Raw genomic sequence first — 576,716 nt, forward strand, 5'->3', positions numbered from 1 at the left:
CATTAGCATGATAGATGATACTCCATCCCCTTACTTTTCAATCTGCAGGTGTCTTTAGGTCTAAAATGAGTCTCTTATAGGCAGCATATAGATGGATCTTCCCCCCCCCCCCCATTCTGATATCCTTTGTCTTTTGATTGGAGTATTTAGTCCATTTACATTCAGAGTGATTATTGAAAGATATGAATTTAGTGTCATTGTGTTAGCTGGAGAGTTGGTGTTTCTGGTGATGTTCTCTGGTCCTTTCTAGTCTTTGTTGCTTTTGGTCTTTTTTCCCCACTCAAAGAATCCCCCTTAATATTTCTTGCAGGGCTGGTTTAGTGGTCATGAACTCCTTTAGTTTTTGTTTGTCTGGGAAAGTCTTTATCTCTCCTTGTATTCTGAATGACAGCCTTGCTGGAGAAAGAATTCTTGGCTGCATATTTTTTCCATTCAACATGTTGAATATTTCCTGCCACTGTCTTCTGGCTTGCCACATTTCTATGGGCAGATCTGCTCCTAATCAGATCTTTCTTCCCTTGGAGGTTAAGGACTTTTTTTCCCTTGCTGCTTTCAGGATTCTTTCTTCATCTTTGTATTTTGTGAATTTGACTATGATATGCCTTGGTGATGGTTGGCTTTTGTTGAACTGAATGGAGTTCTCTGTGCTTCTTGGATTTTGATGTCTGTGTCATTCTCCAGATTAGGGAAGTTGTCAGCTATAATTCATTTGAATATACCTCCTGCCCCTTTTTGTCTCTCTTCATCTTCTGGGACTCCTGTGATACAAATGTTATTTTATTTTAATAAATTGCTGAGTTCCCTAAGTCTACCTGAGTGGTCCATTACCTTTCTTTCCCTCTTCTTTTCAGTTTCATAATTTCCCATAATTTTATCTTCTGTATCACTGACTCTTCTTACTTTTTTTTTTTTTTTAAGATTTTATTTATTTATTTGACAGAGATAGAGACAGCCAGTGAGAGAGGGAACACAAGCAGGGGGAGTGGGAGAGGAAGAAGCAGGCTCCTCGCGGAGGAGCCTGATGTGGGGCTCGATCCCATAACGCCGGGATCACACCCTGAGCCGAAGGCAGACGCTTAACCACTGTGCCACCCAGGCACCCCTCTTCTGTCTTACTTATCCTCATTTTTAGAGCCTCCATTTGGGACTGCATCTTGGTAATAGCATTTTTAATTTTGGCCTGACTAGATTTTACTCTTTTACCTCTGCAGTAAGGGATTCTCTAGTGTCTTCTGTGCTTTTTTCAAGCCCAGCTGGTATCCTTATTTTTTAAAAATATATTATTTATATATTTAAGAGAGAGGGAGAGAGAGAGTGAGCACAGAGGAAGAAGCAGACTCCCTGCTGAGCAGAGAGCCCGATGTGAGGCTTGATCTCAGGACCCTGAAATCATGACCTGAGCCAAAGGCAGACACTTAACCGACTGAGCCACCCAGGCACCCCTTAGCTAGTATCCTTATAATTGTTATAAATTCTAATTCAGACATCTTACTAATATCTGTATTGATTAAATCTCTGGCTGTCATTTCTTCCAGTTCTTTCTTTTGGGGTGAATTCCTCCGTCTTGTCATTTTGGAGAGAAAAAAAAAGCAAAATAAAACAAAATATAATTTTAAAAATTGAAGAAAAAAAAAAATACAAGAAGCTAGATATTAGATGTGTTTTGGTTTGCTTGTTATGAGAAACTTGATAGAAAAAAGGTAGAAAGAAAGAGAAGAAAAAGAAGTAAAGAAAAAAATTAAAATTTAAAGAAATACATATATGAAAATAAAATAAATAAAAAATGAAATATTCTTTCTGTATCCAAAAAAGCAAAGAAAAAAAAAAAAAAAACCAAACAACCCAGACAAAACAAAAACAAAGATAAAAACAAAACAAAAAAACCCCAAAGGATGTTAGATCCCGTTTCCCCTAGAGCTGAAGCTTTGCAGCTCTCTATGATCAGCTGACTTAGTGTGGGCAAGGGATTTGTGCTGGTATTCTGGGCGAGGGGCGTGCTGCCCTGATTCTCAGGTGGTTTTTGCCCTAGGAAGATGTGCGCCCACAAGGTTCAGGGGGGAGGGGCACGGTCGAGTGGCTCATTCTCCACTTGGTGGCGCTGTTTAGTTTACTGAGGTGGACCAAGCTGCTGGGCGAGGGGAGAAAATGGCTGCGCCCTGTTCATTGTGTCCCAAGGAGGAAATGCAGGGCACCCTTCAGTAAGCCCTCCAGACGCACAAACAGTGACCCAGCCTGTGTCCCTGGTTTCTGTCAGAATCACACCTTCACCCTGCGTCCAAGCTGTCCATCTGCCAAACCATGCAGCACTCCTGTGTTTTATTTCAGGTGAGGCTGTTTCAAAACCCATTACTTCAGAGAGCCCTGCATTGCAAACCCACACTGATTATCTGGGGGAGGGTTTCCCTGCACTGTGGTCGGTGCCAGCTTGTTGCGGAAGGTAGCCACGTGACGTGGAGTGGTTCAGAGTTTATGGTAAATCATAACACACAGCCTGCGCCCGGGTTTGCAGTGCTCTGCCAGTGTCTGTGAGCCTATACTGGTGAGCAAGATGGTTTGATGGCCCCCACAGGGTCCTTTGCCCCAAGAGAGGGTGTATCACCTCTACCAAATGCGCTATAAACAGGAGAACCGCTTCTCCCTGGGTGACCCTGGGGATCCTCGGGCTGCCTGCTGCTGGGGCTCAGCTCTGTTGTCCCACCTGAGCACAGCTCATCCATCTCCTAGGCGGGAATGTGGCAATGTTACAGACCTCTGAAACTTCAGAATCTGCGCTCTGCTATTTATAGAAAACTAGTGGTATTGGAACCCTCTCCTTTTTCCCATCAGAGGTTTTGGGGAATAGCTTTTTGGTTTAGTCTTCTGCACGTGTTTTCACTCCCCCCGCCACTCCCCCCCCCCTTTATCTCTCTTTTCCTTCTCTCTTGCTACTCCCTCCACAATCAGGGCTCCCTCCCTGGGCAGTGCCCATGATTCTTTTCTTCCAGGAACTCTCTGCAGTTCCTACCTTCCACGGGTTGTCTTTTTGGTTTATAGATGTGCAGCTTTGTTCTGTAAGACTTCAGATTGACTTCGTGGATGTTTAGAATGATTTGATATTTATCTAGCTGTGTTCCAGGGAGGAGGCAAGCCTAGGATCACCCTACTCTTCCACAATCTTACCTCCCCTCCCCATTTTTTAATTAGGTAATTAGATTTTGTTGTTGTTGAGTTGTACGAGTTATTTACATATTCTGGATATCAACCTCTTATCAGATGTATGATATGCAAATACTTTCTCCCATTCTGTAGTTTGCCTTTTCATTCTGTTCTTTGTGTCCTTTGATGTACAAGGTTTTTACTTTGATGTAGTCCCATTTGTGTACCTTAGCTTTTGTTTGCTGTGCTTTTGGTGTCATAGTCAAGCAGTCATTGCCAAGTCCAATGTCATGAAGCTTTTTCCTTATGTTTTCTTCTAACTGCTCATGTAGTTTTAACTTAAAGAGCTAAATTGTCACTCTTGATAATTTTTTTTTTTTTGGCAAGATATGTAATTTTAATCACAAGTTGTAACATTATGGATGAAATTAAAGAAAACATTTATTTGAGATATTATCTGAAGAAAGAAAGGCACAATTCTAAAATTTGTCCATTCTTGAGAAACTTTATAGCATGACTGAACTATTTCAAGTCTTTTTTATAACAAGGGCATAATAATATCTTTTTAAATTTAAAATGAAAATATCTTTTAAAGTTAGGAGTATACCTTGATATATTGTTTCAAGCAAGGAAGACAGACTTTATTTTTTATTAAACTTTAAGACATCTCCTATTTATAAAACGCTTGGCTTTGAGACTTTTTTGCGTTTCATTCTGACCAACTTACGAGTGCTAAAATTTCATATTTGGAATATGGTGCAATTGAAAAGATACAATCAGTGATCTCAGAACCAGCAATTTCTCAGGGAAAAGATTGGCTATTTGGCAATGAAGAGATGACATTTCAAAGTTTAACATTTGTCTGTAATTCTGGAAAAAAACATCAAACCACCAATTGAAGAGTTGCAGATTTAACAAATTTGGCTTTATACTTATACACTCTTCAAGCAAAATGTAGGTTCCAAGGTACAAAGAATTGGCTTATGACAAGCTATTTTCAGAATAAAATGAAATATAAGTAATTTAATTCTGAAGATATGATGGGATGAGAATGCAGTGATTTTCTAAAATGGGCTCTCTTGAATTCTGTGAAATATGTCTAAAATAAATGGCTAAGCATACCTCACCCCCCCAAAAACCCACAGAAATCAAAGAGGCACTCTTATTTTTTGTTCAAAAAGTTATCTCTTCGTAAGATAACTAGTGTTACGAAAAGAAAGTATAGGAGGACGATTTAAAGCTCATTGATAAAGAACAATAATAGACTGAATAACATTTAGTAATATTTTAATAACACAGAAGTAAATAACTTCAGCAAATTTAGTATGTATTTAAGTCTCCTCTCTCTTTTCACTAGGGAGGAAGGGAGTTGAGGTTTTTCACAAATCACTGGTAGCAGGAGGAGGGCTGAGTAGCTATTGTTCACCTGATTCACAAGGGGAAGGGCCAAGTAATGGGCTGACTGGGACAAAGGAGATGATGAAAGTTACTTGTGACTTTCTGAGTGGCATGATGAAAATAATTATATTTTGTGCATTGATTCCACAACAATTTGAATACCCACTATGTGCCAGGTTCTAGTTTAGTGGCTGGGGATTCACCAGTGAAAGAAACCAGCCCACCAACCAGCTATTCAACCAACCAAACAACCAACCAACCAACCAACAAGTGCCCATTCTCATTGAATAGAGAGACAGAAGGTGAGATAAGGGAGATGGTTTAATCAATCAGTTGAGATAAGGACTATGATAATAATAATAATAGTAAAGAGCAGTGCCAGGGGGCTTGTTACCTTAGATAGGGTGGTCCCAGAAGACCTCCCTAAAGAAACAAGGTTTGAGCAGAGACCTGAGTTCAGGAGACAGCAAGCCCTGTGATATCTGAGGGGAGAGAGTTCTAGCAAAGCAAACAGCAAATGCTAGGGTCCTGAGATTAGCATGTGCTTTAAGGAACAGCAAGAAGGTCAATATGGTTGGAGCACAGGGATTGAGGGAGAGCGTAGAAGGATTGAAGGCAGAGAGTGAGGCACAGGTAGGATCACAAAGTCCTTATAGACTTTGGATTTTATTCCAAGGTTGTTGGGAAGGCCCTGGATGTTTTGAGCAGAGGCTGAAATGAACAAATTTGCTTTTTAAAAGTTCTGTGGAGAATAGGTTGTATAGGGATAAGAGAGTCTGTTTCTGAAGATTCCTTTATGCTTCTATATGGGTAAATACAAGCATTAAAAAATTTTGTACAGGGATGAAACTGATGGTTGACAGAGGGAGAAGTGTAGAAGGATGGACAAAACAGGTGAAGGGGAGTGGGAGGTACAGGCTTCCACTTATAGAATGAATAAGTCACAGGATTAAAAGGTGCAGGACAGGGAATGTAATCAATACTATAACAAGGTTTTATGGTGACAGATGGCAGCTACACTTGTGGTGAGCATAGGATAACCTAAGAGAAGTTGAATCACTATGTTGTACACCTGAAACTAACATTGTCTGTAACGTTGTATGTCAACTACACTCAAATTTTAAACAAGTAAAAAAATTAAAAATTTAATATCATACAATAATATATTAACATTTTAGAAGGGGTATAGAATTCCATGAATATTTTCTTTTAAAGATTTTATTTATTTATTTGAGAGAGCAAGAGAGAGAGAGAGAACACAAGCAGGGGAGAGGGGTAGAGGGAGAGGGAGAAGCAGACTCCTCGCTGAGCAGGGAGCCCCATGTGGGACTTGATCGCAGGACCCTGGGATCATGACCTGAGCCAAAGGCAGATGCTTAACCAACTGAGCCACCCAAGTGCCCCGAAATTGATGAGTTTTAACATATGAGTTGATTCATGAAGTCACGACTATAGTCAGGATGGACAACCAGGATAAACTGTCTCCTGTTTTACCTTTATCATTACAACTTCCTCCCACCTCTAACCATCCAGCAGATAGATCTGTTCTTCATTACCATAGTTTTATATTTTGAGCAGTATTGTATAAGTGAAATCATATAAGGTGTAACCTTTTGAAGTGGGCTTCTATCTCTGAGATCATCCAGGTTATTGCATGTTTCAACAGTTCCTTTTTCTTTGCTGACTAGTATTCCACCGAAAGGATATGCTGTGATTTGTTTATCCGTTGACTGGTTATAAGACATTTGGGTTGCTTCCAGTTTTTGGTGATTATGAGTAAAGGTTCTATATGCATTCTTGTACAGGTTTTTATGTGAACATGAGTTTATATTTCTTGAGGGTAAATACCCAGTGCTGGGGTTGCTGAGTCATATGGTTTGTGTATGCTCTACTTTGTAGAAACTGACAAACTGTCTTTCAGAGTGTTCGTACAATTGTGCATCCCTACTAGCAATGATTGCGAGTTCTAGATGTTCCATATTTTTGCCAGCACCTTGTATTGTCAGTATATTTCATTTTAGCCTTTCTAAAGAATGTGTAGTGGCATATAATCATAGTTTTAATTTGTATTTCCTGAATAACTAATAATGTTGAACAACTTTTCCTATATAAATATAGGAAAGTTAACATCCTTATATCCTTTTGTCGAATTGTCTTTTGCTCTCTTGTTGTCTTTGCTCATTTATTAATTGGGTTGTTATCATATGAGTTTTGAGAATTCTTTATATATTCTGGATAAAAGCCCTTTGTTGGATATGTGACTTGTAAATATTTTCTTCCATACTTTGATTTGATTTTTAGTTCTCTTTACAGTAAGTAACATTTACAGAAAGAAAGTTTTTAAGTTTGATTAAATTAATAATTCTTTTCTTTTACAGGTTATGTTTTTAGACTCATGTCTGAGAACTCTGCCTAACCCTTAGATCACTACTGGTTTCTTCTAAAAATTTTATAATATTGTGTTTTACATTTAGATCTATAATCCTTTTATCATGTCATATTTTTTTACATATATTTTCCTTTATTCTTTTAAAAACAGCTTTATTGAGGTATAATTGTTATACCAAAAGTTGGACATATTTAATGTACACAGTTTGAAGAGTTTGGAGCTATGTATACATTTTTGAAAGCATCACCACAGTTAAGGTAATATATCCCTCTGAAAGTTTCCTCCTATCCCCTACCTTTTTTTTTTTTTTTTTTTTTTTTTTGTGGCAAGAACACTTAACATGAGGTCTTCCTTCTTGGCAAATTTTTAAGGGTACAATACTGAATTATTAACTATAGACAATATGCTATACAGCAGATCTCTTGAACTTATTCATCTTTCATAACTGAAACTTCACACCCGTTGAACAACTCCCTACTTCTCCTTGCCCCCAGTCCCTGGCAACCACTGTTCTCTGTTTCCATCAGTTTGACTATTTTAATTATATAACTGGAATCATGCAGTGTTTGTCTTTTTGTGATTGGGTTATTTTACTTAGTATAACATTTTCCAGGTTCATCTGTGTTGTCACAGATGGCAGGATTTTCTTATTTTTAAAGTCTGAATAATATCCCATTTTATATCTTTACCACATTTTCTTTATCCAGTCATCCACCAGTGAACATTTATGTTGTTTCCATATCTTGGCTCTTGTGAATAATGTCGAAGTAAACATGGGAATGCAGGTATCTCTTTGAGATCCTGATTTCAGTTCTGAGAACTACAACACATTAATGAAAGAAATTAAAGAAGAGACAAATAAATGGAAAGACATCCTGTGTTCATACATTGAGAGATTGAATATTGTTAAAATGCCCATACTACCCAAAGTGATCTACACATTCAGTTCTATCCCCAGCAAAATGCCAATGGCATTTTTTTTTTATAAAAGTAGAAAACAACAATCCTAAAATATATGTGGAAGCACAAAAGACCCCAGATAGTTAGAGCTGTCTTGAGAAAGAAGAATAAAGCTGGAGGCGTCGCAGTTCCTGGTTTCAAAATATGTTACAAAGCTATAGTGATTGAAACAGTATGTTTACTCATACAGCGACAGAGACATATAGACCAATAGAACAGAACAGAGAGTTCAGAAAAAACCTGCATATATAGACAACTGATTTTTGGTGAGAATGCCAAGAATATACAACGGGGAAAAGATAGTAGACAGTGTCTTCAACAAATGGTGCTGGGAAAACTTGATATGCATACGCAGAAGAATGAAATTGGGCGCTTATATTACCTCATACACAAAAATCACCTCAATGGATGAAAGCCTTGAGTGTGACATTTATAACTGTAAAACTCCTTAAAGAAAACGGGGTACAAGCTTATTACTATTGACTTCAACCATGATTTCTTGGATCTGACACCAAAAGCACATCAAACAAAGCTAACATAGACAAGCGGGACTCTGTCACACTGAAAGCTTCTGCACAGCAAAGGAGGGAGTCAACAGAATGAAAAGGCAACCTACTGAGTGGGAGAGAGTTTTGCAAGTCATTTATCTGATAAGGAGTCAATAGCCAGAATATATAAATGACTTCTAGAACTCAGTAGCAAAAAACCAGTAACCTCATTACTTACTAGACATTTCTTCAAAAAAGACATAAAATAGGTGACAGGCATATTAAAAGTCTCAGTGTCACTAATCATCAGGGAAATGCAAATCAAAACCACAACGAAGTACCACCTCATACTTGTTAGGATGGCTATTTTGAAAAAAAAAAAAAAAAAGAAAAGGTAAGAAGCGTTGGCACAGATGTGGAGAGATTGGAATCCTTGTACACTGTTGGTGGGATTGTTATAATAGCACAGCCACAGTGGAAGACAGTGTGGAAGTTCCTCAAAAAATTAAAAATAAAACTACCCTATGATCCAGCAATCCCACTTTTGGTTACAATCCCAAAGAATTTAAATCAGGATCTCAAAAGAGATATAATCCATTTTGAGTTGACTTTTGTGTAACATGTAAAGCTTATATTGCAGTTCATTATTTTTACGTAGAGATGTTCAGTAGTTCACTACTAGTTGTTAAAAACATGATTGACTTGGAATAAGAATTCCCATCTGAGGGAATTATATGCTGGAGAGGCCCCACAGAGCTCGTGTCCTCACATCTGTGCCCTATAAGAGCGTTAGCTTCTATTCACCAAGGTGGTTGTGACAATTCAGGCTCAGCTAGATAAGCAATGACAACAAAAGAAGGTGGCAGCAGTGACCATAAGAGTCATGTGTTCTTTCTCTCATTTTCTTACCTCCTCATCTCTCTGCATCAAAGTAAAAGGCTTTGAAAAGGAATGGGGGAGAAGTGGTCCCAGAGGTATAACATAATTCCTCTGCTCCAAGGTCATGAATGGGCAGGAGAGGTAAACAGACAAATCCTGTCTTTTTTGCTTGAGACTCTCCAGGTAGCAGATGCAGCTCTTCTGGTTTGCCCAGAACTGAGGGGTTGTCTGGGGACAGGCTCTCAGGGCTAAATCTGGGCAATTCCAGGCAAACTGGGATGGCTGGCTTTACAACCACCAGGTCTCAAGAATGGGTTGTAGTAGGGGACAGGGAAAGTTGTGAGTGAAATTTGAGTTGGAGCTTTAAAATAGTCAGTTTTTAAATTGTGAAATACAACATATATTAAAAACTGTATAAACCATAATGCACAACTTAAAAAAATCATAAAATGAACCCCCATGTACCCAGGACCCGTGGTAAGTAGACCATTATATGTATCTTAGAAGCTCCCTGTATGTCCCTCACTGTGGCGTTCTTCTCCTTGCTGTACCAGAGGTAATCACTATCCTGATTTTTATCAGTGCTTGATTTTACTTATAGTCTAGCCACCTATGTATATATTCTGAAAATGTTATATTTGCTTCATTTTGAATTTCATATAGTTGAATAATACCATATGTAATCATCTATGACTTATCTCTTTGGCTCAGATTATATTTTTGAGATTTGTTTCAAATTTGACTCTATGAATATTTGTTATTTTTCTGAAGGGTGTTTGGTTGTTTCCAGCTTTTGCTTTTACAAACAGTGCTGCTCCGTACATTCTTGTGCATACCTGTTTTCTGGCGCAAATGTACTTTATCATATATATTTAGAATTGAAGTTGCTGCATCATAGGGTTTGTACTTAATAGACTTTACTGGATCGTTCTGAACCTTTTCTCAGTATGGTTGACTAATTTGCATTCCCACCCACAGCATATGACAGTTCCCATTGCATTACATTCTCACCAATATTTGATATTCTGGCCTTTTAATTTTTGTCAGTCTGGTGAGAAATGGTATCCCACTATGATTTCAATTTGCATTTCCCAAATTAATAATGAATTTGATAATTTTAATATAATTTCTTACTAAAGTTTAATATACTGTATTTTCTATCTTCTGGAATAGTTGCCTGGGGTTTTTATTGTTGTTATACTAGGTTTTTTAAATTGACTTATGGGAGTTCTTTACATATGTACACACACACACACACACACACACACACACACACATAGAGTTGACCCTTGACCAAGTGGAGGATATGGGCACTACCCCCCCAACACAGTTGAAAATCTGTGTTGAACTTTTGACCTCCCTAAATCTTAACTATCGTAGTTCTCATCCTTTGTTGGTTATATTAGTTGCAAAGATTTGTGATGTGGCTTGGGTGTGGCTTGTGCTTTCCCATTTTTCATTGCTGTCTTTTAATGATGGACGAAACTTGCTAAGTCTTGTTACAAAAAACACTTTCATACTCTAAGATCATAAAGATAGGTTCTATCTTAGAAAAATTTTAAACATTTTTTGTTTTGCATTGAGTTTTCTTTTAATTCACCTGGAAATGATTTATTTTATATGTGTATGATGTAAGGTAGAGATATGATTTAATTTTTCTAGATATGCAATTAATATATATTAATATTTTCTACATATAATAAACTAACATAATACACATTGAGGAATAATTGACAAATATAATTGTATATATTTGAAGTATACAACATGATGATTTGATATACATATACACTGCGGAATGATTGCCATGATCAAGATAATTAATACATCCATCACCTCGAGTAGTCGGCCCTTCCTTCCTTCCTTCCTCCCTCCCTCCCTCCCTCCCTCCCTCTCTCCCTCTCTCCCTCCCTCTCTCCCTCCTTCCCTGCCTCCCTCCCTCCCCTTCTTTCCTTGCTTCTCCCTCCCATCTCCCTCCTTTCCTCCTTCTCTTCTCTTCTCTTTTCTCTTCTCTTCTCTCTCTCTTTTTTCGTTCATTCTTTCTATGATAATGCTTAAGATCTATTCTCAGCAGCTTTCAAGTACACAATATTATATTCATAGCAAAGACTATAATACTGTGCTGTACATTCGATCCTCAGAACATATTCTTTTGGGATTGAATTTAATGTTTTTGAAATTTTCTAGAACCCCAAGGTAAAGCCATCCAAGTATGGTGATTTTTTGGTGGTTTGCGTACTTTTAAAGCAATGATTTGCTTTTCGTGAATGGTTATATGTTGTCTTTGGTGTGTGGATTCTTTCACCTAGTATAACTTTTTTGAGATGTATACAAGTTGTAACATGTATCAGTAGTTTGTTTCTCTTTATTACTAATAGCAATTAAGTTATTTGATTTTTGGGTTTTAAAGCACTTTTTATATTCTAGATATAAATTTTTTATCAGATAAGAGATTAACAAATATTTTTTCAGTATTCTTCATGTTGTCCTGTATATACAAGTCATTGCCATGTCTTTCAGCCTGAGACACTTCTTGTAGGATTTCTTATGAGGCGGATCAGCTAGCAGAAAATTGTTTCTGTTTTTAATCTGTATTGAAATGTATTGATTTTGCTTTCATTTTTGAAATAATAGTTTTCCTGAGTGTAGAATTATTGCTTGACAGTTTGTTTGTTTTCCTAGTACTTTAAATATTCCTTCTACTGCCATCTGGTCTCCATTATTTATGAAGAGAAGTCACCTGCTAATCACATGTGTTTTCCTGCACATAATGACTCACTTTTATCTTGCTGCTTTTACTATTTTCCTCTTTTTTTGAATTTCAGCAGTGTAATATGTTTTATCTAGGTATGGATCTCTTTGTATTTGTCCTTCTTAGAATTCATGGAACTTTATGGATCTGTAGAAAAATATTTTTCAACAAATTATGCTTTTAATAACTGTTTTTGGCCATTACTCCTTTTTATTAAAAGATTTTATTTATTTATTTGATAGAGAGAGTGCATGAGAGTGCACAAGCAGGGGGAGTGGCAGAGGGAGAGGGAAGAGCAGGCTCCCTGCTGGGCTCAATGCTGGACTTGATCTCCGGACCCTGGGACCACAACCTGAGCTAAACCAACTGAGTCACCCAGGCGCCCCGGCCATTAATTTTTCAAGTATTTTTTGAAATATTTTTCTGTCTCCTTTTGGGATTTCTCTTTTACGTATGTTGGCATGTTTGATGGTATCTCCTAAGTCTTGGTTCATTTTTTTCAATCTTACTTTTTCTCTCTTTCCCAAATTGGATTATTTTCATTGATGTAGCATTTAGTTTCCCAATTCTTTTGCCATTTTAAATTTGCTGTTGTGTCCATCTAGTAAAATTCTCATTTCAGTTATTGTGCTTTTTACCTGTATATTCCATTGGGTCCATTTTGTAGTTTTTGAGTTCTCTATTGAAATTCCTTATTTGTTGACTCTTGTCATAGTATTATTCCTTTAATTCTTGCATATAGTATTCTTTAATTTTTTGAGTATATTTGTGATCACCACCTTGAATTTTTTAAAGATATATTTATTTATTTTAGAGAGAGAGCATCCAGGGTGAGGGACAGAGGGAGAGAGAGAAAATCTCAACCAGATTCCCTGCAGAGTGGGGAGTCCCACTAGGGTCTCAGTCTCACGACCCTGAGATCATGACCTGAGCCAAAATCAAGAGTCAGACATTTAACTGACTGAGCCATCCCCCACCCACTTTTAAATTTTTTTCTGCTAAATCCAACATCAGTGTTGGTTCTACTGATTGCCCTTTTCTTCCTTTGTATGAAGTCACAGTGTTTTTCATTTTGTTTTGTTTTTTGGTGTGCTTCATTTTTTGTTGTTGTTATAATTAAAACTGGATATTGTAGCAACTCTTGATTTTTTTTTTTTCCCTAATAGCTTTGTATTGTTCTTAGTAACTAATTTGGACTTAACTTGTGTACCTCTTTTCCCCTGTGGTGTATGGCTGCTGCCGTTTCTGCTTAGTTTGTGTTATTATTAATATTTTAAAAAATATTTTGTTTATTGGAGAGAGAGCGAGCAAGAGTGGGGGCAGGGGCAGAGGGAGAGGCAGACTCCCTGCTGAGCAGGGAGCCTGATGCTGTACTCGATCCCAGGACCCCGGGATCATGACCTGAGCTAAAGGCAGACACCTAACTGACTGAGCCACCCAGGTGCCCCATTATTACTATTTTTTTTGTGGTGTTAAGTTTATTGCTTTACTTTGATTTTTAGAAAAGAGCAGTCTAATTGAGATATAAGTCACATACCATACAATTCACCCATTTGAAGTGTACAAGTAAATAATTTTTAGTATATTCACACAGTTGTACAACTGTGACCACTGTCAATTTTTAGGACATTTTCATCACCTTTAAAAGAAACCCTGTATGTATCATCAGTCATACCCCATTTTCCCCCAAATTTCCCTGTTCCCTGCCCCTCAACAACCACTAATCTTTCTGTCTCTATAGATTGGCCTGTTCTGGAGAGTTCATATAAATGATATGGTCCTTTGTGATTGGCTTCTTTCACTTAGCATAAGGGTTTCAAGGCTCACCCATACTGTAGCATATATTGGTAATTAGTTCTTTTTCATTGCCAAATAACATTCCATTGTGTGAATATAACACGTTTTATTTATCCATTCATCAGTAGGTAGACATTAGGGTTGTTTCTACTTTTTGGCTGTTATGAACAGTGTTGCTATGAACATTTGCATATAAGTTTTTGTGTGTATAGTAGTTCCCATTTATCTGCAGGGGATATGTCCCAAGACCCCCAGTGGATGCCTAAAGCTGCTGATAGTACTTAACCCTATATATACTGTTTTTTCCTATACTATGTAACTGTGATGAAGTGTAATTTATTGGTTAGGCACAGTAAGAGGTTAATAACAATAACCAATAATAAAATCAAGTAATTACAACAATATAGTGTAATAAAAGTTATGTGAATGTGATCTTTCTCTGTGCCTTGTTGTACTGTCCTCACCTCTCTTCTTCTAGTGATGATGTAAGATGAGAAAAGGCCTGAGTAATGAGATGCAGTGAGGTGAATGATGTGGGCATTGTGATGTAGCTTTGGGTTACTGCTGGCCTTCTGACGATACATTAGCAGGGAGATCATCCGCTTCCAGACCGTGACTGATCACATAGAACTGAAACTGCAGAAAGAGGAACCCTGGATGGAGCGGGGGCTACTCTACTTATGTTTTCATTTTTCCTGGGCATATACCTAGAAGTGGAATTTCTAGGATATATGATAATTCTGTGTTTAACTTTTTGAGAAATTGCCAGACTGTTCTCCAAAGCAGCTGCCCCACTTACAAGTCTCCCAGCAGTCTATGAAGATTCTTGTTTTTTTCAAATTTTTTCCAACACTTGTCATTATCTCTCTTTTTAATTATAATCATCCTAGTGGGTAGTTTGTGCTTTTCTTATTTTAGAGCCTGACTTCGTAGAGGTCACCCCTGTGTTTATGTAACTTGATGACAAGTCAGTGATTTGGGCAGAGATTCTGCTCACACACCTCAAATGTGTAAGTCATCCACCCTCTGCTGATCTGGTTGGAGATGGTGGGTTCATTTTAAGTTCAGCCAGTTGTCAAGTCTGTCTTGGCTTTTATTTTAAGCTTGGCTCTTTTGGAGTTCCCCTGCACATGTACATATTTTCAAAGAGATCCAGGATGGGGGGAGAGCACATACAGCCCCCTTGTGGGTCTCTCATTTCCAGGATCTCCCCACGAAATTTCTGGTGGTCTGTCACTTACCCTCATCAGAACAAATATCCAGGCTACAGATCTGTAAGTTTTCTTTGTTTTCTACCAAGTCAGATACTTTTACTGTCAATGTGTCAGGCAAGGTTTTCGTCTTTTACCCCAAATCAAATCCTTTTCCTGGGGCAGCACACGGGCTGGTATTCATGCCCAGCCCCATGCTGGTAAAACTTTCAGTCTTACTAAGTGAGGGGGGAGTGGTGGTGAGAGCAGTCCCAGCTGCAGAAGCCTCAGACGGACATGTCCTTATCCACATTTCTCGTGGTATTTCATCAATAAACATGTCTTCATTTGTTGTTTGCTTTTAGTCCATTTCCAAAGTCCTGCTGCAGCTGATTTAGACAATGTTGCCGTTTTATACTTGTTTCTTTGAGGGTAGAATTTGCTGAACTTTTGACATGTTGAGAGCAGAGAGTCCTGCCACCATAACTTTTTAAAGATTGATTCTACTGCTTACTTCTACCTTATCAGATAGGCTACTTTTCTCATTAGTATGAGACTTAAGTCTAATGTAAGCTTTCCCTTTGAGTACTGCCTTAATTGTATCCTTCATGTTTTGATTTGGAACTTGTATTAATTATCATTCAGTATAAACAGATTCTAATACCCATTATCATTTTTTGACTTCCTCATGGTTTAGAAATGTTTTATGCTTTCTTTCTGAGATATCTTCCCGTTATTGATTTCTAAATTCATTCCTCTGTTGGGGAAGTATGTGGTCAAATGTTGGCTCTTTCCACACATACTTAAAAGTAAAGGTGGGGCTCCTGGGTGGCTCAGTTTGTTAAGTCCTGGGATCGAGCCCCGCATCGGGCTCCCTGCTCAGTGGGGAGCCTGCTTCTCCCTCTCCCTGTGCCTGCTGCTCCCCTCGCTTGTGCTCTCTCTCACTCTGTCAAATAAAATCTTGTAAAGGTTTATTCTCCAATTTTTTTTTAAAGACTTTATTTTATTTTATTCGACAGAGAGAGAGACAGCCAGCGAGAGAGGGAACACAAGCAGGGGGAGTGGGAGAGGAAGAAGCAGGCTCATAGAGGAGGAGCCTGATGTGGGGCTCGATCCCATAACGCCGGGATCACGCCCTGAGCCGAAGGCAGACGCTTAACCGCTGTGCCACCTAGGCGCCCCTTATTCTCTAAATGTTGAGTGTGATATTCCATATATGTTCATCATCAGACTTGTCATTGATACTTTTAAGTTCCTTTTAGCCTTCTTGATTATATTTTGCTTGTTTGATCAAAAAGAGAGGAGTGTGTGAAAATCCCCCACTGTGATTTCCCCCTGGTACTTCTGTCCGTTTGTTGTGTCTGCTGTAAGGCACAAGAAAACCGAATGTTGTTTTATTATGTAGCAACCATTTCTAATTGTGGTTTTGTATTTTGTCTGAAAACCTATTTTGTGTGCTACGAGGGTAGTAGCTACATCATTTTTTTGTTGTTATTGTTACTATGTGCCTGGTATATTATTATCTGTTTTGTATTTGTCTGATTATTATGTTTTTTCTTTCCTACATTCTTTTGGATTTTTACCCCATTGTGTCTGCTCCCTCTTTACTGTTTTGAATTTATCTACTCCATGTGTATTCTTTTAGTAGTTCCCCTATCTATTTTAAGTATGCATCATACTTAGTCTAAAATTGATGAATACTGTTACTATTCTGAATAATAGATCATTTTGCTCCTAACTTACACGCTTTTACATCTCCCATGGCCACGCACATCCCTAGAATCCAGTAAATCCAGAATTTAAATTCTGTGTTCTTATTCTGAAGACTTTTGAAGGGTATGTGAGATTTGTAGTATTCTCACTTATTTTTAGTGGTTTCCGCGCTAAATAGCAATGCTGAGCTTGAAAAGAGGGTGAGGAGAAACCCGGTCTAGTTTGCCTACTGGTAACACTTAGCTACAAAGGAAAACAGTATCACTCTGTTTAATTCTTTTGTGTTTATTCACCTGCCTTTCTCATTGGGTTCCTTTCCTTTCCTTCATCTGTTGCTTTTTACTCTTTCCTGTGGGAACTCTCTTTACTCTTGATTTTGTTATGATTATAACTTCATATTACAGGACTCCTAAGAGGTGTTCTATAAAATACTCCAGCTTTCTTGAGATCTGAAACCCCTTTCAAAGTGCTGGTTACACAGCATGGATACTGCTTCTAGTGTTATGATGATGACAACAATGAGACTTACAATTCTGGTTTCACCTTTCTTCTGAAATGTCCCACATGCCACTTACTTCAAGTTAGTTGAACTATCTAGGTCTCCTTAACAGAATGACGCATGAACGTGATGTCGAAATGCACATTTAAAGTAAACAGATTTGATTTCCGACCTAGTGCCCCCTCTTCTTGCAGCAGCATTTAGTATTGATTATAGTTCTCATCTATATCTGAGCATGCCCTGCCTTTCTAGCTCATGGGCTGTCCCAGCTCTTGAATTCTTCCTCCAGATGTTCCAACAAAAAACACAATTTGAGGCATTGATGCCGAATATCAAAACTATACCCACTCCAGCTGTCATGAAAAAGCCTCTGTCCAGCTGCCACTAACTCTGCCTTTAAATGCTAGTCAGGGCATGTGAGATCGAAGTAGGTGGCAGGGTGCTGGGAGTCATCGGGATAAGTTAAAGCATCTCATTGATACTCATCAAGGATGAAAAGTGAGATGGAGTTTTACATACAAATGAGAAACAACCTTAGAAAAACAAGCCGTGCTTCTGAGCCAGCTTTTGAAATTAATACGCAAAATAAGATGGTAGGGGCAAAAAAAACTTTTCGGAAATTCGCTTTAGAATTTTTGAATTTATCAAAACACGAAGAGGTAAAAGCTGTGCCCATTCTGTTACTAAGTCAAAGCTCAAGGGATCATAGTTCAGGCTGGTTTGGAAAGTATGGTCTGAAATTGGAGGAGACGTGATCACCATCACCACTTTCTCTTCTTTTCCTCCTCCCTCCCACTTACGTTCCTGTAAATGCCCTTAGCCAAAAATAACTTTGTGCTGATTGGATCTGCTTACTGAAAACGGAGAGTGGCGCGTCTTGTGATTCAAGACTAGATACACATCTTTGTGGCCAGGGGTATTGCTGGAAACTTACCTGTGCTTTTAGAAACCCTGGCGTCATCAGCAATAATGGTAGTAATAGCATATGTGTATATAGTGCTTACACTGTGTAAGGTATAGTATTAAGTATTTTACACATATTAACTGTTTTTATACTTGGCAAACTCTATTACTGATGAGGAAACCAGGTGATAGTGATCTTGGGTTACTTGCCAGTAGTTGAGAGCAGATCTAGGCTTTGAACGACATGATCTGGCATTCTGAGTTCAGCCTCTTGCCCTCTCTTCCACACTAACGAGTAGATGGCGTTGTAGTCTAGCCTTCACTGAGAATTTGACAGTGTTGGATGGTCCACTACCCCAAATTACACTCTCGTGGCTCCATCCCACACTGTGGAGCCCTGCCTTACCCACGCCCATCTTCTCAGGGCTTGAATTCTAGCAGTGCTTTCTCCACTCCCTAAGTTTGGTGGATTAGAATGTATTTGAATAGTCCTTTGTTGTTGTTGCTCTTTAACTGTCCCATGGACCCGTTTTCTCTTCTGGCTTACAGTAAAACGTTTGGAAGCTAGAGACTGTGTCTTACACCTTTATATTGTTACCAATCTTTAGTGCAGTTCTCTAGACCTATTGCCTAGAAACTATCTCTGTTATATTTGTAGATAAATGAAATGAATAATTGGAAACAAGGATTGAAAAATTGTATGAATATCTGGGAGAGAAAATTCCAGCCTAAAAGTAGGGTAGGGATGGAAAAAACAAACAAACAAAAAATTGAAAAATTTTGTTTATTTTAAAAAAGTAAAGAAAGAACCTATCAATTTCCATGTGGAAGGATTTCAGATCAGAAAAATAGTAGGATGAATTAATCTGACAGTCACAATTCTTTCTTATTGAGAGAGGGACAAAGCTGGCCTTGGAGATTCCTCTGTGATTTTATTTTCTCATGTATATGTTGTACCCACATATCTACTCATTCCTTCAAGACAGCCATTTTTCTTGTACTCAGGAAGACCAGCCTGACAATAATATTGCTGTGATAAAGAGTCACCAGGAAGATGAATAAAAGGATCTGTAAGGGAATGGCCCCATTCTAAGGTCAGAGCCACAAGGAAAATCCAAAACTCTTGGAAACAGCAATGAAATTAGGCACTTTGCTAAATCGTCCCATTAACCCCTTGGTTCACAGAAAATTCCTCCAGAGATCTTGAAGTTTTCTGGCAGAGTGGGTATCCTGGCCACATTAGCAGACAATTGATTCTTTAAAAAAGATTTATTTATTCATCTGAAGCGGGGGGGGGGGGGTGAGGGGCGGAGGGAGAGAGGGTCATTAAGCAGACTCTGCACTGAGTGCAGAGCCCGACATGGGGGCTCAATCTCATGACCCTGAGATCACGACCTGAGCTGAAACCAAGAGCCAGATGCTTAATTGACTGAACCACCCAGGCACCCCTGTATTGATATTTCTATCATTACATTAGAATAGAGTAAGGGGAAGTGTGTTTTAATTAGACAGATGAAAATTTTGAAAACACTTGAAAGGTCCAAGTGAAGCTTAGAGAAATGATGTTTCATCTGGTCAAACATTACATTATGAGATTTTTGCAGAGACTATCTGTGGTTTTCAACTGGATGCACATATTTGTGCCATTAATTTTAATAGTATACTTTAAATAAATCAACTGAATGATCTGTTTTTGTATTTTAATCTAATATTCTTTCATAAATCATATTTATAGGCAGTATTAAAGAGTTTGCTTTTTTCTCTAATAATGTTTTGTGTTTTTCTCTCTCCAGACTTCCCATTAGATTTTACTGTATTACTCTCTAAACTATTTCTGAAATAAGCAATTTTAAGGAAGTCCCGCTCCCACCACGATCTTCTGGAAGACTGTTGTTCCAAGATAACCACAATTAATTCACTAATTTCCTTCAGAGTCTAATTAGCAGCTGTTATCATATTAATCTGAAATTACTTGGAAAGAGTTCATAGAATAGTTTTAACAAACATGAACTTTCAGCCAAGTAAAATTTTGCTTTGAGTATTTTTAATCCACTTATCATGTTAAGGTTCTAATTGCACCTCCTACATAGTTGCTTATAATGGCTCAAAAATCTAACTCAAAGTTCTGTTGTTGTTGTTGTTTATGGAACAGTTTGTGAAAAAAGAAATTTAAAACCATTCACTTCAGCCCTAACCAGTGAACGAGTGTGTTTTCTCCCCTTTGGCAGTTCTCTGTGGATCTGCATGTGGGTGCCTGAGGCTGTCCTTGATCCATGGGCTTTAAGGTCATTTGCACAATTCTCCTTCCTCTGCCTCTATGCACACCGCATGATTCTCTGATTATGTTTGACTTCCTGAATGGATTATCAAAGAGAATGTCTGCATCCATGCGCGACACTGCAAATCGTGGTCCACTTTTTCTCATTGGCATTTTGGTGGCTGCAGCAGGGTTTAACGAACCTGGTTAACATGAGAGAAGAGTATTAGTTCCTTAAAGAATGGTGAACTTTGGGTACACTAACAAAATAACAATTTTAGACTTTAAAATCCAGACTGCACCAAGGAAAGGCCACTCTGGCGAGGTCTCCCTAAGGCACTAGATCATCGCACCAGGTGGCATCTTCTGCTAAAGCTCTAAATCCAAATGGGTCTGATTGCTCTGAAGTGCTACCTGTGACAGTGGAGGATCGGCTTCCTTGAACACCGGGGGGAGGGGGGGTCTTCATTGATTCTCTTCCTAGCCAGCCAGATCATGGGGAGGAAAGGGTTTTCTTGCTTGGCAGCTCCCTTCCTGGGAAAACCAGAGTAGAATTCTATCTTCGTCCAACTTCATGGAATAATTCCATTCTTCTCTGCATGACTTAGCTTTTCCTATTCTTTTTTTCCCAATCTTATTTTCAGAGGTGAGCCACACATACTGTCTACATTTTAACTCTGCAAATGCTGCTAAGTATTACCAAGTACTACTTTAATAGTTATATCGCAAAAGAGAGCGGTGAATTCCTCTTGTACTTTGTTATATACAGAATAGCATATATAAAGTTTTTACTTCAGCAAACACTGATCACTCATTAGTTGTTCACCATGCCTAAATACAGATCCTTTCTTCATGGAATCACATGAATAAATTCCTTTCCTTCTATTTCTTTTAATACCTCATAGACCAGTTCCTCGCTTGGGTCATGGACTATTGACTATGCAGAACTCATAGTGTTTCTTACAGGCCTTTAATGCTACGTGGGTATAGTTCTAAGAACTTTGACCTGGGAACCAGGAGATACATGTCATGAATAAATGTGAGTGTGAACAGGTCAGTCATCTACCCAGACCTCAGTTTTTGAACATGAAGGAATGGGGATAGGCTAGAATGTTTTCAGGAGCTCTTGCTGTACCAAAGAAGGATTGCTTTGGCATTCTTACAGCCCCCACCTCCACCCAAAGTCTCCAAAGGCTCTTTACTCTTTAAAGAAGAAACTTGAGGAGCTTAGATCTTTATATTCTTTATATTCTGGGAAAGGCTAATTTAAAATACTTTCTTCCTATTTGATCTAATTTTACTCATATTTCTACACACGTGGCTTACATTATTGGCTTTTCCCTTTTTGCTCTTGTTGCTCTTCCTATCTCTTGCTTCTTCTGTGCTTAATTGAGTCTTATGCTTCCTACGGTGTCTAAATCAGCCTGTGTACCCATGACACCATCTCTGATCCTCTTCCAGTACCCACTGATTTGCCTTCCTTGAGCTCCCGTTTGGCCTGCATGTGTTCCTGGAAAGTGTTGTTTTCTGCACAATAATGTACTGAAAAGACCAGAACTCCTAGGGAAAATGGGTTTGGGGCAGATCATTAGAAATCTCTGCAAATTTGTGACCACAGCACTAATGAAAACAAACATAATCATAAAAAATTTTAGTATAGTTTCAAAAGACCTGTTCCATTTCTGAAAAATGAGAAATGCTGCAGTAAATGTAGGACTTTATGTAAAAACAAAACAAAAGGTACTTTGATGGAGGGAGAGTGGGGCAAGATATGAGGCAAGGGCAAGGCTGCTGAGTTGAGACAAGAGCAAAATGTACAAGAGCTGGAAGAATCTACAAACAAGGTCTTCTAAGACAAAGTACTTGACTATGGAGTCAAGAGGAAGGACCTGGGGCACAGGTACAGCAGCTTGCTTTTACCCTTTTTACTGAGCTTTGTTAGTGTTGTGTGAATTCCTCCACGAATACTTGGCTGGCACAGATCATTAATGGGCTAAAAAAGAAAAAGATGTATAAATCACTGCAAACGTTATGCTATCCTGATACCATTCTCTCATTTATCAATCCCATATTAGGTAATTTGCATTATGGTAACAGACATTGTGCTAACACACACTATTCCCTTCTTTTGTCTCAGGTATTTTGTGTGTCACCAGATATTTTAATTTATTTTAATAGTAATGAAAAAGGACTCAGACCTATGAAGAACTTCACTGGGTGCTAAGCTTGCTCATCTGTTTTCTGTACAAACTGTTTCTGAACACAATGACTTTCAGGATAGAAATCTCTTTTCCTGTCTTCTAAATTCCTTGAAGAGCACCATGGCTGAGAACTGTTTGGTTTCCTTCACGTACTGTGTTTTGACCCAGAAATCGCTGAGTATCTTCTTGATTAATGACTGATTGCCCAAAACACACACACTAGTATAATTAGAAGTAAATATTTAAACCTTATTTCTCCAACACATTTGTCTTTAAACCGTCATTTGAAATATTTCTCTCACTGGTCACAGATAAAATGATGGAAGTAAGTGAGCAAGGTTTATATTCAGTAAATTGTGGATGGAAAAGCTGTGCAATTATCTGTATATTATGGCTTGTTGAATTTGTTATTGTTCTGATTAGAAATGAAATGCAGCTCCAAAGGAAGACAACCCATAGTATACCAGCATCTCTTCTGCCATTGTGGGCCTGTAGACAGAAATATTCTAAGCATGTCCACAGTCCTACCCTAAGAAAATTAAAAGTGTTTATCACAAGGGAATGGAGTAGCAGCTATTAAGAACAGAATGTGTCTATTCCACATACGCGTGCGAGATCAAGCATGCTGCCAGTGCTTAACAGGCATATGGTGTCTGAGGGGGCAACTCTTCAATGAATGTGTGAATACGCCATCACTCATTTTGCACACGGAGTAAAAGCCTTTGGGTAAAGGTTCTGTGTTGCCAGTGAACATGTTGTTAAAACTGCGTTACTCTGCAAATAATCAGAATAAGAAAATATGTTTTCTCTCTCCTCTTTCTAACAGAATGCCAGCAAAGTGGTCCCTAGGGTCTCCACGAGCTATGTGGAAGTCAATATATTCCAAATTGAGAGAAAGGAGAAAACAGAGCATACCCTTTTTGAATCTGGGGATTTTTTTGGTGTTCCTGAGAAGCCACTTTGGCAGAAGAGAATTTGATGTCAGGGCAGCTGAAATTATTAGCTTGTCTCTCTGGGAAAGGGATATTGCTGTAGGAAATAGACGAAAGTTACTCTATGAGGCACATGCTGCCCCGGAGCCACCGTTGGTGAGCAGGGATACTAATAAAATAGGACACCTTCTTTTTAAAGTGGGTCTCATGGTAAAGGAGAATGACTGAAGAGAGGTGTAATTCCAGGAACAGTTGGAGTCATCGAGCATGGAACCCCAGAGTTCCAAATAGTTACTTGGTTATACTGTGGCAATTAGCAACCAGCAGCCAACATCTTTTATCTGCTAGATGTGACTAAAAAAAATTTGACACTAATTATGGCAAATGACAAATATACTGAAAGTTAGAGTCCAGGGTTGAATGCTTGAGGTCCTGGTAGTTATTAATGTTATTCTGGTTCTTACAAGAATTCATTTCAAACCTATTAATTCTATGGCCATATCTCCTCTTTTAAACATATCAGGACAGTGATGCTTTTTATTAGGCTATTTTTCCCTTGTGTTTTATAAATTTTGGGAAGTGTTATCTCTTTTGATTGGAAAGAGTATGACATGAGTCGGTGTAGCGTATAGAAAAATAGCAGCCTTCAGTACTTACTGTGTGTCGGAACCACTTGGGGAGACGTAAAGAATACGGATGTCCAGGCCTCACACTAACAGGTTTTGAAATAGTTGGTCTGTAATGGGTCTGAATGGCTGTATTTTTTGTAGCTCTTGAACTTCTGTGGTGCAGCTGGGATTGAGGACACACTGCTTTCAATCACACATGTAAAGGTAAGATGTTACGAGGATAGTGCCTGCTACGAGCCATTGTTCAATTAATGGTAGGGCTGCTGCTGCTGAGGGTGATACGGTGGGAGAGGAGCAGGAGACAGAGGAGGAGGAGGAAGAGTAAGTAGATTCTGACTGACAGTGTCTTGAGGCCCAACTCCCTTTGGGCAAGAAATGACATTACCACTGGTTTCTGTCAGTTTATTCTTCTTAAAAATGAACTCCCTTTGTTCCTTTTGGTTATAAATAGGTTCATCTATATTCTTGGATTTTAAGTCCCTTTTTCATTCCAAGGTGATCAGCAAATTGATAGGAGCTCTTTTTCAAGGGAGGGGGACCATGGGTAAAAATACACTCAGTTAATTTACATGTCATTGCAAATCACATTCTGATTTCAGGAATGAGTAACGTGTGGGAGAAGAGTTTGTAAAGATGAGAAAATAGGCTGTGACTTTCCCTTCCTATTCAAGTCTGAAGGACCATCACCCTGTACAATTAGTTTAATTAATGAGGCGAGCCTCCAGGAAAGTTTTTCCATTTACAAGTGACATAATAAAATCATCTTATTCAAGAAAAAAATAAATTTCCTCTATCTTTGCATTTCAATAAAGTCCAAATCACTTGTCTCTTTTAAGTACTACTTTCAAACTTCAAATATGGTCTATTATTGATATTGTTGCTTCAAATCATCAAAATAGTTTCGTCGTTCACCTTCAATTATGTTTAGCTATTATGCTTATGAATACCAGCTACTAAAAACACTTGCTAAACCAGCAGACTAAACTTTTGAACTGGTTAGAAGTGTTCTTAAGGTACAACTGGTCTACTGAGAAAAAAAAAGTTACACATTACCTACAGATTGAATTATATAGTGACTCAGTAGATCAAAAAAGTTTATCCGATATGAAAACACAAATTACATTTCAAATCTTGAAAGATCTTATAATTTGGTCATACATTTTGATACAGAATTTCTATCTTTCTCTTTTTATCTTTCATGTTGAGAAAATAATTGTCATCTCAAGAGGATGTTAAATTTCTCAGAAATTAGCAGTATTAGCTATGAAAAGGATCTTATCAAAGGAATTTTCATTAACCATTTGATCTTTTTCCTTCCTTGGAGTAATCTCTTTTTACAATGGTTCTTATAATTCACATATAATATTAGAAAAAAGGGAGCCGCTGGACTTTCTCTTTCTGGACTACATAGACCAGATAAAGCCTTCGTTCTCTTCGGGAGTAGAAAACTAGCTAATGGTATTATTCTATCTCTGATTGCACAAGGAAGCCAGAGAGATTCCTAATACTGTTCTGAGAAACCCTGGTTTTCTAGACATACTCTTGTGTATTTGCTATTAAGCAATTTTACCCCTCCTGCAAGTATAAAATCAGAATAGCTAATTAACAATGCCAGGGTACAGGCACATTGAATTTTTGTTGTCCCCCATCACTGCCATGTTTTTATTTTTGGAAGGCATTGGAATATAAGAGACTCGAACTTTTGATGTAAGCTTTTCACTATGAGCATGACATGTGGGGAAAGGAAAACAGGCAAAGATTGTACCTGCAAATTTTCTGCAACTTGCCTACTATGAGAGCATCTCCCCCACCCCCGGCCAGCTTTATTGAGATATAATTGATAATTAATGTTGTTTAAGGTTAAGATGTACAAGGTGTTGATTTGATACATTTATATGTTGTAAAATGAAAAATACCATGGTGTTAGCTAACACCTCCTTCACATCACATGGTTACCATTTTTTTTTTTTTTTTGGTATGTGTGTGGTGAGAACTTTTAAGATCTACCCTCTTAGCAACTTATAAGTATGTAATATAGTATCATTAACTATAATTGCCATGGTGTACAGTAGACCTGCACAACTACTCATCACTGGAAGCTTGTATCCTTTGAACATCATCTCCCCATTCTCCCCACCTCACTCCCAGTGGTAACCACTTCTTTGCTTTCTGTTTCTATGAGTTTGGCTTTTTTAGATTCCACATATAAGTGATAATCATGTAGTATTTGTCTTTCTCTGTTTGATTTATTTCACTTAGTTCTCACGGTCCCTCCGTGTTGTTGCAAATGGTAGAATTTCCTTCTTTCTCATAGCTCAGTAATATTCCATTGTCCATATATACCACATCTTGTTTATCCATTTATCCACTGACAGACACAGTTTGCTTCCATATTTGGCTATTACAAATAATGCTGTAATAAGCATGGGGAATATAGATATCTATTCAAGATCTTGTTTTCATTTCCTTTGTGTATATACCCAGAAGTGGAATTACTGGATTATAGGATAGCTCTGTGTTTTCTTTTAGGAGTTTGATGGTTTCAGATCTTCCATTCAAATCTTTAATCCATTTTGAGTTGATTTTTGTGTACAGTGTAAGATGGTGGTCTGCACTGCATGCATGTAAGATGCGTGTGACTGTCCACTTTTCCTGGTACCATTTATTGGAGAGACTGTCTTTTCCCCATTGTATATTCTTGGCTCCTCTGTTGTAAATTAATTGATCGTGTATGTGTTGGTTTATTTTTGGGCTCTCTATTTTGTTCCATTGATCTATGTGTCTTTTTAAGTGCCATTTCCATACTGTAATTATTATACCTTTGTACTATAGTTTGAAATCAGAAAACATAATTGCTTCCAGCGTTGTTCTTCTTTCTCAAGATTCCTGTATCTATTCTGGTTCTTGTGTGATTCCTTCGAATTTTAGGATTATTTATTCTATTTTCGTGAAAGATGCTATTGGAATTTTGATAGGGTTTGGAGTGAATCAGTTTATGGATATTTTAACAGTATTAGTTCTTCCAATTCATGATCATGAAGTGTATTTCCATTTATTTGTGTCTTCTTCAGTTTCTTTCATCAGTGTCTTTGAATTTTCATTGTATAAGTCTTTCACCTCCAGGGTTAAGTTTATTCTTTAGTATTTTATTCTTTTCAATGCAGTTGCAAATGGAATTGTTTTCTTAATTTCTCTTCCTGATAGTTCATTATTAGTATATAAAAATGCAACTGATTTTTTTATATTGTTTTTGTATTCTGTAACTTTATTGAATTCATTTATTAGTTTTAAGAGTTAGGTCACTTCTGACAAAACCTGGTTAGGGTCTGGTAAAATAGTTTCTCTTAAGGGCATATTTTGTTCAGAATAATGGAATTCTCAGGTGTATAAAAAATTACTACTTTTCCTTTCCTCTCGCTGGAAGGCATATTTTATCTGATTTTCATGGTGAGAACCTGGTAGGGCTCCTGGAGGTAAACCCCACAAAACTGTGGGGTCTTCCATATGAGTTGGGTCCCCTAGAGTTTTTAGCTCTGAGACATTTGTACACTGAGCCTCCTGCATTTTTTTCAGTTACAGTGTGTGTTTTCCTACCCTGATCCTGAATTCTGGGGAAGTTTCTTCTCCTGGATTTCTGCTCTGGTAAATTGTGATTCTCTGTATTCTCTTGCAGATCTCTTCCGTTTGGGGGTGGGTAGTGATTTGCTCTTATTACCTTATTTCTCTGACAGATCTAAGAAGAGTTGCTGAATTTCAGTTTGTTCACCTTTTTACTTGTTAGGGCGGAGTGACAACTTCTGAGCTCCTTACATGCTGGACTGGAAACCAGAAGTCTTACGTTACCCTTTCCATGTTAGGTTTATACCTACGTATTTAATACTTTTTGTTGCTATTCTTTTTTACAATTACATATTCTAACTGCTGATGTTTTATACATGAAAGTTATTGTTTTCTGTATACTATTTTTTTCCAGTCATCTTACTAGATTGTCTTACTCTTTGTAATAGTTTTTCAGTAGATTCTATTGGTTTTCCAGGTGTGCAGTCATGCCAGTTTGCTACACTACACAACCACGCTACAATGGTGGTGATGGTCCCAGAGGTTGTGAAGCATGATGGTCCTGTGGATTCATCTCACCTGGAGGAGAGAGAATTCTACCTTCCCTTTTACAATTTTTATGCATCTCATTTGTTTGCTTTGCCTAATTGTATTGGGTAGTTCCTCCAGAACAATGTAAAAATGACAGTGGAATTATTCACTGTGTTTACCATGTTCTTGACTTCAGCAGGGACAGTGCTACTATTGTTTCCTTTTAAATATGATCATGTTCGAGATATCCTGAGTTCTTTCTATTTGTTTTAAGTTTTTTCTTTCTTTTTTTAATCAGGTTGTAGGAGAGAATTTTGAATACAGATGATATCTGAGACCATAGATGTCACCATGGTTGCAAGAAAGGCAACTGTATATTTAGAAAAAGGAAAGGGCCAGGAGTTAAACCCGAAGAAACACCTGTAGTTAACGGTGGAAGGAGTAAGGAAATAAAGAAGCAATGAGAGGAGAGTGCAGGCCAAGGTAAAATTGCATGATGGTGTTTTGAAAACTTGTCAGCACTATTTAAAGAAAGAAATGTAAGCTATTCATGCTTGAACAGAAGGCCCAGCGACCAGTAGAATAACAAAATCAGGATAGTGCTTCTTTGGTTTGGAAGAATAATGTGTATTGGCTTTGTAGAATTGTTATAGAAGTTATAAATGATGTATGAAATCAAAAAGTATCTCTGTGTGCTGCAACATTGCTTTCAGAGGCAATCAGATAGGTCTATTGAGCTCAGAGCCCAAGATGAAGTAAAATGAAGCCCTTTCCTCTATATTCAGAAATGTTGAACTATTTCTGGTTTTCCTAATGTTTCACAAAATTGAATCTGTTACTCTAGAGAGATACCTCATCTTAGTTCTCTGTTAACAGGGATAAAAAAAGTGATTCTCAGTTGTGCAAAGTTTCCTCAAAAATATTCTGCATAATGCATATTTCAGTGATGTTCTTTGAAGAAATGGTCAGTTCACTAAATTGGAAAGTATAGATGGAGGCCCTGGAATAATTGCATCAACAGTGAGATCTTGAATATATTAGACATACAGAAACACACAAAATACAATATTAAGGAAAGAATTCAGAGAATACGTTAGTTTACTTTGAAAATGTTCCTACAACTGGCTTTCTGTTTTCCTTCTTTATCTAATATTTGTCTACCTAGGGAGTTCATTAATTATCTGGAGATACATTTTTGACAGGTAATGTAAATCTAGGGCATTACTCTTTGAACTCATTCTTTTACCTAATTATGGAACTGTTGGTGGGCCCGCTAGAAGTTGATTTGCAAGAGTCCACTCTCATCAGGATGTTCTTTTAGTGAAAGGAGAGAGGATAGACACAGAAAGACACAGAGCCAGTGGGAGGGAAGAAGCCCGGAGAGTATGGAAGGCATTGTTCATATATATCAGCCCAGCCCCCACGATTTCAACCTGAACTGTAGGAAGAAAGGCTGCCTGAATAAGCTCTTTGTATAAAACATTTTTTAAGATTCTGGGACACAGACATCATGGATTTGCTACCCAGAAGATAAACTGATAGAGTGAGTGCTTTACCCTGGTAGCTAAGAGAGAGCCCTGGAGACATTTCCTTGAGTTTTAATCCTAGCTGTATAAATTTCTGCACAATATGACCTTAGAAAAATTAGTTCACTAAGCCTCAGTTTCCCAGCTGTATTATTGTTCTGTGGCTGCCATAGCAAATTATTACAAGCCCAGCAAACAGAGTTTTACTGTCCCACAGTTCTGGAGGCCAGAATTCCAAAATTAAGGGGTTGGAATGGCCGTGCTTCCTTAGGCTCTTGGGGAGAATTTGTTCTTTGCCTCTTTTAGCTTCCAGTGGTTACTAGCATTTTCTAGAATTCCTTGGTTTGTGGTTGCATCATTCCAAGCTTTGCCTGTCTTTACATCCCTTTCCCTCTCTGTCTCTCTTGTGTGAAATCTCCCTCTGCCTCTCTCTTACAAGAATTACTTATGATTGGATTTAGAACACAGGTAGATAATCTAGGATAATCTCCCCACGTCAAGAACCTTGACTTGATCACATCTGCAAAGAGCCTTTTCCTTTATAAGGTAACATTTGCAGGTTCCGGGAATTAGGACCTATAATTTTTGAGTAGTCATTATTCATCATACTACAACATGTTATAAAGTAGTGACAATGCAAATGCCTGTCTCCTGGTCTTGTAACGATGAAGGAGCAAACAGAGACAACATAGTTAGCATAATTCCTGGAATACTATCAGTAAGTGTTAGATATCCTTCTTACTAAACTCTAAGCTCTTTGGAAGCAGTTACCATGTCCATCTTCACAAACCATTGTAGCCCTAGGGACCAGCACGGTGCTAATCAACAATAAACATTTGTTGGAAAAAGTAGAATAAAAGGGAGCATTGTCCCCAAATTTGTTTGCTCAGAAGGTGTCATGGATATAATGAGGAATCTGGAGAGTACAGCAATACTTAGGAGAGTTGGCATTTGCAGCCTTGGGGCCATTCGGAGATAACACCTGTGGGAGGAATATGAATGTTATCAAGTGGGGACCACATGGCAGGTAGTGGCAAGGAGGCTATCTCCAAATGGCTGGGAGTGAGAGAGAGCAGTGTTCATAATTACCTTGGGGCAGTCTCAGACAAATCAGGATGAATGGTCACCCTAGGTAGAGGTCCCGAGTTGCTACTTTAAAGAGATGTGGTGTATTTCCTCTTATCTCAGGACATGTCTGGCCATGGATGGGGAGACCAGAGCCTAGAATCAGACTTACCTACAAACTCAGGGAATTACCCCAGCTGAAGATGCAAATGTAATAATCAGTTTAGCAAGCACATCTAGCATTCAGGTGGTGTAGCAACATTTCTCAGATAAGCAGACCATCTATGACAAAAGACCAAGATAATGATATTACGTTAGAATAGGTGAACAGAAAACAGAAATGGGGAATCCAGATAGTTGTCAATAAAAACAGTCAGGTCATGCACTCAAGAAAAAGATGCCTGTTATGATTTCAATCTTCTTAATTTATTGAAGCTTATTTTATGGACTAATATATGATCTATTCTGGAGAATGTTCAATGTGCAATTGAAAAGAATATGTATTCTCTTATTTTTTGATAGAATGTTCTGTACATATCCATAAAGTCCATCTGGACTAAAGTGTTTTTCAAAGCCATTGTTTCCTTATTGATTTTCTGTCTGGGCGATCTATCCACTGATGTAAGTGGAGTGTTAAAGTCCCCTACTATTATTGTATTATCATCAGTTTCTCTCTTTATGCCCCCTAATATTTGCTTTATGTATTTAGGTGCTCCAGCACTGGGTATGTAGATACTTAAAATTGTTATAGCCTCTTGTTGGATTGATACCTTTAGCATTATGTCCCTTCTTTGTCTCTTGTTACACTCTTTGTTTTAAAGTCTATTTAGCTTTCTCTTTATTTTTTGTCTATCTATCATAGGTTTGGGGTTTGTGGTTACCATGAGATTCATGTATAATATCCTAAGTAAAGAGAAGTCCATATTAATTCGATGGTAATTTCAGTTCAGATACATTCTTTAAAAAAACAGGAACAGAAAAAAAACCTTTTCTTTTTCTTTTTCTCCTTCTCTTCCTTTGTTGCTTCCTTCTCCACATCTTATGTGTATGTCATATTTCACATCTTTTTATTCATATTTTTCTTATGTCTAATTATGGCCATTGCTTTTCCACTTAAAGAAATCTCTTTAACATTTCTTGTAAGTCTGGTTTATTGCGACATATAAACTCCTTTGTCTTTTGATTGTCTGGGAAACTCTTTATCTCTCCCTCATATCTGAATGATAACCTTGCCGGGTAGAGCATTCTTGGTTGTAGGTTTCTTCCTCTCAGCCCTCTGAATATATATATCATGGCGCTCCCATCTGGCTTGCAAAATTTTGCCGAAAAGTCAGCCCATAGTTTTACAGAGCTTCCCTTGTAGAAAACTTTTTGTTTCTCGCTGCTTTTAAGATTCTCTCTTGATCTTTAACCTTTGACATTTTAATTATTATGTGCTGTGGTGTGGACCTCCTGGGTTCATATTGTTTGGAACTCTCTGGGCTTCTGGGACTTAGATGTCTATTTCCCTCCGTAGGTTAGGAAAGATTTTGGTTATCATTTCTTTACATAGATTTTCTACACCTTTCTCTCTGTCTACTTCTAGGACCCTCATAATGTGAATGTTTATTTGCTTGATGTTGTCTAAAAGATTTCTTAATCTGTTCTCATTAAAAAATTTCTTCTCTTTTTGCTGTTCAGCTTGTGTGTGACGGCACTTGCTTAACCAGCTGAACCACCCAGGCACCCCACTGATATATTCTTATGCATCCTCTAATGTACTGTTGATTTCCTCTAGTGTATTTTTTATTTCTGTTATTGTATTCTTCAACTCTGATTTTTTAAAATATTTTCTATCTCTTTATTGAAGGTCTCTTTGAGTTCTCCTATTCTTCCATCCCTGCAAGTATCTTTATGATCATTACTTTAAATTTTTTATCGGGCATATTGCTTATCTCTGTTTCATTTGGTTCTTTTTCTGACATTTTTTCTTGTTCTTGGAGCATATTCCTCTATCTCCCCATTTTGCTTGACTTTCTGTGTTTGTTTCTATGGTTTAGAAGAAATGGATATTTCTCCAAAAGTTGAAGGAGTGGTCTTTTGTCTAATGTCCCCTATGCGGATTATGTATGCTTGGTGGCTTTTGCTGGCTGGCTGGAGCTAGGGTTGTATATGTTCATCACTCTTTTAAACTCTGGCAGGTCCCTATCAGTCTTGCTCTTCTCTTGCCATTCTCTCCATCTTTGGTTGTTCAGTAGCTGATCAGTCAGCCCTCAGGTCTTCTTCAGGAGGGATTGTTCTAATAATAGGTGTAATTTGGTATATTCTGTGGAGGAGGTGAGCTGAGAGTCTTCTTACACCACCATTTGTAACTGGAACTCAGGAACGGAGAGGTTTTTATAAGCACATGGAGGCAGCAAACAAGTCTGGATGTGTATTGTGATTCTGATTTTCTGCCTTTCATAACTAAGGGCCTTTTGCATGTTTTCTCCGTGCTTATTTTATTTGTAGGTGCTGCTTTGTATGTTCATGCATGTTCCTTCTCTGCCTATTTCTCTTTCAGGACCAATGACTCATTTTTCTTCGATATATGTCCCTTTGTGCCTGTTGCTGTACTTACCCCTTATCTCCTATTCTATTTTATCACCTCCTTCTCTCTCCTTGCTCGGTTTCTTTTATCTAAAAATAATACAAAATGGAAGTTTATTTTGTATTTGTTGTATTTATTAGATACCATTTTATGTTTCTTGCTAATTTAAAAAAGTCCAAGTAGAATGTTTGTTTTACTCTGTTTAATAGGAGAGCAACAAAAGAAGATGAATTGCATTACTTTTAAGTTATATGGCCTCCAATTGATTTTTTCTTGCTCCAGTAGATTAGTGGTTCTTTACTAGAGGGGAAAAAAGATTTTTTTTCTTGATTTAAGTGTTTTATTTCTACATAGAACTTGATGTGCTTTATAGTTATTGTTGCTTTATCCAATTACCATCTGTGTAAAGTGAGGAAGGACAAATATTAACATTTTCATTTTACTGAGAACAGATAAAGTAAGTAATCTGTTCCAGATCAAATAGGAACATTAACATCAACATTAGAATTTAGTGCTTTGAATTATTATTTTAGTGATTTTTAAAAAACGCTGAAAAAATAAAGTACACAACTTAACAAATATTCATGAAACTATTACCCAGTATCTTTTCATCCTAACACTTTGCAAGTTTTAGTTATATTTTTCTTTTTTTGGGAAGAATAAATAGCTCAGATACAGTTGAAATATATACTCCCCTATATTCCTTAATTTTCTCACATTTCTTCTTCTCTTCCCTGAGGTACCCATTTCTGAGTTGAGTTTCAATCATTCCCACATATTCTTTTATACTTCTAATTCATATGTATTAGCTCTTACACAGTATACAGCACTGTTCTGAAATTGCAAATACTTACATAGATTGAATAGTAAGTACCATTTTGCAACTTGCTTTTAATTGCTCTGATCATATTTTTGATACTTATCTATGTTGGTACATGTACTTGAAGTTCATTTATTATAATTGTACTGTAACATTTTATAAATTGTATTAATATACACGATTTATAAATTCATTTCAGCCTAGAAGTCTTTCCATTAGATTTCATAGCACAGTATTTACATGATTGTGTTATAAGTTGTAAGAGGAAACATTCAATCCATATTATTACACCAGTAAACCTTTCTCTAGTATTTCCTTAAGTATTCAATTGTATCAGAGTTTCTGCTTCATTTTAGCAACAAGGACTATTTCATTAAGTGTATCTACACTGGTATGGATTTTAGGAAGTAAAACTAAAGGTAGAGAGTAGAGTTTCATTTGTTGTGACATCATTTTTAGGTCACATGGTTAAGAATATGAGTCCAACAAAGGTGTCTATGCTTGAACATTTTAGTGAAAAATAATGAGATATTTAGGATTCTGGGATATTTACTTTTGTTTTCTTTATTGCCCCAAACAGAGATAATATTGTACAAGCTCATAACAAAATGAGGGAAAATATAGAGAACAGTTAAGTAAGTTGTGCTGTATTCATCCATAAGATGAAATATAATGCAGGTAATAAATTGCCATTTAAAAGACATTTTAATTAACAAACGGGACAAATGTTAAGGGTAAAAATACATAAGTGAAAATTAAATACAATACCATTTTTAAAAATCAAGATGGAAAAGTCACTAAGGAAAGCATTATAAAACCTACTTTCTATTTTTCTGTATTTTTCATATGCTCTTAATCTTGGCTCTGAATCAAAATTACTTGTAAGAAAAAGAATATGGTCACAGATCACCCCACATTTGTTAAATTAAAATCAGTAGAGTTAGTGCTTGGGCTCTATATTTTTGAGGAGCTCCACAGGTAATTCTAATGCTCAGGCATGTGAACTAATTGGTTAAAATATACATTCACAGCATGAATGAAAATATAAGATTAATCTCAATAAAAACTAGGCAGGATCCCTTTGGGGGGGGGAAATGAAAGATGTACCGTATTCAAGATGAGGGCAGTCAATATAGGAAAGATGGTCATCCTTCCCAAATTAATGTACATATTGAGTTCAATAAAATACCAGCTAAATTTATTGGAACTTGGCAGAGTTATTCTGGAAGAATATGGAAGTTTATATGGAAGAATTATCAAGTCAGGCAAAGTAGCTAAGAGAAAAAACCCAAATTACTGTTATAAGCGTCAGTGTTTTATGTTGATGAAGCAGAAATAGCACATTTTTTAAGTGACTAAGCTCATCTGCAAGTTGGAAGGCAAGAGATGACCAACCAGAATGATCTTTTAGAAGTTAAAAATACTGAAGTAAATTAGAAATACAAAACTGTGTTAAACAATGAATTCAGATTAAAAAAACTGAACTGAGATCAAGAGCTCATATGTGTAATACCACTACTGTCTAATTCCCATAGAAATGATCAAAGATAAAAAAAAGATAAAACTTTTTATCAACATTGAAAATTAGACGTGTGGATTTTTATTTCATACCATAAACTGGAAGAAGAGTGCAAAAAAGAGATTAAGAGATACATGTCTTACCACATATTAATATATTATAAAGCAGTATCTCTAAATAATTTACTAGAACTTGAATAGAAAGACAGATCAAAGGATTAGAATAGAAAGTCCAGAGGCAGTTCTACGTGTATAAATGCCTATCTTATAGTTTAAAAGCAGTGGGCAAAGGATGAATTATTCAATGCATGTGCTGAGAACCATGGCAAAACATGTTTAAAAGAGAAAAAAGCCCTGCTATCCTACCTTACTTCACTGAACAAAGTACATCCTAGGTGTACCAAGACAGAAAATCCAGGAGGAGATTTGATGCCTCTATGACGTTGAACTGGGCACTTCAACACAGCCTAGCAATTCTGCGATATTTATCTAACCAGCTTCCTTTCCCCTCTCTCACACCTTCCTTAATCCGATCAGGGTCTCCAAATGTCTGTGTCCCTTACTCAAATGATGATCTGTCTCTCACAGAAAAAGAAAAGCCACTATTTGGGTACAATTTACCTACTTATTTATTATTTTTTAAAAAAGATTTATTTATTATATATATAGGGAAATAGAGCTCAAGTGGTAGGTAGGGGCAGAGGGAGAAGGAGAGAATCTCAAGCCGACTCCGCACTGAGCAGGGAGCCTGACTCCAGGCTCGATCTCCGGACTGTGAGATCACCCTTAGGCTGAAAACAGGAGTCAGACCCTTAACTGAGCCACCCTGGTGCCCCCAGTTGGGTACTATTTAAACTGTTGGAGATAGTAAAAACAAAAAAACCCAAAGAAATAAAACAGAAAACAATGAACAAATGATCAGCTTACCTATACATACTCCCATGTTGTTTTACTTTCTTTTGCTTCCGTGGAACTGGTGTCTCTCTTTTCACAGGCCAAAGTTTTTTCTACCCTTTGAGTCTTCCTATAGTCTGAAGTATTTAAAGGTGTTCATCCCTCCTCTCTCTACTCGATCTTCACTATCTTTTTCTCTGTTAAATTTTTCCCATCAGCATAATATGCTTTAGTCACTTCCCTCCTAAGCAAATTATTATGTATATGTGTCTCCTGTTTTTCTCCTCCCATTTACACACTTCGGGGAAAGTATTTTCTCAATGCTCTCATGTCTCGTTCACACCTGCACCCGCTTGAATCTCCCCACCCTGCACTTTACCACAAAACTGCTCTCACTAAAGATAACTTCTCTTTTGCTAATCTAGTGAACACTTTGTTCTTATAAATTATCTTTTGGTTTTCTTTTATTGTAGACTTGTTTTTAAGTTTAAAAATGTAACATATATGGTATAAAGAGCACCCATTTTTGAATATACTGCTCAAAAAAGTTTCAGGAAGTGAATATACCAGTGTGACCACCATTCAGAAAAGTTGATAGACCATTACTTGTTGCCTGGAATCCTGCTGTCCATTCTCATTTCCTAGTGGTAACCACTGTTAGGCCTTCTCTCACCACATACTACTTTTGCCTATTTATAAAATATGAATCTTAACAATATGCACTCCCCAAAATCTAGCTTCTTTCATTCATTGCATCTAGGAGAGTCATCCATGTGGTAGGTTTCATTTTTATTGCTGAATAGTATTCAGTTGCATGAAAATCTCACAATTTATCTGTCGACACATCTGTGGGTTATTTCCAGTTCTTAGCTACTATAAATAAAGCTTCTATAATGGAACTGGAGCCTTTGAGAACCCAAGACTAAGCTTTTGTGCCTTTCTCTCCCAGGCTCCAGTAGCTGTTTGGATGTGTATTTCAGTTTCTGCATTCCTCAAAGAAACAGTACAATTTCAAAGATGTGATAGGTTTAGTTCTGTGTTTTGTAAGACTGGTTTACAAAAGAATTTTTTTTCTGTTCAATTGTTCACGTCCTTTCCTTTTTTAGCTTCTTTGTTTCCTGCTCTTTTTCATAGCATTTCCAACAGGAGTAGAACCCCAATGTTAAAAAAAAAAAGAAGAAAGAAAGAAAAGAAAAAAGAAAGAAAGAAAGAAAGATAGAAAGAAAGAAATCCGATAGGTTAAAAAAAAGTGCTGTTGGGCAAGACTGGAATTATAATTAAATAACTGAATAAAAATTCTCTTCTCTTGTGTATTGCCTCTGATTGGCTCTAATATCAGTGTTATAATGGGGTTCTTTGTACTTATTTGAAAATGGGACTGAGTGAAATTCTGCTAATTCTGTTGTATATGCTCTTCTTGCTTAGTCATACCTGTTTCTAATACTTTGCCCTTGTTCACTTTTGCCTTAGGAATTATTTTCCTACAGATGAGACAAAAAATTTTATCAGAATTTTCATATGTCTTTTTTCTCATTTCTGTAGAAGATATAAAGCAAAAGGAATTATTTTTAATTTTTTAACTCTCAAGAGGGAGGACAGCCTTCAGTGGGTCTGAGTCTATGCTCTTGTCTTAGAGATTTATTTAAAAACTTTTCTGTTTTATTGCCAACATTAGAAGTTACCAAGCATCTGAGGACAGTCTCACACACAGGATTTTGAAGGATGTGAGAGGCCTTTGAGAAAAAGGGACTTTGGAGCTCATGTTGGGGGTTGTGGAGGAGGAAGACAGCCCTGTATAACAGAGAGACAGATAGCTTTTCTGAAACTGGGAAGGAGATGGGTTTGGAGGATCCATGAGCAACAGAGATATAAGCCCTGAGTGCTGCAGGGCCCCCACTGGCCCAGTGGCTCAAGGAAGGTTCCAGACGCAGTGGTGGGCTATTGAAGACAGGATCGGAGACTGAGCCTGTTTATAGAGAAAGTCACGATGAAGGGCTTCTGTGGACAACCAGGACCGTGGTGTCTGATGGACAGCAGGGAGTGAATGTCAGCAGTGACATCATAGTAGAAGGTGTCAGTGTTGAGCAGAATAATGGCTTCTCAAAGATGTCCATGTTCCAGTCCCAGAAATCTGTGACTATGATACTTTACATGGCAGAAGGGACTTTGCAGATGTGATTGGTGAAGCATCTTGAGATTAGAAGTTGATGTTGGATTTATCTGGGTGGGTCCAGTGTCATCACAAGGGTCCTAATGAGGGAAATAAGGAAGCAGGAGAGGCAGTGGCAGAGATGTGGGGGTAGAAACAAAGGTAGGAGTGATGAAATTGCTGGCTTTGAAGGTAGAAGAGGACCATGAGCCAGAGAGTGTGGGCAGCCTCTAGGAGCTGCAAAAGGCAAGGAAAGGCCTCCTAAAGTAATGCAGCCCCACCAACACCTTGGTTTTAGCCGTGGGACCCATTCTAGCCTTCTGACCTCCAAACCTGTAAGATAATATGTTTGTGTTGCTTTAATCCACTATATTTGTGGTCTTCTGTTATAATGGTAGTAGAAAATTAATACAGTGGTCACAGAAGCCTAAGGGTCATGTCAGCAGTGACATCATAGTAGAAGGTGTCAGTGTTGAGCAGAATAATGGCTTTAATGAGAATAAACCCTCATTTTTTGGGTTTCCCAGAGGTTCTTCTGAGTTTGAGTTTGTCCTAAGGAAGTAAACCTTTCTCCCACCTTCAAAACAAAACAAAACTAAAAACCAAAAACCAAAAACAAAAACCAAAAAACAACACACACACACAATAATAACAGATCAAAGATTTTTACCATTCGAACGACTGGAGCTTAGAGTCAGATATAATTTTATTAAAGAAAAAAAAGCTGTTTTGTGCAACAGTATTGTGACACATATGTGTTTCTCAGTGTGCATGACTACTTTAATTGTGACTCAAAGCAAGCATCATAGGAATCTCAAAGGGTTAATCCTTATTTCCTTAAAATTTCTCTACATTAAAAGTTTAACCCATATGTACTGGTAAGAAATATTTGACTAATATTTTACAATGATGAGGTCTCTAACAGATGTAGCCATAATCTTAGGGGCAGAAAGTTCTCTTGCCATGCCATATAATTGTTACACAGTATTTGCAATGGGAAATAGGAAGGGCAGCTTGCAGCACTTATTTAGACTTCAGGGAAAAGAAGGGGGGGGGAGTCTTTTCAAAGAAACTTCTGGAAGCTAAGGAGATAACACATAGTTTTCACATAGCAGAACAAAAATAGTTCTTCTTCCTACCAGCGAGAAAGAATCATTCTTTTCCTCGTCTAGGAGTAAGCAGTCCTGGCCTAGCACAGAGTAGGAAGGTACAGAGGCAGGAAGAGGCAGAGAAAAGAGCCAGGAGACACCGATAACAAAAGTGACAAGAGCACACGTTGTGCAGTTTGTTGAGAGCCCTTTGAATTGACTAATTTCAGAGGAAGCCTAGGCACTGAAACAAGGGTGTAGCCAAGGTGTGTATTGTGTCTGGAGAAAATGGCCCAGAGAGAAAGTTTTAGAAGACAGTGAGTCGGGAACAATGAAGATCATGCATGGGGAGACGAAGAAATGACAGTAAGCCTTGGACATAGTGTATGTCCCTGATGATAGTGACTAAGTGGAAAACCAGATCCGTAAGGACAAACCCTAGGAATTTAATTCAGCAAGAAGTTATCATTAAGCTGTGCAATTATGGGTGACTGCTTTTTCCCATTTTCAAAAGTTCTGAGAGTGATAATAAAATTTCTTAAAATTAAAAAGTTGTTTGGGAAAACTATCTTCAGAAGACACTGCCGCCTATTCCTTTGCCTCTTTCTTCCCTCCATCAGTGGTGTCTTTGCAGCCAGTCTCCAGTCTCCAATCTCCTTGCCTGAATCTCCTTTTTCCTTCATGTTGTACTGAATCTTTTCTAGAGAGAGGCTCATTGTCGTGGACTCAGACTGCACAGCGTGAGCGTGAGAGCCACAGAATCCTCTCTGTAGACATTATCGGGTGCTTATGGGAGTGTTTTGCTGAATCTGCCTAAGCAGTTGCAGATCTCCGTCCTGGTCTTCCTGCTTGCAGATCTCCGTCCTGGTCTTCCTGCTTGCAGATCTCTGGTGAAATGATGGAATGTTAGGAAGGATGCAGAAGTTGAACAGCAATGAGGGCACCTCTCTGTGGTTGTTGCCTCCCACCATGCAGAGAAGAGCACTTGGAGTCCTTCCGGACTGGATGATTTGGAGCTTCCAGCTGAATTTTAGGGGGGATGGCACAACAGATAAGGTAGATGAAGAGGTTATGAACCGAGGGAGCTCCTCCTGCCTTTATGTTCCTTCCCTTAGTGAATCCGGGCCCACCTCCTCCTTTCCCGTAATTTCAGGGGTAGAGGAACCTGGTGCCAGACAGGAATTCAAACAGATACTCTTAAGCTTTTTGTTCCCAGAAGTCTAGACCTTCCAAGGGAGTAAATGATGAAGATTTGACTTGGCAATGGTCTTTTCATCCATGGTCTTTTATTTGGATTCAGGTCCAAATAAAATGTCACCTAGGATTGTGTCCTTATGGATATGGTTTGATGATTAGTCTGAGACATTTTTGTTTTATTTGGCATTTCGTTCAAGGGTGGTGAGAATGCCGTAGGAGAAGAAGGTGAGCCTTCACATCCTTAGCAATGATGGGGAGGGGGAATCCTTCAGTGTAAAAACACATCATAGTTGTGCTAGGCGAGGTCATCTATTTTAAGCAAGAGAGAGGTTCATATTTTCTGTAAGTGCCACTTCAAAATATCCAAGGGTAGAGCTAGTAATAGAACCAGGAATGGTGATCTTCTTGACCTTATTACGGAAGTAGTGTCAGGACAAAGGCCCTGAAGCCAGTCACCTGATGAGAAGGATGGATTTCAGACTGGCTTGGGGTTGATTTTCTACGAACTGGGAGGCAACTTGATGGGAAAAGTAGAGGCTTGTTCCTCATTTCTATCTTATTACTTACACCTGTGTCTGCTCAGCCGCTAGCAAGATCTGACCTTTTCGGTGTGGAGCTGAACCTAGACCCCCTTGTGGATGTGTGGTGCTCTGGGTAAACGCTGCAACACTGAGAAAGAGCTGAGCTCCAGTCATGACCCCAAGGACAGAGCTCGAGGAGACACTACCCGCTGCTCTGTTAGGGCCCATGGAGTTTGCCTGTAAGCCCCTGCTGAATTTTGTCATCTTTCCCAAGGCGGCCCTCAGAGTCAGAGGGAACTGGGCTGAGCACGTTCCGAGAACAAAATATATGAGAATGACAGAGGCTGTTTACTAAATTCCTGAGACATCAAGGAGAAACGGACACTAATTTTTCTTTTTCTTATTGCTGCCCTTGTCTCAGAGTGTGAGCATTCAACTTTGATTAAAATGTGCCATTTCCAGCCATCAGTTTATTTGTACTTTAGTCAAGACAGACAAATCCCTTAGAAGATGTTATCAGGCCGGTGCAGAAGAACTATTATGGATGTGTGACAGTTTCAAGACACAGAGGGCTGATGGAGCTGACGTGTTGTTGCTCATCATTCAAGAGCAGTGGTGCCAGTCTGGAAAAACGAACAGATTCTTCTTAACCTTATTACTTGCATCAGCATTAAGAAGCCCCCCCTTTTTTTTCTTTTTAAGATGGAGCATTCATCTCCACATTTATGTGCAAAATGCTTTTCCAGGACTCCTGTTACAATTTTTGCCAGACACTCATGTGATAAGCCTTAGATATTGCTGAGTGCAGTTTTTATTTACAAACGAACTAGTTCTGATTTGTGTGGGATTGTACAGCCTGCATAAGAAGAGCAAAGGACTAGGAAAGAAATGACCGGACTCCATTCCCTTCATCTCCACTTACGGATTTGACGTCCAGCTGCTCACGGTGACCCACGTATTCCGGTATTGTGTTTTCCATATTTGTAAATAGGGTAAGCAATGCTTCCACTACACAGAGTGAAGTAAAAGTGAGGTTTGTTGAAAGCAAGGCATCTGGTAATTGCTTTTCATAGATAAAGCAGCAAAACCAATCCAATGCTCATCAAGTCAGTCCTTGAAAGAACAGAGGCTGGTGTTCTAGAATTTCCCTGTTAAAATAGGCAGTGTTCAAAATCACAGGCGCCCACTTTTCAGTGGAATACTTGAAGGCCAATCCAAAATTTCTTCAGAACTTCAGTTGAAAAGGGCCAACTTTGATTTACAATGTTCTTATGGACTAGTCATCTGGAGAATATATCCTATCAAAAATTTTAAAAAATACCTATTAAAATATATTTTAAAATGGCTAAGCTAATAACAAAGTAAGGAAAATTAGAGTAGCCTAGAAACAATGAGAAAGCATGAGTCTAGGCAGGTTGTAAATATTGTATCTGGCCTTTGCCTACGGGCATTTGTCATGGTGGGTTACACTTTAGAGGGTCACATTTATGTATGGGTGGATAAAGGCTACCTATGAGGAGGGTGGAGGTCAAATGAGAGGCCCTTGAATAAAGTTAATTCTCCCATAAATGTAGTAGGAAGAAGCCTGCATCGTGCAGGCAGATGGTGGAATTAACCGTCTGTTTTTACCTTAGTTCCACATAGAGTGGGGAAAACACATCTTTCTAGAAATTGTTCATTTCATTCCCATAGTTACATGAATTTGGGGATGGAAATCACACTTCCCGTGGAACCTGTGGAGAATTTAGTCTAGTGTGCTGTTGGATTGGCTGTGCCTCCAGACCCCTGGAAGAAGGAAACATATCTCTGAAGGAAAACATTTTAGACTGACTTCAAAAGATTCTTACAGATAAATTCCTGAAAAACACGTGTGCAATTAAAAAAAATCACAAAACATATGAAGAGTAAGTCACCATAAGCAAGAGTCTGTTGGAAGAAAAAATAAACGAATCATACTTTCAAGAATAAAGATTTTGGAATATTCACATACCAAATATAAAATAATATGATCTAAGGAAATAAACCATTGAAGGTATGGCAAAAGAACTCATGTTTATTGAAAATAATTATGGGTATTTGAAAAAGAACCAAGAGAGAACTTTTAGGGAAAAAAATATATAACTCAAATTAAAAATGTGGTACAAGCTAAACAGCAGGTTAGACACTAAAGGGAAATGAAACAGTCAGCAAACTGGAGGGCATCCCTGAAGAAATTGCTCAGAATGCAGCATCAAGAAACAAGGAGATGGGACTATTACAGAAAGATTTCATACGTGTTGGGATCACATGTCTAATATCTAGTTTGTTGCATTGAGAGTAAAAGTAAAGCTAAATCATTGGACAACAATTTATAAATCAAGAAAGTGGATTATAGGAGTAAAAACATTCTGAGGTCTGGGTTTTTGTTTTTGTTTTTGTTTTTTTTGTTTTTTTGCAAATATTGGTTTACTTTAGACTTTAGTAAATTAAATACTCACATTAAAATTTCAAGGTAATCATCAAAGAATGAAAGTAGAGTTTATATCTTCTCTCCTAGGTTTGAAAAAGTAGAATAGGGAATAAGAAATAAGCCTTATTCTTCAGGAGAAGAAAACAAGGACATAGAAAATATTGAGCAAAGAGGAAACATAAAATAAGGTAGTGAAAAGAACTTCAGTTACATTAAATGTAAATGGCTTTATGCCCTACTTAAGTTACAAATATTTTCAAACTGGATTAAAAAAAATCCCAGTTTGCTGTTTACAGGAGACAGAGTGTCTTGTGCTGTTTATAAGGACCCAGAAAGAGTAAAGGTAAAGGAATGGAAAAAGATATACCAGGAAATATAAAGCAGAAAAGAAAGTTGGTGTAACTGTATTAATTAGAAAAAAGTAGCCTTCATTGTAGAAAGCATTACTAGAAATAAAGAAGTTTATTACATTTTGATAAAACTGTCACTTTTTCAGAAAGATTAATAATTTCTATTTTGGAAGTACTTGATAACATAGGTTCAAAATATGTAAATTGAATGAAGTAGAAAAATTGAACTAAAATATAAGCAGAAACTGACAAACCAGTTATCATAGTGGGAGAATTAATTTCTCTGTAACTGATAAGTAAAGCAGACAAATATCAATAAGGATATCGAAGATTTGAAAAATGTAATCAGCTGTCTTGATCTAATGGTAATCTTTTTTATTTTTTAAAGTAGTTTTAGTTTCACAGAAAAAATTGTATGGAATGTACAAAGATGTCCCATATACCCTTTGTCCCCACAGCTGCATAGCTTCCCCCATTATGAACATCCTTCCCTGTAGTGGTACAAGTGTTAGAATTAATGAACCTATATTGAAATAGCATAGTTACCCAAGTCTTTAGTTTACGTTATTGTTCCTTCTCAGTGTGTACATTCTCTGGGTTTAGACAACTGTGTAATGTCATGTATCCAATTAGTTATTATTTGAACACTGACTGCTCCCAGCATTTGGAGAAGAATAGATAGATAGATAGATAGATAGATAGATAGATAGATAGATAGATAGATATAGATATTTAAAAATACAAATTTTTCCTAGCTTATGAAGTATTTACAAAAAATGGACATGGTCTAAACCATACAGTGTGTTTCAACAAATTTCTAAGACACTTCCTCATAGGCAATATTCTCTGACCTCATCTTAGAAGCACTTAGAAGAGAGACTCATGTACTGATGCTACAAAGGAGTCAACCTTTATATATAGTTCCCTCCATTTCTTAATACCTGGTTCTATTTAGGAGACAAGGCATAGTCCTTTTTTTTTTTTTAAACAGTTTGAAATATTAGATCAAAGGAAAGAATGTGTTTATGAGAAGGTAAGGAGAAAAACAGTGCTAGAATCCTCCCTGTGATCCAGGCATGTTATCAGTTTCTGAAGTTCCTGGTGCTACATAGATATTTTGACATCTTGCTGCCTTACTGCTGTACAAAACCAAACATGCTAATGTTTTCAAGTTGTTTACATGGTGTTTTGGTGTCCTCCATTGTGAGGATCTTAAAGGAGAGAAGGCACTCGGGTATGAGAAGTAATATCTGAGGCATCCAAAAGAATAGCCAAAAAGAATGGTTAATGAATTTCTCTTATGAGACTTTATCATTTATTATTTCAGTCAGGCTGATCGACTTTTTAAAAACATTTTAGTCTTTTTTCGTGGCAGCTTGAAAAGAATTATATTTAAATAGATTTTAGAGCAATTCTTAAGAGGTGTTCAAGTTTGGTTTTAACATTCTGCAAGTAACATTCTGCCTTTGCATTGCTCTGCTGATTTGATGTAGTCTCCCGAATCTCAAAGCCTTTGGAATTGCATTTACTTTAAGCACTACATATTATGAATTCATTAGTTATATTCGTCGACTTCTTACATTTTACAGAGATTTCTGATTGTTCAAAAAAATATCAAAACCTTAAATATAGAGGGTAAAGTCAAAATTAAATTATCTCTAAGTTAACTACTCTGATTCTCAATTCTTCAGCTTCAAACAAAAATTGTGCTGCTTTCGTGGCATAAACTGTCCAATTGATATGACATAGCTTTAAAATTTTTCATTGTAGATATTTGAAAACTAATGAATTATCATTTCAGTAGAAATCAGTTAACAACAGGGAATAAAATGACTTCAGTAGAATCCTAAATCTAAAGTAACTTGAAAAGAACCACCAATAGAGGATAGAAGAAAATATTCCAAATACAGATTCAGGAAAATATTAAATAAAGTCTCATAGTTCTGCATCTAGCATCATTCTAGCTTTTATGAGTCTTATTTAGAAAGTAAGCCATAGTCCTTATGTTACATAAGGAATAACCCAGTATTAAATGGGGTTCATGAGAACAGCAAGGCTCCAAGTAAGAGAAGTTAACATGGGTTGGAGAAGTTAGGAAGTTACCCCAAATAAATAGGGGCCCTTGAAGGACAGTGAGGAATGTGGGAAAGAAGAGGCCAGGGGAAGAAGAATGAAGTCTGGGAAACAGAATGAGTATGATGTGTTTTATGTGGAATAGTCATTTTTTTCAAATTCATTCATCCTCATTCATCTGATAAAAATTATTTCCTTCCAAAGGCAAGTTACTTCCAAATGCATTTGAGTTTATATGCAAGGTATATTAGTTTGATATGACAGGTGAGCCACCATAGTTGCAAAGTATCATAAGGATTTTTATGTTGGTCATTGCTTTTTTGATTTTGAAGGCGGGGCACCTTGGTTGAAGATTTCTCATTTGTCTGGTAGTGCTTGAACAGTCACTGCTTTTATTAGCTACTCCTTGGTAGGTAAATAAGATAAAAAGGTAATGGCTGCTGGATTTTTTCTTTTCCTTAGCTTGCTTTAGAAGATATAGCAACTGGAGGGCAATTCAAAGATGAAAGCAGCCTTGACATATGAAATGTCACCCTATTGATCAGCAAGCACTGCTGTTCCTCTTGAGGGTCTCAATTTCAGCTGAGCAAGAGCTGATTCATCATGGGAGATAGGTTTTTGTCTGAAAACCAACATAGAACAAAAACTTCATCTTTTTGTTCTTTCGTTTTTTGTTGTTTGATTGTTTGGCTTATCTGAAAAAATTGTTAAGGTGAACTGTGGGCTTCTATGTTGTGCTGATTCCAGGGGCATAGGGCTTCTCAATTCTGTTCCCTAGCTGGATTGACCTTTCGCTCTTGTGAGTTCTAGTCATAGCTAGGGCAGCTATTGAGAATTTCTTAGTAGCCTAGAATTTGATCAATTTTTGTAAATATTTTCTGAATATTTAAAAGTAATCTATATGTCTTCAGATACAAAATTTTTAATTCTACAATTATATTTCTCTGTTAAGAACTAACATAGTATATAAAATCTTCTACTTTAATTGGGGCTATTGAATTTATAATTTATCATTGTTTTTCTGATAATTAGGTTTTATATATGCCTATCCTATTTTATTCAGCCTTCTGATTTGTAAATGTTTTCTTGTTTCCCTTTCATTTTTCTGTTGCTTAGGTTTTCTTTGCAGTTTGCTATTTTACTTGATATTTCTTTTCTTCTAGTGGTTATATGAACTCATACTCCTCTCCCTAAAAAATTTAGCATTTTTTTTCTTTTAGCAACTTGAGTGCCTGCTATGTTCCAGGTAGCAAACTCAATGCTTTGCATATGTTATTTAATATTTGCAGCAGCCCTGTAGATATTAATATCTCCATTTTTTGATGAGAAGATAGATTCCTTGACATTGTCTCATGCTTTAGAGAACAAAGCTCAAAACTGGCAGTATCAGAATTTGAACCCAGGCCCGTTGGCTCCTTTTATGCACTAACCTCTGTCATCTTCCTGCCTTAAAATATTTTTCTCTCTGTCTTTTCTCCCATCTTAACTTGTTTCAACTAACATGAGCTATTAGATCAAGATTTTTGTTACTATCTCCTTGTCTAGGTATGAATTTTTATTTTAAGGTTCATATACATTTCCATTAAATTTCACAATAATGTTAGTGGTCCAACTACTTAAATAGAACCTGACGTTTTACTGATTACATTGCATTTTTTTCTGTGTAATTATTACTATTATTAATATTATTTTTGCTGTCCCTGAGAGACACTTTTCTACTTAAAATTTAAAACTTTATTCAAGATCTGTAGAGATGCAGTACTTTAATTTTTCATAATTAAATGTATAAGTGTACTAAATGGACCTTTTCAATCTGAAACCTAATGTCTTCCTTTCTTTCTTTTTTCAAATCAGGAATATTTTCTTGCATTATTTGTTTGATTTTTACTTCTCACCCAGCCCTTCTCTTCTCCTCCAGTACTTTATACTCTGGATATCTCCCATGCTGCTAGGGTTTTGTTCATTTTTTTTTATCTCTGTAATTTCCTTTTGCATTCTGGGAGAGTTGTCAAAGACGTCCTCTAGTTCATTAGCCTGTTTTAGTGTCACCTAATTAATTGCACTTTACTACCTCCAGTAAAATTTATCTCCCTCAATTTTCACCTGAAAACAATCTTTCCTAACTTACATCATTTCTTTTTCATGCAAGCAAATACAATTGAAAACGTGAGTAAATTACTTTTTGCAAACTTTACAGTATTTGTCACAGTACATTGCAGTTATTTGTTATGATTCCCCAAATAGTTCACTTTCTTTTAAACTACGAAAATGTTTCTGTTGTCTAGTAATTTTTGTCATTTGTCATCTTCACACATAGATGATTTTATATCTAGTATTTAAAGAAATTGTTCCTTTCACTCCTTTGGTTCCAGATACATGGGAAAGTAGAGGTATATATTTTCTGATGTTTTGATTTTATCTCTTTTGGAAAAAGGCACAGCAGCACTTCCGTGTCTACACACTTCATTATTCTAGCAAAGAATTTATCTGTTCAACATATTTTTATTAAGGGCCAGCTCTGTGTTTGACCCTGCTGAACACTGAGGATATGGTGATTAATACGATGATGGATCCTTGCTCTCATACCCTTTGCAAGCTCCTGGGGAAGTCATATATCAAATAATTACACAAAATCTTAATTACCAATAATGGTAACAGTTATAAAAACTTACTGGGCTCCTGGCCAATTGGACTGACAGGAAACTGTTGTTCAGAGTGTAGTGAGCATACAGAAGAGAGATGGGAGGAGTCTGATCATGCAGAGCCATGAGGCCGCACTGGGGACACTGAGAATAATCCAAAAGCACTAGAAAGCCATTGCTGAATATGAGGTGGATGAATAGTATATTTAAATTTGTGTTTTAAAGGCCTACTGTAGCTTCCATTGTGGAGGACAGATTGCAGGGGCCAAGTGGATGGGGGGAGACCACTTTAGAATGCTCTTGCATCCATCCAGAAAAGACATGATTGTGGCTTGGACCAGGCTAGTAATGGAGATGGAACTAAGTGAACATATTGAGGAAATACTTAGGTGGGCTAGTGCCATGAAGAGGAACGGATGACTGATATAATCTCATATGAAAAAAGGATTTCATTTTCTTATTTGTCACAGTAGCCTAGAGTTATCTGGTAGCACACTTCTCTCTCTGGCACACTGCCTGCTTAGGAGCTATGACCTCATTTAGCATACCATTACTCCAGGGGGAAATGAGACTAAAGATGGGTTCCTCTACTCATGCCACTCTTCATGTTGGCATTCTGCTTACTGAAACTCATGGTAGATTCTAAATGTTCTGCCAACTGCTGCTTCTAGGACTCATGAGGTAATATAGGATTGAGAATGCAGATTCTAAGGCCAGATTCTAGGTTCAGTTTTGATTCTGCCACTAAATGCCAGAGTGGTTTGGGGCAAATTGCTCAGTTGTTTTGGCTCACTTTTCTATACTTATAAAATGAGGCTAATTCTAGTACCTACTTCATTGGAGTGTTGCCAGGCTTGAGTTAAAATTTACAAAGTACTTAAAAAGCACCCGGCACATTGTAAATGCTCTAATGTTAGTTACAATTATTAATCTGATTTTGCAGTGGCTGGAGATCTACTAGGCATCTTATCTACTCACTTTCTTGGCAATCACTTCCAATTTCAATAAATCTTTTTCCAGTATGGTTCCATATATGCCACAGATTATGTAATCAAAAAAATTTTTTTTCTGGCTTAACAGTATTACCCAAGTAAAAAATTAATATTTTCCTCTCTTAAAAATTATTTGTTCACTTAATTGGGAAATTGGGCTTTACCTCTGATTCTTTTCCCTTATTAAAACATTTTATTTTCCTCTATTGTAAAAATTCTTTGCTCACTTAATAAAGAAATTGGGCTAGGACCACTGCCCTTAAACAGAAATTCTCCAATAACTCTTAATGGTTACCAGGTTGTACCTTTCTGGTATATTCATTCTGGTATACTCCTGATGTAGTGTATCTAAGAAGCTGGCCTGTGGACATGAGCAGGAGGCAGATTTGTGACATAATGAATGGTTATAGAGGAAAATGTATCAGTCAGGACTCAGCCAGAGAAACAGAGCCAGCAGGAGGTATGTATCAGGAGACTTATTACATGGCATTGTGATTGGCTTATGTGATTGTGAGGGCTGGCTGGGCAGATCTGAAATCCACAAGACAGGACAGCAGGAAGGGTTGCTGGGACTCTCAGGCCCAAGTGAAGCTGCAGTCCACAGGCAGTATTTCTCCTCAGGAAAGCGTCAGTTCTAATCTTAAAGTCTATCAGCTGATTGAGTTGGGAGCACCCAGATTATTTAAAAATAATCTTTGTTTAAAGTCAACTGATTATAGGCTTTTTGTCATATCTACAAAATCTTTTCTGGAACACTTAGATTGGTGTTCAATTGAATAAAGGGGACATAACCTAGCCAAGTTGATACATAAAACTGAGCATCACAGAAAATAATACTTGAAAGCTCTTAGAAACTAGTTCGTTTCTTTTTGGGGGAGTAGGGGAAGAGGTTGTATGGTCTAGGAATGCAGTCTTTGAGAAATCAATTTCAAGTGGCTGGAAAACACTTTTCTCACACTTGAACTTAACAATTTGAATTTTAAAAATAACTGATGGGTTTTGCTATTTCAGATGTATTTATGCTGTATTAAATTTTTATCCTTCTTCCTCCACCGTTACCTTCCCCCAACACAATTTACTGCATTCTGAGTCAGGTGACAGAAGCATCCATGAATTTTTGGTTGTGCAATCTTCTATATAGCTTTGTTTTCCAACTCATTATTTAAAAATTCATAAACCTGTTTACCTCTGTTCTTTTCAAAACTCTTCTCTTCTCAAAAACAAACAAGCAAACAGCTACAATGCCTTCTCTCTTTTTTGTAATCTTAGATCCCCAGATGGTCTTCTATGTAGTACTACCCCACCTCATCCATTACCACCTCATACCAGAGGCTGGTCAGGATTTACTGTTCTTCAGGATCTCTGGCCAGCAGGAGAGCCAGTCAAGTAAATAATGTTTTTATACTGTGTGGGTGGACTTTTTTTGACCCTACAAAAATAAGATGGGGCACATTCTGAGGTGAGCCTATCCCATTTATGTTACTTTAGTTGTCTGAATTTCATTTAGAATGTTGAGTTTTAGTTAGCCTAATCTTCATTAAGTTGAAATCAGCTAGGGGTAAAACCAAAACAACAGGAAAAATCTAGGGGAGTCAGCAACTCACTGATAGCAGTCAGAATAGCATGCTGTGTGGAGAGGAGTTCCAAGAATAGAGGAAAAAGAGGGCTAAAACAAGTATCAATCAATTGAATGACAGTGGTGTAAGATAAAGGGAAATATCAGGGACATGGCAAAAGCCACAAAAGCTAAGCAAATGGGGAGCAGACTGTAAAACAAAGGATGTGATGTCTGGAAAAATATGGCAAAAAGACTTCGAGAAAGGAAAGTTTATTGTCTTCAGCTGTGATGTACTGACTTCCTTAATGTTATGTTTGGTCAAAAGCTCCTAAGAATTATTTCATCAGGATTATTTTTTTTTTAACTTGCCATTAATCTATTTCTCCTCCATTAACTCAAGTAAGTATTTTCCCCTTGGTTTCTTTCATTTTTTCAGATATACTTTAAACCAGAGGTTTTCAAAGTATGGCCCCTGAACTGCTGTGTTAGTATTATCTGGGAACTTGTAGAAATGGAAATTCTCAGGCTGAGTCTCAGATCTATTGGACTAGGAACATTGGGAGCAGGGCCCAGCAATCAGTTTTATCAAGGCCTCCAGAAAACTCTGATATAAGCTCAAGTCTTTTTTTCTTCTTTTAAAGATTTTATTTATTTTATTTTTTTAAGATTTTATTTATTTATTTTAGAGATAGAGCACATGCGCATAAGTGCAAGTGGGGCAAGGGCAGAGGGAGAGAGAATCTGAAGTGGACCCTGAGCTCAGCTTGGTGCCCCATGCAGGGCTTGATCCCACCACCGTGAGATCATGACCTGAGCCAAAACTGAGAGTCAGATGCTTAACTGACTGAGCCACCTAGACGTCCCAGAGATTTTATTTATTTTAGAGAGAGGAGGAGGGAGGGGCAGAGGGAAATGGAGAGAGAGAGTCTCAAGTGGAGCCTGACTCTGGGCTTGACGTCACGACCCTGAGCTCATGACCTGAGCCAAAATCAAGAGTCTGACGCTTAACCGGCTGAGGCACCCAGGGCCCTGATGTAAGCGCAAGCTTAAGAACTACTGGTTAAAATATAAAAACTGTCTTCAAGAATGCCAACTTTCAGTGTTCCATACCAAAATTTTCATTTCTTGAGTTCCTATTAGAGAATGCTGAGCCCAGCGCCTAGTCCATTGCTTCTTGTAGATCTGTCATATTTGCAATGTCATCTAGACTCATTTGTGGTATGTGAATCTCTTTCCTGTTCCTGAAGAAATAAACGGAAGTTTTATCCTTGCCTTCTAAGTGGAAGTACAAAAAGTTTTCCTCACATTTCTGGTCCTTTGTACCTTTGTGCTATCCTTAAAATAAATTCAATTTCTTTCCTGGTCTGAAGCACACGTAAAATTCATATATTTAGGGATTTGGTATATTGCAAATGCCCCTTGGGTTCATTTCAATTGAATTTATAATCAGGTTCCCTAATACACATACACTGCAAGTCACTCTCTCAACCTTTTGAAGTGATACACAGCAAATCTTCCTCGAAGGGATCCTCTTACAGAAGTTATGTATGTTTGATCATTCTTGTTCACACTCTCCTGTAGTTTTCGTGAAACATAAAATAGACTCACCAGGGGTATTGACTTCCTTTCAGTGTCCCCTTCCTTCCCTCTGTATTACTGTACAATTTTAGCTCAATCTTGTCTTTTTATTTTTTCTGATATCCTGTTTGTAATACATGTCAGATACACTGTCCGTGTGCATTACAGATTTCTTTCTACGTGAAAGGAATGAGGAGAGGATGGGGTAAATGCATAGGAGGATGGATTTGTCAGTTGAAAGCTAAGGGAATTCCGATGGCTTTAATTTTCCCTGTGGAGTAGGAGGTGGGGTCCTCTGTTGGAGATTGGGGCAGGGGGTGGTAGAGTGAGTGAATTGGAGACATGGAGAAATATGGCCATATAGGTGCTTAAAATATGGAAATACTCCTAAACTGTGCTGAGTCCTCATTTGCTCTATTCCTGTGCCCTCCCTTTATTCAGGATTTCCAGACCTTCCCAAGATCCAGGATCTAGAAGATAGTTCTGTCTGGCCCCAGTGCTACCTATGACCTCTTTTCTGATCAGTGGATGCCCATTTTTTACTGGTAGCTAAATATTTTGAAGATTACCATCATCAGAGGTTTTATGAGAGAGGAAAATATTTGTCATAGATGTTATATAGAATGGGACAGTGAAATGACCATAGAAATGCAGTAGAATTCCTGAAGGCCATATCATTGGTTCAGTTGCCGGTGGTCATTATGAATTTATGGTCTTCATCATTCTGGGATTTTTCTCAAGTGCAGGCAAGGAGAAAGCAAATAGTTGACTCCATGAGGAGTTGGGGTTTTAGACGAGTTCAGTAAAAAGATAAAGAGGCAGAAAATAATTCTTATCTCTATATATCAAGAAAATTTGTAAAACAAAAAATAAAATGAACAAAAAGGAGGGTGTTCTTGCAATGGAAGCTTGAAGATGTCTACAGTACTCCCCTAGGTTTTTTCTCAATCCAGGAGTTTGTATCTTTCCTTGTCTTTGAGCTACTTCAAAACTCTGTAAGTTGTATAAAACTGATGGTAATGAATATTTTTTTTTTGTCCATAAAGATAAACTAATTTTGTTCAGTGGAGTTGTAATTGGCGCTTAACATGTGGATGTTTATTCATTTTACATCTTTTAGCAAATTCATTTCAGCATTCTTGATTGCCCACATATATGTTGGTTCAAGTTCCCCTTTGAATTGTTTTTGTATATCTTACTGGATTTCTCATGAATTAATGAGTTAAACAAAATCTCTTACACACGTTCATTTTATGTTTGCATATGAGTCACAAATATATGTATTATATAAAATATATCTATGAAATACATATAGAAAAATTACATAAAATATATTAATGTATATAAGTAGAATAACAAACAGTTTAAGCTTCTCCTTCTGCTACTGGTCAGGCTGGCATTGTCTAACAACGGATTCGTTCATTGATTCATTCATTCATTCACTTGCTCATTTAGTAGATTTTTACAGAACACTTATGTGCTAGATGCTGAGTGTGGTTAAATGTGTTTATGGACAGCTAGCTCATGCCCTGGCCTCTTAAACCCATTCACTGTGCTCACATCTTCTTAGTATCCATCTCTCACGAGTGTAACTTATTTGGTACATTTTTACCATGTGGGTTGTGATGACCATGTATTGTTTTTCTTAATTTTTGAGAAGGAAACACTTTTTTTGAGAAAGAGTCCTGGGACCAGAACCTGGCCCCTTAGGGCTGAGTGCCTTCGCCATTCCTCCATAGAGCGCCCCATCCTGGGATGGGGCATGCCATGTATTGATCTATTTACTTTGCCTTCTTAAAAGGGGGAATGGAGCTCTAGTGGTCAGGGGAAGTTTACATGAATAAAATAAGTAAAAGTGTTCTTTCAAGTTTACCAAGACCATACAGAAAGTGCAGTGAAGTAAGAATAGCTGAGCATAGGGGTTTTTGTGTACTTTCTCAACATTTGCTCTTTTACCATTTTTCCTCAGAGACCTATTTGCTTCTCCTTGCAGTCTGGCTCCATCCATTTATATTCATTTGAATGTTTGTTTCTCTTTTTCCATGTTCATTTTCTCTGTAGCCTTCAGTCATTTCTGACAAGGTGATTTTAGCCTCGTTTTCTATTGGTTCTTATTTCATTTTCTTTCAAGAGATGAAAAATTCTACTTTAATGGGAAAGAAAAGTAGAGTACTTCCCAAAACTTTCAGTCGTGCAGATTGGAGAAAAGATTTGTGGTTCTGTATTATGGAAGATGGAAAGACTCTTGAACACAGAATAAAGAGAGATCACTTATATTATTAGAAAAAAAAGACAGAAATGTGCTCTAATGAGAACCATTGTCACCAAAATAAAATCTGAATATATTATCTTCAAATTAAAATACTCCAGAAATCTTAAAATAGGTGTCCCTATTCCATCTTGTAGTAATAACATTTATCTGATTTGTTCAAACAAATAAAAATGAAATCCTCCTGGGTGTTCCTGATGAAAGCACTGAAAATAAATTGCACTTGAGAATTGTGTTCTTTTACAAATAGAGAAACAGACTCTTCAAAGACGTACACATGCTTTGACTATTTCACCCAAGTGCAAATTGTTTTCTGAAAAAAATATTAGCTACTCAGAAATGAATTTAAGAAGTGAGTTTCATTGAGAATTTAAAGAATTACGCAGTCAGACCTGTTATGATTTTCCTTTGGTGGCAATTTCATATATATTTGCAAAATATATATGAAAAATAAGCTCAAGATAATAGGGAATTTATTTAATAAAAAGACCAGCCAGTTTAAAGAGTTTTTTGGAAAACCCGTTTTGGGGAAAACATGTCTTATGTTGTAAAACTTAGAAATTATTTGAGAAGAATGAGTATAAAAAGAAAAGCCAATGGCCACCATCAAACTTATCCAAGGCCCCCGGATTGATTTTTCAGGCGCTCAACTGAGATAGGTGGGGCATTACCTATGGCACTGACAAGGCTTCACCTGGGGAAGCCAACTAATTACATCTCCTTTGTAGTTTTCCTTTTCCTGAAACAGCTCACCTCCTTCCCTGTGTGCTCCCTGCAACCTCTGATGGTCAGGCACGTGCCCAGCAAGAGCCTCGCAGCCATGGATCCCGAGTCAGATAGATTAATTGTGCCTACTTTGAAATGAATGCAGCAATTCCTTCAAGAGAACTACTTTCCAAGCACTTAAACTCAGCCGTTCTGAACAATCCCTGTTGTCACTGAGTTAGCCATTACTCTCTTCCACCTGCTAGCTTAATTGGAAAAAAATGATGTACTCATGTATCCTTTTCCTTTGGTGACAAACTTTAGATATAGGTAAAGGCTGATTTATAATATTTAAATAGACAAAGAGTGGTGGGGGTATGGGCAATCAGGCTGAGAGACACTGAGAAGGGGGAACAGTGAAAATTGGTAGTTGTTCTGCTGTAGGTTGGAAGAGCTACCTATGAGGATTGGTAATGTTGGAGATGATCGTTTCGGTAGAACTGTGAGACAGTTATTCTACTTCAAGGAGATGCAGATGGGGTCGACCTGAGGAAGCAGAATCAGAGGTTATAAGTGACATGCTTACTAACGTGTGTTAAAAGAATAGGGATTGAGGAAAATAGCAGTATGGCTAGAGGGGCCGATGGAGTTCGGGCTCCTATTACAGAATATTATAGATGGGGTGACTTAACAGAAATTTATTTCTCACTGTTCTGGAGGCTGAGAAATCCAAGATCAAGGGGCCTGTAGATTTGAGGTCTGGTGAGGGCCTGCTTCTTGGTCTTTCCACTATGTCTGCATGTGGCAGAGGGGCCAGGGAATTCTCTGAGACCTCTATTATAAGAGCACTAATTCCATTCATGAGGGCTCTACCCTCATGACCTCATCACCTTCCAAAGACCCCATCTCCAAATACCATCACATTGGGGATTAGTTTTCAACATGAATTTTGGCAGGACACAAACTTTCAGGCTACAGCAGGAGTCTAGTAAGGTTTTGTCCTGATATTGAAGACCAGAACATAATTGTAGAGAGTGGAAAGAATTTGTTGAAAGATGTGGGAGGGAGAGAATATTAATGAAGAAATGATCATGAAAGGAGAGAAAAGCAAAGGTAGCCTGGAAGGTAAGGAGGGTCATGATGTCCCCTGCAGTAGGAGGGAAGAAGGTAAGGTGCCTGGTGTTGTGCTGAGTGCTTCACATTTATCTTTTCACTTAATCCTCTCACCACATATAAAACACTCAGATCACTGTTGCTATTTTGTATATGGGGAAACTGAGGCTTAGAGAGTATAAATCACACAGCCAATAAATTCTGTGACAGAGTTTAAACCCAGGTTTCTTTGATTCCAGAGCATTAGCATAAAACTGCCAGTATTTAACCGTTTTTGATCTGTAAAAATGTCAATTCATATGCTCCAAAGTAATAGAATTAGTTGAAGTCTGTAAGAAATAAAGTAGGAAAACCTTTGCTTCATGACCCTTTTACTACCCAAAAGTCATAGTGACAATCAACAGAGTGCACTCTGGCTACTTCATGATTAGTAGTCATGTGATAAATGATATTATTTGGGTTACAGAATTCCTAGGGGGCCACAGAGCAAAGCCACGAAGCCACACAGCCAGGAGCAAAGCTCTCCCAGGGCTGTTCCAGAAATCTCAAACTCAAGATGACAGAAACTAATCATTTCTCACCCCCAGAGTTCCCCTCTCTGATTCTTCTTAATGGCGTCAAGGTTAATCACCAGGAGCAGAGCCGTCCCATCACGAAGTCTTGGTGCTATCATTTCATCATGTTACGGTTGATTCACTGGGACTCAGTTCGTTAATTCACTCACCCCCCTCTCTACCCTGACTCCAAACCTTTTAGTTTAATACATCTGCCATTTGTTTTCTCATAATTCTACCAGCCCCCTTTCCCCCCTAATCCTGCCTGTGTAACACTTGCCTGTTTTTCTAGTTTCTTTGCAAACACTCTGTCTTTCAAATGGTCTTTCATAACCTTCACAGGCAGAATCTTCCATCCCGCTTGTGCCCTCTCCTAACACTGCTCTTCAGGATGGTATGGATCTCATGTGTCCTTACATCAAAGTGTTAGTGTGACCACTTTCTCTCTTCTCTTTTTCTTCCAAAGGTCAGTGCCAGGCTCCCTCCCATGGATTGTGTTTCCTGTGGCACCCAAAACCATCATGTATAGCAGGTGTTCAGTACTTGTTTTAAAAGTTTAGCAAACTTTTAGCTCCACAGGCCAACAGAGTGGTTAGTGACAGTGGTTGGCTTACTACTTAGTCAAAGAAATAATGGATAAAACAAAACAAAACAAAACCAGAAAAAACGGTAGGTTTAAGAGTTACAGGAAAAGTTGATGGGAGTCAAATGGAGAGAAAGCAAAGAAACAACGCCATTTATTTATTTATCAAACTTTTATCAAGTGCCTACAATGAACAAGGTAGTATTTGAGGCCCTGGGGGTACAGCAGTGAACAATTAGACAAGGTTTCTGTTCTCAAGGACCCTGTGTTTTAGTGGGAAGAGGGGAGAGAGATAAGAAGCAGATACATATTTAAAATGGCGGGTTGTGGCAAGTTCTATAAGAAAAGTAAATCAGGGTGGGAACCTAGTGGATTGTGGGAATGAGAGGTACAGCAGGGCATGGTCAGGGAGGGTATCATCTGAGCAGAGATCTGAATGAAGTGAAGGGTTTCTGGACAAACGACATTCTAGCAGAGGGTATATAAGAGCTGAAGCTTGTGCTGGAACGTTTGACACATGCTTGGCACATTGGAGGAACAGCAAGTAGACCAGTGTGACTGGAGCAGAATGAGGGGCAAAGAGAATCGTAGGAGACAGGGTCAAAGAGACAGTTGACTAAAGAGAACCACAAAGAATATCCTTGCAGCATTAGACCCGCGCACTGCTGTGTTATTCCTGTACGAACAGGCTTTCTGACATAAATGGGATTTGGTGATTGGGAATAATACTCCCCCACACACCATGTTTCCGTAGAGTGGAGTGCTACCTCCTGGGAGGCAGCAGCATGGAAGCGATACTTTAGCATGGCAGTGGTGACCGTGACAGTCCCTGAGCACCTCCTGGGTAGCTAGGATGGGTCAGGCTTGCTCTGTGTGACCAGCTGAGCAAGTCTGGATTTGGCCTCAATTCCTCATGGCATTCTTCAAACCAACTTTACAGGGCTCTGTACTCTAAGAAGATTGTACTTTATCTGCCTTGGTTACTTCTTTGGGTACGTAAGACTTCCAGGGGAACCAGGAAGTGGGGAGAGGCTTACCAGCTTCCCTGTAGAGGCATTACCCCAGCAGTCAGCTTTTTGTGTCAGCCTTCCTTCTTCACATCTCTTTCTCATCTCTCATTGCAGGGTTTTTCAACCTCGGGATTACTGATGTTTGGTGTGAGGTAATTTTTTGTTGTGAAGGGTGGTCTGCACATGGGGGGATGTTTAGCTGTATCGCTGGTCTCTATCCGCCTAGATGCTGAGAGAACCTTAGGCCCCAGACATTTGCCAAATGTCTCCTGGGGATCAAAATTGCTGACAGTAGAAACCAGTGTCTTAATGAATACAGGGACTTTGGAGAATGGAAGATTCCACAAAGAGAGCAATGAATATGTGCTCCATAGTGACACAAACAATTACCTTCTTTCCTTGGAAATCGGAAATTTTCTGTAGCATACTATTATTTTCCTCCCAAAACTATAGACAGGCCTTTTTTTTTTTAATTTTTAAAGTTTCTTTTTTGATTATTTACAAAGTTGTGGCTCAGAACAATCAATATATTTGAAAATCATTTTTCCCCCAAGAATAACAAGTCAACAGCAACAAAAAAATACCAAGACTTGGCATTTTTTGTCTAATGACCATGCAGTTTTTCTGTAGTCATGATGGTAAATGGCTTGTGCACAAAGATGATTTTAACTATAGGGTGTTGATGCATCCAGGTCAAATAGCTGTCTTTGAGGTATATTCACCTGTCCTCTGTAGGCATTTCCGAGTGCAGAATAGCTTCCCTTTTTATCTTTTTCTCTATAGCTTCAACAGAACATTCTGAATCACCACACGGATGGCCTCCTTCAGGCTTTCCCAAGGTGGAAAGGACAAAACTGTTTTGGGAAGTGATCTTTGATTTTCAGTAGGTAAAGTATTTGTCCTCCCCACTTAACTCACTTATTAAGAGGTAAAGGCATAGACACCCAGGGACTTTGCCACAGCCCCAGCAAATCGAACATATGGAATAGGGCATTCAGGGTGAAGGTGTCTTTATACTCACCAGATGTGATAAGTATGCCAAACTCATTTCCCATAAAGCTTATTTTTATGCCATCCCCAGCTCATATTATCAACTTATATTTTATTTTATTTTTTTAAAGATTTTATTTATTTATTCGACAGAGATAGAGACAGCCAGCGAGAGAGGGAACACAAGCAGGGGGAGTGGGAGAGGAAGAAGCAGGCTCATAGCAGAAGAGCCTGATGTGGGGCTCGATCCCAGATCACCGGGATCACGCCCTGAGCCGAAGGCAGACGCTTAACCGCTGTGCCACCCAGGAGCCCCCAACTTATATTTTATAGTATATCTAACAAATTTCTGAAATGCCGAAATGATAAACAACAACCCTAAATAGAAAACCAAGGCTCTTTTGGCATTTAAATTTTTTTTCTTTATTACTAGTTTTCTTCTTCTTTATTTTGCCTATTGGGATTCATGTAAGTAAGTGAGCAAACAGTGTTTTAGTTGCAAATTTGCACTGTTAGCACTTACCCGTCTCCTCAATTTGGAAACCTCTAAGTTCTGTAAAACCACTGATGCTTTTAGAAGGCAGCTCTCTGGTGAGAAAGGACTTGGGACTCATTGTAAAATGTTCCCCGAGAATATTCATTCACTATACTGCTGAGGCCAAACAAAATATTGGGCATCTTTAAGGGAGATATTGAAAACAGGATTTATCTTTCTTGCTTCTATAAGTTTTGATACATCCGTAGTGGAAATGTGGTGGGCATTTTTTGTCACTTAACAACAGAAAAGATATTAGAGGTAGAGAAAGCCAGAAAAAAGGCAACTGAAGAGAATATATGGGGTGTGTGTGTGTATGTGTGTGTGCGTGTGTGTGTTCACACACACGCACACACATGACCCCTCATGTAATGAAGCGTAGGTGTGGGGAAGAGGACGTTGGGGAACTGGGGAGAGAGTAGTGGATCCTTTGTGAAAGGTATTCCACATATTAGACCTGCATTTGGGAAGCCAGTGATAGGGAAGGCACCTGATAGACAACACTAAAATCACAAACAACCTAGATAAGAGAGAGAAGGGCTTATCCAAAAATTCTTATTTCTGTGTCTTAATGTTGATAAGTAGGCTAAAGTTATTTGTCATGATTTTCAACCACCAGCTTCTACACATCTTCTATCCTTCCTTTGAATCACCACCGAAGAGAAAAATCTGGAAAAGTTCTCTTAGAAAACACAATGCCCTTGGTCTCCAGACTGAATGGTCATTTAATTTCTGGATGGGTTGAAAGACACATGGAGGCCTTATTGAATCACTAGCTTTATTGCTGACATCTATAAATAATAACATTTATTAATATCTATGTAGCAGTTATTGGGCCACATACCCTAATTTAGTCCCTACAGCAACCCTATAGGTAGGTAGGTGCTCCTCTTACTCCCATTTTACAAACGAGGACTCAGATACAAAGAGGTTTCCTTGCTCAGGGTCACAGGTTAGTGAATGAAAGAGCTGGCATTTGATCCAAGGACTGTGATTTCCACTCTGCAAACTTAACCACATGTAAACTAGCTTCTTCCTATCAGAAGAGTCACAGTGATTCCCATGAAGCTACAATATAACCAGAGGGCAATGTGCAAGCTCTCCAGGGATGATCAAGAGCAAAGGAAGAATAATCTAACAACAACGAGATAACATGTAATGGGGATCAGCACAAGTATCATTTAAGGCTCCAAATATTTAGGAAGATAGAGTCACAAATGTGAGGGTGATGGGTGCTCTAAGCCAAGTGTTCATACGTGGTTTTATCTGGAAAACTTTACGGGATTTTTACTTTTTCCCCTAGTGCTCTTTTCACGAGTTGTGTTTATAAAACCTTTCAGACTCTAAGCTTAAAAGTGCATATACTCTGACAAATAACTTTCCCTTTTGAAGTCACAGTTTTAGAGGAGTTTAAAGTGAATGTTTAAGCTGAAGTGTATCTTAAAAATACCATGACAGACCAGAGGCAGAAATGCTACTGGGTCAAAACAAGGCTATGGGAATGCTTTAGAGAGAGTAGCAGGCCGTGAATTATTTAGAGACGAGGGGTGTTGTGTTGGTAAGAGGACTTGTCTAGATGTACCATACTTTCTCTTCTCCAGGTGATTTGAAAGAAAACCACGAAATATAGGAGCTGATAGTTGAAAATAATGACATATAATTGAGTCCCAGTGATCAAAACACCCCTGACCAACTCAGAATGGTCCTTTTCGTCTTCAAAGACTGTGTCTAGGTAAAAATGTGGTGCATTGGTTTAGCCCAATTATTTCCAATCACTTTCATATAGAGTCTTGTCATCCTTTCTTCCAAGAAACCTAGTATGTATAATACACAAAACCTAGCTGTTCAAGCTAATGATGGGGTGGGAGTGGAAAGTCTGGTTGGGTTGCTTCTAGTCCCTTCCTTTCAGAACCAGCCTATCCCTCCCATGGTAACCGAGACATTTCATGTGGAATTGAAAGCACACTTAATAAACTTCAGCTTTAGCTTCTTGTAAACTTTGGCTAAAAATTGAAATAATAAGGCATAAAAGACATTATTTATGCCCAGCCTCCCAGTTTGAAAAATATGCATTTTTAGGTTTTATCAAGCCAGTACCTTTTGAGTACTGTTTTTATTCAAAGTAGGCTAAACTCATGTTCTCTAAAATGTATTGGCAAAGAACCTCATATTGATTTTTCTTGCTTGGTTCCATTTAGCATTTAATATCTTTCTGTTGTATTCTTTATGGCACCGACAGTTATAGAATTTATAAAGCTTTCCAGATGGCAAAGAGCAAATATGCTGCATTACTTTGAACTTGAAGCTATCCAATAGTTTTTTCTACTTTAAGAGATGGAACGTATTGTGTTATTTGTAGTAAAACCTGGCATTTTTAGAACAAATGCCAGTCCTAAGAACCAAATCGGTCAAATAATCTATTGTCTTTATTCTTTTATTTTTTTAATCATTTTTCTCTTCAAGTGCTTTCTCATCAGCTGGTCTCTAGGGAAAATTCTGGATCCTCTGGTCCACTTTTTTGAGTTCTGAAATGAAAGTGTTCTGATATAAATGATTTAATCATTTGACTGACGTATGTTTACAATACCTGTTTCTTGCTAGACACTAAGCTCTGCTCTCATACTGCAGTGGTGAGCAGACCAGAATAGGTTCAATGTTCCTGTCCTCGTGGAGCTTAGACGAGACAGGGAGACAGACATATTTATACAATCACATAATATTAAATTATAAATTGTGACAAATGTTATGAAGGAAAGTATAGAAAAGAATAAAATTGTGTCCTAGAGACACCTAATTTGGTTCCCAGGAAAGGAAAAGCCTCTCTGTGGAATTGATGTTGGCTCCCTTAACTTAAAATTGGAGTGCCAGGAGCTTGGAGAATTGAAAGTTACATCAAGAAATTTCTCACATGGAATGGAGCTTCAAGAACAGAGACGGTCTTTAGGAACGATCTGGAGTCTGGAAGCCTCCCCATCGTACTTTTCTAATTTATGTTAGAAATAATAGAAGCTACTTGTTGAGACAGTGAGGAGTCTAAATGGGTTGTGGGTTTTTTTCTTCCAGCATAGAGGAATCATAATGTCACAATAAACCTGTTGATAGGAAATTCTTCCCAACGAATTTAGTGTTGACATATGCTAGACTCCAGACTGCATGTTGATGAAGGTGAAACTATAGCATATTTTTTTCTGTTCCTTTTGTTCTATCACCTTCATATAGATGACACTGTATTTACTTAGATGTGGCCAATGTCTCTAAATTCCAATGTGGTCTAGGTTCTAATCTGTGCTTTTGTTTGAGAAATGATTTTGCATATGTTTGTTGATTCTTGACTTGTAGATTTTTTCTACCTTTACCTATAGGCTAGTTCTAGGGATTTGCTTGGGTTTTTTTTTTTTTTTTTTTTTAAGATTTTATTTATTTGACAGAGATAGAGACAGCCAGCGAGAGAGGGAACACAAGCAGGGGGAGTGGGAGAGGAAGAAGCAGGCTCATAGCAGAGGAGCCTGATGTGGGGCTCGATCCCGTAACGCCGGGATCACACCCTGAGCCGAAGGCAGACGCTTAACTGCTGTGCCACCCAGGCGCCCCAAGCTTGGGTTTTTTAAATTCTGTAAGAGTGGAGCCAAGGCTGTGATAAATTTATGTTTTCTATTGACTCTTTTCAGATTGAGCAAATGGATGACAGAAGGTTTGGGCTAGAAAAATCATGCCTGGGGGTGCTTGGGTAGCTCAGTCGGTTGGGCCTCTGCCTTTGGCTCAGGTCATGATCCCAGGGTCCTGGGATTGAGCCCCACATTGGGCTCCCTGCTCAGCATAGAGCCTGTTTCTCCCTCTCCCTCTGCTCCAACCCCCACTTACTCTCTCTCCTGCTCTCTCTCTAGTTAATAAATACAATCTTAAAAAAAAAGAAAAAGAAAAAAGAAAAATAATGACTGGAAGAGCTGAAGGAACATATTTTTGGCAGTAAATGTCCTTGCCTTTATCTACTGAAGTAGAACCTAGACTTTAGCTTGCCAAGGGTAAATGCTTTTGATGGAACCAAGCAGAGCGAGAAGGACAAAGAACTAGGGGAAGAGATATGTTTTCATATATATTTTAGGATCTTCATTTTCTGTGGGTCAATAGAAGAGGAATTTAATTTAGAAAAAAAATGATCATGTGAATTTTTTTATGATTAAAATTTCAGGCATTTGGACAAATAAAATGAGATTAAGGCATTTATATTATTGAGGTTATATTTCCTGAGTTGTCTTCATACTCGGTTCACATCATTTTACCCTTTTAAGTTTGCTTAGGAAATGGGATGAAAACATGTCTCAGACTGTGAATAATACGGGCTTCAGTCCTGACTCATCTTATAGACTTCTACAGTATGAAAGAAAACATGTTTTTAAACCAAAGGTGGTTCTGCCTTGTTGTTTTTTTGGTTCCAACAGATATATGGAGTTTCAGGATTTTGAAAAGTAAGCATAACTTTTTTTTTAATGTTTTTTTATTATGTTAGTCACCATACAGTACATCCCTGGTTTCTGATGTAAAGTTCGATGATTCATTAGTTGCGTATAAGCATAACTTTTTTGACTGACTGCCCCTGGGATTTACAAGAAAAAGAATAAAATGTGATATATTATTGGCTTTAAGGCTCCTTTTCATCCCCTTGGGTCAAAATTACAGACAAGGACATTTACTGAACCAAAGTGTTACAGGTTTTTGGTGAGGTGCGACTTGGGTTTCTGCCTGGCTTATCCTAAAGATATCTGACAGCTTTGTCCAGCATCCATGGCCTCTTCCTTTTGCAACAAGAGTCTCCTTTCCCAAAGGTAATTATTCTTCCTTCATTCCTTGTGATCTGGATAAGACAATCACTCAAGATGGACCAGCGCTCTGTCCATTGGTGAGCTGTGACTCAAGCAAGAGTCACTGGAATCCCTCCTGGAAATTTGAGTTGAGGCCAGTGTTCCCCTTCCTGCCTCACGAAGACCCACATGATTGCAGGTGACTGTGGATCCTCTCATTAGGAAATGTTATTAAGTAGATTTTAAAATCAGTTCAGAAAAGAATGATTGTAGGATGGAAAAGTGTTGGAGTGGAGTCATTTTAAATGTTAGAGATGAAAAGAGACCCTCTCTGAGATGCTGCTCCCCAGATCCTCAGGGCTGTCCTAGTTCTTGTCCTTCCCAAGCATTTTATGCCGTTCTTCATTTCCCTCCTGTTGTGCTTACATTACGCAGAGTATGTTCTGGCTCTCATGATGAGAGCCCTGACTAATTAGTATGCTCTTGTTCTTTCCGTTAAGATTGACTTTCTTTGGATGGATCTCTTTGCCTTGTTCTTCTTATGCCTCTGGAGTGTACGCCTTCCTAGGAGGGGGCTATGGCGAGGGGCAAAGGAGGCTGCCAGACTTGAATTTAGTGTAGTCTTTGGTCCAGAGGCACCAACGGAGTCTGTTAATCCAGTCCTGTTCATCCAGGCTAGAGGTTCTTTATCAGGATTCATGTAAATCCATTTAGCAACTAAAAATGAGCGTTTGCCCTTCCTGTCCTCTTTGCGTACATCTTGCTCCCAAACCTATAGTGGTTCTAGGTGGCCAGTTGAGGTGGAAGAATTCTAGCCAGATGTGGCTGAAGATGTCACAAAAGAAAACCATGATCTTAAATGATTTCACAACACTTGATGAGACCAGGAGGGTCCATATTTTCACTTTACGTTTACATAAACTACTGCTCAGAGTCTCTGGTATGACGGTGTCCGGACAGAAGTGGGGCCACTTTGTCCCGTGCTCTGTCTCCTGCATTATTGAGGCCACATCATATATTTTGATTCACTGTGGATTAAGGTTCTGATTTAGAGATTTTAAAATTAGACTGACTTCCGCAAAGAAATTGCTTGTTGAGTGTGCTTATTAGTCCCTGCCCTCACATATTGTGGATAATCCATTTATATCGTTCTGAGTACTTGCTTGCAAATATTAGCTTGAGCTATATAAAATTGCTGTTTGGTAAGTGAAAACCTGCCGAGTATTCGTGTGATTCAAGTCATCCTGTTGAGAGACTGATCTCCTCCCTTGCTATTGTCCCCCCTCACTAAGCCACACTGGCCTCCTCACTGTCTTCACAACATCGTTCCTGCCTCAGGGCCTTCGAACTTTATATTGTCTCTGCCTTGATTGCTCTTCTTTCAAATAATGACTCCTGTCCTCACTTTCTTCAGAAATTTCATGCAAATATTACTTTCGCAAAGAGCCTTTATTCACTATGCCGTCTAAAATTTCAGTCCCCAGTCCTGACCAAGTACACATTTTCTAACCCTATCTCTGCTTTTCTTTTCCCCATTAAAGCCCAGCACTATCTTATAGACTATGTATAGCTGTTATTTGAGTGCAATGTGTATCTCTATCTTATAACGCAAGTTCCAAGTGGGTAGGGGTTTTAGTTTACTTTGTCTCCAGCATCTAAAATAGTGCCTGACACACAGTGAACGTTCAACAATATACGCTGAATATGTAAATGTGAAGTAATAGGGAACTGACCATATCCATGGGCCCAGATCTTTGAAAAATACCACATTGGGAATTTTCACTTTGTTTTGTGCCGAAAAAGGCATCGTGGACGTCTCTATAGCCTTGGCACAGAGAGTGAGGGAGAGGCCGAGGAGACGAAATTGTTACCTACTTCTTTCCGGTTCAAAGAGGTCAACTCAGCTTTTGTCTCTCTTATATGTTGGGTTTCTGGTAAGATTTCATCAGGAAAAAGGTTTGTGCAAATCATAAGAGTTTGAAGACACTGATTTGGGATAACGGGGAAAAAATAATGTTTACAAGTCATCATGTAGTTTCAAGCCTAAAATTCTGTGATTATCAGTGTTTGTTCACCACCCCACAAGGCGAGTGTAGTAAGGGTGCTTTTGTCGGGAGTCAGCTGCAGATGTCCCAAAGTCAATGAGCTTCATCTTTGACAGATTTAAAAAAAAATTGTTCTTTAAACAGGGAAGTTATTTTGTTCTAAGAAATTGTACAAAAGCCCCTCTCCCTCATTCCTAGGTTTATTGGTTCATATTAACCAGGTGTTGAAAATCCTTAGTGGGGCAAAGGGGCAACAGTGCTATTCATGTAGTTACTTTTTGCTCGGAAATTGACCTCCGTGCTCTACTAGCCAGGAGCAAGGTAAGTAGGTATGAGGAGTAACGGGTCTTAGTCTACATTCCCCCAAATTCCTGTATTTTAACACATTTCTAAACATATAATGACATGAACATTGTTAAGGCCACAATATAAAGATTTTAGAAGAATCTGTGTGAAGCAAGATGGTGAATCATGCAGAGAAAATAATCAAGAGATGTCTGTTTCTGTTTATTCTCCCAGTCACCTGGCCCAGAACCCTGCCATGTGGCTGCCTCTTGGTCACTTGACAAACTGGTTTTACATCTGAGGGAATACTTGCCACAGATATCCAACCCAGGGTTACACAGCTAAATGCTCGGCAGGGTTAGGATTAGAACACAGATCCCCAAGTGCTGCCTTAATCCCCTGTGTCTCATCATACACTGCTTCCCTCTTCAATGTCCTTCAGAACGGCGATGCACATTGTATGTCTACATTCAGCTGTGCCTTCTTGAAAATGCAAACGTATAAAGCAAACATCAGAAACTCTCACTGACCTATCTGTATTTACAAATTCAAAGGAAATGTGCTAGCCAAAATAAGCATTAGTTAAATCATTAACTCATAATTCTTAGAATAGAAGAGTAATTGACTAATATTTAAGTAATCATAAATAATTCTGAGGATAGAAGAATAACCATTTATCCTGCAACTGTGAACATGTAAGACTACCAGGGGAAAAGTGGATGGGGACAGAAAAAAGTAAAGTCTCTGTGACGGTGACAGCAGGGCGAACGAAATTCTGATGAGTGACGATGAGAGCCTCCAGGTCAGTAAGAAAGAGGGGAGGGAAAGGGCCCAGTGCTCTCATAACATGGAAAATGCAGCTGTTGTAGTGAGATGAGCTTCTCTGAGTATTGTTTTCTTGGCCTTACATTGTTTCTGTTAAATGTAGTGGTTCTTAACCTGTTTTGATCAAGCAGCCTTTTGGTAATCTGGCTAACATTAGAGACTATCTACCCAGAAAAATGCCTGTAGGCACAGTGTTCTCAAAGGCAACACGCAAGGGCATGCAGAAATAGGACCTTCCTCATTTACCCACAATGGCGTTTCATCTCTAGCTCAAGCCTGCCTTCTGCCTGATAGCAGGAACTTCACCAGCTCCTGGCAATTCACCATCCCTCAGGTGACTTCTCCATGATTTGGGCTTTAAAATAACAACAACAACAAAATCATCTGTTTTCTTCCCCCTTCTTCCTTCTGGGGTTTAATTCTAAAGTCTGGGGCACTGCTTCTTGTTTTGGATCTGCCTTGAGCAGGTATCCCGGAGACATCCAGCCAGCACGTCGGCGCTCCCGGTCCTCGGTTCCTTCAGCGCTCGCTTTCCTCGCGGAGGCAGCTATGTCCTCATCGCGCTCCTGCGGTGCAGCCCCAGCTGCTGTTCACTGCCCTGGCTTTGTGTCCTATCTGATTCTCTGTCTCAGGGCCTGGGAAGGTAGTGCTGCTTTCCTGCTTCTCTGGAACTCAGGAGCCTGGGGGCTTGTGCAGGCTCTCTCTGCCCCTCACCCCTGCTCACTGCGCAGACATGCAGCTTGCAGCTCTCCCCCTTTGCGGGTAATCCTTAAACCCCTGACCTCAAGACATAGCTTCTTTTCCAGTCCTTGGGGTGTGGGCAGGTGCAGGACTTCCCACAGCTCCGCCCTTCTTCCAATTCCCTTTCCTCATTGCAGTGTGGAGCTCTGGATGGGACAGGAGAAATAGCTTGGTCATCAAGTATTCTTTGGGGAATTTAAGAATAGGTATATGTATTTCCTTATTTAAAAAAGTGACAGTAAATGAAAAAGTAACAACATTAATTACAATAGGGGATGAGTGGACATGGAGTAAAAGGGAGGGGGAGGTAAATGAGACATCCAAGTGTACATTTTTAATACTTTGGACTTTTAAACCATATTAACAATTTATGTATTCAAAAGTAAAATCAAATGAAAAGGGATTAAAAAGTCAAACCCTCAGATTGTTTATAACAGAAGCAAATAATCCTAACTGTATATCAAATTGATAACATAACAGAAAGGATATTAATTGGATATATTTGAACACGTATTTGTTTACTGGCATATAATCTAAGATAACAAAAGAACTGCAGGGAAATCTTAAGCTATATTTAATAGTCTGCTCTGGGCCATGGTATTGTTATTATAATTCTAAAACTGTTTTGTGTGTCCTTTAGGATAGAATACATGAATCTCTGTACTGATATTGTTGGCAACCAAGATTTTCCCTAGGAGAAGGGAGTTACATGTGTGGGTTGAGGGACAGTAAGGAAGAACTCTGTGGTATTAAATGTGGATTAGAGATATTAATATAAATTCATGATTTTCAAATATCTGTATGTAGGAAGAAGTATGTATTTATGTTATATAAATCCTAGAGAACTAATGCTCCTATTCAGAGATAGCTAGTTAACCATATGCATCACTCTTTCAGGACAGACCTAAAAGCTGATACCCAGTGGCAGTGAGTATTCCTAGCATCCAGATTTTGGTTGTAAATAAAACTGGAATTTCTTAAAGAAACGGCAAATGTGGGGGAGATTACAAAGTGAGTGTTGCACTTCTTGTGCCAGGAAGCAGTGAGGTGTTCATACATGGACTGGATTTTGTCAAGAACACACCATGAATAGTAATGGTTAATACGTGTTAAAAAGTCCATGTTTGGGACCCCTGGGTGGCTCAGTCATTTGAGTGTCTGACTCTTGGTTTCGGCTCAGGTCATGACCTCAGGGTCATGGGATTGAGCCCCACGTCTGGCTCTGTGCTCAGTGGGGAGTCTGCTTGAAGATTCTCTCCCTCTGCCCCTCCCCCTGCCAATAAATAAATCTTAATAACAAAGTTCACATTTCACAGTAATATCCAGGACTAGAGAGGGAGGAAGGGGGAAAGAGAGAGGTTGAGAGAGAATAATTTTCCTTTTTAAAATAGGATAAATGCAGAACAAATGCTAAAACCCCATCACCACTTTGTAATCTCCAACATGTTAACATTGACTTAGGCAAGCATCGCCAACAGATGGTGTGGTGTTTTGGTCGCCGAATTATAGCCGCCAAAGATGTTCACAGTCTGACCCCAGGAACGTGTTATTTGCCATGAGAAGAGGAACTTTGCAATGGGAGCAAGGGTAAGGACCTTGAGGTGGAGGGATTAGCCTGGGTTATTGGGTGGGCCAGGGAACTTGTGAGTGGAAGAGGAAGGCCCGAAAGAGACTTAGGGAGATGGCAGTGTGAGAGGGACTCAGCCCACAGTTGCTGGCTCTGGAGACAGAGGCGGTGGACCATGGGCCACAGGAAACAGGCAGGGAGGGAAATGGTTGGAAGGAGTGAAGCCGTATGTTAACACCTCGTGGCCCAAGTGTTCGTCGTCATTTTCTACACGGCTGACAGTGTTCAAGGTTAAAAAAAATTAGTTAAAAAGAAAAAAGAAAGCCTACACTCTGAGTTAATCTAGACCTGGATGATTTTTCTCATCTTGTACAGAGGAAAGGTGAAAAACAGGAACGTGGACACACACACCGGAGAGTAGCAGGGATGGCGTGAAGCGGTGTTCCAGCCACACATCTGTTGCATGTTTCATTAGATCAGGGTTTAACCCCTGCTGGGCCCTCGTAGCTTTGGCATCTACTGGAGAAAGTGTGGTCTGCAGAAATGGCTCTGAGCATCCAGCTTCGTCTATAGATAGAACAATGCCTCACAAATATTCTGTTACTTTGCAATGCCAAGTCAGCTGTTCTTATTTTTAAGATATTTAAAAACAAAAGTATTCTCCTTCTATTAAACATGTACATGGAGGGTTTTTAAAAATGGAAGAGCCACAAATTTAGAATCTTTTTTTTTTTTTTTCCTGGTTACTTCTTCACTGCTTGTTGTCACCCATCCGCACAGGACAATCTTGATCCCAAGTCTTGTTTCACCAGAAGGACTTCTTTGAGGGTGGTGAATTTGATCTGTTTTGTTCTGTGCTCTATTTTTAGAGCCTAGAGCAGTACACTGTATTTACCGTGTGTCCAAGAAACCCTGGTTTGTGTTAGGAAAAAAAACCCAGTTCTTTCCTCCTGTGTCTCCTTCCCTTCTTCACACAGCACTTACTTCTGACACCAGATATGTGGGTTTTCTCACCACCAAGCAATTCTCTGTGACACCCGCTGGGTGTCCTACGGTTTAATTCAATACTGGCATTACCTACTTGGAGATAGTGTCAAATCTCACAGGTTAAGGACTCAGTCCCACAGGACTGCTCCTCACTTCAGATGCCAGTCCCAGTTAGGAGGTCCCTGGGTTACCCGCAACTTCGGTTTGACTGAACTAGCTACAAGGTCGAAGTTCCCCTAACTTCCTCCCATTTTGGATTCCATTAACTGCTAGAGCAGCTCACAGAATTCAGGGAAACATTTACTAACATTCATCAGTTGGTTAAAAGACTCAATAAAGGATACAGATGAAGAGATACATAGGGCAGGTCCGGGAGAGTCCCGCAGGCAGGAGTTTCTGTCCTCAAGGAATCGGAATGCATCATCCTCCCAGGTACATAGATGTGTTCACCTGTCTGGCAGCTTTTGGAGCCCCATGCTATTGGGAACTTATGGACGCTTTATCAGGTAAACATGATTGATCATTCCTTCCATTTACAACCCTTCTCCCTTCTTAAAAGAATGGTGAGAGGGGGCAGGAGCTGATAGTTTTTTTTTTTTAATTTTTTAAAAATTATTTTTTATAATTTTTAAAGATTTTTATTTATTATTGTTTTCTATTATGATATGTTAGTCACCAGGCAGTACATCATTAGCTTTTGATGTAGCATTCCATGATTCATTATTTGCGTATAACACCCAGTGCTCATTGCAATATGTGCCCTCATTAATACCCATCACCGGGCTAGACCATCCCCCCACCCCCCTCCCCTCTAAAACCCTCAGTTTGTTTCCCAGAGTCCATAGTCTCTCGTGGTTCGTCTTCCCCCTGTTCCGCCCCCTTCATTTTTCCCTTCCTTCTCCTAATGATCTCCCTGCTATTCATTATGTTCCACAAATAAGTGAGACCATATGATAATTGTCTTTCTCTGCTTGACTCACTTCACTTAGCATAATCTCCTCCGGTTCCATCCATGTTGATGCAAATGTTGGGTAATCATCCTTTCTGATGGCTCAGTAATATTCCATCGTATATCATGGCGTGGTCTTTCTGGTGACCAGCCCCATCCAGGAGTCCTCTAGAGGCTGCCCAGAGTCAGCTCTTTAGAACAAATTACCCCTCCCCCACCACCGTCACCCGGGACATGATAAGGGTTTTAGGAGCTCTGTGCCAGGAACTGGGGTCAGAGACCAATATGGATTTTCTCTTATCTCACAGCTTGAACAAAGGCATGGGGCCGAACTGCAAGTAGGGAACCATATAGCTGAGGTGTTGTGTATTATCCATCCACACACACCTAAAATTCTATGTTTTAGAGCCACTGCCCAGCTCCCTGAAGTCCATCCTTCAACTGTAAATTAAAACCCCCTCTCTACAGTTCTTCCTTCCCTCGCCATAATTTTTCTAATGATCTTCTGGTCTTTATTTCTCCATTACTCAACTGTCATTTCTAAATAGGACCCACCAGCTTAACTGAGCACCTTGTTTTGCTTGTATTATTTTTGGGAACACATGTTAAGCTCATAAGGACAGAAAGTACTTCTTACGTATTTCTTGCTACTCTCTCTTCAAATCTGGATCCTGACACAGGGCTCCTTTTTTGTGGGCATTTGTTATTTTTGGCTCTTCCAGTTCATTCATTCCTCCTCTCATGGAAATAACATCCTGCTTTCGCTCTGGGAAATTATCTCACCTCCATTATATGGAGAACTGTGGGTAAAACAATGAAGTTGTCCTGCCCTCTCGTAGCCAAGTTGGGGAGAGGGAGTCTGTGAGAAAAAAAAAGGTTAGCAGCTAGACTGCAGTCTTCCTCAGCATCATAATTACTTGAGAAAAGATAGACCGCTGTCAAGCTTCCTCTGATACCAAGGAATTTCCTCATCGCTAGTAAATGAGAATCTTTCTAGGGCTGCTATGAGTGGATTGCTGACCCATGAATATTCTTGCACACTGTCCTCTGTTGTCAGGATAATTTATTGTGTGACCTGTAATTTTTGATATGTAGGTGCACAAAAGAAAGGAGCTAGGCAGCCTCTCCTTCAGCCCCCCAAGGACAGTCAGTGGGCAGGACATTTCAGCCGAGGGGCCCTAGACCCTGCAGTTTTCTTGTGCTTATGTGATTCACACTCATGTCAGTATTTGTAAATTGTATCCCATGTAGTGATTGGGGCATCAGAAGACATGTGTGAGGTGTCCAGTGTCTCCATGAAATTGTTGTCGCTGCTGTATCCTTTCTGAGAGCTATGTAAACTTAGTGTGAGGTCAGCCTGTTGTACCCTATGCATTTGGTTGACACTTCTGCAGCATGTGACCCAGGCTCAGTCAATGACACTTGCTCCTGAGACTCTGAATATTCGGTTGGTGGCACATGTTCTAAATGGATTTTTTTTTTTTTAATTTTGCTGCCAGCAGAACACTCTGACGAAACAACAGATTTCTTGTTCTCTAGACTTCAGTGCTACTTGTGTTTCTATTTCCAAACTTTCCCATAAATTTTGTTAGTGCATTCTTTCCAGTGACTTACTATTTACTGAAGTTAACCAGAGATGGTTTCTGTTGGCTGCAACCAAAGAATTCTGACTGATAGAGCAATGAATAAAGTAAGTCTTTGATACATTTTAATTATATGGTTAGTGTCTCCATTAATTACTGCTGTGTAGTAACCACCTCTAAACCTAGAGCTTGAAGCAGCGACCATTTATTTAGCTCACAGTTACACAGTTCTGCACATTAGACCGGGTTCAGCTGGATGGTTCTTTTGGTCTCAACTGGATTTTCTCATGTTTTCATGATGAGGTGCAAGTCAGTGGGGCAGCTTTACTTCTGGAAGTTGCCTGACCATCTGTAAAGTTGTCCTGGTCTTGCCCCATGGTGGCGGTGGGGTCTCAAGAGAATGATGGATGAATAATGGGTTGAATTATGTTTTCTCCAGACTCCTATGTTGAAGTCCTAACTCCTAGCATCTCGGATTGTGACTCTATTTAGGGACAGGATCTTTAATGCAGCTGAGAGGGTGGGCACTAATCCCATCTGCCTGAGGTTCTTATCAGAAGAGGAAATTTGGACACAGACATTCAGGGCGCACACACATAAAGGAAAGGCCATGTGAGGACACAGCAAGAGTACGGCCCTCTGCGAGCCAGGGAGAGAGGTCTCAGAAGAAAGCAAACCTGCCAGCATCTCAATCCTGGACTCCTAGCCTCTGGAACTGGGAAAAATGAATTCTGTTGTTTAAGCCACCCTGTCTGTGGTTATGGCAGCCTTATCAAACTAATATAGGCTGCATATAAGGTCTTTCGTGGCTTATGCTCAAAATGGATACATCACTTCACATGCATTATATTAAACTGAGTCACAAGTCTAGCCCAGCTAGGCACTTACATTATTAATGGGTGTAAATATAGAGAGGAGATTAATCATGCTTGTATTTGCAAAATACCTGTCACAGTAGTTTGAATGGTAAGGAAGCATACAGAACATAAATAGATATTAATGTGGGAAACATTGTTAGGTACTTTAATCTTGAATTGAAGTGTTTTATATAAGGCGCATTTCTATTTCTTAGAGTGTAGTAGGCTAACTCATGTTTATCCCATAGCCTGTGCAAGGAAATAGGGCCACCAGCTTCAAGGAGTCCCTACTCTTTGTAGTATGAACCAGAAGGTCTTGACAAATGACCAGAAGGGGGAGGGGAATGGTAGTCTTTCCTTGACAGATCAAGTTACATCATTAGGTCTTAAAAATTAGTTCTCCCTACCCACCCCTCCCCTCCCCTCCCCTCCCCTCCCCTCCCCTCCCCTCCCCTCCCCTCTCCTCTCCTCTCCTCTCCTCTCCTCTCCTCTCCTCTCCTCTCCCCTCTCCTCTCCTCTTTCTTCCCTCCCTTTCTTTCTTTCTTTCTTTCTTTCTTTCTTTCTTTCTTTCTTTCTTTCTTTCTTTCTTTCTCTCCCTCTCCCTCTCCCTCTCCCTCTCCCTCTCCCTCTCCCTCTCCCTCTCCTTTTCATCCTTCCTTCCTCCTTTCCTTTCCTTCCATCCTTTCTTTCTCTTTTACTTTCTCCCAAATAAAACTTAATTTCAGTGAGAGCACGAGGGGACACTGAAGTACTCCTGAGGCCACACAGAGGTGCCCAGATGGGTAGTTGCCTTGCACAGTGCTGGCTGTCTTGCTCATTGCACACCAAGCTCAGTGAGTGAGCCCTGCCTCGTCTTCCCATCCTCACAGCTACCAGGTTTCTTCCCTCTGTCTGCTTTCCCATCTGTACTCTGCCTTCTTGCCCCTGCCTCACATTTTCTAGATCTCTTCCTGGGATTCTTAATCCCTCTTTACCTTTCTTAGGCAGAACAATTTAGTTATATAACAGCTCTAACTTCAAACTCTGATACGCCCACTCACTAGTTTAAACTGCCTACAGTAACATCAAAGGCCATTATATGAAGGCAAAAGTTTTCTTCTGTTTAACAAATAGAAGTTCTTCTAAATACCAGAATTCACTTTCCTCAGAAGGCAATGGGAAATAAAACATTTACTGTGAGAAAATTTCTATAGTAAGATACAAAATAAGCAATTTCGTACATGGTCAGCATCGGATTGGGGGCCTGTTTACATTTTTCCATTTCATAAAGACGTGTTTTAGTGTGTCACCGTGAGTTAAAATGATTCCCATGGTACTTGAGCATCCCTTCTAGAGTGGAGTCCTGGAGGCATTGAACTTGTCCAACCCTCAATACACCCTCAGTTAACCATATCTGAAGAACAATCAGTGGCAGCATTAATTGGAATATGAAAGCTTTAAGCTATATCTGCCCCTGTTGCTGGAGCACTCAGCCCATCACACTGGCTACCCTAAGTTATTCTGGAGCCAGAGAGCTGTGGCTTGAAAACATCACCAGCTTTGTACTAAAATGGTCATTAGTTGCTATAGGAATAATATTTTGGGACCTAACATTACCTTAAGATAATTTTGATTTGCTCACATTTGGAGGAATTAAAAAGGATATCAACACAATTTTTCATTTAAAAAATACCTCTCGAAAAGGCGTCCCTTGAGAAACTTAAGAGCTAGATTACTCTCTACCTTGTATCCTGCACACAAAAAGCATCAGGGCCATCTTGGAAATGTAAAGAAATGACTTAGACAGACACACACCATGCCTGCACACACGCATTATTGGGTAGTGTAGGATGCTGACAAGAAGAGGGATTTGAAGGGTATTATTTTAAAACTAGCACTGCATAAAATATTAAACTGTGTGCCCATCTCAGTCTGACTTGGAACTTTAATTACTTCGTGATTTTTAGAGAGGACTCTGAAAATTCTGAAGACCCAGTGACTTTTACCTCATCAGATTCTTTTGGCATCAGCTGATCTTATGCCCGTCGCTGCTGTGGAACCCGCTCTGTGCAGATGCACCCTGACCACACTTCACCTCAGGCCTCTAGCTTCCTGTACCAGGGCTGCCCGGCTGATGCTACACTGTATGTGTGTGTGTGTGGGGGGTGGTGGTGGAGGGGAGGTGGGGGGGGGCTGAGACATTGCAGGAACTCAGAAGTGCAGGGAGTTCAGGGTCTTGCAGGATGAAATAAGAAACCATATGTTGAATGAATGCTTCCTCCCTTTTCCCCTCCTCCTCTCAGATGGTCCTGAAGTGCATTTCGTGTGACCCCTCAGGAGGTCCTGTGAACAGAGCAGCCAGTTTCTCCTGCAGTAGCCACCACCATCATGCATCTTTCTGTTGCTTCTCCCAGCTTTCTACTTCATTTCACTGCTCCTCATACCTTCTCCCTGGATCAGATTCCCTGAGAACTTGGTCTTTGTTTCCCACTCTATTTTCTGGGAACCAGAGCTGACATACTCATCAAAAAAGAGGATAAGATTGGGAAAATAAGAAAACTTTAAACTCAAACTTTGCTTACTTGGGAGTGTCTTACGTACAAGGGGGTAAACACCTATTCCCCCTCTAGGCAGCATTTTTTGAGATATTAGAAAAGACTTGATATTTCTATTTTTTCCCCGAAGACTGACTAAATTCGTAAGTGCATTGGAAAATAAGAAAAATGTGGAGTTCCTGGAAGACAGAAAGCAGCTGAGATTCTATTGCAAGGCAGTCAAAAGCAGAGAAATTCATGTCTCAAGATCCATCTCAAACTTATCCGTATCTTTCCATCTCCACTGTCACCTTCTTAGACCAAAGCCCCTTCATGTCTTACTGGGGTTCCTCCTGGTCTCTCTGCTTCACTCTTGTCCTCCTACAATTCCTTCTCCATGTTCTACACCCGACGGCTTTTACCATTACTGTTCTTTTTGCCTAGTATGTTCCTTATCTACTTCTTCCCATGGCTGGCTCCTTCTCATTTTGCAGAGCTTTCTCAAGTTGGAGGGCCTTCTGATTTCCTGATCTATTCACCCTCTCTCTCTACTCACCTCTGATCACCCTTAACCCATTTTTCTGTTACTTCCTTCCTGGCACTTATCAAATCTGTTACGATGTTGTTTTTGTTTGCCTCCACGCCAGTGGATGTTTCTCCCATTAGAGTCTCAGCGCCATGAGGGCGGGGACCTGGTCAGGTATCTTTACTGCCTTACCTGGGCTTGCAGCCCAGTTAATGATACACAGGGTAGAAAGAATGACACTTTCCTTCTGACTCTTCATTCAGCCAACAATCTCTTTGCCGACTGTTGAGCTAGATATTGGCAATCAAGAGGAATAAGAGAGGACCTGCCTTTGAGCAGCTCTGAGTGGAGAAAAGCGTGTACTTCCGATTTTCTGATTCATAGTTTGGTCATTTGTGCCACATATTTTATTTTTACTACTAGACTTCAGCATTCTGAGTGCAGGATGTCAATCATCTTTGTATTTCTACAGAGACGAGCATGTACCAGGAAATTAAAATAATATTTTTGGAAAGCACTTAAAAAGTTTTGAGGGAGCTTTATAAACATGATTAATAATAATTATTATTATTAACTGTCCAGTAACTTTTTAATAATTGCTCATTAACTATTTGTTGTCAATGACTGGATGAAGAGGAGGAGTATCTACCTGAGAGTGAGAGGGAGACAGTGATGTTGGTGAAAAGGTAGCGTCAGAGTGGATGACAGGCGAAGGAAGCGGAAGAAAATTGGATTTGAAAGCCAAATCCTGTATTGCTATGAGGATACTCTACTACTGCCTGTTTTCTTTCCTGGGACTTCAGAATAATTTAGTAATAATTATTTCTTTACATGTCTACAGGAAGCTAAGAAATGAGTCTGATGCAATTTTAACACCATAAGAACAGAAAAGCTCACAAACCATAGCATGTTCCTCTGCTTGAAAATTTGCCTCATTATTTTCCAGCTTCAGCCCAAGAAGGTCACACAAATTAATTAAAAACATACATCCAGCGGCATTCATTTAATCGTGATCTTTTGGGAGAAGGCAGTCGTGTACTTGTTTCACCGATGTAAGCTGGGTAGCCTGGAAATTTGATATACCTGTAATTTTATTAATTTTTAATGAAGACCAGTATAAATAATGCATTTCCTGTTGTGTTTACAAAGCCAGAGGGGCTCAGTATAGTCTGAGATAGTATCACTGCCTAAGACAAAGAAAACTCTAGCAGCTCATTACTGGGTAGTTTGCCAAAAAGGGATCTGGCTACTATTAGTGAATTTATAAAAATGCTGTCTCTGTTTTGACACTCTGTAAATACAGTTTGATGATGATGATGAAGTGGGCTGTGGGATGAAAAGTCCCTGTAAGGTGAGACCTGGTGCTTTTTCAGATTGGGCATGTCCCCCAGATGTCGCATACACTTCAGAAAGAAAATTAAAGGAAATTTCTGTGTGTGTGTGGTCCCATGTAAATCCTCACCAAATCAACTTCAGCATAGGAGAGTTTTAATAATCAAATGGCTGGGATGACCCATTCTGTAGATATCAGTCAGTTTCATTTCCCAGTCAACCCTGTCATTGCCCAATAGGCACATGAAGAAGGTGGCACGATGGCAGCAATGAGGGTTATGCATGAGCTCAGCAACATAGACTTCCATTCACTATTGCTGACTTTGTGATGGTCACCACTGAGTGCCCAGTCGGCCAGGAGCAGAGCCCAACACTGGGCCCCTTATATGATACCATTCATTGGAATGATCAACCAGCTCACCTCGTGCAAGTTGATTCCATTGGACCACCTTTATCAGAATGCAGCCATGCTTTGTTCTTACTGCAATAGACATTTACGCTGCATACAGATTTACATACAGCATTGCTTCTGATAAAGGAACTCATCTCAAAGCAAAATAGATGTAACGATGGGACACGGTCATGGAATTCACTGGTAATCGTACCATGTTCCCCACCATTCTAAAGCACCTGGCTTAATAGATGGGTAGAATGCCTTTTTGAAGATTCAGTTATAGAGCCAGCTAGGTGGCAGTACCTTGCAGGGCTGAGGAAAAGTTCTCCAGAAGGCTGTATGTGCTCTGAATCAGCATACAATATACGGTTCTGTTTCTTTCATAGGTAGGATTCATGGTTCCAAGAATTAAGGGTGGAAATGGGAGTGGCACCACACACTTTTACCTGTAGTAATCCACTAGTGAAGTTTTTGCTTACTGTTCCTGTGGCTTTATGCTCTGCTGGCCTAGAGGTTTTAGTTCCAGAGATAGGAATGCTTCCACCGGGGCACACTACAGGGGTTCCATTGGACAGAACTTTAAGACCTGACCGTTTTGGACTCCTCATGCCTCTGATTCAGTAGGCAAAGAAAAGAGTTATAGTACTAGCTGGGGTGATTGATTCTGTTTATCAAGGGGAAATTGGACTGCTGCTCTATAAGGAATATAAGGAAGAGTATGTGCGGAATCCAAGAGGTCCCTTAGGGGATCTCTTAGTATTACTATGTCCTGTGAATAAGGTCAATGGAAAACCACAACAACCCAATTCTGGCAGGACTACTAGTGGCCCAGACCCTTCAGGAATCAAGGTTCGGGTCAGTCTGCTGGGTAAAAAATCATAACCAGCTGAGGTACTTGCTGAAGGCAAAGGAAATACAGACTGGGTAGTAGAAGAAGGTAAGAAATATCAACTACAAGCACATGACCAATTCTAGAAATGAGGACTGTAATTGTCATGAGTTATTTCCTATTTATTTTTTATGAATACACTTGTGTGTATATATACATATATTAAGTAAATGTCTTTTTTTTCCCTCTCTTATTCCCTTATCATGTAAGGTAAGATGCACTGATGTGATATCAGTATTTATGTATCGTTGATTCTACACCACAGTATTTAAGTTACAGAATATCAGTAGAAGAATAAACATCACTCAAGGACTTTGCCTCCTCTTCTGAGGAAGATATTAGTACATTTTTGATTATACATGGGACAGTTGTATCATGTTAGGTGGAATTATGACCTTGCTATTGTCTTTATCTGGAGATGAAGTATGGCTTGAAGAGATGCATATGGTTGCCAGGTTGAAAGGGATAGACTTGTGATGGTTAATTTCATGCGTCAACTTGATTGGGCTAAAGGGATGGTCAGATACCCGGTAAAACATGATTTTTGGGTGTGTCTGTGAGGATGCTTTTAAATTAGTAGACTGAGTTGAGAAGATTGCCCTCCCCAGTGTGGGTGGGCCTGAATAGAATAGAGGCAGAGAAAGGGTGGATTCACTTTCTCTGCTTGAGCTGAAACATTCATCTTCTGCCCTTGAATTGGTATTCTTGGTTCTTTGGCTTTTGGACTAGGAACTAGGACTTACACCATCAGGGCCTGGGTTCTCAGACCTTCAGATTCATATTGAATTATACCACCGTTCCTGGGTCTCCATGTTGATTACAGCTGGTAGTGGAACTTCTTAGCCTTTATAAGCCAATTCTTATAATAAATCTTTACACACACACACACACATACACACACACACACACACACACACATGAATTTATTTTATATATAAGTGTGTGTGTGTATGTGAGACATATTGGTTCTTTTTCTCTGGAGAACTGTTACTAATGCAATGTGTGTATATGTGTGTGTGTCTGTGTGGTGTTTATGGAGCTAATATTTGATATAAGAAAAATCCCACTGAAGAGTACAGAAACAAAATGTAAATAAAGAATAAAAATTAATCCTAGGGAATAAATAAAAGCATATTATCCAGGCCAGAATTCATATCTGGAAGAATAATAAATGGTCATTTGAATGAAAAGAAACCGAATACAACCTAAAAATTTAAAATGTGGGGAAAAAGTGCATTCTTTCTTCATTCATTCTGTATTCTTCCCAGGTGATTTCATTCACTTCCAGCATTTCAGCCCAGATGTCAGCATACACATGTTGCCTAGAAGAGAAATTTTTAACAAAAGTTTACCAGATAATGTTCTACCTGTGGCCCCTTCACCTGAGCCCCATATATTCAGCCACCTCTAGATAATCCCTGTGGGTACTCTAGCCCCTCACATTCAGTGTACCCCCAAGTGGACCCATCCATTCCCTTTGAAACCTGTTCCTCACTGTCATCACTATCCAACCAAATCTCCCACAGTAAACCCCAGAATCATCCTCTTTTCCTCCTTGTCATTGGCTCCTCATGTTTGGTTGTTCATGGAATCCTGTTGCTTCTCCCTCAGAACACTCATGGATGCAAGGCTCTCTCCTCTCTACCCCCCTTCCCACTGCCTTCGGTCAGATGCTCATCCGTAGGTCTGCCTTCATCCAGTCCTTCCGAGTTTCTCTTTATTGTCCATTATGCTGCTAGAGCCGTCCCCCACTCTGCAGGCCTCAGGTGACGCTCAGACTCCTCATCGCGCCATACAAGGCCCCTCACTGCCAGGTCCCAACATACCGCTCCCCCTTCTTAAAGCCCAGCTCCTTGGAACTCACTCGTTGCCCCACCAGCTGGCTCTTCTGCACTCCCACTTATTTGTATGCCAGCTGCCTCTGGCTTGAATTCCTCTGTCCCTCCTCCTACATCATCCTCGCAGCTGCCTCTGAATGGGCGTCTGTCTTGGGCATTGGTTACGAGTATGGGCTGGGAAGACAGTCTGGGTTGAAAACTTCCATTAACTTACAGTGTGATCTTGGGCAAGTCACTTAACTTCTCTCATTTTGGTTTCCATGTCCATCAAATGGGAAGATGAATGCTGGTTGTTATGAGAATTAGATGGTAAAATAATGTGTAAAGCTCCTTGCCGTGCTCTACAGCACTCTTCACAAGCAGGCCTCCCCCCCCCACCCCCCGTCTCAGCACACAGTCAATATGCTATAAAAGTTAGCTACTATGACCAACATTTCTTAAGGAAAAGTTAAGTCCTTCTACCACTGAGGTCTCTAAAGATGGCGGCTCCGGTGTCTAGAAAATTTGCTTTTACTTAGAGGCATGAGTGAGGTCCTGCATTTCTTGGAAATTACTACGGGAACCTTCATAGTTAAGACAAGAAGAATCATCTCTTTTTTTCTTCAGTGTCTTAGGTGCTGGTGATGCAAGGTGACTAGTTTCCTGAGCCAGCCTGATGCACCTAAAATACAAAATTCAATTTTTGTTTCCTCTGGTCTTCAAACTTTCTCAGCCACTGGAGAAAAATCCATTAAGTCCTATGGATGTGATGTTCAGTCTTGAGTAATAGGCACTCTTTCTGCCACCTAAGTCACACACTGAGTCTAAATTCAGTAGAATTTCCAGTCTAACACACAACTAAAGGCCTAGACTTGATTTCATGTTACATCTTTTCCTTCTTCCAATTCTGCCTGCTTCAGGCTGGAAGCCTACAGTGGGAAAGTGAGTGTGATGCTGGACGATGAGGAACAAAGTACAGCCCTCCTTGCCAAGGAGCTCACTGGCTTTTAGAGGGAGAGACAAATTGGACCGCAGTGCGATATGTGCTGTGATAAATGTATGCTTAGGGGCATATCGAAGCAGAAGAAGGGTGCTGAGATCAAGCCGTGAGAAGGAGAAGGCTCCTGTAAGAGATGAAACACAACCAAAGCTAGATAGTTTCTGACGGGGGATCTGTGCAAGGCAGGGAAAGGATGATGAACCTAAGTGTCACTTGTCAAAGAGATGAGCTTTGCTGTACAACCCAAGGGAATCACTTTTGTTATTTGTGCCAGTAATCACGTCTGTCCACATAACGTAGGAATGGGGTATGCTTTAGGTATGGATTAGATTAGATATGGAAAAGATTGTGGGTTACTATTGGGGGTTCTGCCATTTATTAGCTGCATGATCTTGGGCAAGTTGCTGAACCTCTTTGAGCCTGAGTTTTTTCATCCAAAATGGGAAGATTATTACTCAGTTCAAAGAGTATAAATTTAAATGAGAAAACACATCTGTGAAGTCCTTTGTACTGAGGCTGGCACTTAGTTTGGGCTTAATAATTATTAGTTTGCTTCCTGAAACTATCTCACTCACTGCTTTTACTTTAAACTGAGGGTAAATTGAAGGAGCAAAAGCTGTTCGGCAGAATCAGGAACAGCATTTTTAGGCATGAGACAGCAGGAGCCTGAATTAGCGTGTTGGTGGAAATGGGAGGAAAACCACATACAGGTGGAAAACACTGTTTTAAAGAGTCAGAGAAAGAAAAATCCATATGATTTCACTCATGTGGATTTAAACAAAACAAACGAGGAAAGAGAAAGAGAGAGAAGGGGACAAACCAAGAAACAGATTCTTCGTTATAGAGAACAAACTTGTGGTTGCCAGACGGGAGGTGGGTGGAGGGATGGGTCAACTAGGGTGATGGGGATTAAGGAAGGCACTTGTGATGGGCACCAGATGACGTATGGAGGTGTGGAATCACTAAATTGTACACCTGAAACTAATGTTACACTGTATTTTAACTAACTGGAGTTTATATAAAAAACTTTAAAAATAAAAGAAACAGACTAGCTGTGTCTGTTGTGAGTGTTAATTTTCCACCACATTTTGCCCACTCACTGATGGTGTTTGTTTGGGCTGGCTTCACAGTCCATGATCATTTTCATGGTATTTTAAATGTAGCTTTGTACACAGTTTGAGATCTCCAAATAGAGGTTTTTTCCTATAAAAAATGATTTCCTCATTAAAATGAGCTGCCGCCTGGGATCTTATAACCTAGGGGCATCATTACTTTATTAGTTGAGCCAGTAATTGTTGGGGCAAGATTACCTCTTGTAAATAGACGGTGTGTGATTCTTACTTGCTTTTGATTTCTAACACAGGTTATTTTGTTTTAACTGAATTGGATGTCTATTTATTTGGAGTACTCTGCCTAGGAAGGTAGGGGCTGTGAATTCATTCCAAATAAAGGAGAATCATCAGATGAAATGGAGGGAAAGTGCCACCAGAGGAGTAAGAACGCCCTGGTTTGTTTCTGGCTCTGTCACTGACTCACTGGGTGACTGGCAGGAGCTTCGTTTCTCTGATAAATAAATATGGGCCACCTTCTGGTGAAGCAGTTGCTAGTGTATTTTCTTCCCTCCCACCTCTTACCCCTTTGTCTACCCCATTGCCTTTTACCTGTTCACACCACTAAGGCTTACCTACTGCAGAAGTTTAAATATAAGTAAGGGAGTGTGAGCCTGTGGACCCGATTGTATTATTGGTCCTTTCTTCTTGTGACCTGTTGCTAATGCAAAAACAGAATTTCTTTTAGTGACTTTGATCTAGAAACTATTATTATTCTTAGTGAACAGTATTTCACACAGATGATATCATTTTAAAAATCATGGATATTTACCAGTATTGTTCATGTTTACTAATGACGCTGTCAGGGCTTTGGATGACAGAGTAGCTTGAAGCAAGACAATGTTTTGGGATAATTGTGTGTTACCTGTTGCTGGATTTGTTCAGCACATAGGACCATTCTGGGTACACAGGAGAGAGTCGGTAAGTGGTGTGAACTGAATGTGAAAACAAGCAAGTATTCATTTCCTAGTTGATTGCTTTAGTTGTGATTTAATTTAATTTCTTTATACCAAAGTAAGTGAACATCTAGTATCCATATGGAAATTTAATACCGTGACTATGCTATAAAAACTGGAATGGGAAACTGAAGTATTTTGGAATACATCCTATATAAAATCATACCAAAAATGTTTTCACTGAATGTCAAGAAATAGGGTCCTGTTGTAAGATTTAGTATACAGAGAGCTGTCCCAACCCAAATATGTGCTTTTAACATATATTTTCATGATCCGATCTTTAGAAGAAGAGGAAAGCTTTCTTAGTTAATAGTAGCGACTGAGAAATTTATGGCATTTAAAACAATCTTGAATGCCCCACTCGTTAACAACTTCTCTCTGTTTACTCTCACCAAATACCATAGGAAGTTGGGACATGACACTGAGTTAATTATGGGTGCAGAACTTTGCAAAATAACATTGAGTTGAAGACAGGTTGACATTTCCAGTAATGTTATGGGTCAGAAAGGTAAGCTAATTTGGACTCATGTAAATCTGGAAAGCAGCTTTATGTTTTACTCAGTAGAAGAAAAAAGCAATCCCTAGAGTCACACTGCAGCACGGCATTGGAAGGGCCCTACAGGCCAGCTGGATTAGCTGCAGCTCCTCTGGTCAGATCTGTTGGTTCTAGAACTCCAAGGAGCGCTTGACCTGGGAAGTCTACGCGAGTTACAGAAGCACGGGACCAACTGAAGCATTTTGAGCCAAACAGTCCCATCTAGCCAGATGAATCTGCTCAGTTCGCAACTTCCTATCCTCAAGGTGCCCCTGTGTATACTCACCTGTGTGCATGTGCCCAAGTGAACACACACACACACACAATGGTATGCAAAGAAAAGGCTTGAGAATATGAAAGCCTGTGTTTTTGTGTCTTTTCTACTACCTAATAGCTCTGTGCTCCAGGGCAGAGCACCTCACTGTAAGGTAACTGCCTGTTGCCCTCTGGATGCCCTTCCCACCCCTTCTCTAACCCCTTTCTGTCCCAGGTGGCTGAACTTTATGACTGCGTCAGTGGCTTCCTAGATTTCTGGTTTCCTCGTGGGTTTGGTAAGGGCAGTTCCCCAGCAGGAGCTTGGAGGGAGAGTCATGGCGAGCTCATATCTCTTTCTGTGAGGTCACTTTGGGCTGACTTTGTCTTTCAGCTGAAGGTCATAACTCCTGTCAAGTAGAGCCACCCTCCCATGACTCCCTCTGCTGTTTCCCTTGCCCTGACCCCCATAGGCCCCCCCCATTTTTAAAATGTTTAAGTATAATTAACACATAATGTTGTAGGAGCCTCGGATAAATGATTTAACAGTTCTGTACATTTCTCAGTGCTCATCAGGATAAGTGTACTCTTAATCTCCTTTATCTTACCCATCCTCCCACTCCCCCCGCCCCCGGCAGCCAACAGTTTGTTCTCTGTAGTTAAGAGTCTGCTTCTCTGTCTTTTTAAAATTTGTTTATTCATTTGTTTTTATTTCTTAAATTCCACATATGAGTAAAATCATATGGTATGCGTCATCCTCTGATTGACTTATTTCACTTAGCATCTAGTCCCATCTGTGTTGTTGCAGATGACAAGATTCATTCTTTCTTATGGCTGAGTAATATTCTGTTGAGTATATACTTCTGGGGTGCCTCAAGTGAGGTCTGCTCCTCTCCCTTTTCCATGCCTCTGGTGTCCCTCCCAGTTGTGGTTTTGTCTTGCTGGGAGCTTGGTTCCCTTCCAGGGCCCTCCCCACCCCCCTTTATGATGTGTGGAAATCCTTTATGATTAACTGTGGAAAGCTTGTTCTGCCAGTTTAGGGGTGTTTTCTGACTTAGCTGCACTGATGTGGCTATTACCCAGGTGTGTCCTTGGGATGAGAGGAGCTTAGGGTCCTTCCTACTCTGCCATCTTTCTCAGACATCCAGGGATGTCCCTTCCCGTTTTAAAACCTGAGGATTTTCCCTTGATAAATAGTCTCTTTATTAAATTCCCTTTTCAGAGGTGCTGGAAAGCTTTAAAATTTGTTGTTGTTGTTGTTATTATTATTATTATTATTATTATTATTATTATTATTTGGTTCTCTCATAAAATGAGATGAAGCGTTCTCTACTCTAGAGCCCTGCACATAAGTTCTGGTCCACAAACGCCAAAATGTGTTAGAAATGCAGGATCTCAGGTTCTTCCCCAGACTTAATAGAATCAGAATTTATACTTTAACAGAATTCCCGGGTGAGTTATATATGCTTTAGAATTTCAGAAGCTATTATATAAGATTCCAATTTTGTAATTCATGGGTGTAGGGAAACAAACAGATCATGGTCTAATGTTAAAAGGGCATGAAGACACCTTTCCCTAAATACTGCTCCAATTAAGATACATGTTGGGTGCAAACAAGTCTGCAGAGAAAACAGCGTCAAGGAAGAGAAAATATAGAGGGCTGTCCTCCATCTGTCTTGGCCACAGAGTGTGAAAATTCAGGCCTATATTGTATAAGAAAATGTTCAAAGGGTGGTGAGACACTTTTATGGCCCTGGTTGAGGGCGATGGTTATGTTGGTTCTAGTTCCTTTATCTTTTGAAAGGTAAAGCAAATTCTGATATAGGAATAGGAGAGTGAATAGAAATAATAAAAGCAGTCCGATTGTAACTATTTGTTCAAAGTTTATCCTAGCAGGATACAAACATGCAAGGGTGTTGCTTCTTTTTAACCAGTGCCTTTAACTTCATTCTGCTGAATCGGATTTTCCTGGACATTACTGATATCTTCGTCAGATCTCTTTCACATAAATCCCAGTTATTCAGTCCAGTCCAATATAAAACTTCAATCACACCTACCCTCTTTTCCTAGCTGAGGATTAATCAGTGGCTCAGGGTTGATCATTGGCCTAAGGGGGCATGCAGTGGGGGGAGGGAAACTTGCTATTATATTGCACTTCCCACCTTTCTTCTCCCTTTGGTGTGTTGGGCTGGGGAGGAGGGAGATGAAAAGAGAAGGGGAAGATAGAAATGGAGGTTTGGACACATGTGTAAACTCCTTAGGTGGCCCTGTGGGAGGGAGTCCTAGTTCATAGTTACTCTTGCAGGTGATCTGTCTCTGACTCACACTCTTCCTATTTTCCTATGGACTTTTGAATAATCTCTTTGAGTAGGAAAATAAATGACTAAAAGCCCAGACTATTAGGAGAAAAGAGGAAAGACATTTTTAGCAAGGTATGGAGAAGAAATATATTTCTTTGCATGCAAATGTCTCTTTTCTCGAATAATATAAGGCCTCTGATCATTCTCCCTTATTCAGCACAAATAAGAACATTGTAATGTAGCAGTTCCAAATCCCAGGAAAGTAAAACACATTTCATTTATGGTTTTGAAAAGGATGGCCAATTTTCTGCATGTTTTATTATCCATGGACACTTTTTATTTCTCCAATATTATTTGCAATCAAATCAGTGGAAGTTGCCTAGAGGTTTCCAGGTCTCTAATGCTGGATAGTTGCTTAGTGAAGTCTATCCTTTTAAGATAGAATGCAGGGACCCTGACGCTTGTGGTGTTGGATGAAGAAGGCAAGGTCATCTACATGGGGAACTGCCCTTCTCCTGCTCTCCCCCTTCCTCAGAGATTAGAGTAGGTCTAGCAGGTAAAAGAGCCATAGATTCCTCTTGGGTAGACTGTACATTCCTTCCAAAATATGCTTCAGGGTTAGTCCATTTTCCTGAGTGCAGAAATTAAAAGGAGCACGTTTTTAGTAATTTGCAGGGGTGGATATGATCGCAGGTCAGTCTTCCTCTCATAACTTTAATTTGTGTTCTGTCTTCATTTTTACAATCATTATGTGCATAGGTTAAGCTGGTGATCATTATATTCACTGGAACCCAAGAGGCCACTCCCAAGAAGAAAAGCACTTGTAATGGGAGAATGGTCTGTGCTTGCCATCGGGCTGCTCTCACTCAGCACAGGGGATCACATATTAGGAGCCCAGGTGGAGAGATGGGAGAAGCCAGTGGGCACTCTCTGGTGATATCTTGAAATCTTCAGTATAATTCCTCACTTCACAAGATACTGGCTAGATTGGGTTCCCTGGCAGTACAGAGAAAGGGCAGGAAATTCTGTACAGCTGTAGGGTGCTTAATGGAGATGACGTCCATGGATGTTGGGAGTTACAGAGAGCTTTGTGGAAGTAAGTTTGGAAATTTGGAGAGAGCTCCTGTCTTGCAAATGGGTTTGCAAACAAAGTTAATTAAAATTTCTGGGGTCAAAGGAGCTTAGTGGAAATGCGAGTTCTGTTTATTAGAAACCTTTACTGTAACTAGCACTCGAACTGCTTTACAGCATACAAAGAGTTCTTATACACATCAGATTTCATTGCATCCTCCCAAATAGTGTATGAAGAAACTATTATTGTTCCTATATTTCTTATGAGGAAACGTAAGCTAAACTTCCTTGCTTATTTTTCTTCGGCTCACACCGTGAGTGAGCGTCAGAGAAAAATCATGTGACCTTGGCTAGGGCCCTTTCTTTGGTATCCCTGCTCTCCTGATGACTTCATTTTTTATTTCATTTTTTACATTACAAGGATTCTCATTTCAGGCTAAGAAACTGAGCTTCTGATGTTCTGCATTATAGTTCTAAGGCGAAAAGCATAGATTCTTTATTCCTTTCCAGTTTTCTTGACTAAAATTGACATTATTTGATGTTATCTGCTATTTGTCAAATTATTTAAGTCAACACACAGAAAAAACTCTAAGTTTAAAATGATTCTGGTAATCTCTTTCTTGTTTCTCTCCCACGAATGATTTCCTCTTTCACAGTTGGTTGGCCTGCTTGTTACTGTAAAAATCACTTGTGGAAAGCTATTTTTTTTTTTAAAAAGTTGATTTTTTACTATAATGGAGAAACGCTATTTTCAGAAGCACTAATGTAATTCAGTGTTAGATTGCTAGAGCCCCAAAGAGCCAAGTCAGTAATACACATAGCTACTACTGTCAATTGGGCGATACTACAACGGAAAGTAAAATTTTGGTAAATAATAAGAAAGATTAAACAAGTATAGACACAGAAGAATGGGATTTTATTCCCTAAAGGCAACAATATAAACTGAGAAAGAATCCTAGGTGGCTTCCTCAGGAGGAAATTCACTGCCTTGTCATGACGGAATGTCAGGGAAGGGCATGTATTTTCTGGACACATGTATAGATCACGGAAGTGTGACTCCTCAAGGAGAGGTGAAATATTCAAGCCCTTGTAGGATTTTAAGCCATAATGTAATCAGTTCAAAGGTTACATTCATAGTAAAAGGTTTTATCTAGGTTAGAATTATGGGGAAAAGCAGGACACAGGACCCTGGACAGTTAAAGACATAGGGTGACAGCATTCCTAGGGTGATAACAAAGGTTGTGGTGAGGGGCCTGGCTCCTCATCTTTCTGAAGACAGTCCAACAGTACTCCAGCTCAATTTCTTCTCTAGCAAAGACAGGCTGACTATCCTGCAAACAAATTAAGAGATAAAAAATATATATAACCTTTTATATTACTTGGGTTCCTAATACAACCAATGTGGTTGGTGAAGAGTACTGAGCTGGAAAGTCCACTAGAAATTATTTGTTCATGCTGAACTTTGTCTCTTGGAAGAACAGTGCCAGCTCATGCAAAATGGTGCTGTAGACAAAATTAGTCTTGGGTTTTTCTTATTCCCACTGACCTCCATGACCCTGTGCCCAGACCTTGCCCACATTTCCCATTTCCTTGGTGCCCATCCACATCCTCTGGTTCCCCAAGACTTCACTCCAGTGCCCCTGCTGGGGGTGTTGCTGGCTGTGTCCGTGCTCCATCCCTCTCCTTTCCATGTAACTCCCATTTAAACGTACACATTCTCAGTCTCGCGATCCCAGGACCCTGTTTGCTGTTAGGTGAGAGTTTATCTGGTGACCTGTCATTTCCCAAACTACTGCTAGTGTTCCTCCAGATCTTAGTAGATACACAACTTAGGGGAATAAAAAAAGAGTTTTTGGCAAAATACGTTTGGAAAATCCTGCATCCTATACCATCGTCTTAAAGATTCACAATGCTCATTAGCTCGTGATGTCTTTCAGAAATAAGTTTTTGTGATGGATTCAATTTGGAAAGCACCATTACAGCAAAATACAAACTAACATGCAAATTTTTATTCTTCCCGGATGTTGCATTTATTCTAACATGAGTCTATAGGAAAAAAATGTCTTGACCTTGAGGAATGACCCCAGTGACTGGTATTTCAGGTGCTACAGTGGGTGTGATGGGTGATATTTGGCACAAGGATTCTGGTGATGGAATTCAAATTATTTTTTGTTACTTTAGGTTACTTTCTGCTCTTCTAAAGTAAGCCATAGTTTCAGGATAATTTGAATAAGTCTCCATTAGGAAAAAACAGATACAATTTGGGTATGTCTGGGTCTCTTGTTTTTGCAATTTCTATATTCATTTGTGTCCAGATTTTCTTTTGAGAAGTGAAATGTCCTTCTTTTCCCATCAGTGCAGTAGCGTCAGGCCACTCAACATTTAAAAAACGGGTGAGATTGGAATCTTTTTCTTGTTGTTGTGGGCGCACTGGGTCAGGAGCAGAGCTCTCGGATAATCAGATCAGATGACTCAGCTGCAGTCTACTTCCATTCAGTCCTCTGCTAATGAAAACGTTTCTGCTTACCTGGGAACTGGGCTGTTTGGGAAATTATATTTTAAAGTGCTTATATTAAGAAGATGCCTTCTGGAAAGCCTCAAAATGAGGTCACAGACCTGAAGGAAATGCATGCCGCCTTAGGAATTTAGGCTGTCAAGTGGAATCTGGAGAAAAACGCTGTCAATTTAGTTTCCTCCTTCTCTTCCTTCCTTCTCTGTGCCTGGAGCACAAGATCGATCTCTCTCTCTCTCTCTCTTTCTCTCACTTTCTTTGTCTTCATGTCTCTGTCTCTGTTTCTCTCTGTCTCTCTCTCTGTCTCATATTCTCCGTCTGGATGCCAGCTCTTTTTTCCCCCATAATATAAACATTTATTAGTTCTCTGGTCTAATAACATTTGAAATCAGACCTTCTTTTCATCTTTGATTATGGTGGTTAAGTTATTTTTGATGCAGAATCTCCTATTTCTACCAGTTCGGTGTCTCACATAGTTGAAATGGGTTTGGCTGGAAGCCTTTCTCTGCTCATACCTTTCCCTTTTCTTACTTTTTGTTGTGTGTGAGTAGAGATGAGAATATTTTTACTAAGCCATCTTATAAATCCGGCCATAGTGATGTCTTAGATACATGACATGGGTAGTTCTGCTAGAGCAGAAACCTGTTTTTGAAATTCCAAGTTCCTTAAGCATGCCATGTATGAATTTTAAAAATTTCTTGCTAATGAAGATACACATTGATAATTTAGCTTAACTTTCTAATTAAAAAGAAACCTGTTTTATGATTTCTGTCCCTCTGAGAATCAATGTGATGACTGTTTCTTCTCAGAATATTGAGAGTCATGCCAAGCAAGGTCCAGAATTTCTAAAATGTCAAATCACTATTTTAGTGGTTCCTATAGTCACATTATTTTAGTTAAGAAACTAAGTCTCATTTCTGAACAATAGACAATCGTGATTCCTATCATCTCCTCAGAAATGGAATTCTTGGTCTATTCGGAGCAACTTTCTTTCTGTTTCTAGGAGTAATTTTACTGTTGTTGTTGACTTATATTATTTCTCCTAACCACTTGGCTCGACTTGATTAAGGTGTCAGCAAAGGACTGGGAAGAGAAATAGCACAGAGGGTCATCCAAATGTTATAATCTAAGGCAATCTATAAAAACATCAGGAAGATACGCTGTATCTTCTCCTAGGCCTGGGAATTTTTCCTATGTAACAGTGGTCACTAGTAAGATAAGTCAAAGATTTATGAGTCTGCTTGTTTATTATATTGACTGTGTTTATGTTATAGTGAAAATCTTAGATCTGCTCTACCCCCTACTTGACCTCCCAGATTCAGCAAAATCACCCTCATATTTAACTGAGGACTACCAAAGTTTCCATCCTTTGTGGGCCAACTCATCTCACATTTCTTTCCTTCCATAACATGTAAGGCAGTTGTAGGCAATTGTGTTGTCTTGCCCCTGTTTATGGGTTAGTTCTTTTTCTGGTGATTTTCTAATTATAATGTGACTGGCACTGGGTGGGTGGCCCCTAAGTTGGGGCAACTGAGAGCACTGTTTGTGGAGTGTAATCTCGGTAGGATCTTCTACTCTATTTAGATGGACTGCAAATCTTTTCTTCACGCTTTAGAGGATGAAAGAACGCAAATTGTCTTCTATCTCCTCCTCTCTTTCCTGTCTCTGTTTTCCAAAGTATCCGGTGAATTAATCATCTTTACACATTCTGTTTTTTACTAATAAAGCCTAATGCTTTTCTCCTTCCTAAATGGATGCATTTTCCTTCTAATAAGTACCACTCAATATATATAATTGAAGAACAAAAATTATTAAGTGAAACACTTTTCAACTTTTTATTCAAAGTCCTCTAGTATTAGGAGATATTAACAGATATTTCACTAAAGAATCTTATGAAAATAAACATGTATGAAAAGTAATATGCAACATATCCCTCTCTTGGAGATTCAACATATAAAGTATTATATTAAGGACCTCAAGAAGTCTTACAATATCAAAACCTGTTTACTTTTGCTTATTCTTACATTTATAAAACCCATTTGAGCTCCTATCTGTTTTTGTTACCTACCCTGTGTCAATACCACATGCAACAGCGTTGCATGAGACAAAGAATTATTATTCTGTTTTCTATTACTAAAGGTAGTTTTGGAGTCAGAGTAGCTCTGCCACCTACTAGCTGTGTTAACATTTCTGTGCCTCAGTTTTCTCTTATGCAAAATGGTGATTATATTGCTGATTTACTAGTATTGACAGAAAGACTGTATTAATTAGGGTTCTCAAGAGAAACAGAATCAATAGGATGTGTGTGTGTGTGTGTGTGTGTGTGTTTCTATTATACACGTAGATAGAGCAAGAGCAAGAGTTAGAAATTGATTGATTTATTCTAAGGAATTGGCTCATGCAATTATGAAGGCTGAGAATTTCCAACTGCAGTCATCAAACTGGAGACCCGAGAGAATCAATGCATAGTTACGGTCCAAAAGTTGATAGGCTTGAACAACTGAGGTTTCAGTTTGAGTCTCAAGGCTGGAAAAGGCTACTGTCCCAGCTCAAAGCAGTCAGTGAGGAGAAATTCCCTCTTACTCAGGCTTTTTTCCATTCGGGTCTTTAATTGATTGGACAGGGGCCACCCACATTAGGGAGGGCAATCTGCCATGCTCACTCTACTGATTCAAATACTCATTTCATACAGAAACACTCTCATAGATATACCTAGGATTATTGGTCAAATGTCTGGGTGCCCCATGGCCCAGTAAAGTTGGCACATAATGAGACCTAATGAAAAAATGTAATTGCTTTGCCCAATGCCTGAAAAGAGTTAAGTAGGGGATGTTGGATACCATAGTCATGATCATTATCATCACCATCATTGTCATCATTATCCTGTTCTCAGAACCTTTTCCACTTCAAAAAAGAAAACTTTGACTAATGAGGGATAAGAGCTAACAGATAAATACTCTCTTCTTTTGTCTTTTGACAAAGCTATGAAGCTCATTTTACAAAACTCTTTAGAGGGTCTCCAGTCCCCATTGCCTGTGGCAGTGACTAGCTTAAAAATTCATCTTTGAATTGGCTTTCCCTCTTTCCTTATTCCCAGTCCAACTCCCATTCCTTGGGATCATTTCCTAAAATAAATTCCTTGTACGCTAGCCCTTGGCTCAGGCTCTTCTTCCTTTCAGAACCCAAACTAATACAAACAGCACAATTTCAGAAGAGTTAATAAACAGTTTTCCCTCTAATTACAGTCACTGCAATAAGGATGCAGAAAATTTTACAGTACAATATGCTAAATGACTTCCTGGTACAAGAAAATAATTTTTCAAGTAGCATTCAGCCTAAGTTATATTTTCCTTTTTTCTTTTTCTATCTCTCCCTCTCTTTTCCTCCCCCTTCCTTCCTTCCTCACTGCTTCCCTCCCTCTTCCTTCTTCTTTTCTTTTCTTTTCCTTTCTTTTCTTTTCTCTTTTTCCTTCCTTCCTTCCTTCCTTCCTTCCTTCCTTCCTTCCTTCCTTCCTTCTTTTTTGTGTAGAGTCATATTTTTCTAAGAAAAATTGTGGCAGACTATAAAAGTTCTCCAAGAGCAGGGGAGAAAAAATTTTGTGGTCATGAAACCCAAGATTATTCACAAGTGGTTATAGCAGAATTATTTGTAAAAATGAGAAATTGTGCTTACAAATTTTATATGAACTTGTGATTTTTTGAATTGATAAAAGCTCTGTCTTTGCAGTCTGATCTTTGAATAATTGTGGACAGAGTAAGACAAAATTTTACAGTGTATGTATTTGTTCTGATCTGAGGCAGAGACCAATCTGGCATGGACCGATATGGATTTATATTGGAATGGTATCTGAATATAGAAAATGATCAGGGGATTGTACACAACTTAAATGGCAACGAAAATAGAGAAACTTTTTTAGAAGCCACTAAAGATATAGGCTTTTACTAATGTTCTTATGAGGGGATTTAGGCAACAAAGGACATTACACTTGTCAGCTGCACATTATATGTTGCTATGTGCATATTTAAGTTTAATTATTTAATAAAACATGTCTAATTCATCCCATGTATTGCTTTATTTTTTTTTAATTGCTTCTTCTCCTCCTTCCATTCCCGTCCTCCTCCTCCCATCCTCCTCCTCCTCTACCCCTCTTCTCTTTCTCCTTCTTCTTCTTCTTCTTCTTCTTCTTCTTTCTCCTTCTCCTCCTTCTTTCTCCTTCTCCTCCTCCTCCCCCTTCTTCTCCTCCTCCTTCTCCTCCTCCTCCTTCTTCTCCTCCTTCTCCTCCTCCTCCTTCTTAAGATGCAAGCTAAGAGAAGCCTCCCAGATTTTAGTGAACCTCCAGTGACAATGGAGGTCATGACACTGGTGCCCAGGGAAAGTGGTCCCTTTCCATATCATGCCTGACCACAGCTTCCTCCTGCTGGCATCTGCCACATAGCAGTGATGGGGAAAAGAACGCTACACGGAACAATTCTGTACCAGTTTTTATGTTGTTCCGGAGGATAACTAAAAGCAGTACAGTTTTTCCCATAGGGGACAAGTGATGTGTTGCACAGTTAAAAAGTGTCTGATCTGAGAGAGTTGGGTCAAGAGGTGGAATAAAAATAGAATTCAGAAGTTACTTTTCTCTTTGGATTCCGGTTTCTGAAATTGCTTGCTGGTACCTAAGGAGGACATAAAGGAAAAAGGGGAAAGGGAATTTTTAAAAAGAAAAAGTGAAATTGGAGAAAAACAGAAATTTGTCTAATGACAATAGCAATGCCACTTTCTCTTTTTCTTAACCTTCCTCTGCTGTCTCCCTCTCTTCTTTTACTCAGTGTCTGCTTTTTCATTGCCAAATGCTGTTTTCTCATCTCTTCAAGACTACGACTGAATTAGGTTGTCTTGAATTACAGGAGAAAACCCTCAGCAGCTTTCTGCCATGGTGTTGGTTACAAGTACGTTTTCTAAATAGGATGGGATCTTCTATATGATTTTACGACCATTTCTTTTCTTTCAAAATCCTTTGTGATTGATTATTCCGTTACATGACTACTATACACCAGTGTAGAAAATATAGGTAAGAAAAAAAATGATCTGCAATGATGATAATGATAAACTCTTTCAAAATTTTTTTATTTACCCTCTGGGCTGAAGCGCGCCGTATGGGGGTGAGGGTGAGAATGGTGGTTCGCAGACTATCTGTCTCCCAAGTTATTTGGAATAATTTTTAAAAATGCAACTTCTTGGGTTCTCTCTAAATCCCACTGAATCAAGATTCTTGGAGTGTGGGTCTTGGGAGTATATATTTTTCATAAGTGAAGCAGTAATGATAGTCGCCAGAGATTGAGAATCACTGCTTTAGGCTCTTTTTGGGAGTGGGTGGGGGTGCTACAAATCAGTTTTAAAAGAAAACTGATACAGGACTCCCTGTTTTGAGTATTTATTATGGGCAATTTTTCCTTGCAGTGCTTGATGGAAACAATGTGCCACAAACCCCATGGATATTAAATATATTAAGTCATGATCCTTCCTTTTAGGACATTATTTAAACCAGATATATGCCTGATATGAGGGAGAACTTCCATATACCAAGTGGCATTAAGGGAAAACATTTCACTCGGCCTTCTTCAAGTCTGAAATGACTTTCCCCAAGCACAAACAGCAGACCAGCATGAGGGCCATCCAAGGTCTTGCGATAACTGTCTCTGGGCTCTTCCCATTCCTCCCGGTTAAACATCATGCTTTTCCTGTCTATGAGGTTGGTTTGCTGATTGGAGAAGCAGTCTACTGATCATAAATTTCCAAGGCAAGAAAAATTCAGTCATGTAGTGTAACTTGTCAAAGGACATAGTTAAATTCTTCCACTTCTTTACCCAGAACACATTTCTGTTCCTCTGCTCTCAAATTGTTGGGGCAAAGGTAATGTCTTTTGGTCACATCTATAGCATGCATTTTATAGAAATAGTTTCAAAGCATTGTATTTTTTCAAGTATATTTGCACATAATTTATTTTGCCAGGGTATCCTGATCTAGGAACGGGTAAAGTGGCTTTTGTTGTAATTGTTCTTGTTATAGTAATCATACTTCAAATACAGCACTCTTCCCACTCCTTTGAATAAGTGTGCAGGCTGAAAAAACATCTCCCGTAATTAATTTGTTAAGTGTTTTTGGAGTGAGGGCTCTATATTAAATGTATCCTCATATATCCTCACTCCCATCATATAATAGCTTCTTTTGTTCGTGGTACTTAATCTGTTGGTTTTGTACAAGTGTTGTATGAATATATGTTTTAATCACTGGAATTTATCACCAAGAGTGCCATTAACAATTGTTTAGCCACCCTTGGCAAATTTGAAAAGACAAAACAAAACAAAACCAGAGATGACAACTTAGACTTTCCTGCCTAAGAATTCCCATTTTATAAAAGTTTATTTTTTGTTACTTAAGTTCAGCTTTATACAAGAGACAGACTCGTGTGGTGTAAAACTTTTAACTCTTTCTTTTTTTACAAGTAAAACATCTGGATAAAGAGAGTTTAGCAGTATAAGCAAAATCAGGTTAACTTCTTTTTTTTTTTTTTTTAAAGATTTTATTTATTTATTTGACAGAGATAGAGACAGCCAGCGAGAGAGGGAACACAAGCAGGGGGAGTGGGAGAGGAAGAAGCAGGCTCATAGCAGAGGAGCCTGATGTGGGGCTCGATCCCATAACGCCGGGATCACGCCCTGAGCCGAAGGCAGACGCTTAACCGCTGTGCCACCCAGGCGCCCCAAAATCAGGTTAACTTCTGAGCATAAAGGTAGAATGCATGGATTTGAGAGTTTCCCTCAATAGGCAAAGCGGCAGGAAGATTTTAGATTGCATGAGGTAGGTAATTGCACTTTACTTATTTAGTAAATGAAAAGTACTCCTGAAGCGTTTAAACTTGCATAATGATATTTTTCATAAATATAACAAGTAATGAGCAATTGAAAGATTAGTGCCTTGTGGAAAGTTGATGCAAAAAGACCAGTGCCCTGGTTATTATATCCTGGACGTGGGCCTTACCTTTTTGGGGGCTCTTCTTCTGGGATTTTGCAGCTGTTTCCAAAAAGGATTTTTTCTTCTTCCCAGTGGATTTATCTCTTGTTATGTTGCCTTTCAGACAATTGAGAAATACATTAAAAAGCATGCAAGCATATGGAAGATAGGCTTAGTTGCTCAAGGTATTCAGGTGCAGGAGAAAAAGAACAGTTTTAGAAGACTAGGAAATTTCTTTTTTATTTGGACATAGTTCCCTGAAGAATATTAAAACATTTTTGTGTTGAATTCAGTAGCTATTACTACAGTAATGCAGTATAATTATCAGCCATGAAAATATCTCTGGCATGCAGTAATAACTGTACATTTCTTCTTGATGCATTTGCAGGTTGGCTGAGGCTCATGTGATCTAGGCTAGGCATGTGTGAGCTTTACTTGTTGCTTATTTTTCTGGAACCATTGGGCTCTTCAAGACATGTTCTTTCCTTTGCAATAACAGATACCTGAGGCAGAAAGCCCAGTTCAGCAGATTCGAAGGCTCTGCTTGGGACCAATTCATTAGAAGTCTTATTGGCCAAAGAAAGTCACATGGCTAAGCCCTACCTCAGTAGGGGTGTTAATGTGTAATCCTTCCACAGAAGTGGTGTGTGTGTGTGTGTGTGTGTGTGTGTGTGTGTGTGTGTGTGTGTGCCTGTGTCTATTTACTGAACAATAATATGGTCTTCTACACTTTTATTGTCAACACTTACCCAAACGTCTTCTAATTTTAGCTTAGTTGTGCTCTGTGAAACTACTGAAGAGAAGTCTTTCTCTAGCAAAACTGAAAATTACAAAGTTCCTCTATTCTTTGAGGCCATTGGCTACTATGGATGTTTAAGGAGTTCTGAAAGGCAAAGAGTAAGCTTTTAATGGAGCAATAGTTGCAGTAGTAGTAGTTGTACAGAATACAATCTTTGGGATTCATCTCTCCCCATGAAAGAATTCTTGAAGAGGTCTCATAAATCTTGGCTCCTGAGTAGAATTTACACAGGTGGTAGATAATGGCTAAGCCTTTGACTCAGTTCTCAAATCTTCCCCAGGGAATGTGATGCATGTACATGGATTCAGAAGCTACTTGAGAAATCAACACTCAACTGACATGCCCTCATTCTGAATACAACTATATGGAGATTATTCCTAAACTTGGGTTGGGTTTTTGTGGAAAGTGCACTGAAATTTCTTCATGTGGACTCAACTCCTGATCATGCCACTGGCTAGCAAGTTGACTCATTTTCTGAGGTTCAGTTCTGCAGTTTGTAAAATACAACTCTTAATGCCTACCTCGTAGAATGAGATAAAATTAAAATGAGATAACGGATGTGATTGTGGAGACTGTACCTCATTGTGATTTTTAGCATAAGCACCTGAGCACACATGTGATTAGCATGTGTCTTCTGGGGTCGAACTCCTTTCTTGACCACGTACTCAATGGCTGACATTTCAGTTGTCTCTCGGAATTTGTTTCCTAGAGCTGCCATGCAGAGTTACCATAAACTGGATGGATTAAAAAAACACAGAATTAGTCTTTGATTGTTGAGGAGGCTTGAAGTCTGAAATCAAGATGTCACCAGTTGGTTCCATCTGGGCCTTATGAGGGGGAATCTGTCCCATGCCCGTCCCTTAGCTTCTGTAGTTGCCAGCAGTCTTGGGCTTCCTTGGCTTGTGGTAGAATACTTCTAGCCTACACCTCCATTTTTATGTGCTGTACCTCCCTGTGTCTTGTGTATTTTGGGATTATTGTGAGGATTAATGCAATAAGCTACAAAAATTGCTTAGCCCAGGAAACGGCACTTTGCAAATGATAATGACAGTTGGCTTTTATTTGTTAGGTTGAACCACAGAAAGTTGATATCTTGTAGGTTTCAGATCGTTGAATATCAGCATATCCTTGTGGCATAAATTTGGATTATATGGGATTGCCATTTTGGTAGGTCAAAACAATCAAATTTCAATAATTTCATATCGTTTAACCTTAAACTTCATATTAAATAAAATGTTGATATATCAAGACAAGGTACCCTTATTAAGCCATGGTATTTTATCCTTGAAAAGCATCCCGAGGAAAACTATGTTCAAGCTGAAACTGGTTATTGTTAGCTTTATTAATTCTTATATAATTGAATTGTTAGATTAGATTGTTATATTAATGCTTTATTATACTCTTTGTAAAAACAGGTGAAAAGTTGAATTTCGTATTGGTAATCAAATATATAGTGAAGAAATATGAAGTACACATCTCATCTATTATTTAATGATTGGTAATTATCTGTCACTTCTCAAATTAAACCTATATTTACATTAGGATGAGAGCTGTCATCACTGTACTCCATGGGGATATAGTAGTTTCACACTCTGATCTTCATCACTTTTTAAAACTTAAACTCAGATAGTGAAAAACAGGGAACCAAAACAATTTGCACAATACTGTGCAGTGGTCAACTAGATTATTTATTTTATAGAAGCTGTCCCCAGGAAAGAGGAGAACTGCTGTTAGCAGAAAAATTCACTGCTACTGTAATTTTCTGTGGAGATAGTGGTACAAATGGAACAATTAGTTGAGGGGTAACTTTTGAAAATTAAAGTGTGTTTCTTAGTGTCCCTTAAGTAACAGTGCAGACCAGAAATGAGAAATTAAAGTGAGAGTGTAAAAAAGTAGGAAATGAAGCATATTAGAAAAAGATGTGTATACATTAAAAGGCTTGCCAGAGGGCCAAGCAGAATGGTGGATAAGTAGCATTTAAGAATTTCAAAAGATGGGCACCTGGGTGGCTCAGTTGGTTAAGGGTCTGCCTTCGGCTCAGGTCATGATCCCGGGATCCTGGGATTGAGCCCTGAGGAAGACTCCCTGCTCAGTGGGGTGTCTCCTTCTCCCTCTGCCCCTCCTCACTGCTTGTTCTTGCTCTCTCTCACTCTGAAATAAATAGATAAAATCTTAAAAAAAAAAAGAATCTTAAAAGATTACTGCTTTAATATTAAACAAACAAACAAACAAAAAACCCCAAAACTTGGAAGGCCCAAGGCAGGTTGGAAGACACCTGAGGTCCTATAAAGAGGACTAAGAAGAAGCCAAGGAAACACTTATCTTTTCAACAAAATTTCTTGAATATCTTCAATATGGTAGTTGACTTGTACAGCTTCTGTATATAACAGGTTCTCCAAAAAATGTTTGTTGAGAATTTGAATAATGAAATAGGATAATATTAATCTGGCTCTGGACAAACTTCCCAGAGATTTTAAATAGTGAAAACTTTCCATCCTAGTTTCAAAATAGGTGGCCAGAGCTTCAGGTAGGATTGCACAGTGGAAAAGAACTACATCTGGACTCAGACATATTTGAGTTCAAATCCCAGGTCCCTTTCCCAAAGGGTGTGTGATCTAGTATAGTTACTGGTTCCACTAGTTTCCCTAGTGAAATGCGTGGGTCACACCTTTCAATACTTTTTTTTTTTTATATACTTTAAGACAAGAACACTTATCTCTTTTAATTTTTAAAGATTTTTTTTCTCACACCTTTCATACCATTTCTCTTTATTAGTTGCCATTTCTTGCAAATTCTTTTTATGATCACATTCACTGGATCACCAATGACAACAACAGTAGAAATATACTTGATAACATCTGCCCATGTGTTTTTTTCCATATTAAAAAAAAAAAGCTTTTCATGGTTTGAGGTACACTCAACTCGTTGGGTTATGAAGTATAAGTCTTGAGAATATATCTACCAAACATGCTAACATGGCATTTGAAGTGGTTACGAGGAATTAAATGGCTATCAAATTGAACTTTAAAACACTTTCTAATAATGTCAATTTAGTAATTGACTTAATGAATGTCAGTCAAAAGAGGCAGTGTCTAGCCAGATGGCCTAGAGAAACATCAGTTGTATTAACTGGGAATATTTGTATATAGAATTTTAACATTAGCCAATAACAACATGTCACAGTAACTTGTCTAGGGCTTCAGTCATATTTGGAGGTTTATTTCTGCTTGTGACATAACCTGCCTGAAGAGAATGTCTTGGGCAGTTGAGCTTATGCTTCTCTGAAAATGTTTCTCATTCACCATTCAAGTTGAATTTTGTCTGCATGGTCCCTGTAATTTCTGCTTCATATTTCTTTAGGAGAGATAATTTAGTAATAAGTATCCAAGCTAAGAGGTATCTGGCAGGACATTATCAATTATCAATTCACCCAGAAAGTTCTATGGTTGAAGGGCCACTGACAAGGGCCAACTGTAGGGAAAGTTGCAAATTGTACTTACTGCAAACTTAATTCTAATTGGGAATCCTTTTTCGTAAGAACTACAACGTGTTCATGAGGCAGTGAAGATGCTTACTTGAAGTCTGGCCATTTGTCCTTTTTTGGGTCTATCTCGCATTCCTTTTGGCTTTCATCTGCAAATCCCTTCCCCCAAATGCCAATTCACACTCACCTTCTACGACTTGTTCCCCCAAGCCTAGTCTCTATGTTTTGTAATAACCATTATTCACTGTCTAATTCTGTAGTCTTAGGCATATGGCATGCTGGGATTCCCTTACCAATGTAGTAGCTTGCATGGCAGTCAGAGTAGATTTCGGGAAAAGTGACAGGCCTGATGTCCTGGGGACAGCTACAAGGTTCAGGGCTGTGCTGTGTCTGGAGGGGACGAGTGTACGCAGATATGATTAAGTCAGTCATCTCCTGGATGAAATAATAAATTCTTTTTCCTCAAAAGAAAAGTTTGTGAGTTTTCAATCATTTCATTTCCTGGGGAGACAAATTAATGTAAGTGAATTGTAGCATGTTTAGGTGGAAGAGTTGTAGTGTACAGATTAATTTAGCAGAGATAATGCCGTGAAGGTTCACTAAGCCATTCTGTTTGTAGTTAAGATAAAGAATTAAAGTGTGGTCTTGTAATTTTGCCTTTGAAGTAATTATGGTGGGTGGAAAGACAGACAAAGCTCTAGACATACGTGTGTTGATCATAGTGACGGGTTACTGTAATAAACTACTACATACACTGTGTTTAATGGGAATGATTGGTGACTGTAGCATCTAATTATAGAATTTGTAGGAAGAAACACAAACTTCTAATATTTCAAGATTATATGACTTCTTATAATATCTATGAATTGATATGAAGTTGATAAACGTGTTTATCTTAAGAGTCCTCATTTATTTATGCACTATCATCTATTTGGCTTTTGACAGTTTTTTTTTTCTTTTTATAATAATTGTTTATTATGTTAGTCACCCTACAGTATATCCTTAGTTTTTGATGTAACGTTCCATGATTCGTTATTTGCATATAACACCCAGTGCACCATGCAATATAAGAACAAGAGCTCGTTTCATTATTCTTCTAAATACTTTTAAATACCTTGTGCCTCTTTAAGATTGTGATTACAATTAAAAGCAAACATGCTCATTTATATGTAATTTTACAAGAGGATGAATGCAGATAGAATTCTAATTAGAACCATATTTATAAAGTAAATTGGTGTAAGTTTGCCTTCTTGGTGAAGCAATACGAGGAACAACGCAGGACCTATGGTCTTACAAAGACACAAATGTTCCACAGGAGGATGCCATGATCTCATTAAGTGGGGAGGAGGGACTGAGCAAAGATGTGCGAACACCTTTAAATTACCTTCTCATCCTAAGCCAGTGTAGGGCCATTTGGCAACACCAGAATGGGAGCCATGCTCGAGGTAGAACAAGAAGAGTTTATTTTGCCTCTTAAAATTGTTATGTGTTTTCTAGCCTGCAAAAATGTGTTCTTCCAAATTTCTTCAAAGGGGTGACTCTTTTCTTATTCTATTGGAAACCTCTTTTCCAAACTTTTCCTGGAAGAGCTCACTCCCTACATCTCTAGAGCCCCAGTGGAGCCCCAGGTTTGAATTTCAAGAAGTAGGTGGAGATCACAGAATTCATTTTCTTTATTATTAGGTCCTGAAATGTTACATGAACATTGTATCTGCTCTGAGGGATAGCCAGAAACGAATAGTTCTCTCCTTGTGTTTGTGGTTTTGTTTTAATACAAGTTTTCTTCCCAAAGAAATCTAAGGGAACATCTTCTTGTATATGCATGTATAAATTTATCTTCCGTATCAGGAGGCCAGAGAAATCCAATTAATTAATTTGGTTTTGACAGGCTGTGGGAACAGATGGATGATGGTTACCAAAAGCCTTCCATGGGCTGCTAAATATGCAGATAGGCCAGTAAATTATTCCTGTTCTTGTTTTTGAGAATGTATATTGGCTTCCTAAGCTCTATAGAATTCAAATAAAGAATAGTTTTAGTATTCAGTATATTTATTTTAGAGTCACATGACCGTTGATTTCATTAGATTTCACAACATATATAAATTCTGTTGATTGTGGTTGTGAGGTTTTCACTAATTCTTTAATCAGTGGTGACTTAGCTGTCTTAAATTCTACTCGTTCATTGCACCATATTGGAAGCTAAAATGTAGTTGGCTGATTTTGATTTCATGCTTTTGATTGGAAATTGCATTGTGGAAATCAGCTTGTCATAACAGAATAAATTTGACGAAGACGTTAAGGGCACCTCTAACATACTTAATACGATACAGATGTCTTCTCTGGTTGCACAAGATTCTGTGACAGTTAAAATGAGTCCCCTTGTTCCTTGGTGTCTCGGCATCTAATTTTAGCTAACCCCGAAACAAAAGTCCAGAAAGCTGCCCTGAAAATCAGCAGAGACCAGCTCATCTGGGCTTAGAATGCAGTGAGTCCCTGAGCCTGGAATGCAATGATTTGTCTAGGCTTAGAATGCAGTGAGTAAAATTTGCATAAAAATTAGGGATGGACGCCTTCTGTAGGATGCTTATTCTGTAGACTCTTGATGGGAAGTCACTATACGGTAATATATGTGGGAAAACCTATTAATTTTTAGAAGTAGCAGTTTTTGGAAGTTGAAAGACGACCTTGTGTTTTTTAAACCTATGTATAAACAGTCCTGCTCCCTTTCTCTTTCTACTTTTTCCAGTCTTTGTATTTTTTTTTTTCTCTCTTCTTTCAACCCTGGTTTTGTCCTTTTTGTACCTCCAGAGTAAAGAGATGGTGGATGGGGAGATATGTTCCAATAAAAGAGAGGGTCATAATAAGAGACTAGAGCATGTATTTCAGTTAATTTTGTATTTGGATTTCATTGCATATTTTCACATAGTTATTTTGAAAAGTTGGCAAGCTGAATTTTTATTATTTTTCTCAATTTTTTTCCTCACCGAAAATCAGTAACATATTTAGAATCAATGTCAGAAATATTTGTTTCTAGATTAAGTTTTATATGTTAATGGTATCTGTATTTTAATTTTTAGAATTTTTTTTTTAAGATTTATTTATTTATTTGACAGAGACAGCCAGCGAGAGAGGGAACACAAGCAGGGGGAGTGGGAGAGGAAGAAGCAGGCTCCCAGCGGAGGAGCCTGATGTGGGGCTCGATCTCACAACGCTGGGATCACGCCCTGAGCTGGAGGCAGACGCTTAACCGCTGTGCCACCCAGGCGCCCCTGTATTTTAATTTTAAGAGGTTTTTTTTTGGTGGGGGTCCTAAAGTAAGGAGGAAGAAGTTGGCTCATCAGATAGTTTACAGGCGAGGTGAGAACTGGATACAAGGCATGATGCCAAAATGGAGTGTGGGCTGGGGCACCAGGATAGAAGAGATTTAGGTTTAGTGAATAGAAAAATAGGAGGTGGCCTGGAGGAATCCTAGACCAGGGGCCAACATGTTTTCTCCTATTTGGGAGACTTGGATTCATTTGAAGGTCCTAGAACAGGCTGGAAACCATGATTTTCACATTCCTTTCACTCACAAAACTCTTTTATTAAATGAAATCTTGAACAGATTGTACTCTGTTAAAGAGATGGAAGTGGTCATAGTCAGGTGGCGCCCCACTTTCTGGGCTTCGTATGAAAATGGTCTCTGAGTGAACCTCTGTTTCAGCAGAGCACGGCTTGAAAACTGTGTTAGCCGTGCATTCTGATTGTGTTTCGGAAAGCAAGGTCGGTCTGATTTTCGTTGTCACCTGTTAGTTCTTTATGCATGTGAGATTCAGCACCTGGGGGAGGGGCGCCTTGCCGGACGCCACACGGAGGGCCTCCGAGGGCACTGTGTTCCTGGATGGTACAGCAGGGTGACAGAAGAGGGCCTCAGGGAGACAGAAGTGTGGTCATGTTGAAGCCATCTAGCCTGCCTTTCTCAGTGCCGTAGTTAAGGTCCACAGTGTTTTCTAAGGCAGAGTTGCAGAGTTCACTCACTATTCCCACTGCCTAAGACGTTCTTCCTCCAGCTCTTTGCACAATGGCTTCTTATCCTTCAAGAGTTAGATCACAGGTCACCTGCTCAAAATGACCTTTCCCAACTGCTCCCCGTCTCTTAGGTCCTCTTCTGCCAATTGCATTATTAATCTCCGTCACAACACCCTGCTCATTGTTGTAGAGACTTTAAGAAGACTTTCAGCCTGCTTAGGTTGAGTCTTTCTCACTGGAACATAATTTCTGTGGGACTCTTTCTGTCTTACTCACTCTTGTGAGTTCAGTACTTGGTGGGTACAGTACCTGGTACATGGTAGGTGTTCATAACTGTTTGTTGAATGAGTTGCATGAGGTCTTTTATGTGAGAAGTATGAAACATAATAGGGACCTCAACAGTACTCAGAAATATTTCTTTTTTGCATTTTCCCATAACAGTGAAGCATTAATGTTTTGCAATATTTCTATTGAAGAGAATAGTGGAACTTTGTGCATTAGAGCACTAGTAGTAAATAAGTCAATGCTTGTAAGTCAAAACAGAGTATATATATATATATATATATATGTTTTAATCGGTCATTCATGGTAAAAGAGATACACGGTCTTAGGAAACACAATAAATAAGATAAGGTTACCAGGTAGAGATGTAGGGTATAGATTTTCCCTCCTTTTGTTATTATAGCTAAGAGACATTAGAACTAATGACATATATATTTGTCCTGAAGGTAGTGCCGTTTTGTACTACTCCTTCTGTCATGATACTTAATAGCACTTGGGAGTAAATGTTCCCTTCCTGAGTGATGACACTTGGATCCCCAGCAATCTCCTGCCAACCCCTGCAAGGCTCATGTGGGGGATTTTGATGAGGGGGACATAATGCTGTGTGCAGAGAGGGTACAGAGGGCTGTGATGGTGACCTGCTGGTAGACGGGTGTTAGAACTAACGAAAATGGTTTTAATAGGCACAGGACATTTAAAAGAGATTGGGAAGAGTTGGCTCTTCTTGTTTATGCCTATTTTTTTAGACAGTGGAGTTTGTTCATATTTCATTTCAAGCTCCAGTGCCTTAAGGAAACAAGACAATTACAATCAGGTGAGTTAGTAATGTTGGAAGGAGGATGGGACGAGAAAATGATAGTTATGGAGTGCCTGCTGGGTTCTGTGCTAAGTACGTTTATGCCCATTATCTTCTAGAAAGTCCAGATGGAGACTCAAGTATGGAATAGCTGACACCTGGATCTCCCATTCCTGGCAGAGAGGCACAGAGCAGATAAAAAGCTCATCTGTTACCATCACACCCTAGTTATAAATGATGTTAGTGTTTGACTTTCCCTACTAACCAAAAAACAAGAGTTAGAATTTTTGCTTAGGAAGATTTTGGTCTGTACTCTGAATTAGCATTCATTTACGTGCTTTTTTTTCCATTGGGGGGTTGGGGAAATGATGAGTCATGACAGTAAACCATATCTGTACACAATTCTACTTTTTTCTTACCCGATAGATGTTACAATTGTATTTATTGCTTCAATTTCACTTATTAGACAGCTGTTGTTAAAGTAACATGGATTATTACTTTTGTAAATATGAGAGCTTTGTGAAGTTTACTCATCTCTATTGTGTACTGAAAGCAAAGTTAAATCACGTGTATATGTTTAAAATTATACCCATCCGAGTTATTAATGATTAAGCGATGTTTGAATGTGTGGGCTTCTGATTTACAGTGACAGAATCCGGATTATGAAATTTAGAGAATGTAATCTGGAATGAAGGTTGATAAAAATCAGTCCCTAAGAGTAATATAAACAAGGATATCATAAATACGACATTGCATCTGATTATGTGGCTATGGAGTGTTGGCATTTGAGTTAGCTTATTTAATGTGAAAGTATTCAATATTTGGCTGTCCCATGGATATGGGATAGGTTTCCTCTGTATGCAGTGCCTTCCTTCTCTTTGCTACTGACCCCAAATTTTATATGGCCTATGTGAATGTTTAAAAGTAAATCATATTTGCCTTTTTTAAACTTTTGGAAATATCATGGCCCCCCTTGAGCCCTTGAGTCCTAATCCTGTCGTGTGGCTGCAGACACAGCTTGGAGTCCTAGGACCCTGGTGATGCCAGTCCTGCAGGTTTGGGGTAGCCAGAAGCTTAATGTGTCCAGGCCAGGCAAGTGCCTCTGATCCGAAAACTGCTCTTTTCATTAGTGCATCCTACTGTTGGAAGAAAAGTCATCCCTTTCACCCTAAAACCCTCCCTTCCACATGCATTTTACCCGAGGGTGCTCTAAGGCAGAGGGTTCTGGAAAGTAATGTCTGTAGAATCATTTGTTGAATCAAAATAACCCCCTGGTTTTTTTGCCTTACCAGCCAGGACACATTCCATTCTGAAAGGCCCCTCACCTCGTGCTCTGTGCTCTTCTCTCAGCCTGTCACATCTGCTGTTGCTGCTCTAAGGTGCCAGGCCCACAGCACGCTCGGCAGGTCCAGGCTGCTGTGAATGACACACCTCAAGGGGGGAGAAAAATGAACCAGGGCTGGTGGTTAGAGCCTTCTCTCTTGCTTTAACGTGGAACTTGGTTCATCCTAAAAGTGTCGGGGACTCTGATGTCTTGGTTACTGGGACTGCTTCGCAGTCTTTCTTCCCTCTGACACCAGAATTTCCTCAAAATGGGTAGTGGGTAGCCTAGATTCTTCCATTTTAACCCAGCTCGGCCGAGGACCATGTGGGGATTGTGAATCTGTGGTTCAGCTGAACAGGTTCTAATGAAGAATCCATTCAGTTTAGGCTTGTGTATTGATTTTTAAAAACCTATTCTGCTTCTCTTAGATCCTGAGAATGTGAACAAGTGATTATATTCAATACTGCATACACTTGCTTGTATGTGTTTTTAAATCGACCATTATGGCACAAATTACCTTGAAAATGTAATAGTACCTGGTCAGATGTTAGTATCCTTTTGGAAGTTGTCATCAATTACATGTTCAGATTACAGGCTGAGTAAAGGTCATTCCTACTCTCTAATTCTGCCAGATGTACTGTCAGGTGAGAGAGTTGCTTTCGAATGCAGTTTAGTTTAAGGACAGGGCATCCACTTACAAACCCATCTCTGAGGTGGGAGCTATTTTCATTAACATTTATTTATTCATGAATTTCCCAAAGCACAGGGAGGATGATTGAAGTTTCCCTTCTCCTTAAGAATGCATGAATTTAGCTTCATCGTCGTTATATGCTTCTTGATTTTTAGTTGGAATAATTCAGAGGGCCTTGATTTCTTGCTCTCAAGAAGTGGGCCCTTGCCTAATCTGTCAAAGGCAATTAGCCGCCTTTGGGGAATTTGAAGAAGCCTAGGGAAGGTCAGGACACCAATTCTCACCAGGGTGCCCCTGTTCGGATATCATCTCCAGTCCCATTGATGGAATTTTATTTATAGCTTTTGTAAATTAAGATATTTGTAGAAGTTAATTTGGATGAGGGAGTCATTATCCAAGGGAGAAACACGGAAGGGGAGAATAATAACAGAAGCAGAGAGCCAGCTTAAGTTAGGTTCAGAATGGAAGGAATCTTCACATCTGCTTGAATTGGACAAGATGGGGTGGTAGAGAGTAAAGCTGAGATATTGCCTCGGGGACTCTCTGAGTGTGGGGTCGCAATGAAGAGTCCTCCCTGGTGGCCTCAAGAGGAAGAAACTCGTGTGTGCACCACCTCCTTTGAACAGATGACTGGCCTCACGCTCCCAGGGAGCAGGATCCGAGCGAGTACACCAGCAAAGACCCGGACAGAACATCGGTAGGGTTAAAAGAACAAATTTCTGAGACAGCCTGGCAGAGATTGAAAGGTTCTGACATAGCCATGGCATCAGGGGCTAAATGACCACAGAGAAGATATCAGTCCCAAAAACTGTTGACACTTAAAGTTGGAGACAGATCCATAGAATGAAGCAGATCCCTGCAGTAGGAAAATGTTGGACTCTTCGGCTACGTTGTGTACCGTATTTACTTACTTCAGTGGTTTATGCTGCAAAGATGAGCAGTTACCAGATGGACTGAAGTTGCTCCAGCTGTCATGGTGATTGATGCTCCGTGACTCCTAAGTTCTGATTTAGGAATAGTGCTATGTTGTGTATATTTGTCTACTGGGGGTAGAAAATAGGAAAAGCCAGTGAGGGAGAGTTCTCTAATTCTTTCTCCTTCCTTTATGGAGGGCTTTGAAAGCCAGGGAACTGAGGGCTTCGCATTCCTAAAATGGTGGCCGGAAAACCTCAGTTCTTGCCTGGCCAGTGCTGGCTTCGTGAAGCCACAGGCATGAGGAAGAGTTTCCTCACACTGCAGGTGTCTGGGAGCTTTCTGTGATCTAAGACAAGTGCCAGGTGAGTCTGTGTCTCTCGGGCTCTGTAGATCGATGTCCCTAAGAGGAAGATCAGTGACTTGAATTTCTCTGACATCTTGTAGTTAAGCTTCTGAATCTCTTTATCACTTCTTGGGGAATCCATACCAGAGTGTTGGAAGGTTTATCCCTGTTCTTCTATGATGCTGAAGGACTGAGGAAATGCTTGACCTAAACCTAAAATGCCACAGGTTCGTATTCATGAAGTGATCTGTGCACCACGTCTCTGTATCAGAAGATGCTTTGCTCGTTATGAAAGTTTTGTCATGGATTCACAGAACCAAAGTCAGATGTAATGTCAATATAAAAATATGGTGTATCTGTTTCATTACTGAAAAGGTGGGACAGTTTCGGTTCAGAATGCAGTTTCTGAAGAGACCTGAAGGAATCTGAAGTTGAATTTAGTACTAATCAGACCGTCTGGCACAGTTTCCTGAGCTAGTCTCATGTTTCAGGGCTGGAAACAAAGGCAAAAGGCCAACTCTAGACTTGGAAGCACAAATTCCAGAAGAGCCCCATTCCCCCCTTGCAAAGAAATATAGTTTCTCGAGAGAGACAGACCAACTAGGAAGTTTTCAAAATGCAGCTATTCCACATCTTCCTCTAGTTCTCCAGTTTGGCCGAGAAACCCCAGCATTATTACAGGCTCTATAGGCTACAGGAGGTCGGCCTGAACCTGTATTCTAGAGCAGGAATCTCCAAAGAGGTGCACAAAGGAGGTAGCTTCCATTTCCCAGAAGCCTGGGGATCGCTGTAGGGAGTGGAGGCTGCAGATACGGAGAGTGAAGATCTTGAATGGAAGGATATTGCTGCAAGGGCATGGGTATGGATGCATCTAGAGGCAAGAAAGCAGTTAGGGGCTCCTGAAGTAGTTTGGAGTTGCTAAGAGCCTCACCTCAGGAGGTCGAGTGGGGATGAAGAAGACAGAGATTAGGGGCGCCTGGGTAGCGCAGTCGTTAAGCGTCTGCCTTCGGCTCAGGGCGTGATCCTGGCGTTCCAGGATCGAGTCCCACATCAGGCTCCTGGGCTGGGAGCCTGCTCCTTCCTCTCCCTCTCCCCTGCTGTGTTCCCTCTCTCGCTGGCTGTCTCTCTGTCACATAAATAAATAAAATCTTTAAAAAAAAAAAAAGACAGAGATTATTTGAGCCATGTGCCGAGGGTGAAATCCCCAGTACGACCATCCCTCTTATTAAATTTTAGAGTTTGTCTCCCCTTACAATGCTGCATGGGATCTTCAGGTGTGAGAGTGAGAGAAAGTTCAGGATGGATGTCCAGAAATTAGACAGAACCTCACCCTAGTCACACAGCTTGTAGTTCACAGCCCCTACCTCACTGCCACCAGTACCAAGTTACTTCCGGTGCCAGAGTCCTGAGTTCAGCTTTTTCTGTTGTTCTCCTCAGTCTCCACAGCGCCCAGGAAACCCTGTGTCCCAGTATGAACTAGCCCATTTATAAGTCATTGTGATTCACTACACCATAGTTTTATTAATTTGTTTTGTTTTTGTTTTTAAATCAACTCTCCTGCCCCTAGGGGACACAGCAGTGATTGAAAATAAATGAAACCTGTGCTTATTACAACTTTCCTGACATAAGTCACCTCGCGGGGGGTGGCTGGGCACGTGGCTAATGGGAGGCTGCAAAGTGACTGTATTTAGGCGTGTGAAAGAGCACAAGTCAAGAGTATGAAATGAGAATATTCAAGAAGGTTGTTTTAAGAAATTTTGGGTTTGTCTTCAGCTCTAAAATATTCTGTGTTCTTAGAACTTGCCCAGGAGTGGGGGAGCAGCTTCTCCAGTAGAAGGCTCACTGTGAGTGTGCTGGGTCCACGGGACTCTTAGCATCTTTCTCAGGATGCGAGAGGGCATGGTAATCATCACACAGGGCTGTGTCCAAGTAGAATTAGAAGCAGATCAAAGGTCATAGGTCTCTGGGCAGAATTGTTTCCACAGTGGTTCCAAACCTTGCTACATGGCCAGATCTCCCCCGGAGTTTAACTATAGATCCATGAACCAAACTTGAGATTTGAATCAGAATTTTTAAGTTTGGGCCCTGGAAATTTGCATTTTTAGAAAAGCTCTTCATGTAACTAGGAGATACGATCAGGTTCTTAAGCTCCTGTTCTGCTGGTTGGAGTGAGAAGGTAAGAAACCCAGAAACGAAGTTAAGTTTTCCCACTCATTGCAACCTTGGCGAAGCACCTCTAGGTTTCACTTCTTTCTTATAAAATATGAGCCTCCCAGGTCCCTCCAGGCTCTAAAATGTTATGATGCAATAAATGAGAGTTTTGAGCATAGTTTCAGCAGTTCTGTTTCTGTTTTTGTGCCTTTGGGCTTAGAAACTCATTTTCAGAGCCCGCCATTAATGTAGATGGAGTTGGTGGCTGACTGTGGAGTCCATTGGAAGGGTGCCAAGGAGGACTTTCTTCCTCAGCACGTCTTCCACACCAACCTGCTTTAATGTCTCTTTCTCCATTACAGAAAATAGGTCTCTTTATTTACACACTCAGGTCCCCTTTAGTAGAAGTTAGGAAGTGTATTGGCAATTATTAATAGTTTCATATCAACATTTTAGGATTTCTCAGCCACGTTTTCTATTATGACACTGTGATGAATGACGTTTATGTGTGCTTTACCCTCTTACTGATAGAGTCAGGCTTGTGTGTGATGCTGGCTGTATCTCTTCCCCTTTCCTTCCTTCTATGAAAGCATCTCTGAATGCAAATACTGACATTGACATTATTATTAAAATAACCTAGAATCCGGTCAAGTTGTACAAGAATAAAAGGTGTTGCTAATTCTCTAAGTTTGATATGAGTAATAAAAAATTACTTGGGCCATACCTCTTCTCAGGGTGACTGTACTCCTTTGCTCAGGCTGCCACAGCAAAGTATCACAGACTGGGTGGCTTAAATAATAGACATTTATTGTCTCACAGTTGCGGAGGCCAGAGAGTCTGAAATCAAGGGGTTGGCATGGTTGGTTTCTTTTTAGGAAAGATGTATTCCAGGCCTCTGTCCATGGCTTGTAGATGGCCATCTCCTCCCTGGATCTCTTCACATTGTCTTCTCTCCAGGCATGTCTGTCTCTGTGTCCAAATTTCCTCTTTTCACAAGGACACCTATCGCATTGCATTAGGACCCATCCTGATTACCTCATTTTCACTTGATCCTGTGCCAAGACTGTATTTCCAAAGGAGGTCACATTAACAGGTATGGAAGGTTAGGACCTCAACATCTTTGGGGAACATAGAATTAAACCCCTAACAGTGGCATTCCATTGCCTTGTGTCATTGATGCTGAAAAATCAGTGAAATAGTTTAGGAGGTGGGTCATGGTCTTTAGGAAATTAAAAAAATTTAGACAAGTTTTTTTCTGGTGTGAAATGGAGAGATTAAAGATGGAGCACAGGAACTGCCAGGGGCATGACTGGCCGAGATTGAAAGGCCTTGAACTTGCTAACAAAAAGTAATTGGTAATGAATGGTTCTAGGTGGGTTGCCATAACTAGGGAGATTATCTTATACTAGTTGTAAAGATACCAAACACAGAGTTAGCCTTCTTCATTAGATGCTCCTTACAGATAAGTGTGGGAAGGGTAATCTTTTTAATGGTTGTTTTTTTGTTTTGTTTTGTTTTGTTTTTTTAAGAGAGGGAAAGGGGGAAGGGGCAGAGGGAGAGGGACAGAGAATCTTGTCGTGGGGCTCAATGTGGAGCACGATCTCACGACCCTGAGATCATGACCTGAGCTGAAATCAAGAGTCAGACACTTAATTGACTGAGCCACCCAGGCGCGCCCCAAGGGTAAGCTGTTTAGAGTAAGTTTTAAGTCAACTGCTGTTTCACATCTATGCCCCTGAAAGTTTCATACAGAGTAGCATTAAGTTTTTATGATACATAACCATCTTACTGTTATGAGAAAAACATGCATCCCACCATTAATGAAAGGAATACTTTATCCCAAGCCTGGTGGTTTTGTTTTGGTGTCTATTAAGATGGTATAGTTGCACAGCACACGTATTGAACACTGACATGTATTTGGAAGCTAATAAGGAAACAACTCGGGAAATGGGAGTGGGTATTTGGTAGTATTTTGGAAATAAAAAATGGTCCCGGTTTGCACTGCCATGAGGCAATGGTGTACATCTCTTCCCAACTCTGATGTTGGGATCTTGGAATTGTTCAAGATGGGATGTTTACACTTGGCAATTGGCAAATGCTACAAATCGGGGCTTCACCTTTTTTCGTTGTTGTTGAAAGCTGGTTATTAAACAGTCACTCATACACCACTGGAAATGAACTACAGTTTTAAACAAATTAATATACTCTAGTTTTGGGGAAAACTGCCTTTCCTGAAGAACAAAAATGTCCGTTTCTTTGTACCATGCTTGAGAATCGTTTGTGAAGAAAAACTGTAGTCAGTTGAGGAAACAGACGAAATGCTTTTGAATGCAATTCAGTAGCAGCTTCTAGAGCTGCCAAGCAAATTGCTGAGATGATTTTGGCATGTGAAATATATTCATTAAGAAGAGTTAAAATTCAAACTCCCAGCTTCCCTGACAGCAGGATGATGATTAATAGGAGGGCTAGAAGGATAGGCATTTTCATGGGAACCCCTGGAAATCAGTTTCAAAGCTGTCCTTAGTGGAGTTTTAAAAGTTTAAAAGGAAAAAAAAAAAGCGACGAATTCAACATTTGTTAATTTAACCTGCCTATTTTATAAGTAGTTTCACCACGTGTAGTTATGTGCAGAAAATGAGCTCTGGAACTCGGCACCTAGAACGGTGTCGTGGGTAGTGGCTTCTTTAGGCTGAGTTGCCTTACCCCACCTGGAATTACTAGAGGAAATCCAAAGACAGCACTAGAATGTCTGCTTTCCGAATGAGCCAGACTCTAGTGCTTCTCAAATTTTAATGTTTGTAGATCACCTGGGGAACCTTCTTGAAATTTAGGTTCTCACTCAGCAGCTCTAGGCTGGGGCCTCCGCTATGGCCCCCCCAGCACATGCTCAATGATGAGCTGGAAACCCTTCCGAGGATGTGAGCGTGGAGACTCTCCCGCACATGTGCTTTTCCCCTCTTGCCTGCCTTGCCCTCTGCGGAGACGTTAATGTGATTTGCAAGTATTCCTATTTTCTCTTCTTCTACACTTGCTTTCTACTTGGACTTACTAAGTGGTTGCGAATAACACTATGTGTCCCGTGGAAATTCCTCTGAGGTCACTCTTGCTAATGTCTAAATCTTCTTTCTCTCTGAAGCTTGAAACTTACTGGGATCTCTGTAATTCTGCGCAGCTTCCACTAGAGGTCATTGTCTTGTTATAGAATTATTTTTTTTCTTTCAGGAAGGTAGTCCAGTGGCTGGGATGATTTTGCATTCCGGGTGGGAGTTGGGGGTCAGCCTATGGGGCCATTTATCCCCAGGGCCCCTGGTTTGCACATAATAGCATCTCCATCCAAGAATGGGAGCCCTTTCACCTCCTGTCGTCGTTTAATCTGAGTGTCAAAGATGGGCAGACTTTTCCAACTAAGTAAAAAAAACCCAAAAAACAAAAACCCCACTGAACCATGGCCAAAGTGTTACAAAGTTTATGTGCAGTGTACTGTTTCGCCGGATGGAGCTGATGATTTAAACAAGTGAAATTTATTTTCTCACGGTTCTGGAGGCTGGAATCCGAGCCGAAGGCATTGGCAGGGTTGGTTCCTTCTGTCCCAGATCTCTGTCTTTGGCTTCTCCTGTGTCTTCTCATCATTTTGCCTCTGTTCGTGTCTGTGCCCGAAGTTCCTCTTCTAATAAGGCCATCAGTCGTATTGGATTAGGGCCCATCCTAATCTCATTTCAATTCAGTTACCTCTTTAAAGGCCCTATCTTCAAATATAGTTAAATTCTGATGTCCTAGGGGTTAGGAATTCAACATACAAAATGATAAGGGGACACAATTCAGTCCACAACATATAGTAAACAAAGAAACTGTTCTAAGGGAACAGCACTTCTTCAAAAAATACAGCTATGTTGACAACTGTAATTTATCTGAAAAATTCAAATCAAAACTTTATCTTTTTCTTCCATGATCCAAATATGTCTGCAAAATGAATTAATATAAAAATCATCTCCACTTGTCTTATAATTGTTTATTTTCTTGTAGATGCTACCTATTGAAGGCTGATCTAGGAAGAGGTGTTAGGGGAGGAAGACTCTGAAGTAGGAGACAGGATGGAAAACTCCCTGTTATGTTATCCAGACTAGAGGCATTTTCCTCTAAATTATCTCACACTATGATTTCTTTCTCCCATAATCTGTGGCTGAGTTGCCTTAATCTTGAAGTCTTTCCAGATCACATGAACTGAAAGTTAGTTTCTTTCCTTTGATTTCATTCATTCATTCCAAAAACATACTCCAAAGCACCCACTGTATTTATAATAGTGTGGGAATACAAACTTGAATATGTCAGTCCCTTCTCCCTAGTAAGTTACTGCAGTGGAGTAGAAATGTTTGTAAGAGATCTGTGGCCGAATGCCATTACAAAACAGCCGGAGGACAACTTTTGGGGGGAATCAGGAGATTTTGATCTATCATTCACTTGGTATTTATTTATATGCCTTTGCAATCTTCTCCTTACCCACCCATAAATTGTCATCTTTGTGTTTCTCAGAAGACAGTGCATATTATAATGCTCAGTGAACACTTTTCAAAGAATGAATAAAATCAGATGTTCTAGTTCTCTTATTCATCAATAAATGTTAAGGCGCTCTTCTGTAAGGTGAGGCTTGTGTGACCTGCCCATTCTGAGCACAAGCCGTAGCCCTTCAGGGCCCACAGGGGCTGCATCATGATTCATTCTACTTCTGGAAAGGCTTCACGTGAACAATAAAAGGATTTATTGCAAATGAATGAATATCGGTTGTAGACTTGGAGCATTATAGACTTTATTTTGTAGATGTGACAACTAAAATGTTGTAGATTAGGATTTTGAGATTAGCATTTTACTTTCTCATTTTTAAGGAAATAGTGAAAACCTTAGCTTTAGCTGAGAGAATTGTCTCTGACTTGACCTTCAGATTTTTAGGTTTATTACCTTAATTCCTTTGTTCAGTATTCTACTCTGTTCTACCCCATGCCTTTGGTGTCTCACAATGGAGCTCTTTTTAATTATAATGAAGATTCTAAATTTTCTTTTCGTCCATTTTAAGTGCACAGACTTCATTGATTGCACCAGGAGGAGGTTTCTCAATACTTGCATTTAGGAGCCTTTGAAAAATTAATCTGAAAACTTTTCTTCCTTATTGCAGGGTCTTTTTCTTTTATGTTTTCTCTTGAGTATTCTGATGGCTGTATCCTTTTTTTTTTTTTTTTTTTTTAATCCAGCTTGCTTTAGAGAATGAAGAGTCTGTTCATTTGATCCCAAATGAGATAGAAGCCTCACGGCCAAGAACCATGAATACCAGAACATCCTGTCTGCTTTCAGCCACCAGGGGAAAGTACTATTTAACCAAATATTGAAGTGACTCAGCAGTAATTTATGAGCCCATTGCTCTCTGCTGTTTTAAGGTAGTTGTCACATCTTGGAGGAAGACTGATGAAAAGAGCAGCTTTGAGGGGATTTCTCCGGTGGTGGTTTTCCACTTGACTTCCTAGGCTAGTTGACTTTTTCTTCCCCTTACTAACCCACCCTCACGGAGGCAAATGAGCTTGGTCTTCTGCTTTAGTTTTTCCTGATTCCTTTTCAGGAGACTATTCTTGGCTTTGAGGTAACATGATGGAGTGAATTCCTGGTCTGGGAGTCCAGAACATGAGCAGCTGTGAAAGCCCCATCACCAGGACATCAAGTGCTTACATAGAAAGAGCGAAAACAGCAATCATCAAATTGTTCCCAGGCACCCTGTCTTGTAAGAGATTTAGCATTCTGTTCGGTATTTGGCCAGACTATTCCACAGGCATTTCAAATTCAAAGTAGATGTGAATTAGGTATAGAAACTTAAATGTGGTGCTTTAAGTCCTCTGAACATGACGTCATTCAAGTGGATTCTCTTTCTGCTTGGTTTGCGCTTGGGCCCATTCTGTCCTGGCAGTTTTGTTTTGTTTTTTGTTGTTGTGTTTTTTTGTTTTGTTTTTTGTTTTTGGTTTTTTGGTTTTTTTTTGTGTGTGTGTGTGTGTGAGGTAGGGGGTGGGGATGTTATTATTTGTTTTCTTGGCATAGGTTAAAGGTTTGGATCATAATAAGGCCTGCAGAGGAGCTATTCATGAGGGTTATTTGCCACTTTATCATAAACTGCATCTCTCTCCCTAGGGAGAACACATTCTCTGTTTCCTTTAATCCCTTTTACAAGGAATGACAGCATATATTAACAGAGGGCAAGAATAAATCATTGGGTTTAAGTGTTAATGATGATCTAATAATAAGATGTGATAGGATTATATTAGAATTGCAGAACTGGTCTGTTTATTAGGAGTGGTGTGCTATCAAATTGTAAGCCTCAGAGGACATAGGGATAATTATAATCTTATAATTATAATGCACAATGTTAAAGTCTTTTTGAAAGTTTATTTTATTGCTTTGCTAAAAATTATGGCCAAGTAAGGTTAACTCTGAGAATGTCTGATATGTGAAAAAATAAATCATTAGAATTTATACGAGACGTCACCTTCTAACACTTTCTTGGTAATTTTTAGAGGAATTCCACATTTTTGATATCTTTGTTATGCATAAAAGTGTTAAGGCCTAATTTGTACCATAGAAATTGATGTGCTTTTAAAAATATTTAATTCAGTGTTATAAAATTAGTATAGCTGCAATTTTATTACATTCTCCAAGAGCTCATTACAAAACATGTTAGAAATATATTAGTTATGGGGAGTCTGGGTGGCTCAGTTGGTTAAGTGTCTGACTCTTAATTTTGGCTCAGGTCATGATCTCAGGGTCGTGGGAGCCCCCCATCAGGCTCTGTGCTCAGTGGAGAGTCTGCTTGAGATTTTCTCTCTCCCTCTCTCTCTCTCTCATCCCCATGCTCCCACTGTCTCTGTCTCAAATAAATAAATAAACCTTTTTAAAAAAGAAATATATTAATTTTTTAAAAAAAAGGTTTATATTCAGCCTGTGATGTCTTAAAATATGGGGTAGTATGACCAATAAGCTAAACACAGGAACTCAAAAGTGGGAATTAAAAATTCACCTGAACCCTTTAACTGACTACTTACAGAATTTCCTCTACAAAACTGAAACAAATCACTTCTTTGATAATATCAACTAATTGGTTATTCTTTGAACCAGCTGAGTGACCTTGATATGCCTCGTTGTCTTTCATCATCTCCAACCTTGCCTTCCATTTTGAGTATTTTCCATTTTTCTTTCTTAGTTTCCTATCAGAGCATCTAATTGGAGCTCCCATCCAGTTTCTTGTCTTCCTTTCTCGAATATTCTTGAAGAGCATTTGCACTAATTCGTTTAATTTATTTGTTATTTTTCAACTCAGTGCATCTTGGCATCATTTCCTACCATTTTGCCAAAACTTTTCCTGATTGCTAGACCTGGCAATATTTTTTCTTGTCATTGTCTTTTTAATTATGTGAACTTGATATAATCAATCCACCCCTCTTTCCCAAACTTTCTTGGCTTCTGCTGTATAACACTCTCCTTACTAGGAATATGCTATTGGCTCTCAGGATGGTAGGGTAAGTAACACTTTCTCAGCTTTAGATACGATTCTGATCCCACAGGATAAATTCTCACCCAAAATCTGTTTACCCAATATTTAAGTCTGGTAAATCTGCAATCATTATGTTACTAGTCCAGTTCACCAAACTTCCCAAATCCTATTAAACTGTAGAGGTACTTTAGGTCTTAAATTATATAGATACTTTGAGGGCTTATGTAAATTTAATTGTTATATGAGCACTTGGCACTTCAGAGAATTAAAATGACCTTTTAGGTTCTCTCTCTTGGGTTTAACATCAATTATTCAAATTAAAGATAGTCTGATGCATGTGGTTTAGGCATTGGCTTTGAACGTAATATTGTTTCATACCTGTAGACCAGCTTGTTGGAACAGAATGTCACCAAAAATAGTGGTAACATCTGCGTCTATAAAAATTGGTGGGAGTAGAAGACTCTAACACATTCTCCCTAAAAACTCTAGCCAAACCCTGAGTGGTTCCTCAGGATGGTCAAAGAATATAATTTATACATTAATTGGTCACTCTCTTTTATGAAAGTGGAATTGCTGAAACTTTTAACCACTGATAAAATATAGTAATCAAATTTCAGTGTACCGACAGAGGGATAATAAACATCGGCTATTATCCTCAGATCTTCGATTCAGATTTTTGAATCCTGGAAGTGCAGTGTGTGTCTACATAATGCTAACTTTGCCCTCTCTTATCTCTACATGGACCATTTAGTATAAAGAGATTGCAGCTAATGGTACCCTAAAAATAGGAACTGGAGAAGTTAAGAAAGACCTTACACAGGGTATGTCAGTAAGTACATTTATGTAGTTTGACATAAATAAACAGCTTGGGTGCCCAGGAAAAATATATAAAGTTCTAGAGAAACAAACAGCCATGGTGAACATGGACTCATGATTTTTTTTTTTTTAACATTTTATATATTTATTTGAGAGAGCAAGTGAGAGAGATCACAGAGGGAGAAGAAGAGGGAGAAGCAGATCTGCTGCTGAGCAGGGAGCCTGATGAGGTGCTTGATCCCAGGACCCTGAGATCACGACCTGAGTCTAAGGCTGATGCCTAACCGACTGAGCCACCCAGGCTGCCCGGCCTCATGATTTTCATGACATTTTCATGATTAATATAATGAAGTAAGATAATGAATGTCTCTGGCATGTTACCTGGGTTTCTTGTTAGTTAAAATCAATGCATAAAATGTGTTCATCCTAATAGGGTATAGTCTCCTTACTACATAGCTATACCTAGGAAAAAGCGGGAAGCTGCTTCATGACTAAAAAGTTATACCAAAATAAGCGGAGAGGTAGAAATTGTAATACCTGAATTATACAGATAAAGTTGGTCTACCTTTCCTACCAATGTGACTGTGTCTCCCTAGAGGTTTCAATTATAGTATTTAGGAATTTTTAAATTCCAGTATCTGCTTTACCTATATTGATGGTCCAGAAGTCATTACAAGAAACATTAAACTAATCAGATTTAGACAAAGTTATTTTTGCCTTAAACATGTAAATACCTTAGAGAACTGAGAGACTAGACTAATTTTTAGGACCCTAGATATATCAATTATTATTGCTGCAAAATAAGCCATCTTAGATTTAGAAAATTACTTTAATCTGTTCACAGATTCTTTACATCAGGAATTCAGAAAGAACACAGTAGGGATAGCTTTTCTCTGCTCCGTGATCTCTGGGTCCTTGTTTGGGAATACTTAAAGGATGGGGGCAGTGGCTCAATGGCCAGGGGCGAAAATAACCTGAAGACTCACTTATTTGCGTCTTGCACTTGGGATGGAAGATTCAAAGTCTTGGACTGCTACCTGGGATACCCTCCAGTGGCCTCTGACTAGAATACCAGTATGTGGCCTCAGTGTCTAACATGGTTTCCTCACAACATGGCAGCCTTAGGATAGTCTGACTTCCTATATGGCAAGTATCCCAACAAACAAGGTGGAAGCTACATAGCCTTTTATTACTGTTAAAAGTCACATGAGTCACATCTGCCACAATATTTATTCTGTTAGTCACAAGAGTAAAGGCCAGAAGTCACTCCACCTCTTGACCAGAGAAGTGTCAAAGCTATATGTAGGTAATATATTGTTGGGAGATATTGTTGAGATATCTTCGGAAAATAGAATCTGTAAAACCAAGACTAAGCTTATCTAAATTATGTACCCAGAGAACTACGAGGTTGGAAGTCCTCAGCTTCAGGTTGAGTTCAGGTAGTAGCCCATGTATATAATTATAGTGGTCCTCCGGGAAGAGCAGAGTAAGTACTGAAATAAGGCTTCATAATCAAAAGAGACAGAAAAGTTAAGGAATCTGGTCAAGATGTCATTGAAGAACCTAGTATTTAGTAGAAGAAAAGGTTCTGCAGGGCACAACTGGGAGTCAGTTAGTGGAAAAATAAGTATTACTTGTTTTTTCCCTAAAATACCGACTCTTCAGTAAGCTGGTTTCAAGCATCTTGACTCTCTTTAAAACTCCATATACCGCTTATTTTTGAAAATAATACAATCTGCATTGCACACACTTTCCCTGACAAATGAGTGTTATTTAAATTTTAGGTGATTTTTGTCTTAGATTTTAGGTAGTCTATAGGCCTAAAGCAATGTCAGTCCTAAAACATTTAAGAATGATGAATACGTGGAAATCCAAGCTCCTGAGATTACCAGTCTGGTGGTGCCAGGGCCTTATCAGCCTTAAGGCAGTTCCAGACAGCTCACACTTAAATGTCACATAGTGAATGCTGGGAGCTTGAGAAAGCAGGCGGGAGTTCAGCCTTTTTTAGAAGACTAAAATGTTTAGCCAAGGTCAATTTCAGACACCTATGCTGCTGCCTTCCGGCTCTGAAGGAAGCAAGGTAACACAGTGCCCCCTGGAGACCAGGCAAAGGAACAACAACCTAAATTACAGATGCCGGCCATCCGCACCATCAAGGGTCAGTCTCCATCTAGTCTAATTGTTCCATATATCCAGTTCTCTGCAGTTCTCCTTACTGAACATCCTTTTCCTTTGGAATGTTCTCATAAATTGATGTTCTGGTAATATGGTTACTAATTTCATCTGAGATTTTATAATACCCCTGGTTTTAATTAGCAGAACAAATTTTCCTCAAGTACGTAGAAAGGCCACTATCAATTTGCATCTGGAGTGGCTGGGACTTTTGATGGAAGGATCTGTGAGGAAATGTGGTTGCTCTTTTTCTGCCAGATAGAATATTTTTTACTAGCAAAAGACAAAGTTACAATGGATTCATGTTTGTCCTGGCTAAGATCTCCCATGACTATATGTTGGACCTATCATCGGCCTACTCACAGAAAAATGAAAATCAGACTTACTATATTTGTTATTAGCAGTCTACAAACTAGAGAGAATTAGAGGATTGCCTTTATAATTGTGAGAGAAGTCAGGGGTTTGGTTAATAATATTTTACCACTGTCATTTTCTTTGTTTTGACAGCTATAATATGGTAATATAAAACGCTAGTAGTGTGGGACACTGAGTGATGGGGACATGGGGAACTCTCTATACTATCTTTGCAACTTTTCTGTAAATTTAAATTATTACAAAATGAAAAGTTTAAAAATTTGTGAGAAAAAAATTTTAATTAGCATTCTAAATCTAGCCAAACTATCAAATAACTATGAAGACAATATCAATATATATATCGAGATACTCATTCATGCATTGAGCAGATATTCTTCAAGTAACTTCTAACTGCCAGGTAATATTCTAACTGGAAATTCTGGTGGACAGATAAAAATCTTTGGCTTCAGGGAGATTATATTCTAGTAGGGGAATCAGAAAATAAGAACAAAGAAAAATATACAGCATGATAGAAAGTACTGTGGACAAAGGCAAAGCAAGGTAGGGGGATTGGAAATGTTGGAGAACTGCAGCTGTTAAAAGAAAGTTCAGGATCAATTTCACTGACTGAATATTTAGTAGAGATCTGAGGAGACCAGGATGTGAGTCCTGCAGATATTTGAGAAAAGAGAATCCCAGGAGAAGGAACAGCAAGTGCAAATGCCCTGAGACAGAACTGCATCTGCATTGTTCAGGAAGGAGCAGGAGGCCAGTTTGGCTTGAGAAGAGTGAGAAAAGGAGGAATCCACAGTAAAAGATGAGGTCAGGAAGACAATGGAGGAGGGTAGTTCAGTTAGAATCTTGCAGGTCTTTGTAACAATTTTCGCTTTAAAATATGTTCTTTATGTAACACCCAACATACAATTTATAGAAGAAAAAACTGATAAATTACTTCATCAAAATTAAGAACTTCTGCTTTTTGAAATATATGTTAAAAGAATGACAAGATAGCTCATGAACAGGGAGAACATATTTGCAAATCAAATTTCTTTTTTTTTTTAAGATTTTATTTATTTATTTGACAGAGACAGCCAGCGAGAGAGGGAACACAAGCAGGAGGAGTGGGAGAGGAAGAAGCAGGCTCCCAGCAGAGGAGCCTGATGTGGGGCTCGATCCCAGAACGCTGGGATCATGCCCTGAGCCTAAGGCAGACGCTTAATGACTGCACCACCCAGGCGCCCCTGCAAATCAGATTTCTGATGAGGGATTGGTATTCAGAATATATAAAAAATTTTAAAATCTTGATGGCAAGACAAACTACCGCCCCCCAAAGGGCAAAAGTTTTGAAGAGACATTTTACCAAAGAAGATAAACAAATGACAAATAAGCATATAAAAAATATGCTATCATTATTCATCAGGGAAATGTGATATAATACCGTTCTCCGTGTATTAGATACCATTATGTATCTATTAGAATGTCTACAATTAAAAAGACTGATGACAGTGTGCTGATGAAGATGTGGAGCAGCTGGAACTCTAATAAGCCACTGTGGGAATGTGAAGTGTGAACTTTGGAAAATAGTTTGGCTGTTATTTAAAAGATTAAGCATACACTACTTTATGCTACTCCAGTCCTAGCTTTTACCCAGAGAAGTGAAAGCATATGTCCACTCACAGACTTGTACTATTCATTGCTGTTTATTTGTAATGCCAAAAATGAAGCATTACAAATGCCCATAAAGAGGGAAATTTATCCACACAATGGAATATTAATCAGTAATAAAAGAATGAGCTATTGACATGTGCAAAGATGTGCACATCTTTGAATGAGCTATTGAGCTATTGAGCTTTTAATGAGCTATTGAGCTATTGATATGTGCAAAGATGTGGATAAATGTTAAAATAATTAAGGTGAATATGGGGCGCCTGGATGGCTTAGTCGTTAAGCATCTGCCTTTGGCTCAGGGCATGATCCCGGGGTCCTGGGATCGAGCCCTGCATCCAGCTCCTCCGCTGGGAGCCTCCTTTTCCTCTCCCACTCCCCCTACTTGTCTCCCTCTCTCACTGGCTGTCTCTCTCTCTCTGTCAAATAAATAAATAAATAAAATCTTAAAAAAAAAAAAGCTGAGTAAAAGAAGTACAAAAAAGAATACATACTGTATATTATGGGTTGAATTGTGCGCTCCCAAAAGACATGTTTAAGTCCTTACCCATGAATGTAACCTGATTTGGAAGTAGGATCTTTGCAAATATAACTAGTTAAGATGCTCTCCCTTGACCTACATGGAAGAGCCACAAGGGTTTTGAGAGTGTTGCACTATGAAAAACATTGCCAACTTGAACTCAAGGGTATAGAGATGGGATAGAATGAAGGAAGACTGTCAGGCTACGGGGATTCTACAGGTAGGAAATGAGTCAATGAAGCATATGTTACAAACATGTTATCCTGAAGGAAAGGAGAGAATGCCTCTGAGGGCATCTCAGATGTTGGCAGAGATGATGGGGTCTCCTTGGGCCAATAAAGACTGGGGTCAATGGCGGGTACAGAGGGCTGAGCATCAGGCCACAAGGAGCATTCTCATGCCTTGAAACCTAATCAATTTGCCTTACTGTGTTTGAGATGTTTTGCAACCATTACTCCTTTATTTCTTCCAATGTCTCCACTTTGGAATGGGAATGTCTGTCCCATATCTGTCCCATTAGGGGACTTTTGGGGGGGGGGGGCTGAACATGAGTTCTAGGTGACTAGATGATGGACTATTATGGATTGAATTGTGATTTCAAAAAGATATATTGAAGTCCTCACCCCAGTCCTTGTAAATGTGACCTTGTTTGGAAATAGTCTTTGCTGGAATATCCAATGATTCATATCCTTAGAAGGAGAGAGACATTTGAGAACAAGCAGAGACATAGAGAAGACATAGAGAAGAAAGCCATGTTAAGGCAGGGGCAGATCCTGGAATTAAGCTACCACAAGTCAACAAATGTGAGGGATTCCAGTAACCATTAGAAGCTAGAAGAGACAAGGAGGGAATCCTTTAGATTCTAGAAGAGTGTGGCCTTGGTGACACTTCTGATTTCAGACTTCTAGTTCTAGAACTGTTAGGTAATAAATTTCTCTTGTTTTAAGACACTTGGCCGGTGATGATTTGTTATGGAAGTCCTAGGAAACTAATGCAATGTAAGATTCCATTTGTAAAAAGTTCTAGAAATAACAAACTAATCTCTAGTGACAGAAATTAGATCGGTAGCTGGCTGGAAATAAGGGGGATGGGTTGTATGTTGGGGATGGGAGGGAGCAGCAAAGGTTTACAACGGGATCTTAGGAAACTTTTGGGGGTGAGGGATATGTTTATTATCCTGACACAGTGATGGTTTCATGTGTGTATGAATATATCAAAGTTTAGCAAAGTGTACCTTGTAAATATGTGCAGCTTATTATATGTCAATTATATCTTGATCAAATGGTAAAGAAAAGTCATTTCTGGGGACTAGGATTGGGTGTGGAATGGAATTGAGTGAGGGCTGATGAAACAACAACATAGAATCTATTTTCCTTCTTTTATCAATGTTTCAGTTTCTTTTTTTCCCAAGAAAAAGAAAGAGAAAACATTGCACTTCGTTAAATTCTTGGAAATTAGCTTCTTAAGTGGATTTAAATGAGTTCACATTAATCTCCCTTGGGCACTTTTGCCGTTGTCCACTTAGGGCACCTTTATCCTAACATTTGCTTTGGTTGTGTTCTATTCTCTCTGTTATCAAGCCCAGTAATTGGAAGTCTGCTTGGAATTGCATTTGTATTATTTGTCCCATTTTCTGTGAAAAGCCCTTTCCAAGGCACCCTTAAACATTTTTAGGTGTTTTATCCATTGATAGAAACTTTGTCCTAACCAATGCTTAACTGTGACAACTATTTTACTCTGCTGTGGGGCAGATGAAGCTAACAAGCTTGCTTGCTTGCTTGCTTGCTATTTTTTTGTTTGTTTGTTTGTTTTATTTTTGAGGTTTTATTTATTTATTTATTTATTTATTTATTTATTTATTTGAGAGTGTGCTCATGAGTGTGTGTGTGGGAGGAACAGAGACAGAGAATCTGAAGCAGACCCCTCGCTGAGCGTGGAGCCTGATGTAGGGGTTGATTTCAGAACCCTGAAATCATGACTTGAGCCAAAACCAAAAGTCAAATGCTTAACCGACTACACCACCGAGGCACCCCTAATTAGCTTTCTGTTAAGGCAAGGTAAGAGTTGGGAATAAACATATGTTTTTTTCCTGACCCAGTCTGGCAGTGCTGGATCACTTATATACATTAACGGTCTTTGTAAAAGATGTTGTGTGATTTGATGATGTATGATTGGTGAAAAGGAGGCAACAAAAGGGATTTAAAGCTTTGTAGTCTTTTACATTGTTGAACAGTTTCTTCTTAAAACTTTTAATGACAAGTCTTTGGTTCTCTGATTTCCCTGGCTCTTCATTTCCAGTTTCTTTTTGTGCTCCTCTTTTATTATTCTTTTTATTTCTTTTAAGAGTACTTCTGTACTTTTACTTTGGATAACATTATATAAATGATCTAAATTAATGGCACCAAGCATATACTTACCAGTCGCTGTTCTTCTCAGCCTTACACTTGTACGTATAGTTGCCTAAAGAGTATTTCTGTTTGCGTGTCCCACCTCCCTGTACTGACACTCACCCCTCCTCCCAGTATCCACTCCGTGAATCTAAACATTGTAGGGACTTCTGCTCCTCCTCCCTTCCCAGGCAACACTTTATAGTCTTTTACTTTGTTTATCTCTTACTCCTTTCCTTTCCAAGCCTACCATTTTCTCTGCATTTCAGTCACACGTTACAATTCAATCACTAGATTGCAGACTGTTACCTATAATCTTATTTCTTTCTAGCATAGTCCATAGAAATATCTTTTCAAAATCAACATAGGATCTGTTGAAATCTTTCAACATTCTCCACAACGTTCCTGCAAATTTTGAAGTGCTCAGCTTAACCCATATAATAATAGACCCTGACCACACTTCTAGCCATATTTCTGATGTTTGCTATACAGTTTTGAAAATACCATGTTACCATTTTATCAAGTTAAGATATTTCCCTTATTTTACTTGATAATTGTTTTTGGTTTATATGTTGATTTATCATAAAGCATATTGAATTTTATTGAATGATGTTCCTTGATTATTGATGAGATTCTATTGTTTTCTGCTTTACTCTGTCAATGTGATAAAGTCAATTAATTGGATTTTCAAAAAGTTAAACCAGCTTTGCATTCCTGTGTTAAAAAATCTTATCTATGATGTATTATATTTTTTAAGTAACTCAGCATTGATTTGTCTGTATTTTGTTTTGATTGGGGTATGTGTTCATGGGTGAGATTAGTGCGTGATTTTCTTTCCTTATATTGTACTTGTCTGGTTGTGGTATCTAGTTCCATTTAGCCTCATAAACAATTCCAGAAGTTGGGACTCTTTTTCATAAAATTCTTTGGAAAATTTTGATAATTGGGATTATCAATTTTTTTAAAGATTTTATTTATTTATTTGAGAGAGAGAAAGAGAGTACAAGCCAGGGGGAGAGGCAGAAGGAGAAGCCGACTCCCCGCTGAGCAGGGAGCCTGATTCGGGGCTGGATCCCAGGACGCTGGAATCATGACCTGAGCCAGAGACAGACACTTAACCAACCAAGCAACCCAGGCACCCCTGGAATTATCTATTTCTTGAAAGTTTGGTGGGACTCATCTATTGGACTAGCTGGGTCTGGAGCCTTCTTTGTGGATGTAGACATGTTTTAAACTTCTTATTCAAATTATGTAATGTTTTATGGAAATAGAATGGCATTCGATTTCTTCTTGAGCCAGGTTTTTAAAGTTACATATATTTTTGTATTTTAACATCTCATGTGTATTTTCATGTTTGTTTGTCATCTATTAATAGAATCCTCTTACATTAAAATTTTTACTTTATCTGTAATTAACTCCTCTTTTATTCCAAATGTGTTCATTTGTGACTTCTGATTTTTTCTGGTAACTTCACCAGAGTTTTCTCTGTTTTGTCTTTTTAGAGTACTAACATATACCTTTTTAAACTTCTCTTTTGGCTCATCATTTTATATTCCATTAATATTAATTTTGCTCGTATCTTTATTATATTCTTCCATATACTTCAGATTTATTCTTATTCTTTTCCTTATGTCTCAGCTTCAGTGCTTAACTTTGTGAGCTTAATATGTTCATGTTTACTTTTATAACTAACATACCTGGGTTTATATTTCTTTCTTATTGTGTGATTTCTACTTGTCTACCTTTCTATTGGGTCCCATTTTTCTCCTTTCACACTTTCTTTTGGATTGATTGTTTTCTTCCATTCTATTTATTTTTCTTCTTCAGGTTTGCAATTTACATATTATATTTCTATGCTTTAGTGATTTATACAGAAACCACAATATATCAACTTAAAAAGCTCAAACTTATGAAATGATGTTAGGAATAAAACAGGGGACATAACTCATAGATTCATATATATTAAGAGAACAGTGGTAACAACTTTGTGGCAATAAATTAATAACAGAATACAATGGAAAATATTCTAGAAAAATAGAATTTATCAAACCTGAATTAAAAATAATTTGCATATATTATCCACTAAAAAATCGAGTAGTAGTTAAAATTTACATATCAAAATATCAGCAGGTTCAGATGATTTTTTGAAAGCAATGTCTCCTTCCTACACGTATTATTCTTAAGAATTAAATATATGAAAAGTTTTCCCAACATTTTATTACATTCATGTAATCTTAATATAAAAAATTAGATGAGTATAAAGAAAAGAGAATTATGGGGGCATTTTAAATATCTTTAAAAAATGAGTACATAATCAAAGAAATAATGTATAAATAACTTAAACTAATATGACCAAATTGGATTTAACTCAGGACCCTATGTCTTTTGATTGAAAGGTTTAGTCCATTTACATGCATACGAAGTATTGCCATTTTGTACTTATTTTGTGGTTTCGTTTGTAGTTCTCAGTTCCTTTTTTCCCTTGCTTGCTTCTGTCATGATTTGTTGGCTTTCTTTAGTGATATACTTGGATTCCTTTCTCTTTAATTTTTTCATATCTATTACCAGCTTTTGATTTGTGGTTTCTATTACATTTGTGTAACATCTGCATATAGCAGTCTATCTTAAGTTGATGGTTGCTTAAGTTTGAACCCATTCTTTACTCCTCTCCCCCTCTTTTTTTAGGTATACGGTGTCGTACTTTACATTCTTTTATTCTGTGTGTCCCTTGACTGATTTTTACAGATTTACCTATTTTTACTGCTTTTGTGCTTCCTATTTTTCTTACTCTTACTTATGGTCTTTCCCCTTTTAAATATTTTGTAGGGCTGGTTTCCACTCAGAATCCCCTTTCATATTTCTTAGAGGGCTGATTTAGTTGCCATGAATTCCTTTAACTTTTGTTTGTCTCGGAAACTATCTCTCCCTGTATCCTTAATAATAGTCTTGCCTGATAGAATATTCTTTTTTTAAAAAATATTTTATTTATTTATTTGACAGAGAGAAAGAGAGCACAAGCAGGGAGAGCAGCAGGTAGAGGAAAAGGGGGAAGCAGGCTCCCCACTAAGCAAGGAGCCTGATGTGGGGCTCGATCCCAGGACCCTGAGTCATGACCTGATCCAAAGGAAGACACTCAATGGTAGAATATTCTTAGTTGCAGTTTTTTTTCTTTCAGCAGTTTGAATGTATCATGCCATTAGCTTCTGGCCTGCAAAGTTTCTGCTGAAAAATGAGCTGATAGCCTTATGGGGTTTCTGTTTGTATGTAACTGTTTTCTTTTCTCTTACTGCTTTTAAAAAACTGTCCTAAGCATTGCTTTTTGCTGTTTTAATTATTTTGTGTCTTGGTGTTGACCTCCTTAGATTGATTTTGTTGGGGGCTTTCTGTGCCTCCTGGATCTGGATTTCTGTTTCCTTCCCCAGATTTGGGAAGTTTTCAGCTAATATTTCTTCAAATAAATTTTCTGCCTTATTTTCTGTCTCTTCTTGTGGAGTCCCTATAGTGTGCATGTTATTAGGCTTGATGGTGTTGCTGGGTCCCTGAGTCTGTTTATGATTTTTATTCATTTTTCTCTCTCCTCTTTAGCTTGGTTGCTTTCCATTACACTCTCCTCCAGGTCACTAATCTGTTTTTTTGCTCCCTCTAGTATACTTTCTAATTCTACCTAGTCTATTTTAAATTTCACTTACTGAATTTTTCATCTCTCATTGGTTCTTTTTTATATTCTCTATCTCTTTGTGTCTCACTCAGGTCCTCCATTCGTTTCTCAAGTCCAGTGAGTATCTTCATAACCATTATTTTAAATTCTCTATTAGGCATATTACTTACCTCTTTTAGCTCTCTGGCTATGATTTTGTCCTGTTCTTTCTTTTGGTTCCTATTTTTCTCTCTCCTCATTTTTTAATTCTCTGTGTCTGTTTGTATGTGTTAGGAAAGTCAGCTATGTCTCCTGCTCTTAGAAGTACTTAGCCTTGTGAAGAAGATGTCCTATAATTCCCTGCAGTGAAATGTACTCTGTCACTGAAACCAGGTGCTCCAAGTGTCTTCTTTGTATGTTGTGTGCACCCTACTATTGTGGCTGAGCCACTTTTGCTTTCTGTCTGGTCATCTAGAATGGCTGTCTTTGTTGTTGGTAGGCTTCGGTCCCTATGTTGTTAGTGCGAGCCAGTCTGGGGCTATTTTGCACTTAAGTTGAGTGAGACTGGATGTTTCCTACAAATGCAGTAGTTTAGAATTGCAGGGTGCTTTCCCTGTGTTGTCCCCTGAGAAGCTCTTGTTGGTGGGTCGGGCCTGCAGTCAGACCAGATGGCCACCTCTATCCCATTGCAAGGGCTGCTGTCAGGCTGGTTTGTATGGGTATCTTCCCCTGTCCCCAGAGCAGGAGAAACTTTGGAGTGGTGCTGGCCCCTATCAGGGCTTGCACCCTGCCAGACTTGTGGTATCACTTTGGATGAGCTCTGGCCAAGAGCATACTGGGGGAGGGGGGTGCGCCTGGGTGGCACAGCGGTTAAGCGTCTGCCTTCGGCTCAGGGCGTGATCCCGGCGTTATGGGATCGAGCCCCACATCAGGCTCCTCTGCTATGAGCCTGCTTCTTCCTCTCCCACTCCCTCTGCTTGTGTTCCCTCTCTCGCTGGCTGTCTCTGTCTAATAAATAAATAAATCTTAAAAAAAAAAAAAAACATACTGGAGGGGGAAGGCCATAGGAGAGCACCAGTGCAGGGCACACTGTGCCAGGAATGTGCATGGGTCTGTTCTGGCAGGAGACCTGCAAACAAGGCCTGGCTGGAGAAACCGGATATGCAGAAGTGTGTGTGGCCAGGTGTGCTGTTTGTAAGTTAGGTGGGGAGTATTTATGCTGCGTTCTTTCCTGCAGCTGTCTGTATATGTAGGCTGGGGTGGGGGTGGAGGGCAAGGGAGAGAAATGGTGCCTGCCAGGTCTTTGTTCTTGGAGAAGTCTCCCAATGATCCCTTACCCTCCAGCAGATACTTTGAGATTAATAAACAAATCTCCCTTCGGTATATCCCAGTCATTTTTCAAACTGCTGCTTCTATGCTGTATCTCCATGGGGCTCTTGGGTGTACTTCGTCTTTAAGGTTAGAGACTCAGTTTTCTATTGCTCTCCTGGCTCTCCCAGAGCCCAAGTCCAGGGTTTTTAAAGTTCCACATGTCAAGCCCTGCTGATGTAAGAACTCATGAAATTTTGCCCCTTTGGTTTTCTAAGCTAAATGTAATGGGGATTTGTCGTCCCTATGTGGGTTCCCTGTGCCTGAGGTGCCTGGTGTGAGGGTCTGTTTTCTTCCCTTTTCAGTGCCTTTGTTGTCCTTTGTTTCTTAAGACAGTCCCACAGGTCCATTCAGCTCCCAGCTGTGTCCTGCCCTTCCTGCTCTCTTTGATGTGGACTTCACTCCACATTTAGCTCTGAGAATCTGTTCTCTCATCTTTGGTTTGTTTTCTGGGTGTTTGCACTGATGTGGGTGTTATCCAGTTGTATCTATGGGATGAGGTGAGCATAGGATCTTCTTACTCTGCCATCTTCCCCAGAAGTCTTGAACAAGGAATTCTTACACCCAGAATTTGTAAAGAACTTCTCCGAGTTAATAAAAACAAAAGATGTAATCCAATGGTACAAAAAAGGTAGCAGGAGCTTCACAAAGAGGATATTCAAATGCCAGTAAACATATAAAAAAAAGGATCATTTATTTCATTAGCCATTAAGAAAATGAAAATCAAAACTGGAATAAGATATCACTGCATGACTAAATTTGCTTAAATAAAAAAGACAGAAAATACTAAGTATTTACTCATATATGGAGCAATTAGAATTCTCCTTCGCAGTGGTAGGAATATAAATCAGTATAATTAGTTCATGAAATAGGCAGTGTTTACAAAAACTAAAATATCCATTCCTCTGATCCTATAATTATACTTGTAGGTATATGTCCACCAGAAGTAAGTACAGATTTTCACCCACTGGCATGTACATGAATTTTCATAGCAGTACTTTTGGTAAAAGCCACGAAATGGTAACTACCTAAATGTCTTGCAACCATAGAATGGATAACTAAAGTGTTGTGAGAAATGGATAAATTATGGAATTCTGTAGATTGAACCATTTACAACAATTAAAGAAGCTAGATTGCAAAGATGTACTGTATGATTCATTTATAAAGATACAAAGCCAGGGAAAACTAATTTACACTATTTTGTCAGGTGGCGGTTATCTGAGATGAAATGGGTCAGGGCAGTGACAGGAAGGGAGCATAAGCATGACTCCTGGCATGGTGTAATATTCTCTTTCTTGATCTGTATGCTATTTATATAAGTTCTTTCAGTTTATAAAAATTCATTGAGTTTATGCTTATGATTTGCATATTTTACTGCATTATTCTTCTATAAATATTTTTTAAATACCCTCTTTGGGGTAATCTACCCAATATCTATGTGATTTGAAGCAGGAAGTCTTTTCAACCTGCCCCCTCTGCTATATTACTAAAGGCTCTAGTACCCCTGGAGCATCTTTCTTCATCTTGGCTTATCCCAGCTCTTTGGGACAAAGAACAGAATACATTTGTGGTTTCTAAACTTGGCTGTGTATCAGAAAACCTTGGGGGAGTTTTAATAAAATATGGATTTACATTCTTGGGTAGACCTGGGGAAACTATAATTAAAACAACAACAAATTTTTTCAGGAAAACTTCATATACATACAGGTTTGGAGACCTAGGTTAAACTACTCCAAAGAGTCCCAGAGGGATTTGTGAAGCATAATGTAAATTTATAATTTCATGGGTATAATTTTGACAAAGTTCTGACCTTGGTTATTTCATAGCTTTTTTGCTGATGGAATCCATATTTTTTTTATTTTAATGTTTTTTTTTTTATTATATTATGTTAGTCACCATACAGTACTGGTTTCTGACGTAAAGTTCGATGATTCATTAGTTGCGTATAACACCCAGTGCACCATGTAATACGTGCCCTCCTTACTACCCATCACCAGCCTATCCCATTTCCCCACCCCCATCCCCTCTGAAGCCCTCAGTTTGTTTGGCAAAGTCCATAGTCTCTCATGCTTCATTCCCCCTACTGATTACCCCCTTTCTTTATCCCTTTCTTCCCCTACCAATCTTCCTAGTTCTTATGTTCCATAGATGAGAGAAATCATATGATAATTGTCTTTCTCTGCTTGACTTATTTCACTTAGCATTATCTCCTCCAGTGCCGTCCATGTTGCAGCAAATGTTGAGAACTCGTTCTTTCTGATAGCTGAGTAATATTCCATTGTATATATGGACCACAACTTCTTTATCCAGCCCTCTGTTGAAGGGCATCTCGGTTCCTTCCACGATTTAGCTATTGTGGACAATGCTGCTATGAACCTTGGGGTGCATATGGCCCTTCTCTTCACTACATCTGTATCTTTGGGGGTAAACACCCAGTAGTGCAATGGCTGGGTCATAGGGTAGCTCCATTTTTAACTTTTTAAAGAACCTCCACACTGTTTTCTAGAGTGGCTGTACCAACTTGCATTCCCACCAACAATGTAGGAGGGATCCTCTTTCTCCACATCCTCTCCAACAATTGTTGTTTCTTGCCTTGTCAATTTTTGCCATTCTAACTGGCGTAAGGTGGTATCTTACTGTGGTTTTGATTTGAATTTCCCTGATGGCTAATGATTTTGAACATTTTTTCATGTGTCTGTTAGCCATTTGTATGTCATCATTGGAAAAGTGTCTGTTCATGTCTTCTGCCCATTTTATGATTTGTTTATTTGTTTCTCACGTATTGAGTTTGAGAAGTTCTTTGTAGATCTTGGATACCAGTCTTTTATCTGTAGCATTATTTGCAAATATATTCTCCCATTCCGTGGCTGCCTCTTAGTTTTTTTGACTGTTTCCTTGGCTGTGCAGGAGCTTTTTATCTTGATGAAGTCCCACAAGTTCATTTTCTCTTTTGTTTCTCTTGCCTTTGGAGATGTGTCATGAAAAAGGTTGCTTTGGCTGATGTCGTAGAGGTTGCTGCCTATGTTCTCCTCTAGGATTTTGATGGATTCCTATCTCACATCGAGGTCTTTCATCCATTTGGAGTTTATCTTTGTGTATGGTGTGAGAGAGTGGTCAAGTTTCATGTTTTGCATTTAGCTGTCCAATTTTCCCAGCACCATTTATTGAAGAGACTGTCTTTTTTCCACCGGATGGTTTTTCCTGCTTTATCAAAGATTAGTTGCCCAAAGAGCCGAGGGTCTATTTCTGGGTTCTCTATTCTGTTCCATTGGTCTATGTGTCTGTTTTTGTGCCAATACCGTGCTGCTTTGTGATCACAGCTTTGTAGTACAGCTAGAAATCCGGCATTGTGATGCCCCCAGCTTTGTTTTTCCTTTTCAACAGTTCCTTGGCGATTCGGGGCCTTTTCTGGTTCCATACAAATTTAAGGACTATTTGTTCCAGTTCTTTGAAAAATGTCATTGGTGTTTTGATCGGGATAGCATTGAAAGTATAGATTGCTCTGGGTAGCATGGACATTTTAACTATGTTAATTCTTCCGATCCATGAGCATGGAATATTTTTCCATCTTTTTGTGTCTTCTTCAATGTCTTTCAAGAGTGATTTATAGTTTCTAGAATATAGGTCCTTTACGTCTCTGGTTAATTCCAAGGTAACATATGGGTTTTGGTGCTATTGTAAATGGGATGGATTCCCTAATTTCTCTTTCTTCAGTCTCATTAATCATGTATAGAAATGCAACTGATTTCGGAGCATTGATTTTGTATCCCGCCACATTACTGAATTGCTCTGTAACTTCTAATAGTTTGGGAGTGGTTTCTTTTGGGTTTTCCATATAGAGTATCATGTCATCTGCGAAGAGAGACATTTTGCCTTCTTCTTTGCCGATTTGGATACGTTTTATCCCTTTTTGTTGTCTGATTGCTGTTGCAAGGACTTCTAGTACTATGTTGAATAATAGTGGCGAGAGTGGGCATCCTTGTCATGTTCCCGATCTTAAGGGAAAGGCTTCCAGCTTTTCCCCATTGAGAATGGTATTTGCTGTAGGTTTTTCATAGATGGTTTTTATGAGATTGAGGAATGTGCCCTCTATCCCTACACTCTGAAGGGTTTTCATCAGGAAAAGATGCTGTATTTTCTCAAATGCTTTTTCTGCATCTATGGAGAGAATCATATGATTTTTGAATTTTTCTTTCTGGATCAAATCTAAGACACTGATAGATTTGCGATGTTGAACCACCCTTGCATCCCAGGGATGAATCCCACTTGGTTATGGTGGATAATCCTTTTAATGTACTGTTGGATTCCTTTAACCAGGATCTTGTTGAGGATTTTGGCATCCATATTCATTAGGGAAATCGGTCTGTAATTCTCCTTTTTGATGGGGTCTTTGCCTGGTTTGGGGATCAAGGTAATATTGGCCTCATAGAATGAGTTTGGTAGCTTTCCTTCTGTTTCTATTTTTTGAAATAGCTTTAGGAGAATAGGTATTATTTCTTCTTTGAATGTTTGGTAGAATTCCCCAGGAAAACTGTCCAGGCCTGGAGTTTTGTTATTTGGAAGGTTGTTTATCACTGACTCAACCTCTTCATAATTAATTGGCCTGTTTAAAAAATCAATTTCTTCCCGTTTCAGTCTTGGTAGTTTATAGGTTTCCAGGAAGGCCTCCATCTCTTCCAGATTGCTTAATTTATTGGCATATAGCTGTTGATAAAAGTTTCTAATAATCCTTCCAATTTCATTGGTGTTGGTCGTGACCTCTCCTTTTTCATTCATAATTTTATTAATTTGGGTCCTTTCTCTATTCTCTTGGATAAGTCTTGCCAGTGGTCTGTCAATTTTATTGATTCTCTCAAAGAACCAGCTTCTAGTTCTGTTGATCTGTTCTACTGTACTCCTGGTTTCTAATTCATTGATTTCTGCTCTAATCTTGTTCAGCTGCTTTCTTGTACGTGGATTAGACCTGTCGCTCTGTTGCTGTTCCGGCTTCTTGAGGTGAGAATATAAAAACTGCATTTTAGATTTTTCTATTCTTTTGAGTGAGGCTTGGATGGCTATGTATTTCCCCCTTAGGACTGCCTTTGCAGTATCCCATAGGTTTTGGACCGTTGTGTTTTCATTCTCGTTGGTCTCCATAAATTGTTTAAATTGATTTTTGATTTCCTGGTTTATCGAGTCATTTTGAGCAGGATGGTTCTTAGTCTCCATGTGTTTGAGTTTCTTCCAAATTTTTCCTTGTGGTTGAGTTCCAATTTCAAAGTGTTGTGGTCTGAGAATATGCGGGGAATAATTTCAGTCTTTTGATATCGGTTGAAACCTCTTTTGTGTCCCAGAACATGGTCTATTCTTGAGAATGTTCCATGGGCATTAGAATAGAATGAGTATTCTTTGGTTCTGGGGTGTAGTGTTCTATATATATCTATGAGGTCCTACTCGTCGAGTATGGCATTCAAAAACCTTGTTTCTTTGTTGATTTTCTGCATGGGTGCTCTGTCTATATCTGATAGTGGAGTGTTGAGGTCCCCTACTGTTAATGTATTTTTATCTATATGTCTCTTTATTCTGGTTAAGGGTTGGCTTGTGTATCTTGCTGCTCCCCTGTTGGGGGCATATATATTTATAATTGTCATATCCACTTGTTGGATACATCCTTTAAGAATAATATAGTGCCCTTTTGTGTCCCTAACTATAGTCTTTAGTTTAAAATCCAATCTATCTGATATGAGAACTGCTGCCTCAGCTTTCTTTTGAGGTCCATTGGCGTGGAAGATGGTATTCCATCCCTTTACTTTCAGTCTGAATGTATCTTTAGGTTCAAAGTGAGTCTCTTGTAGACAGCAAATGGATGGGTCATGTCTTTTTATCCAATCTGCCACCCTGTGACATTTATGGGAGCATTTAGGCCATTTACATTGAAACTGATTATTGAGAGAGATGATTTTAATGATGCCATGTTGCCAGTAAAGTCTTTGTTTCTATGATTGTGACTCTCTGTTCTGTATCACTCTTGGGGCCTTTTTACCTTTAAAGAACCCCCCTTAATATCTCCTGTAGGACTGGTTTCGTGGTTATGAAATTGGTCAATGGCGATTCTGGAAGGTCTTTATTTCTCCATCCATTTGAATGACAGCCTTGCTGGATAAAGGATCCTTGGCTGCATGTTTTTCTCTGAAAGAGCTTTAAAAATGCCCCCCCCCCCCCAACTCTTTCTCTCATTCCAGGTCTGTGTAGACAGGTCTGACATAATTCTGATAACTTTGCCTTGGTACGTGAGAAATTTCTTTGTGCTGGCCGCTTTCAATACTGTATCCTTGGATCTAATATTTGCGAATTGCACTGTGACGTGACGTGGCGTAGGTTTGTCGTGGCTGAGCTTGGGAGGGGTCCTCTCTGCCTCTTGGACACGAATGTTTGTTTCCCTCGCTTAATCTAGTGAGGGAAGTTTTCAGCTACAATTTGTTCAAATATCTCTTCTAGACCTCTGTTTTTCTCTACCCCCTCGGGGATGCCGATGATTCTGACATTAGAACGTTTCATTGAGTCAGTAATCTCCCATAACCTACATTCCTGTGCGTGGATTTTTTTAAGTCCAGATTCTATTTTAGCTTTTTCTTCTAACCCATCCTCCAATTCGTTGATATGTTTTTCTGCCTCATTCACCCTGGCCTTCCGAGCCCCTAGTTTTGACTGCATTTGGCTCATAGAATTTTTAATTTCTGCCAGATTCGCTCTCATATCCGCCCTTAGAGATTCTATATTCTCATTAACATTTTCGTTAATACTTTTTTCAAGTCTACACATCATCTTGACCATTGTTACTCTGAATTCCATTTCTGATAATTTGGTTATATCCATATCCATTAGTTCTGTGGCAGAGGCCACAGACTCATTGTCTTTTCTTTGCTGGGGGGGATTTCTCCTTCTCGTCATTCTGATGAGGAGAGGTTGCGGGGTTGTCCAGAGCCCAAATTATTGACCGGGACCCAGGCCGTGCGCCCTTGTTTTATAGGGATCTTAGGGATGTGGGCTTCTTGATTTTTCAGCCTGCCTTCTGGGGGAGGGGCCTGCCGCGCCCATACTCAGGAAAGCCTGTTTGGGTAGAGTCTCCGTGTCCCCTGCGAGGGGGGATGGGGATGGGCATACTGTGAGCCGGTATTTCCAGGCTTTTGTTCTCTGGCGGCTTTCCCTGGCGGTTTGCTGTGCCTCTTCTGAGAGTCAGAGCAGCAGCGGCCGAATCTCAGCCTGTGTCTCAGAACAGAGGTATCGCGGACCATTCTCCACTGATGTTCTGGCCACTTTAACTCTGTTTCTGTCGGTGCTGCTTAACCCTGCCGCGTCCTGGGATGTGCGCCCCACACCCGGTGTCCCAGTCCTCACTTCCAGGGCCGGCGCGTCTCTATCCTTTGTGTTTTTAACACCTCCTGTTGCCAGCTGCCCCCCACCCGCGCACTCCGGAGCTCCTGGTCTCAGTCTGTTTCCAGTGAGCGCACCGGAGTTCCGGTTTTCAGTCTGGTGGCGCATGTTCCCTGGCTCACGGTCTCAGTCTGCTCTCGTGGGTGCCACCCCTGAGTCCGCCTGCTCCCCCATGTAGGTGGCTACGGCTTCCCGGCGCCCTAACGCGGCGGCTCCCTCCCGCTTCCGTTTATCTTCCGATATCTGTGCGTGGTTTCATGGCTCCCCACTTCATACCTCGATACTCAGCGCTGGAGATGTTCATTTGTAGAGATCCAGATGTATCTTCCTGCGTCTCAGGCTGATTCCGTGGATGTTCAGGCTGGTCTGGTACCTCTCCAACTCGACTCACGGGACCGGCTGAAAAAGGGGTCCCCTGCTCCTCCACCATCTTAACTCCTCTCCTCTGATGGAATCCATATGAATAGATAAAACTTAACTTGTTTTGCTAGCATTATCCTAGTAAGTTAGATCCTTTTTTTAGAAAAAAAAATTTCAAGTTATTATCAAATTAAATTGCCTAATCTCTTCAAACCATGGTTCCTACATCTGTAGTTGGAGGATAATAACTATCTCATATAGTTGTTATACGGATTAAATGGAGAATACAGTCAATATCTTAGTGTAGATAGTGTATGGTACACAATAGATTTGTTGAAGGAATTTCAAGGGTCTCTGTAAAAGTGGCATTTCTCAGTCAAGTCAGAGCTCTCTTTTCAAATTCTGCTGTAGTTGGAATACCAAAAGGAGACAGCTGCCCACTGGCATCAGGCACAGCTTTAAGCTGTTTTTCCAGCCGTGGTGCTATCGTAATGAATTTGTGCTCATCAGCCATGATCTCTTCATGTTGCTGTTTTGGATCATCACCACACTTTTATAAAATGCTTGGCATTGTAGTGTTAGGGGGAAATTCCAGAGTCTGTGGTCATGGGCAAAACCAGTCTTTCCAAGTGTAAAATTAAATCTCCTCTCCATTCTTTCTTAGCATCATGATTGAACCAATGAGCCAACCAGCCACAGGGAATTGATTTAACAACAACCATGTAATTGGTATGAAATGCTCCACTAATTCAGAAGACCAGTTTGGTCACATCTCCTTAATTTTTTCAATTAATCACTTCAGTACCCATCTTCCTTATTTATCAGGAAACCTAGAATCTTCCTCTTGGGTTTTCCCCTTACCCTGAGTTTACCTAAGAAGTCTCACATAGCCACAAAGCAGTTCGTATTTTTATACCAACAAGAAGTAATCTTAGGGTCTTACCAGTCTAAAGCCATGGTATCTGTTGCTGTATGGTGGGCTTGACTTTTGAGTTTAGTCCTGCTGTTGTGGAATTAGTATGGAATCACTGATATCGTGACACCTACATAATCCAGAGTCCTGCAGAGTCTGTTGTGTTCTTTGAAGATGGGTAATCCTTTAGTGCTAAGCTGCTCTCATGGTTCCTGGTAGTGCTGAGACAAGATCAGTTAGGTATTTTGGTCACTTCACAGACCCAAAGCCATTGTCTTCTTTCCCTACATAGGGATCAACTCTCTAACTCCAGAATATCTGCTATTATTTCTTTTCTCCAGACTGTGGTTCTACTCACTCAGCCTTCTAAATAAGAATAACTTTTATGACTTCTGGAGTTCATCTCTATATGTTCTGTATACTTTCGGTATTCATCTTCTAATAGCCATGACATTCAAAGAGGGGCATCTGTCCTGCTGCTTCACCATACTTAATAATCTGCGGTTTGCCTTCCATATGCCCATGTCCTGCTCCCAAACCTATCTCTTCTCAAAATGGTAGACAGTGGGAATATTCTCTACCTTCCCGGTAAAACCACATTATTCACTCAGAGGATCATGTCTTTTTTTCTCTGCAAGATACACATAGAATAATATTCTCCATAAGCAGTACATTTATATCTGGGAATTCCAGCCTAAACTGTACTGTCAATGGGAGAATATTAACTTTACAGTTGTATGGAGCAGTGCTTGGTTTTGACCAGTGGTTCTCAAACAGTAGTCCTCAAACCAGTATCACTGGTATTACCTTTAGCACTACATTGATATTAACTTTCTGGAAATGGAAACTCTTGGACCTCATCCCAGATTATATATGAGTTAGAAACTTTGGGAATGAATAGCAGCAATCTATTTCAACCAGTTCTCTGGGAGATTATGATCAAGGATAGAGTTTGGGTGTTGGGGGAGATCATCGAAAAGACGTGACTGCTGGTTGACTTGTAAGTGGGACCTGGGCATTTGGAGGCACCTCACTCCCTCTCCTGTTCTTGGAATATGGGTTCTGCTTGTGTTTACTGTTCCTAAAAGTTGCTCCAAGGACATAGCTTTGAGATAGTGATGTGGTGTTAAGAACACCTACATGGTACACATGACTAACAGTAGTTAAGATCTTTATATAAACTTCCAAGGTTTGCTGGTGGATACAAGGATCTATTCATCTTGTTGCCACCCAAGATAACCTTGTATGTAAGTCCCATTTGCTTTCTTTCTTTTTTTTTTTTTTTAAAGATTTTATTTATTTATTCGACAGAGATAGAGACAGCCAGCGAGAGAGTGAACACAAGCAGGGGGAGTGGGAGAGGAAGAAGCAGGCTCCTAGCGGAGGAGCCTGATGTGGGGCTCGATCCCAGAACGCCGGGATCACGCCCTGAGCCGAAGGCAGACGCTTAACCGCTGTGCCACCCAGGCGCCCCCCCATTTGCTTTCTAAAAGTGCCGTCTACCAACCTGGAGTGGCCCGCCTCTTTCTTTGGTTTTTCTCTGCCTTCTGCTTTCACAGACAGTTTCAGATTGCGCCCTGAAAGCTCCCCTGGGGCTTGCAAACCAACACCAGGAACTGCTGGTCTAGACAGAAACATACTTTATAATTGTTTTTCAAATGAGAAGCAAAGAGCTAACTTATGTGTTCTTGCTGATGTCTTCTGAGTGTCAGCAGTTCTTCAAACATGAACACACACATACGTCTCCTCTAGAATAAATAACAGTTGGTAGAAAATGTGTGGTATAAACAGGCTTTGCTTGGAGTTTAAAAAAAGATCTGTTCCGTTGGTGGTCCTGAATTGGAGGCTCAGTGTTCTATATCTGGGTTACAGGAGGAAGCACTGAAGAAACCCAGGGAACTTACTATGCTGTTCCTTAGATTCCCCAGGTGCCTTAGGCTGTCTGCCTTCTTCTTTATAGATTTCAGTATCTTCCTTTGCTTGTTTGTGGTGTTACATCTGCAGTGTTTTTGTTGTAAGAGGACAGAACTGGGAGGAATAGAGACACTACATCTTGGCAGAACTAGAAACCTTGTGAAGCTCTGGATGGTCAGGTCACCATGACCTTGTTCTAGTGTTTCACGTCTTTTCCAATCTAGATATATTTTTGTTAATGGGATTAGGAACGGATATTTTGATCTATGCTGAGATAATTTGAGCTCAGATACAGTATATAATATTATAGGGCAATAGGAATGATAAATTTTTAAGAACTTTGCTACTTGTACCCCGCGATCTCTTGTCAAAGAATGTGTTCCACCTGGGAAAATGTATCATAAGAACAGAACAAAGAGAGCCCCCAAAAGAAATAGTGACAGCGGCAGATTTTACTTCATCTAGGTGACAAACTCATGGCAAGGTTACACATCTTATATATGTATCTATCTATCTAACTCAGAAATAGAATTTCAAGATTTGGAAAATGTTGGGAAGTACATTCTGCAATGCAGTGTGCTTTTGCCACTGTCATCATTTCTCAGAAATGAGAAAGAGCTTGAGGAGCACTTTTATACTTTCAGGTCTTAGTTTCCACTTGAATTGCATGGTTGGCATGAATTCAATCAGGAAGAGATTTACCTGCAACAGAGAAGAGCTAAAAAGGAGCATGTGTCAGAGCTCAATTAGAGTGTGATAGTTTCATCATTTAAATTACAAAAGATACACTTTCATTAAATGTTTTCAGAAAATTATTTGAGAATGTAAATGTGTATACACTTTTATGATACTTGTGCACAAATCTGCTCATACTGCTCATCAACCACTTTTCTTGTTTATTTCCTAAATACTCATTTATTCTTCCATTACTTATGTGATTTAAATTAACCAAGCTGGTTGTGGGATTACATTGTGGGTTCTGTTGTAAATAATGTACTTAACCCTAATCATTATTACAACAACTTGTGTGAACTCCGTGGTTTACTGCTTTCTAGTCCTTTTGCATAATGTAGTATATGGTTGAAAAAACACATCTACTTAGATATCTACGACAAAATGTTTCTAAAATGCTATATACCCTGTTTAATTAATTTTTTTCTTTGATGTCCTTATAATAATTCTACAGAATCTATTTCTTTGTTCATCTGTCACATTTTTAGTGTACTGTGAGATATCTAGAAAATTTAAAATTTGGCATGCATACTTTGATATTTATTTAAACAAGAAAAATCCATTGTTGAAGTTTTTGTTTTATGGGGTGTTTTAAAACACAGTTTTGTCTTATTTTAGACTTCATGAATATAATATCTCAAAGTGAGGAGCAGTAGGTATAATTAACAGCTACTTGTTAAATGTTGCTAAAACCCTTTTTTGTGTTATGCTGTAGAATCTATCTTCCCAGTAATGGTGAGTAATAACACTCATGGAGCATTGCCATGGAATGCTCACCCAAGGCTTGGTGTGCAGGGTTTTTACTGGGGATCAGTTATGTGGGCAAGGCTGCCTGCCTGCCTGATCTTAGTATCCAGCTCCATTAAGGGTTCAAGCTGGTATTGCGTAGTTCAAGCTCCACCACATAAGTAGTATTGTTAGTATAGACTATGTAGAGTGGCCGCGTTTTCCAGGTAAACAAAAATTCTCTTACCAGGCAGGATATTCCAAGAGCAAAGAGGTTACCTTCTAGGAGCTGGGCAGGGGACAACCTGTTCTTTGGCTTATTGAGGGTTTAGACAATCTAGATTTGCTGAATTAATCCTTTGTTACACAGTTATATGTTGAAAATTAAATACTTTAATGACTGTGTAGCAAATCCTTTTGCAGGTCATGTAGTTTCCATTTTTTTTTTCTTTTAAATATTTGTGAGCTGACAAATCATTAAAACCATTTTGGATGATGATCATGCAACAATCTTTTTGTAAGTCACGTGGCTTCTATTTTTTTCTTTTAAATAATTTAAATACTTGTGAGCACATAGATCATTAAAACTGTTTATAAAATCAGTATGTGGTTTTCAGCATACAACTCTTTCTATTCAGTTTAATTTTTATGTATGTAAGATTTTACATATTTATTTGTGAAATATATCAGAATAGAACCGGTCTTGAACATGTTTTATCTAAAAATGGATGACACTCACCAGATTGATACATGGACTAATTCTTAAAGTCTCATTCATCTCTTCAAAAGTCCATGTCCAATATAACTTTAACATTATATGTATTAATATTTATTAAAATTTTATTATAATCATATAGTAGTGTATAATTACAATGATAATTTCAGAGTATTTTTAAACCTTAGAATATTATGGCCATAGTAAATAACAAAATAAATTTCAGTTACAAATAAGCATGATAGAATCATTAATAAAATATTTCCTGGTTTAAAGTTATAATGGATAAATTTTGTGTTGGAAGTGGAATGAAAATATGAATTCAAGGAGGAAAATGAATAATTAAAATCTCTATTGTAAGAGTTTGTATAATTTTTAAATAGATGACAATGGGTATCAGGTTATAACACTAGATGACATTAGGTGCACTTAAAAGAGGTATATAACAATGTTATTTTAAAATATATATAATTATAATATGCTACAAATTTGGAAGACACTTCTCCATAAATCTCAGATTTCTGTATGTCTAGGCAGTGTCAGCCAAGTGCTCCATACCTGTTTTTCAAGATGTTTGTTAGAAGCAGATGGGTTAGAAAGATGGAGCCAGTGACTCTGGTGCAAATTAATTTAAATTTCCTGCGTTAAAGATGGAGACACCTTCCTCCTTTCCCCAGAGGTATTTGCTTGTATTCCAGGGTAATAAGGACAAGGCCTCTCTCCAGAGGAGATTGTGGGCAGATTTTCCAGGAGTGCTGATAGAAGATCAGAGTCTCCAAATTCAAGACTTCACCTCCTGTAATGCATCCCCAACGTATGTGCCAGCAATACCCTGCCGTAGTCACATCACCATGTAGAAACTGGGGCTGGGGATCAATGGCAAGATGGTACTATTACTAAAAGTAATAAACTGCCTCATTTGGACTCCTGGTTTCCCTACTGACTGAATTTGTGGAAGTGCGACAAGCCAACCTTGCAGCTGCAACCATAGCACTGCTTAGGTACTGCTGCACTACTTGGCATTGGCGCACTTCGCAAATATTTAAACATATGAAACAATTCAGAAGTGAACCTAAACATCAAAACCAGAGACTTTTTCTTTAGCTCCTATAATAGTGCTTGGCCTATACTGGGCATTAAATATATTTACTAAATGGATGAATAGAAAAATAAATAATCGAATTCAAAAATGTAAAATTTTCTAATCCATTTTTTCTCCAGACTGCTGTGGGCTGGAAAGGATGCTAAATATGTTGATTATCTCTACAGGAAGAGATAATTTAAGAAATCAGTTTCACTCATTTACACATTTCTTTAAAAATATGTATTCAATTCCTACTCTATACTATTTAACAGGTAGTGGAAAGCAAAAGGGAATAAGAAGCAATCCTTTTTTTCAAGGAAGTGTAGTGAAAAAATGCACAAATATAATGCAATATTATTTGTTCAAATGAAGCAATACACAAAATCTCAGGGACTACAGAGTTTAGAATGTTTTCTTTTGTCTGAGGGACTTCCCCGAAGAGGTGATACTTTGAACTGACTCTTGAATTAGAGGTAGGAGTTTGTTAGGATGTGCATGCTAATGAGAAGAGCAAAGGAGTGAGACATCCAAGATATTAGTAGAGATGTGGCATAGTTTTATATAATTTAATTCTAAGTGAAGAGCTAAATCATCTTCAATATATGAAAAATACCACACCAACCCCTGAGGAATATATGGAATCACTGTCTTGTACACCTTAATCTAATGTAACACTGCATGTTAACTACATTGGAATTAAAATTGAAAAAAATAGCACCAATAAGAATAACCAAATTATGATGGATTGACTTAAAATCTGAAACTGTCAAAAATAATCATTGTTTTTTTTTTATTTTTTGATAATCCATTTTTTGATGAAGCATTGAAGAGGTCAGCCTCCAAGCTTTGGGTTTGACGACCTGTTCCCTAAACTGAGTGCTTTAATCGCATTCCACACATCATTTTTTACATTTTGAGAAGTTTTACAGGAGAACTTAGGTTCCCTTGGAAAGAGCTCAGAGTTAAGAAGCAGTCAGCCAAATGAAATATATTCTAAGTCAAATGTGGACACTTTGGTAGAGCCAAAATAGATGAGTAGCTGTGAGCTAAGTACTGTAATTCTTATAATTCCACCCAGATCCTTATATTTAGCTTTGAGCTGTTATCGATCTAAAACATTGTGCTAAGTCAGACTTTATAACCCAAAAGGAAATTCTTTAGGAATGGAAGAAACTTGAGACAAGAAATATTACCTGAGACCTCTGGGTTTGTGTTGGATTTTGTTACAATGACATTTTTCATAACATTTTTCAAGGGCTCAGTAATGTCATTCTATGTAGCATTTAATTATGATTTTCCACAAAGACTTTAAGGTTACTTTTTTTAAAAAAATGTGAGTTTAACACAATAGTTATGTTACATTCTGGCATCCTGACCTTTTAAAAACATGCCGTTTCATTATGTTTCAGATATGTAAGTGATGTGCTCTTTTATAGCTTTGCCCAAGGGAGAACTTATAATGAAGACAAGAGCCAGCTAGAGCTCATACCCTTTGAATCTCTGACATTCTCCTTTCCAGGTAAACTATACCTGTCAACAGAAGGGAAGCTTTCTAGTGCCTGGCACCTGAGATAATTATGCTTGCTCTTGTATAGAATAGAGGCAAAAATAAGCTGAGTAGGGTACAGGAAAAGTTGAATCAGATCTGGTTCAATATTTGTCCCTTTCCTATGGCTTCCTGAAGTGTCTCTTGACAGATGCACTTCACCCTGGTATCCTCTATCTCTGACCCAACCGAGGCCTGTGTTGTCTACATAATACGTTTTGGCACTTAATCGTTTACTGTCCTGTAATATAAATGTTTATGTGTATGACTTGTGTCTCTAATTAGGCCATAAGCCTTTAATGGGAAAGAATTTTGGCTTCTACTTTTTGGTATCCTCTTTAACTCTTAATACTTAGCGTATAGCAGATGTTCTATACATTTTTATTTGACTAAACTTAGCTTATCATCTTTAATGTATGGTCGCAGAAGAATCATGGAAGTATCATTCACCTGAGGATGCTAACTGGTCATGCTAGTGAGCCAGCTGGATTCCCTGTCCAACCCTCCCACCCCTTCCTTCCTCCTGTCAGTATAGCTGTACTCTGCACTGTTCCTTTATATACTGTTTAACCCAGGGACATACTCTGGGAGAGAACAAAATGTCCTCTTTTCCTTTAGAGAAGCTCAAAAGTCATGAAAAGTATATCATAAAACATTACCAGTTGTTCAGGTTATATGAGGCAAATGAGATACATTTCAGAATGCCAGGTAAGAAGAGCTGTATCAGTAAAACATTGCTGGTAATAACAAAATTATGGGCAAAGTGTTAGAAGTATAAGGTATAAGTCCTAGGGCAGAAGAAGAAAAGGTCTTAAATTGGAAATGGGTATAAAGAGAGTTGGTCTGTGGTTAGGGAAAATGGGGAGGATGTTGAGGAGGTCTGCAGGGAGCATTTAGACTTGACAATACCAAAGTCCAGATTAAATCTGACATAAGTTCCCTCTACATGCAAAGCTTGGGGGAGAACTATCTCAAGTAGCCACAGACGTTTTAGCTCTTTGAATATGACCTCTGAGGAATCAAGCTGTAAAAATACCAAATGCAAGTGGGCATGACTAGATTTAGATCCTCCGCATGTTGGGCAGTGTATTAGTTAGATTAGGCTAATTGCTGTCATAGATAGACCCCAATCTGTACGGTCGCTCAAGCCAAAAGAGGTTTATTTCTTGCTAAGAGTACTGAGTGTTTGCCCAGGTTGGCAAAGTGGTCTTCCTCCATGTCGCTATCCAGGGACCTGGTTGATGGAGGCTCTGGCTTATGTAGCTTCTGAGGTCTCTACAGAGTTGAAATACATTGTCTGTGTTTCAGCCAGCCACAGGGAAGAAGGCAGAGGGGAAAAAATGTGGGATGTTTTAGGGCCAGGTCTTGCGGTGGCATATATTTCCATTGACATTTATTGCAATGTCTAGAACTCAGTAATATGATCGCCCCTAAATGCTTGTATTTAAGGAGCTGGAGAATTAATGGGAGGTGACGTGGGAGGCATACTTGCTCATGGAAAAAAAGGATGAGAATCCTGGAGACTTCCCAGTTTTGTTTTATTGATTGTACCTGTAACCCTGTGTGTGTGTTGAGGTATGTGTGCAGTTGTGTCGAATACAATTATGCATTGATGCATCTTATAAATATCTCTGGGCCTGAGGCACATGAACCATGCCAAAGTGACTTTCCCTGATTCATAAAGATTATTGTTTATTTGACTTAAAGTCATTTTCTTGACTTTAAAACAACTTCGTCCCCAGAGCTGTATTGATTAAGATGCCCTCTGGTGCCATCTTACTAGCACAACTTACACTCGATGCCTTGGATAATCTTTTTAAAATTAGAAAATGTACATTGAAATTTATCCAAGGTAAGATTTTTGGTGTTTCAGCGAAGAATTATATAGAATATGAATAATTTAGTGCTAAACTAATCAAATTTTGCATCACATAGTCTATAAAAGTCTTCCAGTGCCTTTCTGAAACTTTAATGAATTTGCACATTTCAGCTTTTGGTTTTTTTGCTTTTACTTTGTAGGGTGCTAGCACAGTTGCCAAGAATTACTCCACTGGAACAGCTGTGGGCGATAGCATTAACATAACCTGTTAATGCATTAGTCTGTAATGTTCTGAAGCATTCTTCCTTTGTTTTAATACTTCCCTAACATTCAGAGGGAATCACTAAAATGACTTTAACCTAGTTTAATTAGAAACATTTGTGTGACTGCACTTGGCAACAGTTTATAAAATATCAGAAATTCGATAGGAACTGAGATAACGCTGGAAAGATGAAATTACATGCCACATAGTAGGTGCTAAAAATATTTGTTGACGAATGAAAATATACACGATCCCATCCCTCTCTTTTGATCTAATTTATCACCTATTATGGAATAATGAGGATTCATTGAAACACCTATATATCAAGAATGTTGTCCTTGATCAGTGCAGGCACAACCACCAAACTTACTGGTAGTAGACCCATTGTAGCGTGTGACTGAACTGGCTGAATTGTTAAGAGTCAATTCTGAATCATGATACAGAGTCGGAAAGCAGATATTTTATTTCGAATTATATATTTTATTTATTAGTTTTGTCTTAATTCAATAATTATAGACTTGCTCTCATGTGTTATATAGTTTACAAGTTTAGGCTATAGCAGACAGACTAAATGATAGTGTAATAAAATGTGGATGTCTGAATTGGAAAACTACAAGACTTACATATCAGATCTCAGAAGAGTAGAATAGCATTTCTTACTCAGTCAGCCTTTCCTGTGATTATAGAAACCTGGCTTCAATCATCTACTATGCTGTTTTCAACACTTGATTAGTTCTTTTTATAGGTTATTTCAGGTAACTTGAATCCTTGGCTTATACAAAATCACTTTACTGTGTTTTAGAATGAAGTTCTTAAATCAATACAAAAATAAATTAATTGAGCATTTACTTTATACAAGCCAATTCAATAAAATAATTCAATTTGATTCAATTTAGTAAACATATTGATTGCTCTCTATTGAAAGACGCAGAGCTGGTTTTGTAACTATTCATATGGAATTGAATTAAGAGATATGTCTATAATTAGTGAGCTTTTGGCCTTGTTAAATATTATGATTGTGAAAACTCGTCAGTCTGCTTGATTTATGTCATCTCTGAAAGAAGGCTCCTTGATTGGCATCTGAAAATGCTACTGTGTGTGTGGGTTTTTAAAAGATTTTATTTATTTATTTGAGAGAGAGACAAAGCACAGGTCGGGAGATGGGCAGGAGGAGAGGGAGAGGCAGATTCCCCGCTGAACGGGGAGCCTGTTGTGGGGCTTGATCCCAGGACCCTAGGATCATGATCTGAGCCGAAGGCAGACACTGAACCGGCTGAGCCACCCAAGTGCCCCTGAACATGCTATTATTGATGCATCAAAATGTAATGACTATATTTTATATGTTTCCTATTCTATTCGTTGATGATCGGGGAACATGGTCCTGTTCAGTTAGAGATGCATGTTTTGCCAGACAGATACGTACACACACACTCCTTTTAGCTCCTATTTAGCATGTACCTTAAACTGCCCCTTCTGAGCTAGTTTGGATAGAAAATAGAAAATAGGGTTAGAATAATTGGGCTTCAGAAGAACAATGGACTGAGAGAGGTGATATTCCCAGGTTCCAGGGGGAAGAGGCAGAATGTCTGCAAACAATTGAAAGTGTTTTTTTTTTGGGCAGAGCAACTTAAAAAGGAGTCTTTTGGTGTCTCCCCTCCTCCCTTCCAGCCCTCTAGCCTTGGCAGAGCCATCTTTCCCGGTGCTCTTGGGCTTACCTGCTGCCCATGGAAAAGTCCCACAAAGTGCTATCCTCTAGCAAGGCTTCAACACTTTGGAACTTACTCTTCCTATCTGGCATTTCAGAAAATCACTACCTCTGCTCAGCCTGGCAGGATGTACTTGAGGTCTGTTACTTGTAGGCTTAGCTCCACTTGATTCCAAAAGCAATGAGAATAAAATATTACTAAGTATCATGGGCTTTTTTCCTCTCAGAGTGTGGTTTGGAACATCCACAAAATGGCTAGTGAAATTGGGGTTGAGGAGGGAACCCCAGCAACCGATGGGCTTGGTTCTGTAGTCTCTATTTCCACCACATGGGATGCATGCACTGCTAAAGCCACGGCAACTAGTTTCCACTCTAGGTCTTACTGGGACTTGAGACTCTTCTTAGAACTCCAGAATGTGGGATTAGGGGCCCTACTCCTTTGCCTTTTCCAGTACGCCTTTCCCTGAACTGGGCTTGGTTTCTGGTCTCCACCGGACTTGACAACCTCTGTTATTGATATGTCTGTGTCCCCACACAATGTTCAACACATGGTTCTACCACTTGTGTATCAGTATCCAGCTCAGTTTGTTTTCTTGTACTGTCTAGGACTTTATAGTTTGTACTGGTGTCCTCTTTGCCCCAGTGATTTCAGCCTTAGCCTCAATATTACACTTGTCTCTGCTTTTCTGCACCTCCCTGACAGGGTATTTCATCATTCCACATGCCCAAGGATTCTTCACCTATGATAGTTTTGCAAGGTCTGCCTTTCCCTTCAACTCACACCACTGCCCACTTTTAGAAGCGTGGATGTAAAGCCCTGGCCTTTCGGATGAGGCCGTTTGTTGATATGCTGAAGGTGTCGGAGAACCAAAAGTAAGCAATTTATTCTCAGAGGCCTATTAAGTTTTTAAAATATAGTTTTGGGGCTTCATTTATGCAGTTTTGACCATATGAGCAAATTTAAATCTGCTTGCTGAGAAGAGCTCTGTTTTACTCACTGACTCTTTGACTTATGTAGCTTATTTCCTCTCAGGGACAGAATGACTTGCCTTTAGGCTAGAAGTCAAGTCAGCATTTTCACTTCTTTTTTAATTAATAGACTTCATTTTTAGAGCAATTGTAGATTTACAGAAAAATTGACTAGAGAATACAGAGAATTACCACATACCGCCTCCCTCCCTGGTTTCTCCTATTATTAATATCTTGCAATAGTGTGGTGCATTTGTAACAAATGATGAGCTAATATGATACTAAAAGTCCATAGTTTACTTTAGGGTTAACTCTTTGTGTTGTGATTTTTCTAGATGCATCTAAAGTTCATGCATATAAATATCATGTGTCTACCATTACAATATCGTAAAGAATAATTTCACTGCCCTAAAAATTTATTGTGCTCCAACTATTCATCCCTCTTTTTCCTTCCCCTAAGTTGCTGGCCACCACTGATCTTTTACTGTCTCCATAGATTGGTATTTTTCTGAATATTTTACAGTTAATCATACAATATGTCAACTTTACAGATTGTCATCTTTTGCTTAGCAATTTGCATTTAAGATTCCTCTTTAAGGCCTTTTTGTGGTTTAATAGTTCATTTCTTTTTCTTGCTGAATAACATTCTGTTATATTAATGTATTCAGTTTATCTGCATACCTACTCAGTACATCTTGGTTGCTTCCAAGTTTCAGCTATTACTAATAAAGTTGATATAAATATCTGTGTGTAGGTTTTCGTGTTGGTAGATGTTTTCAACTCATCTGGGTAAATATCAAGGACTGTGATTGCTATGTCCTATGAAAAGAGTATGTTTAGTGTGATAAGAAGAGTAAGTTCTGGAGTCTTGAAGCCCTTGCTAGAGAGGATATGACTCTGTGGGACTTTTCCATGGGCACCAATAAATGAGAGTTCCTGTTGCTCCACAACCTCACTAGCTTGGATGCCATTGTTTTGGATTTTAACCATTCTAATAGTTGTATGTTGGCATCTCATTATGGTTTTAATTTACATTTCCCTACTGACTTATGATGAACATCTTTTCATATGCTTATTTGCTATTGGTATATCTTCTTTGGTGGGGTGTCTGTTCATATCTTTTTGTTTTTTATTGAGTTGTTTGTTTCCAAAATAGAAATACTGTATGATTCATTAATTCTATTGGTTATTTACTCAAAGAAAACAAAAACACTTATTGGTGAATTTTTAAAGTTCTTTATATATTTTGGATACAAGTTATTTACCAGATGTGTTTTGCAAATATTTTCTCCCAGTCTGTTACTTGTCTTTTAATTCTTTTAGCAGTGGTTTTCACAGAGTAGAAGTTTTTAATTTTAACGAAGTCCAATTTATATATTTTTTATGGATCATGCTTTTGTCACATATCTAAAAACTCTTTACCAAACCCAGGGTTACCTGGATTTTCTATTATATTATCTTCTGGGAATTTTATAGTTTTACCCTTACAATTAGGTCTATGACCCATGTTAAGGTGCTTTTTTTGAAGGGTCTGTCTCTAAATTCGTGGTTTTGTTTTTTTCTTTCTTTTGTTTTTGGTTTTCGCATGTAGATATCATGTTTCAGAATCAGTTGTTGAAAAAATTATTCTTCCTCTATTGAATTACCTTTGCTTATTGGTCAAAGATCAGTTTGCCTATATTTGTGCGGGCCTGCTCCTGGACTATTTATTCTGTCCCACACATCTATTTATATATTCTTTTGTCAGTACTATACTGTCTTGATTAATGTGACTTTATGGTAAGTCATGAAGTTGGGTGGTGTCAGTCCTCTGATCTTGTTCCACTTTTTCAAGATTGTGTTGGCTCTTCAGGGTCTTTGTGTTTCTATGAGCACTAGAACCACTTTGTCAATGTCTGCAAGATGACTTGCTGGGATTTTGAATGGGATTACATTTACTATATAGATCAAGTTAGAAAGACCTGAAATTCTAACAATATTGAGTTTTCCTATACGTGAATGTGGAATGTGTCTCCATTTGCATAGACTTTCTTTAATTTCTTTCATTCGTTTTGTAGTTTTCATTGTATAGATCTTGTACTTTTCTGATTTATGCATAAGATTTATTATTATTATTATTATTATTATTATTATTATTATTATTATTATTATTATTATTATTTGGTTCTAGGGCAAATGGTATTGTGCTTTTAATTTCAAATTCCTATTGTTCATTGCTGGTATATGGAAAGCAATGTAAATTCCTTATTATAACAGTGTGCTAACTTTATTACCCACATGTTGGGTCTCCACAGCAATGTTGAGTTCCTGTAATCAAGACAGTTGTTACTCAGGGACTCAGAACTAAAACCCAAATTGACTACTAATGAGCTCCTTAAAAATTTTAGCTGAGGCAACAGTGGGGAGAGAGGTAACTTTCCATTTCTAGATTCTCTGGTCTAAAAATAAAAACTATACTCCAAACTCAAGAAGGTTATTTGGCTGTAATCTGCCTTCCTCAATCCCTGATAACTTGCTTTTATAACCGCACTTCTGAAAAATGTCCAGTTTGTGACATTAGCACGTGGCTGAAGGTCTGCTAACCAAAATAGCCTCATTATGGTTGAGTTTTAGCGACAATTCCACTGCTTGAGACACATGTACTTTTAGAGACACTTCCATAACTACTAAATAAAGATCAACTAATTCTTAACCAGTCCCACTTCCAAAAGTCCACCAATGCTTGAAGTCTGTGTTTTTCAAAACTATAAATAAAATCAGCAACTTGATTTGATCAGTGATACTGAGCTCTAGATATAGATATCCCTTGCTTACTAAACATTCCATGGAGATTTTTGTTTGAAACATTGAGCAGTGGTCTCTTGTGTGGGAAGTTTGTTTTTTGTTTTCGTTTTTGTTTTTTTTGTTTTCCTTTTACCAATTAGGGTACCAGAAAGAGCACCTCTGGAGTGCATTATTTTAAAGCCAGTTAGAAACTTTTAACAGAACTCTGATTTTAGTATTTTCTTGGCATTTCTTTTTTCTTTTCTTTTTTTGGTCACAAATTTCCATAAAACTCTACTACGTGAATCTAGTTTCTCTATCTTTTGTAAAAGAGTTACTTAATTCATTGCTTGGTTGCTAGTTAAATGTTCTTTATCTAAAGAAACTTCTGTAAATTTGTCTTAGAGTTTAATGTTAGGTAAAATTGTCTGTCCTGAGCAAATGATTTCCTTCTCTTCTTTGGCTGCCATGAATCTCAGCCCTGCATTTTCTAATCAGTTACAAGACTTATTTCTTACTTTAAGATTATGTTCTTAACCATAATGACACATGGCTTTCATTTATTTTCAAGTTTTTTGTTACTGCCCTCCTTATTATAATACTTTATTGTATATGAGGTTTGCTTAACCTGCCTCAAAAATCAATTTTTGGGACCAGATATGGAAAAATTTTATAGTGCATTTCTTTTTCAGAAACATTTCGATAACACTACTATTTGCACCTTCTTGCAATAAGAATCATTCTTTATGTTGTTTCTATAATATCTAGAATTTGGCAGCAGTATTTTAATAAAGTCAGTCAACTGAAATTATATTTTCACAAGTCATTTCTAACACTGATATTCTTTCAGGCAAAATTATATGTCATAATATTAATTCTCAACATAACTGGTGAAAGGTCAATTTCTCATAGCAGTTAATTGCCCAGCTACACAATTGCCTTTGAAAGTGTTGTAACTTTAATAGCAGTAATGTACTACAATAAAAGACAACATCTTAACCTTGAAACCTTGGTGATAGTGATGGCAATCATTAGAAGTTCCAAATTTTTATTTTGTTTTTGTATATATATATTTTTTAATATCCTAACAACTTATTATGCCTTCTCCTTCAAAACCAAGGCAAGGCAGGTAATATGATACTTTTATTCATCTAAGGCTGTCCTTTGGTGATTTTATTTCCTATTTAAAATGATCATGCTTTATATTGTAACCTTTATTACACAGGGGACATTTGTAGTGATATTCCTATTCACACTCCATAGTTAAGTTTACCTTTCTTGAGAATCTTCAGTGAGCCACCTGCTTCATATTATTACATCAGCAGCCCCACCAGCAGCAGCATAATGACTGACATTTAAATAGGAATAACTGTATCAGACCCAAGTTGAAGACCAATTTTATCTCACCCAGTTCTTACATAAAATATGGCAAGGGATACTATCCTCATTTGATATATGGGAAAAGTGAAGCTGAAAGACTCGAGTAATTTGTACTAGGTCACACCGATAGCAAGTGGCAAGAGTTCATTCCTCATGACACTACACTTTACCAATAAGGATGCTGAGGCACAGAAAGACCAGAATGAAGGGTACACAGTAAGGGGCAAATTTGAAACCAAATCTGATGGAACTTTCAAAGAACATGTTCTTCCATATATTCCACATTCCATATTTGTTTCTCTGCCCTCTCTGAAGTGTAGGACGAGGAATAAAATTTGTGGATTAAGAGTTTCGAACTGGCACCTTAGGAAAGCTTCCCATGTTATGAATTTCCCATTTAATGACTAGATGTAATTCTGTGCCTGAGTTCACACTTTTAGAAGGAACACCTCAGATTTGAGCTGTTGGTTGGCAGTGATCGCAAGCATGTTACTGGGTGACCTCAGTGTTGCCAGTTAATCACTAGCATCCGAGCCAGAACAAAGTTATTCATATCTACAAAAGAGGCAGCCAACAGTAGCTTGCTTCAGGAAACACTTTTATTGCTGAAGGGAGAAATTGTGAAATTCCTAAGCTCACATTTGGGCTGAGTCCTGGTGGCTTTGGAAAGGAATTAAAAAGGAAAGTACAGACAATGGGAAGGCTGGTTCACTTTCATTGCCTTTAGCTGGAAACAGGCTAGTGGCCACCCACATCAAAGCTGGGCTTGGACTGGCTTCTGGAAATACATGTACATTCTACAGTGTGGCCTTGCAGGTTTTCATTCTCCTCCCTCAATGACTTTCATATCAAAGCTGCTTTATTTTCAAGTTAACATAATGGGACTCCAACCGAATACTTTGCCAAGCCCTCATTGATCCCTGGTGTGGAATAAATGTGAACACTGCCTCATTAATCCTCTCCAAGGTCCTTGGAGAGAAGTGGCAAGCAATGTCCCATCCATTTTGCAGTGGAAGAAAGAAAGGCAAAGTAAATTGCTCACTTTGCATCTGTGCCCAGCCTTCTGGACATTTCCATCTGGATATCCTGCTGGCTTGTTAAACTCAACTTACCCCAGATTGAACTCTTTCTCTTCTTTATCCCAAAATACATCCCTCTTTCTGGACATTGTGTCTTGGTTAATGGCACTATCATCCACACAATTCCCCTGATAGAAGCCTCTGAGTCATCTTTGATTTTTCTCACTTTTTATATTCCATCAGTTACAACATTAGTTTCCTTTTCCTCTGAAATAGCTGCCAAATTCATTTCTTCTCTTCAAAGAACCCTGCCCCGGTCTCTTCCTCCTCTCGGTGTCTCATCATCCCTTAACCAAACAGACAAACAAACAAAAATCACACTTTTATACACAATTTAGGTTTTTCAATTTGTCCTTTATACATCTCAAAAAAACCAATCTTCCTAACACCAATGCATTATTTTCTTTTCTGCTCAGAAAACTTTGGTGATCCCACATGACCAACAAACACAGTCCTGACTTTTCACATCAAAGAGATGTTTTATAATTGGGCCAACTTCCCTCTGAGAACTTGTCTACCACTTCTTGCTACCATGTACCCCACACTCTAGATACATGGGCCATGTTACTCTTGCCCGAGTGCTCTTCCCTGTCTCCAACTTAGGTTCATGATGAGTTTGCCTTTATCTCAGCTGATTTGCTGGGCAAATTTCTAGTCATTCTTTTAAGGCCCAGTTCTTATATTACATCTCATCTGTTATCTTTTTTTGGGTTATCCATCTGCCTACTTTCTTAATTAATCTCTCCTTCATTTGGGTTTTCATAACAACTTGTTACCATTTATCACACTTTGTTTTATAGTTAATTATCAGTATTTATCAAAATAGCCTGTAAGTTTCTTGAGGACAAGGTCCATATATTACTCATCTCTGAATTATTAATACCGAGTATGGTGCTGGGCACTTACTTCGTGCTAAATAAATTTGTATAATAATTTATATATAATGAAGAACTTTTTTAAAAAAACAAATTTTATCATATTTAAAACAATAACCCTATGATATACGTATTATTACTGATCCCTAGCTTACAGATGAACAAACTCAGCCCTCAAAAAGTAAAAATACGTTTCTATGGCCTGTCTGGCACAACAGCCAAGACATAAACCCAGGATTCCTATCTGTAAACCCTGATTTTCGTTCACTGTACTGGACTGCACATAAGAAGAAGCAGAGTTGGAAATTTGTCCTGATACAATGCCCAATTTTGATAAAATAAGCATTCTGATTACTACAACTTGCTAGATATTGTTCATATTGGGGACTTATCATGTTCAAAGTATTGTCCATCATTCCTAGTGTTTTCTATACCTGAGAGTAAGAACACAAACATCTTAGGGACAAAAACACTGCCATATTTGTGTGTGGAGCAACCTTAGCACCTGTGTGGAATTGAATATAAATGATGTTTAAAAATTGATTGTATATTGGAATCTAGTCAAAGGAATTTTGCTAAATATGGCCATTTTCTCTTCCCATCCCAGCCCTCACCATATGTTGCCAAGTGTTTGTGAAAAAAAATGCACACAACTTGGTTGGTTCCTAGGATTAGCCCATACTGTTACTGGAGGGAGGCATGGGAAATCTTTTCTTCTCCCAGATTTTCTCCTCCATTAGCTGAAATTCTTCCACTACAGTTGTTAATAGCAGACTACGAACATGAACATCTCTTAGAGGTCTTGGGCAGATCTCTTTGCATTGCCAAGCTTTGCTTCTAAAGTAGGTATCACTTGTCTCATCTACAGCTAATTTAGGGTCTCACCTTTAATTATTAGCTCTGAATTGGCCTAGATCGCTTAGTAAGCAGACAGTTTGCAGCCTTGTTTGCTTTCCTTTCTTAATCCAGGAATTTAAAAGGACAGAGACAGGTTGGCAGTTTGGAACTCTAATTTAGTAGAGATGCTCAAAGACCCTCAAGCTAATGGACCCTATTAAGGTTTACCTTTCCTGGGGCGCCTGGGTGGCACAGCGGTTAAGCGTCTGCCTTCGGCTCAGGGCGTGATCCCGGCGATCTGGGATCGAGCCCCATGTCAGGCTCCTCCACTATGAGCCTGCTTCTTCCTCTCCCACTCCCCCTGCTTGTGTTCCCTCTCTCGCTGGCTGTCTCTATCTCTGTCGAATAAATAAATAAAATCTTTAAAAAAAAAAAAAAGGTTTACCTTTCCTTTCTGTTTATTGCTGATATACTTCCAACATCCATTAATATACCCTTCATTGTCAGGTCTTCCCAACTCCTCACTCAAACGTTACGCTCTCTGTTGCCCACTACCCATTCTAGCAAAACGGTTTCTTACTAATTTAAGAGCATTTAGCTTTAATCCCATGATTTTAACCTCTGGATTCTTATTCAACTTGTAGTGACAATGTCTGATGTTTACTTAAGCACCAAGCACTTTAAGTACTTTAATGAAAGTAGTAAATCAATTGGATACCATATAGCCTTGATTCTTCAATAGTCTCCCCCTCTCACCTCTCTCCCCTGGTATCCACATCTGTTTATCCAACAGGAAGTGAAGTTATTTTTCTCCATTCCTTGTATCTAGGCTGATCTTGCATTTGTTTTGAACTGCAGAATGTGATTGAGTGGCAGTGTCTCAGTTCTGAGCAAAGGCATCAGGGGACCTTGTTTGCATTCACTCTTTCTCTTGGAACTCCACCACAACCATGTGAACAGATCATGACTACCTCTTGGAAGATGAGATCCATGTGGAAGAGATTGTCCTGATTGTCCTTGCTGAGACTTTCATAGGCCAGACTATACCAGCTGGCCCCCAAACATGCAAGAGAGCTGTCTGTTCAATCCACAACTGATTGTAGATGTAATTCTACGATCTGATTGTAGAAACTAATTGTATGTATTTCTATACATAGATATTCCATTGACTCAATAATACTTGGTTATTGTTTTAAGCCATTGAACTTTGAGTGGTTTTTTTTTTTTTTTTCACAGCAATAGCCAGCTTACACATAGCGTCATCTCATTTAAGCCTCCTTATACAATGATGTAAAATTACTAATATACCTACTTAATGGCTGAGGAAATTTAGGGTTAACTGATTAAGTTACTTGTTCAACTCCTCACAGTAAGTGAGAGGGCAGGGATTTAAGCCAAGATGGTTTTAACTACAGAGTTTGCATGCTTAGATATTATGTAACACTGTTTCCCTTCAGGAGCATACAATTCATAACCAAATTCATGGAATCACCTAATCCTTAGGAGAAATAATTTAGTTCACTCCCTCTTGATTTCTACATGAAGAATTAAAGACCCAGAGTTTACGGATTTGTCCAAGGTTATAAAGTCAGACTATAGTCTGAAGTTTTTTTTTTATTTCTTCTTAATTACCCATAATTAATTTAACTTTCTTAGTTAAGAGGATTTTTTTTCCATTGGATAATTGTAAATTTCTTGAGATTTTGTTTTTTTCTCTGTGTCTGACTGGGCACCCAGCACGGTGCTGAGTTCTTTGAGGGTTTAGAGCATATTTATTAATTGACTAATCGTTTCCTTGCCTGAGCTTGTTTACTTTTGAAATCATCATTACTTGGGCAGCAGGCCAAGCGGCCATGGCTAGCAATACCATGATGGGGGAAGGTGCCAGCCAGGCATTGTGCCAGGTTGAAGGCTGTCTGCTCAGTCCTAGACCCAGATGGAAGTTCTTATCTTCTGCAGTTACTGTCCTTTTCTCCTAGGAGGCACAACATCTGTTGTTTGCTGAATTATCAGGGCTGTATTTTGTTGATGTGCCTGATAAAGAAAAACACCCCCACATTTGGGAGACATTTCTTCTCTGAGAGTAGACCTATGTTCCAGATTTTTGCTTTCATACATTGCTTGCTAAGATTGTTCTTTCAGCACTGGAACAAATTTAAGCAGTAAGTCATTTGGATAAGGGCAAGTAGCATCCAGTCGAACTGGGTTCTTAAGATGTGGCTATTTCTCTAAGCCAGGGAATTCAGGAATGTGAGAATCGGTCAAAGCGATGACATGAAAGGTAGATACACTCTGGGGCAAAAGGCCTAAAATATGCTTCCCCTCCTCCCACCGTTTCTTGTTCTTACCCTTTGCAGGACAGCATAGCAAAGCAAAATTAGTGATTTTCTTTCTATAATACAGCACATCCTCCATAAAATTTCACAGCAGACACTCCTAGTCATGCCACCTTAAATTCTTGATATGCTTAGGGAAAAAAGCCCTGCTTTCTTTACACTTGGGTCTTTCCCTTGATTTGCTCCTATCTGCTCATATATATGTGGATTAATGACAAATTTTCTAGAGATTGGAGACTGGATTCTAGTCACATGATAGGGTAACAGCAGAGTCTGGTTTAATTTTAGGCCAATTAAATGTGAAATGTAAAATCTAAAACTGTTATTTTGTTTTTAAATTTATTTATAAAAATTTTGGACTCTTTAAATTGCCTCATTAATCTGAAAATGAGAGAATTTTTAAAAAATTAGATTCTTTTCTTAAAGATTTTATTTATTTATTTATTTGGGAGAGGGAGAGTGCACTTATGAGCTGGTGGGGAAGAGACAGGGAGAGAGAGAAGCAGACACCCTGCTGAACAGAGATCCTGAAGGGGGCATGATCCCAGGACCCTGAGATCAAGACCTGAGCTGAAGGCAGATGCTTAACAGACTGAGCCACCCAGGTGCCCCTAGATTGTGTTTTTATCATTTAAGTATCATACATTCAAATTTTAAATTGTGACTATTTCAGGATGGTTTACAGGAAAGTACTGGATTAAACAATAAGATAGGGTGGATGATCTAACTCCTATTATCGTTCTGTACAGACTGCGCTTTCTTAAAAGCATCATCTTTCCTTCACTAAGATGGGCTCTTTTTCTGCCTTTCATTGCTGTCTTGGCAATTGGAATCAGACCAAGGCTATGAGAAGAAGTTACACGGTGGTTGTCATCAAGAAGTGAAACTGAATCTCATTTAAATTCTCCTTCTTATTAAAAAACAAAATGGTTCAGGGGCACCTGGGTGGCTTAGTCATTAAGCGTCTGCCTTTGGCTCAGGGCGTGATCCCGGTGTTCTGGGATCGAGCCCCACATCAGGCTCCTCTTCTGGGAGCCTGCTTCTTCCTCTCCCACTCGCCCTGCTTGTGTTCCCTCTCTCGCTGGCTGTCTCTATCTCTGTCAAATAAATAAATAAAATCTTAAAAAAAAACAAAAAAACCCCAAAATGGTTCAAATGTGGTCTACTGTCACTGTTTTGGGGAAACATATATAAGTGACATTCTCATTAGTCAGCAATGTATTTAACTTTCAGAGTCACACCAATTTCTGCAGTGTATTGGTTTGTTGGGGTGTGTGTGTGTGTGTGTGTGTGTGTGTGTGTCAGTCGGTGTGTGTGTTGGTGTGTGTATGTGTGTGTTGCTGTGTGTGTGTTGGTGTCTGTGGGTGTTGGGAAGTAAACAGGGAAAGGGCAGAAAAAGGTTTTGTTCCTGAGTACTGCTTTTTCGCCTCAGTGTTTCTCAGGTGGTTAAAAACGGACAGGAGCCCTCGTGTTGGTGCTTCACTGTAATCATTCTCCTGTAGAGGGGTACCTAAATCTTGGTTTCACCTGTGACTTTTCAGCTGTTGAGAAAAAGAATGGTTTTTCTAAGAGATTATACTCAGAAAAAAAATAGTGAAAAACTGATAGGTGTAAGTAACCACAATAAAAAAAAATAAGTAGAATAAGCCACATATCTATTGAAATTATATAAAAAATCTCCCTCTGTAAAATGTATAACACTATCATTCTGTGATGGGGAAATCAGACATAAATACTTACCACAGAAATCTTTCCATCGACTACTGAAAAGCTTGTTGCATCCTCCTAACATGGCCATTAACAGGCCTCAAGTTTTAGCTGGCTGTTGGCCAGAGACAGCAGTTCCTCACTCATTGGGTTTCTCCATAAGGCAGTTTGCAACATGGCAGCTTGCCTTTCCCAGAATGTGGGAGAGGGAGGAGAGAGAGAGAGAAGGAATGAGAGAAGGTATACCAGATGCTAGCCAGTCTCTTGATAACCTAATCTCAGAAGGGGGTATCTTACTACCTTTGTGTATTCTGTTCATTAGAAGTAACTTACTGGGCCTAGCCCGCACTCAGGACAGCAAATTGTACAAAGGAGACATCTTATAGGCTACCTACCACAAATTATATGACATTATTCATAAAATTGGATTTCACCAGTTATTGGACATTTTGTCTAAAGCTTGTCTTCTTACACACTGATTTGTGGGTCAGGATTATCTATAATACTATAGATGTCTTTTCTGTATATCCATGCAATATCTATCTGTCATCTAGATTTATGCACTGCATGAGAATAGTACATAAATACTAGAGAATGCTAAACAGCTATGAAAAACAATAAGTTAGACATGAAAACAAAAAATAGAATGATGGTTTCCAGAGGCTGGGGGTAGAAAGAGGTAGGGAGTTGTTTAATGGGTATAGAGTTTCATAGGGAGCTTCAGTCATGCAGTATGGGAGGGTTCTGGGGATCTGTTGAACCATAGTGTGGACGTGATCGTCAATGTTAAACTGTGCACTAGAAAATTGTTGGGAGGGTAAATATTATGTTGTGTCTTAATTTTTTTTTCTACAATAAAAAATTGAAAGAAACAAAAACACAAAACCCTCTCCCCTCAAAACCAATGAGTTAGATATGTATGTATTGACCTTGAGTGACAACCATGATACATGTGAAATGAAAGTTCCATGGAGGCATAGATTGTGTCTGTCCTATACACAGCTATATCCTCATTGTCTGGAATATATACTATGCTTAATTAAAAATTGTCAAATGAATTTATAAATTAATAAAACAAAACAATACATGTTTTTGTAAAAAGAATCCTATATATGAGTATCCACATTTTAATAAGCATAGAAAAAAATGGAAAAGGAGTGTGTACGTGTGTGTGTGTGTGGGGGGTATATACCAAAACATATCAGCGTGTTAATGTTGATAAAGTAAATAGGATAGTATTAAGGGTGGTGAAATATTGGGAAGTTTTTTTTTAATACATCATCACATTATTTCACTTTTTCCTATATGGGCCTTTTAGTTTTCTAATTTGAAAATATAATAGAGAAATAATTTTAAAAGAAAAAAATTTACAAATTAATGACATGGGAAAATGTTTCATTAAAGTAGATTATAGGGGCACCTGGGTGGCTCAGTCAGTTAAGCATCTGCCTTTGGAAGGGGTCATGATCCCAGAATCCCAGATCGAGCCCTGAGTCAGGCTCCCTGCTCAGTGGGGAATCTGCTTGTCCTTTTCCCTCTGCCCCTCCTCCTGCTTGTTCTCTCTCTCAAATAAATAAATAAAATCTTAAAAAATTAGATAATAAACTTGTCGGTACTATATTGCAACTATGTAAGATAAAATATGACTGGTTAAAAGAGATATAACTAAAACTTTGGCAATGGTTATTAAGAGGGAGCTTATGAATTTATTGTACTTCATTATGCTTCTCTATGTATTTAGAATCTTCTGCCTATCTTATTTTTTAGTGAAATATTACAGGCACAATTCTACCTCCTTTTTCCCAAGAGAAAATCCCTATTGTTAAGGGGGAGAGTATTCTTCATATTTATATGTCTTCACTACGTATCTCTAAACATATAGTAATTTTGCATGTGTTTCAAAGTTAATATCATGTTATATTTGTCCTTTTGCAGCTTTCTTTTATAATCTTTTATAATACATTTTTAACCTCTTTTATATCATTACAACTTTTTGTCTGCTAATAATACCCTTAGAAATATAATTCTTTATTGACAATAATTGTTACTCTTAGGACTTACGAAGGTGTCTAGAACTGTGCTGAATGCTATGTAATCCTCATTAGAATCAAATGCAAATGAAGTAATCTGATCAAAATTTTTTCTGATAACAAGTTTTTGAGAAGGGTTGAGATCCAGTAAGAATTTTGGACTGAGGATCCAAAAGTACCTAATGGAGGAATGGGTAAAAAACTAGAAGTTTAGTCTCCTAATTACAAATGGCTTCTATTTCTCCATTTTGCCCTGAGATGGCTCAGACCATATCAAGATTCTAGACTTCTCAGTCATAGTGCCTTGCTTCTTAATTTTCTTTTATGTGAATTTCCTATGTATTTTTGCCTGTGAGATTTATCATGGTATTTCATACATGCTTATGTTGTCCTTAGTGTTCTCCAGTTGTTACATATCTATGTAAATTGTTCCCAGCAAGTTCTAAGTAGTTCATTAGAGATAATTTAAGGTAGCAGTAAATACTCACTAACTGATTTGAATTGAAATTGACTATAGTTGTAGTCCCCTTTTGAGGAAGAGCAGCCCTGTGACACAAGAACCCTATAAGCACAGATAGGATACTCCTTCTCCTTGTGGATGACAAAAGGATTGAGATCACAGATTTTCAGTTGCCCAAATTTTGGTTAATAACTTTGAGCATGGGATAAAGCTTAGTTATGGACTCTGTGTAAGCGGGTTTACATGATGAAATGTGCAATTACCCAAGGATTAAATGAACTTCTTTTATTGTTTTATGTTTATTGTTCAGTATTGTTCGATATTATGAGCATACTCACTATATTGTCTAGCTTCCTCCTAAACACTTCTGATAAAAGGGAACTCATTATCCTCAAAGAGAGCCTGTTCCATTTTTGGGCAGCTCATTTTGTTGTAGGATAAAAGCGTCATTGGGCCTATTTCCAAGGGCTGTAACAATGAGATGACTTCCGCGGATATGTGGAGACTAGAGTTTAGATCAGGGATTAATAATCAAGTTCTAGGAAAGTGATGCAGATGTAACTTGGGTTATCCCTGAAGCTATTGGAAGTTGACTCTGATGCCATTTGGGTGTCATCACAGGCCTAGAAGACCAAAAGTAATCTTCCACTCAGACCCCAATGCATAATATACGGTGTTCTGGATTCGATTGTTTGTCAGATTATGCTGACAAAGGACAGCTACTGGGATCCTTAAAATGGTAACAAACAGATTTTTCAAGAAATATTTAAGAAACTATAGTTATTTAGGCCAAGGGGAGATTGAAGGAAGGCAGTGGTATTGTTTAGATATAGGTTGATAATCCCTTAACCACATGCCCCCCCAAACCACTGAAAGACAAGTATTTCATAGCTCATTTTATAGCAAAATCCTGACCTAATGTGAGATGACACTAATGTGATCTCTATACCCCTTAGAGTGAATATTCATGCAGAAATACTTGTATGTTTTGTCATGGAATACTGCTCCAGACCTTGTTGGGGGCATTGGGTAATAGAGAATATATACATCATATTATCTCCTTCAAGTTTGAAAAAGTGTGAAGTTTGGTACACTTCTGTTTCCAAGGTTTATGTCTTATAGTTGATCATTTCCATATGTAGCTTTGTAAGGATAACCCTCTTCTCATTGTTCCTTCCTATTTTCATAAATTTGAGATACACTGAGACTGCAAAATGATGATCCTTAAAAATAAATGCCTGTCAAAGAATCCTGTAAACAGGGAAAGGATTCTTTATTCCTGCACTTAATTAACAACTAGGTGCTTGGCGAGTGGGAGGACGGGGCAGGGAGGGGGGCACAGGTGGAAAGGAAAAAGATGCTCAGCAGGCTATTTCAAGAGCAATAGTTGTTAACCAGAGTTAGGTTATGGACCTCTTGGAAAATCAGATGAAAGCAATCTTTTGACTCTCTCAGAAAAAATACTAATGAATACAAGATTATGCATATATTTTCATGGTGCTCAAAGATCCCCTAAGCTTATACGGTTAAAAATTTCTCTTCTGGGGGGCACCTGGGTGGCACAGCGGTTAAGCGTCTGCCTTCGGCTCAGGGCGTGATCCCGGCGTTATGGGATCGAGCCCCACATCAGGCTCCTCCGCTGTGAGCCTGCTTCTTCCTCTCCCACTCCCCCTGCTTGTGTTCCCTCTCTCGCTGGCTGTCTCTATCTCTGTCGAATAAATAAATAAAAATCTTTAAAAAAAAAAATTCTCTTCTGCAATGTGATTGAGTGGGTATAAGCTTAGATAAGTGAATAGGTTCCTGTAGGTAAGATCCAGGTAAAGTTTTGAATTTGGGGGAAATGAGGTATAAACGTCCTCTTCTTCCTCAATCGTAGTTTACAACTAAATGAGAAAAGATACATAACAGTAAGCATCCCCTTAAATAGTATAATTTTTCCAGCTAAGCTTATGACACAGCAGTCTTTCCAGGGAGAAAGGCATGAAAGAGTGAATCTAGAGAGACTATATTGAGTTCCTTCCTTCAGCTGACCAACCCATGAAGTCACCTTCTCCAGGGGAAGGAATGAAGATGGGCAGGAGAGAGTCAGACTGTTTGCTCCTGGTCAGTAGAATATAAGTCATTTCTTTGTGTGTGGAAACAGAAGGAGTGAGGATAAAGTATTGGCACTAATACTAACTATGTGGCTGATTGTGAGTTTCCCTCCCCTATTAGCCAACAGCAGGCAAAGAAGCAAACCTTCCTGAACAGAAGAGTAGGCTGTTACATCCACACACAAAGCTAGGTGGTGGACTTCACAGGCAGGGGAAGAGAATAGTGAACAAGAAAATGGGTCACTCAGAAAACTGTGACTGGCTAAAAGGGGTATTAGGCAAGAAAGTTGGGGAAATTTAGAATCTCTTTCCCCACCCTCTCAGTCTCCATTGATACTGCCTCAAAGCCCTTCCAGCTTCCATCAATAGAGTCTTCAAGACATTTCCAACTTCTCCCTGCTGTGGCTCCTAAAATCATTGCCACATGTTTTTGGATATTGACATAGCAGCATTTTCTTTCTAGGAACCAATTTCTGTTATAATTACTTCTTTCTCTATAACAAATTGCCCTAAATCTTAGCGGCTTAAGATTCAATTTGTGCCTGAGGATGTGGGTCAAGAATTTGAGAAGGGCTTGGCTAGATTATTTTCCATAATGTATTGCCTGTGGTCACTTGGTATTCAGTTGGTGGCTGTTAGTTTCGAGAGGTTCAAAATGGCAGCTAGAAGGCTGAGTGCACCTGAGCCTCTCTTTCTCTCCTTGTAGTTTAAGGGCCTCTCCACGTTGCTTTCCACCAGGATAGTTGGATTTCTTAAATGGCATCTCATGGCTCTGAGATTGGAAACTGGCACTTACTCGTTTTCTATATTATTCTAATGATCAAAGAAGTTAGAAAAACCAGCACAGATTGAAAGGACTGGGATGCAGACACCCCCCCCCCCTCATGACAAAGCCTACCTCGGCCTTCCCCCCACCCCATGGCAGTAATATGAGAGAATCTGTGGCCATTTTTAATATACTGCATATAGATTATTAAATTGTTCTTTTTATAATTCCTTAGTTTGGATGTTTAAGTTATTTATTTTCAGTCTTTTTTTTCTAGTATAAGAAGCAGAGCTAAGTACCCCTTTTACTTTATCACAAAATTAGTGTGTTTTCTGGTATTTTGTTATCATTTAGCTCTAAGTATCTTACTTACTATTATATTTGAATTAGTAGTCATTTGAAATGTGTTTTAAATTTTCCAAATGTTTTCTGTTATGCATTTTTTAAAATTTGAGAGAGAGAGCACGTGAGTAGAGGGGAGGAGTAGAGGAAGAGGGGGAAGCAGACTCTCTGCTGAGCAGGGAGCCCAATGCAGGGCTCTATCCCAGGACCCTGGCATCATGACCTGAGCTGCAGACAGTTGCTTAACCCACTGAGCCACCCAGGTGCCCCTCGTTATGCATTTTTCTTGCCCTCTAAATTAACTATGATGTGGTAGAGATTGTGTACGTGACACTGATAGTCTGAAATTTTGTTGATATTTGCTTTTGTCAGGATTTCCATTGTCAATTTTTAAAAATGTCAGTGTATGCCTGAGAATGGTATTTTTTTCATATGGAGCAGAATCGCTCCTCTTTCTCACTCTGATATATTTATCATCTGTCTATGAACAGAAACTGTCAGTCTCACCCTGTACTTCTGTATACTTTTCCTTAAATATTATCAAGTCCCATAGAAGACTATGACGACTGTAAGAGAGGTTTGTGATCTATTCATCCTAAAAGAAAGTACACGCTGAATTTAGTTAACTTGTGATATATAATAAAAAAGAGATCTTTTAACCCCCAAGTTAGGTTTTAAAAAGCAAATTATCAAATACTTAATTTTTCTAAGTCTTTGTTGCCTTATTAAAAAGAAGAACAACATTTTCCATAGAAGGTTTGTGGTGAGAATTAAATTAAGTCATGAGAAATAATGAAAATTATATGAGACAAGTAGAATGTCATGTACCTAGAAAGTGCTCAGTGAATTGTTATCTTTGACCCAAACAGAAAGTGTATTTTACTGTGAAAATAAGTCATACAATTGGTGGGCTTTCTTGAGACATCAGATTGAAGAAAAGGCACGGTATCTTCACTTAAATATATTCCTAATTTTCACTGTGTTCTTCAGCAGAGAATCTAGGCCAGAAGGCATGTGGTTGACCCCCCACCACTCTCTGCTCATGAAGCGCTGTGTGTATGGACACTCAAGGGCAACATTTTATTCACAGCAATTTCTTTTCTTTCTTTTTTTTTTTTTTTTAAAGATTTTATTTGTTTATTTGAGAGAGACAGCCAGAGAGAGAGGGAACACCAGCAGGGGGAGTGGGAGAGGAAGAAGCAGGCTCCCAGCAGAGGAGCCTGATGTGGGGCTCGATCCCAGAACGCCAGGATCACGCCCTGAGCCGAAGGCAGACGCTTAACGACTGCGCCTCCCAGGCGCCCCATGTTCACAGCAATTTCTTTCCAGGCTGCACACGTAGCTCCAGTACTCAGTGCTCATGCATTTACAGCCTCCATTACAGCTCAGAAAATAGTTTTTTTTGGAATCAAGTGTTTTATATAATATGTGCTTTTTAGAGTAAATGTTTAAGAGGATAACAGAAAAATGAGTCATATATATATATATATATATATTTTTTTTTTTTTTCACATACACCAAGAGCAGATTTGTACACTTGTCAGTGGTTATGTACAATTGTAAAGTTAAGTGTCTGTCACCATGAACAGAGTGGTTGTCATTGCTCATTTATATTGAATATCACTCATGTTGTGTTATATCCAGCAGTATCCTTTGAAAAACTTACTACTCTTTCTCCTTTGCTTTTGCACACGATAGTCATCATCAATTTTGTGCTCAGTTTGGCTATCTTTGTGGCAATACGGTGACTTAAATTTGCATTTTTCTAGAAAGGGTACGACTTTGAATGATGCTTCTGTATTTCTCAGTCTTTTTGTTTGTCATGAAATTGATGAATTTGAAACTGAAAAACATTATTTTGTACTCATTCTGGGAAAAGATCAATTTGCTTGCTAGTGGAGGCCCTGTGTTTTGTGGTAGAAAGATGCGTAACTTTCCATGTTTTCATAATACAACTTGATAATGCTTCGTACAGTGCCAAATTGAAAAAGGGCAAAATGGATAGCTTACCCAAATAAAAGCAGACTCTCTGATATTCATCGTGTTACTTTCTTTTTTTTTTTTTTTTTAAAGATTTTATTTATTTATTCGACAGAGATAGAGACAGCCAGCGAGAGAGGGAACACAAGCAGGGGGAGTGGGAGAGGAAGAAGCAGGCTCATAGCAGAGGAGCCTGATGTGGGGCTCGATCCCAGCATGCCGGGATCACGCCCTGAGCCAAAGGCAGACACTCAACCGATGTGCCACCCAGGCGCCCCTCATCGTGTTACTTTCTATTTGCACTTTGTTTTTGTGCATTTGGCTACCTGTGGGAAATTGTCATAATCAAATTTTCACTGACGTCAGTATATTTAAATTAACATCCCCCCCCCCAAACTGTGGTAATAATGCATTATATCAACAAATCCCCTTTGAGACCTTGACCCAGGTCCGCCAATTTGGGATACAGTGTAACATGGTGGTGACAATGAAGCAGGCAAATTAAAGCACAAAATAATTAAGATTCAAGTGACATGAAACTAGGTTTTAAGCAACATGACTGAGACCTCAACAGATCTTGTAGTACATGAAAAACCTGTAAAAATATAAATATTATGAATAACTTAATGGGATTTCTGTAAAAAATATCATTTGTTTTTATGTTTTATATTTACGAAAAAAAGCAAAATTTCTGTACTCCGCAATAATTATTTTACCAAGCTTTTTTTACCTTTGTCAATCTAATGCGTGGAAGATAACAGCTCATAGCAAGGCTAATTGACACTTTCTAAATTATGAGGAAGATTGAGTATCTTCTCAAGTATTCATATCTCTTTATATTTCCATTTCTTTCTTTTTTTTTTAAAGATTTTATTTATTTATTCGACAGAGATAGAGACAGCCAGCGAGAGAGGGAACACAAGCAGGGGGAGTGGGAGAGGAAGAAGCAGGCTCCCAGCGGAGGAGCCTGATGTGGGGCTCAATCCCATAATGCTGGGATCACGCCCTGAGCCGAAGGCAGACGCCCAACTGCTGTGCCACCCAGGCGCCCCTATATTTCCATTTCTGTGATCTGCTTGAACAATTTTTTTTTTAATTGGGTTTTAGTCTTAAGAATTTTAGTCTTCTCTTAAGGAAACCTGACCTTTGTCTATAATATGTGTTGGGAATAATTTTTCACAGTTTTTGATTTGTCTTTTGGGTCATTTTCATTGTATATCTTCCACCACATAAATATTAAACCAGTGCTACCTTCAGTTGAACCTTCTAAGGGAGCTGTGTCCCTGAAAGCTCAGAGATAATACCTGGAAGAAAAATTACCTGGATCAGTGGAGAAGATCACCACTATCTCTTATAGCATCCTTGGCCTTCTTATTAGAGGGAGAGGAGAGAGTTGGGAAGAACACCGAGGGAGCACTGACATCTATGCTTGGGGAGCTTTTGCAATATTTTGAATAATTTTTTAAAAATATAAGTTCCCAGAATTGGGCTTAATGACTTAAAGAGTACATCCTGTTTTGGGTTCTCGACACATGATTCCATGGCAGACATGGCTGGGTTGTTTTTTTTTTTTTTTTTTTTTTTTAAGATTTTATTTATTTATTTGACAGAGAGAGACAGCCAGCGAGAGAGGGAACACAAGCAGGGGGAGTGGGAGAGGAAGAAGAGGCTCCTAGTGGAGAAGCCTGATGTGGGGCTCGATCCCAGATCACTGGGATCACGCCCTGAGCTGAAGGCAGATGCTTAACGACTGCGCCACCCAGGTGCCCCCAGACATGGCTGTTTGTCCACCAAACACTGACGCTCGCATTCCATAATGCCGAGTTGTTGCTGGGTGGTTCCTGCCTGGCCAGGAATTCCATTTGCAAACCCTCCCTCTTCTTCTTCTTCATAATGAGGTCATGGCATGTGACTACTTCATGCAAAAATAATATGAGTAGAAATAATCTGTTACTTCAGGCCAGACACTTAAGAAGTAGGTGTAGCTTTTCCACTCTCTTTCCTCTACTGGATGTACTTCAGCATAAAGCAACTTTCAAACTCAAGTGTACAGCGAAGTGAAATTTCCATAAGACTGAGCCCCTGGGTAGCAGAGCTTGCCCTCCTCTCAAGCCTTTCTTCTGCCATATGGACTTTATGTGAATAAAAAAATATTTGAAATGTTAAGTTACTGAAATTCTGGGATGTTCATTACAATGTTTGGGTTTTTTTTCCCCTTGAGTATATAGGCTGTCTGAATTTCTAAACCTGCCATGTAATTAGATTGAGAGCATATGATTGAGTTCTCATCAAAGAACTCAATAATTTACTCTGACAATCTCTGTCCTTTACACAGTGCATTTAGAGCACTGACAAAAGTGTTTATTGATGTCATGGAGTAAATATCTGCCACGTCCATTACTGTTTTCTATGTGTTGTCCTTGGTCTTTGTTCCCGTTGGTTTCCATTTGTTCTCCTTTTTTGTGGTTTTAACTGACTATTTTATATGATTCCATTTTCTCTCCTTTCTTAACATAACATATATTTCCTTTTTTTAATTTTCATAGTGGTTATCCTAGAATTTGCAATATTCATTTAGAGATAATTCAAGTGTACTTTCAAATAACACTATACCACCTCCATGGGTAGTGTGAATAGCTTATAACAAAATAATCCTAATTCCTTACTCTCATCCCATGTACATTTCTGTCATTCATTTTATTTATATTTAAGCACACTTAATTATATATATGTATATGTTTATTATTAACTATTAGGGAAATGCAAATAAAGACCACAATGAGATGTCTGTACCCACATATTAGAGCAGCTAAAATTAAAAAAAAAAATTGTGACAGTACCAAATGGTGGTGAAGATGTAGAAAAACTGTGCCTCTCATACACTGCTGATAGGAATATGAAATAGTATAGGGGCGCCTGGGTGGCACAGCGGTTAAACGTCTGCCTTCGGCTCAGGGCGTGATCCCGGCGTTATGGGATCGAGCCCCACGTCAGGCTCCTCCGCTGCGAGCCTGCTTCTTCCTCTCCCACTCCCCCTGCTTGTGTTTCCTCTCTCGCTGGCTGTCTCTATCTCTGTCAAATAAATAAATAAAATCTTAAAAAAAAAAAAAAAGAAATAGTATAAAAACTATGAAAAGTATGAAATAGTAAAAAAACAGACAACTTGAAGGTTTTACCCTGGACTGATCTCTAGGCTCAATGCGGGCCGAAAGTGTAGGCTAAGGCAGAGTTTGAAATAGCCAGGCTAAGCACTGAAGGAGTGTTCCAGCACAGAGTCAATTTGTAAAAGCTGGGAGAGGGTTTCTTTCTTTTCTTTTTCTTTTACTAATGCTACTACTTCTTCTCTTCCTCTTCCTTCTTCCTTGTTTTCTTCTTCTTACCCCATCTGCCCCCCCTCCCCCACCTTGGCTCTCTCAGATGTTTCCTGGCATTCAAGGACATCTGTCAAAACACTAGCTGAACTCAAGCTAAATGAACAGATTCTTTCAGAGGCCTCATGTGACAAACATACAGACTTAGCAAACACAGTTTAGAAAGTCACCAAGCAAGTCATATAATATCTAGCTACTATCTACATCAAACTACATAAACAGACTTAAAGGAGACATGAGTCTGATTTTCAGAGTTATCACATTATAATATCCAAAAGTCCAGTGTTCATTAAGGGCGTCATAGTGACAGAAGAAAAATTCATAAAACGTTACATGTTGTGTGATTCCATTTATTTAACATTCTCAGTATAACAAAATTACAAAGAGCAAATTAATTATTTCCAAGGGTTATGTATGGTGGGGAGGAAGGGGATAGGTAAGATCTATATCTGTATCTCCTCAAGATAGCATGAGGAACATCTTTTGTTCTTCTTTTTTGAAAAAAATATTTAATTTTTAAGAGAAAGAGAGAGAGAGAGAGAGCAAGTGGGGGGGGGGGCAGAGGGAGAAGAACACTCTCCACTGAGTGAGGAGCTCAACGCCGGACTCAGTCCCAGGTGAGAACATGACCTGATCTGAAGGCAGACGCTTAACCGACTGAGCCACCCTTGATTCTGTTTCTTCACTGTAGAGTGGTTCATAAATCCACCCATGTGCTAGCACGACATAGAAGTATATCCACACAGTACACCAACATCAGTTTCTTTGCTTTGATATTGTACTCTTATTTTATGAGGGGTGACTCTTGGAGATAAACCAGGTAAAGCGTACATGGGACCTGCCCCTGCCATCTTTTTAACTTTCTGTGAATCTATGATTAGTTCAAATAAGAACTTAAAAAAAAAATAGAAACGTAAAATGTTAAACTTTGTAACTGGATTTTGATAAGTAGCAGGAAAAATATTGCAGGCATTTTACCCCAAGTTTTACATTTTCTTTTACTAAGTCTGATGCTTTTTATAGGTTTCTAATAGATTCCCTTTATTATGTTGAAAAATTTCCCACTATTCTTGATTATATTTGATTTGGCACATTATATAGCCCATCTTTTAAAATTTGGTATGTTAATATTTCATTGTGGTCCACTGGGTGTACTATGATTTTTAAAGTCTAAACTTCCTAAATAAGTTTGCTGATTATAGTTTAAGGTATAGCTGTCCATTTGTATTATTTTTCATCTTTTCCAAAGGCAGAGGCATACAGAAGAATAAATAGATTCACAGTAAAGAACAGCAAATGAATATAATTACTTACAGAACATGATTTCCAAATCTGGCAAGGACATCCCATACTGGTGTTTTGTGACTATAACCACATTTCTTTCAAATAAATCACAGTAACTCTTCTAGTGTCTTCTGTGAAACAGGAATATGTTGTCCTAAGTCTTCAACCTGATTTTATTGCTAATTTAAACAAATCAATAACAGGATCTTGGTTTTCCTAAATATAAAATGGGGGACAATATTCTCTTACTTTGACCACCTCATAGGGCTATTGTAAAAATTAAGTTATATTAGATTTATTTATTTATTTGTTTGTTTTGAGAGAGAGAGAGTGAGCAGGAGGATGGGCAGAGAGAGAGAATCTCAAGCAGACTCCCTGCTGAGTGGGGGCCCAATGTGGGGCTCAGGTCCATGATCCTGAGATCATGATCTGAGCCGAAATCAAGAGTCAGATGCTTAACCCACTGAGCCACCCAGGTGCAATTAAGTTATATTAGTAAGGAAAGGAAGGTTACTTATAAACAAAATATATTATTATCACTTTATCTGCATTTGATGGATTTTCAGAGAATGAGAGTAATTCTGGTTTCCAGCTGAGCGTACACAGGTTTTGATGGTTCATGTCCCCTTATAGATAAACAGACGTAAATGGAGAATATTTATTTAATTTAAATATATATGACATGCGTCTCCACTGTTGCCCATCTTTCTGATGCTCTCTCTTAGGCTGCCTTGCCTTTTCCCTTCAAGCACTCTCTCACAACCTTTTTGCCTGTAAGTGCTTTCCCAGGCATGAGTCACAAGTTAGCTTGTGTAGGAACGTCAGCTGATGTGATTGCAGACTTCACAGAGTCTCATACAGGTATCATCTCCTATGATTAGCTTTCTTCTTTAGTGCTGACAGTCTGCTCTGCTTGAACAGTTACGTGAGCTGGCTTCTCAACCTCAGCTGGTTAGAGTTGCTATAACGCTGAGTTTTTAGACACTTATATTGATAACTCTAAAACTTGGCTTGCTTTGATACTACCTAAGATTTATATAGTGTGAGGAAGCCTCCAGCCAGGGGAAATAATTACTCTACTGACATTATCTCTTAAATACTAGTGGCTCAGCACCGATTTTAAATTTCCTTTTAGATTTAGATTTTTAGATACTCGGGTTGCAATGTACTGCTTTGTCCTGTCCATCTGTCTCCTGGAAAGTCACAAAAGAAAAATCACAGTCATAGCAGCTTCTGTGAGATTTTACACTAGTACTGAATGAAATGCATGCTTCCCTGTATTTCATGGCAGTGTTTATAATATTGGTCTTTTGAATCACCCAAGCCTCATGGGTAGCAGTTTCCTCTGATTCATCTAATTAAAGGATGGAGAGGTCAAGGATTGGTGCCAGTCTAGTGGCCCAGCTAACCCATTGAATAAGTCTTTGAATCACATTAGAAGAAGATCTGAAGTCAATTTCTGATGAATAGCCAACAGATGTCATTGGGGAAAAAAAAAAAGAAAGAAAGAAATTCAGAGGAAAAAATGAGGAAGAAAATAATCTTTGTTGTAACTTACAAGTTTTCTGTCAAACCTGGGGAGAACAATGACATGCAGTTCTTAAATATGGAATGCTTAGAAAGTAATGACGTCTGAATGGCTAAATATATAGTCTCTCCTGTGACTGTGCTGTTTTTGTAAGAATAAGATCTGATTATTGCGATAGTACTGCTAGTAATATCCTGTTAGTAAATGTACACTAGGAAGCATCTTGGTTTTGAATACATTTTTACTTCTCATGAGTTCAAAAGCTGAAAAGATCTCGATATAAGAAATATGAATGATATTTTGCCACCTGTTGGGACTCAAACTCTTGGGAAATATTTCATCTGAAGATGATGAAGAGATGGAAACCTCAGTGTGATAACTTTTCATTCACACTCTGTCTTTCCTGGTCCCCATTATCTGGCATTGGCTTTCTCCCGAGGTTTGATGTTAGGAAACTCCAGAGGCTCTCTTGGGTCAGGTTAAGGTGACCTCTATCTGTGAGAAGTAGTTGTGAGTAGTTGCTGATTTGAAGGGACAGGTGCCTAATGAAAAGGCCTTCCTTACACGGGGGTGATAATGTCATCAAAGCAGGGTCACCACTCACACAGCTTCGAGCTGTGGCATATGATTGGGGCCAGGTGAGTGACCTCAAGCCTGTTGGGAAGCACCATGTTGGCTCTTTCTCATTCCCCTTTCCTTTTAGAGCTCTTTCCTGGTCTTCTTTCAAACATTGTCTTTATGAAAAGATTTCTTTCCAATAGAGTATATTGATAGTGCCTTCTCCACTGTGGATGCTCAAAAAATTGTGTATTTAATTTTTGTTGATTGATCTTATTTCATGAATGTACTTAGCATAGTCAGCCCAATAATTGGTATTTAAAGAAGGCTTTCTTCACCTCACGTCCACCATGAGATCTATTATAATCTTGAATCATTTGATCCTTGTGCTTACTTATTAGACCATCTGTTTTATGTTTGCTTTCTTCCTCTTGCAACTCTCAGCCTCCTTCCTTCTTGCTCCCTTTGCTCTGCATTACACAATTTTTTCCCTCTTACTCAAATGTATTTATTTTCCCCTTTTCTCTACTTCTTTCACATCCTAGATGCAAGAATTTGTGAGAATACAGAGAAATATTTTTTCTCTTTAGGTGAGAGAAAAACTTACATTTGTAAAAGAAATTTGTAAAAGAAAAATGCTATTTTTCATGCTGATCGAATCAGATCCTTATTGTGAAAGAGGAATGAATGTTTAGGAAGGAGAAGGTGATTCCCAGGTGTGAGGAAATGTGTGTCGTGGAAGGGCAATGTACTAGTTCCCTAGGGCTGCCGTAACAAAGCAGGGCAGATTGGGTGGCTTAAACACAGAAATTATTTTCTCTCAGTTCCTTCATGTTAGAAGTCTGACTTTAAGGTGTCCACAGGGTTGGTTTCTTCCGAGACTTCTCTCCTTGGCCATCCTCTCCTCTCTTTGTCTTCCTTAAGTTTCTTTGTGTGTATCTGTGTCCTAATTTCCACTTCCCATAAGGATAAAAGTGATATTGGGTTAGTGTCCATTGTAATTATCTCATCCAACCCTAATGACCTCTTTAAAGACCGTTTCTCCAAATACAGTCACATTCTGAAGTACTGGGAATTAGGATTGCAGATAGGAATTTCTGGGGGTGACACAATTCAGTCCATAACAAGTTTCAATAAAAATACTTTTTTTTCAGTGTGTGAAATGTGTTAGCCATCCCCCCCAAAGCATGTGGATGAAGCCGTGTACACTTACATACATTAATTTTAATATTATTTTGCCAGGGCTACAAGTTTTCAGAAGTTAGCAGGCACTGGTGGTAGTGGTAGATATAAAGACGGTGATGGGGGGCAACAGTGATAGGAAATGGGAGCATGATTTTTGTTATTTCCCTTGGAAATATAGTCGTATCCAGAATCTGTCACTGAGCAGAACAAAAGCACTGGCAAAATGCATTTCCAGATGATTTCTGAACATGACCATGACTGCCAACATTGATTTGGCGCTGTGTGATCTCACAGTACTGATGCTGCCACCCCAGTGGGCAGATACGTCTTCTGATGAGAGGAAAGGGGCTAAGGTCAGATTTCTATGTTGGGAAGGTCCTTCCCTGTGGCGATTTCATAGCATTTGGCAAGATGAGACTCTCTCCCTTCAAATATAGAAGCATTCCTGGCGGCAATCCTCAGTGAGGGCTGCTTTCAGCAGCAGAGAATGTTGTCATGCGAGGAACAGAGAGCACAAGCCTCGGTTGAAAGTCTTCTGCTAAGACGTTTTTCTGTGCATGGTCCCCACTCTTCAAGAGTCCCTGTGGCAACCAACACTGTGGTCCTCAGAAATGACTCATGTTTGATCCTTCCCCTGGAGGGTAGACTCATTTGCAAGAGGTACAAAAGTGAGACATGGTGGTATGGAGCTTCCCACTCCTAATTATTGCCATTCTCCTCTTTTTGTCCTATCTAGTTTGTCTTAGAAGGCGAAGAGGAGATGGGGCATGGTGCAGAACAGCATGGGCACTTAGCATCCGAAATGTTTAAATCTCCCTCACAAAGATCACCACTTGAAGATTTATTTGAATTCTTTAACCTCTATATAGCAATGGTTTTAAAGGGCAGTGGTATTCAACCCTGCCTTTATATGGGGAGGAGGTGTGTGTGTGTGTGTGTATGTATGTCTGTGTTCACTGGGGGGGCCTAAGAATGCTGATTTCAAGGCCTTATTCCAGGTCTGTTGAGTCAGAATAGCTGGTGATGGGACCTAAGCACTTATATTTTAATACCTGGAGAAGGAGAGCAGGGGTGTTCTGAAATGTCAGGATATTAATATTTGGAGGACAATTGCTGAGCATGATGGGAAGCTCAACACACTGCTTGCTAGCAGTCTGACAGGTTGCTGGAGGCATGAAAAATGTAACTCAAATGAGGCTGCAGACTACAAATTCCTTAAAATGACAGGTCAATTCAGGTACATTGAAGAAAACAATATTGTTTGACAATCTGTACAAACACTTTAATAGATTACAGTCACTGCCTTTTGGACGAGACCTTGAGGCCAGTGGTTCTCAAACTTGAGTGTGTACCAGAGTCACCTGGAAGCCTTGAAAGCCCACAGTTTCTGGTTTAATAGATCCAGAATGAGCCCTGGAATTTCCATTTTGAACAACTTCCCAGGTGATGCTGTGGCTGTCGCTGCTGGTGTGGGCACTGGACTTTGAAAAACAGTGCTTGAAGGAATAGCTTAGGAGAGGTATACTTACCCATCATATGTATCCATTGGTTTGGTCAAATGCATCTCCTAGTAGAGTAATTGTGGTCCTTCTTAACAGTCATGGGTTAGAAAATGTTTAAACATAAGATAATGGGGGCTTCGGACCTACGAGCCTTCAGTAATAAGAAAGGGACTAGGTATCATTTCCAAAGTCCATTTGTAAGTCATTTGTTCATGAGGTGTTTTTTCTTCAAAGGAACATTGCCTTGTGCTAGTGTTCAAATTATATGTATCAACCAATTGTAACTCAGTTTTATCACATTTGATTCTTTAACAGTGTACAAGTTGATTTTTATAGAGATTGTTGGAGGTTTATCTTTGAGTTCACGGAGATTTAAGTCTGTCCATACTTGTTATGGAGATATTCCTGATCATGGATAAATTCAACTCCAAGTGAAAAATTGTCATCATTTTTTTAAGTTAGAAGCAATTACCTTTGAAATATGTTTGTAAGATAATTTGTTTGTATACTCACTGCTCCCAACTCCACAATTGAGCCTGAGGAAAATGGCAATATTTGTTTAGCTTAAATGAGAAAGCCTAAAATTGATATTGAATATTTGAGAATAGTCACCTGCAAATGTTTTTGGGATGAAGGGTTCCAATTATTATTTCAATATCTTTAAACCACTGGTTAAATTTCCTATTTCTTTTGCACCAGTGTTGGCTTTCCATAATTTTTAAGTAATTTAACCATTTAATCTTCGTCATCATCTTGATTATAGTTGAGTGGTGCTGGAGGAGGTCATCTAGAGAACATAACCACTGGTTGACCTGTGATCTGGACCCAGGTGGACGCTCTCCCCGCATCCTTGAGATGTCTGTTATGCCCACTATTAGCACAGCAGGAGCCAGTTTCAAGCACGTAGCCATGGGAGTAACGTGTTATTGAGACCACCTGCACGGAATATGCGAGCAAATCCAATTAAGGCAGCTATATAAGCTCCGTAAGACGCTAGTGGGTGGGTTTGTTTGCTCCTCTTGCAGCGTTCGAGGTGAATCTGGTACGTAAGTTCTTTGCTTATTAAAACTTCCCCCTTCTGTTCTCAGGTGGCCTCTTTTTTTGGTCTCTCCCTGCCTTATGTGTGTAGGGACCAGTTTTGCATTCACCGGGAAATTTTTTGAGGGTGTGACCCAAACCTTGGAAAGCCAGCCAGGAGATCTGAGGAGAGGGTTTTGGAAAAGAGGCGTCTGCAGGGGGAATCTTGAGTTGGTCCTCAGTCTCTGTGTGGGGAGGGGTGGTTCGTGTGTGAGAGGCTTGTGGACTGCCGCCTGAGTATGGGGACACCCTGGAAACGCTGTATAGTTTGGCACACTTGTTTGAGGACCCGACGTACATAGCACATTGGCAGAGAAAGGAAACGATTAGCTGCAGCGGTGGGCTGGCCTCTACGGTGGGTAGTTAGGTTGGCCACTGGTTCCAATTAGGGGCTAAAGCTCCTGTTAGAAAGTTGGGAGAAGAGCTGAGGTTAGAGAAGGACATGTGGGTGTCCACTACTCTGCCAGCTTCGGGACTGGCAGACACGGTGGGTGAGCAGGATTATAAATTGATTTCCTGAAGGTGCTGATTTGTAAATCTGGTTGGGGTGCACAAGCTGCCGGGAATTAAGGTCTCAGCCCTCGTGACAAAGCGTCTTTGGCCACTAACAGGCAGAAGTCCTTAGAAAAGTGAGGGGAGCAATGAGGAGGATGTTGTGGTGAGTGATAGTGTTTCAGATAAAATACCCAAATGTGTTTGATCCCAAACACTGAGGAAAAGGGAAGCACAGCAGCAACCCCAGCCAGTGGGCCAGCGCTGCCCCAATTCAGGAAACATTCATGATGAGAAAATATGCCCACTGAGCTGCCAAGTTCCGGCAAAAGGCCAGCAGAAGTATCCGGGCATGGTTTGTGCAGCTATGGGATGCGGGGTGCTGGGGCGGTGGGGGTGGGGGGTTGGATGGTTGATGGCATTCTCTGACCAGGCAACAGGCAGAGAAAATGAGCGAAATCACCACACACCCTTGCCTCTAGCAGCACCTGCCTAGTATTAGAGGGATGTTTAAGGAACTCACTTCCTTGAAGACTGAATTACTCTTTTCTGCAGACTTTATTAAACCAATGAGGGGCCTTTCTCTGGACACTTTGGACAGTAGAAATCTGTAGAGGAGGGAATATAAATTCTTATTAAGGAGTTGAGAAGGAGACCAGGTGTTTACATTCCTGTCTTTGAAGGCTCCGGTTGGGGCACATTCACCGCAGGAATGAAAGCTAGGATACTCCAGGCACCTGGTGTGGGATGTTGATATCCAGCCGTAGCCCAGTCATAAGACCTAGGACGCCCGATGACGAATTGCTGTTGGAGGGAAAACGGACAGATGCAAACAGTGAGTATGGCCTACTGGAAAGACTTCAGACAGAACAGGAGCTCAAAAAGCCAAAGGCTATCTCAATCAGCTGTAAAGGGTCCAATAAAGGTAGCCCAGAAACAAATGTGGTTTGACCTCATGGTGCTGGGACTGCATCTACCATCTCTGATGCTCTGTCCGCTCAAGCAGATCCTCAGGGATACAGTCCCATCCATGGTGGGCAACTGCCAAGCCCCAGAGAAAGGATAAAAGCCAACATTGACTCCAGGTGAGGGGCTTTTGAGCCCTTAACTGCTCTTTGAGAAATAAAAGGGAAGGCTTTTATTCAGCTGTAGCTGAATGTACTCTAATACTTGGTAATCCTCTGAAATCTTCTGGCCCCCTCAGTGCTATCAGTGGTTATGGAGGACATACCGTTAGGATCAGGACGGTCCTTTTGACAGTGCAATTTAGGAGTCTGCACTTAAAAGAATGAGGTTTTTCTTTTTTCAGTTCCAGGAAGCATATTGGGCATAGGTAACCTACAAAATCCCACTGTACAAATCTCTGTGAATTCTGACTCCAGATAAGATTAATCCAACTAGAAAATTCAAAGTAGTAACTTGTAAGTTGACTACCCTGACAATAAAAAAGGTAACTGTTCTATAATACAAGTTACCTCAGGACATAAAAAGAACATATTTAAGAACCACATTGAGTTGGGGGTATTATACAGACTACCTGTAGTGCTTTTAACAGACCGGTATGCTAAATAAAACCAAATAGGTAATGGTAGATGATGACAGGCTACTGAGAACTGAACAAGGTAGTGTCACCAGCCATGTGGCTGTGCCCAACTTAAGCTCCACTGGAATTCCATTGTCATCCTGCAAGCCAAACCTGTTGAAAGCCCTTATATTTGGAATGGAACACATAGCAATGAGAAAGATGGAAATCCTGAATTAACATATCCTGCCCCCAGTCCATCTCTACCCAGGTGACTGTCCTGTTTCCCCTGGCCAACATGTATGTATACAAAACCAGGTCAAATTTCTAAAGCTGCAGCCATGTTAATATCTAAGGATCAGGCCACAAGTGACCTTCCTGTACAAGTTCCTACAAAATATGGCTCTTGAACCTTAGACTTCCAATAGTCGTAGGGTGTCAGGTCACTCCTGTCTTGTATACCTGGCAAAGGAATCAATCCAGTTGTTTGGTATGTGGGCACCTTCTCCTTTCTAGATTGTCAGGATTGCCATGGTGGGTATCACCACTCCAGAGAGGGGATTGGAAGGCTTTAAAGGAGTGTATTAAGGAAGGACAAACTAGGAATAGTACTCTATTCTTCATCTGATTTTACTAACAGTGTGTGCCGTAGGCTAAGTTTCATGATCACTATCAACACATGGTCACTTTTTCTGTCAAATTACACAAGACAGCCCATCAGACTGGTGACCATTGAAACCATAGATGGAAATGTTCAGATTTGGGATGGGCTCATGTGGCTTACCCTGGGTTGTGGATATTTGAGCTGTAGGCACTATAGTATCCAAATGGGAGGCATATTACCAAGGATCCCAGATTGCCCTTGAAATACAGTGACATGGTTAATAGAGTAATAACCCTTCTGGCATGTTCTAAGCAATGCCTAAGCTAACTGCCAAAGGAGTAAGATAACATCCACTGCATTTCCCATCAGGTGAAGGATTGTCAAATTGATTATATTGGCCCCTTCCCTCCGAGCGAATGTTCTAGAAGTGTCTTAGTTTGTGTGGACCCTGTATCTGGCCCAACCAAATTCTCCCGTCACCATCCATTAAGGGATTAGAGAAAAGGTAAAACTGCCTTGGCTGGGTAGGCTGAAGTACTACTCAGGCTTTAGTACTTCTGAACGATGATCCAGTAAGGCCTATTACCCCCTCTCCCAGACTCGGGCAGCCTGCCAAGACAGGCAACATTGAAAAGGTATGGAAGTGGCTGAGACAGCCTTTGTCCTTTCTCTCCCTGTGGATCAATCTCCTGTGCTGCTGAGAATACCAGGCCCCATCGTGACTTGGAAAGGTGTCATCTACTAGAATTTGCAATGAAATATCCCACCATTATGGATGAGTTACTTCATACTGTTGGGGGAAGGGGAATTACTTCTCTGCTTTGGGATCTTGATTTCTTGCTATAAGCCAAACCTGTGGCTGCTCACTGTACTTGAACTGGAATACACACCCTTGTAAGAGAGGAAGAGATGGAAATCCTATTCTGGTACATCCCAGCCCTGATCCATCTGTTCACAAGTGACATTGCTAAAGCTGCAGCCACAGTAACATCTAAGGATCACACCACCAGTGGAATTCTTATAAAGGGGAAGACCTTCCTGTACAAGTTTCTACTAAATAGATCTTTTTGACCTTAGACTTCTGTTACTCTCAGTTCTGGTCATAGGATGGGCACTTGATGGAAATACCTTTCTATAATGGGCCTATTTATAGGTCTGTCAAAGAAATCAATCCAGCTGTTGTTGTGTATGTCAGCCACTGCCGTCCCCCTCCGGCTCATGAAGATTGCCATGAGGGTGTTAGCACTCCAGGGAAGGGATTGGAAAGCCTTAAGGCAGTACATCAAAGAAGGGCAAGCTAGGATTAGTACTCTTAATTCATCGGATGTTAATACTGATCCAGAAATGAAGCCTGTGGTACACATTATCAATAACACTGGAGATTTATATATATATATATATATATATATATATATATATATATATATATATATATAAATTTTTTTTTTTCCTCTCCAACTACGTAGGCAGCCCATCAAACTGCTGATCAGGAGGGTCTTAAAAATACATCATCAAAGCCATGGATGGCTGTTGCTCAGATTTGGAATGGGTCTGTGGTGCTCACCCCAGGTTATGGACGTTTGAGTACCTAGGCACTGCTGTGTTGGGAATAGAAAAATTACTCTAAATAAAACAAATCCAGTTGCACTAGGGCCATGGGATGGATGTGGCTGGCATTGTGGTCAGTCTGTCCCATTAAAGGGTAGTAACTGGTTTGGCACTGACCGAGCACTTACTACATTAACCTAGCAAGACTTAACTGATACCAAGCAAAACTTACCTTTAGGAAACAATGTCTTTAACAAAAATCTGTTCTCTAAAATAGGATGGTTTGGATATTATTAAGTGCCTCACAAGGAGATACCTGTATCATTATCCAGACAAAATAGTACATTCATACCTGTTGAGTCTGCTAATACACCATTTTATTAAATCACATGAAGACACGAGTGAGCACTGAATAATCTGACATCCCCTCCTCCTATCAGCATAAGGGACTTAATAAATAAATGGTTTGGATCATGGGGCTCTGGGTAGAAAGCACTGTCATTTATATTGGGATTCCTTATCTTCATCTGTATTCTCTCTTGGAACTGCCTCTCTGGCTGCTGTGGTATCTTGTCCATCATGGTATCATGCGCAGACAGCCACCAAACAAGCCACCTCCATGCTAATAAAACCTCTTCCTGACTGCTGAAGAACCCACTGTAGAAGAGGGGGCATGTGAGATTGTAAGACTGCTCACAAAAGATAGAATGTTGGGGTAGGTCATCAAGAAGACATGACTGCCAGTTAACCTGTGAGGTGGGCCTGGACAATCTCAGGCTCCTCACCCTTCCTCACTTCCTCATCTTTGGGTTGTATATTCTCCCTGTGGTTCCCCAGAAGGACCCAGGTTCAAGGGTGCAGCCTAGAGACAGTAATGTGTTGTTGAGACTCTTCTGATGGTGTATGTGACTGAACCCAGCGATGGCCTCTAGATGTACACTTTTAAGCTTCTAGTGCATCGGTGTGGAGATCTATTCATCTTGTGGCCGCCCAAACCAAGCCTTACATATAAGTCCTCTTGCTTATTATAATTGCCATCTGGCAACCTGGAGTGGCCTGCTCTTTGGTCTCTCCTTGTTCTCCATGCACAGGGGCCAATTTCAGATTTCATCTGTAGAAATCCTGCCAGCGTGATCCAACAATTGTATCTGTATTATCTTTTGATTTGCTTTATCTCTAGCCAGTTTTCTATTTTTATTTTGTTTTATTTGTATTTTGTCTCTCTCTCTCTCTCTTTTTTTTTTTTTAAAGAGCGAGGAGGGACAGAGGGAGAGGGAGAGAGAATCTCAAGCAGGTTCCATGCATAGTGGAGAGCCTGACATGGGACCCAATCTCACAATTCTGAGATCATGCCCTGAGCCAAAATCAGGAGTCGGATGTTTAATGCTTAACTGCTTCACCTACTGAGCCACCCAGGCACTCCTTTTCTGTTTTTTTAATCAACTTTGGCAGAGGCCTATTTTATTTTCATTATGATTTTTTTCTTTGAACTATGAATTATACTTAGTGGAACTATAAAAAAATCTAGTTGGAGCTGTTCTCATTTTGTTGCACTGTGGTCAAAGAAGATTTTTTTAAAGATTTTAGTTACTTGAGAAAGCGTGAGAGAGAAAACATGAGTGGGGGTGGGGAGGGGCAGAGGGAAGAGGAGACTCCCCACTGAGCTGGGAGCAGGACAAGGGACTCTGTCCCAGGACTCTGGGATCATGACCTGAGCCAAAGGCAGATGCTTAACAGACTGAGCCGCCCACGTGCCCCAAAGAAGATGATTTTATGATACTATGCCAATTTGTTGAGATTGGTGTTGAGATCTTGTGGTGGGCAAGTTTTACAGGTATTTCATATATGTTTATGGAGAATGTGTATTTTCTGTTAGATGGGTGATCTTAATATATTAACATTAGAGCATGTTTTAGAACTTTGATATTTAATTTTTTTTTACTGGAATGTACTATTCAGAAGTGTGTCAATCTCTTTCATTATAATTGTCAGTTTGTCAACTATTTCTTATATTCTGTTAAGTTTTTATTAAAGGCCATGGTTTTTTCTTTGTCACTCTGATTTATCAAGCTATTTATAAGCTAGAGATTGTCAAATAATAATACTTTCTACAATGTGCCTGATTTTACCTGTCATTTTAAGGAATTTGTAGTCTGCAACCTGATTTGAGTTGACATTTTCATACCTCCAGCAAAGTGTAAGACTGACAGGAATCAGCTTGGTGAGCTTCCTGTTATGCTCAGCAACTGTCCTTTAAAGGATGATACCTTGACAATTCAGGATGCCTCTGCTTTTCCTTTCCAGACGTTAATGAGGATCTCTATAAAAATATGATCTTATTTTACCCCTCCTTCTATCTAAACTTGAAATTTATTTCTACCTCAGTAGCTTTCTTTTCTTTCCTCAGGAACTTGGAGATTGGACCGAAATGCATTTGCCAGTCGAATTTGAGACCGTGGGACTGCGCTGTGAGATACAGGTAGGCCCCTATGCTGGGACTTGATTATGTCCACCGTGGAGCATGTACTTCCAGAGTGAGAGAGCAGTCCTGGAACCTCCAGGCTCATCTCTTTTTACAGCTAGCTGTTGCTGATACGAGTCTACTTAACAGCCTATCAGAGCTGCAAATTGCAAAGAGAATTAACTTTTTGACTTTTTAATCTCCTGAAGTAGCATCACAAGGTATTCTTCATTCTTTGAAATTCAATGTTTGAGGTCTTTCAAGTTGTTGTAGTTAAGTTTGTGCCTCTGTGTTCATATTTAATCTGGAGTAATTTATGTCGCGTGGATGAATTTTAAGATTGAAGGCCTATACGTTTTTATCCTTTTTTTTGTTTTTACTGTTAATAGATCAGAAAAAACATTTGGAGATTTTATATACCAGTTTCAATATTGGTAGGAAGTAAAAAGGTGGTTACTTTATATGTAATTAAAGAGTCTTTATGAAGGGGTAATAGAGTAGACCCATGGGGTAGACATGGCGCTCTGTGTAAGGTCAAATGCAATTAACAAATCAGAGGCTTAATTCTCCCTGTTGAAAATCAGAGATACTTCTTTCTCCTTATTCTAACAGCATTTACTTGAGAAAATTTGTAAGTTGTTTCTCTGTGTGTTTGAAATGTATGTAAGTCTTTTAAAAAGCTTAACAAGATTCTTGCTCACTTAAAGACCCAGGAGTGTCTGGGAGCCATTTCTGTAACATGTAATCGTCAAGGAATATGGTGCCTCTATTTCCTAGTTTCCATGAGAGGGTCAAAGTCTAACTTCAGTTGGGTTCATTGTTCCAAGTTGCAATACTACATCCTGTCATAAAGATCCGAGAAGTTTATTTTTTCTTTGGGTAAAGGTAATTAGCAAACCCCTGGGCCTCCCCAAATACCGGGTGAATTTAGGATGAACTTATACATGACACATGGTGCTGTAAAGTCCTCTCACTTGAGGACCCGTTATTTTTCATCTTGAGAACATGTGTGTAATGGGTTATCTGCTTGGCTACATAAAAGGGTAAGGTTTTCTGCCCTCTTTGCCATTTCTTAGCAGACTGACTCTGCATAGCATATACTGGCTGGCTGTTTTATTTGATCACAAAACCTTTCTTTCAACATTTGTGAGAAGTTTTCTGGGTTGGCAGGAGATATTGGTTTTGATATATTTTTCCAATATGTATCTGCTATATTTGCATGTCCTATATAGGTTAATCCTCTGCGGAGTGCATTTTTATGTCAATGCTTTGGAATAGGGAAGTTCAGTTTCAGAGACCGTGAATTACTGAAGTTCATACAACTTATAAATGAGCAGAATTTGTAACTAGTTTTCTCTGGTTCCACAGTCCTTTACTGGATTGTACCTCATTTTTCACAAAAGGACCTATCACAATTATTTACTGTTGCCATACTGCATTCAATAACATTGACTTATTGTTGACTTGAGAATTATAAAGATTTACTTGCTCAGTTTATTCAGCTGACTGAGGGACCAGGTCTCTGAGTGAAGGCAAATTTGCTGCTGCTTGCAGTTTTCACAGAAGTCCTGCAAGAGAGGGTAACTCTCATTAGAGAGGGCTGTTCTGCAGATGGAGATGGAATAGCCATCATCTTATGAAGCACCTGCCTCAGGCCAGTCTTCCCAAGGTGTCCTGGCAAGGGAAGGTTGCTCACAATCAAGAAGGTTCCCACTGTCCTGGGGGTTCGAGTTCCTCCTGTTCATTCATACAAAGGCATCTTTGCCAGGCATCAGGGCCTCGCTCTTTCTCTGTTAGGAACCCGGTTTTGATACAGGAGTCCTGCTGAGGCTGTGAATTCAGTCTCCTTGAAGGTGTGCTGCCAGTACCATTAGAGCCGGAGCCTGATTTTTGCCACATTGGGGCCTTTAGAGAGTCTCAAATGCTGCCGTGAGCCTTGGTGACTTTCACAGTATGCCTTGAATGGGGCGGAAGATGCAAACCTGTCTTTTTCTTGTTGAAACTCTTAACACATTCAACCAAAGGCAGGTGATTCCACAGACCTTAGGATTTACACTGACCCCAACCTTTCAAATGCTTTCCCAACCTCATGTGCCAATGCTTCCCTTTTACCTATAACTTGTTCCAATCTACCAAGGGTTAGAATGTGTTACAGTTGTGATACTCCTGTAGCCAGCTCTGATGACCACCCCACCTACCAACAGCACTGCAGTCCTGATGGCCAGCTGACGTGTGGTCACTTACAACAACCAAGGATCCTAACCTGAGTAATCTCCCAACCTGGGGATTTACTGTAGGGCTCCCAGGACCAACTGTCTTCGTCTGAGTCCCCCCCAAAAGCAGAACTTGAGATAAAAGCTAGCTTGCAGATAAATTACTTGAGAATGTGATTTGAGAGACCTAGAGTTGTGGGACTTCGAAGAATAAATCAGGCAAGGAGGAAAAGCCTATCCTAAGTCATGTCATTGAGCTAGTTACTACTGTAGAAAATGGGCGCTCCGTTCTTTTGGGGACTCTTTGTAAAATGGTATAGATTTCGCTGTAGAATTTTCTCTTTGACACAGGAAAGAGGTTAATATTATCTGAGAGCCCCTCTATTGGTTATGTTTTGCTGCCATAACAAATGACCATGAACTAGCAGCTTAAAACAACACATTTATTATGTCCCAGTTCTATAGGTCAGAAATGAGGGTGTTGGCAGGGCTGTATTCTTTTCTGGGGATGAGAGAAGAATCCACTTCCTTATTCACTGAGGTTGCTGGCAGAATTTGGTTCTTTTTATTATTTTCAGAGGATCCAAGTTTCTTTTTTTTTAAATTATCTTTTTTATTATGTTAATCACCATACAGTACATCATTAGTTTTTGATGTAGTGCTCCATGGTTCATTATTCACGGATCCAAGTTTCTATCTGCTATCATTCCCTTAAACCCAGAATAATTTCCTTTAGTATTTCCTGCAGTGCAATTACACTGCCAGGAAATTGTCTTAGTTTTCTTTTATCTGGAATTATCTTTTTTTTTTAAATGTTATTTATTTATTTGAGAGGGAGAGAGCACAAGTAGAGTGGTAGGCTGAGGGAGAGGGAGAAGCAGGCTGCCCGCCCAGCAGGGAGCCCGATGCTATGTGGGGCTTGATCCCAGGACCCTGAGATCATGACCTGAGCCGAAGGCAGACGCTTAACTGACTGAGCCACCCAGGTGCCCCTGAAATTACCTTCAGTTTATCTTCATTCTTGAAGGAAAATATCCTGTATATCTAGCATAAAGTATCCTAGAATACTAATTTCATATTTAAAAAACTGTTCTATAAAGAACCACGAAGTTATTTCTCTCACTCTTGATGGTTTCTGCTGTGAAATCAGTCTTTAATTCAATTTGTGGTCCTCTATACATAACATGGTGTTTTTTTCTTACCACTTTCAAGAGTTTCTCCTTATCTTTGGCTTTTGTCATCTTGACTATGATGAGCCTCACCTCAGGTTCTCGGTTTTTGTTTTGCTTGTATGTTTCTTTAGTAGGTTCTTTTTGAAAATTTTTGTATTTCATCAAAATGGGAAATTTTCAACTGTTAAGTTGTCAATCATTTTTCTACCCCATTCTAGGTCTTTTCTCCTTATGGCATTTCAATTACCTGTATATTAGACCATTTGATATCATCTAATAAGTTGCCAAGACTCTGGAGTTTTGTTTTTGTTTTTCTCGACCTTTAATCTCTCTTTTCTTTGCCTTGGACAGTTTCCTCTTTCTTCACTGATATTTCTATTTGCCAAAAAAATGTTTTGTTTTACTTAATTAGTGATAGTTACAAGTGCCTTTTAAAAATCCTTGGATATTCATCTCTGGGTCAGACTTCACTTAACTTCTTTTTTGTGACAATGTGTTCTATTTCTTGGTTTTTATTATGTTTGCTAATTTTGGATTGTATTCAAGATATTATGAATGTGGAGATTCTGAATTATGTTATTTTTCTGTGATGAAGGTCCTTTCCTTTCTAAGCAGGCAGTTGGCTTGCTGGATTTGAACTACAGTCTCTGCTGCATGGGTACCACATATGGTCTGGATTCAGATCTTTTGTCTTTGATTCAGGTGCTTTGAGTCTGTTTTGCATTAAGCATTTTCAAGATCAGTTGGAGATACGGATAGAAGATATGAATCCCCAGTATGGATTTTACTACTTAAGAACTCCCACACTTTGTTCAGTGTTTCACATTGTCCAGCTTAACTTTTCTGACTCCCCAGGGCTCAAAGAGTGTGAAAATTACCTTCGAGCCCCTCTCACCACTGTGTGAACCATGTGGATTGCACTTAGATCCAGGCTAAAGGCCGTGAGTGATGAGGACCTACTTGTGGGGAGCACCATCTTCCCCACTCCAAGCGAGGATGTATTTTCTGTCAGACTGCTTATCCTCCAGTACCTTCAGATAATTGTTTTTATATGATGTCCAAGTGGTATTGCTATTTTCTGCAAAGGGATCCATCTGGTAGACTAAGTTTGTCCCACTTAGAAGTAAAAGTTCCAGTGTAATCTTGGCCAGGGCCATTAAGGACATAGTGGTCCTTCTTTGTCCCCTGTTTGCTTCTTTCTCAGAAAGAGGCAGTACTCTCATAGTACATGCAGAGAGAATGTTATTTGCAAAGGCCCTCAAGAAGGTAAAAATAAGGTAGACTCAAGGATGTTAAAAAACAAAAAAAAAAAACTCAGAACGGTTGTAGTGGAGAGTGTGAGGAAGAAGGTGAAATACGAGGTGGAGGGGCCTGGGGGACAGTGGGCAGGCTGTGATGGATCATGTACACTCTGTGTGTCAGATGTCTTCCACATACAGTATGTCCCCTGCTCTCTGCTCTGGAGGTCAACATGTATGCGTTGTATCAGTGGTTCCTGTGCTCCTGGTTTCTGGTTTTCCTCTGTAAGCAAGGATCTCAGACAATACACTGGAGAGAGGAAGGAGAGTGAAACCACCCTTCCTATGAAACCACCTTGACGTAGCTTTGTTCCATAGCTCATAATCCCTCCTTGTCTCAAAGAACCTTCCTCTACCTGATTCTTTGCTTTCAGTTCAGGGATAACAATGATCCTAGACATCTATACTGTCTGCAAAATCAAGCAAGCAGGACTGTTATGAGTATTATGGCACAGGGATTTAGTATAGTAATAAGGCCTCATACAATTGTTGGAGAAGCTGGGGAAATAATGGCCCAAAAGGGAGAGTTGGAGGATCAGGTATAAGTCATAAATTGGTCCGTCTGATGCCCTCGTGGACAAATCGGAGCTTGTCACGCAGTTGGGGAGGCAAGTCACGTTCAGGTGCTGGAATGGGGTTATGAAGGAGAGCTGGGGAAGTCTGCATCTAACGGTGGTTGGTGTTGATCAGATGGGTCAGTAGTTGGGAAGAAGAGCTGAATGTGTGGCAAAGACAAACTGGAACCTGGCCATACCCCTATACCCGTCCTTGACCACTCTAAAACCTATCATTGGATTTTAATGGCCAATGCTTCACTTGTGCCTTCTGCGTGTCAAAATGAATTTCCCTTCTGGCCAACTGAAATCCAGAACCATACAAAAAAGGAGATTCTGGAAAATGTGATTCTGGATGAGCCATACTGACAGAGTAAAATCCCACCACAGTATTTCATATGGTTTCCCCATATTACAGTCACAACCTAATAAATGAGCCATTTATAACATCTGCTTGAAGTGCTATTAATTTGACTGTGCCGTATCTTTCCTGTTAGAACCCCGGATGGTGTACCATTTAACTGGGCTTGGGTTTATCTTCAAGAAGATGGAAACCTGCTGAGATTCAAGCAGAACAGTAACAAAGCAGATTTGCATGTTGAAGGGTTATTTTAGATGAAACATATAAAGAATGAAACAGACCTGGGGTTTGTGGCAAAAAAGAGAATAATAAATATTCAGAGGCAAGGGGATCAAGACCAGTTAGAGGAGTTTCTTGAAATTATCCAGTGGTGATAGAGGAAAATATACAAATTAAAAGATACTGCTGTCAGGTAGAATAAGTGAATTTGAATGAGAGGAAGGAGAGAGGGAGAGATGTTTCTGTGCAGACTGATACACTAGATATCAACAAGGATATTCAGTTATTGCCACATAAAACAGAAACAGTAGTAAATACGAGCTTATGTGAAAAATGATGCTGTCATAAATTCTTCTGCTGGTGGTAGAAGAGAAAGGGAAACCTGACCACATTGGACATAACTTTGTTCTGGCCTTAAGGACTCTATCTCACTTGAACTCAATATCCTTGATAGAGTGTCCACCTCTAGGTTTCTTCCTGTCTTGTCCTTCGTGACTACCAACTTGGGGAGAAAGCTTGTGGAAGGCATTGTCATGGTGGTAAGGGAGGGCGCATCTGGGGGACATGTTGGTTTTCTCTGCAGGCTTTGGCTGAACTTGACTGCAGCCACTGCAGCAAGGCCCGGCCTTGCGTAACTTCTAACATACCCTTTTGGCACAAACAAGTCATGATGGCTGTCCTCACTGACTGTGTTCTTGAAGGCATTGTTGAACCTCCCAAGGCTGGCTACAACACCAGCTAATCAAGTATTTGGGTATTTTCTCCTTTCTCTCATCTTTTTTTTTTTTTTTTTTTTTTTTTTTTTATTAATAATGATTTTTTATTATATTATGTTAGTCACCATACAGTACATCCCCGGTTTTCGATGTAAGGCTCGATGATTCATTAGTTGTGTATAACACCCAGTGCACCATGCAATATGTGCCCTCCTTACTACCCATCACCGGTCTATCCCATTCCCCCACCCCCCTCCCCTCTGTAGCCCTCAGTTTGTTTCTCATAGTCCATAGTCTCTCATGTTTCATTCCCCCTTCTGATTACCCCCCCCTTTCTTTATCCCTTTCTTCCCCTACTGATCATCCTAGTTCTTATGTTCCATAGATGAGAGAAATCATATGATAGTTGTCTTTCTCTGCTTGACTTATTTCACTAAGCATTATCTCCTCCAGTGCCGTCCATGTTGTAGCAAATGTTGAGAACTCATTCTTTCTGATTGCTGAGTAATATTCCATTGTATATATGGACCACAACTTCTTAATCCAGTCATCTGTTGCAGGGCATCTCGGCTCCTTCCACGATTTAGCTATTGTGGACATTGCTGCTATGAACATTGGGGTGCATATGGCCCTTCTCTTCACTACGTCTGTATCTTTGGGGTAAACACCCAGTAGTGCAATGGCTGGATCATAGGGTAGCTCAATTTTTAACTTTTTAAGGGACCTCCACACTGTTTTCCAGAGTGGCTGTACCAACTTGCATTCCCACCAACAATGTAGGAGGGATCCCCTTTCTCCACATCCTCTCCAACAATTGTTGTTTCTTGCCTTGTCTATTTTTGCCATTCTAACTGGCGTAAGGTGGTATCTCAGTGTGGTTTTGATTTGAATTTCCTTGATGGCTAATGATTTTGAACATTTTTTCATGTGTCTGTTAGCCATTTGTATGTCTTCATTGGAAAAGTGTCTGTTCATATCTTCTGCCCATTTTTTGATTTGTTTATTTGTTTCTCGTGTATTGAGTTTGAGAAGTTCTTTGTAGATCTTGGATACCAGTCCTTTATCTGTAGTGTCATTTGCAAATATATTCTCCCAATCCGTGGGCTGCCTCTTAGTTTTTCTGACTGTTTCCTTGGCTGTGCAGAAACTTTTAATCTTGATGAAGTCCCATAAATTCATTTTATCTTTTGTTTCTCTTGCCTTTGGGGATGTGTCATGAAAAAGGTTGCTTTGGCTGATGTCGTAGAGGTTGCTGCCTATGTTCTCCTCTAGAATTTTGATGGATTCCTGTCTCACATCGAGGTCTTTCATCCATTTGGAGTTTATTTTTGTGTATGGTGTGAGATAGTGGTCAAGTTTCATTCTTTTGCATGTAGCTGTCCAATTTTCCCAGCACCATTTATTGAAGAGACTGTCTTTTTCCCACCGGATGTTTTTTCCTGCTTTATCAAATATTAGTTGCCCAAAGAGCTGAGGGTCCATTTCTGGGCTCTCTATTCTGTTCCATTGGTCTATGTGTCTGTTTTTGTGCCAGTACCATGCTGTCTTTGTGATCACAGCTTTGTAGTACAGCTCGAAATCCGGCATTGTGATGCCCCCAGCTTTGTTTTTCCTTTTCAACAGTTCCTTGGAGATTCGGGGTCTTTTCTGGTTCCATACAAATTTAAGGACTATTTGTTCCAGTTCTTTGAAAAACGTTCTCGGTATTTTGATCGGGATAGCATTGAAAGTGTAGATTGCTCTGGGTAGCATGGACATTTTAACTATGTTAATTCTTCCGATCCATGAGCATGGAATATCTTTCCATCTTTTTATGTCTTCCTCAATGTCTTTTAAGAGTGATTTATAGTTTCTAGAATAAAGGTCCTTTACGTCTCTGGTTAAGTTAATTCCAAGGTAACGTAAGGTTTTTGGTGCTATTGTAAATGGGATGGATTCCCTGATTTCTCTTTCTTCGTTCTCGTTATTCGTGTACAGAAATGCAACTGATTTCTGAGCATTGATTTTGTATCCCGCCACGTTACTGAATTGCTCTATAACTTCTAATAGTTTGGGAGTGGCTTCTTTTGGGTTTTCCATATAGAGTATCATGTCGTCTGCGAAGAGAGACATTTTGACTTCTTCTTTGCCGATTTGAATACCTTTGATCCCTTTTTGTTGTCTGATTGCTGTTGCAAGGACTTCTCGTACTATGTTGAATAATAGTGGCGAGAGTGGGCATCCTTGTCGTGTTCCTGATCTTAAGGGAAAGGCTTCCAGCTTTTCCCCATTGAGAATAATATTTGCAGTAGGCTTTTCATAGATGGCTTTTATGAGATTGAGAAATGTACCTTCTATTCCTACACTCTGAAGGGTTTTATTCAGGAAAGGATGCTGTATTTTGTCAAATGCTTTTTCGGCATCGATTGAGAGGATCATATGGTTCCTGAGTCTTTTCTTGTTGATATGATGTATCACGCTGATTGATTTGCGAATATTGAACCACGCTTGCATCCCAGGTATGAATCCCACTTGATCGTGGTGGATAATCCTTTTAATGAACTGTTGGATTCTATTAGCAAGTATCTTGTTGAGGATTTTGGCGTCCATATTCATTAGGGAAATCGGTCTGTAATTCTCCTTTTTGAGGGGGTCTTTGCCTGGTTTGGGGATCAAGGTAATATTGGCCTCATAGAATGAGTTTGGTAGCTTTCCTTCTGTTTCTATTTTTTGAAATAGCTTTAGGAGAATAGGTATTATTTCTTCTTTGAATGTTTGGTAGAATTCCCCAGGAAAACCGTCCGGGCCTGGAGTTTTGTTATTTGGAAGGTTGTTTATCACTGTCTCAATTTCTTCATAATTAATTGGCCTGTTTAAGAAATCAATTTCTTCCTTTTTCAATCTTGGTAGTTTATAGGTTTCCAGGAAGGATTCCATCTCTTCCAGATTGCTTAGTTTATTGGCATATAGCTGTTGATAAAAATTTCTAATAATCCTTCCAATTTCAATGGTGTTCGTCGTGACCTCTCCTTTTTCATTCATAATTTTAATAATCTGGGTCCTTTCTCTTTTCTTTTGGATAAGTCTTGCCAGTGGTCTGTCAATTTTATTGATTCTCTCCAAGAACCAGCTTCTAGTCCTGTTGATCTGCTCTACTGTACTTCTGGTTTCTGCTTGATTGATTTCAGCTTTAATTTTGGTCAACTGCTTCCTCGTGCGTGGATTAGGCCTGTCCCTCTGTTGCTGTTCCAGCTTCTTGAGGTGAGAATATAAAAACTGCATTTTAGATTTTTCTATTCTTTTGAGTGAGGCTTGGATGGCTATGTATTTCCCCCTTAGGACTGCCTTTGCAGTATCCCATAGGTTTTGGACTGTTGTATTTTCATTCTCATTGGTCTCCATAAATTGTTTAATTTGATTTTTGATTTCCTGGTTTATCGAGTCATTCCTGAGCAGGATGGTTCTTAGTCTCCAAGTGTTTGAGTTTCTTCCAAATTTTTCCTTGTGGTTGAGTTCTAATTTCAGAGCGTTGTGGTCTGAGAATATGCAGGGGATAATTTCAATCTTTTGGTATCGGCTGAGACCTGTTTTGTGTCCCAGAACATGGTCTATTCTTGAAAATGTTCCATGGGCATTAGAATAGAATGAGTATTCTTTGGTTCTGGGGTGTAGTGTTCTATATATATCTAAGAGGTCCAACTCGTCGAGTATGGCATTCAAAGCCTTTGATTCTTTGCTTAGTTTTTGCCAGGGTGTTCTGTCTATTTCTGAGAGTGGAGTGTTGAGGTCCCCTACTATTAATGTATTTTTATCTATATGTCTCTTTATTCTGGTTAAGAGTTGGCTTGTGTATCTTGCTGCTCCCCTGTTGGGGGCATATATATTTATAATTGTCATATCCACTTGTTGAATACTTCCTTTAAGAATAATATAGTGCCCTTCTGCATCTCTAACTATAGTCTGTAGTTTAAAATCCAATTTATCTGATATGAGAATTGCTACCCCAGCTTTCTTTTGAGGTCCATTTGCGTGAAAGATGGTACTCCATCCCCTTACTCTCAGTCTGAATGCATCTTTGGGTTCGAAATGAGTCTCTTGTAGACAGCAAATGGATGGGTCATTTCTTTTTATCCAATCTGCAACCCTGTGGCGTTTGAAACCAGAATTTAAACCATTAATGTTCAGGCTGAGTACTGAGAGATATGCTTTTAATTCTGCCATGTTGTCAGTAAAGTCTTTGTTTGTATTGGCTGTGACTTTCTGTTTTGTATCACTCTTGGGGCCTTTTTACTTTTATAGAACCCCCCGTAATACCTCCTGTAGGGCTGGTTTCGTGGTTACGAAATTGGCTAGTGACTGTCGATTCTGAAATGTCTTTATTTCTCCATCAATTCTGAATGACAGCCTTGCTGGATAAAGGATCCTTGGCTGCATGTTTTTCTCTGAAAGAGCTTTAAAAATGCTCCCCCAACCCTTTCTCTCATTCCAGGTCTGTGTAGACAGGTCTGATGTAATTCTGATGCCTTTGCCTTGGTACGTGAGAAATTTCTTTGCCCTGGCCGCTTTCAATACTGTTTCCTTAGATCTCATATTTGCGAATTGCACTATGACGTGACGTGGTGTAGGTCTGTCATGGTTGAGCTTGGGAGGGGTCCTCTCTGCCTCTTGGACACGAATGTTTGTTTCCCTTGCTAGATTAGGGAAGTTTTCAGCTACAATTTGTTCAAATATCTCTTCTAGACCTCTGTTTTTCTCCACCCCCTCGGGGATGCCGATGATTCTAACATTGGATCGTTTCGTTGAGTCAGTAATCTCCCGTAGCCAACATTCGTGGGCGTGGATTTTTTTAAGACCATCTTCTAATTTTATTTTTTCCTCTATTAACCCATCCTCCAATTCACTAACCCTTTCCTCCGCTTCCGTGACCCTGGCCGTCAGTGCCTCTAGTTTTGCCTGCATTTGGCTCATAGAATTTTTAATTTCTGTCAAATTCGCTCTCATTTCCGCCCTTAGGGATTGTATATTCTCAGTAATATTTTCCTGAATACTTTTTTCAAGTCTACTCATTATCTTGACCATTGTTACTCTGAATTCCATTTCTGATAATTTGGTTATATCCATATCCGTTACTTCTGTGGCAGAGGCCACTGACTCACTGTCTTTTCTTTGCTGGGGGGGGCTTCTCCTTCTTGTCATTCTGATGAAGAGAGATTGCGGGGTTTCCAGAGCCCAAAATTATTGACTGGGTCCCAGGCCGTGCCCCTTGTTTTATAGGGATCTTAGAGATGTGGGCTTCTTCTTTAAAGATTTTATTTATTTACTTGTCTGAGAGAGGGAGACAGACAGTCAGCAAGAACGAAACAGAAGCAGGGGAGTGAGAGAGGAAGAAGCAGGCTCCCAGCGGAGGAGCCCGATGAGGGACTCCTTTCCGGAACGCCAGGATCACGCCCTAAGCCGGAGACAGGCGCTCAATGACTGTGCCACCCAGGTGCCTCCGGTTGTGGGCTTCTTGATTTTTCAGCCTGCCTTCTGGGGGAGGGGCCTGCCGCGCTGATACTCAGGCAACCCTGTTTGGTTAGAGTCTCCGTGTCCCCTGCGAGGGAGGATGGGGATGGGCACTCTCTGAGCCGGTATTTCCAGGCTTTTGTTCTCTGGCGGCTTTCCCTGGCGGCCGGCTATGCCTCTTCTGAGGGTCAGAGCAGCAGAGGCTGCATTGTCGCAGAACAGAGGGATTGCGGCCCGTTCTCCACTGATGTTCTGGCCACTTTAACTCTGTTACTGTTGGTGCTGCTCAACCCTGCGGCGTCCTGGGATGTGCGCACCAACTCGGCGACCCTGCCCTCACTTCCAGGGCCGGCGCGTCTCTGTCCTTTGTGTTTCTAATGCCGCCAGCCACCGGCCGCCCCGTCTCTGTCCTTTGTGTTTCTAATGCCGCCAGCCACCGGCTGCCCCGCAGGCTCCCGGGTCTCCCGGTCTCAGTCTATTCCCGGTGAGCACACCTCGATTCCGGAGTTTCGTGAGAAGCCTGGTGGCGCGCGCACCCGGTTCAGGGTCTCAGTCTGCTGTTTCGCGGGTGCCGACCGCGAGTCCGCCCGCTCCCCCGTGCAGGTGGCCCGCCAGCCGCCCCGCGCGCGCTCCAGGAGTTCCCGGTCTCAGTCTGGATCCCGTGAGCACACCGGGATTCCGGTGTTCCGGGAGATGCCTGGTGGCGCGCGCGTTCACGGCTCACCGGTCTCAGTCCACTCTCTCGCGGGTGCCCTCTGTGTGTCCGCCCGCTCCCCCGTGCAGGTGGCTGCCGCTTCCCGGCGCCCAAACGCGGCGGCTCCCTCCCCCTTCCGTTTATCTTCCGATATCCGTGCACGGTTTACAGCTCCCCTCTTGGTACCTCAATACTCAGCGCTGGAGATGTTCATTTGTAGAGATCCAGATGCATCATCCTGCGTCTCAGGCTGATTCCGTGGTTATTTAGGCTGGTCTGGTACCTATCCAGCTCGACTCAGGGGACCGGCTGAAAAAGGGGTCCCCTACTCCTCCGCCATCTTAACCCACTCCCCTCCTTTCTCTCATCTAATGCCGCTTTTGACCATTGTTGTGATGAAAGGTCTTCTGTAGCCACCTATGGACATTTGAGAGATTCTGGGTTCTATTAATGGACGATCAGAGAGACTTTGTTTCAGTCTCGGATAGCCATCTATACAGACCCCTTTCTGTCCTTGCTGCTTTCACTTCTGTACCATATTGGAAGCAGTGAAGAGGTGTAATCCCAGCTTGAAAATTTGACCCATTTTTTTTCCTCGATACTAGGTCTCTTCACAAAGTCACAAGAATTAACATTCCTTTCTATCTTTCTTGGCCCCCCATATCTCTTTCCAATCCAAACCCCACAATTTCTGTCCTATTTTGTGTCAGATGGGAACTTTTCCTTTCATTATATTGTCCATATTACCTACCTATCATTTCAAAAGCAGTATTTATAATAGTATATTTATAAGACTCAATGAACCAAGTAACCTTTGAGCTTAGCTTATAAAGGAAAGTCTTTCTTCCTTGACATGGCCTAGTTGTCAAGACTACTAGAGAGCTACACTGGAGAAATTAAATTTGCAACCAAATCTGAGCAAACCTGTTCTTGTTCTAGGCTGTATTTGTATGAAAGCATGGAGGGTCCTTGGGTCAACAGCTGAGGTTTCCAAAAGGCAAGGGGAATTTTATATATAAAAATGAACAGAATTATATGTGAATTTGATACATAGAAAATGAACAGAATCAGCTGCCCATTCAGGATGTGATTGTGATCTGTCCTAGAGCATTACAAATCAAAAGCATGTGAGAATCTATAGAGAATTAGAGAGTTGAAATGATGGATAAATTTGGTCCTGTCTCTACAGGTATTTTGGGACCCACTTGTATAATTTTGAGAAAACACCCAATACTACATATTTTATTTAAATTTAAACACCTTTCTTTGCTGGATCCCGCCAAATACATCACTTTTAGCCTTGCTCCCCACCTCATATAAAATGGAAACCGAGGAGTTTTTACACTCTATTTTGATGTTGCCTGACACTTAGCTCTCTCCCTGGACTACAAGGAAGTTAAGAAAAAAACAAAGCTATGGAAGAAAAGGCAATAAATCTCCCAAGACAATGAATTAAAACATTTACTGAGGAAAAGATTGCTACATTTGGGGAAAAAAACAATCCCCATCTTTTTCAAAACTTTGATACGAAGGCTGATATGTTGAGGCAGGAAGTGTGCATTTCTCCTTTTGGAGTTTCCATTTACATGGCACACCAAGCAATCCGCCAGAGAAGATACCGAAAATAACACCTGATGCCGAAAACCTTAGCATTTAGATATTCTCCGTCTTCTCATCCACTTGGAAGTATTTTCTTGGTGACCTTTCATGATTCTTGAGGTTTAGTGGTTTTCTTGTCCTTTCTGAATTCAGTTCAGTTGAGTTGAAATATTTAAACCTGTCAGAAACACGTGTCCCTGAATACAGCTAAGGGAGAGAGGGAGGGTGGGGAAGGTCATTTTACTTGGGAAGAAATCAGGTGCTCTGGAGTATTAAAAATAATTACTATAAAGACTCTGGAAGACTTAATCTTTATTTTTCTGATGGATGCTAGCCAGGATTTCCAGTTTTTGAACGATTACTGAAAAATCAGGTTCCTCTATAACAATAGGTCTTGTGAGTTAAAGTGGGACCTCTGCTGCCTCAGAAAGGACCTCAGAAGGGAATAAAGAAAGACCTCGGTATCTTGGAGTTATTTGCTGAGCACAGTGCTACTCAAGGGCTAGTTCAGCACTGATAAGAGATGTTTTTTCCTGACCTCTTTGCCTAAGAGATCGCCTGCTTATGATTATAGCTTTCACTGGCTTGTCTTGAAGACATTATTTTTATCTCTATAATGCTTTGTCCCCAACTTCTAAAAAATACATGTAGATTTTCAAAATTAAGAAAACCTCAAGCAAGCTTAAACCCACTGTTTAATAAGAAGGGCACAGGACAATAAAAAAGCTTAAAGACGTTTAAGAGAAACTTTTGACAGGTAGCCGTAGTGAGCCACTTGGTACAGAAATAAACTGAAACGTTATTAAAATAAGACCACCTGGGTTTTACAACATTTTTCTTCAGGTTAGAGCATACACATTTTTCAATACACAGGACAGCCCCTTGTGCTGTGCTAGGATAAGAGATTAATGCCAACGGTGCGGTGATTGGTTGCAATCACTGTCAATATCGTTAAACTGGGTAAACCCTTTTCCAAATCCATGTGGCTTAACAAAAACACCCACAAAATATCATTCCATTGGATATGGTGAGAATAAGAGAGGATTGGAGAGAGGGTTGAATGTGTTCCTTTTCCTTCCTTTGCCATGTATCAGCCTTGGCACCTCTGTTTGGTGACCCACTTCATGGGGCAAGGGTGGCAGTAGCCTGCATGAAAGAATAGCACCATGGTATTCAGCAAGAAAGCAACACTTTAAATTCGGCTTATTTCACAGATAGGAATGTATTCACTTGTTCCTGTCTCTTGAATCACTTTTTCGTATTTGTAGGCATCCCCATTAATGACATCCCCATTAATTATGTTGAGATGCCGGAAGTAACTCCTCATTTTGAACTATGTGACAGGGAGAAAATATTTTCAAGTTCCAAAATGTGTCTTGGCTTTCAATTGCATGAGGCAGTTGAGGAACATTCTTGCCTTCATCGTGGACATTTTCTAACACAGGCCTGGAATTTTCAAAATACTAGTATCCTGGTGTTCTACCCCATGCTTGACACGGTGTAGCATCTATTCTTAGAAAGCGGAATTATCCCTTTACGGACAAAGGGAAAAATTGTCCCAGTGTGAAGAAAGTAAATCAATAGACATTCAGAGGCCAGGAGAGTGCCAGAGAGGCAGCTGCCTGGGGTGGAGGGAGTGTGTTCTGGACAGTTTTGATTAATCAGCAATTGAAAAGCCTACAGATTAGCAGTCCTGTGGAGATCGAAAACATCATCTGACTTACTATTAAAGCTAATTTGTATGTTAAGGAAATAATAATTACAAAGTTAACAGCCATTATCAACTTAATTAAATGTTTTTTTTTCTTTTCTTGGGACATTTTGCAAATTATTTATCCATTGGCACTGTGCTTGGCCAGTGACCCTTTCATTGTTGTTGTTTACTGTTGTTACAATAACAAGAATCCTAGACAAAGGCTTGCTTTGCTCTGAGGCAGAAGACCGTGTATTTTCTCCATTAGCAACTGTCCCTTATCCTTAAAGCATGCGGACGTGATGCCGTCCTTTATCGTCTGGCTGTGGAATGCGCTTCAGGGTAGCAGCTGGGCTGTTTATCAGCGATGTTGCCCTGGTGTGCTCGCTCGTCATTCTAACGCCAAATAGAGTCTCAGGTAAAGTGCTTCAGAGTCTTGTGATCAGAGGCACTTCCAGTTGCGTTAACCAGTGAAATACCCTCTTTCATGGCCTCTGGTTTCCTCACGGCTTTTACCGCTAATGGCTTCTGTGTCCTGCTCCGTGTTGGTGTATATTTGGGGATGTGCCAACTGCCACCAACTTCTGATTATCTCTAAAGTTTGTATGTTCAAATTTCCCAACATAAGGGATCTTCCTGGGTTAGACACGCGTGACATTATAGGGCAAATTTGCCATGCAAATCACTTCAGATGCCACTGGCCTTAAAGAGTTGGCTGCACGTGGGAGAGGCATATGTTCTACTCTGTCTTACTCTGTTCCACTCTGCTGTGGCTGGTTGGCTGGGTCACATGGTCTGTGAAGTAGCAGCTAAGGTGTAAAAAAAATGCATATACGGCATAAAAAGACTACTCCTTATTGTGCATGGAAATGTAAGATCATGCGCTCTAAATAACAGCTGCCACAGTGGACCTCTATGAGAGGTCAGAGGTTATACTATATATGAGGTTATGGAAAAAATACAGAGCTAAGAGAAGTTGGCTGTGCTTTTGTTACTGATATGCTTGATTTCACTCAAAGTCCTTTAGCACATAGTTTTCTCATCTGGAAGAGTTTGTTGTGGTCACACAATGGTACTATTTTTTTTTCTTTTTTTCAAACAGAATCTGTGTGAGGATAGTATTAGAGATCAATGTAAAGCTCCTAATACCGTTCTTGGCACAAATGAGGTCCTCAGTATATTGGTATCGTTGGGGTAGTTCGTCTTCTACCTCCAGGCAAGATTGCAGGCTGCACGGATTAATGACTTTCCACAGGCAACACACAGACACAGCCATGCCCTTTGACGTTCTCGCATTTCTACTGGCTTGTTGTTAATGTTTTATCACTAATCATTTCTCTTTCTTCCCTGTTTCCTAGGCCAGGTCTTTAGGTCTCTAGCTAAGTTATGTACCTCTCCCTATAAATGACACATCACTGGGGTAAAGAAGAAGGGCTCTGTGGAGCGCTTGAGGGCACAAAAGCACTTTTAAGTATGTCCTCGAATAGGAGTGGTAAAACAAGCTAGTGTGTGATGGGGAAATAGATCATGAACCCTCTGTTTATCCCTCTAGTATTGATTAATACTTGCCAAATGCTAGATGCTAGGGGCCCATTAATACAGTAATGTGTAATCTGTTATTTTAATGTGAAATCTTACTGGATTGTGATACAAAGAGTCCTCAGCCTAGCCTAAAAGAGAACTGGCTTATTGATTAATGAGTATTTCTGGCTCATCATTCTTATACGTGGTCCCCAACAGGGACTCATCACTAGGAATTCACAAATTGAGATTTCTACAGCAGAGAGTATACTGTGAGAGATGTGTGCTATCTCTTCTCATAAGCCACAAGAAAAAAAATTGAGCATTAAATGTGCTCATATGACAAACAAGAAAATACGGAATTTAAAAATAAAGAGCCATGTACAGCAAGTGCTAACTTGGATATTTTTACATTTTGAGGACTACCAATAATTCATGTAAATGGACATGTTTTTATTCTAATAATTGATGCTTCCACTTTCAGGGGTTTAGTCTTCTTTAAAAAGGATATAACTAAAGCCTGAGCAATTAGTCAGCATATTTATCCAAGCATTACAGGGCTTTAGAATATGTTAAGAATCAACACAATTGAACTTTGAGATATTACTGCCTCCTTTAAAAATAAACTATTTTTTGAAATATGCCCAGGGAAACCTTTGTTAAAGCAATTCCACTGCTTATCTGGGAGAAGTACATTTTGGGTGTGATATCAAAGTTTGAGTTGTTTTTACTTATTAAAATGGAAAATGGATTCAAATCTCAGTTTGCATCAAATAATCCAATATGTTTCGTTTAGCTAGGACTGAGATTTACATCAGTGAGAACATATTTGAAAGGAGTGATTTTGATTAGGCCCCAAGAGGAAAAGCACTTCAGAATCTGTGTGTGTGTGTATGTGTGTGTGTGTGTGTGTGTGTGTGTGTGTTACACTTAGATTTGCATTTGTATTTATATTAAAATTTACAGGCTCCAATATTCTTGTTTCTTAAAGTGCAAGTGATTCCATAATCATGGGAACTCTCTTTTCACATAGGAATTAGAAACCAGTAGTCAGAGCCACATAAAAAGTAGAGGCAATCATTTCACTTTTGGAGCTCTGGACAAGGTAAAGGCACCAGATGGAGAAATAAAGTGTCATTGTCAGCAACCACACATAACACTGTTCCCTGGCTCTTCTAGATGACAATTTAAAAGGCTGGAAGAATTCTCTAAATAATGAAGGCTACTTATCCCTTCATCTCATTTAGAAATCCTTATTCTGTTTGTGTCCAGCAATTGTGTTCATCCTTGAAAACCTTTTTTTTTTTTTTATCAAAGCCATCACCACTGAATTGATACTTGAATAGAACAACTGTTATACAGAAGATATGATATTGAGAAATGGGCTCTGAACTCATACAACTTAAAATTTCGCTCAAAAGAGAAGATGGGTAGCATTGACATTAATTAGGAATAGTAGCTACTAATGACTGAACAGGTGGGTTTGACAGTTAGGTGCTAAATGTCATTAAAGACATCAGGAAGGTTGTGTCTTCTCCCTTATTCCCTCCTTACCTCCCTTTCTTCTCTAATGGGACTTGAGTTTTCTCTAAAGAACTTTCTAATCTGCTGTCTGGCCACCACTATCCCTGGAAGTGGGTGAAGGAAAGTAGGTGGTAGTGAATGGGGAGTGGGGAACTGGGGGAATCCTCATTATGCATTATGCAGATTTTCACATATTCCTCCTCTTGTCATTTGTGGACCAGTCTCACGCTCACCTATGTCCTTTGTTCCTGAATCTGGAGCCTTCGTAGTTGAATTTTCCAGATCCATATCTCATCATTTCCTTGAGGAGTTGAGAAGAGAGAGTTTCGTCTTATTTTGTAGTGAATGAGGGGATCTTGAGTCTCAGTAGGCTTTCAGATAATAATTACTACCAGCCCTACGTGTCATCTTGGCTGCCGTATGCCTATTGATTGTAAATACTACACTCCTCTGGGATTCCATAGGATGAATCCATTTGCTTCTCCTGTGCATCTGTCGACAGCACAATTTCACCTAAGTCAATTGTTCTGTTCATTTTCCATCTTGTAGAATTTTGGTGCCCTCTTATGTGCTGTCACCTATTCTCTAGTTCTTTTTTTTTCCTTTTGGTTTTATACTTTCAGTTCCTTTGCTCTAATTTTAGTGAAGTTTCTGAATTAAGCAGAGATAATAATTGAGATACAATTTACTGTGTTTAACAGAGTACCTCTGGTAGTTTTCACTGGACTTGATGCAAGTGTCTGCGTGGCTTCCAAGGAATTAGGTCTGGATTGCAATATTAAAATGTTGGAGTTGTGCTTCCTGTCTTGTGCTACATATTTCCCTTGTCTTCTTGAAAATTAAATTTTCAGAGAATGGCTTCCTAAATGTCCCCAAGGCACTCCCAAGTAGGGTCCTCCCAATTGGCTGTTGATGAGACTTAAATTGCCATTCTTTGCTGTCTTAAATGTCATCCTCATGTCCGAATAGACCAGTTCCTTGATGCCAAATGTCAGGAAAGGAGTCTTTTTTGTGTTATCCACTCCGTTCAGTTAAAGTCACAAAATGGCATAGAAATTTACTTTCTGGCCGGTTGCCCTCGTGTTGTAAGGTGTCAGTAGAATTGGGAAGGTGAAACTAGTTCCTTCGATAGCAACTAGCTTGGTGGAGATGTAGGTAATGCAGTGAGAATAATAAAAATAAAGTTAGGTTCCCACAGTTGCTGGAATCATTCAATTTACCTAAGTTCTTTTTTACTTTGTTACACAGTAATACATTCTTTAGTCTATTTCTAAACAATCATTCTGTGAAGTCATTTAGGATCTTTTTTTAATGTTTTGTTTATTACTAAAATAAAATTTTGCGTGCATTTCTTAGTGATAGAATAAAGCTACGCTGGTGTGTGAGCTAGCCCAAAGTGCATTATTCAAGTCTTTTTTTCTACCCTTTCCTGCTTCCTTGTTGACATTACTGGGCTTCTTGGGTAGAAGGAGATCCTGTCTACATTGTATATGCCTTTCCTTTCTTTCAAAGGCAGGCATTAAGCTGTATACAATGCATGTATAATGAACTGTCACAGAGGCTCATAATTCAAGATATTTGTGGGGCATTGGTGGGGGGAGCAGTGTTTTTAGTGTTAGTGATGTGAACAAACTCAAAGTGAAAAATACTCTAGAAGGCTCTTAGGAAAAGGAGTAGGTAGGGGGTCAGTAAGAACATTCTTACCGCAAGGAGGTGTAGTTCAGCTACTCTTTGAGTTCAAGGGCTGTGTTTAATATATCCTTGTATTCCTTAAAACCTTGAACATGATAGATGTTCAGTAAATTGTTGTTAAAGAAGTGAAAGATGAGAACTGTCAGTGAGGTGTAGATCGTGTCTGTCAGAGCCTCTTCCTGAGCCCAGCCTATGGGAACTCAGACAAGGATGATAGTTTGGGGTTCTCTCCCAGCATTGGACACAAGATTTGAACTCGGCTTTCTGGAGGTACTGAGTAGTGATCCATAAGGGCAGTTTTTGCCCTCAGTCATTTTTCCCTTCATGTATTGCTATGCTTCTGTAATCGCCTCAAACGAGACACTTTCTCGTAGTCTATATTAAATGCTTCGTTTGGTCAACATCCGTGTTTAAAACTGTTTAAAACAGTTTAAAACTGCTCGGCCTCCCAAAGTGATAGAGGAAATAAGATAAAATGAAAATGTGCTTTAGTAAGTTCATATATGAATTATTGCAGCTTGTTGTTTTCCTTGTATTTTACTAATGTGGTTTGGTCATTCTTATATCCTGAGGCTGTTTTAATTAAGGACAATTTTTAGAAACTCAAGAAAATAAACAAATTGTCTTTGCATATCTCTACATCAGATTAAGTGTTTGTCACTGGAAGTTCAGTTCTTGCAGGAGGTAAATGAAATGTTCTGATCTCTGATGATAAAAATTAAGGGTGAAGATTGTCTCTTCACTGAAAATCCTGTGGCTCTTGGGGAGGCAAGTGTGTAGGAGGCAACCGTAGCTTTTACTGGGAACACCCCGATTCTCTTTCCCACCCACAGTCAGCTGTTGGCTGTTCAGAGTTTGCTCACAACTTGTGTAAGACACAGCTTAGTCCATATCCGCTCTAAGCAGAGGCCTGTCCTTGGAACAAGAAGTTAGGATATTTTGCTTTCGGCCCAAATCTTTTTTTTTTTTTAATATTTTATTTATTTATTTGACAGAGATAGAGACAGCCAGCGAGAGAGGGAACACAAGCAGGGGGAGTGGGAGAGGAAGAAGCAGGCTCATAGTGGAGGAGCCTGATGCCATAACGCCGGGATCATGCCCTGAGCCGAAGGCAGACGCTTAACCGCTGTGCCACCCAGGCACCGCCCTAATCTTCTTTTTAAATACTGTTATTGTTATGACTATTTTGCTATTTAGAGACAAGTAGACAAGTATTCATGATTTATTTTTATGCTAAGACAATTATAATTATAGTGGGTGCATTATGCAGAATCTGTTCACATTTTTTCCCTTCATTCTCTCAAAAAAAAAGGGGGGAGTGGTGGTAGCATTATCCATTCAGGGTCCAGTAGGAATACCAAAGATCGGGAAGTGACTCATCTCCCGCACCTTTTCTGTCTAGAAGAATTAAAACAGAGGATGTCTCTTGACAAATAGTTGAACAAATTTTAATTGGCAGAGCTGAATCAGTTGATGGTTGAGGAAGAACTGCAGAGAAAGATGACCTCAACAAATTCCTTAAGGAAACAAAACTCGAGAAGGGATCTCCAGGCAGCAGTTTGCGGCCGTATCTGGCACCACCTTCTGCTTACTCCTTATTATCGCTCCCCACGTGGCCTTCTAACTGAATGCCGCATTCACCGCCTTTCACTTCGTTCTCTGTTTTAGGTTTCACTTAGCCTCTCTGTGGCATTCTAACACTGCAGAGAACATTCTCATGTCTGATAGTAGTTAACCAAGGAATGAAATGAGGGTTTAACCCAAACAGAGAAGCATGAGTATTCATACAGGCAGATGGACTCTATGTACATTTGTGTCGAAACCAATTAAGGTAAGTGAGAAGTTTAGAATCTGTTTCAAATTCTTGAAAGATTTTCTTGGAGCTGTAATTACGTGAATCGTGGCTGGCTCTCGTTGGCTTCCTCCTTTTGGATTGTGCTTTTCAGGCAGGGCCGATTCTTATATGCATCTCCATAGTTCCATTTAATAGTCAGAAGGTAGCCTTCCTTATAGATGGGTGGCAGCTATCTCCTTGAAATGGCCTAACATCGCAAATACAGATGGATTCCTGAAATAATTTGTGGATTTGTAAAAGCATGTACTTTGCATGTAAACTGCTAATGCAAGGTACTGGAACACTGGCCAGAGCACAGGACTCGCCCCGATTTCACTGACATGAGGATAGAAGGCAAAGGATATTGTAGCACCAAAGAAATGTACTCATCATCATTGTGCCTTCTGTAAAGTATAAAAAGACAGGAGTGCCATAAGACTCTCATCTTAGATGATGAATAAGAGCGATCTTTTTTTTTTTTTTTAATCTTTTTGAAACATATACTTTGTTTCTTTACAGTGGTGGAATGCCTTCTATGTTTCTTTGTTACTAGGTTTCCCTTGTCCCATGACTTGGAGTGGAAGTGTAGATTTCAGCAGCCATTAGCCCCTGGTCCTTCAAAGAGAGTACATTTGAACTCAGGGTTGGCAAAGTTATAAATTAGAGGTGAAATCTCTGGCCTTACAGCATGCATCTGTTTCAATTTAGGGTTAAGAAAAAGGAAGTTGTCAGGTCACTGTGCACCTCTTGGTTTCTGGGATAGAAAGTGTTTTAGAAGCGAGGAAAAAAATAGCTTAGATTTCTCTGTTTTCTTCTCTGTTTATGGAAGGAGAATGAGGGGAAACTGTAAGAATACAAGTATTGTCAAAAAGGGTTCTTCCTTTTATGATGTGACCATTTGCTAATGTGTATGCCTGATCTGGAGGGTAAGCATGTTGCCCATGTTTTCCCAACAATATAACATCGTGTGCAGCACATTTTCAGTAAATACTTGCTGAATGATGAAGAAAACGATAATGATGATCACATGTTCTACCTGTAAAGACTAAACCATTAAGAATCCTGTTGTTTCTCACTTTTACATTTTTCTCCCTCTGCAACATTTTAGGGAAAACGAACTACTTAGTTTTCCTCAAATCCATTTCATTCTTTTTCCTGCTCTGTCTTTTCTTATTTTACTTACAGGCTCTATAAATGCTACTTTTCCCTCAAGACTCAGCTCAGAAATTCCCTCTTTCCTTTACGGTCTGCAGTCAGATCACCTTGATCTCCTGTTTAGCTGCTCAAAGAAGCCACAGTCTAAAAGGAGTCCATTGTGGATGGGAAAGTTAAAGGGGTTTGATGAGGGTACTCCTTGGGTTCCATTTGGTGCTGCATTGCAGGGACGCAATGATCAGAGAATGAGAACAGTTTTTTCCTAAGGTAGGATCTCTATCAGCATTAAAATCTGTATTGAAATGGAATTTACATACCATAAGTTTCACCTACTTGAAGTGTACAACTCACTGAGTTTTTGTAATGTGTAGATTTAGGTGACTATCCGTGCAATTCAGTTTTAAAACATTTCCATCACCCCGGAGTTCCCACATGTCTGTTTATAGTTAAACCCCACTCCTAACTTGAGCCCCAGTCAACCACTGAGCTTTCTGTTAAAGATGTGCCTTCTGTGAATATTTGATATAAAAGGAATCATACATTATGTAGTCTTTGCATATGTCTTATTTCTCTCAGCATTATATTTTTGAGCTTTATTCATGTTTCATTACAGTTCATTTTAATTGCTGAATAGTATTCTGTAGAATAGATATATTTCATTTTGTTTATCCAGTCACCAGCTGATGTATCATTGGATTATTTCCAGTTTGGGACTATTACAAATAATGCTGCTATGAACATATGTGTATAAATATTTGTGTGGACATATGTTTTCATTTCTCCTACACTTACACCTAGGAATTGCTAGGTTTATGGTAAATTCATGTTTAACTTGAAGAAATTGCTTATATTATCTTTTGTTACAGAAAAACAAACTGCAAACTTGGTGGCTTAACAAAACAAATGTGAATTATCTCCTCGTGTTTATGGGTCAGGAGTCTGGCTTGGTTTAGCTGAGTCCCCTGGCTCAGGGTCTCTCATAAGGTTGTAGTCAGGGTGCTGGCTGGGTCTTACCTCGTCTCAGCTGCGGCAGATCGGCATCCATGTGATTCATGTGGTTGTGGCTTGATTTTATTTCCTTAGGGGTTGTTGGACTGACGGCATCTGTTTCTTGATCTCTGTCTGCCCGAAGCTACCTTTGCTTCCTTGCAACGTGGGCCTCTTTGTGGAAAGTTCACAAGCTCACAACATAGCAGCTTACTTCATCAAAGTTATCAAAGGAGTCTACTAACAAGATAGTGAAGTCTTAGAAAATGTAATCAAGGAAGTGATGATATTCCTTTGCCATTTTTAGTGGTTAGAAGCAAGTGTTGTTATACCCAGACTCCAGGGAGGATGATGATAAAACGAGTGACTACCAGGAGGTGGGAATTATTGCAGGTGATTTAAGCATCTGTGTGACATCCTGCAAAACTGTTTTTCTAACGTGCTCATAACATTTGATAATGCCACCAACCAAGCATGAGGGGCCTAGTTTCTCCTCATCCTCACTGGCATGTGTTAAATTCTGTCTTTCTGATTATAGCACATATTTTCTCCCAATTCTTGGGTTATCTTGATTTTCTTCACCTATTTTGAAGTCTAAAAATGTTCAGTTTTGATGAAATTCCTTTATTGGTAGTCCCGTTTTGATGTTCGATCTAAGAGCGCTTTACCTAACACAAGTTCTTCAGGATTTTTCCGGGATGTTTTCTTCTAGTCATATCCTAGTTTTAGCTCTTACATGAAGTTGTGCAACTCATTTGGGGTTAGCATTTTTTTTTTTGGTAAAGATCTTATTTTGTAAGTAATGTCTATATCCAGCATGGGGCTTGAATCTACAACCCTGAGTCCCATGTTCTACCGACTGAACCAGCCCGGTGCCCCAGGGTAGCATTTTTGTACAGGATAATGGAAGGGAATAAATTCATTCCTGATACTGCCAAATTGTGTCCTTTTTTTTTTTTTTAAACTTTGTCAGTCTATCTAAAAATGTGTTAATTTTGTTCATCTTTTCAAAGAAAAGTGGTTTTATTGATTTTTCAATTTTCCTGTTTTCTATTTAATCTATTTGGTCTCTGATCTTTATTGCTGCATTTTTTTTCTGTTTGGGTTGAGTTTGCTCTTTTTGTAGTTGCTTAAGGTAGAACCTTAAGTTATTGATGTGTGATCACTCTGCTTTCCTGCTATAGGGGTTTTAAGCTGTAGATGTCTCAGCACTGCTTGGCTTGTGTCTGGCAGTTTTATCAGTTATAATTCCATTTTAATTTAACTCAAATACATTTTACAGTTCTTGTACAATTTCTTATTTGGCCCTTGTTTTACTTAGAATTACGTTGTATAATTTCTAAAGACTTACGTATTGTCCGAATTTCTTTTTATTGTTTATTTCTGATTTAATTCTTTTGTGGTTGGAGAATGTACTTTGTACTATTTCAGTCCTTTTAAATTTATTGAGACTTAGGGACTAGCATATGGTCGATTTCAGAGGAAGTTTCATGTTTACTTGAAAAGAATGTGTTATGGTTTTGTTGTGTGGAATGTCCTATAGATTTCAGTTAGGTCAAGTCGGCTGATTTTTCAAGTCTTCCTTGTCCTTGTTGATTTTCTGTCTCATCCTACCAACTATTGAACTCATGTATTCAAGTTTGCCATTCTTACTTTTGGATTGCCTATTTTTTCTTTCAATTAATGTCAATTTTTATTTCATGTATTTTGGGATTCTCTCGTTAGGCGCATAAGTGTTTATATTATTTGCTAATGAAATAATACTTTATCATTATGAAATGACCATTTTTGTCTTCAGTTATATTTTTTCTATTAAAGGTTATTTTGTATTATATTGGTATAAACCCAATATAATATAACAAACCCAGCTTTGTTATGGTTATAATTCATGTAGTATATTTCTTTTTGTCCTTTGACTTTCAGTGTCTTTGACAAAATTCAAAATGCTTTCATGATAAAAATACTTAAAGTAGGAATAGAAGGTAAATTCCTTAACCCAATAAAGGATGTCTACAACAACAAAAACAAAAAAACACAGCTAATACCATTCCTAATAATAAAAGACAAAATGCTTTTTTTTTTTTTAAAGATTTTATTTATTCGACAGAGATAGAGACAGCCAGCGAGAGAGGGAACACAGCAGGGGCAGTGGGAGAGGAAGAAGCAGGCTCATAGCAGAGGAGCCTGATGTGGGGCTCGATCCCATAACGCCGGGATCACGCCCTGAGCCGAAGGCAGACGCTTTAACCGCTGTGCCACCCAGGCGCCCCCACAGAATGCTTTCTTTTAAGACTGTGAATAAGACAAAGATGTCTGCATTAACCACTTATATTCAATATTGCACTAGAGGGATTATCCCCAGGGCATTAGGTAAAGGAGGGAAAAGATTAAAGGCATGCAAATGGGAGAGGAAGAAGCAAACTTTGGCTATTTCCAGAAAATATAATCTTGTATATAGAAATCCCTAAAGAATATACTAAAAAAATGTTAGAACTAAGAAGTCCAACAAGTTTACAGGATATATCAATATACACAGTCTACAGTATTTCTATACAGTGATAAGAACATTCCAAAATTCCAGAAATTAAGAAAAACAATTCCAATAACATCAAAAATTAAAATAGGAATGGGACGCCTTGGTGGCACAGTCTGTCAAGTGTCTGACTCTTGGTTTTGGCTCAGGTCATGATCTCAGGGGGAATGAGATTGAGTTCCACATCAGACTTCATGCTCAGCTCAGGGTCTTCTTGAGATTTTCCATCCCTCTCCCTCTGCCCCTTCTGCTTGTGCTCTCTTTCTCTCTCTCTCTCTCTCTCAAATAGATAAATCTTTTTTAAAAATTGAAACAGTAATATATTTAACCTATACTCCTAAAAACTACAAAACATTATTGGAAGAAATACCAGAAGATCAAAAGAAGTGGGGAAACATAATGATGGATGAGAAATAATACTTGTAGGATGAATAGTCCCCAAATTGAATTATAGGTTTAATGTAATGCCTATCAGAATCCCATATGACTTCTTTCTGGATATTAACCACTTGATTAAAAAAATCATGTTGAATTACCAAGGACCCGTAATTGCCAAAACAATCTTGACAAAGCAGAACAAAGAACATTCACATTCCAGATTTCAAAGGTAAGGTAACAGTGATGAAGACACTGTAGTATTGACAAAGGATATACAACAATGGATTAGAATTAAGAGTCTAGAAATCAATGTATAACTATGTCAACTATTTTTTGACAAGGGTGCTGAACTATTTAATCAATAAAGAAAAGGATTTTCGACTTTATATGATGACATATGGTGCCTAGTAGCATCATGGGGATCAATACGTAATATCTAAAAGTATATCGTTGTGATGTACATCTGAAACCAATAGACATTGTATGTCTCTGAAACTAGTAGACATTGTCTTTTTTTCCATGGAAAAAAAAGTGCTGAGACAAATGGATAATCACATGAAAAAAAAAAAAAAAGTTTGTCTCTTGCCTTACACAATATATAAAAAGTAACTAAAAATGAATCAAAGACCTAAATGTAATAGTGAAAACTATGCAACACTTGAAAGAAAACTTATGAGTAATTTTCATGTTTTTTGGATTTGGCAATAGATTCTTAGGTGTGACCCCAAGAAATAGAAATAAAAGAAAAAATAGATAAATTTGACCTCATCAAACTTTAAAACTTATCTGCTTAAAAAGATTATCAGAGGGAGTTCTAGATGGTGACATAGGAAGACCCTGAACTCACCTCTTCCACGGACACACCGAATCTACACCTTTATATAAAGCAATTCCTCCTAAAAAAACAAAAAACAAAAAACAAAAAAAAAACAAAACCAGACCTGAGGATTCATTGAACAGATTCTGCACAGCAAAGATGGAACACACAGACAATGGCAAGAGAGATAGAGACATGGTAAAGATGGAAACCTCACCCTCCCTATGTTGTGAGCTACAGCAGAGTTGAGGGAACAGGATTGATAGCCTGGAAGAAGATTCACCTGCCTTGGACCACAGAAAGAAAGCCACGGTTTAAAATAACAACTAGACACCATACAGTACATCCCTAGTTTTTGATGTAAAGTTCCATGATTCATTACTTGCATATAACACCCAGTGCACTGTGTAATACGTGCCCTCCTTAATACCCATCACCAGCCTATCCCATTCCCCCTCCCCCCTCCCCTCTCCCCTCTGAAGCCCTCAGTTTGTTTCCCACTGTATGGTGACTAACATAATAAAAAATATTATTAATAAAAAAATTTGCATTTACCAAAAAGAATAATAATTAAAAAAAAGACAAAATAGCAACTAGAATATAAAGGAACTATCCCTAGAGTTCTGTTAAATGGTAAGCAAGCTTCAGAACACTCTCAGGTCAGAGGGGTGGGCAGGTAAGTGCCATTGTTTATATTCCCCTTCTAGGTTGATTGCACAGATGGTATCAAACTGCTGACTCAGTGAGCCCCAGACCCTGAGTCTATATCAGCCACAAATGTCCCTCCAAGGAGGCTCCGCGAAGTGGCCCCCGCATGGTACATTGCAGTACATCCCCAGACAGTGCCCACAACAGCTCCACCTGTCCTATCAAGGTGACACAGGTTCAGGGCATCCCAGACCACTCCAGGCCTGCACCAACTTCAGCTCCAGTTGTCCTGCTGGAGTTCTCATGCATGGAGTCCCCCCATGTCTCCCAGCCTACACACACCTCAGCTCTAGCTATCCTGCCAGATTACCTCTTTGTCTATGCTTGCCTTGGCTCCAGCCATCTTGGCCGGCCAGCCCATGCATAGAGCACCCTGGGACTCTCTGGCTTGCACTGTTTTGACTCCAACTATCCTGCCAGGGCACCCCCCCCAACCTGGAATGCCCCAAGACTTCCCAGCCCATGCCCACTTTGGCTCTAGCCATCCCATTAGGGCAGCCCCAGTGCAGCTTGCCCTGGGACCTGCACTCTGTGCCTGCTACAGATTCAGCCAGGTATGCAAAGCTGACAGCACACAGTCTGCATGGGAAACCTTCCTTCACGAGGCCATTCCTTCAAGTCTCAAAGTAGCTGTTCCATCTCATTCATAGAAACAAATATAGCAAGTCAAATAAATGAGGAGACAGAAGAATATGTCTGAAACAGAAGAACAAGAGGAAACTCAGAAAAAGAACCAAATGAAGCAGATAAGAAATATGCCTGATAAAATATTGAAAGTAATGGTCATAAAGATACTCACTGGACTGAATAGAAGGGTGGATGAACTCAGTGAGAACTTCAATTTAGAGACAGAAAATAATAAAAGAACCAATCATAGTTGAAGAATACAATAACTAAAATGAGAAAAGACTAGAAGGAATCAATAGCAGGTAAGTGGATGCAGAACAGATCAGTGATCTGGAAGACAGGATAATGGAAAGCACCCAAGCCGAACAGAAAAAAGGAAACAAAATTAAAATGCTGAGGATATGTTAATGAATTCTGGGACAACATCAAGCATATTTACATTTCCAGTATAGGGGTCATAAAAGGAGAAGAGGGAGAGAAAACGGCAGAGAACCAATAGCTGAAAACTTCACTGACCTGGACAAGAAAACAGACTTCCAGGTCCAAGAAGCAGGGCCCCAGACAAGATGAACTCAAGAAGGTCCATTCCAAGACACATAATTAAAATGCCAAAGTTAAAGATGAAGAGAGAATATTAAAAGCAGCAAGAGAAAAACAGCTGATGTGGGGCTCTATGCAGGGCTCTTTTTGCTTATGTACAAGCGAAACCCTGTAAGGTTATTAGCTGATTTTTCAGCAGGAACTTTGCAGGCCAGAAGAGAGTGGCATGATATATTTCAAGTGCTGAAAGGAAGAAAACCCTACAACAAAGAATACTCCACTAGCAAGATTCTCATTCAGAATTGAAGGGGAGGTAAAGAGTTGCCCAAACAAAAGTTCAAGGAGTTCATCACCAGTACATTGTCTTTAAAAGAAATTTGAAACAGACTTTTTTAAGTGGGAAAGAAAAGGCCATTATTAGAAGTCAGAAAATTACGAAAGGAAAAAATTTCACTAGTACAAGCAAACATACAGTAAAGGTAGATCAATCACTTATAAAGCCAAAAGACATTTATAAAGTTCAAAAGACAAAAGTAGTGACCAATTACATCTAAAAATTAAGGGATTTACAAAAGAATATGTTTTATGTATATGACATCATATTTTACAAGGAAGGGAATAAAAATGTATTTCTTTTAGAATGTGTGTGACTTGAAGTAACTGTCAACTTATTATAGACTACTGTATGCTTAGGATGTTATGTATGAACCTCATGATAACCACAAACTAAACACCTATAACAGATAAACAAAAAGTAAAAGCAATCGAAGAATGACATAAAAGTCATCAATTACATGGAACAGAATAAGAGAAGAAGAAAGGAACTGGGAAGTACAAAAACAATCAGAAAACAATGAAATGGCAATTAGTACATACTATCAAAGATTCCTTTAAATGTGAACGATCTAATTGCTTTAATCAAAAGACATAGGATGGCTGAATGGATAAAAAGCATGGGATTCTGGGCACCTGGGTGGCTCAGTCAGTTGAACATCTTGATTTTGGCTCAGGTAATGATCTCGGGGTTGTGAAATGGAGCCTTGCATCAGGGTCTCCGCTGAGCAGGAAGTCTACTTACGATTCTCTCCTTTCCTCACTCTCTGCCCTCCCTGAGTCACATGTGTGTTCTCTCTCTCTCTTTCTCTCTGAAATAAATAAATCTTTAAAAAAAGCAACTAATGAAACTCATCTTTATGCTGCCTACAAAACACTTGCTTCAGACCCGAAGTCACGTGCAAATTGAAAGTAAAGAGAAGGAAAAATACTTTCCATTTAAATAGAAGCAAACACACAAAGCCAGGGTAGGAGTAATTTGTATGAAACAAAATGGACTTTAAAATAAACACTGCAATGAAACAAAGGCATTATATAGTGATAAAGAGATTAAAGCAACAAGAGTATATAACTGTGAATATCTATGGACCAAAAGTAGAAGCCCCTGAATACATAGACAAATATTAAAACATAAAGGGAGAAATTGATAGTAATACAATAAAAGTAAGGGATTTTAACCATTAGTAAATTGTTTAGACAGAAAATCAATAAGGAAACAGTGGCTTTGCCTGACATTCTAGGCCAGATGGACATAATAGATATAGAACATTCCATCCCCAAACAGCAGAGTACACATTCTTTTCAAGTGCACATGGAACATTCTCCAGGAGAGGTCATATGTTGGGCTCCAGTAACAAATCAAAGAAGATTGGAATGATAAGAAGCATCTTTTCTGACCAAAGTGGTGTGAAAATGGAAATGAATTATAAGGAAAAAAAAGGAAAAAACACAAACATGTACAGGCTAGACAACATACTAAATAACCAGTGGACCAATGAAGAAATCAAAGACGAAGTAAAAAAAAACCTTTAGATAAATGAAAATAGAAACACAGTGGTTCAAAATCTTTGAGATGCAACAAAAGCTGTTCTAAGAGGGAAGTTCATAGCGATACAGGTTCATCTCAAGAAAAAAGAAAAAAATCTCAATCTAACCTTGGACCTAAAAGAACAAGTAAAAGAGCAAAACCAAAGTTAGTACAAGAAAGGAAATAGCAGGGGCGCCTGGGTGGCTCAGTTGTTAAGCGTCTGCCTTCGGCCCAGGGCATAATCCCAGGTTCCTGGGATCCCCCCACATCAGGCTTCCTACTCTGCTGGGAGCCTGCTTCTCCCTCTCCCACTTACCCTGCTTGTGTTCCCTCTCTCGTTGGCTGTCTCTCTCTCTGTCGAATAAATAAATAAAATCTTGAAAAAGAGCTGGAATAAATGAAATAGAGACTTAAAACAGTAGAAAAGATAATGGAACTAGGAGCTGGTTCTTTGGAAAGACGTAATTGATAAGCCATTAGCCAGACTCCTCAAGAAGAGAGGACTCAAATCAGAAAAAAAAGAGAAATAGTAACCCACACCACAGAAATACAAGGCTTATAAGAGAGAAGTATGCAAAATGAGCCAATGAATTGGACAACCTGGAAGAAATTGATAAATTCATATGTAATATTCCAAAACGGAATCAGGAATAGAAAAAATGAACACTGATTAGTAACAAAACTGAATCAATAATCAAAAAACTCCCAACAAGCAAAAGTCCAGGAGCAGATGGCTTCCCAGTTTCAAAGAAGAGTTCATCCAAACAAAGAATAATACCTATTTTCCTTAAGCTATTCCAAAAAAGAGAATAATCGCAAATTACATATCTGATAAAGTACTTATACAAGACACCACAGAGATACCATATAACTCAATAATTTTAAAAAATGGCCAAGAGTCTAAATGGCATTTTACGAGAGAAAATATTCAAAGGGATGACATGAAAGTGAAAATATGTTTGACATCATGCATCATCAGGGAGTTGTAAAAAACCCACGATGAGATACCATCGCAAACACACTGGGGTGTCCAGAATAAAAAAAAATTAGATAAAAAATGTTGAAGATGTGGAGCAGTCACAATTCTTATAACTGCTGGTGGGAATGTAAAGTGGTGTAACCCTTCTAGAAACCAGTCTGGGAGTTCCTCAGAGTTATAACAATTACATTCTGAGGTATGGCAACCGATAGGAATATTAGTGTGTGTGTGTGTGTGTGTGTGTGTGTGTGTGTGTGTGTGTGTATTTATAACCTCCAGGGATGTGTGAATGTATACACACACACACACAGACTTGCACATGGATGCTTGTAGCAGTATTATTCATAAAACCAAAAGGTGGCATTAACCAAAATGTGCATCAACCAATAAATGGATAAATATAATGTATTTCCATACAATGAAAAAATGACCATAATGGGATAAAGAGATACAACTGCTTTCTCCTAAGATAAACACAGATGAACCTTTAAAACATTATGCTAAGTGAAATAAGCCAGTCACAAAAAACCAGGTAGTATATGATTCCATTTATATGAAATATCTGATGTAGGCAAATCTATAGAGATAGGAAGTAGATGAGTCATTGCTTGGGATGAGGAGGGAGTGATATTTAAAGAGTGCAGCATTTCTTTGAGACATCATAGCAATGTTCTAAAGTTGTGATGATGGTCACATATTTGTGAACCTATTAATACCCATACAACTGCACAATTTATATGAGTCAATTATATAGTATGTGAACTCTATCTCAATAACATGATTAGGAAGTTCTTCATGGTTTTCTTAATTTTTTTGACTATATTCATACTAGCAATTTCAAAGTCTTTGCTTAATTTAATATGTATATCCACACTTACCTGTTTATTTTCATGTTTCTCCTAATTTTGGTTAAAAAATGATTATTTTAGATAATATAGCAACTGTGGATTCTGTTTTGTTCTTTTGTTGTTGCTGTTCAGTGACTTGCTGGACTAAACCTGTATAGTTTTTTTTTTTCCCCCTCTCAGGGTACATCTGTTGATGTGTCTGCTCAAAACATTTTTTATTATAAACCCAGCTTCTTAACTTTCGTTGCTGTGTCTTTTTAACTCAGCCAATGATTCAGTAGAACTTGTCCTTAAACACCTCGAGTAACCCTTCCACCCTCTGTCCGTGAATCTCTGTGTGGGTTGGAGAACGTTCCAGTTTCAGGCTTTGCTTTCCATTGGGTCCTCTTGAATTTCCTCTGCATGTGTCCATGACGTCATGTTCGGTCAGGGATAAGTGCATGCTGAGGGCCCTGTCTGGTCTCTTCTGTGCATGCACAGAACCTCGCACATGAGTGCAGCTGTCCAGACCTCCAGGGATGTGTGGATGCTTACCCAGATTCTATCTCTTCCATCCATTAGTTCTCCCTGGGGACTAGCTGGCTAGTGTTTCATTCCATTGCTTGCCCCAGCCAGAGCTGCAACCTCAGCTCAGCTGTGCACGTGGCCTGCCCTGTCTGTTACTAAGATTGCTATTGTTTATCATCTTGTGTCTGAGTGTGTTTTTCTTTCTGCCCCAAACATAGTGATCTCCTTCCAGCAGTGAAGCTGCTCCTTCTCATGGCTTGCCCTGTCAATTCTAAAACTATTCCAGTAACCAGCTTGTGGCAGGGCTATCAGGGAAGCTGAGAGCAAGAAGCCTATAGACTGGCGCTGTTTTTGCCGAAGATTGAACAATTTTTCTTGAATAAGCGCTTCTGTGTTTGCTCTAAGGCTTTTTGGTTGGTTTCCAGAGTTTGGAAATGATTGGTTGTGACAATTTTTGTCCAGCTTTATTTGGAGAAAGGATTTGCCAAGATCCTTTTTTATGGAAACATTTGGTTTCCATAGTCTTGCAAAGAATGCCTATACAGAAAGTTATTTAGTGTGGATTTCTACTTCTAGCAGCACAGAGAATATACAGAAGCTTGAACTCTCCTCCTTTTTCCCCTGCCCCACCAGCCTCTAGAAAACGTGGGAGGCTAATGTACAGGTAAAGTATCCTGTACCGATACGTAATATTGATCTCTTCCACTCCTTTGTAACGTCCATCGTCTTCACCAGGGTTGTGTGGTGTATTTTGAAGTGAAATCTTGAGATATGATTCCCATTGGAGATGTACTGTTTTAGACATAAGTAACAAATTTCAAAATTGGTCAGTGTATTTGAAGCATCAACAACTTATGAAAACATTCATGAAATATATGGAGCACATTGAATCTAAAGGCATGGAAAAGAAGTTATGTCATTCAACAATAAACTGTTTTTATATCTGGATAAGTCTTTAGTGGCACTTGGAACATGCTGTCTCAGTTGGCTCTTAACTCTGTGTCTAAGGATTACAGCTTCTTCTCATTGTCCCTTTATCTTCAGAAGTGTTTTTCTCTGGTTTCCCCTGTAACCCTACTAGCATAGCTCCTTGAATATAAAAGATACTCAATAAATATCTTCTTATAAACTCCTTGGGAATATAAGAAACACAAATTTTGGATCTTCAGTATGTATCAATAAAGTTAATTTTTGTCACTTTCCCTGGTCTCCATCAGCTAGAATATTATTAGTGAATAATTTAGTGCTGTTTAACAACACTTAACAAATAGTGTAACTTCAGTTCTCAAGGAGGTATCTTGTTCCCTAAATGTAGTTACCATGGCAGTATGGCATAGATATTAAGATGTATATTTTCCAGAACAATTGAGCCCATCCAGTTTTTGTCAATCTCACATCAAGACAATGATAGTTTTTTAAAATCATGACACAAGCTAAGCGCACACGCGTGCGTGCACATGCACACACACACACACACACACAAAAACTTAAAAAAGATAATGTTAATCCTATAACAGAGTCATACCTCCTGTTTTTTTTTCTTTCATTTCACAGTGTAATTTACAATTTAAGGATGCATTAATTGAATATGGAAGGGGAGTAACATTTTATATTTTCTAGAGGATTATGCAAACTACAAGCCACAGCTTTGAGAAACATTATGACTCATACAGGTTGAGCCTGCAAATTAAAAAATCTATTTTGAGAGGCTATTCCTGCATTGGTACAAAATGATAAAATGTTAACAACAGATTCTAGTAGCAGTGCCTTCTGTTGTTCCTCTCACAAAAATTAAGGATGATTGTAATTTTTTGGAGGAGCTGTATAACAAGGGTACCAATTATCTGTATTATTTTTCAAAGCAACATAGATGGAAATTAAAGGCACATTTTTTCCACTTTTTAAGAAGAGATTTTAGATCAGACCCAAGGAGTTAGGTTGGCAAAAAAGATACTTTAAACTAATTTTGAAGGTTTATTTTCTTAGAAATCTTGTTTTGAAGTCTAAGAGATTGTTCTGAGGTGGTAATGTCTAAAGTGTATGATGTAGGAGCTTCTACTAAGCTCCACTGCCCTGAGCCTTAATTTTCATGTACACTGAGTGTTGCAGCCAGTGGCTGCTCTCTTGGAAGATAGGGGCTTCTGGGGTTTCCCCAAAATCATCTCCTCTGATCACTGACTTTACATGACTCTTCCAGCTGCTATGGCCAAGTTCAGCTTCAACATGCACTGCTCTCTTGGACTAACGCTGGCAGTGAATTCTAAATGACATGATTTCTTAAAAAGGAGTTGTAGAAAAGGAAGAAAGCTTTCCTTGACTATGTGAGGGTCCCTGGGTACATCTGAAAGGTAAACTGACAAAGGCAGGTTAATAGGAGAAAAGCATACATGTTTGTTTTTTGTGTTTTTTGTTTAATATTCCTTTTAGGAAGTGTGGGAGCTTTCTTAGGGATATGAAGACTCAGAACTGATTAAACCTGACCTGAGTGTTTTATACTAGATTTGATGAAGAGTATAGAGTCATGGAGAAATATAATAGGGCGCTAAAGAGTATGAGGTAAGAGTAGTAAACTGGGGAAGCTTCCCAAGACCTGTTCCTAACCCTTCACAGTAGGGTTGTACGACCTGCTTTAGGAGAGAAGGATGGGGGAAGGTCAGAGTGACTCACGCTTCTGCCAAATTCTCCAACTCTTTCAACTTAAAATATTCAGTATGCTAAGGCACTGTGTTTTGGGGTAGCATGTTCTGAACCCCATCAGAGTACATGACAAACTTCAAAGCCCCACTATTATTTTCAAGACTGGTTTCCACAGTCTTGAAAAGTTTGTGTATAAAAGAAACTTTTACTTTGAATCTCAGCTTTAAGCAGCACAGAGAACAGATAGACCCTTGGGGATTTCATCCTTTCCTATTCCCCTATCCATCAGTCCTTAGAAATGAAAGGAAGGCATTATAGCAACGGGGTATCCTATCTCTATGTCATAGCTCCTCTCCTATCCCATCCACATACATATCCAGAACAAGAAGGAACTTTGGCTTTGCCTTTTTATAACAATTTCTACTCTATGTAGCAAGACACCTTAAATTAATGTTCAAAATAACATTTGAATGTTCAATAAACAATATACAATAACAACATAAATGAATTCATTGAAATATTTTGCTTAATTTTACTCAATTAGATCTTAGATTATTCATCTTATCACCTAATTTTTCTAGAGTTGTCAAATCACACATGAGTTTCCTTTACACTATAACAAAGTAGCTCCAAAGTTAGTGGCTTTCAAAGGGCAATGATTTAGTTTTGTTCACAAGTGAGTATTGTATTGGCTAGATGGATATGTTGACCTGGGCAATATCAGCTGGTCTTTGCTGGGCTTTCTTGTGTATCTGTATTTTGTGGGCCCATTGTTCATGGATGGCTTCAGTCACATTTCTGATGGCTGTCTGCCTCCCAGTCAAGACTGACCCAGGTAATAGAAGCTAATGTCTCTGGTCACCCAGGAGACTAGCCCAGCTTTTCTGAAGAGCAGCTGCTCGGAGTTCCGAGAGGGCATACAGAAGTGTACAGGCCTTTTAAGGCTTAGGCTCAGGACTACATGGTGCAATTGGCCACTAGGTAATTTTTCAACATCTCAGGCAAGTTACAATGCAGCTCAAGAGCTAAGGGTGGAAAAATTAACCTCTTGATGAGAAGATTTGCAAAATCACATTGCAAGAGTTGTGGATACAAGTTGAAAATAATCACATCCATATTTTGCAAATTATCACAAATGATGCTGCTCCATAGCAGGAGAATAAGAATTTTCCCATGTCCCAAATAAAGATGAGAAAAATCTGTCATCACCATTGATTTTTGCCCCCTTCTCAGCACATTTAATTTTTTTTTTTAAACTGGCCAGATCCTCCCAAGTAAATAACCATTATAAACATTGCCTCCTAATTTTTCACAGTACTACTAAAATTTTCATTCCTCAACAAATGGAAATGCTTCAAATTCGGGGGAAGGCAAGCTTTATCTACTTTGGACGAAATTTATCCCCAGGGATAATCTCAATTAATAATTGCAAAATCAATCATTTTGGGACATTACTTCCAAAGATCACATTTGTATCCATTCATAATATATCTACTTCAGTGCTTCTTAATAAGGGAGTTGAGGTTTTTTTCTTGCATGAAATATCTTCATTGTACCTGAGGTGTGAAACTAACATACCAATTTGATTTCAGAAAGTTCTAAGACTGTTGAATTTGTAGTGAAAATAGTGTAAAATACCAGATATTCAACCAGTGGAGTATATTCTTTCCTGAACAAAGAGACTCCCAGAAGCTTCTGCCCTTTGGATTATAAATATTTTTCTCTAGCTGCTGAATATTACCTGAGAAATGGCACAGGCTCCATAACACACCTTTATAAAAAATGATTCCTTCTTTGGATAGTTTACTAAAACTCATGTAGGCCCAGAGGATACCCTTTGTTTTGTTTTTTTGTTTTGTTTTTAAAGATTTTATTTATTTATTTGACAGAGATAGAGACAGCCAGTGAGAGAGGGAACACAAGCAGGGGGAGTGGGAGAGGAAGAAGCAGGCTCATAGCGGAGGAGCCTGATGTGGGGCTCGATCCCAGAACGCTGGGATCACGCCCTGAGCCGAAGGCAGATGCTTAACCGCTGTGCCACCCAGGCGCCCCCAGAGGATACCCTTTGATATACGGTTACCCTGGTCTAAAAGAATTACAGCAACATCCAACACTTTCTGAGTTGCAACTAAGGTGTCCTGTGCTTTTAGATACATGGAATCTTGAAGGGAAATTGCAAAAATATTGAAAACTTTGGTTTTTGCTCCTATTATCACTGACTGCTGTTCCGCATACGATCATATGTTTGGATTTGATCAGTTACTACTCACCTCCAGTGGAGACTTTTAAATTTACAAGCGGAAGAAAGATAATTCTACAAATGCCTTGAACTTCCTTGAGACTTAGTCCCCGTTTCCTCAAAACTGTGCAGTTTTTGATGCACATTTTCCACTTCTGTAGCAATAACTTAAGCACACCTAAAACCTAGTATTACCAAAAAATCCCTCAAAAGCTTTTTGTCTACAGTATCACATTTGTCAACACCCCCTCACTCATTAGCAATTTAATGTTTTCTATTTGTGCTTCATAAGTAGATTCCATCAGTCTTTTTTCACCCTTCAAACAAACAATGGATTCTAAACCAAAAATGTTCTCAAAAAAAAAAAAATCCTCAAAAGTATCAAAAAGCCTATTTTTGCTTCTTTTTTAAAGTAGAGAGAAAATAATTTTTGGTTAGATGAGACAGTTTTTCTTCTAAAACTTAAATGCATAACATAAAGTGAAGTTTAAAAGTTCTCATTTCCAAATAAGAAGATTTCCAATCATTAAGCACGTGAGTGCCATTTCTATAAGTTAAAAAGAATTTATCAGTGAGGATTCAAAAAATATAAAAATGAAGGAAAGCAATAGGTGTTACTAACTCAGATATTTCCTACTGTCAGAGTTAAATAGCCATTTCTGTTTTCTTATTCTTGTATCAAAGGACAGGATTTTTTTTTCCTTTATAGCTCTTCTAAAGCCTTCACACTTTAGTCCGGTGTATTTCTTACATCTCAGTGATCTTTGTGGGTTCATTGCGCAATGAATCGGTAAATATATTGTTATATCCTTGGCTCAGTATTACCATAATAAAAATAAAAAATTTTAAGAAGATTTTAAGCAAACAGTTTAACTATATTTGAAATAGCCTGGTACTTGGTTTTCCCTGTATTTAAATGACCCCAATGTGAGGAAAGAGATGTATTAAGTACTCTCTTTCAGAGAATAGCTACCCCAATGGAGGAAAGAAAATGTATCAGAACATCCAGAAAAATCTTAAAAGACCATTTAAAAAATACCTTTGAAGGATATACCTTTATTTTTATTAGGAACACAAGATTTGTGTAGAAATTCTTTATTGTCTCTGAAATAAGTAAGAGCTTGCTCAGTTCACAGTAGGTAATTCTCTATTACACGGTGCCTGTTTCTTTTTATTGTTACTCAGTCACATGTGTACTCACTTATCCACCAATTCAGGAAATAACACTTGAAGGTACCATAGGGGCATATGGGTAACTGAGACAAAGATTAAATCTCAAGGAGCTTCCTTATTTGCCAAGAAATAACATAATTCAAATCATAATAATACATGCACTGTAATTTGGAAAGTGCATCAGAGAAGGATAGTGGGGCTATTGATGGGATTAAGATTGGGGTTAATAGGCATCCAGGTGGGCACGTGCAATGGACTGTATGTTTGTGCTCTCTCAAATCCTGTGTTGAAATCGTAATCCCATTATAATGGTATTAGGAGGTGGTGCTTGGGGAGGTGATGAGGTCATCAGGCTGGAGCCCTCATGAATGAGAATCTTGCCCTGATAAGAAGAGACCAGAGAACTCACTAGCTCTCTTTCTACCGTATAAGCATCCAGCAAGAAGACAGGCATCTGTAAACCAGAAAGAGTGTTTTCATCAACTTAACCCTGCTGGCACCCTGCTCTCAGGCTTCCTGCCGCCAGAGCTGTGTGAAAGAAAAGCCTCTTGGTTAAGCCACTCATTTTATGGTAATTTGTATAGTTACCTAAACTAAGAAAGTGACATTAAAAAGATGGCATGTGTTGCCTCAACAAATACTTAAAAATGTGGAAGTGGTGGGGCGCCTGGGTGGCGCAGTCGTTAAGCGTCTGCCTTCGGCTCAGGGCGTGATCCCGGCGTTCTGGGATCAAGCCCCGCATCAGGCTTCTCCGCTGGGAGGCTGCTTCTTGCTCTCCCACTCCCCCTGCTTGTGTTCCCTCTCTCGCTGGCTGTCTCTATCTCTGTCCGATAAATAAAATCTTTAAAAAAAAATGTGGAAGTGGTTTCAGAGCTGGGTAAAGGGCAGAGGCTGGAAGAATTCTGAGGTACATCCTAGAAGAAGCCAGGATTGTTAGGAAGGGACTATTTTAGAGGCAGTTCTGGTGAGAGCTAGGAAGTGGAGAGGAGAGCCACATAGAACATTTCCATCTTCTTGGGGAATATATAAATAATTGTGTACAAAATGTTAGTGAAAGTATGGATGGTAAAGGTCATTCTAATGAGGTCTCAGAAGGAAATAAGGAACGTTTAATTGGGCTGTAGAGGAAAGGTGATCCTTGTTATAAAATGGCAAAAAAACCTGGCTGAACTGTGTTCATGTTCTAGTATTTTGTGAAGGACAGAACTTGGGGGACAGGAAGTTGGATATTTGGGTAGGAGATTTCTCTGTGAAGTGTTGGAATGGCTTGGTTCTTCCTGGCTGCTTACAGTAAAATTCAAGGAGAGGGAAGTATCTTGAAAATGGAATTAATGGGATGCCTGGGTGGCTCAGTCACTTAAGCATCCGACTCTTGGTTTCGGCTCAGGTCATGATCTCAGGATCATGAGGTCAAGCCCCAGGTTGGCTTCATGTTCAGTGCTGAGTCTGCTTGAGATTCTCTCCCTCTTCCTTTTCTCTCTCTTTCTCTCTCTCTCTCTCAAATAAATAAATAAAATTAAAAAAATAGAATTATTAAGGAAAAAGTGACTTGAACTTAAAGATGTAGAAAATTGGCAGCCTGTTCATACTGCAAACAATGAGAAGTTCTGTTATAAAAAGAGATATGAGAGAGATTATCTCTTTGTCTATAATGTGAGGATAGGAGAGAAGATGCCCTCTGAAAACTAGAAGGAGAGCTCTTAACAGGAACCAAACTGGCAGACACCTTGATCTTGGGCTTCCCAGCCTCCAGAACTATGAAGAAAAATGTCTGTTGTTTAGACCACATAGCCTGTGGTCTTCTCATAAGGCAACCCAACCTAATACACTTCTCCTCCATGAGATGAGAGATGGAACGGAGTATTCGCCAAGAGCCCTTAGCACTCTATGCTCTGGATCTATATGCTGAAGCTCCCTGTTGGAGAAAATGCTTGTTACTAACTCAGACACAAGTGATTTATATTGAATATTTAAAAAAATGGAAATAAAAACATATTTACATTAATGTAGTTGCTATTCTACAGGCTGGCACAGAATCTTGTGTAGCCCTTAAGACAGTCCGACCAGCCTGGAATTTGTGAAGTCTCAAGTGATGTGGACTTTTTACCAGGAGGAAACATAGGATAGAGGTACTTCAAATGGAGAGGACAGTATTCAGCACGAACAGAAACAGGAAAGCAGGGAAGAGGTGGAAAGGAAAATGGCGTATTTGTGTATCTGTGAATGCTACAGGCAGTGTTGGTGTCCTGGCTGGGTCCCTTCAGCATCTATCCATATTCATACTGGTGGCTTCTTATTACCAGCATTTAAGCTCTGCCTGGGGATCTTCTCTGGCCACAGGCATGTGCTCAGCTTGCAGGAACTTCCCTCAGCCGATGGAAGTTAAAGGACAGGTACCCTAGCACCATTGCCCTTGAGGCGAGAGGACTTAGAAGTGTATTCTGCATGGCCTCTTAGGGTCTCAGGGAATCATGCACATCTGAGCCCACAACATTGCTCACACTCAGAGTGAGCTCTTCCCTTTCTCACTTTTACTGTACCTCTCTAGTGGTATTACTGGGACCGCCTTCCTAGTAATTACTTTCTCTCCAAACCTACCTGAGAGTTGTGTTATGGGAGTCCATAACCCATAGTAGAGAGTAATGTGCTGAAACTAGAATTCAGATGTCATGAGAGTATAGCTGAAAGACTTGCCACCTGTTGAAGGGCTTTGTCTGACATGCTCATGATTTTGTATTTTATCTTGTGACTGATGGGGCCATCAGAGGCTTGTGAGGAGGAAAAAGACATGATCAGTATAGTGTTTTAAAAGATAATTCTGGCAGTAATGGAATGTAGGAGTAATTCTTTATATCCCTAACTATTGTAATAATTTTAGAAAGAAAGAATACAAGCCTAAATAAGATATAAGAGATGATTTTAATAAAAGTCACAGACTTAAGAGACATTGCAGTGGGAGAACTGGCAGAATATGGTAACCAGGCTAGGTTTGAGCGGGGGTGATTGGAAGGCAATATTTGAAGAAAAACTAATGCTTGGCTAGGTGGTAATATTGTCTGCCAATACAAAGAAGAGAGACGGGCTGGATTTACCTTTGTTTCTGCTTGAGAGTGGCACCCTAATGTTCACTTGGAAGATAGACTATAAGAGGGAACTGACCAGCATCAGAAGGGCTGATCTTCTTCTTTTTTTTTTTTTTAAAGATTTTATTTATTTATATGACAGAGACAGCCAGCGAGAGAGGGAACATAAGCAGGGGGAGTGGGAGAGGGAGAAGCAGGCTCCCAGTGGAGGAGCCCGATGTGGGGCTCGATCCCAGGACTGTGGGATCACGCCCTGAGCCGAAGGCAGATGCTTAACGACTGAGCCACCCAGGCGCCCCAGAAGGGCTGATCTTCTGACCAGTAATCCAGGAAGTAACTCTGCTGACCTTAAAGTCAGTACACCTACGTGTTTTTGCTATTAGATATTAGCAGATGTTGTGATAGGGAGGAGGTGCACAAATGTGACAATAGAGGAGACTATAGCAGGATTCCTTTTTTGTTCTTAAGGGGACCACTGGAATGATTGACTGTCTGCTTGGCCACAGAATCCACTTCTTTATCTCCAGTGTTTCCCTGTGAGAATAATGGCAGGTTTGACAAGAGCAGTTGTTACCGAATGCATTGTGTAGGTGAAGAGATTGGAACAGGGAGGTGACACGTACATTTCCTGAAGCACCGAGGTGACATAATGATTATCATTGGGGCCCCACTTTTTGTTTGGTCTGTTCGTTACACATAGTAAATGAAATTAATAGGCAAAGATGCCTCTTGAAAAGAATAAGGTAGATGGCTTGTGGTTGGTTGGAGCATTAAAATAGCAAGAGGGAATGAGGGGCTTGTTCAGTTAAAACATTGCCCCACTCATCCAACTCTGCTAAATTTAGTAGACTGTGACAAGCTATTGGCAAACGAATTTCACTCAGTGGCTTCAAGGCTCCCTTGATAAATAGTTATCCTTTGGCAAGCCATGCACTCTCAACCCATTTAAAACTAAGTCTGTGAACCTTGTCAATTGGGTAAATTGAAATCAATAGTGGCCGGAGAGAGAGAGAAAGAGAGATTCACTGCATGACAGATCAATGTACATCTCTTCATTGCAAATAGATAAGGACCACAGAGGGAAAGAAATCTTACTCTATCCCAGGGGGCTAGAGGTTTTCTACAGATACCATTACTTTGTAAAATGTTCTATACTCTTGAGCAAACATTTTTTCAGGGCCTTCTGGACTACGCTGTATTCACTATTTGCTAAGTGACCTGCAGAGTGAAAGTCCTATATTTTTTATCTGTGCCAATTAGGGCCTGGCACAAGGCAACTTGCACTAAGGTATGCTGGTGAATATGGTGATAGACATACAGAACGAAATATATATTGTATGTATTCATCAGGAACTCTATTTGAGAAAATGAATGCCAAATTCAAAAAATTTTTTTTGTGAAACCGTGGTCACCGGTGTTGGCTCAAACTATAAACATAAATTGCTTACAGTTGCAACATAAAGCAAAAACTATTCAATAAGAAATTACTGAGGCCCTGGATGGTTCAGTCAGTTAAGTGTCTCATTCCTGATTTCAGCTCAGGTCATGATCTCAGGGTTGTGGGATTGAGCTCCCTGTTGGTCTCTGTGCTGGTCATGGAGCCTGCTTAAGATTCTCTCTTTCCTTCTCCCTCTTCCACTCCCCCTGCTCATGTTCTCTTTCTCTCTCCCTCTCAAATGAATAAATAAAATCTTTAAAAAATAAGTTATTGAGGGCCCACTGATTTTAAAGCATCATATATGCTATTTGAATAGATACCAAAAATTCTTCCTTAGAAACCCCATTCCTGACTTTGAGGAGTTTCTAACCTAATTGATTTATAGAACTTTATCACTATAGTGACTTAGGATAGCAATGAAATGAATTAAAATGCTTTAAACTTGTTCACCTAAGTCGTCATTGAGATGTTACTTGGTTTCATTTTTTTTTTTTTTTTACCTATAAAGAAGTGACCCAAGTTTTCTTTTGCCATAGAGTTAACATGTCATCTTTAATCTTTCTGTCTTTTCCATAAAAATGATGCCCTTCTTGATATTCTAGCTATTAAAATAATTCCCCTAATCACCTAATCAGTCATCACTAAATCCTGTGGCTTTGCACACACCTTTGTTTTTATGATACCATATTTCCCATTTTATTCAGCCTTCTCTTGCATTAATTATGTTTTTGTTGTTTATCAGGGTTATGGTATATCATCAGATGAACTTACTCTGCTTGCTTTTCTAGTAATTTATAGAGGATAAAATATGGCTCAATAGTCTCTGCCAGTTTTAAACCCAGGGGATTAGACTTCCATGATTGTCTAATCCAAAGGATTTTTTTCTCATCATGGAGGACCCTCGAAAAGCTCTGTTAATCTCTTCCCCTTCTTTCTGGCTAATGGCTTTGAAGGACCAGAGTCCAGTCCTTGAATTTGATATCAAATATTACAGAGCAGACAGTATTTAGAAATTATAATCAATAGCCATGTGATGTCTTTAGAAAAACCTCCTTCTGACTCCATGAGAAAATAAGGTATTAGGGGAAAGTTAGTCTTGGACTACTTGGACCCACATGCAGTATTACTAGTGGCTTAATTTTTCTACAACATTAAATGGAAGAATTCTTTCTCCTTTAACTCAGCAGTAAAATCTGTGAAGGATTTGTTTCTTATTATTCGTCACTTTTATTTTTAAAAAAATTTTAATTAAAGATTTTATTTATTTGAGAGAGAGCACGCACATGTAGGAGAGAGAGGAAGAGAGAGAGAGCGAGCCAGCATAGGAGCAGGGGCAGAGCAAGAGGGAGAAGCAGACTTCCTGCTGAGCAGGGAGCTTGATGCAGGACTCGATCCTAGGACCCCAGGATCATGACCTAAGCCGAAGGCAGATGCCTAACCGACTGAGCCACCCAGTCACCCCTGTTGGTCAATTTTAATAACACATAACACTGTGGTCATTTTATGAAAAAAAAAAAAAAGCCCTTCTAGATTCATTAATCCTGATTTGTATTTTAAAATTTTAATTCTTTAAGCATTTTTACTTTATTCCATTAATACACGTGAGATTCTTACATGCAGGGCCGGAAATGCTCCCAAAACAACAACCAAAGTATTGAATACATGAAAATTTATAGATAATTCATATATGGAGAAGAATTTGTGTTTTATTTTCCTAGAACAGAAATCTTATATTGTGGAAATGCAGTGTTCAGCAAGTTACTTAACCAACCGTATCCTCTGTTTCTTTAACTGAAAATTGAGGATAATTCTAATACCTACTTGATGAGGTTTCATGAGGAGTAAATAAAGTAAATCAAAGGAAGGATTAATCACTATACCAAGCACATAATAATCATTCATGATTGTTAGTTACTGGTACCACAAATTTTCTACGTTTATAATAATACTAGCATGCGGATAAGTTAGTACCAGAGTTGGTTTTTTCTATTATGCTATTACATCTTTCTGGAGAGAGACTTCCAGTCATTCACACCTGTCTGCATAGTCTATTGTACAGCCCAGATTTTTAAAACTTGATCAGAATGACATGTATATTCCCAGTGAACTGTACATTTGCTGCCTTTTTCTGGAAGATTCAGTTGCATGTTCTTCCCACCATATCGATTGTATATTTGTGGTGCATACTGCAGATGCTTTAAAAATCTGTGAGAAATTGGGCCTACACTTAGGAGATTTTAAGTATTAGAAGACAATGGTAGTAATAGGAGCAACCGTAATACAAAGCAGAGCATGACCCATGAATAAGAGTGGTACACAGTGCTCTGGATGTTGTGGAAGCCATCATATCAGTTGGAGAAATCAGAAAATATTTTAGAAGTGAGTGGGTCCTTAAAGAAGAGTTGAGGTTTTAGTTAGAGGAGGGAGGTAGGCTTGTGATGGCCATTCTAGGAAGAGCAAAGAGCATGAAAAAACTCAAGAGTGGATGAGTGCCTGAAATCTTAAGGAAAGTCAGTGGTCCAGTTTGGGCCTGGAGGGGAGGGAGTGGGAGCATAAGAAGGAAAAGATGAATGAGAGAGCACCGGCGGAAATCCTTACGGTGAGAAATCTGACTTTCAGCCATCAGGTCATCAGGAGTTACTGAAGACTCATGATCTGAACGGTGATGTTGAGAGATCAAGGAGCGAAGCCATCTATGTAGGTTGTATACCCTGCTAAGAAAAAGAACTGGCAAAGAGGATAAAATATAAAGGAGTCAGAAAGGGTAGTTACTCATTACAGAAGAAGGCAAAGAAGGAGGGCCCAAGCCTTTGATCCTTGGTGCAGGATTGGTAGAAAAGCAAAAATATTCTCGGAACTAGGGACATCTCAAAACACACCACCTTAGGACATTTGCATCGTCCCTTTGCCTGGCATGTTCTTCCTCCAGCTATTCCGAGGGCTCATGATCTTACCTACTCTGAAGATTTTTTAAAAATTTGACTTCAGGGGCGCCTGGGTGGCACAGCGGTTAAGCGTCTGCCTTCGGCTCAGGGCGTGATCCCGGCGTTACGGGATCGAGCCCCACATCAGGCTCCTCTGCTATGAGCCTGCTTCTTCCTCTCCCACTCCCCCTGCTTGTGTTCCCTCTCTCGCTGGCTGTCTCTATCTCTGTCGAATAAATAAATAAAATCTTTAAAAAAAAAAAAATTGACTTCTTACCTTCTCCTAATTGCTCCATTTAAAATTGTAGCCCACATTGTTCTATCACCTGCCCAGCACACCTGATGTCCCTTAATCAGCTCTAGTCTCCCTGTAGAATTTATTACCGTCTAAAATGCTAAATAAGATCCTTTTTTTTAATGTGTGCTGTTTATACCCCTTTCCCTCCCCCGCTAGTTTATTAATAGATACATCACAGACGCCTAGAAGAAGACACAGTCCATGCTCAATAAATACTTACTGCATGAAAAAAGTATTGTATAAGAGGTTTTTTAGGAGCCATATTTTAAACAAAAAGCTATTTTTAGTTTAAAATTATTTGTACTTGAACATATGTTTGTAGGTGTTCTGAAGATTCTTGAATACCACTTTTTCATTAAAGCATCTTAAATGTTTTTCTTTATAATTTTGCTTATGCTTTTTCAAAAATGAAGGTAACATTTGCTTAGAAAATGTTAAATAGGACTTATTTCTGTTTAGGTGTTTATATTCTTAATTAGCAAGGCACAAATTCGTGGCATATGATAATAAGAAAAACATTGTAAACAAGGAGGAGAATTCCACTTTGAGATATTCCAAATGATATTCTTTCATTCCAGAGTAAAGTACGTGAAAAACAAACTTTGCTGTAACTCAGCTTTTAAAATACTTAATTTAGGTCTGAAAGATTATTTTTAACAGTGTCCTCATTAGATTCTAGATGCCAATTTGTGCAAAGCATCCTTAGTATAACACTTTAGGAAAATGCAGATCAAGAGCTACTGGTGTAACCCATGGGATCGATAGACATTTATGGGAAATTCAGGAAAAATGACATTATTGGGAAGAGAGGCTTTTCCTTGATAATTCTACCAGTCAGTTACCATTCAACTTATAATAAATTCATGTAAAATAACAAAGATATTTCCAGCTAACACAAATTCCAGTTAGAGCTGCTTTATAGGGAAATTATGCAATCTTCACTTAAAGATGTATTTTACCTAAGAAATTATTCTCAGAACATTCAGAAATTTAAAGTCTACCCTTGAGCTTCATTGTAATATGAAGGAGAATGAACAAATAATGAATAAAAATACATGAAATCATGTGTACATTTTGAATATGAGAGACCATTTTTTAAATTAAAACTTGATGAGATACCATGAATCAGAATGTTGGTCCAGGCCTTTCCTAGAGGACTTTATTTTTTTTATTTTTTAAAGATTTATTTATTTATTTATTTATTTATTTATTTATTTATTTGAGAGAGAGAGAGTATGAGCGGGAAGGGCAGAAGGAGAGGGACAAAGAATCTCAAGAAGACTCCATGCTGAGTGCGGAGCCTGAAGGGGGGCTCGATCTCAAGACCCTAAAATCATGACCCGAGCCAAAACCAAAAGTCCTCCAACTGCACCACCCAGGCACCCCACAGAGGACTTTAATTTAAAAGCAAGTAAAATCAAGCAGATTGATAGCTCAACAAAGTATCTTTATTTTCCCCTCCTGTTGTTCTTTTTTTTCCCCCTTTTTTATTTCCTTTGGTTCTCTGACTTGACAGTAAAATTTAAGTAGTAATCAATAAAGTAAAGATACTGAGAAAACTCTTAATGGATTCTTAGATAACACAAACTTGGTATACCTATGCAATGAAACATTATTTAGCCAATTATACTTATACAACGAAACGTTATTCTTATATATAATATAAAAAGAAAGGGAATATTGATTAATGTTGCATGAGGATGAAATTTAAAAACATTATGCTAAGAGAAGTCAGACACAGAAGGTAACATATTAGATGATTCCATTTATATATAATGCCCCAAACAGGCAAATCTGTAGAGCCAAAAAAACAGATGAACTTGCCAGGAGCAAAGGGGAGGGAGGAATGAGGAGTGACTTCTCAAGGGTGCAGGGTTTTTTTGGAGAGGAGGCTGGAGGTGTTCTGAGTCAGGTAGGGGTGATCCTTGTACAACTTTATTAGTATACCAGAAGCCACCGAACTGTATATCTAAAAAACCCATGTATTCTTCACATGTTGGGTGAATTGTTAGGTCAACTCCGTAAATTTGTTTGATGGTGTTATTACAAGTCTTCTATATCACTGTTAGTTTCTTGTGTTTTAGAAACCTCTTAGATGGTTTTTATCTGTATATTTACTACATTCTTAAAAAAATCTCATGGATATAGCTGTTGGTTTTGCTTTACGTATTTTGACACTCTGTTTTTAGGTGTGTGCCCGCATTTAGGATTGCTGTGTCTTCTTGACAAATTAACCCTCTTTATCTCAGAAATGAAACCGTACCATGGCACATATTAAATTGTCAAAAGCTGGTGACAAAGACAATAGGAAAATATTAAAAGCAGCTGGTACTGATAAATAGTTTTAAGAATGTTCTTAGACTTTTTGTCAAAAATGATGCAGTAGCTCTTTATCTCTGGCAGCACTCCTTATCCTTGTCCACTTCGTCAGATACTAATGCAGCCACTCCTGCTTTTCTATTCTTGTTTGCATGTTAAGTCATTTTCCACTTGTGCTTTTATATTTAAAATGCACCTCTCCCTCTCGTTAATAGCTAGATCTTGCTTTTTTAAACCAATCTGTCAGTCTCTGCCTTTTAATTGGTGTGTTTGGACCACTTACATTTTGTAAAGTTAGAAGTTTATGATATAATTAGATTTATTTTTATTCTCCTGCTATTTGTTTTCTCTTTTGTTCCCTGTTTGTTGTTTTTGTTGTTGTTTCTTTCTAGCTTTTTTTTCTTTTAATGGAATTTTCTTTAAGGATTCTATCTTACCTCTGCAGTCAGGGTTATTAGTTTTTATGACTTTTACTTTATTATAAGCTGCTGTAGGAAAGTAATACTTTTATTTTTTTCAGTGTGAAATGAGAAAGAAACCTTTGATATTTACTAGTGTATTTGCCATTTCCGATGCTTCTTATTCCTTTGCATAGATAGGGGTTGGCATTCCATGGCCTGCCATATGATTTTGTAAATAAAGTTTCATTGCAGTATACCCACACTCATTCATTCATTTATTGCCTATGGCTGCCGTCATGCTACAATGGCAGATATGAATACTTGGAACAGTATCCAAGTGGCCTGCAAAGCCTAAAATACTTTCTACTTAATCCTTAAGGAAAATGTTTGCTCACCCCCGGTGTAGGTTCAAGCTTTCAGCAGATGGAATTTTCCTTTTGCCTAAAGAACTTCCCTTAATGTTTTGAGGAGGGCAGTCCTGCTGAGAGTAATTTCTCAGCCTAGAGGTCTAACGGTGCAGGGCCAGGACACCTTTCTGCCCTTCTCCCCACGGGTAGAGAATATTCTCTGCTTTCTCTTTGCTCACCTTCAGTGGATCTTCACCTGTGCCCTTGGAGTCGACAGCCTCTGCTGTCCTTTCCTTAGAGTCCTACAGCTCTTATTCCACAGGAGAGAAGGATCTGGACAGGGCTACTTGACTTACCTGCTTTCATTGGGACCTTGTCCCAATCTTTCTCATGATCACCATGTGAAAGTCTGTAAAGAAGAAACTCCGAGGGGGTCCCAATTCTCACGTGTCTGTGGAACCCCGAAGTTCTGCACACTCAGTCTCACTCACACTTGGCCTTTTGTACCCAGCTGAAGATGCCAGCTTACCCACTGTATGCTGACGCACATTACCCTCGTGTTCTGCTCCGGATGAGTAAGTGCTCTTGTCTCACTTCTTCAGGCTGCTTGTCTTACCTTACATTTCTGGTTGCTGTGCAGCTTCCGCTCTGATCAGCTGAAGAAACAGTATGTTTTTATAGATTATTTGGCTTTATCTTCTTGTTAAGACAGAGGCAGTGCCCTTGCCAGATGTCTACAGCCTAAGCAAATGCTAGAAGTCCCCTTATTTCTTCAAATGTGTGTTTCTCTTCTCCTTCCTTTCCCGTTTCCTTCTAGGACTGTAATGACACAAATGTTAGAGAAGTCAGTATTATTTCTCAGGTCATTTTTCTTTTCAACCTTTTTTCTCTTTGTGGTTCATTTTGGACAGTATCGATTGCTTTATCTTTTCTTGATCTTTCATTCTACAACATTCACTCTGTCAGTTTGGTTCATTGCAATTTCTGTTTTTGATATTTTCTTGAGTTCCATTCAGTTTATATGTGTTTTCCATTTATGTTTTCACATAATTATAATACTTTCTTTTAAAAAATAGGATATATAATGTATATATATATAATAATATATAATTTACATATAATTAATATTACCTCTGCCCAATAAGTTTTGTACATATAGTCATGTAACTACCACAACAATCAAGAAACATTCTCATGAATTAAGAATAGTCAAATAACAGCCACAACCCAAACCATTTTCATCACAGAAGTTTCCTCCTGCCCCTTTTCAGCAAATCCTCTATCTGCATCTCTAATCCTTGGCAACCTCTGATCTGTTTTCTGTTCGTACAGTTTTGCATTTTCTGGTACTTCATATACCCAAGATAATGCCGTACACGGTCTTAGGTGTGCCTGGCTTCTCTCATTTAGCATACATTTTAGAGATTCTTTCATGTCATTGAATGTATTAGTGGTTCATTTCTTACCATACCCATTTTAACATACTTCTCTGATTTCCTAAGTCTCCTTTTATTGTGTGATTTTTTTTTTCCCCTGGGAAATATAGTGTATATTTTTCTTTTTTGCCTGTTGGGTAATTTTTGATTAATCCAAGACATTTTGAAGTGTGTGATTGATGGCTGGGGTGCATTATATTCACATAGAGACTGTTGGTCCTTTTCCTGGGGGAAATTACAGTTCTGATACAGCAATTTCATTCTTTCAGGGCCTGTTTTGAAGACTTTTTGAGGTCACACATATTGCAAGCATTACACTAGGTCTGACTTACTCCTTAAATTAATGTGTTGACACGTGGCATCACTCCTTAAAGCTCCATGTATTCAGCAAAGTCTCTTCATTATGGCCTCTGTGATCTTGAATGATTCTCATCCTTTTGTGAGCTCCTGAAATTCTTTGATTTAAAGAAATTTTTCTTTCCTTGGAAACTGTTCGTAACCTGTTCTTTCACTCTCTAAATGCAGAGCTTAGTATTTGGCCGAAGACTCAAGGGTTGCACAATTGATAGACATTTTTCCTTCTGCAGCTCCTTCCTCTTGACACTGTATTCCTTAAGCTCCCACTACCTTGACATCTCTAGCTCGTCTTCTCACTGACAGACTAGCAGGCTTTCTCTGTATTCCAGTCCATGAGCCATGGTCTAAAAATTGCTTATAGACAGAAATATTGGGTGATAATGGGGCTGACTTCATTTCCCCCCCTTCTTTCAGGAATTTCACTTATCTACTATCCATTATTCAATGTCTGAAAAGAATTAATGTATAGTTCTCAGTTTAGTAGTTTATAGTGGGAGACCTCCCTCTTGACTTAAAACAGAACTCCCTTTATGATACATTTTGATAAACAGAATTCCTTATTTTTAATATGGTTAATCTTTTTTTCTTTATGGTTTGTGCTGCTTATGTTTTTTTTTTTTTAAGAATTTTTTTTAAAGATTTTATTTATTTATTCGACAGAGATAGAGACAGCCAGCGAGAGAGGGAACACAAGCAGGGGGAGTGGGAGAGGAAGAAGCAGGCTCATAGCAGAGGAGCCTGATGTGGGGCTCGATCCCATAACACCGGGATCACGCCCTGAGCCGAAGGCAGATGCTTAACCGCTGTGCCACCCAGGCGCCCCTGTGCTTCTTATGTTCTATACAAATATTATTTCATATGATCTTTTAAAGACTTGAACATTTTTTTATATTGCGTGTATTGTTTGTATAATATATCTATATTATACATATATTTTTTATATTGTTTATATTGTTTATATTGAACATTTTAGTGCTTACTACTTTGGTATTGATTTCTGTGTGATATGACAATGTTCTCTTTTCCCCCTATGTATTACCAGTTGTCCTAGCTTCTTGAACAGCTAATCCTTTACTTGCTATTCTGCAGTGCCTTTTAGACCACATATCAGATTTCCACCTATGGTTGGTTCTCTTTCTCAGCTTTTCTTATGTATGTAATCATTTCAGTTTCTGTAGCCTTTACATATCTGAAGCCATTTTTTTGTGGCTTCTTTATATTCTTGCTTACAATGGCATGTTTTGTCATTTCTTTCTGTGTATATTTACTGTCCAATGATGATTTCAGCAGTGCTGACCATGGCAATTCTTTGAGTTTTATGTTTAAAATAGTTGGTCCTGACATTATTTAAATATATTTCTGCCCTCTTCCCAGGGGCCCTGACAACCCAGGACACTTAAATTTTTCAACGTGGGTTTGAATTATAACTCAAATCTGTATGAGTATGTTTAAGAGGAGTAATTCTTGGTGAGGACTTTTTTTTTTCCTGCTCTGCATCTATAGATAAAGCTGAGAAAGGACTTGAGCACTTTTTCTCTAGTATGTCACCCTTCTGTAGTCCTATCTTCATGTTGATGTCTCCAATCTAGTGTCTCACCCTTCTCAGACCCTGGTTTTTGTTTGCTGTTGATTCATCTGATGAATGTTTAAAACCCAAGTATATTTAGATCCATAGATACCCCTGGGAAATAGCAGGGTCAAATCTTCTATTACTGCTATGAAATTATAGATTTTTGTCATTTATGTCCCTAACTTTTATTCCATTACTTAATTAAAACTACTTTTTATGTCTTATATATCTTTTTATTTTCTGTAGGTTATGATAGTTTTTGTTCTTTATCAAGTCAGCCATATTACCAGAAATGTGCATTTTAGTGCTATCAAGTTGGTTGTCATAAATTTCAAACAGAAACCAGTAGGCGTATTCTTGAGCAAACAGTGTTATATAATGTGCGCTCTCATGGAGGGGTATCTAAAAACAGCAATCTTTGAATCAGTCTTGGGAAGTAAATGTAGCATGCTAAATACAATATAGGTAGTGGGTGTTTGGGTATAGTGTATAATCGTTACATTTGAGATGTTGCTGAAGTAACCTAAATTCAGTATGCTAATTTAGATAAATGACACAGATAATGACAAAAAATGACCTAAAATATACCCAGTTATCTACTTAGCAGATAATAAGTATGTATTTGGAATTAAGGAAGAGAGAAATTTGTACCGCATTCTATAAATCAGTAATACTTAATCCATCTTGTTTTTGAATTTTATGTGAAGATTTCACATGGAATCTTCACCCTACCTGTTATCTGGTACTTTGTGACTTCATCAGTGCTTAGAATGGAGTGCATATGCACAGTCAATAAGTTATACAGAATACAGAGTGGGGCAAACAGCCTTCTATGATGAAGAAAGTAGTTGGAAATTTCACCATGGTAATGACCTGTGCAAAATGATAATGATACTTAGATGAAAAGCAACCTACAGCAATTAAATCAGGCTGTTTTCAGCTTTCACCAAACAGTATTCAAAGCCAGGTGATAATAAATCCATACCAATAAATTTCTGAAAGAAACTGTGACCCACGAATATCATGCTCACTCTGGACTCAGTTTTGATACTAGCACAGCAGACAAACCTTTCTAATCAGGAAAGAACTCAAGGAATAAAGCATCCATATATATTCTTGGGGATAAGACAAACTATTTGCTGATAAAATTCAGAGAAATTGAGAAGTGAATCTAAATAGAAGTCAGGAAATGAGGCATCTGGTTTAAAGACTTTTAGTTGTAAATACAGAATTCACTGAAATATGGAATTATACTAAACATTATGGTTATAGAATAGAATGTCAAAATTATAAATATGGACATTATAAAAGGTATGTACAAAATAACTCACCAATACAGAAAGCTGTAGGAAGGAAGGGAAAACCTGAGAATGCTGTCTTCATTTTTTATTGTAGGAAATCATTTTTAATGTTTTAAGTAAAAATACGGTTTAAAAAACTTTAGTAAGATTATTTTCTTAATATTAGGTATTTTGGGAAACTATCTTATTAATTTTATTTATGTGAAAGAGTACTTTGTTTTTCTTTCTGTTAAATTTGAATAAACTAAATTGGATACTTGTTATTACAGTTGCAACCTATAAGGGGTTTCAAGGGATCCAGAAAGGAAAGAATAGAAATTTTACTTATATTTATTTTTAATCTACAAATAAGGAAATTAAGCTTTAGTGTATTATTAAGTTTGACATTTCATTTCTTTGGTTAGTCAGTGTGGTAAATTGATTAATTACATAAATGGCTCTAAGTTCCCACTCCTTCCTGTAAGCATGCCCATTTTAACGTACCTTGTAGTTCCTCCCTTTAAAGGTAGAGACTGTTTCTCTACACCGAATTAAGGTTGTCCTTATGCCTTGTTTTAACAAATGGAATAGTGGTGGAAGCAAAAGCATTGTTGTTCTGAACTCCAGAAAGGCTTGCCTCCTTCACTCTGTTTCTTGGACGCCCGTGACTGCTGTGTGAACAAACAGGCTACTGTAATCTCTTAATTACCTTCTTCCATCTCCATTTGCCCTTCTCATGTCCACTCCCCCTCCTATCTTCCTTCCATACACCTAGTATCTGAGTTTTCTTTTTCCATTTTCTCTAGCTGTCCTTTGTTTTTCTCTCCTTCAAATCGAAAATTAGCCCTGGTGGACTTTTTTTTTTTTTTTTTTTAAAGATTTGTTTTAGACAGAGAGAGCACATGAGCTGGGGGGGGCAGGGAGGGGCAAAAGTTGAGAGAGAATCCCATGCAGACTCCTTGCTAAGCGAGGAGCCAGAGTTGGGGCTCGATGTAAGCACCCTGAGATCATGACCTGAGCAGAAGTCAAGAGTCGGAGGCTTAGCTGACTGAGTCACACAGGTGCCACGCTGGTGGATTTTTTCCTAAACTGAAAACAAATTGATGAAAGGAGACTGTCTATATGACATGAAAACATTCACATACAAAATGAGTATTTGTTTGCATTTTTAGATACTTGTGAGAATGAGAACAGTGGTTTTGGATGTATTCTTTGAAATATGTGCTTGTTTCATTTTGTTTGGAAGTATTCAGAATGTTGATAGTAATTTGCATTAAATCTAAGTATGTTTGCATTGTATGGACACACCTAGGACTAACACTCTATAATGAACATTTTACCCTTGGCATTATTTGATATTGGAACTACCCTGCACATGCTAATGACAGATGCCCCCTTGACATACTTCATTAATATCAAATTCCAAACTGGATTGCTAAATTGTCCATGCTCTTTCTCTGTATTACTAGAACATGAAACATATTTCATTACTTATAAATTAAATATTCACAAGTCACTTGACCCTAGCTGAGGAGTCAAAGAAGCCGAGGAAATTCATTTTGTTCTTAATGTAGTTAGAAAAAAAATAGCATTCCCTTACAACAACTATTTATTCTTTGCTCATCACATAGAATAAAAATTTTAAACTCTACCCGTTGGTTGCAGTATTTTTACATCTATGGGTAATTCCTAGAAATCTTTCCAGCTGTTTTATACATATTCTTCTCAGTTATTTTATACAAAATCAGGCATTGTGCACAAACATTTGACATATTCTTTTCAGACTGTCAGTAGGTATATTTCATTCACCAGGATGCATAGCTTTTTCCATGATAATTTTTTTTTTCAGTTTCTTTGTCCATCTGAAAAAGCAGCAATTTATATTTCCTCAAGAGTTGATTTTAGGACTACATTGGTTTCTTTGTTTTCAACCGAAACTTTTAAAAAATTCTTTATGAGATTTCTGCAAAAGATACTGGAAAATAAAAAGCAATCTTTATATATACTCCAAATTTCTTAGACCTTCTCATAACCTTGAATAGGATTTCACTTCAAATCTGCACCGTATACTTATTTCCATCAAGTTGTAAAGGTGGGGAGCAGGTGCTGTGAGAAGTTTGAATAAGGTCACATATTGGGTAATTCCAAACAGCCTCAACTAGTTTCTAAGTCATTTACAGAGAGACAGGTAATCATTCCTTTTAAGAAAGTCAATCTCTGGTAGGACAAGGCGGGGGGTGGGGGGGGTGGGCAGAAGTCTTTTATTTTTTTCTTAAAAAGAATTGTAATACTATTTTAGGTGTGTCTCATGTTTTCCTTTCAGAAACTCTGTATTATATGTGACTATAGTTAACTTATGAGTATAATGAATTAGTTGGTAAAGCTAAAGGTGGCCAATACTGTTACCTTATTAACATCAGAGAATGTGTGTGGGTGTTTATTTATTGATACTGCTTCAGGATTGTTTGACTTCTCCTTATTTGACTTCTTAGGACTTTGTTTTCTGCGCTAACGCCTTTCAGGAACTTACTTTAATTTCCCTTTCATTTGAAAATGATGAGACCTTTTCTGTGTGAAAATACAGGATTTGCAAAAATTTAAAGTGCATGTTTTTAAACATATTGTTAAGTAAACAATTTGAGTGAATGTCCCTAAAGCATAATTTGGACTAGAAAAGCCAATTTTCCTGGAAGTATGAGAGAAAGAGAGATGTTGATAGTAAATATATGATGACGAGCTTTTATTCCTACTAACAAGTGAGTCCACATTGCTGACTCCCCACCTTACTGGTTGGTTGACTTTGTCATCTTCTGCTGTAGGACTCTGTCATTGTTTTATGACAAGTTAAGTATTTCAAATGAAAGCTGAAGATAATTGGCTGTGAGGTTATTGCGAGGTAGAGAAAAGGGAGTAATGTATGGAATGAGTCTATTTTTAGTGATTCATTTGAAAAATGCACATTCCAAAATGTTGCTTTCAGATGCTGGTTCACTTCTTGTCCTCTGAGAAGCTCCCTGCTGCAGTGATGCTAAGCCAGCCCAGTGACTCTTGGGCTCTGTCATTATGTGTTAAAAGTGTGGGGTGGACCCTGTACATTTGATCTGATTTTTTAAAGCTTGGATTACATGTGCGTGGGAGGATATGTATATTTTTATAAATATGTGTGTGTGGTGTGTGTGTGTGTGTGTGTGTGTGTCTTTTTAGTTTCTTGGATATTTTTTAGTCTTTAATCATAATATATTCAAACTTGAGTTAAATAGCATGGAAACAGTCCATAATCTGCTAATTTGCTTCCGAAACCATGTAGATTCACTAATAAAGCACTAGGAAATGTTTAAGAAAGATAACAAGTTTGGGATGGACATATGTTTTTCAGCCTTCCAGAATGTTTGATTTTGTTTCTTAAATGACAAACAGTATTATAAAGATTAGTTTCAAAGTACAAGTTATTGTTACCAGTTTTCAGATAAAATTTTTGAAGCATGAACTAAGTATTACTTTGTCATTGATAAGTAACCCATGTGTATGTACTTGACACCAATACAGAGACAGCCAGTGATGCTGTTATCCTGTCAAGGTCTGACATTTTTGGACAAAAAGTGATAGATCACTTACAAAATGTAATTTGTCTTAGAAGTATACGCAACTAATGAATCGTTGAACACTACATCAAAAACTAATGATGTGTAGTATATGTTGGCTAATGGAACATAATAAATAAAAAAATAAAAAATAAATAAAGATCAAAAAAAGTGTCCAAAATTCACAGCAAGTCATAGTTTAAAAGAAAATTCTTATTGGTTACAGTATGTCATTACAAACAATGTAACATTTTGTTACTACTGATAACTCTTATGTTGGCAGAATATTAAAGTATAAGAAGTAGTATAAATTTGCAATCATGTCTGTTCATTCCTAAACATGTGAGAAAATTATATATAGAAAAATAATCTTAGTATATTTTTATTTCCTAGAAACTGTTATAAAGAAGGAATTTTGAATTTATTTCATTTGTGAATAAAGTCATTTCTGAAAATGAGAGAAAAAATACAAAAGAAAAATTGAACTTACCATCTAAAAAGCTGATAGGTACAAAAGTAGAAACTTTCCAAATTAAATAATTTGAAAAATAAAAACTACAATACTGAAAGATAATTTGAATTAGTTCAGTTATCCCTTTAGTTTGTTCAGAAATATTTGGGAGGGCAGTGGGAAATGCAGTTGTTGTATGCTAAATGTGGAATAAAGCAAATGCTATCTGGAGGTACTAAAAAAAATAGCTGGGACCAAATTGTACCAGGTTATAAATTTAGAATTAATTTGAATAAAATGCACAGCCAGAGTTTAAACAGGATCATCTATATCCATGAAAAATTAAAGACCTGCAGGTAACTTAGGAATAAAGTGACATAATTCTATAAATACACTTGCATAAATATGTTTTGGATTCATGGGGGAAAAGTTTGAAAAGGCAGAAAACCAAAATAATCAAAGAACTACCAATTATTTGCAGGAAACTTTTCATGCATTTGTAAAAATGTTTGGTCTTCCCCCCCTCCCTGCCAAAATATTTATAAATGTATAGAAATATAACATGCAAAAAGTTATACATACTGCTTTCTCTGGTCCATCATCTTGCCCCAGTCTTTCTTGTGAGCACCCTGTAATATCTGTGGAGAAGGTCCTATGATTAGATGCACATTTCCCCTGTGTTTTTGGTATCCAGGGGGTCTCTATGCTAGTCTACTTTCAGCCTTAGGCGGCTCTGGTAAGCAAACATTCCTGCCACATCTCTATTTGACGGCACCTTTCTCTAGTTTAAAGTTAGTTATCCTGTGTTTTTAGCTGTCCCACGAGTTCAGTAAATGTTTTGATAGAGCAGATTATTTGTCTTTTATTGTCGTGAAACTTGGGGCAATACTTTTTTCAGCCGTCTCCTGTAAAGAAGTCAGAAGACTTAATTACTTCATTTACACCCATTCATGTTGAGCTTTAAAGTATTTTATCACTTTTTAGTGGTTAATATGTATACGATGAATTTAAATGTATTATAAATTATTATTTTTACCGTATTTGTGACACAGCTGGAATTTTAGTACCTTTTAACTTTTTTACTCATCTGGTTTTGTCTTATTATCATTCATTTTCGTCTCACCTCTATTTTGTACTCCAAGAAATACATGATTAAAAAGTCATTATTGACCTATATTTACTCATATATTCTTCCTCTACTTTATTCATTACTTTCTTGTATTTCATATGTCTTCTGGGTTCATTTTCCTTTTGCCTAATTAGCCTAGAATATCTTTCATAGAAGGTCTGCTGGTCATTAATTTACTCAGGATTTGCTTGTCTGAAGAAAAAAAACATTATTACACCTTCATTTTGGAGGATTTTTGCTTCATGTAAATTTGTAGATATTAATTTTGTTCTTACATAGCTTAAATAAACTGTTCCATTGTTTCTATCTTCCATAGTTTCTTTTTAAAAGTTATGTGACAACCTTACTCTGGTTCCTTTGACCAGTTTTTTGTTTTTAGATTGTTCAGTAGTTTTATTACAATGATTTTCTTTTTAAACTAATCCTACGTGAATCACCCTAAACATCTTGAATATGTCAATGAATATCCATTTATGATAATTTCTGTTTAATTATGTCTTCAAATATTGTTTTTCTTTGGGTTCTCTGTCCTCTCTTTTTAAAAGTCTAATTGCAAGTACATTACATGTTTTCCCTCTTGTGTCCTGAAGAAAAAATTTTAAATCATTGTTGTGCTTCACTTAGAATATTTTCTGTTGACTTGTTAATCCATGTTTTCTTTTTTTTTTTTTTTAAAGATTTTATTTATTTATTTGACAGAGATAGAGACAGCCAGCGAGAGAGGGAGCACAAGCAGGGGGAGTGGGAGAGGAAGAAACAGGCTCATAGCAGAGGAGCCTGATGTGGGGCTCGAACCCGTAACGCCGGGATCACGCCCTGAGCCGAAGGCAGACGCTTTAACCGCTGTGCCACCCAGGCGCCCCTAATCCATGTTTTCTGATTGACTTCTATTACAAGGGCTTGATGTTCCAACACCTATAATCAGAGAGTCTGGTTTCTCTTTGTCTTCTCAGTACCAATAAACATTGGTGATTCCTGTTGTTTTTGTTTGTGTTTTGTTTTAAAGATGTGTTTATTTACTTCAGAGAGAGAGAGAGAGAGGGAGAGCATGTGTGTGAGTGGTGGGGAGGGGCAGAAGGAGAGAAATCCAAGCAAACTCCCTGCTGAACATGGAGCCCAGTGTAGAGCTCAGTCCAACGACCCATGAGATCGTGACCAGAGCCAAAATCATGAGTTGGTCACTCAATCAACTGAGCCACCCAGGCTCCATATTTTCTCTCTCTTTTTTTTTTCCATAAGATTTTGACTTGTCTCTTTAACTTGTCAACCCACATGATTAGTGATTGGGCATATGTTTTGAAAGAGAGAGTCTATGTGTGTATACAAACCCTCAAACCTGTGATTTTTGACTATCCAGGGATTAGCAATGGTGAAAAGGTCTTAGACTTCTGCAATAGTGGGCCCTGCAGAGCCTTGACTCTCTACCTCTAGCTCTTGCAAAATTAGCAAAAGAAGATGTGGATAATTGATGCCAATTAACTACTCCTCAGTGCTGTGTTTTTTTTTTTTTTAATTTAATGTTTATTATATTATGTTAGTCACCATACAGTACATCCCTGGTTTCCGATGTACAGCTTGATGCTTCATTAGTTGCATATAACACCCAGTGCACCATGCAACACATGCTCTCCTCACTACCCATCACCAGTCCATCCCATCCCCCCACCACCTTCCCCTCTGAAGCCCTCAGTTTGTTTCTCAGAGTCCATAGTCTCTCGTGCTTCATTCCCCCTTCTGATTACCCCCCTTTCTTTATCCCTTTCTTCCCCTACCGATCTTCCTAGTTCTAATGTTCCATAGATGCGAGAAATCATATGATAATTGTCTTTCTCTGCTTGATTTATTTCACTTAGCATTATCTCCTCCAGTGCCGTCCATGTTGCAGCAAATGTTGAGAACTCGTTCTTTCTGATAGCTGAGTAATATTCCATTGTATATATGGACCACAACTTCTTAATCCAGTCATCTGTTGAAAGGCATCTCGGTTCTTTCCATGATTTGGCTATTGTGGACAATACTGCTATGAACATTGGGGTGCATATGTCCTTTCTCTTCACTTCGTCTCTATCTTTGGGGTAAATACCTGGTAGTGCAATGGCTGGGTCATAGGGTAGCTCCATTTTTAACTTTTTAAGGGACCGCCACACTGTTTTCCAGAGTGGCTGTACCAACTTGCATTCCCACCAACAATGTAGGAGGGATCCCCTTTCTCCACATCCTCTCCAGCAATTGTTGTTTCTTGCCTTGTCAATTTTTGCTATTCTAACTGGCATAAGGTGGTATCTTAGTGTGGTTTTGATTTGAATTTCCATGATGGCTAAAGATTTTGAACATTTTTTCAAGTGTCTGTTAGCCATTTGTATCTCTTCATTGGAAAAGTATCTGTTCATATCTTCTGCCCATTTTTTGATTTGTTTATTTGTTTCTCGTATATTGAGTTTGAGAAGTTCTTTGTAGATCTTGGATACCAGTCCTTTATCTGTAGTGTCATTTGCAAATATCTTCTCCCATTCCGTAGGCTGCCTCTTAGTTTTTTTGACTGTTTCCTTGGCTGTGCAGGAGCTTTTTATCTTGATGAAGTCCCACAAGTTCATTTTCTCTTTTGTTTCTCTTGCCTTTGGAGATGTGTCATAAAAAGGTTGCTTTGGCCGATGTTGTAGAGGTTGTTCTTATGTTCTCCTCTAGGATTTTGATGGATTCCTGTCTCACTTCAAGGGCTTTCGTCCATTTGGAGTTTATCTTTGTGTATGGTGTGAGAGAGTGGTCAAGTTTCATTCTTTTGCATGTAGCTGTCCAATTTTCCAAGCACCATTTATTGAAGAGACTGTCTTTTCCGCTGGATGTTTTTTCCTGCTTTATCAAAGATTAGTTGCCCAAAGAGCCGAGAGTCCATTTCTGGGTTGTCTATTCTGTTCCACTGGTCTATGTGTCTGTTTTTGTGCCAATACCATGCTGTCTTTGTGATCACAGCTTTGTAGTACAGCTCAAAATCCAGCATTGTGATGCCCCCGGCTTTGTTTTTCCTTTTCAACAGTTCCTTGGCAATTCGGGGCCTTTTCTGGTTCCATACAAATTTAAGGACTATTTGTTCCAGTTCTTTGAAAAATGTCCTCGGTATTTTGATCGGGATAGCATAGAAAGTGTAGATTGCTCTGGGTAGCATGGACATTTTAACTATGTTAATTCTTCTGATCCATGAGCATGGAATATTTCTCCTTCTTTTTATGTCTTCCTCAATGTCTTTCAAGAGTGATTTATAGTTGCTAGAATATAGACCCTTTATGTCTCTGGTTAAGTTAATTCCAAGGTAATGTATGGTTTTTGGTGCTATTGTAAATGGGATGGATTCCCTAATTTCTCTTTCTTCAGTCTCATTATTCGTGTATAGGAATGCAACTGATTTCTGAGCATTGATTTTGTATCCCACCACATTACTGAATTGCTCTATAACTTCTAATAGTTTGGCAGTGGATTCTTTTGAGTTTTCCATATAGAGTATCATGTCATCTGCGAAGAGAGATATTTTGACTTCTTCTTTGCCGATTTGGATACCTTTTATCCCTTTTTGTTGTCTGGTTGCTGTTGCAAGCACTTCTAGTACTATGCTGAATAATAGTGGCGAGAGTGGGCATCCTTGTCGAGTTCCTGATCTTAAGGGAAAGGCTTCCAGCTTTTCCCCATTGAGAATGATATCTGCTGTGGGCTTTTCATAAATGGTTTTTATGAGATTGAGGAATGTACCCTCTATCCCTACACTCTGAAGGGTTTTAATCAGGAAAGGATGCTGTATTTTCTCAAATGCTTTTTCTGCATCAATTGAGAGGATCATATGGTTCCTGAGTTTTTTCTTGTAGATACGATGTATCACGCTGATCGATTTGCGAATGTTGAACCATGCTTGCATCCCAGGGATGAATCCCACTTGGTCGTGATGGATAATCCTTTTAATGTACTGTTGGATTCTATTAGCCAGGATCTTGTTGAGGATTTTGGCGTCCATATTCATTAGGGAAATTGGTCTGTAATTCTCCTTTTTGATGGGGTCTTTGCCTGGTTTGGGGATCAAGGTAATATTGGCCTCATAGAATGAGTTTGGTAGTTTTCCTTCTGTTTCTATTTTTTGAAATAGCTTCAGGAGAATAGGTATTATTTCTTCTTTGAATGTTTGGTAGAATTCCCCAGGAAAACCATCCGGGCCTGGAGTTTTGTTATTTGGAAGGTTGTTTATCACTGACTCAATGTCTTCATAATTAATTGGCCTGTTTAAAAAGTCAGTTTCTTCCTGTATCAGTGTTGGTAGTTTATAGATTTCCAGGAAGGCCTCCATCTCTTCCAGATTGCTTAATTTATTGGCATATAGCTGTTAATAAAAGTTTCTAATAATCCTTACAATTTCATTGGTGTTGGATGTGACCTTTCCCTTTTCATTCATAATTTTATTAATTTGGGTCCTTTCTCTATTCTTTTGGATAAATCTTGCCCGCAGACTGTCAATTTTATTGATTCTCTCAAAGAACCAGCTTCTAGTTCTGTTGGTCTGCTTTACTGTACTCCTGGTTTCTAATTCATTGATTTCTGCTCTAATCTTGGTCAGCTGCTTCCTCGTGCGTGGATTAGGCCTGTCCCTCTGTTGCCTTTCTAGCTTCTTGAAGTGAGAATATAAAAACTGCATTTTAGTTTTTTCTATTCTTTTGAGTGAGGCTTGGATGGCTATGTATTTTCCCCTCAGGACTGCCTTTGAAGTATCCCATAGGTTAAGGACCATTGTGTTTTCATTCTCGTTGGTCCCCATAAATTGTTTAAATTGATTTTTGATTTCCTGGTTTATCAAGTCATTCCTGAGCAGGTTGGTTTTTAGTCTCCAAGTGTTTGAGTTTCTTCCAAATTTTGCCTTGTGGCTGAGTTCCAATTTGAGAGCGTTGTGGTCTGAGAATATGCAGGGAATAATTTCAGTCGTTTGGTATCAGTTGAGACCTGTTTTGTGACCCAGAACATGGGTCTGTTCTTGAGAATGTTCCATGGGCATTAGAATAGAATGAGTATTCTTTGGTTCTGGGGTGTAGTGTTCTATATATGTCTATGAGGTCCAACTCATCGAGTATGGCATTCAAAGCTCTTGTTCCTTTGCTGATTTCTTGCTTAGGTGATCTGTCTATTGCTGATAGGGGAGTGTTGAGGTCTCCTACTATTAGTGTGTTTTTATCTATATGTCTCTTTATTCTGGTTAAGAGTTGGCTTGTGTATCTTGCTGCTCCCCTGGTGGGGGCATATATATTTATAATTGTCATATCCACTTGTTGGATACATCCTTTAAGAATAATATAGTGCCCTTCTGTGTCTCTAACTATAGTCTTTAGTTTAAAATCCAATCTGTCTGATATGAGAATTGCTACCCCAGCTTTCTTTTGAGGTCCATTGGCGTGAAAGATGGTACTCCATCCCCTTACTCTCAGTCTGAATGTATCTTTAGGTTCACAATGAGTCTCTTGTAGACAGCAAATGGATGGGTCATGTCTTTTTACCTAATCTGCAACCCTGTGGCATATTATGGGATCATTTAGGCCATTTACATTGAGACTGATTATTGAGAGATATGATTTTAATGATGCCATGTTGCCAGTAAAGTCTTTGTTTCTATCGATTGTGACTTTCTGTTCTGTATCACTCTTGGGGCCTTTTTACTTTTATAGAACCCCCCTTAATATCTCCTGTAGGGCTGGTTTCGTGGTTACGAAATTGGTCAATGACTGGCGATTCTGGAAGGTCTTTATTTCTCCATCAATTCTGAATGACGGCCTTGCTGGATAAAGGATCCTTAGCTGCATGTTTTTCTCTGAAAGAGCTTTGAAAATGCCGCCACACCCCTTTCTCTCGTTCCAGGTCTGTGTAGACAGGTCTGACGTAATTCCGATAACCTTTGCCTTGATACATGAGAAATTTCTTTGCCCTGGCCGCTTTCAATACTGTATCCTTGGATCTAATATTTGCAAATTGCACTATGACGTGACGTGGCGTAGGTTTGTCGTGGTTGAGCTTGGGAGGGGTCCTCTCTGCCTCTTGGACACGAATGGTTGTTTCCCTTGCTAGATTAGGGACATTTTCAGCTACAATTTGTTCAAATATCTCTTCTAGACCTCTGTTTTTCTCCACCCCCTCGGGGATGCCGATGATTCTGACATTGGAACGTTTCATTGAGTCAGTCATCTCCCGTAACCTACATTTCTTGAGTGTGGATTGTTTTGAGTCCAGATTCTAATTTAGTTTTTTCTTCTACTAATCCAATTCTCCGATTAGTTCTTCTGCCTTATTCACCCTGGCCATCAGAGCCTCTAGTTTTGACTGCATTTAGCTCATAGAATTTTTAATTTCTGCCAGATTCGCTGTCATTTCTGCCCTTAGAGATTCTATATTCTCATTAACATTTTTGTTAATACTTTTTTCAAGTCTACACATCATCTTGACCATTGTTACTCTGAATTCCATTTCTGATAATTTGGTTACATCCATATCCATTAGTTCTGTGGCAGAGGCCACAGACTCATTGTCTTTTCTTTGCTGGGGTGGATTTCTCCTCATCATTCTGATGAGGAGAGGTTGCGAGGTTGTCCAGAGCCCAAATTATTGACCAGGACCCAGGCCGTGCACCCTTGTTTTATAGGGATCTTAGGGATGTGGGCTTTTTTTTTTTTTTTTTTTTAAGATTCTATTTATTTATGTGACAGAGAGACAGCCAGCGAGAGAGGGAACACAAGCAGGGAAGTGGGAGAGGAAGAAGCAGGTTCCCAGCGGAGGAGCCCGATGCGGGACTCGATACTGCAACGCCGGGATCACGCCCTGAGCCGAAGACAGATGCTTAAGGACTTTGCCACCCAGGCGCCCCAGGATGTGGGCTTCTTGATTTTTTCGCCTGCCTTCTGGGGGAGGGGCCTGCCGCACTGATATTCAGGCAACCCTGTTTGGGTAGAGTCTCCGTGTCCCCTGCGAGGGGGGATGGGGATGGGCACAGTGTGAGCCAGTATTTCCAGGCTTTTGTTCTCTGGTGGTTTGCTGTGTCTCTTCTGAGAGTCAGAGCAGCAGTGGCCGAATCTCAGCCTCTGTCTCAGACCAGAGGGGTTGTGGACCGTTCTCCACTGATGTTCTGGCCACTTTAACTCTGTTACTGTTGGTGCTGCTCAACACTGCCACGTCCTGGGATGTGCGCCCCACACCCGGCTTCTGAGCCCTCACTTCCAGGGCCGGCGCATCTCTGTCCTTTGTGTTTCTAACAGCACCAGCTGCCAGCTGCCCCCGTGCGCTCCGGAGCTCCCGGTGTCAGTCTGGTTCCAGTGAGCACACCGGAGCTCCATTTCAGTCTGGTCATGCTTGTTCCCCGGCTCACGGTCCCGTCTGCTCTCTCGCGGGTGCCGTCCGAGTCCGCCTGCTCCCCCATGCAGGTGGCTACCGCTTCCTGGCATCCAAACGCGGCAGTTCCTTCCCCCTTCCGTTTATCTTCCGATATCTGTGCACGGTTTCATGGCTCCCCGCTTCGTACCTCAATACTTAGCGCTGGAGATGTTCATTTGTAGAGATCCAGGTGTATCTTCCTGCATCTCAGGCTGATTCCGTGGATGTTCAGGCTGGTCTGGTACCTATCCAGCTCGACCCGGGGGACTGGCTGAAAAAGGGGTCCCCTACTCCTCCGCCATCTTAACTCCTCCCCATTTCTGTGTTTTTAAGCCACTAGCTCTGACTTTTCAATTTTAGCAAGTTGTTCTCAGGTCCTTTTTAAGTTGTAAGTTATTCTTGGACTGGTCCTTTTCTCTGTGCACCAAAAGACTCCTCTTTTCAGAGATTTGACCTGACTCTATTTTCTTCCCAGTATAAATTTTGTATTTGGGAAGCAAAAAGGAAGAAAATAGGCATGTGTTGGAAACCTCTACAATCTGCATTTCCCCCCCCCTTCATACCTTCAGAGGATAGGTCAGCACACTTCTCCATCCTCTAAAGCAGCTATCTACTTGGACTTATTTGCAGTCTTTACCAAAAATCCCGAAGTGGCGAATAACCCCAGGGACAGTTTCATAACCCCTGAAAGTTTTTCCCTTTTCTAGAATTTCAGTTTGTCTAGTTCTCCATGTTTTTTCAGCCCTACTTTTACATGTATTATTTTTGTAAAATTTCTGGTCCAACTAGTTTTTTTTTTTTTAATTTAAATTCAATTAGTCAGCATAGAGTACATCATCAGTTTCAGATGTAGAGTTCAGTAATTCATCAGTTGCATATAACACCCAGTGCTCATCACATCATGTGCCCTTCCTTGGTGCCCATCACCCAATTACCCCATCTCCCCACCCACCTCCCCTCCAGCAACCCTCAGTTTGTTTCCTATAGTTGAGAGTCTTTCATGTTTTTTCTCCCTCTCTGATGACTTCCCCTTCTTTTTGCCTTCCTTCCCCAATGATCCTCTATGCTGTTTCTTATATTCCACATGAGTGAAACCGTATGATAATTGTCTTTCTCTGATTGACTTATTTTGCTCTGCAGAATACCCTCGAGTTCCATCCATGTTCCTGTAAATGACTCAACTAGTTATTAACAGGAGTGTTTCCCTGCTTCAAAATATTATATTACACTGGGAAGTGGAACTTGCTTATTCCAGCTCTGTTTTTTTTTTTTTAGCCAAATTTGTAGAAGACATTTATAAATAGATGTTCAGAGAAATAATGGAAAGGTAAATGAGCATCCCACCTTTTTAATGAAAGATTTATGTCTGGTAATATTTTGGTGTCCTATAATCAGCAATATCCTTGAATACCTGAGTATAAAAATCTAGGTCAAATAGTTTTATTTCATTACTTTGAACTGATTTACCCTTTCTTTTCCATTATCTAGAGTTGACAGTGGAAAGTTTGATGCCAGTAGAATTTTTTTCCCTTGCATATAACCTATTATTTTTCCCTCTGGAGAAGTTTAAATTTTCTTTATATGTATACTCAGTATTTTAAATTTCATCTCAGTGTGTTTAGGGTAAGCATTCTTCTTTTCTTATCTTGCTCTATATGTAGTGAGCCTTTCGAGTGTGAATTCTAGAGTTTTTCATTGTCTCTAAAAATGTTCTTCTGGTATTTTTCCTTTACTTTCATATGTTCTGTCTATCCTCTCCTACAACCAGATTGTATGTTTTTTATTTGTTTAACCTTTATCACATATTTGTCTGTCTTTGCATTTTGGAAGAAGTCATCAGCTTCAACTTCCAGCTAACAAAGTTGTTATTCATTTTTACCATTGTTATATTCAACCCAACCATTGAGTTTTAAATAGAAAAAGTGTCTAAGATATCTGTTTCTTATTACAACTTGTTACAAATACTCTCAAAGAGAATACTATAATTACTTCAGAACCTTTTGCTTCTCTTACCTCTTTTTTCCTCAGGTATTAATTTTTCTGTTTGCACAATATATTTCTATCAAAATGTTACTTTTCTTGGGACGCGTGGGTGGCTCAGTCGATTAAGTGTCTGCCTTTGGCTCAGGTCATGATCACAGGGTCCTGGGATTGAGTCCCATGTCAGGCTCCTTGCTCAGCGGGGATCCTGCTTCTCCTTCTGCCTGTTGCTTCCCCTGCTTGTGTGCACTCTCTCTCTGTATATATAAAATAAATAAATAAATAAAATCTTTTAAAAAATGTTGCTTTTTCTTAAATGGTGACTCTTAATTATCCAGATGTTTATTCTTTTGAATTTTTCTTTGCATTTGGGTTTTTCTTCCCCGACACTAAGTAGTTATTTTTAAGGGCTATACATGGAGACTTTGAGGAAGGAAGTATCTGAACTAACAGGATGAACTATACTTGTAGATTGTCTTTTTATGGTGGAGGCTTCTTGTCTTCCTGGACATAGTGTCAAAATTATCTTGTCAGTGCATAGTGTCAAAATTATCTTGTCAATAAATTTCTCCCAGCTGGCTTTAAGACTACGTATCACAGATTCTGAAAAAGGGACATAGATTTTTTGGCATCCTGGTGAAGGTGAAACCAGGATTTTCTCTGCTGATCTGATTCATTGATAAATCCATTGAGTCATGGTTACAGTCTGGCAACACTTAGAGCTGGCGGTACTTAAGAATGTAATTTAGCCTGAAATAGTTGCTCTTAGCAATGGAGCTGGGTTTGTTTGTTTGTTTGTTTGTTTTTGTTTTTGTTTTTGTTTTAATGTGGCGAATGAGGGTTAGGGCTCTGACAATCTTGTTTTTATGTACTTGATATCATTAGGTCATGAAAGTCTGGTTTAAACACAGTACAGTTGAGAACTTGAATTAACTACACATATCCCAGTAAGAGGCCAGGTGGTGGTTGCTCAAAGAACACTGAGAACTTTTCTTAAATGTGACTGGGCATAAGAAGTTGGAGAGGAAGAATTCTGAACTTTAGTTTATAAAATTACAAAAGAAAGTTAATTTGCTTTTGGATCATAATTCCTTTAGTCTTTAACATTATTTTTTTTTAAAGATTTTATTTATGTATTTGACAGAGAGACAGCCAAAGAGAGAGGGAACACAAGCAGGGGGAGTGGGAGAGGAAGAAGCAGGCTCCCGATGGAGAAGCCTGATGTGGGGCTCGATCCCAGAACGCCAGGATCACGCCCTGAGCCGAAGGCAGACGCTTAATGACTGAGCCACCCAGGTGCCCCTAACATACTTAAATTTTGACTTAAAAGACGATTTTAATTTTGGACTTGACTTTCTCTCTGGAGATTTGAATGTAAATCTATTTTAGTGGCTGTTTTTTCTTGACTTTGGCTACATTAATGCTGAAATTTAATCTCATTGTTACATCTCTTCTGGACAATACTGGACAACATGACTAGATATAATTTGGAAGGGAAGTAAATAGTGAATACATCTTTAGCCTTGAGGTAAGAATGGCTTGGGGTTGCATCAAAAAGAAGAAAATACCTAGGAATAAATTTAACCAAGGAAGTGGAAGATCTGTACATTGAAAATGACAAGACATTGATGAAAGACTTTGAAGAGGACAAAAATAAATGGGAAGATGTTCTATGTTCATGGACTGGAACAATTAATATCATTAAAATGTCCAAGAAGACATTTAATTAAAATCTTGTGCCTTCCAAGGGCAAAATATACATTGTCTAACAGTGGTTGCTGCAGAATATCCACATGGGGCAATGATTGGTATGAGTGGCGTAGCATCATAAATCTGTGTGTGTGTGTGTGTGTGTGTGTAAGGAGCGGTGCTGAACTATCCTATTACATGCTGATAACCTATCCTGTTGTGGGTATATGTATCTCTGGTTGACTAAAAGCTTAATGGTGAACTGAATGGATTCTGAAAACAAAAATTGGAGGGATGTTTTTTGGTGAACTCTTCTTTGTCTCATTATTGTTTCTTCCATGTGAAAGGAGCACCATACGAGTAATATTTTAACTTCCATTCCCCCACTTATTTTCCCCTGGTTGGAAAGGAGAATGACATAATTGGTGATGTTGGAAAAAGAAAAGAGTCTCACATAGCCCAGGCTCTCATCCTTTATTTCAAAAACAAGATGGCTGCAGAGACAACATATTCTCTAGTACTCCGATTCACTAATGTCTGAATATCAGTGTCAGAAATCTTTTGTTTGTTCCCTCACATCCATTCTTTACCCTTCTTTGTCCTGGTTTCTACCCCAGGAAAGCTTATGCACTACATCTACAGGCACTTTTGATCTCTAGCTTTCAGTGGAGTTTAGGTTAAGGAGAGACTTGGCAGTAGATCAGAAAGAAGGAGAATGAGGTCAAGATATTTCTTTAAGTTTCTCTTTTCTAGGTTGCAGTGGATCCCTTCAGCAAAGGTCTTCTTTAATGTAGCTCTTTCAGTAGGCAACTCTCTCCTACATTTTGGCAGTTACCTGTTCTCTTCCTGCCTGTAGTTCTAGGGGCAATAACAACTCCATTGTTTCTTTGCTCCTGAGTATCGTCCCATGTCTTGTTGGTTTCCCTACATTCTAACTATGTAAACCCTCTTAGGGACCTTGACTGATGAAATAAATTTTTCTAGGTCTGAAATTCAGTACAAGGAAGTCCACTTGACTATATATGGTTTTTTTTTTTTCAATAAATTTTGACATTATGTGTAGGTATATATATATACCTACACATATAATGTATTTTGACTCCCTTTGGACTTTTTTTTTCTTATTTTGACTTTTTGGTTGTCTCATTTTTAAGTCAACACAGATTGGGCTGTATTAGAACCCAAGTCAAGAAAAAAGGAAATATATGGAAGGCAGTTTGTTTTTATATACATTTTATTTTATTTTATTTTTTAATGATTTTTTATTATGTTAGTCACCATACAGTACATCCCCGGTTTCCGATGTAAACCTCGATGATTCATTAGTTGCGTATAACACCCACTGCACCATGCAATACGTGCCGTGTCCCTTTATTCCTAATATTGTACTTTTTTTTAAGGAGTGTGTGAACATGTGTCAGAATTTAGTGGAGGTGTATGTGTGTTTGGCAAGATACATGTGAGTAAAAGGAACTGGCATGTAGGTCATTCTTTAAAATCTGATTTTGTTACTGGTAGGAGTTTTTCTGTCTGTTTTTCAAAAATGTGTTCACTCATTTTTAAAATAATGCAATAATAGCATGCAAAATAGGCCAACTTTAATTGGAATCTCTTTCACGTGCATAATAGGAAAGTCTCACAGTCTTTAGCCAGAGTTTCTTCTATAGAAGGCCAACATTCTCTGCTTAGAATACATCTAATGAAGGGGACTTTTACCGCCACTGGAAGGGAAAATATTTACAATATATTTTAACCCAAAATATTTAAGTAATTAACTTATTTTTCAAAATGTTATCTTTATTTCCCATAAACCAACTCACTAAACACTAGTTCATTTTGATTAAAGTTCTCAATTGCCATTTTATTTTTTGTTAGATGAAAATACATTTTAATAAAATCCATTTGGACTATAATGGAGAGTTCTTTTCTCAAAACTAATATAAGAGTTAGAATTTGACAATTATAGAAAGATTTATATGTAGACATTTTTCTTATAGTGAAGGAAAAACTAGTTCCTTGTACGGAATAACATAGATTTCTATACCCTGTTGTATTCTGTAGAACTAAATGATTAGCGCTGAAGTTAAATGGTGCTGTTAAAAATTAACTTTGTCAAAAGGGAAATAAAGATGAAAAAACAAAGCCTTAATTCATCTGCAGGATGGGTGTTATACCTACTTTGAGAGCTATTAACAATATCCCCTGCAAAAACTGGGTAGGTGATCTTTGTTATCCGTTTGCAGGCGTAAGAATAGGAATGTACTTAAGGCAGGCCTGGCCAGTCTCCGGAGGAGAGCGCTCCGGCCTGGGGGTTAAGGGAACGCACTACAGTCTGTAATCCTATTTTCTCTTGAAACATAACTGGCTGAAATCAGGTGCTCTCTAAATTACTCTACGTAGAACTTCTTTAGCCTTAGGGATATAATACTGGGCTTGTAGGAGGGAGCATTTGTGCTTCCTGAATGCTTTACGTGACTCTTAATCAAATGTTATCACCTGAAATTGGTCATACCATCCTGATGAGAATTTTAGGGTTGTGGAAGCTTGCACCTCTGTTTCTTTCTATGTCATTTAGATGACTAAATTTTGAAATAGCCAAGTGATGGTTCTGTCTGATCTTTCAGCCTCAGTCCAATGTTAACATTTATTAATACAATGATCATAGGCTTTTCTTCATTTTACAAAATTAGGTAAGAAGTCTCTAAACTGATAGTAATTTTTTGAGTTTTATTATATATTTCAGAAAATATATAATATATATATTTTGTCTTTTAAATCAGAAGCATTTCATTAAAAGTCCACCAATTTTTAATCCTCTAGTTAAATTAGAGAATTCTCTAAAATTCTCTTTGTCATCATAAATTTCTAAAATTCACCCATAAATTTATAATGTTGGAGGCTCACTAGCCTTTCCTCGTGGAGAAGTTTTTCCAAAACTTTAGCCCCAGGGAAGGATTTTTGAAACCATTATTGTAAGTGAATTACTTGTTAATTCTTACTTACATTTGTTTTTCTCTACATGGATCTTTTAGCTTCATTACTACAAGGGTTCCATTTTCTAAACCCAGTTATTCTTGCAACTAAAAGAGTTAATGACCAAAATCGTGGCAGACTTACAGCAATGCTTAAACGTAACGACCTCAAAGCAATAGCAATTGAGTTACTTGGGGAAAAGGAGTAATCCCAGATATGATAAAATCTCTGCTTTTTAAACTCTCTTATAATGACCTCAAATATTCTACAGGTCACACATACAAGCATCAACCTTTCAACAACTCACCAGGTAAAGTTTGTGTTAATACCTATCGTAGTTCATCCCACCGATCCTAATGTATGTATGTGGCCCATTAATGATGGTTGCGATTTTTTTTTGATTACTTATCAATGACAGCTGTATTTAATGTGCCACATCCATAACTTTGTTTTGTTTTGTTTTTTCTCTTTGCTTTAAGCCCCTGGTGATTTCCTTTATTTTCTAGGGAGTGTGGTTATGCAATGAAAAGAATATTTGAGATTTCCAGCTTCTGCTTAGCATGCAGAAAGCTAGAGAAAGCATTTCTCCCATACTTAAAATAAATACTGAATAATGAGAAAAAAAACCAAAACTTCTCTTGAACTCATCTCTGAGCCATTACAGGGAAAGTAACTAACTAGGAATCTGAAGAAAGGAGAGAAAGCACATAAGCACTTGCTTATCTGGGAAGGTTCTTGACACTTACAATCATGTAATTTTTTTGAGAAGCTGAATTTTAAAATACCTTTAAAATACCTGAAGTAATCTTATGAGTACAAAAAAATTGCAAGAAATGTACGAATAGTTCCTTTATACCACTTACCCTTCTACCTCTAGTGTTAATACCTCATGTAACTACTTGCCTATTCTCAGGAATATGACATTGGTGCAATATTATTAATGGAACTTCAGGCTTTATTTAAATATCACCAATTTTTTTAAGTTAATAACAATTTTCTGTTCTCAGATCCTGTCTAGCATTGCATATTCCATGTAGTTACAAGTTCTTCTAAGTCTCGTCTAATTTTAATAGTTTCTTAGTCTCCTATTTTTTTCATGACCTTCATACTTCTGAAAATCACTGTTATTTTGTACAGTGTCCTTTATTTGGGGTTCACTTCATGTTTTCTCATGACTAGAATGAGGTTATGCATTTTGACAAGATTATCACAAAATGATACGTATTTGTAATTGTATTGTATCCTGGGGTTCATGGTGTCCATATGTCTGTAGGTGATGCTGACTTGCATCACTTGGTTTAGGTGGTATCTGACTTAGTTCTCTTTTGTAGAGTTCCCACCTGTCCCTATAATGTTAAAACGTATTTTGGAGGAGGTATTTTGGCATTTTGCAAGTCTTATTCTTTCTCAAACTTTTCCTTACTGATTTTAGCATTCACTGTGGTCTTGGTTGCAACAATTATTATTGTGGTATTTATTTTATGGTGATGCTCTATTTTCTTCTCCTTTCTACACTTATTAATTTGGCCTTTCCTTAAGGAACAGCTGTCCCTTATATATTTTAATTAGTACCAGGGAGGACTCAGATATTTATTTCAGTCTGTAGATTAAAATTCAATACTCTGATTATATCTTGTTGCTCAAATAGGTGCCATTTTGGTCACCAGGCCATCTTTCAGACTGGTTCTTCTTCTTTTGACATACATTTCTCTTTCTTTGAGCATTTCCTTGCTGCTTGGCACAGCGAAGATGTCTCGTGCTCTTCTTGTGTTTTCCGAGTCCCAACTCTGACATCAACCACTTCTCCAAGGAGCTGTTTCCTTTTCTTGAAAAATGGTGTTTCGGATCCAAAATCTGGACCGTGCTTATATACTCTGGGGTCATTTTTTATAACATTTTTCACAACCAGAACCTTGGCTTACATGATGTACACTGTGTTTACTTATCCAGTTGTAGTAGTTTCAGAAGTGCTTACTTACATCTCTGTGGGAAGCACTTGTACTAATTAGACGACAGCCTTTAGGCGCATTCTTTTCATCTTTAACCTCACAATAGTCAGCCAAGAGGCTGTTTCCCCAGTTAGATTCTTTTTCTCTACCGCATGTGAGTGTGGTTAGGTTACTCATTTGTAAAATGAGTATTTCTTAATGTTGGTGTTCCCTTTTGTATCTTCTCTATATAATTCGAGTTTGCAGTCTGTGAAGTGTGTGTCAACTGTCACTATGGTTATGAGTCAGAGGTAAACAAAGAGATGCCCAGAGCAGTGTTTCTCCTCCTTCTTTCCCGCTACTGTTTCTGTTTTCTCCTTTCCACCCCTTTCCCACCTGCCATCTGCACATTACCAATCTCTTCAGTTTCCGGTTTATGCTTCCTGTATTTCTTTTGTTACAAATCTTTTGCACGTGAACAGACACATGCATACTTTATATCACCTTTCTTACAGGAAGTGTGGCATAGTACATTCACGTAGGCTGTGCTAACATATCTGGAAATTACTTCATTTCCGTTAATAGATGACATTCTTCCTTCTCAATTTATATAGTCAAACAATACTCCACTGTGATTACAAATATATATATGGGCATGTGAGTTGTTTCCAATATATTTTTTTGCAATTATAAACAATGCTATGATGAATAACCTTGAGCGTATGTATTTTTGGAAGTATATCTACAGGATTTGTTCTGATAATGGAATGTTGAGCCAAAAGGTCAATGAATACATAATTTCGTTAGACAATGCCAAATTTCCAGTCAACAGGGTTGTACCAATTTGCTTTTTCACTAGCAATACACCATAGGTCTGTTTTCTCATAGCCACCTCACTCACCAGCATAAAGTGGGTATTTTTGAAATTTTGCCAGCTTGACAGGTCAGGATAAGGGTTGCCTTAAATTGTATTTTTGTAATTCTGAGTGAATTTGAATATTTTTCATATATTTCAAAATAGATTTTGTATATATTTTTCTTTTTGTGTGAATTGTCTCTCCATGGCTTTTCCTCATTTTCTCAAGAAGTCCTTTGTTCTTCATTTGTGAGTGTTCTTCGTATAGAAGTGATACTGGATTTTCTCCGTTACAGTTTGCAAATATTTTTTCCTAATTTGTTGGCTGTTTCTAAACCTTATGGTGTTTTTGTCATGCAGATTAAATATTACATAGTCAAATCTGTAATCTTCTCTTTATTGAATTTCAAATTTGGAGTTACAGTTAGAAAGCTTTTCCCCATACCAAATTTAAAGAGGAATTCACCCACATTTCCTTCTAGAAACTATACAGTTTCAAGTTTTACATGTAGATCACTAATCCATCTGGAGCTTGTTCTTGTATATAGCGTGAGCTATAAATGTAATTTTATATTTTCCAAATGTCTACCCAGTTTTCCCAACATGATTTATTAAAAATCTCATCTTTGGGGCACTTGGGTGGTTCAGTTGGTTTAATGTCTGCCTTCGGCTCAGGACATAGTCCCAAGGTCCTGGGATCAAGCCCCACATCTGGCTCTCTGCTTATTAGCGGGGAGCCTGCTGCTCTCTCTCTCTCTCTCTCTCTCTCTCGGTCAAATAAATAAAATCTTTTTAAAAAATCTTATCTTTATTCCCAGTGCTTTATGATGCTATCTTTGTCATAAATTAAATTTACTTATACATTTAATTCTAATTTTGGACTTTTTTATTCATTTGGTTCATTTATCTAGTCACATGTTAGTACAACATTGTTTCAATTACAGGGCTTTCATCGCAGTGCTAAAAAATCTTTGTAGTTTCTCTCTTTCAGTGTTTTCATGGTTATTCTTGTATCTTAGTTTTTACACATGAAATTTGGGATTGACTTTTCTAACTCTATAAAATTGCTAGTATTTTCATTGGGATTGCATTGACTTTATAAATTACTTAGGAACAACTGGCATATTTATTTTATTGAGTTGTCCTACCCAAGAATAGGGGATGTCTTTCATTTTCTTTAGTCTATTTTAGTCTTTTAGGAATGTCTTTACATTTTCCTTATTTTTACATATTTCCTGTCAAATTTATTGCTTTACATATTTTTTGTATTAATAAAATAGATTTACTTGATCATTATGGCTGTTGTTGGTGTATATAAAGTTAATTGACTTACATATCTACCTTTTTTTTCCTAATTCACTGAATTCTTTTATTGTTTGAAAAAATTTGTTACTGCTTCTTTGGAATTTTTTAGGTATATTATCTTGTGATTCTCCAATAGAGATAGTTTTACTTCTTTATTTCTTTTTGAATCATTCTCATTCTATTGACCTAATTGACCTTCTTATAAATAAATATAAAAACTGATAATGCCTGGTATCAGTAAATACTTGTAGCAATAAGCATTTCAGTCCTGTTGTGTGAATGTCAGCTGATATAGGTATTAGAAGTACCGCTATTGATCAAGAGGTTTAAAAGGTCATCATGCCATTTATTCATTAATTTCATTTCTTGCTATTTATCTTCAAGAAAAAAAATCAGAACAAAGATATATGAAAAATAAATGTATTCCTTTATAATAGCTAGTACTTTGAAACAATTAAAATGTCCAATATTTGAGGAATACACAAACAAATTATAATTTGTACAAATGAAACAATACTGTACGATCATTCTAACTAAATCATTGTTTGGACTATGGACTCAGAAACAAACTGAGGGCTTCAGAGGGGAGGGGGGTGGGGGAATGGGATAGACTGGTGATGGGTAGTAAGGAGGGCACGTATTGCATGGTGCACTGGGTGTTATACGCAACTAATGAATCATCGAACTTTACATCAGAAACCAGGGATGTACTGTATGGTGACTAACATTATATAATAAAAAAACATTTAAAGAAATAAATAAAAAAAAATAACATTTCCTGGAAGATGATCCATAGAACACTTGTCTAAGAGATACACTGCAGGTGGGTGGTGGCATGACTAAGCATGTTTGGGAAACAAATCTCCCATTTAGGGAATCATACTTAGATTAGCTTTGAAAAGATAGAGTCACTATAATAAATAAACCTGGCTAACCCCATTTAACTTGATGTCTCTCAAATGCACTTGAGTACAGAATCTTTGTTTTTCAAATAACATTATCTGAGAATATTTGTTTTTCAAGTAACATATATTTTATTTCACAAGATACACTTTAAGAAAATTTGTCTTGATAAAAATTGTATGAAATGGGAAAATGTTCATGCTATTTGTTAAATTCAAAAGACAATACAAAAGATTGTCTTCTTGAAAAGATATTTATATATGGACACGTATAAGTATTTATATAACATGTTGCCGATTAGTCACTGAAAAGTAGAGGCCTACTGCATTTTAATTTTTAATTCTTAATTTATATATACTAACTTTTTCTCAAAAATACCTGTTTTTCTGATTGGATAAAAATTTAAGGAATAAATAATGTTTCAGAATTTTTTTCAAAATTTATAAAGTGAACAAGTAATGTGTATTTTTCTGAGTTGGAGGAGAAAGGGGCTGGTCAGTAGACAAAGTTCCAAGATTGTCTGATGATGAAGAAAAATTATTTTTCAGAAAATTAAAAATAACAAAGTAGAAACTTGCTATTCAGGTAAGCGGGCATAGTCTAATTGCAATTAATGAAAGCATGTAACTTAATCCTGATAACAAATGACATACTCTTAATGAAAATGGTCTTTGTTTATCTTTTTATTAACTTCTATTAAGTTATGGGCAGTTCTTAAATGGCTCCTTGACACACAGAAATCCAGATTGTCATTTTTGATTGCCCACTGAGAATGAGACCTAGAGAGCCAGTTTCAGTAAGGATTTACTGAAAGTTTAATTCCTTCTTTGGAAAAATTGCAATAATAACATGCAAGCAACTTACAAATAGAAAATTCATGGAGCGGGACGCCTGAGTGGCTCAGTTGGTTAAGCATCTGCCTTCAGCTCCGGTCATGATCCCAGGGTCCTGGGATGGATTCCATCTGTCTCCTTGCTCATCAGGGAGCCTGCTTCTTTCTCTGCCTGCTGCTCCCTCTGCTTGTGCTTTCTCACTCTCTCTCTAACAAATAAATAAATAAAATCATTTTTAAAAGAAGAAAATTCACAGAGCTTTTATGTGAAAAAAGAAGCAATTCCATAGTTTTTCACCATTGCAGTTTTTCCCCCCATAGTAGTTCAGGTCACAGGGAAGGCCTGTACATCACAGCTTAGAGACATTTGCATAAATCTTTCAGCCCAGAATATTTGTACTTTGTAGTGGTAAAGTGTTACACATCCTCAAAACTCATTTTCCATAGGAAAACGCGTTGTCGATTCTTACTCATTGTTAGAATTCAAATTTGGTACCTGTTGAAACAGTCACTTTGTTACAGAACCCCTAGATGTTGTTAAGGCCCCGCTTACTTCTGCAGGATTTCTTAGAGACCTGGAGAAGGAGGATGGGGATGGTAGTGATAAAACATGACTAATAATATATTAATTGAAGTCTATGTGCTGCAGAGTCTTTTAATGGCTTTATAAGCCTTAACTTAGTGAATCTGCACCAAGTTTTTATGAGGAAGGAGCTGTTATATGAGCTTTATTGAGAAGACAAGTGAGGGATGTAGAGAATAACTCGCCCTAGATCATGTAACTAGGAAGTGACAGAGTCCAAGCCTGAGTTCTTCACCTGAGCCCCATATAATGAATACAGGGGTGCCTGACCTACCTCTCGAATATCCTGAAACTGCAGAATTGCCTTTACTAGAAAGGGAATTTTACTCAGACTTTTGGTCTTGTCCAGAGTATGCTTTAGTTTTTATACTATTTGAAATGTGTCTGAAAATACATGTACACACACACACACACACACACACACACACACACACACACACTATACGTATTGTATGTAACCATATATAAATCCGTAGTAATTAGTCACCAGTAAAATAAGACTCTATCATGAATTAACTACATATCCATAGTGCATAATTGTGTGTTAATTAATGATAGATTCTTACTTTACTGATGACTGTAATTATTAGAACTCATTTTTGTTAATAGATTATTCATGAATAAGTATGTTATAAGCCTAGGGCAGAATGTAGATGCCTTTTCAGTTTTTAGTTGTATCTGGTTTTATGTCTAACAAAAATAGCAACACGAAGTAGGACTTTCTGAGTCCCAAATAGATGTGCTGTCTGGTAAAGAGGAGACCTGCAAACCTCTAGGGAAGTTTTGGTAGAAATTACAGAATTTGACTTTGCTTTGAAGCCTTTACAAGAGGAAACATACAAGATGAAAAGAATAGGTTTATAAAAAAGGCTTGACAGTATTGTGGCCTTAGAGGTCTGTGAGGAATTATAAAAATTAGACAAATAAAACTGATTTAGAGAGTTGTTGGGGCCAATTGTTGAAATACCTTAGCCAAGGAAGTTAATCTGTTCTTTCCACAGCGGGTTGATGTGTGGATTCAGTACAGAGCAAAATTCAGTTGATTGATACCTTTGTATCTACAACAATATAGCCAGTTGGTGCTACCACAGGGTAACCAGTCAGAAGGTGATCTTGCTTCTCTATTTGATTTGGAATCTCCATTCTCTATCCTGTCAAATTTATCCTGTTTTGAAGTTTCTGGAACCTGTCCGCAATGTCTCTTAGAATCACCTCTTCATTTTTGCTGGGTTTGTTTTTGTTTTTGTTTTTGTTTTGTTAGCATTGTTCTCCAATACCTTAGAAATCTGTAGATCACCCAAACCTCCTGTTTGGTCAACTTGTATTCTTTAGGATTCTCTAAGTGAGTTAGTTTATGTTAAAAAGGAAAGCTTACTGGCCTATGCAACTATTCTGGTAATAAAGAAGGTGTAAAACTTGCCTTAGAGACAACTAAATCCAAGGATTCGTAGGCTGTCAAGTCTCTCTTTTGCATCTGTATTTTTTCTCTCTGTCGGCTTCATTCTCCTCCTTTGCATACAAACTTCCTTTGTGTGGCAAGTGGCATGGTCTCAGGCTGTTCCACATTCACATTCTCCTAGTGTAGAGATCTAAGAGGAAGGAGATACTTTCCTGCCCATCATAGTCAGAAAATAACTTGGCTAAATGCTGGGATTGACTCTCCGTTGGTCAAGAAACCCTCCCCAGAGAAATTGCTATAGGCAAGGAGAGATGGTACTAGAATTGAGGCTTTTATCAGAACCAACAGTAGGTGAGGAATAGTTAAAAAAAAAAAAAAAAGACTCAAAACAGACAAAATGTGATAGCAAATTAGCCCGCTGCCCTAATTTCTGAGCAATGGTCTTTAAATATCTTTTCCACATGGTACTCCTGTATTCAAAATGAACTGTTTAGGGGCGCCTGGGTGGCACAGTGGTTAAGCGTCTGCCTTCGGCTCAGGGCGTGATCCCGGCGTTATGGGATCGAGCCCCACATCAGGCTCCTCTGCTGTGAGCCTGCTTCTTCCTCTCCCACTCCCCCTGCTTGTGTTCCCTCTCTCGCTGGCTGTCTCTATCTCTGTCGAATAAATAAATTAAAAAAATCTTTTAAAAAAATGAACTGCTTATTCCTAGGATTACCATTTGTTTTCATTGGTTGTTCTATAGTGTCTTCTCTCATGACTGTAAGTTTGTCAATCCCTATTGTTGTGGGTTCAAAACCATGCTGTCTGATTTACTAGCTCGGTGATCTTACGTGATTTATTGATCATCATCTTTAATCTTCGATTTTCTCATCCCTAAACTAATGATACCGATTATGCCAACCTCCTGGGTTGAGAAAAAGGATTAAATAAACTGAGAAATATATGAAAAGCACTTTGTATAGGGAGCGACACATGGTAGACATTCAATAACTATTTGTGGAGAGAATAAATTGATAATAAAATGTGAGACAGAATTTCTAATTCTCATTTTTTTCCTGTTTTCTCTTACAAGTATCTTCACCTATGAGTCCCCATCCTCTTGTTATTCCCTGTTCACCATTTTCAAGATAAGACTAAAATGGATTTCTCTGACTCTGACTTTAGTTTTTATTGCTTCATTATGTATCCTCTCCTGTAAACCACCTGACATTCATATAAACAAATAATAAACTAAAACTAGTTACATTTTATGTTCCCTTAAGAAAATGAAAAAATATGGGGCACCTGGGTGGCACAGAGGTTAAGCGTCTGCCTTCGGCTCAGGGCGTGATCCCGGCGATCTGGGATCGAGCCCCATATCAGGCTCCTCCACTATGAGCCTGCTTCTTCCTCTCCCACTCCCCCTGCTTGTGTTCCCTCTCTCACTGGCTGTCTCTCTCTCTCTGTCAAATAAATGAATAAAATCTTAAAAAAAAAAAAAGAAAATGAAAAAACATGCTTTTTTCATTTAGGATAAGACTTGACATTTGTATCCAATATTTACCTGCTTGTTTGAATTTCCATCCTGTGTTACTTGGTGTGGTTATTTGCGATCTGAAAAAAAAATTGCATGCTGTGTTTGCTGTGTTTACAACAAACCAACCAACCAACCCAAAAGATGAGGTAGCACAACGTGATATTGTCCTTTTCAAAGGGTAGAAATAAGAAAGGTTAGCAAAAATATACATACAGAAACATGCATGCGCACACACCCCCCCACACACGTACACACACATACACATGCACGGTGTATGTGTACAGGACAAGCTCCTTAAGAGAATTTTCAGAAAGCATTCATTTTGCTCTGTCTCCACAATTGTGGGCACATAATGTTTGCTCAGAAAGCCCCCTTTCTCTTGATAAATATAATGTAATAAGCTTTGGGCACTTGAAACAAATCTCAAGGCCTTTGCCCACCAGTAGAAAATACCCTACCTCGCCTGTCTTCTTAGGATTCCTCGGCAACTTCATGGTCCGTTCGCGGAATGGTGTTGAAAGATTTCGTGCAAACCTTTGCTGGAGGGGTGGCTCACTGGAGGAAAAGCTAAGGCCACTAAGCCTGATCCAGCTAGGCTGATGCTGTGCAGCCAATAACAATTCCAGGAGCCTCCTGTTGTCTCTGAGTTCCAGTCAAAGACTGGCAGTGGTTTTTGGGTTTGGTGAGCTCAGTGAGATTGTGTTTGGTATTGGTCAGGAGTTGTGGTGGTTGTGGGAGAAAGAGGGAATGGGAGTGAGGACATGGGAAGTTCTTGATCGTTGAAATGGGATTAAAAAACGTTAAATGAGCGGCACCTGGGTGGCTCAGTCAGATAACTGTCTGACTCTTGATAAACTCAGTGCAGGTCTTGGTGTCAGGGTCTGAGTTCAAGCCCCACGTTGGGCTCCATGCTGGGCATGGAGCCTACTTAAAAAGAAAAATGTAAAATGCCATACTCTGAGAAAATGCTCTGAAGATACTAACATACCACACAAGTTCCCATTACTCTATTTCTCAGCAAAAGAGAGCCTGTTGAATAGGAGCTGAGCCTGAAAATTCCCAGTATAGAAGGACTATTGAAGACAGGGCTGTGGGTGAAAGTATTGCCAACATGTATCTGACTTGCTCAGACCTGTTGCCTTTTTTTCGTTTTCCCTTCAGAAATTCTCCCCCAAACTATTTTCTCCCTTGTCAGCCTTGGCTTCCAGTGTTTTCACCCTTAGGTTTGAATTTCCAATCTTTCAGATACTTTTTCATTCACATGTTGTGGTAGAATTCAAAGATGTTCCTCCCCCTGGTGGACCCATCCTGTATGGGTCTCCCTGAATGTGGGCAAAACCTATTAATCTGATTAAGTTACACTATATGGAACCAGTGATGTACTCAAGTGATGAGACTAAGTTACAGGACTCCTTCATGGCAGATTAGAGATTTTCTTGCTAGCTTTGAAGAACAAACTCTTATGTTGTGAAAGTACCATGTAGCTAGGACCTAAGGGCAAGCTCTAAGGGAACAACTCTCCCCCGCCCACAGCCAGCAAAAAATGGGACACCAGTCCCTTAACCACAGGAATGGAATTCTGCCAACAACCTGAATAAGCTTGGAAAAAGAATGCTGAGCCCTAGATGAGAAAGCAGCCCATTCAACAGCTTGATTTCTGCCCCGTGAATCCCTGGAGAATCCAGCAGCACTAGCCCCCACCCCTCACCCACAAAGATGAGGAGATAACGCATTTCTATTTATTTGTTTCCATTCTGTTTTCTTTAATGTAAATGGAAGCTGATCCTTGAAGATTTTATTATGTTTCATTAGCCAGCATATAGTACATCATCATTTTTTGGATACAGTGTTCAGCGATTCATTAGTTGCATGTAACACCCAGTGCTCCTCACAATACGTGCCCTCCTTAATTCCCATCACCCAGTTATGCCATCGCCCCTCCCTTCTCTAACCCTCAGCTTGTTTCACTCTATTCAGTTTTACCTTTTTGTATATACAAATTGTACTTTCCTTGTAATTTTGGGACCTAGTGTCCTCTAACACACAGACCAAAATACAGCCAGGAACAACTGAAATATTTCTGTTGTTTTAAGCTGTTTTAAGTTTGTGGTAACTTGTTATGTGTTATTAGATACGTATTTCACTTTTTAAATTAGATTGAAGCCTTATCTATCATTTCTTTTTCAGAGCACCTAGTTTAGTACCTTGTACAAAGCAAGCATGCAATTAAGATTTGCTGGTGGATCAATTTGTTGATTAATAAAATTCTTCTGAAAATTTCCTCCCCATTTGACCTTTTTTGCCCCAACTAAAAAAAGTCCTTAAACTTTTTTTCCAAGTATTTAGGAAACACCATCTTACTTTTTTTTCCTGGAAAATTTCTTCTCTCATCAGCCTGTCAAGCATGTCTGTGTTGACACAGCCAAACCAGTAATTGACGTAGGTCATAAGGAACTTGGGGAAGAAACACCATGATATTTGGGGAAAAGTCAGTCAGTTAGCTATAAAGTCTTATCTACTTGATTATTAAATTCATAATGGCTGTTTGGCATGGATGGGCCAGAAGTTTAAATTATTTTCCTGATGGTTCCCAATTATGCTCATGTACGTGGAGAATAATGGTAATAATTACAGAATTAGCTACCCCTTATTAATCCCCTGGTATATACATGAAAATTAAGAGTTTCATACCTATTAATCTATTGCAGCCTTAAAATATATATGACCTAGATTACTATTATTATCCCCATCATACAAATAAGGAAAACAAGGCACAGAGAGTTTAAATAACTTGTCCAAGGTCAAATGGATAATAACAATAAAAACTCTAGTATAGCACTCCCATAGTGTTGTATGTAGATTTAATCATTTAATCTTTACAACAATCTCCTGTGAAGTTCAGTACTGTTATTACCTTCACTGTAGAGATAAAGAAACAGAGACACACTAAATATATCATTTTTGAGCCTTTTTCTTCTTCAAATACTTTACTCTTACAAGTTAATTAGCCAAGTTTAAGAGTTCTGACTTACATAGGAAATCTTATCTCAATTTTTTTTCAAAATTTCAAAATCAGTTTAATGCAGCCAGATTAATCTCTCTTGAGGCACTTTCTAAGCATGTTAGTTGTTTACCAGGAAATTCTGAATGGTTATCTCATTGCTAATTGACCACATTCCCACAGTTTATTGTGACCATTCAGGATCTTTTATGACCTTACGTGTATTTCTCATAACATTTTTTTTTAAAGATTTTATTTATTTATTCGACAGAGATGGAGACAGCCAGCGAGAGAGGGAACACAAGCAGGGGGAGTGGGAGAGGAAGAAGCAGGCTCATAGCGGAAGAGCCTGATGTGGGGCTCGATCCCATAATGCCGGGATCACGCCCTGAGCCGAAGGCAGACGCTTAACCTCTGTGCCACCCAGGCGCCCCAACATTTTTTTTTTAATTGTGCCTCAACATATATTCTGAGTTCAGTCAAATGAGCGTAGGTAATATTCCCTACAACCAAGTGTTCATGGCTTTCTGGTTTTCTGATTTAATTATGGCCACCTGCGAGGCCCGCCTCCATCTCAGCTTATCAAAATAGCATTTCCCCTTCAATTTCACGTGTCAACTTCTTTAGCAAGACTTCTCTTAATTCCACAACCAGACATGTTTCCCCCCCTTACTTTGCAAATGTCTTGAGGAATATATCACATTTATGTTTCTATTATAGTCTTTCTTTTATATCTTCCTTACAGACTACGTATTTCTTAAGTGAGAAACACATTGCTCATATGAAAATTCAGTAAAGGACCTAATTCTGTTTGCGATGGTATGTGATTTCAGTATAAATTCTCTTTCAAAGACTTTGAATTTCTTTTTCTAATAGCTTGATGAAGGGCAATCAAATGGACATGTTAATTTTCATCTTAGAGGGTTCTTTCCTCATATTCCTGCAAGTTTATCCTTAGTTGTCCTTGTGTAAGACTGGTAAGAGCTGTGATCCATATAATGACACAACTAAAAAGAAGAAAATAAGGGAAATCGAACTTGTTTAGTGGGGTAAGGATAAATTCTGTTATTGAACCATACCATGAGCCAGACGAAAATCCTTGTCCCCATGGAGCTTAGATTCCAGTGGGAAGCAACAAGCAATGAACACAATAAACTAGATTATAGATTAGACAGGGCTGTGATAAGTACTAGGAAACTATAGATAAAGGTAAAAAGCTGGTTGTGGCAGAAGGTGAAGGAAGGTGGGCCTCACCGAAAAGGTGACAGTTGAGCGAGAAGAGCTGTCCAAGAAACTTTATTCCTTACTTGTGTGCGGATTATACAGTTTGAAGGTGAGAAATACTGGTTCTCTGTTGATAAAAGACAAAATAAAGTTCATAGTTTTGCTTTGATGAAGTGTAAAATAAATGATTTAAAAATGTTTGGCATTTCCTGTCCCTCAAATAAATGTGGAGTTTGAGTAAATGGATTTGAGCTCTATACTCTTTTAAAGGTTAAGTCAGAGGCACAATGGTAAGGACTGACTTGTGCACCCCACCATTCATACATTGGAGGCTTAACCCCCAGCACCTCAGAATGTGACTGTATTTGGCTACATAGCTGTAAAAGGTAATTAAGGTAAAATGAGGTCATATGAGCGGGCCTTAATCCTGTACAACTAGAGTCTTTATACAGGAAGGAGATTAAGACAACACACAGATTGAGGGGTGTGCATGTGAGAACATGGCAAGAAGGTGGCCGTTTGCAAGCCGCATCTTGCCAGCACCTTGGTCTTGGCCTTCTGGCCTCCAGAACTGTGAGAAAATATATTTTTGTTGTCTGTAGTATTTTGTTATGGCAGCCTAAGAAAACCAACACACATGACTACATACTATTTGGAAAAGGAGACCATAAAAGCCTTTAAAGAATTTTAAATGGGCATTTCAGATTGTGAGATTTAGTCTGTGTTTTGCTCACAGCTGCTCTGTGGAAAGATAGAGCTTTGGAAGTTGAAGATACCATGCCACGAAGGTGTGGTTGTCAACTTTTTGGCTCCCAGTGATGGGGAGTTACCTCTTGGTATTCATGCTTTGTGTAGTTTTCAATCACAGCTTTCCTATGTGACCAACAGAATACTGCAGAAGTGACATGTATCCTTACTAGGCAAGGTCATATCAGATATTACAGCTTTGCCTTACTCTTGGATCACTGGCTCTGAGAAAAGAGAGGCACCGTGTTACACTAAAACACTTATATATAGGTCTACATGGTGAAGAAATGAGGACTCTTCCAACAGCCAGCATGAACCATCTTGGGAGCAGGTCCTCCAACTCCGGTCAAGCCTCCAGATGAATGCAGCCTCATTTGACGTCTTGACCATAATCTCATGAAAAAACCCTAGGCAGAGCATTCAGTTAATCCATTCCTACACATGTGATCCCAACAATTCTTAAATTATATTTACCGATGTCTTAATTCACTGAGTTTTGAGGTAACTTGTTGCAGCACAAGATAATACACCACAGATGAAGTCCAGCATGCTTGCAGTGAAATATAAAGCTGTACTCAGTTTGTCTGATTTATTTCAAAATACAAGAACTAGAAAAGCTTATGTCTAGTTTGTATATCCTTAAACTATCTAAACTGACATTTCTACTTAGTTTGGTTCACCATAGTTGCTATATTGCTCAAGTGGTCTAATTTCCAAATCTCAATTTTTATGCTTTTTTCTTTCTTTCTTTTTTTCTTTCTTTTTTTAAAGTATTATCCACTTACTAGTCAAGTCTGTAATCTTTATAAAATTTGGAGTGGCTGTTTATGTAAAATATCTCACCAATTGTACTAATTTCCAGTTGGACTGGGTTGCAAGGGGTAGTGCTCACAAGAGCCAGAGGATGGAGGTAATGTCCCCATTTTTCTAGTACACACACACCTTCTCCAAGTTATTTTCTCCCCAGTTTCTTTGAGATTTAATTGACATACATCACTATATAAACTTAATATGTACAAAAAAAATTTGACTTACATATATTGTGAAATGATTATCACAGGTTTAGGTAGTATCCATCATCTCATAAATAGAAAGAGAAAACAAGGGAAAAAAAACCCACACAAACACTTTTGTCCTGTAATGAGACCTCTAAGGATTTACTTTCTTAGCAACTTTAATATATTTATCTTGCAGTACTGTAAACCATATTAATCGTGCTGTATATTTTTAGAACTTATTTATCTTGTACCTGGAAGTTTATACTTTCTGACCACAGTCATAAAATGCCCCTCTCCCCACCCCCTGCCTCTGATAATCACAAATCTCATCTCTTTTTCTATGAGTTTGGATTTTTAGTTTTATTTTTTATATTCCACATATAAATGAAATAATACAGTATTTGTCTTTCTGACTTATTTCACTTAGTATAATACCATTGAGATCCGTACACATGGCAGCAAAAGGCAGGATTTCCTCGTTTTTTAAAGCTAAATAATACTCTATTATGTACATATACCACAACTTATTTACTCATTTATCTGTCAGTGGACATTTAGGTTGTTTTGATATCTCAGTTATTATAAATAATGCTACTTTGTACATGAGGGTGCAGATGTATTTTTGAGTTAATATTTTTGTTTCCCTTGGATATATTTCCGGAAGTAGATTTGCTGGATCATGTGGTACTTCCATTTTTAATTTTTTGACATTTTTAAATTTAATTTAATTTTTAGTTTTTTTAATTTAACACTTTTAATTTAATTTAATTTTAGCTGGACAAGTTTATCATCCCACCAAGGGATTGTCTCCTTTTGTCCACATCCTCACTAGCATTTTTTATCTCCTGTCTTCTTGATACTGGCCATCCTAACAGTCCTGAGGTGATACCTAATTGTGCTTTTGCTATTTCCCTAACGACTAGTAAGGGGTAGCATCCTTTCATGTGCATGTTCGCCTTTTGTATATATTCTTTGGGAAAATGTCTATTCATATCTTTTGCCCATTTTTTAGATCATTTGTTAGCTAGTATGAATTCTTTATATAATTTGAATACTAAGTCCTTATTAAATACATGGTTTGAAATAATTTTCCCCATTCTCTGTTCAGGTACCCTTGTAAGCATGGCTGTTGGGTCAGCTATGTAGTTTACTGTGTGCTCTAGTAAAGTTCCCTGGTCTTGTGGGTTGAAAACTATATCTAGCAAGGAGTGGGGCTACGAATTAGTTTGCCTGCTTAGGCGTAGTGTGAGAAGTGGCTCCTAGGTCAGTAATGCTTCATGCGTTCTTGACTGAAGTCAACCCATGCCCTAAGTTCTCTCACCAAACAGGTCCACTGGTTTTACTCTGGGGTTGATGAACTCTGCCTGCCTGTTTCTCCATTTGAGAAATATAGGACTAAGCAGCTTCCAGGGTTTTTTTTTTTTTACCAGCTCTTCCTGTCAGACGGGGCTGGGATCTATTCTGTAGTGGGTACAGGTATGACTCAGGCTCCTGCTCAGGTACGGGCAGACCAGGTTCTCCACCTGGCAGAACTCCTCATTTGGGGACTCAAATCAGGAAGACCTGCATATCCAATCAGGGCCTCCTGACTTATTGATGCAAGATGAGCAAAGCCATGACTGGGAGAACTACCTGGGCTCTGTAGGTAGTAACTTGGTTCAGTAAGACCCCAGTGCTGGTTGTTGGAAGTCCCTTGTTCCATCTCCGCCACAATTAGATTTCTAGTGGTTGAGCCCCAGAGAGTTTCCTGTAACCACAGTAGGGCTCCTCCAAAGTTTACCCAGAATGCTGGGTGGCTCAGGGGTGACCACTCTGAATGATGTTGTGCTTGCCTAGAGGAGGGACAACGCACTCAGCATGAATCTGTTGGTCTTGCCGTTCTATTACAGTCTTCTTTAGTCCGGGTGGTAATTCAACTTCACTCCTGTGTTCTGCAATTCTCTCGGTGGTATCTTGCCCATGAGTAGTTATGAGTTGTTTTCCTCTTGCGTGGGAAGGAAGTTAGAAATGTTGATGATGTCAATCTCCCACTCTGAGTTATTAAATCAAACACTAATACAGGTGCTGCTTTGAAGGGATTTTACAGATAAAAAGCTTAAGTCCCTAGTCAATTGATAAAGTAATTCAACAGGGAAATTATCCTAGATGACTGTGACTCAGTTGGAAAGCCTTAAAAGTAATCTTAAGTCTTACCTGAGTAAAGAGAAACTCAAGTGTGGACAAGAGACTCAGCTTGTACCATTTGGGTTCCAGACTGCTTGTGACCTTCTCTTCCTGCTGCCTCTTCTATGGATTTTAGACTTGTTTAGCCAGGCAAATATGAGTAAGCAAATTACTTTTAATGAACTCATTATACAGATATGGATATAAAATTTATTCTGTTTTTGCTTCTTCGGTTGGACGTGGAATGATATATTTACTAAAAATAAGTCAGAAGTGGGTTTTTTTCTGTTAATATTATACAGATTGTCATTTGATTAAGTAATGCAGTCATATCTTAGTAATCAATTTAAATCAATTTCCAAACAGTTAATTTGTTATGTATACATTCAGCCAGAAATTTTATAAAATTAACGTTAATTAACTTCATTGAATTATAAATTTCTCTCATGATGAATTCTCTGAAAGCGAAAAACTATGTGAATACAGTAGCCATTTTCTTGAAAAGAATGAGTTTCATGTCAAAAGAGAAGCATGTGTCTTCTGGGAAAATAAATTGTTTCTGAAGTCAGTAATTTATTCTTCTCCCATCAGTAAACTCCTACGCTTCCAACTTAAAACAACAAAAATATCAGTCAACCTTACTTTCACCTTAGGTACGTACCTCATTCCTATTCTCACATCTCTCAGAAGAGTAGTCTGTATTCATAGCTTCCTTTTCTTTTTTCTTTTTTTTTTTTTTTTTTCAGTTTTCATTCACTCCTCGGCCATTAAGATTTGGTTTCCATTCTCAAAACGACAAAACTGGGGGGCTCCTGGGTGGTTCAGTTAGCTAACCATCCAGCTCTTGATTTAGGCCCAGGTCATGATCTCAGGGTCCTGAGATTGAGCCCCTGCGTAGGACTCTGTGCTCAGCAGGGAGTCTGCTGAGATTCTCTTCCTCTCCCTCTGCCTCTCCCTCCCTCTCTAAAAGAAATAACTCTAAAACTACAAAATTGGTCCTGACTTCTTTGCCATTAAATGTAACAGCCATATTTAACGATCAGCTTACTCAACCCCTTGGCATCAATTGACAGTATTTGATGTCTTTTTCCTTCTCAGAAACCTTCTTTTTCAAAAGAGATTTTATTTATGTATTTGTGAGAGAGATAGTGCTCTCAAGCACAAGCAGGGGGAAGGGAGGGGGAAGAGGAAAAAGCAGACTCCCCTCTGAGTAGGCAATGGGTCCAAAACTTTTGATCTTCCCGAAACCTTCCCTCCTGCAGTATTCTCCACTTTAGTAATGAACATTTATTAGCCATTTGCCCAAATTAAAGAAATCTGAGAATGTTCTTTCTATATCCTTTTGCTTCTCTTTCTTCTTTGGAAGCTTCCCTATCATATTTATCTCCATACCCTGCTAATTCTACAATCAGAATTTGACTTCTCTGTGTTTCCTCCAGTCTAATGCAATTTCAAACCACTATCTGCTCAGAACTAGACTGTAAAAGGTCCCTAATAAGTCCACGAACCACTCTTCTTCCCTCTCCAATTCATTTTTCATACTGCATGCAAAACATCTTTTAAACCCACCCTTTACTTCCATTCCTAAAAAGGGTGAGGGCCTCCTAGTCACCTGTATCTTGTCATTTCTTTCCAGTCTCTCTAAATTTATCTGTCCCAACAACACTCACCTTCTTTGATTTGCTACTTTGAGAACTGCACGTGCTGTCCCCATATCTGCCACACTGTCTTCAGCCAGCACCTTTATGTACTGAATGTTTGTTCATTATTTGGATTTTTGCCCAAATGACGGTCATCAGGGAACAATTTCCTTACATCTATGATTAGATTCTGCTGTCATAACCTCTAAAGCCTCCTACACTTTTCCTGAATAAGACTTCTATGTGCCCCATAGGGAAACTGAGGTGTGCCTATTTCCCTTTATTGTATCTTCAAGTGGTAGAATAGGCCTAATGCATGTTAGACTCGCAAGTACTTGAGAAACAACGAAATAAATGAAATATTGAATGAAACGCCATGACAACATCCTAGGTAGTTTCTGTGGAAGTAGGGTTGTTGAAATGTGATAAGAATCTGAGGCATATGACCTTGTGGTTGTCCATATTTATTTTTTTCTTAATTACGTATACTTTGCACTTCCACTGTTTCTAAATCATAGGCTGATTTTTTTCTTCTAGAGTTGAAAATTCAGCTTGTAATGTGAAAATCCAGCTGTGTTCTCCCTACTTACCATCATCACCAAAGCACAAATTCTGCAATTAAACATAAAACTTTGTAGGTGATGCATGAGAATATCCAGCTTGTTTCTCCATTTATTGCCTCTATAGATCTTTTGGTAGGCAAAACATTGCTTGCATTTATCATAAAAGTAACTGACATGAAAATACACAGCAAGCAGAAAAAGGAAAAAAGTTCCATCTTTGTATGACTCATAGTTATACTTACAGTTTAATTATCAGGCAGGATTTTTAATTATGTGTGCCATTTTTTTTCTCTTGAGTATCTGATGAATGTCAGTCAGTGGTTGCTAATTAACTTACCTTGTAAAATAAAATCTTCAGATATAGAGACTTTTTAGAGTCCTGGAGTTTAGGACCGTTGTATTAATAGACAAAATATAGAGACTGGAAGTAACTTGATTCTACATGAGAGCAATGACGTTTTGGATCAGTAACATTCTAAATACAATGAAAAAATCTTGATCTTCTTTTCCAAGTTTTTAGAATCACCATCAGCTCAGGCGTAATTACATAGCAATAAGTGGGTGCTGTCTCAAATATTTTCAGTGTCTAAGGTATTGATAAAATCAATTTGTAAGAGATCCTAAGGTTATTCACAAATAATTGCATTTATTGATACTTATTTATAGTTATAATCAAGCATGGGGCTTTCATTTTTCTTCTCAAGTTCAATAATAGAGTCGCATGCAGTACTGTGAACTTATTCCTTCAGTGCTAAGAATGTGTCATCTTAATTCCTTGGCATGAAAAATGATGTTTTGCAGAGGACTGGCCCTGCTATACATCACCTATTCAAAGAAAGAATGAATAAGGCACTAGGAAGCACTTCATAACACTTTTTTGCTGGTTGTACTGAATCTGTCTTGTCTACATCCTAAGAAGATTGAACCTCTAGTCATTAAAAATGAAACAAAAAAATGTACAGACCTAGTCAAACAACTGCTTGTATTGATGATGATATTAAATGATCAGTTTGATTAAGCAGTTCATTTTCCACTGGCTACATTAGTGTCGAGACATTGTAAATCAATTGTGAAATTCAAATGGTGACCACCAGCTGCGGCTCTACATCTGAATCACGGTACATTGACAGTTTACTAGTCAGTCATTTATTATTACGCATCACAGAATATCATAATCCCAAAGGTACATGTAATATCACTCATCCATAAATCTACAAGATAAAACTTTTGCATAAAGACCAGGATATTCTTTTATAAAATGTTGGTAGCTTTTGGTTCATACCTGGGCCCATTGGCCAGTGGTTCCCCACCCACCGAGATAAGAGAGCTCTGACCCACTGGGTATGTCGGGTCAGAGCTGATTTGAGTATCTGGGCTAGTTTTTGAAGGCAGACTTCATTTTCTGTTTCTCAGTTGATTCAGCGTATTGGAGTGTTCTTGTTTGTTTTATGTCTTACTCTGTCCTGTGGAGTTGGGATATTACCGCAGTTTCTTTAGGAACTTTAGAATCATTAAGGAGAATTAAGAAATTATTAATTATGGAATTAAGAAACAGGAGAATTAAGCAAGTTCTTAATTCTGGAATTAAGGAACAGGTTGATGGAGGAGCAGCGTGGTAACACCTCTAAGAAGAGAAAAAACAGCGTCTTGGATAAAGGAGAACACTGAATTTCTCAATTCAAAGAGTTCCTATCTCCCAAAGATCCCTCAAAAGCCTGAGGTGGCTTTGTTTTCTTTATTTGGTGAAATGATCTCTGAGATTATATCTAACTGAGCTATTAGATAAACCTGGTGTTAAGCAAGGTCCTGAGTGTTTCAGGACAAACATGTACATGCAAGTTCCCATTAGAAAATGATCTGACTTGATTGAACTACAACCACCTTCAATATTTGTTCAGAACACAAGATAGACGGCCAGCACCTGTTACTCTTTCCTCAGGCAGAGGAGATGCTGGTGTCATTGAGAAGTGAATTGGCTTACGACAGAGGAGATAAAACTATTACATCAGTATTTTCTTTACAACCCAGTGGTGACAAGTGCAGGAGATTTTATATATAGATATATTTATATATCTGTAAAAGTTAGAATTCCTCACCTCAAGAAGAGAAGTCTAGCAGATAAGCCCACCCATAGCTGTAAAGCAATGGAAGGCATATTAAGTGCTAAAAGAAAAGTGGAAGACAGTGCCAAATTGATTCCATGGTGAGATGTTTTAAAAAATAGTCTTGACTAATACACTGTAGAAAAAGTCCATTTGATCCTACATATATATAATTAGTGCTCTCAAAAGCTATTACTCTGCAGAATAGTTTTTAAGGATATTACTAGGTGTGTTGTTAACACAGGTATTTCGTTTTCCACAGCATTTAGAAAATGCTGAATTATGTATAAGGAGATCATTTATTCTCCCCTCCTCATGTTTTCACTCAAGTGTATTACAGGGACTATTTGAACAGAATTCTCCATCCTCAGTCTCTCTGTCTCTGTCTTTGCTTCTGTCTCCCTTTGCCTGTCTGCTTCTCACTTTCTTCTCCTACTGCTTTCTTTTTTCTTGTGAATCTGGCATTTATTGAACTAGGTTTATTGGAGGAGTGTTGACCATATCAAAAGGAAAATAGGCAATGCTGACTTGAGGAAGCCACTTTCAGGTTCTAGCTCTACCTTTAAATCCAGTGTAAAGCTGAGCAGTTATTTGGGACTTATGGGACATCCACTAATAAAGGGGCACTTTGAGCTCCATCATATTCCTCCACTTCCACTCCATTAGAACCCGGAGGAGAGCAGGTGTACTTGTCTGGCACATCAAATCTCAAATAGGCAAGTCCTCTTAAACAGCTTTCTTGTTTGAGGACTCTTTAGATCTAATGTTAAAGTAATGTATATTGAGAATATCTAAGTGAGGTATATAGAATGCAGTTATTTCCAAAATCAGTCTGGAGCTCCTAGTAAGACATTTGAGAGCTATAATAACTGTAAGCACTTACTAAATATTCTAAGTACTAGGGACTATGTTAAATTTTTGCAGATATGATCTCAATTTATTCTTAAAATAGTCTTGCAGATAGTCATTGTCATATAATCATTTTACAGAAAACAGAAGTCAGGTCAGTCTGAGAGGCCAAGTAACTTGGCCAAAGTTACGAAGCAGAAAAGTTACCAGAGTACTAGGTCAAACACAGATCTGTGCATCAAAGATTCTGCTCTGAACCACTGCATTGTAACATGCGATATATTTGAGAAACATTTGTTCATAAAGGATACCTGTCTTTTCTGGGTTATCTTCAATTATAGGAAATTTTCATACAGATCTTACAATTGTAGAAAAGACTGAGAATAGAGCTAAATTCTTACTTTAGGTTTCATATGTATCAGGACCTAAATAAAGCTTCAACATGAAAAATATTGCCTCAGTCTGGTGGGCTGCAAAAATCTACCCATTCCTTCTCATCGTTATTGATAGCACAAAATATTAACTACTCAACTCTACGAACAAAAAAAAAAATAGAATATTTTCAGATTTATTTCTGTGTTCCAGTCAAGATTTAGACACATCCGGGGCGCCTGGGTGGCACAGCGGTTAAGCGCCTGCCTTCGGCTCAGGGCGTGATCCCGGCGTTATGGGATCGAGCCCCACATCAGGCTCTTCAGCTATGAGCCTGCTTCTTTCTTTCCTGCTCCCCCTGCTTGTGTTCCCTCTCTTGCTGGCTGTCTCTATCTCTGTCAAATAAATAAATAAAATCTTTAAAAAAAAAAAAAAGATTTAGACACATCCACAAAGAAGATATAACTTAAGAGTGTTTTGAGAGGTCCTTTAGGGGAAAGATTTGTGATAATTTAGAGTGAGTAATGTAGCCATGGAAACAGAAGGAAACACAACACTGTAATTCTGCACCTTGGAATTTTAGGTCTGTTTCCATGATTGACTTTTATTTTGAAAAATCACTTAATCTTTTAGTCCCTGTTCCAATATTTGTGAAATGAGGAGTCATTTTCCACCTTGCAAATACCCCAGGTGCAGCACTGTACTATTCTCAGCGATGGAGAGGGAAGCAGTTGTTTTTGTTCCACTTAACTGATTGACCAGGACCAGCAGATATGTACCTAGCAAGACAAAGGAAACTATAGCAGTGGGGTTACCACATAGGATCTCAGAGATTCTTGGATGCACTGGAGATCAGAACTTGCAAGAACACACTAAGGGCCCTTCAAGAAGAAAGATGATCACACAGTAGTTAAGACAAAATTGCCAGATAAATATACCCGCTCTTCCAAACTGCTTTGCAGTTACGGAGACTATGTAAGAAAATGGTGGTGAATGGCCACAAACTAAGGGCTCTAGGGGAAGTCTTGGCTTGTGTGATTCAGGTGCTTTTTGCCTTGAATGCAGACATGATGTGTAGACTCGAACAGCTATGTTGCCACCGTGGGGCAGAACGCTTCTGGGTAAAAGCCAATAAATGGCAGAAAGAAGCTGGCTTGCGCTTGGATGGTGTCCCTGAGCCACCAAGCCAGTAGTGGACCACTTGGACCCGGACATTTTCTGTAAGAGCTCCAAGGAAAAGGTGTCATTGCCTAGTTTAAGTCATCATTTGTCAGGTTTTCTGTTGCCCATAACCAAATATATTTCTAACTTGGAAGATAGCTGTTCATAGGCCCCTCTCATTTCTGTACATCTTGTAAGCAGAACCACTGCCTGATTTGTCCCCGACTACCTTCTCAAGGATGCTTGTACAGCAAATAGCCTTGGAAGACAAACATAGCGTACTTTCCCAGAGCAAACGGAGGTTTGTTTATTCATTATAGAAAAAAGATAATGCTCGTTTGGAACAAAGATCAAGTACTGTCTATTATGAAAGGTGCAGGTTTTCCAAGCTCAAGGTTTCTCTCTTGTAACAAAACTCTGTGTGCTGGTGTCTTGGTCAGCTTGGGCTGTCGTAACAAATAGCACAGACTGAGTAACTTCAATAATAGACATTTATTTCTCACAGTTCTGGAGGCTGGGAGCTCCAAGAACAGGGTGCCAGCACATTCAGTATCTGCTGAGAGCGCTCTTTCTGGCACGCAAACAGCTGCCTTTTTGCTTTATCCTCACCTGTCAAGGGAGAGAGCTCTGGTCTCACAAGGGCATTCATATCATAGTCTGGGTTCAATTCGCACATCCTCATCTCAACCTTATTACTTCCCAAAGGCCCCACCTCTAAATATCACCACAATGGGGATTAGGGCTTCAAAATTTGGATTTTGAGGAGACACGTTCAGTCCATAGCAGCCGGCCCTATTCACATTATTCTGAAGGAATTGAGGTTAGGACAGCTGCTGAAAATGCTGACACCCTGAGTCGTCCTGCTGTGTCCAGACCCTGGAATCCTGTGTCTTCTGCCTGCATCTGCGGAAGTTGGGATTTCCAGTGTCAATTTACGAGTAGGGCTAAGCCTCAGACCTTGAGTGGCTATCAACAAATTGATTTTGCATGGAGTAGTCAAAAATCAGTATGCATCTGAATTCTATAGATAAGGGTTTTTTACCCTCCCTACATTGAACTAAAATGCTAATTAAATGATGGCTATTATGTATTAAAGAAAACAAATTCTAGTCTGTTTACTATTTGTAAAATCTAATAACACAGCATACCTATATGTAATTTTAATTGGCTGTGTATTCAGCAATGCAGCATGGAATTGGAAAGTTTAAGAGGAATTCACAGAACAATTTAAAACTCTGCGTCTGTGAAAAGGAATTTTTTAAAGTCCTTTTTTTATTAGGTTTTTAAAATTATAGTTCCAGTATAGTTAACATACGGTGTTATGTTAGTTTCAGGTATACAATATAGGGATTCAGCAATTCTATACATGACTCAGTGCTGATTATGATAAGTGTACTCTTAATCCCCTCCACCTATTTCATCCACCCCCCACCCACCTCCTCTCTGGTAACCACCAGTTTGTCCTCTATACGTAAGCGTCTCTTTCTGGGTTTGTCTCTTTCTGTCTCTCTCTTTTTTTACTTTGCTCATTTGTTTTGCTTCTTAAATTCCACAATGAGGAAAATAATACGGTATTTGTCTTTTTCTGACTGACTTACTGAACTTAGCATAATACTCTCTACCTCCATCCATGTTGTTGCAAATGGCAACATTTCATTCTTTCTTACAGCTGAGAAATGTTCCATTGCATATATATGCCACATTTTCTTTTTTTCTAAATCCTATTTGTGTTTTATTTTTTTAATTTTTTTCACAGGCTGTGATGAGCACTGGGTGTTATATGCGACTAATGAATCGTTGAACGTTACATCAAAAACTAAGGTACTATATGTTGCCTAATTGAACATAATAAAAATTTTTTTTTTCAAGATTTTATTTAAATTCTGGTCAGTTAACATATAGTGTAGTATTAGTTTCAGGGGTAGAATTAATTTAACAGAAAATTACATCTGCATAGTTGTGGAAACTTGGGATGCATCTAGAATGCAGTGATAGGAATCACAGAATAATATATACAGAAGACCGAACTGGTGTTGTAAAAAAACTCAACGCCCCCAAAACAAATAATTCAATCAAGAAATGGGCAGAAGACATGAACAGAAACTTCTCTGAAGAAGACATACAAATGGCTAAGCAACACATGAAAAATGTTCAACATCACTAACCATCAGGGAAATACAAATCAAAACCACAATGAGATACCACCTTAAACCAGTTAGAATGGCAAAAATTAAGGCAGGAAACAACGGATGTTGGAGAGGATGTGGAGAAAGGGGAGCCCTCTTACACTATTGGTGGGAATGCAAGTTGGTGCAGCCACTCTGGAAAACAATATGGAGGTTCCTCAAAAAATTAAAAATAGAGCTACCATATGACCTAGGAATCACACTACTAGACATTTACCCCAAAGATACAGACATAGTGAAAAGAAGGGGCACACGCATCTCAATGTTCATAGCAGCATTGTCCACGATAGCCAAACTGTGGAAGGAGCTGAGATACCCTTCAACAGATGAATGGATAAAGAAGATGTGGTTCATATATACAATGGAATATTAGCCATCAGAAAGGATGAATGCCCACTATTTGCAGCAACATGGATGGAACTGGAGGGGATTATGCTAAGTGAAATAAGTCAAGCAGAGAAAGACAATTATCATATGATTTCACTCATATGTAGAACATAAAGAATAGACCAGAGGACCACAGGGGAGGGGAGGGAAAACTGAATGGGAAGAAATCAGAGAGGGAGACAAACCATGAAGATTCTGGACTCCGGGAAAAAAACTGAGGGTTACAGAAGGGACGGGGATGGGGAAATGGGTTAGCCAGGTAATGCGTATTAAGGTGCACACATGTTGTGAGGAGCACTGGGTGTTACATGTAACTAATGAATCATTGAACACTCAACAAAAACTAATGATGTACTATCTGTTGGCTAACTGAACATAATAATAAAAAAACAAAACAACAAATGAGATGTTCCAGGAGGGAACAGAAAGAGAGTTTAAATATGATAATGCTACTAATAATACTAATTAAAACTTTGCTGAAATAGAAAAATACCTGAATTTGAACATCAAGATGACCTATGGCTTAAAGGAGAAAAAAAAAAAAAGAAAAGCAGATGATTACTTACTGCCTGTGAAAACTCTTCAGATTAAAAAGTAAAGAACAGATAATATGAAAATACAGAAGAAAAAGTATGTTTTCACATTGGAAAAACAAATCAGACTGCTTTTAGCTCTCTATAGCACAATATTTAATGTAGAATACTGTAAGTAAAAGTAACTAAAATAAGTGCACACCCATAGAGAATCACTCGAGTAAATTATTTTCTATCAACATGTAAAACACATTTCAATTGTTAAAGCAATAAAACCCTAGTATACAGTAAAGACAGTTATGGAAAACATCCATGAACTAGTTTAAAATAAAACTAATTTTACAAATTGTGTTTATTTCTGTGTTTCATTCTGTACATTTTCTTTGGGTCTAATTTTTATTTTCATCCAGCTGTGCCTAAATTAGTGTAAGATATGTTTTTTTTTATTTTAATGTTTTTTTATTATATTATGTTAGTCACCATAGAGCACATCCCCGGTTTCCGATGTAAGGTTCGATGATTCATTAGTTGCGTATAACACCCAGTGCACCATGCAATACGTGCCCTCCTTACTACCCATCACCAGACTATCCCATTCCCCCACCCCCCACCCCTCTGAAGCCCTCAGTTTGTTTCTCATAGTCCGTAGTCTCTCATGCTTCATTCCCCCTTCTGATTACCCCCTCTTCTTTATCCCTTTCTTCCCCTACCGATCTTCCTAGTTCTTATGTTCCATAGATGAGAGAAATCATGATAATTGTCTTTCTCTGCTTGACTTATTTCACTTAGCATTATCTCCTCCAGTGCCGTCCATGTTGCAGCAAATGTTGAGAATTGGACCTTTCTGATAGCTGAGTAATATTCCATTGTATATATGGACCACAACTTCTTAATCCAGTCACCTGTTGAAGGGCATCTCGGTTCTTTCCACACTTTGGCTATTGTGGACAATGCTGCTATGAACATTGGGGTGCATATGGCCCTTCTCTTCACTACGTCTGTATCTTTGGGGTAAATACACAGTAGTGCAATGGCTGGGTCACAGGGTAGCTCCATTTTTAACTTTTTAAGGGACCTCCACACTGTTTTCCAGAGTGGCTGTACCAACTTGCATTCCCACCAACAATGTAGGAGGGATCCCCTTTCTCCACATCCTCTCCAACAATTGTTGTTACTTGCCTTTCTATTTTTGCCATTCTAACTGGCATAAGGTGGTATCTTAGTGTGGTTGTGATTTGAATTTCCTTGATGGCTAGTGATTTTGAACATTTTTCATGTGTCTGTTAGCCATTTGTATGTCTTCATTGGAAAAGTATCTGTTCATATCTTCTGCCCATTTTTTGATTTATTTGTTTCTCGTATATTGAGTTTGAGAAGTTCTTTGTAGATCTTGGATACCAGTCTTTTATCTGTAGCATCATTTGCAAATATCTTCTCCCATTCTGTGGCCTGCCTCTTAGTTTTTTTGACTGTTTCCTTGGCTGTGCAAAAGCTTTTTATCTTGATGAAGTCCCACAAGTTCATTTTCTCTTTTGTTTCTCTTGCCTTTGGAGATGTGTCATGAAAAAGGTTGCTTCGGCCGATGTCGTGTAGGTTGCTCCCTATGCTCTCTTCTAGGATTTTGATGGATTCCTGTCTCACATCGAGGTCTTTCATCCATTTAGAGTTTATCTTTGTGTATGGTGTGAGAGAGTGGTCAAGTTTCATTCTTTTGCATGTAGCTGTCCAATTTTCCCAGCACCATTTATTGAAGAGACTGTCTTTTTTCCACCAGATGTTTTTTTTCCTGCTTTATCAAAGATTAGTTGCCCAAAGAGCCGAGACTCCATTTCTGGGTTCTGTATTCTGTTCCATTGGTCTGTGTCTGTTTTTGTGCCAGTACCATGCTGTCTTTGTGATCACAGCTTTGTAGTACAGCTCGAAATCTGGCATTGTGATGCGCCCACTTTGTTTTTCCTTTTCAACAGTCCCTTGGAGATTCGGGGCCTTTTCTGGTTCCATACAAATTTAAGGACTATTTGTTCCAGTTCTTTGAAAAATGTCATCGGTATTTTGATCGGGATAGCATTGAAAATGTAGATTGCTCTGGGTAGCATGGACATTTTAACTATGTTAATTCTTCCGATCCATGAGCATGGAATATTTTTCCATCTTTTTGTGTCTTCCTCAATGTCTTTCAAGAGTGATTTACAGTTTCTAGAATATAGGTCCTTTATGTCTCTGGTTAAGTTAATTCCAAGGTAATGTATGGTTTTTGGTGCTATTGTAAAAGGGATGGATTCCCTAATTTCTCTTTCTTCAGTCTCACTATTCGTGTATAGAAATGCAGCTGATTTCTGAGCATTGATTTTTGTATCCCGCCACCTTACTGAATTGCTCTATAACTTCTAGTAGTTTAGGAGTGGATTCTTTTGGGTTTTCCATATAGAGTATCATGTCATCTGCGAAGAGAGACATTTTGACTTCTTCTCTGCTGATTTGGATACCTTTATCCCTTTTTGTTGTCTGATTGCTGTTGCAAGGACTTCTAGTACTATGTTGAATAATAGTGGCGAGAGTGGGCATCCTTGTCGTGTTCCTGATCTTAAGGGAAAGGCTTCCAGCTTTTCCCCATTGAGAATAATATTTGCTGTAGGCTTTTCATAGATGGCTTTTATGAGATTGAGAAATGTTCCCTCTATCCCTGCCCTCTGAAGGGTTTTAATCAGGAAAGGATGCTGTATTTTGTCAAATGCTTTTTCTGCATCAATTGAGAGGATCATATGGTTCCTGAGTCTTCTCTTGTTGATATGATGTATCACGCTGATCGATTTGCGAATGTTGAACCACACTTGCATCCCAGGGATGAATTCCACTTGGTCATGATGGATAATACTTTTAATGTACTGTTGGATTCTATTAGCCAGGATCTTGTTGAGGATTTTGGCGTCCATATTCATTAGGGAAATTGGTCTGTAATTCTCCTTTTTGATGGGGTCTTTGCCTGGTTTGGGGATCAAGGTAATATTGGCCTCACAGAATGAGTTTGGTAGCTTTCCTTCTGTTTCTGTTTTTTGAAATAGCTTTAGGAGAATAGGTATTATTTCTTCTTTGAATGTTTGGTAGAATTGCCCAGGAAAACCATCCGGGCCTGGAGTTTTGTTATTTGGAAGGTTGTTTATCACTGACTCAATGTCTTCATAATTAATTGGCCTGTTTAAAAAATCAGTTTCTTCCTGTTTCAGTCTTGGTAGTTTATAGGTTTCCAGGAAGGCCTCCATCTCTTCCAGATTGCTTAATTTATTGGCATATAGCTGTTGATTAAAGTTTCTAATAATCCTTCCAATTTCATTGGTGTTGGTCGTGACCTCTCCTTTTTCATTCATAATTTTATTAATTTGGGTCCTTTCACTATTCTTTTGGATAAATCTTGCCAGCGGTCTGTCAATTTTATTGATTCTTTCAAAGAACTAGCTTCTAGTTCTGTTGATCTGCTCTACTGTACTCCTGGTTTCTAATTCATTGATTTCTGCTCTAATCTTGTTCAACTGCTTCCTTGTATGTGGATTAGGCCTGTCCCTCTGTTGCTGTTCCAGCTTCTTGAGGTGAGAATATAAAAACTGCATTTTAGATTTTTCTGTTCTTTTGAATGAGGCTTGGATGGCTATGTATTTTCCCCTCAGGACTGCCTTTGCAGTATCCCATAGGTTTTGGACTGTTGTGTTTTCATTCTCGTTAGTCTCCATAAATTGTTTAAATTGATTTTTGATTTCCTGGTTTATCGAATCATTCCTGGGCAGGATGGTTTTTAGTCTCCAAGTGTTTGAGTTTCTTCCAAATTTTTCCTTGTGGTTAAGTTCCAATTTCAGAGCATTGTGGTCTGAGAATATGCAGGGAATAATTTCAGTCTTTTGGTATCAGGTGAGTCCTGTTTTGTGTCCCAGAACATGGTCTATTCTTGAGAATGTTCCATGGGCATTAGAATAGAACGAGTATTCTTTGGTTCTGGGGTGTAGTGTTCTATATATATATATCTATGAGGTCCAACTCGCGAGTATGACATTCAAAGCTCTTGTTTCTATGTTGGTTTTCTGCTCCGGTGCTCTGTCTATTGCTGATAGTGGAGTGTCGAGGTCCCCTACTATTAACGTATTTTTATCTATATGTCTCTTTATTCTGGTTAAGAGTTGGCTTGTGTATCTTGCTGCTCCCCTGGTGGGGGCATATATATTTATAGTTGTCATATCCACTTGTTGACAATTTATAATTGTCATATCCACATATCCAACAAGTGGATATCCTTTAAGAATATATCCTTTAAGAATAATATAGTGCCCTTCTGTGTCTCTAACTGTAGTGGTTAGTTTAAAATCCAATCTGTCTGATATGAGAATTGCTACCCCAGCTTTCTTTTGAGGTCCTTTGGCATGAAAGATGGTATTCCATCCCTTTACTTTCAGTCTGAATGTATCTTTAGGTTCACAATGAGTCTCTTGTAAACAGCAAATGGATGGGTCATGTCTTTTTATCCAATCTGCAACCCTGTGGCATTTTATGGGAGCACTTAGGCCATTACATTGAGACTGATTATTGAGGGAGATGATTTCAATGATGCCATGTTGCCAGTAAAGTCTTTGTTTCTATCGATTGTGACTTTCTTTCTGTATCACTTTTGGGGCCTTTTTACCTTTATAGAACCCCCCTTACTATCTCCTGTAGGGCTGGTTTCATGGTTACGAAATTGGTCAATGACTGGCGATTCTGGAAGGTCTTTATTTCTCCATCAATTCTGAATGACGGCCTTGCTGGATAGAGGATCCTTGGCTGCATGTTTTTCTCTGAAAGAGCTTTAAAAATGCCCCCCCAACCCTTTCTCTCATTCCAGGTCTGTGTAGACAGGTTTGACGTAATTCTGATGCCTTTGCCTTGGTATGTGAGAAATTTCTTTGTGCTCGCCGCTTTCAATACTGTATCCTTGGATCTAATATTTGCGAATTGCACTGTGACGTGACGTGGAGTAGGTTTGTCGTGGCTGAGCTTGGGAGGGGTCCTCTCTGCCTCTTGGACACGAATGTTTGTTTCCCTCGCTAGATTAGGGAAGTTTTCAGCTACAATTTGTTCAAATATCTCTTCTAGACCTCTGTTTTTCTCCACCCCCTCGGGGATGCCGATGATTCTGACATTGGAACGTTTCATTGAGCAGTCGTCTCCCGTAACCTACAGTCCTGTGCGTGGATTGTTTTGAGTCCAGATTCTATTTTAGTTTTTTCTTCTAACCCATTCTCCAATTCGCCGATTCGAACTTCTGCCTCATTCACCCTGGCCATCAGAGCCTCTAGTTTTGACTGCATTTGGCTCATAGAATTTTTAATTTCTGCCAAATTCGCTCTCATTTCCGCCCTTAGAGATTCTATATTCTCATTAACATTTTTGTTAATACTTTTTTCAAGTCTACACATCATCTTGACCATTGTTGCTCGGAATTCCATTTCTGATAATTTGGTTACATCCATATCCATTAGTTCTGTGGCAGAGACTCATTGTCTTTTCTTTGCTGGGGGGGATTTCTCCTTCTCGTCATTCTGATGAGGAGAGGTTGCAGGGTTGTTCAGAGCCCAAATTATTGACCGGGACCCAGGCCGTGCGCCCTTGTTTTATAGGGATCTGAGGATGTGGGCTTCTTGATTTTTCAGCCTGCCTTCTGGGGGAGGGGCCTGCCACGCCAATACTCAGGCAACCCTGTTTGGGTAGAGTCTCCGTGTCCCCTGCGAGGGGGGATGGGGACGGGCATGCTGTGAGCCGTATTTCCAGGCTTTTGTTCTCTGGCCGCTTTCCCTGGCCATTTGCTGTGCCTCTTCTGAGAGTCAGAGCAGCAGTGGCCGAATCTCATCCTCTGTCTCAGAACAGAAGGATCGCGGGCCTTTCTCCACTAATGTTCTGGCCACTTTAACTCTGTTACTGTTGGTGCTGCTCAACCCTGCAGCGTCCCGGGATGTGCGCCCCACACCCGGCGTCCCAGCCCTCACTTCCAGGGCTGGCGCGTCTCTGTCCTTTGTGTTTCTAACGCCGCCAGCCGCCCCGCCCGCGCTCCAGAAGCTCCCGGTCTCAGTCTGGTTCCAGTGAGCGCACGGGAGCTCCATTTCAGTCCGGTCGTGCGCGTTCCCTGGCTCACTCACGGTCACAGTCTGTTCTCTCGTGGGTGCCGCTCCGCGAGTCCACCCGCTCCCCCATGCAGGTGGCTACCGCTTCCCGGCGCCCGAACGCGGCGGCTCCCTCCCCCTTCCGTTTATCTTCCGATATCTGTGCGTGGTTTCATGGCTCCCCGCTTCGTACGTCAATACTCAGCGCTGGAGATGTTCATTTGTAGAGATCCAGGTGTATCTTCCTGCGTCCCAGGCTGGTTCCGTGGTTGTTTAGGCTGGTCTGGTACCTATCCAGCTCGACTCAGGGGACTGGCTGAAAAAGGGGTCCCCTACTCCTCCGCCATCTTAACTCCCCTCAGTGTTAGATATGTTGAGATTTTAATTTCAATAACCTTATTTTTTGCTTGTATAATATTAATTTGCGATGTAGGTATAAATAATGTATAGAAGAACAGCTGTGCAACAAAAATATTTAAAATATAAATACTATGCTTTTACTTTTTAAAACCAGAAATAACCCTGAGTTATCATTTTTTCCATGTTTTTCATTTTACTAAGAATTTTGAGGCTCCAGACAGATCAAATTTTTGACCAATAGCACATAGGCAATTAGTGGCAGAGATTAAGTTAGCACCTTGTTCTTTTGATTCCCAGTTTAGTTGGTTCTTTGGTGATTTCAGAAGCATACAGAGTACAGTAATTACTCAGGAGGCTCAATGTACTTTGAGTACAGACAATGCAATATATAAAAGCAGCGTTTCAGTGTTACTGAAATTTGACCTTCTTAAACCTAACAGGCTAGAGAAAAAAAATTAATCAAACATCAATTAATAGTTCCTTTATAGCACTTCTTTTTAAAAAAGATTTATTAGAGAGAGAGAGAATGGGGGAGGGGCAGTGGGAGAGGGAGAGACAGAATGTCCAGCAGACTCCCTGATGAGCGCAGAGTCTGCTGTAGGGCTCAGTCTCAGGACCCTGAGATTAAGACCTGAATGAAAATCAAGAGTCAGATGCCCAACCAATGGAGCCACGCAGGTGCCCTGCTTTATAGCACGTCTAAAAACATTTAGAAGGTATGTATTTTTTCAGAGCTGCCTAGAAATGTCTAAATTCATAACTTTGCTGGGTGTTTAAATATTTTCAGTGCTAAATCAGAAAAGCTTGAAGTTACTCCATCCCACGGATAGACTTTTAAAAAGCCACTGAAATTTTAATAATGGCTTTTTCGTATGTTTAACTCTGTATCTAGTGCCCTGTCTAGCAGATAGCAAGTATCCTGCCAATACTGGATGAATCAATTAGTTCTTGAAAAGACTTGGACCAAAACATAGGTTATTATTCATGCCTGGACATTAATTAGACAACCAACCAGGAATACTCTTTCATCTGCAGTTTTCCATCTGGAAAATGACGTATTTGTACCAGTTTGCAGATGGTAATAAATATTGAGTCATTCACTAATGCTATTTGAGAACGATTTTGTGGCACTGCCATTGTGATAATTAATACGAAGGCAATTCAGGCTTGGTTAGGAAAAACATATTTAATTAGTGACATGTGTCTCATGCAAAGGATAAGAGGTCAAACGTGAGCTACACATTTTTACACATATTTGGGGGTACCTTGAAGATTTTCCTTCCCATTCATGTCTGGGCCAGTTTTTCTGTTTTGGAGGCTCTTTCTAGCTTAGATAACCAGTAGTGTTGGGGTGCTCTTGATTTCCTTTATTCTGGTCCGTTGTTAATACAGCTCCATGTAAGCGCCATCTTACTACAATGCCCTAATCTCTAATAAACAGTAGCTGTTATATCCCTTATGGGGAAGATAAAAAAATCTAAAAGCTATGGGGAAAGAACATAGATGCACAGACAGTTGGAGTACTTGAAGTAGTTCTTTGATTCTCAAATTTTTTTACCCTATAGCCTGATAAAAACATAAGAGAATTAAAGGCTTAAGGACCAAATTTCAGAGTTGGCTACAGATTCCTCAGCTCTACAGAGAAATAACATCTGATTATTACGTAAAATAAAATCTTTCATTATTCAAATGGGACTCATCCTTCTGTTTTCAATATAGCTTTAATAAATATGTAAAATCTACAAAAATGTAATAGGAAATTTGAACATTAATGCTTCAGACTATCTGAGAGCTGGTAGAGATCTGGAAAGGATCATTTAATCCATGCCTCTTCCCTATCTCCAGTAAGGAAGAGATAATGCTATTTCCTAACTGCTGTATTTCTCAGTGGCCAGCCCAATGCTGTGCAAGCATTAGATACCCCAAAAACAGTTGCCTGAGTGAGGGAAACAGCATGCTCCCAGTCACCTGCAGGTATACTTCAGACACAAAAACACACTTCGGTTGGAAGGGAAAAGAGGAACATGCCTTGGCTCTTGCTGTTTTTCCTCCTTCTCCTGAATGGCTCCATTACTGTATGGATTGAAAGCCAGCTCTTGCTTCAAGGTCGAACTAGAAGAAAGCCTCCTTTTTGAAGTCTCTTTTATTAAAAAAAAAAATATATATATTGAACCTAGTTGACACCCAATGTCACAGTAGTTTCAGGGGGTACAACAGAGTGATGCAACTTCTCTGTGCTATGTCGTGCTCACCACAAATGCAACTACCATCTGTCACCACACAAGCCGACGATAATATCATTGACTATATTCCCTATGCTGTGCCTTTCGTTCCCATGACTTACTTATTCCATCATTGGAAGCCTGTATTTCACACTCCCCTTCACTCATTTTGCCCATTGTCACACTGTCCTCCACTCTGGCAACCACCAGTTCTCTGTATTTATAAGTCTGATTCTGCTGACTGTTTATTGATGTGTTTTGTTTTTTAGACCCCACATATGTGTGAAATCCTATGCTATCTATCTTTCTCAGGCCAACGTATTTCATTTTACCTAACACCCCCTACGTATATCGATGTACATCTGAGGTGCAGTCAGCTGTCCTTTCTCTAAGTTCTTGTAATCATTTTCTTTTTCTTATATCATGACTGCTTTGTATTGGGGTAGTTGTTTAAAAACTCTTAAAAATTCAAACTAATTGCAGGCAATGAATAGGTCTTACTAATTATGTTAAATCTTAGAAAAATAATCAAATTACTGTTTGCTACTTAATGAAGAGGCTTGAAGGTCAGTGATGGTCCAGTGAGAGTCCCCTAAACTGGTCAGAGGTAAAGAAAAGTTAGGAACAGAAAGTGGAGACTCAGGAAATGGCCGTAGCTCCTGAACGAATGTCCTTCCAGGATGCTTCTGAAGCAATTCTTTCGTTCAAACCAGAGTAGCAGAGAGGAGGCAATGCATTTCATGTGTTTTCTCAAAAATATTTTCGCTTCAGGAAGGAAAATATGGGTTATTCCTATTATGATTGATCCAATCAAAAATGAATTTCCTCGAATTGAAGTATGTGGAAGTGATGCTTAGACCCATCAAAAAGCTGATTCTGAATTGAAGTTTAGAGATAGACTGAATATTACAGCTCGGACGGATCCTGGAGATCATCTGCATCAATTTAGTGATTTTCTAGGTGGAAAACTTAATATTCATAAAGAGTAGAGAATTGTCTGGAAACAGAAATAAACAGCACTAAACCTACAAGGAACTGACACACATCCATCTGAGAAGTTTTGAAAGTTTAAGGGACTTTATTAGAAATGACAAGCAACTTCAAGTTGCCCAAGATGAGAAATCATACTTCAAAAGCTTAAAATCATTTATATATGCAGGTGCAAGTGGTCAGGGGATCAAGGAAAAATGTCTTTACTTTTAAAACATCTCTGGAGTCTGAAAATGAGAATAAAAGCTTACCCCAGGCAAAGGGAAGAAATCTAACTTCTAGAGAGCTAATAAGAAATTCAGAAGGCAATGATAATATACATTCCAAATTCCATAGAACATGAAGGCCCCTCTAGCATTTGCGGACACTTATATTAAAAGATGTTACTCACACTTGCCTATACTTTTCTGTTTGCCTGCTTCCCCCTCCTTCTCCATTAATTTTCAATAGCTATAAACGTAAGCTAAAGCATGCATTTCCGATCCCTACTATATAAATAAAGGATTTTATTCCACATTCTTAATTTAAATTGCAGTGAAAACAACCATCTAAAGTTTCCTTTTAAAAATCTTTCCTTTTTTCTCCAGTTTTTTGTTGAAGAACAATTGACATGTAGCACCGTATAAGTTTAAGGCAAATAGCATGATGGTTTGATTTATATGTATCATAAAATGGTTATCAAAATAGGTTCACTAATATCTATCTTTTCATTCTGATAACATAAAAAAAAATCTTCCTGTAATGGGACCTTTTACATTTACTTTTTATTATTGAGGTAAAATGGGCATATAACGTGTAAGTTTAAGGTACATCATATTATAATTGCACACCTGTGTGTACAACACAGTGATTGCCGTTCAATTCTAGTTACTATCTTACAGTTGACCACTTTACTAATTTCTTCTCCCCCCCCCCAAGCCTCTTTCCCTTTGGGTAATCACCAGTCTGTTCTCTGTATCTATGAGTTTGTTTTGTTTTGTTCACTTGTTTTGTTTAAATAGTGTTTTAGATTCCACATCTGAGTGAAATCATACAGTAGTTGTCTTTCTCCATCAGACTTATTTCACTTACCTAATAATTTCAAGGTCGATACATGTTGTTGTGCATGGCAAAATTTCATTGTTTTTTATGGCTGAGAAGTATTTGATTACATGCATGTGTGTGTCTGGACAAACACAGATGCTACATTGTCTTTATCCATTCATCCACTGATGGGCACGTAGGTTGTTTCCGTTTCTTAGTTACTGGAGAGATTGCTGCAGCGAACAAAGGGGTGCACATATTTTTTTTGAAGCAGTGTTTTTGTATTCCTCAGGTAAATACCCGGAAATGGAATAGTTGGATCATAAGGCAGTTCTACTTTTAATTGTGTTTGAGGAAGCTACATACTCTTCGCACAGTAGCTACAGCAATTAAATCACCAGCAGCAGTGCCTGAGGGATCCCTTTGCTCCACATCCTGTCTAACAATTGTTATCTCTTATCTTTTTGATAATAGCCATTCTAAGAGGTGTGAAGTAATACCTCATTCTCATTTGCATTTCCTTAATTAGTGACATTGAACATCTTTTCATATGATTTTTGGCTAACTCTGTGTCTTTTTTGAAAAACGTGTGTTCATCTGACATTATCTTTTTATTACTTTTCATTTATCTGTTCAGATCCTCTGCCCATTTTTAAATTACACTAATTATTTTTCCTACTGAGTTTTGCGAGTTCTTTATATGTTTAGATATTAGTCCCTTTTTAGATACCTGATCTGCAAAAATCTTTTCCAGTTCAGTAGGTTGCCTTTTTGTTCTGATAAATATACATACTTTTTTTTTCTTTTTTACTGTGCAGAAACTTTCAAGTCTGATAGAATTTCGTTTGTTTATTTTTTTGCTTTTGTTTTCCTTGCCTTTATGGTCAGATCCACAAAAATATCAGTAAGATCAATGTCAGAAGGCTTCCCAACTATGTTTTCTTTAAGGAAATTTCATGGTTTCAGGCCTCACATTCACGTTTTTAATCCATTTTGAGTTAATTTTGGTGTATGGTATAGGAGAGTAGGCCGGTTTTATTCTTTGGCATGTGGCTGTCCAGTTTTTCCAACACTATTTACTAAAGAGATTGTCCTTTTTCCACTGGCTGTTCTTGGCTACTTTGTTGTATTAATTGTCCATACATGTGTGTGTTTAATTGTGGGCTCTCAAATTTGTTCCATTAATCTTTTTATTTTTTTATAATAATTTTTTATTATGTTATGTTTGTCACCATACAGTACATCCCAAGTTTTTAATGTAAAGTTCCATGATTCATTACTCGCGTATAACATCCAGTGCACCATGCAGTACGTGCCCTCCTTATGACCCATCACCGGCCTATTTTTTAAAAATTATTTTTGAAGTATAGTTGAAAAACAATATTATATTAGTTTGAAGTATATAACAATGATTTGACAAATCCAGGCATGAGTATTGGAGCTACCGTCTGTCACTATAAAATATGACTATAGTTGGACTATCTTCCAGAGCTACACTTTTCTTTTTTATAACTTATTTTATAATTAGAAATTTGTGCCATTTAATCCCCTTTACCTCTCTAGCCCAATGCCTTTCCCACCACCATGCCTTCTGACAGCCACTAGTTCTAATATGTTTATGATACTGTTTCAGATTTTGTTTTTTTAGAATCGAATATATTATGATACTGTTTCTGAATTTTTTTAAAGATTCCAGTATAAGTTTAATCATATGGTATTTGTCTCTGTATGATTTATTGCACTTAGTGGAATACCCTCCAGGTCCATCCATGTTTTTACAAGATATTATTCTCTTTATGGCTGAGTAATATTCCATTGTATATTGACATCAACATTCTTCATTCCTCTCTAAATGTACACTTAGATTGCTTCCATATATTGGTTATGATAATTAATGCTACAATAAAATCACAGATCCATGTATCTCTTTAGTGTTTCCTTTATTTTGTGGGGTGTAAATACCCAGTAGTGGAATTATTAGATTGAATATTACTATTTTGAATTTTTTGAGGAACCTCCATACTGTTGTGTACAGTCGTTGCACCAGTTGACGTTCTGACCAACAGTGCATGACGGTTCCTTTTTCTGTACATCCTCACCAACTCTTGTTACGTTTTGTCTTTTTGATAATAGTAATTCTAACTGGTAGGTGGTGGTTTTGACTTGCATTTACCTGCTGATTAATGATCGTGAGCATCTTTTCATGCGTCCATTGGCCATTTGTATGTCTTCTTTAAAAAAATGTCTCTTCAGGTCCTCTAAATTTAATCATAGTATTATTATTTGCTGTTGAATTACATAAAGTCTTTATATATTTTGGACATTAATCTCTTACTGGATATACAATCGCTTGTTGATATCATGTACAAATACCTTCTCCCATTCACAAGGTTGGTGTTTTGTTCATTGTTTCTTTTGCTGTGCAAAAGCCTTTTATTTTGGTATAGCTCCAGTAGTTAATTTTTTGTTTCCCTTGCCTGAGGAGACACTTCCAGAAAAATAATGCTAAGTTCACTGACCTAGAGATTGCTACCTGTGTTTTCTTTTAGGATTTTTATGGTATCAGGTCTCGCATTTAGATGTTTAATCCATTTTGAGTTTATTTTTGTGTATGGTGTAAGAAAGTGGTCCAGGTCCATTCTTTTGCATGTAGCTGACCAGCTTTCCCAACATTTACTGAACAGACTGTATTTTCCCCATTGTATATTCTTGCCTGTTCTGTCATATATTAATTGACCATGAAAGTGTGGGTTTATTTCTGGACTCTCTGTATCCTGTTCCATTGATATATGTGTTTATTTTTGTGCCAGCACCATTATGTTGTAACTATTATAGCTTTGTATTATATCTTGGCATCTGGGATTGTGATACGTCCAGACTTGTTCTTCTTTCTCAAGATTGCTTGGGCCAGTCAGGCTCATTTGTGGTTCCATACAAACTTTAGAATTACTTGTTCTAGTTTTGTGAAAAATACTATTGGTATTTTGATAGTGATTGCATCAGATCTGTAGATTGTTTTGGGTAGTATGGCCATTTTAACAATATTTTTCCACTCATTGAGCATGGTATACCTTTACATGTGTTTGTGTTGTCTTCAGTTTCTTTCATCAGTGTCTTATAACTTTCAAAATGCAGGTCTTTCACCTCTTTGGTTAACTGTATTCCTATGTATTTTATTCTTCTTGGTGCAGTTGTAAATGAGATTGATTTATGAACTCTTCTTTCTGCTTTGTCATTTGCATAAGGAAACACGAGATATTTCTGTGTATTAAGTTTGTATCATACGGGTTTACTGAGTTTACTCATTTTAAGAGTTTTTTGATGAAGTCTTTACACTTTTCTATGTATAATATCATGACATCTCCAAATACTGTTTCACTTCTTCCTTACCAGTTTGGCTGCCTTCCATTCCTTTTTTGTTGGATTCCTATGAGTAGAACTTGCAGTACTATGTTGAATAAAAGTGGCAAGAGTGGACATCCTTGTCTTGTTCCCGATCTTAGAGGAAAAGCTTTTAGTTTTTCCTGCAGAGTATGTTGTTAGCTGTGGGTTTGTCATATACGACTTTTGTTAATGTTTATGTATATTCCTTCCAAATCCACTTTGTCAAGGGTTTTGATCAGAACTGAATGTTGAATTTTGTCAGATGCTTTCTCTGCATCTATTTAGAAAATCATATGGTTTTTATCCTTCCTTTCATTGATGTGACTTACCACAATGATTATTTGGTGCATACTGAACCATCCTTGCATCCCTGGAATAGATTCCACTTGATTGTGGCGAATAATCCTATTAATATATTGTTGAGTGCAGTTTGCTACTATTTTGTTGAGGATTTTTGCATCTGTGAATATCAGGGATGTTGTCCTGTAGTTTTCTTTCTTTGCCTTTCCTTATTCTTCTCGTTTCTTTTTTCCTTTCCTTTCCTTCCTTTCCCTTCCTTCCTTTCTTTCTCTTTTCCTTTCTTTCTTTCTTTCTTTCTTTCGTTCTTTCTTTCTTTCTTTCTTTTCTTTCCTTTCTTTTCTTTCTTTCTTTCTTTCTTTCTTTCTTTCTTTCTTTCTTTCTTTCTTCTTTCATGTATTTGTCTTGTTTTGGTATCAGGGTAATGCTAGCCTTGTAGTCAATTTGAAAGTTTTCCTTCTGTGTTTTGGAATAGTTTAAAAAGAGTAGGTATTCACTATTCTTTAAATGTGGGGTAGAATTAATGTGTGAAGCCATCTGACCCTGGACTTTTGTTTGTGGTCGTGTTTTCATTTAATTTTGTTACTAGTAATTGTTCGGTTTAAATTTTCTATTTTTTCCTCATTTAGTTTTGAAAGACTATATTTTTCTAGTAATTTATCCATTTATTCTAAGTTATCCAATTTGTTTGCATACAGTTTTTGTAGTAGTCTCACAGTCCTTTGTATTTCTGTGGTATTGGTTGTTACTTCTTTTTATTCTGATCTATTTTTTTTTTGAGTCCAACTTCTTTTATTCTTGATGAGTCTGGGTAAAGGTTTATCAATCGTGATCTTTCCAAAGCCCCCCCCCCCTTTTTTTAAGATTTTATTTATTTGAGAGAGAGAGCACAAGCAGGGGGAGGGGGAGGGGCAGAGGAACAGACCGTTGAGCAGGGAGCCTGACTTGGGGCTTAATCTCAGGATCCCGGGATCATGACCTGAGCCAAAGGCAGATACTTAACCGACTGAACCACCCAGGCGCCCCTCCTTGATCTTTTCTACTGTCTTTTAAGTCTCTATTTTTACTTCTCTGATTTTACTATTTTCTTCCTTCCACTAACTTGGGCCTTGGTTTCTTCTTCTTTCTCTAGTTCTTCAGGTGTTACACTGTTTGAAAATTTTCTGTTTTCTTGAGGAGGGCATGTATGGCTATGATCTTTACTTTTATACTACTTTTGCTTCATCCCAAATACTTTTATGTTGTATTTCTATATTCATTACTCTCCAGGTTTTAAAAATTTTTTTTTCACTAATATCTTGGATGACCCCTTAGTTGTTCAGTAACATGTTGCTAATCTCCACATTTTTGTGTTTTTTTCAGTTTTCTTGTTCCTGATACCTAAATTCATACCATTGTGGTTAGGGAAGATGCTTCATATGATTTCAGTCTACTTGGATTTATTGTGGCCTAACACATGACCTATCTCGGGGAATGTTCTATGTGCACTTGGGAAGAATGTACATTATGTTGCTATTGGATGGAATCTTTTTATATACCTACTCAATCCATTTGGTCTAATGTGTAAAGACTAATGTTTGCTTATGAATTTTCATTTTGGATAATCTATCTATTGATGTAAGTGGGGTGTTAAAGTCCCTTATTATTATATTGCTGTTAATTTCTTCCTTCAGGCATGTTGTTTGCTTTTTCCATTTGGCATTGCTATGCTTGTTGCACATATATATATATGTATGAAATGTATATACATATAAAATTCATATATAATCTATAACATAATTTATTATATATAATACATGTATTTATTATATGATATATATATAATACATAGAATTATAAATTTTATATCTTCTGGTTGGATTCACCCTTTATCGTTATGTTATGCCCTTCTTATCTATTATTAGTCTGTCTTTTAAAGTGGATTTTGTCTTTCTTTTTGGTTCCACTTGCATGGAATCGCTTTCTCCACTCCTTCACTTTTGGTCTCTGTGTGTCTTTCCTTCTGAAGTGAGTCCTGAGAGCAGCATGTAGATAGTCCCGAAAGCAGCATGTTGTTTTTTTTTTTAAACCGTTCAGCCATTCTATGTCTTTGGATTAGAGAATTTTTGTTGCTCTGTCTGCATGAAGTCTATTGCTTTGTCTTCTAGCACTGGTCTGATCTATGTCTTCATCCAGTCTACTGTAGAATCCTTCTAGCATAATGTTCAGTTCAGTTTTTGTAGTCTTCACCTCTTAACTTCTAATTGGACCTTTTATTTCCTAGCTCTTTCTTTAGGATCTAACTGTGTTTATACACTCTTCTACCAAGTTCAGAGACCATCTTTATTACCATTACTTTGAATTCTTCATCAGGTAGATTGCTGATCTTCATTTCATTAAGGCCTATTTCTGATGTTTCGTTCTCTCATTTGGAATGAAGTCCTCTGTCCCCCATTTTCCCTAACATGCTGTGTATGTTTCATGTATCAGGCAAATTAACTAACTCTTCCAGGCTTGGAGGAGTGGCCTTATGTAGGAGATGTCATATGGATCCCAAGAGCACAGTCCTCTCTGATCACCAGAGCTAGGCAGTCAGAGGCATCCCCTGTATGGGCTGAGCATGCCCATCTGCTGTGGTGAGGCCACATACACATTGCAGGGTTCGGCAGGGCTGGTGTCTGGCCAGCCATGACCTGCAGTTTCACTGAGACACGGGGTAGGCAGTACTGGCACCTGGCCTGGTGCTATGTTGTACTATGGTTGTAGGGTGGTGGGGCTTCTGCCTAGCCAAACAGTGAAGTGGGATTAAGAAGAGCTGTCACTCAGCCTGGGTCAGATTTGTGGCTATAATGGGGCACAGAGGTTGTCTGGCTGTCACCCAACCCTCTTGTGAAATTCATTTGTGCTGTGGGGGGGTAGGTGGGGTTCTCAACTGACTCTGTCCACTTACTCTGATAGGTTAGAGGGATGGTTCCAAGTGGCATGCATTAGCACAGACATGAACAAGATCTGATGAAGTTGCAAATATGGTGCCTGCCAGTGTCTTTGCTCCCAGAGAAAAATCCCAATGGTTACCTGCCTCTGTGGCAAGTGCTTTAAGATAAGTGACTCTCCTTCATATATGGTCTAGGTGCTTTTACAAATGTTTTTGCACTGCATTCCAGGATGAGTTAGTCTGTAGTCTGTTGGTGAGCCCTTTAAGAGCATATTCTCCACTCCCTAAGATTATATGTTTTTTCTGGACATAATTTCCATTGATTTTCAAAGTTCATCATTTAGGAAGCTCATTTCATACAGGATCTAAGAGTTGGGGTACCTGATATAGAGCACAAACTGTTCATTTAGGGAAAGTTCCATATTTTTGAGATTCCCCTCACTCGTGATTGGCTGTGACTGGGGAAGGTTGTTTTTGGGGTTGCTCTGCCTCCCCTACCCATATTAATGTTGTACTTTCTCTTTTTGTGAAGATTCTGTTCATCTAGTTTTCTTGTATTTTTCAGAGAAAAGTCCTCCATATATATTTGTGTATTTGTTGGATCCATGGGATGGAATGAGTCCACAATGTTCCTACTCTGCCATCTTGAACCCGACCAGGATTTAAACTCTTAATAACCTACTTATATATCATGCATAGTATATGCTATATTATTCATTTTATATTTTATACCCTATTACTTACCTTATAACTGGAGGTTTGTATCTATGATCACCTTCATCCATTGTACCCTCCCTCTATCTTCTGCCTCTGGTAACCACAAGTTTCATCGATTTTTCTATGAGTTCTATTTTTAACATTCTACATCTGAGTAAAATCATAAGTATTTGTCTTTCTCGGACTTATTTCACTTAGATTAATGCTTCCCAGATCCAACCATACTGTCACAAATGGTAGGATTTCCTCCATCTTTTATGGCTAATATTCCATGTGTGTGTTTTTATCTATATGCATGTATACATATATATGTATTTTATGTGTATGTATACCCTTATACATGTACACACACACACGTATATGTATAAGTGAGTGTGTGTGTGTACACACCCACCACAATTTCTTTATCTATGGATGACACTGACGGACTCTTAGGTTGTTTTTGTGTTTTGACTCCTGTAAATAGTACTGCTTTGAACATGGCAGCGTACATACCATTTAAAGTTAGTGTTTATTTCCTGTGCCTTTGGAGACTTGTCATGAAAGAAATTGCTGTGGCTGATGTTGAAGAGGTTACTGCCTATGTTCTCCTCTAGGATTTTGATGGATTTCTGTCTCACATTGAGGTCTTTCATCTATTTAGAGTTTATCTTTGTGTATGGTGTGAGAAAATGGTCCAGTTTCATTGTTCTGTATATAGCTGTCCAATTTTCCCAGCACCATTTATTGAAGAGACTGTCTTTTTTACACTGGATATTTTTTCCTGATTTGTCGAATATTAGTTGACCATAGAGTTGAAGGTCCGTTTCTGGAGTCTCTATGCTGTTCCACTGATCTGTGTGTCAGGTTCTTGTGCCAATACCATGCTGTCTTGGTGATCACAGCTTTGTAATATAGCTTGAAGTCTGGCAACATGGTGCCCCCAGGTTTGTTTTCCTTTTTCCGCATCTCCTGGTGATTTAGGGTCTTTTCTGGTTCCATACACGTTTTAGGATTGTTTGTTCCAGCTCTGTGGAAAATATTGATGGTATTTTGATAGGGATTGCATTGAATGTGTAGATTGCTCTGGGCAGCATAGACATTTTAACAACGCTTATTCTTCCAATCATGAGCGTGGAATGCTTTTCCATCTCTTTATGTCTTAATTTCTTTCATAAGTGTTCTGTAGCTTCTAGAGTATAGGTCATTTACCTCTTTGGTTAGGTTTATTCCTAAATATCTTATGGTTTTTGGTGGTTTCCAAAGGCAAGGGAAACAAAAGCAAAAGTGAACTTTTGGGACCTCATCAAGATAAAAAGCCTCTGCACAGCAAAGGAAACAGTCAACAAAACTAAGAGGCAAAGCACAGAATGGGAGAAGCTACTTGCAAATGACATTACAGATAAAGGGCTGGTATCCAAGATCTATAAAGAACTTCTCAAACTCAACACCCAAAAAACAAATAATCAAGTCAGAAAATGGACAGAATACATGAACAGACACTTCTCCAAAGAAGACATACAAATGGCTAACAGACACATGAAAAAATGTTCAACATCATTAGCCATCAGGAAAATACAAATCAAAACCGCAATGAGATACCACCTTACACCAGTTAGAATGGCAAAAATTAACAAGGCAGGAAACAACAAATATTGGTGCGGAGGTGGAGAAAGGGAACCCTCTTACACTGTTGGTGGGAATTCAAGTTTGTACAGCCACTCTAGAAAAGAGTATGGAGGTTCCTCAAAAAGTTAAAAATAGAGCTACCCTATGATCCAGCAATTGCACTACTGGGTATTTACCCCAAAGATACAGATTTGTGAAGAGAAGGGGCACATGCACGCCAATGTTCATGGCAGCCATGTCCACAATAGTCAAACTGTGGAAGGAGCTGAGATGCCCTTCAACAGATGAATGGATAAAGAAGATGTGGTTCATATATGCAAGGGAATATTACTCAGCTATCAGAAATGATGGATACCCACTGTTTGCATTGACATGGTTGGAACTGGAAGGGATTATGCTAAGTGAAATAAGTCAAGCAGAGAAAGACAGTTATTGTATAGTTTCACTCATATGTGGAACATAAGGAATAGCATGGAGGACATTAGGAGAAGGAAAGGAAAACAGAAGAGGGGAAAATCAGTGGGGGAGATGAACCATGAGAGACTATGTGCTCCGGGAAAGAAACTGAGGGTTTCAGAGGGGAACGGGGTGTGGGGATGGGTTAGCTTGGTGATGGGTATTAAGGAGGGCATGTGTTCAATGAGCACTGGGTAGGGTATGCGTATAATGAATCATGGAACACTACATCAAAAACTAATGAAGTACTGTATGGTGACTAACATAACGAAAAAAATAAAGTTAGTGTTTGTTTCATTTGGATATATTCCCTAAACTGGAATTGTTGGATCATATGGTAATTATATTTTTTAATTTTTTGAGGACTCTACATATTGTTTTCATAGTGGCTGTATAAATTCACAATCCAACCAACATTGCACAAGGATTCCCATTTTTCTATATCCATGCCAGCAGTAGTTATCTATTGTCCTTTTGATGATCAACATTCTAAGAGGCATGAGGTTATACCTCATTCCGAATTTAATACACATTTCCCTACTGGCTATATTGGCCCTCTTTTCATGTACCTGTTTCCTTTCATGTATATTCTTGGGAGAAATATCTACGGAGGTCCTTTGCCCATTCTTGTGTGTGTGCGTGTGTTATGATGTATGAGACTTTAATATATTTTAGATACTAATACCTTACTACATATATGGTTTGTGAAGACCTTTTTTTCTGCTTCATTCTTGGTTCCTTTTGCTGTGTGGAAGCTTTTTAGTTTGATGTACTCCCGCTTCTTTATGGTTTGTTTCCTACAGCATTAGATGTCATATCCAAAAAATTATTTTCAACACTCATGTCAAGGACCTTTATTCCTATGGGGTTTTTTTTTGTAGGAGGTTTGTGGCTTCAAATCTTACATTCAAGTCTTTAATCGATTTAAAGTTAATATTTTGAGCAGTATATGATATGTGTCCAGTTTTATTCTTTTACATGGGAATATTAAGCTATCCCAGGACCATTTTTTTAAAGGAGATTATTTTTTCCTCCTTTGAGTATTCTTGGCACTCTTGTCTAATATAAGTTGAGTGTATATACTTGGGTTTATTTCTGGGCTCTTGATTCTGTTCCATTGATCTATTTGTTTGTTTTACTGCCATACTGTTTTGATGACGTGGATATGTTGATAGCATTAGAAATCAGGATGTGTGCTGCCTCATGCTTTCTTCTTTCAGGATTGCTTTGGCTATTCAGCATCTTTCATGGCTCCATATAAATTTTAGGAGTGTTTTTTCTATGTCTATAAAAATACCACTGGAATACTGATAGGGATTGCATTGAATCTACAGATGGCTTTTGGTAGTATGGACATTTTAACAATATAAAATTCTTCAACTCCGTGAACAGGGGATGCCTTTCAATTCATTCATGTTGTCTTTGATTCCTTTCATCAGTGTCTTCTAGTGTTCAGAGTATTGATCTTTCAATCTAACCTTGTGGTTAGATTTATTTCTAAGTATTTAATTTTCGATGCTATTTTAAATGGCATAAATTCCTTTTTCAGAAATTTGTTAGTGTATGGAAACACTACTTATTTTTCTATGTTAATTTTGTAATTTCAGCTTTACTTAATTTATTGGTTGTATCTAACCGTTTATTTGGGTTAAGTCTTTATGATTTTCTCTCTCTATAAAGTCATATCATATGAAATAGACAATTTTACTTGTTTCCAATTCTGATATCTTTTATTTACTTTCCTTGCCTGATTGCTTTATTTAAGACTTCCAGTACTAAGTTGGATAAAAGTGATGAGAACGGGCACTCTTGTCTTTTTCATGATCTTAGAGGAAAACCTTTCAACTTTTCATTATTGAGTGTGATATGATCTGTAGACTTGTCATATATGGCTATTATGTTTCAAATATGCCTGATGTATTAAGAGGCGTTCATGCTGTTATATGCCAACAAACTGGGCAATCTGGAAGAAATGGAGAAATCCCTAGAAACATACAAACTACCAAAAGTGAAATAGGAAGAAATAGAAAATTTGGACAGACCCATAACCAGCAAAGAAATTGAATCAGTAATCAAAAAACTCCCAACAAACAGAAGTTCAGGGCCAGATGGCTTCTCAGGGAAATTCTACCAGATATTTAAAGTAGAATTAATACCTATTCTTCTCAAACTGTTCCAAACCAAAAAAAAAAAAAAAAAAAAAAAAAAAAAAGGAAAGGAAAGGAAGGAATACTTTCAAACTCATTCGACAAGGTCAGCATTACCTTGATTCCAAAACCAGACAAGGTCCCTACTAAAAAGGAGACTTACAGGCCAATATCCCTGATGAACATGGATGCAAAAATTCTCAACCAGATACTAGCAAACCAAATCCAGTGGTATATTAAAAGAATTATTTACCGTAATCCAGTGGGATTTATTACTGGGCTGCAGGGATGGTTCAATATTCACAAATCAATCGACATCATATACCACTTTAATAAAAGAAAGGCAAAGAACCATATGATCCTCTCAATAGATGTAGAAAAAGCATTTGACAAAATATAGCATGCATTCTTGATAAAAACCCTCCAGAAAGTAGTTATAAATGAAAACTACCTCAACATAATTAAGGTCATATATGAAAGACCCATAGCTATATCCTCCTCAGTGGGGAAAAACTAAAGCTTTTCCTCAATGGTCAGAGATCATTAGGACTGGGTACTCTATTCAGTAGCAGATGAGGCTATGAATAGCTTCCAGGCCCTGGTAAGGTTTCAAGTGCAGACACAGGGGTCTGTAAAACTCATTTCAAAGGCCTGAATTAGGCTTTTGTGTGCACTGAATTTCCTAGACAGGTGAGGGCACTGGTTTTTCTCTGTAGACAGGGGAAGCCATAGCTATGCTCTGTGTTCTAGTGCCATTGTATATAGGGCTATTGAATGAGCTTCACAGCTTCCCAAAGGATGTTTTTAGGGTTCCTGGTCAGACTGGCTGAAGGCTAAATTCAATTATGAGCAAGGCTACAGTTAGCTTTGGTGTTGTGGGGGAAAGAGCTCTGAAGTTCTTACAGCTCTGTGTTGTCTTAAGGAGAGCCCCAGGCAGTTGCATGGTGACTCAGTACCTTGCCTGGGTGGCAAGGGGAGGGGCTTTCTCAGGCTATTAACAATTTCTCAAACAGGAACTCCAGTTCAGAGGGGCTGAGAGGTACCCTCAGCTTTGCCTATGAATTTATTCTCCTCCCAGTGCATAGCATACAGGAAACCACTATTCCAACTTCTGGCTTTGCTCTGGAGGCAGTCAGCGCCCCTTATCTCACAGCTCAAGTGTGGCTGGGCTGCACTGCATCCAGCAGTTGTTACCAGGCCTTCTGGCCAAATAAGTCTGGCAGTCCCTCTGCACAGCTGGCTGTGACTCAGAGCCTTGCCTGGGCATGGGCAGTGGGCAAACCAGGCCGTAGGGCTGGCCTCACTCCCCATGTAAGCACCTTAGCCAGGCAAATCCACATCGTACCAAGTTCCCTGGTCAGAATGCGTCCCTCACTTGGTCCTGCCCATGAGCAGAATTGCTATTTGGGATCACTCCTTGGCCACTACAGGTACGAACTTGTTTTACCAGGATCCGTGTGCTGGTTATCGCAGGCCCCGCCCCTCTTCTCTGTCACAGTGACATTCTCAGTGGTTGAGCCGCGGCACCGATTTCCCTGCGGTCTCCGTGGTGTGAAATCAGAGTACAGGATCCCACAAAATGACGCACAATACTGGGGGTCTGGTTGTCAGTCCTGGGTTTTCTTTTTTCATTGGAGGCCCTGGGAGTTCAGGGGAGAGCGCTCTACACGGTGCTGTAGCGTCCGGGGTGAAGTGCAATGCAGTCAGTGTGCAGCCATTCTTCTTGCCCTCGAATAGAGTCTGTCCTGGTCTCTGAGGTGCAGGGGAGCGCTTCAGCCCTACCTCTGTGCTCAAGGATTCTCTCAGTGGTGTCTTGTTTTCGAAGGTGTTTGTTCCTCTTGTGAGGGGAAGCAGGAACAACCTGTGTCACCATCTTGGTCAAATTTAGTTTCTTTTGACTTAAATGTAACACATGGCTATTTTTTTTTCTTTCTGCATTCAGAATATTTGTAGAAAAAGTTTTCCGCTCTCTGCTAAAAACGCTTTTTAAAATAAGACACTTTTAAGCTCAATTTCAAATTGGTTGTGATTTCTGTAAACTTTTTTTTTTTTTTTTTTTTTTTTTTTTTGCTGCTTCCTTTGAAAACTGTGTCAGGTTGCAGGTGTCTAGGAGTTAGGATAAGCACCTCGCAGAGACAAACCGGTATTGAATGTAGATGGCTTTCCCCCACCCCATATAAGAACTCTGCTCAGAAATCACTTGCTATAGCATGGATTTTAACCTTTTGGATTCCATCCGAAGGACTTTATCATTGGAGAAATCAGAATGCTCTCAGTACAAGACTTCTTCATTTACACCACGCGCCTTAAGTTAGATACCACTTTATTCTGACAGTTTTGTACTACTTTTTCAAGGACTACTTTCTCCACCTTCCAGGTGTTTGTCATCAGTTGCACCCCCCTTCTTTAATTTTAGTATATATCATGGTGATACTGCACCACAGTGGATCTGCTTGTCCACACTTCAGGTTGGAAGATAGTTCTGCGAATTTTCCCTAGTTGACACTTAACTGTCAGTTAAAAATTTTTCTAGCCTAAATTATGCAAAGCTCAGATGATCCTCAGCCCTAACTATGGTTTATTACCGGTTTGTATTCCCAGTTGGTGCCCATTGTCATGCCATAAGTGCCTTCTCTGCTAGAGTTATAGATTGGGGTCATGGTCATAATACCTAGCTCTTTACGGAAATGAAGATAAAGTATGAGAGTCTGGTTATCTAAAAAGAAGATCCACTAATTAGGCTATAGAAAAGCTGGGATTGTTTACAGAGGAACTTTTGCCCAAATAAGAACTCAAAAGTTATTTAAGGTTTTATTTAGTTATTTTTTTATTAAAAAGCAGCAACAGCAAAGCTCAGAGCACTAACTCTTCCTAGCTCTTTGCTGTTTTAATAATTTACTTTATGTAGCCCTGATCTCTGGAGAGAACTCAGGATTATGCAGTTACCATTGAATTAGCTTGTTCATAACTTGCAATAAAACAAAAACACCTCTGTTAAATATAAAATGGAGACTGGACTTGAGAAAATCCTGAGCAGACAAAACCATTTAAGTCACATAAGCGTCTGTGACAATTACAAAAGAACTTTATCTCATGTATTTTTAGGAAAATGACTTACCACTTTAAACCTATCCCCTGCCATCTGGAAATTGCTACTGTAATAACCAATCATTGTAAAGGTTAACAGCTGCTTCACTTTGATTTTATAAGTCATCCTGTAACTTCATGCCCCTGCGCTTCATATCCTTATTTATTTTTAAAAGCTCCCAGTTTGTGAAGTGTGTCCTATGCACAAAAAATCTCTTACTACTATTTGTTAACGTGGTGGTTTTACTTGTGATATTTCGACAACTTAAACCAAAGCTTATTCATAAGTAAAAAGGAGGGAGATGTTCTGTCAAAACTCATCCTGCTGAGACTTATCTTGATTTCTTCCTTTCATACTATAATACAATCCACACAGCCATTGTATTAAAGTCAACAATAATTTTATTATAGTTTAAAGCAAATTAGGGTAAAAGTTAAACATAGTTTTGATATCAGAAATTGGGTAGTGGAGACAGTGTCGTTCCTATTAGAAACAGGAAGCATTTAGGAGAGAAGAGGTCAAATAACCTGTCAAAAGTCACAGAGCCTTAGAGCATTTCACATTATTCAGTAGCATAGTCCAATTTGAAAACATGATTCTACTTACACACGTTCTCTTTGGTGCATTTTCCATTCCTTATAATCTGGAATCATGCTCTTCTCTTACTAGGTCTCCAAAATTTCATAGTAAATTCAGATTCATACATTTATTCTAGAAATAAATAGCTTGTATTTTATAAAATAATGACCTCTAGACATGTGCTAAGTACTCTTCCCAGTGCTGAGGATTGAAGGGTGAGAAAAACCTGATCTAATCTGACCAAGAGTTGGAGTCTGGTGCAAACAATCAAATAATCTCATTAATTACTTATTCATTTTGGGGAAAAAAAGGCACTTTTAGGCTGGGGAGTGAGGATAAGATGAATGAGCTAATATGGGAAATGTTTAAGAATGAAAAGGTTGGGGGAGGAGGAAAATTAGGCAGATGGAACGTAATACTTAGTTTCCTCAAGTAGGAGAGAGCATGGGTTTTCCGGAGTGGGAAGGAGGCAGAGTTGTTGTACGTGGAAGGGAGATGAAAAAGCAGAACGTAATGAGGCTGAAGAGGCGGGGATAGCACGTTCAGGTTTTCATCTTTAGACAGAGTGTTACGGCAAGAGTAAAGGGAAGGTTTTGAAGAGCTACAAACAGGAAAATGTCAAAGTAGAATTTCATTTATTCAAAAAGATGATTGCAGACACAATAAGGAAGCTGGAGAGGAGCAAAAGGGAAGCAGAGAAACTAGTCACATATCTACTGCAAAGGTCAAGAAAGATGATGGAAGCATGGGCCAGGTGGGGATGGCAGAGAAGACGAAACAATGGCAGAAGTCAATGGTGTGTAGGTATTAAAACTGAGCAGATTTTAGGACAGTTGAATACTTCTCATAGGTTATATATTTATGATGAAATAGGCACTGTTAGAAGTATAAATGAATAGATCCACTTGGGAAGGTAATCAGTATAGAAAAAAACCCTGACATACCCAAGGCTTATGTGGACATAGAGATGTTTACTAATGCAGCCGTTCCTTCATAGTAAAGGCAATTACCTACACATGCAAATAGCGTAAGGACTGAATTATGATTCAGTTACCTCCATTATACCTTTCTAAGTTTTAAGTAATTTCTTACAGTGAACATGTCTTAATTAGAAAAATTAATTTTTAAGGGCCCACTATCTCATCAGCTATCTGTAATAGTATGTCTTATTTAAAACATCACACTTTAGTTTGCAGTTTTCAAGGACTGGGTGGACACTAAAGGAAAGTTAAGCCTTAAGGATGAAACCTTGCTGAGAATATTTTATTAGCCATAAAACAGTAAGCCCTGATAAATGAGTATCTCCTTTTAATGGCCCAATTTGCAAGGTCTGAGATATGCAGTAAGTATATGTAAAACATTCATGAAGGTGTATGAGTACCTAATAGATTTAATGGAAAAAGCCAAATAAATGACAATTTGGGCCTGATTGAGCTCTAATTCTGTAAGGATCCCCCTCTCAACCCTCACCCTCCCTGAGGTGGGTACCAGATACGAACTATTCATTCAAGGAAAGATTTTTTTTTTCCTTTTGGTTTGTATCTTGGAGCTCTTTTTTTTTCTTTTTTATGTTCAGTTACCGGCGTAGAGCACATCGTAAGTTTTTGTTGTAGTGTTCGATGATTCATTGGTCCCGTGTAACACCCAGTGCTCATCCCACCACGTGCCCTCCTTCATACTCGTCACCCAGTTACCATTCAAGGAAAGGTAAAGTTGAAGTACACAGTCTGGCTGTGAGTCAGCAACAGGAAGAAGGCGAGGGGCCTGATACTGCACACCGTGCATACGGCATTGTCTCTACTGAGCATTTTTATATGGCTCTAGGGAGAAAATAACAGAAAAGGAGTTAGTTACATACACAGAATTTCTACTGCGTATGGGAGAGCAGAGCATGCAAAGGAGCACTACTTTAAACAGTAAGCCCTGTCAAATTCTCTTACTTGAGGACTGTTTATCTTGAGGACGTATATGTGATGGCTACAACTGCGGGGCTGTAGAAAAGCACGCAAGTTCTGTCTCCTCAGTCTCTTAGTGATCGCCTAGGATGCCCATCCCCTGCCGGTGGAACGCGTCTTCTATTTCACAAGTGACTGTGACCATGAGGAAATCCAGTTTAAAGATGACACCAACCTGTGGAGGAAAAAAGAGCTTAGAGAATTACAGAATAATGGAACTGATGACTTGTTGAATATTTTTATTTTCTTTAAACTTAATTATATCAGCCATGACATTCCCTTAAGGGTTGAAGCCAGACGGAAGTAGGCACATTGGTGCTCATAACTGAAAGTATTTTGAGCAGTCCCCACATAGATTTATTGACTGGAATGAGAATCTGAATTGCCTATGCACGTCTTGCAGGGTCAGGATTTTATAGAACACATTTTAGGAAATGCTTTTAATCACAAAGTTTGTACTCTGAAGTTATACCATTATTTAACCACTTTACAGTATTTTTTTACTGTTATAATCAATCTACAGTTACCAGCCTTTTGTTGTTTGGCATTTTCATATATGCACATCAGCGACTTTGTCCTCATAATAAATTTCTAATACTGAATTTACTTTATTAAAGTAAAACTGATAGATGACACTGTACAACAAAGTAACTTGGTATTTGATATAAACTTCACATCACAAGAAAAAAATCTGGACGTATAGAACGTGACAAACGTTAACTAGATTATTATGGTGATCACTTCACAGTTTACAAAGTAATGACCACAATAAATCTACTTACTCTCACCATCCGTAGTTCTTGAATTTGTATTTTTTGTGGTAACAACTTTCAACATCTACTCTGTGAGCAACTTCCACGTAGGCAATACAGTATTTTTAACAGTAGTCATCATGTTTTCCATCACAAGCCCATGACTTAAGTATTTTATAACTGAAAGTGTCTACCTTTTGACTCCTTCACCCGTTTCACCCACCCCTGTCTCTGGCAACCAGCAATCTCTTCCTTGTATTTGTTTTTAAACATTACACTTAGAGGTGAGATCATAGAGTCTTTGTCTTTCCCTGCCTTTGTTTACTTAGCGTATTGTCCTCATGGTGCATCCATATTGTCACCCATGGAAACGTGTCATTCCTTTTTAGGGCTGAATAAAATTCCATTGCATGTATGTGTATATCATGCTTTCTTTATCCACGAATCCATCAGGAGGCACTGAGGGTGCTTCCGTGCCTTTGGCTGTTGGATACAATGCTGCATTTAACATGGGCGGGCTTTTATCATTTCAAGTTAATATTTTCGTGGTTTTTAGACGAATACCAAGAAGTGGAGTTGCTGGATCCTAGGGTGGTGGTTCATTTATTCAGCGGTGGCTATCCTGTTACCCTTCGTGGCCACAGCAAGTTACACTCCCACCAGTGGTGCACAGCGTTCCTTTTTCTCTTCATCCTTTCTTGTCTTTTGAATAATAGTTGATTCTAACAGATGTGAGGTGATACCTCATTGTGGTTTTAATTTACGTTTTCCTGATGATTAGTGACGTTGAACATCTTTTTGTTGTTATAAGTTGTATATTTTGTTGTTATAAGTTGTATATTTTGGCAAAGCTGCTTATCAGATACGTAAGTCACAAGTATTTTCTTTCATTCAGTAGATGGACTTTTCATTTTGTTTGCTTCCTTTGCTGTATAGAAGCTTTTCAGATTGATGTAGTCCCATTTGTTTTCTGCTTGTGTTGCCTCTGCTTCTGTATCAAATCCAAAAAAAAAGAAAAAAAAATCATCACTATGACCAATGTTAGGGAGGTTACTGCCTTATGTTTCTTCTGCAAGTTTTATGGGTCCAAGTCTTTCATTGTCTATCCATTTTTAGTTAATTTTTGTGTATGGTATAAGATTCTTTCAATCCATAAGCATAGAACATCTTTATATTTATTATGAAATGCAGCATTATTTATTTATTAATGTTTTCAGGGTTTTTTTTTTTATCAATGTGTATTAGTTTTAGTATTCCTAGGTATTTTTTTAAAATCCTAGGTATTTTATTCTTGTGCAATTATAAATAAGATTGTTTTTCTTATTTTCCTTTCTTAAAAATATGTAGAAACACAAGAGTTCTGTATTTTGACTTTGTATCCTACAACCTCACTAAATTTATATTCTCTAAGAGTCTTTTGGTGGAGTCTTCAGGGTTTTTAATATAATGGATCATGTCATTTGCTAAGAGTGGAAGTTTATTTCTTCCTTTCCCATTTCAATGACTTTTTTTTCTCTTGACTTATTGCCCAGGCTGGGACTTCCAATACTCTGTTGAATAAAGGTAGTGAGACTGGGCATCCCAGTCTCATTACTGATCTTAGAGGAAAAGTTCACTGCTGAGTATGATATTAGCTTTGGACTTCTGATCATGGCCTTGATTCTGTTGAAGAGCATTCCCTCTATGCCTACTTTGTTGAGAGTTTTTAATCAAAAACACATGTTTTTTTAAAATGCTTTTTGTCGACTGCGATAATCATCTGGTTTTTATACCTCATTTGGTTAATAGGATGTACTATATTGACATTTTTTGCAGATGCTGAATCATCCTTACATCCCTTGAACACATCACACCTGATCACCAGGTATGTTCATTATAGCGTATTGTTGAATTCACGTTGTAAATATTTTGTGGAGAATTTTTGCACCTCTGATGATCAGAGATCTTTGCCTGTAACTCTCTTTTCTTGTGGTATCCTTGTCTAGTTTTGGAATCATACTAAAGCTGGCCTTATAAAATGGATGAAATTTTCCCTCCTCTCCTATTCTTGAAGGAGTTTTAGAAGGAGTGGAATTAACTCTTTTTGAAAAGTTTGGTAGAATTTACCAGTGAGGCCATCTGGTCTAGGACTCTTGTTTGTTGGGAGGTTATTGATTACTGATTCAATCTCCATACTAGTAATGGGTCTATTTCTTCATGATTTTTGGAAGATAGTAAGTTCTTAGGAATTGCTTCATTTCTTGTAGGTTGTTCAATTTGTTGCCATAAAATTATTTGTAGTAGCCTTGTAGGATGCTCCTACTTCTATGGTATCAGTTGTGATATCTTTCATTTCTAATTTTATTTGAGTCTTTTTTTTCCTTGATAAATCTACCCAAACGTTGATGGATTTTATTTCTTAAAGCAGCAGCCATTGGTTTTGTAGCTCTTTTCTATTTTTTTTAATTTCATTTATTTCTGCTACAATCTTTGTTGCTGCCCTCGAGATTTGTTCTTTTTCCCCTTACCTGAGGTACAAATTAGGTAGTTACATTTGATAAATTTTTTTTCAGGTAGGCATTTATTGATATGAACTTTCCTCTTTGAACTGCTTTTGATGAATTCTATAAATTTTGGTATGCTGGATTTCCATTTTCACTTGTCTCAAGGTATTGTTTTTTTTTAACTCAATTTCTTTGTTGACCCATAGGTTCTTCTGTATATCATGTTGTTTAATTCCCACTGTGGTCAAAAAAGATGCTTGGTAGGATTTTGACCTGCTTAACTTCAGTAAGACTTGGTTTGGGGCCCAGTGTATGACTCACTGTACTGGAGAATGATTGGGTACTTGAAAGAATGTGTTCTGGTCTTTTCAAATGGAATATTCTGCACATATCGTTTAAGTCCATCTGTTCTAATGTGTCTTTTAAAGCCAACTATTATTACATTGCTATTTCCTCTTTAGGTCTTAACATAGGAAGACATAAATATATAAAATCTTTTCTCGGATTGACTCTCCTTGATGTGATGCAATGTCCTCCTAACTCCTTACTTTAAAAATTTGTTTTGGGTAAGGATAACTACCCCAATTTTCATTTCAGTTTGCATGGCAGATCGTCTCCCATCTCTGGACTTTTAGTCTTGTGTTCCTTCAGTCTGCAGTAATTTTCTTGTATGCAGTATATGGAGTATTATTATCATCAATTCAGCCATTCTTTTTAAAGTAATTATTCATAGGGATATATTTCTGGTGGTTTGTTTTCTGGCTGTTTTGTAGAAACTCTGTTTCTTTGTCTCTTGCCTTCTTCCTTTGTGGTTTTATGACTTGAGTGCTATGTTCAGATTCCTATCTGCTATAGGTTTTTGCCTTGTAATTTCGAACAGTCTAAGTCGATAGCAACTTAGAATGTTTTTCACTAAGGCTTTAACTCTCATCGCCCCCGCCCATTTTGTTTTCTTGTCCGATTTTACATTTTTTAATTTTTACTAACTGATGTAGCAATGTTGGGGCTCAGAGCAAATGGTCAAGAAAAAATAAGAGGTCTAAAAGGTGTTTTTATTGGGGGCGCCTGGGTGGCACAGCAGTTAAGCGTCTGCCTTCGGCTCAGGGCGTGATCCCGGCGTTACGGGATCGAACCCCACATCAGGCTCCTCTGCTATGAGCCTGCTTCTTCCTCTCCCGCTCCCCCTGCTTGTGTTCCCTCCCTCGCTGGCTGTTTCTATCTCTGTCAAATAAATAAAATCTTTAAAAGGTGTTTTTATTAAAGCACAGGACCTGTGGGCAGAAAGAGCTGCACTGGGGCTGTGAGGAGTGGGCAATTATACACTTTCAAGGTAGGAGGAGGTTATGGATAGCACAAACCTCCAAGATAAAGAGCTTTCTAGGACATTGAGGGGGCTAGTTATTGTTAGGAAGATGTTATTACTGTTTAGTAAACCCTCAGTCATGTGAGACCCTACAGATATGTATCAGGGGGCCACATGTTTGGAGGATGATTGTTAACATATATCTTGAGGATAGAGATAAAAGAAGTTTCTAAAGGGATTTCCATATGTTTAAAGTACTCACAGGATCCAGGATCCTGGGGGTCAGGATAATATTAAGATTGCCTTTTGCCCTTAGCAAATTGTCAACATCGAGGCAGCTGAGCTCCCAGAGGAAGGTCACTCTGCCTGCTTTAAGGACTTGTCAACGGGCTGGAGGCAGTAAGGAAATTTAGTTTGTTCTTTCGCCTTTGTTCCCCACATCACTAACTTTCTCTTTTTATACCAACTTTATAAGTGATTAAATCCACTACTTTTAGTGATTATTTACCTTTACCAGTGAGAGTCATACTTTATTTTTTCATTACAAATTACACCCTTTCTCTGCAGCTTAAAGAACTCCTTTTTATATTTATTGTACGATTGGTATAGTGGTAATGAACTCCCTTAGCTTTTGTCTAGAAAACTGTTTAGTGTCCTTAATTTCTGAATAACTTTCCTGGGCAGAGTATTCTTGGTTGGAAATTAAATATATCGTGCCATGCTCTTCTGGCCTGCAGAGCGTCTTCTGAAAAATCTCATACCTTATGGCAATTCCCTTGTGCACAGCAAGTTGTTTTCCTCTTCAAGAGTGTCTCCGTGCCTTAAACTTTTGATATTTTAATTATAATGAGTCCTTGAATAGGTCTTTTTCTATCTTATTTGGTTCTAGCTGGGCTTCTGTTTTCTTCCTCAGTTTAGGGAAGTTTTCAGTCCTCATTTTTTTTTTAAGTTAAGTTTCCTGCCCATTTCTCTATCATCTTCTTCTGAAACTCCTGCAATGTGAGCACTAGTCTGCTTGGGTAATTCCGCCTTTCTTCTGCTGCATCTGCTGTACTACTGAACCCCTGTAGTGTGTTTTTCAGTTCAGTTATTATATTTGAGCTCTGTGACATCTTGTTGTCACTTTCAATTTTTCACGGTGTTCATTCTTCTCCCAGCTTTGGTGAGCATCTTTTTTTCTAATGTTTCATTTGGAACACATTTCTCTATTCAGATTTCTTGACTCTGTGTTGGTTTCTGTGCATTAGATGAAACGGCCTTCTTTCACGGTCTTGAACCCTGGGCCTTGAGTAGGAGGTTAACCTCATTATTTCACCCTGCCTCAGCTCTTGGTTGTCTTTCAAACCTTCGTGCATAGCCAAACAAACAGTCAATTTCATTTTTACTACTTCCCAGGAGTTCCGTGTGTGTCAAAACTAGTCAGTGTTCTAAAGGAGGGGTGGGTGGGGATCTTAGCTCCTACGTTCAGCTTGATTGATTGGAATTCAGGCCCTTAGGAAGCAGCTTTTAAGGAATGGAAATATATCCAATCCTCTAAGACCACAGTGAAACACCACTGGCCACCAGAGACAAGCAATGTAGGAATACCCACAGGGTGGTAGTCACAAACTGTAACGAAGCTCCTGCATGTGTGCCAATCCTGAAGTCTGCCCCTAAAGCCAGAGTTCCAGGACAAGCGACGAGGCCTCTTTCAGCGAAAGGCTGGCGACGTGTGTTTCAGTCGGTCTGTGCGGTGCCCTAGGGGTGGTTTACACCCTGGTGGGACTAGAACACATATGCCCATAGCTGTCAGATCCAGGTGAATAGGGGGTGTTCCTTGGGTGGCAGCTGCAAAAACCTGGGCACCAGACACATTAAAGAACTTTTCTCCAGGAGATACTAGTGCCAAGGCAAGTGGCAATGGGAGAATGTGAGGATTGTACCCACTTTGCAAGGTCTCTGTAGAGTTTTTATTCAGCGCTGGTATTTAATTAGAAGGCAGTCCCTCAGATCACTCATAAGGTCATAGGCCTCTTTCACTGAGGACTGAGTTCCTACATTTGTTGCTTTTTGTATAGCGAGGGTAGAACGCTGACCGTGTGCTTTAGCAAGTCAGAAGAGGAACAGGAAGATGTCGACCAGCCTTCACCCCTGTACAGTATGGCAGACTTACGCTTTAAAATTTGCAAATGAGTCCTTTGCATGTAAAATCTAAGTGCTTTTCAAAGGACTGTTTCTGTGCTGGGCGCTGGAATGTGTGAGTCTGTATACAAGCACTTTAAGGGCCGTGACTTAGTTTACCGCAGACCCACAGATGTCCTGGATGTGTGTCCTGCTGGTTTTCAAAACCAGATGCTTTGGGGGACGCAGTTGGGGTGCCTAATGTGGGTTCCCATGCTGGCAGTGGGGTTTATAGAAAACCTGTGTCTCAGCCTTTCCTACCTGCTTCTCTGTATTCCGCCGCCACCAGAGGACATTGTTCCATAGATGGCTGTGGAGCTGGGGTGTCCACTGGAGGAGGTGAGTTTAACATTTTCTTGCATCACCATCTTGAACCAGAACCTAGAGGTGGATTTATTAGATTGAAGGATATACAGACTTTCATGGCTTGTTGAATTCACATCTTTAAATATCAGGAAAAAAAAATTGGACTCTAGGACTAACTAAGACCATTAGGAATTAATGTTGAGCTGAATTTTGCTGTCTGTCTTAGAAATCTTAGTCTCCAATGACTAAGTAGTAACCAATTGTGAACTATTGCACCATGAGTTCTTTAGATGGCAAATTTATGAATCATTTTTGCTAACAAATTGCAAGAGAGAGAACATGAGCTTATTTGACCTTTAGTAAATCTCAATAGAATAACTTCTACATTTAATGCTGATAACCTCAAAGACGGGTCTATCTTAATTGAATTGATAGACTTACTTAAAATACCGAATTGTGTTCCACGTGGATCCTCTTTTAAGAGCCTTTTTGCTCCCTGTTGTCAATTTTTGCCTGAGACACTGGTGGGGAAATCTAGACTGGGTGGTGTTAGGTCCAGGGCTGCTCTTCTTGCTCCTTGATGGTTAGGGTAGGAGCAGCCATGATGCCTGAGGCACTGAGGACGGTCTGGAAGCCAGTTATGCAAGCCACACCCAAGGTAGTGCAGAAAGAGAAGGGGGAGGGGGAAACAAGGGGCAAAGTGCTGCCAGAAGGCCGAAAAAGGGTTCCTGGTTCTAGAACTCCTCAGCTCCAGCAGAGGAGCAGACGCTGTATTTTCCTGCCAACTGTGGGGAATAGGCAGTCCCTGTGGGGCCAGAGAAGACAGGGAATTTCCCCGAAACAAAGGAGTTTAGGCAGCTGCTTGGGAATGTTCATGAAGTCCGTGTCCTGAGGTAGACTAACCACAGATAGCTCCAATGATAGCCATTAACCTGGGCAATGAGTGAGGGAGAAACCCCCACATCTATTAGAGACTCAAGAGTCCCCTTTGTCTGGGATGGCCTGTGTTTCTTCCAGTAACCTGGGTTTACTCGGAGGAGGCCTGTTTAGATAATTATCCAATTATGTCAGGAGGGAGTTTACTAGCCAAACACATTCGGGCAAACCAATTCTGCAAGGCCCTTAAATTGGGGTTTTGGTGTAGAGCAATGAAGGCCTAGGTCGGAGCAATGGGTACCCTAGGTCCGTTGACCTTTTCCTACTGCAGAGATCTAACTGATAGAACCCTCTGAGGCCATGCAGCATTACAGGAGATCAATCCTTTCCGAAATTTTGCAATCCAAACTGTTTCCAGTGGATTAAAAGGCACCCCAAGGGAGAGTCCTCGGGAACTGAAGAAAAGAGAAAGTCCATTACCTAGAAAATCCCTGACTCCCAGGTGGTGTCCCACGTGGGATACGTCAGAGGTTCCTGGTGTCAAAGTGACGTGAGGTGTCCCCCAAACAAAATCGCTATGTCCACTGCCACTGATACAGACCCTTGTAGGAGGAAGGCCAGCCCTCCCCTCCACTTCCCCATCACGTTTTAGACTGCGATGGATGCTGGTGTATGTACCGAAATACCATGCCTTGAAGGTCATGTCTTCTTTTACCTTGCGTTGAAGAACCTGCCATTTTTAACCTATAGAAAACACTAGAAGTTTTACAAGGGGAAATCATCCAATTCTGTAGCTTAAGTAGTTAGTAGAGGACTTGATGGAAAACAGTGGAAACAGAAATCTATCATGATCTAAGCAACACTCCAACACATGTAGTCTTTCTACTAGGAACTCTTCCTCTGTAAGCGTCGCTTCGCAGATGCAGCCCCCAGTAAGGATAGACTAAGTAGGGGCGGGGGGGGGGGAAGGGAGCTCTTCCTCCTTGTTGGGTCTAACTTGAGAAGCTAAAGAGCTAATTTCAGGAGCCGAAGGAGTCGTGCATTCCCCTTCTTTTTCTTTAAAGACGGTTGAGGTGTCCTCAGTATGTAAAGGGGCCAGGGCGGACCTGACTAGACCCTACATAATAAGGGAAGCAAGCAGGCACCTTTTACCTTGTTTATGGCAATGTTTCCAGTTCTTTCTAATTCTCTCCCATACTTCTAAATCTTAAGTTCCTCGGTGAGGGAACCATGAGTTCTGTTCAATAACCTCTAACAAACCCTGAATTTCGTCCTCTGTCACAAAAGCCCCACTCACCTTAAGGTTTTAAAGCAACTCTTACAGGCTACCATTGCTACTATAAGTGAGAAACAGCTCCTTAATATATTGTCTCTGTTTGAGAGAGAGGTTTGCCCCAGATCTGGAGTTCTTTGAGAACTTTTAATTCCGTAAAAATACCCAAGCCTGAAACTTCCCCGAACTCGGTCTTGAGCCGATGCCCACTTACTGCACGCAGACTTCTCGTTTTCAGGGGGTCCATATGCTGTCTGTTACAAGATGGTCACGTCAGGGTCACCACTTGCCGGGAATGGCCAGCAATCCCTGTACCGATGGATGAAAGATTACTCCAGACTTCCCTGTGAAAGAGAGGAGAAGGTAAGGGGGTCAACGCTCAGAGGTGAAGACCCTTTGCTCTCCTGTGCTCCCACTTTTATTGGTCCTTCAGGATACTCACAAATCCTTATCACTGTGTCTCGAGCACATGATGTTGACAAGGGGTCTTACTGAAAACTGGGAGGATCTGTTCATGGAAAAGATACGAAATGCTAATTTGGGCGTGCTCTCCCAGTTCTGCTAAACATAGCCTAAGGGACAATGCCTGCGTCTCTTAGATCTCAGGGCAGCTGCTTGGGCTAGGAAACTTTCGGGAAGGCAAGTCCGCGTGGCATTGCAACGGCAGAGAGGTCACGCAGGCCTCGGCGTTCCAAAGGCCTATGCCCTCCTCCGAAACCTTCCCTGCCCGCAGCGGCCTCCACGTTACGTTTTAGCGAACCAGCTATTATGGCGGATTTCATGCTCTGCATTAAACCCAGCAGGGCAAATTTTGACCAACAGGAGGCTACACCTGGGAAAGAGCTAGCAGTTAACCTTGCCTTCTTCCTCCACCCTCCACAGTGGCTCCATGCAAACACGCTAGAGATGTCCATCCTTTGTGACTGGGCATTACATTTAAGTTTCTTACAGCATAGTAAAATGTGTAAAAAAAAGTATCAAGGGTAAAGATCTATTTAAGAGTGTCGTATTTGTTCATAGTCCATCTCTTTGTTCTGTAGAAGCAAAATTTATAGAAATTGCATTCTCAAATAATGTATACGTGCAAGTAAAATCCTGAGTTTGGAACTTAGAAGGCGTAATTTAATCAAATTTGAAAAGTAACCACTGTCCTAATTCTAGTCAGACTTCATAAGCTCAAATCTACTAGATAACGGAGAAATTTCATTAAGCTTTGATGTTTACCTAATATGTTTATCATCATTATTAGCCTTATGAGTATAATTCAGTATTCATGGATGCAGAATAAAATTTATCTCATTTTTAAAGCACAGATACCCCTAGTTGAAGAGCGTATATATTTCTTGATAGCAATTCTATACTAGTTGTGAGTTTTTAGCTTAATTGTCTACAGGAGTGGCAGGAAGACCAGTAAGAGCCATGACGTGAATTTTCCCATCCCCTCCACTTTGTGGGGAAAGCTCTTTAGAATTTGTGAGAAATATATTATTTTTTCCTTTGTCCTGCATTTCTGATTAGAAACCTTGTTCAGCTGTAGTACAAGACCTCATTATAGTCCCAAGTGGGGGTTGCTTTTCGCTCAAGTCATTGGGAAAAGGTCAAGATCTAAGGACTTCTGACCTGTGAGGTGACAGATTGAAATAGCATGGAAGGGCATGGCTGTCTCTAGAGTGCTTCTCTCAAAGACTCTTCTTTCAAGACCACTGAGAATATAAACAGTATCCTAATTTATGTTGATTTATGTTTATACACCAGGTAAAAGGTTTATCAATAGATACCCTGCTTTCAACTGCTAGAACAAGTGACTAATATCAAACTGAAATCTTTTTTTTTAGGTAGTTTCAAACTATATTGGCTTAAATTCTACAACCCTGTACAGAATTATCACTTCATGTTGAAAAGACTCAGAACTATTTACTGAAAAATAATCTCGGCTCAGCTCTCATGCCTCTCCCTTGACAAATCTCAAGGAAAAAGATAAATGACCATTCTCAAAAGGATATAGTGTAAAAAGAATGTAGCACTATCATTCATTCACTTACTTGCATTTATAATTTTGAATATTGACATACAAGCAGCATTACAGAATACATCTTACTGTAACTTGCATTTATAATTTTGAATATTGACATACAAGCAGCATTACAGAATACATCTTACTGTAGCTTTTTCACTGAACCAAAGATCTGTCTACCTTGTCCTCAAAACCAGCTGTGAGGATTAGTATTACTGTCATTGGTAAATATTTTTTTGTGGAATTAAGATTTACTCCAACGTATAAAAAACATATTGAAAATGGCTACATAGCAATCATAATTAAAACATTTGGGAAGGTAGGTAGAGTGGTAATTTTGGTGGCTTATATTTACAAAAAATGAAAGTATCATAATCCTATTTCCTGTGTTCTTTATATGTCAGTATCTTGAATTTTTTTGCATGGGCCATTCTAGAAGCTGGATAATGACTATCTCTAAAATATTACATATAAGTAATGTATTACATGTAAAAATCCAAGAATAAAATAAATTAGGGTTAGTAATCAAATTGAGTTAAAAGTCCCCAGTACTCTTGAAAAGTAATCTCCTTTTTATTTTCATAATAATATTTCTGTTAGTCACCATACAGTACATCCCCGGTTTTTGATGTAAAGTTTGATGATTCATTAGTTGCGTATAACACCCAGTGCACCATGCAATACGTGCCCTCCTTACTACCCATCACCAGTCTATCCCATTCCCCCACCCCCCTCCCCTCTGAGGCCCTCAGTTTGTTTCTCAGAGTCCATAGTCTCTCATGCTTCATTCCCCCTTCTGATTACCCCCCTTTCTTTATCCCTTTCTGGAGGGAATAATGCTAAGTGAAATAAGTCAAGCAGAGAAAGACAATTATCATATGATTTCTCTCATCTATGGAACATACATAAGAAGTAGGAAGATCGGTAGGAGAAGAAAGTAATCTCCTTCTAATTTCCTCAAAGACTCCAAGAGACCCACAAGAGAGGATTTTTGTGGTCCCTTTCCAAAGAAAACTTCAACACTCTCAGCCTAGCCATCAGCTTGGAAATTCATCAACCTTGTTTTTAGATGAAACGGTAAATTTATGAGGTGAGGACCAACATTTTATGGTTTGCCCCGTTGCATAACCTGGCATGATCCCTTTAAATTATGAACTGGGACCATGTATAAAGTACATGACAAATGATTACACACTGTCTCTACCAGTCACATTTCAGGTTAGTCTCTACTAGCCTAGTTTATTTTTTTAAAGAAGTGAAATTGTGTACATTCAGCTGAAGTTCCGTATGTTCCCCTACACGAGCCAACATGCTCTACCCCTTCCCTCAAAGTGAAACCACTATTGTTAGGTTAGTATACTGATGTCTAAATTTTAAAATTTCTATCCACGAAAGCTACCACTCTGCTTACTATTTTTTTAGTGTATGTAATGGTATTACATTCTGCACATTATTTTGTAACATGCTTTTGCTTACTTGACATGTTTTTAATTAAACATTTAGATCTAGTGATACTCCTTTTTGTACTGTACAGCATTATATTAATATATGCACTATGGTTTAATTCTCCATCCATTTATTGATAGCCCTTGGTGGTGTTTCATTGTTCTCTATTACAGAGAATGCTCTTGGGTACCCTGTGCATATAGGTATGAGAGAATGCTAAGAAATGGAACCGTTAGGTTGTAGGATATGCTTCTTTTCAACTTTAAGAGATACTGCCCTCCCAAGCTGGTTTACACTCCCAGCAGCTGGGTATCAGATTTCAACTCTCATATCCACTTAAATTATAGCTCTTGTCAACATAATGGGTTTGAAATGATAACTTTTTCTTCTATTTTTCCCAACTTCTAATACTATTGTTTCTGTTTTCATCCTTACTTGCCTAATAAAAATTGTGCTTTCTCCTGTTACCAGTACATATCCCTTGCCCATTTTCTTCTGGATTCTCATGTTCTTTCTTACTACAGGCAGTAGAAAAACCCAAAATGATTCCAATCAGTAAGTATTGGTTCTATTTTCTAGGTTACTGTGGCTCCTTTAATATTATGGTTTCTTTTTACTAATGAAGTTATACATGTTAGAGTTGGAATTACTGATCTCTTACTCTAAGACTAACAGTATTCTAACATTTAGGTAGGGGAGATTTTCTTTCAAGTTTTTTTTTTTCCCTCATGTTTAGGTCTATATCATATACATAGTATATATGCTTCCTTCCCTAATAAAGCACTCAAGAAACTTTAGTCTCAACGTGTATTTATTTTTTCCTATTGATCTATCACCTTAGCTTTACAGGAAGGCTTGATATTTGATTAAAGCAAGTCACCCCTTTAGCTCTATGATGTTAGAAATCACTTGAGAAATTATAAGAAATTTTGATTATAATTGCACTGAATCTTATGGCTAATTTAGAAATAATTTTCATCTTTAATCATACTTGACATACCTAAAAGTTGTACAGGTATCTTAGCATTTATTTGGGCATCTGTTTTTACCTCAGGTTTACTAAGGTATAACCAATATAAATTCTTTGGTCAACTCTGACAAGTGTGTAAAGTTTCCCTGCAGGTCGTGGTACCTAATGTCCTCCCCACCCACTACCCCTTGGCAACCACTAATATGTAATCTGTCCCTAGAGTTTCGCCTTTTCCAGCATATCATATAAATGGAATCATACTCTGTATCTGACTTTTTCCACTTACCATCATGTTTGTTTTTAAGATACATCCATGTTGTTCTGTATAAGAAAAATGAGTGAATTTTTAGCACTAAGTATCGAGTGGTCGTACCATTATTATTTATCCATTCACTCACCTGCTGAAGTCCATGTGAGTTGTTTTCATTTTAGGTGATTATGAATAAAGCAGTCATAAATATTGACTTACAGGCATGGTGTGGACAAAATTTTGCATGTTTCTTGGGTAAATACCTAAGTACTGGTTGGACTTCTCTGTCATACAGTAAGAAAATTATTCATGATTTGTACTCTCACCCCTCCCACTGCAGAATGCAGTGGGAGGGATTCTTAGGAGCCATGAGCAGACTCATCTGCTCTGGGCCACAGAAAAAACAAAACTATGGTTTGAAAGAACTAAAGAAACTGACTGTAGAAATTTGCGAAATAGCAGGGAAACAGCTAGAACTCTCTCTGGGGTTGGACGGGCTAGGAACCGTTAGAGTTTACCCCCTGCCCCCCAGATAGCACAGGAAAAAAAGCAACATCCGAGATCCCGAGCCAGCCCACTGCATTAGTAAGCTTTGGGCACCTAGCCTATATACCAGTTCTAGCCATTTCACCATGGGGGCTGTAGTGAGGCACAGAAGGGGACTTCCCTGAACAGTACTCACTACAGCTCCAGCTATCTCACCACCATGACACAGGCACAAAGCACACCAAAATAATCACCAGGCCTGTACCATTTCAGTTCCAGACAACTCACATGCCTCAGTTGTCCCACCAGCCCCCACCCCACTCAGAGCACCTGAAGACAAAGACTCCTCTATAGAGGAGACAGAGGCATTATATAATGGTAATGGGGTCTACCCAAGAAGAGAATATAACAGTTATAAATATCTATGTACCCAGCAATGGAGAACCTAAATATATAATGCAAGTATTACCAGACATAAATCAACAGTAATAGTAGGGGACTTTTATCCCTTGATTTAAGTAGGATGTTAATCATCCAGACAGAAAATCATTAAGGAAACAATGGCTTTGAAAGAAACGAACTTCATAAATATATACAGAAAATTACATGAAAAAACAGCAGGATACACATTCTTTTCAAGTGCACACAGATCATTCCCCAGGAGAAATCACCACATATTAGGCCACAAGACAAGTTTAAATAAATAAATTTCAGAAGATTGAAATCATACCAAGCATCATTTCTCACAACAGTATTAAACTAGAAATCAATTACAAGAAAAAAACCCACAAAAACACAGAGGCTGAATGACATGCTATTAAATAACCAATGGGTCAATGAAAAAATCCATGGAGACATATGAAAATGGCCCAAAATTTTGGGGATATAGGAAAAGCAGTTCTAAGAAGTTTATGGCAACACAGGTCTACTTTAAGTAACAAGAAAAATCTCAAATGACCTAACCATACATTTAAAGGAACTAGATAAAAAGTTCAAAGCAGGTAGAAGGAATTTCACAGTAGAAATGAATATAAAAAGAACAGAAACAATGACACTCAAAGATGGTTGCTTCAAAAGGTAAACAATTTTAATAAACCTCTATCTCAGACTCACGGGAAAAAAGGAGAGAGGACTCTCAAAATTGTATGTGAAAAAGAGAAGTAACATCCAACACCATAAAATGCAAATGATTATAAGAGACTACTATAAAAAATTATATGCTAACACATTGGACAACCTAGAAGAAGTGGATCAGTACCTAAAAATATACATTTTTCCAAAAATGAATCAGGAAGAAGTAGATAATCTGAACAGACTAATTACCAGTAACAAAACTGAATCAGTAATAAACTCCCCCAACCAAAAAATTAAAAAATCCCAACAAACCAAAGTCCAGGATCAGATGGTTTCATAGCTGAATTTTAGCAAACATTTAAAGAAGAGTTAATATCCGTTCTTCTCAACTTATAACAACAACAAAAAAAGAAATGCTTCCATATTCATATTACAAGACCAGCACTACCCTGATAGCAAACAAAATCAGATAAAGACATTACAAAAAGAAAATGACAAGCTAATATCCTTGATGAACAGAGATACAAAATATTAGTGAACCACGTTCAACCATACATTAATCATTCATTTCAGGGCAGAAGGACAGTTCTCTGTATCCACATATACCATCTATGTGACACATCACATTAAAAAATTAAAGGATAAAAAACATCATCAAAATTCAATACCCATTCATGATCTCAACAAAATGGGTTTAGAGGGAACATACTTCAGCATAACAAAGGCCATATATAACAAACTCACAGCTAACATCACACTCAATGGTGAAAATCTGAAAGATTTTCCTGTGAGGTCTAAGGACAAGATAAGGATATCCACTCTTACCAATTGTATTCAACATAGTATTGGAAGTCCTAGCTACAGCAATCAGACAAAAATAAATAAAAGGTATCAAAGTGGTAAGGATGAAGTTAAAATTTTACTCTTTGCAGAGAACATGATATCATGTATAGAAAACCCTAAAGTCTCTACCAAAAACCATTAGAACTAATAATGAATTCAGTAAATTTGTGGGGTATAAAATTAATGCATTGAAATCTATTGTGCTTTTTTTTTTTAAGTTTTTAATCATCCGATGCTCATCATAACAAGTACGCTCCTTAATCCCCATCATCTTTCACCCATATCACCACCCACCTGCCCTCTGGTAACCTCAGTTTGTTCTCTGTAGTTAAGAGTCTGTTTCTTGGTTTCTCTAAGACATCTGATGCATTAATAAAATGCACCAATAATGACATTGCAGAAACTAAGGAAATAATTGATTTTACAGTTGTCCCAAAAAACATAAAAATACCTAGAAATAAAGTTACCCAAGGACGAAAGACTTGTCTTCTGAACACTAAAAAATATTTATGCAAGAAACTGAATATGATTCAAATATGAAAAGATATTCCAAAATCATGCATTGGAAGAGTATTGTTAAAATGTCCATACTACCCAAAGTCATCTACAGATCCAATGCAATCCCTGTCAGTAAACCAATACTATTTTTTACAGAAGTAGAATGGATAATCCTAAAATTTGTATGGAACCACCAAAGACTCAGAAAAGCCAAAGCAATTTGAAAAAGAAGAACAAAGCTGCAGGTATCACAATCCCAGATTTCAAGATATACTACAAAGCTGTCCTACTCAAAACAATATGGTGCTGGCGTTATAGACATCTAGATCAATGGAACAGGATACAAAGCGCTAGAGTAAACACACATTTATATGCTCAGTTAATCTACAACAAAAGAGGCAAGAATATACACGGGGGAAAAGACAGTCTCTTCAATAGGTAGTGTTGGGAAAACTGGACCATTTCCAAAACCATACACAAAGAGGTAACAGATCTGTACTCTAGAAACTACAGGACACTTACAAAAGAAATTAAGACATAAAGAGATGGAAAGCATTCCATGCTCATGGATTGGAAGAACAAACATTGTTAAAATGTCTATGCTGCCCAGAGAAATCTACACATTCAGTGAAATTCCTATCAAAATACTATCAATATTTTTCACAGAGCTGGAAAAAACAATCCTAAAATTTGTATGGAACCACAAAAGACTGAGTCACCAGGGAAATGTTGATGAGTCACCAGGGAAATGTTGAAAAGAAAACCAAAGCTGGGGTCATCACAATGCCTGACTTCAAGCTATATTACAAAGCCGTGAACATCAAGACAGAATGGTATTGGCACCAAAACAGACACATAGATCAATGGAACAGAATAGAGACCCCACAAACGGACCCTCAACTCTGTGGTCAACTAATCTTTGACAAAGCAGGAAAGAATATCCAATGGGAAAAAAGACAGTCTCTTCAATAAATGGTGCTGGGACAGTTGGACAGCCACATGCAGAAGAATGAAACTGGACCATTCTCTTACACCATACACAAAGATAAACTCAAAATGGATGAAAGACCTAAATGTGAGATAGGAATCCATCAAAATCCTACAGGAGAACACAGGCAGTAACCTCTTTGATCTTGGCCACAGCAACTTCTTCTAAGACACATCCCTAAAGACAAGGGAAACAAAAGCAAAAATGAACTATTGGGACTTCATCAAGATAAAAAGCTTCTGCACAGCAAAGGAAACAGCAAAACTAAGAGGCAACCCCTGGAATGGGAGAAGATATTTGCAAATGTCATTACAGACAAAGGGCTGGTATCCAAGATCTATAAAGAACTTCTCAAACTCAACACACAAAAAACAATCAAGAAATGGGCAGACTACATGAACAGACACTTCTCCAAAGAAGACATACAAATGGCCAACAGACACATGAAAAAATGCTCCTCATCACCTCCCATCAGGGAAATACAAATCAAAACCACGATGAGATACCACCTCACACCAGTTAGAATGGCTAAAATTAACAAGTCAGGAAACAACAGATGTTGGCGAGGATGCAGAGAAAGGGAACCCTCCTACATTGTTGGTGGGAATGTAAGCTGGTACAGCCACTGTGGAAAACAGTATGGAGGTTCCTCAAGATGTTTCAAGTAAGCTACCCTATGACCCAGCAATTGCACTACTGGGCATTTAACCCAAAGATACAGATGTAGTGAAAAGAAGGGGCACGTGCACCCCAATGTTCACAGCAGCAATGTGCACAATAGCCAAACTGTGGAAGGATCTGAGATATTCTTCAAGATACGAATGGATAAAGAAGATGTGCTTCATATATACAATGGACTGTGACTCAGCCATCAGAAAGGATGAGTACCTACCATTTGTGTCAACATGGGTGGAACTGGAAGGGATTATGCTAAGTGAAATAAGTCAAGCAGAAAAAGACAATTATCATATGGCTTCTCTAATACGTGAAATAGAAGGAATAGTGCAGAGGACCATAGGGGAAGGGAGGGAAAACTGAATGGGAAGAAATCAGAGAGGGACACAAACCACGAGAGACTCTGGACTCCAGGAAACAAACTGAGGGTTGCAGAAGGGAGGGGGGTGGAGGATGACGTAACTGGGTGATGGGCATTAAGTAGACACATGACCTGATGAGCACTGGGTGTTATACATAACTCATGAGTCGTTGAACACTACATCAAAAACTAATGATGGCTAATTGAACTTAATAAAAAAAATACACAAAAATATATTTAAAATGTATTTTTGGATTTGGTTTCCTAGTATTTTACTGAGAATTTATGCATCCATATCCATCAAGGTTATTGGCATGTAGGCCACATTGAGACTTGAAACCATACAACTCCTAGGAGAAAAACATAGGCAGTGAGATCTTGTACATCAGCTTTAGCAACCTTTTTTTGGTTGTCTCCTCAGTCAAGAGAAACAAGAACAAAAGTAAATTATTGGGACTACACCAAAATAAAAAGCTTTTGCATGGAGAAGGAAACCAGCCACAAAATTAAAAGGTAATCTATAGAATGAGAGAAGGTATTTCCAAAGGACATATCTGATAAGGGCTCAATATTCAAAATATATTAAAACAACACAAAATCCCTAAATTATCCAATTAAAATGGGCAGAGGATATTAATAGACATTTTTCTAAAGAAGACCTACAGATGGCCAGCAGACACGTGAAAAGATGCTCACCATCACTCATCCAACAGGGAAATGAAAATCAAAATCACAATGAGAAACCAGCCCACACCAGTCAGAATGGCTAAAATCTGAAAGAAATAACAAGATGGGTGAGGATAAGGAGAAAAGGGAACCTTCGTGCAATGTTGGTGGGAAGGTCAAATTGTGCAACCACTGTGGAAAATAGTACATAGGTTCTTCAAAAAATTAAAAACAGTAATACCACATAATCCAGAAATCCCACTACTGGATGTTTAACCAAAGAAAAATAAAACACTAATCGAAAAGACTGGAGTGCAATCTAAGTGTTCATTGAGAGGTGAATGGATAAAGAAAGGGTAGTATAAATATGCAGTGGAATATTAGCCATAAAAGGGAATTAGATCTTGCCATTTATGACAACATGGATAGACTCAGTGGGCATTATGCTAAGTGAAATAAGGTAAAGACAAATACCATAATATTGCACTTATACGTAGAATTCAAAACAAACATAATGAACAAACAAACCAAGAAAAAGGAAAAGACCCTGAAATACAGAGATCAAGCTGAGGGTTTCCAGAAGAAAGGGTGGAGGGGAATGAGCCAAACGGGTCAAGGGGAGTGAAAGACACAGGCTTCCAGTATGGAATGTATAATTCACAGAGATGAAACATACAGCAGAGCAAACATAGTTAATAGTATAATGATAGTATTGTGTGATCTATTGTGGTGAGCACAGCTTAGCATATAGAGTTGTTGAAGCACTGTGTTGTACACCTGAAACTGGTCTAACACTGTTTGGCAACTACCCTTCAATAAGAAAAGATCAGAAACAAGACAAGGGCGCCTACTCTTACCACTCCTATTCAATACACTACTGGAAATCCTTGCAGAGCTGTCAGAAAGGAACAAGAAATAAAAAGCAATAGAATTGTACATGAAGAAGTAAGACTGTCACTATATGAAGATACAGTTTTATAAACAGAAAATACTAAAGTCTACACCTAAAAACTTGTATCTCAACAAATTCTGTGAAGTTGAAGGAAACAAACTTATATCATAAAAAAAGTAGTGTATCTATACACTAACAATGAAATATGTGAAAATGATGTAAAATGATGCCATTTACAACTGCATAAATAAACCTATTGATCCTTACTAACTTAACCAAGGAAGTGAAAGATCACTACTCTGGAGACTTCAAGATATTGCTGAAAGAAAGAAGACATGAATAAATGAATGGTAGTCTCTGTTTATGGATTGGAAGAGTTAGTATTGTTAAAATATCTTTACTATTAAATGCACTCTATAGATTCAATGCAAACTCTATCAAGATTTTAATGTCAGTTTTCACAGGAGTAAAAAACCATAGTCGTAAAATAAAATGGGACCGCAGGAACCTGGAATAGCCAAAGTAATCCTCACAAGAAAAAAAATCAGAAGACATCGAACTATTTTAAGGTATATTATCAAGTCATAGTCTATTAAAACAGTGTGGTACTGTTTTACAAACAAATAAATCAATGGAACAGAATTAAGAGCCCAGAAGTAAACCCAAGCATATACTATCAATATTTAATAGTGGAACCAATATAGTTAAATGGAAAAAACACAGTCTTTAATAAAGAGTGCTAAGAAAATGAGGTATTCACATGTAAAAGAATAAAACTAGATCCCCATCTTATGCCACTAACAAAAATAAATTTGAAAAGACTTAAACATAAGACCCGAGATGGTGAAACCCCTAGAAGAAAACAGGAAAGATGTTCTTTGCTATGGGTCTTGCCAGCGATTTTTTGGATGTGGCACCTAAAGCATAAACAACAGAATAAAGAACAGTGAGACTCCATCGAACTAAAAAGCTCCCGCGTAGCAAAAGAAATTATCAACAAAGTGAAAAGACAATCTACAGAGTGGGAAAATATATTTGCAAACTATATATCTGATAGGGGGTTAATACTAAAAATACATAAAAAATTCATGCAAATAAAAATTAAAAAGTAAACAACAAATAACCTCATTAGGCAATCTAAAGGGACAAAAGACCTGAATACACATTTTTCCAAAGATGACTTGCAAAAGCCTACCATGTACATGAAAAGATGCTCACTAACAGTAATCATCAGGGAAATGCAAATTAAAAATACTATCAGATATCACCTCAAGTCCATCACAGTGGCCATGATTTTAAAAAAATACATATAGTCTGCCCACCATTGACGAAAGTTGAGACTGGTCACTGCAGACAACCAGGGTGGGGGCCAGCTCCCCCCACAAGTGCACCCACGGTAGTCACGGATCATGCACAACAGGAGGGCGCATGCAGCCACAAAGCGGACACTTTTGGAGCATCTAGTGTTCATGACCAGGGGACACTGTGGTCCTGGGCCACACAGGAAGTCTTCTACAGAAAACCACTACTTTCAAAACCAAGAGATGTAGCTGGCCTACTTAATGCAAAGAAACAGAGAGGATGAGACAGAATAAGGAGACACAGAAACATGTTCCAAACAAAAGCATAAGACAAAACCTGAGAAAAAGATCTAGATGAAATGAATCAATCTACTGAAAAAGAGTTTAAAGTTATGGCCATAAGAACACATATTGAAAATGAAAGAAGAATGTGTTAGGGAGGGGTTCAAAAAAGAGAACATATCACAGATGAAAAATACAATAAATGAAATAAAAAATACACTAGAGGAAAATAACAGCAGATTAGAGAAAGCAGAAGAATGGATGAGCAAGCTGGAAGACAGGAGATAAAAGAGTGGAAATGACCCTTGCTGAACGGGGGGGGGGGGGGGGGGGGAGGTAATAGGTTAATGAACTTCTGGGATAATATCAAGCGTACTAGCATTTGTGTTGTAGTGGTCCCAGAAGGAGAGGACAGAGAAAGGCACAGAAACCTTATTTAAAGAAATAGCAGCTGTAAACCTCCCTAACTTGGAGAAGGGAACAAACATTCAGGTCTAGGAAATAGCCCCAAATAAGATGAACCTAAGAAGGTCCACACAAAGAGACATAAAAATTAAAATGTCAAAAGTGAAAAAGAAAATCTTAATAGCATCAAGAGGAAAGCAAAGATTTATGTACAAGCAAAACTCAACTATCAGCTGATTATTTAGCTGAAACTTTGCAGGCCATAAGAAGGTGGCAGGATATATTCATAGTACTGAAAAGAAAAATCCTACAACAAAGAATACTCTACCCTGCAAGACTGTCATTCAGAATTAAACGTGAGGTAAAGGAGTTCATCACCACTAAAAAAAGAACAGTTAATACATATTCTTCTCAAACTATTCCACAAAATAGAAGAGGAAGGAAAGCTTCCATAGTCATTTTATGAGGCCAGCATTACCTTGATTTAAAAAAAAGCCAAAGTACAACAGCAGCAAAAACCAGAAAAGATACTACAAAACAGAAGCAAAAACAACTGAAAAAACTACAGGCCAATACCCCGATGAAGAAAGATGTAAAAATCCTTAAAATAATAGCAAACCGAATGCAGTACAGTAAAAGAATCATTCACTATAATCAAGTGGAATTTATTCCAGTGAAGAAGGATGGTTCAGTATTCACGAATCTATCAACATGAATCATCACATTTACAAAATGAAGAATAAAAACAATATGGTCACCTCAATAGATGCAGAAAAAGCACTGGACAAAATCCAACATCCATCTATATAAAAGCGTTCAGCAAAGTGGATTTAGAAGGAACATATCTCAACATAACAAAAGCCATATATGATAAGCCCGTGGTGGTAAAAATCTAATAGCTTTGCCTCTAAGATCTGGAACAAGACAAGAATGTTCATTCTTGTTGTTTTATTCAGCCTAGTATTGGAAGTCATAGCCCCAGCTATCAGAAAAGAAGAAGAAAGAAAAGACATCAAATCAGTAAGGAAGAAATTAAACGGTCAGTATTAACAGATGACATGACATTAGATATAGAAGACCCCTAAAGAGTCCACCAGATAACTATTAGAACTAGTCAGTGAACTCAGTAAAGTTGCAAAATATAAAATTAATATACAGAAATGTATTGTTTCTATACACTAGTAATAAATTATGAGAAAGAAATTAAGAAAACTTCTTATTTACAATTGCATCACAAGGAATAAAACACCTAGAAATAAATTTAACCAAGGAAATTAAAGACTGAAGACAATGATGCGGGAACTTGACGAAGACAGGGGTGCCTGGGTGGCTCAGCTCATGATCCCACGGTCGTGGGATGGCAGGTTCTACACTCAGCATGGAGGCAAAATTCCAACGATCAAATATGTAAGTCATGGGGATGTAATCTATAGCACAGGGAATATAGCAAACAATCTTTCAATAACTTCGGTAACATGATGAACATATTTCATAATGTATGTAATTGTCCATTCACTACATTGTATACCTGAAACTAATATATTAGCAAAGGCTGGTGAGGAGTGGAGAAAATAAACACTTATACTCTTCTGGTGGGACTGTAAATTGGTGCAGTCACTATGAAAAATAGTATGGAGGATTTAAAAAAAAATGAAAAGCCAACCTACTATATGATCCAGTAGTTCTACTTCAAGTAATATATCCAAAGGAAATGAGAACACTAACTTAGAAAGGATATCTGCTTGCCCATGGTCATAGCAGCATTAGTGACAGTAACCAAGACATGGAAACAACTTAAGCATTTATCAAGAGGTGGATGAATAGATAAGTTGTGGTGCATATACAATGCAGTATTACTCAACTATTAAAGAACAAAACAAAAACAAGGAGATGCTGTCATTTGTGATAACATGGATGGACCCTGACAGCATCTTGGTAAGTGAAATGTCAGATAAAGACAAAATATTATGTGATCTCTCTTACATGTAGAATCAAAAAACCAAAAACTCCCAGAAAAAGAGATCGTATGTGGGGTTAGCACAGGCATGGGATGGGGGGAGGCAAATCAGAGAAAGGTGGTCAAAGTGTACAAACCTCCAGTTAAAATATAAATAAGTAAGTATGATGGCTGTACTTAACATGATCTAGGTATGAAAAAGTTAAGAGACTAAATCCTGGGAGTTTCCAATAAAGATTGATTGATTGATTGATTGATTGATTGATTTTGCTTTCTTTCACTTAGAGGAGATGATGGAAGTTAGTAAACTTATTGCAATAATCATTTCACAATATATGTAAGGCAAATCATTATTTCTATATACCTTATAGAGTAATGTATCTTAATTATATCTCAATAAAACTGGGGGTATAAAAAAGAAGTGCCATGAAACCATTAGGCAGATTCACTCCTGTGTGGAAGAAGTGGAAAAAAGGTGGAGCAAGAAAGACATTAAGACTAGAGCACAGTTCTAAAATAATTTTGGCAAGGTTAATAATGAGTCTTTGAGCCAATTTTCCCGTTACTAAAATCCTGTATCTCTCAGGATTGTCTTCCTCAGTGTACCTGCGGAGCTTAGTTACTGGCTGGAAGCAGCCTGTCAGAAGCTTGGCCTTGGCACAAACTCATTGTTGGATTTCAGAGAGAACTATTGGGGGCCAGTTACTTATACTTCCTGTGGTGGGGGAGCTGAGAGGCACGTTTTCATCTTCACTACTTTCATTTTTTTTGCAAATGAAGCAGATCTTGTGAATCAAAATAAAGTATCAGCTCTGCCCATATTCTTTTTAATGTAGCTGGTGAAAGACAACAGCACAGTCTGGCAGTTCTAGAAGGCTCTACTCACATTTTCCGTACAAGAAAAAGGAGCATTGTACTCATCCCGAAGACAGCAGAAGTTTCCCTACTGTGGAACCACAACTGGCACAACTGCCAAAATCCAACATTGTGCTAGCTCAGCTCTAAGAAGTATCTAGAACACCCTGTATCCCAAAATAGGAGAACCTTGGAGGAGTAAACTCTATCCACAAGGTTTATTTCTATATCTGAAGCATCTAGCCATTCACATAATCCATGTTTTGCTGGCACGTGCCCTACTATTAACACTCTTGTGCCCCTCGAAAATGTCCTTTTCCTACATTGTTTCCTGAATTTCTTCAGGGAATATCCCTCATCTTTACAACCCAATCTTGTTTGCTACTACAGAACATCTGGTATTTTAGCTTCTCCCATTCCAGTTGGCTTCCACTGGCCACCACCAAGTAGTTACTTCCTGCAATGTTTTGTGGGGGCTCTAGAGATGCCAAGCATGTGTGAATGCTTTAGCGAAAAACAGCCATCATGTATTTTTGTAAGAATGAAGAGAATGGCTTTGCCTGTTGTAAGTTATTTACCTATTATTTTGAATTTTTTAATTACTATGTAGATATTCTTATGATACCTAGACAAATATGTAAAAAGAATACGGAAGTATTCTTAAGATACCTAGATTTTATAGAGATTTCAGTGACAAAGCTTTTTCCAGCACCTCACTATTGTTCCTTTCCCTCTTTATTAGATGGAGATATAAGTTCATTTGGAATTAGGCCAAAAGACTCATCTTGGGAAAAACACCACATTGTAACTCATTATTTCCTTTCCCTTTGTTGACTAACTCTTATGCGGTCAAGCTTACGTGCCCTATTACCTCTTTGGGGAGAATGACTTCTCCCCTAGGACACTCCCCCGTCCTTGGTGCTAATGTATCCTTGCTAGTCCGTCCTACCAGTTTGCTAGCCATGCCCTGCCACGCTGTAATCCCTGTGGCAGAAAGGCTCCAGTAGCACTTTTTGCTATATATGAGCACCTCCAGGGACTATTCTAGGCAACTCATATCCTTTCCTACCTGGGGAAGCATTTCATTTCTTCTCTTAAGAAGCTTTTTTTTTTTTTTCCAACCGGAGTTATCAGAGCATTCACTAACTGATTATTTCTCTGAGCACAATGATAAAAATGTATTCTTAACTCAAAGGGAGATAACCCATGTCAAATTGATTCTACTTTAATATATTTGGTGCTCACTTTTTGTCCATGCCCTCCTAGAGAAATCCAGTCGAATTCTGACATTCATCTTAAAAGCAATGGAACATAAAAATAGAAAAGTAACAGTTGGTCACTCATCACAGAAAATTGAGCAAGATGTATAGTGCATTTTGGGCTCAAATCATTGCATTTGTATGAAATAAATGCCAGTAGTAACGATAATGAAAACAGCAGGTAACCTTTTACTGGTCTCTCCTGTGTGCTGGGTGCCGAGGCATACTTCTGTGTGCTCCATTCTGATCGTTAGTCTTACCCTGCAAGTTTTAGGTAAGATTATCATCCTATTATACCAGTGTGGAAATGGAGGGCTACTTCTCCCAACTTTGCAATTATTCATGTGCTAGTATTTGGCTTGTTCTCCAATACAGTCCTTTATTTACTTAATAAACACTAGGCACCTAGGATGTGTGAGGCAAACTGAATGAATAAATCATGGCTGAAGCACCTTGAAGATCTTTTTCAAGTCTGATAGTCCAATTGCTGGAGAGTTTCAAATTGTGTTCTGCAGAATCCCAGGGTTCTACTGAGGTATCTTGGGAAGCTGCCAGGGGCTAGGGGACAGGTTCTGTTCTTATTACTTCAAGTAGACAGCTCCAGTTCTTATTTATGTTTATATGTGAATTTATTTATGTTTGCTTTATACAATGAGGGCCCACTTAAGTTTAATTTTAAAAATCTGAAAGATTTTAAAATTAAAGATCTTTGATAATATGCAATGTGTTACAAAAATTTAGAGAAAAATCTCAAAATGTCTTCAGTTTCTCTTAAATTTGTATCTGATTTTGCTTGGTGGCCCAATTCTACCAGAAAAAAAGTCTTCCAGATTCAAATTCCCTCTCCTTTGCTACCTGCTAACTTCCCGGATGAGAGAATTAGGTAGTGGTTAAGAGCACAAGTAATGTATTACACTGTATTAGAAGCTGGGCTTTACTACTTACCACTCTGTCTAGGTCTTTGAGCAGTTCACTCAGCCTCCCTTCCTCATCTGTAAAAGGGAGTTAATGATAGTACCTTTGTCGCCGGATTAGATGACTATGAAGCCAATACGTCTTATTGGTAAGCAATCAAGATTTATTAAATGTCTGCCTAACTCCAGCTATCACCCTGAGTAATGTCTAAAGTGTTAACACACGACAGTGAAGCCATCTTCAAGAAGCATCTGTAGACCTCAGTTTCAGTTACTGCATTGGATTACTTCCTGGCGATAGGATATATGCTTTAATTTGTATCCTAAACTGATAGGATTTGCTTTTCTATTGCTCTCACTGTGTAGTATTTTAGAACTACTGCCCTTACAGCAGCAACTTATAAAATTTTTCACGAATATTTTTTTATATTTGTATTAAAATATAGGTTTCAAACAATAAAACAACCATAAACAAGTAACAAAATGGTGACAAGTACATACCTATCTTACTTTGACCGTAAATGGACTAATGTTCTAACCAGAAGGCATGAAGTGACTGAATGGATAAGAAAGCAATAGTCATGTATATGCTGCCTACAGAAGACTCGCTTCAGATCCAAAGACACATGCAGACTGAAAGTGAGGAGATGGAAAAGGATTTATCATGCAAACGGAAGGAAAAAAAAAAAAAAAAGGCTGAGGTTAGCAATACTTCAATCAGACAAAATAGACTATAAAATAAAAACTGTGACAAGAGACAAAGAGAACAAATACAATAAAGTATTATAAAGAAAAAAAAATGGTAGTGCTACAGTAATAGTAGGGGATTTTAATACCCCACTTACATCAATGCATAGATCATCCAGACAGAAAGTTAACACAGAAACCGTGATTTTGAATGACACGTTGGACCAGATAGATCTAAGAGACATGCTCAACATTCCATCTGAAAAGAGCAGCAAACACATTCTTTTCAGGTTCACATGGAACATTCACCAGAATAGATCACATGTTAGGTCATAAAAACAAATAAGCAAAACAAAACAAATCTTCCAATTCAAAAACACAACAGTGTAAAACTAGAAATCAATCACAAGAACATGTCTGGACAGAACACAAACAGATGGAGGCTAAAAAAACAGGCTACTAAACAATTAGGGGGTCAACCAAGACATCAAAGAGGAAATTTAAAAAATATAAGGAGACAAATGAAAACACAATGGTCCAAAATCCTTGGGATGCTGATTTCCTAAGAGGGAAGACGATAGCAATATAGGCCAACCTCAAGAAACAAGAAAAAACTCAATCTAACCTTACACCTAAAAGAGTTAGAAAATAGGAACAAAGCCCAAAACCAGTAGAAGGAAGGAAATAATACAGATTAGAGCAGAAATAAATGATAGAGACTAAAAAACCCCCAATAGATGAGATCAATAAAACCAGGAGCTGGTTCTTTAAAAAGATCAACAAAACAATAAACCCTAAGCCAGACTCATCAATAAAAGAAAGAAAGAAAAAGGCTGAAAGAAAAAAGAGAACTCAAATAAAATCCAAAATGTGGGAGGAAAAGAACAACTGATACCACAGAAATAAAAAGGAGTATAAGAGAATACTATGAAAACCTATATGCCAACAAATTGGACAACCCGGAAGAAATGGATAAATTCCTAGAGACATATAACCTTCTAAAACTGTTCTAATTTTCTATTTCTTCCTGATTCAGACGATTATTAGCAATGAAATGGAATCAGTAATTAAAAAACTCCCAACAAACGAAAGTATAGGACCAGATGGCTTTACAAGTGAATTCTACCAACTATTTAAATAAGAGTTAATACCTGTTCTTCTCAAACTATTTCAAAAAACACAAGAGGAAGGGAAGCTTCAAAATTCAAACTAGGAGCCCAGCATTACTCTGATACCAAAACTGGTAAAGACACTACAAAAGAAGAAAAAAAAATGCTTTATTATAATATTCGGTATAATTTTGTCATCATATTTATAAGCACTTTAGAAATATGAACATTCCTTCTCTTTACATACAGTCTCTGGGCTGGTGGCCATCATTTAGGTAACTATAGATCTCAGTCTTATTTCTTCAGGCTTCTGTCCTACAGTCATTTACTTCAGGCACTTAAATTTTTTCCCCAAAATATCATCCTTCAAAGAGAGGATTGTTGGAGCTGGGCTAGATTTGCTTCACACTTACTCACTGTTTAATGGAAGGTGTCTGCCCAGGCGAACAGGCTGGTAATTGCCTAGCAATAATCCAGCACGTCTTCAATTAGGGTTTTCATCTAGTAAAAACAAAAACAAAACAAAACAAAAACCCTCTTTACTCTTTAAAAAATCTTAATATATATTTTTTTAATGTTTGCTTTTCACTTTTCATTTCTGGGGCCATCTGTATATAATGCTTCTTCCTAGGCCTCCTGAGTTTTTTGCATTGCACTCCTGACCAAAATTAAGGCACTCTGTAGAAATACTGTTATTTTGTGCTTTTGAATACTACATTACCACGAAAGAACCAAATCACTGCACTGTTACTAGAAAACAGTATCTCATACTTTTCCACATGCAGTCATCCAGAAAAAAAATTTTTCGTTAAGTACTATACCCATTGGATTTGAATTTTCAAATAATTGAAAAATATTCTGAAAAATGTTAGAAGTAATTAAAATGAGCTCTTTTACTTATTGTCTTATTACCTATGCTCTGAGATGTCCTTTGTGAGTTCATAGTTCTGTTTCTTAAGCTAAATTGATGATAATACTTATTTGGGGAATTGCTTTGATTTTTTACTGTAAAGATGATCTATCCCACTGCCTAACATACCTTCACCTAGCAACCGTTTTTGTGATCCTGTTATACGCATCGAGATTTTTGTTGGTTTGGTGATCTACCAAGCACAGGATCAAACATTTTTCCTTCTGGCTAACATCTGTATACATAGGAACATTTTCTAAGCACTAAGAGAAGCTTTAGTAAAAAGGTAAATAGACCACATTCTTAGGTAAACAGAACATGTTCTTAAATCAGAGGTGCACATATCACGGTACTGAGGCAAGGCAAGAATGGACAAAGTAACATGTTTACAACGAGTACAGAAGAAATCAGGGTCATAGAATGCATAGTTTTGGATATACCAGGGATGTATATTAAGGAAATTGCAAAAACTACAATCCAGGAAAATAACTGGGATTACACAACAGAATATAGTCAACTTTCAAGAACCACTTGCATGGTTTGATTGCCAGGAAGCTTGTTAGACTACATTTAGTGATTGCCTTTTTTGACGAGGGGCATTCCGATTTGGTCATTCCAGTGTGTGTGTGTTTTTTAATGTGTGTTTTTATTTTTATTTAAATTCTATTATTTAGTTAACATATAGTATAATATTGGTTTCAACAGAATTCAGTGATTCATCACTTATCATGAGCACTAGGTTTTGTATATAAGAAGTGCCCTTCTTAATACCCATCACCCATCTGGCCCATCCCCCACCCACCTGCCTGCATTACCCCTCAGTCATTCTAGTTTTTAGTGGCATTTACCTGTCACCTCTTAAAAGTAACCCTTGGTTACTGAGTCAAAGTTATTTTTTCAGACTCATTTTAAAGGAGTTCTAGTCTTTTACTTCTCCCTACCAGTAGTCTTCTGATCCAATCATCTTCAGTAACGAGAGCATTCTTCCTAATCGGTGCTGTTCTTCCATCCTGACAATATCCTTGACAGTGCAATAACGGCAACAACCGTAGGGCTTCAGTTCAACCCTATATTCAGACTTCACATTAAAATAATTGTGTCTAGAGATCTCCGTGTCCATAGTAACTAATATAGATCTGGGACTTGAGTGCCATAGGCTTTAAAAAACAGCTAGAAGCAGTTGGAATCATTTTGTGAAGGACTCTGCTACAAGTCAAAATTCCCATTAGTGGCCCAGAAAATTAATATGGATTCTTGATCAGTGCTCCTCAATCACTTTCTGTAAAACCATAGGTGTAGATGCCTGTGATAAACTGGAGTAGCTTTGCATTGGCTATATTAATCATGTAGTGGCAGAAGCAACTGGGTCAGCACATTTACTTTAGAGCCTGTATTTATATGAACAGTTCCTAAATTTTCTTCATGCAGTGTGGATCACAGTGATCTCTCATCTGAAATAACTGTTTGCTTATGAAAAGAAATTTAATGATCAGACAACTCACTCATACCAACACTAATAACTAACATGAAATTCTCAATTTGTCTACTACCACAATATCAACATCCCATGATATGGGTATAAAATTAACTGTATAATTTAGTAAACCTACCAAAATTTTAGTGAAGTAGATCCAACAAAATCAACAGCCGGCAAGGCAAATGCCACTGGACCTTTCATGTGTAGCTTTTTCCTGACATGGCTGTTTACAAACAGTGTTCATATACACAGGCAGAAATCTCCAGTGGATGGGTTTAATGTCAGTATTTTCTTTAGAAAAAGGCAGTGATCGGTACAAAGAAAGAGACACTGTTTTAGCACAGATATTTCTAAGAATAACAAAAAGGGATTTTTTTGGTTGCTGCTTTTCTTTCAAACAAAAGCATTCTTAAACACTAGTCATAAGATTAAATGCCTATGAACATTCAGGCATTTTGCCAGGTCCTAGCAATACATATAACATGACTGCTACTCTCAGGCAGTTTATAGAAAAAAGATCATCAAGTACCTGGACAATGACGGTACAATGGCATTGGATTAAGACTACAGCGTAGGTGCAGTAGAAATTGGGATGGGGCCAAGACAGGAAGCTTCTGGGGTGAGGAAGTGGTACATGAGCTCAGTCATGAAAAACTAATGGGGGTCATCTACAAACAGAGGGTTGTATGGATGGTGGTGTGCCCGGTAGAGGGAGGCACACCTACAAAAATAAAAGTTAAAAGACAGTAGGGCACAACAGAAAAGATCACAGTTGGTTAGTGTGAAAGAAGATGGGCATCGCAAAATCTTTCATAAGCGTATAGAAAGTATTGATCTTACAGCAAGAAAACACTGAATATCCCCCTTACAACTAGAATACCTACAAAGGTTATCTGTAGGTACCACCGGAAAAAATCTCAAGAGCAACAGAAATTCTGAAAGGAGAGGCTTTAACTTAGAAGATAAAGGCTGTTTGGGTTTCTTTTTAGGAGTTTTGGGTTTTGTTTTGAAAAACTGGGAAAGATCAACAGGTGCCCCCAACAAGGACTTCAAAGACTATGTAGACTTGGTATCATGCATAAGGGTGACTTCTAGTTCCAGCGTATGAAATGACTTTAGAATCTCACTTAAATATTCAGTGTTAGGTCTCACGAAGTATCACCAGTACAAATAATAATTTTAATTCTACTCTACAAAAGTATTTATCGAACACTTGTACAGAAAGTACACCAAGGACAGGGATACAAAAGGACATGATATATGGAAGTTTCTTCCTCAGGGAAGGTTAATAGCAAGAAAGAGAAGAATAATACATAATATATAGAAGTAAATTACATGAGAATGAGCAAATGCCATAAGAAATCTGGGAAGATTTAAAGACGTAGCATTTGAATTTAATGTTGGGGGATTTTGAAAGGCAAAGGTTGGGACCAAAAACAGTTTTAGGAGCATAAACAAAGATTCCAAGGTTGAGTAATTCTTATTTTCTATGTAGCAACTGAAGTTGTATGAAACATTAATCAGATCATAGTGCCCTTCTTCTACAGAAGAAAGAGAAAAGAGACCCAAGGAAACTTTTTTGAATCATAGATGGCAAAAATTTTCAGGTTCCTTTGCATCTATTAGGGACAAAATTTCTAGTTTTACATAGAGATAAAACCCAGTTTCTTTTTTTTATAATTTTTTTATTGTGTTATGTTAAAACCCAGTTTCTAATAGAGCACATCAAACTTTTACTTAAGTCAACAATTTTCTGCAGCTAGGACTTCCTAATAGTATGAATGCCATTGACAAAGATGACCATGAGAATGTTTCTTCCTTTTTAATTGGCTTTTGTCACACTGAATGTTCACAGCAAAGCTTCCGACAATACCAGCAGAGCCAACACAGCCAAAACTCCAAAAACTTTTGATCCTTTTGAACTAGGTTGAAAATATGGCACTACTCAGAGGTGTTTGCCAAAACACCTTGAGAATGTGATTCTCCTTCCAAGCCCCACAGAGTTATGTGAAAAATTAAGACTGCTAGGCCTACATAATGGAAACAGCCTTCACAACCTGTGACTATTTAATGGATCGTACTATGCATCCTTCCTTCAAGTGGCACTACCTAGTACAGAATTGACATTCCATGCTCTTAAACTAGGAATAAATTCATGGACACGAACCTCTACATCTTAAGCAGAGAATGGCACTTCTAAATCGATCTGTGAATACACTACAGCATTTAATTCTTGTTGCCATGAACTTTCCTACCAGAACATTTCAGGAAACATCTGCCTTAGAAGATATTCCTTTAATCAATGACAAATATGGGTGTGGTCTATTTTTGAGGCATTATAAGTGTTAAATTTGATTAGAGAAATTTCACATACCCAACCTATCTATTTATGAAATCCACGGTTCAAAATACCTGAGGAATTTCCAGATCTTATTGGAAGATGGACCAATACTGTGATAGAAGCAGAAATACCCTAGAGGTCTAATAATAATATAATGATATGTTGAGAAAGAACATTTAAGATTTGGCCGAGGAGGGCCAGTGGTCAGTTCATATGGAGAGTCATAGGTCATGAGGTCTTAAAAGCACTAGAGGATATGGTTTTGTGTCACTAAGGGATATGGAGATCATTATAATGATTGTCTTCTGAGTGAAATGGGGAGTCACTGAAAAGTTTTGGGACACAGCATGGTATGTGTTACATATTTGAATAGATCACCACAATGAGACAAATTAGACATGGAATATGAGAAAAGGGGGATCTGTATTATCACTAAACTCTGACTCTTGGTATTAGTGAGGAATGTACGTTTAGTCATCTTAGGTTGCTTAAACATTACAGTTAGGACCACCTACAGCATTACTCTCAGACAACATCTATATTCAAGGATTCTTATTTAGCTTGCTTGCAGAAAGAACAAAGGTGTCAGGCACATAAACCACAGGCAAGAGTTTTTGCAACACATCTCTTCAATAATAAAAAGTATCTCCTTAAAATAAAAGAATATCTTGCATGAGGATAGAACTTTATTTTTACAAAGTATTGTATAATATTTATTATTCTCTTTGATCCAATCAACAATACTACAAGAATGCAAGGCAGGAGTATACTATTAACTTTTTATATTAAAAATGAAAAAAAAATGAAAAAGAATTGAATGAGATAAAGTGCTTCACCCTAGGACTAATTACTAGTATAGCTGTATTTACTGGTACTAGAATCTACAGTGTTTCCTTCTCAATAGCATGTTTATTTTTAAATAACCCATATTTCCTCAGCTTCTGTGTTTCCTTGGCTGTAACAGTCCGCACCTGTGACTTTGGAGGCTGCCACAGGGCTATGGAAGCTACTTTCCCTGCATAGAAAGCTGTATGTGGGGATTTTATGTCTCTCCTGGGATGGTTCAGAGTCAATGACTACGGCAGGGAGTCCAACCCGTTCCTTACTCGAGTCAGGACAAACTGAGGTGTAATTTCTGCTCTAGAGCTCTCTGTGGGTCAGAGTGATGCTAGGACTCTCTGTAATCATAGTTTTGGCTTTTTCCACTTCTTATTCCTCCTTCCACCAGCCCTTACTCTTTGTTGTTGGGAGCACTTCCCTAATAAATCATTTGCACAGAAATCCTCATATCAGAGGTTCCCCCCCCCCCCAGAACCTAGACTAAGAAATAAACTAAGGAAAAGTGGAGGAATGTCAGGTTTAAATAGCCAGTCTAAGAACAGGTATTTCAAACATGAGGGGAAATAAAAATCAAACTTAAGCACCATCATTTTTCTTTCAGTTGGTTCATGACAAAAGACTGGAATATGAGAGTTGAAGTTTTTACTTTGCCATAAATTTAGTTAACCTTAAAATCTTTAAGCCTGTATTTTTGTCTGTAAGCTAGGAGATAATAGCAATTGCTCAGACTGTTGAATGTTGGTATTTTGATGATCAAATCAATAGAAATATATTTTATAAACTATAAAGTGCTCAAACAGTGGTCCTCAAAAAGTAAAAGTAAAACATAGATTCCCAGGCTCAACAAGACCTCCCCTCAAGATTCTCAGTCACAGGTACTGTAGAGTCTCGTTCACAGGCACGGAATTAGGGAACCTGCATTTTAAACAAGCACCCTAGTTGATTTGGCTGAAGAATGTCCAAGGTACATACTTTCAGAAACACTGAACTGTGGAAGATGGCATGGTACCATCATCATCTACACAGAATAGTCTTAATCTCTTTCGGACTTCTCTGTATAAAATCTAATGTTTTGTTACAGTGTTTTAACGTCATTAATTGACTTCCCCCATTATCTTCCCTTTACTTCTTAGCTGACACTAGCAAAATTTTTATAATTTACCAAAATAGGCAAAACAAAAGAAATCCAGTAGGAAGTCTAAATAAGCATATCAGAAAACACTTGAAGATGACCAGGAGGAAGTTCTTAAAAAAATTAGTTTTGAAGTATTTTTCATACAGATAGTGATTAGTAATGAACCATTAATATTAAAAAGTTTAGTGAAAAATGACCTGAGGCAAAATCAAGAGTCAGACACTCAATTGACTGAGCTACCCAGTGCCCCTAGTTGGCTTCAATTCAATGTATCCAAATACCAAAACACTAAGAAAAATATTTCAAGGTCTACTTGCCCCCATATACACGTACTTCTTTAAATTTACATGTGATACAAGTTATTCCAGTTAGTAAAATGTTGGACTATTAAACTGCAAAACAATAACTTAGATTTTTGCTGTGTTTATATACTTGTATATAAAAATTATTTTACTTACATCTGAAAACAAAAATATTTATAAGGGGAATAAATGTAGTATATACTCTGTTAGACAAATTAAGTGATTTCATACTTTCTCCATGCTGATGCCTCCCAGATTTCTATCTCCAGCTCAGAACTCTTCTGTACTCCTGACTCCCATAACCAACTGCTTAAATGTGTGTTATACACATCTCGAAACCAACACATCCACATCATTCTATCAGTTGATCATGACCACTAAAAAAATGAAGAAAAAGCCAAAACTAATAAATTTGAACTCTTCAGTTACTCCTCCCTTTTTTTCATATTCCATATCTAATTTATCTCATTGTAGTGATCTATTCAAATATGTAACACATACCATGCTGAGTCCCAGAACTTTTCAGTGACTCCCCATTTCACTCAGAAGACAATCATTATCATGATCTCCATATCCCTTAGTGATACAAAACCATATCCTCTAGTGCTTTTAAGACCTCGTGACCTGTGACTCTCCATGTGAACTGACCGCTGGCCCTCCTGGGCCAAATCTTCTTAAATGTTATTTCTCAACATATCTATCATTATGTTATTATTTAAAATTATCTGACCCTCACAACACAGTCTCTCATCCTCCACTTCTTTTCCTTTTTTTCACAACAGCTCGAATCTTTCCACATCCTATAGAATTAGGTTATCATACTTGTTGTTTACTTTCTACCCACTTCTTCCAAATTTAAGTTGAATAAGGAAAGGGATCTTTCTTTTTTGTTTGTTTGTTTTAATCCTAACTAATGTATTTTTTTAAAGATTTTATTTATTTGACAGAGAGAGAGACAGCAAGTGAGGGAACACAAGCAGGGGGAGTGGGAGAGGGAGAAGCAGGCTTCCTGATGAGCAGGGAGCCGGATGCTGGGCTCGATCCCAGGACCCTGGGATTATGACCTGAGCCGAAGGCAGACACTTAATAACTGAGCAACCTGGGTGCCCCTAACTAATGTATTTTTAAGCACCTAGAAAAAAGATTGGCACATGGTAACTAATCAATGAATATTAATTGAATGAATGAATTCATGTAACTAAGGAACTAAGGAATTCATGAAAAGTAAGGAACATCATACATTTGAGGAAAGCAAGTAATGATAGAAGAGGTTCTAAGTAGAAGAAACCGAAGAATTTGTTCTGATAGAAATGGACAATCTGGGTAATATAAAAGAACATTAAAATATTCCAATTAGAATCCTTAGTTGTCAGATATTATTTAATTTATTAATATCAATAGGCTATGAAAGGACCAAATCAGAACAAGAGAGAGGTCTTGAAATAAACCACAGATGACGAAATTAAAACAAGCCAACAAAAAAACCCAGAAGAATTTGAGGAAACATTATTGAAAAACTTATTAATCTAAACCAGCACAATAGGAGAAAAAAAAATCTAATAAAAAATTAAGGAACATAGAGGATGAGCCAGTGATTCCACTACTGGGAATTTACCCAAAGAAAAGAAAAACACTAATTTGAAAAGATATATGCTCCCCTATGTTTATTACAGCGTTATTTACAATAGCCCAGATATGGAAGCAACCCAAGTGCCTACTAATAGGTGAATGGAGAAGCTGTGTTCTATACCTACAATGGAATATCACTCAGCCGTAAAAAATAATGAGATCTCACCATCTGCAACAATACGGATGGACTAGAGGGTATTATGCTAAGTGAACAAAGTCAGAGGAAGACACCACCACATGATTTCACTCATATGTGGAGTCTAAAAAACAAAACAAATGAACAAACAAAAGCAGAAACAGACCCATAAGTGCAGAGAAACTGATGTTTTCAAAGGAATATGGTGACTGGCAAAATGGGTGAGGGATAGTGGGAGATAAGGCTTCCAGTTATAAAATGAATGTCACTGAGATGAATGGAATCCAGAAATCGACCAAAACTTATTTTCAACACAGCTGGCAAAATCATTTAAAAGGAAAAGTAAAGCATTTTTAGTGTCTATGGAATGACTTTGTGTGTTTGTATGTTTACACACACATATACATAGATATGTATATAGATAGACAATAAACTTTGACCCCCTAACTTTGCTTGTGTTGTATATAAAAATTATTTTACTTACATCTGAAAACAAAAAGTATATATATTCTAGAAATAAAACATAAGTGAATGTTTTTCCAACCATCTGACAGACAAAGATTCTTACCATAAAAGAAAAAAATATGAAAAATTATAGCTTACAAAATTTATAACTTCTGTCATCTGAAGACATCATATAGGAAAGTGAAAATGCAAGCTACGGACTGGACATCATATGAAATATAGGATATGAAACAAAAAATTGATACATAAGACACATAGCAAACTTCTACCAATTAGGAGAAAACAAACACCCTAAATAGAAAAAGATAGTGGACAAAAATATCCACATAGATACTTCACAACAGAACATTTTCAAGTGGGCAAAGAGCATATGAAAATTTGGTAAGCATTATTATTCATCAGTGATAAATAAAGCTACAATGAGATAATGTTACAATGTGTGATATTAAAAATTTTGATGAGTAGAAATGTGAAACAAAGAAAATTTTCATAAGCTGCTGATAGTATTGTAAAATGCCACAGCTAGTTGATAAGCTAATAATTTCTTTCAAGTTTACACACAAACATGCTCTATGGCACAACAGATCCACTCCCATGAACTGGAGAAATAAACCTGTGTGTCTACAAAAAGACATATATAAGAATATTCACAGCAGCTCAATTCATAATAGTCTACGCCCGGAAGGAACCCAAATGCCCATCAATAGGAGAAAATATGCATGAATTTTGGATATTCTTAAGGAAGACTTGTCAACAATACCAAAGGAAAAAAAAAAGGGACTATTGATACACACTAATACATAGATGAATTTCAAAAACATGTTGGATGAAAGACAGACAGACATAGAAGATATTATTATATGATGGACATATTATATGACTTCATTTATAAGCTGTTCAGTAACAGAGAAAATTAATTTGTGATGACAGAAATTAGGAGCTACTGGACCAAGTAACAAGGGTGCTTTTAGGAGTGATAGATTTCTTTCTTTTGTGTTTTGAGTAATGGTTATATCATGTTTATATTTCTCACGATTCTTCAAGCTTTACACTTAAGATTTGTGCATTTGACAGATCATAAATTATAACTCAAAATATTGCTAAAAAACAAAAATGAGATCTAGAATTAATTATCATATGATATCTACAGAGAACTCCAAAATTAAATGTCAGACCATAATACTTTATAAATTCATAGGAAGACAAATAAGAATGGTAGCTGTAGACTTTGGCAGAACTCTAAGGAGCTCCTTTGCCCTGGTCTGATTTTGTTCTGGGCGTATTTAGGGTCAAAGGAGAGCTGCATTTTCTTTGGAAGTATTTGGGGTATGGCCCTGAGAATTAACTGAATTTAATTATTTGATCACTGTAAGGTTGTCAGTAGATTCTTATTGTAACTTTAATGTCACAGAGAAATTTCCAGTAGTTTATCTCAACAAAACATCACTTTCAGTTAGGTAAAAAAAAAAAAAAAAAAAAAAAAAACCCAAACTCAAATTAAGTCAAACTCAAAATTTTCTAAGGCTTTTCTGAGCTGAGACCTGCTGATTCATACCCCGAATTTGAATTTAAGAAGCATTTAAATATTTAGTAATAGCCCCAGGTATCTTAGCTTGCAATTATTCCTCAGCTTCTGGGTACTAATTTATAGGAGGCAACATAAATTTTCAGTCTCTGACATTTGTGTATCTCTTGAAATTTCTTGTTATTCTTTATGTGGACCAAAAAATTTCACTTTGATCCTATGGGGGAAAAAAACATTATTATTTACTCTATTTTTCTGATAGTTGCTGAGCAACATTTGTTAATAATAGATATTGTTTCTTTTCTCAACTCTTTTCTACTTAGAGTGGGAAGAAAATGCTTTATATCTTCACAATCTGGGGTACTGGTTCTCTAGATATGACTGGTAATAATTACTGCAAGCAGCTCTAATGCATTTCAAATATCAATGTTCCCCAAAACTGTTTCCTGAAAAACCAACACGGTTGATTTAGCTGCTTGACATTAGTTTCTCATGGTTTTTGTCAAGGTCTGTAATCTCTCAATCCCATTTCAAGGGCTAACTAGTATTCATTTCTCCTAGATTTCTTACACAGATTATTTCAGACCCAGAAGGTTCAATATGTCTTACAAACTAAAATATTTTCCCGTTTCTTGATAACAATTAATGGCTAGGACAGTTCTATGAAATGGAATTGAAACTTAACACAAACTGAATTCATTGACCCATACCAAATCCTCTTTCTCTCTTTCTCTCCGTTGGTTTCTTTACATCCTGGGACGTGTCTGACCACTCTTAAAGAGTCTCAACAAAACTTCAGGCTAAAAACCTCCAATCTAGAAATGATACGGGAATCAACAAACTCTCCTTTCTCTATCAACCACATAGAGTGTGGAGAAATACCTGGAAGAAAGATAGACAATAATACACAGACTCATTTTTTACTCCCTAGCTACTTGTAACTGTTGACACAGAGGCTGTCTGCTGAAATTCACCAGATTGAGATAACTGATTAATTGCATCCCTAAAGAGAACACTGCTTGTTTAATGCACAGGGAAGCAATGGTGTTCAAGAACTGGTCAGTGCCTACACAGCAGCTTCCAGGTAAGTGCAGTGTAACCCTCATTTTCCTTTCTTTTCATTCAGGAGCAACTCCGGGAATAAGACAACCATAGAAATGAGACTGGTCTAGTATCTCACACTCCATCTTGAATTACCCTCCAAATCTGTTCATCAAAATTACAGCATAATGTTAAATCATACGCTTATGGCCTAATCATCTAGCCATAGCATCACAGTTAAAAATTTTTAAGCATACCAAGGTGATCTAATTATAAAACGATGTGGCTTGGGGATATAGTAACACTTTGATATTTGGAGGATATACCAACTCCTTTACTCCTGTTATTATTAAATATGAATATGCATAACATCAGTGTTTTGAAAATATCCTATGTGTTATAAAGCAAATAAATGGTTTCTCCAAAAGGAAAGCATTAAAATAATTTACTTAGAGAAATTAGGGTTATGGATTTTTTTTAATAAATGTAACTCCACGTATTTATTCTTTATAGAAATGGGCACCAGAGTGAAAATAGGGAGACAGGAATCCAGGCAAGAGACTGGTAAGTGCCATTAAGATGAAAGTACCATAAGACATGCAGTGAAGTGATTGGATTCAAGATAGAGAGAGAGAGAGAGAGTGGACAAAACAAATTGCTATTGAATATAGTGTGGAGGATGAGGAAAAGAGGATTCCTGCTTTAAGAATTGGGAAAACTAAAACAAAAACACTTTGAATGTTTCACATGTACAAGCTCTGAAGAAAAGATTTTCTTTTTCACATCACTTCATCCCACAAAGAAGACTCATCAAGTTCTTTAGCAGGCTACGGGCCATTCATTAAAGAATGGGAGAGTCAGAGTGTAGTCTGAAATACATAGACTGGAGACCCGGATTCAGCTATGTGACCATAGGGACACCATCTTACCAATCACAGACTTGTTTCCTCATCTGTAATACAGGTCAATGACAACATCTCTACAAAGCTTTTGCAAAGGTCAAAAGAGATAATGCTTGAAAAAATGCCATTTGATGGAAGTTAAAGTTGTGATATCGTGCCTTTTACCTTTCCTGAGTGTTGCTTATCATAATGTCATAACCAAAGAGGGCCTTTTCAATGTTCAGTTCATTTGATCTAAACATTTTATTGGTATTAAGGTATATAAATTCACTTAAAAGATATATAATTATTTTATATTATATAACAATATACATAAACAAGTATTTGTGTGGGCTTATACAAACTAACCAAAAGCAAAAAATGAGAAATTTAACCAAGGCTTTTTTTTTCCTTTTATACATAACACTTCTGGAAACAGGTAACGAGTATGGTAGCAAAGATAGATCTTTTTCAGACTTATTTATTCTTTTCAATGCTAGATTGGTCAAAGAATGCCTAAAGCTTTACAGCTAATGTCTCTGGAGCAGATCGGTTTTCTCATTTTTTCCCCCTCTGGAGCCTGTCCAAGGAGAAAGCAGAGGCCTCGGTGGAACAGCATTTTTTTACACTGACCTGCTCAGTCATTTGAATCTGTAGCACTGTTTAAGTAAGAATCAAGAGAGCGAAAACAGCAAGAGGCTCCTTGACAGATGCTTCCAGTTGCATTTTTTTTTTCTGCTGTTTATCTCCAGTAGCACCATGTTAGTCTCAGTACTATCCACTGTCATGTAATATACATGTGCATGTGTCATACCACACACATATACACGTATGGCTATGTATGTATATCCATTATATAGCACATGTATTATATATGTTAACATGCTTTATGTATACCATCACTTTCTAAGTTAATCCTTTCTGTCATAATCCAGCCCCTGGTTTATACCGGAAAGTCACATTTATTTCAGATGAACAAAAGAATTGCATGGATGCCTAGATAAATGAGTAAAATGTTTAAGCAAAACTCAAAAACAGTTGGAAAAATAGGCTGAATTTGTTATTTCAATGGTATTTTACTTATGTAAAAGTTGCTTCTCTTTAACCTCATGTTTAGAAGATTTTCATACCATTCACATTCATTTATTCATTCAATAAATATTTTTAAATAAACGCTATGTCCAAGGTACTTTGCTAGATATGGGGAATACAATAGTAAAAATAAAAATAGTTTCTGCCTTCATAGTATCATCTTTAAAGATATGTCCTTGATCTAAAGTGTTGATTAAAACCTGATTTGCAAAATAAGTTAATCAAAGATACCCTTTGCTTGGGCTGTCCTCCCTCACCCCTTCCACACCTTCCCAATCACTGCTCCTTAAGGTTTGAGGGCCAGAAAAATTGACAAGGCAAGAAACAACAAATGTTGGAGAGGATGTGGAGAAAGGGGATCCCTCTTACACTGTTGGTGGGAATGCACGTTGGTCCAGCCACTCTGGAAAACAGTGTGGAGGTCCCTTAAAAAGTTAAAAATTGAGCTGCCCTGTGATCCAGCCATTGCACTACTGGGTATTTACCCCAAAGATACAGACGTAGTGAAGAGAAGGGCCATATGCACCCCAGTGTTCATAGAAGCATTGTCCACAATAGCTAAATCGTGGAAGGAGCTGAGATGCCCTTCAACAGACGAATGGATAAAGAAGATGTGGTCCATATATACAACGGAATATTACTCAGCCATCAGAAAGAACGATTGCCCAACATTTGCAGCAACATGGACGGGACTGGAGGAGATAATACTAAGTGAAATAAGTCAAGCAGAGAAAGACAATTATCATATGGTTTCACTCATTTATGGAACATAAATGGAAAATCGGTAGGAGATGGTAGGGAAGAATGAAGGGGGGGTAAACAGAAGGGGGAATGAAGCATGAGAGACTGTGGACTCTGGGAAACAAACTGGGGGCTTCAGAGGGGAGGGGAGTGGGGGATTGGGATAGACTGGTGATGGGTAGTAAGGAGGGCACGTATTTCATGGAGCCCTGGGTGTTATACACAAGTAATGAATCATGGAACTTTACATCAAAAACTAAGGATATATTGTATGGTGACTAACATAACATAAAAAATTATTATAAAAAAAAAAGGGTTGGGGGCCAGGTTGACATCTGCATTGTCAAGGCACAATTGTAATATTTACTAATGCGTATGAAGGTTTGCAGAGGCTGCCTTCTCTCCAAGAATACAAATAATTTTTTTTTCAAACTTTAGCGACATTACTGATTTTCTTAAAGTATTGGAGGTAGCAGATGAAAGAAACTAAGTCACTTCATTATCTCCTATCCTATGTAAATGATTTTTGAAGAGTAGTGTATTAGGTGGATTATGCTTTACTGGCTACTTAGAAGAAATACACTACATATTTTCCTATCGAAGGAATGAAGTCACAATGGTTTAATGTTAATAAGAGTTTAAAATGTACACAGATAAGTTTTAAAGCATTTCCTCTAATAGACCACAAAATTAAAAGTTATTTGTCTCAGGTGGCCTGGAGGAGTCAATGAAGTGAGGAGGTTGTATGGCAAGCAATTTATCTTAATCCTCTCTGGCATAAAAATAAGTTACATGGGCTGATTCGATTTTACCTAAGATTTTTTTTTAACTTCCACTAACTTTCATTGTTTTTATGGCATTGTTTTTACAAACCAAACATCTTTTAAAAAGGTGTGAGCCAAAAATTAAGGTAGGAAAAGACCAAAAAGCTGTTAGAACTTCAAACAAGGTGTGCATGAATGGTAAGGGAGTGGAGGCAGAATGACTGTATTGAAAATATCTTGGAACCAGGCAGTCAGAAAATACAGATTTAAGTCTTGACTTAGTCATTTTCCCAATGGTTTTAGTCTAATCACAAAAATCTCTAAGCCTTTGTTAGCTCACCTACTCACTGAGTGCTACCTTAGAGTATTGCTACAAGGGTAAACGCGGTAAAGGGGATAAGTGTATATAAACATCAGTTGGGAAACTTAATCGAACTAGTGGTTTTACCTTCGAGAAGCTTGCCACTAATGGGGAAGTGACAGCTGGCAAAGAAGCTCAAAAAATAAAAAATGTTTCTAAGAAGGGGTTATGTGTTAAATTGTGTCTCCCTCCAAATACCTGTGTTGAACTCTTAACCTCCAGTACTTGTAATTACTTAAGATGAGGTCATACTGGAGTAGGGTGAGCTATGACTGTTGTCCTTATGAAAAGGGGAGATTTGAGCACAGAGATAGACCTACACTCAAGGTAGATAACAGGAAGAGACACAGGAGAAGACAGCCATCCACAGCCAAGGAGAGAGGCCTGAAACAGATCTCTTCCTCACAGCCCTTAGAAGGAACCAATTGTTTGGAGGCCCTGATTGCTGACTTCTAGCCTCCAGCACTGTGAGAAAGTAAACTTACGTTGTTTAAACGACCAGTTTGTGGCACTTTGTTAAAGCAGACTGATACAAACAGAAAAGTCTAGGCCATTCTATAGAGTGAGGGAAGTAACCGAAGAATTGGAAGAGAGTCCTTAGATTTCAGTTTACTTTTGTTATCATTTTCAGGCAGTAAATGAAAATAGGGGATGTTTACTCAGTAATAGGGACGGACTGCAATATTTTGGACAAGACACAATTTCTGCTGAAGCTATCTAACTACTGTGTTATAATAATAGAAAAGTTTAAAAAAAGCAATAACTTAAGAATAACAATACAAAAAGATTCACAAATATGAAAAAAGAAAAATTTTTAATTTTCACATCAGTATATTTTATAGAAAAAAGAAACTATTAATATTGCAAGATTGGGCACCTGGGTGGCTCAGTGAGGTGAGTGTCTGACTCTTAGTTTCCTCTCAGGTCATGATCTCAGGGTCATGAGATTGAGTCCTCCGTTGGGCTCCGCGCTCAGCACAGAGTTTCCTTGAATGTTTCTGCCTCTCCTTCTCCCTCTGCTCCTCCCCCCGCTTGCCCTCTCAAATTAGTCAATCAATAAAATCTTTAAAAAAATATATCCCAAGAAGTGTCTTGGGAGAAAATCAGTTCCTTTGCCCTATTCCTGTGGTAAATTGCTTACCGTGGTGCCTTAGTGGAGGCATTTGTCCTTCCCTTCCTTTTTTTTTTCTTTTTTCTTTGACATAGGAAGTAAACAATATATTCATGTATCCCTGCCGTCCCACCACCATTATTGTAAAGGTGATTACCTAGGGCAGGAGGACAGAGCCAGTTATTGTAGCTAATGATTGCTGGTTCACTCAAATTATCATTCTATGAATGATAGTAAGACTGGAAAAATCAAGGTCATATCTTTTACTCTGCGGACACTCGCATCACAGACTCCAGCCCCACCCTAGCATGTCTTGACTGTCCTCAGGAATGAACAGTGGCTGCACCAGTTATGTATGGTAATTCCAATTGAAGGTCTATTGAATGATGCATTTGCTTTCCATCAGGGCACCTAGCACAGCATTATAGGAAGTTAGACTTTGCTGTTCCCTCATACATCAAAGTCGGCTTGCCAGTGTAATATTTATTGACCTGTCCAACTCTTTTTCCATGATTGATCACTTTTGCCACCCAGGGGTTTTCCCTGTTGCCCTGTCAGAGCAAAGTTCTCAACAGTGCTTTAAAAATTTAAAGTGCCCTTTATTTTTTCCCTGGGAAAATTTTTACTTTCATAGCAGCTAGGGACATTCAGTATTGGAGCAGACACTGCTTTTGCTACTCACGCATCCCCCCTTCGTCATCACTGAAGGAAATCCCTGTGTTGTTTAGGGTTGCAAGGTAGGTATTCCCCTTCACATTTCATTTTCCAGGCTTTTTTTTTTTTTTTTTTCAGATTATCAGTAGTTTTGTGTCCTAATTCTGACCAAAATAATATAAAAAGTGTTCCATTGGCTGGAGCTTACAGAAAAGTATTGTTTTCCTCATAAACAAAGGACAAATCATTCATTTACTTTTGACGTTCACTGGGCCTACTTCGTTTTTCCTGAAATGGGAACACGATACATTGTAGAAAAACAATTTTGTGGACATGAAAATGGAATCCACTCAGCTGGTGCTAAGTCTCTGTGGCATTTCCAGGAGCCAACCTACCAGCTCTGAAATGGTTACCTCTGAACTCGTCAAGTGAGAGAAATTGTTCCCTGTTACGTAGGCGCAACCGTTCTAGAATAGTTGGGCTTTGTAATGATATTTTTATCAGGGCAATAACTTTTTCTACCAATCAATTTTGAGGTCAAAATATAGTATTTTAAGAGTTATAACTTTAGGGGCGCCTGGGTGGCACAGCGGTTAAGCGTCTGCCTTCGGCTCAGGGCGTGATCCCGGCGTTACGGGATCGAGCCCCACGTCAGGCTCCTCTGCTGGGAGCCTGCTTCTTCCTCTCCCACTCCCCCTGCTTGTGTTCCCTCTCTCGCTGGCTGTCTCTATCTCTGCCGAATAAATAAATAAAATCTTTAAAAAAAAAAGAGTTATAACTTTAGTTAGACTTTGGGAACAATTGTATATGTAGAGAACTAGGTCTGTTTTCCTCTTTCCTTATATAATTAAACATGTCACAAGAATTTGATGTCTTAATACAGAGACCATAGAAAATGTTAGGTCCACTGGCCTTCAGCAAGATACTAATACGGTGTACTGGTTTTCCTTCTCTCCACGTCCCCAGGCACTCTCTGGCTATAATTTAGTCCTCAGAGAGGTTCATGTTGACAAAGTCCACAGTATGAAAGGTGAGAGGGAGGGAAGAAAGAAGCAACAAGCAATAGGCTGTCGATTTCCCCAGTTCAGGAATTCACATGAATAAGTCTCAGCAACACAGGGATATATATGTCGTGCATATGCATATTATGCTATGTATAATATGTACTATATATTATATACTATGTGTGATGTCTGTTATGTATAACATATAATAAAGCATTATTATTTTTATGTGCTTTTTTATGGAGAAACAAGTCTTCTCTATGTCATATTGCTTTACTTTCCTAAGTAGTTCACATATGTTCAGTGGCACAAACCCAGGGAAATAAGCCATAGGCATATGTTGGTAAAAATAAATATATCTTTACTTCTCTACTCATAAATATCTCCAAAAGATAATTTCTTAATTCTGACTCTCAGATATGACTATAACAGATTTTTTTTCTAATATATGTATTGGTAAGCAAAGGTACCACTACCCATTTTATTACATCCCTGAAGGCAAAACTAATTATAGTGTGTGTCATTTAACTATATGGATAATTAAGTATCTATGTATAATTTACAGATGATGATCTTCATTTGATTTTCTTTTTAAGATTTATGGAAAAATGATCTCTATTCAACTTAAGAAGAATGCTCTAGCCACAGAGTTTCTGGAAAATTACTGATATGTTAATGAGAAGGACGTGCAACCTCTGAGGTAATTCAGTCTCTGAATGACCAAGCTCTGGAACCTACACCGGTTGGAGGGAGTAATCACTTATTACTGCCTATCTTACTTTTTATCAGTAACTCTGGGCACCCACAAGATTAGATCCACATAGAAATAATCCAAAGAAAGATAAACACTATGATGGATACGCAAAATTCTCTAAGACTTACAATAAAATAATTTGTCGATTATGTCCTCCTATGTCCCCCTAGGAGTTCTGCTTCTCTTAAGTGGCTCTTGAATTATAGGACAGAATCTATGCAAACTTAGGAGGTAAGTGAATTTTACATTTGATTTCTCCCAGTTCCTTGCCCATTAGATGCTGCTGTCTCATTTTTGCTTTGCTTAAAAAGGTAACGCCTGAAATCTATTCTGTCCCATACCCATTTGTAACACATACTCTCAAATCTTTCATTCCACTTAAGGTAAAAATGGTTGATAGTATACGAAAAGTTCCTCTCCTGGGGGTACTTAAATTTTAACAATGACTAAGATCTAGACTGAAATGGAGGAAAGGTATTTCAGGCAAGGACACTGAAGTGGCTCCAGCCCAGCACATGGTCAAATAATCACTTTTAATATGAAAAGTAAAGCAAAGGAAGGGAGAATCTTTTGCTAGCATAATACTTAGCATTCAACTCAGAGAGAAACAAAGAGATATCATTCAGTGCCCATAATAAATATTTATCATCTTATCACCTATTGTGTAATAAACTGCCTTCAAACATAGAAGTTTAAAACAATTTATTATTATTTTTCATGGTTCTATGGTTGACTGGCACACCTGGGTGATCTGTCTTAGGGACTCTCATGCAGTTGTAGTCAGAGGGACGCTGGAACTGGAGCTATCCAAAAGCTTAAATGGGCTGCATATCCAAAATAGGTCACTAATGTGGCTGATGATTGATTGATTACTGTTCACTACACACCTAGGTAGGCTTGTTGACTCAAGAACTTACATATGCCTTCTCCATGTGCCTCGAACTTTTTAAAAAATTCTTTATTTAAATTCAATTTAGTTAACATATACTGTATTATTGGTTTTAGGGGTAGAATTTAGAGATTCATCATTTGCATATAATACCCAGTGCTCATTACATCAAGTGCCCTCCTTAATGCCCATCACCCAGTTATCTCTTTCCTCCATCCCTTTCCCCTCCAGCAACCCTCAGTTTGTTTCCTAGAGGTCAGCATCTCTTATGGTTTGCCTCCCTATTTTCATCTCATTTTATTTTTCCTTCCCTTCCCCTCTGTTCTTCTGTTTTGTTTCTTAAATTCCACATACGAGTGAAATAATATTTCTTGCAGTAAGATGGCTTAGTTCCCCAAGGATGGTCCCCAAAATAGTATTCCAGCAGACCCAAGAAGAAGCTGTCAAGGTTTTTATGACAGCCTCAGATGTCACAGGAAGTCCGTTGTGCTACCTTCTATTGGTCCCATATCCCAGAAGTCAGGTAAGTTTTTAATTCTGTTTTGGATGTGGGTGTGGCAAAGGGACATAGGCAAGAGCATATGGTATGAAATATAGACCATCTTCTGAAAATGCAGCCTCCACATCCTCTATGATAAGATGTTCATTCCCTTCACAATTTCCATTCTCTCATTACCTCTTAAAATGGATTTCCAGATTTATAACTGGGCCCATAGCTATTTCATTAGAAACAGTATTTTCTAGTTTTTCGTTGTTTTGTTTTTATAAGCTCACTATAGACATTTCATCAAGTTCCAGGCAAGGAATGTGAGTGGAAGGGGTATATGCATGTTCCAGACCCCTTCTTAAAAGTTGAAGCTGCTTGCTTGCCATGGACCATTTCCCCTAACTTGAGAATGATGATCAGAGCAACACTGGAAGCTCCATTGTGGTAACAGCGGGGTCTCCCTACCAGCCCTGAGCTTTCAATCTTGGGAGAAAAGTAAAGTATCTATCATAATTAAGTCATTGTATTTATGGGTCTTTCATTATAGCAGCTCGGGCCAGCTGTAGGTGCTGTACCCTCATTTACTATTTCCCAAATCCCTGGGGTAATCATACGTTATTATATGGCTATTTTTCTGATTTTTGCCTAAATTTTCTAATGTAGGAGATAGTGATATAGTGGATAATGGAATGTGTTACTGAACTATTAAGTAAATTATGTGTATGCTGTATGCTTAGTCTTAAAAGAAGTGTGAATGTACAGTATCACTGATAATCTTTTCCTTTTTCTCACCAATAACAAATACCTCTAATGTTTTTGTTTTTGTTTTTCTGGGAACAGTTTCCCCTAGGATCCAGGTGAGTGTGGCTTGTGCAGACATGGAGAGAAAGGGGTTAAAATGGGAATTGTTTTCCATAACAATTCTTAAACATGAAGACAAGCGTCAATTTTAGGAACTGAAGACTATGATTTTGTTTCAACTCTAAACAATTATTACTGCTATTTCTGTTTACAAAATCTTTGAAATAAATTCTGTTTATGTGTATTTCTCACAATTACAATTTTCTTCAATAAAGCTTAAACACTATATATATATGTGTGTGTGTGTGTGTGTAACTTGCTAATATTTTACTTGTAGTTTAATTTTTTCCCCCCATTCAACTTCTAATTTTCTCTGTCAAGGGTATTAGAAGGAGAGGAGCTTTCTTGATTTCACTGTTGAGAAAAAAAAAAAAATCTGTTTATTCGTAACTGTAGGACAATACTCTGTAGAGATACCAGCCTACGTTTAACTTAGGTCATTTAATCCATAATATATTTCAGTTCAATATTAGAACTTTTAAAAATAGGGAATTTTTAAAAATAGGGAATTTCAAGAGAACTGCTTTAATCCTTGGACCTGGGTACATACATCAAATTAACAAGGAAGGATAACTGTATGCGTGCCATTCTATATGCTGCCTATATGTACTCTGATCTTCCCAATCCCAAACATGATAGCTAGCTATCATCTATCTATAACACAATAAATTATACTTATTATACTTTTGGCCAAAGCACATAATTTAGGTGAGCCCAGATTAGAGAGTTGAGGCAGAATGTCCCAAACACAATGTGAGAGCACTGAAAAAGTGTATAGCAATGGTAGGGATTCAGGGAAGTTTGCAAAAATGGGACTAATTTTTTGTGATCAATCCATTCTTCATCTTCTCTCACCTTCCCCCTTCCAACACTGTTAAGGTTTGAGATACTTTCATTCTTTTCCATTACCATGGTTTTGTTTCTCGCTTCACTGAAGGTTTTTTTTTTTTAATAGCTTTATTGTGGCATAATTGATATACAAAGAACTGCACATATTTAATGTATGGAGTTTGATGAATTTAGATGAATATGCAAACACTTGTGATACCAGGACCACAGCCAAGGTAACAGACATATCCAGCACCTCCCAAAGTTTCTGTGCATTCTTTTTCTTCTTTTAGTAGTAAGGACACTTAACGTTAAATCTACCCTCTTAACAAAATTTGAAATATATTATACGATCAAGTTTGTTCTCTAAAACTTTTGTCAAGAAATGTGCATGGAAACTGTATTCCCTTTGAGAATAAGTGTCATAGGATACACATTCTTCCTTGAGAAATTAATAGATACAGATCCATCATTTCCTAGCACTCAGAATTGCTATTGAGAAAGACCTCCCTAGCATTTTTAATCACTGAACTACTCATAAATACTTCAAGCTCTGAGAACTTTAGGTCAGGACCCAAGCTATTTCAACAAATACAGTTGGAAAAAGCCTAGAATAAACAAACTTGTTTCAGTTCATCCTATTATAAAAACCAGAATCTATAGATTATTAGCTGAATAGCAGGAATATTTGGCGATACTCCTCCCCTTATTTCCTGATACCCATGGATCTTGGATAAAGTTCATGTGTCATCCTTTTTAATTTTTTTAGAGATTTATTCATTTACCTCAGAAAGAGAGAAAGGGAGAGAGAGTTGGGGGAGGGGCAGAGGGAGAGGAAGAGAATCTCAAACAGACTCCCGGCTAAGCACAGAACCATATGTGGGGTTCAGTCCCGTGACCCTGAGATCATGACCTGAGCAGAAATCAAGAGTGGGATGCCCAACTGACTGAGCCACCCACGTGCCCCTAATTTTTAATAAAAAATATTTACCATCAAAGACTTATCCTCAGTTTCCTAAACTTATTTTTTTTCCTGAGCTGAATTTTCTAGGAAGTGAGAGGGTACTAGTCATTTCTGTTTCCAATCCCGATAGTTGCTGATGGATCAGCTGCCTCATCTCGTGTTTGTTCTTTCTTTTCACAGTCTATTAACTTGCTGTTCCAGGCCCAGCAACCTGAAACTAACTGTAGAGGCCCAACATGTGCAGGGATTAAGTGTTATCTTCTAAGGTCCATAAGTAGTTCAAAAATCTCTTGGTAGAATTTCCTCTTTTAATTCAATTTTATTTTATCTTATCATCTGGGAGAAGGAGAACTGAGATTTGTTTTGTGTTTTTAATTATTAATTTTTATTCTCCATCCAGATGCTTGTCTTTCTATGTCTATTGACTAGTTTTCAAAAATGAGTGTGTTTTCCCTTTGGTGCTTTCCTAGCTATGGCTTTTGAAAAGCATTTGCTTTACCTGGTTTCTGCAAGAAAATTTAGTCAAAATTAGAAAGTTTTACCTTGGCAAACTGTACACAAAGTCTATCGTTTTATAGTCCCATCATCCCCTAGAGGAACTGAAAGCATGGCATTAATTAAGACTGAGCTGGTTCTTACATCAAGTCAAGATTTTAGAAAAATATTTTATCAGCCTTAGCAACTGAAAAACTTCACTGAACATATCTACTTTAAGCAATCAAAAATGTAGGTTCAGGCCTTGCAGAAGTTTTGCCAACTCTTAGTCTAAAAGTTATTTTGTAGTTATTGTATATAAAGGTGGCTTATCCTACTGAAAAATAGAACATTTAAGGTATCAGGGAAGAATAATTGACTATTTTTTAGTAAAAAGCACATATAATTGGGAAAAACATGTAGTTGATGTGAACTGGGCTAATTTTTATGAGTTTATAAAGCTAATCTTTCTCTTTGCATTAGAGTTTCTTGCAATATTGTTATTATTAAAATTACCACGTCAGTTCCTACATTAAGAGAAAATTATATTATTATAATTTCTGGGTGCATTTTTCAAGAGTTCAGTTTTTAACAGCAAACCAAAATGGAAATGCTTTCAATTACATAGGGCAAAAAGGTAGAAAATGTGCACTAAAGTAAAAATACTTACAAAAGTTATAGAAACCTATTCATGCAGGGAGAATGGACAAGTGATATCCCACGACCTGGAAACTCCAGTCACAGACCCTAAAATAATCGCGTGTAGCCTCTACAAATCCAACATGATTACTTCTTTGAACCATTATCCACAGAAGACAAGGTAAATACTTCACCCCTGTCAACTCTTAATGGAGCAGAAAGCTTGGCTCCACAGCGGGCATGAAGCAAGAAATGTCCTCTGTAACCGCAACTGAAATGGTTGCCTTTTCTCAATGCTGAAAGAGTAAGAACAATAATAAGGTACCATGTTGCATTATTGATAACTATTCCTAGCATTAGGGAAAATGTCAGGCAAGAACCAGAAATCCTATTTTTACTTCTCATAGGACAAAATTGCCTGCTTATCCATTTTTATCCTTTATCAGCTACTCCCAAAACAAATGACCTCGAAGTGTCAAATGGTAGCTTCAAGCATGAAGAGATGTGAAATCCAGGAAAAGGTAACTGTGGCTTTTTGATAAATGTAGGTCAGTAGCATACTTAGCTTAGGAAAGAACCAGTTTTTATTAATGAGTGCAACTTTGAAATGTAGTCATTTTGTCTTTACTGTTACTTATTGAAAGGTGACTATCTACTCAAGCACAGCATAGTTACAAATCGATAGAAATACCTGGAACTGGTGATACAAGCTGATATCTTCTCGGGATCACTGGCCCTGCCACTAATTCTCTATCACTGAATATAAATGCCTTTTCAGCATAAACACTCCGCTGTCTTTTCAGGGAGAAAGAACTCCATTTGGTCATACTTCCTTATTGAGGTCCTACAATGCACAAGAGGCTGAAATTATAGCTACAGTTCTATTTGGGTACATGCTTTGATTATCTAGAAACCAAGCAGACTTAAGAGTCTTTTGGTGCAATCCTGACATCTCTACCTTAGTTAAGGCCCTCCTATTCATCAGATGGCAGGGAAAATTGCTTTGAAAACTCTCAATGGCACTGACTTTATGAACCTAATCCCCAAAACTAGTGAATTGCTCATGGATACAAAGAAAGACTTCATCTCACAGATGATATAACTGCCCAATAATAGTTCTTTTGGAAAGCTTCTAGACCCTGTTTGAGCTCTGTAGCTGCAGAGGGCTTCAGATGGGTAACTTCTCTGGTCACTGTTTTCCACATACACTTCTATAAACTTGAGTTCCCGCAGTTAAAACTTGGATTTATGCACAGGGTGAAAAAGGCCCTCACGTATGTGTTGAGACTTGACAAGTTCTGTGACAACATCATAACCAGAAACTATGTGGCCCATCATTGCAAGGTCACCTGATAGTTTGGCCATTTCTGAAGAAATGAGAACTGACATAAAATAGACAACTCATTCTAAAATCATATTTGGAAAAATAGTTATGATGCATATTCCATGTGAAACAGAAAGCTTTCAACTTATTCCCCGTGTGACATTTTCTGTAAGCTAGAATTTAACAGTTTTTCCCCCAAAGTTGAATGGATTTAAACGGATATTGCCTTATGGGGTTCTTCTTGTTAATCTATATTATTCAATACTACTATGAAGCGATGAGTGTATGAGTTTCAGGAACACAGTGACAAAAAAAAAAAAACAGAAAATGGGAGAAATAATAGGGAAAACAACAAGCAGTAAGCAGATAACTTAATATCACATAATTCCAGAGAGAAAATTTTCAGATAGAGACAGATGCAGAGTAGAAAATAAATCCAGACAATGGACTGTATACCGTGTGTGTGCGCATGCGAGCACAACTACTTTTTTGACAAAGTATCCTTGAAGCAAAGACCTGAGTGATGACAAAGAGCGAGCCAGGCAAAGATCTGAGTGAGTTGTATTATAGGCAGAGGGAATAGCAAATACAAACAACAAACCACAGTCACTTTGCTTGAAGGTTAAATATAACCTATTTCCCTGAGAGCTAAATCTATATAAATACCACGAGCCCAGTAAAATAGCCCAAGATTCTGAAAGCGAAACTAGTCTGTGCCTCCCTGGTATTAAGTCACAACAGATTGAGAAGCCAAAGGGGGGGAAAAAGACATCAGGAGCACTTTGCCTTGCAAACTTCACATGGTGTTGTTTTTAAAGTGTTAATGGAAAAGTCGGGGTGCTCTTCCTTAATTACTGTTCTTTCATTACTACGGATTTTGCTCTAGATCTTTCCCCCAATCTGTCATATCTGTCTTTGAAAATGAAAACTCTGGAGGACCCAGCACATTAATCTGTGGTTTTGTTTTTGTTTTTGTTTTGCATTAATCTATTGAGTTATTGATCAGGCACAGTGCTCCCCTTCAGTTAAAATAAAGCATTTATGTTACTTGGCAATAACTCTTCAATACTGTCACTGAGTAAATAATAGATATACCACTCCAGAAAGCAGTCTTCCTCTACTGACATTTGCCTCTTACCAGGTTCTGATGCAAGACCAAAGAAATGGCGTTGTGTGTATATAATTACAAGTTATAGACCAGTTAATGTATTCACTATTATTCTCCAAATTTTTAAAGGCCCAAATGTCTATGCTCTGAATTTACTGGAAGTAAGATTTGCATGTTCCTGCACTCAGAATGATTTGGACACACAACAGGAATAAAATAGATGTTCAGAAATAATACTTACAGCTTCATAATTAAACTCTCTGCTAAGGGAGTACTCTTTGAAACATGCATATTGGTGTTTGGCCAAGAAAAAAACTCCCGATGGCAATAAGTAGGTGTTTCTAAACTTGATTTCAAAATACAGCTTTGAAAAGGTGGCTGTAAACACCAGGGACTATATTGTTCAAAACAATCTAAAAACCACTTTGGAAACAATGTAAATGTACTAGGGAGACTGGGAGTTTTTACCTTGATGTATCTATCACATGGTAACTTGAAGGAAAAATCATGGTTACACTCGGTAGATAAAAGCAAAATCCCCCTTCTCAAAGAAACATGACAGGGTAATTTCAGAAAGATACCAAAGTGCTTAACAGAGTAGAGGAACAGACTTTGTTCTTTATTTTTCTCTTAATCAGCTAGAATTTTTTTTTTTTTTAAGAATATTCCCCTTCACTCTATTCCTTCCTCATAAATTTCAAGTAATCCAGTAAAATTCATGGAGGCGGTTTCTAAAAGATCTTCTCTTCTAAGAACATAGGGATCCCAAGCCAGAGGGAGAAAAAAAAATGAAATGCAAATAAAGGATAAATGGGGGAAGCTAACAGGTTCTTTCTTTTACTCCTTCTGGCAGTAAGAGTGGGAGCCACCATGGGCGAATTTGGATGGGCTCACCTACATGCTAGTGGGTATATTTACATCCAGTTAAGGGAAGACTAGTGCTCAGAGGTAATGCAGAGGTGAATGTGAGCCTCAGGACTGAGCACAGGGACAAAGTGTACTTTATTAGACCAACTGGAAACAAATCAAATTAAGTTGGCCGTGTAACAAGAGGATGTGTGCTCCATGTTGGGGTGGGGAAGAAAAGTTGACTATTGGTAGGTAAGTCAAATTTTTATTTCAATGCTACTCACACTGATGCTTTGCACACTGATTTCAGAGGAATTATTTGCATATTTCAAAGGAGAAAGAGAGTACTGTGTTAAATATATATCATTTAATCTTCTTTTTCAAAATACATTTCTTAATTTGTTATGATTACTCTGCAAACTTTTTGGATCACTCTGAAGATCCCTGGGTACTGATTTTGGGCACAGTATGACATTCACCTGAGCAGACAGAAGAATTTGCCTAGAAGATGAGAAAGGGGATGGAGGTGCCCAGGGAATAGCGCAAACAGAACAGCACAGCATGGAGCAAAAGCGAGAAGCTAGAATCCCCCTCATTCCGGAACCCACAAGATTCCGACAGCCAGCTCCCACTGGCAGAGATTTCCATCCCCAAGTCACCCTTAAGATGCAAGCTGCTGCCCCACGTTTATGGTTAGCCAGAGTCTGGGGTATGGAGACTGGAGTCTTTTCTTGTTTACCATTGAAAGGCGCTCTATAAACTAAGAATGTAAGTCAGCACTCTGGGTTTTTTTTTTTTTTTTAAAGATTTTATTTATTTATTTGACAGAGATAGAGACAGCCAGCGAGAGAGGGAACACAAGCAGGGGGAGTGGGAGAGGAAGAAGCAGGCTCATAGCGGAGGAGCCTGATGTGGGGCTCGATCCCAGAACGCCGGGATCACGCCCTGAGCCGAAGGCAGACGCTTAACCGCTGTGCCACCCAGGCGCCCCTGGGTTTTTAAAACATGATTGAACTGGTCAGAGAGGACCTCAGTCCACTGACATCACCATAATAATGGAAGATCCCAGTGATGCTGCCTGACTTGGGTGCTGAAGTTGAAGTTTACACATACCTGTAACCCTCGACCTGCCAATGATCACTAATGTTCCTTTTTGTCCATGAACATACTACAGTGCTGACAAAATAATTCTCCAGATGATAAATTACCTCAAGCCTCTAGGCAATCTTTAGTGTCAGGATAGATAACCTTTTTCTGGTGAGAAACGGACACTGGAGTGATATCCTCTGATGGAGAGCAACTGATACATTATCTGGCCCATGGGTCAGAACTGGAGAGAAGGGTTGGTTGCAGCTGAACTGGAAACATAACCCAGGCTCCTGAGATCCAAAGCTGTATTGCAATCACAATTTAGGGTAACTGCTTTTTGCTTTATTGACCCTTTATTCAGGAAGGTAGAATACAAGAAAGTCAAAAGAATCTATCAGAACACTTTTCAATCAGTAAGCAGAACATAACAAGAGATGGGTATGGAGAAAGAAGATCTGGGGGGAGTCCAGGTTTTATCCCTTATTCTCTTCATCTGGATCACAATACAGGGAGCAATTTAATTTAGGATTGTTTAAGTGGAGGGTTCCAAGACGGATTGTGTGTTTTATATCTTGTTTTTTATGTCCTGGATTAGATCTCTTTCTCTCCTTTCCCCTCATGCCCTGTCTTCATCTCCCTCTATCACTGGGTCATAACTGGTTTTAAGCATTTCTGGTTCCATGTTTCAACTCTGCAGACTCAAATTTGCCCTCCAATATGGAATTATAATAACTAGACTGTGGAAAATATATCTAAGATCAAATCTCTAGCTTAGCCTTATCAGTAGTAATGCTGATAGTTTGGTCTCCCTGTGTCGGTTACACATGTCTATTTCTCCACTGACCCCATATCCAATTGTGGGGAAGAGACAAGGTGTGATTAATTATCAACCCCAAATCCCAATGTCTGTGTGGTGGTGAATCTGGTGTGGGAGAAGTGCTGTGGAGCATGGCAGTTTCAGACAAATGTTCTAGTACGTTAGCTTCCGTTACGAAAACCTGTTGACTAACTCCTCAGCAAACCCTCGTTCCTTTTCTAAGTATCTCAACCAGGATATCTACGTTGCTACAATCCACCAATTTTATGAATAGACTTGTTTTATCTTGCATAATTTTAACTCAAATTGTACTATAAATTGGATTATCAGCTAATACTTATAAATCTACATAATAGTATGGATTTTAATCATCTCTCTCAAAATCGGGCCTGCATCCTACCTATAACATTAGGCTAAAACTGAGCAGCATTTTTATTACCCAGCATAAATTGTTCATTTTGTATCAGTCTCCAGCCACTCCAGGTTTTTCCTTAACAACTAGCTGGATTCACGTATTTATGTTTCTATGGATGTCCCTCTTGTAATCTGTTTGAGAAGCACCTAATCCCTATGTTAGCATCTCTATACCCCAGTGTGCTAAACCTTGTCAGTTATCCAGCAGAGGGCATTCCATCCCTGCCCGTGTTCAACGGTAGCCTGGAAGACTGAAGGTACCATCAGACCTCTGAAAGGTAAATAACTGGAGTCCTTAGTGAAGCAGGACAAATATCTCTCAGAATAATGTCACGAGATAAGAACAAATGCAATTATATAAAGTCAAATGAAAATTTTTTGATTTCCACACTTGACTTTTTCCCTGAGGTCCAAACGTATTTGACAACCTACTTGACATTTCCACTTGGAAATATAACCTGTCCAAACTTAACATACCAAAAGACGGAAGAGCCAACTTCCTCCTAAACCTCACAGTCCTCATTTCAGTACCAGATTTCACCACACATCTAACTGCTCAAGCCCAAGACCTGGAAATCTTCCTTGACTCATCCCTTTACCTCAACCAGCCTAACCTTCCTTCATATCAAATTCATCCATGTTTTATTGGCTAAGTCTCTAAAAATAGATCTTTAAACTATTTACCATCAAGGCTAACCCATCATGATCTCTCACTAGCACTACTGCAACAACTCTCTAACTAGTCCATCTGTTTCCATTTCTGCCCCTTTAGAAATCCATTCTATAGACGTTTCTGCAAAGAAGACATATAGATGACAAAGACCCATGAGAAGATGCTCAACATTATTTATCATCAGAACTACACTGAAGTATCACTTCGCACCAGTCAGAAAGGCTAAAATCAAAAAAAAAAAAAAAAAAAAAAAAAAAAGAAACAACAGGCATTGGCAAGGATGCAGAGAAAGGAGAACCGTCTCACACTGTTGCTGGGAATGCAAACTAGTGCAGCCACTCTGGAAAACAGTATGGAGGTTCCTCAAAAAGTTAAAAATAGAACTTCCCTATGATCCAGGAATTGCACTACTGGGTATTTACCCAAAGGATACAAAAATGTTGATTTGAAATAATACATGCATCCTGATGTTTCTAACAGCTTTATGGACATTAGCCAAATTATGGAAAGGGCCCAAATGTCCAACAACTGATGAATGGATAAGGAAGATATGGTGTGTGTGTGTGTGTGTGTGTGTGTGTATATATATATGCACACACACATATATATATATACATACATACATGGATGAATATATTGGAATGGAATGGAATATTGCTCAGCTATTAAAAGAATGAAATTTTGCCATTTGCAGCAACATGGGTGGAGCTAGAGTATTACACCAAGTGAAATAAGTCCGTCAGAGAAAGACAAATACTATATTATTTCATTCATGTGGAATTTAAGAACCAAAACAGATAGGGGGAAGAAAAGAGAGGCAAAACAGACAACAGACTCTTAACTGTAGACAACAAACTGAGGATTGATGGAGGGAGGTGGGTGGGGGATGGGCCAAGCGGGTGATGGGTATTAAAGAGGGCACTTGTTGTGATGAGCACTGGATGTTGTATATAAATGATAAATCTCAAAATTCTACTCCTGAAATTAATATTACACTGTATGTTAACTGGAATTTAAATAAAAATTTGGAGAAAGAAGAAAAAAAAGAAATAAAAAAATAATAGCCAGAAGAAAAATATGTAGACAGGAAAATAAAGAATGCAAATCAGGATCACTCAGCAGTATCTTTAAAGTACAGAAGGAAAAAAAAAAACTATGAAATTAGAATTCTATACCCTCCAAAAATATGTTTCAAGAAGAATTCAGAATCATAAAGATAATCTAAAAGCAGATAAGGAGCAAAAAAGAATTAACTAAAATGTGAAAATACAAAACAAATACCAGCATGATTGACTTCAACATAATCATACCATTAGTCATATTAAATGTAATTTTTAATACTTCCCAATCAAAAGACAGATGTTGTCAAATTAGATATAAAAGCAAGATCAGTTAGCTGTCTATAAGAAATCTTTACATATAAAGATACAAAGGTAAAGAATGGAAAAAGGTATACCAAACTGTTAAAAGAGAGTAAGTTTAACTATTTTATATAAGACACCGTACATTTCATAGTAATGAATGGTATCAGGGATAAAGAAGGTAATTTCATAATAAAGTTACTAATTTACTGGGAGGACATAACAGTTCTTAATGTTTATGGAATTCTAATGACAGTGCTTCAAAATACACGAATCAAAACCTGATAGAACTGCAATGAGAAAGAGACAAATCCACAATTATAGATAGATTTTAACACCCCATTCTAAGTAACTGACAGAACAAGTACAAAGTACAGTATATGTGATCAAAGAAACTGACCTAGAACAATCAACCAAATAACAGCAAAATACACATTCCTTTCAAGTGCACATGAAATATTTACCAATTAGACCATATACACAGTCATAAAATAATTCTGTATAAATATAAAAAGATTCAAATATGCCAAATATATTTTCTTATTACAATGGAAATCAATTAAATATCAGTAACTTTAAAAATTGGAAGATCTAAAATATGTGAAAATTAAGTAAAATATGTCTTAATAATTATTGATCAAAAAAAGAATCAGAAAGGAGTAGGCAGTATTCTGAGCTGAAAGAAAATGAAAACAAGAAATACCAAAATTTGTGGTGTGCAGCTATAGGAACGTTAGAGGGAATTTTGCTAAGTTCTTCTATTACATAAGTAGACAGGTTTAAAAGGAATGACCTAAGTTTCCAATTTAAGAACCAAAAAATGAAGAAAAAAAAAAAAACAAATTAAAGCTAAAGCATGTAGAAAGAATATGAAAGAACACCAAATTAATCCCAAACAATAGAAAACAAGGCCACAGGAAATAGAAAAACAAATAGAGGAGATCAAGAAAATTAAAGCTATTTCTCTAGAAGAATCTATAAAAATTGACAAATCTGTAGGCAGACTGATCAGGAAAAAAAAAAAGAAACAATACTAATATTAGAAATGAGAGATAATCGCTACAGATTTTGCAGAGATTAAATTGATAATGAGGGGATTCCATGAATGTACCTCACCATATTAAGAGATTAAAAAAGAAAAATCATGACTATCTTAATTGATTCAGAAAAAGTATTCAACAAAATCTAGCATCCGTTCATAAGGAAAACTCTGAAGGCACGAGGAACAGAAGTGAACTTGATCAATGCAGTGAAGGACATCTATGGAAGCATCCAGTTAACATCAGCCTTAATGGTGAAAGAATGGATGTTTTTCCCCTGATACTACTGTTGTCACCACTTCTACTCTACTAGATTGTACTGGAAGTACTTACCCAGTGCAATAAGATAAAAACTACAAAGAAAGGAAGCAAAGAAGGAGACGGAGGGAGGCAGAGAGAGAAGAGGAAAGAAAGAAAAAGATAAAAGATGAATTGACAGACACTATTTTTATGCCACCAACTTGCCCCAGATTGATCTCTAGATTAGAAATAATCTTAAACAACACAATCTTAAACCAGCATTTTCCTTCTATAGAGATTGATACTCTAACATTAACAAGAAATTCAGAATCCAACTGTCCAAAACATTGATGTGGAAAAACAAAGTTGGAGGACTTATACGGCCCTGATTTTAAGACTTAAAATAAATACACCTACAGCAAATACACACTGTCATACACATTAAAAAAAAAAGATATACACATTGATTAACCAAACAATTTTGAAATAGACCAACACATATATAGTCAATTTCTTTTCTATGAAATTTCTAAGAGAATTCAATGGGAAGGGATTTAAAAAAAAATGCTTGTGGAACAAAATGTAGAAAAACAAACACAACAGGAAACTGTCAATCTTTACCTATGTATATAAAAATTTACTCAAAATGGATAACAAAGCTAAAGGGGACAAACTATAAAACATCCAAAAGAAAAACTAGGAGAAAACCTTGGTGACCATTTGGTTTGGAAAAACATTTCCTAAATAAGAACCCAAAGTGATCAACTATGTAAAAGAATACTTCTTTTTACTTTGAAATAGTTTCTCTAAATACACCATTTTGGAAAATTAAAGGGCAAGATATAAGCTAAGGAAAATATTTGCAAAGCACGTATCTGATAAAGTGCTTATATAATATTATGTTAATGACTGTCAAAAGTCAGTGATAAGGAGAAAAACAATGAAATCTACAAAAAATTTTAACATATTACCAAAGGAGCCATACAGATGGCCAACAAGCACATGAAAAGATGCTCAAATTCATTAGTCATCAGGGAAATGCAAATTAAACCAAAGTGATACTGGTACACACCCATTTTTAAAATTTAAATTCAATTAATTAACATATAGTGTATTATTATTTTCAGAGGTAGAGGTCAGTGACTCATCAGTCTTATATAATACCCAGTGCTTATTGCATTAGGTGTCCTCCTTAATGTCCATCACCCAGTTACCCTCCTCCCCTCTAGCAGCCCCCAGTTTGTTTCCTATGATTAATGGTCTCTTATGGTTTGTCTCCCTCTCTGGTTTCATCATTTCATTTTTTTCTCTCTTCCCCTATGATCCTCTGCCTTGTTTCTTAAATTCCACATATCAGTGAGATCATATGATAATTGTCTTTCTCTGATTCACTTATTTTGCTTAGGATAATACCCTCTGGTTCCATCCACATTGTTGCAAATGGCAAGATTTATTTTTTTGATAGCTGAGAAGTATTCCATCATATATATGTACCATCATCTGCTTTATCCATTCATCTGTCGATGGACTTCTGGGCTCTTTCCATATTTTGGCTATTGTGGACATTGCTGCTATAAACATTGGGGTGCAGATGCCCCTTCAGATCATTACATTTGTATCCTTGGGGTAAATACCCAGGAGTACAATTGCTGGATCATAGGGTAGCTCTATTTTCTACTTTTTGAGGAACCTCCATACTGTTTTCCAGAGTGGCTGCACCGGTTTGCATTCCCACCAACAGTGTAAGAGGGTTCCCTGTTCTCCACACCCTCGTCAACATCTGTCATTTCCTGACTTGTTACTTTTAGCCATTCTGACTGGTGTGAGGTGGTTTCTCATGTACACACCCATTATTAATGGCTGGAACTACAAACCCTAACCACACCAAGCGCTGACAGGGATGTGGAGCAACTGAAAATCTCAAGCATGACTGACGGAAATGTAAAACTGTACGACTTTGGAAAAGTTTGTCTCTTCTTTCAAAGTTAAATATACAACTGTTTATTCTAAAGTATTTATTTAACCAAGAGAAATGGAAGCATGTGTCCACACAAAGACGGGGTCAACGGATTAAAAAAATATACATTATATGATTCAATTTTATAAAATTCCGTAACATGCAAACAGCCATGAGCGTCTGCACAGTCGTTGCTAGGGAACCAGGCCGGTGGCGGCAGGAGGAAGAGTTGTATTACAAAGTGGCAGGAGAAAACCGTTTAGAGTAATGGATATGTGTGTCTTCTTCATTGTAGTGACAGGCTTACAGGTGTGGACATAGATTAAATTCATGAAATTTTATACTTTCCCTATGTGCAGTGTACTGTATGTGTTTATACCGCAATAAGACTGTTAAAAATAGTCATCCAGAACTGAGTACCTGGTAAAGTAAGTGGCCTCACTCTTCAGTTCCGTCTTCTTGAAACAAACTATCTTTAGCTGACGAAATGAAGGATCATATGAGAAAAGCATCTTACATGTTATTAGCATTTTATGAGGTTTTAGTGTAGGTCAGGAACTCTTCTAAATATGTCATAGATTAAGTCTTTATCTTTATAATCAGCGATGAGGTAAATTCTCTCGTTACCGTCTCAGATTTGATTATTAAATTGTATTAACTTCCTAAAATGGGTATCTGCCCTGTTCAAAATCACAGTCCGAAGGAAAGAGACCGGGATTAAATATAGACAATCATACACTTAATGACCACACTTGATTGCCTTGGGGGTGGGGGTGAGCAAGATTAGGCTCCAAAGTATGCGTTGAGGCAGCCTGGTCGCCGCAAAACCACTGTCAGATCAAAGGCCTCTAAAAGCAGAGCAGGAAACATTTACTTCTGTTCCTTAAATAAAAGATGTCTTTACAACAATGATGACAGCCCTGGAGCCCACGGGAGGTCAGGACAAGACTCTGCAGCCTGCCAGTGAGAAATGATGAGGAAGCAAAGCTGATTCTCGTTGTAAACTGTTAATAGAGTCCCAGCTGTTGACATAAGGTCTCTCCTGCCAATCACTTCTGTCAGTGCAGTTCAGGGCAGAAAGTGACAATGAAAGAGACGAAGGCTTGGCATTAAGGAAATTGGTGTCAAGAGAAGAAAAGGGTAGGAATTAGTATAGGCAGATGTTAATTGGCTCTAACACTAGAGTTGGCCTAGTGTAATTAACTTAAGAAGGAATGAGGTGGTAATTGGAAGTATATCTACCCTTTTAGTTCGATTCATATTCATCCAAAAATTCTCTAGGTATTTCCTACATGTAAGTTTGGGAATCAGCTGTAACAGCCAATTCCTTTATTTTGTATGTGAAGAAAGAGATGTTCAGAGGGCCAAGGAACTCGGTAAGTCAACTCAAACCAGGACAAGAACCCCAATTTGTAGACCTTCAACCAAAGATAACTCATCAGACATTGACACATCAGTGTGAAATGAGTTTCAGTTCCTTCTTAATGAGAAGCTTTTCTAAAGAAAGAGCATAAAGATTATAAAGGCTGGAGCCATAAAAGGGTTAACTCCATATCGAAACCTCCTACATGCTTACCTAGCTGAGGATTTGGACGCTGGTCTGCACACATTTCCCAGCCTCCCTATGACATGACAGGCAGTGATGAAAAACCCCACATCCTTAAACTTCAGATGTTTTTGATACTGCAGAGATCGTCATTATTGATGAATATAACAGAGAAAGATACTTTTTCAAATGTCACTTAATTTACACAATTTCTCTCTAAGGCAAAACTTCCCAACAAAGATAAAATGCCAGTAAATATTAGTATCCCAGTTAGATCTTTAAGGAGAAGTAAAGGAGCAGTGACAGATCTGTACAGAGAAGTTGTGAACCAGAGCTCGTGAATGAAGTCATCACCGTATTGTCACTAATATTCTTCCTATGCACAATGGCCAGAAGTGACGCTACACGTTGGTATTGGAGTTGGGCAAAACTGTGACTATTTTAGGCCTTTCCTACCTATTATTCAAGAACAGCAGTAGTATCACCTTAGGTTAAGACCTCATAATTTATAAAGTATTTTACAATTATTATCTCATTTGATTATGTAATCGTCTTGCTTTATGGTTAAAGGTACCAAGATGTAGAGACAAAGTAGTCATTATTTGCATATATTAATTGGTAGCATCAATGTATTAACTGATACAGGTAAATAGAAAAACTGAATTTCACCCCAAGTCCTGTACTCTTTCAAAAACCCCAAAGCTGTCTTCCCATTCTTAACTGTATAGTATTAATTCCTGAAACTGCTTCATAGGTTGTAATTCCCAGGGAGTTAGGCATGTAAAAGAAAAGCCTCAACATCAATTTTAAAAATTCTGATTTTGCTTTATGCATTTGTGGAGAGTTTTTGTGTGAGCTTTGGTAGTTATTTCCCTCTCTTGGAATATTCCTAAAAGATGCATATACTTCTTGTCCACCTATAATCCTCATCCCTTTTGCTTAAACGTGCTGATCCAAGAGGCCTTCTGGCTACCTTAACTCATATAACCCCAATGTTTGCTTCTCAGACCCTTGTTTATTAACTCCATATTATCATGTGGCATTATGTTTTGTATGTTTATGACCTAAATACTGTTTCTGTCTTCCACTAGTCTCTGTGATCTATGGCTGGCTCCTCAAAGTGTGGGTTACTGTCGCCACTCCTTTAAAACTTGAATGACTGTGTAGGTGTAGGAATGCTCAAAGTTACTTAACCATACAGCCAGTTCTGCCTGGGCAGTACCAGCAAGGGGTTGTTCTCTGGGGGGAGAGGCAGCACACATTCTTTTGGAGAAGGCCTAACACTTGCTAGCACACAGTAAAAGTTTTGATGTTTTTGGTGTGATTTCTTAGTTCCATGTCACCAGTCATATTGATCCCTCAGGCACATTGACTCATGAGGCCTTGGAATGTAATATTCTGACTTATGTCAGATAAGGTATTTTTTTTATTAATGTGCACCCCAGAAAGCTGTCAAATTCAGAATTTTGCTGAGCTATGTTAATCTCCCATCTGTGCAGAATGGGATTCACAGTAAGTTCCTGGTTGTAATAATGTTGGATTTGTGTTTTGGAAAATACACTTGACACATTTGCAGAGGGCACACTTCTTCCTGGCATGAAGTTTCATAGTATATGATATGGAGCCATGAGCTCTAGACATGAAAGGAGTTTGCTGATTTTATGTATTTTTTATGAGTTTTTCCTTCACCTTTTCTTAACTTTTCCCCGAGACTATCACATAAAGGAGGCAGAAAGGTAGAGGCCCTGAAGTTAAAGATCATTTCCATTCTCACTGTCCAACTCAGCTTTGCTCTCCATGTTATCTAATGGGGTGCGGCTTTCTGGTATTCATGCTACTTCTGGTAAGTATCCAATGCCCCACCACAGACTAAGAGGCCAACAAGGGTGATGGTGATGATGACAGCAAAGCTGGATGATGGATGTGCTTGCGTATGCTACCTGGCTCAATGCTTCACTAAGAGGAGCTCAGGTAGCAGAAGCAATAAATGGAGGTACAAATGTATGCTCTCCAAATGGCCAGGGAAGAGGTTCAGATTGCAAATTAGGAACTTATTCTCTAGTAGTCTGGACCCTAAGAAGACTTGATATTCAAAGAATAAAGAAAGGACAGAAAGCTATTATAAGCTAGGAATCTGAGGACTACATGAAGGTTAAATCTTTCTCAGTCATCAGGTGAGATGGAGACATGCTCAGCAAAGAAGAGAATGCTGACAGGATTGTCGTAATTGAAAGATAAACTTCGGCTACAATGTGGCTGGAGTCTTCTGATCAGACAACTCCAGAACTGAGGGAGCTCTAAATGTTCTTTTTTATTTTCACTGGTGATAAAGTAGATACTGAAAAGGGAAGAGATATGAAGATCCCCTTTCCCTGAAGTCAAAGTCACTATTTGATAGCACCACAGAAAGCGCTCTTTGCATCTCTCATGAGGAACGCTCACAGGCGTGTGCATGTGTGACATGGCAGAACCAAACTCGTTCTGTCCCAGAGATCCCAGTGGCACTGAGAGAGATCTAGATGACAGGATGTGAGGTCAGTGGCCCAAAAAAGTTGAGTTTTCAGAGGAATGACACACACTGATGTGGCCAGCCCCCAACCCAAATCTGAAATGAGATTAGTCTGGGTAAGGAAAGGACAACTGTTACTAACCAAAGATGAGGATGAACTCAGGGCATGAATCCACAGAAGGGGAGGACAAACCCTGCACATGGGACCGTATCATAAGGAATTTTTAAGATTAGCAACTGGAAGGTAGATATCAAGGACTCAAAATATTAAAATCAGGAATGAAAAAGAGGACATTAATTTTGACCTCAGAAGAAATGAAAATCAGCAAATACTATAGATGACTGTAATCCAAGCCATACACATAAGCTTTCTTCTATACTTATGAACTTCTATATTCTAATATGTCCTAAAAGAAAATATTGCCAGTTAGATTAGACAGTTTGTCAAGTTAACCTAGGGAAACTACCCTAAGGTTATTCCTTTTCAGTTATTTTAAGACTTTTTACCCAATTTGAAATTGATCAAGTCTCCCATTTGTCCTTTGCTATATTGATTTTAGCTTTTGGGTCATTGTCATACATGCCATAGTACAGGTGGGCCAGAGAAGGAATTATGCTAATTTTAGGCTACTGAGTAGCAACACTTGTAAAGTTTACCACTAATGCAGGTTAACCAGCATCCAGAAGTAAATTGCAGAATCTCTGCATTTCTTCTCTCACTGCTAAGTCTCTGGGTGATTATGTGGGTGAGGTAATTAATTACACAGGGAATAATCCAGTTGTTTTCCAGTAACTGGCCATTTCTGCCATTATTTGCTACTGAATGAGAAATCTTAGTTGAGATCAGCTGTAAAGGTGGTGATTGTTAGCCTCAGGGCTAATAAGCTGCTCTCGAGTTCTTGGGCTCATGAAGGTTTTCCAAGTTTTAACTAGCTAAGAGCTGATATCTATTATGAAATAACCGAGATATTTGCAATTAAATGAGCAAGGCTACTTAGTGTGCAACAGAGTAAATGTCTTTTGAGTTTGGTTAAACAAGAATATGAAAGTCTAGCCCTACATGAACTGTATCCCGTTTTCCAAGTGTATACATACTCTTCTTGGTTCTGTTTCTGTATCCCCAAACCATTTCAGTGTTGTGGTGGAACTGCTCAAGCCACTGACAAGTTATTAAATTAATTGACGAGTCAATCTGATTAAAACTCTTAGAGAAATTTCAGTCAATACGTATACTCTATGGGAAAGTAAGTTTGAAGTGGTTAAATTACAGCTCCCCCAACCTGCCAACAACCAGTGGGGGCAGAGGGAGGTGGGCGTTTGATATGGGATGTAGGTGCATTAGAATGTATGAATAGTTTTATTTTTAGGAAAATTTTATTCTAAATATAATTACACTTGCCCCTCCCCAAATGAGAGGAAACCTGAATCTCTCCCACAGATGCAGAGTTTAGAAGGCTAGATGGTATTTTTAAATCATCTGAATTTGAGTCACCGAAGCAAAGTCATTTCTGGAGACAGGCATTCCATTGAGAATACTCTGAGGTACAACAAAATCCTTTAAATCTTAGTAACTTAAAAATTTCGCCAATGATTTCCAGGCACTGTGGATGGGTAGTAGTTGGTTAAACATTGCTTAGGTTCTAAGCTTTATCGATATAATTAGTTATCATTTTGTCTTAAAGGCTAATATTTGAGTAATTTTAGGCAGAGATATTAGAAATTATCTACAGTTTGAGGTCAACTGATATAAAATTAATGTCCAGGGGTGCCTGGGTGCCTCAGTCAGCTAAGCGTCTGCCTTCTACTCCGGTCATGATCCCAAGGTCCTGGGATGGAGCCCCACGTCAGGCTCCTGCTTGGCGGGGAGTTTGCTTCTCCCTCTGCCTGCTGCTCTGCCTACTTGTGCTCTCTGTCAAATAAATAGATAAAATCTAAAAATAAATTAATATCCGTTCAGAAACCGATTTGCATTAAAGTGTCAATCAGTGAAGAAGTAAATGGACTAGGCACTCGTAATCAGATAAGAAGTAACATGTATACAGGTTTTGAAGAAAGACCCATGGCTCTGTCATGAGGAGGAATAGAAACTTCATCATAATGAAAGTAAATGATATTTATGCTTTTGTATGTATTAATATTCTTCACTAACTATAAACTGTCTATGAGTCTTATTCCATAGTGTGGCCAACATAAAATGTGAATGGTTAGACAATCACAATGCATCTCTTGCCTGCTACCCAGCACACCCCCCCCCACACAGAATTCTAAGATCAAAACCCCAGGCATTTTTATAGATATAATATCTTGAGAAAAACATTTCAAAAAATATTTGAGCTCCTACTATGCATCAAGAACTGCTGATGCTTCAAACTCTGTCCTTGCTTTCAGATATCCAGAGAAGAGTATTTTATCCTATGTCAAGTAACTCTCCCAAAATGTGGACTTTTCTAAGAAATGTGAATTTTCAAGGTTTTGAGTAACTTGAGATACCTCAGTACCCAGCATGGAAATTCATTGCTGTCACATGATATGTTTACAGCTGTTGGCTGTGTGGTGGTTTTCCCCTATTGTTTCCTTACTCCTTTGAAGAAAGCTCAGCTGAATTATAAACATTTAACCTGCTCCCTAACTTCTTCAACCTCCTTCCCTGTGACATGTAAGGCCAACATGTTCAAAGGATTACGTGGTCCACATTGTTGTCCCTTCTCTTTTGGAGCCGGACACTTATATTCCTAAGAAAGTTGTCCAGGGCACGTGGGTGGCTCAGTGGGTTAAGCGACTGCCTTCAGGTCAGGTCGTGATCCTGGAGTCCCAAGATCAAGTCCTGCATCGGGGTCCCTGCTCAGTAGGGAGTCTGTTTCTCCCTCTGACCCTCCCCCTTCTTGTGCTCTCTCTCTCACTCTCTCTCTCAAATAAATAAATAAAATCTTAAAAAAAAAAAAAAAGAAAGTTGTCCAAATTCTGTTGTGTTCCAGATCTGATGATGTGTGAGTCGCTGTTCAAACAAACGTCCCATACCCTCACCACTTGGAGAAGATAATTACACCTAGATGTCCCCCTTACCTAAATCTGAAATATAATCTATGGCTGATCTTGATAGAATTTCCAATCTGACACCTCTTCACAGTTCTTGTCACTTTATCTTCTGTTAGGGCCCCAACTATAGAAAATTTGCTAAATATATTCCCTCATAACAGGTACCATAATGACATCCCCCAATCTATACCATACAGTCTTGAAACTCAGTTAATTACACCAGAGGTAGTCTAGGCTGACTTCTCAATCTTCCTCTTTCACGTATACCAAATAGTCTGTCAACACCCAGTGTTCAATATTCTCAATTCTTTTTCTCTGGATGACTTTTATGAATGACCCCTTATCTTCAGTCTTGAAGGTTTCCCTTTACACAGTGCTTTGTTTAATTTTAAAGATTCTGATGTCCAGAATTCTGGCATCTAGGGTAAACCCTGGTCTAATTAAATCAGAATTTCTGGAGGTGGGATGCAGGGATCAGCATTTTTCCAGTGGGTCCAACATACAGTAAAGGCAGGGAACCTACAGGTTACACATTTTTACCCAATATGCTCTCTTCGCATAAGGTGAGAGGAAGCTCCTTTATAAAAATTTGAGGTGAAGGAAAGAATTTCTTTCCTCAAACACTGAACAAATCACTTAATTTCTTTGGGTCTCATATGCATTATACGCAACTGATGAATTATTGAACTCTACATCTGAAACTAATGATGTACTATATGTCGGTTAATTGAATTTAAATTAAAAAATGGAAATAATAGTATCTTAGATCTTTTAATAATTAAACTATACTATGCAGTAAAACATCATGCATATAGGAGGTGTTCGAAAGACATTTCTCCTCCTTGGACGAAGAGAAATTATAAATCATTATTTAAATGTAAAATGAAGCACTGCCTGTGAAAGCACCCTTATCCAGCTGTCAGCAAATGTGTATTTCTACACCTTTTCCATTCTCACTATGCTTTATCAGAACCAGATGGTGTAATCTAAACTCCACAACTCTGTAGGTTTTAGGATTTAACAGCTTACATGTTTCCAACTCTATCATCAGGAATCCACTTTATGCAATTATAAATTCAAAAGTAACAATAAAAGCAACAAAGGGGATCAGACAAATCTCATTTCTGAAATACCTTATTTCGGTTACGTTTTTTGCATTTTATGACTTAAAGTAAAATTTTTAGAATGCATTCCAAGTTATAGATAGAAACCAATCATATGCTTCATACAAGTTCAAGCTGTTAAAGACACTGTGTTCATTTTTACTGGTTAATCCAATTTGTTAGCTGCACTTGAGAACTGCTTTAAATAAATTAAAAAAAAACAACAACTTTGATTTAGATTTCTCCTTGTCTTGTGTTCCCTAGCTTCAGATAAAATGTGGTATTCACTGAAATCTGGATGAAACTTTTCCAAGTCCTTTATTAAAAAAAAAAATAGAAAAAACAAAACAAAACAAAAACCCAAAACCGAATGCCAAAATTAATAAACAGGCATCTGGGCACTTTTGAATTATGATTAAAAATAACTTATTTTAATTTAATGATTTCCTTATGTGAGAATAAGGCATAACAGAATACTTAACAAATTTCTGTCAATCAATTCACTCAAAATCTGTTAAATATTATAATCATGACTGAAAAAAAATACCATTCTATACATTCTAAACAGAATTTTAATCTAGTTTTCATCAAAAAGGATGATTAACATAAATACAAATAAAAAGCACCAAATTGCTATTTCCTTATCTAATGAACCTTGCATATTGGCATTCTGGGGCTGAAAAATTCTTACCAAGCTACTTTTACCCTCCACTGGTTTACCTTATGGAAACCTTAGATGAGAAGTAAATGGAACTCTGCTTTCTTTTTTTCATCTTCTATAAGCATAACTTGAAAGAGCTAGATAAATTTCATACACAGAATGCAGGGATTCGAGGGTAAGTAATATAAATTCTGTCACTCCCTGATCTTCTACCCCAGAGACCCCCTACGTGTATCATGGCTTCTCTTCCACTGAGCCAGGTCAGGGTTCAGTGTTCTAGGACCTCATTGCCAATGTTTAAGATCTGGACCAAGGATGAAAAGAATGTGTCATCCTGGAACTACACAAAAGAACTCTTCCCAATTTATACTGCAATTAACAGTGGCAAATTTACACACCATCTCTTTCAATCCCAACAAGTACATGTAATACATTCATTAATTCATTAACAAACATGAATTTTGTCAAGCACTGTGCCAGGTGCTGGGATTATGATGGAACATAAGACAGTCCCTACTCTTATGGAATTTACAATCTACTTTTGCAGGGAGAGTATAATAGTTTTCTATTACTGTGTAAAAATTACCACAAAATCAGCAGCTTGAAACAAGACCCACTTGTTAGCTCACAATTCTGTAGGTCAGCAATCTGGGCAAGGCTAATCCTTGCTGAGAACTTCGCAAGACCCAAATCAAGGTGTTGGCAAGGTGCTCTCTCATTTGGAGGCTTGAGGGGACACGCTGTTCAGAAGATTGTTCAGGTTGTTAGAATTCTATTCCTTGAGGCTAGAGGACTGACAGCCTTGTTTTTCTCCTGGTGGTTGGGGTCCCCGCTCTCCTGAACATTTCCTGCATTACTTGTCACTTGGCCTCCTCTATCTTAAAGCCAATATGGGCATGCTGAACCCTTCTTATATTGGGAAATCTCTCTGATTTCCACTTCTGCCACTAAACAGAGAAATCTCTCTGCTTTTAAAGGACTTATGTGATTAGGTTAGAGCCACTTGGATAATCTACCTTTTGCCACGTAACGTAACCTAATCGCGGGAGTGCTATCTCTTCATACTCTCAAATGCCACCCATACTAAAAGGCTGAAAGTCATGTGGGGTAATATTAAATTTCTCCCTACCAAAGTGGAACACAACAATTTGATAAACAATTTCACATTAAATAATGAAATGCTATGGGATGCCCGGATGGCTCAGTCAGTTAACCGTCTGCCTTCAGCTCAGGTCATGATCCCAGGGTCCTGGGATCCAGTCCTGCATTGGGCTCCTTCCTCAGCGGGGAGCCTGCTTCTCCCTCTGCCTGCCACTCCTCCTGCTTGTGCTCTCTCTCTCTCTCTCTCACTCTTTCTGACAAATAAACAAAAGCTTTAAAAAAATAATGAAATGCTATTAAAGGGTTAAGTATAGGGCACCACAGACTCAAAGTGTAAAGACCTAACCCAGTTTTTGAAGCTTTGGAAATATATTTATATTATTAAAGGAAAATTTACAAAACAGTATTGCTCTACATATGTGTGTGCATATATAGAAACATTTAGGGAAATTAACAAAACTTGATGGAATTACTTAATTTTTTAACTTAGCTATATTTTCTAGATTGTCCACATTAAACCTGTGTACCTAGTACAATGAACAAGTATGTCTTGTGGAATGTCATCATAAATAATTTTTGTCTCCCGTTGTTCCTTTAAATTCGCTAAGTGGCACCTGTTATTTCTATTGGCCAAGGGCTATGACTTTTCTATTCATTCTGATGTCACAAAACACTGTTTCTACTTAGTAACTGGAATATCAAAATGCTGAAATTATTCAGTTTTATCTTCCTCCTCCCTAAGAACTGCTATAGGCTGGGAGTCCTACCCTGGGGAAGAGAGCTAGTATGGTTGGCAACTTCTTTCCTTCTCTGCCTGGTGTTTCCACCCCCTCATTCCCAGCTGGATCACTGAGGTTTCTGCCCCTTCTGGGGATGGCGTACGGGTGGAAAGGCAGGGAAAGAGGGGCAGAAAGGTCAGACTTGAGTGATAACTTTCAGCTAATTAACCTTAAACCTCTCGGCTTGGAAAATGCTTAAAATGTATCCGTTTTACAGCCGCTTTCTGGGTCCTCCAGAGAATTTCCTACATGGGGGGTCTCTGACTTCCCATTCTCAGCAAGGAGAAATCAGGCAATTTGTTAACGTTTTCTGCTGAGTTCTCTTCACCCATAATGGAGGACCGGATTCAAAGAATACAAGCATCTTCCCCAAGACTGTAGTTCTTGAATCCTCTTCTAGTCTAGCAACCTAAATTTTTTAAACCCCTGATGTGGATAAGAAATTTAAAAATCATTAACCTGTTTTTAATTTTAAAAAAATGTATCTTGCCCAGGCACATCACTTTAGAATGTCTTACCTATAGCATCTTCACGGCAACACACAAAAACCAGTCACAATTTCCAATTTAACATCGTGCAGATTATTACGGTAGTAAAACTCTCTTTTAGAGGACAAATGAAATAAAACCATCAGCAATGGGGTCAAGAATTTTAAAAATGCCCAGAAAGAAGAGTAACAGGAGAAAAGAGGTCATTGGCTAGGTCTTAGATCTGTAGAGCGTTCTCAGGAGAACAATGGGAATAAAAGGTAAATTGCAGAAGGATAATGAGGAATAGTTTTAAGGACATAAATGTAGATAGCTTCCTTCCTACGGTGGCTACAGGAGTCCTAATTTCACATACTGTTAAACACAACAGACCCCGCCAACAGGTCCTGAAGTAGATTCTGGATTCACTGGTTCCACTCCACCTCCTGTCTGTCTATTCGGTTCCACAACCCATTAGACAGGGGTTTGTAAAGGGACATTCTGGCTTTTCAGAAACATGCAGGAAGTCTGTACACAGAGGAAGTCTTCTTCCTGACCCTATACCACTTCATTAAACACAGTCTGAAAGAAATCAACCACACCGAAAGTCCAGCCATTCCAACCCTGAGAATTCTTTGCAAAACACTTTTGAAACTAGTGTTTCATTAGGTAAACACTACAAAGTGGTATGGAGAGGCATTTGGAAGACAGAGTAAACAGAGTATGAACCTGATAACTTGTGTAGAAAAACTTGATTTTTTAAAAAGATTTTAATTTATGAAAGAGAGAGAGAGAGTATGAGCAGGGGGAGGGGCAGAGGGACAAGCAGACGCCATGCTGGGCAAGGAGCCTGACACTGGGTTCGATCCCAGGACCCTCAGATCATGACCTGAGCCAAAGTCAGATGCTTCCTTGACTGAGCCATCCAGGCACCCCAGGAAAAACTTGATTTTAACAAAAATAAAAGAGGAAGGGGAATAGTACACTTAGAAAGAGACTTAGGAGAACAGACAATGGATGCAAAGTCAGCTGGCTCCTTCTCTCTATAGAGCCTCTTTCTCTCTCGAGTCACAGATCTTTCAGGACGTTTTTCACATGAAACACATACGCACACTGTAGAATTAAATGGGTCAGAACAAAGGCTAAAATCCCAGTTTCTCCTAATGTTAGCTGCATCTTCCCAATGGAGCAACGTGTGATTTAAGCTAATGAATTCCTGACATATATGCAAAAGAATGATCTGGGGGACTCCAGTTTACTGATGCTATTAGATATTTTTCATCTTTTTGATATAAGGTACATTCTAAGGCCATTAGAGGTGAAAGAAGGTCAGAGTGAGAATATTAATGGGACTTTAGGGTCAACTACTCATACGATATTTTACAAATTAGTTTTCTATCATTTCTTCCTCCCACTCACCAATCTCCCTGTGAGCTCGCAAGGAGTTGCAGTGTGTCTAAAAGCCTCTACTTCATCTCACCAAAACTCATAAAGGAAAACTATTTTAAACCAAGGGAGGGATTATTATCTTATTTCCAAGTGACAGAAACATATACCAAAAGAGGCTCTGTGGGAGAGGAGCTAGTTTGTTTTTGAGCTCAAGTTTTCATATCCTATCCAAAGTAGCAGAGTTCAGCATGGCATTTCCCAGATTACAAGATTTAAATTGTTGCTTTGGCTCACACACTCAGTGCTTTCACAGGCAGCTCTTGCCAGAAAAACACCCCCTCAGCTCATTAACTTTTATATCGTGTTTTCCACCACGCAAGGCACCCCTTCAATCAAAGCTACTCCTGTGGTTTAAAGTTTGGGAAACAGATAATCCCATTTTGGCACCAACACATGAAGAGTCACATTAACCTGTTCGGTGAAAGCAAACTTCAGAACCACAGCAAGGTAGAGAAATTCCTTCACTTACACACAAAAGAGCAAACTCTTTTTTCAACTCTGCTTTGTAACCCCTGAGGATCTATGTTTCATTTCCAATGTGTGGCCCACCCCAAGCTTGCCAGACTCAACAAATTTATTAAGACTCTGAGGTCCCAAGTGAGGTTATCTGAGGCTCTTCTGTGACTAGATCATCAAAAGAAAAAAAAAAAGCCCTGTTGTATTTGTGAAGTTTAATAACTCATATAGATACATGCTTACGTATTTATGATAAATTTGCATATGTAAAATATGTATGATATGGATATATCATATGAAAGATTGCAGACTATGCCACCTCAAAATATGCCTCTTTGGTGTAAAGGATTCTTCTGAGCTGATAAGTTTTGAGAAAAAGGAGACACAGGAGAAACTCTGAAAACGCAACAGTATTTAACCTTTTGTAAAATTTTGTATAAATTTATACTTATAAGGGAAATCTCCATTTTGAAGCATATTTCTCTCTCTCTACTTGGAAGAGGAAGGATGGCTCTAAATCACAAGAAAGTCCGATCAATAAAGAACATGCCAGAATTAACTTCACATAACCACCTCACTATATTTCTCCTGATAACCTTTCATAAATAATCTCATCATCCCCCAACATCTTTCTTCGTCTTCAGCTGAAGGTAGTATTTAAGATGATGACTTGGGCCATTTTGGGGATTTGTGTTCAATTTTCCTGAGTACATACCATGTATACATAAGGTATACATGTTATTCGACTTCTGTTTGTCTTCTGTAATTTGTCTCATATCACAGAAGGGTCTCAACCTTAAAACCTACAAGGGTAGAAGGAAAATTACTTTTCCTTCCCTACACATACATATATAAACATATATAGAAGCACACATACCAATATATAGAAATCTGTGTGCTTATATATGTATAACGTATAAATATATATCAATATGAATGTATGATATCTAGATATATATATGATATGAATATATCTATTGGTGTGTATATGTATATATAAATATATATAAGTAAAATGTTCATATGCTGTTTGTACCAGGTGACCATTCATTTCTTCCTTTAATAAAGGAATTGCCAAATTTTAGGTGGGCACATGGCCACTGGGAACAAAAGAACAGGTCCTAGCCTCCCAGGTAGGTGTGCTTGTATCATTAGAAGAAAACGTGTAAGAATTTTGCTTTTATAATTGCTGGGTGTCGAAGCTTGTAAGAATTTTGCTTTTATAATTGCTGGGTGTAGAAGCTTTCCTAATACGATATGATGCCGAAAATTCAAGAAAACAGTTGATGCTCTAGGGAGGGGAAAAAAAAAACTGACAAATGACAACACTCTGAGAAAATTACCAATCACGGTATTAAAAAAAAAAAACATCACATCATTCTTCTTAACATATTAAAAACCTCAACATGTCAAGGACAACATGTTCAGTAACTGTTTTTCAGCAGACAAACAGGAAAGAAAATGCCGATGCCTCTTAAGCCTATAGGAGAAAGCCCAATCCACCGTAGTCCTAAGGGAAATACGAATTTACAAAGATGTGCAAAGGTAAAACATCTACTGATATTTTCTGGCAAGGGTATGGGGAGCCTACTCAGAAACTGCTGATGGAATATAAATTGGCAAAACTTCTATTGATGCGATTCTTAGTATCTATCGAAGAATATAAATGTTGATCTGTGTTTACCCAGCAATTATATTTCTCTATTAAATTAAACAAGAAAGCCACTGAACTGAAGTGGCTCTAATGCTATTGGAGACCAAGTATCAAAACAGAATAGAAGCCCATAAATGCCTCAAGGTTACAAAACTGAAACCTAAGGACAACCAATCATAAACAGCCAACTAGACTTTTATCTAAAGCCAATCAATAATGTCCTTGCTTTGTTTCCACTTTTTCTCTCTACAAGTCTCTCTCTCTCCCCTCCAGCTCTTGTCAGGGGGGCGCTTCTAACATTTCTCATGTGGAACTGTCCAATTTGGACTGATTTTTGCTCAAATAAACTCTTAAAATGTATAATATGCCTCAGCTTATCTTTTAACAATGCCATTATAATTTTACTACTGCAAAAATTTGTGCAGACAAGAAAGTATATTCCAGAAGTTTGGAATCGAGAAAGTTTAAAAATGCCCTCAGTGCCTAATATGAGGTAAATGAGTAGAAGTCTTATGATACATTCATAGTACGCAGTACTCTGTAGCATTGGAAAAGCATGAGGTAGGTTTACACAGAAATATTTTCTAAATATATTAAGTGAAAAAATTAAGTTATAGGATACTATATATAATATATATATTGTGCTATCAACTATTAAAAATAAAATTATCTACATAAGAAATAAAAACTTTTAGTGTGACTGGGGCATAGAGATAAGTGAGAAAATTACTTTTAGCTACAATCCTTCGTGCCTTTAATAAATTTTGCCATGAACATATACTAACTATTCACCAATTTTTTAATTAAAATTTTTTCTGCCTAATTACTGCTAGTCTCCTCTTGACTATCAATTTGAACATTCCCTCGGAGCCTCTGTCATTTAATGTTCATTTGGGTCGCTCATGCCACAGAGAAAGAGAAGGTAAACTGACATTTCTTAAGCAAAGCATTCTTCATTAAGATGAAGTACTTGGCAAAATGTGCTTTTGCACATTTATTCTTCATAAGAGAAGAGACAAAAATGTGGGGGATTGCATTATCAGAGCTGTGATTTCTCATTTTACATACATTCTCCTACTTAATTATTAGGAGTCCTGCAAAATAAGTCAGATTATCCACACGTCACAAATGACAAGAATAAAGTCCAAGAACATGAAAAATCTTTCCTACTGTTCTCCAAATAAAAAAATACAAGGGCTGTGATTTGTACCCTGGTTTGTTTCTACACACAATAAAAACATCAACAACAACAGTAGTGATGAGAACAAAGCAACAGTTCTGCCTTGGGTTATGTCATTTTTGTGATTCCTTTTTCTAAAGGTCAGGTGGGTCAGCTTGCTGATAGTGCCTGGGTCTTCCAGATGCTTAATGATTTTCTGTCTCACCTATCAACTAGAGAAGCACCATCTAAAACTGTGGATCTTTATTAGTTTTATTACTTTTGGGTTCCTATGTTTTAGGCTCTGTTACAAAAAGCACACACATTTAGAGATGTTAGGTCTTTCTAGCAAATTAACCTCTTTATTAGGTAATATCTCTGTCTCACATAATGTTCTTGTTCTGAAGTCCATTTTGTCTGAAAATAATAATGTAGTCGTTCCAGCTTTTGTTGGATTACTGTTTGCATTTTCGAACCGATACGGTAGGCAGTTAGCTGGGTATGAGCTAGATAGAGATCGGGGGTGGTAAGCAGGGGTTCTGAGGTTTCCCACCTCCCGGGGCTCTCAGACCCAGAGGAGCAGGTGTGGAGCACGCACTCTCCTTCCAGCCTGTGTCCTACAGCCTCATTTTATGTATGCTGTGGTTTCAACTCCCTTCCCTCCAAGGGGGAAGGCGGCTGTGACAATTCTGGCAAGCACCTTGGATGTCAAAGTCTCGTTCTCCTGACCTGTAGGAGGAGCCCCTTAGATAATTGTAAACAACCTCAGTCAGAGACTGCCCTAGCTGTGAGCCATAACCAATGCAAACATAAAAAGCAAAGACCCCTCTAACCCCAGGGCAGTTGCCACCCGTGGGCCTGCCCACTCCCCATCTTGAGATACTAAACTGCTCTGAGCTTGCTACTTCTCTTCTGGCTGCCTTTCCCGGAGCGAGGATCTTCACGAAAATCTCTCATGGGGAATCCAAGAACCAGGACCTCCACTGACACGATGCAAGCATCTACTGGAACATATCCTTTATCATTCTTTTACTTTTGCCCTATGTGTATCTTTATATTTACAAGGACGTTTCTTATAGAGGACATAATTGTGTCTTACCTTTTTATTACATGTGAAAAATTTGTCTTTTAATTGGCATATTTACACAGCTTTTCCTTAGTGTAATTATGGATACAGTCTGCTTAAAATGTACCATCTTGCTAGCTGCTTTCTATTTATTCCATTTCTTCTTTAACTCTTCTTATACTTTTTAAAAACTAGTTATTTTTATTTAATGTTTACATCTGCTATTGGCTTATTATTTGTACCTCTTTCAAAAAATTCAGTGGTTTCCTGAAGTGTACAATATGCCTCTTTAAGTAATGGTGATCTATAATAGAAATAGAACTATTTCTTAGAAATGAGTTCTAGAAAATATTTAGAAAACTATTTCTTAGAAATGAAGTTTTCTTAGAAACAAATTAAATAGAAAATATGAAACATTTTTCCAAAGTATCTATTGAGGTCAGAAAAATTTAATGTAATAACTGGGGGCAGTCTCCACACCTGGGCCTAATGTAGTATGTACCACTCTCTTAATTTAAAAATGCATAAAGTAGGGGCGCCTGGGTGGCTCAGTTGGTTAAATCAACTTCAAGTTGGGTGGTACCTCAGAGAAACACATTTATCATCGACTGGTTGGGTTTTCAGCAAATTGCTTAGCCAGGCTAGGCAGAGGTTCCTCATCTATTAAATAAAAATATAAAGCCAGGTGGTGTATATCTTATAGCTCAAAGATTAACAAAATTGCATTAATTTAACTCAATTATTCAAATGTCTAGCTTAGGTTCCTGTGGTGATTGGACTTACCGAAGCTTTCTCAGACATGTAAGAATTATTTAATGCTATATTCTTACTGTAGATGTATAAGCAAACCCTTTACGAAACTGTGAGAACAGGACCTAGACTTGAACCTCTTCGATATTAAATATATCACCCTTTTCTTAACCTAGCTCTCAGTAGTAATAACATCGGTAATTATGCTGAGGAAAAGATGCAATTAAAATTAAAGTAATTATAACAATATTTTTATACTAAAAGTCAAGGGTTTTTTTCATTCACTGCTTATCTAGATTCTGAGAGAACTCGATTCATTTAGTGTGTGGAAAACTTCAACTATTTTAATCCCCTAAGGTACCATTTAATTCACAGTTGGAAATCTTACCATTAAGGGAGTATTAAAATCTTGTGGAAGCTGTTTTCACTATAAAGCCCTATTTTAAAAGATCAATTTCTGGTATGGGATTCTATTGTAATTATTATAATCTGATGATATATTGCTAATGACAGAGTCATAAAATACAAAGTTACCTTTTAAAATAAGTGGGCTCTCAGTGTTGGTTTTTCCCCTATAATTGGAATAAAGTTGGCACAAAATCTTTGTGCTTCCTAATTATTAAGTTTCACAAATTTTACTGTTAAATTCCCTATCTTTTGTCTGAAGCTATAAGTGAAATGAAAAGATACTGAGTTAGGAGTGCCTGGGTGGTGCAGTTGGTTAAGGGTCCAACTCTTGGTTTCATCTCACATCATGATCTCTGGGTGGTGAGATCCAGTCCCACACTGGGCTCTTTGCTCAGCATGGAGTCTGCGTGAGATTCTCTCTCTACTCCTCCCACTCACGCTCTCTCTCTCTCTCTCTCAAATAAATAATTATTTTTAAAAAAAGATAATAAGTTTGTTCACATAATATTATAGCTTTCCCAATAATAAAATAGTTTTTCCATTTTTTGAGTACTACCATGTTTGGACTCTTTACAGTTACTATATTTAATCTTTGTATTATATTAGTTATTCAAGTGAATGATATTATTCTCATTACTATAAAAGAAGCTGAGACTTAGCTGTTACTTCTTTACTGTAATCACCTAGTAAGGAGCATAAGAACAACAAGAAGCTAATACTGTTCAGCTGTTTTTATTTAAATTTCGTACTCTTTCCATAGTCCCATGTAGCCTCAATAATGATGTGGCATTGTAGGAACAAATGCTAGGATTTTCCAGAGAGTTGTATCAAAAAAAGTGGGGTGGAAGGTCAGTGTTCCTGGTCTGAGAAGACAAGGAAGAATGCCTCTCCCTAAGGAAATGGAGCAAAAACTCTGAACAAATAAACAAGCCATTTAGTATTCAGGGCTGACACTCAGGACTGAGACTCAAGGCATGTCTGCTGAAGGAAGGGAATGAATCTGGGCAGGGTGAGTTGGGGCTCTGAAGAAGTGTAAATGAAATGTGACTCACTGGTAAAGTAAACAAGTGAGTGAATGAACGAGCACACAAATCAATAGGACTGGAAAAAAATGTTCGTTTTCATGAATTAAATTTTTCTGACTTCCACACAGGTCTGCTGCCCCAGTTTTTATACCTTACACCAGTTTTTGTGGCTGCCATACAAGGAATGTTCCCGTGACTGCCTTGCTCTGGAGGCCAGGGACATTCGCATTCTAAGTCGCGTGGGACTAAGACCATCTGAGATTCAGTTCTCGGCAGACTAGCACTGCCAGGGCACGACGCAGAGAGCAGACTGAAACACGCCTAGTCTTTCTGAGAGAGAGGCCTTATTTGCCTGTTCAGGAACTCTGGCCTTAGGGGCAGGCGTCTGGTTTGGCACCGTGAGAGGGACCTAGGGAGTTGCGCTCCGGGACTGGAACCCGGTGGGTACCGTCTCTGCACTCATCCTCTGCTCCGGGCTGCTGCCATCTTCCTGAAGGAGCGCAGATATTCTCTGGTGCCTTGACTGTCAGAGCTGCTGCCAGGGGACAGCTCTGTGTCATGTGGCTCTGGTAGCCGGTGAAGCTTATGCTCAGGGGTTATGGAGGACTGCAACCAATGAAGACTTGGTGGTGAAGACACCACCTTTCGGGCACCGCAGAAAGAAAGCCAAAGCTCAGTCCTTCTTTGAAAGAGGCCTATTTGATATCAAAAAGAATGATTTCTCAACATTTGCTGCAACATGGACGGCACTGGAGGAGATAATGCTAAGTGAAATAAGTCAAGCAGAGAAAGACAATTATCGTATGATTTCCCTCATCTATGGAACATAAGAACTAGGAAGATCGGTAGGGGAAGAAAGGGATAAATAAAGGGGGAGGGTAATCAGAAGGGGGAATGAAGCATGAGAGACTATGGACTATGAGAAACAAACTGAGGGCCTCAGAGGGGAGGGGGGTGGGGGAATGGGATAGACCGGTGATGGGTAGTAAGGAGGGCACGTATTGCATGGTGCACTGGGTGTTATATGCAACTAATGAATCATCGAACTTTACATAAAAAAACCAGGGATGTACTGTATGGTGACTAACATAATATAATAAAAAATATTATTATAAAAAAATGAAAGAGGCCCATTAGCTTATTGCAGTTGTAGCCTGAGGGGCAGGCTTTTAAATAAATACACATCAAAGAGCGGACTGTAAACCTTTCCAGAGACCTGGGAGGGTGGGCGCTCTCTTTGCACTCTGCCTCTGCTGTGCCCCAGAGCGCTGGCATCTCGGCAGAGGGGGCTCTTCCACGGCTGGCTGCGGTGCCCTGTGTCTGCCCCTACTCTCCAGGGATAGTCAGTCACCCTCGGCCCCAGTGGTGAAGGGTGAGGATTTCTCAAGTCCTCCAAAAAAACAGAAGAGAGGGCAACATTCCCCCACTTATTTTTCAAGGCATTATACTGATACCAAAACCAGGCAAGGGCACCACACACATGCGCCCACACACATATTACACACCGATATCCCTGATGAATATACATACAATAATCCTCAACAAAATACTACAAACCTAATTCAATACTATATTAAAAGCATCACATACCATGATCAATTGGGACTTATTCCAGGAGTGCAAGTAGGGTTCAACAACTACAAATCAACGTTATACCCTACATTAGCGATATGATAAACATATTATCATCTCAAGAGATGCAGAGAAAAACCATATGACCAAACTCAACATCGTTCTTTATAAAAACCTCCATTTTATTAAAAAACTTTTTTATAAAAAAAGTAGGTATAGAGGGAATATACCTCAAAATAATAAAGGCAATATATGATAGGCCTAGAACTAACATCAGACTCAAGAGTGAAAAACTAAAAATTTTCCTCTAAGATCAGGAACAAGACAAAGACGCTCTCACTCTCACCACTTCTATTCAGCACAGTATTGGAAGTCGTAGCCAGAGCAAGCAGGAACAAAAGAGAAATAACCAGCATCCGAACTGTGAAGAAGTAAAACTGTTACTATCTACAGATGACATGACAGGTGCGGAAAACCCTAAGGACTCTGAGGGTTAAGACTCTACGAAAAAACTGTTACAAGTAATAAGTGAATTCAGTAAAGTTGCAGGATACAAAATCAACATGATGAAAGAAACTGAAGAAGACACAAATACATGACAGATACTCTGTGCTTGTGGACTGGAATAATTAACATTCAAATGTCAAGCAATCTACAGTTCAATGCAATGCCTATCAAAACTTCGAGGGCATTTTTCATAAATGCAGAACAAACAGCTATGTAATTTGTACGGAACCACAAAAGACCGTGAATATCCAAAGCCAACCTGTTTTTTCAATTGGAAACACCAATTCCCTAATTTCAGTATATATTACAAAGCTATAGCAATCCAAATATTATGGTATTGGCATAAAAACAGATGTGGTGATCAATGGGACAGAATAGAAAGCCCAGAAATAACCCATACATATGTTGTCAATTGATCTCTGCTAAAAGAGTCAAGAAAACACAATGGGGAAAGGACCTTCTCTTCTGTTGGTAGAACTGGACGACCACATGCAAAAGAATGAAACTGGATCACTATCCTCCACCATCCCCCAAACTTATCAAAATGGATTAAAGACTTGAATGTAAGACCCGAGACCATAAAACTCCTAGAAGAAAACACAGGTAGTAAGCTTCTTAACACTAGTCTTAGTGATGGTGTTTTGGGACTTGACAACAAAAGCAAACGCAACCCAGGGGAAAAAGCAACCTGTGGGACTATATCAAACTAAAATGCTTCTGCATGGCAAAGACAACCCAATTACAAAACAAAAAGGCAGCCTATTGAACAGGACAGAATATTTGCAAATCATCTATCCATAAGGGGTTGATATCCTAAATATATAAAGAATGCAGACAAATTTGTAGTGAAAAAACCAACCAAACAACAACAACAAAAAAAACACAATCTACCGGATTTAAAAATGGGCAGAGGATCTACATAGATATTTTTCCAAAGAATACATGCAGATGGCCAAACCAGTATATAAAAAGATACACAACATTACTAATCATCAGGGAACTACAAACCAGGAGCACAATGAGATCTCACCTCACACCTGTTTAGATGGCTAACATCAAGGAGACAAGAGATAACCACTGTTGGCAAGGATGTGGGAAAAAGGAAAACCTTGTGCAGTATTGTCATGCATGTAAGCTGGTGCAGCCATTACGGAAAACAGTACTGAGGATCTCAAGAAATTAACAGTAGTACTACCATACGATCCAGCAATCCTTCCTCTGGATATCTATCCAAAGGAGACAAAATCGCTGTCTCAGAGAGAGATCTGTACTCACCTTTTCACTGCAGGATTAGTTACTATAGCCAAGACAGGGAAACAAAATAAAAATCCACCGATGGATAAAGAGACAAAGAAAATGTGGCATATTTGTACAGTGGAATATTTTTCAGCCTTAAAAACAAGGAAATCTTTCCATTTGTGACAACATGGATGGAATTGGAGGGCATTATGGTAAGTGAAATAAGCATGTTAAGTTAAAGACAAAACTACATGGTATCCCTTTTATGTGGAAACTTAAAAAAAGAAAGAAAGAAAGTTGAACTCACAGAAGCAGAAAACAGAATAATAATTATAAGGGCTGGTGGGGGGGGGGGACGGGCAAATGTTGGTCAAAGGGTGCCTTCAATTACAGATGAATAAACTCTGGAAATCTAACGTACACCAAGGTGAATATAGTTAGCAACACTGTGTTGTATACTTGAAATGTGCTAAGATAGTAGACCTTATGTGTTTTCACCACACACACAATAAAGGTAAATATTTGTGGTGATGAATGTTATTAAAGTTATTGAATAACTTTATCGTGGTAATCATTTCACAAATTATACATATGTCAAATTATCACAATGAACACTTTGTATACAATTCACTAAAGATGAAAAAATAAATTTTTAAAAAAATTTAGGTATAATTAAAACACAACATTAGTTTCAAGTGTACAACATAATGATTCAGTATTTGTATCAGTTGTGAAATGATCACTACAGTAAGTTTGGTTAATATCCATCATTACATGTAGTTACATTTTTTTTTCTTGTGATGAGAACTTTTAAGATTTACTCTCAGCAACTTTCAAATATGCAGTACGGCGTTATTAACTATAGTCACCATGCTGTACATTACATCCCCAGGACTCATTTTAAAAGTGAGGCTTGTACTTTTTGACTTCCTTTGCCCATTTTGCCCACCACCTACCACTCACCTCTGGACACCACAAGCTGACACATTTTACTTAGTATAAGCCCTCAAAGTCCATCCACATTGTTGCAAATGGCAAGATGTCATTCATTTATGGCTAATAGTCCATTGTGTGTATATGAATATATATGAATAAAGAAAATTTCTATATTCCATTGTGAGTGTGAGTGTGAGTGTGTGTGTGTGTGTGTGTGTGTGTACACACACACACATTTTCTTCATTCATCTGTTGACGGACTGGCTGTTTTCATATCTTGACTATTACGAATAATCCATCAGTGAACATGGGAGGGAGTACTGTTACCTTTTTGAGTTAGCGTTTTTCTTTTCTTCAAATAAACACCCAGCAGTGGCACTGCCGTATCACAAGGTAGCTCAACTGTTAAGTCGATGAGGAAAATCCACCCACAGTGCATGAGCGTTCCCTTGTCTCCACATTCTCATCAACACTTGTCATTTATCTTTTTCATGTACCTTTTCGCCATCTGCATGTCTTCTCTGGAACAATGTCTATCCAGGTCCGTTGCCCATCTTTAAATAGGATTGTTTTCTGTGTCTTTGTTTGCTATCGAGTTGTCTAAGTTCCTTATATATTGTGGATATTAACCTCTTATCTGATATATAGTTTGCCAATATTATTTCCCATTACAGAGGTTGCCTTTTCATTCCATCGATGTTTTCCTTCGCTGTGCAGAATCTTTTTAGTATTTATGTGGCCCCACGGGTTGATTTTTCCTTTTGTTGCTTTTGCTTTTCATGTCCTATCTAAAAAATCATTACTAAGCTCAAGGTCAAGGAGCTTTTTCCGTTTTCTTCTAGGAGTTTAATGGTTTCAGGTCTTACATTTAAGTTTTCATTCTATTTTGAGTTAACTTTTGAGAAGTATAAATAGGGGTCCAATTTCATTTTTTTTTTCCATGTGGATATCTAGTTTTCCTAACACCATGTGTTGAAGAGATTACCCTTTTCCCCACTGCATGTTCTTTGTTCCCTTGTCCTATATGCATGAGTTATGTCTGGGCTCTGTATTACAATCCATTGGTTTGTCTGTTTTATGCCAGTATTATACTGTTTGGATTACTATAACTTTGTAATACAGTTTGAAATCAGGAAATGTGATGCCTCCAGCTTTGTTCTTCTTTCCAAAGGTTATTTGGGTTATTTGGCAACTTCTGTGGTTCCATATATATTTAACGATTTTTTTTCTATTTCTGTAAAAAAATGTCAATGGAGTTTTGATAGGATTGCATGTAATCTATAGATTGCTTTGAATGGTATATCTTTATTAAAAGGAAAGAAATGGGGCGCCTGGGTGGCACAGCGGTTAAAGCGTCTGCCTTTGGCTCAGGGCGTGATCCTGGCGTTATGGGATCGAGCCCCACATCAGGCTCCTCCGCTATGAGCCTGCTTCTTCCTCTCCCACTCCCCCTGCTTGTATTCCCTCTCTCGCTGGCTGTCTCTATCTCTGTCAAATAAATAAATAAAATCTTAAAAAAAAAAAATAAAAGGAAAGAAAGCTACAGACCAATACTCCTGATGAATGTGAACATAAAAATCCTTAACAAAATAATAGCAAAGATAATTCAAGAGCACATCGAAAGGATCATACACCATCATCAAGGTGGATTTCTACCTGGGATGTTTCTAAAGGATGTTTCAACATATGCAAATCAATTAATCTCATACGCAACATTAACAGCATGAAAGATAAAAATCATGTGACCATCTCAATAACATCTGACACTCAATTAGACATCCTTTCATGATAAAAACTCTCAACAAACTTGTTATAGAAGGAATGTGCCTCAACATAGTGAAGGCTATATATGCCAAGATCACGGCTAATGTCCTACTCCCTAGTAAAAATTGAAAGTTCTTCCTCTATGATCAGGAGCAAGACCTGGATGCCCACTTTCTGCACTTCTATTTAACATAGCACCAGAAGGCCAAGCCAGAGAAATTAGGCCAGAAAAAGAAAGAGAAGGCATCCAAATTGGAAAGGAAGAAGTAAAATTGCCTCAGGTTGCAGATGACATGAACTAATATAAAGAAAACTCTTAATACTCCACTAAAAACTGTTAGAATAAATGAATTAGGTTAAGTTTCAGGATACAAAATCAACACACAAAAATCAGTTGTGCTTCTACAGACTAACAATGAAGTATCAAAAAGAAATTTTTAAAAAATTCCATTTATATTAGCATTTAAAACAACATACTTAGGAATAAATTTAATGAAGTGAAAAATCTGTACACTGAAAACTGTAAGACAATGATGAAAGAAATTGAGGGAAATGGAAATAAATGGAGAGATATCCCATTTTCATGAGTTATTAATAATATATATGTATAATATAGAATATGTATATTATATGTATAATGTGTGTATATATATATATACATAATATTGTTACATGTCCATAAGATTCTTAGCACATGTTCTCGTGCTACTGACACCATGACACATGCCTTTTATCTTCCCTCTATGTATATAACCTTCCTTTATTTATTCAAGCCTCCTATGCACCATGGGGTTCACAGGAGCCACTCAATGGCACCAATCCTAACCCAGGAGTGTTACGGCTTTATGGGCTTCATCTACACCCCAAAACTCCACTGTTTCATTGTTAGATATCCACATGATAATTTTTTTACTTATTTGTTTCTCATAATTTATACAAGCTTTAAAAAGGTAGGTCTTTGGGGCGCCTGGGTGGCACAGTGGTTAAGCGTCTGCCTTCGGCTCAGAGCGTGATCCTGGCATTCTGGGATCGAGCCCCACGTCAGGCTCCTCTGCTGGGAGCCTGCTTCTTCCTCTCCCACTCCCCTGCTGTGTTCCCTCTCTCATTGGCTGTCTCTCTGTCAAATGAATAAATAAAATATTTTTAAAATATATTAAAAAGGTAGGTCTTTGAAAGATAGGAAAAGCAAATCAAATATTGTAACTGGCCTAAAGATGGAGTAGTTTATTAAGAATGGCTGAACTGAGAAACCTTTCATTTTTGAGCACAGATCTTTTTAACATCTCTGCCAGCTGCCAAACTAAAAACAGAGAAAGAAGCCATCCTTCACCCAATTCACCTTAAAAAGTCCTGATGCTCAAATCCATTAGACACATTCTTAGTTCTTGAAACTTCGACATCAAAGTATTGAGCACAGATGTTCATGGGATAATTATTTTCAAGTCTCTATGGAAGAGCGACTGGTTCTCTTGATAGACATTCATACACATAAACATTTGTTAGATGAGAGAATGAGACAGGTGTGGGCTTAAAGGTAGGAGCACATTCGTGGTTGACAGGTTTAATTCCCCATCATCAGTAATTCCACTCCTTTACCAGAAGTGATGACGTAAGGAGCATACTCCTTAGAGGACCTAGTTTAAAGGGGATAATGATGTTTGTCCCCGGGACGGATTCACTGAGCTACTGAAATGCTGCAAACTTTATGGAAAATGCTAACTCTGCTTTAGCATGCCAGTTGCTTTCCTATTTTGATTAATCATGCAGTTCCCATCTAGTAAGTGTTTCTCTAAGTTTTTTGCTCATCAGAATCTCATTTAAAATCCCAAGGACAGGGTTTTCTGCTCATAGATCTTAATTCTGGATCTAGGTAAAATAAAAGAATCAGAATTTTAACCAGCTCTGAAAGTGATTCTGGTAAAGGCAGTCTTAGGACAACAACCTGAAAAATATGGTAACTGTTGGACTAAAATGTTAAATAGAAGATATGAAATGATGAAGAGCAAAAATGAAGCTTTAAACTGGTTCTTCATGCAAATAAAAACTGCACAAAAGAACTGGAGTTATTTTATTTACAGGAAAACAGAGTCTACGTAATAGGTCAGGTTTTACCTTACTTATATAAATACACAGGACTCTCATTTTGTGAGTGTTACAAACTGAGTTGTAACCTCCTCCCCCAAATTCATGTGTTTAACCCTCTCCCCCAATGTGACTCTGTCTGGAGTTTGGGCCTATGAGGAGGTTATTTAAGATGAAATGAGGTCATAAGGGTGCAGCTCTCATACAACAGGCTTAGTGTTTTTATAACAAGAGCCACTGGAGAACTGACTTACTCTCCTGGCACTATCATAGAGAAGAGGTCCACGAGCACATAGTGAGATGGTGTCGGCCTTCCTACAAGCCAGGAAAAGAGGCCTCACCAGAGACAGACAATATTGGTAGCCCCGTCACAGACTTTCGGCCTCCAGAACTGTGAGAGAATAAATATCTGTTGTTCAAGTCATCCAGTCTCCCATATTTTGTTACCACAGCCCCAGCAAACTAAGACAGTGAGCAAAATAGGTTTGGTTTATCACTGCATCTTAAGAAAATGCAATGGAATTTAGGTCAATAAAATGATATAAATTCTTACTATATTGCCACTAGATATTTGTTGAATAAGTGAAAAATATAAGTGAAAGCATGTTCTAAATAAGGTCTAAAAATTTCAGTGTTATTGCATATTTGATTTCTGTAGCGTATCTTTACTTATGACTCATTCACTTAAAAAATTCACTGTGTACAGATCTTTAGTAACAGTTAAAAGCTTTTGAAATAATTCTATAGGCTTCACCTCCAAAATATAGAAGAAGCCTTTTTATATACAAATTTGTTTTAAAAACATAGGACAGTAAGCGCAAATCTTCCTTGAAACCCTTTTCTACCTTGGGTTTTCTCTCCACAGAGTAGGGGTTCCAAACATCTCTTTCCCTACCTGTCTTTAAGTGGTTTGTTTTTGTTTTTTTCTCTCAGTGACTACAAAAATAAACACAGGTTGTCAGCATCAAATTCTATGAAGAATAAAAATATATTATAGTTCAATGTAATGTGTCATTCTGATAGTGATGGTTTATTGGTTTCAGAAGGCTTTCCTGCAGCCCATATTGGGGGGGGGGATTAAGGATAGATTTAGAGGCTCTGCTATTTAGTAGAAGTGTAGTAATAAAACCTCATTCAATAGCTGAGTGTGTTTAAATGCAATAATTCCAGAGATAAACAATTGGCAAGGTAAATCTAGGTAGATAAAATCTAGGTATATAAATCTACCTAATTTGCATCAAGGAAGAGTAAAAAATGGAAACAGGGTGACAAGACCAAGGTGAGGCACTAAGATCAATACAATTGTGTAGGGAATGAAGTACGTTTCTCCAACAGAGTTTCAACCAAATTAAAGAGACAAAAGAAGGAAATATAGAAGGAAATCTTCCAATTAGATTGGCTTTCCTATGTCTCCATGGGGGCTCAATCTGGTAAACCACTACTCTATGCCAAAAGGATTGGTTACCCATCAAATGATTGATTGATTGATTGATTGATTCATTCATTCATTCATCTCTTCAAACGCATTTACTATCTGCCATGTGCCTAGAACTGTTCTAGGCAACGGAATATAGCAATGAACAAAACAGAAAGTCTATATTTTCACTGAGATTACATTCTCGTGGTGATCTATGGGTGATAAGACCATAAGCACTTGCATAAATGTATATACATCACTGAGGGAAAACAGAGCAGGGTAACTGGATACAGAGAGATGTGTCAGGGATGTCTTTCTGAGTACAGATCATAACAAAATGGGGAATCAGACAGATGTTCAGAAGAGCTTTCCAGAAATAGCAGTACACTATTTCTACTATTCTCTCAGAGGGATAGGAGATGCAAAAGCCCAGGATGGGAACTGTGCAGAACTGACGAAGGTCAAGGAAATTAGTGTATCAAGAATGGGGAAGGCAAAGGACAAAGTGTTAGGAGATGAAACGTGAAAGGCAGTGGAGGGCCAAACTAAGTAAATCTTTGTAGAATTTTGTGCTGCTAGATTGGGAAGCCATTGAGGATTCTGAGCAGAAGAGTAATATGATCTAATATTTTAAGTAGAACACTTTACGCATTCTTGCCCTAAACATAAAATAATCTGGGATTATTCTTCACTCTCTAGTTTGCTAGCTCATGTTCTTTCATATCCTTGTCTTGATAGTCAAATACATCTTAACCTTCTATCTTTATTTTCGTAATGTGGCTGGTCCTCTTGATTTTCTATATCTCCAGGAGAAAGCGTAACAACAACCTGCTGGTAACCATTCTACTGTGTGTATTTGTAAGAACCTTGGAAAACTACTTAAATTCTTTTAAACTAGCTTTCTTGTAAATTGGAATTAATTTTTGCATCTTTTTCACAGAGGTGTTCTAAGGTTTGATGGAGATAATGTACATATTTAGTGTATTATCAGGCACAGAGCAATGCTTCATAAATTTTTTTAATGAAATGATTATTAATATTCTACATCATTTATCTAGTGATACCATAATCTATCACTTCTATGACAAAAAGTACTGTCACACCATCTCAGTGTTTCTCCAGATTCTGGGGCATCTGGGTGGCTGAGTCAGTTAAGCCTCTGACTCATGATTTTGGCTCAGGCCATGATTTCAGGGTCCCAAGATCAAGCTCCACATTGGCTCCGCACTCAGTAGGGAGTCTGCTTGAGATTCTCTCTCTCTGCCCCTCTACTCATTCACTCTCTCTCTCTCTCCCCTCTTCCCTCCCTCTAAAATAAATATTTTTTTAAAAAATTAATGTTTCTCCAGAATCCATATCTATTTTTCTACAGCCCAATATTCACACAGCAGATAGAATAGTAATCTTCAAAATGGAAAAGTGATATTATTTTCCTTGCAATGCTTCAGTAGCTTACTAATGTATAGGAACAAAATCCAAACTCATTATATTGACTTTAAACCCTGATTGATCTAGAACCTGACCGCTTTTTCTTTCTCATCTTGTACCACTCTCTTCTTCATACAACTAGCTCCGGCTACCTTGCCTTTACCTTGGAACCTGACAAACTCTTTTCCACGTCAGGACTCTTGCCACTCGTGCCCTAAATCCTCGCAAAACTGGTCCCTTATTCTTCAGAGCTCAAGTCAATATTGCTTCCAAAATGACTTCACCCTGACATAATTATCTGAAGTAGTTCTTACCCCATTTTGCATATACTATCTATTGGAATATCTTTAAAAAAAAAAAGAAAACTTTCTTAAAAAATGATTTTATTTATTTGAGAGAGAGAGCATGTACAAGCCAGGGAAGGAGCAGAAGGAGAGGGATACGTAAACTCCCCGCTGAGCACAGAGTCCAACCCTGCACTCCATCTTAGGACCCTGAGATGACATGAGCTGAAATCAAGAGTTGGGCTTTTCACCGACTGAGCCACCCAGGTGCCTCACAGTATCTTTTTAAGTTTCTTCCTAGAGCTCGTCTATTTAAGTTTATTTAATTATTTGTTGATATGTTTATTAGTTCTCTTTGCCAATTGCAAAAATAAGTTTTATGAAGATCAGAACATCTTTAGCCTTGGCTCGTGTTCCGTATCCTGAAACAAAGATGGTACTAACACAGGGTAAAGCTAAGTGAATGAAACTGATACATGGTAAGACTTAAGCATTTGTTGAATGGAGAAACAAATGAATTTTCCTCACATGGCACATCTTTGTTCTTTAGGGAGGAAAATCAAGGTTAAACAGAGACCTCAAAAGCTCTAGTAGGATTCATCACCTTCACAAACATCTCTGAGCTATGTCAGTGCATTCGTCTTCCTACCCACTCAATAATTATTCAGTGGATGTCTTCAAAAAAGATTCTCAAATGGAAAATTCAGAGTCCCAAGTTATATTTCTTAAAATAATATTACCATCTAAGTGAATAAATCAACATCACCTGTATATTTTAGTATATATAACAAGCCTGTGCATTTTTTCAATAAGCATCTGCTAATACCTTGAATCCACTTAATGCTATTTATTTAGACTGTTAAGAAGATTTCTCATGCAAATCATTCAAGTCTATTCAATAGCAAAATGCATCTTAAAAAAGTGAGACATCCCATCAGGCAGTAATCTTGTAAGTACATTAGAGTTTATTTTAAATTGTTATCCACAGGAAGAAATGCATTCTACACTGATATTTAGTACACAAAAGTATTTCTTTATGCATGTTATTGAAACAAAACTTTAACATACTTATTCTATATGATGCAATTTGATGTTTTTTATTCTAGTGTATTCTCTTTTATTTAAAAAAGGATAGCAGCCCTCTAAATTGATTTTGTGACCTATTAATGGGTCATGAACTACATTTTGAAAAACCTCAACAATTTAAATTGAAAAATGTGGAAATACCTATTTAGAAAATAATATACATATGAAAGACAACTATCATATGATTTCTGTCATCTATGGAACATAAGAACTAGGATGATCGGTAGGGGAAGAAAGGGATAAAGAAAGGGGGAGTAATCAGAAGGGGGAATGAAACATGAGAGACTATGGACTATGAGAAACAAACTGAGGACTTCAGAGGGGAGGGGGGTGGGGGAATGGGATAGACCAGTGATGGGTAGTAAGGAGGGCACGTATTGCATGGTGCACTGGGTGTTATATGCAACTAATGAATCATCGAGCCTTACATCGGAAACCGGGGATGTACTGTATGGTGACTAACATAATATAATAAAAAATCATTAAAAAAATAAAATTAAATTAAATTAAAAAAAAGAAAATAATATACATATGAAATGGGATTTTCTTGGTATGTATGTTGTTCATTGAACTATTGCCTTAGGTTGGGTTGTTCACAAACAAAATTCAAGGCAAAGATCATGACTTTCAGTGTTTACTTGACTTCAATAGTGTAAACTATTGTTTTGCTTTCCAGAAGCTTGCATATACACATTGCGTGGTTAAAATGTGCTTATGAAAAAAGAGTTGATAGAAATTTTGGCAAAATAACACACACACACACAGTTAAAGAATAAAGTGGAGAAAGAAAAAGAATAGGAGTGGGGATAACAAGAAAGAGGAAAGGAGAACAAGAACTTTCCAAATGAAAATAAATCTTGAAATGGCTTTACTCTACAGATATTTAGCTAGAAAGATTAATAAGCAAAATTATTGAATATATATGATGGAATGAAATTGTATATTTGTACTTAGAAAAGTTGTAGAGCATTTCTGATGTTCATATATGAAATGTTCATATGTAGGAAATCTCCTGAAGTTTGGCAGGACAGAATAAAATGTACTCATGAGCCCCTGTGAAAATGTCTTCTGCATACACAGAGCACTAACTCATAAGATCTACGCTTCCAACAAAGCCCTATTTCACTGTTCCCTGGGGGGTTTGAGTGGCTGACTCCCTGCAGGCTGACTCAGGTCTTTGAGCTTGCTCCTTTCCTTTATCTTCTGTCAGCCTTTGAATTTGAGCTACTCTTCCATTATTAAGTAAGCTGGTCATGTGTGCTCGTATACTTAAGGCAGTCCCTATTTAGGTCTCCTAGAATTGTTTAAACACTCCTTTGTATAACCAAAAGTGGCACAGATTGCCTGAATGCGTTCAACATCTATCTCATTTCATTCTTCCTGTATTACTGTGAATTAGATGTCGTTTCCACTTCACAAACTAGAAAACCAAGGTTCAGAGATAAAGAAATTTTGTGAAAGTGACATAATCAGCCACTAGAGGAGCCAGAATAAAACTGAGATTTCTTGGACTATGAAGTGCATCTTCTTTTGTCTCCATCTGGCTAGCACAGGCATGTTGGTGATGACACTACTCAGAGCAGCTGTGACAGAGCACAGAACTGGAATTGGAAACACATTTTTCCAGTGACTTTACCAAATAATTTCTTTGGTAAAGCTACTTAAAGGAAAATATGTTATATATAGTGGTCATTTTTTTTACTTTTACAGTACTAATATACTTGGGGTTAAGTTCACAAATTAATTTTTGGAGTAGTCTCCTATTTTTCATCATAACATGGTTCTGTGGGAGAACACATTACAATTACAGACTTACTAATAAATATTTAGGAAACAGGTCAATATAAATATGGAACTGTGTCTAGTATCTGTGATGTATATGAGGTTCCCAAAGCTATGAGAAAATCTTGGGAGTTCTCTTAAACTTACAACTGATTGCTCCAAACAAGCTGAGCTAAACCTCACGATACGGTAGATGAATCATTTTTGATCATTCTCTCTTTATAGACAAACCAAAGAGTGAGTGTGTTAAGTTAATTTAGTATATGGAAAGTGATTCACACACTACTATCAGATCAAGAAAAGGGTACGCCAAATAAGGCAGAAGTAACTTAAATCCGAGCTCAATGGCCCAATGTTCATTAAAAATACTTTCTCTTCTTAGGTATGTTAGGTGTATTTTCTTAACTTCAAAAAAGAGAGCCCAGAACCCTTTAATTCACCCTGAACAACCAGGACCTTTAGTAAGGGAGATAATAAAGAAGCATATACTTATTTTAAAGTTGACATCCAAATTCCTCAGAGGTGGAAATGGAAGGCTTTGTCATTCACTCACTGCTGAACAGAAAAGTTTTGGTTGAGGAAAGGAGTCACTGAACCGAACTTGTCTGTTTCCTATGATACCAACTTCAGCAACTAATACATGGAAATTATTTTCAGTCTTTAATCTCATGTCATGTCATTATGCGATTTGAATGGAAATTATTAGCCAAATTTGATATGGTGTTAATCCTTTTCTTGTGACCCCAATTAAGGACTAATTTAACCTTTTATGCAAAAAAGCTAAATTACCATTCCAATGGTAGATTATCAGAAATGCAGTTCCCTAGTGGCATTTTCAGAAACACAAGTATTTTAGGTGTCTTATATGTGTAGATTACATGTTATTAATCTTTGCAAACCATCCAGCTATAAAATCTGTTAAAGTTATCATTCAAATAATTTCAGTTTTCATCTCTGTATTTGCTATATGCATTTGTACATTTATTATTTCATGTCTATATTTATTTTCAATGCATGATGATTACCAGACTGAGAACTAATAAAAAGTGACAAACATTATTATTCATAATATGATATGAATAATAACTTGGAAGCCAAACAATCCCCCTACTACAAAAAAATAAACAGAGGGAAAAATGAAAATGAATACTCCCTTGGTAAAACTTCTTAAAATGGAGCAATTATAGGAGAAGATATTTTCTGGTATGATATATCACAACATGAAGTGCTTTTTGGGGGGAAGATGAGTCCTAGGTCTGTCACTAACCCACTGGTGAAGCTTAAAAGATCTTCTCTGATGTTCTATTCTCATTATAACTGGGGTCGACAAACTATGAGACCGTATCTAGCCTGGTTTTGTTTTTCTTGAACCACCACCTGACTCATCCATTTACAAACTGTCTACGGGGACTTCCTCTCTTTCTTCCTCTCTTTCATAGTAGGGATGAGTATATACCACAGAGATTGTATGTCCATAAAACCTAATTTACTTACTATCTGGCCCTTTATGGAAGAAAGCTAGTCAAGCCCTGATCTATAGAAAATGAAGCATTCTTTAAGCGTCTCCCTGATTTCAGTACTATAAATTTCAGTACTAATTTTTTAAGTAGAAGAATTTTAAAGAGCAGATTCACTGTTTTACTTAAATATAGTTTAAAAGAAATCTTCATAATCATTGATAGAAAGAGTAATAAAAACAAAGTAATGTCATTACATTCTGCATCGGTAGTGTTGATTGCCAAAAGCTTGCAAGTTTAACTTGTATTCTCCTTTTAGAAAAAGAGAGGTGTTAGAAAGATGTTGAAGTTATATTTGGACAGGTAAGTTTTAAGGAATCAAAAGTATAGAGAGGCAGTTGAAAAGCAAGTAACTTCTTTATGAGGTGATCTGATGGAAATGAATGCCGCATGTGGGTACCACCTAACCTCAACTCATTCTGCCTCAGCATCTTGTGTGTCCCACCTTGAGCAAAACGAGTAAGAGATTTTAGAGGCACAAAATTATCGTTACTGAATCTGAGCATGTTATTGTAGAAAAAGCTTTCATATATATTCATTGTGGGAAAACCTATGTATGTATGAATGTAGACTTCTTTCCATATATTTTATGGGTAAGTCTTGTCTTATTTTTAATTGTGGGAAAACATATGTATGTATGAATGTAGACTTCTTTCCATATATTTTATGGGTGAATCTTGTCTTATTTTAAATTCTGTTTTGCAGTGTATCAGGGTGCCCGGTGACTCACTCAGTTAAACATCTGCCTTCGGCTCAGGTCATGATCCTAGGGTCCTGGGATCAAGCCCCATATCGGGTTCTCTGCTCAGTGGGGAGTCTGCTTCTCCCTCTCACTCTCCCTCTACACTGTCTCTCTCTCTCTCTCTCTCTCTCAAATAAATAAATAAATAAATACATAAATACATAAATACATAAAATATTTAAAAAAATAAATTATGTTTTGCAGTATATCATAATCTGCTCAGGGCTTATTGTCTACAAAAATACCTAATTTTATGTGTACTTTATGTGTATGCATCCCACACTGAGGAACACATAATTTGATGATTTCTAATGTCTTTTTCCAGGGTCCTAAGTTAGTAAAATGCTCTCTTTGGAGAAATCCTCTTACTGTACTATATTCTTGTCAAATTAATCAAATCAGTTTCCAATATGGAAAAAAAAATACTTGGGATAAAGCCAATTTGCAGCAAGTGGTCCATTAAGGCACAAGACCACCAAGATTATATTTTATAAGCAGGATAAATGGTGTCTCCTGTATAAATGCTCCACTATATTTTCTTTGTTCAAGAGAGTGTACTTTGTTTTATGAATAGTGGGCTCCCTTTATCTGAGCACCCTACCTGTGAAAAAAAATAAAAATACAACATGAAAATATTCATGGATGAACTAGCCACTTTTCAAATGAGTACCCTTATATGTCCTTTTTGTGTGAGATCATTCCCCTATCACAGTGTCAACAATTTTATCAGTCTCTCACTCAAAAAACAATGCAGATCTCTTGAAAACAAAAATCATAAATTTTACAGAGAAATTGCAAGATTTCATTAAGTTTATAAAAATGTTAGAGAATTATTCAAATAAAGTAGTCCTTGGCAAATGAGGATATGCAAATTTCAACAGATTCTGAAATAGTTGCAACAAATAAAGGAAAAACAAGAATGATAACTCAATAGATACTTCCATAGAATAATTTATCAGTATATCGATATAGAACGCTAGGGAGATTGACGACATTAACTTTTTTCTACATAGTACTAAGGTAAAAAAGTGAAGTAAATCATTTCTTATTGCGTGATCATGCTTTTTTACAAGATATATAGTTCATTAATTCTGTTTATTCCTAATATAAAATGAGTTGAATAAAATGTAAATATTGTTACATATAAAGCAAAATAAAATGTTAATACTTAGTTTAAGTTCTATTTTATGCCATAGTAACAACTTTTGTGTTTTCCATAATTTAGTATGTACCTAACCAAGGATAGTTACTATTTAGAGTGTTCCTCTTACGTGTCAGACATTGAGCTAAATATTTCATGTATTATCTCCTATTATCTCTAGTATTCACTGTTAGGCAACATAGCAAAAGCACCAGTAAATGTAGTTAGGAATGTTCAAAAGACATTCAGTAACTTCACAAAACTGCCAATTATACTTGGCCTAGAATTCAAATACAGAATTACCTTCTGAAATCAGTTCTGATTTCTTTCCATTGTGGCAGACCAGGTCACATGCAATTTTTTACCAATTTGCAGTGAATTCTTTCTTTTCTAAGGTTCTATAGTACTTCCTCTGTATCATCCAGGCTAGAGAAAAACACACTATGGTTTTAAAAAATACCTGTTGATCAAATAGTATCACATCCAAGAAATGTAAGAATAATGATTTCATTTTGATTATTTGTGGACAGAGTAGAGCTGTTCGTCAAAATAAGTATATAATGTTTTTCAGTGGAGGAAGAGATAATTTCATCAAGTTATTAAAGAACATCGATTATATGCATAATTATAAGTCCTATATTCCCTAAGACCATACCTGTAAATCAGCTGTAATAAAATAGTTTATAAAACACAGCTACAGAAAAAATAATAGTTATTATTTCAGTATGGTAAAATAATCATCTTGAAACTCAGTGGAAAAAATAATGTAATTGCCTAATATTCTTGGTTATCTCAAAATCACTAGTAAATGCCCTACTTTCACTCTGCAAGCAATTAGAAATTGGGAAAATAATCTATAGAATAGTTATTTTCAGATATTATTCAAAAGCAAGTGCAGAGTGGGATCACTGAGACAATGGAAACAAGTAAGATAAGTCCTATGATCTCCCTGGCTCTCTTTCTTGGTGTACTTGATGGAAAGTAGAAAAGAAAGGGGATACTCGAGCAGAATCTGGCCTACTTAGTTATTTGGGAAGATGAAACTAGAGTTCGGAGTAGATTGCACAAAGAATATTCACAAAGATAAACTATATTCTGTGCCATGAAATAAGTCTAAATAAATTTAAAGGGAAGGAAGTAATATAGACTCTCTGACTTAACATAACTAAAATCAATAAAAAAAAAAATGAAAATGACCTACTATTTGGAAATAAAAATAGCATGTTATAAAATATTAAGGTATATTAGAATATATACTGAACTTTATCATAATGATAAAAAGACACGTCGAAATTTCTGTAATGCAGCTAGAGGGAATGCATAGAGGGAAATTGATGGCTTTATATATTTACTATGTTAGAAGAGTCTAAAATTAAAGGCTCATGCTTCTATTTTAAAACTATTAAAAGAAGAGCGAATTATAGCTAGGATTGGTAAAACGGAAAAAAAATAAAATAAGAGCAGCAACCAATAAAATAGAAAATGAATAAACACTAAAGAAAATCAATGACACAAAATCCTGGTCCTTTGAAAAGATTTTTAAACACTGAAGTCTAACTAGAACAGAAATTCAAAGAGAAATTGACAAAAACCACCAAAGAGTCAAAAAATGGAAGGATGGTTTTTAAAATCAATTTTACCCACTTAATAAAATATACCCACATATTTATTTTAACATTCACAGAACATTTTTAATGACCTGGGAAAATGTCTTTGGTGTATTAAAAATGGCACCAAAAGTTAAATAAAATACAAGTTCATGTATAAAGTATGATCTCAACAAAGACAAGTAAGACCTTCAATTTTTAATCTCATGGAATTTGTTCTAGTTAATTTTCTGGCATTTTTTTTTTAGTGCTAGAGGTACTTCCTAGGACTACGGGAATGGAAACAGGATTATTATTCACCATATTTACAAAACATCAAGGACACTAACCAGACGCATCAAACTCATCAACATAGAAATCAGCTCTAAACAGGTGCAACTGTGTCAGTGCCATGAAATAAGAACACACATTTTAAAGACGTGTATTTCTTGAATAATCTCTTTAGAATAAACTAATTAAAACTATACTACTCAGTACTTCAGTAAAATTTGTAATTTTAGGGATATAAACTAAAATTTTTGAAACTGTTTATTTTAATATAATTTAAAATTCACAGAAGTATTTCAAGAATAGTTTAAGAAAACTGAATGCTAATTATCCAGGTTTCAGAATGTTTACATGTTACCTCATATGCTTTATTATTTTCTCTCTCAAAGAAATACACATATACATATGAGAGAGGGGAGGCCGATACCTTTTGGATCAATCGAATGTATATAAAAATATAAAAACACAAATTTTTTAACTTTTTTTTATTACTCTGAGTTATCGTCTGGATGGTAAATGGACAATTCTTTTAGATCCTTAACTCTGAGGTTAGTGGTAAGATTGAAGGTTGAGGCACTACTTACTGCAACTTCATATTGTGCTCCAACAGCTTAATCATACCGTGTTCCTTTCCACAAAGGCCGAAGGGAAAAGAAAATCAATAAAAGCTCAACATAATCTTAATTTTTTCTTGACAAGTTTCTCTTCAAGTTAATAAAGAGTGAAGTAGTGATTAATAATGGGATGACCTTACCACAAGTTTCCTTGAAATTCATGTAAAAGATTTTCTGAAGGAATTCAGACATATAATTTGTCAAAGAAAGAATCTGGTAAAAAATAGATTCAGTGTGTTATAAAATAATAGATGAATAATCATAGTCTTACTTCACTGTTGTTTTATTGAGACACAAATGATTTATTTTATTTACTTTTAAATATTTTATTCATTTATTTATCAGAGGAGGAGCCACAGGCAGAAGGAAAAGCAGGCTCCCCACTGAGCAGGGAGCCTGATGCAGGACTCGATCCCAGGACCCTGAGATCATGACCTGAGCTGAAGGCAGATGCTTAACCAACTGAGCCACCCAGACATCCCTAACTGATTTATTTTCATCTGTACGTCATCATGGACAGACTTAATAAGATTAAATGCCTTTATGCAGATAGGCATACAGTTATAGAACGCCTTAAATGAACATATCGGCAAAATGTCTTTGTGTTGCCAGCAGCAAAGAACACTGCTGTTAAATTACTCACTTCTCTCTCCAGCCTCTTCTCAACTTCAAGGAGTTGCTCAAGTTATGATGTCTGGATTTTTACAGAGTCTAGGGCTTCTTTCATCCTGGCTAGCATTATGACACAGTGAGTCTGCTATCCACTCACATATCAAAGAGCGGGAAGGCAAAAGAGAAAACTAGACAATTTATTTAAAAAGGCTGAGTGATCCAAGGGAGATCGCATAAATGAATCCTGATAACACTAAAGTAAGTGAATGTTTAAACTTAATAGAGATGGTTTTATTTGGAAAACAGTGACTATTTTTTAAGTGTGATGTATTTTTAATTGGCAAGTTCAATTGTACTTAAGAAGGATGAGGATTTTGTTATATAAGAACTATATTTTACTAATGAATCATTGAACTTTATCAAAAACCAGGGATGCACTGTATGGTGACTAACATAATATAATAAAAAATATTATTATAATTTAAAAAAATGTTGCAAAAAAAAAGAACTATATTTTCCTATGTACGTTACGATATTTGCAAGTCCCCTATATAAAATCTTAAGGGTGACAAGATGTAATATCACTATTATTATGTTCCGTCTTCTACGGAATTTCATTAGCCTTGGTAAGGTTTGTCCCATCCCGAAAGCACCACCTCTACCCCTGGTTCTAATCATTAAACAGAGAATTAGAAAAGCAATGTTTTTCTTTGCACAAATGTAACAGGAATAAACTGGCCTACCAGTGTGGGAGGTGTACTTTCCAAGGTCCCCATAGGAAACATATGGCATCCTCAAGTGGGTAGTTCAAACGGGTCTAATAAAGCATTGTTTACAAAGCTGTTGGAAGTATTCAGGGAAACCAACAAGGGATGCTAGATTACCCAGTCTAGCAACAGCCAGTACGACGACTAGAGCTGACAGTGGAAGGGGAGGCCACAGTCACTGGACTCCTCAAAAGGGCTTTAGCGCATGTGAAGGTCAGCAGACAGGACTTGTGCGCTTCTGAAAAGATAGGTAGCTACTTCCAAATCGTAGGTCCAGCAGGGAAAGAGCCAGAGGAAGAAATACGCTTAACTCGTTATTCTCCAGTTCTCCCTCATTTTCTGCTGGGCCTGTTACTGGCAAAAGCCAACCAAAACTCTGAGACAAAGGTTCTGGCAATTTAGAAGGTGACCGATACCTTCTATTATGGTCATGTCCTTCAGCACCCATCAGGATAGAGATTAGCAGGGAATAGCTATGGCAGGGCGAAACGGACAATGTGCAACACAGTAGGAAATGAGAAGGAAGTCTCTTTTACGACTCAATCTTTTTCTCAGAAATATTACATCATGAATTTCTTAAATGTGTTTTAGTATCAAACAGACATGACTGGAATACCAGCTCTTTCCCTAATTGCTGTGTGACCTTAAAAAAGTCACCTTAATGCTCAACCTAAGCTTAATCATCATTAAAATATAGAGATCGATGTTTATATAGTGGGATGGCAAACTGTTACTCTTTGTCTCCTTCTTCAGTTGAAGCTTCAAAGGCTAACCACGAAACAGTAAATGTCAGCTCTTCCCACATTCAGAAGCAAGGTGCGTGTCCACCTGATTAGGGCTTACAAAGAAGCCTGGTGAAAACAGGTTTTGTGACCTTCAGCTCTTCATTAACCTGGAAAAATTAATAAGTGACTAATAGATGAGGGAAAGAATTTTCTGGAGAGAAATGTTGATAATCTGTGCATGCTTACCCTCCCAATGAAAAGGACGGACAGACCTGCTTTTCTGTCACCTTGTACCAACTGAGAGAGGGGTTTGAAAGGACCTAGTCGCAGAGCCTGATGTGGGCCTGTGGGAGTTTAAGAAACATAAAATCTGGCATGATAAATTATGGTTAGGTCATCAGGCTCTTCCTCTCCTGTTCTAATATTTCCTGAATGAGCACACGTTCACTCTATTGTTTAATGCCTTTACTTTGCTGAGAGCAGTCATATCTGTTTCAAATATTATTATTTTTGATGATGGCTCCTCACTCCTCTACTCTTTCCTTCAGTGGATTCTTTTCCTCTCTTTTACCTTTGTTACTGCTCTTTTCTGGACTGTCCCTAGCTCTGCTATAGTTTTCTTGAGATGAGAAAACTAGAAAAAAACAACGGAATACTGGTCTTCTCTTCCTTCACCACCTCCCTACCACACAAACAAACAACACTCGTCTCCACAAACTAGGCTGCTCCAGCTGGTATCTACAATTTCTGTGTATTCAGAATGTCTACATAGGTGCTAAAGAACATGTCTAGCCCCAGAAATAAATGAGAAGTGAAGGAATAAGACCTGTAAACAAACAAACAAACAACAGTGGGACTAAAGAAACCAAAGCCCCTCTGCTTCTTCACTTTTCTGAGTTCACAACTAGACATCAGCTCCAACTGCTACTCCACCTCTGTTTTACTCTGCTTTTGACGTTCTTAGACATGTTAGAAACTACTAATAGGATGATATGTCATCTTTGTGACATAAACATGAAAACATAAAAGGGCACCAAACCTTCAGTGACTGATACAAGAGGAAGTTCGGGGGTTGTTAAATGTCACCTGAGTTTGTTACTCTGAAGTCCAGTGGGTTGGGGACTCCTAGAGTGACATCGTTCAGTATTAGTAAACCCATCAACATTCTGCTTGATTGCCTTTTTTCTATCTGATATTTTGCTGATCTATTTTTTGAGAATTTTAAGATATATTCACATCCAGAATCACTGAATAACTACTCTCCCTATATTTTCACAGACTAGCTGGTTGTTAACAAAAACCACAATGAATTATTTCTTTCCATGGGTAACAAAATGATATAACAGGATAGTCCCCAAAATGATAATATAAATCCTTACATTTTAATCATTTAATCATAATTCAAATGCCTACAATTTATGTATCTCATGCAGATGAAAAACTATGATTGATTATTTATGAGGGTTCTCTGTCTTGTCACTAAACTCCCTAGAAAATTCGAGTTGTTCCACCATGCAATTCTGCCTCTGCTCACCCTCAGGCATTCTCCATGTCCCCTAGCACAGGGCAATTAAGTCATAATGACATCTCAGGAAGGACAACAACACAGTTATAGGACGTATTTGTTAAAGAAGTATTTGCCAAAACAAAGCTCTCAACTGTTGAGATTTGTAAAATTCCACTTAAAATATAGATTAAACACCTGATGTAAATTCTTGTCACTCAATTTGGGATCCATTATCAATGATTCTGGTAAATCAGAGTGTCAGTGAAATAAGGCCTCATTTAGTAAGCAAGTGGATTATTCTAATGACACCCACACCTCTTTGTAATAATCAGTTAGAAAGTGAACGGAATGAAGAACAAAAATCAAAGAGTTTCTAAAAAGCTTAGAACTAGAAATACACACTTAGCTCCTAATGTAGGAGCCCCAATGTCTGCTACTAATTAAATGGGACAATATTATATAGCCCTAGATTAGTATCGAGTGAACTCAAAAATGGATGTAAATGATACGTAAAATATGTCGCACAAAGCTGATTGTGATTAATTGATTTTGAGGGGGAAATAAAGGTGTGCAGAGGATAGTATTTTACGAAAATAACCAAAACAATACCTCTCATCCCCACATCCTTCTGAATTGTGACCATGATATCCCCTGATCAAGATGTGATAACTAATTCCTTCTCCTTCAATGTGGGCTCTTAGTGATTTGGATGAATAATATATTTACATGAAAGTAATGCCTGGATTTTTTAAAACATTCCCTTTTAGAGCACTCTATTAAACCTTGACCTTGATATGAAAAGTCTTAGTCACATGAAAACATCGTGTGTAGGCACTTCAGTCGACAGCCATAGGTGAGTGCCCAGCTGAAAGCTAGCATCAACTGCCTACCTTATGAATGCGCCATTTTGTACACCCATCCCATGTGAGCCTTCAGAAGACTGAGGCCTAAAAAATATCTTACTGAAACTACATGAGAGACCTCAAGCAAGAACCACTCAGTTGATCTTTATCCATACAAAGAAGCATGAGAAATTATAAAGTGTTGTGAGCTATTAAATTTTGGGATGCTGATATAACAATAAGTAATAGAAAGTTTTGGTACTTGATAAGTAACAGAAAGTACTTTCTATTTCCTCTGTTTTTTTAATCAAATTTCCCCCAAGATAATATTGCCTTCATCTTAAGAGTACCTAAATTAAATACTTTTAATATTGTAGTCAGGATTCATGTTCACATATTCTGGAAGGTATTAATTTTTATTGATCTAATACATATCTCTCGGGTATTAAGTGCTTTTTTTCTCTGTGTTTCACATCAGAATGTTTTTAAATTCCTATGAAAGAAATCTGTTTCCAGACAGCTCAAAAATAGGAAGTGAAAAACTCACTTATATTACTATTTTTAAAAAGATACTTCTGTGACTTGTTTTGAGCCTATGCTAACGGTAGGACTCTTTCCTACATATCACCTAAGGAACGTGTAATCATAAAGGGAGCATAGTAATACCATTTTCTGACATTTTAAGTATGGATAATAACCTAACATTTTCCAAGGTAACTATTTACTATAATTTGATGGATAATTCAATTGTTTCTGTTCAGGTAATACCAAAAATTCATTTCTGATTTCGCTTAAAAGAGGAACAATACCTCATTTTCCTTGAGTGTTGACTCATACACACGTTTCCAGAAATATTATACAGTACATACTCTTTCCAAGGGTCTATGATAAAAGGAGCAAGTGACTATTTCCTCATTAATTACAACAATAGATGCTTTACTTTCTTTATAAGTGAAAACAGCGTTTATAGTTTTATTTGTACTTTTGTAATTCTGTAAGAATAGTAAGAATGAACATTTGCTTTAAGTGTCTCTTGGTCATTTGTGTGTGTTTTGTGTTGTGGGATTTCCCATTACATTTTAATAACACTGATTTCAAAACTAGTTTCCAGTTTTTGAAATTTGTATTTATGTGTATATTTCAAAAACAGGATACTAGAGATAAGCACAAAGAAAAATCATAATCCTTCTAGTCAAGAATAATATAACCCTATTATGTGATATGTGATGGCTTTTGATGTGTCAACTTAGAGTGAACAAAGTCTCAGAATTCCCTTTCACTAGGTTTCCAGCTGGAGTGGGCCACAGAGGACAGTCCCACAATAGAGCTGGGAAATGTAAGAGAGGCAAGACCACTGTGTTACATATACACACCTTCTCTCAGTTATTCCACCAAACACTAATCTAGGGGCTTCTGTGAAGGGATTTTTGAAGTTTTGATTTAAGCCTCCAATCAGGTTAACTTAAAAGGGCTCTTATCCTGGGTGGGCCTTAGTTAATCAGCTGGAGACCCTTCAACATTAGCTTAGGCCTTTCCCAAAGGGAGATACTCCCTCCACTGGACAACAAGGCTCGGAGTGTGCTTGGGGCTCTGGATGAGTTATAATCTTGTTTCCGACCCCTGACTTACCGACTTCAGACTTGTTTAGCTTATCAATCCCCACAACTGCATTAACTCCTTTTAATCAATCCTTTATACTGATACCTGTATTTATATCTATTTATATTAATATTCATCTACATCCCTGTCGCCTATTCCTCCTACCGAATCTTCTTGCCTGGATGAGCCTTGACTGATATAGAATTTAGTACTGGAAGTGGTTCTAGAGAAAGAGAATCTTAAAGACGATTTCTCTGAATTGGCTGTCGGTTTTCTGGAATTGGTGCTCTCATCCGGTATGATTTAAAGAAAAAATGACCTTTTTTCTAGTGGTAAAGAAGGGCACAATTTACATATACCTATAACAGATGAGGCTCTGGATAAATATTTTCTATTTTAGAATATTTGGACCAAAATAAAGAGTATACTGGTATTTGTTGCGTGCTTTGTGTGAGTGTTGGAGAAATCAGGGAAAGAAAACAATGAGCTCAGGACTTCAAATTCCTGGCTTGAACTCCGCATTAATGACCTGAAAGTTTCTATAATTTCACTGAGGTATAAGTAATTTGCACGAAGAAGTGGCCTATATGCCCATGACCTTGCTCTATTACCTTCTCTTTCTCAGGCCACACCTATGGACTCATGGAACACTCCCTCCAATAGGTTGACTGAGGAAGAAAAACTCAGGTCTGGCTTACAGAAGCTCTGCAGGAAATGGAGACACTGTACAAAAGTGAACATCTGAAGCAGGACAGCACCACCCTGGCGCAGTCCAGAAAGCCAGTGGTCAAGGGAGATCCTTCTAGTCAGCAGAACTTCAGGTGGTGCATGAGGTTTTCACTGTGTTTAAAAGGAGAGATGGCCAGAGGTATGAATCTATGTTGATTTATGGATTTTTGCCAATGATTTGGCTTGATGGTTAGGGAATCTGAAAGAACACAGTTGGAAAACTGATGGCAGGGAGATCTGTGGAGGAAGCGTGTGGGTAGGCCTCCCTGAATACACACAGTATATGAAGATATTTCTGTCCCATGTAAATGTTTACCAAAGGTTGATATAGGCAGAGAAAGATCTAAATAATCAAGTGGATAGAATGACATGTTTTGTGGATTCGAGTAACACGCTCTCCCAGCCTATCTCAATGTCCAGTAGGCTCAGGAACAAAGTGGCCATGTGCACGGGATGGAAGTCAGGCACGGACTCAGCAACAAAGACTTGCACTCATCAAGGCTCACCTGATGATAGCCATTGCTGAGTGCCCAGAATGCTAGCAGCAGGTACCATCCCTGATCTGGCACCATTTCTCAAAGTCAATAGCTACCTACCTGAGGGCAGGTTGATTACATTGGATCATTTCCATCACGGAAGGAACTGCGATTTGCTCTTATTGGAATATTTACTCCAGGTACAGATATGCTTTCCATGCCTGTAATGTTTCTGCCCAAACTACCACCCAGGGACTTACATAATGCTTTACCCACTCCCATGTTATTTCACTTCTCTGGATGACCCATGACTTATACACTATATTAAACTTTCATGGCTCCGTTATATTCATATGCAAAGCTACTATTTTCAGCATGTTTCATTTTGTGATATTTAGAGTACAAGCAAAGTCTCATTTCTTCAATTATCTAAATCTTAGGTTTATAACACCCTCCCACCAAAATTGACTGAGTAAAGCGTCCGTTTTCTGTAGTTCCTAAGCTTGCATTGACTCGCCTAAGCACTACAGGACCTTAGCCCTCAGGAAAGAAGCTCTCCCACCTCCCAGCTTTCATGTGTGAAAGGTCATTTTGTCCAATTGTTTTTCTTTTTTCTTTGCTGTCTGCTGCTACATAAGTAATACTCATACTTTGTTATCGTTAAATTGGGCCCCACCCTCAATATACTGAAGTCTTAGCCCTCAGTTCCACAGAATGTGACCTTCCTCAGAAATAGAATCAATGCAGATGTATTTAATTAAAATGAGTTCATACTGGAGTAGGATGGGCCCTTAATGGACTATGATTAATAGTCTTATAAAAAGGGGGAAATTTGGACACAGGCATGCACATGGGGAGAACACCATATGAGGATGAAGGCAGAGATCCGGATAATGTTTCTACAAACCAGAAAGGACAAAATTTGTCAAGCAAACCACAGGAAGTAAGGTGAGATGCATGGAACGATTCTCTCTCACAACTTTCAGGGGGAAGCAACTCTGCCGACATCTTGCTCTCCCACTCCTCACCTCCAGAATTGTGAGGCAGTACATTTCTACTGTTTAAGCCACCTAGTTTAAGTACTTTGTTAGGGCAGCACTGGAGAACTAATTCAGGCTTCAATAAGGGGGAACATTGACCTGTGCTCTTAAGGGTTCTATATAACAAATTCATGAAAGAACTTATGGACGCCACGTTATTCAATATCTGGCACTCAGACCTAGAAGACAACAACCAGTATCTCTACATATCTATTCTTATGATGAACACAACTCAGACCTGAGGAAAAGAGATCTCCATGTTTCTGGAATCTATCTTGGAAAGAAAAGGTAACCGCATGCAAATACTATGTACATTTGTGAGTTGGGGATAGCCACCAGGTCACTCGGCAAGAAGCAAAGAGAAGAGGAATTGCTTAGATTAAAAAAGAAGAAGGAGGAGGAGGAGGAGGAGGAGGAGGAAGAAGAGGAGGAGAAGGAGGAGGAGGAGGAAGAGGAGGAGGAGGGGGGGAGGAGGAGGGGAGGAGGAGGGGAGGAGGAGGGGAAGAGGAGGAGGAGGAGGAGGAGGAGGAGGAGGAGGAGGAGGAGGAGGAGGAGGAGACTGAAAGCCTGTCAAACTCGATCTCTCCACATATATGTAACAGATTTAAAACATATCTCTAATTTTATTTCCTTCATGTACTATTTGTTGTCCCACAGGCACTCATCTAAGAAAAAAGACTAGAACAATTACAATATAAAATTAGTCAAGAAAGTTAATACTTACTGGGCTTAGAAAAGCAAATCATAGCAAACTGGCAGCTTTTAAAAGTTAGCAAATGCCATAAACATCACGAGATAGCAAAGTATACATATGTTTTATAACTTAGCTGCCTGCCTAATGTTTTTATTCTTCTACTTTTAGCTGTTTACTATTTGATCAGCTTTTCATCTGACAACAATTTTTAAATATCATAGAAAAACATTTAAAATAACTGAATCTTTTCCTGGGGGAGTTAAACATTTTTTTTTAAATTATTGAAATTTAGAGTAGTTTCTTTCATTTTTACGACATATAATTGGTCATGTCATTTGATGCTAAGATTGTTGTAAATTTTGTGGATATCTCTATCACTTTCTTTCATACATAAGATACAAGGTCTTAGGACCCTTACATTTTTCTTGCTCAGTAACTAGTCTTAAATATACTTTCAATCAACAATATGCACTAACCTGTTTTTACCTTCATGTCTTCTCCAGAGGGTCATATTATATGTGTTATACTATGAAAGCTAAATTGTCTTTCATTAAACAGTGTTCAATAAAATCATTTCTCCTCCTAACAATTCATTATGGAAGTATTCAGAACTAAGAGAAATTAAAGAATTCATTGGAATAAAGCTGCTGCAAACCATTTTGGCACCCTCTCTTGTGTGTAAAAATTGTGGAGTTCTAAATTATTTCTTTTATTTTCCTTCCTCTCATGTGTGTGCTATTTTTGAGGATTCTGATTTTTAAAAATCTTGATTCTTTCTGTTGTCATTTTTATTATCTAAATTTCCTTGGCAGTTTCAACTTTTTGTCCTACCCTCATGATTCCTACCACCTGATTTTTGGCTTTGCTTCCTTTTTTGGCTTTTACTTTAACATGTAAATTTTATTCAATATGTAAATTCTGTTATGACCAAAAATCCTGGAAGATCATGTACAGTTTGGGGATCCTTTTTTTTTTTTTTCCAATTTTTTTTTAAACGCCTTGGGTCTTGGGTTTTAGTCCCAATTCTTTTTTTTTTTTTGTTAAGATTTTATTTTTATTTATTTATTTGACAGAGAGACAGCCAGTGAGAGAGGGTACACAGCAGGGGGAATGTGAGAGAAAGAAGCAGGCTCCCAGTAGAGGAGCCTGATGTGGGGCTCGATCCCAGAACACCAGGATCACGCCCTGAGCCGAAGGCAGATGCTTAATGACTGCACCACCCAGGCGCCCCTGGGGATCCTTTTAATATCAAGTTGGTTACAGGGAGAGCTATGTTTTTCAGAATCTCCTTCTCTGTCTGGTTCAGCATTTGACATGGCCATGAGGGAAGGTAGGCAAAATTTGGGAGGAATAAATGAAATAAATGTAGGTCATTATTATCATTATTATCATTGCTCAGAGTCAGTGAATGACAGATAGAGAGGTGCAGGCAGGTTCTAGTTTGTCGTTACTCTTCTGGACTCCGAGCCCAGCTCTCCTTAAACCCAGTCCTGTTGACCAACCCCAAACCCACCACCTGATACTTCACTGGGTACTTAGAGCAGTGGTAGTCACAAAGAACTAAAAGCCTTTCATCAGCGTCTAAACAGCATCCTTAAAATCCCACTCCATCAGCAATGTGTGCCTTATTTTCAGATTGTTCACCTGTGCCAACACTGGTAGGTAACATTTTTCTGATTTTTTTTTTAAAGATTTTATTTATTTATTCGACAGAAATAGAGACAGCCAGCGAGAGAGGGAACACAAGCAGGGGGAGTGGGAGAGGAAGAAGCAGGCTCATAGCGGAGGAGCCTGATGTGGGGCTCGATCCCATAACGCCGGGATCACGCCCTGAGCCGAAGGCAGACGCTTAACCGCTGTGCCACCCAGGTGCCCCTCATTTTTCTGATCTTTTAATATTCATTTTGAACACTTTTTTCACCAGCATCTCCCAACAATTAAGCAAATTCTAATCCCTATCATAAATCCCCTATTCCACAATACGCACAGTGTTTCCCCTTCCCTAATTAAATCATCACTGACATACAAAATTAACCAGAAATTATCACCCAAAAGCAGGTTAAATGTATTTTAAAATTGCTGCTCCACTATTTTGAGCTAATACTTTTGTAATCAGATTCCTCTTACCCTACATACTTTAACTTATTGATAAACATGCATAGTAGCTTTGCCCCGGAAACACTTTTCACAGAGCAAAGAGTCCTTTTTTGGTGGTACTTTCAGATATCATTCCATCAGGAGATTTCCGACTTCATCAGAATGAAAGGAATGCAATGTACTAATATGCAATCCACACACAGAGATGCATGAAGCACGCTACTCTGGGTGTAGGCATATGTACTTGTAGTACTGTTGCTGATCTGTGTTCTATAAACAATAGAACAGTAATAAATTCTATTTCACCTGGTTCTCAACAATACAGAGGGGGAAAGTCTGATATATTTATACACTATGTAACAATATATTCCTGGTAAGGGAGAATGTCTGTTGGCTAGCTTAGTAGAACCTGAATTTTCTGTTTACAAGTGGATACAGCTAATCATTGGAAGAATTACACATCCGCATTTCTGGCTTCATACATTTCAAACATTATTTCTCTCTCTTGGTCCATGTATCTTTGGGACATGTGCCACAGAATGCCTTTGTGTCCCTCTGCTACTTCTGGCCCTGCACCTTTTAGCCATGACACTGCCTGAGTCAGCGTAGTAGGCATTAGGACTATTCTTTGAAGCTATTCCAACACCAGCAAGACAACTGACCTCTTAAGTAGGTATGGAAATGACGACCCACCACTCTAGATATATGCCAGAAAGCCAAATGTAAATTATTCTCAAATCAACAACTGTCTTCAATGCTCTTAATGCTTAATAATGGTCTTAAATACTATTATATATTTATAGTATTTCTTATTGTTTATAGTTGATTTTATGATTTCATGTGTTTAATATCTAGTACTTCATTGCATTTAGTGATTTTTTTGCTTCATTTAGCTTTTTTTTATTTTTGTTTTGTTTTAGGTCTCCTGTGTCTGCATTGAGGGAGAATCAAGTTTCATTATTCCTATTACTAGTGGAATAAAATTTTCCTGGCCCACTCTGTACCAATACAGACTTCATGCCGGATTTCTGTTTTTGCTTCTTACATTCCACCAGTGCCTGGCCTCCTCTCCCATCTCTATGTCAGTTTCCCTCCTTGCTAAGACCCCGGCAACCAAGACCACCCACCACTACACCAATGACCACCCGGTGGCAGCAAATTCAGTGTCATTTTTTAATTGGCTGCTATGATTATCAGCTCCTTCTAGTTTTTGACACCTGGTCACTTTTCTTTCTTTTCAGTGAGCCCAGCGATATATTGAAAAGTATTTAGAATAATGACTTTTTCTAGCCAACATTCCTATGAAATTGTACTGAAGGATTTCCGGGCACCCAGGCTGCTGTCCTTTTAGAACCAGCAATCAATGAGCCCCAGTTGAGAAACATCCACACGCACACTAAGTGACCGGCTGTACGGAGTACACTGCTGGGCGCCGCACCACGCACCGATGGCATCCGGGAAATTAATGCTTCCCAGAGTACCGTGTACAAACAAGACCTTCCAGAAATGCATACTGAATCATGTTTGTGGAAGATCATTAAGAGCCGTAAATTCAATGTCAGGGGCCAAGGTTAAGTACACGTTGGTCCATTGTGGCAAGTTCAACAGTAAGTGAATATGTATCAGAAAGATCTGTCCTGGGAATTATACATCGAAAAGGTGAAGAACACGATGATCTAGAACAGATGCCCCAAATTAACCAACTGGATGTTCACACTCTCAGTCGGTTCTTTCAGGCAGCAAAGAACTATTACCAAGTTTCATATAAAATAGGAACGATGACTCCCAAAACTCCCTGTTTTAGCGATTTTGTAACAAAGGGACCTGGGCTCTAAGACATCAGAACAGAAAATGTGAGCTTCATAAACGCTATCAGAATTCTACCGTAACTAAGAACTAAGTGTCTCTCAAAGTGTCCTTCTCTCTTTACAAAACAATAAAGATAACTTGGTTTTAATCTCTCAAGGCTATTGTGTAAATAGAGAACCCAAATTAATCAAATTCAGGCAATACAGTACAAATAATTTTTGATTAGGATTTTTAAAAATTTTTATTTATTTATTTGAGCAAAAGAGAGAGAGAGCATGAGCAAGGAGAGGAACAGAGGGAGAAGGAGAAGCAGACATCAAGCTGAGCAGGGAGGCCATATCAGGTCTTGATCCCAGGACCCTGAGATCATGACCTGAGCCAAAGTCAGACGCTTAACCAACTGAGCCAGCCAGGTGCCCCCAAAATCATTTTAAAAATGTATCAAAATGACATTTGTATTGATGAACTACATTCAAGTCTCTCAAAATTGAGTATTGAGATTTTTTAATATAACACAACTGGACTTAGAAATCAAAAAATGAAAAGACCAAGAGCCTACTTTAAAATGGGGAAAAAGGGGCGCCTGGGTGACTTAGTCCTTAAGTGTCTGCTTTCGGCTCAGGGCATGATCCCGGAGTTCTGGGATCGAGCCCCACATCGGGCTCCCTGCTCAGTGGGGAGTCTGCTTTTCCCTCTCTCACTCTGCCTGCTTGTGTTATCTCTCTTGCTGTCTCTCCTTCTCTCTGTTAAAAAAATAAATAAATAATAAAATCTTAAAGAAAAATAAAATAAAATGGGGAAAAAAGACATAAATTGATATTATGCACACACAGATATTGGAAAAAACCAGTAAGTTTATGGAAAGATACTAAATATTTTTACAATCATGAGAAAATCAAAGTTTTAAAATCAAAGAAAAGCTCAGTAACACCAAATATTGGATAGTAGCAGCTAGGACCATCATACATTTTTGGTGGCAACACAAAATGATACAATCACTTTGAAGGGGAGTCTGCTTTGCCCTCTCCCTCTGCCCCTCCCCACCATGCTTTCTCTCTCAAATGAATAAAAATTTTTTAAAAATTGAATAAAAAAGAAATGATTGCAGTTTCTTATAAAAACCAAACGCACATGATCTAGCAATTCCAATCCTAAGTAATTATCCCAAATAAATGAAAACATATCTACACAAAGACTTATATAAAAATGTTCTAACAGGCTTATTCATAATAAACTGAAAAATGGGAACAATCTAAATGTCCATCAATAAGTGATGAACACAAAATTTAGTATTTTCATACAATAGAATGTTATCCAGAACTAAAAGTGAATGGACTATGGATACATTCAATACTATGACTGAATCTTACAAGAGACATTAAACTGAGCAACAGAAGCTGGACATATGAGAACACTTACTTTCAATTTCCAGCTATATGAAGTTCTCCAACAGGTAAGATTGACCTGAGGTGTTGGAACCACCACTTCCTTTATGGAGGAAATAAAGGGGCTGTTTCTGGAAGAAAGACTGCATGGAAAGTGCTAGGAGTAATCTTTCTGGGATGATGGAAATGTTCTGTATCCATGGGTGATGGTTACACGACTGTATATGACTGCCAAAAATTAATAAAGTGAACACTAAAAATATGTGAATATTATTGTATGTAATTTACACTATCATTAAAAAAATCGAAATGGCTACTTCCAGAAATTCAGAGTTCTACGCTACTGGAAGTCTTCAAGAGAAGACCAAGAGACATACACTAAACAAATGGACTAGATTCATGACTTTGTAACTTTAGAGAACTCTGGAATCATGTAGGTCAGTGGTTAGAGTCAAAGTATGCCGCCCCTAGAGACTCATTTAATAGGAAGAGGATAAGACTCGGGTACCTTCACTTTTAATTGTCAAATACCTCAGGAAATTCTGAAAAAGACAGATGGATCACTGACCCCAACTTCAGAAGTCATGAAGGGAAAGTTGGGAATAATGTCCAATCACAATTTTTAATATTTCTAATTCTCAGGTTTAAGAGGGAAATAATAATGAGACATGTGGATTGATATATGCTAGGGAAGGACATATTTCAGTGTATTACTACAAAAATAAGTATATCTTATTCATCATTTTCAATCCAGGCAATTTAAAATTTCTTGTCTTTTGTGTCCCATACATAATTATTTGATTGATTTGTCAAAGTAATATAATCTTAATTCTCTTAACAATGAAGGAATCAATGCCAGTGTTTCAGGGAACAAATGAAAATTGAGTAAACTTGTAGACTGCCTGAAGTTACACATTCTTAGTTCATTTACAAATGAGTGACTTCTACCCACACACCCATTTAATTAATTAATTAAAGGATTTTATTTATTTATTTATTTATTTGAGAGTGAGAGCAAGCATGTGCCAGCAGGGGAGGAGCAGAGGGGGAAGGGGTAAGAATCTCAAGTTGACTCCACACTGAGCGCGGAGCTGGAGGCAGGGCCCCTTCTCAGAATCCTGATATCATGACCTGAGCCAAAACCAAGAGTTGGAAGCTTAACTAACGGTGACACCCAGGGGCCACCACGCACAGCCATTTTAATATCTATCAGGCTGTGTACTATTATTTCACATTACTCAAATTTTAGTACTATTCCCGTGTAAGTATAAAGGCAAAAGAAATGATTAAGGTTGAAAAGGACTGTTAGTGATATTACCTTTGCTCTCGTGGACCTTATACTCTCTGTTTTGTACACCTAATCCCAGAATACAGAGGAAAGGGAGGTTAACTACCAGAGAAGGAACCTGAGCTGAAAGTTGAAGACGTGATAACTGCTGCCAGCTGGACAAGGGGGAAAGTCATTCCCAGTAGTGGAAAGAACATGCAAAAAAGTGTGAGAGGAGGAAGACATCAGTCCTGGGATTATAGATCTGGTATGTTGGAAGAGGTATGTTTTGGCGAGTGACGACAGGCGAACACTACAGGATTTTAAGCAGTGAAACAATATGATAACATTTTGATGTGCAATAAATCCCACTCTTGTGGCGCTGTGAAGAATAGATTAGGAGTGTGGCAGACATGAAGCAGAGAGATTTATAGTTCCAGTGACAAATGATAAGGAGCTAAGCAGAGGCAACCTCATGGAGGTTGAATAGGAGGAAAAAATTGCAAAGATTTTGAAGAGATTGAATATGAATAGTGAAGGATATGAAAGAATCCAAAATGATGCCTGCAGACAGAATGAATAGAAAGGTTCTTAAATGAAATTCAATAGCTGGTGTGCACAGAGGGGGAAGAAAACAAAGACTGGTTTTATCATTTTTAAAATTTATTTAAAACTGGTTTTTAACGTACTGTATTTGAGACCACATTACCGCAGGCATCCGGGTCCAGCAAGCTGTTCGAAATTGACACAAGAATTTAGGAATGAGGTCAACACTATCAACATAATGTTGTTTCTGGGAAAGGTTTTCTAATTTACAAAAGATACCAAAAGTGTTATTAGGCAGGAGAGCTGTGGTTTAATACAAGGAGAGGAGCAGCAATAGCCCAGGAAAGGAAGCTGATATATTTCTCTAAGTTCATGGTAGTTCCATTCTCTCTTATTTGAATATTCATATTTAGAAAGCTAATAGGATTTCTACAAGGGTGATAGCTCAGCAAATGAAAATGCAGCTGATCTTAAAACATTAACCCCAATAAACCATAATCGACAGACTGAGAAAAAACAAAAATGAAATAAAGAAGCTAAAGGACCTAAAGGTAACTTTTTCAAGGCCAAATAAAAGCAATGAAGTTCAAGACTGTGCAACAGTGATGAATTAAAAACAGCAACAACACTCCGCAAGCAAGGTCTCAAAACGAAGAAGAGCCAGCAGTTGTGATTCTCCCACACATCAAATGTATTCTTTGGCCAGACAGACTGAAATAAAAATCATTGAAATAAGAATAACTTGTCACATATTTTAGCTATATGAAATTTATGACTTCTGTCTTTTAAAAACAATTCCTATATCCCGCCCAAAAATATTTTTTTAAATAATCCTGTATCTTTCTCGGTGCATATTCTTTTTTATCCTTAAGTGAAAAAGCAGTGTTTTAAGAATATTAGAATGAAATGCTTTTACTGTTTGATTCTTGTGAAGATCATATTTGAATCAAAGTTCTTTAGGGTAGTGAGTTCAACAATTCATTTTCATGACAAAAGTGCTCAGGAAAAAAAAAACTGGTGTGATAGGAATTTAATTTTAATGAAATGCTGAGTAAAACTTTCTTTTTATAGCTTAAACAAACTTCACACTGCACTATCTGGTTTAGTTTTCAGCTTTCCCAAACATGTTATTTCCAAAAAAACACTCAATGAGAAAGCAACAGTTAAACTGTATGCAAAATGTACAGTCTACTATAAACATGAGGAAAAATAATAAGCAGAAGTTATTGAATAGTCACAGATCCTTGGGTTCATTTTCATAATTATGTATTAAATACTATTTGGCTGTTAATATTTTCAGACAGTTATGATTTTAAAACCAATTAAATAAGCATCACTTGTCCCCCCCCGCCCCAAGTAGAGGGTGATCATGTTTAAACCTGGGTGGTCAGTAATGACTTTTGTCTTAAGATTAAGGACACTTCGGTTAAAAATAATTGTTTTCTTGTTGGTGGAAATGCAAACTGGTGCAGCCACTCTGGAAAACAGTATGGAGCTTCCTCAAAAAGTTAAAAATAGAACCACCCTACAATCCAGCAATTTCACTACTAGGTATTTACCCAAAAGATACAGAAATACTAATTCAAAAGGATACATGAACCCCAACGTTTACAGCAGCATTATGAATAGCCAAATTATGGAAACAGCCCCAAAATAATACATATAAAATGGAATATTACTCAGCCTCAAAAAGAATGAAATTTTGCCAAATGCAACAATATGGATAGAGCTAGAGTATATTATGCAAGCGAAATAAGTCAGAGAAAAACGAATACCATGTGATTTCACTCATATATGAAATTTAAGAAACAAAACGGATGAACATGGGGAACAGAAAGAAAAAGAAAATAATAATACAGAGGGAAGCAAACTATGAGAGACTCTTAAGCAAAGAGAACAAACTGAGGGCTGATGGAGGCAGGTGGGTGGGGGATGGGTTAAATAGGTGATGGGGGTTAAGGAGGGCACTTGGGCATTTGTTGTGATGAGCCCTGGGTGTTGTACATAAGTGATGAATCACTGAACTCTACTCCCAAAACCAATATTGCACTGTACGCTAACTAACTAGAATTTAAATAAAAACTTGAAGCAAAAAAAAAAAAAAAAAATTGCTAAGTAAAAGTCATCTCCTAAAGGGACCATGCTTTTCAAGTCAGCCAAGGGGTGGGGGGTGGGGGTGAGTGATAAGCCTTGGAGTTTAGCAGCCTGAAGAACAGCTGCTGATAAGCTTAACCACAATGGTTCCAATGACGCTGACAGACTATGTCGTGAACACCGCGTGTGCCTACAGAGCCACCAATCCTACTAAATAACACAGGGCGATGTTATCTTCAAGATTTGCGGTCATTTCAGAACTGCATCTGAAAATAAGCTTTAGAATTGTCAAAGAGGACAAAAGGAGATACTGATAGCAAGCTGTTTTGTGAGAACTATTAATGTTCTATCATTAAAAACTAGTGAGAAAAAAAAAAAACCAAACAAACCACTTTCGGCCTCAAAGTCCTCTCCCTCTGATGTGCGGGTGTATTTGGCAACAGGGATATGTGATTGATGTGTACTTGTGTGATCGAGGGTTCAGTGCTGCTTGCATAAGAAATAATGGAACTTGAGCCTGCCTGCTAATTTTGGCTCTCTGAACACAGAAAATGGATTCTAAGGACACAATGTGAAGAAATACTCTGCAGAAACCAAAGATAAAGCACAGACAAATTAGCCCTTGTCCTGGCTCATCTATTTCCTGGCTTGCTAAGTAACTGAGAATCTCGTGAGCCTCCATTTTCTCTGGTGTTACAACAGCACTACGATATTCACCCCACCGAGTGTAGGCAGTTTGCAAGGGAGTGTGGATTAGAATGGCCACAGGCACTTTCCTGTTCTCCATGATTTTAAATTGGTGGAATACTGCTTTGGAGATAAAACACAACCTGTAGTTTTCAGCTTTCTGAACTTAAAGAGTGGATAGTTCTGTTTTAGACAGAGTAATGCTCACGAGCTGCTCTAAAAAACAGTCCCAAACTCTTAGTGGCTTAGTACAATATACGTTTACTTTTCACTCACACCATAGTCCAATGTGGGCTAGTGGCTCTCCTTGGCATCCCCTCTTCAGCAAGTGTCGCTCTGTCATCCTGGGGACCTTTGATTCCAACCACAAGAATGGGAGGGAGGAAGGGAGAGGGAGAGAGAAGATGGTAGCAAGTGGGGTTTCACAGGGCTGGAGTTGCATATACAGGTGTCCGGCATGACGTCTGTGGACTAGACTGTCCAAAACATGATCAAACAGCCCTGATCTCAGCACAAGGAAGGCCGGTAAATACAGTTCTCCTGTGTTTCAAGAAAAATGAAAATGGCGTCCTGAACATATAGCATTGTTTCTACCACTTTTTTAAAAAGTAAAACTCAATCTACATTCCTTTAAAAGCATAATGCTTTTAATGCTGTAGGAGACAGCTCAAGAATGTATGCACTCGGATACTATTGTAAATATGAAGTATATACCGAGCTTTGAAATTCTCATTGCATAGCCATCTTTGTTCCAGACAAAGTTAGCCAAAGAAAGGCAGAAATAAATGCCACAAAAAGGGACTACACATAACAGTGGGAGAAGTGGTGACAGAGGTGACTCTGCCAAGAAGTGACGTTAATATAGTTGATGTGAACTCTGAAAATTTATCTTCGTATTTTCTTTCTGTAGTACACCATTTATCTTTAGCTTGGTTATGTTAGATTGAGTGAAACAGTTTCCTTGCAGGAAGAAACTGACGAGTTGACAGCTTATCCTTCTGTGTATGTAGTGAACATGGACATTCTCTCTCATTGTTTCTGTTTCTTTTTCACTTTCATTTTCTGTTGTTCTTATATTTATTTTTGCCCCCAAATGACTATTCTTTTATCTTTTATAACTATTTTGTATGATTCAGTATCAACTCCTATTTAATGCTGCCATTACATTTATTTACATATTCTGAGCTCATTTTACTTGCTGTTCTTCTCCAGCCCCTGGGACAGTGTACTAAATGGTGTTGGGGGAAACTGGCTCTTCAAATCCCATTACACGAGACCATGGGGCATGGATAATTCACTAGTGACTTAGGAGAATGACTCCCCTTTCCCTCTTAAACTTGGTAAAACAAAAGGTCAGCAACCAGTTGATACCGCATTTTAAAAAAAACCCACCACCACAACAAAAAACAAGGAATAGATTGTTTGAAACTCATACAATTTTTTTCTCAAAGACTCAAATCCCTGGAATCAGAAATTAAATCTTTTTCATGTGAACTTGAATATTCCTGATGGCACATGACAAAAAGACATGGGAATCAAGTCGGAGACATCCCCAGGCATTCTGAAAAATCATCTCCCTATAGTCATGGAATAAAAGGGAATGAGAAACTTCAACATATCAACCAAAGTTTGTCAAACCTATCACCTGCTATTTAAACTTGAGTTAAAATTCATAATGCTTGGGAAAGTCATAAAACATTAAAGTGACAAGAAATAGAATTCTGTTATCTGATCCAGCATGTAAAGATCTAAAAAACTGTCATGTCGGTACTCATGACAAGAAAACAACCTGAACCAACTGAAAATCAACAACTTCTCTTAGATAAATCAGAGAAGGGAGGTCACAGAGCAAACTGCTACCCCTAGAATTGGAGAAACAAGCACCAGATGGAGAGAGTAAGTCACTGGAGTGGGAACCCAGGAGCATAAATGGCTGTAGGAACCAACACCAGGGTAGGGAAACCTCAACTCTAATTAGCAGGTGCTGGAGGTTCAGGGTGGACAAGCTTGGGAATTAAACCCCAGGACAGGACCCCAGCCTTAGGGACACACACTCCACCAACACTGTTTGATATCACTTATCACTTCAGGAGCCCCACCATTTTCTTACATTGATCATCAAGAAAAAAAAAAAAAAAATCCCCAGTGATTTTGGCAGAGGGAGGAAAAAAGAAGCCTTCTGAACTATTCCCAAAGCATTCTGTCCTTCCTACCAAGGCCTGTACTTAAGAGAAACTGTTTTTATTACAGCCTAAGTGACTGGAGTTTTACTGGAGCCTCACTCATCCAAGGGGAAGGGGAAGGCCCTGTGTTAGCCCTTTCTAGTTTTGCGTGTAGAAGGTTAACAAATATAGAACATTATTCACCTCTGGGTTCCTGTCTCACCTATGGAAGTGGGGAGGTGTCAGAAAACACATGGGAAAGTCAAATCTGGGTCACCGACTCACTTAAAAGCTGACACCTGATCATAGGACCATAGAATGTCATAGTTCAGGCTGCTCTAACAAGAATACCATAGACTGAATAGCTTATAAAGAATAGAAATTTATTTCTCATAGTTCTAGAGGCTAAGAAGTCCAAAATAAAGGTGACGGCAGGCTTGCTGTCTAGTGAGGGCCCACATCCTGGTTCACAGATGGCCGTTTCCTGTGTTCTCACATGGCTGAAGGGGTGAGAACGTTCTCCGGCGTCCCTTTTATAAGAGCACTAATATTCTTAAGGACTCTACCCTCATGACCTAATCACATCCCAAAGCCCTCACCTCTTAATTACATCGTGTTGGGGATTAGGTACATATAATATTGGGTACATATAAATATTGGGAACACAAACATTCAGTCCATAATAATAGGACAATAGAATGTTTTCTCTTCCTTCCCTCCAACATTACCACCACATCAGTAGGGCTGCTGTGTAATAATAGGGGGTTACAACGGAAAGAACCATACATCTCAGACCTTATTTGAGAAGTCTCTAGAGAAATTCAGTGACAGCAGGGAAGACACAAACAAGGACACCGGAGAAAATTTTAGCCTCTGACACTTAGAACTGTAACCAATAGTAAACAGAGACTAACTTATAACCAGATAACTGTAAACCTCACACAAATGACCTATTTATCTTAGTTTCTTTTACCTGGTACATTATGTCCAGCTTACCTAGTTATAGTGCATACTAAAAGATAAAAAAAAAAAAGAGTCATTATCGAAACTAGACTTTTATGTGACAAAAATGTTAGACTGTTTTTCTTCAAGAAACCCTACTTAAATACAAAGACAAAGATAGATTAAAACTCAGGTGATGGAGAAAGACAATATCATGCTAGCACTAATCAAAAAAAGCTGAAGTAGCTATATTAATTTCCTACAAAGCAGACTTCAGAGCAATGACAATTCTCAGGGATAAAGGGGATACCACCTAAAGATTGAAACGGGTAATCCTCCAATCTGTGATAATAATCGTTAATGTGTACACACCTAACAACAAGTATCAAAATAAGTAGGCGAGACCAATAAAGCTTCAAGGAGACATAGATGAATCTACTATTATACTTGGAGACTTCAATACTCCTTTATCAGTAACTGATAGGACAAGTTGATGTCATGCCTAAAAATTGTAACCAGCTTTTCTTCAGAATAAGGAAATTTTAAATTAAAATACTACATTGTAAAGCATAATAGCAAAGAACATTTCAATTGTGCTAGAGTGAGGTACTAATGGAAACTAAAAAGATAATGACATAGTGACGCATTTGATTTCTCTCCCAACAAATATAAAAATGGAGAAAATGAAAAATGATCTAGGGATTTTAAATAGTAAAAAAAAATCTTCAAAGTAACTTAAAACAAGGAAGAAATTTCAACAAATAAGATTGTATTTTAGGGGCACCAGGGAGGCTCAGTCTGTTAACCATCTGTCTTTTGCTCAGGTCGTGATCTCAGGGTCCTGGGATCGAGCCCTGCGTCGGGCTCCCTGGTCAGCAAGGAGCCTGCTTCCCCCTCTCCTTCTGCTTCTCCACCTGCTTGTGCTCTCTCTCAAATAAACAAACAAACAAACAAATAAATAAATAATCTTTTAAGATTCTACTTTAATTTAGCAAGAGGGCTTCCACCTTGGTTTAGAAATTAGGGGGGCGCCTGGGTGGCATAGCGGTTAAGCGTCTGCCTTCGGCTCAGGGCGTGATCCCGGCGTTATGGGATCGAGCCCCACATCAGGCTCCTCCGCTATGAGCCTGCTTCTTCCTCTCCCACTCCCCCTGCTTGTGTTCCCTCTCTCGCTGGCTGTCTCTATCTCTGTCAAATAAATAAATAAAATCTTTAAAAAAAATGAAATTAGGAGATACTTCGATTTATGAGAGAGAAATATACAAAGAGATTTTGTATTTTACATTACTATGATCTTTTAAAACATCTTTTCCCAGCCACATTTTCAGGTTCAGGAAGACAAAGAAACTGGTATTTGAGACACACAACACTTTATAAATACATCCTTGAGAATTGATTCTAAGTATTTACCTGAATTTACTGCATCATAGTTAACTTATAATGCAAAATATTTTAATAAATATTCATTTATTAACAAGAGACTTATCGACTTCATTGATGCTATTGCTCCCCAAGAAGTGTAATCAAACAGACTAAGCTCTTGTGAGGCCAATACAGAAAAACAGAACAAGCATAAGGAAAAGAAATGACAATGTAATGTGAATGCAAGTGAACTGAAAACTTTTTAAGAGATTATAGAAAAATATGTCCTACATTAAAAAAGGTTGTTTAGTTTTTTAAAAATTCCACTGAAAAGTCAAGCTTAGAGAAATACAGAGACAACTTAGTTCTGAATCTTCCATTACTTCTTTCGGAAATAATACAAAGTGATAGGAGAATGAGAAAAAATACTGTATTTTAAACAACACTAGGAAACAGAGAAAAGCTGCAAACTCTGAATGATGTGTAAAGAGTATAAAAGTCACACAAGCAGCAAGTTCTCAAGTTTTCTTGACCTCCATCATAGTTCTGAAGACCTAGGGAGTATTTGACTAGTCCAAAATACGGGTCAAGAGCCTGCAGGCTGTGATAAGACATGATTACTGGCTTGCTGGGTAATGAAACAGCCAGACCAGTAAAAAGTGTTCAGCTAGGTGATTGGCAAATTAGTGGAAATTGACTGCACACTGGTGAGATAGTATATCCCTTGGAAAAGCAAAATTAGGTCAAGTTCATATCCCATTACCAGCTTTTTCTCCAACAACCGCATCTAGAATTCACAGATAATTTGGTAGAGCACTGAAGAAGTCTCTCTTATGGTACAGAACTGATACAGGGGAACAGAAATCATAAAGTATTTTTTCTGGTCACAATGGAATGAAAATAAAATCACCATCAGCTAGATACATGGAAAATTGCTTAACATTTGGAAATTAAGCAACACACTTCTAAAAAACTTAAAAAATTTTGCTTTGCAAATAACACCATTAAGAGAAAGAAAAGAGCAATCTCAGGATGGGAGAAAATACTTGCAGATCACATATCTGATCAAAGACTTACACCCAGAAAAGATCTCTCAAACCCAGCAGTAAGAAAATAAATAATCCAATTATAAGTGGGCAAAAATCTGAGCAGCTCTCTCTCCAGAGAAGATATGCAAATGACAGAAGTGCACATGACAACACATTCCACATAATTTCTAATTAGGGAAAGGCAAATTAAAACAACAAAATATCATTACCACGTCTAAAATGGAAAACTAGCAGTATCAAACACGGGTGAAGATTTAGCGCAATAAAGGATTTATTCAGTGCTATTGGGAAAGTAAAGGTCTAGCCGCTTCTGCGAACAGACTGTCAGTTTCTTCCAAAATTAAAACACGGGCTTACCACGTGACGCAGCAAAAACAATCCTAGTTAACTGACTCAAGTCGTGAAAATTTAGGTCCCCACAAAAACCTATATGCACAGGCTTACAGCAACTTTATTCACAATTGCCAAGAGCTGAAAGCAACCAGATGACCCTCCCCAGGTGAAAGGATAAACTGGTACAACCACACAGCGGTGCTCACAATCAGAGGTGTCAATCCCCACAACAACATGGGTGAATTTTACACGCTTATTTCTAAGTGAAAAAAAAGCTAATCTGAGAAGGCTACATACTGTATGATACCATTTATAGGAACGTAGGGAAAGCTAGTTGAAAATTACTACCTTTCATTTTATTAGAAAATTTGATACTTTACATATTTGATGGCTGTAAAAGACATTTTGTTGCAGTAGTGTTAGAGTTGAAGGAGTTGCTTGGTTTTACTGTGTGCTTTCACTTTGGACCCTTTGAAATGAAGATTGATTCCTGCATGTTTACAAAAGCATTTTGGGTTATGGAAACTTTCCTCATGATAAGCAGGTTAAACGTAGAAGTTTCTATGGCTAGGAAAACATGCGGAGTGAAGGGATGGTGAACTATTTCTGAATTTCTTCTGTATTTAAATATTGACTTTTCCCCCTTTGGACTAGCAATAATTCTGAGTTGGTTTGAATAAAGTAATTACAGTTACATGTATTGGCCTTTTTAAGGCTAGTAAATTTATTAATTACTGGAATTAATCAAAGTTTGGGTGGGTCTTACAAGCTACTGCAGATCACACTAGCACACTGTGATGCTACAATTTTTTGTTTTGTCTTGTAGAAATAAAGAGGGAAGAACTAACAACCTACATATTACAAACCCAAGACTCTTTATGAAAGCAAACCCACCTCTTCCACGGAACTTTCTCCTCAGGAGAGTGTTTCCGAGAGTACACTAATGACCATTAACCCCTACCCATCATAACTTTGCACATTTCTTCCCTACATATGACTTCACAGACTTCTGTGCTTAAATGTATTATACTCCTGTATCCACCCAAGTTACTTATTGAACACCTACTTCTGCGCACTGGGCAAGACAGTGGGACTAAAACCTTTAACTCCACATAGTTCTCCCTAAGTGTTATAAGTTTGTGTCCTTCAGAAAGATATGTTAAGAATAGGGAGAGGATCAACAGACAGAGGTATAAACACGCTACAGTATATAATACAGTGGGATATTATTTTGCTTTAAAAATGGAGGAAATTCAGATGCGTGTTACAACATGGATGAGCCCTGAAAATACTATGCTTGGTGAAATAAGTAAGAGGGCAAGTATGATTCTTCGGCTGCGAGGATCTTAGATTAGTCAAATTTATAGACAGAAATGGAATGGTGTTGACAGGGGCTGGGGAATGAGAAGTGTTGTTTAATGGGTACAGAGTTCAGGTCTGTGAGATAAAAAAGTTCTGGAGATGGATGGTGTTGATGGTGTCTGCGCAATGTGTCTTTACCCAGCGCTGCCGAACTGTGTGCTTACCAGCGGTTCACATTATCAGTTTTATGTCAGGTATATTTCACCACAATTACGAAAATGGAGCATAAAGAACAAAACTGACACCTTCTACATGAAGCTTTAATCAGTATTTCTAAAGTGTGAATTTTCTATGTTAAGAATGAAGTGACGATCATATTAATAAAAGGAAAATATAAATGAAATATGAAAAAATGAATAGATGGATGACAGACAGATGGTCAAGAACCAGTCCAGAAGCTCTGCATCTTCACACTCCCTGGAGGCCAGAGAAGTTCCATCTTTGTCCTTCCTCACTTTCTATCTTCTGCTCCACTACTGAGAAACTTTATATTCAAGGAACCAGTGTCACCAGACATCTCTGCTAATGCTTTTTTCTTCTCTCTGCTTTTTCTCTCTTCTGCCTCTTTTTTTTTTAAATTTCATTTATTTATTTGACAGAGAGAGTGAGCGAGCACAAGCAGGGGGAGCAGCAGGTAGGGGGAGAAGCAGGTTCCCCACTGAGCAGGAGGCCTGACATGGGGCTGGATCCCGGGACCCCAGGATCATGACCTGAACTGAAGGCAGACGTTTAACCAACTGAGCCACCCAGGAGCCCCTCTTCTGCTTCTTCTACTTCAGGTCTTTATGCCATGAATCTTAACTGTGTGTTATTCTAGGGTCTGATAGAGACATCACAAGTTTCTCTATAGTGTCCCCGCACTGAACTACATAATTAGCATTTTAAATAAAGCCTTTTCTTTTCTTCAGGTTTTATTTCTTTGCCCCTGAATGTCTACTTTGAGACTATGTCTTGCTGACAGAGATATTTTTCCATCTGTTTAGGATCCAATCGAATGTTTATCCCTTTATACTCAATAATGCTCTTTATTTTATCCCTCTGAACCTTGACCAATTAACATACTGATGTCAACCTATCTATGTGCTCAAAAAAGTATTTTCAATTGCTCACAGAGTAGTAAACCTGGAATTCATGGTGCTCATCATTAAACATCATAAATGGACTGGATACACTGCATGTGTTTCAATTATCTATAATTTAGACACAATTTTTACCACCAGACCAAATGGAATATAAAATTGTGGCCAAGGGCAATTTCTACTGATAAGTAAGGAATTCAATTAAGAAAAATTGGTTGGTTCCAAGGTTTTTTCCCTGTAAATATTAGTATAAAGAAAATAGAGAGCCAGAAAGGTACTTACCTATCAAATATATAAACATATTTTCCATAATTAACATGATTTAGAATTCATGCAAAAATAGGGATCAAAGGGGTGAACAGCTTTATAACACTGTAGTATAAATAAAATCTTAATATGTGATAAAGGAGGCATCATCAATCATTTAGAAAAGATTGAATTATTAAATCTATTATGCTTGGAAAATTATTCAGCTTTTGTTGGGGGAAGGGTCAATTCATACTCTCCCCTATTCTACATGGAAACATATATATTGGAAGAAATTAAAAAGTAATGTAGGAAACGAATGATAAAAGAAAAGAAAGAAAAAAGGACTTTTTGTTTTTAGTTAGTAAAGGATTTTTTGAGATTGGCACAATTTTAAAGAGCTCACAAAACTAAAAAATCCTGACAACACTTACAACTTTGGCCTCAACTACTTGGGTGCCTACAGAAACTGACTGAAAGGTAGAAAGCAACCTCATTTGGCCAGGCTAAGTGAGCCACTTAGCAGTTTTATTTTAAAGTTCTTAAAAATTAAAAAAAAAAAAGAAAAAAGGAAAAAGAAAACTTTCCATACATGAGAGCTGAGGATGCCTCAAAGTTACATTACAGAAAATGTGCAAATTATTTTCATGCTGTTGCTGGCAGTCATAGGCATTTCAAAGTATGTTCTTTAATATTTTACCTGTCATTCTTGAGCAATCTATTTTGAGCTAAAAAATAAACTTGGAGCACAGAAGGCATATATTGGAAAACAGGGCAATAAGGACGAGTATAATGGGTAGAGGAAAGAACTGACCCACTTTCAGCAAGCAGAAACTTTTCTCCTTGTACATACTTGAATTTGTTACATGCAGAGTTTGGTCAAAAGGCTATGCATTTTTTCAAGGTTGAAGTCCAAGTAGTTTTAGAGAACATAACACAAAGCAACATTTTTGATGCAAGATTCACTAGAATACTCAGTAACTGCCTTCTAAAACATTTTCCAAACCGCAGGTCAAGACCTATTAGTGGATTATGAAATCTAAAAATGGTGGCTTGAAACCAGCATTAAAAAAAAAATGAAGTAAAACAAAAAGAGAATAGAGATATGACAAGCTGTATTTTAATGTATTACTCATAATAAGAGCATGTACTATTTATGAAACTTTAACAATCTTTTTTTTTTTTAAGATTTTATTTATTTATTTGACAGAGAGAGAGACAGCCAGCGAGAGAGGGAATACCAGCAAGGGGAGTGGCAGACAGAGAAGCAGGCTTCCTGCTGAGCAGGGAGCCCGATGCAGGACTCGATCCCAGGACATTGGGATCAGGATCTGAGCCAAAGGCAGATGCTTAACGACTGAGCCACCCAGGTGCCCTAGCAATCTTTTCTGTGGGTGATACACTTAGATATAACCTACCTAATCCTGTACACACATACACACACATGCACACCCCTGCACATCTCTGTGAGGCTTCCAGTGTGAAATGCATTTCCTATTGTGGATCAGTCAAAATATTTTGAAATCTGCTGTCAGAGAACATCCACTATCCTAGATGAATAGATCTTAACTTGACCAAGGATATAAGTAGTGTGTGCATGCATGGGGTGTGTGTGTGTGTGTGTGTGTGTGTGTGTGTGTATGGGGTGTATTTATGTGCGACCATGTGAACCTACATAGGAGCAGTTTTGTGAAAATCAAGGTCTACATCATATGGTCAGCTAGGTGGGAGTCTGGTGAAGGTAGAACTCTACGCTATATACTACAGGACCTCTTGGTTCTGCTACTTATAGTGGAATAAATGTTCTACTTATCTAGACCCTCATGTTTCAACTGTAACAATGATGAGAGCAAGTTCTAACCGTTTGTATATTCTATCAGACACTGTATCTGCTGGAAGATACTTACTGATCACGTTCCATTGCCCAGTCTGCCTAGCGACACATCCTGGTAGTGTGCACAGTCCTACAATGTTCTCTCCTTACCTCTTTTTATCTAAGCAGGCCAAAATGAACCCTTACCCCAGTCCTGTAAAGTACTGTGGAGATTCATTACTTATCACTTACTGGTGATACGGGCCTTATATCTTGCTGCATCATAATAAAACAGTGCAATGAACACTTGAGCATTTCTTTTTTGCCAGATATTATATTTAAGGTTTCAAATCTATAATCTTACCTATTTTCTATAAAATCTACCCTGTAGGTAATTTATCCTTATTTTATAGATGGATGCTTTTCATGTAAATGTTGATTTCATTTTGTTTTTATAAGAACTCAGGAGGTGAGTGTAAATACTCCAATTTTGAGAGGAGATTAAGTGACAGTTATAATATCTCCTGATCTTTAAAGGTTTGGGTACAGGATGGAGCCTAAGTCTGTGCTGAAAGCTGACCAAAAGGTCCATCGAGGCAGGCAAAAGGTGTTTTTCCAAACAAGCAGGTGGGGTACCGACTGCAAGAAGTCAAGTGCAGAGGCATTAAGAGAGGCAGGAAGTAGTCAGGTTGTGGGGGAGGGGAGTAGGGCAAACACACTGCAAACTCCAGAACTTACAGAATAGTTTATGCATCTGGATTTGTAGAGCATAAAACCTTCTAAGACATATGTTTGACCTTGAAGCTGAGCTTCTCCCACAACAAGTCATGGGTCTCTACAAAGTCAGGCTTCTAAATGATTAAGGCAAGGACAGGGTTCCTGGGATTGCTTCACTGATTTGCTCGTATCCAAATGCTATGGACGGTAACTCTAAAAGCTAATATTTGTATTACGCTAATAACTTCCTGGATGGTGTTCTTAAAAAGACATTATGTTTGTCCATCTGAATACACCTTAACAAAACCCCTATGGGTAGAATAGCACTGTAGCACCATTCTACAAAACGGGCCGTTGAGATACACAGAGTTACGTGCAACCTGACCAAAGTCATACAGATATGGAATTTGGACCCAGGCTCTCTTGGTCCAAAATTGCGCCTCCGCGAGAGCACAGTCAGCTCTAAGCGTGCATCCGCCCTCCGTAAAGGTGAGCGTCTCCACCTCGCTTCCAGCACCAGTAAGCAGAGGCAGAAGTCCTCCTTCTGTGAAGGACATAGAAATAAGATGCTAAACCTCGGACACCATGAAAGCTGGCATTGCACAGTCCTTTCAACCAGGGAGAATCACAGGAAATTGAAGAAACAGTTTTCATTATACACCAAAATGTCCCACTTAGCGTTTAAGAATGGATTAGAGCAATAAACACTAACACTCTTCCAGACTGCTGAATACCTCATATTTGGTTCAAATCCAATAACTCCACATGCTTAATAATCTTCTGAATTTTAATTTGGCTGCAGCAAATACTCAAACCTCATGACTCTGATTGGCTCCATTTGCCAGTGGGCTTACCTGCACGTACAAGGAGGCCATTTGTCACATCAGGGTCGGGATCAGCTGTTATTACCTTGCAAGCCACTAACAAGAACAGTGGATTCAGTAGCACAGACCATGAGAGAAGTCCTGTTTAGAACTAAGCATTTGCTGGGGTAGCCGAAACTTCACCCAGAACAGTGGCAGAGTTGGGAGTTTCCAAATATGTTGCTAAAATGCGAGGCTGAAGACAAAACTGCATGATTATTTATTTAATGTAATGTCATTTGGAAGTGTTCAAAGAGTTTACTGTGTTTTCTCATGTCAAATAAGTAAAAAAAAAAAAAATAGTGCTTGATTCCATTAATAAAAGTACAAAAAAGGGCAAAACTAAGCTGTTGGAAGGCAGGAGAGTGGTCATTCACTGAAAGCACAAGAGGAACTTCTGGAATCTTGATAATGTTCAGTGTTTGTTTTTTAAAGATTTATCTACATATTTCAGAGAGAAAACACACACGGGGGGAGGGGTAGAGGGAAATAACGTGCAGCAGAATCCCTGCTGAGCTCAGAGCCTGATGCTGGGCTCCATCTCAGGACGCTGAGATCATGACCTGAGCTGAAATCAAGAGTCAGATGCTTACCCAAATGAGCCACCCAGGTGCCCGAGTAATGTTTAGGTTTTTGACCTGGTTATTGGTTTCACGTGCATGTTCTGTTTATGAAAATCTTATCAAGGTATACACTGACGAAATATCTATTTATCCCTATGTATAATATATTTCAAATATATTTTAAGAAAAAAATAAAGTGCATCACTCACTATAAAGGAATGAAAGAAAAAATTCAGATTAACATAGATGGAAGTTTTACTTACAACAAAATTACACATTCAATGTATTTCTGTTGATGACAATGGTAAGCACCGCCACTCCACAAAATGCAGAACTATATAATTAACCCTGTAATTGTAAATCTGAGTTGTCAACAGGATCACCCAGGAATGTTATGTGTGTGTTTCAATATTCCTATTTCTATTTTCCATCCAAATCATTTAATCAGAATTTTTCCATGGGTACGGAATCTACAGGCATACTGACGTGAGTAGTATTAACTCTGTGGAAAATAGAGGATTCACTGAGATACTTGGAAAGTAATAGAAATTTCTTCAAAGAAGTAAGATCTGAGCTGACTGTGTAGGATTTACCAGAGCAAAAGAAGTTAGCAAATGCTCTTTTAACAGTGGTTCTCCCAGTTGAGCACACATCAGAATCCTCCCTGGGAGGACTTGTCAAAAACAAACAGACAAAAGGTCACTGATTTAGTAGGTCTTAGAAGTAAGCTAGATTTTGCATTTCTATCAAGTTCCCCAGACTACTCTGCTGCTGATCTGAGGATCATACTTTGAGAACCACTGTTCTAGAGTGAAGAGCGGCATTTAAGACAACTGCGAAGCTCTAAGGGGTTTTGGTTATTTTGAGGCCTCACGACAGACTCAAGATTGTTAGAATGGAAAAGTTGAACGGTAAATACGTCACAAAGTATGAGTCTGCAGAATAAAAAGGAGGTCAGGTCTTGCAAGGGAAAAATGGGTAGTGTTTAAAAATCTAGAATTTATACTAAAAGCAGTGAGAAAATATTAAGTTTTAAGCAGTAAGCTGACATTTAAAAGTATTACTTTAACTACAGTATGAGGAAAAAGAGAAAAATGTTATTTGGAAACTGCTATAACCTAGGGCAGAGTTAACAGAACCTGAGCTAGAACAATGGTAACAAGAAATCAAAGACTGGGCAGCTTAGAGAGATTAGAGAAAAATCAAGAGGATTCAGTAATTGATTTTATTGCCAATTTGAAATGCAGGGACTACCAACATGACTAGAGACTGCGACTTCACAATCAAGCAGGTTGCTCTCCTGGAATAATCAGTTAATTAAATGTCTATGTTACTCATGCCTAGATAATGAATAACAATAGATAAAATGCAGCCATTCCTGTATTTTTGTCTATTTCTAAAATGATTTAATACAGCAAAGAAGTTAATTATGCATATAAGTCTATTATTAGAATGATCTCTAAAACATGAGTAAAAAAATAGAATCCGTTATACCTATGATTCTTGAACATATTTAGATTCTCGATACCCTTTGAGAACCTTAAGGAAATTATCTCTTCCTATATCCTATACGGATAATGTTCCATGTACAATTTGAAGAAATTCACAGCATCCTTGATGCCTGTCCTTAGAAAACTCCCTCCATGTAACACTGGCTCCATGCCAATCATCACTGAACCAAAATTATAGATTTAGAATGTCAACATGTATCTCGTGAGTGAGTTTTAAAAGACTTAATGCTATGAAATTCGTGAAAATTTTAAATTCTTGACCCTTTGACTTGGGATAATTATACCTAAATTGGGCATAGACTTGTGGTGGTTTATATGTTTGTGAAAGCTCTCTTTTGAACTTTACTCTATAAAATGCAGCTTACCACTTTTTGTCCCTAATAATGGCAATCTAAGAGAAATTCTATGCCTTGGAAGGACTGTGAGATGTTCAACTGGGTCATTCAGAAAAGCTGAGGGAACTAATTATTAAGATAGTTTGAGAATAGGCCAGATGGACCTTGGTTGGCTTCACAGGGCAGCAAACACTCTCACTGGACTCTCCTGACTCCTCCATTATCATTTAACACTTAGTTGTTTGTTGGACACATGCTAGGATAGGAAGCCATAAATATTTGGCAATTTGAAAAATGCTTTTTTCAGCATGGTTCAATAACACAAAATAACACTTCAATATAATGATCATTTGCTGCCTTTTTAAAATGCTTCTATAATCTTGTCCCATTAATTACTATTGCTGTCTAGAGTACTTGTAAAATAAGCAATACGTTTTCAACTCCATCGTGAAGGTAAAATGAAGTTGCAAAATGGTTTGCATATAGCTCAGTGGAAAATCTAATTGACCCAGTCAGAACTATTAGTCATATTGGTGGCAAACAGGTTGTTCATTGCCCTCAACAATGCTAATGTAGGCTCGACTTCCTTAAGGTTGACATACAGAAAAAGTTTATATTTCCATCTGTGAGAAAAGGCAAATGACTTCACCAAGTTTCTTCCCATTTCCCCCTTAATAGAATTTGAAAACGAATTTAACTTTTAATAGGAATATAAAATTAAATTAAAGCAAAGGACAAATTGGCTGAATGTGAAACAAATTTCCCATCAAATCTTATGCCTCTTAATTGCACCTTCTAGGCAATTTGTATTGCAGTCCGGAAAAGAAATTGAAACATTAAATATAAAGATAGCCTCCAGTTCAATGACTTATCAACCAGCTATGTCAAGTGTATTAAAATAATTTGTCAACAAAACAAGTGATGTTTTCTGCTCTTAATCCTCCTGAGAAAACTGCTTGATGTGAAAACTGTATAAAAAATGTACTCACTTGGTAAAGTCACTGTTAACAGAGGCAACTAACATTGAATAGATCAGAAGCGTTGTGGGAAACATGGATTCAGAGAAAAAGGGGGACAAAAATGGTGGGAAGACTACTGTGGAAAAACCAGATCAAAGACCTCTTAGTATTATTCAGGTCCCAACCAAAGGAAAACAAACAAACAAACAAACAACTCAGACAAGGGGAAAAAAACAAACAAACAAAAAAACCCACGAAAAACAAAAACCAAAAAAAAAAAAAAAAAAAAAACCAGTTCTCCCACTGCGGTCTAAAAGTGTACGTTGTGTAATTTTTATTCCTTTAAATTATTTAAAGGGTGTTTCATGGCCTAGAACATCGTCTATCTTGCGGAATGTTCCGTACGCCCCTAAGAAGAATGAGCAGTCTATTTTTTAACGAAGTATTCTCTATGTATATTTATAATCATCAATTGATAGTGTTGTTGAGTTCAACTATGTACCTACTGATACTGTGCCTGCTGGATCTGTCTATTACTTACAGGGTGGTGTTGAAGTTTCCAACTACAATGTTAGATTCATCTATCCCATCTTGTAGTTCTAACAGTTTTTACCTTATATATTTTGACTCTCTGTTGTTAGGTGTATTGGTATTAACAACTGCTTTATCTTTTTGGAGAATTGACTCGTTTCTCAGTGGGTAATGCCTTTCTTTACCCGATAGTTTTCTTTGCTCTAATATTTGCTGTCTGTAATTAATAGAGCTATTCCAGCTTTCTTTTGATCAGTGTTACTGTGCTACATCTTTCTCCATTCTTCTACTTTTATCTACATGTGTCTTTATATTAAAAGCGGGTGTCTTGTGAACAACAAAGAATTGGATCTTGTTTTTTTATCCACTCTGAAAATCTGTCTTATTAATGATGAAAGTGATTATTGAAGTATAGATTCATATATATCTTATTTCTGTTATTTGTTGTACTGTTTTCTTTTTTCTTGTACTGTTCTTTTTCTTTTTTTCTATCACTCTTTTTTACCTTTTCTAGTTTCAAATGAGCATAGTGTATGATTATATTTTCTCTCCTTTTTGACAAAATCGAAGAAATTACTTTTTTCCCACTTTTGTTAGTTGTTGTCCTAGAATTTGCAATATAAATGAACAATGAATCCAAATTCACTTTCAGACAATACTCTACCACCCCACAGGTAGTGTAAGTGACTTAAAATAACAAAGCATTCCTAATCCCTCCCTCCCTTCTTTTTGCCATTGCTGTATTTCCTTTAACTTACAAGTAAGCTATCATCACCAAACACAGTGGTACTGTGAAGAATTAAAACAAATTTATCTGTTATATTAAGAATAAGAAAAATAAACATTTTTATTTCATCTTCTCATTTTCCTTCTCTTCGAAGAATGTCCTTTAACATTGCTTGCAAGGTGGAAATGACAACAAATTTACTGGCAACCAATTCCCTCAATTTTGTTTGTCAGAGAGTCTTTACTTCTTCTTTAGTAATAAAAGATAATTTGCAAGACATAGAATTTCATGTTGGTGGTTTCTTTCCCCAACACTTTAAGTATTTTACTCTATTCCCTTTTTGCCGGCATGGTTTTCTGAGGAGAAGTGCTATGTAATTCTTTTCCTTGTTGCTCCAGAGATTCTGTCATTTCTCCCATTTTCTTTCAAGTTTTTAATTTATCTTTGATTTTCTGCATTTTGAATATATGTTTAGGTGTAGGTTTTTGGTTTTGTTATTGGCATTTATCCTGCCTCACGTTTTCCACAGTTCCTACATCTTTGGTTTGGTGTCTTTCATTTCAGGAAATTCTCAATCACTATTGTTTCAAAAAAATTTTTTTCTGTTTCTTTCTCCTGGTATTCCATTTACATGTTACAGCTTTTGTAGTTAGTTGCCCCACAGTTCTTGAATCTTCTGGGGGGTTTTCTTCCGTTTCTGTTTTCTGTTTGCTTTTCAGTTTTGGAAGATTCTATTGACATATTCTCAAGATTATGGGTTTTTTCCCTCAGCCATGTTGAATCGTCTAATGAGCTCATCAAAGGCATTCTTCATTTCTATTACAGTGCTTTTGACCTCCAAAATTTCTTTTCAATTTTTTCTTGGACAATTCTCTACTTATATTGACTGTTCTTGCATCCTGTCTATTTTATCCACTAGTGCCCTTAGCATACCTGTCATAGTTGCTTTAAATTTTCAGTCTGCTCATTCCAACAACCCTGCCATATCTGGGTCTAGTTTGCTTGTTGTCTCTACAAACTAGTTTTTGCCTTTTAGTATGCCTTGTAGATTTTGGTTGGAATCCACACATGATGTACTAGGTAAAAGGAACTGAGATACATCAGGTCTTTAGTGGTGTGGTGGTAAGATGAGTGTGGGAAGGGAAGCATTCTGTCCCATGAGTAAATCTCAGTCATTGTGTGAGCCTGTGTCTCTGGGCTGTAACATTTAAAATTCTTGTTTTTTCACCACCCTCCCTCCACTGGCAAGGGAGACAGGTTGGCTAGAGGGGCTTGGAAATGGCTATTTCCCTTTCACAATGGATAAGACTAGAGTGAGTTGGAGCTGGATATTTCTCTTTGCCCCAGGTTGGTGAGGCTCTAGGCTCTAGTAAATGTTTCCCTTAAAGGCAGACCTTGTTTAGAAGGACAAAATATTTCATGTATTTCAAAATAGTCTTTCCTTCCCCATGCCAGAGCACAAGGGAATAATAATAAATAATAAATAATAATAATAATAATAATAATAATAATAATAAATAGTAATAACAATAATGATAATTATTATTATTATTATCTTGGTCTTCACTGTGAAAACCTGACAGGGCTCAGGAAGTGAAACTCACAAGTGGTGGTCTCTATATCAGTGGGCCCCTTTGGGGGTTTTAACTCTCAGACTTGCATATATTGAACCTTCAGCAATTGGTCAATAATAGTTTAGGTTTTCCTGCCTTAGTTCTGGTCTCCATGCAAATTTCTGCTCATGGGTTTACGCTCCTGTAGGTTATGATTCTTACATCCACCTGTCTCTTCAGTTTTGGGAACAGAAGTTTTCCTGGTGACCTAATGTCACCAGGACAGAACAAACAAGCATTGCTGATTTTCAGTTTGTTCAGGTTTTTACCTGCTATTACAATTCAGTGGCAATTTCCATGTTCCTTATAAGCTGGGCTGCAAACTGGAAGGAGCTCTCTTTTTTGAAAAAAATAACTCCTACTATTAATTTCCTGAGCATTTTAATAATGAATGCCTATTTATTGCTTTTGAATTATTTTTTACATCTATTGAAATGATCATGTACATTTTTCCTCTTTTAATCTATTAATATACTAAATTACATTAAGTAATTTTAAAAGACTAAACCACTCCTGTATTCTTAGGATAAACCCTACTTGGTCATGATATATTTAGACTTCAAATACTAACAATTCATTAAGGAATGCTTTGTTTATATTCAAGAGGAATTTTGGTCTTAATTTTTTTGGTAATTATTTTATCACTTTGTGCTGGACTCACAAACAAGGAGGGTAATGATCTATACTTTTAAAAATATTTTTGCACAAGATTGTGTAATTTCTTACTTAAATGGGTTTTGGAGGAGTTGATGAAAAATTCCATTTCTTTAATTGAAACACGACTATTCAGATTGCAGCAGTTTCTTCTATTTTTTTTTTTAGCAATTTCTTGTGTTAATTTTGTAATTTGTGTTTTTCAATAAATTTTTCCTTTTTATCTATGTCAGTTTTGTTGTTATAAAGTTTTAAATGCAATCTCATATTATCCTTTTGATCTCTGGAGAATCTGTGGTAATAAATCCTTTTTTATGCCTGATGTTAGTAGTTTCTCTTTTCTTATTTTCATTATCAGTCTAGCTCCGCAGTTGTCAATTTGATTCATTTTTTTGCCTCTGTTAATTTTCTTTATTGCCTGACAGGTTTTTTTGTTCTTGCTGTTGATGATTTCTGCACTTATTTTTTTCTACTGACTTTTAGGTTGACTTTGCTTTGTCTTTATAGCTTTATAAGATGGAGCCTTAGGTCACTGATTTTATTCCTTCTTTCCTAACATAAGCATTTAGAGTTGTAGGTTTCCCATTAGGTAGTGCTTTTATGATCTTTCTTATTATTTCATTCATAGCCCACAGATTCTTTACGAATGAATTACTTAATTTTAGTCATTATTAACTTTAACTGTGATTTATTTTCAGGGACTTTTAGTTTAATTCCACTGTGCTCAGAAAATGTGTTCTCTATGATTTTGATCTATTTAAATGTACGGATATACTTGTCATTATAACCCAATGTATAATCATCATCATAGTTTTAATTTTGGCTTATCTAATGTTTCTAACTTTAAAGTTACTTTACATTCAACATTTTTTTAACCTGCCACCAACCCCCGGATGTAGTTACAGAATATATTATCTCTAGTTTATGAATTAAAAAAACTAAGACCCCACATCATAAAGAAAGCCATATAAACTTGAAAGATAAATGCTGTTGCACTGACACCTCATCCAGATTTTAATTCTGCCTCCAATTGGTACTATTTCTAAAATATCAAATTGTCATTTTGTTGTGTCTGAAGCAGCCTAAGGTAATTAGCAACTATTTTACACGCAAAAATTCCTTTAGCTATCAAGGTATCTCAATCATCTTAGCAATAAGAAACTGTTTTACAAAGTCAAGTTCATCTGCACTTGATACTCAATATGTCTTCATTACACTTACATGAACCAGTTAGTAACCCTGCGTGTGCACACGCACACACACACACACACACACACACACACACACACACCATGAAATCCAAGATTCTATTCTGAGCCTGGCCCCAGGAAACAAGAAAGAAATCCATTATCGGGAAGCGTAGAAAGTGTTGTACACTATTATTTAATGGCCTGGAGAAACTACTTCGACGGTGACAGGTGGAAATAATTCTAGGGTGGATCTGAGTCAAAGAGGTATATACACACTGACTTTCCCTCAATGCGTACTCAGCCCCTAACTCGCAATCATGCTGACAAGACCCTCTAGACAAACTGATTTCTGAAGTGAGCTTTTTATTAAGAAACTATTAAACCCACCTTTGTTTCCAATTACAGAAGGCCAAGATTTCTTGGAAAGATGAGAAAAACTATTAGTATGAAAAAACGAGAAATCCAAAAAGTGCAGAGATATGGTCCAGAGCAGCAGAAATTTCAAACAGCACAATTTACTGACTTCCAAATCTAATTTTTACTCCTGTGGTGTAGGTTCTTCTAGCACCCTAACATCTTCCTAATAGCTTTTCAAAGACTATAATTATGTATTGATGCACTTATGTCTTCTCGAGGCTATCCCTTCTAAGAGGGACAGAAGCTAGATTTTCCCCATGTCCTTTATTATGACCTAGAACTAGCCATGGGCCTGGCACACATCAGGCAGTGAAATACTTGCTGAAGAAACACAGTCAGCAATTCCTCTGTCTGGTAGCTAGCTATACTGTAGCATAACTTACCCAAAAGAAACTCTCACGTTCTCTTAAAAGGCAGACTATGTTGCCCAGAGAACACCATTCCAAAAAGAATAAATCCTGGCCAAAGGGGGAGAACACACATAGAATCGTGTTGATTATGGGGACTTGGAAGATGTTAATAATATACTGCAATGGTGAAGAAATTAAAAAGAGGTAACTGTCTGGAAGAACGGTTGATGAGCTCAGTTTTAAAAATATTAATGTTCCTGTTCTAGATACCTAAGCCCAAGAGAAACATCAATAAGGATGAGGGATTTGAGTTGTAGGTGGAATGAGGAATAACTGCCACAAAAGATTTCATGAACTGCTGCAAATGTGAGCAGATGCACTACCATGAAGAATAAGAGCACAGAGATCTATAGATCTGAGGCCTGGGGAGTACAGAAGAACTTGACAAAGAAGATAAAGCAGTGTAAACAATAAAACGAGTATCTGTGTTATCATTCACAATGAACGTTATTTTTTATCATTTGCTGCCTCAATATTGTTAACGTCTTAGGTAAATAATTAAATTAACAATCTCTGGAAATTTCCATTTCAACTGGCAAAAGCAGAGTAAAATAATACAATTTTCTGAAAGCAGGAGTCTGAAAAGAAAATCTTTTAAAGAAATCTATGTTCTACTTTATCTTATTCTTACTCTTCCTATCCTAGGCATTCCATAATTAGTGTCTGTAGCCTTGCCTTAAGAGAAGTGGTGAAAGAGGTTTCAAAATCCTTAAAGATAAAAATCTTTTGTAACATCTAAATTGGACTCCAGTGCAATTCCCATGCAAAAGAAATATGATCTACATTTACCGGGGGTTTGTGTATATGTGTGCATAAGTGTATACTATTTTTTATTTATAATTGTCACATTTTCCTGTGATCTGCTAGCTTCATATTTTCCAAGTGTATACAATTCAAAAACAAGAAAAAACGCTTAACAGAAGATCTGTTGCTAAAATATATCATTTTAGGAGGTAAAAGTAAGTAGGAAGGGAAAAACCTGAGCAAGAAGGAATCACGTAGACAATAGCTATTCCTAGGTTCTCATTTGTGTTGGGGTGGATAACTGATAAACAATTGTCACTACCAATCAATGTCTAAAAGAAGACACTGCAGTACCTTTCACAGGTTATTTCACTATTCTGGGCTTTGTCAACTCTGAAACTCTGTAGTCTTAGGAATCATTGAAAAATATACTTACAGACATACACACAAAGCTTAAAATACCCCTACTCTGTGACATTGATTTCTTTTTTAGACAAAGATTTCCTTTTAGACTTTTTGTAGTTGGTACCACATTACATATACAATCTTATTCTTTTTTGTAACGACATGAATATGTGCTCATAATATTTTCTTGTTAGTACAATCTCATCTGGAATTTCAAATATCCAGATAACGGTTAATGAGAAGTCTAATTATACTCATTTCAAATCCACATTTTTAAAAAAACTCTCTATAAATTACTTTTCTCATAAGGGATTTGGGTTTAGAAATAAAAACTTTGTTGAAATAGAAATTTCATAATGAAAATTCTGTGCCAGAACTCATTCAGCCTACATAGATCTGCAGAAGATATTAAAATGAAGATAAGGTATTGTTGAACAGCTGCTCTTTAAAGAGACACTCACATTTTTGTGTTTAAATACAAATTCATTAATGCTGTAGAGTAAGATTACAAAGAACAGTTTCATTGAGGAGCATTACTTTTGCCCCATCTTCCATTTTAATAATTTAACACAAATAGCATGTATACTTAAGAGAAATAATGCATATACTTAAGAAAAATATAACTCTAATTGACTATGCCATTTCCACATCCCCAGTATTACAGCCTCTTCCTGACAGCCACAGCAAATACTGACAAATGAACGTAAACAAATACATTCCAGCACTATCCTTAAAAACAGTTACAGAAAAAGTACAGAAAATCTGTCATCTTGGTAGTTTCAAGGGAGTTTGGGTACTCAGGCTAGATAGATTTAGATTTGCATAGCCACAGAAATAATTGGGAAAGATCAGAGTGGTTATTATAAGATTAATTAGACAAGACATGAATTTTTTTTTTTTTTAGATTTATTTATTTATTTGAGAGAGACAGAGAGGGAGGGAGAAAGCAGGAACAGGGGGGAGGAGCAGAGGAAAAGGGAGAAGCAGACTCCCCACTGAGCAGGGAGTCTGACCTGGGGCTCCATCCCAGGACTCTGGAATCATGACCAGAGCTGAAGGCAGACGCTTAACCGACTGAGCCACCCAGGTGCCCCTGAAGGCATGAGTTTCTGATTTTGTGAATGGCTACTTGCCGCAAATATCATTTTTATTTATACCAAAATAGTAAGCGGTCATTGTAAAAATTTTGGGAATTATCAAAATGTAAAGAAGACTATTCTAAAATGACATGTAATTCCATTATTTAGCGATATATGTAACCTTTGAAGATTTCCTTTTAGACTTTTTGTAGTTGGTACCACATTACATATACAATCTATATTCTTTTTTGTAACGACATGAATATGTGCTCATAATATTTTTTTGTTAGTACAATCTCATCAATCATAAGTGATCTATGTTTTATGAGAATAGTCACAGCAAAAAAAGGATCATTTCTACACAATTTCTAAATTTTTATTATTTTTTATTCTGAAAGTGAAAGAACTTGCTTTCTTGGCTATAGGTGGTTAAAAATCTTAATTAAAGAGTGTTTAAGTCAGTTGTGTTCATCTTCAGATAAACTGTTGAAACACAAAGTTGCTAAGCTCAGAATGCTGTGAAATGGAATTCAAGTACACTTCCAGTTTTTATTAATTTTGAACAAACTCTATAATCCTTAATTAAATATCTACTCTTATCAGAGACAAATCCAAGGGATGAATAAACAGGAATTAGTTTTACTTCAATAAAATAATAAGTTAATGTGGAAAACATAAAACCTCAGGGGTTAAATGGACCAATGACTGGAACAGAGTTTAAGAGTACACCCAACCAATACATACCTATGATGAATATTCATTTTTACTTTCAAAGATATGAAAGTTACAATAACTAAATGTAATTTTACCTATTATAAATTTTTGAAAGTTACTGGATCAATAATGTCCAATGGTGGTGAAAAATGTGGCACATTTATATACACACTTTTTTCTAGGCCCCTACACAACTCAGACTTTGAAGGCAAGTTTTAAATGCAACTTATGAGAGGAAGAAGTTCTAATTGTATAGTAGGAGGTGTGAGGTGTATAGAGATCTCAAGGGCTGAGTACAGGTTATCACTACATAATATCTTAAATTAATTTTAAAAATGGTAGGATACTATATGTAATCAACACGAGAGAGTATCTAAAGAAGCCAGGATAAAGAAATGAGGAGAACTGTACAAAGACATGGACTTAGTCAACTAGTTGGGCACCAAGATGCTGAAACATTCTTCTTCCCCAAAGTGTATTTTTCTGCTTAAGTTTCCAGGGAAAACCCAATGCAACCTGACCTTTTGGACTGAATCTGACCTTAGGCTGGAGATATTTAAGCATAATGGCTGGGCTAAAATTCCAAGTCATTTTGTTTCTCATTTATAATTAACAGGCTCTACTTTATGTACTAGTTAGAGAATATGAATTCTCTTGGTTTCTCTGTGCCTTGTTAATTTGCTTCTTATCTGAATTTTCCCAAGGCTATAGGCTTCTGCTTACCTCCTAGATTAATGCTTCTGAATCTCTGTCTGGAGTTGAGAGTCCTGCTACTTGCCATAATTCTCCTGCTCCTCAATACCTTGTTTCTGTGTTCTAAAAACAGTTGGGAACACTGATTTCCCCAGCTTAGACGACTACCTACACCATACACTGGGGACAATCTGACCCCAAATATAACGAACCCTCTGAAACCGAATCACTCCCCACAACTAAATACAGTCCTATTTTAAGATATAATCATTTGCACTTGCAAAAAAATTTAAACTCAAGAGTACCACAGCCTGACTCTTTTGCTCTAATGCTTTTTAATAGGACTTTGACCATGTGATGCTCTAAAAACCTACCTTAAACTGGGTTCGGTTAACAAGAGCAAAGTTCAAGATGTTTGTCGTGTAAATTTTACCTTATTTTTATAAATGAGAGTAAGATAGTAACTTCATATAACCACTACTTGTCTATTTTCTAGTCCTCAAAGTAACTTCAAAAATAGGGTTGTAACTTGTGCTTTACTGGGAATGGCTTTGCCATCGCCTGCTAACTCAATGGAGATACTCCACCTTGAAGGCAGACTGACCGTTCCTCACAGACAGTTCAGGATACGTGCTCATTAGCTGCACGCTGGCACACATTCAAATGATTTGGAAGGAATTCCCTTAACTGAATTATCATTTGCAATCTGTACAATGAACATATGGCTCGAAAGTACTTTTAAAGCCGCACTTAGAGCATCTAGTAGGTCACACTCTACGAACAGAAAACAAAAACACTAACCAAATGTTGATGAAGAGTCAGCTTTGCAAAATGACACCCACTATATTGAGACGTACAAAGAAAAGATAGCCTTAAAAATGGTTTCTAATTCTGAGCTCATAAACCCACACCGGCTTGTGGGAATGGGGTAAGGAGGAAAAAACCCTAAATCTTAGTATCATTTAGTAAACTGAGTTCAAGAGTCATCTCTACAGTCCTTTAGGGTGCTTGTCCTGTACTTTTAACCAAGATGCTTATTCTCACATATTGTTTGCACACTCCCTCAGGTCATCTCTAAGAAAATATATGAATTTGTTTGGGGATAATGTGTGACTGAAGGATTTTGATGGTAGGAAAAAAGAGATTGAATCCCAATTGTGACCTTTTCCTCTTCTGTCTTTCCATTGATTTCTATGGAAGTGCCATGATTGCCAGCCGGTCCTGAAAAACTCAATCTCCCTACCTCTCTTGCTCCCTGCCCTTCTTCCCTTCTCCCCTATTCCTCTCTTCCTCACTCATCAAAACTAGCTTTAGAGACTACTGCCTTGGTATAAAATTACATTTAATGCACTCTAATCTCAACACTATTCTCAGATTCAAGTGATATTTGCAACTCCTGTCCTTAGATGACTCAAAGTGAGTGGGAAAAACTTTAGAAATGGATAGCCTGGTATTCACCTACAGCTGCCTGATGGTCCACTTGAATTTCTCCTTTAGGATGGATTCTACAACAGCTGTGGAGACTCTAAAATGTGACACACAATTGGTTCATCATAACTATTCTCTAAATAAGGGTGCACACCAAAAAATACAGCTAAGAAGTAATGTTTTTTTAAAGTCTCATTTAAAAACATAGCCCACGTATATTAAAAATGCCTCAGATTCTCAACCTGTGAAAAACATGGTATTTTAAAGCATGGGGTAAGTGTGAAAAGGAAAACGCTAATGAATTTCATCCAGCTATTTTTCTCATTTTACGTGATTCCTCTCCTCTATACAGAGATGTCCAGAAATTGAAGAAATTAGTCTTTTTTTTCCCTCCCCATTTTCTTGGTTTCAGTTAAAGTGTGATAGCAAATTACACTACAACAGCAATTACACTAAATCCACCTTGTTTTGTCTGCCTCAAGTTAGAATGTATAAATCATTCTTCAGGGCATTCAAATGCCAAATTCACTTTTTTATTCCTGGGGAAAAAAAATAATTGTGGAGCTGATCAATAAATAAGATCTGTATTTCCTGCATAAAGAAGGGTTCAACATACTATTTACTTTAAGTTCTTCATCAAAGAATATATCTTAAAATTTTCTGTAAGAGAAAATGAGAAATGGTATTATCGGTCTGACAAAAACTGGCAAAAAGTGTAGTGGAGCGTTCTGTAGTGTAACACGGAAACCAAGCCATCCTTTACAGCATCTTTAAAATGAACACGTGAACTCAGGCGAGACTCTCAGAAACACAGTATCTCGGGAGTTCAATACAAAATATGATCAGTAAATTAAAAAAAAAATCTGTCAGAAAAATAGGCCAAAGAAAAAAGTGAATCAAAGACTGTTGTTGAGGGGCGCCTGGGTGGCACAGCGGTTAAGCGTCTGCCTTCAGCTCAGGGCGTGATCCTGGCATTATGGGATCGAGCCCCACATCAGGCTCCTCCGCTATGAGCCTGCTTCTTCCTCTCCCACTCCCCCTACTTGTGTTCCCTCTCTCGCTGGCTGTCTCTATCTCTGTCAAATAAATAAATAAAATCTTTAAAAAAAAAAAAAAAAAAAAAAAAAAAAAAAAAAAAAAAAAAGACTGTTGTTGATAGGCAGTAGGTTACACTGAGGTTAGACAATTTTGACCTCCACTTTCCATCTGATATTCACCACGAAGGGGATATTTGCTTTCCACCAGGTACCCAATTTTCAGGTACAACTCCACGTACTGCAGAGCATCCTTTAGAAGGAGGTGCTGAGTTCTGTCTCTCACTGTGGCCTCTGTTCACCTGACAGCTACCCAAGGAAGATGTATTCTATGGAAGCAGAACACAATTTATACATTGGCATCGCATATCATTTTCTTGACAGCTTCTTATACTGAGTTTGGGAATTCTCTGCCAACCTGTGCTACTCATCACCACTCAGGAAGTAATTTCTTTTTATTTATCTCCATACCTCAAGATACTTACTCTTAATGAATTTTGTAAGGGAGATGATGTCTCTAATGCTTATTGTGTTGACTTTCATCTCAAATAGACCTACATTCAATCATTAACTTTGCCAATTATTAGTTGAGTTTACTTTTAGCAAGTTACTTTACTTATCAAGGTTTTTCCTCTTGAGAAATGGAAAATAACAATAGCTATATCACAAGATTATTGAAATAATAAATGTTAGTTTTAAAATACTTATGCAATGTATGACCTATATCTTCTAAGCCTCCAAAATATAATAGCTATTAAAACTATTACTTTGAGAAGTATTGCAACAACTTAGGTCATTTTTGTATCAATGAAATAAAGAGTTGTATATTATTCAACCAAAGAAAAGTAATTTTCAAAGATAAAATGAAGTATATAAACCTAACCAAAGAGGTGGAAGACCTGTACTCTAAAAACTATGAAACACTAAAGGAATTCAAGACAACACTAAGAAATGGAAAGACATTCCATGCTCATGGGTTGGAAGAACAAGTATCATTATAATGTCTACACTAACCAAAGCAATCTGCAGATTTAATGCAAATCCCTATCAAAACAGGGATTTTTCAAAAACTAGAACAAACAATCCTAAAATTTGTATGGAACCACAAAAGACCTTGAATAACCAAAGCAATCTTGAAGAACAAAACTGGAGGTATCACAATTCCAGATTTCAAGTTATATTACAAAATGGTAGTAATTAAAACAGTATGGTACTAACATAAAAACAGACACACAGATCAATGCAATAGAACAGAAAACCCAGGAATAAAACCACAACTATATGGTCAAGTGTTCTTTAACCAAGGAAGAAAGAGTATCCAATGATAAAATGATAGTCTCTTCATCAAATCGTGTCGGGAAAACTGAACGGCAACATGCAAAAGAATGAAAATGGCTGTTTTCTTATAGTATACACAAAAATAAACTCAAAATGGATTAAAGACATGTATGTGAGACCTGAAACCATAAAAATCCCAAAAGAAAGCACAGGAAGTAATTTTTCTGATGTTGACCATGGCAACACTTTTCTAGATTGGTCTCCTCAGGCAAGAGAATTGAAAGCAAAAATAAACTCTTGGGACTTCATCAAAATAAAAAGCTTCTGCATAGTGAAGGAAACAATCAACAGAACTAAAAGGCAACCTACGGAACAGGAGAAGATACTTGCAAATGACATATTTTGAAGGGGCTATATCTAAATTATATAAAGAACTGATACAACACCAAAAAAACAAAAATCCAATTAAAAATGGGCAGAGGACATGAACAGACACTTCTCCAAAGAAGACATACAGATGTCAACACACACATAAAAAGATGTTCAACATCACTCATCATCAGGGAAATGCAAATCAAAACTACAGTGAGGTATCACCTCACACCTGTCAGAAAGGCTCAAGTGAGAAACACAAGAAAAAACAAGTGTTGGCGAGGATGTGGAAAAAAAGGAACCATGTTGCACTGCTGGTAGGACTACAAACTGGAGCAGCCACTGTGGAAAATGTTATGGAGGTTCCTCAAAAAATTAAAAATAAAACTACCCTACTATCCAGTAATTCCACTACTTGGTATTTACCCGAAGAATACAAAAACACTAATTTGAAAAGATCTATGCTCCTCTATGTTTACTGCAGCATTATTTATAATAACCAAATTATGACAGCAACCCAAGTGTTCATTGACAGATTGACAGATGGGATAAAGATGTGGTACACACACCCACACCTACCCACACATACAGACACACCCACAATGGAATATTATTCAGCCATAAAAAATGAAATCTTGCCATTTGCAACAACATGGAAAGAGCAAGAGAAAATAGTGCTAAACAAAATAAGTCAGAGAAAGACAAATATCACATGAACTCACTCATATGTAGAATTTAAGCAACAAAACAAATGAGCAAAGAGGAAAAAGAGGGAGAGACAAAACAAAAAACAGACTCTTAACCATAGAGAACAAACTAATGATCACCAGAGGGGAGGTGGGTGGGTGATGTGGTGAAACAGATGATGGGGATTAAAGAGTACACTTATCAGGATGAAAAATAAATAAATAAAAATGAAATATAGTGAAGTACTTCATTTGAAAAACTACTAATCAGAGAATTCTGGAATTTTAGAGTGACTTTCATAAAACATTTATTTTGATACCCAAAACATTTGTACATCTGATTATACAAAGTTTTATATGTATATTTGATTTTATTTTGTTCGATGAATACATTTTTAGATATAATAAATTTAAAATAATTTTTATTGTGGACAATGCTGCTGTGAACATTGGGGTATATATGGCCCTTCTCTTCACTACGTCTGTATCATTGGGATAGGCCGGTGATGGGTATTAGGGAGGGCACATATTGCATGGTGCACTGGGTGTTATATGCAAATAATGAATCATGGAACATTGCATCAAAAACTGGGGATGTACCGTATGGTGACTGATATAACAAAATAAAAATATAAAAAAATAAATATTTGTCATTAAAAAATAATAATTTTTGTTGTGTTCCTAATATTTTTTGATGACAGATACAGTAGCAAGGTGCATAGTATATTCAGATTTCCTAAATACAAACAATAAAGTTATGGAAAATAATATGAACAAATTCTCATTTTTGTTTCAACAAAAAAGTTTTAAAGCTTTAGGAATAAACTTACTTGTGAATAGATGGTAACTTTTTCTAAGTTGATCTTATATTCATGTACTTTCAATCAAGCTACAAATACACTAATTTGTATAATATGTTAAAATGACCATAAAGTTGATTTGAATGAGTAAATGTCGCAATAACCAAGAAAAATATCTGAAAAGAGGCAATTAATGAAGAGATTATTGGCTACACTATGTCAAGCATAATATAAAGCTCCCATGATTGTACAACACAGAAATGAATAAAGCAGATCACTGGAATGAAACTGGGTATCCAGAAATACCTACAAAAATGTGTATGATAAAGATATACTTTTAAATTAGTGAGGAAAAAATGTGAGTTGTCATGTATGTTGTTGTACTCCTGGCAAAGAATAGTACCATAAGGGTTAGCCTAGGCCCTACTTCATTCTTTATACAGAATAAATTCCTGCTATACCAAAATTTGAAATGGACAAAAAAACTACTAAGTACCAGAAGAATGTTCAGGTTAATTTTAAAAATAATTTTGTAGGGATAAAATTTTCTAAAGCTGACACAAAACCATTACATCCTAGAAACAAGGAGTAATAACTTTAAAACCCCCCTTTTTAAAAAACTTTTATGTTTCTCCAAGTAAAAGTCCTACAAAATTCAAAAATAGTCCAGGGATCAAAAAGAAAAACATTTTATCACTTATGTCAAAGAAAGACTTCTTCTTTAATATTTAATTGACTTTTCTAGGTTAGAGAAATTCTCACAATAGAAAAATGGGCAAAATATATGAAGATGTTTCACAAACAACCAAGTTATTAACCTGTTAAAAAAAAACTGCCTAATATCACTCATTACTAAGAAATACAAATTAAGCAAGGGTATATTATTCTCATCTATAGATTTAGAAAACATTAAAAAGACTTGATGTTAGCTAATATTAGTGAAGATGGAGAGAAACAGGAATCTTCATATAATGCTTGTGAGGCAAGTGAATTTTTATAACCCCTCTGAAGTCAATATTAATCAATATTCTTACCACTTAGTGATCTCACCTCCAAGGACATGCTCAAATATAAGGACACAAAAAACAAGGATATGTATTGCAGCATTAGTCCCCAAAACAAAAATCTGAACACAACATAAATGTTCATCAATACTAAGTACATCATGGTGACTATAGTTAATGACATTGTACTGTATACTTGAAAGTTGCTGGAGAGTAGATGGTAAATGTTCTCACCGCCCCCCCCCCCAGCAACTATTTAAGGCTATGGACATAGTAAATAACTTTACTATAGTAATCATTTCCCAATATTTATGTATATCAAAACATCTCATGCATACCTTAAAGTTATACAATGTTTGCCAATATCTCAATAAAGTTGGGGCAACTTTCAATAGAGGACCAATTTAAATAAATTCACTGGAATAGCATGCAGTAAAAAAAAAAAAAAAGAAAAAAAAGAAGAATGCCCATCAGTAGGCACTGGGATACATGAGGTATTAAGGTCAATAAGCATGTTACAAAACAATGTATCTAGTATGACCCTTTTGTGTAAGCAAATGTATATTCCAATGCATATATACTTCTTTATGTTTATAATATATGGGAAAGAAATCACAACAAACTAATTATCTTTGAACAGAGGAATGGGATCGTGGTCAGGTGGTCAAAAGGTACTAGTGAGTATTATTATGCCAACATATGAACTAAATTTATTTTATCAAACATCTGGAAGAGCCTTAGTTACTACAGCCAATTTATAGATAATGTTGATTTTTATCAATTTCTATTTGTTCTTGGGTTGCATCGGAGTTATCAGTTCCAACCACACCACTCTCTTGCTGGGAAGGTTATCATACTGACACCTAATCATTTCTTAACACTAAATAATTCAAAGCTGTCAGTTGCTGCTATCACTGACTTTTAATAAAGCAGGTTTCTTCAAGAACTCAGACTTATTTATATATTTTATTGCCCCTACATAATTGCCTCTGAAGCAACAAATCACAGAAAATTCTCCTGGCCCATTTCATTTTTACCCCATTTTTCAGAAATCACTGTGATGTTAGCTGTTGTCCTTTTGTAGATGCTCTTCCATCAAGTTAAGGTAATTCCCTTCTAGTCCTAATTTGCTGAGAATTCTGTCATGAACAGATGTTGGATTTCTGTCAAGTGCTTTTTTGTGTGTCAATTGATACAATCATATGATTTTGCCTTCTTTTAATTGTTGATATAGTGAATAAAATTGATTTTCAAGTGTTGTAACAGCTTTGCATACTTGGCATAAATCCCACTTGTTAATAACACAATAATTATTTTTACATATCATTGGGTTTTTGTTTGTCAATATTTTCCTAAGAGATTTGGTATCTATATTCATGAGAGATACTGTTCTCTAGTGTCTTTTTTGGTGCTATCTTCTGGTGAAATTACCAGGGTAACCCCAGCCTTCATGAAACAATTTGGGAAGTGCTTTTTCTTCTCCTATTTTCTGGAAGTGATTACATAACGTTGGAACTATTTTTCTTTAAATATTTAATAGAACTCTCCAGAGAAACAATTTGGCCTTGAGAGTTTCTTTTCAGGAAGAACCTAAATTCAACTTCTTTAGTGATTATAGACCTATTCAGTTTCTCTATTCAAGCTTGGTTGAGTTTTAATAGTTTAGATTCTTAAGTACCTAGTTTAAAGTACCAAATTTATAAATATTAAGTTGTACATGGTGTTTCCTTCCTTTTTAATGGCACTAGGACCTAGGCTGCTATTTCCTATTCTATTTCTAATACTGGTCATTTGTGTTCTCTTTTTATTGTTGTCAATCTTGCTACAATTTTATAAGCTCCATTATTTTTGAAGAATCAACTTTTTGCTTCACTTATTATATCCCTACTTTCAATTTCATAGATTTCTGTTATTATATTTATTCTTTCTTTCCTTCTGCTTGCCTTGAGGTCTTTTGTTGGTTTGTTTTTGCCCTTCTTTTCTAGTGTCTTGAAATAGGAACTTGGATTACTAATTTGAGACCTTTTTTCATTTCCAATAGAAGAATTTAAATCTACTTTGCCTCTGAGCACTACTTTAGATTTACCCCGCATGTTTTGCTATACTGACTTTTTAATTTCATTTAGTTTTATTTTTTATTTCATTTGAGTCATCTTCTTTGATCCATGGACTGTTCAGAAGTTGTATTTTATTTCCAAAGAATTATAAGCTTAACAGCTGTCTTTTTGTTATGGATTTCTACTTTAATTCCATAATGATCAGAGAACAGACCCTATAGGATTTCATTTCTTTTAAACTTACCGAGGTTTGTTTTAGGGCCCTGAATATGATGCACTTTGGTAGATGTCTTGCTGTTGTTGGCTGGAATGTTCTGTATATTTTAATTGGATGCTGTTGGTTGATATACGTTGTTCAGATCTGCTGTGCACTTGCTAATTTTCTGACTGGCTCTATCAGCTGTTGGGAGGAGACTGTTAAAGTCCTCAGCTATAGGACTGAATTTGTCTATTTTTCCTTTTAGCTCTATCAGTTTTTGCTTCACATACTTGGAGACTCTGGTGTTTAGAGGGTCACCTATTTATTATCATGCATTCCTGGTATTTGATCTTTTTATCTTTACATAATGTTTTTCTTTGTCTCTGGTAATTTTACTTACTCTTAAGTCTACATTATTAGATATTAATGTAGCCACATCTGCTTTTTTATAATGGTTGCATGGTCTATCTCCTCCTGTCATTTGACTTTCAACATACTTATATATTTAATTTCAAAGTTACTTTAAGTAGCATATAGTTGAGTCATTTTTTAAAACTCACTGGAAATCTTTAAGTTGGTATATATAATTTTTTTACCTTTAAGTATTATTGATATTGATTATTGATATGTTGATGTGTTATGTTTAGGCCTGGCATTTTAATATGTCCCACATATTTTAGACCATAAACATACATTACCTTTCAATATCTGGTATCTGTAGATGAAGTATAGGTATTGACTAAGAACTCAGAACTATGTGACCAGAAGTTCAAGGGAAAGTGTTTCAAAGACATAGTGTAATGATTTTCTAAAGCTGTTAAAAACATGAGCCTTCATACTGAAATGCCTTAGGAAGTTACAAACAGGATGACTGAAAAAAGACCAATCCTCAACCTACTTACATAATATTTTATAATCCCAAGGATTAAAAGGATCCAGTGACTTCCAACATATAAAACAACACAACCAAAAAGAATGAGAGTCAGACAAACATCGTATTCATCATCAGCAAAACTGAATGTTAGGAGACAACTGAAAACATCTTTAAATTACTCAGGGAAAATTATTTTCAATCTGGATTCTTTTGCCAAGCAAAATCACTACTCAAATGTGAAGGCAAAATATATTTCAGACATGAAAGGGCTCAGAAAGTTTCTCTCCCACTTAGTGTTCCTGAAGAAGTGTCTTGAGAAGGAACACAAGCTAAATGAGGAAAAAACAAGAGATATGGAACGAATTAAGAGCTGTTTCTTACTAACAGGAGGAAATTTGACTTGATTATAGCCTCACATAATCAAGCTTTAATGAAAACTCAGAGTAAACTGGGAAATAAAAATCACCATCAAACAAGAGGGACTGCTCAGAAAGGGGAACCAAAATTTCACTGATTGCTGTGAGTGGGTATTAACAAAAGCCTAGTTAATTTTCACTAAAACAAAACAACACAAAACAAACAAACAGACAAACAAACAAAAAAACCTAGCTCCATTTCATCTGAAATATTTCATGTTACTGCCCATTCACAGAAAAACACTTCTCCCTGGGGAAAATCCTTCTATGATCACCCAGATGTTGAGTCCAGGAAATGCTGCCCCATCTTCCTATATATGGAAATCCTTTATTATACTGTGTCATAGATGATGAGCTTAGGGATTCAGTCCTTTTTATATTCATCTGTTTCCAGGGTGAGAGTCTAATATAATGATCATTTTAAATAATGTAACATACCAGATATCAGGTAAAAAAAAAAAACCCACAAATTCAAGAGGTGCCTGAAAATAATCTTCAAAGACTAATGAGATTATGTTTAAAAGTTTCCTCTTCTTTTGTCATGCCAGGAAACTGTGCCTTTTCCACTGAAAGTAACAGAAGTTCATTAGAAGTTTTCCTGTATAGGATGAGGACTTCCATACACTCATCAAAGAGCAGATACTCTAACCCTTAGACACTCCTCTATGCCCTCTTAGGAAACTACAATATCTGTAACCCTACCATGTAACTTTTGATTTCAAATGGTCTACTTATTTTACAACTCTCTGTCTAGCACGATTTAAATTAAACAATAGAGATTGTTTTCTGTTCCTTTTTTACTCCCTTACCAAGCAGTCTTGAAGGTATTGGAAAGCTCTATTCAGAGCAACTCTCTCAATGTTTAGTATAATTAGAGAAACCATTGGGCCTGAGGATTTCTAAAAGGTGCTACCTACTCTCAGCTGTTGTATAACTTGCAGAAAGCCTAATTTATTAGTTGTAGGCCCTTTCCCACAACAGAACTCCAAGTCAGTGCCCTAAGTGAAGAATTCGCTGTGCTGCACTCACTAATGCTGATGAAGGTGGCACAGTTACATCACATTGTACTAAAAATAATTACATACTCTCAAGAGTCCCTAACTTTTAAAATTGGGCAAGAGGGATAAGACAGTGATACAGGTGCTTGTTGGTGCTTCCACAAGAATTGCATTTCATGAAGAGTAAATATTTATTTTAGGCATAGTGTATATAAACAACTTCCCTTGCAGAATACCCAAAAGAAATACAGTAAAACCGGAGCTTACAAGGTAGAAACTTTACTTGATCTAAAGCCAGACATATTTATGTCTCCCTTTACATATGGGGGCCATTTACTGCTGTAACTTTTATTTCTCCATTTTATTTTTCCAAAGAAGAGAAGATATTGGTAGGTACTACTTCTGCCTCAAGTGAAGTTATTGGAAAGATTTCTATTTGCTCTCCAAATATAAGGTTTTAAAGTTCTTTTATTTTAGATGTCTCAGTTTTATTTGTGAATCCAAATGGTCAATATCTGATATATTCCATTTCAGTACATTATCTTGTCAGGCAAAGCTTAGAGAAGTACCATACATACCTATCGTACAATTTCAATAAATAATGAACATTTACTAATGTGACAGAGGTTATGACTCTAAAACACTATACCTGCATTGGCTGCATATATAATTAAGAACAGAAAAATTTTGACATCACCAAAATTATTTTTAGTGAACATGAAAATACAAACATATGCGTGCATTTGCCCCTATGCACACATACATAAACCTTTTCATTAGTATAGTATACTTAGTCAAAATCCAGTGCTTTCCACAGAGGTAGAAAAGCTACCACCCAAAATGCAGTATTACTTTTGTTTTTAAGGAGATAAAAAGGAAAAAGAGAAAAAAATTTTATCACACTCAATTAACTACTCATTAATAACAGTATCAATGTCAAAAAGGTTGATAGCATCATGGTAATCTGCCTGTTGCTATATTGAACTGTTTTACCCCAAGGACAATGAACTAAATCTAAAGTGTTAGAAGATATGTGGTAATGTACGTTTTTAATGCTAGAAAACCAAGGTTTCCTCACTCACTTCCGTACCAACACTGAAATTGTAAAACTGTGAAATATGATGAACTTTAACAAAGACATTCACATCTCTTATTTTCCCTCAGGTGGCTGAAACAGATATTTTTTTTCCTAGTTCAGTTATCAGCATATATTACAAGAATATTCAAAAGCTTCTGATACCTCCTGGAAACTTTCACATTTACTGAAGTCAGTTGACCTGTCTAGGCCTTGGTTGTTTCATGGGTATAGGAAGAGATCATTCTAGACTTCTGAAAGTTACCTTCTATTACTTCTGGACTCTCAGATTCTAGGGACTCCAAATCCCTAAAAGGGGAATCCAAGAAGGTCCACACCAAGACATGTAATAACTAAAAAATCATCAAGGAATGATAAAGGGAGAATTTTAAAACCAAGAGAAAAGAAAACAATCACAGATGAGGAAAATCCTGTAAGGCTATCAGATGGTTTTTCAGCAGCAATTCTATAGGCCAGGGGGAGTGGCACAATATATTCAAAGTGCTAAGCAGAAAAAACCTACAGCCAAGAATACTCTACCCAGCAAGGCTATCGTACAGAATAGCAGGAGAGAGAAAGAGTTCCCCAGAGAAACAAGAGTTAAAGAGGTTACTCACCACTAAATCAGCCCTATAACAATTATTAAAGGGATTTCTTTAAATGGAAAGAAAAGGCCATAACTAGAAGCAAGCAATGTCTGCCAGGAAAAAAAAAATTACAGGTAAAATCAAACATACAGTAAAGATAGAGTAATCACTTATAAAGCCAGTATGGAAGTTAAAACACAAATACTAAAATCAATTATATCTAACAAAATTAGTGAAGGGATACACAAGATAAAACGATGTAAAATATGATGCACATAAAACGTGCAGGGAGGTGTAAAAACATAATGCTTTTAGATTGTGTTCAGACTTAAGAGACCATCGACTCAACGTAGCCTTTGTACATGCAGATGTTATATATAAACCCAATGATGACCACAAATCAAAACCCTGAAAGTGATGCATAAAAAATAAAGGAATTTAAGCCTCACATTAAAGAAAGTTATCAGACCAAAATATAAGAGAGCAAGAAAAGAAAAAAAGGAACTACAATAACAATCAGAAAACAATTCACAAAATGGCAATAAGTACATACCTACCAATAATCAATTTAAATATAAATGTAATAAATGTTCTGATTAAAAAACATAGGGTTACTGAATGGGTTTAAAAACAAAACAGGGGCGCCTGGGTGGCGCAGTCGTTAAGCATCTGCCTTCGGCTCGGCTCAGGGCGTGATCCCAGAGTTATGGGATGAAGCCCCGCATCAGGATCCTCAGCTGGGAGCCTGCTTCTTCCTCTCCCACTCCCCCTGCTGTGTTCCCTCTCTCACTGGCTGTCTCTCTCTCTCTCTGTCAAATAAATAAATAAATAAATAAATAAATAAATAAATAACTAAATAAAATCTTTTAAAAAAATTTAAAAAAATAAAATAAAAACAAAACAAAGAACAGGACCCATCTATGCTGCTGAGAAGAGACTCACTTCAGACCTAAAGATACGTATAGACTGGAAGCAAAGAGACAAAAAAACATACATTATACAAATGGAGGTAAAAATAAATTAATTATAGCAAGGATGTCAATACTTTTTAAATAGTTTAAAACAAGACTACAGCAAGAGACAAAGAAGGGCATTATGTAATGACAAAGGGAACAATCCAATAAGAGGATATGCAATTATAAATCTCTGTTCACCCAATGTAAGAGCACCTAATACATAAAACAAGTATTAAGAGACATAAAGGGAGAAGTTGACAGTAATACAATGAGAGCAGGGCATTTTAATACCCCAGTTACATCAGTGGACGGATCATCCAGACCGAAAAGCAACAAGGAAACGGTGATTTTATAGGACACATTAGACTAGATGGACCTAACAGATATATACAGAACATTCCATCCAAAACCCGAATACACATTCTTCTCAAGTGTACATGCAACATTCTCCAGCATAGATCATGTTAGAATGAAACAAGTCCCAGAATATTTAAGAAGACTGAAATTGTATCAAGCATCTTCTCCCACCCCAATGATATGAAACTAGAAATGAATTATAAGAAAAAAACCTGGAATGAAACGTAAATACATGGAGGTGAGAAAACATACTACTAAATCACCAATGGGTAATGAAAAAAATCAAAGTGGAAATAAAAAGAATATATAAAGACAAATGAAAATGAAAACACAATGTTCCAAAATCTGTGAGACACAGAAAAAGCAGTTCTAAGAGGGAAGTTTATAGCACCACAGACCTATCTCAAGAAAAAAGAAAATCTCAAAAAAGCAACTTAACTCATATTCTTCATATCTGAAGAAGCTAGAAAAAAGAGAACAAAGCCTAAAGCTATGAGAAGAAGGAAATAAAGACTGGAGTGGAAATAAATTAAATAGAAACTACGACAAAGCAACGGAAAAAAATCAATGAAACATGAGCTGATCCTTTGAAAAGATAAATGAAACTGGTAAGCCTTTAACCAGACACATTAAGAAAAAAAGAGTGTGTACTGGAATAAATAAAATCAGAAATAAAGGAGAAATACAAAGAAATACCAAGAATTATGAGAATATTATGAAAAATTTCACGCCAACAAATTAGACAACCGAGAAGAAATGAATAAATTCCTAGAAACATACAATATTCTAGAAGTCAGTAAGAAATAGGAAATTTGAGCGGACCAATTACTAGTAACAAAATTGATGTGGTAATCAAAAAAACCTCTCAACAAAGAATAATCTAGGACAGAGGGCTTCATGGGTGAATTCTATCAAATATGTAATGAGGAATTAATACCCGTTCTTCTCATACTACTTCAAAAAACAAAAGAGGAGGGGAAACTTCCAAATTCATTCTATGAGGCCAGCATTACTCTGATACCAAAATCAGACAAATACAAAAACAGACAAACAGAAACACCTATACCCATTATCTTTGATGAACATAGATGCAAAATCATCACCAAAATAGCAGCAAACCAAATTTAACAATACATTAAAAAAATCATCCACTAAAATCAGGTGGGATTTATCCAGGGTGGCAAGCCTAGTTCGATATTCGAAAATCAGTCAATGTGATGTTACAATAACAAGAGTTTGGTGCTGGCCCAAAAATATATACATAGATGAATGGATAGGATAGAGAGCCCAGAAATAAGCCCACACCTACGTGGCCAATTAATCTACAATAAAGAAGGAAACATCATACAATGTGGGTAAAGACAGTCTCTTCAAGAAATGGTGTTGGGAAAATTGGACAGCTATGTATAATAGAATGAAACTGGACCGTGTTCTTATACCATACATAAAAATAAACTCAAAGTGCATTGAAGACCGAAATGTGACACCTAAGACCATAAAACTTCTAATAAGCAGTAATCTCTTGGACATCATCCTTAGCAAAACATGTATGGATATGTCTCCTCAGGCAAGGGAAACAAAAGCAAAAATTAACTAATGGGACTACATCGGAATAAAAAGATTTTGCACAGCGAAGGAAACCATCAATACAACAGAAGGGCGACCTATTGAATTAGAGCAGATATTTACAAAATGATATATCTGATAGGGGTTAATATCCAAAGTACATACAAAAAGCTTTTTACAGCATTATATCAAAAAACACAATCTGCTTAAAAAATGGGCCAATGACTCAAATAGACATTTTTCCAAAGAAGACACCGAGATGGCCAGCAGGCATATGAAGAGGTACTCAATAGTACAAATTATCAGGGAAATGCAAATCAAAGGCACAATGGTATATCACCTCAAACCAGTCAGAATTACTAGTATCAAAAAGACAAGAAATAATAAATTTTGGTCAGGAGTTGGAAAAAAAGATACATTTTTGCACTGTTGGCAGGAATGTAAATTGGTGTAACACTATGGAAAACAGTATAGAGATTCCTCTAAAAATTAAAAATAGAAATACCATATGACCCAGTAATTCCAATATTGGGTATTGACTCAAAGAAAACAAAAACACTAATTCAAAAAGATACATGGATGGCTATGGTTATTGTAGCTTTATTTACTGTAGCCAAGATAGGGAAGCAAATCAATAGAGGAATGGATAAAGAAGATGTGGCAAAACCACACACACACACACACACACACACACACACACACACACACACGAATACTACTTAGCCAAAAAAAAAAAAGAGCTCTTGCTATTTGTGACAACATAAACGGACCTAGAGGGTATTATGCTAAGTGAAGTCAGAACGGAACGATGAATATCCTATGATTTCACTGATATATAGAATCTAAAAAAACAAAACAAACAAACAGAAAAACAGACTCTTAATTATAGAGGATAAGCTGATATTTGCCAGACGGGAGGTAGATGGGAAGGTGGGCAAAATGTACTAGGAGTTAAGAGGTAAAACTTCCAGTTATAAAATAATGAAGTCACAGAAATGAAAAGTACAGCATAGGAAACATAGTTAATCATATTGTAAGAACACTGCATGACAGATAGTGATTAACCTAATAGCGGTGAGCCCTGAGTAATGTATAGAATTGTCAAATTAGCATATTGTACACCCGAAACTAATATAACACTGTATGGCAATTATGCATCAATAAAACTTTTTTAAAGGGTAAATTTGTTGCTGTACTGAAGTAATTTTTAGATTACATTTTTCTCATCTACTGAGCTGTCTCCACCAGATAATCACATTCTACCATCACTAAAATTACCCTGTAATATGAATGCAGGGGTTCAGGTTGATCGAGGCACTTATCCAGATGTCCTATCAACTAAATAGGAGCTGGGAAGCTGGGTTTACAGGTCAAGACTGATTGTTTGATGAAGGTAAGTGTTTTCCTGTTATGAATTTGAATAAATGATATAGACAGAATACGGACACACGACAGAGTACCTACTGTATAGGTAATCTCAGTTCACCTGTAACTTACTATATTTCCCCAGTGAGCAAATCTTGAATCCAGGACAAACAGCACTCTTGTCCAGTCCTTCTACATGCATGATTGGGTCAGGCGCTAAGTCCCAGTACCTTGTACCATTTAGCCCTAGCTCCATCATTCTGTATTCAGTGCTGAGAGAGTCACTACTGCATTCTGATTAAGGGTGTGGACTTTGGAGCTACTTATCCCCATTTAAGTCATAAATTGCCACCTGCAGCTTCTTACCTTAGCAAACAAGCCAACTTCTCAGAGCCTCAATTTTTCTCTTACAATGAAATAATAGTGTTGCTGTGGGATTATTGAGATGACTCATGTGAAATATTTAGAATCTTTCCTCCACACACAGGAAGCATTCAATATGTGTTTGTTATTTTTACTGATCTCCACTCATATCATACAGGATATGAAACTGCATTTATTTGAAGTACTTCAGTAGAGACAATCGGCTATAATATATGCTATAATATATGTGAAAACCACACTCTAGGAGCATTTATTGGTCCTCATCAGAAATTCAGCAGAGAATGAACCAGCCACATCCCTCCAACAGCTACTATATACACTTCAGTTACCTCTTTTCCTGGTCATATCACCATCAAAGTTAGCTCATTAGCACAATATGTTACAATTATGACTCTACTGGAGAAATTTCGTTCATTAACAAAGTGGTCAGTAGGGATGAAGTCTCACTAGTGATCTTCAAAATGTATATATGGACTAAAATACTTTAGGAATAATCGCAGACTTTGCATTAACAGGGGTAAGAGTATAACAAACATGGTATCCTTCACCTATACCTTTAAGCATGACATCTTAGACTTGATTCTTAAATATTTCTTTTCCACCACTGATTCAGAGATTTCTTAATGGCCTTAGTAAGTTTAGCATGATCTAACAATGGAACATTGTCACATATGCCTTAAGTACATCTTTCATGAAAAGTATTTTCTTATAAACTGGAACTTCATCAAAAATTTTAAAACACCATATACTTGATTGGTAACACGTTAGCATCATATACTTAATTGATAATACATATTGGCATCTGTGGCCAAATTTGTTCTGAGATTTGCTTTTAATATAGCCTGGGAATTACCTTTACTTATTTCAAACTGCTGACAGCTATCAATAGTTACCCACTGCTTGTGTAGACAACACAGCAGTTTTGGCCACTTTTTGGCAGTATAGTCAACTAGATTATAAATTCTTTGAGCACATAAACCAAAACTTAACTAGCATTCATTTCTTCAATAAATACTTATTGAAAATCTAATAGTTACAAAGTAAGATTATAGGAAGTAGGAATCTTCAGATGACTAAATTAAGGTCTTTATTCTCAATAAGCTTACAATTTGGTGAACTATTTTTTTTCTTTATAATTTTTCTTACAGTAAGTTATATAAAACACATTCCTGGCACTACTCAGCTAATAGAGAGTTGAAAGATAATTTCTACCAGGAAAATTACTTCCTAAAACATATTACCCCTTTCTGCCTCTAATTGAAGGGGAACTCCTTGGAAATTTTCCTAGTAGATATTCAAACATGTTTGTCATCAACTAAAACTCACCAAAATAAAATTGTTCTGTGTAAAAACTGCTCTGTCATCAGCTAACTAGCCTCATTGGCCTTGCTTTGATAAAAGATTCATGCAAGGGAACTCAGTTGAATGTGAAACAGTTTCCACCAACATAAAATAACACAGTTTCCTGCATTTTTCCACTCTAAATTGGATTTTTAAATTTACTTTTTACCTAAGGCCTTTCTGTCAGAATAAAATAGCTTTTCTTGTAAAAGCAAAATGTTTTATGCTGATCCCATAATTCTTAGTGCTGTGAAGTGGAAATGGAGAGTTAAGGCAAAGTTTAACTATAGCTTATTATTTTGTTTCCTTGGTTTTTTTTTTTTTAATTTTTAAAATTTTTCATGTAATCTAGTATACAGGGTAACCCTCCGGCAGAGTTGTTCAGTGGCTTTCAGCTTTTGTTTGACCCCCCATTTTATGATCTGCCTCTTGGGGCCCTGAGTTCTTCCCAGTGTGCTCTGTGATGCATAATAATTGACCTGAGTGACAAATCACTCATCGGTTTTCTTCTTCCTCCTTCTCATTAAGATGTAACCTTAGTAGAGTCATTTCCATATGATAGGTGACAAGGGGTGGCAATATTTTAAATGAGCACATCCTCAGTGATACATCAGCTAGCTCATTATTTGGTCTTCCTTGGTAGCAAAATATTTTAGTTCAGTTACAATGGCCTGTTACCTTAGGAAACCTCGCTCAGCTAGAGAATTTCTAGTATTTTAGCAAAGAAGCAAAATATTTTCATGTCAACAGGGGCTTTTTTTTTTTTTTTTTAACTCCGCAACAAAATCTACCTATTTGCCTGCAACATGGATATAAAAAGTCATGTGGTTTGAGCGCATGGAAATAGCAGATACTTGGTTAAGGGGAACTCAGAATTCTATTTTCATTTAGAGTCATGTAACAAATGGGAAAACAGTCTTCTAAACGAATTAAAATCAAGTTGTCTTTGGAAGCAGTAGTAGAGTCAGATCAGACGTTTAATTACAGATTGTCCTGATGACAGCTAGTGATAAAGCTGATGTAATGGTACCCATCAAGACTTATATGATGGAAAGAGTCAAGACACGGTTATCACTGAAATAATATGTCAAAATCAAAGAGCCTAAGTCTTTGAAAAGCCATAGTTATAAATTAACTCACAGATGGCTTCCAGAGGGCTTTGTGCACTGACCACTGAGTAAAACAGCAAAGCCTCTTTTATTTGATTGGAGTTTAATATAACTCATTTGATTTTAATTTACGTATCTTAACTTTGATTCTCGCAGAGGCGCATAACAGACAAGAAATCAAGTGCACTTATTTGATTTAGGAGGTACAACCTCTACCTAAGGGATAGGCGAGACAAGCAATAAACGATCAGCTATTAAGCTGATACAGTGTGCTGTGCAAGCCGGGGACCTGTGTAAAAACCACGTGCCTCAGAATTTTCCCACCCAAGGGACCAGGAAATTAGTATATTTATATGACCGTTTCTGAGAGTCGCTGTTTGGGGGTATCTGAAGAGGCATTAATTCTTTGGCACTTCCCCCTTGCTCCAAAAGAGGGAAGGAGGCCTTCTGAAATTCCAAGAAAAGTTCTCAATCACAGAGATACTGTGTGGCCATGCGAGGTTGGCTAGACTACAATGGAAGAGTAAAGTCTGAGAACATGGGTGGGGCAGTGACAGCAGCTGTCCCATTAGAGAAGTGCAGATTTCCTTTACCTTGAATCTATGAGCATGAAGAAGTCAGTAGAATACCAACTGGCCAATTAGAAATTATTTTTCTAGTATGTAACAGGAAGCCTAACAATGCACAAATTCAGTAAGCAATCCAGATCTTCTTCAGTAGCCTAATATCACCAAGGACCCACGCTTTTTCCATCCTTCTCTACCATGCCTAATATAGTAGCCTTTGGTTCTCATCCATCTAGAAATCACATGGTTGCAAGACAGTTGCTCCAACACTAAGATCAAAGGAAGGAAGAGAAGGAGAAAGAGGGGAAGGAGCAGAACAGCCAAACTACTTAATTTTATACTTTATATCTTTAATCAGAAAACATTCTTTACTAGAAAACATTCAGCAAAATTCCAATAACCCTTTCAACTACTAAGTCACAGAGCCAAACTTACCTGCAAAACCAAGAGTGTGGCTGTATCCATCATGTTCAGTGTAGGGAATAAAAATCTTTTTAAGTATTTTAAGCAGAAAAGGATTTAGTACAAGAATTAGATGCTTACAAAATAACATGAAAGACCAGAGGAGTTCTAATCTGAACCCCAGTGATTCCTAAAACTGCTCAGCTGAATTTACACATGAAAGCTACAGTGTGACTGCAGTCACAAAACTTGGGACAGACGAGGATAGTGATGCTAATTACTGAGTGTAGGAAGACTCACCTGACTTGTGATCCAGTGATTGGAAGCCAGAACTAGAGGACCAAGACGGCTGGGAACACAGCAACACAGTCCAGAGCACTGCAATGAACAAAACAAAAAACATGTATCCAAGTGAGTAACTGCTACTCATGGCATTTGCTACAAAGAAGTCTCCAGAACACAGAAATTAAAATGAGACTAACTTGAACTGAACAGACCAAACCATGACACCTCTTCTATAGTTCAACACATCGCATTTCTACAAATATCAAGGTTCTGTAAGCCAAGGAAAAGTTGGGAGCAATGATGATTAGAAAACCACCTGATAATACTGGTCTCAGCCCTCCTCCAGGACTGTCACAAGGGTTTTAGTTCTCGCTTAAGGTGGTAAAGATGCTAGTCTAAGCACCCAATTTCCTCTTCATCGAAGTACTTCTATAAAGATTCCATTTCTTCTTTGACTTAGTTCAAGGTTTACAGTCATAAATCTCTGGCTAATCTTTGATAATGAATGTAAGGAAGAATGGCAATAAGAAAGGGCTAATAAAGCAATGAGGGGTGATCAATTAAATTTCTCTTTAGACTTAGGAATTTTCAAATACAAAACAGGTCATAGCACTGATGATCATTTTTGTTCTTATACTGATGAGTGTAATCACATCATAGGTAAATTTTATCTTGGAATGCAAATCCACAATCATCTTTAACTAAACTTGTTTAAAATCTAAAATAAAATATGATATATATTAAAATATATGCTATTGAAGCATTCATAGAAGCAATGCATGTTGAATATTATTCCTTCTGATGTATCTTAGGCAAATGATAGCAGATGCTCAAATGTAGTTGCTTCTTACAGAGGTAAAGAGGAAAGCTCGTGCTGTTTCTGTTCTAATTTCCAGTCAGACAGCTCAATATGACTATTTTACTGGAAGGCACTGAAATGTTGCCTATAGACTCAGTGAAAATGACACAATAGCTCTGAAAGTGAACAACATTAAGAGGTTATGAAAACCTCACTTTATTCTGGTTCTATCAAAACCAAGAGTCTGGTTACACACAACAAGAAAAACTTTAATAAAATACATTTCTGATTCTCATAATAAGGGATTAAGAGGTTTGTTCTACTCCATAACAATAGAACATTAAGTCTCAAAGAGCATTTGAAATGTAATGAAAATATGAAGATTTAAGATAAATGATATTTACATAAGATGAAACTACTATGTGTTCTGTAAGATTGCTTTGAATCATTAGTAAGTTTACTCAGGGCTCAACTTTGAAGTTTTCAGGGACACAAAAAAATATTACAAAATAATAATTTGGAGTTTAAATGCAAGTACCAAGTAGAGAATACTATGAATTTTCTATAAATGGATTAATTTCCATGATGCCACTAAAACAGTGAAAAAAAATCAAGACACTCAGCTATAAAGGCATCAGCCTTTTAATGTATCAAAGCAACAGAAAGGAATAAGAGGACAGCCGTCTGTTGTGGAATCACAAGGACCTCGGCATGATGGGTCAGTAAAGAGAATTTAATATGCATTTCCATTGACACTGCAGTTACAATCTCCTTTCAGTATATCTTCAGGAGATTTTGGTTTAGATACCTAGTTTGGAGTGGATCCTTTTTAATGTGAATGCTTAATGAGGCAGTCCTCTTTTATACATTTTATACTGAAATGGGAACTGCAATAAAATAATTAAAATATATAGTACTAAATTTTCTATATTAGCAGTGCCAGGAAGAGTCTGGTGATGCTTGGGCATTTGGACATATCACACTGAAAAACATTTCAAGTTTACTGACTCAAATGATGTCATTTTATACTTTATCACCTTATCGTATGTTGCGAAGTGTGTAACATCTTCAGACACATTTAACAAATCTGGAATTGGAAATATGGAGAAAATTAACTTGGGTAAGACGATAGATCTAGCAATATTAGGAAATGTTGATGGAGCCTCAGATGTCTGACTCCAGAGCCTAAGATCTCAGCTCTCTAACTACACCACATAAACATACACGTGCATTTCAAGTTCTGTATAGAAGCATGAAGATAGAGCTATTCTTTATATACCGGTTTCTTGACAATAATGTGAATCATCATTTTTAACTGCACTGCAGTTACAACTGGATTGGACCAAGTGTTTCAAATAAAAGCAGTAGAGATAAATATTATATGGATAATGAGGAGGGTTTGAAGTCATCTATCTTTTTTTGCTGATACTCTCTAGACTACCATAGCTACTTGCAATTATAAGAACTCTTAGCTGGTCTATTACATTTAGGAAATGATGGCCTGATTTCTGAGGTGCTTTAGAGCAATCAAACATTAAATATGAAATGCAGCATAGAACATGGAAGCTGGTTCCTTTTATTTATATCTCCCCACCTGGTAGTTGATCCTTCTATCAATCTGCATGGACCTTCCAGGAAACCTGATTCTGACATCTCTTTAAAATGGCTGTGAGCCAGAATTCATCGCTGCCAGCATCCTCCTACCTAAATATATCTCTCTTCATCCATTCCCAGTATTTGATCACTCAGACATTACTGCTGACCTGGAATGGTTCCCAAGCTCATTATAACAGCATTCCCGTTCAGACTTAAAATTGGGTCGAGGTGAGAAAACTACCCTTCCTTATCAAGTCCCTACTGTAAGACTCCAACTTCCCCATTTTGAAGAGCTTGGCTTCTGAACTTACATTCTATTCTTGAGCTCTCCATTATAAGTGTCTAAGATTAAAGCCCAGTGCACTCGGATTTGCGTGACCAGACTGACGAGGAACCAGTAAGAGGCCTGCCAGAACTTTGGCTAAGAAGTAGGTTCTGTGTCAGTGTCAGCCTGCCAAAGTGGGAAGTTAAACAATCAAAACCAAAATAAAGTCTAAGTAATGGGAGGAAAAAGGAAAGAAAACTGTCAAGCCTGGACTGGAGAAGAGTTTGGACAAATAGAAAAAAGTAAAGTCCTGAATTGCACATTAGAGACCTTCTCAGAATCCTGGAGAGGTGGCATTGAGAAGTCTTATCTAAGTTTCTAATACGTCTTTGGCTTGCTACAGAACACAGATAATTACCCTTTTAACCATCCTTCGTGCACCACTCTACAATGTAGCTCCTTGAGATTGTGGTCGTCACTTATTTCAACACTTTCAGAACCTATTCATTCCTTTGATTTTGGTCTTCCCTACTGTGTTTGATGTTTTACTTTTTGTTGATTTTAGCACCATTGACTTTCATTAGTTTTTTTTTTTATTTGTCATCAAGATTAACAACTCAAACATTCAATTACTCTTTGCTTCAATGAGTCACTCCAATTTTCCATTTCACTGATCTTTTAAATAAATTTCTTTCGAGAATCTAATCTTAAAAAATGGTTTGTGAGAATGAACCATAAGAGGAATACGTTTCTTAAAAAGGATTTTCAAACATGACTATAAGAACAAGAGTGAAATGAAATAACCTTGTAATTTTGACCATAAAGTAGCAGGCGACTTCTCATAATTTTAAAAATGAAAGAGTGTAATAATGATACAGTTGGAATATAAGTCAGCCATCAAATATTCCAGTGCCTTTAAAGGTGTTTTAAATAAAGGTGCTTTATTTTCCTATAAATTAACTTGATGACTTTATAAGTAACAATGAATTAATTTAAAAAAAACTAAAGATCCAGTCCATAAGCAATATGACACGGGAATGAAAATAAAGGAATTAACTGACAAAATATTATTGAGGAACAATCAATTTAAACTTCCAGTGGGTACACTGTTTGACATTATGCATTGCCCTTGGAAGCCTTTAATTGCTAAGCCAAATGTTTTCACAATTAGGGCCTGGTCTATCTGTGACCTCTGTACTACACTACATTCAACAGAGGATTGAAGGTATTAATGAATTAAAATATTATTTTAAAGTAAACTTGTATGATCATGCTCAAGATCTGTCATGTTCAAGACAAGACATTAAAAGATAAATACGACGAATTACCCAGAGGAATTTTTTTTCTACCATTTATCCTAGAAAGTCTCTTCAAATGTATAAAGCTTAAATCCTAGAAACTGGTTCCTAAAATCAGATTCAAGAAACAGGGGTTAATGACAAGTCCTACAAACAGATTTCAGAGTAAAGAGGGTAGTTTAAAAACACAGCTTGGTCTTCTTCACCCCTTAATGTCACTAAACTAATTATCATTTTTAAAAAATTAAGTCCGCAGGAAGAGAGAAAATAAAAAACCACAGAAAAACGTTAAGAGAGAAAGCAGATGAATGGTAGTATTTGAAAGCAGACATAACAAATGTGAATCTTTAACCAGCAGTGAGGAACTTCCAAATGATAGTACTTCTGAAAATAAAGGTAAATATCAAGCTAATATCTGGAGGATTGACTAATGATTCTTCTAAACTAGGTAATTAGAAGCACCCGTTCCCTCACCAAAGACACAGAGAGGGCTCTATGACACGAGGTCCCATATGCATTCAGGTGCAAGACAATTTAGTAACCATTTGTTTACTGAATGTGGAAACCACTGAACACCCTGATTTTACATGGCCCTCAAAATGACAGTAGCCAAGTCTACCTTCTCAGATGACCAGAAAATTTTCCTCTTGTGAACGGACCAGGCAAAGATGAAAGAAGTAACATACATCAGGAGTAGGTCCCTAATATAATGATACAGAGATAATGCCTTAACGCTAAAACCTGCACGTGACAATCCTACTCAGAGGCATAGTGTTTCCGGTAAGTTTATTTTTCCACTTTTAAGTGTAGATCACCAAAGATCATCAGCAGAAAAAAGGTCTAATTTGAAAATTAGTAAATAAATTTGCAAGAAAGCCACGGAGATACAAGATTAAGAAGTGAAAAAGAGGAATCATGTCTGTGAAAATGGTAAAACTACCTGATATACCATTTTCACATATACCAAGAGTTCATAACTCCATAGAAACACTGAAAAATGTCAAAATTGTCAGAATAAACTGTCCAAAGTCTACAAAATAGTCAAATGTTTAGAGCCACTCAATAAATGCTGAATCAAGAAAAAACTAACTTGAAAATGATAGGAAGCCTTTATAACATTTTCATGCATCCTTGTCCCTTCCCCCTCCCGGGCAAGGACTGTAGTCTCCACTCCCAGGGTCAAACCCCAGTCCGAAGTCCAGACACATCAGAACAGCTCTTACTCTGCAAAAACTTGTCTGTCTGATTTGACCTATTTGGAGCCTGAGGGACTGTTTGAAGGCCCTTGCCTTTGTTTTGCTTGAGACAGAATTTTCTCTCTGACTTATTTCGTTTAGCAGTATACTCTCTAACTAGGGGAGGTGAGTGAGGGGATGGGTGAAATAGGTGACGAGAATTAAGGAACACCCTTGTGATGAGTACTGGGTGATGTATGGAGGTGTTGAATCACTATATTGCACCCCTGAAACTAATGTAAATATTGTATGTTAACTAACTGGAATTTAAAACGAAACAAAACGAAAGAACTCTTTCAGGCAGGGCGGTGGCTAGGCAGAGGGCGTTCTGTGAAAATACTGCAAGGAACACCAACAACCTGCTGTTGCTTGAGGCAAGAGAATCAAGGGGAGGCAAACAATAGATGTGCTGAAAGTCTGGGAGGGAAAGCTGCGGAGAGTTTCTCTGGGCAATGAGGTCAGTAAAAAGTGCGCACATACGGAGGAATTTAGAAAGACAAATGAATTTAAGGGCAGGATGCACATTCATAAAAGACCTAAGAAATAAACCTCAAGCTTTCACCTCTGGCTGATTCTAGGCTCAGGGGAGGAGAAGGAAATGAGAGCCGCCTCAGAGCTGGAGTGGTCTGGCTATGTGTTACTGACGTCCCTGAAAACAGAGCAATCGGTAAAGACCGAGATGAGCTCCCCTCCCCCTTCCTCATCCCCCTCCCTCCTTTCTTCCTTCCTTTCTTATTTTGGACCACAAACTAAAGAAATAGGGACTTCAAAGTTCCCACCTGACAAAAACTATAGACTTTGTGAAAATGGTTCAGAAAGTGACTGACTAAAGAACAGCAACACATAGCCAACTATGAAAACAAACCCCAAGGAGAGGGCAACGTCCATTCCAGAGCCACCACATGATCATGCTCAAAATTTCTAGTTGTAACGAAAAAATGACAAAAACGAGCAGGCAAAACAACAAGAAAGTAGGTAAATTCACAAGAGAAATTAATAGAAACTGCCTTTTCGGTCATATCAAAAAAATCATTGCTGAACTTTCCCTCTGCACTTTCGTATGAAAGTTTTATGGTTGGGGGTGTTCCGTTTAAGTCTTGAAACCATTTTCAATTGATTTTTATGTATGGTGTAAGGTAAGGTCCAATGCCATTCTTTTGCATGTGGACATCCATATTTCTCAACACCACTTTTGAAGACACTCTCCTTTCCCAATGTGTATTCTTAGCACCGTTGTTGAACAGTATGATTGTATGTGCATGGATTTGCGTGGGCTCTCTATTCTGTTCTCTTGGTCTATGTGTTTGTTCCTATGCTAGTACAATACTATTTTTATTACTATAGCTTTGCTATGTAGTTTGAAATCAGGAAACGTGATGCTTCCAACTTTGTTATTCTTGCTCAAGACTGTTGGGCTAGTTGTGGTCCCATGCAAATTTTAAATTTTTTTTTCTATTTTTGTTAAAAATGTTTTTGGAATTTTGACGGGGATTGCACTGCTTTGCATAATATGGTCATTTTAACAGTATTAATTCTTCCAATCCATGAACACAAAATATCTATTTGTGTCTTAATTTCTTTCATCAATATTTTATAGTGTTCACTGTAAAGATCTCATCTCCTGGTTAACTTTATTACTAAGTATTTTACTATTTTCAGTGCTACTGCAAATGGGATTGTTTTCTTGATTTCTTTTTCAGATGTTTTGTAGTTAATGAATAGAAACATAACTGCATTTTGTACATTAATTTGTATCCTTTACTCTTGCTCAAATTGTTTATTAGTGCAAACAGTTTTTGGTGGACTCTTCATATGATGTTAGTTACATTAGTTATTTTAGTCTAAAAATACAATTTTATTTCTTACTCTCTGATTTGGATGCCAAATTTTATTTTTTCTCTTGCCTAATTGCTCTGGGTAGGACTTCCTGTACTATGGTGAATATACATGGTGGAAGTGGGCATGCTTGCCTTGTTCCTGATAAGAGAGGAAAAGCTTTCAGTTTTTCACTGTCACGTATAAGGTTACCTGCAGTCTTGTCATAGATGACATTACTTAGATCGAGATACATTTCTTCAATACCTAAGAGTGTTTTTTTTAATCATGAAGGAATGTTAAATTTTGTCGAATGCCTTTCTCACCTACTGAGAGGATAATATGATTTTTATCCTTCATTTGTTAATATGGTATATCACATTTATTGATTTGTGTACGTTAAACCATCCTTTCACCCTGGGGGAAAATCCACTCGGTCATGGTGTATGATCCTTTTAATGTGCCACCGAATTTGGTTTGCTAGTATTTTGTTGAGGATTTTTACATATATGTTCATTAGAGATACTGGCCTCTACTTTTCTGATAATCTTGTCTGTTTTTGGTATCAGGGTGATGCTGGCCTCATAAAATGAGTTTAGAAGTGTTTCTGCCTTTTCAATTTTTGGAAGAGTATGAGAAGGTTTGGAATTCTTCCTTAAATGTTTGGTAAAACTCACCTGTGAAACCATCTGGTCCCAGGCTTGCTTTCTTGGGAGATTTTTGATTACTGATTCAATCTCCTTAATTATTGTTGGTCTGCTGACATATTCTATTTCTTCATCATTTAATCTTGGTAGGTTGTATATTTCCAGGAATTTATTAATTTCCTCTAGGTTATCCAATATATTGGTGTGTAATTGTTCAAAGCAGTTTTTATTCTTTTTATTTCTGTGGTGTCAGTTGTAATGTCTCTTATTTCAGTTCTGATTTTGAGTTCTTTTTTTTCTTACTACAGCTAAAGGTTTGTCAATTTTATCTTTGTGAAAAGTCAGCTCTTAGTGTCCTTCATCTTTTCTATCCTTTTTCTAGTTTTTATTTATTTCTGTTCTCATCATTGTTATTTCCTTCTGCTAACTTTGGGTTTAGTTTATTTTGCTTTATCGAGTTCTTTAACATGTGAAGTTTGGTTGGTTATTTGAGATATTATTTCTTTTCTTTCTTTTTTCCTTTTCCTTTTTTTTTTTTTTTTTAACTAATGTAGGCATTTACCAGGATAAACTTTCATCTTAGAACTGCTTTTGCTGCTTCGTTATGTTTAGGTATTGTGTTTCCATTTTCATTTGTCTCAAGATATTTTTTATTTTCTTCTTTAAAATCAGGAGTGTGCTGTTCATCAATATCCCAGCTTTTCTCCTGTTATCAATTTCTGATTTCCTAACATTGTATCAGAAAAGATATTTGATATGATTTTAATGTTCTTAAGTTTGTTAAGGCTTGCTTTGTAGCCTACCATATAAACTATTCTGGAAAACGCTTCATGTGCCCTTTAGAAAAATGTGTATTCAGGTTCTGTTGGATGGAAAATTCTGTATATACCTGTTAGTTTCATTTGGTCTAAAGTGTAGTTCAAGTCTACTGTTTATTGATTTTCTTTATGGATGATCTATCCATTGTTAACAGTGTAATAATAAGAACCCCTATTATTGTTGTATTACTCCTTATTTCTTCCTTGTTGGGTGTATACAAATTTACAGTTGTAAAATCCTCTTCATTAATTGACTCTCTTATCATTATATAGTTACTGTCTTTGTTTCTTGTAATAGTTTTTTTTTTTTAACTTCAAATTTAGTCTTTGACACGAATGTAGTTATTCTTGCTGTTTTTATTTTCACTTGTTGGTTTAGCTCTTTTCATCCCTTCACTTATGAGCCTAAAGGCTTTACTGGGTTTCTTAAAATCAGCATACAGTTGGGTCTTATTATTTTTAAACCATTCAGCCAATTCTGTCTTTTTATTAGAGAAGTGAATCCATTTAAAGTTATTACTGATAAGTAGAGATTTACTATTGCCATTTTAAAAGTTGTTTTCTGGCTGTTTTGTAATTTTTTTATTCTTTTCTTCCTCTCTTGCTGTCTTCCTTTGTGATTTTTAATTTTCTATGAGAGTTTTTACAGAATGAGTATTATTTATTTTGAAGTTTGGTAAAATTCCCCAGTAAAGCCATCTGTGTTTGAAGTTTACTTTATGCAAAAGATTTAAATATAAAATCAACTTATTTAATTCAAATATGACTATTCAGATTATCTAATTCTTCTTAAGTGTGTTTTGGAGTTTCTATCTTTCAAGAACTACATCCATTTCATTTAAGTTATCAGATTTATGGGCATAGAGATGTGGATAATATTCACTTATCTTTTTAATTTCAATAGGATCTATACTGATATGCCTTCCTTGATTCCTGATATTGCTCGATATCGGTAATTTATATCTCCTCTCTTTCCCTCTCCATCCCACTCCGTCCCTCCATCTCTCTTGTCAGTTTGCTAGGGATTTGTCAATTTTATAGATTTCTTTAAAAACAGCCTCTGGTTTGATTGTCTCTACCTTTTTCTGTCTTGAAAACAATTGATTCCTGCTCTTATATTACTTCTACATGTTTTCAGTTATTCTGTTATTTTTCCAAGTTTCTTGAAGTAGGGGCTTAGATCATTGAGAATTTCTTTTAAATTCTAGTATAAGAATTAAGTGCAATAATTTTTCCTCTAAGTATCACTCTAGCTGTAGCCCATGGACTTTCATTTTCATTTTTATTCAGTTACATGTATTTTTTTTTTATTATCTTTGAGACATTCTTTCTGTCCCATCAATTATTTAGAAACGTGTTTTTCACTCTCCATGTGTTTGGAGATCTTACGGTTTTATTTCTGCTATTGATTTCTAGTTTGGTTCCATTATGATGAGAGTGCATACTTCTTATGAATTCATTTATTTTAAAAGTTCATAGCACACAGAGGACTCTAGGAAGATAATTTCCTTTTCGGTTCCTTAAAGATGTTGCTCTACTCTCTTCTAGCTCACATTGTTTTAGATGAGAAATCTGCCATCGTCTTTGTTGCTCCATACGTACTGTGCTATTTGTGTCTTTTAAGATTTCTTATTACTAGATTTAAGCAATTTTCCTGTATCTTAGCAAATTTTTATTCTTATTTCTTTTGGTTGGGGTTCACTGAGCTTTTTGGATCTCTGGCTTTATACTTTCCACCAAGTATGGAAAACTTTTTGCCACTGTTACTTCAAAATGTTTTCTTTCCCCTTTCTCCTTTGAGAATTTTCATTACACTAACATTATGTCACGGGAAGTTATACTTTAACTCTTAATTTTTTTAAGTCTTTCTTCTCCATATTTCATTTTGAAGGGTTTTTATTGCTATTTCCAAGTCCACTAGTATTTTCTTATGTGGTATCTAATTTGCTGTTCATCCATCAAAGATATTGTAGCTTTCATCTCTAGTGGTTCAATTTTCATATTTCTCTAAATATATCTTTAAAACGTTTACTTATTCAATGGTTTTAATGTCTACAAGTGCTACTATCTATACCATTTCTGTATCAGTTTCAACTGATTGATTTTTCTTGATATTTGGGTGGTGTTTTCCTGTCCTTTAAAAGTCTTATTTTTTAAATTTGAGGTTATAGATTGTTAATCTATTGGCTCCTGGATATCTCCTGTTTCTCTAAGTATTCTTGAGCTTCATTCTGAAACACTATTATTTGGGAACAGTTCCATCCTTTCAGGTCTTGCTTTTAAAAAGCTTTAAAACAGAGTAGCTTTTATTCTCAGAGTAGTTTTGAGGCAGAACACTTCTCAGTACTTTACTCAATGCTCTGTATATTATGAGATTTTCTGTTCTTGCTGGTGGGCATGAGCACTATACCTGGGCTTAGGGGATCTTTCCCTTCAATCCTTTTGGGTATTATTTCCTCAGGTTTAGGTATTCAAATGCATATGTTGATCAAAACTCATCTGAAAAACTGACTTTCTAAGATTTCTACTCTCTAGACTCAGCACAACTCTCTCAATCCTAGCACCCTGTCCTGTGAGCTCTCTCTGCTTTGGCCTCTCACATTATCTACTCCACTGACTCAGGAAAACCTCTGGAATCTATGTGGGCTGCTCTTCCCTGCTCTATGATGAGAACACTCTCCACGCACTATAATGAAGCAGTATTAGTGCTGTGTTTATTTCCTATCCCTTCACAATCAGTTTTTTTGTCTAATAGTCTTAGTATCTGCTGTTTTCATGTATTGGCTCTTTTTTTCTTTTTTTTTCTTTTTTAGTTATTTTTTAGTTATTTCAGGGCAGAGGATAAATCCAGTTCCTTACAACATATTACAAAGATTTGTGAAATCGATTTATACCAAACAAACCAAAGAAGTAAGAATGTCTGCCTCTCCCTCAACAGTCTCAAAGCAAATGCCTCCCCTTTTTGAAGAGGAAAATTTCATTGATATAATTGGTCTTCACCACAAACTCTTTTTTAAATAATACTTTCTTAAGGATAGTTTATTTTGTTTCTAATAGGAATGATATAAAAAACACAAAGGATAAGTTGAAATACTGAGTTCAAAACTTCATGCCTTCAAGAAATCATTTTATTGATTCTCTAAGAGCAAGAAGCTTGTTTGAAACAGTAGAGAAAGTGTTACATCTTGGAACCACACAGAATTCAAACAAATTTTGAATGTGTCACTTTCTAACCCTTTCTAACCAGGATTTTTGAGCATGACACTTTGATTCAGTTTTATATTCTCATCTATAAAATTGAGATGCTCCTATTTCATAAAAGTTTACTAAGAGTTAATTAATAAAGGTCTACAAAGTTTTTGGGGCACCAGAGTGGCTCAGTCAGTTAAGAGTCTGACTTGATTTTGGCTCAGGTCATGACGCATGTAGGGCTCTGCAATCAGTGCAGAGTCTACTTTTCCCTCTCCCTCTGCTCCTCCCTCTGTGCGTGCTCTCTCTCTCTCATAAATAAATAAATAAATAAATAAATAAATAAATAAATAAATAAACTTTTTAAAAAAATATATTAATACTATGTGTAGCAAGGGGTATTCAATATATCATAGCTCTTGTGATTAATATAACTCTTATTAATAAACAGAATTCAATTTGGGTGACCATCTTTTCTTCCCAAAGCTGAGATCTTTCATATGTCATTCTCAGAGACAATTATTCATTTATATTGTTGTATTTGACTGTATTATGCATTTGAGCATTTCTTGAGTCAATACTGTCCAGTAAGAAGACCCTTTTGGCTTTCCTTAAGACAGGAAGTCATGGTGGAAAATTTCTTAGTCCTGGAATTGGCCTCCTGTTTGATTCAGCAACAATAATGCCTATCAACTTCCTAGGGGATTTCATTTGTTCCAAGTTAAATTTTTCCCAAATAATTTTGGGAAGTTGATTATTAACATGACTGGGAAGAATATGGTATGCTCATTAGGTTATCTAAATTACTTAACTATTTTCTTCAGGTCATATGGGGTTAGTATCTTTAATGGTGAGCAAAACAACTTTCCACTGTGATGAGATTGTACATGTCTGAAAGTTTTTTCTTCTCCACATATTGACCCTGCAAGATAAAACCAACTCTTGGAAGCAAGTCGTATGAAACTCCACCTTTTCAGTCACAAATTCAGGATAGTAAAGGGCAGATGGGTACAACACTGACATGTAGTATGGAGGACAGCAATCATTCTTACTCTTTGTTTTTATTATTGTCTTCCCCTAAACAGACCATACAGAAAACATGTATGTGATCGTTTAAGAAAGAAGATAAAGCACTGGACTTTTTAAGTTTCATAGGTTATCTTTACATTAATGCAAAGCAATAAAATGAAAGTTCTCAGAGCAATACATACATTTAAAGTAGGTAATAAAAAATAAATTCCATTCAAGCATATAACACATCCCCAAACTTGGTAACTCCTAATGTGAGTTATTGAAAATGGTACATTAGAGAAAGATTGTAGATCAAATCTAGTTATTATCCTTTAATTTCACTCTCCTGAGAAAAGTGAAGAAATTTTTCCAATTGCAATTGTATTAGTTCAACTTATTTTATAAATCCCTTCAAAGATTCTCTTTTCTTTGTAATTATTTCAGTTTCCTTTTCATTATCAATATTTTTAAATCAACATTCAGTCTGTCTGGAAAAATACATCCTCATTATATATGAAGTGTCTTTTACTCAAAACTGAACATAGTGATGCCCATGTGATTAATAACCTCACATTAACTATCAAGTATAGTTTCTTTCAGCTCCTTAGTTCTCTGGAACATAATATTCCTCCTTGCAGTTTAGGAATTTGTCTTATGTTCCTTTACTCTCTGTTCTTAGTAACAATCCACTCTGATTTTATATTTTTCATTATTCCTTTTAACTCTTATTGATATTTTTAAAAAGAGTAGTTGTCTTGTTCTTTAATTCAGAACACAATACTCTGAATATTAATATTTTAAAAAGTGTACATTTAAAAAGGTTTCTGTCAATTTTTATTTTCACATATCTCCACATTTACATTTTCTCAAGCTCTTTTTCTTATTAAAAATATTTGGGGCATTAGACCTATACTTCAGGTTTAGTAATTTAAAACATTTTATAACTATGACAAATGTTAAATTTTCAAATATTAAATAGTACTCCTGATTTAAAAACTTCTTTTCATGAGAGAGAGGGAGGAGGGGGATGGGCAGAAGATGAAGGAGAGAATCTTAAGTAGGCTCCATGCCTAGCATGAAGTCCCATAACGGGCTCAATGTCACAACCATGAGATCATGACCTGAGCCAAAATCAATGGTCAGCCATTTAACCAACTGAACCATCCAGGTTTCCCAAAACTTATTTTAAAATGTAGTTTTCTACTCAGAGTCTTAGAAACATTGTGAATTTGGATATTTATACCATATGTGAAAAATTCTACCCATTTTCCCTGTATTTAGGAGTATTGTGGTGCTTCAGTGGCACAGTCAGTTAGCATGTGCCTTCAGCTCAGGTCATATCCCAGGGTCCTGGGATTGAGCCCAGTGTTAGGCACCCTGATCAGCAGGGAGCCTGCTTCTCCTTCTCCCCCTGCACCTACTCCTGTTCATGCTCTCTCTCAAATAAATAAAATCTTAAAAAAAATACAAGTATTAAAAGAAAAGGTTAACATCTAGTATGATGACTCTGTTCTACATCCAGGAAATGCTGGTTATGTGAATTTTGGTTCAATCATCTTTGCAACATTAACCAAAGGACTGTTATAAAAATATTTATACCAAATCAAGATAAATGAGATTTTGATCGACTGTAAACTGGACCAAAGATCTGTACCTTATCATTGAGATTATGTATTAAGTAATAAATAAATAATACTGATGGGATGGAGCTGTACCACAATAAAAAACCTGAGGTGGATAGAGGTCTAGCTGGTCATTATGTATGTCTGAGAGAGCTATGTAACATTCTAGGTATAAAAATGAAGGGATTCTAGAGCTAAGACTTAAGATTGAAGGGATTCCTCAGCTAAAGTCTTATCTGAGCTAAGGAAGTGTTTTCTCACTCAGCTTCATCTTTCGTGCGCTTATGTTTCAGGTGACTGAGAAGTCAGGAAAACTGTTCTGTTGTGCAACAGCACGCTGTGCTGCCCCCCCCGCCCCCCACTGTATCCTTCCTGAAAACTAAGTAATGTGGCACTTAGTGAAGCCTAGTCTCTTTCATGAGCTCGATGTTCAATTAAACTCTAAACCACTGCTGTTAGCGAGACTTAAAGGATATTTCAAAATGTTATCTTGGCGTGGATTTCTAAAAGATGATGGCACAAGAAAATCCTGTACTTACCTCCTCCCACAAACACACCAAACCCACAGCTATATGTGGATCATTTCTCTCTGCAAAAGATCTGAAGGGGCACCTGGGTGGCTCAGATGGTTAAGTGTCTGGCTTTGGCTCAGGCCCTGATCTCAGGGTCCTGGGATCGAGCCCTGCGTTGGGCTCCCTGCTCAGCAGAGACCTTGATTCTCCCTCTCCCTATGCCTCTCCCCCTGCTTGTGCTCTCTCTCTCTGCCAAATGAATAAATAAAATCATTTTTTAAAAAAAGAAAAAGATCTGAAAATTAGATTAACTGGTTTCTCCACAACAAAGGACAAAAAAGATCACACCAAGATGGCTCTTGACACACCCTGAACAATGGGGACTTATCAAGAAGAAATCAGGCAGTTTAGACAATCACAAAGTTTTGAGAAACAATGAAGAGCTAGGGCAAGATTGAAAAAGAAGTTTCATCACCTATGCAGGGGCATTCCTTTGAGACTGAGACAGGCAGCTGCTTTGCCTAATACAGAGAAACAAATGCAGACAGTCAGCAAAATGAGGACAGAGTATTATGTTCTAAATTAAATAATAAGACAAAACTTCAGAAAAACACCTTAATGGTACAGAGGTAAATAATTTCCCTGATTAAAAAAAAAAAAAAACCTCAAAGTAATGATTATAAAGATGTTCAATGAACTCAGAAGAATGGATGAACATGGCAAGAACTTTAACAAACAGAAAATATTAAAAAGTGTTAAACCTAAGTCACAGAGCTTAAGAATACAATAACGAAATAAAAAAATACACTAGAGGGATTCAAAAACAGGTTAGATGATGCAGAAGAATGGATCAGTGAGCTAGAAGACTAAGCAATGAAACTCACTGAGGCAGAGCAGCAAAAGGAAAAAAAAAAGAATTTTAAAAAATAAATATAACTTAAGGGACCTACTGGATAACATCAAGTGGAATAACATTTCCATTACAAGGGTGCTCTAAAGAGAAACGAGAAAGGGATAGAAAATTTATTTGAATAAATAATGGCTAGAAACTTCCCTAACCTGGAGAAGAAAACAGATATCCATGTCCAGAAAGCCAAGACAATTATGATAAGATGAAATGAAGAGATCCGCACCAAGACACATTAGAATTAAAAAGTCAAATGTGAAAGATTTTTTAAAAATCTTAAAAACAACAAAAGAAAAATTGTTATAAGGAAAATCCCATAATGTTATTAGCAGATTTCTCAGCAGAACCTTTGCAAGCCCAAAGCAAGTGGTGTAACATATTCAATTGCTGAAAGGAAAACACTTCCAACAAAGAATAATCTACCCAGCAAGGTTATCATTCAGAATTGAAGGACAGATAAAAATTTTTTTCCAGACAAGCAAAAGCTAGAAGAGTTTATTACTACTAAACTAACCTTATAAAAAATGTTAAAGGAACTTCTATAAGCTGAGAAGGGGCACTGATAACAAGAAAGTATGTAAAAGCAAAAACTTCACTAGAGAAGGTAAATATACAGTAAAACTAGTGGATTAATTACTTATAAAGCTACTATAATGGTTAAAAGACAAAAGTAGTAAAAGCAAACCACAATAATCAGTTTAGGGATATTTATATGTGACATCACAAACAAAACATAGTTAGGAGAGTACAAATGTAGTTTTGAAATATGTTCAAATATAAGTTGATATCAATTTAAAATAAACTTATATACATAGGATGATACATGTGAACCTCATGGTAACCACAAAGCCAAAAATTATAATACACAAAAGACAATGAAAAAGGAATCTAAACATAATATTAAAGAAAGTCACCCAACCACAAGGGAAGAGAGAAAGAGAAAAGAAAGGAATAGACAAGAACTACCAAATAGCCAGAAAATAATTAACAAAATCTCAATGGCTACATCTATCAATAATTACTTTAAATGTAAATTGACTAAATATGCCAATCAAAAAACAGAGAGTAGCTAAATGGATAAAGAAACAAGGCTCATCTACGTGCTGTCTATAAGGGACTCACTTCAGAAGTAAGGACACACAGAGACAGAAAATGAAGGGATGGGAAAAGATATTCCATGCATACGGAAATGATAAAAAGGATGGTGTAGCTATACTCCTACAAGACGAATAAGACTTTAAAATGAGGACTGTGATAAGACAGAGGGGAATTATATAATAATAAAGAGGTCAATCCAGCAAGAAGTTACAATATTAATATATATGCATCAAACATATGAGGCCTAAGAAATATAAAGGAAATACTAATGGACTTAAAGGGCAAAAGTGAAAGTAATACAATAAGAGTAAGAGACTTTAACACCCCACTTACATCAGTAAACAGATCATCCAGACAGAAAATCAATAAGGAAACATCAGTCTTAAACAACACATTAGACCAGATGGATTTAACAGATATATACTAACATTTCATCCAAATGTAACAGAACACATACTTTTTGTTGTTGTTGTTGTTGTTGTTAAAGATTTTATTTATTTATTCGACAGAGATAGAGACAGCCAGCGAGAGAGGGAACACAAGCAGGGGGAGTGGGAGAGGAAGAAGCAGGCTCACAGCAGAGGAGCCTGATGTGGGGCTCGATCCCATAACGCCGGGATCACGCCCTGAGCTGAAGGCAGACTTAACCGCTTTGCCACCCAGGCGCCCCAGAACACATACTCTTCTTAACTGCACATGGAACATTCCCCAGTATCGATCACATGTTAGGCCACAAAGCAAGTCTCAATAAAGTCAAGATAACTGAAATCTTATCAAATATCTTTTCTGACCATGATGGTATGAAACTTGAAATCAATTATAAGGAGAAGACTGGAAAAACCACAAATATGTGTAGATTAAACAACATGTTACTCAACAACTATTGGTTCACAGAAGAAATCAAAGGAAAAAATTTTAAAAATACCTGGAGAAATGAAAACCACAATTGAAAACATAAATACAACATACCAACATCTATGAAATGCAGCCAAAGCAGTTCTAAAACGATAGTTCATAGCAACACAGTCCTATCTCAAGAAACAAGGAAACTATGTTGCTAGTAAATAAATGCTTAGGATAAAGGTGCTAGGGGAAAAATTAAGATGAATGATTTTCATAACTTATCTTAGGACTGTAAAGAAGGCAAACCAAATAATTAAGGTTTCTTTTTTTTTTTTTTTTAAGATTTTATTTATTTATTTAACAAAGAGAGAGACAGCCAGCGAGAGAGGGAACACAAGCAGGAAAAATGGGAGAGGAAGAAGCAGGCTCCCCACAGAGCAGGGAGCCCAATGTGGGGCTCGATCCCAGGACTCTGGGATCACGCCCCGAGCCGAAAGCAGACGCTTAACAACTGAGCCACCTAGGTGCCCCAATAATAAAGGTTTCTATCCCATTTTTAAATAAAAAGGCTGTTAATCAGAAGTAAACCTGTGGATTAATTATGGTCATTTTAAATTAAGGAGTATTACTGGGTTTTTGTCATGACTAACAAATACATTTCAACAGTGTAATAAATTATCATACAGCATCACCAGGGGGAATTTATCCCTCTGATGCAAGGATCATTCAACATACACAAATCAATTGCTGTGACATAACATGAAAAAAAATCACAATCATCCTCAAAATATGCAGAAAATGCTTATTTGATAAAATTCAACACCCTTTCATGACAAAAACCCTCAACAAACTAGGTACAATAGGAAATGAACTTAACATACTAAAGGTCATATATGAAAAGCCCACAGCATTAACATCATATTTGACCATAGAAAAACTCTTATTCCTCTAGTATCAAGAACATGACAAGGATGACCACTTTAACCAATTCTGTTCAACATAGTACTGAAAGTTCACCCCGAAGCAATTAGGCAAGAAAAAGAAGACAAAGCCTTATGAATCAGAAAGTAAAAAGTAAAATAATCTATTTGCAGAGGATATGATTACATAGAGAGCAATAAAGAAGCCACAAAAAATCATCACAGAATTCAGTAAAGCTGCAGGATACAATTAAACATGCAGAAATCAGAAGCACTTCTGTACACTAACAATGAACTCTCTGAAAAGGAAATTAGAAAAATAACCCCTTTTTTAATAGCATTGAAAAGGATAAAATATTTAGGAATAATCTTAATCAATGAGGTGAAAGGCTTTTACAGTTAAAACTATAAAACATTAATGAAAAAAATGAAAGAAGACAGACAAATGGAAAGATATTGTGTTCACGGATTAAAGAACTATTTTTATTAAAATACCCTTAATACCCAATTTGATCTGTAAGATTTAGGTCAATGCAATCCCTATCAAAATTCCAATGTCATTTTTCACAAAAATAGGAAAAAAAATTCCAAAATTCATATGGATTACAAAAGACACAGAACTGGCAAAACAGTCTCAAGTGAGAAGAACAAAATTGAAGGCATCTTACTTCCTGATTTCAGAATACCTTAAAAAGCCACCATAACCAAAACAATGTGATACTGGCAATAAAGACAGATATGTATCCCAAAGGAACAGAATAGGGAGCCCAGAAATAAACCTATGCTTAAGCGTTCACTCACTCTTCAACAAAGGTGCCAAAAATAAACAAAAGAGATAGGACAGTCTCTTCAGTAAAAAGTGTTTGGAAAATTGGATATCCACATGCAAAAGAATGAAATTAGGCCCTTATGAGAGGCCTTGCACAAAAATGAACTGAAAAGGAAATGGATTAAACACTTAAACATAACATCTGGAATCATAAAACTTCTATAAGAAAATATAGGAGAAAAGCTTCATGATATTGGGTTTTGCAATAATTTCTTAAATATGACACCAAAGACACAAACAAGAAAAGTCAAAGACAAGTGGAACTACAGCAAACTAAACAGCTTCTCCACAACAACAGAACAATCCACAGGGTAAAAAGGCAACCTAAGGAATGGGAGAGAATATCTGCAAGCCATATACCTGATGAGAGTTTAATATTCAAAATACATATGGAGGGGCACCTGTGTGGCTCAGTTAAGTGTCTGACTATTGATTTCGGCTCAGGTCATGATCTCAGGGTTGTAAGATCAGTGTAGAGCCTGCCTAAGATTCTCTCTCTCCCCCTGTCTCTGCCCCTTCCTATTCTCTAAAAACAAAAAAAAAAAAAACAAAAAACAAAAACAAAATACATAAGGAACTCATACAACTCAATAGCAAAAGAAATAATATGATTAAAATATGAGCAAAAAATCTAAGAGATATTTCTCCAAAGAAGGTGTACAAATGGCCAAAAAGTATATAAAAAGATGGTTAACAACACTAATCATCAGGAAATGTGAATCAGAACCATAATGAGATAACATCTCATACCTATTACCATGGCTATTATTAAAAAAATAAGTTGATGAGGATGTGGAGAAATGGGGACCCTGGCACATTGCTGGTGGAATGTAAAATAGTGTACCTGCTATGGAAAACAGTATTGACATTGCTGAAAATATTAACAATAGAATTAGCATATGATCCAGCAATCCCACTTCTGGGTATATATCTAAAAGAATAGATATCAAATCTTGAAGAGATATATGAAGTCCCATGTTTGTTGCAGCATTACTCATAATAGCCAAGATATGGGAACAACCCAAAAATCCATTGGCAGATGAATGGATAGAAAAATTACCTTATATATATATACGGTGAAATATTATTCAGCCTTTAAAAATAAGCTAATTCTGCGACATGTAACAACATGGATGAATCTTGAGGACAATATTCTTTGTGAAAAAGAGCAGTCACATAAGGATGAATACTGCATGATTCTCCTTTTATGAGGTATAGTCTAACGAATGAAGTAAGGGAGTACAATGGTATGATTGCCAGGGTTATGGGGAAGGGGGACTGGGAGTTTGTTATGGGGAAAGGGGAAGAGGGAATTTGGGTATAAAGTTTCAGTTATACCAAATAAATAAGTTCTAGAGATCTTCTGTACAACAGTGTGTCTATAGTTAGCAATAATATATTGTACATTAGAAGGGGAATGGGAGGTACAGGCTTTCAGTTATGGAATGAATGAGTGATAGACATAAAAGGTACAGCATAGGGAATATAGTCAATGGTATTATAATACTGTTGTATGGTGACAGATGGTAGCTACGCTTGTGACGAGCACGGCATAAGGTATAGACCTGTCAATCAGTATGCTGTACACCTGAAACGTTAATATTTTGTGTCAACTACAGTTCAATACAATGTGAGGGTGGATCTCACATTGTGTTCTTGCCACAATAAAAAAATAAATAAAAATAAATTAAAAAGATGTAAATAAAGTGTCCAAATAAAACAAAAGAGAATTCAGCAACAACAGCAATGAAACTAATAAAACTTTCTCTAAAAGATGGTCAATCCATTCAGTAAATTAGGGATATTATTACTGTTCTTAACAGCATGATAGGAACTAGGTCTCTAAAAGAAATATAATTCCTGATCTCTATAAGCTTACACTTTAAGACAAAACCAACTTAAAAGAAAGAACAGAGAATTATATAAAATGATGTTATGAGTTTCTGACTCTTTTACAATGCTTTTCGGTTGATAAAGGTTTGAGAAATAATGATACATGAAGAGTTAATTCAAATAAAATATAAAGGGATAGATTTTTCAAACTGCAGTGTACTTGAGAAAACAAAAGTTCAAAGATCTGAGTCAAGACAATCAATGTCCTACCAGGGAAGTTGCCTTTGATATATAGTCTAAGAAAATGCATACACTTCAATTCTTACAGAACGTTCATTTGTAATTCTTGGGTAAATATGAAATTTGTTCTAATTTTAAAAATCCTGGTGTGTTTCAAGTCATAGTATTAACAAATCCAGTTATAGGTGTTTAGTATTTAGTGCCAAATATTAGACCACAAATACAAAAATAAAATCTATTAACCAGTCACTTTCAACCTGGAGATTACACAGCATCATTTAAAAAAATGTAATTTTTAAAAATCACAGATTTGTTATTACCTATTTTTTAATGCCTACTACATCATGGGTTTCAATACTGTCCTTGTTCTTTCCCAAAGAACAACACTTACAAGGAGAATTTTAATTATTAGAAGACTTCCTAGTAGTCATGTACTTTTTCTTTTCATTATTTACAAATTCCTGGTTTCATTTTTGTTGCAGTAACAAATATTTGAGCATATTTTCCTCATTTATAAAAACTTCTTGTAGTATCGCAGAGCCTCAGTTTTCTAAACCTTTGTTACCATGTTCATCTTAATTTCAACGATTTGCAAATCAGTAGAAAAATTCAAAAACATCTCATCCAGATTTTTAAAATTCCATTCTTTTGAATTTTTGCTTTCTCATCCCTTTCAACTCTGAAGGATCAAAACACGTTAAGCCATATTACAGTGGAGTTTTATTTTGAAGTGTTTTGACTTAAAAAGCATTATTCACAAACTGAATTTTGTGGAGTGAAACTAGGTTTCTTGATGAAATTGCCATTAATTGCATAAAGTCAGTAATGTATATTACCTCTGCTAGTCTTGGATTCTACTAAAATTTTTATGTTGGATTTCTAAACTAAAGAAAGAAATAATATATGTTAGTAATTCATTCACAATAGTCAGCAAGAAGATCACTAAACAAAGTGGTTTTGTCCATCTTAGTTCAAAATTACTGTGAAAATTAGAGAAACAAAATGAAATATACGGAAAAATTTTCTAAACAGCATTTGATTATAAGGTATTCTTTTGTAAATACCTATAGAAAGGATCACATTCAAAAAATTTATTTGTAATGACACTTAGATCTTTTCTTTCTTTTTCCTTTTTTTTTTTTTTTAAGATTTTACTTATTTATTTGACAGAGAGCGAGACAGCGAGAGAGGGGACACAAGCAGGGGGAGTGAGAGAGGAAGAAGCAGGCTCTCGGCTGAGCAGGGAGCCCAGTAAGGGCTCCATCGCAGGACCCCGGGATCATGACCCAGCCCAGCCGAAGGCAGATGCTTAACAATTGAGCCACCCAGGCGCCCCCATCTTAGATCTTTTCAACTCATTCTACCATACCATTTAAGTTACACACAAAAAAAATAGTTTAACAATGGGAAATCAGATAGACTTTTTAATATTTTTTTCTACACAGGAAATGTCATAGTATCCTTGTTTATGCCTAATACGAATTCGTTTTTGACTAGGAGTCCAATAACCAAGTGATTCTGATGAGCAAAAAAGAATGGTGTCCTCACCAAGCCCAAAGAAACATTCCTTTCTAAAATGTGAGCTACAAAGGCACAGGGAAAAATAAGTTTTTTATTTGTAGTTGGATAAATAGATTTATGTTAAGGTAATATACACATATTTAATATCTAGTAAAATTAGTACATTCACGTCTTAAATTTTATTTTTTCAGCCTTATTATTTTTTTTAAGATTTTATTTGAGAGAGAGAGCCCACATACTCAAACAGGAGGAGGGGCAGAGTGGGAAGGAGAGGAACAAGCATAACCCACATTGAGCAGAGCCTGACACAGCTCGCAATCTCAGGACCCTGAGACCATGACCTAAGCCAAACCCAAAAGTCAGATGCTTAACCGACTGAGCCACCCAGGTGTCCCACTTTACTGAGTTATAATTGACGTATAGTACTGGACAAGTTTAAGTTATTCATTGTGATGATTTGATATTTATACATACATATATAAAATTATATATAATATATAAATATTGCAAAATAATTACTGCAGTGAGGTTAGGTAACGCATCAACCACCTCACATAGTTACAACTTTTGTATATGGCGAGAACAATTAGGATTTACCCTGTTAGCGACATTCAAATATACAATACAGTAAACTATAATCATCATTCTGTGCCTTACATCCCAAACACTTATTCATCTTAAAACTCGAAGTTTTTACCCTTTGACTCTTCACTGATTTCCCCCATGCTCCCTCTGCCCCTATCACCACTCTACTCTGTTTCTATGAGTCTGTTTTTTTGGGATTCCACCTGTAAGTGAGATCATATGTATAAGAATAAATATTTGTCTTTGACTTATTTCACTTGGAATAATGCCCTCCGGATTCATCTATGCTGCTGCAAACAGCGGGATTTTCTTCTTTTTATGGCTATATACTATATCCATATGTATACACCATAGTTTCTTTATCCTTTCATCCATTGATGGACCCTTCAATTATTTTCATGTCTTGGCAACTGTAAATAATGCTGCTGTGAACATGGGGGTGCAGATATGTGTTTGAGATGTGATTTCATTTCCTGTAGACATATACCTGCAAGTGGGATTGCTGGAATATAAGGAATCCCTATACTGTTTTCCTTAGAGGTTGTGCCAATTTCCATTCCTCCCAGCAGTGTAGAGTTGCCTTTTCTCCAGATCCTTGTCAGCGCTCATTATCTGTTGTTTTTCTGATAACAGACATTCTAACAGGTAAGATGATATTTCATTCTGGTTTTGATTTGCATTTCCCTGATGACTAGTGACACGGAGCACTTTTTCATGTACTTGTCGGCTATTTGAATATTTCGGGAAAATGTCTATTCAGGTCCTGTACCAACATTTTAATGATATTTCCTTTGTTATAGAATAGTACGAATTTCTCACATATTTTGGATATTAACCCAAGTATATTACCAGATATGTGGTTTGCAAACATTTTCTCCCATTCTGTAAGTTACCTTTTCCATTTTATCATTTCTTTTGCTATGTAGAAATTTTTATTTTGATTTGAACTTTATTTTCCTTTAATTGCTTATGCTTTTAATGTCAAATCTAAAATAATTATCAAGACCAATGTCAAGGAACTTTCCCCCTATGTGTCCTTTAAGGAGTTTTATGGCTTTGGGTCTCAAATATGTCTTTTTTTTTTTTTAAGATTTTATTTATTCATTTGACAGGGATAGAGACAGCCATGAGAGAGGGAACACAAGCAGGGGGAGTGGGAGAGGAAGAAGCAGGCTCCCAGCGGAGGAGCCTGATGTGGGGCTCGATCCGAGAATGCCAGGATCACGCCCTGAGCCGAAGGCAAACGCTTAACAACTGAGCCACCCAGGCGCCCCTTAAATATAAGTCTTAAATACATTTCGAGCTAATTTTTTATGAGTGGTATAATTTAGACATTCCGTTTTGCATGTGAATATCCAGTTTTCCTAATACTATTGACTGAAGAGACTATGCTGTGTATTCTTGTCTCCTTGTGAAATATTAGTTGATTGTATATACATGGGTTTATTTCTGGACTCAATTCTGTTCTATTGCAATTAGGCAAGACAAAGAAAAGCTGTCCAGATTAGAAAGGAAAACTCTATTTGCAGTTAAAAATGATCATATACATATTACATATTCTTAAATATTCCACCAAAAACTTTTGTGTGTTTGACACACACAAAAAATCAGTTGTGTGTCTATACACTAACTACTATCTGAAAAGAAATAAAGAAATAATCCCATTTACAATAGCACTGAAAAGAATACTTGTCAATAAATTTAACCAAGAAGGTATAAGATCTATACACTAAAAACTATAAAACACTGGTGAAAGAAATTGAAGGAAGACACAAATAAAAGATACCTTGTGTTCAGGGATTGAAAGAATTCTTAAAATGTACACACTAAACAAAGCCATTTATAGATTCAAGGCAACCACTATCAACATTTGTAGGACACTTGTTACAGAATTTTTTTTTTTTTTGAAATCCTAAAATTCCTATGGAACCAAAAAAACCCAACCGCCCCAAAAAAGCAAAAAACAAAAACAAAACCCACAAAAAACCCAAAACACAAACCTGAAGAGTAACAACAAAACTGAGAAGGAAGAATAAAGCTAGAGGCATTATACTTCCTGATTTCAAAATATATGACAAGTTATAGTAATCAAAGCAATATGATGGTGGCCTAAATAGAGAGATTTATAAGCCGAGGGAAAAGAATGGATAGTTCATTCTCTCTAAAAAAAAAAAAAAATTTAGAATTTTAAAGTCTCAATATAAATAAACTTCTTAGTAATTGCTGACTAGCTTATTCTTGAAGCTACAACGATGAGAATCAAGACTCCATTTTGTCTTGTTTGGGCATTGTGCTTTTTAGTGAGGTACATTTTACAAAGAGTAAAATGCATAAATCCTAACTGAGTGGGTAGATGTCTTTCTACATGGGCTTACATCCATGTACCCACCACTCACACCAAAATAGAGAGGTTTCCATCACCCCAGAAGGATCCTTCGTGTTTTCTAGTGAATAGTCTTCTCATGAGAGAGAACCACTTTTCTACTTCATGGAATAGTTTTGCCTGTTCTTGAATTTCCTATGATGGGATCATATACTGTGTGTGTGCTCTTCTGTGAGTGGCTTTTTTGTTTGTTTGTTTGTTCAAAATATGTTAACAAAATTGTTTCACAAAGCAAGCTATCAATTGTATATTCCTATACTAAATGCGTTGGATTTTTCTGAAGAATAAACAAGCTGATAAGGGTGATCAGAGGAATTTAAGGGGCTACATTCTCTTTACACTACAGAGTACCATTCCTCAGACCACGTCTATCTGACCATCTTTCACATGGTACTCAACAAGCATTTGTGGAATGGATAGACAATTATTAGTTACTAGACTGCCAGAGGGATCTTTGTCTCTTCTGAGCCCAGGGATTGTATTTTTATTCCCCTACTCCCAAGTGTAGAGCATGATTTTGGCAGGCACTCAAAGGATATTTTTCCAATGACCTGATCATTGGCAAATTCAAAGCACATTGTACTGTTTTTTTTTTCCTTATAGATTTTCATATACAGAGACTACCATGAAATGAGGTTTTGTGCCTTTAAAATGTATTTGGTTGACAGTAAGACACTAGTCCAATATCCTTTGAAATAAGAACTATGTTCAACAAATCAAGTTACAGCACAGTGAACAGTGCCCTCCCCTTACCCCAATCAACATGAGTGTCTTTACTCCTGGTCAAACTGCATAAAGAGAGAATGTAAAAGGGAGCAGCATTATTATGTGGTATTAGATATCAGAGAGCATGGAAGTTTAGCTTAGTGGAAAAGAGTCTGGACCCAAAATTAGATGGTAAGTGCTTGCTGAGATTGCAGTATTGCCTGGCTTCCTGACTTCAAATCAGTGGCCTCAACTGTTGAGTTCTTAGCTGGTCTACGAAAGCCATAGACTAATAGGCATGTGGCAAGGATCAACAGAAATCTCTTTTAATTAATACAAGATAAATAAAACTTCACATTTAAAATCAATGAATATTTTTAATGTGTCTTTTTAATACTATCTTGTAGCCTGGATCACAACTACTCTGTTTTGTAAAAACAAGAGTAGCTTCAAGAGTTTGAGATTTATTCTTCCTATGTCTTTGTTCACTTTCTATCTCACTCAAGTTTTACCACTTGGCAAATGCTCTGCATGACACCACTGAGCCTTCTCAAGTGCAGTGTAGACCATCGTGCTCGTAATGCTCCTTAAGAAACCTGGTTGGATTTAATAAACAAATGTGGATTCAAAGTATTACGAAAGAAAGCAGTACTAAACCCAAAGAGTGGCTGCACTGGGACTCTTAAAAAGAAAAACACAGGCCCCAAATGGCATCATTCAGACTGAGTCCCCAAACCAGAGCTGAATAACTAATCTAATTAGAGTTTCAACCTCCCCCAGAAACGTGGTCCCAACAGGTCAGTCAGGAGATTTCTCATCAGCACCAGTGAAGTTACCAGCTACAGGAGTACTTTCCATCTCCCAGAGGAAGATGACATTATCTGCAACTGCAAGAACCTCTGCTCTTCCCACACGAAGAGAAAGCAATCTTCTCTGGAACAATCCCTTTCGTTGCTAGTAACTTTCTTGCCCTCCCCTCCTTCCTATAAAAACTTCCATTTTGTATAACTCCTTCAGGCTCCCTTTTACTTGCTGGATGGGCTACTGCCCAGTTCATGAATCATTTAATAAAGCCAACTGACACAGTTAAAAAAAATTTTTTTAACGGGATTGATTTGCTCTAACTTAACCACAGAGAAAGGTCTGTAAAAACGCCCATATAAGGACTTCCACTCACTGATCAAAAAATTATTATTTGTCTTTGTCTTGACTCCCCTGCCACTTTCACCCTATCCCCTCTCTGCTACAAACACATGTAGAGTGTTGTGCACATGATTTGGCCCCAGAAGGCTGAGGGTAGAAACCCTACATATTCTGCAAGCCATTTTTAGAGGTGTAGATGTGCAGAATAGATAATAAGCTCTGCTTTGTCAAGTCTGGTTTCAAGGATCGCCCTGGACAGCTGAGAACATCTCTTTTTTTTCTCTCCTTCCCAAATATTTTTTCTGTATTCCTATCTTTCAGTGAATTTTTACCATACTAAATCTAGATATGATTCACACTTTGTGGCATATGGGATAATTGACATGCAAGTCAGGGAAATGTAGGATGTTATTTTCTTTCTTTTTAAATCCCAAGCCTGTGCAATGCTGATTACTCCATATGAGAGCCATCTCCTGATTGCTACTTGACAGGTGAGGGCCATGGGTAGGGACAGCAGAAACTGCTCTTACAGACCTTAAGGTGAGCTTCTCTTCTGTTTCCCTCCATGCTTGCCAACGTGCTCACTGGTAAATACACGTTACCTTCTTCTTCAGGGGACTGTTGTGGTCAATTACAATTTGTTACATTTTTTTCTTACATCCAGTTTTCCATTACTCAAAATCACTAAAGGATGACTTATGCCTCCATGTTTTTGCTGGGCGCAATACCTAAACTGAGTTCCAAAGCACGCTGCTCTGGGTGCTAGTGTGAAAATACCTGCTTCCATTTAAGACTGACCCAACAGGACCTGTTTTAAGGTACATTTTAGCAAAAAGGAGTAATAATGACACTTCTGCTTTTCTTCCTGCTTTTCTTGAGCCTACAATATGATGGTAGACTGGAAAGGCTATATTGACGAGTCATTGCAGAACAATGTGACAATGTGATAGACATTTTGAGTATCATAAAGATTAAAGTCATGTTAGTAAAACACAAACTTTACGTCAAATATGCTGTAATAGCCAGTGAGGTGCTTAACAAAAAGCAGGTTCTCGCTCATCTTTCAGTCACGTGACAGTATAATTAACCACCCGTCTGAATTCAGCTGTAGCTATGTGACGTTCTTCAGCCCATAACACACAAGGGGAAGTGATCTGTGTTTCTTCTGAATAGAAGTTTAAGAGTTAGTATGTACTTTGACGCTTTTTTCTTCTGTAAAATCAACACGTAATGTCTCAGAGAGTTGCTCTGTCAGCTAGGGTCCTGAAATTAAGCTGATGTAGCACAGAGCTTGTTGTAATCCTCAGTAGAGATGCAGTTTGAGTGCGAATTTAGCCTTTATTTTCTCTAGGCCAAATCTCTCTCCAGATTTAGTTTGCTTGTTATCACTTCACTGCAATAATTGTCTACTTTCTACCTGCTTCACATGCCTTTTTAAATCTTAAGGGGAAAAAAATTAGGTATACCCAGATTTTCAGGTAATTTCTCATGAACTTTAGATGTGAGCTCAAAATTTATTTAAGGTCTACCCAGTAAGAACTAGCCATTGAAAGAATATGCTTTATCTACGGTATTCTTATAGTCACAAAGGATATTTTACAGATGTTTTCCTCAAATTAGGCCCACCCTTCCCTCTCACAAAAAGTGTCCTCAACTTTCATTTAGGTAACTTGGAATATCTTATGTACCACTTACCCTCACTCTAAGGATAGAGGGAAAGAAATTTATTGAACCCCACACCAGTACAAAAATCTAACAACCTTTATTTTAACAACCTGCAGAACTAAATTTTTATGTCCCATTATTTGTTTAGAATGAAATTGAGCCTGTCCTCCCTAAGGAAGCAGCTGTTAAAAAAACACCTAAAAATTGTTCATTTTATCTTCATATATGGACTTTCAAGTTCTCCATTAAATCTATCATTATAATATGTTCATACTGTCTTCAAAATAATCCAAGTCTGTTTCCCAGTGTTTACCAGTGTTTGCTTCCCAGCCGATGCTCAGCTGACATTTCTCGAGTGAAATAATAAAATATATTTTTTTAATTACATGAAGACAAGGAAGAACCAGCTCAGCAAATGTTCAAGCTTATCTTCATGTAGAAGTGTCACATTTATTTGCACTGTGAAAGCATTTTGCCTTTTCTGTGTCTAAAGAATCCTGTGTCTAAAGAATCCTGTGTCTTCTAGAAGACCTCATGCCTGCACCTGACTTGGAATCTTTACGTTGCATCTCAGTTCTACTTTAATGTATGCAGTAAAGCTGTGCATTCTTGCCCAACAGTGAGAGGCTCGGCTAATGCCACAGAGAGTATGATTAAAGACATCAGCCATAACTTGTCCTAGGATCACCTCCCATCAGACTTGGGAAGGATCATTTGAGGAAAGCCTGTAAATAACCAGAGTCCTGACTTGCTTCCTGCCACAGAGATTTTATTGTTATTGTCTTATATTCTTATTGCTTAATATACCATACCCCATTTAACTCTGAAAATGATGGTGGAGATGTTGTTTTGTTTTCAGCAACAAAGGATTAGCTGACTCACATGTTCCCTACACAGTAGCTCTAAAATAGAGCCCTCTTGAAGCTCTCTTAAGAGAGTAAGAAGAGACTAAGGCCATGAGTACACAACTAGAAACTTCTGTGATGAGGAGTCATAATAGCAATTAAGAGCAGAGGCTCCACAGTCATCAGGCCCAGTTTCAGTTCTTGGCTCTTACTTGCTGGATGACTTCAGATGCATGACACGCCTCAGTGGCCTTATCTATAAGATAGGGCCGGAATTGTGCCGAACTTGTAGGGCTATTTTAAGTATCACATGACCGGATGCTAGCAAGGTGTTTGAATGCCTGGAGCATATGAAAGATTCAATAAGCATTGACCTGAGGGGTTTTGTTTGTTAATACTGTTTTGTTTTTATTGTTATAAATAAAATCTTGATACCACAGCTGGAACTGCTCTTATCAGCCAAACAAATGAGGAGACACTGGCCCTTTATCTGAAGTGTCAAAGACAAAGACAGAATCATGTCACTAGTGGGTCTCTCATCTCAAATATTGTTCAATACAGTGAACCATTACCTGAAGAAATTTATGATGAAAAGGAGAAAAAATGCCCAAGAATTCTTGTGAGATGAAGTAAGGTATGTGGGGATGGGGAGCTTTTAGAGACAGCAAATGCTCATGCAAAGAAAATGTTATCAGCTTAAATTAACATTAGTAGGGGACAAGCACCATGTATGCTTAATTTCTCAGTATTGCGGAGCTGCACAACATAGGTCTCGAACTGAAGCCATTTAGGATGCTGGAGTCCTAAACCAACTGACTCACGAGAAACCCCCGCTGACGACGATACACGAAGCCAAACTCCCCAACTAAACGGGCTGAGTCCCTAACTCTCAGAATCATGAGCGCCTGTAAGAACTCTGTTTTAAGCCACTAAATTATTTTCACATGTGTTTATCATGGTAAAATCTACATAATAAAATTGCTATTTTGACCATTTTTAAGTGTACAATTCAGTGGCATTTATTATGCTTGCAAGTTTGTACGTTCCTAACCAGGATCTCTTTAAAAATCTTTTTCTTCAGGCCAAATAGAAATCCTGAACCCTTAAGCAATTTCCCTCAGTTCACCCTCTGCCCAGCCCCCAGTAACCACTAATGTACTTTCTATCTCTATGAATTAGTCTATTCTAGATATGTCTTAAAAGAATCATACAATACTTATGCTTGTGCATTTGACTTATTGAACATAGTGTTTTCAAGGTTCATCCATTGTAGCATGTATCAGAACTCCCTTCTTTTTATGGCTGAATAATACTCCATATATATACACATACATACACACACACACATACATACACACACAGACCACATTGTGTTTATCCCCCCATCTGTTAATGGTCACTTGGCTTTTTTCCGCCTTTTGGCTGTTGGGACCACTGTTGCAATTAGCATTGGCATGCAAGTATCTGTTTCACTCTCTGTTTTCAGTTCTTTTCAGTATCCACCTAGCAGTGGAATTGTTGGGCCCTATGGTAATTCCATATTTCACTTCTTGAAGAACTGCCACAAGATTTTCCACACTAGCTGCACTCCCACAAGCCACTAACTTTTACGTTCCCACAAGCCATTAATTTAGGGGGTGCTTTACCTCAGCTGCCTTAAATAATAACCTAAGTACTACATTTATCAACACTGATATGTTAGAATCTCCTGAAGATACCACAAAACATCCTAAAATTAGAGAAAGAAAGATAAATGAACAGTTTCCCAACTACATGAAAGGTGTCTGTATAAAAGTTACCCAACTGCCTGAAAGTTCTAAACCCCATAAGGTCATCTATACAGTTTTACCAATATCTGTAAGAATACATGAAGAAATTCATTTATGTACCATGTTCACTATAACTAGTTTAGTTCATCTATGGACCACACGCCAGACATACTAAATCATCATCTGGTACTAAATTTGTCCTCATGGTGTTTGATATCTTGCACAAATCTTTCACTTTTTCTACTTGTATACCTAATACTCAATTCTTCTTGTAGCTCCCTAATAAAGGAACTTATTTTTTTGATTTTTAAGTTCCTTGGCTTCAAGCAGAAGGAAGAGAAAGCAAAAAAACAAAACAAACCCAAAAAACAAAAAACAACAAAAAAACCCAAACCAAAAAAACAGCAGAAGAAAGAGAACAATAGCACTCTAAAAAATTCGTTTCCCTAATTAATATTAAAAGGGGTCCAAATAAGTTTGTGAATGCTGAATAATACAGTACTTTTCAGGAGTCACAATGCATAGTAGCCAATTAAGTACTCAAAGCCTCCTGTAGGAAAAAACTGCTTAACTTGATTTTTACCCAATGTTTGGCAAAATGTTTATGACCATGAAGTATTATTTTCACAGATAGTTGTTAACATACCAGGGAATATAAATTTGCTCCTCTATGTATGTCAATACGAAAAATTTTTACTCTTTCTGGAATTTTCTTTTTAAAATATCATTTAAAAATATTCAAATTGGTTTAGCATGCAGTCATAACTTGGATTTACTAGGTACTAAAAACCCTGTGCTTCTACAATAGGTATACTTTTTTTTTTTTAATGTACATTTAAAAATTTCTAGGAATTTTTCTAGGAATTTCAAGGAATTTCTAGGAATTCAAGGAATTCTATTTCTTGATATACTATTTCTAGGAATATCAAGAGCTAAACAGTTATCATGCAAGTAACATGAATTAATACCTCCTAGGTAAGAGCAACTTGCAGTATGTATATCTCTCAGGTCTGACTGGTTGGAACGAGAGTAGAGAAATTGTACAGGAAGGGGAGGGAGGGCACAGAGAAGGTGTTTTGGGAATGGAAGTAAAGATAAGACAGAGTTACTCTAAAGCAGTGGTTTTAAACTTTTGCTGCATATAAAATTATGTGGGGAACTTTTCCAAATCTCAAAGCCCAGGCCATATATCAATTAAATCAGAAGCTCTGGACCAGGTAAGCCTAAGTTTAAATGTCCCCAAGTGAAAATGTACATTCAAGTCTAAAAACCTCTTCTCTAAGGTGATTAGAATAATGGAAGGAATGCTGAAAAAGTCGTATACAAACATTCTGTCTTGGGGAGATAATGCCAGATCTCTGTGTTAGACGCCAAGGGTATTTCAAAAAGTTTTCCTACCTGTCTGAATAATTCATGCCAACTTTCTATACATATTGACTTTTGTAGGATTACTCTTCTCTTCTCTAGTAGACTTCAGTAAACTTGATTTATCTTAATACCTTAGAGGCAAAAGGGCCAGTGCAGAGACTGCCCAACTTTCACACACGCAGGTATCACTTGGGGAGTTGTTACTTTCTACAATCACAGGAGACTCTCAGATTTTTACGCTTGGTATTTTGATTGCTTTGAAAATAAACAAGAAGGCAGGAATTTCAGGATAAAAAAAAATGCCTCTACAACAAAGGATTCTTCTGCTATCACTTCATTCTCTAGCCCAAATATTTCTTCTATTCTATCTGGTGAAATTCTCTATTTTCCCCGGGTGCAATTGAGCTTGGTTTTCAAAATGGGCATTACAGTCAATGACAAGACAAGCCTGTAGTGAGGATACTAATAATGCTAGAATGTATTATGTACGGATATGTACCTATAATATATGTTTCTATGTATTACTGTGCTGGTTTCAACCCTTTGTGAGATTTCTTTGATTTTGGAAGTATGAGAAGAGTACACTAGCTCCTAACTCCTCTTTCAGGAAGGTAGACCAGAAAGTTCTGTTATCGACTGACTGTTTCTTACAGAAGAAATATGATGGTCTTCTTACATTTTAGAAGTTTCAAAAGAAATTATCAAATTCATTCAAAACTCTATTCCTGTAACAGATTGAGAAATACATGATATTATGTCCTCTTTAAACACTGTATTAGTTTTAAGGGGCACATGCTAAATGTTAAACAAAAGATTAATTCAAAGAAAAATATTAATTGAACTTTTAGCAGCACAGGATTTTTATATAAAAGTCACTTATCCTGCAACCTATCAGTCAATATTTGAAAAATCAGACATTTACTTAGAAATACTGGTTAAGAATGAGAATTCTGGAGTCCAGCTGCACAGGATTACTACCTGACTCTCCCAGCACTGGCTTTATAATCTCAGGCAAGATATTTACTCCTTCACTGTTTCTCTTTTCTCGTCTATTTAACCAAGGTAATTATAGGACCTATCTCATGATATTGTCATAAGGATGAAATAAGTTTTTATGTACAACTATATATATATATATATATATACATACACATATATATATTATACATATATAATATACAAATATATGTGTTATATATATATGGCACTCATACTTTATATAAGTACTTTTTGAATAGTAAAAACTCAACAAGTGATAGCTATTATTACTATCACTGCACTGCACATGTACATGTTCATGTTCATTAGATGTAATAATGATTTTGAAAACCAAGCTCAGCTGCACTTTGGGAAAATACACCACCACATTTCACAGGATAGAACTTTTCACAAAGGCCTCAGGGTCATCACAGCTTCCCATGCCCTATGCACTCAAATCCCCACAGGTAAGAGAGTGGGATGGCAGGTGTTTCTCAGGCACAGGTGGAGCAGAGTGGATGATTAGGGTCAATCTAATTGGGATGGTCTATTCAGTCTGTCAGTGGGTCTAGAATAGTTGTTGGGTATGGAATGGTGAGTCTGTATGAAACAGTCAGCTTTTGTCCTTGACCATATGCCTGGAGTGCAAAGCCCATGGCTGTGTACAGGCTAATGAGTATGAAGGAATATTCAGTCTTTCTGAAATTTTCTTGGGTGTTGAGTCATTATTAAACCATTACCCCTCAGCTCCAAACTCACATGGAGACTGGTCTGTGAGACCTATGTGGTCTCTAAGTCTAAGCTGATCAGCATGGCTAAGCCATGCACTGTAGGAGGAGGCCAGTCTCTGGGGGAGTTGCCCACACCATTATATTCCTCCTGCAGCACATTATGGGAATGGAGACATGTCTGCTCATTAAGGGTGGCAATGGGAGGGGAGAGTAGGAGCGGAGCTCTGCTGGGACCACGGTTTCCATAGTCTAGCAATCCCTTTCAGTCAGCAGCTTGCTTAAGGAAGCCATGCATTCTCTACCCCAACCTTAGCCCCACTGTTCCTAGGCAGGGAAATGCAGAAAAGGAACTAACTATTTGGAAATGGATTTTTTTCAATGTTCCAGGACCTAAAGACAGAGAGGAAATGACTAAATCAACTAAAGTTATCTGATAGCCAGATCTATTACAAAGAATATTAAAATAGTTCTTCTCACTATATCTGAAAGCACTGAATAGTTGTCCCTTTTTGGCACTTAGCAAGATGCCCAGCAGGTTCTCATTGGTGGGGCAAAATGACAACTGACCCTTCCATTAGAAAATGTAAGTGATATGGCTCTGGTTTGCTTTTTCTATTTGTTTTCCTAACTCTGATACCTGTCATTTAAAGAAATAGTTCTCAGAGCAAAGTGCAAAATGTACAATCCTCTTCCTATACAAACTGTGAAGGAGGCCTGAGGGTCACAGGAAGCTCTAAGTCATCGGGGAAGTAAGAAGAACAGTGAGAAACAGGAGATAATGATTTGTTGTCCTCAAGGATATAAAGCCAAGTAATTCAGGTAAGACGTGGAAATAAGGCATTGGAAAAAAGCTTTCACTACAGACCAAGTAAGAGGCAGAGAAGTCTGTAATTTCACATTGTGGAAAGATAAATTCCCTAGGTGACTGGATAGATTTAATTATAGAACTCTTCCATCATCTTATTTCAAATTGCAGTGAATTGATATTTTACCAACTGGTTTAAAATACTTTATATTCACTAGTCTTGCAATCTGTTTCCTTCTCTGTGCTCCTATAGCACTTTGCTTTATTTCAGACATTATCCTTTTCTAGAACGTCATTACTTATTTAATGTCCATATCTTCCTTGTTTCCTCCTCTTGCTCCTGTATACGCATGGTGTACATCATGCACATTGATGTGCACATATATGCAGCACGTTGTTAAGCCAAAAATTGCCAAGAGTCTGAGACTGACCCTACTTGCAAGCTGTAGAGGTTAGCACAGCACAGGTTTTCATATTTAGCCATATTTCTCGGGTCAGAGAAACAGACCATTTGTTATGGCAAAAACCACAGTTGATGAAATAAGGGGTATTCATCTACATGTGCAGTGGTATGTACCGTAAGAGAGGAACCCCAAATTTAGGAAACTTCAAAAAAACTTCGAGAGATTACTGGCACATTTCTTTGTCCACCCTTCCTGAAGGAGAGATAGCTCATTCATCTGGAGGGTAGGAAACTTCTCAAGGGGCAAGGGAAGGTGTCTCCAGATTTATTACACTGCAATGTGGCAAATGCCACCAGAGAGGCCAAGGAGAAGGCCTTATCTTTTCTGCCTTGGACCTTCCACAAGAAGAGAGATGATTCTACATCTCTTCAGTAGAACACACCATCTCAAGACTCCACAGCTGTTTGCCATTCAAATATGTCCTTTACTCAGAAAGCCTAGAATGTGGAGGACCACCAGAAATCCATGGAGAACTTTCTGCTAACAATCATGATCCACGAGTTGTCTGGTATAGGATGAGTTAAAATATTATTTGTTGAATGAATAAATTTAAGGCACTCACATTTCAGTAGGGATTTTCACGCAGTGAACAAAAAATGATATGACTATTCTACTAAAATTATGCATAAAACAGTATAGTACTATATATGAGGACATAATTAAATCAACTGGGATGATCCAAATACAGAGAATACTAGAGAAATATCTACTTAGACTACCCCATGCAAAGTCATCTGACATTCAAGCAGAAATATGGAAAGCGGGGGGGCGCCTGGGTGGCACAGCGGTTAAGCATCTGCCTTCGGCTCAGGGCGTGATCCCAGCGTTATGGGATCGAGCCCCACATCAGGCTCCTCCGCTATGAGCCTGCTTCTTCCTCTCCCCCTGCTTGTGTTCCCTCTCTCGCTGGCTGTCTCTATCTCTGTCGAATAAATAAATAAAATCTTTAAAAAAATATATGGAAAAGGGACACAAAGAATGAAGATTCAGGGTATAGAGTACAATTAAAAGAACAAATCTTCTCAGAAACTTTATCTCAACACATATCACAAAGTATTATCACATATCATTATTTATTTCTAGCCCACAAGCCAAGATGTATTACCTTTGTTATATTTATATTACCACCTGAGTATTGTAAAAGCTCATGGGTGGCAGGGATGTTGTTAAGTCCTGTAGTTAATTTACCTAGTGATGTCTGAGTCACCATGATGTCATCCTTAATGACTGTGGTCCAGCCTAGGATTTAATATTTTAAGTAACTGGAAATCACAGTACCTGAAGCAGGCTATTCCTTCTTTGAGTAGCAATAACCACATGAGCATATGCCCTTAGTCTGAACCTAACTCTTTTTCCATCTTTGGTTCTACTTCTTGAAGTCATCAAAACTTAGTGTAGGCTACACTGTACACTACAAACTATTTTAGAAGTATTTACTTTCTTTCCCACTTTGCCTTTCATTTTAAAAACTAAATATTCCCTTGTCTCTGTCCTTGCAATATTTCAAATGACATAATTTTTAAACTTGTATATTTCAGGTAATTCTCCTCTAAACACCCTTGTTTGAAAAGCAGATCCACTGTGGCTGGGATGAGCCAGTGCTCTGACATTTATTACTTTGGCAAATCAGAATATGAGCAATGACTGAGCTTGGAATCAAATCATATTGATACAAGATGTTAGCAGATAATCCCAAGTTCATTGTTGCACACCGGTCTATCATCTTAGAAGCCATGACAATCAATAAAGTTCAAAGGAAAAGAAAGAATCACACATGTTTTTAGTAATAAAAAGTATTTAACATATTTAATGATAAAAGGATTGTCATCATCTACCTATGAAACATGTGCACTGTGCTAAAAAAGGAAAAAGGCAATCAACGAGATTTTTCATTTAGTATTATGAGCTTACAGCAAGAGCTTATTTATTTCCCTTTTTATTTAGTCTAACTTTTTATTGAAGCATACCCAAGCATCCACGCTGTATCACTCCCTGCCCTCGGCACATTGCAGAAGCTCACTTGGCCAGCACCATGGTTTTTGTGTATTCAAACTCTTTTATCTCCCTAAACTTGTAGTATTTGTGAAAAACCAAGCCAAAGACACTGCTTAAATAAGATTCAGAGTGTGAAATATTTATCCAAAGCAATTAAAATTATTTTGTAGTTAATACATGAGTTGTTAAGTAACTATAGATACCAATAATTAGTATGAGACAATGCTTAACTCTATAATAAAGTTGGGGTCACTCATAGACTAGTCATCTTCATAAAATTATTATGTGACTGCTCATGCACTGTACTCACTCCATACTTTAAGCTGTATTTCAATAACTAACCAACATATTAATTTAACCCCACATTTTAGTATCTTTTAAGTTAAAATGCATCTTAAAACTGTTTCTTGGGAGAGTTTTGGCTTATTTTGTTTTTAGAGCCAGGCAACAATGAAGTGGGATACCTTTTAAAAATGCTTAGTCTCCAAAATGCTTTGATGGCACAGAGGATGATTCTGTATACAAAATATGTTATTACTGACTTAGAGTTGCAAAGTAACTTAAAGGATTAATTAGAGGAAACATACCTCAACATCACCAAGGCCACATCTGAAAACCCCAGAGTTCTTATCACCCTCAAAGGGAAAAACTGAGAGCTTTTCCTCTACCGTCAGGAAAAAGACAGGGATGTCCACTCTCATCGCTGTTATTTAACACAGCTCTCGAAGTCCTAGCCGCAGCACTCAGGCAACAAAAAGAAATAAAAGATATCCAAAATCAGCAAGGAAGAAGTCAAACGTTCACTATTTGCAGATGACATGATGCTCTATATAGAAAACCCGAAAGACTCCACCAAAAAACTGCCAGAACTGATGTATGAATTTGGTACAATCACAGGATACAAAATCAACATACAGAAATCTACTGCATTTCTATACACCAAAGATGAAGCAGCAGAAAAAGAAATCAAGGAATCAATCCCCCTTAAAATTGCACCCAAAACAGTAAGATACCTCAGAATAAACCTAACCCAAGGGGCAAAAGGCCTCTACCCTGAAAACTGTAAAGCACTGATGAAAGAAATTGAAGATGATACAAAGAAAGGAAAAACATTCCATGCTCGTGCATTGGAAGAGCAAATATTGCTAAAATGTCTATACTACCCAAAGCAATCTACACATTTAATGCAATCCCTATCAAAATACCACCAACGTTTTTCGCAGAGCTGGAACAAACAATCCTAAAACTTGTATGGAACCAGAAAAGACCCCAAATAGCCAAAGCAACCTTAAAAAAGAGAAACAAAACTGGAAGCATCAGAATTGCAGACTTCAATTTTACAAAGCTGTACTGATCAAGACAGTATGGTACTGGTGCAAAAACAGACACACAGACAATTGGAACAGAATAGAAAACCCAGAAATGAGCCCACAACTGTATGGTCAACTAATCTTCGACAAAGTAGGAAAGAATATTTATCCAATGGGAAAAAGTCTCCTCGACAAATGGTGTTGGGAAAACTGGACAGCAACATGAAAAAAGTGAGAATGGGACACTTTCTTACACCATACACAAAATAAATGCAAAATGGTGAAGACCTAAATGTGAAACCTGAAACCAAAGGAAATCCTAGGAAAGAACACAGGTAGTAAGGTCTCTGACATTGGCCATAGCACATGAAAAGATGATCAATATCACTCATCATCAAGGAAATACAAATCAAAACTACAATGAGATACCACCTTACACCTGTCAGAATGGCTAAAATCAACAACAGAAGAAACAACAGGTGTTGGTAAGGATGCAGAGAAAGAGGAACACTTTACACTGTTGGTGGGAATGCAAACTGCTGCAGCCACTCTGGAAAACAGTACGGAGGTTCCTCAAAAAGTTAAAAATGGAACTACCCTACGATCCAGTAATTGTACTATTAAGTATTTACCTAAAGAAAACAAAAATACTAATTAAAAGGGATATGTGCACCCCAACATTTACAGCAGCATTATCTACAATAGCCATATTATGGAAACAGCCCAAGTGTCAAACAACTGATGAATGGATAAAGAAGATGTAGTATGTATATACAATGGAATATTACCCAGCCATAAAAAAGCATGCAATCAATATTTTTTAAAAAAAGCAGCATGCAGTCTTGCCATTTGCAACAATGTGGGTGGAGCTAGAGAGTATTATGTTAAGCTAAGTCAGTCACAGAAAGACAAATACCATATGATTTCACTCATATCTGGAATTTAAGAAATAAAGCAAATGAGCAAAGGGGGAAAAAATAGAGAGGCAAGCCAAGAAACAAACTTCACTATAGAGAACACACTGATGGTCACCAGAGGGGAAGTGGGTAGGGGGATGGGTGATATAGGTGATGGAGATTAAGGGGGACACTTGTGATGAGCACCGGGTGTCCTATGGAAGTGTTGAATCCCTATACTGCACACCTGAAACTAATATTACACTGTATGTTAACTAACTGCAATTTATTTATTTATTTATTTATTTATTTATTTATTTTATTTATTTTTAAAGATTTTATTTATTTACGTGACAAAGAGAGACAGCAAGAGGGGGAACACAAGCAGGGGGAGTGGGAGAGGGAGAAGGAGGCTTCCTGCCGAGCAGGGAGCCCGATGCAGGGCTTGATCCCAGAGTGCCGGGATCATGACCTGAGCCGAAGGCAGAAGCTTAACAGCTGAGCCACCCGGGCGACCCTAACTGCAATTTAAATAAAAACTTTAAAAAGACAACTAACTCAAAGGATTCAAATTCAAAATGTGGGAAAATTTTAGGAACTTGTCAATCACATACGTTATTATATGTCCTGCTTTATGTATGTACAATAGTGGCATATGATCAAAATATCTAAGTAAGATTTTTTCCTAAGTATAATATAAAAATTCTAAATAAGATAGCAATGTATTATGGTTTGATTGACAACATTTCTTCTACTACAGTACTATATAAAATATTTTATAATAAATAACATCTTCTGGCCAATGAAGAAAGTATATCATGCAAAATGATAATAGGGACATAAAATAAAAATGTAGTTGGAGGAAAATATCAGAGAAAAGAGTCAGTTTGCAAATGGCATGATTAGCAATCCCATGAGCAGCACCCCTGAGACTTTGAGGTGTGATGTTTTTTTGAGTTCAAGTTTGGTAAACCTCACCCACTATGCCAATCCAGGAGGATTTCACCCTATACAGGCAGACTTCCACTGACACCAACCAATGTCTCCATGGAGAAAACCTTGGAGACTCAAGAACCTGTCCTCATTTGACATCCTCAGCTTGATATATCCTGGCATATTTCCTGAAAATATGAGCCTACCGCAGTATAAAATCTATCCCTCTTACTGCATTATATATTTCCTGAGTATCAAGAGTATACAGGCTGCCTGAGTTTCTATCCCAGCTTGACCATTTTCTAGACAGCCCTATGTTTTGGGCAGGTTACTCCAACTCTTTGGGTCTTAGTTGCCTCATTTGCAAAATAGGCATCCATTTTGTGGCATCCTATTTTATCTCACTGTGTTGTTCTATGCATTAAATTGGTTAATATTTGTAATATTTGTCTGGCATATAGTAAGCACCATATTAAACAGAAAAAAACAATATAATAACAACTTAGGTAGAAAAGTTCCTTTTGAACTGGGTAGCCTTCAGGAACAAGGACACACACACACACACACAGTTCAGATTTCTACAGCATCCTACTTTATCTTCCTGCCATAAAAACACAGTTCACTAAGTAAAATATAACGTTTCATTATCAAAACTGCACAACTGTGTAGTCTTCATTAGCAATAATAATTAACTTTTCTTCCTTCTGCAAATATAAACACTTTTAGAGACTATACATCAACCCCAATCTTTGAAATTAGCCTCTGATAGGAGCTTGTCTTAGGTTTTTACCTCCTGTTTATTTAAGAATGTAGAATTGAGGTTTCATTGAGGGTTCAAGTTGATTAGGTTTCAGTTCATCAGAATTCACCAATTTACCAAGCTGAAAAGCTTTGTTTACAGGAACACAATAGAATTTCAACTAACTTGAAATGAATTCAATAACAGCAGTGAAACTGTAGTTTTTTCATAGACATTCCCATATGCACATGCTCATCTAAGTCTAATAATAGTCCATCTATCTTAATTTTCTAATAGCTGTATTTAGTTTCAGAACTCTAATAACGATGTAAAAAAGGTCAGTCCTTAGAAGTTACTTCATTTCTAAATTGTTCTCTCCCTGAATAAAAAATTGCATAAATTGTGCTGACTCTACACACCCTTCCTCTCACCACCCTACCCTTCATATATATATTCAGTGAAGCTCTTAGATATGCTACAGGGAAAAGAATTACACTGAGATCACCAGATAATGATTTTTTTAGATCCTCTTCCTAGAAGGTTGGGAAGAGTCTTTGGATGTAGCAATAAATGGACCATAAAAGTCCACCCGCCAGCCTGTTGATTGGTGAGTGGACCAGTCTTCTCCCTGGCAATGTCCCAGAGCTTGATAGAGCTTAACAGGCAATGAGGCTGTCCACACAACTGAGTAGTTGACAAACATCCCATGCTTTTTCACTTCAAGGCTTTGAATACACTTGTGGTGACCCCTTTCCCTCTTGGCTACTTCCAGTGGATATTTCAAGACTCAGTTCCAATGTGACCACTCCAAGAGTATGCCCTAACTCACAATCTCAAAAGCTTTGATTTTGCCCCATTTTGTAGTTTTTGCATTTCTGTCATTATGCTTATTACAGTGCATTGTAATGACTGGTTTGCTTACCTGTCTCCTCTTTAGGTGGCGTGACCCTTAAAGGTAGAAACGAGAAAATAATCCTTTAGCTATCATAAAATATGACTACAGCAAACGTTTCCTGAAATCTAGCTTCTGGTAAACTTTACAGGTTTGACTTTCAAACTTGGGAAAACCCAAATAAGATTTCCCTTAAAAAAAAAAAAATGTTTTCTTTCTTTCTTCATTATCATGCTTGGCATCGAGCTCTTACTTTCTGAAATAAATTTTCATTTTTGATACCTCATTTCTTTTTTCTTACTAACTTAATGCTTCTGCCACAGTGTTTAGCCTAACCAAGACTGTTACATGGCGGACTGGGAGGCATATTGGGATCTATTATTCATACAAGAGCCCAAGTTTTCCATTTGATGTGATAAGCAAAATTTTCTCTGACATTCACAGCAGTCATTTCACACAAACCAAAGCTTTCTCATCAGCATATATTGTGCTCATTTTCAATTTACAAAGATGGTTTTTGAACACCACCAGCTGAGAAGGGATTTGGGTTGTCTGGGGGTGGGGGTGTATGTTTAGCCTCTCCTTATCCTCATTTCCCTGTGGGTTTTTTTTTTTCCTATTTCATATTTACTGTCCAAATCCCTTTTTTTCCTCCATAATTTTATGAGCAAGCATTCACAGGCTCATCACTGCATTCCAGAAGGACACATAGGAATTATCATAATCAAGTTACTTAAAAGACTAGACAAAGGATGAGAAACTGCCTTTGAAAGGGGAAAAAAAAAGAGGATTTATTGATGGATGCTTTAATGCCTCTATTTGCAAATACTTTGTACATATCACCACCCTCTGAAGATGAATTACTTCAAGGAAGGAAAGGTATTTATTTTTTTCTTGTCTCTTTAAACCAACGCTGAATTTGTTAGATTGGCCCATTGGTCCTATGTCCTTCACATTTGCTTTTGGAAGTACTCACACTATAGCTTATTCAGAACTGCAGATGTATACACCACACTTGGAGGACAAATGAGATGACTTATTTGTGTATTGAATCTTTAATGATGCTTCTTGGGAAAGACTTCAGAGGGAAGTTTTGAGAAGTTACCAGAGAGCACAGTAATGAGATATCGCCTTCAATTCAGTGTTGAACTGGGATGGAGCAAACTAATAAGCCGTTGTTTCCAGAGAGCAAGATTTTAAAAACAATTCCGAATGAATACTCCCAAGAATTTTAAAAGTCAACTGCACATTTTTCCAGTATCAATGTTTTAAAAATTTCTTCTTACAGTCACTCCATTTTTTTCTAAGGCACATTCTACAATTGTATTATTTCAATAAATTGGAAGTTTTTTCCCCAAGACATCAGAGTTTTTAAAGTTTTTCATGAAGTCATTCAGTGTTTGAGAAATGGTTGACTTTCTGAGGGCTAAGCAAATCTCAGGCTGTGTCAAAACAGTTAAATAATTTTCATTTTGCAAATATTTTCCTATCAGGTTGAGCCATAAGAAGGGACCCCTTTTCAAGTAAAACAAGAGGTCAATATTGGAAACTTCGTATGGTTCAACTTAGTGTGTGTGTTCTTTAGGATTGTATGTTTTAATCCAGTATTGATTAAAACATTAAATAGCTCAGTCATTATGCCAAGTAGTGATCACCAAAAAAGTGGTTCTTCATATTTAAAAACATCACTTGAATAAAACTTATCAATATCAACCAAATTAAAAAAACCCGACACTATTTAAGTTTCTCTGTGTATGTTTAGCTATTATGTACTCACATCTGTCTTAATTGATTACACTAATGGAAGCCAAATCAGTAGATAAACTCAAGAATTTAGCCACGAGTAGTCCAAATCTTACTACAAATGCATGGTAAAAATCTTTGATAATATGGGTGCATCTCTAACAGGTAAGTAAGTGGGATAGGCATGCATACAATGACTTTTATTTCTTATTCGGGTTTGGAATAAGCCTGAATTTTTATACATTGTTATTTGCCACACTGTTATACAAAGATGACTGTTTCTTGTCAATTTTCTTTAGTTGCAACTCTATACCATGGTTTTTTTTTTTTTTTTAAGATTTTATTTATTTATTCGACAGAGATAGAGACAGCCAGTGAGAGAGGGAACACAAGCAGGGGGAGAGGAAGAAGCAGGCTCATAGCGGAGGAGCCTGATGTGGGGCTCGATCCCACAACGCCGGGATCACGCCCTGAGCCGAAGGCAGACGCTTAACCGCTGTGCCACCCAGGCACCCCTATACCATGGTTTTAATAATGACATTTGTCATCTGGATTTCTTTCCTCAATCTTCAGTTACTAGGAACACAAAAAATCCTCCAAGGTAGACTGGGGCAAACAAAGACAACAACAAAAGAAGGTGGGTTACTGCAGACAGAATGAATGGATATTGAAAAGCCAAAGGTTGAATCAAACAAGTTTATAATTATCAGTAGCAGCATTAATAATAATCATAAATAACCACAAATGCCGCATTCAAATCTCATACATCTCAAGGAAGCGGAGTATTTTTAAGTCAAAGTGTAATTCTTTTCACATCACTCTGAAAGAACGTTAAGCCAGGACTCTCAGAAAACCAAACATAACACATCGATGTATTGATAAAAGATGATGGGGGAGTTGGTGAGTTTCTGCTTATTTGAAATCCTTCGGCCAGGTGAAAAACTTTAAGCACATATAAAGGTATTATCTGAAAGTCCTAGAAATCATTCTATAATTTTCAAGTAAATGTTTGTGTCAGGAATTATTTCTATAAAATGGTAAACTTACAAGGACATTCATCTTAAACTCTCCATGTGGGTTGTTGATGGTTTCTGAAAAAGGATGATTTATAAGGATCTTGCTCCCTGAGAAGCTGGAGCCATCCATTTAATGTACTCTACATCTGATCTTCTTGAAGTTGGAAATTGAAACTTCACATTTTCTGTCAGAGGCTGTGCAAAGTGATTACTTACTTGTATTTTCAGTAAGATAAAATATTAGAAGTCATAAAAAGATGCATGATTTTCCCTTATGAGCAAAAGCAAACATGTATTTTTTTTTCAAATTTTAACTTGTGTGCACTGAAAAAGTGTGCATTTCTGTGATGTTTCCAGTAATCTATTAATTGATCAAATATATGTTCCTAAGTTCCATTATGCATCAAGACCTTATGGAAACTAGACACTATTGTTTCAGATCCTGATCATAAGTACAAAATTTTTCAATAAGAATCTTTGACAAAAAAAAAAAAATAGATGACAATAAGGTAGGCACCATTATTTGTGAAATCAGATGTGTCCTCAGGTCATTTTCTAAATTTATGGTCAAGATAAAATTAGCTTCGATTCTTGTTGGATGCCTCATTAAATGTCTAATGCCATCACTTCTTCTTATCATCTCTGGGGTGTTAAGGTCTTATGATCATTGCTTGTGTTTCAAATCCTGGTCTCCACTGAATTCCCATTCTCCTGTGTCTTGCTGTGAGCCCAAAACCAACTTTGGCATTCAAATATTATATATGGTCTATACACTCTATTATTTAAATCAGTTGTCAACATTTAACAATCAGGACATGTTATTGCAGATTTCAAGATATAGTACAAAGTTATAGTAATCAAAACAGTATGGTACTGGCATAAAAATAAGCAAAAAGATGAATGGAATAGAATAGAAAGCCCAGGAACAAACCCGTGCCTAGATGGTTAATTAATCTATCATAAAGGAGACAAGAATATACAATGGCGAAAAGACAGTTTTCTCAATAAATGGTGCTGGAAAAACTGGATAGCCACATGCAAAAGAATGAAACTGATCCACTTTCTTACACCACACACAAAAATAAATTCAAAATGGAACTAAAGAACTAAATGTGAAACCTGATGCCAGAAAATTCCTAGAAGAAAACAGGCAGTTAGATCTTTGACATTGGCCTTAACAATGTATGTCTTTTAAGTATGTCTCCTTAAGGAAGGGATATAAAAACAAAATTAAACAATTGGGACTATATCAAAATAAAAGACTTTTGCACAGTGAAGGAAACCATCAACAAAATAAAAAAGCAACCCACTGAATGGGAAAAGATATTTGCAAATAACCTACCCGATAAGGGATTAATACCCAAAACGTATAAAGAATAAAACTCAACACCAAAAAATATATATAAATCTAATTTAGAAGTGGGCAGTGAACCTGAATAGACATTTTTCCAAAGACACACAGATGGCCAAGAAGCACATGAGAAGATGCTCAACATAACTAATCATCAGGCAAATCGAGGTCCAAACCGCAGTGAGATACCCTCTCACACCTGTCAGAATGGCTATTATCAAAAAAGCAAGACATAACAAATGTTGGTGAGAATGTGCAGAGAAAGGAACCCTCGTGTGCTGTTGGCAGGAATGTAAATTGGTGCAGTCACTGAGGTAAAGAGAATGGATGTCGCTCAAACACAACAAAACAAAAAACCCATATGATCCAGTAATTCTACTACTGGCTATGTACTAAAAGAAAACAAAAGCAGTAATTTGAAAAGATATACAAGCAACTGTTTATAGCAGCATTGTTTATAATAGTTAAGATATGGAAGCAACCCAAGCATCCATCAATAAATGAATGGATAAAGATGACATAGTATATATTACACAATGGGATATTACTCAGTCATAATAAAAAATGAAATCTTGCCATTTTCAACAACATGAACGGACCTAGAGGATAATAAGCTAAATCAGGTAAATCACACTGATAAAGACAAATACCTTATGATTTAATTTATATGTAAAATCTAGAAAAACAAAATGAACAAACAAAGGAGAAACAGATCCATAAGTACAGAGAACAAACTGGAAGTGCCAAAGTGGGGAGCAGATGGGAAGATGGGCTAAATGGTGGAGTGATGTAACGTAATGGCGGTGAGCATAACATACAGAGGTGCCGAGTCACTATGTTGAAACTAACGTTGAACTAATGTTGAAACTAAACCTGAAACTAATGTAACATTGCATGCCAATTATACTTCAATTTAAAAAATCAGGAAATTCTACATAAATATCAAAATCTTAGGATTATTTTGAAAAATGGTATCTTCACTGAACCCTTACTCCCAAAGGCAATAATCTGCTAGAGCTCATTTTCAGGAAGCTCCTTTCCAGTGAAGTGTCTTCTCTCCAGATCACCCTACCTTTCTCAGCCTACATACTACAAGCTTTGTTTACTTTCATTAACTCCCTGAATCACAGAGAAAGATGAGTTTACAAGCCTACTTCATATCAATCTATTACTGATTCAAATGTATGACTTAGCCTCCTTCTTTAAATTCCACGCGCGCGCGCGCGCACACACACACACACACACACACACACATACATTCACATATGCTACCTCTGTGAATACAGCATATTTATTGAAGGACACCAATGTAAAGGAAGAGATAATGTTGCATTATAGCAAATGGCCTAAAGCTGGCAATGAACATTTTTAAATTTTTCAGCTGTGAAGGCAACTTTATTTCATTCCTCTACAGATCAAGTGCTAGTTTCCAACTGGCATTTTTTTCTTTTAGCCATAATTAAATCACTGAAGAGTGATATAGGCACAATATTACCAAGACTCTAAAGGTAAAGCCTAGGAAGATGGCAAAGATAGTTTTCAAATTTGGTGCATGAATTCTAAGTTGTAAATTGTATCTTTTTATTACTGGAACCTGACCAAAGTTTGAGTCAGCCAACCCAGGCAACAGGGTAAAGAATGATGACTCTTTTTCCAAGCCCTTCAGTTTGGAGAGGAGGCTAATTATTATCTGAAAAAAAAAAAACAACTGTGTGTAAATGTTATTTCTGACATTTATCATTTTAACTATCAGAAAAATCAAGGTGGGAGGAAGGGGTTGTGTTAGTTTGCTCAGTCTTTTACAAAAAGTTCCCCAGATTGAGTAGCTCAAACAGAAATTTATTTGCTCACTATCCTGGAGGCTAGGAGTATGAGATCAAGGTTTCACAGGGCTGGTTTTGGAAGCCCCTTTTCCCCAGATGGCAGATGGCCATCTTCTCCCCATGTCTTCAGAGGGCATTCTGTGTGTGCGCGTGCGTGCGTGTCCATTCTAATCAACTCTTCTGAAGGGGTTATACTGAAAGAAGGTCTAACCTCAGGACCTCGCTTTAACTTAGTTACCTCATTATAGACTCTATGTCTGAATACAGTCACATTCTTAGGTTCTGGGGTTAGGACTTTTGAATTTTGGGGGACACAATTCAGCACATCACAGGGATTAAAAATATGACTGTATGTTCCTGTTCAAAATTATTCTAAGAAGGGACAGTCTATTGTTATCTTCCTGAATATAAGTTTGAATCAGAACACAGCTATTTTATGACTGCCAAATAAAAAAATCCAAGGTAAGGAGAGAAAGAGCTGGTTTGAGGTGGTTATGGAGGTTGCTGGTGACGCTCACAAGTATCCTAGGGCACTCATTTGTCTTTGAGAGACATGGTAGGATCGCCCTGTCCAGTCTGACATGATTATGCAATTTTCTTTAACCAATGATTATGAGCAGATGTGACATATGTCCAATGATTTAACAGCCAATATATGATTTGTCTCTTACTCTTCCCTCTGCTGAAATGATCATTCAGGTCCTGCCAAGATGGCATGCATCAATCTGAGTCCCTGGAAACCCAGGAGACAGAGAGACTCCCACTGACCTACAATGAACATACAGCATGAGAAAGCCATGAGCCTTTGTGTTAAGCACTGAAATCTGGGGCTGCTTGTTAGTGCAGCACAACTAGTCCATCTTGATCAATTCAATGGGAAAAACACAGAATATGATATTGTTATCATGATATCCAGTCCCACAAACCTACTGGCTAATTTCATATAAATACTGCAACACGAACCAAAGACGTTATCTACAATATTTCACTGTATGAAAGATGCCACAATGGTAAGACACATGTCAATATCAAAGAGGTAAACCTGGAAAATGCAGACATCTTAGAATTTGTAAAATGTGGGCAATAAAAATTGAGCTATCTTAGATGCTTATCTAGTGTCTCATTGTGGCTAATGTACTTTTATTTCTGACAGAGTTGAGAAAGTCTCCATGTATATTTAAATTCAAATGCATTTTGCTTTTCCATGACTCATCTGTTCAGAGTATTTGCACACCTATCTATTGAGATCTCAGGGTTCTTAATCTGTGTTTTACTGATTACAGTTCATGTCAGGTTAAATGGGTTGCACTAAGTATTGCAGTGCCTGTATTGAGACAGGAGAATAAAGAAGAAAACATCATGGCTATACATGACTGGGGATGAGCAAGGGGGAGGCTGATTTCTATCTTTGTCCAAGGCGACTTTAGTGTTACATTTCTCTATCAGTTTGTGATCTGATGATGAAAAGAACTCAGAATGTAAGTGATCCCACTTAGTGTCTTAAATCAGTGAATCACTCAGCAATATGGGATGACCTTCGTTACTTTGAAGATCAATGCATAAGGATACCCTTTATTTGATTGCTCAGTAGTCTAATCTCATTTAAACCGGAAATGGTAAGTAAAATAAACTTGATAATACAGCATGAATCTAACCATTTTCTCTTTGTTTTCTCTTACTGTCTTTTTCTTGCCACTTTCTCCTTATTTTGTTTCACCAATTACAGATGCCAAGTTCCACTACTCACCGGATATGTTAATATTCCCATAATTTTCTTACAGTGATTTGTCTTCTCTTGTGGATATGGCAGAGATTAACTATACTGTTACTCTATTTGTTATTTCATTTACACCCTCAACAAATATTTAAGTGGTCAATAAATTTTCCTGCCAAACTCAGGATGTTTTATAGTCAGTACTGATGTAATAAAGTGAAGGTCCAGCTTGTACTTTTGTAATTAAATGAATGTCTGGGTTGAGAAGGCCATATGGTGATGGGAAGTGGAGCATGGGTTCTTAAGAGCCTGAGTAAGTCACAAAAATTCAGGACGCCCTTCCTTCAGCTCTTTCTACTCTAAAACAAAACAAAACAACAACAACAATAAAACTGACATGAAATTTAGAGCACCTGATCTAACAAAGCCTTTAGAAGCATGACACAGACTACTTAAAGCAAAAACCTTACTACTCTTCAGTAAAGCATTCATAACAGAGCTGGCTTGCCTTTGAAAGTCCTGGCATACAGACATGGCTGGAGAAACAGTGAAAGAAGGCTGCAAATATTCTTCTCATCAATACCAAAAGAGATATATTCCCTAACTTGGTCTTGCTACCATTACCGGCCAAACTGACCAGTACATTTTAATGTCAAGCTGCACCAGCATGAACATTATCGCCTCCACAGCCAGCAATTGCTAAGCATACAGCTATTAAAAATAGTCTCCATCTATAAACAGCTGCAAAAATCACCTGTTATGATCCACGAAGGTCAAAATTAACTTGCTCATGAAAGCCTAAGAATTACACCCTGCCCTGACCAATAGACATTTTATTTTCTCCACATTCAGTCCCCAAATCCCATTCTTTGTCTATTCCTTGATGTTGCTAACCCATACATTAGATGATGGAGTAGTGGGGGGAGGGTCAATGAATAGTACTCCAATCTTTACCACACAATTTCGTACTAACAAGGACCACTGGAATCTCAATAGCAAAAGCAGAGGTAACACATAACCCTTATTACTACGAAGCACTCTGGATAATACATATTCTTTAAACAACCAAATGGACTTTCTAATACCCATTCCATCTTTACCAGGGACGTGCCCACTTGAGAAAACACTTGGGTCCAAAGGACAAATTAAATTACCAAGAATTCCTGCTTTGTAGTCACTTGGTATAGGGAGAGGGAATAAAAGAGACTAAACACCCAGTATTTTTATCAGATCAACTGCACCAAACTGAGAAACATCAACCAAAGGCCTTCCTGTCAATAAACTCAGTCTTCCTCCTAGAGGAGTACTGATGAAGGGGTTGCAAGTGTTGTTCTATCTTACATCCTTTCACACGGAACCATGAGAAATGGGGGAATGGCTAAATCTAACAATGTTTAGATGGTTTGGGGTTACAGACAGAACCTTAAGGAACTGGTGTAACATTTTCAACAATCAAAGGACAATTTACCTTGGGCCTTTGCTTCCATGAGTATAAAAAAAAAATCTTAATTCTAATAATTCTCATAGCTACTACCCTCTTTTAAGAGTATCAGCATGTACTATAATTAGGCTATCCTTTTCTAGTAAAACACATTAAATTAACCAGGTTTTTTTTAAATCACTGACCTTAGGATTCAGTGTGAATACTTTATAATATCCATTGTTCATTTTTCTGGTGCATCTTTGTTTTCCCTTAAAACAAGGCTATTTTGGCAATGTATCTACAGCACCAACACTATGAAGAGGTATAAGCTTCTTAATTGGGGGACTCCATATAAGATATTCTCACAGTAAAATAACAGCTATATAATTCTCTAAAAGGACATCTAAGTAATGTTTGCTTGTCAGCTAAATTTTCAGTATAACAGCACACTGGGAAAATGTACTGGACCCTGTATTGGGGGATCTGGAGTTTACACTCGTTAGTCACTAACTGATTAATGTTGATACACCTCATCTTTCCAGGTTTCTGTTTTTTGGTCTACAGATGAACATTTAGAGGGTATATTCTCTAGTGGTGCTTCTAGTACCAAAACACTGTGAGCCCACATGTTTTATTCTGAGATGGATGACAGAATATCAACAAATGTGTAACATTTTTTAAATAAAATTATTTCAGCAACTGTTAGAGTCCTCTGGGAGAGCATTTTAAATCCCAATCAGTATTTCAAATAGGTTCTTTATGTAGAAGTGAGCCAAAAAACTGTGGGAAGAATTCAGCAAGAGTCAATATAATTCTATATTGTAGGTCAATTATAATTCAATAAAAAAAGTCAGCTCATAAAAACTGATGTCACCAAGAAGACGAAATTACATGCATCTAACACCTAGCACATATCAACGGTAGCCGCTTGATAAGTCAGTGATGCTCTCCTTCAAAAAAAAAATGTACTTAGTTATAAGCATTTATTTCAAACTCTTGAGACAACATTAAAAAGAAAACTAAAAAGATGCACAATTGATAGGCAAAGAGAAGTGAGAAAAAGGACTCATAGAATGTCCAAGTAAAACCAGAGGACGCATAACAATAAGGGAATAAAAATAAGTAATAAAAACAAGTTCAATAGAAAGCAGTTATAAATATGGTAGGTATTAATCCAATCATATAAATCAACACTTTAAATATCAATAGTTTATACACACTCATTAAAGATAGATTCTCAGATTGGATAAAAGAATAAATCAAAGAAGACATAACTATACACTCGTCAACAGAAATCCACCTTAAATATAAACACACATATAGAATAAAAGTAAAGGGCTGCAGAAAGGCATACGAAGCTAACATTAACTAAAAGTACCTTATGGTTTCACTCATTTACGGAACATAAGGAATAGCAGGGAGATGGGTAGGAGAAGGAAGGGAAGAACGAAGGGGGGGTAACAGAAGGGGGAATGAAGCATGAGAGACTACGGACTCTAAGAAACAAACTGAGGGCTTCAGAGGGGAGGTGGGTGGGGGACAGGGACAGGGATAGGCCGGTGATGGGTATTAAGGAGGGCACGTATTGCATGGAGCACTGGGTGTTATACGCAAACAATGAATCACGGAACACTACATCAAAAACTAAGGATGTACTGTAGGGTGACTAACAATAAAAAAATTAAAAATAAATAAATAAATAAATAAATAAATAAATAAATAAATAAAAGTACCTTATTGATTTTAGAAAAAGTGGCTTTCAGAATTAGGAACAAAGATACAGTGGTCATTTCTCCAAGAAAACACAATAATCCTTCACATGTATGTACCTAACAACAGAACATGAAAATACATGAAACATCTGCTAGAAATGCAAGGAGAAGTAGACAAAACCACAATAAGGTACGACTATAGAACCATTAGAAGGGATAAATGCATTTGAAGATGCATAGCAACTGGAATTCTCAACCTCTGCTGATGTGAGGACAAAACAGTAATGCCATTTTAATAGAGTTTGGTAGTAACCTACAAAGTTTAACATACAGTTATTTTATCACCCTACTATCCCATTTTTAGTTATCTATCCAAGAACTAAAACTTGTGTTCCATTAGCAAACCAGCATTTAAGTGTTTCAGTATTGTTAAGGTCATTCTCTCTCCCCTATTCCAATAGTCTTGAGAAAAAGTCTGCCTTAGTATTTTTATCAAATGTTAGAGCAAGTTCTCTCGAACGGGCTTATAATGTGCCAAGCTCTCTATTAAGCCATTTACAGCTATTACTTTGTTCAATCCTCAAGTTAGGTGTTATCATTCCCAGTTACAGGTCAGAATATTAAAACTATGAGAGGTGAATTAACTTGCCAAGAGTCATGTGGTTTTTAAATGGAAGCAACTAGGAGAGTTACTCTTAATCACTATATCACATATATTCTGACAAAATAAGTCTTTCTCTAGTGTATACCAAATGCTGCTTTTAAAAATACACTTTTCCTTGGAAGCATCATTCTCTTTAGCTTGTATGTGGCTCTCACAATCAGGTAAGAAACTAAAAAGAACCAAACACTCTAAAAGAGCCCAAACATGGAAGCTATGGAATACATCTCTTCAGCTAATAAATGAATGGATAAGGAAGATGTGTATACACACACACACACACACACACACACACACACAATTACACAGCCATAAAAAAGGATGTGATTGTGCCATTTGTGACAGTGGATGGACTTGGAGGGTATTATGCTAAGTGAAGTAAGGCAGAAAAAGAAATACATGATTTCATTCACATGTGGAATCTGAAAAAATAAATGAATAAACAAAAGGCAGAATCAGATCTATATACACCAAGAACAGACTGATGGTTGCCAGAGGTAAGGGGATGAACAAAACTCAGAAGGGGAGTAGGAGATACAGGTTTCCAGTTCTGGAATGAGTAAGTCATGGGAATGAAAGTCACAGTATAGATAATACAGCCAATGCTATTGTGATAGCACTGTATGTTGACAGATGGTAGCTATCTTTGTGGTGAGCGCACCATATAAAGGGTTTGAATCACAATGCTGTACAAATGAAACTAGTGTAACATTATGCATCAACTACACTCAAATGCAAAAAAAAAAAAAATTAATAAATAAAAGAGCCTCAGTGCCTTCCGGGAGAAGAGGTAAATTGAGTTTGGAAACTAGTTTATTTCTACCCTGTTTTATCATCTACTAGCTCTTCTCCTACACATGGAAATAGTTCAGAGTATTAAAGTCTTCAGTATGTATAAAGGATATTTCATTCTTTATGTAAAATTTCCAGTGTGTGAAATTGAAAATGCCAAAAGCAATTAAGATGTCAGGTTGAAATTTAGGAGAGAAGGCTCAAGGTCAATATGCCAATCAAAGCCAAGCTCCAAGCATATCATTTCTATGAGACACCTTAGAGAATTAGTATGATGAAAAAATAGTGACAAGTTTTGGTCAATGTTTTGACAGTTTACTCTGTAATAAGGTAATCCCTGTAATAAAACAAAATGACACCAAGAGAAGCTTAAATATCTAATGAGATATATGCTGTAATACATTTTGAGTTTGTAAGATATTCTTAAGGGAAATGTCACTGCTTTCTTTAGAGATTTAAATATCATTTATTAAAATAATAGCAACAATAAAATAGTTAATATAACTTTCAAAATATTCCTAACTTTATAAAGACACTTTCTCAATATCAATGATTATATACTTCAAAACATGGACTTACCATGGTTACATTCTTAAAAAGTCACAGGGGAACATTTCATCACATGGGTGTATGTAGTCAGTGAAGACATACTTACAAGGGAGAACACTATTTCTTATCACAAATATTTTTTCACTAAAACTCACAGTTATTCTTAGAGTTGACTTGATTATAAGCAACTCAGATACCTAATAGATTGTTGAGAATCTTTAAAAAAAATCCCAAAACCAGAATCTAAAGTCAGGATCATTCAAATATATAAAATACTCATCAGCAGGAAACTTCCTTCCTCCTTCTCTATCTCCCTTCTTCTTTCCCTCTCCTCCTTGCCTCCCTCCCTCTTCCTTTCTATTTTGCTTCCTTTAATGCAAATGTAATCCTTTTTGTTGTGTACATGAGGTAGTCAAAGTTATTACCCAGAAGTTCAGGATCCCTATTGAATTCATTCTATTAAGTGGGCTGGGTATTAGAATATGATTGTTGAATTTTTCTCTTCCTAATCAGATTCACCAAAGTATTCTGAATTAGTGTGAAAGAGGAGAGGTTTATTAGATTTTCACCTGAGCTGAACAAATAAAAATGACCAAGTTCATAGGAAATTAACATTCAGGATTCTAGGCTAATGCCTCTCTAGGGCCCTACGTAAAAAAAGGATGAATCCCAAAATCTGGAGGGGAAATCATGTCTGTCAGTTTCTGAACCAAAGTGGTCTGCAGAGACTAGCATCATTTTCTCACGCTGCGCACGGGGAATTTTCCCATGACTTTCTGTCTCTTTGTAAATTCTTGTCAGGTACATTTCAGAGAAGAAATTAATTTGACACCTTTTAGAAAGCAACTAAACAGAACCATACATTTGTATACCGATCACAAAGAATCTTAAACTTTTCTTGATAAAAATGAACAGTTAAGAAAAAGTTGTAATATTTTTAAGTTTGTAATTTATGTTTCTAAAAACATTTATGCATTACCTAATATATTCAAAGTGCTAATCTAGATGCTGCAGGGGTTTCAAAAAACAGGACAGATCTTCAGCTTCAAGAAGCTTAGGCTTATGGAGGGAAACAAGAAAGGTAGATTAATGGTATGTGATATTATAAGAATTGATTAATAAAGCATCATAGCTGTTTAAGGCAGGAAATAGTGTATCTGGTAGAAGAAATCATAGAAGGTTCCATGAGGTGCTAACATTTGAGCCAGTCATTGATGGATCGAGTTTTGAATAGAGATGGAAGGAAAGGTGATTTCAAGGCAAGAGAATGAACAGGTTTGTATTGAGAAGACTTTTTTGACTCAACAAAAAGAGTGGCTGACTGACAGAAGTTATCAGTCATGGATGGAAGAGGAGTGCCGGTACACACCATATGCCAAATCTGGAAGAAAAATCAACTCTTACAGAAAGTAGATTAGGGAGAAATTATTGGAGAGAATGGAGTTGGACAATTATTGATGATCATGATCATAAATGCATATTAAGGTCTTCAATGAACCGGTAAATGTATCTCTACAGCATCAACTCCCACCACCAGTCTTATTAAAGTCCCAGTTAAACAAACCGGTTTTTTGTTTATTTGTCTGTTTGTTTATTTGTTTGTTTGGAGACTATATATCCCATCAGGCATTGACTTTTCCATATGCTGCCTGTATCGGTTAGTCCTTGCTGCTTAATAAGACCAACCCAAACTTTGTAGCATAAAATACCAATAGTATATTCTTACAGCTCACTCATCAATGCATTGGTTGGAGATTGGCTGACCTCAGTTTGGTTCAATCATACATGCACAGGTGGGCTTGGGTCTGGCCTAGGCTGGTCAGACTCAGCTGTGGCACCTGTGTCCCACGTGCCTCTCCTTTTCCTCCTGGAGCTAGGGGGCTGTCCTAGGCACACCCTTCTGTCAGTGAGGACCATGGCTAAATATGACAAGCAAACACTAAAGCTTAACGCCAGCGTTCAAATCACCAAATTGCAAAGCAGTAGACATTAATGAAAGGAAGGCTGAAAATCTGGGTCTTCAGTACATCTTACCAAACTATTCCTATTCCAATAGGAGCCAAGTGTAGGGTAACTTGCTCAAAGCAACATCATCAATGGTTTTCTTACCTGCTGTTTAAATACATACAAATATATTTTTTTTTTCTCAAAGAGGTCAGGAAAGCAGCACGGGTCCTGTGTACAATGTAGAATAAAACACGCGTCAAAAGTAAAGGCAGAATAGGATTCCGCACAAAAGGAATGGACAATGATGCGGACCCAAGAATAGGTCAGGGGGAAGGTAAATCAAGCAATTGAAGGTCCTTTAAAAGAAGCCGCAATGAAGGAGAGCTGTAAAGACGTAAGCTGACACAGTGAGACTCGCAGCTGGCCCCACTTCACATGGGAAGTAAAGAGGAGGGCCCAGCCCAGGCTGACTATTAATAAGCATATAGGAAATTTTTAAAAGAAAAAGTCTGGAGAAACAATGAGCACAAGAATAGCAACAGCTACACATTTGCTCTCAATACCTGCACATTCTACCATTAGCTCAGCCACTGATGCTTCCCAAAACGACGACCACGAGGAAGAGTGAGGAGGAGACTAAGTTGTACAAATCTTCTCAGGAAATACCTGTATTAGTACACTCACACCCTGGAAATGTTACCTTTAAGATGGATTTAAACTACTGATAAGCTGAAATAGAGAAGTATTGCAAGAAATACATCATTACTTCTGTATCCACTTCATTGTTTTTTCACAACTATGGAATTTTTGAATAAAACCTTCCCGAATGGAAGATGAGTTCAAGACCTACATAGAGACAACAGGTATTGTACAAATCCGAAAATATTTACTTTTCATTTCATTCAGGAAACTGTGAACTATTTACTTTTCAAAGTACCTACAACTCAGGGGCATGGATACACTGCAAATTCAGAAACAGATTAAAGATACAGCATTGAAAAGCTGTGTCGATAAATTGATGGGATGTTTTAAGAGAGGGCAGGCTATAGGGCAAGTCATTTGTCAGCAACAATAATGTACAGATATGCTGTAGGAGAACTCCCTCAGGTTTTAGCACATATGACTTTTTAATGGAAAAATAACATGAGGTCATGCCCTCGATGGTGTGTTGAACTTTCAGGACACACTGGTGCGGTGATTGATTCCATGCCCACAATCCCACAGGGGAAGAAGCTACAGAACCAGGTGTGTCGATAATTGCTAGCACAGTCTCTATCCCATTGGGATGTGTTACCACTGTCAGGATGAATTCAGCAGCGGACACAATTTATCTAGCACACTGTCTATAGGAGGGCAAGTGTGGGGCATTCCAAGGATGATAAACAGATGTGGGTGTGGAGAATGTACAGAGCTAAACTCTCTGGGTCTCCCACTCCCTTTTTACAGACCCCATTCTGTGTTTGCCTTTGATTTCATTACACTGTCTTGCTATTTAGTTTCAAATAGGGCTTCAAATAGACCTTGTAAAATTTGCAATCTCTAGCTGCAGACCCCCTCCATAACGGACTATTTGTATTCACTCAACTTTTGTCTCTAGCCTTTTTTTTTAAATGTAATTTTTGGCTACTCCCACAGTATCATATCTGCATAAATACTCGTGTGGCTGTATTAATAGATAAGGCCTACAAGTTAAAGAAGTGCATTTAAAGTGGCCTGCTGTATATATCAAGACATCCGGTGCTTACTTCGAATGCACCAGATTCACAATAAAACTCACTCACCCTGTATTTTAACTTACTTCTACCTGTATTGATGATATGATTATCTTTTACAGCAAGAAAGCCATAAATACTTGAAATGATCATTGTTTTTTTTTTTTTCTTTTACCCCTTGAACCAAAATACTGCGAGGGGCATTGAAACTACTCCTAGAATGGCTCCTTGTCCTTCTCCTCCTTCCCAGTCTCACTACCCTCACCCTGTGCAGGCTTTCTTGATATTTCTTCCTAAACAATGTAAGAGCCCTCCAGTAAATCTCCTTGTTTACAGTTTCTGCACTCCTGATGCATCCTGACACCAGAACAATTTTAAAACTAATCTAATTATGTCTTTCACCTCCCCGAAAACCTTCAATGGTTCTTCATAGTTTACCCAATTATTTTTAAAACGTTTTTCTTACCAAAACACAATTTTTAAAAATAAAATAAAAAGCCTGAGCTACTCCGTTTGAAGTAGGATTGAAAGTGCCTTAATTACTAATTCTCCCACTTCAACAAAGGTAATTTCTTAAGCGCCACTGTGGAATCCTTTGTGTCTAAAAAGTTTAATTTGAGCTACAGAATAAGAGAGACTTACTTTGGCAGTGTGGTCACACTTTTCCTTTCAGATATTATTTCTCGGTATTTCATTTAATGGATCCTCTATTGTGTTGGAACAGATATTATTCCCAAAAGTTCCCTGTGGTTTCCCTCCCTCACTGCCTTCTCTAATGCCCATGGTACACCACAGCTGTGTCACAGTGCACTGGGCTAACCAAAGATCTTCAAATGTGTGCCAGGAAAGGTTGATGCACAAAACTAATTTTTTCTCAAATGAGGACAAGCGCTTTTCAGCAAAGTCTGTCAGATGGAACATCTGGTGCTATTGAATATAGAAAGCTGAAAAGAGAAGTAAAGAAAAGGCATCACCACAAGATGACATATGTGCTAGATAATGCCAAAACAACTCCATAGAAGAGCATACTGAGGATAACAGAAAGTTCTATTCAGTTGTGCCAAAGTGCTAAAGGGTGATTCATGGATACAAAGCCTGTGGATTAGTCTAACCCCCCAACTATAATGCCAAAAATTGAGTATTTGAGAATATGTCATGAACATGATAACTTGGACATACTGCTTTAATGGCTCTGTCTTTTGTCTATGTATATCCCTTTTGTCCCCCTACTTTGAAACCCCTCTCAAATACCACCCTCTATCCATGAAGCTTCCCCCAATTACCCCAGCAAAATGTGGATTTTCTCTAGAATTCTATTCTTTTTAATTTGTTTAAAAGGATCCCAATATATATTGGGAGAAGACCACTGCCTGGGAGTGCAATGCTAAGTTTAATTTGGCAGTGGTCAAAGACAGTTAAAGAAAGGAGATGCATTCTCCAGGGAACCATTCTGCACTGGCATGGACTATGCATGGGGGCAAGAAGGTCAATAGTATGAATCTAGTTTATAATGATATATATCCAAGGGCACAACTTATCCCTGTGTCTCCAACACCATCAAGGAAGGAGTTATCTTAGACCTAAGATTTGTTATGATAGCTCAGTGATAGTTACAATGTAGAGCCATTCTTGTTTTGAGTATATGCTTACAAGGTAACTTTGTGATTATCATTCGACCCCCATGTATATAGACACATATTTTCCTATGGATATAAACACATATGTACACACACAGAGATGAGAGAGAGAATGCATGCTGAAGTCAGCCAACACCTACTCCGGGAGCCTACTGTTAAAATTTCGACAATTGTGCAAGTCAGTAGATATGTTGGTAGCTTCAAACCTGTCCCGGTCAAAGGAATTTACACATAAAGTTCAGCAAATCCTACAAATAACTACTTTCCTCCCTCAGCCCCTCCAAAAGCCAAATGTTAAACATTTATTAGAACACCACCTCTAAGATAAAAAACATCCTACATTTTTATCTGCTCTATCATTTGTGAGGGCACTAAAGTAACTGAGCTTTTGGGACCTGCAAAGCTGAGACAGTGACACTCATGTATGAAGAGCCCAATAAAGTAGTACAAGAACAACATCTCTCTCTTACTGAGCACGCCTATATGCCACACACTCAAACATATTCTCTTGTAACCATCACAACATCATCTAACCAGCAGTCAGATGTTATAGTGCCTCCATTTTACATATAAGAGATCTAAGGAGCTAAAGCAATGGGATAGAGTCTATATATTGTCCCTATGATGGTTCATGCCTGAACTATCAATTCCTCCATCTTTGACAATTCTGCCTTTCTTTAATACAAGAGTAAGTGAATAGGCTCAAAAGTAAGCAATACCGAATATAATTTAATCATTTATCTAATATTTGGTCAACACTTTGTTTCTTGAAATGTTTCTAGATTAAAAATATCATTTATCCTTTGTGCTCCTCATTTTCTTCATCCATCAAAATAATAGTTGGAGTAAGGTGGCACTTTTAGTTCTCAAGCAATACGGTTTTTTTTTTAAGATTTTATTTATTTATTTGACAGAGAGACAGCCAGCGAGAGAGGGAACACAAGCAGGGGGAGTGGGAGGGGAAGAAGCAGGCTCCCAGTGGAAGAGCCTGATGTGGGGCTCGATCCCAGAACGCCGGGATCACGCCCTGAGCCGAAGGCACACGCTTAACGACTGCGCCACCCAGGCGCCCCTCAAGCAATACGGTTTCTTAACTGTATTATGGGTATATAGAAATGTCAATACCAGCAATATTCTACTGATAGAAACATGAGTCCTTAAGATTTTATTTTACCTTAGTTATAAAACTTGCTGGTTAAGAGAATAAATTTTGAAGTGAGATAGCTTTGGATTTGTAATCTATCTATGCTCATTTCTAGCTATATGGTTAGTAGGCAAGTTGCTTACTTCCAAAGATCTTCACTTATTTAAATTTAATAAGCAGTAATAATCCTAATACTTACCTCAGTTGCACCCAAGATTGCTGTAAAGATTAAGTGTATTAACACATGTGAATCGCTCAATGCCGTACCGGCACCAAGTAAATGGGAGTTATTACTTGATCATTTGGTGACTTAGAGAAGCACATGTCTTTTTCCAGCAGCATAACAGAAGATAACAGTGTCTCACTTAAGTGTCATCCTCATTGTTTATTTCCTATGTGCTCTCAGGAAGATAAGAGCGTATCACCTAAGTGTTATTCTTATTGTATCCTTCCTATGTTTCTTCAGCAATGTAGCATTGGGAAAAAGCACTGTACAATTTTTTAATATTTTGAACGTTGTCAGCCAAAAAAAAAGGCACTAATGTATTGGTATACAAATACAGAAATGTTGACATGTCATAAATATATTTAAATAATACCTCAAAAACAAGGATGTTTTCAGTCTTTTCTGAGTACTTGATTGCCTCAGTTAAATGGGTTTGAACTGAAATGACTTTCCTGCAACTAGAAAATGATTAACCACAATTATCTCAAAATATACCGCATATGTTGGATGCTCTCAGTTATTCTGTTTTTCCTCATTACAATTTAATTGCTTTGGAACATAAAGCCTTATTTAAAATGCAGAAAATGCATAACTAAATATATATCTCAACAAGAAGGTTAAGAAGGTGTATTTTCTATGTTTGAGACCTGTACCTCACAGATCTCAACAGGCCAAATGTATCCAGAAATACATTAAAAGGCCTTACTCTACCCAATTTTCTCTTTAAATGACTACATGAACTTAAGAGAGGATTTGAAAAATTATCAGAGCAAAACTCCCAATAACTCTGTTTATTTAAACACCCCTTACAAAAACTGAAAAATGGTTTCATCGTGAGGCTGCAGCCTGAACAAAAGTATGATGAGAGGAATAATTGGGTGAATATCCTTGAGAATCAGACAGTCTACGAAACAGTAAAGACCAATCAGCTGGAAACAGATACTGGATCATGAGATTATTTTCTTAGATTCATACTCCCTAAATTTCTCTAAAATCAGGAGTAGATAATCTAGGTTACTTCCAATCCAGACCATCACAGTCAATAGAGCCTAGAGGATAGATTTAGAATCAGATGGATTTGGGTCGAAACCAAGTCTGTCATTCACCAGCTTTGTAATCTTGGGAAAATTGCTTTAACGCTCTAAGCTTCAAAGATCTCCTCCATAATGTGACTATAAACAATGGAGTTTACCTCCTGTGGTACTTGTGAAGACTAAATAAGATAATACAACACTTGCCCTCCTTAATACCCATCACACATGTTGTGATAAGCACTGGGTGTTATACACAACTAATGAATTATTGAACACTGCATCAAAAACTAATGATGTAGTGCATGGTGGCTAACAAAAAAACAAACAAACAGATGATACAGAGTATACAGCAAAATACTTGGCAGGTAAATGGGCTCATAAATAATAATAATTATTTTAAAAATATTCGCTCTCCATACACAACAAATCAGTTTTGACACATACAATTTTTAGGAAATAAACATCCCCGGGAGGGGTCAATATTAAAGCCCTTACCATGTAATACCTTAGCAAAAATTTAGCAAAATTTTGGCAGCTGAGATTGTGTGAACTGTGCATCCAAGAGACACTGAGCAAACAGTGGCAGTGAAGACAGATGGAGCCCTGCCAAGAATGGTAGGCTCCCGTGACCACCCTGGCACCTTTCACAATTTGCTTGAGGCAAGCCTTGACAACCCCATTAAAATTTTCTTCACTTGTTATCTAGGGCTCACTATAAATGTATCAAATCTGAGGGTCTTACATCTTGAACTATCTGCAGGATCCAAACACCTGCTACATCTCTCAGCTCCCGCCAAAAACTAGAAGATGATCCTCTCATCTGCACAGATATTAGCCTAGACGAAGGGGAGGGGGAGTGCATGGAGGGCCAGTGAACACTCTGCCATTTCTAAATAATCCAGATGCAGAAAAGAGAAGGGATTTTAATATGTTATCTGATGCACTGATAGAACAGAACACCAAATGTTCACTACTCGCCAATGGATTGCTCAAATATATTTAAAGAAATGTACTATATAAATATAAAACATTATCAAAATTCAAACTAATGACAACTCTACTCACAGAAAATCAAGTGTCTCTAAGTCATGGAAGTTTACTAAATCTCAAAGTAAAGCATGTCTCCGTTCATCTTCCCTTGGAAAATAAATAGAGCTTGCACATCAGCATTCGCAACTTATTTGTGGATATGTCTCCCTAAGGAAAGGGAAACAAAAGCAAAAATAAACTATTTGGACTACGCCAAAGTGAAAAGGTTTTGCATAGCAAAGCAAATCACCAAAAAAAACAAAAAGGCAACCTTGTGAGTGGAAGACAGTATTTGCAAATGATATATCCAACAAGGAGTTAATGTGTGAAAGATGTAAAGAACTAGAACTCGCCCCCCCAAAAAATCTGATTACAAAATGAACAGAGGACCTGAATAAACATTTTTTTCAAAGAAGACATACAAATGGCCAACAAGCAGGTGAAAAGATGCTCAGCATCACTCATCAGGACAATGCAAATCAAAACCACAATGAGATATGAACTCACACCTGTCAGAATGGCTAAAATCAGAAACACAAGAAACAAAAGGTGTTGATGAGGATGTGGGAAAAGGACCCCTTGTGCACTGTTGGTAGAGATGCAAATTGGTGCAGCCACTGTGGAAAATAGTAGGGAGATTCCTCAAGAAAGTTAAAAATTAAAATGCCATATGATCCAGTAATTCCACTACAGGGTATTTACTAAAAGAAAACAAAAACACTGATTCAAAAAGAAATGCACCCCTATGCTTATTGCAGAATTATTTACAATAGCCAAGATATGGATACAACCTAAGTGTCCACTGATGAATGGATAAAGAAGATATGGTAAATATACACAATGGAATATTAACCATAAAAAAAAAAAAGAATGAGGGGGTGCCTGGGTAACTTAGGGTCATGAGTTCAAGCCCCGTGTTGGGTTCCACACTGGGCATGCAGCCTACTTAAAAAAAGAATGAGATCTTGCTATTTACAACAACACGGATGGGCATACAGCATATTATGTTAAGTGAAATAAATCAGAAAAAGACAAATACCATGTGATTTCATTTTTATGAGGAATCTAAAATAAACAAAACAAATGAACAAAGGAAAAAACAGACTTTAAATACAAAGAACAAACTGGTGGTTGTCAGGGGAGGTGAATGGGGAAATGGGCAAAATAGATAAGGGGGACTGAGAGGTACAAAGTTTCACTTATAAAATAAGTTATGGAGATGAAAAGTACAGCATAGGGAATACAGTCACTAACACTGTAATAATGTTGAATGGTGACAGATGGCAACTACAACTTATTGTGGTATACAATTGTCCAGTCAATAAGTCATATACCTGAAACAAATGTAACATGTCCATTATACTTTGATATTATGCTTCAGTAATAAAGAAAAAATAACTAAAAGTAGTGGAACCCTGCAAGGGTTGCACTGTATAGAAAACAAAATAGTTATAGCTCGCTACAAGCAACTCTAAAAGAACTGACCGTTTGCACCCATTCATCAGTTAAGTGCTAGACATAAATCCATTATCCGATTTCGTAATAAATGAAAAAAAATAGACCCATTTTCGAATACTTCCAGTTGCAAGTTATGGTCTTGATGAACTGTTGCTGAGATAGCGCCTCAGCCAGCTGGACCCCACCTTAGCTACATGTTAGTCACTGGAGAATCTTCTAAAAATGTATCCAACCTCAGAGATCCTGATTTAATATTGTGTGAGGGGTACCTGGGGATAGTTTCAGACTTTTTATTTTGAAATAATTTACAAAATAAAATTTGAGATCTCATTCAAGTTTTGCCAATAGTCCCAATAATACAATTTGAAGCAAAACCATCCATACCAGGATGATGTTTTACACTTGGCTGCTATTAGCTCTTTCTACTTTAAGTCTGCAAGAGTTTCACAGGTCTTTCACCTTATTAACTTTCATAGTTAATATATGCCAGCTATTTTGTAAAATATCCTTCCTTTTGGAAGTTTTGTTTCAAGTTTCCTCATGACCAGATTCAAGCTATGCTTTTTTGGCAGAAAAATCTTCAAAGTGAGATTATCTCCTCCCTGTATCCCATCAAGGAGATGTACAACATCAGTATGTCCCACCTCTGGTGAAAATTTTCATCAGTTGTTGGGGGTCTTGGTTATAGTCTGCTCAAATTACTCCCCTCCAAAACTGCTCTTTCTCCATTGTATTTATAAGTGTTTTATAAGGAGATGTTTAGAGACTACATAAATATTTTGTTGGTCATTAAACTTTCATCCACTGGTTTTAGCATCCGTTCATGTTCTTTGTTGACCAAATTTTTACTGCAGTTGTTTCCAAATTGTGATCTTCCAATTCTACCATTGCTTCTACATTTATTATTTTGTATTGTATAAATAAAAGCGTTTTTCTACTCCACACTGATGCACTCACTTATTTATTTCACTGGAGACTCCTAGATTTCTCTTTTTTGTTCTTTTTTTAAAATTTTTATTTAAATTTAATTAACATATACTGCATTATTAGTTTCAGGGAAAGAATTGTGACTCATCAGTTGCATATAACACCCAGTGCTCATTACATCAAGTGCCCTCCTTAATGCTCATCACCTAATTACCCCATCCCTCCACCTACCTCCCTGCTCAGCCACTTTTTATTCAATGGGATATAATTCAATAGTACCTATTACAATCAACATTTATTTAGAGGTTGAAACTGTCTTAGATTTTTCAGTAGGAGCGTCTTCAAGCAGCGTTTGTTTTTTCTATCATAGCAAGTGGCCAAAGACAGAATAGACAGATACACACTTTTGTATTTTGGTATTTAATTTCTGTATCTAGGTCTCTACACAGATACATAAAACCATGAGTTCCTACCCATATGATTAATTCCTATCAAATTTTACAATGTTCATTCTAACTTTCTTCCATTTCATATTTCTCATTCCCTTCTCTAACAGTGACAAACTTAGCTATGGTGTCCTTGATACACTCACTTTGTCTTAATTTCTCTGTAACCAGTATCCACAGCTTCTAAGGCTGCTGTCCTCATTCAGATCTTCCTAATGGCTTACCCACTGAAAGAAGTACAGGAGACATGTAAAAGGCGGGGGGGGGGGGGGGGGGGAGGAGGGAAGCTATTAACATTTTTTAAAGCTCCTCAACTAAAACTAATAAACAGCTTTGCAATCATTAATACTACTTCCCCCCCCCCCCCCACAACCAACTCTGCCCACATTTGGCTAAGAGTATTATCTTCTCAGATTTACACAGAGGAATGAGACCAGATTTCAGTAATTTTACCTGTTGTCATTATCTCCTTGGTGCCTCACCATAGTTTTCAAGGCCAACCTGAGAGGGTTGAGAAACCTTTCTTTCTGCTAGTAAGCATGCCCATCTAAAAATAACCAGATCAGTATTCCACAAATGCAGAAAATAATTTTGCTCTCTGTATCTGAGCAAATCCATACGCCAATGAATACACTTCAAATGAGCCATATCCCGTATACTTAGAAGTAGTACCTATCTCTAAACACTGATCAGGGACTTGCATCTCCCCTAGTATGGTTCCCAACCACATTATATATTTTTCTTTTCTGTATAGATAAATGGGACATAATTTATTTTTGTACTTCTGGAGAACATAAAGAACCAATTGTGGCTTCCATAGACTCAAGACCATTTATTTTCCATGTTATTACTCTTTTAAAGAAACTGAACGATGAGACTTGAATTTTTGACCCAATAAAGAATACACTGGATTTAAAAAGTTTTTTTTTTTTTTTCCACCGAAGACATAAATCCTGAAAGACTCTGCCATAATATTAAGACAGTATCTCTAAAGAAACTTAATTCTGGTAGAAAAAAAGACATTTATAGGATATTTCAACTTAGTAAAAATCAGTGTAGAGTTGAACAAATGCTAAATCACATTTTGCTTATCTCAATCCACAAGAGCAACGAGGAACAATGATTTACATTTTCAGCTAAAAACATTTCAGGAGTTATGTCAATGACGTATCCACGCTATTATGGTAGGTGTTCTGAGCACTGTGAGCTTCCCAGCACCGTGCAGTGGCACTGCCCAACAGATGCTGAGGGCTGGTGTTAGGGTATTGTTTTCTTCTACTTTTCCTGCCCAACTGGAGTACATTTCACTCAGTTCATTTTCCAGGAATGTTATCTCTTTACCTAGTCTCCCATCTGACTGAATCGTCTGTCTGTGCTTAAAGGCTTCCATAATTATATTGTCTGTAAAGTTTACCTTGACTCTCCCCACACTTCTTCCAGTATCAATGGACTCATTATTACCCTTAAATCTTTCTCTTTTATCTGCCTCAATAATTTCATTTATAGATCATTTTAGATAGCCTTTTGAAAGTTGGCAGCCATTTTTTATTTTTAGCGCTCACAAAAATATAGCACTCTGTTGAACATGGCAAAAGATAAATAGCTAATTCAGTAATAAGATTGAGTACAAATGCTAACATGACATTCATTTCCATAGTCTGTCTGCTTCATTGTACTCATCTCTGAGTTAATTAAAACAAAGATTCATGGCACTGCTGTAATTTTTTTAGTGTTTTAAACCAGGTAAGCGAAGGTAAGTCAAAAAGTTTGAAAAGAATGATGGCAAAGATTTCAGTCCAATAATTTTTTAAAAAGAAGTGTTGGGTAACATTAAACTTCACTTTAAGATTTCTATTTTACCACTATTGCTATGGCTTAAGCAGTTGAACTTGCATTTGAGAAGGCAAAGAAACAAACACATTGCCCCAGCAAAGGAATTTGAAAATGTCATCATATAAAGGTTAAATCATTTGGCTGGTAAATTTTCCTGAAATTTACCTACTGCAGAAAATGTAGGATGCTTGAATAACTGTTTCTTGTCTATGAAATCTTCACCAAATGATTAAAAAGTGGTAATTTCTTTTTATTCTGATTGAACACGGAATTCTCTCTTCACTCTTTTCCTCTGGTCCCTCATTTGCCCATAATCTAAATATACCACTATCTTTGGGTAGCTCTTCCAATATTTACAGAGAGAAAGAAACAGAGAGAGAGAGAGAGAGAGAATCTCAGTCTCTGCAATTTGGAATTATGCCTAGGGATTATGTTTACTTCATACAAAATATTTGTAACAGATACATACACACCCCTGGGCAACAATTTCAGTGCATAGAGGTACTCTGTGACACTAGGGAAAGATTCATGCTCTAACTAGCAAAATGGGCTACGGCATTTAAATCTCTTCTGGCGAATATAAAATTGAAACTTGTACACACATATGTACACTCATTGGATGTTTCTCAACAAAAGGAACAAATCTATGTTGGTGTTACTAGCCCAGATTCTATGATTAGTGACATATATTATAAGGATATCAAAACCGGTGGGGTAAGGGGGTGGGTGAGTTCATTTATCCTGCTACCCTCCACTATCCTCTAAGGAATTCACTTACCCTGCTAGTTTCACTAATATTCCTACCCTTCTTGTTAATTCTTCTGCAGCCTTTTTGGCATTTACAGTTAATTTATTTTATAAGTGTGCAACATATAAGTTGCTTAAATATGGAAAATATATACATTTATAGTATGTATAAATACATGTATTTTTCACAGATTAATGTGTACATGTAAAACATATATAAATATCTACTTAACTTTCATCTAATAAATCGATTCTATGCTGAATCTTCTAACACGTGCAAAAAGTGCAACGGCAGTAAGCCCCTTGACATATATCTTGGTGGTGATTTTTCTTGGTATGTGACACCAAAACAAAGCAAGCAAAAATAAGTGGGACTACATTAGACTAAATAGTTTCTGCACACAATAGGAAACGATCAACAAAATGAAAAAGTCAACCTACTGAATTGGAACAAATAATTACAAATCATGTATCTTATAAGAGATTGATATCCAAAGTATATGAGCAAAAAAAAAAAAAATCCAATTAAAAAACGGGTAGAAGATCTGAATAGACATTTTTCCAAGAAAGACATACAGATGGCCAACAGACACTAAAAAGATACTCATCACCACTAATCTTCAGAAAAATGAAAGTCAAAACCAAAATGAGATGTCACCTCACACCGGTTAGAATGGGTAGTATCAAAAAGATGTAATAACAAGCATTAACGAGGATATAGAAAAAAAAAGGAACCTTTGTGCACTATTCCTGAAAATGTATATTGGTGCAGCTACTATAGAAAAGACTATGGAGTTTCCTCTAAAAATTAACAATAGAACTACCATATGATCCTGCAATTCCTCTGCTGAACATTTATCTAAAGAAAATGAAACACTAACTCGAAAATGCATATTGACCTCCATGCTTAATGCAGCATTATTTACAATGGCCAAGATACAGAAACAAGTTAGGTGTCCATTGGTGGATTAATGGATAAGGAAGATATGGTGTGTGTGTGTGTGTGTATACACACACACACACACACACACACACATCTATATATGACGGAGTGTTATTCAGCCATAAAAAAGAATGATATCTTGGTACTTGTGGGAACATAGATGTACCTTAAGGACAAAACGCTATTTGAAGTCAGTCAGACAAAGATTCTTATGTAGAATCTAAAACAACAACAAAACCCAAAAAGTCAACTTCATAAATAAAGTGAACATATCGATGGTGACGCAGGGGTGAGGGTGGTGAAATGCATGAAGGAGTCAAAAGGTACACACTTTCAGTTACAAAATAAATATGTCACAGGGGTGTAATACAAAGCATGGTGACTACAATTAATATTATATATGTGAAAGTTGCTAAGAGAATAGACCTTAAAAGTTCTCATTACTAGAAAAACGTTATACAAACTATGGAAAGTGACAGAAGTTAGACTTATTGTAGTCATCATTTCACAACATATATAAATGTGAAATCATGTCACACACCTGAAATACAATTTTGTATGTCAATTACACCTTAATTTAAGCAACTATAATGGATACTACACTTAAAATGGATATTTGGATGTGTACTTACAGAAAATATTAGAAGACAGTATTAACTGAAGCATCGGGAAAGTAAAGAGGTTTAAGAGTCTGCAGTTCACTGCAAACTTGGCCAAATACACAGAATTTTATTTAGACAAAGCTACTGTGCAAGCCCACAACAGTGCTGGAAATAAATCAGGCTTCCAATGTCACACAATCCTTTCTTCTTTTCCTACCAATGTCAATTAAGTAAGTACACATACTATGTGTCCAAACCAATCATCTCCTTGATGAGCTGTTTTAGCTGAGACATCAGTCTTGTCCCGCCCTCAGCACTCCTGGTTCTCAGGCCCTAAGACTCAGTCTGAATCTACACCCCCGGCTATCAGGGCTTCTAATGACCACTTGCTTTCCCAGGGCTCCAGCTTGTAGATGGTGGACCATGGGACTTCTCAGCCTCTATAGTCATGTGAACCAATGCTTTACAATCAATTTTTTTCTAGATGTATTGGTTTTGTCTCTCTGGAGAATCCAGACTACTATAGCATGTGAAGAATTTCTTGCAAACATTTCTTCAGTGGTGCACTCGTAAAAAACAATAAATCCTTTTGTCCTGATTTTTAAGATAGTGAAAAAAGCAAGCTCTTGAGTGGTACAAGGAAAACTGAATTTTCTCTCAACTTTTCAGAATGGTCTTTAAGTTTCAGGACAAGCAGAGAGGAGGAGGGATGTGATAAAAACTCAACCAAACTATCCCCTTTAGATAAAGACTATCTCATATTTCCCTTCCATACCATCATGGACCTTAGAATGTTGCCTTTTTTGTTTTTATAAATGCTAAGTTTGAGAGCACAGTCATCTCCGTTTTTCCTTCCCCTATTTTTTACCCTAAGAAAGCCACCACAGCAGAACACAAAGAGTAATTTGGCGATGTAACAGATCTGAGGAAGCGCTCAGTACATTTAGTCACTTCACCCACCTGGGTGCCTTATTTCTGCAATTGTGGCAGCTCTGTGATCTCGGGTGACCCTGTTCCCTCTGCACTACCCTTCAATCATTCACTGATACCAAAAAGTCCACGTCTTCCTAATTCTCTTTTTAGCTGGCTAAATTCAAGATCATTAAATGTTCACGTTTTCAGGTGTTCATTTTCGAATGTTCAATTCAAATCTAAAATAAACAAGATGACCAACTTCATTACTGATAATGGTACGTGGTTAAATAAAAAATCAAGAGGGTAGAAAGAAGAAACGTACATGTAGAGTATGAAGAAGTGATATTTTTCTATGTTGTTTAATATAGCCTATTTTTGTCATGTATCGTTTGTCTTGAAAGAAAATGAAAATGAATTAAAATGTATTCCCTAGATGACAAGATACTTAAGTATTGTATTATATGATTCTAATAAATTGGTTAAGAATTCAAGGAGTCATGTGAAATTTACAAATAATTACCTTTTCATGTACACAGAAAAAAAATCATGATGTGAACATTACAACATAAACCTTTTCTTGCCACTTCTGTTTGCCTTTGCTATGTTACAGGTACTCACACATGCACAAAAGCCATATATTTTTTTTAAGTCAGGAAAAGACTTATTCATTTTTTAATGTTTACATTGAAAAACTTATCACCCCAATATGATACTTGTTCATTCAAATTTTTTTAATTCAAGTATAATTAACATATAGTGTTATATTAGTTTCAGGTAAACAATATAATTTAAAAATTTGATACACTTCTCAGTGCTCACCAAGGTAATTGTGTTCTTAATTATTTTTATCCACTTCACTCATCCCCTACCCACTTCCGCTCTGGCAGCCACCATTTGGTCTTCTTTTTTTGTTTGCTTTTCTGTTTTTCAAGCTCCACATGAGTATAATCATATAGTATTTTCTTTGCCTGACTGATCTCATTTGGCATTAGATGTTCTAAATCCATCCATATTGTTGCAAATGGCAAGATGTCATTCTTTCTTATGGCTAATATTCCATTTTATACATAGACACACACACACACACACACACACACACACACACACACACTGTATCTTCTGGGTTATTTTCTCAACAAAAACAAAACCACTAATTCAAAAAGATATATATACCCCTAAGTTTATTGCCGCATTAATTACAATCACCAAGATACAGAAGCCACCCAACTGTCCATCCATAGATGAATGGGTCAGATGTGATCTTCAGTGTTAATATTCTATCTACATTTATGTCCATAAGACCAACATTTGTACAAGTGAGTAAGAAATACCAAAATTGCAAGGTAGAAAGCAATTCACTTTGTGCTCAGGTGGAAAGTAGAAGCAGAAGGTCTGCAGGTGCAGGATGAGTCCCTTGGTAGAGACAAACAGGGATGGTACAGTCTTATAGGTGGTTGTGATTCCCTGGACCAGACATGTCTATGTCTCCTGACACTTGTTCCAGGACAGCGAATGTCTCCATTTATAACCCAAATCTACTGCTATTTCACTTACTTCCACCCTATTTCCTATCAGCCCTCTGCATTTCACTTCAGCTAAATCCCAAAGCATGCATGAAAATACCTAATGACCTACAAATTCGCTGCAGCAAAACAGCACAGAACATATCTAAAACACTGATTATATTTAGCTACAAACACCCCATGGGGAAAAGCACTGAAATCTTGGGAACTTTATTAAGTCCTGACTCTAATTTTTCCCTGCCATGTGGATTTGGGTAAGTTACAGATTTTCTAACACCGCAAGAAGTGTTTGTTCATCATTTGTGACTAAAAAGGTGCTAACCACTAGCATGATCATGTCCTTCTCTTGCATGTTTATTTTATCCAGCCACTCCCCTGGTGAGGTATGCAATAATGCTTAGGATGAAAATCAATTACTATTTCAGATGAAAATAAATTACTTTACTTAATATGAAAAAAACCTTCCCAGGACCATAGAGCTATTAAGTATCAGAAATAGGGTGCAAATCTGCACATGCCTGTTAGTTAAGACAGTGCAGTAAACCCTTACACTAACGCTGGTTTCCCAGCTCTAAGGTGCAAGTATTATGCTAAGCGAAATAGGTCAATCAGAGAAAGACAATTATCATATGATCTCACTGATACATGGAATTTAAGAAACAAGGCAGAGGATCATAGGGCAAGAGAGAAAAAAATGAAACAAGATGAAACCAGAGAGGGAGACAAACCATAAGAGACTCTTATCATAGGAAACAAACTGAGGGTTGCTGGAGTGGAGGGGGTGGGAGGGATGGGGTAGCTGGGTGATGAACACTGGGGAGGGTATGTGTTGTCATGAGCACTGGGTATTATATAAGACTGATGAATCACAGACCTGTACCCCTGAAACAAATAATACATTATATGTTAATTAATTGAATTTAAATTTTAAAAAATTTTTTAAGAAAATAAAATGCAAGTATTAGTATCACTGGGTGTGGGACACAGAAGGAAAGTTGCATCAAAATGACTGTAAAATATTAATTGTTCAATAAATGGCCATGGGCTCCTTATTCACCCATATGTTCCTGTTATTTTAGGGTCATCAATTTTGAGTCCAATTATTTGGTGAAGGTTTGCATACATCCTTTTGTCCTAATGACAGAGGGGTCAGGAGAAAAGCCTAGGGCCAAGGAAGCCGTAGATGGGGTGACATGGATAACTATAAACAGGGTCACAATATTTTACAGGCCTGTCAAAATTGTTGACATACTAATGAGTTTTGAAACCTATCTACAAAGCCACCCTGAAGCCTGGACTGGTCTAATGACTGTTTTTCTGAAATGTGAACATGAGGTCACATATTAGAGTGAGTTAGGGCAAATATAAATGAATATATTAAGGAGCCACAAACATAACATTCTAATTACACATTGATATTTGATCAGAAGTTGAACAAAACAAAAAATGAGACCCAACATGGTGAGAATATTTTTTTTCTCTTTGAGGATTTAATCATCTTTATTTTTTTTCACAGGCAAATTTCTCCTTGACCTCCAGTAGGGAAGTCAGTTTGGATACCACCTATTTCTAGAATATATATTTCTGGTTACTGTTTTGCAATCACATGTTAGATGCTAATGAAGTAGTTGGAAGCACTTAAAAGGTACTTTGAAAGATTTATGTAAAAGTATAAGCCCTCGATGTGTAATCGTCTAACTCTCTTTGTGCAAGTCACACGGCTTTAAGGAGTGCTTTTTCCCTTGGCTTTCTATAAAGATGTGTTTCCAACAGATGCACTTTTTCTGTTGCCTAAGAGTTGATAACTGATTTCAATTTCTCTGACACACTGCACTCTCTTCAAAGAATAAAACCATGTCTGCAGAGTCAAAACACATAACTAATTTAAGTTTCACTGATGATGATTTGTACCTATAAGCACTCTGTAGGTTTCATTAGAAATACTGCCAAGAAATAGTTTCTTTTTATACTGATACACCTGTATTTATAGATATATTGCATATTGCATTATATTATACTAACAATATTTTTCTTATATATTTATATTTTATATATATTATATATAATAATATATATAGTATACATACATAGTACTACAACAATATTCTTGAGAACAAAACTATGTGCTACAATTTTTTGTATTCCTAATTAATTTAAGGTTCATTCCATTCAGTATCACCATGCTTTGCTGGTGCGTGCTGGTCAATTGGGTCCCTCCAAAATTCATGCTGAAGCCCTAACCCCAAAATGACCAGATCTGAAGATAGGTCTTCTAAGGAGTAATAAAGGTTAAGTCAAGTCTTAAGGGTAGGGTTCTAACTTAATAGGACTGGTGGCCTAGAAGAAAAGGGAGAATTCTCTCTTATTCCATACACACCTGCTGAGGAAAGGCCACGTGAGCACACAGTGAGATGGTGGTCACTGACAAGTCAGGAAGAGGGTTCTCCCCAGAATCCAACCAGGCTGAACTTCCAGCCTTTATCACTGTGAGAAATAAATGCCTGTCCACCAGCGCATGGTCTTTTCTTATAGCAGGCCAAGTGGATTAATATACTCACCGTGCATTAATGGTATTCTGAGAAAAAAACAACTCTGTGCCAAAATTTTCTCATTGAAAAGGAAGAGTAATATTATTACCTTCCGTTCACCTCTGATTTCATATTTCTAACTTCCCAAAAATAGTTCCCTTCCAAGGAATTCTGGGTATGTCAATCTCAATTTACCCCAGGCTATTTTTTTCTTAGATACAACAAAAAGCCAGCCATTCTTCCTTTATCTACCTTCCCCTTCTAAACTAATAGTATTAGTTATCTATGACAAAAATCATAGACAGTCTTCGATTTTTATCTTCATCTCCAATTGTTTAAAAAGGTTGATCAATCTAAACAGATTACATCCCTACCTTTCTATCTGGCTAATATGCTTTATTTATTTATTATTTATTTATTTATTTAATTTTTTAAAAAGATTTTATTCATTTATTTGACAGAGAGACAGCCGGTGAGAGAGGGAACACAAGCAGGGGGAGTGGGAGAGGAAGAAGCAGGCTCCCAGAGGATGAGCCTGACATGGGGCTCGATCCCAGAACGCTGGGATCACGCCTTGAGCCAAAGGCAGACGCTTAACGACTGAGCCACCCAGGCGTCCCTGCTTTATTTTTTTTATATAATTTATTTATTTTTATTGACATATAATGTATCATTTGTTTCAGGGGTACAGGTCTGTGATTCATCAGTCTTACACAATTCACAATACTCACCATAGCACATACCCTCCCCTATGTCCATCACCCAGCCACCCCATCCGCTCCCGCCCCTCTCCACTCCAGCAACCCTCAGTTTGTTTCCTGAGATTAAGAGCCTTATGCTTTAGATTAGACCCTTATCATCTTTCTGCCATCCTGCTGTAGAAAGCCTCTTAACTTGCTTTTCCTTTTATGGCCCTGTGGTTTCACTTTCAGATCTGTACCATATCTCCACACTTTCCATTCCTAAAACACAGATCTGGTGTTAAAAATAACACGTCAGTAATATCAGTGATTCCTAACTTTTCAAACCTCAGAAGACAGACACAAAAATGGAACACCTTTAACATGTTGAAATTTTAGATCGTCAAACAACTTATTTCCAGAATCCAGGGGGTGGAGGGAGGGGGAGTCACCTAAGTAGAAAGTTAAAGGAGTTGCAACAACCTGTAGTCCTTAGGGGGGGGGAAAATGGTGGAAAGACACGTTCTCGTTCCCCTATTATGGGCCAGTGAATCAGAGCCCTGGGTTCTGTGCTAAGCAGAAAAACGATTCTTGGAATTGTGCTCAGAAGCACACATAACAGAGAACTTCATCTTATCTGTCCCAGAGAGACCTGACTTAAGGCAGGAATTAAAAGATCAAATTGGATTGACCCTCATTGCCCTTATCTTCCAACAAGTCTTGGATTCAGGTCAATAGCATTTGGCAGGAGCTGAAAGAGTGCCCATCCATTCAATTGCCAAGCACTGTAATGTACAAAATTAAGCTGTTCCATTTCATGTACTACTTAGAATTTATTCTCCCAAGTGGCAGAGGAGACCCACTTTTCTCCTCTCTTGAAGAGATGTAATTTACGCCCTATTTCCATCTTAAATTACTTAAGCAGACAGTTCTATTGGCGGGAATTTTTTCCCTTTCCTTTGTAGTACAGTTGGGGTTACAAACTGCTCAAGTAAGAGAACTTTCAAATTTGAGAGGCACTCTCTTCAGATATATATTACGATACATGAGCAAAATGCGTGCAACTTTTTTCTTTCCTTCCCTTCTCCAAAGAAATAATTATCCAGAGAAGATAGAAATATCATGCAAAGTTTTAGGATAAACAGAATGAGTGAAATAACATAGGTATTCGATTTAAACTGATTTGAAATGCAAATGTGGAATGAGGAAAGCAAGAAGAAACTAGACTTGACATCAGAGATAGAAAATGAAAAGAGCTAGGTAGGTGGGCAAATATTTATTCATTAATTCAGCCATTCTTCCATTCGTTTGTGCATTAATTTAGTATTTGCTCATTGTGTTGAAAGTGGAGATTAAAAGACTTACCAGAAAGAAAACCTCATGTCAGGAATTTAAAGGGTAAAAGACATATACACAGAAAATTATCCAGGATAGAAGGTAAGCGCTTTAATAGAAATATATTAGGTGTGTAGGAACTCAAATGAAGTAGTTTGGGCTCTTTATTATACCGAATATAGTAATTTCAAATCATCTTTGATAATTCTGTCTTAGTGAACTTTTCTGAAGGTAACCAAAATATTTTTTTTCATTTTCCAGGAATAGAAAATAAACCTTTATCAAGTCCCATTCCATCTGTTACTTGAATATTACTTTTCATGCAACATGAAACTATCACATATAATGCTGTTTACCAACATGGCTGACTATACCATTTGGAATGTTACTCCCTGAAATAGTGTATTGATTCAATGTTACACTATTTATCTTACTTTATTTTCCCACTCAATTCATCTGCTCTTTGTACCTTTAACACCCACTCTGGGAGAAGTTTGCAAAGGTTTATAAAGGTGTTGCGAGGCAGCCCATTAGTTTTAGGGTCCTTTTGAGAGCTGAGTATTGTTCCTCTCCTGGCTTCAAAACTACACTAACATCCTCATTCACATCAAATAGCCCAGTTAATTTAAGTAAGAGAGATATCAGCTTCAGAATTAAGTTACATATGTATTGTATTTATACTGAGTCTTGTTAACTGTTTCAGTCTTCTATTTTTTTTTTTTTAAAGATTTTATTTATTTATTTGACAGAGAGAGAGACATCCAGCGAGAGAGGGAACACAAGCAGGGGGAGTGGGAGAGGAAGAAGCAGGCTCCCAGCGGAGGAGCCTGATGTGGGGCTCGATCCCAGAACGCTGGGATCACGCCCTGAGCCGAAGGCAGACGCTTAACCGCCGTGCCACCCAGGCGCCCCTCAGTCTTCTATTTTTATTATCAACTTTGTGTTGACTTGTGATGGTCCAACAATATGGAAATCTGAGTTAAAGTTTTCTGCATACTTAATCCTTTTGAATTAAAATTTCCATTCCATAAAAGGGTTATGTTGCTAATACTCCAATGTGTGCTTTATGTCTGATAGCTTGAAACTTGCAAGCCAATGGTGTTTTCTACAGTCACCATAGCAAACACTAGCAGCTATAGTCGAGGACATAGTTTATGTAGGAGAAAAAAGAGCAAAGTTACTGCCTGTTGGTAGGATGCTGGAAAGGATCTAACAGTACGAACAAGAGACACCGACTTTAGTTGCTCAAATATTTCCTAGTTAATGAGTAATAAGTCTATGAAATATTGGAACCCTCATCATTCAGCAGGGCAGATGCACACAAGGAGAAATGAAGCAAAAAAAAGGGGGGGGATTATTGAGGAAAATGTAGACAAAGATAATATACAACTAAAATCTTTATCTCAATTTCTGTTGCCTGAACATACATTTCTTTTCAGTAGAATGCACTGGAATTTTCCTCATAATTGACACCTCACTTTATTATACCCATAAACTTACCATTAGCAAAAAGGTTAAAATTATAACCTAACAGTAAGTTGAAGAGTTGATATTATTTACTGACTACATACAAGAAGCTATGCATGTGTGACTTTTTACGAAATTTTTATTTAAATTCAATTTAGTTAACATATATTGTAGCATTACTTTCTGGGGTAGAATTTAGTGATTCATCACTTGCATACAGCACACAGTGCTCATTACATCAAGTGCCCTCCTTAATGCCCATCACCCTATTACCCCATCCCTCCAACCTCCTGCCCTCCAGCAACACTCAGTTTGTTTCCTAGAGTTAAAGGTCTCTTAGAGTTTGCCTCCCTCTCTGTTTTCATCTTATTTTATTTTTCCTTCCCTTCCCCATGTTCCTCTGTTTTTTTCCCTTAAATTCCACATGTGAGTGAAATTCTATAATATTTGACTTTCTCTGACTGACCTATTATGCTTAGCATAATACCCTCTAGTTCCATCCACGTCATTGCAAAAGGCAAGATTTCCTTCTTTTTGATGGCTGAGTAATATTCCATTGTAGATGGAGGTTAAAGAACATCCTACTAAGAATGAATGAGTCAACCAGGAAATTAAATAAAAATTTTAAAAATACATGAAAGCAAATGAAAACGAAAACATGACACTTCAAAACTCATGGGATGCAGCACAAGAGGTACTAAGAGGGAAGTATATAGCAATACAGGCCTTCCTCAAGAAACAAGAAAAGTCTCAGATACACCTAAAGAAGTTGGAAAAAGGAAGGCAAGTAAAGCTTAAATGTAGCAGCAAACTTTTTTTTTAAAGACTTTTTTTTTTTAAGATTTTGTTTATTTGAGAGAGAGAGAGAAAGAGCACAAGCAGTGAGGAAGGGCAGAGGGAGAAGTGGACTCCTAGCTGAGTGGGGAGTCCAACACAGGGCTCGATCCCAGGACCCCAAGATCACGACCTGAAATGAAAGCAGATGCCCAACCATTGAGTCAGCCAGGTGCCCCGAGACCTTATGTTTCAGAGCGGTGCTAGTTTCACAGCCAGATTGAACACAAGGTACAGAGAATTCCCACAAATACCCTGCCCCCATACACATGCCTATCCTCTCCTAATCTCAACCCCCCACATCAGTGTAGTACATTTGTTTATCAATGAATCTACACTGACACATCACAATCACCCTAAATTCACAATTTACCTAAGGGCTTTCCCTTGGTGATGTGTATTTCATGAGTTTCAACCAATATATTAATTACACGTATCATACAGATTAGTTTCATTTCCTGAATCGCCTCTGTGCTCTGCCTAGGCATCCCTCCCTCCCCTCTTAGTCCTGGAAATCACTGATCTTTTTACTGTCTCCATGGTTTTGCTTTTTCAAGATGTCTTATAGTTTAAATCATACAATAGGCAATCTTTCAGATCGGCAGCTTCCACTTAGTAATACGCACTTAAGGTTCCTCATGGCCTAGTAGCTCATTTCTTTTTAGGCTGATTAATAATTCCTTCATCTCCCCCAGAGACTGTCTCTACCACAGGTTATTTATCTATTCAACCACCAAAGGACATCCTGGTTTCCTTCAAGTTTTAGCAATTCTAAGTAACACTGTATGAACATCAGTGTGTTGGTTTTTGTGTGGACCCACACTTTCAACTCCTTTGGGTAAATACCAAGGAGCATACTTGCTGGACATGTGGTACGAGTACGTTCGGTTTTGTACAAGATCACCACACTATGTTCCAAAGTGGTTGCACCATCCTGTGTTTTCACCAGCAATCAAAGTTCTTGTTGTTCCACACCCTCCTCATTGGTGTTGTCACTGTTTTAGATTTCGGCCATTCTAACAGGTATGTGATGGTACCTCTTGTTGTTCTCATTTGTACTTTTCTGACGATATATATGTGGAGAATCTTTTTATATGCTTATTTGCCATCTGTAGATCTTCTAGACCCATTTTTAAATTGAATTGTTTTCTTATTGTTAGGGTTTATTAGTTATTTGTATATTTTGGTTACCAGTTACTGCTCTCAAAGAACTTACAGCTCAAACAAAAACAAATATCAACCAAAAAAGGAAACTAAGTGACATTTCCTGCATTAAATAAGATACATCGTTATATGAATAAGATGGCTAGGTGTATAAATATGTGATAAATAAAGTCTACTAACATTTTTTTAGAGCTAGGTGGTATATATTTGGGCATTCACCACAGAATTCTTCCATCTTTTCTGAGTAATTGAAAATTTTCATAATAAAATTTGAGGGAAAGATTTTTCTCACTGTGACATCCAGAGCCATTAGTACTATAATGAACATAATGCAAAAGATTAAAAAAGAGTTGGATAATTTAGCTGCTTTTATTTTATTGATTACAACAAAAATATTTCCCCTGATGTTAGTATGACATCAAATATAGAGATATATGAAGGCAATTGCATATGATTTTTTAAAAATTATGTATTTGGGTAACACAAAATCCATACACAGTAGAAAGCCTCTCTCACTATATATTTATGTGTGTGTATTCATATATGTGCGTACACACACAAAGAGCATTTGGGAACATAGGAGGAAACAACTTGAATTTGAAATTCAAAAACTGACAACCAAAATGGACCCCAAAAATTGGAAGGAATGAAATGAACATTAATTAAGCTTAGAAAAATGTTCAAGAGGGGCACCTGGGTGGCACAGCGGTTAAGTGTCTGCCTTCGGCTCAGGGCGTGATCCCAGCGTTATGGGATCGAGCCCCACATCAGGCTCCTCCGCTATGAGCCTGCTTCTTCCTCTCCCACTCCCCCTGCTTGTGTTCCCTCTCTGCTGGCTGTCTCTATCTCTGTTAAATAAATAAATAAAATATTAAAAAAAAAAAAAGAAAGAAAGAAAAATGTTCAAGAAAAAACATCACTCCAAAGCAGAAATAAATTTCTAAAGTATCCAATGAATTAAAAATCTACGATGTGTTTTGATGAAAGTAGGATGAAAACGAGCTAAGGACAGTAGTGGAACCAATCATAGACAAAGTAATCAAAAGGAAGGACAGGCCCCTCCGAAATCCAACACATACATACCTGGAATCTCTGAAGACGAAAACTTAAGGAATATTTAAATCTACAATTTAGAGAAACTTTGTTTGAACGAAAGGATACTTTTCTGCAAATTTTAACTGCCCATCAAATATCTAGAAAATCTGACCAGGAATTCTCAATTTCAAGACCTATCCTAGACAGATTTGTGTTGTATGCACATTCTTTAAAGATAAAGGTAAAAACAACAACAAAAAACAAACAAACAAAAAACCACTTCATAGCTTCCAGCAGGCCTGCAAAATGTCTTACAAGGGCAAGAGAATTAAGATGACATCGTGTTTCTGAAAGCAATTTATACAGCAAGGCAACACTGGAACATTACCTAAATACTCCAAGATATAAATTGTGAACCAATGATTTTATATCCATCTCAACTGTCCTTAAAAAGGAAATCTATAAAAATGGTTTTTTTTTTAAGAAGAATTCAAGAAATGCTGTTCTCACAAGTCCTTCTGGAAATATCTATGTAAGAACAAGTTTTATTTAACCAAAAGATGACTGCAGTCACTTTGGCAGCAAGAGTTATAGGAAGCATTATCTGTGTTTAATCATGGATCTAAGTTTAAAATAAAGGGAATAAAAGAGTAGAAGAATAACTTATTAAAACGTGCCCAGCTGCATTCTGGTCAAGTAAAACTGACAAAATTTTAAAAATTTGAGAAGGGAAAAGGAAAGAGGAAAGTAGGAATCAGCTCATTCCTTGTGACAATTGATCAACAAGAGAACTAAAGCCTAAATAAGGAAAGAGTGGCCGAAGGGAATTAAAAATGCAAACTTCTTAAATACAGAAAGGAATTATAAAGAAGAGAGCAAAAAAAAAAAACCTCACGTTGAGAAAGACACACAGAAATTAAAACACTAAAATTATTTGATAAAATATAATAAAATTTTGTTAGACTATTAAAAAAAATAACTAGGGTAAATTACATAATAAAAATATTTTCATTTTACCTCACACAATTAGCTCTATGTTATATATAAGCTGCCAGACAAACTAGCATTCCAAAAAGTATTAGTTTTTATGAAAAGGACAAGTTATGTTGCTAAAGCAATAATTCACGATGAAGATATAATAGTTACCAACATCTGTGCAATTATCAACACAACCACCAACTTTATAAATGAGAAATTACAATAGAAGATATAAGAATATACTAACGAGAGATTTTAACACACCGTTATCAAAACAAACCATGCATTGAGATTTATTGCGTAACAAAACACCTCAAAGCTTAGAAACTTCAGAGAATACTTTATTATTTTTCGGGTTGTGTACATTAATTAGATGATTATTCTACTTGGTATTACCCAGACGGTACCTTGGCTGGGACTAGAGGTTTCAAGAGTCTCAGGTTGGAAGTCTCGTAACATCATTTCTGCCACATTCTACTGGTCAAAGCAAGTGACAAGATTAGACCAGATGAAAAGGGTAGAGTAAGAGAAGTCACAAATGGCAAAATCTGAAAAATACTATGACCTTTTTTTTTTCCTATTTACCACACAAATCAAGTGGACAAAACCAAAGTAAAGATTAATATCACCTAAGTTACATAGTAAAGTCGATTTTATAGCTATATATTGAACTCCATACCTTCATGATAGAGAATAACCCTCTCAAGTAAACATGGAAAATTCATAAAAAAATGTTCACATATTAGGTCACAAAGAAAGTATCAATAAATCCCTAAAATAGACATGAAAGCATTCTCCCAACAATCTAGTAAAACTAAAAATAACAAAATCATTGAAACAAAAAACTTTTAAATCAATTAAACAATTCACAGGTGACAGGGAAAATACCTTTTTTTTAATCGTATTTAGTTTTCACATAAAGAAAAAAGCAAAAGCATGCTTTCACCAAACACTGCTATCCTTATACAACCACAAATAAGTTAACCTCCTCAAAAAAATGAAACAAACTCTCCTTTATCTTTGAGTGAGATTTATTGTTTTTCCCACTGAGCCATGTTCTCGTTTTGATTGCCTGTAATGTTAATACTGAGATATAAGTTACATACTCTAAATACAACTTACATTAAAAGGTAGGGGAACAGGAGAAAGGAAGAAGGAAAAATAGGTTAAATTATACAAGTTTCCTTGCGTGAACTTGAACTGGAAATTTAAAGCCCTGAGCTCATCATTATCTGCCAGTCCCACAGCATACTTCAAAAGCAATGATCAATTCCATCATACTGCTTCTTTTCGTCAAAGTAGTCTACGTTAGTAAGTATTTGGCCACCAAAAGCCTTCCTCCTACACACACTCTATAGGGTTCTACCAATGATAATTAAAGTAACTGTCTGCCATTATATGGCATAGATTATCAATGCTCACTTTACCACTGGAAATAGGTTCATCAATCCCTTTAAGTCTAATCAGAGCAGAGAATCAACTCCAAATAAGCTATCATCAATTCAGAGCTCCATCTTTAGGAAGTTTTTACCTCAGGAATCATCTCCAGCACTAATTTGTTGTATTACTTGGTGGGTGATCAGAGAAAAAGAATCGCTAGGAATGATAGAGAATATGGATTTAAAATGGAGGTTTGACTTTATGGAATTTGTGGGAGTTGGTTAAGTGTTTCTGGTATGGTTGTTGCTTTGGCAACTGGTGCGGGGCTGGCCCCTGATTTGTAGAAGCTGAAGAAAGAGCACCAGGAAGCCTACTCAGTGAAGTGGTCTAGTGACACATGCAGATGACTTAGTGGGAACTGGAGGGGTACATCTACTGTGCCAGGAGCCTCACCCTGACCCTGGTCATAGGTAAGTTTAAAAGAAGAATTACTGGGAGATAGAATTGCTACAGGCTTATCCATTCCCCATAGCAATGAAGACTTAGCTAATAGTCAGGGGTTAGGATAACATATATAGAAATGGATCGTGACGGCGTGATACTGACCTGGGTAGTAAAATATGATGTGGGGTGGTGATAATTATTGACATGGGTTTATTACCAATGATATTAGACTTAATGTCCTGGTAAGCACACAAGAGACCAGTTTTAATAGTTTCCTAAAATCACTTCTTCAATTTTGAATATGATCATGATTTTCAGTAAATGAGGAAGAAATGTTACAATTAGTGAGGAATACTATTAGGAAATGTCAGGGGGCGCCTGGGGGACTCAGTCGGTTAGTCGTCTGCCTTCGGCTAAGGTCATGATCTCAGGATCCTGGGATCGAGCCCCGCATTGGGCTCCCTGCTTGGTGGGGAGCCTGCTTCTTCCTCTGCCTCTCCCCACTGCTCATGCTCGCTCACTTTCTCTCTTAAATAAATAAATAAATAATAAACAAAAAAAGGAAATGTCAGAAGGCACAGGTAAAAGGAAATTTTAGAAGAAATGGACTATGTGAGAACTGGGAACACACTAACCTGATTATGGTTCCCAAGAAGTCCCAAAGCTCACCCTACCTTAAACCAAGAAGAAATGTACTAAAAGAGAAACTAGCAAATTTGAGATTGAATACAGGTGATTTAATTAAATCTTTTTTTTTTTTCAAAGATTGAACCTGGCCATCATCTTAAAGAGAACATGCACCTCCTTCTTTGTACGAAAAGTGAGGGCAACCTGTTTTGACACAATGGAAGCCACATACCATATCATATGGTGGTTGCCACCTACAATGGCAAGCCAGTGATAATACAGATCTAAGTATATGCAAGATGCCTATTTCTTATGCTCACTTTGAACTCTCCGGGTCTCACTTGATATTCAGCTGTTGTGTGATTCCACCAGACATCAGGGGGACATAAGCCTATGGTCTCTCCTTGCAGGTCTACCATGTGTTTCTCACCTATCATCCCAGGGCTTCAGTGAGGACACAATTTACTGAGAAATGTCAGGACATACTTGTGAAATCAGTGCATTTAAATATGTTCACTCGCAGTGGGATACAGGCACTGGTAGATCAATTTTCTCTATTTTTCCCCTTCAAAGATAGCGCTGAAGTAGACTGGAAACAGTCCCATAGGATTGAGCAGCCAGTTGCCCTCGACATCAATCTTAATAATACACTACATGTGTTTTCTCTCCATCCTGCCCTGTATCATTCTTCCAGCCCTCACTGGGATAATGTCCCTCAATAAAGTTTTAGCAAATAAGCCTTTACCTCAAGCTCTGTTTTCTAGAAAGGTGAGATAAATAAAACAGGGGTAAACCAAAAGTGCCATAAAGACTAGAATTTTAAAGCTCTATGTAGCTTCTGTGCAATGCCAAATAAAAATAATAACCACAGTCATTGCCTTGCCTCTCCAACCCAAACTCCCTGTTCACACTCCCTGTTTCAGGCCAATGGTTCTCAAAGTTG

At 37.8% G+C, this 576,716-nt stretch overlaps 1 long non-coding RNA gene across 1 annotated transcript; it reads left to right on the forward strand.

Annotated features, from left to right (window-relative positions):
- Positions 1-68,675: 68,675 nt before the first annotated feature.
- On the forward strand, positions 68,676-371,999 carry LOC113255293 (uncharacterized). The gene is made up of 8 exons (XR_008957492.1): positions 68,676-68,890; positions 190,921-190,992; positions 323,854-323,902; positions 330,678-330,802; positions 362,063-362,215; positions 362,686-362,736; positions 369,377-369,480; positions 369,705-371,999. It is a non-coding gene; the product is annotated as an uncharacterized LOC113255293 (long non-coding RNA).
- The last annotated feature ends 204,717 nt before the right edge of the window (positions 372,000-576,716 follow it).

The sequence above is a fragment of the Ursus arctos genome, unplaced genomic scaffold (genome assembly GCF_023065955.2).
Source record: "Ursus arctos isolate Adak ecotype North America unplaced genomic scaffold, UrsArc2.0 scaffold_5, whole genome shotgun sequence".
NCBI classification, from domain to species: Eukaryota; Metazoa; Chordata; class Mammalia; order Carnivora; family Ursidae; genus Ursus; species Ursus arctos.